Genomic DNA, 497,514 nt, shown 5'->3' on the forward strand with positions numbered 1-497,514 from the left:
GTAGACGTGGCTCAGATCCCTAGTTGCTGTGGCTCTGGTGTAGGCTGGTGGCTACAGTTCTGGTTGAACCCCTAGCCTGGGAGCCTCCATATGCCACATGAGTGGCCCTAGAAAAGGCAGTAAGACAAAAAAAAAAAAAAAAAAAAAAAAAAGAGCAGGAGAATTCTGCTGAAGGAGCAAACAATGAAACAGACCTCTAAGGGAATTAAGAGCTGATATAAACAGTAATGAAGATTACTTTAGAAAGGAAATAGAAGATATAAGGAGGAGCCAAGAAAAATTAGAAAGTTCATTTATAGAGTCACAAGCTGAGTTAAAGTCATCAAAGGGAAGAATGAGTAAGGCGGAGGCACAATATAAATGACTTGGAAGATAGAATAATGGAAATCACCAAATCGGGACAGCAGACAGAAAACTAAATGAAGAAACCTGATAGCAAATATGAGATCTATGGGATACTATAAAGCAGACCAATGTGCACATAATAGGGATTTGAGAAAGTGAGGAAAAAGAAAAGGGAATTGAAAATACATTTGAAGAAATTATGACTGAAAACTTTCCAAATCTAAAGGAAACATATCAAGATAGAGGAAGCACAGAGGGTCCCAAATGAGTTGAAACCAAACAGATCCACACCAAGATATATAATAATAATAATGGCAAAAGTTAGAGATAAGGAGAGGATTCTAAAGGCAGCAAGAAAAAAACAAAAAGTTACATATAATGGAACCCTATAAGGCTCTCAGCTGATTTCTCTACAGACAATTACTGGCCAGAAGAGAATGGCAATATATATTCAAAGTTCTATTTGAGCCTAGAATACTCTATTCAGCAATGACAGTCGGTGAAGGAAGAAATAATTTCTTCAATAAACAAAAACTAACAGAGTACAGCAGTACTAAACCAATTTTAAAAGAAATACTAAAAAGTCTCCCCTAAATAGGAAAGAAGTAGGAAGATACAGGGTGAAGGAAATCACAACTAGAAAGTAATAACTTAAATAACCCAGTATACAGATCTAAATGGGGAAAAAAAAAAAACCTATTTGTAAAAGTGACGATAAACACAAGGAACAGAAAAGGATAAACATGTAGATGTAAAAAAGGACATTAAAATCATAAAATGTGGGGAAGGAAAGTAAGAAAATCTAGATTCTATCAGAATACCTTGTGGCACAGCAGAAACAAATCCAACTAGTATCCATGAGGATGTGGGTTTGATCCCTGGCCTCACTCAGTGGGTCAAGGATCCAACATTGCTGTGAACTGTGGTGTAGGCCAGCAGCTGCAGCTCTGATTCAGCCCCAACTTGGGAATTTCCATATGCCACAGCTGCAGGCCTAAAAAGAAAAAGAAAATCTAGATAATTTATTTTTTGTTTTTTTATTATGTGTTCGAGCCTGTATGACTATCAGGCTAATGCAAGCAGATAATAGGAAGGGGTTAACATATTTGAAAAACAAGGCTACTACAAATCAAAACTAAATAATACATTCAGAAAAACTAAAAAGACAGAAGCATAAAATAAAAGGAAATTATCCAACCAAATAAGGAAAGGAACAAAGGAGAAAACATAGAATCAACTGGAAAACAAGGCTTAAAATTGCAATAAATACATATTTATCAATAATTACCTTAAATATCAATGGACTGAATGCTCCAATCAAAAGACATAGAGTGGAAGACTGGATTAAAAAAAAAAATAAAAGCCTACAATATATTCTCTGCAAGAGACTCACCTTAGGGCAAAAACACGTATAAGTTGAAAATGAATTGGTGTAAAATATATCTCATGAGAATGGAAAAGACAGAGAAGAGGGAGTTGCAATACTCATATCAGACAAAACAGACTTTAAAACAAAGCCCATAAGGAAAGACAAAATGGAAACTATTTAATGATAAATAACTGAGTGGGACTTATCCCAAGTTCACAAGGATTGTTCAACAAATGAAAATCAATCAACATCATGCATCTCATTAACAAAAGAAACACCCCATGATCATCTCAATAGATGCAAAAAAAAAATTTTGACAAAATCCAACACTCATTCATGATTAAAAAACTCTTACCAAAATGAGTATAGTGGGAACATACTTTAGCATAATAAAATCCATTTATGACAAACCCACAGCCAATATAATAGTCAATGGAGAAAAGCTGAAAGCCTTCCTGCTAAAATCTGGAACAAGACAAGGATGTCCACTCTCACCACTTTTATTCAACATAGTATTGCAAGTCCCAGTGACAGCAATCAACAAAGAAAAGAAATAAATTTATCCAAATTGGAAGTGAAGAGGTAAAACTGTCACTCTATGCAGATGGCATGATACTATATACAGAAAACCCTAAGGACCACAGACAAAAACTACTGAAACTGATCAACAAATTCAGCAAAATAACAGGATACAAGATTAACATCCAGAAATTGGTTTCATTTCTATATACTAACAATGAAATATTAGAAAAGCAATGTTTTTAAAAATGCCTTTTAGGAATTCCTGTTGTGGCTCAGCAGTAAGGAACCTTACTACTGATGAAGATGTGAATCCCGTCCCTGGCCTAGCTCAGTGGGTTAAGGATCCAGCATTGCCATGAGCTGTGGTGTAGGTCACAGATGTGCTGCTGTGGCTGTGGTGTAGGCCTGCAACTGCAGCTCTGATTCGATCCCTAGCCTGGGAACTTCGATATGACACAACACCTCCAAGTGCACCCCTAAAAAGGAAAACAAACAAAAATCCCTTTTAAAATCACACCCCCAAAAATTAAATACCTAGGAATAAACCTGACTAATGAGGTAAAAGACATGTGCTAAGAACTATAAAACATTAATCAAGGAAATTAAAGAGGATTCAAAGAAATAGAAAGATATCCCATGGCCCTGGATTTGAAGAATTAATATTAAAATGGCCATACTACCCAAAGCAATCTACAGATTTAATGTGTTCCATATCAAATTATCCATGACATTTTTCACAGAATTATAAAAAACAATACAAAAATTTATATGGAACCACAAAAGACCCAGAATTGCCAAAGCAATCCTGAGGGAAAAAGAACCAAGCAGGAGGTATAACTCTCCCATACTTCAGACCATACTACAAAGCTATAGTAATTAAGATAGTATGGTACTGGTACAAAAACAGACATACAGAACAACTGAATAGAATAGAGAATGTAGAAATAAACCCAGACACTTATGGTTGATTATCTTTAACAAAGGAGGCAAGAATATAAAATGGAAAATTTTTCTTCAGCGAGTAGGAAAACTGGACATCTGCATGTAAATCAATGAAACTAGAACACACTCTCACACCATGCACAGAAATAAATTCAAAATGGCTTAAAAACTTAAACATAAGAGACCATAAAACTCTAGAGGAGAACACAGGCAAAGCATTCTCTGACATCAAACGTAAAAATGTTTTGGTCAGTTGCCCAAGGCAATAGAAATAAAAACAAAAATAAATCAGTGAGACCTAATCGAACTTAAAAGCTTTTGTACAGCAAAGGAAACCATAAAAAAAAAAAAAACCTACAGAATGGGAGACAATATTTGCAAATGACACAACTGATAAGTGCCTAATATCCAAAATATACATACAATTCAATAGCAAAAAATACAAACAACCCAATTGAAAAATGGGCAGAAGTGCTAAATAGACATTTCTCCAAAGAAACATATGGATGGCCAATAGGCACATGAAAAAATGCTCAGCATCACTAATTATTAGGGAAAGGCAAATCAAAACTCCAGTGACATAACCCCCTCATGCTAGTCAGAATGGCTATCATTAATAAGTCTACAAATAGCAAATGCTGGAGAGGGTGTGGAGAAAAAGGTATCTTTCTGCACTGTTGGTGGGAATGTAAAGTGGTACATCTACTGTGGAAAACATTATGGAGTTTTGTTAGAAAACTTATAGAACTACCATATGATTCAGTAATCCCACTCCTGGGTATGTATCTGGACAAAACTTTCATTCAAAAAGATACATGCACCCTCATGTTCATTGCAGCATTATTCACAATAGCCAAGACACGGAAACAACCTAAATGTCCAACGACATATGAATGAATTAAGAAGATGAGGTATAGATACATAATGGAAAGCTTCTGAGCCATAAAAAAGAACAAACTACTGCCATTTGCAGCAACATGGATGGAACTAGAGACTCTCATACTAAGTGAAGTAAGGCAGAAAGAGAAAGACAGATACTATATGATATCACTTATATGTGGAATCTAATATATGGCACAGGTCAACCTATCTACAGAACAGAAAAAGACTCGTAGACATAGACAGCAGACTTGTGATTGAAAAGGTGTGGGAGGGGGAGGGAGTGCGATGGACTGTGAGTCTGGAGTTAGTAAATGCAAACTTGTGCATAAAGAACAGTTAAGCAATGTGGTCCTGCTGTGTAGTACAGAGTACTATGTCTAATCGCTTGTGACGGAACATGATGAAAGATAATATGAGGAAAAGAATGCATATATATATTCATCAACTACAATAAATTTTTTAAAAATTAAAGTATATTTGATTTACAGTATTGTGCCAATTTCTGCCATACAGCATAGTGACCCAGTTATACATTCCCTTTCTTATGTTATCTTCCATCATGGTCTATCCTGAGAGATTGGATATAGTTCCCTGTGCTGTGCAGTAGGACCTCATTGCTTATCCATTCTGAATGTCATAGGTTGTACCTGTTAATCCCAAACTCCCCATTCATCCCATCTTCAAACTAACTTTTATAACAGTTTCTCTACTTTTCATCCTTTTTCCTAGATAGAGTCTTTCACTTTTCTGAGTTAGTCACCATTATACTTACTTTCTTTCTTCTTTCTACATGCTTCATAATATTTAATGACTAATTAAATATTAAATTAAATTCATTTTTATACTCTATTTTCACTTTGCTTCACTAATAGGAACAAAGCAAATATTCCCCTGAAGGGCACAAACACTAAAGTGCGATAGATTCATCTTGCATTATTAAGTGATAAAAACGTTTTGTGATTGAACCTGCTTCTCCAAGATTCAACAGTCTTCATCTTCCAGGGTACTATTAATGGCAGCACAGGACTAACTTGCCTGGACAAAATGCTTGCAGCAAACAACACACTTCAGTAGTTAGTGAGTTGGGTGAAGGAGCAGTCTGAATAGGTTAAGATTTAAATTGTAAGATGTTAAAAACAAACTACCCACTTTGCAGCGTAGAAAGTGGCAGTTGAAATACCCAAGTGATTTATTTAAATTTGTCCAGCTGTAGAACTTCAACCTGGTCCTGGTTATGTTTATTTGTTCACACTGTTGTTAAAATAATAATATGATTGGTGTTCCCTGACGGCCTAACAGTTAAGGATTTGGTTTTGTCATTGCTATGGCTCAGGTCAGATCTCAGGCCTGGGAATTTCCGTGTGTAGCAGGTGTGGCCAATAAAAATAAAAATAATGATATGATTAAATATTCCATTTCTTTCTTCCAGAGGGTCAAGTCCACATTTTATTCCAAGATTTCTTTTCAGCCAAGTGCCTTAACTTGACTCAAATTAAGACAGCAAACAGGCCATATTAAAGGTGCAAATCTATTTGCATTTCTAAAGAGAAGAAACATCCCAAATTAATCCAAATTTTCATGTACTTTTTATGTAAGTTTGGTGATTGATAACTGAACTGAAACAATTTCTATAACCTCATCCATCTATGTAGTATGTTTAATATAACCTATTTAATGATATGTTTACTTAAAAGTCCTTCAAACTGCTCCTTATGAGATGATAAAATGATATCTCATAGTTGAGAACCTTAATATTTCCCAATCATGCTCATTATAGACAACAGAATGCTCCATTGGTAGAGCTTCAACAACAGACCTGAAATGACAATCTATTTAGCTAGTAATTTACTGAGTATCTCATTACTTTTTCTCCTACCATAGACATTGTACGTTTGCTCTATTAACCTTAATAAGGTTGCTTTTGAAGCTCTTTATTTCTGAGATTCAAATGGGAGCTCTGTCATGTGTCAGCCTACAACAAAACCTAAAAATCCAGACCAGTAAAGCAGATGCAATGTGCTAAAGATTTCATCTGATACAGAGGATGTGTTAATATGGGTCCTTTCACTTAAGTGAGGCTATTTATTGCCTGTTTGGAAATGAAGACTTAAGCAAGAATAGGTTTCTGTATCCTCTGAGCCCTGATGTTCCCTCATCCTTTTAGGTTCCTGAAGCACATCTTTCTCTAAGGCTGACCTATATAATCCTCAGCCCAGAAAGTTATTCTAAGCAGAATAATTTTAAAAATCCATCAAGCATATCCATCCAAATTTGTTACAAAAAATTCTTATGTTTTAGTGAGCCAAGACAATATTAGGCAAGTGATTTTATGTGACTGACGCATCCAAAGATTTGGTTCCTTATTCAGAAAGAATAATCACATAATTTAAGTGCATTTTACTGCTGAATGAAATGGAGTAGTTTTCAGGAGATTTATTGTTTTGCGGGTTGGTTTTATAAAATAACAGGAAAACATTGGCGTCCTAAAGGTTAAACCATTTCAACATCTAGGGATCTGAGAAGTGAGGACTGCCTTTCCACCTCATCTCTGACAACTAGCTGCTCAGCCTCTGCTGGAAAATGTTGAGGGAACTGAATGCATCATTACTGAGGGTCCAAGATTGAAAAAAAAAAATCCTCCTTATAAGCAGCCTTCTATAACTTCTACTCACTCTACATCTTATAGAAACATAAATCAGTCTAAATTCAAAGAATAAATAATACTGTAAATGACCAAAAAAAATGCATTTCAAATTTGATTTTCTCGAATTCTTAAATAGACCAATTTGTGTACAAGAACCTTCCAAGGCATTTTATTAGAATTTCAATGAGCATGAAAAGACTTAATATGAAGAAAATGTTATTGTTAGCCTCCAAGAGATCAAAAGTATATTTGCAAATACTTTTCCTCCCACTTTTGTTGCCTTTCCTCCATTTTCTTCATTCTTCCTTTAAATTAAAACTCCTTTCCACTGGGAATAATTTCAACTGGGTTCCTCTCTGATTAAAGCAAATGGCGTTGTTATTCTACATGTTTGTGTATTTAATTGGTGAAATGTAAAGAGCAGAGTATTTTGGTGCTTTTCATTCCTCTCCATTTATGCCAAGTAAGCCACCAGGGGGTAAAATACACAGAGCTATTCACATTGTTTAGTAAAGCACAGCCACACACATTATTTGCAAATAGCTCTGCACCTTGTAGGAAATAATGCACTGAACACCAGAACCTAATATGAGATAGCCTCTACCTCTCCGACAGGAAGTTATCTTCAAGGTCATGGAGTAAGGAAGTATCTTCAAGGTCACAGAGTAATAGGCCTTTCTCTTTCAAATTCCAGTATTCAAATTGAATTCCATGTCTGTTTGTACTGTGCAGAATCAAATGAAATCTAGGCTTACATAATCATGCATGTCCACAGCACCTGAAAGCTTCCTTTGTTGGGATCTGAGAAATGAGGACTGCCTCTGGAATATGGTTGCCAGAGGTGAAGGCTAAGTGTGAATTTGAACTGGATCCAAAGCCTGATGCTTATAGGGACATTAAAACTCTCAGATGATCCTACAAAATATTCCTGGTACATATTTCAATGGGCCAATTGGTCTTCTAAGTGTATTATTGATTTCTAAGTTTCATCCCACACTCTGAAACTCTACTTGGAGACCCAAGAGATAAGAAATTGTAGACACAAGAGCATATAATGTTGATAACAAAATAGAACATTTGTTTCTTTTGTATCTATGCTTTTTAAAAAAATTATAGGGCCCTTAATGATGTTGTTTAGGCAATCGAGTTTTGGACAGATTTAACATTTAAATTTTGTTATGGGTTTTAAGCAATTTCACTCTGTGAACTTTCTACACCCACATAGATTTATTCTAACTATGTGTTGATTTAATAAGTAATCAAATTAACGTTTTCAATTCTTGTATTTTTTATGAATTCATTTTCTGTGATATGACAATACCATAGTACTAATTGGTTCATATGTTTTAAGTAGGCATTCTGGGTTCTTTTTGAAAATGTATTTATGAAAGTATAGCTTTCTTTTTTCTTTTATTAATAGTGATAAGCATGTGAACAATTGTTAATGAAATTTTCATTGGTAAAGAAAGTAAGAATGAAGGAGTGATTGGCACTTTTAGCCTTTCTATTCAGGATATGTGGAGAATTGTGATCAGTAGGGAACTATATTCTATCATGTTTTCTGGGAAAATTTCCTTAGCCTTTCTTGGCCTCAGATTCTCCACTCATAAAATGGATATAAAATGTCATATTTCATCAAATTTAAGACAAGACTGATTATAACACACATTATTTTATATACCACTAAGGAAAACAAAATATTACTTAAACTATAACACAATACTTTCACACCTTAGAATTCCTTTTTTATGCTTAGAAAAGTCTTTTCTTACATAAAATATGTGATATATTTAATCATTTGTCACACATTTGTCTCTATGGTTTTCTGTGAACACAATTCTCAGTACAGAAAAAAAAAAAAAAAAAAAAAAAAAAAAGCTATAACCAAACTGTGTATTCACAGGCAATAGAATTTGTCCTGGCTGAAAATGATTATAACTCTCCATCAGTTTCAGATGCTACCAAGTTTGGAGGTGTTAATATGTGAAGTCTTAAACTCCATGAAGTATGTAATTCTGTTATTATCAATAGAAATAATTATTGTCATTATTGCTTTTCTTTTATGGTTGTTATTGTGATGAAAAATCATTTGTAAGCCACAGAGGAATATGTTTCAAAATGAACGTCCAAAGAGTTCCCGTCATCACTCAGTGGTTAATGAATCAGACTAGGAACCATGAGGTTGCGGGTTCGGGTTCGATCCCTGGCCTTGCTCAGCGGGTTAAAGATCCGGTGTTTTCATGAGCTGTGGTGTAGGTTGGCATTGCTGTGCTCTGGTGTAGGCCGGCAGCTACAGCTCTGTTTAAACCCCTAGCCTGGGAACCTCCGTATGCTGTGGGTGCTTCCCCAGAAAAGACAAAAAGACCAAGGAAAAAAAAATCCAAAGATATCGGCTTCCCATAGAAATCATTATCTTAAAGTTAATTTTTGAGTGTAGCAGAGAAAATAAATTCTCCTTTTCCAGGATAAATTTTTGTGGGAGCTTCTCTGACCTAATGTCTTCAATAACCTAATATGCAATTATTTCATTATCTGCCTGTGAACCTGGAGCTGTTGAAGTCTTCCAGGTACTCTGGACAGCACCACTCTTGAATAATCACAATTAATTAGGTAGGTAGAAGCTCCTTTTAACAGTAAATTTCTGTGAGATTGACTTATTGGTACACCTAAGCGTATAAGCCAGACCATCTTACTTGCTTTCTTTCAACTTCTACCTCCTCCTGTGACAGGGACCTTAAAAAAAAATGATAGCTCCATTCTGTCAAGCTTTACAGAGTTTAGGGCTTCATATAAATTCCACTGAAGCTACATACTCTAACTTGATGGCCCATCCTAGCTGAACACTGCACTGAACTGCTTCACAGTCAATAGGAGTATCTTTGGAATTGTTGGGCATGGGCTTCCCCTCTGCGATTCACTTTTGGTGGCTCATATGGCAAGGTATTCAGTAATGTAGAATTCATTTCTCTAAGTTCAGTAACCTTCCCAGTTCACTCAACCAAATAACAATAACATTAGACCGCACAATATAAAAATATATTCCTAAGTATGATCTTTTCAAGGATAAAACATGTTTATAGCTCATACTTAAACTTTCTTTGTCTATGTAATAAACACAAACCCGGCCTGTTAAAATTCATCACTTTTGCTTCTTCAGTAACAATAAGAGTCTATCATTAACAAAAAAAAAAAAGAAGAAAAGCCAGGTTCTACTGTTGTTAATAAGAGTATGTGTATTCCTCTTCACAAATATAAAATATAAAATTTGTCTTTTCAAACTCAAAATGTTTAAAATTTCATGGATTTTCTGTATTTTGAGATATTCAGTGACTTGATAGTTACTATATCTTCTCAAGTTGTATCTTCCTAAATTGTTTAAATTTTTCTTTAAATGACCTAGCCACACATCTGTCCAAGGGGAGCCCTAAGGCAGTCGCCCAGAATTTTCATCCTGAGATGTGCTCCTCCACTGCCCTCTACTGTAAGTATCAATAATTTCTATGAGGCCACCAGAATGTATAGAGTGGGTTTTTTGTTTTTTGGGGGGAAAATAATATCTTTAATGGACATATGAAATCTGCAGATAGATTTAGAGGGAAATGTTCCTAATGACAAATCCAAAAAAATGGGGCATGTCCTACTCTCACTTGTTAATAGCTGTGTGTGTCTCTAAGTTATTGCATTTTCATGGGTTTATTTCTCATCTGTAAAGAGAAATAGCTTCCATCTGTTCAATCTATATAGTAAGTACCTAACTTGTCTATTTCATTGGGTCATTTTTCAACATTTTATCTGATTATTTTAATGTAAAAGCTGTGAAACAATTACATTGAAACATTGAATATTTTATACATTGATATTTGTTCTGAGAGCCTTATCAGAATATCTAATTATTCATAAGGACAGTTTGACATTAGTGCTCTAGACAGTAAATCAGTACACATTAGAGCTAGAGGAAATTTCACATAGGAAACTGTTCTCTACTCAACAATACAGTTTTTACTTGGCTTCTAGAATTAGTCTCCATTGAAAAAAATTCTTAGTGGGCTCTGAACAAAGTAGTTTTGCTCTTAGAAGTTGTGAATGATTAGCCCACATTTTAAAATTTTATGTCTCCCTTCCTCTTTGCTTTTTGGGGGTCTTTTTTTCTTTTTGTTTTGGCTTTTGTCTTTTTAGGGTCACACCCACAGCATGTGGAGGTTCCCAGGCTAAGGGTCTAATCAGAGCTAAAGCTGCCAGCCTATGCCAGAGCCACAGCAGCACCAGATCCGAGCCACATCTGTGACCTACACCACAGCTCATGGCAACGCTGGATCCTTAACCCACTGAGCGAGGCCAGGGATCAAACCCGCAACCTCATGGTTCCTAGTCAGATTCATTTCAACTGCGCCATGAGAGGAACTCCTCCCTTCCTCTTTGGATTCTGCGTAAACCTATTACAAAACAGATATGCAGAAGTAAGTAAAAATAAATTAGGTAAATGAAAGAAAAAGAAAAGGACAATTTATATGGAAGAAATTGTCTTTGCTTTTTGTTCATTTCAAGAATAGTTCCCAATAAAATTATTTGAACTAATAGGTACAGCAAGAGGGTCTTTTTAAAGAGCATGAGTTTAGAAAAGCTTTCTTGGAGTTCCCCTTGTGGCTCTACAGGTTAAGAACCCAACTAGTTGGAGTTCCCACTGTGACGCAGTGGTTAATGAATCGGACTAGGAACCATGGGGTTGTGGGTTTGGTCCCTGGCCTTGCTCAGTGAGTTAGGGATCCGACGTTGCCATGAGCTGTGGTGTAGGTCAAAGACGCAGCTCGGATCCCAAGTTGCTGTGGCCCTGGTGTAGGCCTGTGGCTACTACTCTGATTAGACCCCTATCCTGGAAACCTCCATATGCTATGGCAGCGACCCTAGAAAAGGCAAAAAAAAAAAAAAAAAAAAAAAAACCCAACTGGTATCCATGAGGATGCAGGTTTGATCCCTGGCCTCACTCAGTGGGTTAAGGATCCCATGTTGCCATGAGCTGTGGCGTAGGTCACAGATGCGGCTAGGATCTGGCATTGCTGTGGTTGTGGCATAGGCCAGCAGATGCAACTCTAATTCAACCCTTACCCTGGGAACCTCACATGTGGCCCTAAAAAGCAAAAAGAAAGAAAATAGAAAAGCTTTCCTGGAAGATGTTTTTTAATTTAACATTCCCTTTGTCTCACCTTATATATAGTGTTTTCATTAATTGAAAAGCATAAGATCAACTTAAAGCTCTATTTTGGAAAGAAGAAAGGCACACAGGTTATGTAAAAAGAACAGGTAATAATTTTTCATTATTCTAAATTATCTCCAAAAGTTGCTGCTTTAAGTCACCTTTATTAAAACAACTTTCCAAAAGCATGATAAATCATACCAAGCAGAGTTGGCTGTATTTATAGTGGCAGGAGGAAATTATCTCCAAGTCTTGGGTTGGAACACTTTTGTTCACTCCATAAGTCAATGAGTTAAAACAAGAAGTTTAGTAAAGTCTATAAACTTTGATTTCTGCTCCCAGTCTCCTCTTTCTAAATGTCTCCTTTCTCTACTGAGAAAAGAAGTTCATATATTTTCTTCTCTAACCAAAAATGAGATAGAATTAATGGTCAGTTACTCACTCCTGTTTATAGTTGGGTCAATTTCACTTTATCAAGTGTTCATTCCAACTAAGTCTTATGATATTATATTTCCTTCTGTTCTTCCTTTCTTCCTTCCACAAATATTTATTGTGTGTATTCTGTGTTCCAAGTACCTCGTTAAGAGATGGAACAAGCCTGGCTTCTATCTTCAGGGAACTTATAGTTTATGAGGAAATAGGAACATTCAACAAAAAAATTACAGAAATAAGTAGTTTTCTAGAACAATATTACAAGCAGAGCAAGTAGTATACGCAAAGGACCCTAGCTGTAAGAGAACTTGTTTCGCTCAAGGACCTGAAAGGTCAGGGTGCTAAAGAAATATGTACATGAGGCTGGAGAATGAAGAAAGAAAAGGATGACCTGGGTCATGTTAAGGATTTTGCCCTTCATCCCAAGAATATTTGGAACCATTTGGTCATTTAGGCAGAAGAATGACTTGATCAGACCTGTGTTTGAGTGATCACTAGGAGTTCCCGTCGTGGCGCAGTGGTTAACGAATCTGACTAGGAACAATGAGGTTGTGGGTTCAATCCCTGCCCTTGCTCAGTGGGTTAACGATCCGGTGTTGCCGTGAGCTGTGGTGTAGATTGCAGATGTGGCTTGGATCCCAGGTTGCTGTGGCCCTGGCGTAGGCTGGCAGCTGCAGCTCTGATTAGACCCCTAGCCTGAGAACCTCCATATGCCGCGGGAGTGGCCCAAGAAATGGCAAAAAGACCAAAAAAAAAAAAAAAAAAAAAAAGAGCGATTGCTATGCCGTCACTGTGAGAGAAGTGGGGACAAGATCAAATGTAGATTTTTTTCAGGGGATGTTGCCTGAGTGAAAGATGATGGAGCCAGAAATATGGAGCCTGACACATGGCGAACTGGAAGAAATTTTTAGAAAGTATGATGGAAAGGATTTGATGTGTGGTTATATGAGAATGTATAAGAGAGAAGTTGTGGAATTGGACTATAAGGAAGTGTAGTTCTGAAGGAGAGAAAGCATGTGATTTCATCACTGAGCATGTTAAGTATCCTCTGTAATTCAGAATGAAACTGTACCTTCTTTGTTCCTCTGCCCTGCTCACACATGGTCCACATGCATACACATAGTAATCGCAACATTTCAAAGAAATTTCAGGAACCTTCAAGCTATATGTCAGAAAACTGATGTAGAAGACATATCCTCTTACTATTAATATTTTGAAATGCTGAATATATTTAAACATATCCATATATAAATATATATACATATGCCTTTTGAGATATATGTGTATTAGGCATTTATGTGTATATGTGTGTGCATACACACATGCATACATATATGTGCATACTGACTCAGGTGTTGTTAATACAGATTCAGACCCTCATATAGATCTTACACGGGGACAGCAGAACACCAGAGCACATTTGAGGCAAAAGACATAGGCTTGGAATTCATGTGGTAGGACTGCCAGAAACAAAATTTTGCAAAATGTTCCTTCATTCATAAACTCAGCCAGGAAAACCACAAGGAAGATCCCCTGTATTTTATTCAGTGTATTGAATGGAGTGGAAATTTAAAAATCAGCTGTGAATGAACTAAGGAGAATTAGATTTCTGCCACTCATTGATACAAAAACTGTAAGCTGAAATTTAAAGTAAAATCTAATTCAGAAATATTGAAATCCAAAGGGAGTTGTCATAAGCAAACGCAAAACTGCTGTTTAGATATAATCAAACACTTTGTTTCTACATAAGGAAACAAGTAACAATGTGAAAGTGTCCATAGATACAATCAATAAGGGAATTAAGACATAAAAACTGCAGATGATTTAACAATCAGAAAGAGACTATAAAATAAACTTTAAATGATTAAAGAGTTAAAAGTAAGAAAAGATATCATAGTAATATAATGCAGTATGAATAAAAGACCATCCAGATTTTAAAATAAATGTAAAAAATTATTCTGAAAATATTAAAAAATTTAAGTGAAAAAATACATTCAGAATAAGGTTAAATGACAGAAAAAAGCTAAACTCAAGACAGAATTGCTGGACCACCCTAACAGAAAATAAATGGTTTATCTCCTCAAGCTATTTAAGTGAAAAAGATCTGAACTCAGAATAATTGAATTTCAAAGTGAGATGCCCAAAAGAAAGGTTTTAGAGATAATGACTGTTATGAGGAAAGGTAATGAAATCAATTACCCATTCTGTTATGTGGTCACACAGTCAAAACTCCTCAGCACAAACACAGAGCTTCCAACAAACTTTTTGGGATTCAAGTTACAATCTTTAACTTAATGAAAAGATCTTACTCTCACACAGAAAAATCTGAAATGAAACCTGCTTTCCTGCATAAACAACTAAAAAATTGCATAAAGTGAAACAGAGCAGAACTGTTATTCTTTAGAGAAGAGAGAAACAAGATGAGCCCTATGATCATCTCAGCTTTCTATCTGGAAGTGATTTCCAAGTTATTGTATAGATGGGGAAATATAAGCAAAACTAATTGTCTAATTGAAATAAAACCACAGATTAAAAATTTGAGGAGGCCAAGGATGCTGGGATTTGCAGAAAATAGTACCAGAAACTGTGAAGAAAAAGAGCTTCAAAAATCTGCATGGAGATCCTTTCAAGTCTTCAATTGAATTCAACTCTGGCCATGGGTCTAGAAGACCAGCTGAATCACAACAACCAGAAAACCATACGCTCATGATTCCCAGCATTCACACAGGTTGGGAGATACTGGAATTCCTTTCAGCCAGAGAGGAGAGAACCTGTTAAATACACAGGGCACTCATTACAGAACTCAGAAGGGTCATCCCTTAGTACTAGGGCCAAATAGTTCTAGAGTAAAGGCTACTATAGACTTGCCCTAACACAGCCTGAAGACAAATCTCAAAATATAAAGCAGACCCTCAAGTAACCCAACAAAACAAACTTTAAGATCTTTAAAAGAAGAAAACAAAATTCAAGCACCAAACCAGATAAAAATCATAATATACAGCCTTAAACCAAAAATTGCTAGACATGCAGAGAAGCAGAATGAATTGATCCATAGTGGGAAGAAAGACAAAGATACTGAAGAGAACCCCAAATGGCAAGGATGATGGAATGCAGATAAGGAATTTCAAATACCTTTTATAATTATGCTCAAGGATTTTGAGGAAAATGAAAGTTATTTTTAAAATAATAAAACGGATTTTTTAGTATTTAAAATTATAATATTTAAAGTGAAAAATTCATAGTGATGTCAACATGATGGTTGTATAAGATATCATTTGCATTTGTTGCCCCCCAACAACAGAAAGTATCTGTTGGCATCTGTCAATGGACAAAAGTGCCTTTAAGGGAGCTCTAGGATCTAGCACCATATGCTAAGGGACTCAGGAGGAAACTTTTCTACCCATGTGCTGGATAATATGCAGACAGACCTCAGTTCTGGCTGTGGATTTCACAGTTGCCTGTGAACCAATTATAGCACCTATCAGCCCCAGTCTGAGAGCCTCTGGAAAACATGTCTTAGAACAGCACCTACAGATGAAAGACCCTTTCTAGAAGTACAGGTTTCCAGAGAAGAAGCTCCAATACACCACCAGAGCAAAAAATAGGATGCACTGGAGTAGTTAAAAGGAGAGGCATGATTTTACTCACATCATCCTTCCCCCAAGGTGGCACAGCTTAAGGTCAAGAGAGATCTCAGCTGTGATTTCTCCTACAGGAAAAAAATGTGTGTGAGTGAGCACATAGCTTCCTTAACTATGCAGTATGCTGCCAAAGAGGCTTATTTCTCTCTTGTTTCACCCAGAGTACAGAACTGTGAGCTGTATGACTGAGTGGCAGGAAGACGCTGGAAAAGCTGAATATAGGATGAATAGGGCATTAAAAACAAGGTAGATCATAATAACTTTCCATGGACTCTGTCAAGAAGCCCACCTCCAAGACAGTGGGCACATCTAACATGCAGATCCCCCTAGCTAGTCCATAGGCTCCCATTCCACTCCATGCATTTAACTCACACACCTCCCAAGCCTTTGCCCAGCTACCTGTGCATGCTCCTGACAGTAGCAGAGAGAGAAATCCTTGACAGATGACTAATGAGCACACACAAAGTAGACCCAAATCAGCAGGCTGGGGGACGACCACAAGCTTGAGCTTTAGAGTTATTTTTGGGAAAACAAAAGAAAGGCTATAAGCACACACCTGGTTTGTTGCAAGATCCAGAGAAGGCCTACAGCTTTAAAATTCTGCCACAAGAGAGAACAAGAAATATGGAGCAGGTGTACCCAAAGAAAGTCTGAGACAGCCTCAAAATCTCTAGCAGGTCTAATGGGAGGTAACGCTCCCCTGAAGGTCATTAGTAAAACCTGGAGGAGATGACAGCCATTTCAAATGTGAAGACAGCAACAGAAAACTTCAAGGAAGATAAACTACAAAAGGATCACAATAATCTTTTAGTAAACAAACCCAAAGAAACAAAGACATGGAAATCTGCAATTTATACAATATAGAATTCAAAATAGCTGTTTTTAAGGTAACTCAATGAGTGACAAGAAAATACAGAAAAATAATTAAATGAAATAAGGAAAGCAATATACAAAGTGAGAAATTTGACGAGATGGAAATCATAAAAAAGTACCAAACAGAAATTCTGTATCTAAAGAATACAATGAATGAAATGAAAATTGCAACAGAGAGCACCAACACCATAATAAAACGAATAGAAGAAAGAATCTGGGAGACAGAAGACAGGAACTTTGACATTATCCGGTCAGAGGAAAACAAAAAAAAAGAATTAAAAAAGAGTGATAAAAGCCTGCATGGTCTATGGGATACTATACAAAGAACTAATTTATGAATAATTTGGAGTTTCAGAAGAAGAGAGAAAAGAAATCAGAAAGCTTATTTAAAGTATGAATGAAAACCCTCCACATCTGTAGAATGATTTGGATCTAAAAATTCATGAAGCTCATAGGTTAACAAACAAAATCAGCTTAAATGGTTCCTTTCCAAGACATTATATAAAAAAAGTTCAAAACACAAAGTCAAAGAGAGAATCTTAAAAGAAACAAGAAAAAAAAGCTTGTAACTTACAAAGAAACCCCCTTATGGCTATCAGGGGATTTCTCAACAGAAACCTTACAAGAAAGAAGAGGGTGAGATGATATGTTCAAAGTTGTAAAAGACAAAAACTGCCATCCAAGAATACTTTGCCCAGAAAATGTCCTTTAGAAATGAAAGCAATATAAAGACTTTTCACAATCAACAAAAGCTGAGGGAATTTTTCACTATTCAGTCTGCCTTATAAGAAATGCTTAAGGAGTTCCTGTTGTGGCGCAGTGGTTAATGAATCCGACTAGGAACCATGAGGTTGCAGGTTCGGTCCCTGCCCTTGCTCAGTGGGTTAAGGATCCGGCGTTGCCGTGAGCTGTGGTGTAGGTCGCAGACGAGGCTCGGATCCCGCGTTGCTGTGGCTCTGGCGTAGGCCAGTGGCTACAGCTCCGATTCGACCCCTAGCCTGGGAACCTCCATATGCCGCAGGAGCGGCCCAAAGAAATAGCAAAAAGACCAAAAAAAAAAAAAAAAAAAAAAAAGAGGAAAAAAAGAAATGCTTAAAAATGTTCTTCAAGACAAAATGAAAGGATGCTAATTAGTAACAGGAAAACATATGAAAGTATAAAACAGACAGGTAAAGGTAAGTATAGAATCAAAGTCAGAATACTCTAAGACTGTAATATGGTGGAGTATTAATCACTTAATCTCCCTCATGGTTCCTAGTCAGATTCGTTAATCACTGAGCCACGAGGTGAAATCCAAACCATATAATCTTCTTAATAGGCACAAAAAATGAGATATTTCACAAAAGTAACACACATTTACAGTGATAATCTGAGCAAACTAAGGAACAGGAAGGAAATTCCTCAATCTGATAAAAACACATTTCCAAAAAACCCTACAACTAACCTCATAGTTAGTGGTGAAAGAGTCAGTACTGTATGCCTAAATTTTAGCACAAGGCATAGTTTCCACATTGTCTGTTCTCAGAGTTTGCTTTCAAAATTACACTGGAGTTCTTATCCAATATAATAAGGCAAAAAATAAATGAATAAATAAAAGGCACACAGATTAGAAAGGTAGAAATAAAACTGTCTTTATTGCAGACAATATGATCAGTAGATTTCCAGACAACTTGATTTGTAAACTCTAAATCTAGGAGAAAAATAGTTAAATGACTAATAAGTGAATAAAGCAAGATTACAGGATTCAAGGCCAAGGTAAAAATGAATTATATATTAACAACAAAAAATTGATGTATAATAATTGTTGTATAAATACTCTTTAAGTAGGATAATCCCAAAATACACACACACACACACACACACACACACACACACACACACACACACACCCTGCACACCCATATTTCCCATAGGATTCAGCTCCAGTCTCCTATAGTGGTACCTGACTTATGCACCCTTCCTTTCCTTCTTTCTTTAATAACAGCTCTTCACAAGTGATTGCGCACCCTCAAATAAACTACTTGCATTAAAATCCCTGGTTTAGGTTTTACTTTGAGGAACCCAGACCAAAGCATAAGGCAATTTGATGTGGCCTAGAGTTGAGAAGGTTATGGCCAAACCCTTGAGGGATTAGTTCCTGGGAGGATCCATCGCCAGCAGATAGGCTCAAGACTGTGTGTAGAGGAAATTAGGACCTGCAGTCTTGCCCAACATATCTGCAATGTGTGGTGGCAGGCTAAGCCCTTAGGAGCTGTTTGTTTGTTTGTTGCTTTTTAGGGCCACAACTGTGGCATATGGAAGTTCCCAAGCAGGGGTCAAAGCAGAGCTACAGCTGCTGACCTACTCCACAGCCACAGCAACGTGAGATCCAAACCACATCTGTGACTTACACCACAGCTCAGGGCAACACAGATCCCTGACCCACTGAGTGATGCCAGGGATCAAACCTGCATCCTCATGGATATTAGTTGGATTCATTTCTGCTGTGCCACAATGGGAACTCACCCATAGAGCTGTCTTGAATTGATTCCTTTACCTTTCCATTCATGATGCATGGTGATTCTTTCATCGGTGCAATATAATGATGTAACTTTCAGTTCACACTGATGTCTTCAAGAAAACTAAAGATAAACAGTAATTTTACTTTGGCAGTCTGTTTACCCTCTCCCTTTTCACACTCCAAAGGTGAACATTAATCCCCAAGAAGCATCCAGGGATATGAGAGAATATGGTGCTTTCTCTTCCACTCAAAATTGCTAGTCTTCCCCTCCTCCCAAAAGCCTAATTTGGGAGGTGGGAGAGGATGGAAGTTCTGAATCAGATAGAAGATCTAGGTTTTACAATGAAAAGCTATGAAAGCTTAATAACTGAGCCTATTTTAATTTTAGCTTTTAAGTTTAGTGTTAAGCTAAGTATACTTCAATACAAAAAAAGCATATTTAATACTAAAAAGGGACCAAAAATTATGAATTGGGGTGATGTCCTAAAATGTCTTACATTGATCTGGCAGAAGTGAGATGGGGGTCAGGTGGTTGTCAACAGAGCACGGTAGTTACAGAAAAATAGGCAGAGGTAGCTAGAAGTGTGTGTGTGTGTGTGTGTGTGTGTGTGTGTGTGTGTGTGTGTGTGTGTGTGTGTGTGTGTGTGTGTGTGTGTGTGTGTGTGTGTGTCTCAGGGCAAGCATAGATCTTTGCAGCTCCTACTAATAGATGACTTTTGAATTTCCCTAGTATTGTAATTCCAGGCTTTGTTTTCAGTGTATACTCTGTTCCCTCGTTTCTTCAAATAGCTATTTACATTTTAAACCTACGCCATATATATCTTGGTTAAAAATAAGGTTTAAGTAAGCTGTTTCTGCTCCCTGGAGAATGAATATACACTTAACTTTTGAAAATGAAAGTGTGAACTAAGAATGGCATTTCTGAAATGTGGTTGTAACTACATCAGAATCACCTGGATTGCTCATTAAACTGCAGGTCACTGAGTCAAAGCCTGGACCTAGTAATTAGAATCTCTGGGAGTGTGGCCTCGATAATCTAGATTTTTGGAGCCACTCCTCAGGTGAATCTAACGAACATCAAAGTTTAAGAATTTTTTTCTCCTTTCTTTCTTTTTTTTTATTCTTTTTAGGGCTGCGTCTGCAGCATATGGGAGTTCCCAGGTGAGGGGTCAAATTGGAGCTGCAGCTGCCTGCCTATACCACAGCCACAGCAACGATGAATCTGAGCCTCATCTGCAACCTGTGCTGCACCTTGCGGCAATACCAGATCCTGAACCCACAGAATGAGGCCAGGGATCAAACCCGTATCCTCAAGGATATTAGTCAGGTACTTAACCCTCTGAGCCACAAGAGAAACTCCAAGAATGGTTGCTTTACATGATATCCTGCACTTTGCCTTACGGGGAGATATTTTCATATAAGTATATGGAGATCTGCTTCATTCTACTTAATCACTGCATCAGATTGTGTTGTATTATTTATTCAGCCATTCCTCTATTGTGGATATTTTTAACTTTTTGATATTTCAGACCATACACCAGTAACATCTATGTGCGTACATCATTAAAACATATGCACATACTATTCTCAGATTCTTAGAATAGACTAGCTGGTTCACAGGATATGTGAATTTGAAATAATGACAGCTATTATCAAATTCACCTACCAGAAAAAGATTTACCCACTTAACAATACAGAAAGGCATATGAAAATACCCATTTCCCAAGTTCTTTTAATCATTAGATATTATTGATCTTTTCCAGTCTTTAATAAAAAATGTATTCCTTCAGTTTGTATTCCAATGCTTATTAGAGAGTTGAAAAAAAAAGAGTTGAGAAAATTTGATATAGTTATTGGCATTAGTACTTTTTTCTTCCATAAACTATTCTTTCTTTTTTTCTTATTTTTTTTTTTCCAGAAGCTCTGTTTGTGTCTGGATAGCAGGCTTTTGCCTAATGTTTATGTTGCATTTATTTCTTCCCTGTGTAATATTTGTCTCTTGAAGTTTCTCTTTATTCTACAGGAGTTTAAATTTCTTAGTCAAATCCGAGTTGAGGAGTTCCCATCATGGCTCAGTGGAAACAAATCTGACTAGGAACCATGAGGTAGTGGGTTCCATCCCTGGCCTCACACAGTAGGTTAAGGATCTGGCATTGCCATGAGCTGTGGAGCAGGTTGCAGAGGCGGCTAGGATCAGGTGTTGCTGTGGCTCTGGCATAGGCTGGCAGCTGTAGCTCCGATTAGACCCATAGCCTGGGAAATTCCACATGCTCCGGGTGCAGCCCTAAAAAATGAACAAACAAACAAAAAATCTGAGTTGATTTTCAAGTTTTGTGAGTTACTGAGGAAGATTTTTCCTCATCCAAATATTTTTAAAAATCCTTGCACAAATAGGATGTGATTTTACATTAAGCTTTTTTAAAAAAATAAAATATATTGATTTACATTTTTGTGTTAGTTTCAGGAATACAGCAGTGATTCAGTTATATGTATGTATATATGTATGTGCATGTACTCTTTCTCAGAATCTTTTCTATTATAAGTTATTATAAGATGATTGAATATAGTTCCCTGTGCTATACAGTAAGTACCTTTTGTTTATTATTTTGCTTTTTAATATATTAGAAATTCATCCTTATACGGTGTGAAGTTGAAACTGAGTTTTATCATTTCATGTATAGATAATTGCATCAAGAATATTTGTTAAATATACCACTATATTTTTCTGATTTAAAATATCACTTGTACACTCAATTCCTACATAGGTATTTTTTTCTAAACTCCATTTTGTTGTATTAAACTATCTGTTTCTATTCTAATGATACTTTTTTAAAATTACTATGGTGATATATATTTTTCTATACCTAGTAGAAAGTCTTTTTTTAATAACTTTTTTTTAAAAAGTTTGTAAAATTCCATTAAAATATTACATTTCTTAGATTTATTTTGAGGTTCTTATTTTTATTTTTATTTTTTAGTGATAAATGTGTCTTAAACACATGTATGTCTTATTATTTATAAAATTCTTAAAACAGGACTAATTTATAACATAAATATTTTGTAGGCCCCCAAATTTCTATTGATTGCAAAACACATAATCATCAAGACTACCACATATAATGCAAAGCTTTTAGGGACTAAATGGTGGCAGAATATACCACCCAAAATAGGCCACTTTGGCATAAGGATTATTTTGAGCTAAAGACCCTTGAAAAGCAGCAGGTGCAAGAAGACATTCTGACTTCTCCTTTCTTCCTGAAAGCAGGAGATAATACTCCTATGTGAAAGTAGGCTCTCCCTATTCCAAGAGGAAAGAAATATTCTTATCACCAGAGGCAGGGATTCCAGACAGAGTTCTGTACAAACAGATCCTGTTAAAGTAACTCTTCTTTTCCTTTTACCTCTCCATACATTTAATTACTTTTCTTGTAGGAAGATATTTACATTTTGCTCCTTCCTTGGGTCTTCATTCCTTAAGAGGTGTCCTACGTTATGTATAACTTAAATAAATCTGTATGCTTTTTTCCTGTTAATCTGTTTTATATCAATTTAATTCTCAGGCCCAGTTGGAGACCGTAAGAGGGCAAATGTAAAGTTTTTCACACACACCCCCCACATTTATACATATAGTCCTTATATTTATAAAAATTCATTTTAAACTCATTTCCCTCTCCCTTAACTAGTCCTCCTTATTTTGACAAGCAAAGCTTCTATATACCTTTTTGCAAAAGCCTAAAATGTAGGAGGCAAATCTCTTTTGGTCCATATTTGATGCATAACCTGGAAGAGTTGTTTCTGATCTAAAAATACATATCCAATTGTTTCACATCTGTTTATCTCTAGTGGAATCACTCTAGGTCAATTAGTCATCATTTTTATCTGAGGTATCAGTTCAGACTAAGGTTGAGTGACATTTAAAAATACATAAATCAGAATGGCTTAAACAAGATAGAAGCTTGCTCTGTCACAAATGTAATAGTGGTTGAAACATGATAAGAATTTGTTCCCCTTCAGTACTGAAAACTGGGTTTCTGACTATGAAAACAAGAATGTTTTCCATTAAGTCAGGGGCTTCCAGCCTATAAAGTGTCAATGGGAGTTCACGGAGTGGTCAGTTGTTCCCAAAACATTTTATGCATTAAGTGCTATCCATACAATGAATAAATAATATTTTTAGTTGTTATTTACTCTATGGTATACTAGATTTTTTTTGTAATATGTACATCTTTTTGTGGTTAATAAGTTATTCACAAATACTTTTATATATATAATAATATATAAATTATACATTTTGTATAAATTATATAAATTATGTAATTCATGTCATATGTATATACACATAAATATATATACATATATATGCATTTACAGTGAGTGCTAACTATATATTATGTATGGTGTGTGACATTCAAAATTTAGCCATGAAACAGATCAGGCCAAATACTGCTTCATCATGGAAAAGAAGTTTAGTACGTAAGTTAACAAGATAAGTGTTCTAAGAAAGAAACAGTGTGCTAGATAGAGAGTAACTAGGGGAGGTAATTTTACAAAGGGAAATCAAGGAAGCCTTCTTTGAAAAGTTAACCCTTAAACTAGATTGAGTCAACTATGTGAAGAACTTGGTGGAGTACATGGGTGAGCATTCCAACAGAGGGAAAAAGAAGCAGAAAGGACTTGTTCTGTTTTAAAAACACAACAGAAGCATGCGTGTGAGGAGAAGAATAATATAAAGTTGGCGACAGGGAAAAGTCCAGGTTATTCAGGACCTTTTTAGTTTGGATTTATTCTTAAATCGTCTGATGAGTTTTCAGCAAGCAGGGACATATGAGTTTTACAATTTAAAAAGAGAGCTTTAAGAGTTCCCGTTGTGGCTCAGCAGGTTAAGAACCCCTCTAGAATCCATGAGGATGGGTGTTCAATACCCCTGGCCTCGCTCAGTGTGTTAAGGATCCGGCGTTGCTGTGGCTGTCTTTCTGGACTAGGTTAAGGATTCTGAGTTGCCATGGCTTCAGTGTAGGTCACAAGTGCAGCTCAGATCTGATCTGTAGGCTGGCAGCTGCAGCTCCAATTCAACCCCTAGACTGGGAATTTCCATGTGCCACAGGTGCAGTCCTAAAAAGAGAAAGAGAGGAGAGAGATAGAGGGAGAGAGAGCATGCTTCAGCCACCATTTGGGGACTAGATCAGAGGTGCAAGCGCGGAGGAGGGCAGCAGTCTGCAGATACTACCAAGCCTGGTGAGGCACATACTATTTGACTAGTTTGCCATAAACATCTGTTTTCATTTTCCTGTTTAGAAATAGCACCCATTTTTATCTGACCCTACTGCATCTCATCCGATTACATTTCCTAGCCTTCCTTTTAAAAAATTTTTATTTTTAAAATATTTTTCAATTTTTTAGATTAAGGTACGATGTTGTGCCAGATTCTGCTGTACAGCAAAGTGATCCGGTCATACATATACATACATTCCTTTTTTCATATTATCTTCCGTCATGGTTTATCACAAGAGATTGGATATAGTTTTCCTTGCTGCACAGTAGGACCTCATTGGTTCTCAATTCTAAATGTAATAGTTTGCATCTACTAACCACAAACTCCAAGTCCATCCTACTCCATCTCCTCCCTCCTGGCAACCACAAGTCTGTTCCCTATGTCTGTGAGTCTGTTTCTGTTTCATAGATAAGTTCATTTGTGCCACATTTTAGATTCCACATTTAAGTGACATCATATGGCATGTATCTATCTTTCTCTGACTTATTTCACTTAGTATGAGAATCTCTAGTTGCATCCATGTTGCCGCACGAGGCATTATTTTGCCCTTTTTTATGGCCGAGTAATATTAAAGGAAAAAATATAGGGCAGCTAGAATTGTTGCAAGCAAAACCAAAAAACAAACAAAACAACATACGATTATCTTTCAAAAATGACTGAGATTATTTCAGTAACAGGAATGGTCCCACCACTTGGATTTTAAAGGAAAACCGAAATTAGGGCATCAGTTCATTTAATAGATATTTATACACCTCCTAGGCGCTTAGCATCCTTCTAGACTAGGTTAAGGATTCCAAGTTGCCATAGTTTCAGTGTAGGTCGCAACTACAGCTCAGATCTGATTCCTGATCTGGGAACTCCATATGCCCCAGGGTGGCCAAAAAAGATTTAAAAAAAAAAAAAAAATCACCCTCTTAATTGTCAGGTACATGTCTATTACATCTTTTCATAAGGTAGGCGATATATCTTCTTTGCCCTTCCTCCTATCTAATGCTTAAATTGGAAAGGTGAAGGCTGGAGCTCAAGCAGCCTTCTGGGACCACAAGGTGACACTCATTTAAAATGAACCACAGTGTATCAGACAGTGGAAACGGCTATAAAAGAAGCACAAAAGAATGTCATGAGCTTACAAAGCAAAATGAAATTAATTGTGAGGGGCTTGAGTGAATCTCAGGAAAGACTTTTTCAGAGAAGATGATACTTTAGATATGCTTTAAAATAATGAGAATTTTGATTGATGGTTGAGAGGAAATGACAAGGTTGATAGAATCTTGATTCATATTGACCTCAACAGGCTCGAATAAGTGATCAATAGAACAAAATTTGGCATCTTGCGAGTTTATAGAAGGAAAGAAAAGGCAAATTAAAGTTATTTATCAAGGAGTGTAGAAAAAGAATGATACCAAGGAAAGAAACGGAGACTCTGAAAGGAGGAATTAATAATTTTAGTTTTAGCCATTTGAATCAGAGGTAATGGTGAAATATTTAAGTGGAAATATCCCGATGGCAGCTAGAAATATTGCTTAAGCTGTTAAAGTGAGATCCAGATAGACATGCATTTTGAAGCTGAGAGAATGATTTGAATTTCTGAACAACAACTGCTAAGTAAATCAGCTGATAGCAGCAGTTAAAGACCAGAAATTCCAAGGCTGATTAGTGGCAGCAGTAGAGAGGACAGCTCTTGAAGCAAAGAGGTACAAAGAGGGTTAGCACTGTGTTCCTAGCCTCTCCTAGCTTTCCCCCAACAGTTTGGAGAAGAACTGTTCTGCAGGATTTTAATAGATATGACAAGAAAACAGTGCTACATGCTCCCATGTCTTTGAGATATTCTGGGTTTGGAGATAAACAACTTTACTTCTGATCTGCGTGAGATGGATAATGTGCTATAAATCTCAAAGGAGGTTGGTAACAGTGTGCAGTGTTTTCAAAACTTGTTTTGCTGCATAAAAATTTTATTATAGAATCTTTTGGAACAACATACCATATATTTTGAACTCTGCTGGCTCAAGAAAATGGAGGCAGAGTGGAAGAAAATTGGGGAGGGAGATGGGACAGCCTCTTTTTATCCTGGAGAAAATGCATAACCTACTATTAGAATTTCCTTCCTACCCCGTGGAACTTTTGGGGGGTCATAGAACCCAATGAAAATTTGGTTGAAGCTATGGAATCTCTCCTCTGAAAATTGTACCATGTATATGTGTATATTCCTTTCTCCGCAAGCCCAAAATATGACAAGGATTAATAATTATGACAATTAATTCCCCCCCCTTTTTTTTTAATGGTAACATCTGCAGCATAAGGAAGTTCCCAGGCTAGAGGCTAAATTGGAGCTGTAGCTGCAGGCCTATGTCACAGCCACATTAACACTAGATCTGAGCAGCATCTTCTATGTATGCCACAGCTTACCAAACACTGGATCCTTAACACATTGACCAAGGCCAGGGATTGAACCTGCATCCTCATGGAGACTACATCAAGTCCTTAACCCACTGAGCCACAATAGGAACTCCTAATTTGCTTTTAATGTACATTTACGCAAACTTAAATTTATTTAGTATGCATAATGCAAAAAAAAATTAAATGATAAAACATAAAAGTATATAAATTAGAAGTGATAGTTCTCTAGGCTTGCTCCCTCCTATGTACTCCATCCCTTTATCTCAGAGGTCATTTTTAACAATTCTCTTTGTATGGATATCCAAATACATTTTAAAAATATAGGTTGGCTTTTTCTTACCACTTGCATTCATAAAGTTCACTTGTCAGACATTTTTCTACATGAGAACATTTTGATTTAGCTTATTTTTTAAATAATTGCTGGTATGATGCCCTATAATTTTTCATTTCCCCCCTCCACTTTTTAATCCATTTAACAAACACTTATTGAATCTTTACTATAAGTGAGATATCTTGTTTGCCTGGAGAAGTTGCAATCAACAAAATGGTTATGGATTCTGGTCTTAGGAAGCTACCACTTTAGGAGGGGGAGGCAAATCATAAACAAGTAAAGAAGTAAGTTAAATAACTAGATTGTGAGTATATCTCTGCAGGAAGACACACAATCCTAGATGAGATAAAGAGTTACCAGGGGAAGGAAATAAGTTTTGAGCTGAGGCTGGATAGATGAGTCAGTTGTGAGAACTGGAAAAAGAGCATTCTAGGCTGTTGCAAACAATTGCATCATGAACCTTCTGTAAAGACTCATTGGTTTCTTCCTCTTTGCAAGCAATTGTGTTGAGTGTGAGGATTCAAATGCGACCAGTTAAAATTTGGTCCCTGTTTTCTGGGAGTCTACATTTTAGGGTAATTCTATAAAATACGAAAGTCAACATAGTGACTTGAACATAGTAATTAGCCAATAAATGTAAACTTGTATGTGATTTAAACTCTTATTTGCAATCTGGCATGTCAATTTATCTCACTATTCAAATTTGCTTCTCTCAATGCTAGTGGTCATGTCTTTTTCACATTAATTGCCTTTGAATGCCTTTTGTGATTTGCCTGTATATATCCTTATAATAGGGAAGAACAAATCTGACTCCACATTGAATCTGTGTCTTTTACTTTAACCTGTGCATTTTATTGCTTTAGCTATAAGTTAATCACTAAAGGCATGTTGCCTATAGCTTAAAGTATACATAATGGCCTATCTCTGGGAACCCTGCCTCCCATGTTTGAGCAGTAAGCTAAAATGCCTTTGTTTCGATCATAGGAAACATCCTGACCAGGCCCATCTATTAATGGCTGAAGGAAAAAGAAATGAACACATTCCCTCCTTGGGATTTCCTGGAACCAGGAAATATCTGCAACAATTATCACCTTTTTTACTTTAACTCTTCACTTCCCTTTGTTTATAAAAGAAACTAGCATCCAAACCCAAGCAAAATGGCTCTTTGGGAGAGTAGGCCACCATCTTTTTGGTCTGCTGGCTTCCCAAATAAAGTCAGTATTCCTTGCTCCAACAATCCATTTCTGGATTTACTGGTCTGAGCTGCAGCGAGCAGTATGAGCATGGCCTAGGTAACATCCTTGGTCATCCTTTTACCAATCTGTTTGCCTTTAACTGATATAAATGTAGCAACCACTTGTCTGTTACCTTTACATCCTCTCCCTCTACCTGTGGTTGTTGTCTTCTAGTTTCACCACTGTTATCTTGAAACGTAGACTTTTGAAATTTATTGTAGTTACTATTTCAATTTTCTTTTTAATCACTTTGGGAGAAACTTGATCTACATAAAAAACTTTGAAAGGATGTGTGGTGCAAATATAAACAGAGGTGTCCTAAGGTTTAAGTGGAATACAATATTGACTGAGAAGGACAAAACATGTTGCAAACATATCTATCCATACTACTCCATTTGATCCTGACAGAACTTTTCCAAAATAGACAACGCTGTTCCCATTTTATATCAGAGGAAACTGTGGAGAGTTCCAATATACCACAGCTAGTAGGTGACAAGGTTGAAACGGCCCACCTGCTGCAACTGTGACGGCGAATTCATAATATTTAATTTTACAACTGTAAATGTGACACCTTTAGTAGTTTGGTCTAAAATTGACTATGAGAGAGGTGTACACTTGGTTTAATAGTGATTGATATGAAAAATACCTGGAAGTTCTGTTTGCTCTGGCAGCTGCAAAAATTAATGAGGGCAATGTGGTATTTTTGTATGGTTGGATCACTTCTGGAACATTGTGACCAGTGTCAAAGATAAACACAGCTGAGAATGAGTGAAAGCCTTGAAAACAGATTTTGTTTAGTAATTACTCAGAGTCCAGAAAGAGCTGAGCTCCATATCTATCTGTGCCGAGGCGACTGTAAGTTTTAAAAGGAGGCTATGTGAGGCAGAAGAGTGGGCGTTCAATAGAGTCACAGAAGTGAAAAATCAAAAAGGGTCAGTCAGAATAAGGGCGATTAGAGCTGCTTTGTTGGCTAGCTGGCCGTTGGCGAAATAAGGAGTCTGTCTTCCCACAGAGACTAGGAGACAGGTGCTATCCTTCTTGATGACTACATTTGCCAGGAATGGTTCTCAGGTCGTCCAGAGAGACACTTCTGAGTTGAAAGCTACCTATTCACAATTGAAAGCCCTCTGGGAGGTCACAGGCTTGTCACCAGGTGTTGGCTAGAACAAACAGTAGGTGCTCCTGGTGGCACTGAGCTTTCTCAGGCATTTTAATGGGTGAGGTCCTAGGTACAGGCCTTATGCTGGTAGAAACCATGCTAGAATTCTACCACTCTCTTAGCGCAGGGATTTGCCGATCTGTCACATGACAGTTGTGCTTTCTCACCAGCTTCCACACCATACTTTTATGAGCAAATTTTTTTTTTTTTTTTTTTTTGTCTTTTGTCCTTTTAGGGCCGCACACGTGCATATGGAGGTTCCCAGGCTAGGGTCTATTCAGAGTTGTAGCCTCTGGCCTAGGCCAGAAACAGCAACGTGGGATCTGAGCCGCTTCTGCGACCTACACCACAGCTCACGGCAACGCGGGATCCTCAACCCGCTGTATGAGCAAAATTAAATACTGGGTATGGGAGTTCCCATCGTGGCTCAGCTGTTAACAAACCAGACTAGTATCTCTGAGGACCTGGGTTTGATCCCTGGCCTGGCTGGGTCAAGGATCCTTCGTTGCCATGAGCTGTGGTGTAGGTCGTAGATGCGGCTCAGTTCCCTATTTGCTGTGGCTCTGGCTAGGTCGGTGGCTACAACTCCAACTGGACCCCTAGCCTGGGAACCTCCATATACCACGGATGTGGCCCTATATATGGGTGGAGTCTGAAAATCATGGCATGTAAGAACCTTCAAAGAACAAGAGTTTAGCCTTGGAAGAGGTAAAGCCTAGAGGGTCTTAACTCTTTCTGCTCATTCCTGGAAAAGGCTGTGCCAACCTAGGAGTGTTTGAACTGGTGGAGCTGCAACGGGTGGAGTTCCAAGTAGGCGGCTTAAAGGTCCTCCAACTAGAACATTCTCTGCTTCCACCAAGCTATGTAATACTTTAACAAAGGCATGCTCCTTAGGTATACAAGCTGCAAGCCAGAGGTGACAGAGAATAAGGGCTGTGGATAAAGTCGCACGTTTGATTGGCAATGATCCCAGACTGGTGAAGGGTGACGGGGAAGTTAACGCTCGGTTCGGAGCAAATAGTGGCCTCCGGGTTAAAGTCCAGTGACGAGCCCTAGGCAGAAATCCCAGCGCTGGGTCCAGGGCAGAACCGGTCTAGAACGCACGGTTGCTCGGGAGGAGAGCGGCTGACAAGCACAGTCCTGCGCCTCCACCGCCGAGGACGCGCAGTTCCGGCCGGGCGCGCGCCCGGCAAGAGCGGCTAGCTCCCGGAAGGAGGCGGGGCTGCCTCACCAGCCCTTTCCTTAAATCGGCGAGCTGGGCCCGCGCGCCGCCGAGGCACCTCAGCCGAGCGCCGAGCGCTCGATCACCCTCGCTCCCGCAGCCTACGGCCAGCTCACTGGTGGCTCCACCCGCCTTTGTGTAAGTGCGACTGCAGCTCGGCGGGCCGCCGGTAGGACGGGGTAGAGAGGAGGCGGCTGTCCCTCGCTCACCCCGTTTCTCCGGCTTCCTTCGCTCCTACGGCCCCCAGATAGTGACCGCGGCGCTAGGAGAGGCTGGAGGGGGTGGCCCGGTGGAGGCACGCGTGGCGCCAGCTGCTTTGCCACGCGCGTCCGGGATCCCGGGATACCCGGGCCTCCCGCGTCCCCGCTGTTCCCCGCCGCCGCGCGCCTGGCCCGCTGTGCCCGGGCCCGCACGCCGGGAGCGCGGACGCTCTATGATTCGCCCCGCAGTACGGGATAAAAGCGGTCGCCTGCTCTAGCGATTTCGCGCGCTGTTTAATTAGACAGGAGAAGTTCTAATGTGGCCTTTTTATATTTTTAATGCAGAGGCCAGTAATCCGATATGGAGCATGCCATTACCCCGTTGGAACCCCTGCTTCCCTCTGGTACTGTATTTCTTTCCACGCTTTACAGTGACATTGGTGTGCACCTCCCCAGAGCCCTGATGAGATTAAAAAGGCTGGACTCCAGACCCAGAATGGTTTCTAGTTCGGCTCTGATCTACTTCTACGCATATTGCTCAACCTCTTTTGTGCTTTAATTTCCTTATCTGAAAAAAACGAGAATAGTTATTAGTCCTTACGTATAGCGTCGTCGTTAGGACTAAATGATGATGTACTTCATATTCTCCACCTGGAGAAAAATAAGCCCTGTCTTAATGTTGGCTCTGAGGCTCCTAACAACCGTCTGAACTAATCTCTAACATAGCAGAACATTAGACGCCAAAGGGGTAAAGATCAGCCTTTATTGCTTTTATTATTGCCTATCCATTGTGCCCATTTTAAATCCATCGAAAATGCCCGAGATTACCCAGTAAAAATGGTTTAAAGATACCGTACATAAGGATTTATTTTAAAATGGTGTAATTCGCATGGAAATAGATCGGAGAATGAGTTTTTTCTGAGGCTAATTGTTAGTTGCATTTATTATCATGGGTGGTAACAGACGTGTACGATAATTTCGTAATTTTAAACATGTTTTACTTACTAGGTTTTATTGTGTTACTGTTGGGTAGAACTTCTAGTTTATCAGTTCACCTATTTAAACAGTGTATAGCTTTTTAATGTTGAAAGTTGTTTTCTGGAATATGAATTCAACATTTTTTGGGGGTATTGAATTTGTCAGTGTTCCCACATTCTGGCAATGTTTATGGTAAAACAAAGACTAACAATAGCAGGGGACACAGACTCCTTACTCTCCAGTCATTTGCAGTGTTAAATTGTTTGCACATACTTTAACTTTATAGGTGAAGGAAACAGGTAATAATGGAACTAGAATCTGAAACCTGATATATTTGACCCTGTTAAGAAGTTGAGTATTTAATTATTACTCTGAACAGCTTATCATAAGTCAAGAAAAGCATTGGCAAACAAACATTTTGTAAATGAAATTTCATAGTGCTCAGTTTGTCAACAGTAGCAGGGCCAGCAATATTTCCAAGAGTAAACACCAGATTCAGTTGGCCTGTGGACACTCAGATTTGTTTCTAAACCTAAGCACTTTACTGACAAATTTCTAGTGTTTTCTAGGTTGAAAGAGGTATATCATGGAGAGAGTGCTGCGTGGTAAAGATTGGAGTGAGGCATCAGGATCTCTGGGTTTAAATCCTAGCTTTGCAGGTTGTATTTCAGTTTCTTTGTAAAGTGGGAATATTTCGCAGGGTTATTGTGCATATAAATGAGTCATAGAATGTGTAAAGCAGTTAGCTTCAGTGGTGGTAAGCCATTAGATTCAGCCAGAAGGATCAAGTGGTTGGATCCAAGGGTCAGTGTTGAGATGGAAAATGTTTGGAGCAGTAGACTGTAGGAAGGACCATTCTGCTCCCTGTCTTTTATCAAAGGCTTAGGGAGGTCTTGACTCCTCCGGTTAGACAGTTGGAAGCTCCTCACTGGGACAGGGCATATGGGGGACTGTTAAGAACTGTGATACCCGGTATGAAGCACAAATCCCCCACCAGGCAGATCCTGGTCTCCTTTGAGGAGTTCTGTGGGGTTTGATTGCTTTTCTAGTTTCTTCCTCTTGTTCCTAGCTTCTAGAGATTCCTATCTCATCTCAAACATTGATTTAGGAACAAGGGCTCTTTGCAAGTTTACTTTGAGTCTAGCTATGTGAGAGATATTTAAAGACAAAAGTCGGTGTCCTGAGGAGCCCCTTAAATGCCTGTCCCCTTATAGTAATTAGGTAAATACTTAAGGTTAACTTTTACGTTTAGAGGGATTCCCTTCATCAAACAGACATTTAATACTTTCTAGCAGATGGGTATTTTTGTCTATTAATAACTTCTGTGATTTTAATTTGTAGGTGTGGTTTATCTGTAATGCTCACCCAGATTTAGTAGTGGGCAATCTACCAAACTGGTTCTCATCAAATTAACTAATTGCTCAGTGGACCAAAATGCTCATCTCTGGAATGATCGCTAGCTCAGAGAAATACGTATTTTTTTAGTCTTTGTTTTCTGTAACAAAATTATAAAGTAAATGGTTATTTAAAGAAAAACAACTCTAACCTCTTCTAGAAATAACCAATTTTTTTTTTTTTTTTTTTTTGGCTTTTGGGGGCTGTACCCACGGCATATGGAGGTTTCCAGGCTAGGGGTCTAATCAGAGCTGTAGCAGCCAGAGCCACAGCAACGCCAGATCCGAGCCGTGTCTGCACCCTAACACCACGGCTCATGAGCGAGGCCAGGGATCGAACCTGTGTCCTCATGGTTCCTAGTCAGATTCCCTTCTGCTGCACCACAATGGGAACTCCCGAAGTAGCTATTATTAACAGTTCACATGTTCTAAATATTTATTTTTGTATATATACCCCAGCAGATTATTACTCTTGTTTTAAATAAAATGGATTTATGTTGTACATTGTTTGGTAAATTATTCTTTGGAAGCAGTGTATGAAAATATATCAATATTCTTATGTTACAAACATTGTATGTGCTCTTTGTTCAGTTTTTTTTTTTTTTAACAAAGTAGAAGTGTTTCTAATGTTAAAAAACAAGATTCAAGTAAATAAATATTACAGATCTTACTCAATGATTGTTCAACAATTCTTGTATTGGGCAGTATGCAGTGCAGCAGACAGAAAGAAGCCTGTAGGAGTTGTGCAAAAGGAAAGATTTTTGTAGGAGGAAGGGAGCAGAAAGAAGGAAGTTACACTAACAAAAAGTCGATTGGTTCTAGGAAGGTTACTTTCCTTTTGGGGATGGCAGGGGCCTGTCTGGCAGATGATTTCACTGGTGCTGCTTGATTGATTCCTGATTGGCTGGTTTAAGATTCCACTTTGGGGAGAGCTGAAACTGTACATAACTGGGTTAAACATTGAGTCTGGGTTTGACAACCTGGTGCTTAGCATAATCAACTACGCTTTGGACCTGTTATCTTGTTTCTAACACTGCACAGTCCATCCTACTTGGCAGTGATTATCATTCTTGTATTTTTCTAAATTGTGTGTGTATATAAAAATGAATATAGGACCTGTTTTATGCCCTTTTCTGCAGCTTTTTTTTTTTTTTTCACTTGCCAGCTTGTTATGGTCCATATGATATCCCAAGTTTTGTTTTATTAATGGGCTGTATAGACACAAAGGAACTAGGCTTTCTTAATAGACATTTAGGGTATTTTTAGTTTTAATTGTCACAATCTTTGTAATACTTTTGCATATTTATTGGGGCTATTCAGGATAAATTTCCAAAAATGGAATTACTGGATCAAAGGGTGTGTTTGCCTTTCTGTTATCTAGAGGACCTGATAGCTAGCTAGTGTGTGTCCTTTGATGCTAAGTGCTATGGAGGATACACACATGTGATCCCTTTTCTCTAGAAGTTTACAGTCTTGGAGTTGAGAACAAAACAAGATGGATTCTAATTAGATATTGAATTAGGACCCACACAAGAACTGTAGAAACTGGGGAGAAGGAGATGAGCGTAGGTTGGAGAGAAATCATGGGATGGATAGATATGAGGTGGGCATCCAGAAAAGCCACCTGATGTCTATAAATTTAAATTTAAATGGATTTAAATTTGCAAGAAACTTGGAGTTCCTGTTATGGGACAGCAGGTAAAGGATCGATTTTATCTCAGTGAGGATGTGGGTTTGATCTTCAGGCCTTGCTCAGTGGGTTAAGGATGTGGTGTTGCCACAGGCCAGGGTGTAGGTCTCAGAGGTAGCTTGGATCCCCCATTGCTGTGGCTGTGGCGTAGGCTTCAGCTGTAGCTCTTATTCAGCCCTAAACTCAGGAACTTCCATGTGCAGCATGTGTGGCTGTAGAAAGAAAAATAAATTGTGAGAGGCCTAGAGGAAGCAGAAGAGTGTTGCCGTAGATGGGCCTTCCTTGAGTGAAAGCGCAGCGCCACCTGTGTCCCAGGAGCAAGTTCTGTTCATCTGGTGTGGAGTGAAGAGAAGGAAGGTTAGAGAGTACAGGTGAAGGTTTTGAAAGTAGAGCTGAGCAGTGAGGGTAAAACCAAATTGTGGACAAAAGAGAAATTTATTGCAGGTTAGGAGATAGAAAGCTTTTGAACATTTTTGTGTCCTCCCACCTTTGGAACATTCTATACAAAGGAGTCTTTTTATGCTCTAAAGCTTAATTAAATTAACCATCCATACCATGGTTCAGCATGGCTCATCATATAAAAGTTGGAAGTCCTTATCTTGACCTTAAAGGCCCTTCACGATCGATTCTTAACTACTTTTCCAGAATACTTGTTAATCACTCTCCTCTTTGTGTTCAAGCCAAGCTGAACTCCCCACTGTTTACTTATTTGTTGGAGCTGCATTACTCTTGCTTAAGCTCTAGCTACATTTATCACTTGGAATGTCCTTTTTCAAACTGCTTTTCTTAACTTTTAGGCCTCCTGTGGGTATGTAGAAGTGTCTCTGTGATTTTAACTTGTGTTTCCCTTATGGCAGAATGCTGATCTTGTCACCTGTTATTTGGTCATTCACATGTCTTTAGTGAAATGTTTGTCTCTTGACATTTTTCTATTGGGTCTTCTTTGATTTGAAAAAAAATCAATTTGTATGCATTTTTTAAAATTGAGATATAGTGGCTATATAACTTTGTATTTTTGATTTGATGCATATGGGTATATATATATATACACACACACACACATGTTTACAAAGTAAGAGTTTCTTTACATATTCTCAATACAGTTCTTTAAATCTTGATTTTTGTCATCAATAAAATAGAATGACACTTTACAAGGAGAGTTTTTATGAAGATTAGAGTATCTGTATAGCATTTAACTGATATATAATAAGAAGGCAAACATTTTAGTTATTTTTCTTACTGCCTTCTAAACTTTCTATCTAAATATATTTTTTAAATTAGTAAACAGTATTTAATGGGTAAGGGCATACTGTCATTTTAAATTCTGTAAATATAGGTTCCTTTTCAAAATATTTTTATAAATCTGGACTTTTTTTGTCACTTCTTCAGTATCTGTAATCATTTGAGTTTTTATTATGAAGCTTTATGTTTAGAACTCCATATGTTGAAAGTAAATTTTATTTATTTTTAACACTTTGTAGCTAAAATAGAAGTAAAGAGTCAAACCATCCTCAGAATCATTATTTTATATGTGCGTATTTCACAAACTTATGTCACAGAGCAACCAATTACAGAGGTTTTAATTTCTGGTTTACTAAAAATACTGATATTTAAACATTTTAATATATTTTTACAATGTCGTACATGTGTATTATAAAAAGAAGATGCAGATAAACAACAATGAAATAAAAAATGCCATATTTCAGCCTCTCAGAGATTACCTCTATTATCGCCATGAATGTGTACTTTTGGTATGTGGGTATTTATATTCCTCTAGATATTTTTTGTGTATAAATACACAGGTATTTCTAAACCAAAATGAGAGCACACTGTAAGTTGCTTATTTAGTAGATGACTTCACATTTCCATATCAGATTTCATAGTATCTAGTACCCAACCATATTTAAATTGTCTCATTCTCAAAATAACTTTTCCAGGTGCTTGTTCCAAACCAGGACTGCCTGTGCATTTGGTTCAGTCTTTTTAAATCTAGTGCAGTTGTCCCTCACATTTTAAATCCCCTGTAGTATTGAATATTGATGTTTTAAATAAAGCGCTTCACTCTGAAGTGGATCTGATGGATTAAAAAATACAGCAATTTGATATGACTCATTGTTCACTTAAAAATACATAATAAACTCCAACCAAAAAGTTCCATTTTATTTTTCCCACATAATTTCATCATAAATTTATGCTAGGAAGCCTTTTATCTATCTATATTTCTTTGCAAAAAAGATTATGTATATTTAAATTAAAAAAAAAATTCCCTTGACCATAATGCTTGGGAGTTACTTATTCTAAACTGAATTACCATAGCTGAAGTTCATTATGAATTGAATTCCCATTTCTGAGTATTAAGAGTTCACACTTGATCAAGTCAACATAATTGTATTACAAATTTTTGTAATAACTAACATTTACATAACACTATGTGCTTGGGTGTAGTTTTAGTGCTTTAACAGGGTAATGCCTTTAGAAAAGTTTTGAAACAAGGAGTCCCAGGTTTGAGTGTTAGCCATCCTCTTCATTAGTTACTTAACCGTTGGCATGTCATTTAATTGGTTAGAAACTTAGTTTCTTTACCTATGTAAAGTTAGGATACATACACACATGAACTCCTTGGGCAAATTTAAGCTACTATAAAGTATAAAAAGCATGTTTAAGAAGTAGAGTCTGTGCAGATGTGAAATGCTCTGCACTAATGAGCTTTATTATACTGATTATTAATTTTTGAAAACCTACGTTCATTTTTCTAATTAATTCTCAAAGGAGTCAACTACTTATTTTACTAAATGTGTTCAGTCCAGTAAGGCAAATCTTCCAGAACTGTTGTTTCCTGAATTCTATATTTTCTAATATGCTCATTGAATTATTTATATGTATGAAATTATTAATAGCGGTCAAACCATTTTGATGCCTCATGGTTAAGTGAAAGTGAATCTGGGAATATCCCATTCAGTATAGTATTCCTGCCATCTCTTGTATTTCTGGAACTTAATTTCTGTTGACAATGCCTGATGGCTTCACAAAAAATAAAACCTGAAGATAGATATTTGCCTTCTGCAATTTACTAGAGGCTAATTTGGGAATCCCTGGATAATCTGATTCCTTGGTAATATAAATGTATACTGCATTAGTAGTTCTCTGTGTATTGTAGCAACAGACTCTCAAGAACCCTAGGTGATGACATTTATTGGTACAAAACACAGTCCTAAACTCTACAGTCTTTAATCTCTATTCAGCAAATCCTTGTAAGAATAATGTAAGGGTACATATGAGTTATTTTCATTTGCATTTATTTTAAAATTAAAGATTAAAAGTTCTAAAATGTGGAGTTCTGTTGCAGCTCAGTGAGTTAAGGACCCGATGTTGTCTCTGTAAGGAGGAGGGTTTGACCCTGGGCCTCTCTCAGTGGGTTAAGGACCCTGGTGTTGCCACAAATTGCAGCATATATTGCAGGCACAGCTCTGATGTGGTGTTGCCGTGGCATAGGCCTCAGCTGCAGTTCTGATTCAACTCCTCACCTGGGAACTTCTATATGCTTCGGGTGTGGCCGTGAAAAAATGAAAAATTAAAATATATGGTAGTAAGCCACTTGTTGGTTACATATCCCAACCAATTAAGTATTCTTGTTAGAAATTTCAGGTCTCTTCCCTACTTTAGATCTGTGCTGTGTAATAACGTGGTTATTGAACACTTGAAATACGGCTAGTGTGACCAAAGCACTGAATGTGTAGTTTAAGTGTGAAAAGCAAAATTCCATCAGTTGTTAGAAAAATTTTAAATATCTGGAATAGTGTTTTAGTTTACTGGGACCTCCATAACAAAGTGCCACAGGGAATTCTCTGGTGATGCAATGGGTTAAGGATCTGGTGGTGTTGCTGCTGTGGCATGGGTTTGATCCCTGCCCTGGGAACTTCCACATCCTGTGGTGTTGTTAAAAAAAAAAAAAAAAAAAAAAAAGCCACAGATTGGTTGGCTTAAAGAAATTTATTTTTGCTGGAAGTCCAAGGCTAAGTGTTGGCAAGTTTGATTTCTCCTGAGGTCGCTCAGTATACAAATAGCTGCCTTCTCTGTGTCCTTACCTGTTACCTCTTGGTCTGTGTATCATCTGTGTTCTTTTTAAGTTTTTGTGGCTGCACCCTACGCATGTGGAAATTCCTGGGTACAGGGATTGAATCTGATATGCAGCTGTTACACTTCAGCTGTGGCAACACCAGACTGGGGAATCAAACCTGTGTCTCCGCAGCGACCCAAGCTGCTGCAGTCAGATTCTTAACTGACTGCACCAGGGCAGGAACTCCCAGTGTTCTGTTCTTTTAAGGATTTCAGTCCTATTGGATTAAGCCCACTCATATGACTTCATTTTACCTTAATTACCCCCTTTAAAGACCCTATCTCCAAATATAGTCACATTCTGAGGTACTGCAGGGTAGGACTTCAGTATAGGAATTTATGGAGAGCCATATCCAGCCCTAGACAAGTAGGGCATGCCAGTTTCCTTTATTAGCTGTAAACTTTCTTAAGTTGACTTGGACCATATTTCAGAATTCTCATGATTGCCAAATAAGGGAGGTTTTACTATTAGTCCAATTGAATATAGCTGGTAGATGAATCGAAAAGAGTCAGTTTCAATCTTAGTTGCTGTTCTGTACAAATTTTTCTCTCTTCAGTACTTCCTGAGTATCTGAACTGCATGTAATTTAAAATTTTCTATTAGTCTCATGAAAAAGGTAAAACAGGTGAACTTAATTACATCTTTCATTTAACCCAGTATGCCTAAAATGATGTTATTTCACTGTGTAACCACAAATAAACAGTAATTAATACAATGATTGACATTTTTTGTACTAAATCCTCAAGCTCCAGTGTGTGGTCGACACTTCTAGTACCTCTCAATTCAAATGCTACATTGTTATTAGAAATACGATATCTATCTACCTACCTATCTATCTATCTGTCTGTCTGTCTGTCTGTCTGTCTGTCTTGTCTATTTATTTATCTATTTATGGTCTTTTCAGGCCCACACCCAGGGCATATGGAAGTCCCCAGGCTAGGGGTTGAATTGGAGCTGCAGCTCCTGGCCTACACCACAGCACGGCAACCCAGAATCCGAGCTGCACCTGCGACTTACACCACAGCTCTTGGCAATGCCAGATCCTTAACCCACTGAGCGAGGCCGGGGATCCAGACCACGTCCTCATGGGTACTAGTTGGTTCATTATCACTGAGCCACGACAGGAACTCCAAAATACTTTATATTTAGTTTGTGATAACTTGTCAAATATTTTGTTTTTATTCCTATCAGTAAAGGCCAGCTCATAGACTCATACTTTTGGAATAAGGTTCATATTACAGGGATTGGAATGTTTCTTTTCCATGGAAAGCCTTTGGAAATAGGTACTAGAGTAAGAAATAGTACTACACCTGGGCTTTCTGACTGTGTTTTTGCTGAGATCAACTCAGCATTTTTGTCATTTAAATTAAAGCGGTATGCCTGCTTTGAAACTTGGAAAAATTGCATTTTTTTTGAAGAAATTTTAATCCCCTTGTAGATGACAGAGACCTCAGTCTAAAGCTTCTGCTTAAGGATTGTGATGTCTTTGTTATCTAGGGCTTCCTAAGATATCAAAGAGGTAAACTAGTGGATTTTCCAGTTGTAAGGATTAATTCTCATACTTTACCCTCTGGCTCAATTAGAAATCCCTCCTACATCATCAAGGGAAATTTACTGCTTTGACTCCTAATGCTTATCCTTGGTATATAACTCATAATTGTTGGAATCTTTTCTTTTTTTTCTCTTCAGTTTACTGAGACTTTGCTGTCATAACTGCTCTTGGTATGTTTGATGTAGTTTAACTTTTTCCTGTGTTTTACTTGATTTTCATATTTACCTTAATTTTTCTTGTTCTTTTAATTCGTTTCATTATATTTGGTGACAAAAATGTTTGGTTCATCCTCCTTCTTATGGCCAAATTGTTTCTTTTGCCTCAAAGTAATATGTCATTAACTTTATAAGCCATCTTTTCCATACCATCTAGAGAATCAATATCCTCTGTTTTAGTGGTATTAAGTCTCTGTAGCCCCCCCATCTTCCTGTATTAGCATTTTAATAGCTACATGCCTTCAGAAACTAAAGCTTCTAAAGTGAGTTAAAAAATAATCTTAATTAAAAATAATCTTGTAAATTGGTACTTTGTATCATTAATAGAAATAATGCTATTCTTTTAGACAAAATAATTGAAAATATCAAGTGAAGCTGTGGGAGCGGTTTTAATATTCACAATGCCAGAATGTTATGTCTTGATCATATAAAAAATCTTCTGTAGGTTTTGATATATTAATACCAGATGTCTTTTGAGGTTTTCTAGGAAAATGAGGTGTGTTTGTGCATTAACTTCCCATTCAAATGAATTTGGTTATTCCTTGTAGGTGGCAAACAGATGCTGAAACAAATGCATTTCCTTCTGAGAGTATTCCAGTGTCTTTATCACACCATTGTCTTTGAAGGTGTTCATTTATCACAGTGGAAGTATTTCTTTTGTTTTTATCACTTCAGAGAATTTAAGCTTTTGATTTGCTCTTAGGGTCCTGTGTAAGTTGTGTAAATTGGGCTTCTGGCCCAATTGCTGCTATTTATGTTGAGGCAGCTTTATTTTTCATTTGCGAAGTAGGAAAACTCTTCTTGCAGTTTATTCCTGATCTGAGTAAAAATGCTCTCAATAGTGAGTCCTATGCTTAGAGAGAAGACCTTAATCCTCATTGTTCTGGGGCAAACATGTCTTTGGTAGCACCGCTCTGAGGTGGCTGTCCGGCTTTCTGGTATGTGGTGCTATCTTTTGAGCAAATACATTACCATCGTTGGTTAACTGATTGTTTAAAATGTGTATTTAAAATAAGCTGAAATTGACCTGTAGTCCTCTTAATTTCCAACTGAAATCATGCAGAAGACTTGTACTGGCTTTCTACTTAATGGACATCAGATAGTGAAAGACCTTAACCAGCTTTTTCTTTTTTTCTTTTTTCCAGGCTAAATATTGTAGCCATTTGTTCAACAATTATTTGAGTGCCTAACATGTACCAGGAACTCTTCTAGGCAGTGGGAGACATACCTGCAGTTATCCTTACATGTCTTACTTCTCAGATCTACTATCCCAGTATAGGCATCAGTAATATCCTGGAAAATCAGATTTTCTTCTCAAGAATGCTTATCGAGAGTCTGTTTTCCATTTTTTTAAGACTTTAGGTGTGGGGCTACTTTACAACAAAATTGAGCAGAAGGCATGTAGAATTCTCATCTGCCCCCTGCACATGTGTAGATACCCGCCTCCTCATCAACATCCCCACAGAGTGGTACATGTGTTACCACTGACGAATCCACACTGATAGAGTCCGTAGTTTTCCTTAGGGTTCACTCTTGGTGTTGTATATTCTGTGGGTTTGGACAAATGTATAATGAAGTATAGCCATTCTTAGAGAATCACACAGAGCATGTGCACTGCCTTAAACTTTCTGTGTGCTCTGCCTATTCATCTGTTCCCCCTACACTGATCTTTTTATTTTTTCCACAGTTTTGCCTTTTCCAGAATGTCATATAGTTGGCATCATACAGTATGTAGCCTTTTTAAATTGGCTTCTTTTACCTATTAATACGCAGCTAAGGTGCCTCTGTGTTTTCTCATGGCTTGACAGCTCATTTCTTCTTAGCACTGAATAAAGTGCTATGGTCCGGATGTGCCACAGTTTATCTGTTCACCTACTGAAAGACTTCTTACTCGCTTCCAAGTTTTGGCAAGTATGAATAAAGTTGCTGTGAACATCCACGTGCAGGTTTTGGTGTGAACATTAGGTTTTCAGGTCCTTTGGGTAAATACCAAGGATGTAATTGCTGGGTCATGTGGCAAAATTAAGTTATAGTTTTGTAAGAAACCACCCGACTATTTTACAGCGGGCTGTATGTTTTACTTTCCTACCAACAGTGGATGACAATTCTTGTTTTTCCACTTCCTCCTCGGCATTTGGTGTTGTCAGTGTTCCAGGTTTTGGCCATTCTAATAGGTGTGTAGTTGTACCTGTGGTATTGTTTTCACGTGAGTTTCCCTGATGACATTTGAGGTGGAGCTTGTTTTTTGTGTGCTTACATGGCATATGTATGTTCTTTGAGGTGTTTGTTAAGGTCTTTGGCTCATTTTTTTTAATTGAGTTGTTTGTTTTCTTATTGTTGAGTTGTAAATATTCTTTGTTTTGAAAAACAGTCCTTTATCAAATGTATGTTTTGAAAATACTTGCTCCCATTCCTTGGCTTGTCTCCTCATTCTTGACATTGTCCTTCACAGAGCAGAAGTTTTTAATGATGACCAGTTTAGCAATTATTTCTCTCATGGATTGTACTTGTAGTGTTGTATTTCAGAAGGCATCACCATACTCATGGTCATCTAGGTTTGGTTCTTATGTCCTAGTAATTTTATAGTTTTATATTTTACATTTGGGTCTTTTATCTATTTCCAGTTGATTTTTGTGAAGGCTGTAAGGTCTGTGTCTAAATTAATGTTTTTGTATGTGTATGTGGGGTTGTTCCAGAACCATTTGTTGAAGAGACCATCTTTGCTCCATTGTATTGCCTATATTTCTTTGACAAAGATCAGTTGACCATTTATGAGGCTGTATTTCTGGTTTCTCAGTTTTATTTTTCGTTGATGTATTTGTCTAATATTTTCACCAATACCACGCTGGGAAAGCTTCGAGTTTCTCACCATTAAATGTGATGTTTGCTGTAGATATTTTGTGGATAGTCTATATCAAGTTGAGAAAGTTCCCCTTTATTCCTAATTTACTGAGAGTTTTTAATCATGAATGGGTGTAAGATTTTTCAGCTGTTCTTTCTGCATGTAGTGAAATGATCATATACTTTTCTCTTTTAGAGAAAAGATGTAATGGATTATATTGGTTATATTGGTTTTCAAATCAGTCTTGCATGCCTGAAGTAATCTCACTTGGTTGTGGTGTATAATTGTCTCCATCCATTTTTTTTTAATTCAATTTGCTAATATATTGTTGAAGATTTTTGCATCTAAGATGATGAGACATAATGGCCTGTAGTTTTCTTGTAATGTTTTTGTGTGGTTTTAGCATTAGAGTAATGGTGACCTCATGGAATGAGTTAGGAAGTATTCCTTCTGCTTCTACCCTATAAACGAGATTGTATAAAATCGATATGCTTTTCTCCTTAAATGAGAATTTGCTAGTGCACCCATCTAGGTCTCATGCTTTCTGTTTTGGAAGCTTATTATTGTGAATTTCTTTAATAGATGTAGATCTGTTTAGATCGTTTATTTCTTGTGTGGGTTTGGCAGAGTGTTTCTGTCAAGGAAATGGTCCATTTCATCTAGATTATCAAAAATGTGTGGGCATAGAGTTCATTTTATTCCTTCAGTATCGGTTTCCATGGGATCTGGAGAGATGACCCCCTCTTTCATTTCAGTGTTTTCTATTATTTTAAATTGTAACATGTGCAGGATATTGAGAATGTTGTTCAGGAAAGTTTTGATAAATCATCAGAGGGAGATGGTCGGTGCTTTAAGATTCCAAAAAACACAGGGTAATGGAGCTTTTCATAACCTTTGTTAACATTTATGCATTTCCTTGTCTGAGACTTTGCCACTTACATTGAAGTCCCATTCTGGCATCATTGATATTACCTGGGGCTTGTAAGAGGCATAATCTCAGGCCCCACTCTAGACTGACAGAATAAGAATTTGCATTTCAGCAAGACCCCTATATGAGTCTTATGCTCCTTAAAGTTTGAGAAGCACTGACCTAAGAAACACAACAGATTCTTTTTTTTTGGCCACATCCACAACATGTGGAAGCTCCCAGGCCAGGGATTGAATCCATGCCACAGCAGTCATATATGCCGCTGTAGGGACAATGCCAGATCCTTAACCTGCTACACCACAAGGAAACTCCTTAGATTCTTTTTAACATAATTAAACAGCAAAAAAATCTCCATCACATTTAAGGATAATATTTATCATTATTCAAAACTTCCTTTGAACTGGTAGCATATATGGTGGAGATTTTCTTTCCAGCTTTATTGTTGTCTGTGGAAATACGTAGTCTGATACTCTGGACATACACATGGTGGCAGAGAGTGGATCACCTTGGTGTGATGCTGCGATCCGTTTCTTTGCACCAGCAATATCTGAAGTGTGTGTCCCCTTTTTTGGCAGACTATGCTTTTCAAAATATCTGCATGTGATTCTGATATTTGATCACTATAGTTGGGATATAACTTGAGGCTTTTCTCTTACATACTTTTGTTTTTATGTCCTTAATGCTTCTAATGATTTTTTTTTTGTATCCATAGAGTAAACATTTATATATATTTCCAGACTGTTCAGTCATTCATTGAGCCAACATTTGAGTGCCCACTGAACATGTGGTGTCATGTTAAATCCATACAATTGAAATATGTTAAAAAAAAAAAAAAGAGAGAGAGAGAGAGAGAGAAATACGTGGTCCAGGCCTTCATGGAGATTATAGCCTAACAGGTTAAATGAACAAGCAAATCAGAAGTTAGAGTGCAGGGTGATAAGATACATCATAGGGGAAACTCCGGCTATTAAGTGGATCCCATAGAAGGGATTTGGCACTTCCAAGGCTTCTGGAAATAATATTTAAGCTGGGAAATCTACTTGAGTTGTTTCACTTTTTTTTTTTTTTTTTGTAATGAATGCTGTGAGATAGATGCATATCTTAGTCCATATTATATTTTGAAGGAAAATTTCTGAGAGTGGAATTACAGAATCAAAGATATGAGTCTCTACAATTCATAGTACATGTTACTAGATGGGTTTCTAGAAAGGTTATACTGAGTTAGGTGTTCAATAGCAGTATCAGTTTCCCTTTCAGTGCCCTTGTGTCCCTTGCTGGCAATGCATGCTCTGCAGTTCTTGGTGGAAATACTCCTGGAGTGTAGCTTCCCCTGCTCCCCTCCCATCTCATGTGATTTTGCTTTACTTCTGTTAGTACCTACCATAATCTAAGTTGGGAAGATTGTTCAAGACTTGACAGTGAGCAAAAGAGATTACTTAAGAGTTTTTTCCAGTAGAACACTAGGCTTGTGGACCCACCAGTGAACTTGACTCATTTTTTTGTTTGCTTGGTTAGGCTGTTTGGCAACTCTGTAGTGTAGAAGTTGACTGATAGTCATGCAAATTATTCTTATTCATAATAATGTAAAAAGTTTTTAATCCTGTATAGATAACAATTGATTTAAACTCTGAAGAGGAGCTACCCTCTGATATTTTATTGCCGTATAGTGGAGATTTCTAAATTTTCTTTCTGTTTATGACACTTTTAGCATCTCAGTAATTTTTTTCATGGTGCCACTAGGCCAAAAGTTGTTATTATTAAGTAGTTAGATCCAGACAACTAAGTAATGGTTTGTTCACTTGTCCCTGTTGTTTCACTGAACCACCCTGAATGACTTGGTGCTCATTTTGTGAATCCTTCTTATAATAGAGTCACCATTTTTGCATCTATTAGCAAATTCATTTCAGTAATCCTATGTCTATATTCGGATTCAAACTGTTACCCTCATTAATTAATGAGTTGAATAATGATTTTGGCATTTGTTCATTTTGTATTTGCATGAAGGTCATATTTTTAAACTTTTGGAAAATTATACTTTAGCACCAGTTAAATTTTTACTTTGTTGTTAATGTAAAAGGTGAATAAGTAGATAGTTTTATATTTCTTTGAACTCACTTTTTTGTTCTCTAAATAATTGATCACAGGCGGTGAGCAGTAAGAGTAAAAATGCATCTGGAAAAACCAGCATAGAGCCTTGCAGAAGGGGCAAAGTGGGCAGGACACCCATGCCTCAGATTACACAATGCTGAACATGGTTGTTACGTGGTGTTCACTGGGGAAAGACCTACAAAAGAGAGGTAGCAGAGTGCACATAATTCTCCAGACTCTCATCCTGCAGAGAGGTGCTTTGACTGGGCACATCTGGACTGGGGTGTATCTTGGAAATGGCTCTAAGAGAGGAATTTCACTCTATAATTTTCCACATCTTTGCTGGAACCTCTTTCTTTCTTTCTTTTTTTTGTCTTTTTGTCTTTTTCCAGAGCCGCACCCGTGGCACATGGAGGTTCCCAGGCTAGGGGTCTAATCGGAGCTGTAGCTGCCAGCCTATGCCGCAGCCACGGCAATGCTGGATCTGAGCTGCATCTGTGGCCTACACCACAGCTCACAGCAATACCGGATGCTTAACCCACTGAGTGAGGCCAGGGATCGAACCTGCAACCTCATGGTTCCTAGTTGGATTCGTTAACCACTAAGCCATGACGGGAACTCCAATTCTGTAAGTGTTTTACCCTCCAAGTTAAAATTTTTAAATTTATACATTTTAAATTTTATAAAACTTAAATTTTAATTTCGAAACTTGCAAAGAGGGTAGGATGCATTTGGAAATTGATGAAGTATTGAAGGAATGGTGGGTAAGAGAGTCTAATATATACGTGATAGAATTGGAAGGCTGGAAACTTTGACATGAGAATATCAGAAATAAATAAAGCACGACTGGGGAAAAATGAGCTGATGGTGGGAGTTTATAGTTGCCTAGTGCCTAAGGCTTTTATAATTTTTAAAACCAGGTTAATTTGGAAAGTTCTGAAGCCTGGTGGAGACTTAATACAGTTTTGTTCAAAACTATCCAGTAGTTTACCTCTTTAATTTCACCTCTTTCTTGATTCAGATTACTATTATAGGAACAGTTGGTTTTTCAAAGTTCTCTATGGCCATTATCAACTGACCTACTGAGTTAGTGTTGTGTGTGTGTTAGTGGCTTTGTTGGGATGTGCCTGCAGTAATTCCTGTTGATTAAAAAAAATCTCATGTGAAGGGAACCCATGTGTATGCTGGCTCATGCTAATGCCATTCATAGAAACTCCTGATTCAGCTGAAGTGTGTATTGGTCTGTGATAACTGAAAGGATTATGTATACTGTAGTATTGTATGCTTGAAATAGATCATAAAAATCACCCTTAGGAGATGAGTTATTGTTTCCACTTGCCAGGTAAGAACGGTACTTGAGATAAAGTCTGACATTACACTTTTGCCCTTCAACTGTTTTTTGAAGTATAAATGGCTTGTGTTTAGTCAATCTTCTTGTTATGAAATCGAAGCATTTTTATGGCCTCTGAGAGCTGGGGTTGCTGATGCAGCTGTTGACAGACACAGAAGAACTACTCAGTTGAGACAAGAACACTTTAAAGATGGTTGAGTTCTGTGAGGAATTTTCTGCTCACTTGTACCACACAGTTCAAGCTGTATGTGAGCTGCATAAACTATACTTACTCATTTTCACCTCTTTGTGTCTACATAATGCAAACACAAATTGCTGTCATCAGCATAAAGATGTTGGTGATGATTTTGAGTATCTGTTGAGAGCTTACTGTATGCAAGGAGCTGTTCCTAGAGTTGCACATGTTACCTTATTTATTCTCACAACCACTCCTAAGAGGGTTGTCACTCCCATTTTAGATATGAGAATACCTTAGGTACTCTCATAGAGAGGCTGACCATCCTGTCCAAGGTCTCATATCTAGGAGGTGGCAGAGTCATGGTTTAGGCCTAGGCAGTTTGGATGCAGAGCCTGATACAGAAGCACTGTGCAATACTGATATTGTGTGTGTACACGTGGTTTTATTTCCCTCCTTTGAAAACCTTCCCAAACTCTATCACTTTTCTCTTGGACTACTTAGACCTGCTCTGATCCTGGTCAGTGATACCACCACCACCACTACTGCTGCCACCCCATGGCTGCCACCCCTGCCTTTTGTTGGGAAACACTGTATCAGTTAGGAATGCATTCGGTTATAAGCAATAAAAAAACCCTCATCTTGTAGTAGACAAAACAATTAGGGATTGGAGCTCCCATCATCAGAGGAAATGCATTAGACTAGGAACCATGAGGTTGTGGGTTCGATCCCTGGCCTCGCTTAGTGGGTTAAGGATCTGGTGTTGCCATGAGCTATGGTGTAGGCTGGCAGCTGTAGCTTCTATTAGACCCCTAGCCTGGGAACCTCCATATGCTGCAGGAGCAAAAAAAGAGAAAAATTTAGGGGTTTATTTTCTTAAGTACTAAGGGTTTGGGAGTAGGTGGCCAAGAGCTGGTGCAGCAGCTGAATTCTGTTGATGGGACCACAGCTTTGTTTTTTGTGCATGTCCATCCTTTCTGTGTTGGCTGTTGGCTTCATGCCTGTTATTTCATTCCAGGCAGGAAGAAAAGGATGCAGGGACTTAAAAAGGGGGCAGCCAGCCTCATTCATCCTTTTATGTCAGGAAAGAGAAAAATTTTCTAGAAGAGTCACATAATTGACTTTTGTTTTCTCTCATGTTGACTTGAACTAGGTCACATGGCCATTTCTAGAGACCAATCACATGAAATCATGTTATCATAACAGGTTTTTAAATCTATCTCAAATTTAAATGGATGTTTAGGCATTTGGTGACTCTACAATGTGTTGACTTACCAAGTCAGTGATACAGGTCATAAATACCTAGAATGCAGTTAGACTGGGTCAGGACATATTTTAGTTTGGATACTTGTACTTACAGAATTTTTTGTTGTTGTTGTTTCTTTTGATATTTCTGAGTTTGTTATTTATGTCTAAGAGGAAGGATTATTTAATTCTGAAGTTCAGGCCAGGTGAGGGACTTGAGATCAAAGAAGTTGGCCAAGGATCAGGAGGCAGTGTCATTTACTGGGTGTTGTTATTGTTGGTTGGTATACTTGTCTGAGTTCTTGGAGTGCAAAGACAGGACTTCTTATTCATTTTTGTATCTCCTCTGCTAAGTGTTTTACTACTTATATTTGAAGAATGAGGCAGATCATTTAAGTTGGCTTTGCCAGGAATGCTCAGTCCAAAATCCATGCCTTGTATGCACCATGATTTCTCCTCTGGTCCTTGCATTGATGTGGAAACTCTACGTAACGGGCACCTAATTACAGTCAGCCTGCTTGACTCCCTGAACTTCCTGTCTTGCCCTTGGTCTTAGCAGCATCTCCCCAAGAGATTGCTTTTCTGATGAAATCTCTCATGAGATTTCAACTTCCTCTTGTTATCCCGAATTTGGGGATTTCCATCTCTTGTAAGGTCAGCTATGTTATTAGCAGTCTTGTTTACTTGCTTTATTCTATATTTTATAAAGCATTTTAAAGTGTTTATAATAAGAACATTCTGTAGAAGCTTAACCTGCAGTGTTTGTTCTATATCTTTGTCTTAAGTAGAGTTTCTTACACACATTTAAATGTGTGAGTGAGTGAAAAAAAACTCAGTTTTTTCCCTACTGCTGGTATATTACCCATCAATTTAGTGGCTTAAGATAATAATTGTTTACTTTTTCCTCACAATTATGCAATTGGGAGGAATCAGGGGGTTTTTCTTCTCTTCCATTTACTATCTGTTGGGGCTGGATTGTTCAGGATGGCTTCTTCACTTATACCTATGGGGCCTTTTCTGGAACAGACCTGGCTGAATATATGTTTCGGTCTGGTCTCTCCACTGTGGTACCTGGACCCTTGCCAAGGTCTCCAAGCAAGTACATACTAGGAGAGTAAATCCCACTATGGAAGCACTTACCCCTGCTCTCTTCCTGCTTAGTATTGTTGCTTTGACAAAATTTTAACCAAGCTCAGAGTTGGATGTGCAAGGTTTTGAATGTCAGATGTGTTTTTTTGAGAAGTGTCAATGTCCATAGAGGTTTACTGGTTAATCGATACATTGTATATAATCTCATGCTATCAATCTTGAATGGGTTCATTTTATTTCATTTTGTTTTGTATGTATTGAATTTTGTTACGTATCTTCTTCCTTAAAAGGAAGGAATATGGTTTAAATTGCAACCGTATTTTAAAACTTTTAATTTTTATTAGACTTAACCAGAGTTCCCAACACCTTTTACCATATTTCCATAAATGCTAACATATTACATTAACCATAAGCTAAAAATTGATATCAGTTCAGTATAGTACTATTAACTGCAAACTTTGATTTGTACCAGTTTTTCCTCTACCCATTTTCTGTTGCAGAGTCTAATGCAGGATTCCTCATTGCATTTAGTTTTGTCTCCTTCATCTTTCTAATCTTTCATGGCTTGGATACTTTGAAAAGTAGTCATTAATTATTTTGTAGAATGTCCTTTGATTTGCACTTGTCCGATTTTTCTCGTGACTAGGTGACAAGCATGCTGCAGAATTGATGTAGCCCTTCTCAGTGCCTCTCAGATCAAGGGCATATGATGTCAGTGTATCTTACTACTGGTAACATTAACCTTGTTTACACTTGATTAAGGTGACTTATTACAGATTTTTGTGTAAAGTTACTATTTTTTCCTTTGCAACTAATAAAATATCTTCAGGGAAATACTTTGAAATTATGCAAATATCTTGTTTCTCTTCAAACTGTTTCTCTTCACTGTTTTTGTGTGCATCTTTGTCTCCTTGCTTTTCTCTTCTTTCTGTAGAAACTCAGATATTTTATTTTATAGAGCATTTAAATTTCTTTATTTTATGGATTATGTTCCAACACAGTAGTTAACTTTGTTTCCCAAATTATTCTAGTTTTGGCTAGTGAGAACACAGATTGATTTCTGTTCCCTTTTGACATATTCCTGTCCTTTTTGAGCATTCCTAATTTCTGGCATTTCAGGTACTCTGTGCTCACCTTATATTTTCCTTGCCTCAGCCTTGGAATTCACCAGTTAAAGAGCCTTGGTTTCTTTTATTGGTGAATGGTATTTATAAGATGAGATCTCAGGGCTGCCTCTGCTTATTGCTGCTTAAATTGCTTCGAGGCACTCTCAGTAGATAGAGCCAGGAAAGTATGCATTCTAATTCTTGAGAATACAATGGAGCTGTATTTCTGTGTGTGTATTAAAATGCCATGAATGCATGGCATAGGTCACAGCTGTGGCTTGGATTCAATCCCTGGCTCGGGAACTTCCATATGCTGCAGGTGTGGCCATAAAAATAAATAAATAAATAAAGTGCCATGAGTTCAAACTGATGTCGTAAATTACTACCCAGTATCGCATGGTTCATTCTAGTCTTCCCACTTTCCTTATTTGTAATTTCTCCTACAATGAGAAACCTTGTTCTTATTATCTACAATTTTCTTTCTGTTCAAACTTAGTATGCATATAAAGCACTTTGAGAATTGCTAACCTATAACCCTATGAGAAACAAATTTACTATTTGTATATAGTTCTTGTTGTCTTGAGCCCTACTGAATCTGGTCAAAATATTATTTTCCAGAGTTACTTTTAATGTGTTATTAATCAACAAATTAAATAGTTTTTATAATGGGTCAAAAATAGGAGTAAATGAAGAATAGGAAAAGTAGATAATATAGGAATTAAGGCTATTTCCTAAGGAAATAATATGTATGTGAAAATGTGTTTCTTAGAATTCTGAACTTTTGACTTCTGTGTCAGTTGCTCAGAGGTATTTTAGATCATTTTGATTCAGTTTGAAGTTTGCCAGAGAGGTGAACTATTACAATAATAGAGTATTTAAATTTCTTTATTTGTATATTTTACTGATAGCTAAAATATATGCAAGAATTTAAAAGGTTCCTTTTTGATAGGCATGTAAAAAGTTAGGTTATGGTACACATAAGAATGACACATTGTGTATTTTTAGCCTCATTCATTTCACTAATTATTTTAAAATAATTGAGTACCTTTTTCTTATTTTAAAGGTAGTTTTACGTTTTTGCAGAATGTAAGCAGTGTAATGCAGTCAATTTCTTCTTAACAGTGGCTAAATTATTGTTCTGTTGCTTTTTTCAAACTCAGGCTCTTATAGAAAGATTGGGAATGATTGTCTCTTGGTTACATATGTATGACAAATTTAAAAAAAGAAATGAAAGCTAAGAGAGAGAGAACCTTGGAGCCTAGAATTTATCTTCAGAAGAGTATCTCCTTTGGAGAGTACATCATAGTGGCTAAAAATGCTGAATGAACTAAGATTGTGATTGAATGGGGTAAATTGAAAATGATTTAATAAGGATAATATAATGGTAGGATTTGGATTAAATAAAACATTTGAACTGGAAAGTCATTGTAAAAAGAGAACGATTGCATATTTTAAAAAGTTTGAAAAACAATAGCAGTTATATTTGCTTTCACATATTTGTATGAGTCATAACTCAGAAAAATGCCTATACGCACAGTCAACTTAATTCCATTAGATAACATCTGTGTAAATGCCATATAAATAGCCAGCTTGTTGAAAAAAACCTGGTGTATGTTACAGTTTATGTTAAATAGCCTATTAGAGAAATAGTATATACATGCTGTCAAAGTATCATGAATATGTAAATCTGTTCATTACTAGGTGTTACTACTGTGTGTACCAAAAACAATCAGGTTTTAATGTGTGTCTTGCAAGGATTTGCTAGGTAACAAAATTCAGTGGGTTCTGTAAGGATTAACTGCTGGTTTGAGTTCATCAAAGTTACGTCTATTAAAGAGTTCACTTAAAATATAGAACACATGGACTTCTCTTGTGGTGTAGAGGATTAAGGATCTGGTGTTGTCTCTGCAGTGGCTCAGACCACTGCTGTGGCATAGGTTCAATCTTTGGCCCAGGAACTTATGTCATGGGTGCAGCCAAAGATAAATGGTAACAACAACAGCAACAAAAACACATACAGAATACAAAATGGGGTCTCAGGAAAGCTATAAAATTTTTTTCTTTGGCCTAGTGATGTGACTCAAAATTAGAACTGCATGTGTCACCTGCATCGTAGAAATTATAATAAGTAATATTAAAACAAAATGATTTATTTGTAGATTTTTTTTTTTTTTGTCTTTTTGTTTTTTCCAGGGCCACACTTGTGGCGTATAGAGGTTCCCAGGCTAGGGGTCCAATTGGAGCTGTAGCCACTGGCCTACGCCACAGCCGCCGGCCTACACCAGAGCCACAGCAACGCAGGATCCGAGCCGCGTCTGCGACCTACACCACAGCTCACAGCAACGCTGGATCCTTAACCCACTGAGCAAGACCAGGGAACGAACCCGAAACCTCATGGTTCCTAGTCGGATTCATTAACCACTGAGCCACGACAGGAACTCCTATTTGTAGATATTTTTAATGGAAATATAATTAATTTACAATGTTGTATTAGTTTCTGGTGTATAGCAAAGTGATTCAGTTATATATATATTTATATATATGTATGTATATGTGTGTATATATATACATTCTTTTTCATAATCTTTTCCATTGTGTTTTATTACAGAATATTGAATATAGTCCCCTGTGATATACAGTAGGTCCTTATTGGTTATCTTTGTTTTTTTTTTTTCTTTTTAGGGCTGCTTGTGTGGCATATGGAATTTCCCAGGGGTTGAATCTGAGCTACAGCTGCCAGCCTATGCCACAGCCACAGCAACATGAGATCCAAGCTGCATCTGCAATCTGTACCACAGCTCATGGCAATGCTGGATCCTTAACCCAATGAGCCAGGTCAGGGATGGAACCTGCATCCTCATGGATACTAATTGGGTTCATTACCGCTGAGCCTTGATGTAAACTCCATTTTATATATTGTAGTTTGAATCTGCTTATTCCAGATTCTTAATTTATCCTTCCCCTACCCCCCTTTCCACTTTGGTAATCATAAGTTTGTTTTTTAAGTCCGTGAGTCTGTTTCTGTTTTGTGAATAATAAGTTCATTTGTAGCATATTTTAGATTCCACATATATGTGAAATCATATGATATTGTCTTTCTTTGTCTTATTTCACTTAGTATTATGATTTCTAGGTCCATCCATGTTGCTGCAAATGGCATTATTTCATCCTTCTTTATGGCTGAGTAGTATTCCAGTGTGTGTGTGTGTGTGTGTGTGTGTGTGTGTGTGTGTGTGTGGAATCTTCTTTATTCATCTGTCACTGAACATTAAAATTTTTTCCATGTCTTGGCTTTGTAAATAGTGCTGGTATGAACATTGGGGTGCATGTATCTTTTTGAATTAGAGTTTTCTTAGGAAATATGCTTAGAAGTGGGATTGCTGAATCATATGGTAACTCTATTTTAAGTTTTTTAAGAAACCTCCATACTATTCTTCATAATAGTTGTACTGATTTACAATCCCACTGACAATGTTGGATGGTTCCTTTTTCTCCACACCCTCTTCAGCATTTATTTTTTGTAGACTTTTTGATGATGGCCATTTTGACTGATGTAAGGTGATAACCTCGACTTCTCTAATAATTAGAAATGCTCAGCATATTTTCATGTGACTTTTGGCCATCTTTATGTCTTCTCTGGAGAACTATCTATTTAAGTCTTCTTCCCATTTTTTGATTTTCTTTTTCTGCCACCTTGCAATATATGGAGTTCCTGGGCCAGGGATCAGATCCGAGCCATAGTTGTGACTTACGCCGCAGCTGTGGCAATGCTGGATCCTTTAACCACTGCGCAAGCCCAGGGATCAAACATGCGTCCTAGCACTGCAGAAATGCTGCTGATCCCTTTGCACCACAGCAGGAGCTCTGGGCTGTTTTTTTTTTTTTTTTGTTACTGAGTTGTATGAGCTGTTCGTATATTTTGGAAATTAAGCCCTTGCTGCTCACATCATTTGAAAATATTTTCTGCCAGTATGTAGGTTTTCTTTTCATTTTGTTTATGGTTTCCAAGCTTTTAAGTTTGATTAGAAACCATTTGTTCACAAAATGATTTATTATATGAATTCTTCTGTTCTTCTCTCCTTTATCTTTTTTTTCTTCCTGAGACTTTTAATTTTTTTTTAACTTTCTCCCCCTTTTTTAAAAGCCTCCTTCTAGTCTGCTTTTGATCTTCAAAAGAATTTAATTTGAGAAGTAAAGGGATGTTAAGGAGTCCTTAAAATATGTTTTCAAATGGACTGAAGATAAATGCGTAATACAAATTCTTTTTTTTTTTTTTTTTGGTCTTTCTAGGGCCTCACCCATGGTGGCATATGGAGATTCCCAGGCTAGGGGTCCAATCAGAGCTACAGCTGCTGGCCTACACCACATACACAGCAATGCAGGATCCGAGCCATGTCTGTGACCTGCACCACAGCTCATGGCAATGCCGGATCCCCGACCCACTGAGTGAGGCCAGGGATTGAACCTGCATCCTCATGGATACTAGTCAGGTTTGTTAACCACTGAGCCACAACAGGAACTCCTTATTATTTATTTATTTATTTATTTATCTAATAGAAGTTCTTAAAATCACTTGTGTTATAATTTGTCCCTACGTCTAAATAACCACCTACTCTACTCTAGCCCTGCCTTATCACGGAGTCTTTTAGGAATAGACAGGTGTTTTTATATAGAGTTCTGTTAAATACTTATTCCAATATATTCACTCTATTTTTGACAAAACTAGAGTGTATTTGAAAACATAGAAACACAATCCAAAACTAATTACCGCAAAGCCCTCAATGCAGGATTGCCTGATAATTATGTGCTAAATGTTTTATTCTGCCATACAGTTACGTAAGACTGGGGAATGAGGGTCATAAGCATTTTGTAAGTTGTTAGATGTAATTATTGGGAACTTTAAATTCGTTTTTGGCCTTTGTACATAGTTGAGAATAAGATATTTGGCTTAGTTTAATTTTAAAAAAAGGTAATGGTGAATGATCCTAGAAAAGTGTCAGATTAAATTTTGTAAATGAAATATATTATTGTGCTGATTAGCTCTGAAGAACAGTAATTTTAAATGTGTATACACAGCTGTACTCAGAGTATTGTTTTTTTGTTTGTAGTTTTAAACTCAAAATACATTTTTTCATGGAGATGAAATTGCAGTGTTGGTTGAGGTCTTAAACCAGCCCATAAAAACCCATTTAATGCATAATGAAGCAGGATTGTAATACTTCAGATAATTGGATATTGTTCCAAGCTTCTGAAATTCTGGCTGGAAGCATCAGAACAGGACTCCAGAAGTGGCGTTGGAAGCAGGTTTGGTGGCAGTGGAGACAACACCCCCAGCTGGGAAGTACAGCCCTCAAAGTGGTGGCTTGTACATATGTGGGCCCTAAATCCTCACTATTGGCCGTGTTGTATTCCAACTCATTTTTCTTTCAGTCTCAATTAAAAAAAAATTTTTGATTTTCTTTTCCTTTAAAGCTCTACTTGCCCAATAAATTATAGGCTGTATTATAATATTTTAGTTTTTTTCCCTTCACATAGTCATTGTGCATGAGCAATTGTAACTTTCAATTGTAGAAGGTAATTATAATGTGAAACTGAAATCTGAGTGTTCTGGAAGAAGCTTAGAATATATTGACAGCTTTTTCTTTGAAAATTACTTTAATTTCTTTTATCTTTGTTCAGTATCTTAACTTAAGCTTTTAAAATAAGAACTAATTTTCTGAAGAGCTGTTCTTCTCTCCTATAATGTCAGAATCCCACAAAGTGATATAGGGCTAAATTTTCATTGAAGGTTGGAAAGTAATTCTTCTCCATTTTTAATGGCAACACTGTCAAACCTAGTGGTAGAATGATACAAATAATCCTTGTGGGCTGTAACTATTACTAGCCTACACGTGTAATTTCAGGTGTATTCGGTCTTTATGCAAACTTGAAATCTAAGCAGTTGATCTGATAGTTTGCTTATGCCAAGTTTTAAAGTTTATTATATATATATATATATATATTTTTTTTTTTTGATCTTTTTGGTATTTCTTGGGCCGCTCCTGCGGCATATGGAGGTTCCCAGGCTAGGGGTTGAATCGGAGCTGTAGCCACTGGCCTACGCCAGAGCCACAGCAACGTGGGATCCGAGCTGCGTCTGCAACCTACACCACAGCTCACAGCAACGCCGGATCCTTAACCCACTGAGCAAGGGCAGGGCAGGGACCGAACCCGCAACCTCATGGTTCCTAGTCGGATTCGTTAACCACTGCGCCACCATGGGAACTACAAAGTTTATTATATTTTTGTTGAAAGTTCCTGTGCAAAGTTTCTAAGTGATGACAGAATAAACTGAGTTACTCTGAAATTAAAGGTTTAATGGTTTTTTTGTCTCTGGCAGTTTTCTGCCCTCCAAATGAATGGTGGAATGGTGTTTCTTCTAAAGGCTTAACCTTCAAATTCCCTTCTTCTTTCCATAAACTTTTCCTCTGTTTGAGGCTAATTTGATAAAGCTGTGGTTAACCCTTGAGAGTATGATATTTTTTGCTCTAAAGAGAAAAATCCTGAGATGGGAAGGCTGTAAAGGAAGCTTCAGTTTAGTTAAACTGTGATCAGACAGCTGCAGTTCTATTCTAGTTTTTCTGACTGTAGTTTTGGGGTAGGCTTTGGATAATATTAGTTTCAGATTGAAACACTTAGCTAAATTTAGATTTGGCCTTTTGTTTCCTTGATATTTTGACCTTCACATTTTTATCCTTTAGGAAGAAGGATGCTTCTCAGTTGGTCCTCTCCACTTCCACAATTCTCCTGACTCTTCCTGGGATGTTCAGCCGTTGTTTTCATGGCCTGTTCTTGGGAAAAATCATGTTGTTTTAGATGGTGGTTGGATTAGATGATGTTATGTTCACTTTCAGCCCAGCAGCCTGGAGTCCTGGCGTCCCTCTTCAGGGTGCACTGTGTTGTCTCAAGTCACAGGTAGCTGTTGGGGATTTGGAGGCCTTGACTGTGAGTGATGAAGAAATCAGTTTGTTTCTTCTGATAAAAGGGTCATGGGGATGAGAAATATGGTAAAGTATGTTGGAGAGAATGAACGTTAACAAAGGAATTCAGACTTGAATTCAGTCCAGCTTCTGCTCTGAATAGTAGAAAGTAGCTAACATGTTGAAGAAAGTATTCTTAGTGAAAAAAAAAAAATTGTGGGTTTTTTATTTAATGTAATTGCAAATATAGAAGACTACTGGGCATTTATCATTGAGCCTTTGAATAAGCCTCATAAAAAACAGTAAGAGAATATGAAAGGTGACATCTTTGAAATATACTACTCAAAAAATGCCATCACAGTCTGTGAAATTGAATGCAGAGATAGATCATTAAAGGAAAAGACTTAATGGAAGTTGCTTCATGATTCAAAATAAAGTCTTTTATAATGTGAAACTTGACAATAATATACAAGCAAAAGTAAGTACATTTCCTTTGCCATTACAGGGTTACTATAGAAGAATGAGTATCATTTGCTATGAAAATGTTTTTATTTGGACCTCCAGTGATATTTACATACATGGGTGTGGAATCCATTTTAAATTTAGTTACACACTTAACTAAGGCACACAGAAATGAAACTTAAATTGCAGGAGGATAAATTATTTTAATAGAGTGTCATAACCACAAGAGTAAATATAACTTACCATTTTTCTTTTATAGTCAGAATTTTCATTACTGTAAAATTTCACTTTAAAAAGAACCTTGCATAAATGTAATTGGTTGTTTTTTAACAAATCCAAAAGCATGAACTCACTCTACTTGATGAGGAAATAGAATCTGTGTAGTTATCCGTTTCTTGAATTTTATGATGATAAATTGGAATGACTGACATTTAGTGTACACAAACATTCATTTTGGAGATTAGTTTAGAAGTATTTCCTTTATGTTAAGTTAAAATGGAATAATCTTATTCTCTTTTTTTTTGAATTTTGAAATAATCTTATTCCTGAAAAATGAACTTTTAAGTCTTTTTTCCCCCAAAATTTTTATTAGAGAGAATTGAGGTTTTATGTTGCATTAAGTTATGTTACAATTTGCATAATGCTGATTGGTACAGGTTGGAGATAAAATGTAAATTGGGTTTTGCAACTGAAGGAAAGCAGAATACATGACCTCAAAATGTGGCCCATTGGCATGTAGATTATTTTGAGCTGAAGGCAATCAAGACCCAGGAGACTGAAGAAAAAACTTTACCTTTCCCTTAACTAGGTAAAAGAATTCAAATGGGGGTTCTGGCTCAGAGAGCGAGAGCACTATTACCAGAAATAACTGTATCTGAATAACCTATCTGTATAGCAAGGCAAACACCTAATTACCAAACATCTGTTCTTCTTGTCATATGAATTGCCCTCCTCCCCTTTGAAGAAGCCCCAGACCCCATCCCATTCCTTAGCTCAGGATGGCGGATAAAAGCCTCAACTTCCCTACTCGCCCTTGGATCTCATACTCTTGTGGGATCCCATACAGATGTAATTAAAAATTTCTTACATCAATTTAATAAATACACCAGCCAAAAGAACCAGAAGGAGAAAGGAAGAATTTTTTCCTTCTCAACACAATCAAAAAGATTGATACAGCTGTGTCTTTTACCCCTTTACTTAGATACATATTATGACCTGTTAAAATGTGGAAAATGAAGAACGTATTTGTTTAAGAAAGCTTGGAATTAAGGGAAATAGCATTTTCTAAAGCTCCATATTGTTAGGGTTTTTTTTTTTTTATAATAAATGTGATTATTAATAGTCATCCCTTTGTATCTGTGAGGGAATGATTATAGTACTTTGCATGGACACCAAAATCGGCAGATGCTCTAGACCCTTAAATAAAATGGTGGTAAACTGTGCACATCCTTCCACATACTTTTTTTTTTTTTTTTTTTTTTTTGATTTTTAGGGCCGCATCTGCAGGATGTGGAAGTTCCCAGGCTCTGGGTCCAACTGGAGCTGCAGCTGCCAGCCTACACCACAGCCCTACCAATGCTGGATCAGAACTGTGTCTGTGACTTACACCACAGCTCATGGCAAAGCTGGATCCTTAGCCACCGAGCAAGGCCAGGGATGGAACCCACATCCTCATGAATACTAGTTGGGCTCCTAACCTGCTGAGCCACAATTGGAATGTGTTCCCCCCCTTTTTTGCCTTCCATATACTTTAAATCATCTCTAGATTATTTACAGTACCTAAAACAATATAACTTATGTATGTAAATAGTTGTAAATCCTATGTAAATTGTTTGTGCATGGCAAATTCAAGTGTTGCTTTTTGGAACTTTCTGGAATTTTTTTTCCCAAATATTTTTTGTCTGTGGTTGGTGGAGCCCAGAGATGCAAAACCCACAGATATGGAGAGCTAACTGAATTCTCTAGCAAGGTGTATTTTGAAGAGGAAAGATATTTGTGGATGTGTCCAAAGGTAGTAATTTGATACCTTTCTTGAAAGATAAACGGTGATGAAGTTAAAAGCTTTGTAGTTTCAAATAGCTTTAGTACTGGCAGCAGGAAACAAGCTGTTTGTGAAAACAGTATGAAATGTAGCTGTCTAATTTATCAGCAAGAACAAATTGCTCATATGTATATTAAGCACTCTAGGTACCCATTACTGATCTGTTAATGTTTGCTCAAAACTGGAGAAAGTTTGCCTGTCTTTTTAAAAACTTACTACTTTTCTCTTAAGTGTTCTTTAATTAATTTTTGGAATTTGTATCTACTTACTAATAAGAAAATGGTTTTACTTACTTATTGATTGTTTGATTGCTTTTTAGGGCTGCACCTGCATCATATGAAAGTTCCCTGCCTAGGGATCGAATCGGAGCTACAGCTGCTGGCCTACACCGAGCCTCATCTGCAGCCTACACCACAGCTTATGGCAATGCCAGATCCCTGACACACTGAGTGAGGGATCGAACCCGCATCCTCATGGATACTAGTCAGATTAGTTTCAGCTGTGTCACAGCAGGAACTCTCAAGAAAACCTTTTTATTGATGTATAATAACCAGAAAATTATTTAGCGTGATCAGTTTTCACGTATTGAATGCACCTGAATCATCTGCTGTTTCTCACAGAGACTTCCATATATGGAGACCTTCATGTATGGCACATTTCTGTCTATCACAGCATTTAATGAACATTAACTTCCTCAGTGTTTTTTGAATATTCCTTCGCCAGCTAATATTAGAAGTTACTTAATTTTCTGAAGTTACTTGATGAAATGTTATAACTCAAAGATCTTAGTGTAGCCTTAAAATGTTAATGATTTTTTTTCTAGTGATTCTGCAATGTTGATAAAACTTTTCTGTACTTCTTTTTGCTTCTTCTCATGCTCCATATAGTATTCAGTTTGAACAAGCACCTTTTTTTAAAAAAAAAATAAAATTCTGATATGTATTAAATACTGTGCTACTCTGGAGGGTTACAATAATGAGCAGACATCTAGGCCTTCCTGATTCAGGATAGAGATGGAAAGTAACAAATTAGCATGAAAATTGCTCTAATAGAGTTAGGTACTAGAGTATGTGATGGAAGGATGGCATGGAAGCAGTGTTCTCTACCAAAGCAGGCATTAAGGTTATTAGTCCTCCTATTGTAAACAGAACCAAATGTACTCTGAAATGGTCTTAGGAGATTTAGACTTTGAGTCCTAACTTGACTATTTTTGAAAGAGTGAGCTATTGTTTGAAGGTCTGATTGATCTTTGTCAAAAATTCTTTTATCTGATTGTTCTTCTGTTCTCTCTTTTTCTATGTATAACCATGCAAGTCTACTTTATTTCAACAACTGAGGAATAAGAGCTGATTATTATTTTTATGAGATAGTAAGAAGATGAGGGATTATAATGCTAACTGTGGTGTGTAGGATCTTTGCCAGTATCAGCCTTCTCCATCTACTGTCGTCATGGGTAGATGCGAAATTCAACAACTAATTTTGGACACTGACTATGGGCCAGGTACTGTGTGTGCTGTGTACCAGGTAGTATAGGTAAGAAACAGTATAGTCCCTGCTTTCAGAAGTAAATGATCAAATTGGGCATCTGAAATAGAATAATCATAGTACTGCTGTCACAGTGCAGTGTGCCAGCTGCCCTAATTCGGGTATGAAGCAGTTGGCATCAAGATAAATAAAATGGCATGCTAATTAAATGGCTTGTCTTAGACAGTGATCATTAATATATTATTTTTCATGTTGGAAGGACAGTTGCTAGACAACTTTATAAGGCTACTGGTTTGAACTAGCGGCGGGAGTACCATGACCGATAATATCAGTAGGATTGAGTTTACATTAAAGGGGATTGTCACTTTGTCCTGATAAATCAGGAACTAATGGTGGGATCAAACCTATAATTAGAGTTTTTCTTTTTGGTCACATTGGTTTTTAAAAACTCTTTAATTAAAAAAAAAATTCAGACTAATAAGTAAGCTCTTTACAAGCAGCCAGGCTAAAAATGTTTCCTTGGCCTTGGTTTCAAGAAATTGCCTGACCACAGTTGCTAGGGTTCACTTAACAGTTAAATACTGAATACTTGCTCTGTACCAGGTATTGGAGGTGCACTGGTACCAGTGGAATTTGTTTAGCTGGAGGAAAATCGGCAGTTAAGATACCTACGTACAGTATAATGTGTTTGAAGGTAATAAATGTGGTGGGAAAAAAGAGGCTAGAAAGGTTGGAAGTGTGTGTGACAAGGGAGGCAGGGGTGGTGCAAAGTTAGGACGAAGCCCACTTCTTAAGCCTTCCCTCATGTCTCAGACTAGTTGCAAGTTAAGGGACTTCCCTTTGCTTCAGTAATTTGCTAGAGTACAAACAGAACTCATGAAAACTGTTATGCTCACGGTTACCATTTGCTGCAGGGAAAGGATATAGATCAGGAGAAAGCAGCCAGGAAAGTTCCAAATGCGGAGTGACCAATTGTCCTCTCCCTGTGAACTTGTGGACAGCTCGCTTGGCATTGATGTGTGGTGTTCTTGTCAGCCTCCTCTGACAGTAGCGTTGAGTCATTGCAAACCAGGTGAGCTCACCCAAGCCTTAGTGTCTAGAGTTTTTATGGGGACTCTTCATGTGGCTATGGTTGATTGGCTATGTGGATGATCTCAGCCTCTTGCCCCTCGGAGGTCAAACCCACCCAAAGCTCCCACCCTTAGTCGCATTTGTTATACTGTTCTGCAAGACCCAAGGTTCCCAGGCAAACAGAGACCCTCTTATCAAACTTTATAATCCGAAGGTTTAGAGATTACCTCCCTGAGGCTGAGGGCAAGGACCAGAGCTCTCTTTAGGAAGATTAAATTAACATAATGAGTGCTTATGTTAGTTGTTAGGCCAGTGATCAGTTTGGAGGTGAGGGAGTAGGGTATTACAGACAGAGAAATAGCCAGTGAAAAATCCTGATGCGGGCTTTATACCTGCCCTGTTCAAAGAGCAGCGGAACAAGGAGGGCTTGGTATGGCTGGGGCAGAATGGGAAAGGAGTTGTGTTAGTTAAGGGGAGAAGTAGGAGGAGCTGGGTTGATTTTGCTTTTTCTTGGTGTGAAATTGGGGGAGGGGATTGGAGCAGAAGATTGACTTTATCTGATTCAATCATAAATCAGATCTGTTTTGCTGATAATGGGTTTAGGAGATAAAGTTGGAAGTAGGGCAGTGAGGAGAATGTTGGAATGGTCTAGGTGAAAGTTTACTGTGAGTTGGATCAGGATAGAAACAGTGTAGACAGGAGAAAGGGTAGGAATCTGGGTGGTTTTTACAAGTAGCATTAACTAGATGTGCTGATGGATTGATGGGGGAAGGGATGAGAGAGAAAAATCAAAGGCGACTCTGAGGTTTTTTTGCCTGAGCAGAAAAGATAGTTTTGGTGAGAAGATCAGGACTTTTGTACCTGTTAAATTTGAGATGTCCATTATATATACATATGGACATGAGCTATCCAGGTTGGCTACACAGCTTTGGAGTTCCGGTGAGAGATTGGGATTGGGGTTAAACATCTGGGAATCAGCAGGTTATGAGAGACTAGATGAGGTCATCTGAGGAGTGGATGCACACAGAGAGAGGAAGGGACCAAGGGCTGACCCCGGGGCTCTGCTGACTTAAGGAGACTGAGGAAGAGACAGGAACCAGCATGAAACTGAAGGACTCACAGCAAGCCAGCAGGAAGACTAGAGGAAGATAATGCTTTGCATGCAGGTAAAATGCTTCCAGGGGAGTGATCAGCTGGGGTGAAGCCCTGCTTATAGGTTACTGAAGGCGAGGACTGAAAACAGACTCTCGATTTAGCAAAGTAGAGTCCCTGAGGACCGTGATGTGAGCATTTTCACTGGGTGGAAATAAAAGCTTGACTGTAGTGGGTTTAAAGAGAGTGGGATGTCATACATTGAGGAAAAAATGAGAGTAGAGTTCTCAAAGTTTTTAGCAAAATTTTGGAGGCATTTTACTATAACAGAGCAGAGAAATGGGGGGGGGGAGGCTGAGGAAGAATTAGGGTGTGTGTGTATGTTTCAAAGCATGGAGTGTTCATACCATGATGTATGCTGATAGGAATGTTCCAGCAGAAAGGGAAATAATTAGGTGGAGAGAAGAAGGAGGACCACAGAAGTGATGGGGGCTGGTGATGAGATCCTAGTGCATGAGAAGGGGATGGGACTGGGACAGGAAGAGGAGCTAGATCTTAGGAGCATCAACAGTGTGGTTTATGCTCAAAGGAGAGTGCGCGTGTAAGATAGAGATGATGGAGATGAATGGATGTGTTTGTGTGAATTTGTGGAAGTTTTCTGATGGAGTGTTACCACTGAAGGAGGGTATAAAGTTATAAGGCAAGACTGCAGATAGGGAAGGAGGCTCGAGGGCAGAGAAGTGGGACAGTCTGAGAGAGTGGGAGAGTGTAGACTTCGTGTGGATCTGTGTCCCACTTAATTCTCATTTTGTCATCTCTCTGTCCCTGAGAAACCCATCAGCGACTTTTTAATATTTTTTCATGTGGTTTGATGTTGGTTACTTCCCTCAGCCTCCAAATAATTTAATCTTCATGTATAATTCAAATGTATTTAAAATGCCCCCGAGCTCTGTAGCTTTGCTGTTAGAAAAAACTGGAAAAAAAGATCTTTCCGTCAGTATCATCCCAAGTGTTCAGTCCAGAAATACACAGAATTTCCATAGTGCTTTGCTTGAGAGTGGAATCTCTAAGGCCAGACTCCCCACTGTGAGCTCTGTGATTTTTTTTTGGCCAAATGAACTTACCTCTTGAGTTTTCTCTTCTTAAGAACAGGAAGTGGGAAGAGCACTTGGCCATAGTGTTTGTGTGAGTGTTAAACAGAATACTTAGATCAGTAAGGGCTCAGCTAATGCCAGTTCTAAAACAGCAATTTTCCATACCTTTCTTCTCCCATACTGCAACAGAATGAGCTTTTAAAAATTTCCCAGGTGGAAGCAGGTAGACTCTTTTGGGTAAGGTTTCTTCCTGCAGGGCCCTCCAGTTTATCTGCAGGCTGGGCTATACCCAACCTGCTGTGATGGTAACTGGCACCTTTTTTCTGATTCTGGGTTGACCTGTAGTCTCATCCTAGCTGTGCTTAAGAGGTTCACGTGACACCGGCACTTCCTGGTTGCTTCTTGCTGGATCTGCAAGTGCATGAGCTGAACACCAAGAGCTGGCTGAACAAAGTAGAATTGAAGTATGAATATGATTCTCTGTGTTATGATTAAAATACCTCATGAACTGTTTGCTTTGGGGATGAGGCACAGACATAAGCTTACAGTCTCTATATATTTACCTTGAACTGGAAACCTCTTCTAAATGGATGATTTATTTGTTTTTAAATCCTCAAAGAATTTATAGGTATTTTGAGGAAACAGGACCTTTTGGGGTGTTCATTTAGTGTGAAAATGTCTTTGATAGGCTGGCACCCCAGACATATTTAGAAGTATCAGGGGATTAAAACTACAGGGTAGGAGAGAAACTTTCTATTTCACAAAATGTTCTATTTCACTGAGACTAGGAGAGATCTGCTTGTTAAAATGAGACATTTTTGTAAAATAGTTCCTTGTAATTGAGTTTCAGTGAACCATGGATCCATGACGTGGAAGCTAATGGAAATCTTTTATGAAAGCAGTGGAGCCCTGGGACACAGGGTCTAGTTCTTAGCTATTTTAGTTAAAAAGCATTTATCGATTGTATGCTGAATGCAGAGCCCTGTACTGGGGAGATGGAAAGGAAACAAAGGCAAGACTTCGGCCTTTGAGGTGTGGAGTAGAGATGGTGTAAAATTTTAGATTTGTGAGAACCAAATTTAGTCTGTCACCCCACTTTTTAAATCCATGATGCCAAAATACTCACATTGAGCTACTCATTCTATGGTCATTATTAAATGATGCTGTGAATTTTCAGTGGACAGGTAGGATTAGAGAATAGACTTCATATCTACATGGAACTGGTTGTAGAATGACTGTGCTTTACTGGAGTTTAACCAATTGATTTCACAACAGTTACCAAATAATTACACTTTCAAGTTACAGAACACTTAATCAGTTGAGCAATTTTATTTGGGGGTGGGGGAGATGTGGCCAATTCAGAAAATTCCATTTACCACCCAGCAGTCTTCAATTTGTGAGATTTTCTTAAACCACTGTTTTTATACATGCTGTGTTGATTATATGGAATTTCTTGGACACTGTTCTTCTTAAAATAGTATTTAGTCATCCTTTTTAACTCTCTTTTAAAGACTATAATTCCATTCTTGACAAGAATCTAAAATTTCAAGCATTGACTTTTGTGTTTTGTACTTATTTGCAAGTCAAATTTTTTTGCTATAAGAAAATTGGTGAGTACTTGAATTGAGATAATGTATACTTACAAAGTGAATATAATCTTCTGCAAAATTTGCTTTAAAATGATATCTTGAATATTGCATCATCATTTAAGATGTCAAAATGTTAAAATAAGAATTTGGGGAGGGAAGTAGCGTTTTAGTACTTCGTAGAAATGAGTAATAAAAGAATAAAATGAAAAAACTACCTGATTTAATGATTACTAGGAATATTGACTGAAAGTTAAATGGGAGTAGAATAGCAGTGTTATAATATTTAATTGTTTCTTGGATAGACCTACTTTAACTAGAAAAACTTTTATTCAAAAAGGCTGTATCTAGGTTTAGGTAAGAATTTTGATTTCAGTGTAAGGTTTTCCGTATTTTTTTTTTGAGTGTCAAATGTGTTCTCTTTTTCTGTGAGAATAAAGTATTTACTCTCAATTTGTATGGTTTCGAGGATAAGGAACATGTTGTGTTGAGCTTTTGCACTGTAGACCTTGAGGTCTGGTAGAGGTCTGGTGATACATGTTTTAGCAGGCCGATTCAACACATGGAGGTTAAGATTGTAAGTTCTATAATAAGTACTTCCAATTCAATTGATCAGTCAACAGTATTTGAGTACTAACTGTTGGTCTCATACCCTAGTAGGCATTTTAAAAATAACGGAAAAGTCACCAATATTTGTCGTATATTTCTCTAACCCTTTTTTTTTTTTTCAGGAATGGTACCAAGTTGACAAAGTATATTCTGAAATGAATAATGTTAACAAATTAGTTGTGAGGTTTACTGGCATTAGCCATCTCTTGGTTAATATTATTTTTTTAGTTAATATATTTTTCTAATTTTATACTTTGGAACTGTCTAGTCCTTAATATTTTAATGTTGCTCATCGCTCTTGTAAACAGCAAAAGGTTAGCTGAGTTTTAATTTTATTTCTAATCCGACCATCTGTCTTTGAACTAAAGATTTTGCTTTTGTTTCTGGACTGTGATTACTGATACATTTGTATTCATTTCTCTTATTTTTTTTAAGTATGAAAGTTTTTCTGTGGGTGGGTGTGTTTTTCGTTTTTCATTTTAATGTAAGTAGGAATTTTTAGCAAGTTGCAAAAAAAGTATTCAGGGAGGCCCCATGTATCCCTGTTCCACTTTACCCTAATGGTAACATCTGTGTTAATATAGTACACATTAAAACAATAGCAAAACTAGGAAATTGACAGTAGTTTTCATGCAGCTTACTTGGACTTCACCAGTTTTAAATGCACCCATACATGTGTGTTTGTGTGCGTGTGCACACGTGTATTTGTCCCACGTGCATGTTTGTATAAGCACCACCATATTCAAGGTACAGACTGTTCCATCACCCTGGGCTCTCTCACACCCCACCTTTATAGCCTCACCCACTCCTCTCCCTTCTGCTCTGTCCCTAACTCCTGGTGTCTACTCATCTGTTCTCTGTCTTTATAATTTTATTTTAAGAATTTTATATGAACTTAAGTATATGATGTATAACCTTTTGAGATTGTCTTTTCCACTCATCGTTATTCTTTTGAGATCCATTCAAGTTACTGGATATTTCAATGGTTTATTCCTTTTTATTGCAGAATTCTGTTCCATGGTAGAAGTGTTCCATCCTTTGTTTAATCATTCCTCCCATGAAGGATATGTGGGTTGTTTCTAGTTTGGGGTTGTTGCTAATAAATCTGCTGTAAACATTCATGTACTGGTTTTTGTATGAATACCAGTCTTCATTTCTCTAGGATAAATGCCCGGGGGGGCACTTGCTGGATAGCATGGTATTTTCATGTTTCGTTTTTTAAGGACCTGCCATACTCTTCCTGAGTGATTTGTCTCACCAGCAGCGTGAGTAGTCCAATTTCTCTCTACCTTCCTAGTCATTTGATAGTATCAGTTTTTTTATTCTAGACATTCTGATAGGTGTGTGATTACACTTCACAAAGGTTTTAGTTTGCAGTTCCCTATAAGAGCTAATGGCGAATTTATGTGCTTTTTTTGCTGTCTGTATGGCCTCTGGTGAAATATCTGTTCATATTTTTGCCCATTTTCTAGTTGAATTATTTTTGTATTGTTGAATTTTGAGAATTCTTTCTGTATTTTATTTTTATTTTTTATTTTTTCCATATGTTTGTAATGATTTTTATCTTTTACATTATAGCTGATTTACAGTGTCTGTCAGTTTTCTACTGTACAGCATGGTGATCCAGTTACACATAGATGTATACATTCTTTTTTCTTACATTATCGTGCTCCATCATAGTGATGAAATATAGTTCCCTGTGCTATACCACAGGATCTCATTACTTATCCATTCCAAAGGCAATAGTTTGCATCTATTAACCTTAAATTCCCAATCCATCCTACTCCCTCTCTCTCCCCTTGGCAACCACAGGTCTGTTCTCCATGTCCGTAATTTTCTTTTCTGTGGAAAGGTTCATTTGTGCAATATATTAGATTCTAGATATGTGATATCATGTGGTAATTGTCTTTCTGGCTTATTTTACTTAGTGTGAGAGTTTCTAGTTACATCCATGTTGCTGCAATTGGCATTCTTTTGTTCTTTTTTATGGCTGAGTAGTATTCCTCTCTCTGTGTGTGTGTGTGTGTGTGTGTGTGTGTGTGTGTGTGTGTGTGTGTGTGTGTGTGTGTGTGTTTGTGTGTGTACACCACATCTTCTGAATCCAATCATCTGTTGATGGACATTTAGGTTGTTTCCATGTCTTGGCTATTGTGAATAGTGCTGCAATGAACATGTGGATGGGCGCATGTGTCTTTTTCAAGGAAAGTTTTGTCTGGATATATGCCCAGGAATGGGGTTGCTGGATCACATGGTAGTTCTATATTTAGTTTTCTGAGGTGCCTCCATACTGTTCTCTATAGTGGTTGTACCAATTTACATTCCCACCAAGAGTGCAGGAGGGTTCTCTTTTCTCCACACCCTTCCAGCATTTGTTGTTTGTGGACTTATTAATGATGGCCATTCTGATTGGTGTGAGGTGGTACCTCATAGTAGTTTTGATTTGCATTTCTCTAATAATCAGGGATGTTGAGCCTTATTTCACATGCTTGTTGGCCATCTGTATATCTTCCTTGGAGAAATGTCTCTTCAGGTCTTTTGCCCATTTTTCCGTTGGGTGGTTGGCTTTTTTGCTGTTGAGTTGTTTGTATATTTTAGAGATTAAGCCTTTGTCAGCTGCATCATTTGAAACTATTTTCTCCCATTCTGGAAGTTGTCTTTTTTTTTTTTTTTTTTTTTTTTTTTTTAAATAGTTTCCTCTGCTGTGCAAAAGCTTGTCAGTTTGATTAGGTCCCATTGGTTTATCTTTGCTTTTATTTCTGTTGCTTTGGGAAGCTGAACTGAGAAAACATTTGTAAGGTTGATGTCAGAGAATGTTTTGCCTATGTTCTCTTCTAGGTGTTTGATGGTGTCTTGTGTTACATTTAAGTCTTTAAGCCATTTAAGTCTTTAAGCCATTTTGAGTTTATTTGGTGCATGGTGTGAGGGTGCGTTCTAGTTTTGATTTACATGCAGCTGTCCAGGTTTCCCAGCAACACTTGCTGAAAAGACTGTCCTCCCATTTTATATTCTTGTTTCCTTTGTCAAAGATTAATTGACTGTAGGTGTCTGGGTTTTTTTCCGGGTTTTCTATCTTCCACTGGTCTGTATGTCTATTTTGGTACTAGTATCCCACTGTCTTGATTACTGGGGCTCTGTAATAGTGCCTGAAGTCTGAGAGAGTTATGCCTCCTGCTTGCTTTTTGTTCCTCAGGATTGCTTTGGCAATGTGGAGTTTTTTATGGTTCCATATACATTTTTGGATTGTTTGTTGTAGTTCTGTGAAAAATTTCATGGGTAATTTGATAGGGATTGCATTAAATATGTAGAATGCTTTGGTTAGTGTGGCCATTTTACAGTATTAATTTTTCCAACCCAGGAGCATGGACTATCTTTCCATTTCTTTGTATTCTCTTTCATTTTCTTGATTAATGTTTTATAGTTCTCAGCATATAAGTCTTTCACCTCCTTGGTCAGGTATATTCCCAGGTATTTGATTTTTTGGGGTGCAATTTTAAAAGGTATTGTATTTTTATATTCCTTTTCTAATGTTCCATTGTTAGTATACAGAAATGTGACTGATTTCTGAATGTTAATCTTATATCCTTTTACTTGGCTAAATTCATTGATCAGTTCAAGTAGTTTTTGTGTGGAGTCCTTAAGGTTTTCTATATATAGTACCATGTTATCTGCGTACAGTGACAATTGTACCTCTCTCCCTATTTGGATGCCTTTTATTTCTTTTGTTTGTCTGATTGCTGTGGCTAGGACTTCCAATACTATATTGAATAACAGTGGTGAGAGTGGGCATCCCTGTCTTGTTCCAGATTTTAGTGGGAAGGCTTTCAGCTTTTCTCCATTGAGTACTATATTTGCTGTGGGTTTGTCATAAATGGCTTTGATTATCTTAAGATATGTCCCCTCTATACCCACTTTGGGAAGAGTTTTTATAATGAATGGATGTTGGACTTTGTCAAATGCTTTTTCTGCATCTGCTGAGATGATCGTGTGGTTTTTTGACTTTTCTTTTGTTAATGTGGTGTATGACGTTGATTGATTAGCATATGTTGAACCATCCTTGTGAACCTGGGATGAATCCCACCTGGTCATGGTGTACGATCTTTTTGATATGTTGTTGGATTCTGTTGGCTAAAATTTTGTTGAGAATTTTTGTGTTTATATTCATCAAAGATATTGGCCGATAGTTTTCTTTTTTGGTGGTATCTTTGGTTTTGGAATGAGGGTGATGGTGGCATCATAGAATGTCTTTGGGAGTGTTCCTTCTTCTTGAACCTTTTGAAAAAGTTTAAGGAGGATGGGTATAAGTTCCTCTTTGTATGTTTGGTAGAATTTTCCTGTGAAGCCATCTGGTCCTGGGCTTTTATTTGTAGGCAGTGTTTTTATGACATAACCAATTTCATTTCTAGTGATTGGTCTGTTCAGTTGATTTCTTTCTTCTTGATTCAGTTTTGGCAGGCTGTTAAGTCTCTAGAAAATTGTCCATTTCTTCTAGTGTTGGCATACAATTTTTCATAGTACTTTCTTACGGTTTTTTAATATTTCTGTAGTATCTGTTGTGATTTCTCCTTTTTCATTTCTTATTTTGTTTATTTGGGTTTTTTCTCTCCTCTTCTTGGCGGGTCTGGCCCATTTTGTTTATCTTTTCAAAGAACCAGCTCTTGGTTTTATGGATTTTTTTCTATTGTTTATTGAATCTCTATTTTATTCCTCTCTGATCTTCATGATTTCCTTCCTTCTGCTAACTTTAGGGGTTTTTTTGTTCTTCCTTTTCTAATTCATTTAGTTGGTGGTTTAAGTTGTCAATTTGAAATTTTTCTTCTATTTTGAGGAAGGCCTGCATTGCCGTGAACTTCCCTTTGAGCACTGCTTTTGCGGCATTGCATAGATTTTGAGTGGTTGTGTCTTCATAGTCATTTGCGTCGAGGTATTTTTCAGTTTCCTTCCTGATTTTCTCATTGACTCATTGGTTTTTTAGTGCATGTTGTTTAGTCTCCTGGTAGTAGGTTTTTTTCTCATTTCTTTTCCTGTGGTTGATTGCTAGTATCATGTCATTCTGGTCAGAGAAATACTTGAAATAATTTCTACACTCTTAAATTTGTTGAGGTTAGCTTGTGCCCTAATATGTGATCAGTCCTTGAGAATGTTCCACTTGCACTTGATAAGAATGTATATTCTCATTTTTTGTGTGTGTTTAATGTCCCGAAAATGTCGATTAATTATAACTTTTCTTTTGTGTCATTTAGGATCACGTGTCTGGGCTCTGCCCAGAGCATTTGGCAGTGACAACTTCAGGGCAGGTGTGTTCAGGTGGAGCCCACTCACATGTCCACAGTGGTGACAGGCCACGTCTCTCTCTGGCCTCCGAGACGACTGCTGTAGTCCATCCCCGCTACCTGTAGATCACACAAGAAGCATCACGTTGCACATAGGCCCCCACTGCCCTTGGTCCACACAAGAGGTTCCTGACCACCAGTACCCTGCACAAGAAGCACCCGGTCTCCCGTAGCCTGAGCAAGTGGCTCCTCACCTCCCGTAGCCTGTCCCAGATTCGCCCCACCCTCTGAGAGTCCACACCCTCCCCGGCAATAGTGCCTTGCTTCTCCTGTGGGCCCAGACCTTCTCCCAGGTTCCCTCTGCTGTGACGTTCCACTCCCCACCCCGTAGCACACCGCTCCCCTGCACATGACACAACACTCCTTAGCCCCTTAGGGTGTCCCCACACAGCCAACCCTCGTCCTCTCCCAGAGACTGACCTCTGGAGCCTAAAGTCTCAGTGCCCAGCCTCTGCCTGAGCATCTCAGGCGGTGGTGCAGATGATCTGTATGGCTCTCACTCTACTTTGCCCGCCTCAGTCCAGCTGCTGTGCTTTTCTTGGAGACTTTGAAGTCCCTCTGTCTTGGCTGATCTCCCTGTCATTTAGGTGGCTTCCCAGGGTGTGGTTCCTTTTCTCCTTCACAGCTCCCTTCCTGATGCCTTCTCTCTCTTTTTCTTTTGTTCTACCCAGTTATGTCAAGAGTTTCTTGCTCTTTTTGGAAGTTTAAATTTTTCTACCAGCTTTCAATAGATGTTCTGTGCGAGTTGTTTTACATGTAGATGTGTTTTTTTCATGTGTTTGTGGGAGAAGATGAGCACAACATCTTACTCCTCTGCCATCTTCATCCGCCTCCCCCATTTTTATTTATGTATTTTTTTGGCCATGCCCTCAGCATGCATAAGTTCCCAGACCAGGAGTCAAACCTGCACCATAGTAGCAACCCGAGCCACAGCAGTAACATCACCTGATCCTTAACCTGCTGTGCCATGTTAGGTATCAGTGCTTTTCGTGTCAAGTGATACTTTTCTTTAAAATCCTCCTCGTTATTCTTTCTTCTCTGGCTATTTTGTTTTAATTCTTATTTCACTGTTTTCTTCTTGACTCTGTGAGAAGTTATTTTACCCCATATGTATTTTTTGTTCTTATCTTAAAATTTCCAACATGTACATTTGACTTAAAGCATAAAGTTAATAATTGTTTACCTTCCTTCTAAGCAGATTTTAGTACCTAAGAATACTTTATTATACTATCCCTTCTTTAGACTTAGGCTAATTTTGGTAGCTATTTTAGTTAATGTTTTTAAAGCCACAAATTATTCCTAGTGTAATGATTTTATAAAGGATTGTTAGACAGTTGGTGCATTTTAAAATCCCTTTAATCAGTGTCATTCATGACAGTTATTTCATTGTGTATTGAGGTATTCACATTTTACAATATTCTGTCATCATCATCTGGCTTCCAGTATTGCTGCTGAGCATCCATTGTCAGTCTGATTGTTCCTCCTTAACCACAGTGTCTTTCTTTAGATAAGGAGGGGAAAAAAGTCAAATGTTTATGTTGGCATTCCCATACAAACTGAACATCAGGGTAAACAAATAATTGGACGTGAGGAAGTTTTGCTTTATAGAAATATTCCAGGTACTAAATCAAAGAGTAATGGTAGAATTAGAATCGCAACTGCTGATGAGCAGTGTTGGCATTCAAGAGCTGCAACAGAAATAGAATTTCAACCCCAGACAAAATAATGAATGTAGACTGTGATGATCACAAACGGAAAGATGTGTCAGTCTGTTCAGGCTGCTCTAACAAAATACCACAGACTCTGTGGCCTATAACTGCAACAGTTTATTCCTCACAGTTTGGGAGGCTGAGAAATCCAAGATCAGGGTGCCAGTGTGGTTGTCTTTTTGTGAGAACCCCCTTCCTGCTTCATAGTTGGTGCTTTCTCGTTGCAGCCACACAGAGTGAAAGGGGGGAGAGAACTCTGTGACGGGTCTCTCTTTTTTAAGTTTCACTGAAGTATAGTTGATTTACAATATTGGAAAAATTTCTTCTGTACAACAGAGTAATTCAGTCATACATATGCACAAATCCATTCTTTTTTAGGTCTGTGGGGTCTCTTTGGTAAGGTCACTAATCTCATTCATGAGGGTTCCACCTTCTTGACCTGATTATTCCCTAAGGACCCACCTACTATCACTTTGAGGGGAGGCCATGTACAAGGAAGTGAAGTGGAAGTGAAACCCGGATTAAGAGAGATTTAAGAGATATATTTGCAGACCTTGTTTGATTTCTCACTTGAATGAACCAAGTATAAAAAGAATTTTTCATACAAGAGAAATTTGAACACATGGAATAATTGATATCAGGTAATCACTGTGGGGTTTTTTTGGATGTGAAAATGATATTGTGGTGGTGGTTTTTAAAAGAGATGCATTTTTTAGAGATGCATGCTGAAATATTTACAGATAAAATGATACGATGTATAGAGTTTACTTTTAACAATGTTGTTTTTGTTGCCTTTGTGTTGAAAAAGATTCTCAAAGGATGCGAACCTCACTTTTTCTTGGAATGTAAAAGTTATTGCTATTGGGTAGCCCCCTACCTCTGCTTTGTACACAAGTTATCAATCATGAAGGATGACCTGTCTGTAAAGTAAGGTAATTTTGAGTCTTGTTCCTGAGTTTTGTTTATAATGAGCTGTTAGAAATTTATGATGAAGATAACTGGGCATTTACTGTTATATTGACATATTCCATGGATATACTCATATGCAGGTATTTTGACTTGGTAGTTTATGATGTGAACAAAAGTGTCTTGTGCTTTATGGGATAGTTAATATTGTCTTATGGAAGGAAAGAAAGTCAGCTATCATTTTCAGGAGGCTTGTTGACGTAGACATGTGTTTTCTACCCATAAGCCTGAATATGTATTCTTCTGACATATTTATTGTTTCTATAAAGCATGGTATTCTTAAACATTTCAGAAATGTGACTTCTATAATATTTATCCTCTGCTAATATATTATTTATAGCATAGAGTTGTAAATTCTCAGAAAAATTCGTATTAAGACAACTACAAACTCCCAAGAGTCAATATTTTAGATGCCAATCAGTGCTTTTGTTAATTCCTAGAATTTTTAAAAATAAGTCTTTTGAAGTCAATTTTCTATTGTTCTGCAGCCCTGTATGATTTTTTTGTTCATTTTTTGAAGTTTTATTGAAGTATTGTTGATTTACAGGTTGTGATAATTTCTGCTGTACAACAGAGTGATTCACTTATACATGTATATGCATCCATTCTTTTTCAGATTCTTTCCTCATATAGATTATCACAGAACAGCGAGAAGTTCCCCATTCTATGCAGAAAATCTCCCTGTTAGCCAGTCATTCCATATACCACAGTGTGCATACGCCAAAACCAGACCCCAACTCCACCCCCCTACCTGTCCCCTTTGGTAACCATGAGTTTGTTTTCAAAGTCTGTGAATCTGTTTCTATTCTGCAAATAATTTCATTTGCATCCTTTTTTTAGGTTCCACATATAAGTACTGTCATGTGACATTTGTCTTTCTCAGTCTGACCTGTATGATTTTACTCTTGTTCATTTAAGAGCTGAAAGTAAAACATTGGAAGTGTATTTAGTTTAAATGGCATGATATAAGTAACAAAATTGAGCACCAGTGGGTACTGATGATGCTTGTGAGGGAAGAGCTGAGCAGAGGTGGATAGAGCAGATTCATTGTGAAGTTTATTAACATTTTCTTAACTTTTTAGTGGTTTCATGAATGGTAACATGCAAGTGATGCTTGTGTCTAAAACCATGGTAATTTACTTTTGGGGATGCTATAGATATCAAGAACTGTGAGCAGCCTCAGGTTTTACCTCTCTTGCAAGTTACCAAGTCAGCAGCCACAGTTTTATGTGTACTAGTAAAAGACCTGAGACTCCTAGGTCAGAGAAGAAAAGTTCACTTCTCATAGCAGCAGCCAGAGTGCCAGTTTCCTGGACCTCCTTACCTAGTGGATGGTGGGAATAGGTTCAGATGACACCTGTTTATGCTGTGGGTTGTAATACTGAGAAGAACCCAGAGTTTATGAATCTCCAGTTTTAATATGTAATGGAAAGGAAGTAAATGCCATGGGAGGTGGTATTTATCTTTATTATACTGGACAATAAGGAAGCCTGCACTTTGCTCTAGAGGTGACATTGTCTGTATCTTCCAGACTATATTGAAAAGATAGTCTGCAGCAAAAATAGTTGCTACCTCCCTTGCCAAGACAAACAGAATCATTGGAGACACATAGAGAATGACCTTGGACACTATTTACCTAGTTTCTCTGCTGTCCTGGCTTCTAATGAAATTTCACAGAAATTTCTGTTGGTGACTCTAGTTTATCAGATCAGCAGACACTCAGACCAAAACCCTGTTGAATTTATCTCACACAAAATTTAACCATACCCCAAGGCAACAGGTTGAGGTCAAGCTGATATAGGCCACTCACTGGTAATAGTCCAAGGGTAGGTAAAAATATAATAAGGTTCATCAAGGCCATATTGGCCAGAGCCATGAGAGGGGCTTAAGTTTCGCCTCCTGAACAGGGACACTATATCTGTATTAGCTTCTGCATAGTTGGTGCTGACTGTACAGCTGCAGCTGCCCTGTGGACCTCAGGTTACAGCTTATCTGAGAGTTGCATGAGCCAGCAACTTTGCTTCAGGCGGCAGGGTGAGAGATAAAGTTTGTCCCAGAGGAATAGTTGCCACTTTTTCATGAAAAGCTGAGATGCCACTGGGAATAGCCCAGCTAGTTCTTGAGTATGTAATTTCTATCCTTATGGGAGGTTCTTGGGCTCTTCCTACCTTGATACTCATTGAGTCTGAGTTGATTCTTCTCTCAGTGTAAATATCAGGTCAGAGAGTCACACCGCTTTGGAGGGTCAGACACTTAGTTTCAGCAAGAGCCTAGTGGCAAGCTCAGAGCTGCTTTTCAAAAGGGAGGCATCTTGTAACCATGGTAACCATGCACCTGGTAACCATGGCATAGAGGTGATGAGTCCAGAACCCTGAGGCAGGTGTCTGGTTGGAGGCTTACTCGCCTTTGCTTGGTGCTCTAAACAGTCACAGAGTCATCAGTCACAGAGTCTTGTATCTCAGAGGTTATATTAGGGTTGAAGGCATGCTGCAGCTTGTTAGCTGATTTCCAGCAGAGTCTTTTTTGGAGGCTCAGAATGATAGTGGTTTGTAGATTAGCCAGTATTAATTAAGTACCAAGTAGAAGGCTTAAGTGTGGCACCTACTATTTCCAGAACCCAGAGTTCAAGAAGATATTGGACCCCCATTTGTTGGTGTGGGACTGAAAGATTTCCTTGACTGCTAGAGGGACTGAGTGTGAACCTGCCTACAGAGTCGTGAGAAATTCAGCTGGAGAAGGTGCCTGTGTATTGTGAGGTCATAGGCCCCTTTGCAGCAGGGGTGTGAAAACACCATGATCAGGACTGGGAGAGCGAGGCTTCTGGCACTCACCCAGGATCTCTTCTACAGTGACGTCAGAGGAAGCTAAATCCGGACCCGCCCCTTGGTGGCAAAGAGTCTGAGGAATTGCATTCCCCAGCGATATGCCTGGATGCCTTGCACATGAGTGCAGTTTGGTCTCGGGGCTCAGAGGCCTGTGGGATAGAAAAGAAGGTGTTGGCATTGGTCTGTGGAGGGTCCAGTTACAGTCACAGTGGCTGGAAGTGTCAGGAGCAAAAACTGGATTCCGGCAGCGGTGATCCACTCTCGGCCTCCAGTTCTTGTTCGCCTTTGACACTGGCTGAACGTCGATGTTGGTTATCAGATTGTACTTCTCTTACCGCCCCTGCTGCCTGTGCGTCCTCGACGAAGGATATGATTTTCCTTCTCCTGGGACTCCATTTTGCTTCTCCTGGCCCAGGAGAGGGAACATAGATAGAGGGCAATTTACATGTTTGACTAGCACTTTTTTTAAAAAATTTTATTGACACTTTATTGACACTTTAATTTTATGTACATGTTTGACTAGCACTTTTTTTTTTTTTAAGTTGATAGACAATGTTGTATTAGCTTCAGGTTTACAGCAGAGTTACATGTCATACATATGTTATGTACATATATGTCATAGATGTATAACTGGCTTATGTATAAGTATATACATATGTATAACGGATTAGCACTTCTTTACCTGCTGCTCTTTCTTATCCGGATGAACCATTATCCATGTCACTTGTGGGACAAGGCAGCACAAGCATTTCACACATACGTCCTACTTTACTTTCAGGTGTAGACGCCACAACAACAGTATATGGAAGAGCCCCTTACAAGTCACCTAGTTTTAGCCTTGGAGGGAGACAGCTCTCCAGTATCTTGACTGTGCAACCAGCCTTGAAAAGATGGTCCAAAACAAAGGCAGTCAGTGCTTTCCTCAGGGGATGGGCAGAAATGCAAGCCCCCCTGAGAACTGTCCCCAGCAGTAAGGATATGGATCCCTGTAGCCTCCTGTCCTGCTTGTGGTTTGGAGTTGCTGTCTCTCTATTCTGTTTTATTGTCAATATGATTGTGTCTATTTTATGTCTTCTCAAATTTGCCAAAGTTTTAATGCAATGATATTATTCTCCTTTAACTTTTAAAAAAATATGCCAGCATTGTTAAAGTGATCCTGAGAAAGGCACAGGCCGGTTTCCTGAGCTCCTCTGATTGATTCGCAGTCAGATTTTCCTCCCCTTTGGCTTTCATGAGTCGCCTGGCTTCTGGTTTCTTTTTCACTCAGTATGCCTTCTTGGTCTTCGTGAACTCCTTTTAAAGTCTCAGACTGTAATTCTACGGTGTTCAGTAGAGGTTTTTTATGTTTATTCATTTGAAAACAGGATCAAGCATTTATTATATGGCAGTTACCTTCTTGACCCTGAGGCTGCAGCAACAAATAAAACAAGTAAGACTCCCTTCTTCCCTGTCCCTCCTGGGTCTTCATACTCTGCTAGACATGTGCTGAGCATCTTACTATATTATTAATATATTAATAATATTACTTAATCCTTATAACAGCTTTATGCTACGTACTGCTAATACTTAGTATTTTGTCCCAAACCAGTGATTTTTGCTGTACCCAGGTGTGCATCAGGCTGAAAATAAAGTATTCTACCATCTCTTTCATCCACAGCAGCTCTATGTGCATCCCTCCCCACCCCCAACTTGAGCTCTGGCATCCCATGGTGGGTGGGTAGGCTCTTTACCTTTGCCTCTGATGGCTCCATACCTCATCCGCTTCGAAGACACTCACACACATGCACACTTGTCAGAATCTGGCTCAGCTGAGTCATTCATGAAGAGGAGGAGAGTAATAAGTACATTTTTTTTAAAGAGTAAGTTACCTCACTTCCTAAATTTGTTAGCACGTTTTATACATAAGAGGACTTTTTTTTTTTTAAAGGGAACATCATGTACAGTGTTCCTTAGAAATAATAACCTCTGGAGGCCACAACCAAGTAGAAACTGTGAATGGAAGTTGCAGCTGGGTGGGTTCTCTTCATGTAAAAAAGATTTTATTCCCCCTCTATTCGTTAAAAAAAAAACTAACGTTTTTAGTGAGATCTTTATATTTTATTCAAGCCACAGTGTGACCATTAGAAATCTTAGAGAAGCATTTGTGCATTGTGCTGGTGATTCTGGGCCAAAATAATTGCAAGAGATGACAAATCCACTTGAATGCCAAATGTTGCCAGTAAACTCAGTGGTTGTGGGTGTGCGCCCTTGAGATAAACGTTTCAGTGCATGGCATTTTTTGGTTATATGAATAGTCTCAGTGAAAAGATAGTAAAAACATACATTTTAATATTCAAAAGATGTTCTATGAGATGAGTAAGATTATTCACCCCAGAGAGAGGAATTGGTTGGTAGGGGACTAGAAAGAATGACTTCAGTTTCACTCTATATGCTATTGTATCTGTTAACCTTAATTCCAACCTTAATTCCTACTCAGTGATGGAAATTGGGCAAAGTCCTTAAAATTTTGATGAATTGGAAACAATTGTAAATAACTTCCAGGAGCCTTTGCAGCTCTTAAGATCTATAGTTGATTATTCATACCCATAGGAAAGGAAGACACACTCTCGCACATGCACACACACACTCTATTATTACAGAAGGTTGAACTTTTCATAAAATTCAGTATAATCATGCTAAGGAATTGACTACATTTTCAAACCTTATATTGTTCTTGGAAAATCTCGAGTGTTTCTATTACAGGATAAATATTGTCTTTTTAAAAATTTATTATTCCAGATTTTGGTAAGCTGGGCCCCACCAAAAATGTAGCAAACAGAAAATGTTTATTTAACAGAAGGAAATGATTTTTTTAATACCAATTAATGAAAGAAACTGGCCCTGGACCCTTTAGTTTATAGATATCTTACGGATTCACAGGGTTGTAAATCTGTCTTCGAAGAACAAAATTAAATTCTCTTGGTTCTAATATCTTTACCAAAAATAATAATGAGCACTATAGGTGTTCAGTATCAAATGTCATCTGCTTAATGAATTTTGGACAAAGAGGTGAATGGAATATAAAAGCAAATCAAGAGTGTCACAGTAGGCTGACTGTGAACAAATTCTGAACATAATAACTTAGATAGCTGAATATTTATTTGCTTTCAAAGAAGTTATTAGAAATCTGATGCCAGATTCTCAGAAAAACCTACATCTTTATTTCTGCCTAAGGAGTTACATTTATTTTTTTAAATATATCCCTGAGAGGAAAAAAATTGAGTTGTATTTTCTCAATTTCATTATATTTATCATTAATATATTTCCTTATACCTCTTTTCTCTTGTATTTCCTAATTCTATGCCTTTTGTTTTAGTTTTCCTTAATATGTATTTTATATCTATAATGACTTTTTTCAAAGACCCTTTTGTTTATTTTTTGAATTTGTTCAGTTTTAATTTATCTCCTCTCTTCCATTATTTATTACTTTTTTCCTTCCTCCCTTCCTTCTTTTGTTATCCTCATAGTATCCTCAAATCTCTGAGGGTGTCTGTCAAAGTTGTTCTCATTTTCATTCCTGCATATCATCTTAAGGTGGTTGTTCTATAATTCATTGATATTTTTTCTTAAGTATTCTTACTTATCTTTAAGTATCTTTATACTTTTTTTGTTTCTGTCTATGCCTGTGGCATGTGAAAGTTCTTGGGCCTGGGATCAAAGCTATGCCATAGCCGTGACCCGAGCCACTGCAGTTACAATGCTGAATTCTTAATCTGTTGCATCACAAAGGAACTCCTTTTTGAACTTTTTAAAAGATAAATTTAGTAATGAAAGCCTTCCTGGGTTGGTTTAGGCGTGTGTAAGTTTTTTTAGGGTCGTATGGGATTTTTTTTTTTTTTTTTAATCCATACAGATTCTTCCTCAAAGGAAATCTTCTCAAATGCAGGTCTCATGACTGGAAATGAATGCACTGGAGAGGACACTGAATTTTTATTGCTAACAGTGGAGTATTTGAGAAGGTCCCTGATAGGAGCCCTGAATGTGGTTCAAGGGCATGGGATTTTTCCCCTTTTCTTTAATTCTTTCAAATAAATAGTTTCAAAATCGAGTGTATCAATTTTATAATTTTATTCAAATACAGGTTTTTAACTCAAGACAGCTGGTGGTATTTATACATTGAGAAATGGATTGGTGTTATTATCTCTTTAGGTTAATACTAGTTTTGGTGAAAAAGTTTAGGATAAACCTGGCCCTGAAGTCACACATGCCAGTCTTGGGCTTGTTCTTATATTTTGTTTATTTCTCTCACACAACCTTATGTTAATAATCTGTCTCCTGCTGGACTCAAGGATGTCTGAGGGCAGGAGCAATGTTTTTATCTCCAGTGCCTTTATGCCAAGCTCATAAAAATGCCAAGCACAATAAAAATATGTGAAATAAACAGATGGATGAGAACATTGAGGCACAGAAACTATTTATTTCTCTCACACAACTTTATATTAATCATCTGTCTCCTTCTAGACACTAGGATGTCTGAGGGCAGGTACAATGTTTTTATCTCTAGTGCCTTTATGCCAAGCTCATAAAGATGCCAAGCACAATAAAAATGTGTGGAACAGATGGATGAGAACATTGAGGCCCAGAAACTGACTTTTAAAAAGCTTACAGATACAAAAAGAGTCTATTATTTGTTGAGTGCTGCAGGTAAAGATGTCTTCCGACTTTGTGGAGCCAAGGTTCATTAATTATGGCAGAAATGGAACTCAAGTCCAATATCATATCTGTGTCTTGCTCTACAAAGAATTAATGAGAAAGCTTAGGAGAGTTGTAATAGATGACAATTAACATTTTGGGATTAGACTCAGTTCCTTTGTCTCTCTGAGAGTTTCACGTTAGGTAGTCAAAGATTAGGTCTGTGACTTTGTTGCTTCGTGGTTCCGAGTGTACATGTTTTTCAGTTCCCACGTTTCCCTCCTTCTCTCCCTGGTCTTCCCCATGATACTAAGAAACAATATATTTAACCTAGGGATGAGCCTACATAGTTTTTCTTTCTATCCCATAATCGATATGTCTAATTTGCTACTAAGCCTAATCATTGCATGTCTTAACTCTCTTTGCCATAGATATTCCCTCAAATTTATTTAGACTCATTTGATCTTTGTTACATGTAGCTTGATTTATCAAGTTCTTTTGTAGCTATTCCTCAATTTTTTAAGTCACAATTACCTTGCTAAAATTTCTAACCACAAACTCTTGTGTTTTCTCATGCTTGGTTCTTTGTCCACTACTTTTTTTACTTTTCTGCTATAAAAAATCGTGCAAAAAAAGAGAGCCCTTGCATGTACAACCAGGCCACTGTAATAGTTTTTTTATTTTCATTTTCTCCCTCTTATCAAATAGGTGTTAAGAAAAAAATTTTTCAAACTGTTAAAGAAAAGTAATAATTCAGTAACACTTGTTAAAGTGCAATAAGGAAGACTATTCAAGGAAGGGGTTATGGTAATAGGTGTAGGACTACCTCAGTGGTCTCCATTGGGAGGGAGATTGAGATTGAACTCAATGGGCACATGGGAATTGATGGCCAAGGAGCAAGGGAGTGTTCATTGGATGGAGAATGACTGAGAAAGTGAAGCATTGGAGGTGGGGGGTGTGGGGAAGGGGGGGTGATTCTGGCCAAATCAACCTGACAAGATTCTTACTGAAGGCAGGCAAGGGTGACCAGATGTCCCCAGGGGAGTGGTGGAGGAAGAGAAGCCCCAGCAGATATTGAGGGGAGGGACCTTCTGGTTAAACTGACTTAGCAGGGTTCATGCTAAAGTTAGACAATGCAGAGATGGATAACAAAACCTAAAAGTTAGTCATAGTTGAAAAAGAGTTCAGGGCAGCCTGAGTAGAGTTTGGTTAGTAAGAGAATCTTTGTCACAGGTGGTGCATCATTTGCATCTGGAGAACATTTTTCTTTCTTGTTTGGATACCTTCAAGTTCTTAGAGGTCTGTTTTTGTTTCAAAGCATTTTATATATAAAATGTATAAATATGTAAACTCTATAATCTGTATAGTAGTTCTTTGAAGAAAATCAAGTTTAATCTTGAGTTTTATATTAGCTGGTGTGTTCTGTTCATTGCTGATTTTAGATACAATTTTCAATGAGATTAATTGGCCATACAGTGATATAGAATAGTACATAAATTAATTATAATATGAAAATTCACAGTAATGGTAGTAACTAGAAATACCTATGGTGAGTGTCTGTTCAATAGTCTATGCAAGTAAAAAAAATTTTTTTTCCCTTGGAAACCTTTCAGCATTTGTTTGGCCCCTATGCACTATGTTCTATCTAGATGTGAAGTAATTTGTATCTCTCATGCATTCTTTGCATTTTCTTTGTTTTTTAAAAAATGCAGTCTCTCATGAAATGTTAACAGACTCAGCAGTTTAGAAATGACCCATTTTTCCAGTTTATCCGGTCCTTCATTTTTTTTAAAAAAGGTTTAAAGTACATTTTTTGTGGAAGGTGTTATTTTAGATACTACTTTGGATTACTTAAAGTCACTTACCTTCACAGAATTTCAAAACAAACCAGTAATTATTCAGTGTCTTTTTGGTCTATATTTGTTGAGCTGCTACTTTGTGCTCCGTTTTGTGTTAGGCTCTTGAAAGAAGTGTAAGATTCCTCTGTTCATGAGAAGCTTTTACTCTTGCACGCCCCCTCTAGCTGTTTCTCCCCTTTTCCATGGGTTCTTAGAGACTTTTCTGTCACATTACAACCTTCAGAAAATTGGGATGACACGTTACAATCTCCGTCAACCAGATGTCCATGTGTGACCTACATGTATCATTCTTTTGATCATTCTGGTAACCTCTGGCTTAGATTTGATGAAATACATAGTACTTAACACATGAAAATAGTATACTCATTATATATAATTTGGGAAACAATTTTCAAAGGTTGATAGAAGGAAAAATACTAGTATGAAGAAGAAACTTTCCTTACATTAGTAATCAGGAGAGTTTAAGACACTGAAACAATAGGACTTTTAAATGCTAAAAATCCCCCTCCCTAAAATTGCCTTTTATCTTTGAGGTTCTTTTAATTTTCCCATCTGTTTTCTGCTTCTTTGAAGGTTAGAGGCAGCCTCTTGATTCTGCTGGAAACTCAGTGGCTGTTGATGGATTACTATGTCTTCCACTTAGCCTTTTTCAAGTTTTTCTAAATCAAACTCCAGGTCTCAGGCTTCTTGAGATTTGTATGAGGTGTAGCACAAAGTAGGAAATGGACTAAGAATGGAAGAGCAACCCAGAGGATTGAGTGTAAAAGCCCAGCCTTGTTCTGCCACTTGCTCAGTTACTTTGCTTCTCAAGCCTTGGTTTTCCCTTAAGCATGATGGAAAAACTAATAGGGTTTTCCTCCATAATTTGTAACTGAGAGGAAGAATTTCCACTCCTTCCAGGTTCTTCTGGCTAATCAAAGAATTAAATTGACATGAGACAGATAACAAAAATTTAATAGAAAATTCAATAGAAAGGAAAATCAGAAGTTTAATAATGTGTATACACAGGAGCGGTCAAACAAAACTCACCAAACAGGCTGAAGCTGTCCTCGTAAATAGCATCCTTGTAGTTCCCATTGTGGCTCAGTGGATTATGAACCCAGCTAATGTCCATGAGGATGCTGGTTTGATCCCTGGCCTCACTCAGTGGATTAAGGGTCCAGCATTGCCGCAAGCTGCGGTGTAGACAGCAGATGTGGCTCAGATCCTGTGTTGCTATGGCTGTGGGGTAGCCCAGCAGCTGCAGCTCTGATTCAACCTCTAGCCTGAGAACTTCCAAATGCCTTAGGTGTGGCCTTAAAAAAGAAAAAAAATAAATAAAATAAAAAAATTAAATAACATTCTCAACAAAAGACAAAAGAGGATGCCGAGGGTGGAGAGTAGGTTCTGGGAGGTTATCAAGAAAAGCACAGTAAACACAGGTGGACTTGGACCATCACCCTCTCTGTCTCCATCAATGAAGTTTTTCCTCTTGCTGGTAACCCCAGAGAGATAAATGGAGATTTTCTTCATAAATGCAAATGTTTCTTCAGAAGAGTTAATTCCTATTTGGTTTTCGCAGTTTTTCCTGTATCTGTTGTTTCTTAGAAAATAAATGATCAGCTTAAAATAATTAATATACCAAGGAAACATATCTTTGGGGTGGCAAATTCTGTTGCCCTACCTAGGGATTAAATGAAATAGTGTATATTTGATGCTTTGATCTCTTTTCTTTTTCTGTCTGTCTGTCTGTCTTTCTCACTCTCTCTCAGCTGCAGGCCTACCCCACAGCCACAGCAACACTGGAACCAAGCTGCATCTGCGACAATACTGGACCGTTAACCACTGAGCAAGGCTAGGGGCTGGATTTGCATCCTCATAGGGATAACACTGGGTCCTTAACCCACTGCGCTACAACACAGACTCTGATGCTTTGATTTCTAGCTTGTGTGAATGTAAAATATTGCCTGCCATATTAGTAAACAAAGCATGTTGCAGCCATCAAGCCATAACATTATAGCTGCCCCCCCGGTGAGCCCTGAGGGAGCTTATATTGAAAACCAGATACCTGCCATCTAGCCCTCAGATGCTGCAGTCACTTGCCCTTGTGCACCCTGAGGAGATTCAGGATAGGAAAGCACAGGATAGTGGTCTCAGATAACTGAGTTGCACATCATAGGGATGGTTTCAGTGAGCCCAGACTCTTGCATATTCTCATACATATAAAAGTGCTAAATTCCTTAACTTGAGCTATCTGGTTTTCTTCAACACTTGTCTTTTGATGTTCTGACTACCTGGTCTTTATTGCAAAAACTCCCATATATCCTGGCTCCTCCCTTGCTTCTTCAGAGCATTCTTCAGAGTGGTCTGAGATGCTGTGTCCTGGGCTTTAGTCCTCAGTCTTGTCTACTGAATAAAACATAAGTTTCAGCTTTTAGGTTGTACCTTTTTCTAGTATTCAGCGAACACTTATGGAGCATCTCCCTTTGCCAAGCCCCAGCAGCAAAGAAAACAAAGGTACATATTCTCTCTGTGCCTTTGATAGTGGGGGAGAGTCTAAGTACTTGGTATGTAATAAGCCTTCAGTAAATGTTGCCTCATTGTGTAAAAAATTATTGTATAACACAGCTTACCTAACAGAACTTGCTGTATAGTAAAATCTTGGTACCTTATTACTCTCTTTGGGCTGACAATACTTGAAGGGAGGAGAGTCTAATTATCTCCTCATACTCCTACCTATGGCTTTTGCTTCCTTAGGGCTCAAAGGAGGGAACTGCCAAGTGTTTCAGATAAGAGCTTGCTGTGTAGGCACTTACCATTCAGATGCTAATAGGATAAATTTTTGGGCTTTTATACTTGGGAGCAGATTTTATCTGTCCTCTTTAGATTTCATTCATAATCTTATTCAGGAGTTCTTTTTAGATTGTTAGAGATGCCTGTAATTTTAGAAGCCCTACTTGCTGAATCATAATGGTGAGGAACATGAGTTGATTACCAGAAAAAATGTTAAGAACTATTTCATTTTAACTTTAGTGTGTCACATCTAAAGAAGACTTTCACAACCTACAACTATCTGGAACACCTTGACATTGCTCTAAGCAGTAAGGCCAATAAATAGCCATATCAGAATGGAGATTAAAAACAAACCACAGTTATTTGAGTCTTTAGAATTTCTTGCTGAAATTAGTGCAAGGGCAGATGGTGATCATTATTATTTAGAATGGCCTACAGTGTATCTTATTTACTTTGTGGCTGCCACTTCTGTCTAGGTTTTTCTCCTTTTTAACCTTTGTTAAAAAGATAGACTGAGACGTTCCCATTGTGGCTCAGCAGATTATTAACCTGACTAGCATCCATGAGGATGCAGGTTCTATCCCTGGCCTTGCTCAGTGGTTTTAGGCCCATTATTGCTGTGAGCAGTGGTGTAGGTCACAGATGCGGTTCAGATCTCGCATTGCTGTGGCTGTGGCCTAGGCTGGTAGCTGCAGCTCTGATTTGACCCTTAGCCTGGAAGCTTCTATATGCCACAAATGTGGCTCTAAAAAAGGAAAAAAAAAAAGGGGGGGGGGTAAACTTAGGCACATTACATTTTTTATTCTCTTTTGGCCACCCCGAGGCATGTGGAGTTCCTGGGCCAGGGATCAGATCCATCTGAGCTGCAGTCACAATCTAAGCCTCCTCTGTAGCAATGCCAGATCCTTAACCCATTGTGCCTGGCCAGGGACTGAACCTACGTCCCAGTCCTCCCAAGAAGCTGCTGATACTGTTGTGCCATAACCGGCATTCCCAATATTAAATTTTTTGAAAGTTTATGTGAGCAAATTTCTCTTCAAGTAAGGCAACTCCTGATTAGCAGTTAGGAGTGGTCAATTGCCAGGAGCTAGGGGAAAGGCTTTATTGAACAGGAAAAATGCAGAAGCAACACAAGGAAATTTTTTGATCGATACTGTTTAAGCACTTGCCTTATGTGGGAAAGCCTAGTTGGGTGTTTAGGATTGGTTGTTCCTAAATTTTTTTTTCTGGTATGAGTGTATGTTTATAGTTGACTCTAGCTTAGGTTTGACTCTGCTTGCATAGGCTATGAAGGTACTAGGGTCACCCTGTTCTCATGACCTCCTTGTTTAACTTAACGCCTCTTTACCCCTTTTAGAGTGTTGGCCACTCTTTTGTGTCTTTGGCATTAGGTATTTTCTCTGCCTGGAATGTCCAGCCTTTTCCTGCTCAGGGCATCATAGTCTCAGTCAGGACTGTTAGAATGTGTCTTCTGTGACATCCCTGGCCCCCTGGTGGTTTGTTTCCCCTTCAGTGGGAACTCATTGTACTTATTCACGCATTGGGTTTAGGGGTTTGTTCAGTCTATTGTCCTTTGCACTGTTTTGGAAATTATTTTCCTCATTGGCCACAAAATGTTAATAACTGTCTTAATATCACCAGCTTTTTCATGGCATCACAGGGAAATAATGGTTTTTAAATATAAACATTAGTTTCTATTAGAAACGTGGAGAACAGCATGGTCATCTTAACATCCCCAGTGTCTTTTATCCTGGCATCATAATTCCATAATCTTTAATTGATTTATTTATAAGCTTTATACAACAGACAATATGCATGATGCTGGTGTGCAATAACAGGAAGGGTAGCTTAAATACTGATTGTAATTGCTGCCATTCATTGTAAGATCCACTGTTTTCTAATATGCCATTAAAAATGGAAAAAAAAAAAAAGACTGACACAGTGCTAAAATACCACTGATTCTAAGATACATCCCGAATGCATTCTAATGTGCACTTCAGAGGTGCTAAAATGTGCACAGATGTTCATTTTTAAGTCAGTGAAATGTGGTAATGTACCTTCTAAAAAGATTGAAGGCGTTCCCCTATAGCTCAGCAGGATTTGTGGTGTCTCTGGAGCCCTGGGAGGATCCCTGGCCCAGCACAGTGGGTTGCTGTATGTGCAGCAAGGGTTGCAACTCCAGTTGGGATCTGATTCCTGGCTCGGGGAATTCCATATGCCACAGGGCAGCCAAAAAAAGAATAAAAAAAGGAAGAAAGAAAAAAGACCTAAGACTCTGTCAAAGAAGAAAATGAAAAATTGGTTTCCTTTCCCTCCTTTGCCTTTGGTAGGTGTGTGTGTTAACGAGCAGGGAAATCCTCAAATGCCAGTGGCTGGAAGGTGGAGGAGTGATGGGATAGAGGATCTGGGTACCCATCAGATTACCCGATCTACTTTTTCATAGTACTAGACACAACTTACAAATAAACCAAGCTGTAAGTAGAGAATTGATTAGTCATGCATATTGATAAAAATTTTTAATAAATTCTCATCATGTTTGAAGAACTTTTGTGTTGCCAGATCAGATCTGGCTGCTTGAAAAAAATCAATACTCGGAAAAGTTGGTTGAAAGGAAAGTTGCCTTTAATCAGAATGCCAGCAATCTTCGGAGAAGGTGGACTCATGTCTCCCAAAACCACCTCTGAAGATTCTGCTTGGGGCCATGAAAGTTTTACAGGGAAAAAGGGAAGTGATCTCAGTTAATTGTTGAGATGGGGGGGTCAGAGTCTCACCATATCTCACTGCGCGCAGGCTTGTCGCTTGTCAACTCGTCATGTTCCTCTGGATGCTGTCTGTGCACACAGTTTGGTCACGCAGTTTGTTTGCAAGGTTATTGAAGGGGAGGCTGGGGAAAAGACCTGGTTATCTGTTACTTATTCTTCATTTCAACTTCTGTGATCTACGGAAAGAACCAAGTTAGACATGGTATTGTGTGATTAAAAGATTTCAAAGGTGTGCAAGGGATGGAGATGAGTAGAGTATGGGGGCTGGTGACTAGTCAATTGGGTGCCTTCTGCAGAGAGCTGCCTACAGTTTTATGAGAAATAGTACACGTTGCCCAGTAAAAGGATTTGGAGCAAAAAACAACATTGGATACATGTTGAAAAATGAGTTGTTTTTCTTCAGAATCTCATGTGGTGGCTCAGTACAAAGGCTAGTTGTAAGAGCATGAAGCTTAGCTACTTGATTAGCTATTTGACTTGATAACAGCTAATGTGTCAGTATCCCTCACAGGCTAGGTGAAGATAAGGAGACCCTCAGGACGGGTTTGGTTATTCTCAATGTTTCTGCCAGCTTTCTAGTGCTGCGCTTTGACAGCTTATTGATCATTTGATATGAACATTGAGGTTGTAGAGGACAATGAGAGCCTAGCACCAGTCTCGTACTTTTAGCTAATGGGTAGTGGAGCAGGCAGTGGACTCAAAGATGAGAGGTCTAAGTCTAGTCTCACCTCAGCCTCTGGCAACATGAACTGTGTAAAACTTAACTACCTTCTGGGCTTGAATTCTTTGGATCTTGACTTTTTTTTTTGATGATGATGATGAGGTTGGAAATAATGATATTCGTCCTGTTTCTTCATGAACTCAGTCTATTACTTTTATAATGCCATAGAAATAGAATTTAGTTTGTAGCATGTTTAGAACTGAACCATATGTTCCATTAAGCAAGGGGCACCAATATTGAGGTTGCCCTGGTTTATTCCTTAACATTAAAAAAAAGTTTTAAGATGTGTTTCTGTTGCTACAGGATATGGTGACATTAGAAATAATTTTGTAAGACACAGAAAGTCCTAAAGATTAACTGGGAAGTAGTAGACTCACCAAAGGGGAAAAAGGGGGAGGGGTAAATTAGGAGGTTGAGATTAACACACTATTATATATAAAATAGACAACCAACAAGAACCTGCTATATAGCACAGGGAACTATACTCAATATTTTGTAATAACATATAAGGGAAAAGAATCTGAAAAAAAGGTATAACTAAATTACTTGCTGTATACCCAAAGCTAACCCAACATTGTAAATCAACTACCCTCAATAAACATTTTTTAAAAATTAAAAAAAGACTAATTTGGAAGAAATTTAGAACACTATAAAATTATAACAGATTTGTGTACAAATGTCTATGATTAGTTTTAGAGTAACTATTTTAGTGAGACAGGAAATAACACAATGAATGGTTTTTAAAGTTTATGTCAGAAACAGCTATTTAATGATTTCTTTGTGCCAAGGCCTAAGCTAAATTTTGAAGATTTAAGGGATGAGTAAATTATTGCTTCTGTATGCCTAAAGTGTATCAGTTGTTGAGTGAGAAGCATAGGACTACGATTAGCAGAGGGAATTAAATATTATGGTTTTTAGGTGAGAATGATTAATGGGGGAAAGAGAGAGAGGTTGGAAAAAAGAAGGTAAAATATTTTCTCTAAGATGTGAAGGATAATAAGGTCTTTGCCAGGGGCTGAGAGCTGGGTTTGTTGAGTATTTATTGACTTTGTGTCAGGTACCATACTGAGCTATATGTGATCCCTCATTGACTTGTCCCTTATTACACTTGGACTCAGATATTAAATCAGTTACTCAAATAAAGTCACACAGCCAATAAGTGACAAAACTGGGCTTTGAACTAGGTCTGTGTAATCCCAAAGCCCTTGTTCTTAATCATTGTACTGTTCTCGAGGCCATTCATGGCAAAGGGAAAGCCACGTACAAAGATACGAAAACTGTCAAAGTATCTGCCGTCTTGACAAAACGAGAAATTGGTCTAGCCTGGCCTCCTAGACTAGAGCCTCAGTGTGGCTGAAAAGGTGACCTAGTCTCTGACACAGCTGCCTGGATGTGCTGTCTAGCTGCTAATGTATTTGAATAATGGTTTTGAGCACCTACTGTGTGCTAGATATTTTGCGTGGTGCTGGAGTTTCAGAAATGCGCAAGGCTTTACCTTCAAAACCCAAGTCTAGTAGTGCTACTGTTATTTTCAGCTATGATTTCTTGCTTTGTGCATAGAAAATTGGTCATGTAGTCTTTAATTTCTTCACTTTTGTGTTATAAAATAGTTCTATAACTATATTCAAGTACTTTATATCTGTAGACACAGTATAAACATATATACACACATGCTGTATCTGTGCAAGTTCATAACTCTATTCTGGAATTAATTTCAGTGTGTGGTATGAGGCAGGGCATTAATAGCATCTTTATCTTCAATTTTCTTCTTAGTAGGAGGCCCTTTCATTTTCCCTATTGAATTACTACTGCTTTGATATTCTAGGTTGTTCATAATTTCAAGGCTCTAGCTGTTGATTCAAAAACCGCATTGTGCATGCTGATAAAATTATAAATTTCTATAAACAAATATTAAATGAATTTGTGAATAAATGAACAAAAAGATTGCATTCTTTTAACTAATATGTAGCTAATGCTACTTCCTCCTTCTCTCCAACCTTCCTTCCTTATGACAGCTTCTCCTTGTCATTTTGAGGTCTAGGCCAGCATATTCTCAGTTTTCTAATCTAATTTAATTTGCTGTCTTGGCTCACAAATTTCCCCTTTTACCTCCTTTTTTTTTTATTAAAAGTAATACAGATGTGATTTCAGCATTTATGTAACATAACGGCAAAGGCAGAAAAAGTTAATGATTTCCTTCTCCGCTTTTCCTTCTCCTTCTCCTAAGGTAATTGATTTTAACATGTTACACCTTTTTCTTGTTCATTTCTGCTAACTACTGATGAAGTGAAATGTTCTATGTGAGAGAATGATGAAAATACTAATAGAATTGGGAATTGGGACATGGAAAAATTTTTAAGTTTAACATTGATTTATAAAAATCTTACCCTAAGCTTTGAAGAACAGGTATTTTCTGAGTTCCCTACAGCATATTTCAGTGAAGGAAAAAACCCTACATTTGGCTCTTTGAAGTAGTGTGAATTGCATTTCCCTTTGCTGTCCTGAGAATCCTGTTGTAAGTCACCTTTCCTAGCTTTTTAAAAGACCTAAAAAATTTTTTATTATAGTTGATTTACAATATTCTGTCAATTTCTGCTGTACAGCAGTGATGCAGTTATACATATATAATATAAACATTTTTTTTCACATTATCTTCTATCATGTTCCATCACAAGTGACCAGCTATAGTTCCTGTGCTGTACAGCAGGATCTCATTGCTTATCCACTCCAAATGCTGTAGTTTGCTTCTATTAACCCCAAACTCCCAGTCCATCCCACTCCCTCCTCCCTGGCAACCACCAGTCTGTTCTCCATATCCATGAGTTTGTTTCTTTTCTGTAGATAGGTTCACTTGTGCTGTATATTAGGTTCCAGATAGAAGTGTATCATATGGTATTTGTCTTTCTCTTTCTGACTTATTTCACTTAGCATGAGAATCTCTAGTTCCATCCATGTTGCTGTAGATGGCATTATTTTTTTAATGACTGAGTAGTATTCCATTGTGTGTATGTACATCTTCTTAATCCATTCATCTCTTGATGGACATTTAGGTTGTTTCCATGTCTTGGCTATTGTGAATAGTGCTGCAATGAACACAGGGGTGCATGTATCTTTTTGAATGAAAAGTTTTGTCTGGACATATGCCCAGGAGTGGGATTGCTGGATCACACAGTAGTTCTATATTTAGTTTTCTGAGGTACCTCCATACTGTTTTCCATAGTGGGTTGTACCAATTTACATTCCCACCAATGATGTAGGAGGGTTCCCTTTTCTCCACACCCTCTCCAGCACTTGTTATTTGTAGACTTATCATTAGATGGCCATTCTGATTAGTGTAAGGTGGTACCTCATTGTGGTTTTTGATTTGCACTCCTCTGATAATTAGTGATGTTGTCCATCTGTATGTCTTTTTTTTGAGAAATGTCTATTCAGGTCTTCTGCCCATTTTTCAATTGGAGTTTTTTGTTTTTTTGCTGTTGAGTTGTATGAGTTGTTTGTGTATTTTGAAGATGAGGCTCTTGTCAATTGCATCATTTGAAACTATTTTCTCCCATTCCACAGGTCTTTTTTTTTAATGGTTTCCTTTGCTGTGCAAAAGCTTTTAAGTTTGATTAGGTCCCATTGGCTTACTTTTGTTTTTATTTCTATTGCTTTGGGAAATGGAAAACATTTATATAGTTGATGTCTGATGTCAGAGAATATTTTACCTATATTTTCTTCTGGGAGTTTGATGGTATCTTAAGTCTTTAAGCCATTTTGAGTTTTATTTTTGTGTGTGGTGTGAGGGTGTGTTTTAGTTTTACTGTTTTATATGCAGCTGTCTAGTTTTCCCAGCACCATTTGCTGAGGAGACTGTCTTTTCCCATTTTATATTTCTACCTCCTTTATCAAAGATTAATTGACCATAGGTATCTGGGTTTATTTCTGGGTTCTCTGTTATGTTCCATTGGTCTGCATGTCTGTTTTTGTATCAATACCACACTGTCTTGATTACTGTAGCTTTATAATACTGTCAGAAGTCTGGGAGAGTTATGCCTCCTGCTTGGTTTTTGTTCCTCTGGATTGCTTTGGCAATTCTTGGTCTTTTATGGTTCCATAAAAATTTTTGGATTGTTTGTTCCAGTTAAGATCAGAGAGGAAATCAATAAAGTAGAGATTCAAAAACAATAGAAAAAAAATCAATAAAACCCAGAGTTAGTTCTTTGAAAGGGTAAACAAAATTGACAAAAACCTCTGGCCAGACTCACCAAGAAGAGGAGAGAGAAAACTCAAATAAAAATAAGAAATGAAAAAAGATAAATCTCAATGGATACTGCAGAAATAACAAAAAACCGTAAGAGAATACTGTGAATAATTATATGCCAACACAATTGACAACCAAGAAGAAACAGACAACTTTTTAGAGACAAACATCCTGACAAAACTGAATCAAGAAGAAATAGATATTTTAACAGGCCAATCACTAGAAATGAAATTGCATATGTCATAAAAACACTCCCTACAAATAAAAGTTCAGGACCAGATAGCTTCACAGGCAAATTCTACCAAACATACAAAGAAGAACTTATACCTATCCTTCTTAAACTTTTCCAGAAATTTGAAGAAGAAGGAACACTCCCAAAGACATTCTGTAGCACCATCATCACCTTAATAGCAAACCCAGACAAAGATACTGCTAACAAAGAAAATTGTTTCATAGTGAAGCTTTTCCATTAGTTCTCCCTGAGTTTCTTTTGGAGTATTTGACGTTCTTGTCATTTAGAGTTCATGTTTAGTTTGTGAAATACCAGTCTTTTTTGGGAATAAACACATTTTGTCATTTAGGAAAAAAAGAAAAAGTTGTTGGCCAATATCTTTGATGAATATAGATGCAAAAATTCTCAACAAAATTATAGCCAACTGAATCCAACAACATATAAAGAAGAGTATACACCACAACCAAGCGGGATTCATCCCAAGTTCACAAGCACGGTTCAAAATATGCAAATCAATGTCATACACCTCATTAACAAAAGAAAAGTCAAAAACCACATGATCATCTCAGTAGATGGAATAAAAGCATTTGAGGACTTCCCATCGTGGTGCAGCAGAAACGAACCTGACTAGGAACCATGAGGTTTCTGGTTCTATCCCTGACCTTGCTCAGTGGGTTAAGGATCTGGCATTGTCATTAACTGTGGTGTAGGTTGCAGACTCTGCTCGGATCCTGTGTTGCTGTGGTTGTGGCTGTGGCCGGCAGCTGTAGCTCTGATTCCACCCCTAGCCTGGGAACCTCCATGTGCTACAGGTGCGGCCCTAAAAAAAAAAAAAAAAAAAAAAAAAAGCATTTGACAAGATCCAACATTCATTCATGATAAAAACTCTTACCAAAATGCTTATAGAGCGAACATACCTTAACATAATAAAAGCTGTTTGTGACAAACCCACAGCCAGTGTAATACTCAGTGGAGAAAAGATGAAAGCCTTTCCTGCTAAAATCTGCAACAAGTCAAGGATGTCCACTCTCACCACTTTTATCCAACATAGTATAGGAAGTCCTAGCCACAGCAGTCTGACAAAACACAAGAAATAAAAGATAATCAAATTGGAAGAGAAGAGGTAAAATTGTCATTCTATGCAGATGACGTGGTACTATACATAGAAAACCCTAAGGACTCCACACAAAAACTACTTGAACTGACCAATTAATTCAGCAAAGTAGCAGAATACAAGATTAACATTCAGAAATCAGTTGCACTTCTGTATACTTACAATGAAATATTAGAAAAGGAATATAAAAATATAATACCTTTTAAAATAGCACTCCAAAAATGAAATATCTAGGGATAAACCTGACCAAGGAGGTAAAAGACTTATATATTGAGAACTATAAAACATTAATCAAGGAAATTTAAGAGGGTTCAAAGAAATGAAAAGATACTCCATGCTTCTGGATTGGGAGAATTAGTGTTGTTTAAACGGCCATACTACCCAAAGCAATCTACAGATTCAATAAAAGACTTTAAATTCCACTTAGTGTAATTAGTATAAAAAATTATCTGGTAATTTGGGGAGGAAAGAAAGCTAGATAGTGTTCCAGAAATCATCTGCTTTTAATTTTATTCTGAAACTTAATTTTTACTCTAAACCTATTTTAGTGACTCCTGGTTATATTCCAGTGTGGTTTTGAATATTTTTGGCCATCTATCTGGAGAGGGTTCTCTTCTTTCCATCAACTAAACTTGTTTATTTTACTTTTTTTTGTTTTTAGTAATGTAAGCACAGTGTACCAAATTGATAAAATATACAAGATTAGCCGGTAAAAAGGAATGTTTCCTTTTCTTTTTGTGTTCTAATTAGCAGTTCCCCTCTTTGATATTCTTGGCATTTGCAAAAAATATGTGTATATTTTCTTAAAATTTTTCTTACACACATAGTTATGTAACATCCCTTTTTTTTTTTTTTTTTTTTTTTTTTTTTTTTTTTGCTTTTTACATGTACTTTTGTCTTGGAGCTTTTTCCATAGTAGATAAATAGAGCTGTTCTACTGTGTGGGACATCAGAAAGTCTTATACTAATGGATTGTTTTCATTCTCTCGCTATTAAAACAAAACAAAACAAGTTTTGGATATCCCTGCTTACGGACTATTTTGTGTCATCATTTCTATGAAGAAGGGGAAAAAAAGGAGTGGTAGAGAAACTTGACCTTCTCTGTTTACTTCACCTGGAGCAACATCTGATTAAGTGCTGCTAAGATGTTCTTTGTCATAGTGATTCCTTGATACCTAATGCCCACATTTGTTGGTGTCATAGCTCTGCCTCCCAATTGTAGGAGTTCCTCTTGAATTCTCTAAAAGTTCCCAGTGCCCGTGGGATAAAAATGTTTACCTACCTTGAGTTTAGTAAAATTTCCTCATATGTGGGCTTGACTCTTGATAGGGTAGACTTTTTATGTGTAATCAGAATTAGTTTATGGTACACAGGTTCTTTAGAATTTATCTATGCATTTTCTTCTTTCAAAAGAGCAAACAAAAAGACTTCTGTTTTATTCAGAAGTACTTTGATCCCTTGGTAGAGTGCTGTGTAATCAGCGACAATTTGAGAAGGGTGTTGAAGGAACACGTTTAGTAAACTCTGAAGTTCTAAATAAATATCAGCTCTTTTCTCCTTACAAACCATAGGTCTCAGAGAACATCATTCTGTGGTTTGAATATGTCCCAATTTAGCTTATTTTGATTATAGGTAGAACTCAAGTCAATCCTATTTAAGGAATATTAAAAAAGAAAAAAAAAAGTCTGCATGTTGTTATTATTTATTCATAGTTTTGTTACCAGTGAAACCCACCAAGCTTTGAAGAGCACCCATCCACCAAAGGTCTTCTTTATAACTGACCAATTCAAAGCAGGAGATCTAGAGAAGGTATTTAAAGGGAGTCGTTTATTGGCAGGTTGAACTGCTTTGAATCGCTTTGGCCCTCCTTCTATTCCTGGTTAGTGAAAGGGACATTCTCTTCTTTTTGAGGTGGTTGGAAATGGATTGAGGTTGCAGGAATAGCCTGAGGATAAAACATAGGCCCTCTGTTTTAGAAGCACGTGCCAAACTTATATGGATTCTGCTTTCAGAAGACATTCTGAACTGCCTTTTCAAGTGCCAGCACTGTTGTGGGCCCAGCTGTCAAGACATCAAAATCAGCATGATGGACTAAAAATTTTAGTGTTTGATGATGAATCCTTAGGGCTCTGACATTACATCTACAGCATGCTGGGCAGTGATTGATTTTCTTGATTGATGGGAAACACGGTTCATTGTGGCCCAGGTCAGTGGAGCAAAGGACAGTTGATGAGTGGCTTTGAACTATGTCAGCAACCTGAGATGTATCAGTGTGCAAGTGGAAGAACTTAGTTTCCCTTCGTCTGGGTTTTAGTGAGGATGTGTTATTGGGAATACATGGAAAAGTTATATTCTCCTTTTATGTTAAGAAAGACTCAAACCAACTTACTCTCCCTTCCCTATTCTTCCTACTTGCACAATATAAACTTACTACTTGTCAAAATATGAACTGTTCTTTTTCTTTTTCTCTCTTTTTTTAAAATTTTTTTGATTGTTATTTCCCCAATACAATGTTTTCTTAACTAGCATGCGTTTCTAGCCTAGGTGGATTCTTCTGAGAGTTTACTGGGGCATTTTGTTTTTAGTGGCATAGTTTTTATACTAGGATTACCAAACCTGGACATACTCAGTTCTTTTTTTTTATATTACTTAATGAATTTTACTACATTTATAGGTATACAGCCACCATCACAACCAAATTTTACAGCATGCCCATCCCAAATCCTTTTCTTTTTGTTTAGGGTTTCCTTTGCTGTGCAGAAACTTTTAAGTTTAATTAAGTCCCATTTGTTTATTTTTGTTTTTACTGTCATTACCCTAGGAGGTGGATCTCAGAAGATGTTGCTGGCGTTTATGTCGGAGAGTGTTTGGCCTATATTTTCCTCTAAGAGTTTTATAGTATCTGGTCTTATATCTAGGTCTTTAATCCATTTTGAGTTTATTTTTGTGTATGGTGTTAGGGAGTGTTCTCATTTCATTCTTTTCCATGTGGCTGTCCAGTTTTCCCAGCACCATTTGTTGAACAGGCTGTCTTTTCTCCATTGTATATTCTTGCCTCCTTTGTTATAGATTAGTTGGCTGTAGGTGCGTGGGTTTAATTCTGGGCTTTCTATCCTGTTCCACTGATCTATCTTTCTGTCTTTGTGCCGGTAACATATTCTTTTCATGACTGTTGCTTTGTAGTATAGTCTGCAGTCTGGGAGCCTGATTCCTCCAGCTCCGTTTTTCTTTTTCAGGATGCCTTTGGCTCTTCTGGGTCTTTTGTGCTTCCAAACAAACTTTTAAAATATTTTCTTCGAGTTCTGTGAAAAATGTCCTTGGTAATTTGATAGGGATTGCATTGAATCTATAGATTGCCTTGGGTACGATAGTCATTTTGATAATATTGACTCTTCCAACCCAAGAGCATGGTATGTCTTTCTATCTATTTGTGTCATCTTTGATTTCTTTCATCAGTATCTTATAGTTTTCAGAGTACCGGTCTTTTGTCTCTTTAGGTAGGTTTACTCCTAGGTATTTTATTCTTTTGGATGCGATGGTAAACAGGATTTCTTCCCTAATTTCTCTTTCTACTCTTTCATTGTTGGTATATAGAAATGCTGTCAATTTCTGTGTATTGATTTTGTATCCTGCGACTTTGCCAGATTTATGGATGAGCTCTACCAGTTTTCTGGTAGAGTCTTTAGGATTCTCTAGAGTATCATGTCATCTGCAAATATGATAGTTTTACTTCTTCCTTTCCAATTTGGATTTCTTTTATGTCTTTTAATTCTCTGATTGCCATGGCTAGGACTTCCAAAACTGTAGAAGAGTAGTGGCGAGAGCAGACATCCTTGTCTTATTCCTGATCTCAGCAGGAATTCCTTCAGCTTTTCACCATTGAGAATGATGTTAGCTGTGGGTTTGTCATATATGGCCTTTATTATATTGAGATAGGCTCCCTCTATGCCCACTTTCTGAAGGGTTTTTATCAGAAATGGGTGTTGGATTTTGTCAAAGGCTTTTTCTGCATCTATTGAGAGGGTCATATGGTTTTTATTCTTCAGTTTGTTAACATGGTGTATCAAACTGATGGATTTGTGGATATTGAAGAATCCTTGCATCCCTGAGATAAATCCCACTTGATCATAATGTGCAATCCTTTTAATGTATTGTTGGATGTGGTTTGCTAGTATTTTGTTGAGGATTTTTGCATCAGTGTTCATCAGTGAGATTGGCCTGAAGTTTTCTTTTTTTGTGGTATCTTTGGTTTTGGTATCAGAGTGATAGTGGCCACATAGAATGAGTTTGGGAGAGTCTCTTCCTTTGCGATTTTTTTGGAATAGTTTCAGAAGGATAGGTGTTAGCTCTTCTCTAAATGTTTGATAGAATTCGCCTGTGAAGCCATCTGGTCCTGGACTTTTGTTTGTTGGAAGTTGTTTAATCACAGTTTCAATTTCAGTACTTGTGATTGGTCTGTTCATCTTTTCTATTTCATCTTGGTTTAATCTTGGAAGATTGTACCTTTCTAAGAATTTGTCCATTCCTTCTAGGTTTTCCATTTTATTGGCGCATAGTTGCATATAGTAGTCTCTTATGATCCTTTGTATTTCTTGATGGACATACTCAGTTCTGATGCATCATGGAAGCTAATGCTTTTAGATGGAAATTGATCTAATTGTTCAGAATCTATTTATACTTCCATCCTAAAAGTTTGAATGACGGTAACTAGATATATGCCCAAGTTGGTAGGGCTCAATGGCATATTACATGGATCTTTTCCTCCCTAAAAAGGTGCTGCATGTAAACATCCATTTAGCTTTAAAAGCCTTATTAATTTTTTCTCACAGAGTTCTTTAATTTTGTGGTTGCACTTCTGTGGACCTCCTTCAGTTCCCTTTTCTTTCTATCTTTTCTTTCTCTTTCTTCCTTTCTTCTTTCTTTCTTTCTTTCTTTAGAGTTATAATAATCAAAACACCATTTTGCTGTTTTAAGGCAAGGTGATTGATTTTTGTTGCTGTCTTTTCTAGTATCCTTCTAGAAATATTTTGTAGAATATTCACTTAAGTATAGTATGCAGTGCTCCAGGACCTAGAAAGGGTCATTGTATTTCATGGGCCTGTTACTTCATTCTGTGAGGAATTGTGTTGTGTATGGAATCATTAGTCTCTGGGTAAAGTGGGGGGAGTCACTTGTTAGAGTAGCTGGTGTCAGTTTTTCTAAATGGGTGTAAAATCAGAGTTGGAAGAGCTTCTCAACAAATATGTACTGAGTGCTTTCTATGTGGATGAGAAGAAGGCAGCAAAAAAGACTGAGAGGGAGTGGCCTGTTAGATAGAAAGAGAGTTAGCAGAGTGTGTTTTCTGAGAATCAGGAGGAGAAGATGATTCAAGAAGAATGTAGAAAGTGATCTACTCTGTTATGCTACTGAGATTGTTGGGCAAGATGAGAATTGAGATGTAGCTGTTGACTTTTACAGCAGAAGGTCGTCACTGACCCTGGCAATAGTTATTTCCAGGAGGTGGTGGGATCAGAATCTCACTCAAATGAATTTTGTTGAAGACAGAGAGATGTTGTGAAAACTGAAGATGATGTAGGGAAGAGGGACTACGTAACTTATCCTCCAAACCAGGACACTTGTTTGTGGAAGGGGGCACAATTTATCATTATGCTGGGGTACCAGGGGTATACTGAATGGTCACTGTTAGTGGTGGTGGGCAAGAGAGATTTCCCAGGAAGCATCTGTTTTATGTCTCCTCTTTGTTTACTTTCTCTGAAGCAATTTCTTATATATGATTTAGCAATTCTTAGTCCATTAGTAATTTGATTATTTTAGTAGACTTTGATATGGTATGTTTGTTCAGAGCTTTTTAATAGTTTTGCTTTGTCTACATGCAATTTATTTCCTCAAAGAACGGATTGACTTGACAGTTTTGATTTCCCTCTGTACCCTTTAAATATCTTGCTCTTAAATATAGAAGTCTGTGCCATATGAAAATGAAATTCGGTGCCCTAGAGTTTTCATTGTTTAATTGAAATACTTTCAGGGATGAGAGATTCATAATAATGGTCTTTGGTCCTCTGACAGAATTGCTATTAGATATAATGACTGGCATGTGTTTTGGCTAATATAGATTTTATCTGAGTATCATTTTTTAAAAACAGAAATTTTAAACCCTAGATAATTTGCTAATGCATTCCAGTAAATTATTTTTCTATTGTACATTGTGTTTTATTTCAGTATATTTTCATTTAGAGTAGTGGCTTTCAATCTTTTTTTAATCTCATACCATATCAGTTAAAGAAAAAAGCAATCAATGTTTGCTTATAAAAATATTATACATATAATAGATGTACATTTTTCAGAAAATAGCAATTAAAAAGAATGAGATAAAGATGAAAAGAACAGTATTTCAACATCATGTTGCTTTTTATGATGGCTTTCTACTTTTCATCAGCATGAGGCACTGGATCAGTTGGTTCTCAATTTTGATTACCCATTAGACTATCTTATGATATTTTTTAAAAACAATGATGATATGCAGGCCCTACTTTAGGCACATAGAATGAGAATATCTAGGAAAGGAGATTGTCTCTCTCTCTCTCTCTCTTTTTTTTTAAATCTGTGATTCTCATATACAGTGAGGTTGAGATCACTATTTTATATACTTACAGGTACATTTGTCATTTGCGGTAATTGATGTAAATCCAAAATTCATCTTTTCCCTTACTTCTCTCTTCTTCCCTCCTTACTTTCCTTCCTTTCTCTCTTCTCTCCTCTCCTCTCCTCTCTCCTCTCCACTCCTTCCTCTTTTCATAAGTTCTTGCCAGAAGCGGTTAGATTGTGTTTGAAGATTGTTAAAATCTACTTCTAGAAGTCATCAGTTCTGCCAGTTTCTTGTATGATTATGCTTTGGCAGAATTTATATTATTTTTAGTACATGTTGAAGAATATTTAAAAATTAATCAGTGTTTTGGTAAAGGTTAGGCCATGCAAAAATCTATAATTTTACTGGGCCCAAGTAGACTGTAAGTCCTCCTAATATGCTGCAGAAGTGGGAAGGCACTGCTGGGGCCATTGTGTGGTGCTTGCACTTTTTTCTTAGATCTCAGTTATGATTGGTAACCCTGACCATCTACTGTAAGGACAAGTGAGGGGCCAGTGCTTGTCTGCATATTAACTATCATTGTCTTAATTTCTTTTTAATTAAAAAATGCATAAACTTTTTACTCCTGTATTGCATGACTGAGTTTTTGTATAATTGATGTAGAGGTGTGACTAGGGTCTATCTCTAAACATAACCCAAGGAATTTTCATACACAAGAGATCTGAAATAAAAAGAAATTGGTTTTCTTGAGATTTGCTGTTCTAGTGTCCTTATTTTATTTTCCTAATTAAAAGAAAATCTTGATAAAAGTTATTTTTCCAGAGATGGACTAGAACTCTGGTGCAGTGTTTTGTTTCGTTTTCTTTTTGGATTTATACCTGCAGTCCAAACATACTTTTGGACTCTGTCTAAATGGCAGTTTTGTTTCATGCAATAATTGCTGAGTGAGTATTTCATGGAATAAATCTTTGTTCTGTTTTGTTCCCTTGCCCTAGGGTATTAAAAATTAATATACTTTATTTTTTTAAGCAGATTTATATTTTCAGAAAAATTGAGAAGACTATAAAGAGAGTTCCTGTATATCCATCACCCTCTGTGTTCAGTTTCCCCCATTTGGCATGTTAAATTAGTATGGTACATTTTTTGTAATGAATGAACCCATATTGACAGATTATTACTAGTTCCATAGTTTACTCAGATTTCCTTAGTTTTTACCTTATGGCCCTTTTCTATCTCAGGATTCCATTTAACATATGACATGACATTTAATTGTCATGTCTCCTTAGGATCCTATTGGCTGTGGCAGTTTTTCAGACTCTCCTTGTTTTGACGACTTTAGCAGTTTTGAGAGTATTGACCAGGTATGTTGTAGCATGTATCTCTATTGGAATTTTTCTGATATTTTTTTTTTCCGATTAGACTGGGGTAATGGCATTTGGGGAAGATGCAGAGGTAGAGTGCTAATTTCATCACCCTGTTTACATAATTTATGACCGTTGATGTTGACCTTGATGACCTGGCTAAGTGATATTTGTCATGTTCCTCCATTGCAAGGACTCTCCCCACCTCCACAGTGTGCTTTTTGGGAGGATGTTTCTATGTTCAGCCCACACTATGCTGTGCATAGCCCACTGCTATGCTTCTCTTTAAGTTGAGTATCTACTCAAAGAAATCATAATTTATTTGGAATTCTTCTGCCTGGGAGATTTTTTTCTTTCCCCCTATTTTATTAATTCATTCATTCATTTTATTACATCAGTATTGATTCATGGATTTTTATCCCTGTATTTTGGGTTGTAAGCCAGTACTACTTATTTATTTTGTTACTCACATTGTTCCAGGTTTGGACATTGGATTATTGGGAGTTCTTTGAGTTGGATATTATTATTCCCCTTTGACTTCTCCCATCAATGTTTCTTTTGGGTTTTTTTGGGGGGGACAGTTTGGGGAGAGTGCTTCCTTACTTTCTGGCACTATTTGATGACCCAGGCTCATCTTATATATTTCCTTCCTCCAATCATAGGAGTAGCCATTTTTTTTCCCAAAGAATCAGACCTTTTTTCTTTGTTGTAAATAAGAGAGAGATAACCACATAACAATGAAAGAGAGGTTGGTTACCTACCCCTCCCACCTTTCTTAACTTCTGAACTTGTATTTTTTAACTAGTCCTTAACCTTGAGGGGGCCTCTTTGCTTTTTAGCTCAAGGCTGATGATTTGGCTTCATTTTTCATAATTCTTTCATGTCGTAAACTTGGACCTTTGTACTTATTTCAGGATTTCCAGGCAACTTGGAGGAGTTTGGTTTTGATACATCTAGGATCAGGGATTTTCTGTCTTCTATCATGGAAACCCCTTTGAAAAAGCAATTCAAGGATTTTGATTTATCATATATTCCTCTTTGAGATTGCTTTAGAACCCTTGCTTTATAACGTTGTAATTTTTATAGCATGAGAAAGAGGTTCTTCTTAGCCTTTTTCTGAGGACTTTTTGCACAGCTCAGGAATGGCATTAGTATGACTTGAGAAATACTTGAAAGATGACTGTCTTTATCTCTGAGGTCCTGACTCTTTTTTTCTAAATTCCTGGACGTTTTAGAGTCGAAGGCAGTGTCCTGTGGTTCAGTATCCAAGAGTGACATGAAGTTCTTTTTGCATCTCCTCCCATAAGGAACAGTGGGTGGTCTGGATGCTCCTTTTCCTGCAGCCTCCTCGGGAATAGTAATCATGAGGGTTTTGAGTGTAAGATGAATGCCAGACTGACTTTATCTGCTTGAAGTTCCAGAGGAGACTATATTAGAAAAGGAAAGAATATTGCATCCTAGTACCTAAATATCTTTATGTACAGAACCAGAGTAACATAGATGTTATGTTTAGAAATAGCTGAAGTCGTTAATTCTTGATTACAAATATCATCATTGGTAAATCATAACTGAACTGTACATTTTCAAATGGCTTTGTTCTTCTCAAAAATGCTTTCACACATAATACCCTAATGAAAATATACGTTTAGAGGAGCAGTAATGTGGGTAATAATGCTTTTCCCCTTCATCAGATTGTTCTTTGAGCCACAAAAATACCTAGTTCACATATCAGTGAACTAGGTATCAGTGAGAGGAGGAAGTAGCTCATTCATTTAAACATACATACAGTATTGTTGAATGCCTCCTTTAGCAGTGCAAACCTTGCCAAAGATTAAAGGACCATTGGTTTATCCAAATTATTAGCTCCTTGCCATTAACAGCAGATTGAGCATTTTCCATGTGCCAGGCTGTGACTCTTACGCCTGTTGAATGAATGAATGAGTTTTTTCTTCTTGCATTTTGAAGCTTGGCTACTCTTTTTATTTTATTTTGTTTTTTTTGGTCACCCTGTGTCATATGGAGTTCCCAAGCTGCAGTTGCTGCAATGCTGAATCCTTTAACCTACCGTGCTTGGCTGGGGATTGAACCTGTGTCCTGGCACTGCAGAGATGCTGTTGCTCCCCTTGTGCCACAGCAGGAACTGCTGCCTGCTCTTCTTTAATGTCTTATCCAGTTCATCTCTAGATCATCTTTACCTAACGGAGCCTGGACCCTGATCACTGCGTTAACTAAATTCAGTTTCTCTCTACAGAATATCAAAACCCCAAACAAATGACTTAAACAAAATAAAAGTTTTGTTTTTTTTTTTCCACATAAAAGAGGTCTGGAGCCAGGCTTTGAAATGCTGGGATGGATGTTTCCTGGAGTCATCAGGGATGCAGGGACCCAGTCTCTTTCAGGCTGTTGTCCTTGTTCTTAGCATCCCAGGTGACTGCTAGACTTCCATTCAGTAGATTCATTCATCTTGCTCCTGATGGCAGGATGGAGGAAGAAAAGAAGCAGAAGAGAAAGTTCCCTTCCACTTGAAGGAAACTCCCTAGAAGTAATCTGTAAGGCTCCTTATATACATCTTCTTGGTCCAAACTTAGTCTTAAGACTACATTTTGTGGCAGAGGAGGCTGAGAGATAGTTTTTCACCTGGACAGTAATGTGCCCAGTAAAACAAAAACCAGAAAGGCAAAGAATGCAAAAACTAAAACCAAAACAACTCCCCAGCCCCTTAGGATTCTATTGTTAGAGAAGAGAAGGAATATTGGGAGGTAATTATTGGTCTCTGCCACAATCATTCACTCTAATGCTGCCCAAAGTAGTCTCCTAGCTTTCCTTTACCACCTGACAAGTGATTTTGCTGATTCTCAAACTAGCTGTCATCATTGCCTCACATTGTTTACACATACTCCTATTTCTACTCCCAGAATTGGTGGGAAAAGTCCTAAATTATAAAAAGTTCTGATAGAAGGTGCCTGTTAGTTAACCCCAACTGACTTCCTGTTTTTAAACTTGTGGATTGTCAGCATCTGAAATCCATTTCTTATAGCAGTTGTTTAAATTTTCCACTCTCCTTCCCTATTTTCACTTGTTTTTGTTTACTTTCGTATAAATAAATCTACTCTGTCTCTAATTCAATTTTGTGTGTCTCTGTGATATGTCATCCTAGGCCTCAATTTCAACACCCATTTTTGTCAGCAGTATGTAAGTCTGGTTTTGGTGCCTGGACAAGACTACTTCGTGTTCTCTGGATACCTCTTAAGTGAATAAATGGTCATTTTCATTCTCTCTTCCTTCCTCCTAACTAGTATATACTATTTTCTATACTGAAAATAATTTCTCTGGACTTGCTGCCCTCCCATTTTTCTCGGTTCAGTTTTAATTTATTTTATTTATTTATATGTGCATTTTAGTTTTCTTTATAATGATTTTTATTTTTTCCATCTAGCTGGTTTACAATGTTAGTTTTCTACTGTACAGCAAAGTGACCCAGTCATATACATGTTTACGTTCTTTTTTCTCACATTATCATGCTCCATAATCAGTGACTAGATATAGTTCCCAGTGGATTTTATTTATTTTTTTCTTCTTTGGCCACCCTGCGGCATATGGAGTTCCAGCCTGATCCTTAACCCATGGTGCAGGGCCAGGGATTGAACCTGTGTTCCAGTGCTCCAGAGACACTGGATCCCATTGTGCCACAATGAGAACTCCTAGTTTGTTTGTTTTTGTTTGTTTTTTGTTTTTTGCTTTTTAGGGCCACACCTGCAGCATATGGAAGTTCCCAGGTGAGGGGTCCAATCAGAGCTGCAGCTGCTGTCCGAAGTCACAGCTACAGCAATGCAGGATCCGAGCCACATCTGCGACCTACACCACATCTCATGGCAACATTGGATCCTTAACCCACTGAGTGAGGCCAGGGATGGAACCTGCATCCTCGTGGATATCAGTCAGGTTCATAACCTGCTGAGCCACAATGGGAACTTCCCAGGGCACTGCTTTTTAAACTTTCCATGGTAACAGTTCTACTGGCAAAGGATAGCAGCTTCCTGTGTGCTATTTTCCTTGTCTGGAATGCCCTTTCCTTTTTCGTATCCAACTACTTTTTCTGAAGACCAAAATCTGCCCATCACAAAGATTTCTAGGATGACAGGAGACCTTACTGACTTTTTAGGCTTTGAATTCCTGCCATGCTCATTATCTGTTACCCAGCACTCCTCTTATCCTTGTGTTGTACTGTATTGTGGAATAAATCATCTTTGTTATAAATGTCTTATCTCACAGATACCCTGTAATCGTATTCCTCCTTGCACTCCCAGTGCCTGGTATATAACGGCACTTAATAATGTTTGCTGTGGATGATGGCATCCCCTTTTCATTTCCTTATCTTGTTCCATTTCTAACACTTAGATTGCTTTAAAAAAAAACAATTAATTTTTCTTATCACCAAACATTTCTTTTCCATAAATGAAATGGGAGTGCTTGGACTGAGCTGAATGACAGATTTTCAGCAGCTTGATTGCATTCTGCTTTGCACTATTTACAGTACATTATAAAAGCCTTGAAATGATTGTTGGAGAAGTAACTTTGCTTCATGTTTCTTAGTCTTTTGAGTATCATCTAAAAACTTGGAATAAAAGAGTCATGAAAAGAGCGGGTAAGATTTTGGAAAACAAAGTTTCACATTGAAGAGTTCAAGATAGGATGGGGAGAGAATGTGAGTGAGAGGGAGAATGTGAATAAATGAGAATAATAAAGAAAATAAGAAAAATGAGTGAATTAGTATATACCATTAGACTCACACTGCTTGGTAAACAACATCAAGATGATATCAAACAGCCAGGCAGAGGGTATTTGTGTCAAAAGTGTTACACATATATATCGTAAGAATGCAAATTCGTATTGGGCATTTTTGGTGCCCACCCACTACATAAAGAAGCTTACCCCATTGTCTTCATGATAAACTATTTTTATAATAAATTTCTCAGCAGTATAGTGGTGTGGTGGACAGAAGACTTAGTTCACTTGTTTATTTTACTATTTTTTTCCATAGGGAATTTGAGATACTGCCTTGTGATTTTGAATCAGCCTTTGGACAAGTGTTTTCGTCATCTTTGGCACAAAGGTAACCTTAATTAGCATTTGTATTTCTTTGCTTGCTTACTCTACCTGGAACTAACATGACTGTTAAATTCCCCAGAACCCAGCTGCAATACCAGAAAGTGGAATTTATAATGTAATTTAATTACTGAATTATCAGAAGAGTCCATTACTGCTTCTCTGTTAACCTTTTTACATATGTGGTGTCCATAGTGTGAACCTCCAAGGACAGAATTACAATGCAGCATTACTCTGTTGTATATCAGAGCTACTGCTTAAATGTTCATCCTGAGCACTCAACAAATGTTTCTTCAAGTGTAAATATTTTTGGCACCAGGGACAGTAAGAAGCATGTACAAGCCTCACTCACTCCAACATTCAGTAATAAGTTATCTGCAGGGTGACTGGATTTGCAACATTAAAAAAGAAGACATGTTACCAGAATATTAGAATCTCTAAGGATGCTGAAAACTATAGTCAACAATGGACTAGTTTCACAGAATTAATACTTCTATGAGGTTTCATGTAAGAAATGGGCTTTATTAACTCCTTTACATTATTCTTTGATTTTTATAGCATTAACTAAAGAAAATACTCTGTAGTCGTCACTGTGTTTTGAATCTCTGCTCTTCTTTCATGAAATCTTGAGGTTTTTTTTCCCAAAGGGATACTTCTAAGTTATCAGTGTAAGTTTTGCGTCAGATTAGATATTCAGAAGAACTTGTTTCATGACATATAGATGCATATAACTGATTCACTTTTTATCATCCCAGAATTCTTTTGTATTCTTGGCACGGAGTTTGTGTGTCTTTGAATGCCAGTCTGTTATGTTAATAAGCTCACATCTGTGGACAGAGGTAGTTGTGATACTAGAGGGAATAAATTGTTATAGATTACTCTGTGTAAATAATTTCTCTTGTCTGGGTATTCTAGATTTAGTCATAACATAGCCTACTGAAAATTTCACATTGTAATTGTGCTAAGATGCTGAGATTGCCCTGAAAGTTAGAAAATTACTTAAGTATTAACTTACCTTTCATAACACTTACTTACTTACCTGTAATTAGGTATTTATTTGGCCATAAGGCCAAAAGTTCTTTTTTGTCACTTTCTCTCTGTTTCCCAGTGCTTTGTCTGACATATAATTGCTTAGTAATTGCAGTGAATGAAGAGGGAATTTAATATTTCTATTGCTAATTAATACCAAAGTAAACTTTTCAGGCACTTCTCTTTATCTGAAATTATATCAGATTCTGTGATATTTTTAGAACAGTATGTAAGCAAATGTGTTTTACTGTCAACATTAGAAATAGACAAAGTATTCATTGATAGGAACTTGTTGGAAACCATGGATAATGAAAACTGTCTTATGTTTCAGATTTTAGAGGTAAATGGTCCTATTTTGCACATAGTGTGAAATGATGTAGATTTTGGAGCTGACTGAAGTTCTTCATTTCATTAGTTTTTCTGCAGTGAATTTGATCTGAGGGAGTCTCATGCCTGACATAGCAGCCGATCATTGATTTGCATAAAAAAAATGAACACTTGGTCAGTATGTCTACACAGAGAGCAGTAATAAAGGATCCAGAGAGTCCTGGGTACTGAAATGGTTATATCATTCTCACTTCCAAAATAAGTTTTCTTTAGGTTATTGAAATGTTAAGTTCTTTCATCTTTACCTCTAGGATAATTCTTGGCCTTCTGGAGCCATTAACCCTTAGAAAAAGCAGGTCTGAAGGGGAGGTGAAATTGGTCTTTTGTGATTCTCATAACAATAGGCTGTGGTCTATGTTTGTGTTGCTGTTCTTCCAAGTAAAGGCAATGAAATAGGGAAACTTTGAGTTTGAGTTGTTGCTTTTCACAAAAGAGAGAGGCCTAGAAGAAAGCATGGGGCAGCATGGTGGGTAGGGCATGGGGGAGGTGGGGAGAGAAGATAAAACTGTGGCTTGGGGATTTTATTTCAGCAAGTAAGTCACAGCTGGAGGCTGCCATGCTGTCCCTCCTTAGCTCGGATGCGCAATATTTCCCTTAACGTCTGTTCTGTGGATGTGATTTGTCAAGGGCATTATTACAGAGAAAGTTGAAGTCTTCTACACAGCCCAAATCTATGTAAAGTTTATAATTTACCTTTAACCTGTTATGCCAAGGACTTCTGTTGCATATGGATTTCCTGAGCTTTTTCCATGGGAAAGACTTCTTCTTCAAGAAGGAAGGGAAAGGAGAAGGAGAAAAAAGAGAAATTATTTTTCAGTTTCTCCCTGTAATGTTTAAGTGACATGTTAAGAAATCCAGTTTAAAGAAGAGATGCAAGGGATAGTAACATAAGTTTCTACATGTATTTTCCCTTTAGTGTTTCATGAAGTTTTGGTGATTTTCTTGGTCACAAGCCTTGGAATATAGTCCTACCTGTTGAACGTCTTGTATACTCATGTAAATCTGGGGATGTAAAATAAGTGCTTCACTAGGAGGTAAATAGGTAAAAAGAGGTATAGTTAGTAAGGATCTAACTAACTTTTCTGTAGCAATCAGAGATTATAGGCATTTGTGACTATTGCCTTCAGATTTCTTAACCTCTTTATCTCTTTTTTCTTTTCTTTTTTTTGAGTCAAATTTTCTCTTCTAGTATCTTTTCACCCTGAAATATGTAAGTGAAAAAGATGGGGATGTTTGTGCTTGAACGGCTCTGCCTATTTCCTGTTGTAGGTGAGTTTTTCTCATCTTGGAGTCAGCAGGCTTACCAGGGTCCTCACAGATAGTAGGAGAGATCTCTGAGCTACATAAAATTGAAAAACAGGAAAGAAATAAGAAAGGTGACGTTAATTCATTTACCTGGAATAAGGTTACCTAGATAGACCGTATTTCAGATTTCCAGGAGTTTGACTTCTTAAATTGTATTTTCATTTTTAACATGAGTTCATAGCCTCTTCCTGCTTCATCCGTTTGACCTACAGAACAGTGGTGACCAGGTTAACTGGATTGTGAATTAATTGTCAGATTGTGCTAATTTTGGGTATTTATGGTCTCACACCTTTTTTCCTCTAATAAGGAATTACTTTCCTTCTCTTGATTTCTTTCTCTTTAATTTCCCTGGTGACCAACCTTAAGATCAGCCCAGGGTACGGGCAACATAATGCTGGTTCATTTTGAATGAGGCTAAGTCCTAAGATACCTGACAAAACTGACGAGTCTCTAGGTTAAAGGGAGGCACATGCAGCATTTCATGAATTGAAATAGAAGCAAGGTCTTTGACAATGTATTTATTGTTTATTTTATGGTCACACCTGCAGCATATGGAAGTTCCTGGGTAGAGGTCAAATCGAGAGCTGCAGCTGAGACCTACGCCACAGTTTGCAGCAGTGCTGGATCCTTAACCCACTGAGGGAGGCCAGGAATTGAACACACATCCTCATGGAGGCTATGTGAGGTTCTTAACTTGCTGAGCCACAACAGGAACTCCAAGGTCTTTGGCTTTATAACATCATTGTTTCCTCTTCTGTTCCATTTGTTATTGACTGATACAGGTTAAGGTCCTTCTGTGAATGGTACTGGGCTTGAAATTGTACTGAAATGGAAATCTGGCGGGGGGGTGGTGGTGGTGGTGGGGGCACAGGTGCAGCCTGAAGAAGTGGGTCTGGAGCAAGTTGGCTCCGAGGCCTGAGCAAGCAAGACCTTAGAGCCAACGTGCTCCAAACCCACTTCTTAACAGCTGTGAAATTATTAATTGCATCTACTTTGCTCATGTCTGCATGCTTTCCTTTTTTTCTTAAAATGAAAACTCCTTACCTGAATAAAGCTTTTTTTTTAGTAGAATCCTGACTTGCTCCACTAATTATACTGATCTTGTGATGGTGATTAGTATTTCCATCAGATTTAAGTTTTAAGTGAAGTCTGCTAACCTTGTTGTACTGATCATTTCCTTCATAAATTATGCACTCCAGGGTGCTGTCAGCTACTTTCCCCCTTATTATTTGATGTTAAAGTTCAACCAAAGTTAGCAAATGTGTATTATGTGGAGTTTTCTTTTTTCTTTCTTTTTCTGTTCCAATTTCTCTAGGCTGTCAGATTTTCTTACCTCACTCCTGTTTATTCTCATTTAAATAAGAGAAATTGTGTATCTGTAATTTTTACGTGTAGATTGGTTGAATTGGTTGGTAGCTTTAATACCAAGCATGGTATCAGTAGCTATTTTATTCCTGTTATATTTATTTGTATACATTTATCCTTGTTAGAGGAATTTCAAGGGAAACATACTTTTTGCTAATCGCCCTGACATTTCAAATTCACCTTAGGGTTATTACCCTAAAGCTGACTCTGGAAGCGCTAATCCTCGTCCATGTAGTCTATTCTCTGGCCTCATCTACCATTGCTACCGCATCCTATGATGATTGATATAATAGAGCTGCCTTTTTTGTGTGTGCCTGAAATAGGTTTTTACTTATTCATCTTGCAAACTTGCACTTATCCTTAAAGGTCCAACTCAAACGCTACCTCTTGTGAACAAAGGCTTCCTTAGGTTGCCAAGGTCGTGATAAATTTTCTTCCTGGGGGGTTGTTTGTACAGTTTCTTTTACTTAAAAATATCACCTTATCCTTCCATGGGGATAAGCTTCTTAAGGATACAAAATGCTTAGCCGATGGTGTTTTCCTCTTAGTTCCTGTGAGACTATCCTGGGGGCAGCTTTTGTAGGTCATCCTAGCAGTTGCTGAAGGTGTCTGTCTTTGCTGCTTTCTAGATCCTGGGAATCGTCTTGCCCTGATATGAACCAGTTATAGTGGGCAGCAGGTGTGTGCACAAGGTCCCTCTCACCTCTCAGTCTCTCTTCTCTCTCCTGTCTCTCTCTCTCTTCCAGATTCTTCTCTGGTTCTCAGCCTAGATTGGGTCTCTTTTCTACTTCTGCTGAACTAGAGCTCTGCCAATCTTTTCTTCCCTTCCGCTCTGTGACTCTCAGATGCTTATTTCGTATTTCCTAGTATAACCAGTCAGAACTGATGTTTTTAATTGGTCTCACCTCCTTTCCTCATAGCTCATGTGCGAGAATGTATTCCTTCTTTGCCTACTGGGTTTTATGTCTTTGGCAGTTGAATGTTGACAAATGTGTGAGTGGAATATATCCTCTTTGTCCATGAAGGTATTGTGGTAAGGGATATCTTTTATTATGTATAAGGATATAAGATTATGCAATGCAGTTGTACCCTTCTGATGTTAATGTCTAAAGAGATTTATCATATTTTTCTGTAATACTTGTAATGCTTCTTTCTTTAAAATAATTGCTTTGTGGAGTTCCCGTTATGGCTCAGTGGTTAATGAATCCGACTGGGAACCATGAGGTTGCAGGTTCGATCCCTGGCCTTGCTCAGTGGGTTAAGGATCCGGCGTTGCTGTGAGCTGTGGTGTAGGTCACAGACGTGGCTCAGATCCTGCCTTGCTGTGGCTCTGGCGTAGGCGGGCAGCAACAGATCTGATTCGACCCCTAGCCTGGGAACCTCCATATGTTGTGGGAGCAGCTCTAGAAAAGGCAAAAAGACCAAAAAAAAAAAAAAAGAAAGAAAGAAATATGTGTGTTGCAAAAATTTAAAACTTCACTTTTTATAATGAAAGTGTCAGTCCTCATTAACTATTTAATATTCCCTACATTATTTGTTTTATGCTTGCATCTTTTCTTATGGCCCATGAAATTATTTTTATATGTATGTTTAACTGTCAATTAGAGTAATAAATGAAATCCTATAACTTAATAGGAAAATGCCCTTAAAACAGTGACTGCCAGGCCATATGACTCTGTATGTTTTGTGGCAGTTAGTGTAGACATTCTGACTGCCTGCTTTACTTTGTTCTTTATGCTATTTAGTTCTGTGTCCTAACTGGTATGTTGGTCTTAAATGTAATTATAAAATGGCTTCTATGTGAGTATGACCACTTATGTTTTTAGGTTTCATAAAATATATATATATATTTAACTCATTCATTCATTTATTGACTTACATTTTGCTCCACATTTAATTTACACACACATGCATACACACTTATACACACACTGTTTTGCTTGATGTTAAGCCCAGTGAAGTGAGCCTGATATGTGGTTAGAGGAGTATAAGCATTATGAATAGTTATTATTATTAATAATTACTAATAGTTATTCTTGCTAGGGGAGCCTTTTTAGTGTGGTATCCTTACTGAAACAAAATAAAAGTTAAACAAAAACCCCCAAAGGATTCTGTCTCTACACTGAACTGATAATGGAATACTATATAAACCCAATGAAAACTAAAGCATCTCTTTTAGGTCATTTATCTGGGGGTGAATTCAACATTTTGCATTTTTTTTCCTTAAAGTTGAGGATGCCCAGCTCTTTAGAAGGTGTAGTATCATTCTCCCAGTCAAAATACTTGGGTCTTAGACGGCCTGCCTGAAATGCAGACATTGTTATGTTCAACAGCTCTTCCCAGAAATTCATTGTGGAGACGTAAAGGTTTCTCCACGACACTTTTCCTTCATTTCACCTGTAACATAGAGCTTGTTCAGTTAGCTGAAACAACAGGCTTCGGAGAAGCAATCAGAAAACCATGGTGTGGTTCACCTCTCCCCCCCCCACATTACGGAGTGTATCTTACTCTTAAGATTCTGGAAACATTTATTTTTGCCCTGCTCTGCTTTAATATTTGATCTCTGTAAATATTGTTTTATGTTAGATAAGTATTAGGGTTCCTCTGGGTTTTTTTTTTTTTTTGTCCCACTTTGTTTAGTGGCTTCTCCCTTGTAAGAAAGAGGTTCTCTATATGAAAGTTTATTTTTTAAAGTCATGCTATTTAATTGAATGTAAATGAGTTAAAGAACATCTCCACTGGTTAATATTTGTGTACAATCACAGATTAAAAATAACGACTTTTTTTGTAGTACTAGTCTTTGGGTGAAGCTGAGCCTCTCTCAGGTTTTAGTTTCACAGTAATAACTGCTTGGAGTCTGGGAAGAAGCTGCTGTTGGTAAGCAGAAAAGATAGTGAGAGAATGTAAGATGCTCACTGAGAGACAGATGTTTGGCTGAGAGAAAATCTGATGCACAGTCCTTCTATGTCTAGAGTCTACTGGCAGTGTTTCGAACCAACTGAATGGAGTACCCATAGTAGGAAATCACTTGTTTCAGCTAGAACTGAGAGAAACTGTAGGGGGAGGAAATATTCTGATTTTGAACACATTGAATAGACTTGAATAGGGTGAACTGTTAGATACATATAATGGTAGGATCTCTGTGAAAGTAAAATAGTGGCATCTTCTAATATTTCCTTGCTATCTAAGTAATTATCATATATTAAATTTTTATGGATTTGCTGGTTATGACTGCCTGATAGGTAGAATGTCATGTGCATTTCATGCATTTCTGTCATTTAAATGCATTCAAGCAGAGATGTAGTTAATACTTTAGATGGAAAAATGCTAGGCTTTAGGATATCGACGTTTTATTTTAGTTAGGATGATCTGGGAGGCATCTGTTCTAGTGATGAGTAGCTTAGTCATTAGACTTAAGAATCCTGTAACAGTTAAGCTTATCACAGTTTACTGAACTACCAAATTGACACTATTTGTGTCATTTTCTGCTCTTACTGTTTCACAGAACTTATGTTGTAAGCACATTTAAGTGAACGTTGAGCCAAAGATCTGATGAGCAATTTGCATACTTGGTTCAGGTTCATTAAGCAAAAGCTGTAGTCCCTGTAAATAAGGCTGGCAGAAAAGATTTATCCCACTCATACGGGGACTACAGAAAGTTATTTAAATCAGTAGCATTTTAATATGTCAGTGGCATCAAACAAAACAGGCATTGTCTAATATGAAGCTTGAGACATAGTCTACTATTCTCATCTTCAAGATGATGGTCCATTTCTATTGAATTAGATCTTTCCATATTCTGGGTCTTATACTTTAAATGTTGTCAGATATTAAGGACCTCAGTGTTAATTTCCTTCTTAAGATTCATTCTTAGACCATCGTGTTGTGTGGTGTTTTGTTTCAGTGAATACAGTATCACAGGGCATTTAGGGAGTTGGTTACCAAGCACATGTTCATTTGCCCATCACACAGTGAGTCTGGAGCAGAGAAAGAAAGGTTTGTTGTAGGGCCATGCAGGAAGAACATGGGGGCACATGCTTCCCAAAACCCTGAACTCCTCAAAGGCATTTTTAAAGGTGGAGTTGGGGAGGGGCATGGTTGGTTGTTGCAAACTTCTAGGTGTAGGAGTCTTCTGTTCTTGCACCTGTCCAGGTAGATCAAGTCTGGATGTTCCTGTAAACCTCCATCAAAGCAAATGTTACTCTCTGTTTTGCAAATTTTATCTCTATGTGTGTGGAAAAATGTTATACCCTTAAAGGTCAGAGCCTTGAGAATGGGCTCTTCTGTATATTTCAGACTATAGGGAACATTCTTAACTCTGAGCAAAAGCAATAGAATACAAAGGTTAGAGTAAAAGAAACAGATCTAACGTGATTGATAGCAAAAAATCAAGTACTTTATATTTGAACTGCATTTATAAATCAAGTACTTTATATTTGAACTGCATTTATAAATCTTCTGCTATATGTCCTCATTCCTTGGTACTTTATATGAACTGTTATACTTGATATTTAAAAAAAAAGTCACTCTTAAATATCAAATTTTATAGCATAACATTTTCTAATAATGTTTAATGAGAGGCAAAAAAGTTCCAATATTTCCTTTTTTAACCCATATTTTTTTCACATTGTCAGTGTCAAGCAGTGTACAAAGCCTAGAATATCAGCGAAAAAGACACAGGCCCTATTGTTATTGTGCTTACAATCCACTGTTTGATGTTTCCAGTACCATTGTATACATCATATAATATTCTTGGCAAACTAGAATGTATTATCATTATGGATTGAATTGTTTTCCCCCTGAATCATATGTTGCAGCCCTAACCTCCAGTTTGACAGTACTTGGAGATAGTATCTTTAAAGAGGTAATTAAAGTTAAATGAGGTGATTGGGTTGGGTCCTCACACAGTAGGACTAGTGTCCTTTTAGAATAGGAAGCTATACTAGGGCTGGAGCTTATAGAGAAAAGGCCAGGAGGTCACAGTGAGAAGGCCGCCATCTGCCCAAAGAGAGGAACCTTGGGGAAATCAACCCCACGGACTCCTTCTCTTGGACTTGTAGTCTCCATAACTGTGGGAGAATGAATTTCCATTGTCTTAAGTCCTCCTGACTGTGGTATATTGCTGTGGAAGTCCTAGCATCTGATGGTATTACATAGAAGTCTTCTGGGCAAGTTGAGAATTGTTCAGTTCTCTTTTCTAGAAAAGCACTGATCTCAAAACTCCTTTTCGTTTATGAGCCTGCTGCAATCTTGTAGCTCCTGTCAGTTACTGGTAGCCTTGAACCTCTCTTGAGCCCCCTTTATTTACAGAAGACATTTCACTGACTTCAGAAAAACCCTGGTAACAGCCTACCTATTAGATATTAATTTAATGGATATAATCAGAATTTGGGAAATCAATTTTGGACACCTTAAACAGATACAGAAAAAGGTGTGGACCTTGGAGTTCCTGTCGTGGCTCAGTGGTTAATGAATCTGACTAGGAACCATGAGGTTTTGGGTTCGATCCCTGCCCTTGCTTAGTGGGTTAACGATCCAGCATTGCTGTGAGCTGTGGTGTAGGTCACAGATGTGGCTCGGATCCCGTGTTGCTGTGGCTGTGGTGTAGGCTGCCAGCTTCAGCTCCGATTCGACCCCTAGCTTGGGAACCTTCATATGCCATGGGAGCGGCCCAAGAAATGGCAAAAAGACAAACAAACAAACAAACAAACAACGCCAGTTAGGTTCACTGCATTGCTTTAGGACCATTCTTAGTGTCAAGTCTGGATGTTCTGTAGGTCATTCACATAAAGACCAATAAAGACCAACCTGATGAAACTCTTCCCTCTTCCCTCCTCCCTCATGGGATGTGGCCTCTTTGCAGCATCTTTGCCTGCTCTTTGCACTGGATTTGTTCACTTAGGGGTAAACTACAAATCCCACCACTGACTCTCAGCAAAACTGTCAGTACTAGACAAGATCACCTAGGGACCAGAGGATATTTTAGATAAGGAGGCAGTAGCTTTTTAAAAAAGACATAAATGTGTTTATAAAGAAAGAAAGCCTTATTTCATGTATACTGTTATTTTGTTTGTTTTTATAGTTTTGTGTTTCTCATTTGGGAACAGACATAATAGTTTTTTAACTAAAATATTTAAGATACGTTCCTTTTTTTTAATGTTTACATTAGAAAAATACCTCACTCCCCCCGCAGCTCCTGCCATGTTAATACAAATATATATGTATAAACATATATAAACTTATGTATGTAAACATATATATATATAAACTTTGTGTGTATGTGTTTATGTGTATATATATATATATATATATATATATATATATATAAACATTTATATGATACTTGGGTGGTTTTTATGAAGTGAGTGGACTCATTGAATTAGCTTTACTAGAAAACATATTCACCAGACTATGCAAGGATGGGAAATGAGGTAAATTAGTAAAATCAGTCAAAAAAGACTTGCCAAACCTAATATCTTTTAAAAGCTATTAGTCTCTCCCCGCATTTTCCTTTCTGTTCTTTTCTGGGCCTTCCCACCCTCCCTTCCTTCCAACCTAAATAGTGAAAAGGTGAAAAAAATACCAGTAATGGTTATGTTTCCTCTCCAGTAAGTCATAAATAAGTGACTGTAAGGATTTAGCATTATACAATATTTTATTTTAAATTCTTTTGGCCTAAAGTTGAAATCTCTCTATCCTATATGTAAGTGGTCACTGTGTAAAACACATTCCAAAAGAATAGAAGTTAATGGAAAATATAGTCGCATCTAGAATATTTGTTTTCGAAATTATAATTCTGCCCTAAAGGTAAAAATGTCATGTAATTTTACTTAGAATATCAAAGTGTCAGAAAAGTGGACCCTCCTCTCTTGTGTCCCAATTTTACCTTTAGGTAATAACACAGGGGTATTTCAGCTTATTCGGTGATGTGATGTGTCTTTGGGATGTTTTGTGGAGTTCAACAGAGGGGATGATAGAGGATAGATAAGGTGCAATGCATTTTTTCAATTGCTAGAAGCTTTTGGTTAGGTTAAAGAAAATAGATGTAATACTGTGTTTAAAAATGTACTTATCATTACCAGACTGTATCATTCATTAGACATTTCTTCAGTGTATAAACTTATCACTGATTACAAATTCAAGTCAGTCTTCTTGCTTCACGACTATTTTATACGTCTTACTTATAGTGATGCATTTTAAAATTTCAATCTTTTTCCTGGGGTTTTTCTGGCAATTTAATCATGAGTCACAGCATTGTGTATCCTTTATATTCAATAGCATGTACAACATTGCAGAAATAACAAAAAGAGCATTATCTTTGGATGGGCTGAAAATAGGTTGGGTTCGTCACCTGAGAGGGGAAAAAAAAGATAAATATAAGCTAAAATTTGTGGGAGTATGGATGTGAATGTACACAAAAGCAAATTTAGGAATCTTGAGAAATATAAATATGCCAACCTAAGCAACTCTATGTTTTATATAACACACTAGGCTTAATATGTGGCTTATCCATGTCCATATGCTTAAATTTACTAGGTTCTTCTTTGCTTTATGTAGGCAGAATGATTAATTTTGCTTTTCTTTTTAATTTTATTAATCTCAATTATTACTAAATTATAGATGTTCTTGAGAAGATGTATCTTCATTCATAAGATTCAGAAGGCCTCAGAGGACTGTCTTCCAAAACAGTTTCTGGTTGAATAAAATACCATCTCTCTTTGTTGGAAATGAGATGGGGATATTATCATAATGATGCAAGTGGACCATGGTTTCTAGTTTTTATGCGACATTTTTAGCAGAGCCCTCAATAATAATTTCCATTCCACTTGTGCCTTTTTGTAACTTTAAAATAACAACAAAAAAAATATGTTAATGCTACAAATTAGTCTAAAATAGTACATTTTTCTAATGATAATGGAATTGTAAGCATGCTTTAATGACTTCTTAATATTTTCTTGGAGAAGTAAAGTATTTATCTTCTCAGAGTATAAACACAAATCAAGATACAGCCATTTATTTATTTATTCTTGTTTGGCCACTCCACAACATACGGAATTTCTAGGCCGGGGATCCTATCCCAACCACAGGACACTACAGCTGTGGCAACTCTGGATCTTTAACCCTCTGTGCCTGGCTGGGGATCGAATCTGAGTCCTAGTGCTACAAACACTGCCTCTTCACCTATCACCTTGCACCACAGGGGGACCTCCTACTTTCTGAGTTTTAAAGAAACAGCACTCCTTTCTTCCACAGGAGAAAAATAAATAGAAAGCATATGTAAATTTTGTTTTTCTTTTGTAAATAGAAAGCAGTCTTCCTATACTTAACAACATTAAAGGCTGTGTATGCATTATTCTCCGTATGTTTGGTTAAATGTGATGTAGAAATGGTTTGGAGGTTCTACTTGTGACATCTGCTAACTTTCCATAAGCAGGCAGCTATGCACTGTTGTAGCCAAGGAGAATCCTGAGGCCTTTCATATCTCTGTCATTCATTCTGTTTAACCAAAATTAGAGGGTGAGATAGGAACATTTATGTTTGATTCTTTATAAGAGGCGACTGGTGTTCAAGTTTCTGAAGGGGAGATGAAGGGATGCCTTAATTCTTTGTTCCTTGTTTAAAGGAAAAAAAAAAAAACGCTTTTAGTTAGAGTGAGTCTTGATTAATTGTATATCTCAGCAAATTGGAAAATTTTTCTGTTAACCTAGTTTTTAGAAGTTACAAACCATAAATGGCAAACTCCCAATCAGTGTGAAAACAGCTTGGTAAGGATCCCATCTATCCATCTCTTAGATTTATTTGATCGCTACACTAATGAGACTTCATATTTTGAGTGCTGACCTTAGTACTTGGAGATCTTTTGCCATTAAAGTGGATATCAATTACAATTACTATATGGTGCTTATTATATCAGGAACATTCACTAACTATTTTATATAAGGATTTTTAATGCTTTTTAAACAGTGGTTGGAGCAAAGTGGAATTGGATATTTCTATTGCATTTCTACTTCAGAGTCAATGTTGAATTTACTTTCGCCTACCAGTGAGCCTTTTGTTTCCCTCTTCAACAATTTTATATCATCATGCTATTGTTGGTGGCGTCTGTCTTGCTGGTTTTCTTTCTTGTTAAATTTTTGTTTATTTATTTATTTCTTTTGGCCTCCTTGCGGCATTTGGAGTTCCTGGACCAAAGATCAGATCCATACCACAGTTGTGACCTATGCTGCAGCTGCAGCAATGCTGTCCTTAACCCACTGTGCCTGGACCAAGGATCAAACCTGAGTCCCAGTGCTGCAGAGACTCCCCTGATCCCATTGTGCCACAGTGAGAACTCTTTTTTATTTTTGAACATTATACTAATAATAATTTCACCTGCCTTTATATTCAGTTTGAGTCAAAATTAAAAGGCAGTTTATTAATTGTGGTACATGGGTAGTATCACTTCAGTAAATTTAAATAGTATTTTAAGTAAAAGTAAAAATTATTAGTAGTTAATTGAGCTTTCCATGTTTCAGTTTTTTTTTTTTTTTTTTGTCTTTCTAGGGCTGCATCCATGGCATATGGAGGTTCCCAGGCTAGGGGTCCATTCAGAGTGTAGCTTCTGGCCTATACCACAGCCACAGCAACGCGGGATCTGAGCCCCATCTGTGACCTACACCACAACTCATGGCAGTGCCAGATCCTTAACCCACTGAGCGAGGCCAGGGATCTAACCGCGTCTTCATGGATGCTAGCCAGGTTCGTTAACCACTGAGCAGCACCAGAACTCCCCCATGTTTCAGTTTTATGAATGATGTCAGCACATTTCTGAAAGTTATTTTAAGGCAAACCCAAAGTGATATGTCAACAAAATAAATGAGGAAAAAATAAAGATAAATAACAAGTTATTTACTACCATGAAATGAAAATATTATAAATTTGAGTGAGCTTAGAAATGTAGATAGGAGAATTTTTATTGCTGAACTTTTTATATTACCCAGTCTCTTTTTCCTTTCTTGAATGTATCAAGAGAGCCTAAATATGGCATCTGGAGGTTATTATACTTGATTGATTAATTGGGTGCTGTCATTATCTTTATTTCATTTGACCTTTTCAAAGAGCATATTTTCAGCTTGGGTACCATAAATAAAAGTGGGAGGAAACATTTCTTCAAAACAAGCTGATAGATGTTAATCACTTCCTTTCGTTATCTTATAATATCGGCAACAGGCGTGTTTTGCTTTTCATTAACTTAGGAAATTCTGATTAACTTCTTAAAATTTGCATGATTCTCACCCATTTGTTTTTTACTACCCTTGTTATTGGGAATGATTAAGATCATTACTTGGCACCTTAGGTGATATTATAGATGATGATGTTACTTCTAATTTTTTAAACTATTAGAAACTCAGTTAAAATAATTTTTAGGTTAATATTACTGAAGGAAATTAAAGAATTGGAAAATATAGATTACCAGTGAGTATTTAGAAAATAAATCTATAGCTAAGCCGGTAATGTAAAGGGAAAAATACAAATGTGCCAAAACAACAACAAAAGCTTTCCCACTTCTAGTCGAGTTACAGAACATTTTCCAGTTTCAAAAATTCCTTTACCTCTCCTTGTTTTATTTTCTCCAGAAAATGGGATTTCTCCTGAACAGATTTTATCAGGCTGGGTGAACCACTGTTCCTTCCAGCTTTTGGAGATAAGCATTACATAGAGGATTTTTCATGAGATTTAAATTCATTAGCACAGGAGTTCCCATTGTGGCTCATTGGTAATGAACACAACTAGTATCCAAGAGGATGCTGGTTTGATTCCTGGCCTTGCTCAGTGGATTAAAGATCTGGTGTTGCTCTGAGCTGTGGTGTAGGTCCCAAACCAAGGCTTGGATCTGGAGTTGCTCTGTCTGTGGCACAAGTTGGCAGCTGCAGCTCCGATTTGACCCCTAGCCTGGGAACTTCCCATATGCTGCAGGTATGGCCCTAAAAAGAAAAAATAAAATAAAATATAAAAAATCTTTAGCATAGAATGGAAAGTGATTGTGAGAAAGACTCAGGTTTTAAGGGGACAGTTTAATGTCAGGAATGGAGACTGTATTTGTTTCTCCCTTTGCTTTTCTCTGCATCCAACTACTTTGCCACGTACAGTCAGTGTATAAAGCAGAGCTTTTTAACTGTATGACCTCCTCCCTATCCACTTCCCAGCTTAGCTTCATAACTGCTTGGAGACCAGCAATAGATAATTTTAATTAAGCAGTACTGATGTTTTTCATGAGGGACTACATTAATAGAATTGTTTTAGCTGTTAACGTTCCATATTGGTTTAAGATTTGTTTTCAGATTGCTAACTGATGCGTTTTATTCCTGATCTAAAATATGCTGTCCACTGGCTATTTCTATACACATCTCCTACTTAGCACATTTGAAACCGCCTCATCTTTCTCTTAAAATCAGAACTTCTGAGGACTTGCATCCTCTGTTATTCACTAAGGCTGACTCTTTTAAGATGCCCTTAACTTCAGACTCTTCTTTTTTTAACTTTACAGATGTGTATCGTCTATTGTTGGTTTTTTCCTTTATTCTCATTCATGCCTCTTTCCCACTAACTGATCTCTTCAAGGTACTAATCCTGTCATTTGAAGTTGTTCTCAGAATTATCTGCCTCTCTCTGATTATTTTCTCTCCATCTCCTGTGTACCATCTTCATTTTTTAAGAAGAGTTTTGTTGACATATAGTTGCTGTACAATATTATGTAAGTTATAGATCTACAGTATAGTGATTCACAACTTTTAAAGGTTATACTCCATTTATAGTTATTGTAAAATATTGCCTATATTTCCCATGTTGTACAATGTATCCTTGTATCTTATTTAATACCTAATAGCTGTACCACTTTTTTCCCCATCCCAACTGTCCTTGACCTTGAATTAATTAATTCAGACAGGTTCTTACTCTCCCTAGAAGCTTGGAGGGTGTCACCATTGCATATAGGATCAAGTTCTAATTCCTTAGGCTTTTAGCTTTTTTTTTCTTAATTTTATGGCCTCACTTGTGGCATATGGAAGTTCCTAGGCCAGGGATTGAATCCAAACCACAGCTGCAGCCTATGCCACAGCTGCAGCATTGCTGGATCCTTTTAATCCACTCCTGTGGCCCAGGGATAGAACGTGTGCCTGCACAGTGATCCAAGCCACCGTAGTTTAATTCTTAACCCACTGCACCATTGAGGGAACTCCTAGTATTTTATACTTAATGTTATTACCATCCTTACTTATGTGTGTCATATTCTTGCTCCTAACATTTCAGGGCAAGGCCTTGAATGTCTATCTCTCACGTCAGTGTCTAGTAAGGCACCTTGGATAGTGTGGAATAGAACCTCTGTGCCTTGGCCATTCTGCCTGACTTCTTGCCCTCCTTTCTATCAGCCTGCCCATCTGCACCAATTTGTTTACTGTTATTTCATGCCCTACGTTTCCCATTTGAGGAAAATTAGTCTGATGGCTGCGAACTTCTTCACCCGACCCTCCCTTTTTTTGGTAGACACCTAAACCTAGTCAGTTTCTTTCTTTCTTTTTTTTTTTTTTTTTTTTTTTTTTTTAGATTTCCAGGATATCCATAACCAGTTTTTGCACAGAACGTTATTTTTTGCCTTCTTGAGTCCCTCATAACATGAAAGCTCTGTATATTGTATGCCATGGAAAATTATCCCTATAGAGTCCTCAAGGTACTGAAAGAATTTAGAAAGTAGGAAGCAGAGGAACTCTTCATTTTGTATGTCTTTTTATTTCTGATTAGCTTCCATGCAATCAAAGTGGTGCCTTATTTTCCAGGTGATGGTAAAGTTGTCACAGAACCGTTGCTGTTTACATTTAAACAAGTTATTCTAAATACTGTTTGGACAGTTCGCATATGTTGTAGGTAGTGGTAGTATGTCATGTCTCTATAGTATGACAATATCTTTTCTAATCTGATAAAACTTCCACAGTATAAACTATGTCTTTCTCATATCCAGCACATTAAACGAATTTATATTAGCTTTAAACAGTGAATTCAGAGCTAATATTTTTAGGATCTATTTAACAAAAATAATAAATCATTTTGTTTTAAAGGACCCTACCAAGAAAGTGAAAAAAACAGATCCATAGATTGAGAGGAAGTATTTGCCAATCATGTATCTGATAAGAGACTTGTATATAGAATATATAAAGAACTTTTACAACTCAATAAGAAGATAAATGACCCGTTTAAAATATGTGCAGGAGTTCCCATTGTGGATCAGTGGAAATGAACTGAACTAGTTTCCATGAGGAAGTGAGTTCAATCCTTGGCTTTGCTCAGTGGATTAAGGATCCTGCGTACTGTGAGCTGCAGTGTAGGTTGCAGATGTGGCTTGGATCTGGTGTTGCTATGGCTGTGGTGTAGGCTGGTAGCTGCAGTTCTGATGTGACCCCTACCTGGGAACTTCCATATGCTGCAAGTGTGGCCCTAAAAAAAAAAAGGAAAGAAAGAAAAAACAGAAAAAATTAGAAAAAAAAAATGTGCAGAGGACCTTTATAGACAGTTTTCCGAGGAAGACATACAAATGGAAAAATGCTCTACATCAGGGAAATGCAAATCAAAGCACTTGTTACTTCATGAAATGGTTGAATATGGAGTTACTGTTTCACCCAGTGATTCTACTCCTAGGTATGTTCCCAAGAGAAATGAAAGCCTATGTTCATGCTAAACTTGTCCTTGAATGTTCGTAGCACCATTATATATAATAGGCCCAAAGTAGAAATGATCCTGAGTTACATTAACAGATGAATGGATAAACGAAATGTCAGATGTCCATGTAATAGAAATTTGTTCAGGCCATAAGAAGGAAAAAAATACCCAAACATTCTGCAACATGGAGGAACCTTAATCATTAATCTAAATGAGGGCATCCAGACATAAAAGACCATGTATTATATGGTTCCCTTCATATAAAATGTCTCAAACAGGTAAGTCTACCAAAACAGAAAATATATTAGCAGATGCTTAGGGCTGACGGATGGGGAGTTAGGGGAGAGTGACTAAAAGGTATGGGGTTTCTTTTTAGAGTTGTGAAAATACTCTAAAATTGATTGTGGTATTGGTTATACAACTCTAAATATTCTAAAGTCATTGAGTTCTTTAAATGTGTTAATTTCGTGGTATGGAAATTAGATCTCTGTAAGATGTTACAAAAATAATAGTCATTAAGGTACATTTAGTATCATCTAGTCTTGATTATCCTAATAACTTTTATGGAGTTCCTGGGCCAGGGGTCAGATCCAAGCCATAGTTGCGGCTATGCTGCCGGATCCTTAACCCACTGTGGCAGGTGAGGGATCAAGCTTGCTTCCCAGTGCTCCAGAGACGCCACTGATCCCATCGCACCACAGAATAAGGAACTCTTATCCTAATACCTTTTAATATTTGTATTATTTAGGATGTTCACTTTTCTTGTGAACTTTAATTTATACCAAAATCGGTCTGGCACTCTGTCCTTAAATTTGCATGTAGTTGTGTAATTTGGGCCAATGGTTCTCAAATTGAATGTGTGTCAGAATGATCTGGAGGGTCCCAATCTCAGCATTTTTGTTTCAGTAGGTATATGGCAGGGCTTAAGAATTTGCTTTTCTAACAGGTTTTAACAAGAATGCCTCTGGTCTGGTTTGATAAGCAGTGCTTTAGGTCTTAAGACATACTTTTTTTTTTTTTTTAAAAAACACATTTATTAGCGTCTGAGCTAATGGCCTTGGTAGATGTAGATTTTAGCACTGCGTGATTTCTTTCTTTCTGCTATTGTTATATCACATCTCTCTTTTACCAGCAAGAACATCACTTTTTAGTATTATATTTGGCTTCCTTTTGTGAACACATCTCTCCCCTTATTTGCATTAATGGGCTTCATGTTTGAGTGCAAGATTCTTCTTACAATCCAACTTTTTGATCTTGATTTTCTTTAACATTTGTGGTACCTATTTTCTTTGCAGATCTGCCTTAGAAAGTTTAGAAACTTTGTTAATGCTACACAAAATAAAATATTTTGAACAGAAAAAAAAAATAAAGCTGATTTCTTTACAAAATGATACATTAAAAAAGCTAGACACAAATGTCAGTTATGTTTGTGCTGCACTTCACTGTTCCGAGTACTTATTTTAATTCCCAGATCAAAGAGTGATTTTAATTTGTTTTAATTAGAACACTCTTGTTTGAAATATTTTTACTAGGTAAGCTGTGTGTGGAAGACGGTGGCAAGCATTCATTATTAGCATTAAGTTCTTAATCAACGGAACTGCTTATGGAGGAAATTTATTGTCTTGATTTAAAACAAGCAAACAGGACATTTTTTGAAAGGGAAATACCTTGAGGTTTCTGTCACCCTGAAGTCCTTAAGCCTCTTGTCCAATGTTGGGAATTAGTCATGGTCCAAAATATTTATAAACTAATAAGTGAAATGGGGATCTGGCGGGCGGCTGGGATTACAGAGACGTGAGACAAGACCCTTTCCTGGGGGAGATTTACAGTCTGGTAGTGTGTGTCCTCGTCAGTCAGTGAGGATTTACGTAGCGTTTAGGTTTACTGGTTCTGTGTACCATATTTGAAGGGGATCTGAGAGACATACAGGGAAAGCCCTGCCCTGGAGAGTTTTCATCCTGTATGGAGACGAGACCCGCACAAGAAATGACCACCTTTTGCACATAGTGTATGCTGTGGGGTTGATGGTATGTGTCTGTCAGGATTCTAAAAGGGACTCAGAATAGAGCTGGAGATCAATGTGGATGCACACACAACAGGAGTTCACTGAAAAGTGCCGCAGGCAAAAATGCCATCTTTGGTAATAAATTGCAAGGAGATCAAAAGCGATGTTACAAATAGGAAAAATAAAATAGCTAGGCCATAGAATTCTTTCTTACATGTGCTGGTGTGGAGGGGAGCAGTTGTCTCTCATGCTGAGGACTCCAGATGAAGGCAGGCCAGGTCAGGGCCCCTCTCTTTCCTACCCTCGTGTTGGAGGACATTTTATAGTGGGCTTTGGCTGGCCCCACAGGGGTGGAGGGATCCCTCTGAAAGAGCAGGAAAACCTAGCTGCCAAAAAACAGCCAGCTGTTGAGAATGTTTTACAGTGTTGCAATAAGTAATGCATCATGATTAAGAATTTCACATTCATGGAAAAAAAAATAATGAAAAATATAATAACATAGAAAATATTAGAAGCAGCTTAATACCTTGGGCTTATCTGTCACATCAGAGTGTTAGGACAATCTCAGGTTATAATGACCTTGGAAAACTCTATTTCTAATATCTATCATGAGTCAAAGAATTGCTGTTGTCTCTTCTTTATGTAATGGTAACAGTAATGCAACCGTTATGAGGAATGCTGTGTACCGCAGGTGGGCGTTGTCTGCTTAAAACTCTTTGAATTTAACATAAAAATTCATTTTGCATTATAGGTGTTCTATGTGTGTATACTGAATTACAGTTAAATTTTTGTGGTTATTTTATTTCATGCTGGGGCCTTGTTACTTTTAGTTCATAAGGGCATGCTCAGTTGGTTTAGCCAGATTTTTTGGTTGAGCCAAAATGTTTACTAAAGTGAATTAGTCAAGAATTTATAAATATATGTATAAAATATATATTTTTGACTTTCTTCCAAGAATGGTCTAAAAAGGGAACTTAAATTTAACCAGCTTTCCAATACTGCTGATTAAAGATGTATAAAGTGTTTTTATTGTTCATAAATGACTATGTAATAATATTGGACTATCATATTGTATGTAGAAACGTTTCCAAATGTATAAAAGAGTTAAATGTAAACAATAAAACTAATAAAAAAAATCGTTGAATACAATCAGTTAGGATATTGTGAATGTAGGATTAAAGGAAAGTTCATTTCAACTAGGATTGGAAACCCAGAGTTTAAAAGTAGGCATGTTTGATTATAGAAAAAATTAGTAAATTTTATGTAGCATAAAATACTATAAACAGTGTTAAAGGAAAAAGAAACATATTTGGAATAATAAGTATAGACACATGATAGGTGAAAGGTTTTTTTATCTGTAACATAAGAACTCCTGTGTACAGAGAGGTAAAAGTCAACTTAACCAAAAAAAATTTACTGAGGATAAAAATAAGCATTTTAGATGAGAACTAATTCAAATAAACTGTAAATGTATGAAAAGATGCTCAAAGTTACAGAAGTTGGGAAAAGCATGTTAACATAAGGAGATATCATTTTATACCTGTTAAAATGACAAAAATTAGAGTAACAGCTATTGCTGTTGGAGATACAGGAAATGGATAATCTGATAGTGTTAGCAGAGATGGAAACTGTTATGTCTTTTTCTTGGAAAATAATATGGCAATCTCTATTACATAAAAAAATACATGTCTCTTTTAATTCTGCACTTCCAACTACTTTACTCTCTATCCCATAGACACATGAACTACATAGGTGAAATATATATAGGTATATATGCAGTGACACATACATATGGACATTTATTGCAAGATTCCTAATAGAGGCAGAAAATTGAAAAACAAAGAAAATGCCTATCCATAGCTGAATAGTCTCTAGAAGGTGTCATAGAATATTATGCCATTTTGAAGAAAAGAATTAGAGCCATGCTAATTGCTTTGGAATTGCAGTGAGGTTTTTTTTGAAGGAGAAGGAAAGCAAGATGTAGTAAGGTTCCAATTATATTATCCTATTTTGGTAAATCAAAGTAAAAAATGTTGTTATGTACACATTTTAATATGTGTGAAAATTGATGTCTGTATATCAACATGGAGAAGCATAATCCTAACATGTTTCTTGGACAGTGGTTAGGGGAAGAATATCTGGTGATATTTATGAGCGTAAAGAGAAGAAGACAGCAAGCAAAAAACCTGAAAGTATAAAAATAGCATAAATAAAACCATTTATGGGAGTTCCTGTCATGGCACAGCAGAAACGAATCCACCTGTTATCCATGAGGGTCTGGGTTTGATCCCTGGCCTTGCTCAGTGGGTTCAGGATCTGATGTTGCTGTGAGCTGTGGTGTAGGTTGCAGACGTGGCTTGGATCTGGTGTTCTGTGGCTTTGGTTATGTATAGGCCGGCAGCTGTCTCTCAGATTCAGCCCCTAGCCTGGGAACTTCCATATGCCTCAGGTGTGGCCCTAAAAAGGAAAAACAAAAACAAAAACATTTATGATATGTAGTTTTGAGACTTTTATATAAATTGTATATACATATTAAAAAAATAAAAATCTTAAAAAGTTGAGGACAGTATGCCAAGAGAGAGCTGATATGTGTGCAAAGAAATTGAACATAGACAACTCTTGGCTGGAAGTTATAGGCAGAACTGCAGTGATGTGCTGAAAAATATCTATTTGACAATTATAAAAAGCTTTTCTCTAGTATTTTTTTTTCCCCTAAAGGTTAGTAACCTATTGCAACTCTGCATCTCCTGGAGCTAGCCAGGCCAGTTGCCTCTCTGTTTTTGTCTCCAGTTAGGAAAGATGAGAGAGATTTCAGTTTTCATTGCAACCATATAATTGGGATTTCAGGAGGCAGGGCCTGCCATAGAGAGCCAGGAAGCAAATAATGGTTTTTGCAGCTAAATGCATCTATTTTGGTCTAAGGTATTTCAAGTTGGGATTGGCTCTGACCCATTAAAGATTTGTGAAATACAATTTCATTATCTGTCTTTAGTGTTCTGTCTTTACAGTAAAACACAGAAATCGCATCACCCATAAAAGCTTTTATGATGTTTGTCTTCTGACTTTGTAACCAACCTTATTTTTCTCATTAGCTTTTGAGTTCTGTGACTTAAGATTCTTTTACTACTGACATTTTTAGAATATAACTGTTGTAGTTGGGAAAGAAATAACCTTTTATCAATAATAGAATGTTTAGACCCTCCTTTTTTATATCCAGTTTTTCATGTATAGCTAATAAACATAAAATTGTTAGGTATTTGACATTTGTTTTCAAGAAAATAGTTGAGACTTCAAGGATTACTTACTGGTTGGTTATGAATTTTGCATTTGGTTTTGACCTAACTTATTTGGGCAGATGTATTACCAATGCAAGTTCATGTGCCTAATGTACTGTGAGGCCAAACAATATTGGAGGGCCATGCAAGGAGATTGGTGGCTGTGCCCCCCAAACTCATTTCAGCAAAGCACTTTTAAAGGCGGGGTGAGGGAGGGGCAAACTTCTTGCTGTTGGAATCCTTAGTTCTTGCAGGTCAGATTATGATGTTCCTGTACACCTCCAACAAAACAAATGTTATTCTCTGTTCTGCAACTTTTTACCTTCATGTGAATGGGCTCTTAAAAGTCAGAGCCTTGAGAATAGGTTGTCCTGTATATTTCAGTCTATGTGCAGCTTCCTTTTGCAGAAGGTACAGAGCCACCATGACTAAGCACAGGCAACTGAGCACAAAAGTAAAAATAAAAGGAACAGATCTAACATGGAGTCAGATTTGTTCTTCCCTATTACAGAAGTATCATTTTGGAGTAAGGAAGATTGAAGTTTTAGAATTCCGAAAGTTAGAATTGAACACACCAGTGAAGACATGTGTGACCCCAAGCTTCAAACCACTGCTGATAATTGCTCAGGACAGTAAATAGTCCTGTTAAATGTAAGTTTTAATCGTAATGTTCTTATATTTATGCAGAATTTACCTATCTCTAGAAACTAGGCAGTACTAAGCAGTTGCCTTTTGTTTCTGTCTTCTATGATTTCGTTCCTCAGCATTTTGTAATTTTTACCATACAGATCCTTTACATGTATTTTTCAATTTATATGTAAGCTCTTTGATTTCTTTGAAGTGATTGTAAATGATATTATGCTTAAAATTTTTGGTTTCCACCTGTTCATTGTCAGCACGTAGAAATGTGGTTGATTTTTGTGGTGAGGGGGATGAAGACATCCTAATTTGAAAAGTGACACTATGTGTTCCCATAGGAAATAATGAAGTACACTGTTCTTATTTAGGCAACATTCTCGAATATTTTTGATAATGTTTTGAGATTTTATGTAATATTCAGGAGTTCCCATCGTGGTGCGTAGAAACGAATCTGACTAGGAATCATGAGGTTGTGGGTTTGATCCCTGGCCTCGCTCACTGGGTTAAGGATCTGGTATTTCTGTGAGCTGTGGTGTAGGTCGCAGATGCGGCTAAGATCTGATGTTGCTATGGCTATGGCGTAGGCCGGCAGCTGTACCTCTGACTGGACCCCTAGCCTTGAAACTTGTATATTCTGTGGGTGAGGCTCTAAAAAGCAAAAAAAAAAAAAAAAAAAAAAAAAAAAAAGTAATATTCAGCCACATCATAGGAACCATCTTAAATATAACTATTGTTGGAGAAAATTTTAGGAAGAAAATATTTATCCAGAGAAATAATTTTCTAAAGAAATAAGTGATCCATGATATATGATTTTAGAATACATTTATGGTATAATACATACAGAAACAGTCATCTAATTTGAATTTCTGAAGTTTGATATTTTTAGATTAAATTTGTTTCGATTATTTTATTTTAAAAAGTCAGCTTGATCATCCTTACCTTTAAAATTGCTTCTTTTAGACACGTAGACACTTAGAGTAAGCATAAAGATCTGGACATAGTATGATATTTAAAATGAATTTCCACATATTGATTTAGTCAGTCATCTACTTAAAAAAATATATATATATTAGTTAAATTCAGTAGTCAGCACACACAGATTCATATCTGAAGTCTTGCAGTGGATTTATGTATTATTTTCTCAGCCACCTAAGGCTTGCTAGTAACTTTGTTATTCTCTGATAAGGCCCGTCTTTATTAGTTAATGTTGACTTTGCTGCTTTCACACAGTATTCACTACCTCTCTTTATTGGTTGCAGAGTTACGACCACCATAAATAAAGCAAGCGTGAAGAGGAGGCAGAGACAGAATAGACAATTTATTTTCATGCGTTTTTGGTTACCATCTAAATCACAGTTGTCAGAGGAAAGTAGGTTTTAATGGTCACCCTTAACAAGTTTAGGGAAAAAATGTGCATTTTTACTTTTAACATGTTGTGTTTTATGGATCTATCACATTTGGTTCGGAATAATGATGATTTGATAATGACATTTTATTATTCAAACTTGATGAATAGGACTGGGAAGGGTTGTTTATTTTATCCTTCCATTTCAGTATAACTAATGATTTGGCAGGAGTGAGAGACTACTAACTGGTTCTATACAGAGACTCTGTTTAATGTTTTTTAATGAAATGCTTGAGTTCAAATAGGAATAGCTGTAGCCTAATTCAGACCCTGGCAGTGGTAAGGCTTCTTCCTTCTAGTGTGTGTGTCAGTGGGATCTCCCTCAGGCTTCATTTCAAATGCATGTTTTAAGGATTAGCATGCAAATACATAGGACTATATATATATGTATACACTCAGTAATCTCTTTAAGTGCTTTATGTTTGTTATACCTTCAGAATCCTTTTGTTCGTGTGAAATTACATCTGAGAGATCTTCGGGGAGTTCCCAGGACAGGAAATAGATGAAAGTGGAGCCCCTTCGATGGAGGCGGCCCACAGGGCACCCTGCATAGTGCTGGTTACCAGACCACCCCACTGCCCAGCTGCCTTCTCGTCTTGTCTCCAATTGATGTGTCACAGTGTAGATAAATAATAGGGATTCTTGCTAATCCCTCCTTTGCTATTCCTTAGGCTTATTTTTTCTTCTCATGGTGGGTTAGTTGATAACTACCTTTTGATTATAAAGAAATTTTAAAATGGTTGCATGGTGTAATTTAGCTAATTTGGATGGGATAAGTCCATTAAGTTTGTTTAATTCACGAACTGATACCACTGAAGACAATACCACCATGTGGACAAGAAGGTGCTTTTTAAAGAAATGGAAGTTTTAATATATATCCATTGGATATGGAATCCATCCAAAATAAATAAACAAAATTCCAGTATGCTTCCCATTGTGGTATTTGTTAAAGCAGTTCCCTTGTGCTGCCGTGTAAAAAGATAGAGTAAAAAAAGGAAAAGATAGATATTTAAGATGAATTGTTCTGTACATTTAATGTAGCATATTTAATATTTTCAATTATGTGAGGTTTGAACCAATATTCTTCAGTTAAAGCTTTTAAATGACTTTTTTTGTGGCTACAATTAAGGTTCTGATCATTTGCCCTTTGACAGCTAGAATGAAGAAAAACAGTTAGCTCCAGCTGGAATGTTGTGCTGATGGGGCTTGTCATTTGGCTAAGATAAGATATAATGAAACAGTCTTGGTTACTTCAAGACTAAGTGGACAGTTTGTGGGTAGTTTGGATAATTGGCCCATGGATCTGCATGTTAACAGTGAATGTTCTTAATATACGATTTTTTTTCTTCCGACTGCACTCATGACGTGGAAGTTCCCGGGCCAGGGATCAAACCTGTGAAACAGCCTTGGAGGCAATGCTGGATCCTTAACTTGCTGTGCCGTGGGGGAACTTCCCTTAGTGTATGATTTTTAATCATTTGAACAAAATTTTATTTTGGGGTCATAAAAGTTCATCACAGTCCTTTGCAGTGTTACAGTAAATATTTAGTCCCTATTGTCCTACTCTAAGTGGAATTTCTAGACATAGCACTGAAATGTAACTTGGTATAAAATTAGAGTTGATAACTGAAAAAAATACATAATTATTTAGAAAGCAGCAAAAAAATTAGTTTGAAAAGGAGTTGTTGATAGAGTTTTTATGAGATCTTTCAGACTTTTAGAGAATAGCATAATTTCCCACTGAAAATCTAAGGAGTGAATGAATGTGTGTGTGTGTTGAATGTACTTCTCCAGTTGTCTACAATTGAGTCCCTATATTTTATTTTATAAGTAGAAGTAATAAGAACTACCTTATTGGATTACTGTGAGGATAAAGTGAGATAATATCTAAACCTGAAAGATTGTAATTACTTGGTAAGTGGAAGCCATTATTAGAGTTGTTATTCTTAGGAACAATGTATATAGTTTCTACTCTTTTAGCCTCATTGAAGTTTCATAAATGTAGTTTACCTATAATTGAAGTAGTGGCTTATCCTCCTTGTTCTGTTTAAGCATGGGTTATTTCTTCAACTGGATTCACTATTTCATCTGTTTTTCCTTTAGAATAAAACCAAAAAGATTCCACCCCAAATTGCAAATGAAAAGAAAAAGGCAACTCACTTCTCACCTTACCAGCCCCAATAATTTTTATCAGGATTGCAGATGCAATTTAAGAATTTGGACAAAATAGGAAAAAAAAAAAAAAAAAAAAAAAAAAAAAAGTAAAGGGCACCAAAAGAAAATGTTAATATAATAATAGTGTCTATAATTATATCACTCAGAATATCCCCTGTGAATACGTTGGAGTATGTCTTTCTAATTGTGTGTGTTTGTGTTGGCGGGGAGGGGGAAATTATAGTTATTAAAATAGAACTTAAGCTGCAGAAACAGTTTAGTTTCCTTTAAAAATATTGTGTGATTATTTTTTCATGTCACAGCATATTCTTTGAACATTGTTTTATTGATACGTCATAATTAGTTTAACATTTCTCTGTTGCTCTGTTCTGTAGTATAAGTGGAAACTAGTATTTTTTTGTCTCTAAAAGAAGCACTGGCAGAAAAGCTGCTGCCCAGTGTCTGCTTGTCTATATTTAATTTTCCCTTTGCACTGATTTTCTTTCCTTGTAATTTTTGTTACTCTGCTAAAATAATTCATAACATTTTTTTTTTTGAAAAGTAGGTTTTTTATTAGCTTCTGGCTCTATATGTGGCCTGTGGTTATTTAAAGTTGTGGAGTTCCCATTGTGGCTTAGTGGTTAACAAACCTGACTGGCATCCGTGAGGATGTAGGTTTGATCCCTGGCCTCACTCAGTGGGTTAAGAATCCGGCGTTGCCATGAGCTGTGATGTAGGTTGCAGAGGTGGCTTGGATCCTGTGTTGCTGTGACCCTGGCGTGGGCTGGTGGCTACAGCTCTGATTGAACCCCTAGCCTTGGAACCTCCATATGCCGTGAGTGCAGCTCTAAAAAGACCAAAAAAAAAAAAAAAGAAAGAAAGAAAGAAAAAGTTGTGAGGTCCTAATCTCTTTAAGGTCAAAAAAAATGACATTCTGATAAATTTTGTATCTCCCTCAAAGATAATTTTAAGTAATAATAACTCCACGAATAGACGAACAGCCTAATCATTCAGTATGTAGGCCATCCTTTAACACATGTGCCTTGAGAAACTTAGGCAATGCACTTCACAGATTTGGAAGCTGAAAATTAAATATTTATTTAGTAAATATTTAGCTGAATGCTTGCTCTGTGCCAACTAATTATCTTTTTCTGGCCTGGGGATACAGTGGTAGATAAGATGTGATTTCTGCTGTCATGTAGCCTACAGTTTGTTGGACAGATTATGCAAAATAAAAGAACTGAAGGAAAATATCTGATAGTGATAAAATTGAAGCAAACTGAAAGGTGAGGAGAAGTCACATTTGAGTTGCAATCTAATCCTGTAAAGTTCTGGTGGAAAGCATTCCTGGCTGAGGGAATGGTAGGTGCAGAGGCCCTAGAACAGAATGAGGTTGATGTGTCTGAGAAATACAAGGAAGTCTGTGGCTGGAGGATAGTGACTGATGGGGGGTATGCAGTTTTTCTTTCAAGTTGCAGAAAAAATATTCTTTGGAGGTATGTACTCAAAAAAGCTTAATTACATAGGATTTTTAAAATGGAGTTATCGCATTGTATTTGTTTCACTATTTGAACGACACATTTGTAGATATTGCAGAGCGATCATTACAAAAGTCCACTTAACACTCACCACCATAAATAGTTATAAATTTTTTTTTTCTTGTGATGAGAACTTTCAAGATCCACTCTCCTAATGACTTCAGATATGTGATACAGTATTATTATTAACTATAGCCAATTTGCCGTATATTGCATTCCATGACTTTATCACTTTATCAGTGAAAATTTGTACCATTTGACTCCCTTCCTCCTTTTTTGTCCCCCACCCCCACCCCAACCTCAGGCAAATAGCAATCTGTTCTCTGTATTCGTGAGATTAATTTTTTCTTTACTGGTTTGTATTTTAGATTCCATGTCTAAGTGTGACCATACAGTGTTTTTCTTTCTCTGGGTGACACCTATCGCACTTAGCATAATGCTCTTGAGGTCCATCTATGCTGTCACAAATGGCAAGATTTCCTTCTTCTTTTTTTGTGATGGAATAGTAATCTGTTGTGTAAATATACTGCATGGTCTTTATTCCATCCATATCCATCAGTGGATATTTAGGTTGTTCTATGGAATTTTTGAACATTTCCATAGAAATTTTATGTGTACAGTTACCTCATTTCTTAGTCAAAAACACTAAATCTGAGATGTGCTTCTCAGAACCCATTTTAGCTTTTGGTGCTCGACTTCTTTTGAAACCATACATTTCACCTTGGGACTTGAACCCATGTGCTATGGCTCTACCCCAGCCAAGTCTCAGATTGGGACTTGAACCCATGGGCCTGGAGTTGAACCTGGCCAAAGCCCAGACTGGGACTTGAATCCAAATTTTTTATTAGAGTCATTCACCTGGTGTGAGGACTTACTGAGGCTCAAGTTCTTCATGTCTTAGCACAGAAAGAATTCATTAAGAGGCAAAGTAATAGGCAAAAAGTAGATTTATTGGGAGATCCTGTCATGGCCCAGTGGTTACCAAATCTGACTTGGAACTATGAGGTTGCAGGTTCGATCCCTGGCCTTGCTCAGTGGGTTAAGGATCCGGCATTGCCGTGAGCTATGGGGTAGGTTGCAGACGCAGCTCGGATCCCGAGTTGCTGTGGGCTGTGGCATAGGCCAGTGGTTACAGCTCCGATTCGACCCCTAGCCTGGGAACCTCCATATGCCATGGGAGCGGCCCAAGAAATGGCAAAAAGACAAAAAAAAAAAAAAAAAAAGTAGATTTATTACTATAGGACACTTAAGAGGAATACAAGCGGGTAGGGGACCCTCACCTGAGAATTGAGGCTACATTTTTATAACCAAAGGAAAGTGGACAGGGGAGACGACCACTTTCTTTCTCACTCTTTGAGTCAGGCTTACCTCACTAGCTCCTCTGTGACATCTTCCAATCAGGCAATAAGAGTGTTTGACCCTGTAGGTCAAACTAGGGCTGTCTTGGTGCTTATCAGATCAACAGAAGAGGGCATAACATGCGCTAAAATATGTTAAATCATCTCAGGCTTTAACATAATGAGGGGCTTTATTTTGTAATGTCACTTTTATATTCCTGTCCTTGGTTCTAAGAATCTTCATCTTGCTGGATTCAACCAGCAAGATGCAGGGCTCATTCTTTCACTAAATGGCCCAGGCCATAACTCCTGCTTTTATTGATGGCTTTGTAGTTAATTAAGCAAGTCTGCTTCTTTTCACAATGTTCTGATAGCTTTCTTGAGTGATCTTTCACTTACAGTGGTCTCCCCAAAGTTCCCTCTCTGTCTATAATCCCCTAATGGGATTTTGAAAAACTGCTGGGCAACTATCCTACTCTGCCCCTGTCATTTTTACTGATTAAGGCCAAGAAGGATTGTATACCCAGAATTCAAGACTTAACATTACTTACTGAGAAAAAAATTGGGAAGAACACACCTTTGCATTTGTATATATGGAGGCAGTAGCAATTCAGAAGTTTTTGGATGATGCTGGAGGTGATAAAAGCATGGCAATTAAATTTTTTAAATGTTTAATTGAGAGGTACTACTCTTCTGAGGTCTTTTCATAATTGATTTATTTAGTTCTTACCCCAGGAAGTGGATGCTCTTATTATCCCCATTGAACAGATGAGGAAAGCAAGACAGAGAGAGTAATTTGCTCAAGGTCACATAGTAAGTCACATTCACTCAAGGTCTCAGAGCTGGGATTCAACCCCTGATTTACACTTGCCTGCCTAAGATAAATTAAGTCATTAGTGATTAATTTCATTGTGTCATGTGAAAAGTTAATGATTAAAAAGTCTTAACAGAACCTAGTGATTTAATTTTTTTCATTTTGGAAAATATTCTCTTTCAGTACTTGTGAGTACATAAAACCTATTGTTAGGTATTTAACAAAGCTTACTAGGGAAAAGTGAGACTGTAAACTTTGATATAGCTATATTGTTCTTTTTAATGAGGGACAGTGGTTTTCAGGCTTCACAATCTTTGAATCTTACAATGTTTACATTTGTAGCAGAGCTAAAACATGTCTGTTACATATCCCTAGACAATTCTAGGAAAACAGATGCATTAAAGATCTGTTGTATTTTAGATTATCTAAGGTCTTAGTTAACCTTTTACCATTTACCTTTTATGAAGAACAGTTTGCTGGGTCTGAACTACAGCTTATGATTAAAAATTAATACTTAGTGTTCATGGACTCAATTTAGGTTATATTTTTATTAGAATGCAATGACAAAAGATAAAATATTTTTATCAACTAGTATTTAGAGATAGAGCAGTAGCAACCCAAGGTATAAACTTTCCTAAATGTATTTGACTCAGAGTACTCTCAGTGCTGTGACAGGAGGAACTCTTAAACAATGACACAGAAAAACTGGATAAGACAAAAACTGGCTAGAACCAAGTAGGTCCAAGATGGCAGAAGATTGGGTTTCCAGTAGGCCTTGAGCCTCACTCAGTAGATGCTCATTGTGATACACTGCAGTGCTGGGTTTGGTGAGGGAGGAATGTGCAGGGCCAAGTCAGTAAAGCAAGAGAGATTTATTAAGGCATCCGAAGCAGATGAGCTGAGCTCACGATGGTGCCAGTGCCAACTTTGAGGAGATGTCAGGCTTATAAAGGATCTGTGGTGGGAGTTTATGGCAGGAACTTGCGACAGAAACAATGAAGAAGGAGGAGGGGAAGGTTGGGGGAGGGAGGTCAAGTTCCATAACCGAGGGCAGTTAGTCTTTGTAGGTGGTTAATCTATGTAGTTGTTTTCTGTAGGCTATTCTTTATTGCTGCCCAAGGTGAGCCTCCACATTCTGGGAGAGGGTGTCGATCTTGTGTGGGGCCTTACGCATGTCGGCAGCAGGTCTCCAAGGTGGACAGCCACATTTGGGGGGCTCGGGAGTCTGTCTCCATCCTCCTGAGAGCATATCATGCAGTCAAATGACACACTCACAGCACCATGACAGTTCCGAGGCTGACCATAAAAGGCCAAAAAGTGGTCCTGGACCTCTCTGCTCTTTCCTCAAAATAGATGAAATAACCCTCCCAGTAGAGAGGCTGTGGAATTACGTAGTCCATATAAACTAATCACCACTAACCAATATTTTGGACCCATATTTTGAAGCAGACCTCATTTTCCCTATGGAATATGTATCTTGCGCAGGAATCCTGCTTTCACTTTATTATTACCTGCCCTTGAATTCTCTTCTGTGCAAAGCCAAGGAACCTCACTTGGTGGCCCTCCCATGAACACATTGGGGATGTGACCATCCTTTCGTGCCTCGTTTTCCTGCAACATCTTTATAAAGGAGGATGAAGAAGGTGGTTTTCTCTCCCTCCCTACTTCTCCTTTGACTATTAAAAGCGCCTCCCACACAGTTCTTGGGGAAGATCCCGCTTGCATGCCCCCTTGTATCCTTTATAAACATTCTCTTCTTATCACTTTTTCCCTTGATGAATTCCTTCTGCGCTGAGACCTAAGGAACCTGAGTTTCATTAAGTCCTGAGACCGGGTGTGTGGTTCAGTTGGAAGATTGTGAGGTCAAGTCCTGGGTGAGGTGTGACTGAGTTCCAGTCCCATCTGAGGTGTGGTTTCCATACATGTGGTGCTTTACTCTGGCATTCTTTATCGTAACAGTTCACAGTCTTAATACGAACACAGTATGAATTTAGAGTGAACAGTATGAACATTAGAATGAACAAGACTCATACTGTGCATGAGTCTTGTTGATATTAAATCTATGAATATTAAAAACATTTAGTATTTGAATCACTTCCTGTTTTTTAATTGACTTCAACTAAAGTACAGGACAGCGTAGGAGAGGTAGGGTTTGGGTTATTTTTTAATATATATTTTTGCAGTTATGTCTAGTGATGCCTATACTGTGTTAGACTTCCCTCTTACTCAAAATTATTTACAAATTACATTGTCAGATTTTACGATTATTTCTTTCAAAAGGGAGCTCTCAGTGAATGATTAGATTCATGAGACTAGATAAAGTGAGGAGGCTTTCTTCTTAAGTGGATGGAATTGTTTAATGAGCCCCCATGTACACATCATTCATCTTCAACAATTACTAACTCATCACCAGTGTGGCTTTATAGATAGTCTTCCATACATGGTTATTGTAAAGCAAATGCCAGAGCTCATGGCATTTTCATCTGGAAGAAAGGAAATTATTTTAAAAATTTATTTTTACTCTTTGTTGTATATGGTTGCCTTTAATATTAGTGTAATATATGTAAGTTCTTCTATTGAAAAACACTGGCAGGCCTCATTGGGCATGCATGAATTAAACCAGATGCCTGGGAAAGATGTGAAAACAGATGGAATTTTTATGTGTTAGATGTTGTGATCAAATGTGCCACCAGTGTTTCATTCTGCTTTCCTAGATAGAAACAGCAAATCATCTTTGATGCTTCCTCATCTTCAGTCTTCCCTTCCTGTTATGTCTCCAAATTCTATTGATGTTTTTCATTCTTTAAATATTTTTAAAATTCACTTTTAGCTCCATGTATCCACTGCTGCCATCTCTCTGATCTGATCCCTGTATGTCTCTTAAGCTGTTTTCTCTTCCATTGCAGTTTGTGCATTTTCTTTTCCCTTGCAGTTCCTCTTTTGGAACTGCCTCTCCTAACTTTTACCATATCCCTTTGCAGTATCTAAAGTGTTCATTCCTTTCCACTTAAACCCTTTTTTTCTGATACTCACTTTCTTCTATAAGAGGACCCTGTCATAATATCATCTTTTTTATTTACAAACATAAACCTTCTGGGCTGCTTTCCTGAATACCCTTCATGTGTGCTGGGCCATGCTCATTCTTACCTCTCTGTTTTGATATATGTTCCTTACTCAGTTTGTAAATCTTTCCTCTCTCTCTCTTTTGATCTCTAATCTGCCTTTCCGTTAAAGTCCAGCTTATTTTCTTCCTCTTCTGTCAAGTCTCTGTTGATGACTCCAGGTCTACAGTTAGCTTTTCCATTTCAAAATTTATGTAAATGTGAACAGTAGGTGCTATGAAATGGAGTCTTTGGTTGCACTTTCTCTTGTATTATTCCAATTTCCTTATGGATTTGTGTTTCTAAGCTATGTAGATACCTTCTGGGGACAGGTAGTGTTTGTTCACAACATTACGGGACATATAGTATGTACTTGGCATATATCTGTTGATTAAAACTCTTGAATACGATATGTACTTGGACCATATTAACTGATTGTTTGTTTTTTTTATTGTAAATATATATCCTTTGCCTTTTTTTTTTTTTTTTTTTGAGGACTCTTTTCTTCTCCCTGTTTATTTACTTCTAATCGTTGAGATAGTTGATCTGCCTTTCACTTCCGGAAGCAGAACCAAGAGGGAGAAGCAGTTAGCATCCTGTCATCATCATTGTTGTAGTCACCATGCTTCTTGCACTGAAGGATGAACCAGCACTCCTGAGGGTTGTGAGTGTTAGTGGCGTTGGGACAAGGAATAGTGCCTTTATTCAGAAAGGCAGCAGGTGGATAAGATGGTAGACTAATGTCTCAAAGAACCATCTTGCCAGGGTTTGCCTACTAGTTTATTTTATAGAGTGAAGAGACAGAGTGGGTAAAGTAAAAAAAGGTGATAGGCTGCTGCAAATGTTTCTTAGTTCTTGAGGATGTGTTATTTTCTTCATTCCTGCAACCACTCACAGGTGGACCTGGTCAGTATGTTTCCTATGAACTAAAACAAAAGTATTTTAGCTTAACACTCAGGCGTGGGAAGTAGAGTTCCCAGAGATGGGCTGTTATGGATACTTTAATCTCTAAGCAACATCCCATTGGTGATTACTTTGTAGCAAAAGCTATAGAATACAAAGGGTAAAGTAAAAGAGTCAGAGCCAATATGGAGTCAGATTTGTTCTTCCCTATTACAAATAGGAAGTGGATATATTAAAAAAGTACAAAAAATAAGACAGTAAGCAGTAAGGGCAGTTGTGAGTAGGGAGAGGAAGCCCAAGAAAATGGTTTTTGGATTACGATAAAGGAAAGATAAGCTGAACATTTAAAAAGGAAAAGATGGTGGGAGAGGCTTGAAGTTGGAAGGTGAACAAATGCAGCCACCCAGGCTGTAGGGCCCTTAGGGACTGCTGTTTTAGACAAATGCTGCTACTTCCATTGTTTAAAGGAGGGATGTATTAGGGGAAAAAAGCTAATTAAAACATTTAAAAGATGGTCACCAGAAACAACTCTTAAAAATTAAAAAGACTTAAGATATTAAATAAACATCTTAGAATTCAGTTTCTGAGTCTTAAATAAACATCTTAAGTTGTTGGTAGTGGTGGTGACTTTGTTTTGCGTTGTTTGCTGGCTGTGCTGTCCCATTTGTAATTTAGCCACCTGCTGTTTTAATCAAACAGCTCAACCAGATCTCTAAATCATCTCCACTTGGATCTCAAAAGAATACAGATGAACTGTTAGCTATGTCCTCGTCTCATCTTCTGGACCTGTGTTGTTTCCAATCTGGTAGCTACTAGGCACATTGAGCCATTTAATTGGTGCATTGGGCCAGTAAAAACTAAGAAAATTTAGAATTCAGTTTCTGAGTCTTACTAGCCACATGTTATGTGCTCAGTGGCCCCTTGTTGGTTGTGCTATTTTGGACAGTATGGATGTCAAACTTTTCCATCATTACAGTGTTCTGTTGGACATATCCAGACTGTAAGGATTACAGGTGGGAAAATGTGAAGAGATTTAAAATATGATCTTAAATAGGCATTTACTTTTGTTTTCATGATTAGGATGACAGTTTAATATTTTAAGTATATTGTTTGCAGTTAGGATAGTGAAAGGAGAGAATGGTTCATAAAGAGATGCATCCCTTTGTAAGAAGTTTGCTGACCGAGTGTGCGAAATCATTTTCTTTCTTCTCATAAGGATTATCCTTTTCTGGGTACCTTTTCTCAAGTCTTTAGAATCATCAAATGGAGTCTGAATGTACATAAACATATTTGAGTTATAACAGAATTCCAGGCTCATGAAAAACAAAATCTGCATTTTATTTTGTAATGAATTTGAAAGGTCATTATTCAGTCTTTGAAGTTAGTCTAATGTTCTCTGTATTCTGAGGTTTTATATGTGAGGGTAGTGTTACCTTATTTTGTCTAAAGATAGGTTTCACCCTGTCTTGTGATTCAGAGGCACTCCTGTCAAACAGTGGATCATAATTCCCAGGAGAGGCCGAGAGAGTCATTTCTAACAGGCACCTCAGCAGGCAGGTTTGCAGAACACCCCTCGCACCATTGACTTACCAAATATTAACTGTGGTAGGCTCGTGACTGCTGACAGATATTAACTTCACTTCCCCCAAGTAGAACCCGGCACTCGCCTGGCAGTGGAATATGTTTACAGTTTTTGTTTTTGTTTTTTTGTCATCTTTTTAGGGCCGCACCCATGGCATATGGAGGTTCCCAGGCTAGGGGTCTAATCAGAACTCTAGCTCTGGCCTACCCACAGCCACAACACCACCAGATCCAAGCCATATCTGCGACCCACACCACAGCTCATGGCCAGGGATGGAACCCGCAACCTCATGGTTCCTAGTCACATTTGTTTCTGCTGTGCCACGATAGGCACTCCTGTTTACAGTTTTTGAGTCATTCTGATGTTAATTTGTAAAATAGATGAAGGAAAATATTATGGCACTTGTAATGAAACAGTGTCTCTCTATCTATACATTCTTATGCATTTATTTAGTCATAGAAAAATGTTCTCGGTTGGTTAAATGACCCAATCATCAAGAGTATACATTTTATAATACATACTGCATAACAAGTATATATAGGCTCTCTTAAATAATTGAGAAGCTTCCCAAAATTGAAGTTGGAAGATAGCTGCATACAAGGTAGTTACCTAGGCAAACTATAAAAATGTGCTGTAGGAATTCCTGTTGTGGCTCAGCGGGTTAAGAACCTGACTAGTATCCATGAGGATGAGGGTTTGATCCCTGGCCTTGCTCAGTGGGATTAAGGATACGGTGTTGCTGTGAGCTGTGGTATATGTCACAGATGCAGCTGGGATCACAGATGCAGCTGGGATCCTGTGTTGCTGTGGCTGTGGCTTAGGCCAGGAGCCGCAGCAGCTTGGATTTGACCCTGGTCCCTGAAAAGCAAAAAAAAAAAAAAAAAAAAATGCTTGCATTAGTGAAGCAGATACTTATTCTTGGAAGAATTCATGGAACAATTATATGTTTTTCTGCAAAGTCATATCCAGTTTTTTTTTTTTTACTCTTGATTTAGCCACATGAGGGATCATACTAAAATCTAGTTTAATAAGAGATCTTTTAAAATAATTTAAACAACTTAGTGAAAATAAAGTATTGTGTCAGAGTTGGTAGAATTTATTTTTCTTTTTTAATGGTGTTTATAACAATGGTGTTTCTTCCTGTTAATGATATTTTTGGTTTGGTTGAACTATATTATGTATTCGAGCTTAGTAAATTTAATTGACCATATGAATGACATATAATACATAGGGTGACAAAAGCACTCTATATGGCACAAGATGACATGGGGTTTGAATACCAGTTCTGCCATGTCTTAACTATATTACCTAACACATAGTCAGTTAGTTATTTGAACTTCAAAACTTCACTGCTAAAAATGACGGTGGGAATAATTTAGTGGTTCTTAACTAGAAATTAACATTATCTTCATCTGTTTATCTCCATATCTTTTGATTCCTTTTTATATTCACAACTAGGTTAATAAAAAAATTTTCTTTTTCTTTGTATTTTCTTCTTTTTTCTTTTTATGCACCTGCAGCATATGGAAGTTCCCGGGGTAAGGATTGAATTGGAGCTGCAGCTACAGGCCTACACTACATCCACAGCAATGCGGGAACCAAGCTGCCCTGTGACCTATGCCACAGCTTGCGGCAGTGTTTTTTCAAATAATCAGTTCATTTTACTATAAATATGCCCTGCCCTATCCCTTCCTTTTGACATAAGGACTGGAAAATTTCCAGCTCTTGTGTTTTTGTTTTTTCTATTTTAAAATTAATTCATTTTTATTGTATTGTGATCATAGAATGTTGTTTGTCCTGTTTTTCCTGTTTGGAATCTTAATGACATTTTCTTTGTAGCTTGTATATACAGGTAGTGTCTGTGAATTGTATATGAACACTGGAAAAGATATGGTTTCAGATTACAGATTTTGATATATTACATTGTACCTTACTAGTTATTTATTTTTTTCTGTACCCTTAATTTTCTTGGATTGGGACAGGAAGAGAGATTCTTCTACCAAGGATTCATGACCCCTGCTTTTTTTTTTGTTTTCACTTACAAAGTATGCCTTTGCCCATTTTCAATCTCTTAAACTTACTTTAGTTCAGGTATATTATTTATAGAATACAGTTGGGTAATTTATTAGAAATGGAGAAGGGAAACAAGTCCAGATATGTGGCATCTGAAAAGATTTTAAGGAAAATCTGATGCTTGAGCTAAGCCTTGATGGAAGCAAAGAAGGACCTTGGTGTGTGGGGGAGAAGAAGGTGGATAAATGTCCTGTGTACTTTAGGCAGAGGGATCAGCAAAGGCTCTGACTTGAGAGGCAACAAGTCATAGTGTTTTCATGTATTTTTTGTTTGTTTTGCTTTTTTCTTTTTTGGCTGCTTGTGGGATATAGAGTTCCTGGGCCAGAGATCAGATCTGAGCTGTAGTTGCGACCTACACCACATCTGCAGCAGGACTGAATCTTTAACCCACTCTGCTGGGCCAGGGATCAAGCCTGTGTCCTGGTGTTACTGAGACACCATGGATCCTGTTGTGCCACAGCAGGAAGTCTTCTGTGTATTTTTTTTTAACCTGTGGTCTTTCCTAGAATGTTTTTTTTTTTTTTTAAAGAAACTCTGTGGGGATGAAATTTCATGGGTTTTAAAATGGTTTAAAGATGGGTATTCATTTTCTCTAAATGTAAACAGCAGCTTGACTGGATATACTTGGGACTTTATAGAGATCATTTCAAGCATATTGAGTGTTTGTGTAGAAAAAGCTGGGGCTAGCTTAATTTTTTTTTTCTTTCTTGTCATTAAAGAATACTTCTGGGCTTTTATCTTTAAGTATCAGAGATTTAAAGTAGGCTTGATTCAATGTTACCATACTATGTGGTTTTTTTCCCCAGCATGTGTTGTGCCCTCTGTCTGTAGGTTTATATCTTCCTCTACTTTGGAAATTTTTTTTGTCTTTAATTTATCCTGTATTCTTGGAAAAACAGTTGCACACGTGAATTTTTTAAAAATCTTCCAGTTACTTTTTTTCTTTCAGTCTTTTCTAATTTGTTGTAATTTCTCCTTTTTGCTCATTTCTCCATCTCATCTAACATGTTCATTCCATTTCACACATCTTCATTCCACTTCACACATCTTCCTATTTAGACTTAATTTTTGGATAAACTCTACAGCTTTGTGATGTATCTTGTTCTGTGATCTTGTCATATCTTTCTAAAGCTTCGTATCATTTCTTTGAAATGGTTTTACTTCTTTCCATTAAGTTCTTGGTGGTGTGTTTCTCGTTGTGATTTTCATTTGCTTGGTGGTATCCCTTTTCTGGGGACTTTTCCTCATCTGTTTTTCCAGTTACTTCCTATCCCTTTCTTCCTCCTTCCTTTCTTTCCCTTCTTTCCTTTCTCTTCTATCTCCTTGGTCTCTTCTAGATCCTGTAATGATAGTTCCTTTTTAATTAAACTTGGAATGAGTTGAATCACCCCCACTGCCACTCCCAACCCCTGATTTGAAACTGGCTTATGGGGGGGCTGAGGGAGCAGGGGTGGCAGGAATTCTGCCTTGTTCTCAGAGAAGCACTTTAAAGACAGAGGATTGTACATTTGAGAAAAAGTTCATGGTTCTATACTTTGATGGAGAAGGAGATAGTTATTTTAGTTTCTCTTACCAAGGACCAAAAGTTATTTTCAAATGCACTGCAGCCAAAAAAAAAAAAGAAAAAAGAAAAAGAAAAGAAGAAAGAAAGGAAATAGCATGTGCTGCTGTGCAGTACTTATAATTGTTTCAAATTCACAAACACAACAATGAAGCATATTTTGCATAATGAAATATTTATTTTTATCCATCATGCTTGCAAGCTGCTCTGCATTCATCCTGTTTGCAAACAGCAGCAGCAGCATTTCTTCAACATGAGCCAAATGTAATTTCCAGCTGTTGGAATTAATTCTTTTTTAGGTCTTGTTAAAAACTGTCACCCAATAGCAAATTTCACTGTTTTCTTTTTGGCCTTATATTTCCATTGACTTTTTTTCTTGTTCTTGTTTTCCCTCCTGAATAAAAGTGTTTTTCAGTGATCCTTGGTATTTGAGATAGGATAGAATTAATAAAAGGAATTCTTGCCTTTGTGTAACTTACTGTATCGTTCACTAAGTAGGTTGATCAAAACTCTAATTTTGACTTCCTTTCATTTCATAATTTATTTAAAAAAATTTTACTATGTTGATTTATAATATTCTATCAATTTCTGCTGTACAGTAAAGTGACCCAGTTATACATATATATAAGAAAATATACATTCTTTTTTGCACATTATCTTCCATCATTTTCCATCACAAGTGTTTAGTTACAGTTCCCTGTGCTACACAGCAGGATCTCATTGTTTATCCAGTCCAGATGCAATAGTTTGCATCTACTAACCCCAAACTCCCAGTCCATCCTACTCATTTCATAATTTAAAAAAATTTAAAAGTAATCTCTAGGCTCCATAACAGAGAGAAACTGTAATATTACATATATTTAAAATAACAGTAAGTTTTAAAAAAATCTTACTGTCCTCTTGTAGATTTGAGTCATGACCTGTGCAAAAGCCCTGAGGTTGTAAAATACTCTTCTGTTCCTTCCTTTGGGGATAACAGGTTTATATATGCAGTAGATAAGATAGGTTTTGTTCTGGGTACCATGGCATTTGCTTATCATGGATTTTATTTACAGAACTACTTCTCCTTTAGATTTTGTGATCCTTCTAATAGAATAAAAGCAGATAATAGGCACCATGCATAGATAATTGGTTAAAATTATTTTTGTTTCATTTGTCTAAAGTTGCTTCTTTTGGGAAGAAATAATATAGAGATATAATTTTTTAAAATTTTAATGAAAAAGACTTATTTTGTGTAGGGTTCTTAAGGGGTAATGTAACTAATCTAGCCTTATTTCAGCTCATCTATGTAGTTTTTTGTTTTTGTTTTTTGGCTGCAGTGTGCAGCCCTGTGAGGTAGGATCTTGGTTCCTATACCAGGAACTGACCTGCTGCAGCAGTGAAAGCTCTGAATCCTAGCCACCAGGCCACCAGGGAACTCCCATATCTAGGTAACTACTTTGTTCTCGCACCTCTGGGCTTCTGCGTGGAATGATTTCATTTCTTTCCCCTTTCCCCACCTAGCAAATTCATACTCTTTAAGTAGTAATAAAACATTACTATTTTTTAAAAAATTATTTGTGGCCACAGTTCGTGTGGTTTGCTTTCTTTTGCAGATGCCCCAAACTGAGTTGTCTTTGTCCTCTCTGCATGTTCCCCTAGTGCTTTGTACTCACAACATGTTGGGAAACATCTTAGTGTATTATTATACTTACCTCTCAGGCCTTACTACCCAGTGCTGGTTAATACACATGTAATATGAGCTACAAATGTAAATTTAAATCTTATAAGAAGGTAAAAAGAAATAGGAAAAATTAATTATAATACTGTTTTAGTTAACCCAGATATTCAGTGTTATCATTTCAACATGTAATCGTTTAATTGTTAAGATTGTTCATGATAGATTTTATATTATTTGTGTACTAAGCCCCCCAAATTCAGTGTTTATGTTATACTGACAGCACTTCTCAGTTGAGACTAGCTGCATTTCAGATGCTCAGTACAAGTGGCTAGTTGTATGGCATAGTTCTAGACTGCAGTCTCCTTTGGGTTGAAGCCATATGTGGACTTTGCTGTATTTCTGGCTACCACAGGGGCTCATTCGGTCTGTCCCTACAAATGAATGAGTGAATGAGTGAACAAAATATACTGGAGGGTTACTATATAGATTGATTTTGAGCACTAATAATTTCAGTGCCTCCAGTCAAGAGAACTAAGACATACTGACTAAAAAGAGGCCCCAGAGTTTGGAAGGATCCTGCATTCTAGTCCTGAGATAGGACCGTGGGACTGAGGTTTTTTTTTTGTTTTGTTTTGTTTTGTTTTGTTTTGTCTTTTTGCCATTTCTTAGGCTGCTCCTGCGGCATATGGAGGTTCCCAGGCTAGGGATCTAATCAGAACTCTAGCTGCCAGCCTACGCCAGAGCTACAACAATGCAGGATCCGAGCCGCGTCTGCAACCTACACCACAGCTCATGGCAACACCGGATCATTAACCCTCTGAGCAAGGGCAGGGACTGAACCCGCAACCTCATGGTTCCTAGTCGGATTCGTTAACCACTGCACCACGACGGGAACTCCGGGACTGAGTTTTGAAGAGATATGTTGCCAGGGATTTATTGCAGGAGACAGTAGAAGAGGAAAGTAAGAGAGCGTTTAGCCTTCATCCAGGGTGCCCTTTTTTTCAGCTGCTATCCCCTGATCCAGAGCAATTGATAGCACCTTTCCTTTTACTGGTAAACTAAGATGCTCCTTCTACAGTAAAGGAATCAAATTTGTAATCAAGTCCTATGTGTACCTTTTTAATACAAATAGAGGCTAATATGTGGACTTCAGCTTGCTGCTTAAAGAATAAAATTGATATAGTTGTATCAGTTGTACAAGTAGATACAGTGTGGATAACCATTCATTATTCTGTAGTAGATTAATAATATGCATTTTCCGTGACCCTGTCATTATCCTTTTAGTATATACAATTGACAAAATGTTTCACATGTGCCCAAGGAAGCTTCTAAATGATAACTGCCATTTTAAAAAAAGAAAAACATGTAAACCATCTTACATATCTAGTCATAGAAGATCAGATATTTTTGATACATTCATTAACTCTGCACAGGAACTAAATGAGTCTAATGAACTAGATTTGTATTTCCAAATGGAAAGCCATCGAAAATGTAACACTGAGTGAGGAAAGCAAGTTCCCAGAACACCATTTAAAAAAAAAAATTACTTATGTCACACAATATACACAGTGCTATAAATTTCTCACTGATGAATATGTATGCCATACAAAAGTTAAGTAACAACAACAGCAATAACCCAATAGCAGACTTGAAAGGTAAGCCCAAATCGGAGGCATGAACAGATTTAGTCTTTATAGAGGGCTGTAGTGAATAACTCATGGAGTTTTTTTGTAATACAAAGTGCTGGATGATAACAATTGGCAATTCTAGATGGAGGTCACAAAGGTATTATCTCTGTCTTTGTTCTTTGATGTATTTTAAATTGTTCTCAATTTATGTTTTATACATTCAGAGGATCTCTGAGTCTATACTCTTTTTTTTTGTCTTTTTGCCTTTTCTGGGGCTGCTCCCAGGACGGCATATGGAGGTTCCCAGGCTAGGGGTCTAATCGGAGTTATTGCTGCTGCTACGCCAGAGCCACAGCAATGTGGGATCTGAGCCTCATCTGTGACCTATATTACAGCTCACGGCAATGCTGGATCCTTAACCCACCGAGTGAGGCCGGGGATCGAACCCGCAACCTCATGGTTCCTAGTCGGATTCGTTAACCACTGAGCCATGATGGGAACTCCTATACTCTTTTTTTTTTTTTGAAAGTGAAAATTTAGGATTAAACATGCTGGGAATATTTTCCTTTATTAGTATACTTCATATGAATTATTTCAAGCCTTTGCTGAAAAGGGATGCATAGGTGGAGAAGTATCCTTTTGATGTATACAAGTACAAAAGTGCACTTTATAACTGAATTTTCTTTGTTCTGTATTTCAGGCTAGAATTTCAGTCTAGATCCCTACAGGCAAATACCTAATAAACTCACTGCCCCACAGGACCTTTTATACCCTTGTGAGTTAAGATAAAAAAGTTTTTTTTTTTTTTAAGAGTCTAGTATAGCCTAAGCCTTTTAAAGATGTTTCAGCCTTGGTGTATTTCAGTTCAGGTCAACAAGCACTTATGAAATGCTTGTTTGTGGCTTGAAGCTTGGGGTGCTTAGGAGATAGTGAGGAAGGGGAGAAAGGATATGACCACCTAGACTTCTCAGGATACTAAAGCAGTGGGAAAATGTCCAGTTGAATAAATTAACATTCAGTGGCAGAGAGGGAAAAAACAATATATATATATTTAAATACAAAGTTATTAATTTATTGCCCCTCAGGTCCAAATATATACTTCATGATCAGCTTTGTGATAATGCAGCCAGACCTTCTAAGCATTTCTCCTTTGCAGTGAGTGTACTGTTAAACTGTGTCAGCAGAGGGCATGGGAGAGGGCATTGCTGGATGAAGGGGCTTCTCTTCCTAATTCCAGCATCCTCCAGAACCCTTTCAGGTGCTTCATAGTGAATCCCAAGGCCAGCACCTCCCTTTAAATGGTGTCCTCCATACTTGAGAGGGAGGAATTCCCACCACTGAGCCCTTTCCAGTGTTGTTTGCTTCTATATCTGCTTCTGTATCCTTTACCTTCAATCACCCATTGCTCCAATCCCTGTTAATACTTTTCTCATGTTTATATTACTTTCACATGCATGTTACTTCCTGTGTTCAACCTACTGCATGGTATCTCCTGATTGGACTCTGATGGATACCGAAGATAATCTGTGTTACCTCCAGCATGCTAAAATCAATACAAGTGACTTTAATATTTAAAAGATGTTTTAGGATCTCTTCATCTGTTCTCTGTTTTCTTTTAGTAGGACGTAGCTAGTTCTTTGAATGGATTAGTGGATCGGTAGATGTGAACATCTCTGTGGCTCTTACTGTGGATTTTATTGCATTGGAAAAGCTGTGTGCATTATTGTTCTGGGGGAAATTGATGCTTGTGGTTCTTACACATTAAGCTTGTGTTGTTTCATCCTTTATACTTCACTTTGCTTTAGTCTGCCAACACAAATGCACAGTGGAGGCTTTCTGGTATAATAAAAATAATGTGGACTCTATTACCAGGTGAATCTAGGTTCTAATTCTGGCTCCATTGTTATAATAATTCCAGTTCTAACTCCATAACACACAAGTGAAAAATCTTACTTTTAATTTCAGCTTCTCACTCTGAAGCCCTCAAGGAAATTTGTTATGTAACATGGGACAAATCACTTTGTGATTTTGAGCTCATTTTCCTGGTCTATAAAATAAGAAATTAAATACAAACCTTTCAGATGGCTGTAAGGTTAATTATGTTGTAATAAAGTACCAATAGCATGTATAAATGGTCTAATTTCTCTGCTTCCTTGCTAGTTTTTGATAGAAAGTCACTGTATTTTATTTCAGCTATTTTTTAAGGATGTTATGATATCTTGTGGTTTTGAGTTTCTCTAATAACTAGTGATACATAACATTTTTATGTGCTTTTTGCTCTCTCAGTTGCTTTTGTTCTTTTAAAATTTTTCTGAAAGTGGAGTTCCCGTCATCCCTCAGTGGTTAACGAATCGGACTAGGAACCACGAGGTTGTGGGTTCAAACCCTGGCCTTGCTCATTGGGTTAAGGATCCAGCGTTGCCGTGAGCTGTGGTGTAGGCTGCAGACTTGGCTTGGATCTGGTGTTGCTGTGGCTGTGGCGAAGGCCAGCAGCCGCATCTCTGATTAGACCTCTAGCCTGGGAACCTACATATTCCACAGGTATGGCCCCAGAAAAGACAAAAAACAAACAAACAAACAAAACAAAAACAAAAAAATAAAATTTTTCTGAAAGTAACATTTCCTGTAATTCTCTTAAATTTTGGGGGGAAAAAAAAACAGTAAAAAACTGACTTTTTTTTTTTGGTCTTTTTTTGCCTTTTCTAGGGTCGCTCCCATGGCACATGGAGATTCCCAGGCCAGGGGTCCAATTGAAGCTGCAGCCACCAGCCTACGCCAGAGCTCACGGCAACACCGGATCCTTAACTCACTGAGCAAGGCCAGGGACTGAACCCGCAACCTCATGGTTCCTAGTCGGATTCGTTAACCACTGAGCCACAACGAGAACTCCTTTTTTTTTTTTTTGGTCTTTTTGACCTGTTTTAATTAAATATTTGCCATAGTAGTTGTTGCTGAGGTTTCAAACCAGGGCTTTGCCAGAAGTTATTTCAGATATCCAGTTATCTCAGTTTCTTTCTAATATTTTGGTTCCTTGTTACTTTTGATTTAAGAATAACCAAAGCAAACAAACCTACAAGCAGACCCAAACTCAAGCCCAAATGAGAAAACTGCTCTGAGCAACACTTAATAACAATTCGTCTATCCCACAAACTGTATTTTGTGTTTTGAATTTTTACTAAACCTTTCGGCAGTGCCTTTAATGTCTAACTGCCATTAGTCTAAAGATATTTCCACTATCCAGACACACCTTGAGGCAAATACAATGTAGAGAAAAGCGGGAGAGGAGCTGTACAAAACTTTACATCTCTTACTGTAAGGAGAACATAGCAGGCCCATAGCATTATATTATAAATGGATCCGTTTCACCCTTGGTGGAAGATGATAGAGGGCCAAAAAGAGCAAGAGATATTTTATGGAGTGTGGCCAACCAGTGGACCGAATGACAGTGTAGGGGATACCAAACAGTTGTAAACAGTAGCAGTGTTTGTCACTTGCCAAGGACAGGAAACTAAGGGTCACCTCTGGTCTTACTGTGCCTCCCTGCACATCCAGTCTCTCAGCCACTCCAGCCACTTCCAGCTCCTAGACAGACTGTGAAGTACATCCAAGTTTGCCTGTGTTAAGTGATGCACATCCTGCCCCTCCCCACCCCACAGTAGCCTCCCAACCAGTGTCATTACTTCCACTCTTGTCTCACCTGCATCTGTTCTCAACATAAAAGAAAGAAGGGTCTTTAACCTAAGTTAAAGTAGGATTCTTTCAAAATTAAAACCCATAATGGCTTCCCTTTGTATGTAAACTCTGTTCCGTACCCTGACCTGCTTAATACCTATGGTCCTTGACTGCCTCACAGTTTATCTCTTTAAGCTATTCCCTTATCTGGCTAAACTTCAAAGCAACTGGCCTGCTATTAATTATTTTTTAAAAATGAGCTTTTTCATGCCCCGATAAGTCATGTTTTAAAGAGTAAGATTAATTTATCTCTAAGAATGTCCCAAGATAACTTACAAACTAAGAACTATGGTGCTTAGCAAGGTATTTATGTGCCCCCTTGAAACTCTTTAATTGTGCTTTTCCCCTGGTTATAAGTCTTGACTTAAAGAAGGCCTGATATGATTTGTCGGATAGTCACCTCTTGCTTTTAACTTAAACCCAGCGATTCTTTTTCTTTCCATCTATTTCTAGAAACATTATCTCTAGAAATATTATCACTAATTCCTCTCCTGTCTTCCTACTCAGAGCCTTCAAAGAGTCCTTCCCCCAACACTTTTTTCCTCCAACCAGGAAGAATTAACTTAACTTTATGCTCAGTTAGAAAAGAAGCATAGTCAATTAAAAATTATGATATGTGAAATTTTTATATTAGTTGATAATAAAAAATATATAATTACTTCTGTTTTTAATTATTTTGTATTAAGGCCCAATTGCTGAAGTTACCCAATTATTACCACTTAGATTTAATGGTTATTGTTTAAAAGAATAGATGTGTTTGCTAGAAACATTTACAAAGTAAATTGTATTAAAATGTATATTTAACAAAAAAATTTTTGGGGGGGCACATCTACATCACATGGAAGTTCCCAGGCTAGGGGTCGAATGGAAGCTGCACTATAGGCCTACGCCACGGCCGTGTCAACATTAATCTGAGCTGCATCTTTGACCTACACTGCAGCTTAAGGCAACCCTGGATCCTTAACTCTCTGAGCAAGGCTAGGGATCAAACCTGAATCCTCACAGAGGCTACATCAGGTTCTTAACCTGCTGAGCCACAACACAAACTCCTAAAATATTTTTATAAAGCTGTCAAAGATACTAGGAAAGGTACAAATATGATCTGATTAGGTATTTTTTTTCTTCTGTCTTTACAAAGTAAGATAAATATATCAGTAATTTGTGTAACAAATGATCTGATTTTGATATATTTTCACTTTAATAAATGCAAAAATAAATCAATTGAAATATGTCTTTCATACAAGTTCTGAGATCTGATGAGAATCCTGGTGCTAAAGGGAAAGGCAAAGGAGGTAACTCCTGTACAGTCTTTAATTATGTAACACATTTTCATCAACAAAGTGATTTTTGTTTAAAAGCTTTTACTCATGCCAAGTGAACTAGCACCATCATTGCCCTTTTCTTCTATTCCACCTCTTCTTGGTAGTTCTAGGCATTTAATTATGTTTATTCATTCATAGAAATCTGCCACATCTCATTATTTTGTCACTGCAACTTTGCCAGTGTTTGTACGTTATGAAGTGTCTATGGTGATATCTGAGATGGTATTTCTCATCTCATGTGGGAGATGATGTGAACTACTCAGAGTAGCATATGGTCAGAAGCACCTGACCTCAACTGTTGTGACTTAACGGCAGTAGTTTAGCAGTAGGGTCTCACATGAATAGGAGGCATAAAGTGTGGAATTGTGATAGATTACCTGGAATGTCACACATTAATATACATATCGATTGTAGAAGAGGTCTTATTAAAGATTCTGGAAGTCTAAAAGAGAGGATGAGATGGTAGGTTTACATCTGGGGTAAATTTGACGGCAGTTTAGCTAGGACATACGTTGCTTTATTGATTCACCTGATATTCGTAGCTAGGTAGAATGTAGTTTCTGGGTGATAGTCTTGCTTTTAAATTGGAATTTTAGAGGATAGTGATAAGCATTCTACCCTACAGCTAAAAATGGTGGGACTCTGGGCAGCCTGCTGAAGTGTAAGTGGTCCTCCAGATTGGGCAGTGGGAGTGATTTTTGCCCACTAGGGGATATTTTCCATTATCTATGGATATTTTCAGTTATCGCAGCTCGAGTATTACCGGCATCCAGTGGGTAAGGCCAAGGACACTGCTGAATATCCTACAGTGTACAGGATGACCCCTCACAGTAAAAGCCCACACATTGTGAAGAGTGAGAAGGTTGAGCAACCCTGTATTACAACCAACACCAACAAAGATGTGTTACATGTTTCCTTATTCCTTGTGCATTGCGTGTACCTATTTGCCATCTTGTCCCTAAAGAATGGCCAATCTTTAGTAGAAATTTACTGGTTGAGAATGCACTCAGCCTTAATCATTCCAACAACTTACATTTGGACATACAAGCGTATGCTGGCTTCATATATTAGATCATGTTTATCTTTGCTGCTTAGCTCTTTGTAGGTTTTACATTTTATGAGCTTTACTAATCTTTTAGGAAAATTTCCCTGTGCCACTTTAGGATGAATAGGCAATTTAATGTTTGACTGTTTTGAAGATTTATTAGTAATGAGGTATTTGATGTCACTCAGTGTTAAAAAGGTACCTGATTGTAGTCTTTATAAATAGCATCAAAGATGACTAAATGTCGTACTTTGTCTTCATAGTGCCTAACTAGGAGAGGAGGAGACAAAAGGTAGCAGAAAGAAAGGGTAATAGAATTTACACAGGAGCATTTATCAAAAGGTAATAACAATTTTTTAAGATAAAAAATAAAGATTTTTATCACATGGCATGAACCAGCGTATTAGGACTAGCACAGCACTTCACATTGTAGACATTCAGTATAAATACCATTTGCTTTTCATTTGAAATAAGGATAATTCTGTGTTACTGACTTAATAAAATTTAAATAGCGTTCCACTATTTGTGGGATATTACAAATAATATGAGCTCTCTTAATCATTTCTCATAAGTATACTAGAAATTAAACCTTCATCTAAAACTCTGAAAGAGTTATCTAAATGGCAATTAATTACGCATTTCAATAGTACTGTGAGCCAAGTAAATTGTTGCTCTGTCTCTCAGAGCCCCTATTCACATGAAAAGCTTTGAATGAAAGTATTTCCACATGAAATAACGTCTTGATAGGAAAAGTAGGCTAATTTGTTAACCATGCTTAAGAACTAACTAATTTGGATTATAATCAAGGCTTTGCAGGTAAGAGTATATACAAATAACAGGCCAGGTACTTATAAAAACATACCCTACGTCATAAGACCTTGATCTCATACAGATTTGAGGCTTAATACAGGGCGTATTCTCCACTTGATAGAAAGATTGCATGTCTGTGAAGTAGAAATTAATATTTGAATTAGTTAAGGCTCCTTCAATTTCAAATGACAGAGAACCCAGCTCAGCCTTGCATGAGCCAAAAAGGGGAATTGATTAGCTCATGAAATTGGAAAGGCTATTGCTATGGCTATGGGGACTCAAACAATACTCTTGTCTCTTAGCTTCACCTTCCTGTATTGGCTTCATTCTCTGGGTTGCTGTGTTAGCCCATCATAGATGCAAGCTTGTGGTCTCTCAGGTGGCAGCACAGTAGAAAAGGGAACCTAGGAAGTCTCCTTAGGTTCCTTTGCCTCTGTTTGGATCACTTCTCTATCTCTGAATCAACCACTCTGGGCGTGGATTGAGCCATTTGCCACATCTGGATTTGGGTGTAGAATTAATGACACTTATGGGTAAGAACACAAGAATGGGTTTCCCTTGAAGAAAATAAATTATGTAAGAAATAAATCTTTGTCCTAACCCTGTCCTCTTCTGCAGAAGTACCACTATAGCCAATTTATCCTACTTATAATTGTGTAAGTGTAGAAATCAATTCCTTTATTACTTTATACATACATGATAGCATCTTTTGTCTATTTTTCCTTGCTTTTATCATTGGCCAATATATTTAATACTCCCCTCTTACGAAGATCTCTAAGGAAGATCTTGTAACTCCTCTTTAAGTCACAGAAATATGCTAAATAGACATTCTCTTTTTTTATGAAGTATTTAAGAAATACCAAAAGTGAACACCTAAATGTGCTCAAGGATAATAGTTCATTAAAGTAAACCTTCTATGAATCCTTATATAAAGTGTATTTCTTATTAGGTTCCATTTTATGTTTGAGGTTTTAACATGACATTTACAGGTAAATGTCTTTTAACAAGATATGTTTCTGGTAGAATTAACTGATTTAGATCTTCTTGGCTGATTTAAGTATAAAATATGAAGTACAGCTTTATATTAGCACTGACCCTAGTGATGAAAATTGGTTTAAAATACTTATCTTCAGTGAAAAATGGATTAATGATGTAAATGTAAGACTTCTAGTAGAAAAGAGAGAAAGAGCTTCTGGACATTGGTCTTGGCAGTGATTTCATGGATGGACATCAAAAAGCAAACAAAACAAAATTATACAAGTAGGACTGCATCAATCTAAAAGGTTTGATGCAGTCCTACTTGTATAAGAGAATAGGAGAAAATATTTGCAAGCCATATATCTGATAGGGAATTAATTTCCAAAATATATAAGGAACTCTCACAACTCACCTTCCAGAAAAAAAAACAAATAACATAATTAAAAGTTGAATAAGAAATTGAGTAAACATTTCTTCAAAGAATACCTCCAAATGTCCAACAAGCATATGAAAAGATGCTCAATGTTACTAATCATTAAGGAAATGCAAATCAAAACCATAATGAAATACCACTTCAAATCTGCTAATTTGGTTAGTATTAAAAAAAAAAAAAAAGACACCAGGTGTTTGTGAGGATGTGGAGAAAGTCAAACTTTTATTCATTGTTGATAGGAATTCAAAACAGTGCAGACACTATGAAAAATAGTGTGGAGGCTCATCTAAAAATTAAAATAGAACTACCATTTGATTCAGCAATCCTACTTTGGTTTTTTTATTCAAGAGAACTGAAGTTAGATGATTAGAGAGATATCTGTACTCTCCTGTTCATTGCAGCACTATTCACGATACCCAAGATCTGGAAGTAATCTAAATGTCCATTGATGAATGAATGAATGGATAAAGAAAATGTGGAATATACAAGTAATGGAATATTATTCAGCCTTAAAAAAGAAGTGAATCTTGGAATTTACCCCTCCCTCCAAAAAGGGGAAGAAACATAAGGCCATCATACCCCATGAAAGAAGCTAGTCACAGAAGGGCAAAGATTGTACAATTCCCCTTATATGTGAAATCTAAAAGAGTTACCCTTGCAGAAGCAGAGAATATGGGTTGCCACGGGCTGAGGGAAGGGGCAAATGGGGAGTTACTGTTCAACAGAAGTAAATTTTCAGTTAGGCAAGATGATTCAGTTCTAGAAATCTGTTGTACAACATCATACCTAGGGTTAATGATAGTGTATTATTCACTTAAAATTTTAAGAAGGCAGATCTCATGTTAAGTGTTCTTACCATAATAAATAACAAAACAAAATAAAAACCCCAGTGTCCCTTGTAGTGCCTGATAATGGAACTTCTGATATCTGTGTAGTTGTGTATGTATTCATATGTTTAATGAGTGATTATCACTTCTTTACCAGTGTGTATTTGTTGGTAGAGTATTTCTGAGGCTTATCCTGAAGGTTCCCCCATTTTTTTCCATCCAGATGACTCCTATGTGTGGTAGAGCTGGCTAGCTCTGGTTGGAGTTGCAGTTTATGGAGATTATGTGTTTTATGGTTTCTAAGGCAGGGAGAGAATCCTGGCTCAAACCAGTAATGTTGACAGACTAGACTGGTTTCAGGTACACAACAAATTGTATCTTTGGAGTACTAGAGAAAGAAGGACCTGTGTTAGGAATAAATAGGATTTGGGTAATCGGAGGTATTTAGCTGTCTAGGAACACAGTAAGATATTTTCTGAATAAGACTCTGGCTCTTCATTTTCCTTTAGGTGAATGTAGGTACCTTTAACTCAGTCCTGACCAAGCCTGTCAAAATATTTGATAGCTTCTCCTGGTAAAGGGGTTGGATTTGGAATGAATCTTTTTTTTTTTTTGTCTTTTTTTTTTTTTTTTTGCTATTTCTTTGGGCCGCTCCCGCGGCATATGGAGGTTCCCAGGCTAGGGGTCCAATCGGAGCTGTAGTCACTGGCCTACGCCAGAGCCACAGCAACGCAGGACCCGAGCCGCGTCTGAAACCTACATCACAGCTCACGGCAATGCCGGATCGTTAACCCACTGAGCAAGGGCAGGGACCGAACCCGCAACCTCATGGTTCCTAGTTGGATTTGTTAACCACTGCACCACGACGGGAACTCCTGGAATGAATCTTGTTACCTTATGTATCTTTTCCTTTTTACGTTATTACTCTTGGTCTTAAAATTGTAAATACAATATAATTCGAATTCCATGTAAAAATATTTTTACCAGCACAGCGTTTAATGAAAGGAGCAAAGAAGTGTCTTTTCCATGATTCCATGGCTATTCCCTGTAAATAATGAAGATGAAAGAGTTTTTTTGTGTGTAATAACAGAGGTAGCCTTAGACCTGATTAACAAACTAAGAAGATGTGATAGGCTTTACCCAACACTAGGTTTCCTTATCTCTAAGGAAGGGGACAGGACAGGTAATAAGTATTGATTGGTCACAAACATGATGAAGGTCTAGGTACTTTCCAGGAGTGACTTCCAAATGTTCCAGTCACTTTTCTTTTGCTGTGCTCATGGCCGTGGCAGCCATCTATTCTTGGGTCTCTTGGGCTTTTACCCCTGGCTGGTTGTTAAGAGCTTCCTCAGGGTGTAGGTCTAGTGACCCTTCTCTGGTGCAGGTGCCTCTTACCAAAGCTGCCTGCTGATTACTTGGGTAAACGTTCTTGACATTGTAACCTTAGTCCGATCTCAGTTTTATGGAATTTGGCTTCCTTCAGTACATTCTCTGAGTTGCTGTTGCAAGGATGATTGACCAATGTTTATGTAAAGTTTTAAATAAGAATATATCTTATAAGATATATCATATGAATACATTTAAGAGCTACTTTTTAAGTGGTTCCATATAAGCACCTTGATATATTTCACCAATATTCAACTGGTGATCATGTAAGCTTGCTATCAGTATTTTTGGGATTATATGTAATAATATCACAATGACTATCCTTGAATATATGCCTTTGTGAATTTGGGCAAGTTTTATAGAGGCTACGTAGCATTTCTGGATCAAAGGGCATGCATGTTGAAATATTTATAAACCTGACAAATTCTCTCTCAAAGTTATAATTTTATCAATAGCATGTAAGAGAATTTGTTTCCTCATGCTACTTTCTTCTGGCTTTATCTTTGTGGTCTCTCTTCAGTCCCTAAAAAATTTTGAGAGTTTGGTAAAATATATATAATAATCCTTATTTGGCATTGGAATCAGCACACTTGGGATTAGCTCATTCAGAGGACTAATAAGTGGCTAATCTAGATTGGAATCAAAATCTTTTCTATCTAGTGTCCCTTCAGTTGGCTGACACTGAAAAATGTTTCTCTGGTTTTATTTTTTCTTTCATCTTCATATTTGGAACCAATTTAACAGTCTACTTTTCAGAAAGTCAAATTATTTCTGTCCATCTTCGTTCAACAGAATTTGTGAAATAGCCACTTAAACTCTGATTGTGAGTAGAGCTCTTCGTTATTTGTCAGTAACATTAACTTACATTATGTCAGGTTAAAAAACTGCTAGTTTATGGAGTTCCCGTCATTGCGCAGCGGAAACAAATCCAACTAGGAACCATGAGGTTGCAATCCTTTGCCTTGCTCAGTGGGTTAAGGATCCGGCGTTGCCATGAGCTGTGGTGTAGGTCGCAGACGTGGCTTGGATCTGGCGTTGCTGTGGCTTTGGCGGAGGCCAGAGGCCACAGCTCCGATTAGACCCCTAGCCTGGGAACCTCCATATGCTGCAAGTGCGGCCCCAGAAAGACAAAAAAAAGGCCAAAAAATTTTGCTAGTTTAAGTAAGATACATTTAATATGCTTATGAACAGTACCAATATATAAAACTGATATACATATTTTAACACATCTTAGTCGTCAGCTGTTTATTAGGCTGGTGTATAGTAAGTAACTATTCAGTGATTGAAGTTATAGTATTTGATAAATCTGCAAAAATTTTGCTGTATAAGCCAGTGAAATTTTTACATGAAAGTTAGGTCATGCAGTAACTTCTATTCATTAAAGCTTGGGACATTTTAAATGATGATGGAGTGAGTATATTTTTGAGGCCAATTCATGATTTATCAAAAATGTCCTATTTGAGAGTGTTCTCTACCACAGTTCTTTAGTTGGTCACTTCCAGTAGTAGGGATATTTATTTACTCAGTTTTCAAATTGCTAACAATGAATTCATGACAACATTATGCAGTACATGCTTGAAGTTTTTTTGTTCTTTTTTAAATGCAATTTTAGGAGTTACCTGGTGGCTCGGTGGGATGAGGATCCACTGTTGTCACTGCTGTGATTGCAGTTACTACTGTGACATGGGTTCAGTCTCCGGCCCAGGAACTTCTGCATGCCACAGGCATGGCTAAAAAAAGTGCAATTTTATTTATGTTCATGGAAAATATTTCCCTAACAAGATATACAAATTAAAGAATATGTCTTTTGGTCAAGCTTTTTGGACAGCAGAACAAAATAGTGGAACTTGTTTTTCTGTCCAGATGGATTGCATGACAACCCAGCTTCTAGGTGGTGATAGAATAGTTCTCAGATTACATCATGGTTATTTTGACTCTATTAGCCATCTAAAATGGAAATAGATATGGACAGATTTCCTTCCTATGACTCAGGTATTTCTATTTTAATAAACTGTTCTCAAAATACCAATTAAAATCTGGATGAGAGAAATAACAGACATGAGGAAGAGGATTATAAAAGCAGCACTGATCTTAGCTGAACTAGATTTAATATTAAGCCGTCTGAGAGGTTTGTCCACTGAAACTAACCTCTCCTCTCCCTCTTCTCCCACGGCAGTATATCACTCCTGCCACAGCGCTTACCAGTGTCTACAGGACAGTGCACACATGTGCTTCTCTTTTTCTTTTTTCCACTCTAGTGTGAGGATGGAGAGCTAGTTATTTTGTTATTCATCTTTTAATTCTATTTGGGGCCTGCCACATAAAAGGTATAAATGTTGAATTCTACTGGTCTTTGCAGAATAACGTAGCGTGAAAACTTGGCAAGTCATTCTGTTTGTTAATCCTTGGCCACCACTTCTAGATTTTGATTTTACTTCAGCGAATTAATTTTTACATAAAAAGATCCCATATACTAGTTAATTTTGTTTACAGAGAAGTGTTGTAGATACTCTGAGGGTAATTACTGATAGCTTACCATCTGTTTCTCTTTATCAGTCTTTTTGACCTCTCTATTCATTTGTTCTATAGCATCGTGTATGTGTGAGATCATCTATCCATTTAGCTTTTGATGATTTTGAATTTTTAAGGTTTTTGACGTTTAGAAAATGTACAGAATATATTGTGATCTTCTGTGACTTATGTTTGTGGTATAATTTGAATTTGGGGTACCATTCCTTAAAAGGAAATATATGTTGTCAGTAATTGGTAAAATAAAACGTCCCTCTTAGATATCTTTGTAAAAACTCTTATTTTCGTTTTATACTTTTTAGGGACCTTAGGCTTTTCTTTTCCATGAGCACTATCCTTTTTGGACTTTTATCTTCCTTACAACAGAAGTGGGGGGACTAATTTTTTTGAATGCTTACTATGTTCCAGTATTGTGATAAGCACTGTATATAATTATTAGATCATTAATTGATTAATAACTCTATGCCATAGATGATACTATTATCATTTACATATGAAGAAGCTGAAGCCAAAAAGAAATATTTTTTTTTCTGCTTGGTTTCTTTTATTTCTGATGTAACACAGGACACAGAAAACAGTCTCATATATTGTGGATTAGTGGAAAATACATTGGGACCTTTACTCATGCCAGTATGGTCAATGAGCTATCCTTTCCATCATCCCACTTGTTATTAAACACCTCGAAATTTGGAGGTGGATATTATAAACGCTCTTTTAAATGTGTAGCTAAGTTTGCAAAAAGGGAAGGTGATGTCCTAAGTGCAATAAGATGAAAAAGTAGCTCAGAAAAATAGTTGTCTCTTGGTATCTGTGGGAGATTGGTTCCAGGAGCCCCCAACATACCAGAATCTGCAGATGCTCAAGTCTCTTATATAAAATGGTACAATACAGTGAACACAGTCAGCCCTCTGTATTTTATTTGTTTCACTTCCACAGATTTAACAGCAGATCGCATTTGAAACTCTTGGCTTTGGAGGCTGGCTCTAGTTTATTTCTTGTAAAACTGGTGGTGTACAAGGTCTTTGCTGGTTTTTATCACCTATTGATTGGTTTTAAAAGCTGTTTGGGGACAGAGGCCAGGCTTCAATCTAATCAGGGTGAAGCATTAGAATCTCAGACATCTCAGCATTCATTCCTACATTGCCCAGGATGTTTTAAAAAAGTTTGATTTGAAACCATTAGGTAAGGAATTGTTTTTGTTTTTTTTTAAAGGAAATAAAAGGATGAATTGATGCTAATAAGGAACCGAACATTTCTGGGAAAATTAGAGAAGTAATAACAAAAATCATGGACTGTGGACTAAGGAAATTTCAAGGAATGATTGATCAACAGCATCAAATTTTAGGGTGGTATCAGGGAAATAGCATGGGAAGGAAAAGGATAAAAAGCCCCAGTTAGAGAAGCAGCTGACCTTATTTGATTATCATAATATTTCCCAAGTTTCAGTCAATTTTGTACCACCATATCTCTGTCTCTCTCTCTCTCTTTTTTTTTTTTTTTTTGCTTTTTAGGGCTGCATCCACAGCATATGGAACTTCCCATGCCAGGGGTCATACTGGAGCTACAGCTGCCGGCCTATGCCACAGCCACAGCAAGTTGGGATCCAAGCTGCATCTGCGACCTACACCAGAGCTTACAGCAATGCCAGATCCCCAACCCACTGAGCAAGGACAGGGACCAAACCCACATCCTCATGGATTCTAGTCAGATTTGTTTCCACTGTGCTACAGCAGGAACTCCCACCTTCTCAATTTTTATAGTCACACATTATCTATATTATTAGTGGTTTAATATATTAAAATAAACTCAAGATGTTATACTTATGATTTATTTTTAATTTTTTTTTTTGGCTGTGCACACAACACATGAAGGTTCCCAGGCCAGGGACTGAACCCACACCACAGCAGTGACAGAAGCTGGTGCAATAACACCTGATCCTTAACATGCTGTACCACAAGGGAACTCCATGATTTATTTTTAAAAGAAACCTTTCCTATCACAGTAAAATATGGAAATGCACAGTACCTACCTTCTATAGAAAGTATCTATAAGATTAATAAAATAAGGGAGCTAAGTTATAAGCTATGTCCTATTGCCTGTTGCTGAGCCTGAGGCCAATCTTTTGTTCTAAAGAAGGAAAAACAAGCTTCAAGAGATACTGAAGATGTCATGTACAGTCTCCCCCGTTATTTAATAAGAAGATTTGCAAAAAGCTAGAAATAGGAGATGCTCTTTGTCTAGGAGATTGACTTACCTGTATGTCTGATGTGTTAGGATGTGTTTTAGTACCAGCAGTGTCACTGGCTGAATGGAAATGATCCAAGAGGGAAGCAAGACTGGGTGTGCGTCTGAGTACTTGCCTTTAAACAGTTATCATTTGAGATATACCACTTTCAGCTTCCTGTATTGAAACGTTCTTTGTTCTTTTCTATTTGAAGCTCTTTTTAAAGCCTGTGCGGATGGAGGTGCCAACCGCTTATACGACATCACGGAAGGAGAGAGGGAGAGGTATGCTTTCTTTCAGTCAGTGTCCCTTATAGCACTAATTCTGCTCTTCACCTTGTATTATTCTTTTCTTAGTAAATGGTGACTGTTTATTTTACTTCAGACTGTTTTACAGAAAATCAGTGACAGAGCTACTTAACCAAGTTGTGTTCTTTCTTTGCTTTGAATGGTATCTATTAGTAGAAATAGGCCAATTCTATTCTTATTTTATTTTATTTATTTATTTTTTGTCTTTTGTCTTTTTAGTGCCACCCCCACGGCATATGGAGGTTCCCAGGCTATGGGTCCAATTGGAGCTGTAGCTGCTGGCCTGTGCCACAGCCATGCCAGATCCAAGCTGCATCTGCAACCTATACCACAGCTTACAGCAGTGCTGGGTCCTTAACCTACTGAGTGAGGCCAAGGATCGAACCTGCGTCCTCATGGATGATACTCAGGTTTGCTAACCACGGAACCATGATGGGAACTCCATATTCTTATTAAGAAAAACCCACCCATTCTGCTATTTTAAAAGTCTCATTAAGTGGCATTTTCAAATATCAGTATTTGAGGATGTTGAACATTGACTAAAATAATGGCAATGTGAGTTTTCATTTAAACAGTTTTAAGGAATACAGACTGATTTCATATAAAATATATAGTCTGTTGTTGGAGTTCCCTTGTGGCTCAGCAGGTTAAGTATCTGGTGTTGTCACTACTATGGCTCTGGTTACCACTGTGGTGTGGATTCAATTCCTGGCCCAGGAACTTCTGCATGCCATGGTGTGGCCAAAAAGCATTCTGCTGTAGAAGATACAGGATTTTTATATCAGTATGGAGTAAAACTCAGGATAGTTTGACTTAGTTCTGAGTTATGCACACATATTTTTTTAAGAGGTAAGTAATTAGTTCCCGTTGTGGCTCAGTAGAAATGAATCTTACTAGCATCCATGAGGATGCAGGTACAATACCTGGGCTTGCTCAGTGGGTTAAGGACATGGCATTGCTGTAAACTGTGGTGTAGGTCACAGGTGCAGCTCAGATCCCATGTTGCTGTGGCGTAGGCCAGCAGCACAGCTCCGATTTGACCCCTAGCCTGGGAACCTCCATATGTCATGGGTGTGGCCCTAAAAAAAGACTAAATAAACAAGAGATAAGTAATTTTTTTTTTGACTTGTTATCTGTGCTGATAGGTTTTCCTGATCTTTGCATGGTGAGCTGTTTTTAGATGTGAGAATACATTTGATGAAAACACAATTTACTTCTAGCTCATTGCCAACATGTGTATAGTTCAACCTCTTGGCAAACACAAGAATTTATAGACTAGTTATAAGTATGCTATGAAATTTAGTTCCACTTCTATCATATGTGTTATTAAATGTACTAAAATATTTATAGCTTGAGAAATCACTTCCTTACTGCAAAAAAATAAAAATACTGTGATGGAATATACTGTAGGTTTGAATTAAATACCTGTATTTTGAAATGATGTAAAGTACTTCTTTATGGCATCAAAATTTTTACTTCAGTTTCCTGGGAGTTCTTGTTGTGGTGCAGCTGAAATGAATCCGACTAGTATCCATGAGGATGCGGGTTCAATCCCTGGCCTTGCTCAGTGAGTTAAGGATCTGGCATTGACGTGAGCTGTGATATAGGTTGCAGATGCAGCTTGGATCCTGCGTTGCTGTGGCATAGGCTGGCATCTGTAGCTCCAATTTGACCCCTAGCCTGGGAACCTCCATGTGCTATGGGTGCAGCCCTAAAAAGCAAAAATGTTGTGGCTACTTTTTGAAAGCAGCTGGTTGCTTATAGGAGAAAACTGTATTTCCTTGAGATTGGGCATGCTAGTGCCTAGGGTCTGGATGATTATTGAAGAATAAAGCAGCAGTGACAGCCTAGGAAACAACTTCCGTTCTTAACATTCTGTGCTTTTTTATCTTTAAACTTTATGGATTCCCCTGACTATATTCTCTAGGACCTGACAGGGATAGTGTGTGAAAAAATACTCAAGTATGTGTCATAAAAAGTGCCTGGGCCAGTTAGTTCAGAGAGGAGCATGATGGTCATAAGGGCAAGATTATGAGTTGGGTGCTGTTGGTTTCATGGCTATAGCCTGCTTGCTGGACAGAGTCTAGTCCTGAGAACTGTTTCTCTCATGGTGGGTGTAGCTCATGAACATAATTATATGAACCACAGCTGTGAGAGGATATTAACACAGTACTTCCCAACTCTTCCTTGATCATAAGAACCATCTAGAAAGCTTGTGGAAAAAAATTCAGATTTTTTTTTTGTCTTTTTTTTTTTTTTTTTTTTTTCCTTTTCTAGGGCCACTCCCATGGCATATGGAGGTTCCCAGGCTAGGGGTCTAATCAGAGCTGTAGCCACCAGCCTACGCCAGAGCTCACGGCAACACCGGATCCTTAACCCACTGAACAAGGCCAGGGATCGAACCTGCAACCTTATGGTTCCTAGTTGGATTCGTTAACCACTGAGCCACGACGGGAACTCCCAAAATTCAGATTTTGATACTGATTACTTTTACTGGACTGGGCTAGACACTTTAATAAGAAAGATAACGTATAACACTTTGACTCACAGTTGAAAGCAGTGCGCATCACCAGATTTGGGAATAAGTGCCATTATTTTTGCCTAGATTTCAAAATAATCATTTCTAATATCTCTTAACACATTTACAAGTAATCTTGTGGAAATCTTCCGAGAACATTTATATGATTTATCTAACAACCATTTACTTTTATAGGAAGATAGTCAAGAAGAAAATGTACTTGCTGTTTTGCTTTTGATTTTCTAAAAACCATGTTTCCAGCAATGCGTAGTCTGCTGCTGAAGGACATGGCTGGCTGGGTTAGGGTAGAGTCCTAATAGGGAGATGAATGAAAATGCTTCACGTGGGAATTAAATCCTTGGAATATATCCTATTAAATCCAAACCCTAACCAGTTAAACTAATTGGATGTAGGTGACTAAACATGGTTCCTATTAACTGTATTTTTAATAGAAAGGCTTTACAATGGAAGTGGAAGAAAATGTTCATGAGTTTTAAAAAGCCAAGTATGGGTTGTGGACCACTGCTTCACTTGTCCCTATTTTTTAATTTCTTTAATGTCTCAACCTAATACCTTACAGTTACTCAATAAAACATGAATATGAAGAGCATCGTCTCCAGTTGAAGGGAGAATGAGCTAGTACACATTAGGAGTGGAAAGAAGGAAGACCAGTGCAGACAGTACAGAGGAGCAGGGTCTCCAGGGGGACAGTGCGGAGGCAAAGTTCACTGGCGAACTCAAGGTCGATCCTGTACCAGATGCCTTCCGCCTTCTGCGTCTTTCGTAAATATTTGTCTGTCTTTGTTTCAACTTTGAAAGTCACCTCTCTCTCACGTCTCTCTAATCTGGTGGTGGTGTTTTTTGTTTGTTTGTTTGTTTTGGTTTTTTTTTGTTTTTAATAAGCCCTGAATGTTTGGGTTTACTATGAAAACAATACATGATTATCTAAATATATGTTAGTGATTTGGGAGAAAGAAAAAGAAAATTAAAATTATCTTTTATTTCTAACAAAGTAGCAAAGATTGCATTGAGTCTACCTATTGGTTCTGCCCTTGGGAACTACAGAAAACATGACTGATTTTTCTTGCTCAAGTGAGTGTAAGCTTAATGAATGTAAACTCCTCTGTGCCTAGAAAATTGCCCGAGAATAGACACTCAATAAATATGTGATAATTATTTGATTACATTTACTCTATTTTCTCTTCCCATAAGGTTTTAAGTGACTTTGATTAATGACCTGCGTACTTTGGATCTCTGATTACCTCTGCTCTAAGAGCTGATGGTTTCTTATTTGGGTGTGTGTTCAGTCTGGACATGAGTCTGAATCAGGGTGCAGGCCTGGGCAAGGAGACATAGCATGGACACCCCTGATGATAGTGGGATCCTAGCTTTGGTTGTGGACTTAGGATTAAAGAGGAAGAAATTTTATGAAGATTCAGTCTTTGAACTATATTCCTATACTCTTTTTTTTTTTTTTTTCCTTTGTCTTTTTTGCCTTTTCTGGGGCTGCTCCCAGGATGGCATATGGAAGTTCCCAGGCTAGAGATCTAATCAGAGCTGTAGCTGCCGGCCTATGCCAGAGCCACAGCAACATGGGATCTGAGCCGCGTCTGCAACCTACACCACAGCTCAAGGCAATGCCGGATCCTTAACCCACTGAGCAAGGTCAGGGATCAAACCTGCAACCTCATGGTTCCTAGTTGGATTTGTTAACCACTGAGCCATTACGGGAACTCCATATTCCTGTACTCTTAATTGACTGTTTCCCTAACCCCAGATGTCTGTTTTCAAAATACAGTGTAGTAAGTTTGGGTGTCATGCAGATTGAAGTCTGGGTTGTGGACCATTGGGAAAAATAGTCTATATTGATCATTTTAAAAGAAATAATGCCTTTGCAGGTAGGTAAGCATTTTTAAACTGTATTCTATTAGAATCTAGTTAAGATAAACTGACTGAAAAAGAGAGGGCTTTGACATGGGCTCTCTCTAGAATAACCCAGGGCCAGAAATAAGAATGTAGCATTTAACTTGTGATTCATTCCTTTATTCAGCCTTTATTGAATACCTTGTATCATTAGACATGAAAATAGTTACTGTGAATATACAAATAAATAAAATATAATTCCTACCCCCAAGAAATGTAGAGTTGAATCAAAGTACAGAATAAATTAGTCTTCAGTGTGATAGAGTATAGAGCACATAATGTGAAGGCTCTACTTCAGCGTGATAGGTTCTAGGACAAAGGAAGGCATGGAGCTGAACAATTAAATTAGAGTGGGGGTATTAGAAAATATAGAGGACCCTAATGGAGTGTACAGGGTTAGTTAGGGCCCCAGAGTTTGGTGTGCGTGCGTGCGTGCGTGCGTGTGTGTGTGTAAGGATGTGTAGTTAGTAGGGGAGGTGGAGTGTTTCTCCTTTGTCTCCTGAATAAAATCTAAACTTATTACAATGAGAATCAGAGTGTGGCTTTTGCAAAGCTTGTCACCCATGCCCAGTTTCCTGTCTTGTCTTTTCCTAAGCCCTTTCACTCTCTGGGCCTTTTCCAGGCTGATCTTCAGCTTGTACACATTGGTCCCACCTATAATCCATTCTGATTGTCAGTTTATCCATTTGGATTGGTCAGTACTTATAGATCCTTTGCTATCCTGACTTCAGATGGCTTTACTAGCATATGCTAGCATTTTCTTGTAGCAAAGTTATCGATGCAGCAGTGCTCAACTGAAATGCCACCTGCCCCACGAGAGTTCTCGAATCCTTCCAGCCTGATGGGACTGGACGTCTCTTACACCTAAGTCATACTTTTAAATTACAGTGTTCTGTTCACATTTTACCTTGATTTAGAGCTGTAAAGACCTATATCTTTTACTAGCTTATAAATTTCTAGTGATCTATTGTCCTTTAACTTTGCATAATACTTTGTAATTATTTACTTTCTCATTTTACTTGTGATTTACCTACCTGTAGATGTATCTTATCTCCCTCATTAGGTGGTAAACTCCTGGAAGGCAGCGATCATAATTAATCTTCTTTATGTGCCGCATAATATCTAGTACACTAATGAGCATATAAGAATTTATTGAATTAATGATTTTTCTTTGATATCTTGGCAGAAATGTCACAAAGAGTAAGCATTTTTACAACCAGGGATTTCTAAGATATATTGTAAGCTACTGGAAGTATCTTGATGCTAGAGAAGAAATTTGGGGTAGACACATACACACATTAGCATGTATAAATCAGAAATGGTTATATCTAAAAAGATGATAATTTTTTTGTCTGAAATCATGACTAGTAATATGTCCTACTTATTTCCAGAATGTCTTATATTACACTATATTCTAATTCATATCTGAGTCGAGTCTTTTTATCATAAAACTGAGATCCTTGCCTTTGCATTCATTGGTATTTAAGGCCAACTGTGAGGTTTTCTTTTTAAATTGTGATTTTGTGGCACTTTCAGAATCTCAAACTCACGGCGTAATAGTCTGAGAAATCCCTATGAATTTCGGCGCCATTAATGTGTAGGAATTTTAAATGGGTAGTGTTGATTTAGGTTAGTTTTCTCAGAGTAATTGATGACTGACTGTAGCATCCTGACTGGGACGTCCTCCAGAAGATTATTTTTGCGTAAACATTGTTAGAGTTGAGATTAGATGGTTAGGAGTTGCTTTTCTGTTTCATACAAATGACTCTTCAATTAAACACACATTCACAGGGGATGAGGGCCGGTGGGGCTTAAAGAGCAAAGCAGGGTTCATCCTTGAACTCTTATGCCTCTCACTTCATCAGTTTTCTCAGTTAAGATTTCAGACTTTCTGGCTTTATGTATTTTTACAACTTTCCCATCACAGATCAGTACTGTTCCCAAGTGGAACTTGGGTCCCCTCACCTGCTGGTCTGCAAAGCTAATCTGCTGACACCAGTTGTAATGAAGGAAAGTACAGTGTTTACTTTCCTGCAAGAAGTAAACTGTGCTTACCCCAAGCAAGGAGTGTGGTTGGCTCACACTCAAAAGACTTGAACTCCCTGATGACTTTCAAGGAAGAGGGTTTTTAAAGGCAACGTTTGGGATAAGGGCCACACAGGGCATGACCTTCTGTTGGTTGATGTTCTCAACTGAAAAAAATGTACAACGTGAGAAGTTGCGAGTTAAGTTTTATTTGGGGCAAAATGAGGACTTTAGCCTGGGAGGCAGCATTTCAGATAGCTCTGAAAAACTGCTCCATAGAGGTAGGGGGAAGATCAGTATATATGTGATTTTGATGAAGGGGAGAGATACAAGCAGTAGAGCACACATTTTGCAGAATGTTGCTGCTAGTCTTGTGAAGGTTGCTGCTAGTCACGAGGATTTTAGTGCTTTTCTAGATATGAGGAGATGCAAAAATTGGGATCATAAAATCTTCTCCTAACAATATCTGACTATCTGAGGACCTGTTCTTCCAGTTTTCCCGGAGCAGAGTGTCTTATGCCTGATCTCCACCCTGAACTCTTTGGGGGTGTTGAGGGTCAGCAGCTGCAGCAGCTCAAGATTTACTCCTAGTAAAGGCAGATGGCCAGTGGCAAGGTAACAGGGTGATGTTTCAGGAATCTTAATCTTCAGCTTTCTGGTTTCAACCAGCCTGGGGTCTAGTGAAACTGAGTAGAACCTTGTGGGGATTCTGGGCACAAAAGCCTTTCTGGGCCCCCCATTTCTTGCCAGCTGGGAATAGGCTTCAACCTCCATGACCTTCCATGAGTTCCAAATGGCAGGTCTAAACAGTTCTAATCAGAAACGGATGCCAAGGTAAGAGAGGAGCGGTCAGGAAACACTGGTGCATCCTTGGGGAAGAGTCCTGGTTTCTCCTCAAGGAATAGACATAACAGTATCTTTGAGCTCTTCTGCAGAACTAAACCCCAACAAATAAAAGATACTAACTACTTGATGTAGCATTCTTCATTCCAGACAGAAGGACCACCAGAACCAGTCTTGGGGCCACCAAACACCAGCTTTGAAGAAGAATGAAAACTTCCATCTATGTTGATCCTTATCTGCAGCCCTATTTTCCACTCCAAAACTAGACCACCTCCTGTTCTTTCCCAAAGGAGGGCACAGTCTTTAGGGCATTAGTCTGCTGTGGCTTTCTTTGGCTGGCAAAGCAGTAAAGCTATTTTTTTTTCCTCCTTCACCCAGAAGCCTGTCTCAACATTTTTATTTGGCACCAGTGGACTGAGGCCAAGTTTCAGCAACACTAGTGCTTATGATCAGCATGTAGTCACCATCTTCCACCTGATTGAGAGGGGTCTTAATTCCTACAGAAGAACTCAAAAACGTGTCAGATTGTTAATTATATCTCTTGAGGAGCAACCAGGACTCTGCTTTATCATTGCATTATTGTTTCTTGACTGCTTTTCCTTTGTTTCCGCCTTCCCTCATTTCCCTAATTAGTAACTGCTTGTGCCTGCTATTTGGAACTCAGGGAAAGCCTAGGAGACTAAAGTCTTTTTCTCTAGACAAGAAATGGGGGACCAGTCTTTATGCCTGGGAGAGCCCTGCAGGGTCCTGCTTAGTTTCCGTCCCCCTTTTTTCTTTGATATTTTTCAATCCTGAGGGGCACAGGGTAGGACAAGAAAGGGAATAAAGTTTTAGATAGAGAGGTTAATCATGAACTCAGAAGGTGAACTTTGGTTTTATGTTCTATGGGTGATCTCGGGTGGCTATGAGGTGGCTATGGCATGTGGTGGCTTGAAGCAGAATCTCAGTTCCCCAGGCAGTGATAGAACCCAGGCCCTGGTGGTGAGAAGGCTAAATCCTAACCACTAGACCACAAAGGCCAGCAGATTGGAGCAGGGGCCTAGTTCTTTGTCTGCTTCGAAGAAAGAATTCAGCAAAGAGATGGAAAGTAGTGAAAAAAAGTGCTTATTAGGAAAAAAAAAAAGTACACTCAGATAGACAAGGGAAGGCTCAGAGAAGGATTAATGCCTTTGCGATGGTTTAATCATTTATATGATGGCAGTCTTTTCGGTTCCTTCTTGGCCAGTCATCTTGCTTTGTCTGTCTGAGGGTCATCCCCTGTGTGTGTGCACATCTTTTAGCCAAGATTGATTCTAGTGCAGGGGGTCTCTGGGAGGCTGACAGAACCTATTGTGATATGGCACCCCCTCCCTTCTCTGACCCCTGATGAACCTTTCTGTGCATGTGTAATTTGGGGGGTCTCCTTAATCTCAAGAATGAAGAATATGTGGTTTCCCTATCTTTCATCCAAACAGGAAAACAGGACTCAGCCCCTCCTTGCTTCTGCTGTCTTACCTTTTTTTTTTTTTTTTTTTTTTTTTTTGTCTTTTGTCTTTCTAGGGCCACACCCATGGCCAATGGAAGTTCCTAGGCTAGGGGTCTAATCAGAGCTACAGCTGCCAGCCTAACCACAGCCACAGCCATGTCAGATCCAAGCAGCGTCTGTAATCTACACGATAGCTCACAGCAATGCTGGATCCTCAACCCACTGAGCGAGGCCAGGGATCGAACCTGCAAACTCATGGTTCCTACTCAGATTCATTTCCACTGCGCCATGACAGGGAACTCCATTATTGTATCTTGAAGAATCTGTTCACAGGGGACAGATTCCAGCTGCTCAGCCTGTGGCCCATCTACCTCCTGCCTCAGGGAGACTTGGTACCACTCTTCAGAGTGATCAGTGGGAATGGAGGATGAATATTATAACTCTGTCTCTAAAGCTAACTGCCTCTCTACTAAATTCCAAGTATAATTTAAATAACTGAATCAGATCATATACTGTGATCAAGTGTGATTCATCTCAGGTTCACAAGGATGGTTCAACATATGCAAATAAATCAATGTCATACAGCACATTAACAAAAGAAAAGTCAAAAACCCCATGAACATCTCAATAGATGCAGAAAAAGCGTTTGACAAAATCCAACATCCATTCCTGATAAAAACTCTTACCAAAATGGATATAGAGGGAACATACCTTAACATAATAAAAGCTATTTATGACAAACCCACAGCCAATATAATACTCAATGGAGAAAAGCTGAAAGCCTTCCCACTAAAATCTGGAAGAAAACAAAGATGTCCACTCACCACTTTTATTCAACATAGTATTGGAAGTCATAGCCACAGCAATCAGAGAAACAAAAGAAATAAAAGGTATCCAAATTGGAAGAGAAGAGGTAAAATTGTCACTCTATGCATATGACATAATCTATATATAGAAAACCCTAAAGACTCCACACAAAAACTACTCGAACTGATCGGTGAATTCAGCCAGGCAGCAGGATACAAGATTAGCATTCAGTAATCAGTTGCATTTCTGTATACTAACAATGAAATATTAGAAAAGGAATATAAAAATACAATACTTTTTAAAATTGCACCTCAAAAAGGTAAATACCTAAGGATAAAACTGACCAAGGAGATGAAAAACTTATATGCCGAGAACTATAAAACATCAATCAAGGAAATTAAAGAAGATTCAAAAAAATGGAAAGATAGTCCATGCTCCTGAGTTAGAAGAAGAATTAATGTTATTAAAATGCCCATACTACTCAAAGCAATCTATAGATTCAGTGCAATCCCTATCAAATTACCTATGACCTTTTTCACAGAACTACAACAAACAATCCAGAAATGTATATGAAACCACAAAAGACCCAAAATTGCCAAAGCAATCCTGAGGAATAAAAACCAAGCAGGAGGCATAGCTCTCCCAGACTTCAGGCAATATTAACAAAGTGACAGTAATCAAGATAGTGTGGTACTGGTACAAAAACTAACATAGAGATCAATGGAACAGAATAGAGAACCCAGAAATAAACCCAGGCACTTACGGTCAATTAATCTTAAACAAAAGAGACGAACATAAAATGGGAGAAAAGGTAGTATCTTCAGCAAGTGGTGCTAGGAAACCTGGACAGCTGCATGTAAATCGATACAACTAGAACACACCCTCACACCATGCACAAAAATAAGGTCAAAGTGGCTTAAAGACTTAAACATAAGACACCATAAAACTCCTAGAAGAGAACATAGGGAGAACATTCTCTGACATCAACCATACAAATGTTTTCTTAGGTTGGTCGCCCAAGGAAATAGAAATAAAAACAAAAATATAAACTAACAGGACCTAATCAAACTTACAAGCTTTTGTGCAATAAAGGAAACCATAAAAAAAAAAGAAAGATATCCTACAGAATAAAAAAAATACAAATGATGCAACCGACAAGGGCTTAATCTCCAAAATATACAAAGAGCTCATACAACTCAACAGTGAAAAACCAAACAACCTAATTGAAAAATGGTCAGAAAACCTGAATAGAATAGACATTTCCCTAAAGAAGACCTACAGCTGGCCAACAGGCACATGAAAAAAATGCTCAACATCACTAATTTTTAGAGAAATGCAAATCAAGACTACAATGAGGTAGCACTTCACACCAGTTAGAATGGCCATCATTAGTAAGTCTACAAATAAATGCTGGAGAGGATGTGGAGAAAAGTAAACCCTTCTACACTGTTCGTGGGAATGTAAATTGTTATAACCAATATGGAAAACAGTATAGAGGTACCTCTAAATGTAGAACTGTAATATGATCTAGGAATCCCACTCCTTGCATATATCTGGACAAAACTTTCATTGAAAAAGATACATGTACTCCTATGTTCACTGCAGTATTATTCACAATAGCTAAGATATGGAAACAACCTAAATGTCCTTTGACAGATGAATGGATTAAGAAGATGTGGTACATATCACAATAGAATACTCCTTAGCCATAAAAAAGAACAAAATAGGAGTTCCTATCGTGGCGCAGTGGTTAACGAATCCGACTAGGAACCATGAGGTTGCGGGTTCGATCCCTGCTCTTGCTCAGTGGGTTAACGATCCAGCGTTGCCATGAGCTGTGGTGTAGGTCGCAGACATGGCTCGGATCCTGCGTTGCTGTGGCTCTGGCGTAGGCTGGTGGCTACAGCTCTGATTCGACCCCTAGCCTGGGAATCTCCATATGCCGCGGGAGCGGCCCAAGAAAAGGCAAAAAAGACAAATAAATAAATAAATAAATGTGGAAAGATCACGGTCAATTTAAAAAAAAAAAAAAAAAAGAACAAAATAATGCCTTTTGTAACAACCTGGATGGAACTAGAGACTCTAATACTAAATGAAGTATGTCGGAAAGAGAAAGACAGACACCCTATTATATCACTTATATGTGGAATCTAATCCATAGCATAAGTGAACCTAGCTCCAGAAAAGAAAGAAACTCATGGACATGGAGAACAGACTTGTGGTTGCCAAGAGAGAGGGGGAAGGAGTGGGATGGACTGGGAATTTCGGGTTAGTAGATGCAAACTTTAGCATTTGGAGTAGTTAGGCAATGAGAGCCTGCTGTATAGCACAGCGAACTTTATCTAATCACTTGTAATGGAACATGATGGAAGATAATGTAAGAAAAAATATGTATATATATGTGTATATGGGATAGACATGATGTAAAATTTGGTTGTGATGATTGTTGTACATCTATAAATATAATAAAATTCATTAAGTATTAAAAAATTCTTTTTTTCAAAAAATAACTGAATCAGGTGGGAGGCTAGCTGTTAAAATTTTGCACCTAAAGTCTTCATCGGTACAATTAAACCAGACATCTAGAAGCAAGGATCTGATCCACCCATAAAAGAATGGTTGACCTGTCTATCTACATACGAAGAACTTTCAGAGATTTTGTTCTCTCAGTCTATTTCTTTGCAGGTCGCTGGTTGTGGCGTCCAGGTTGGGAATTGTGTAGTGAGATGGTGTGCATGGACTCATTAGTTAGGTCAGGATTCAGAATCTGATTCTGTGATTTCATTACTCTGAGATGTTTTGCAAGTAATTTAATTTCCTTGGGCTATGTGACATTTCAGGGGGAGATGTATCTTTCTGGAGCAGTCAGAGCAATGTTGATGAAGAAATGTATCACTTTTGAGGCTGGTTATACAAGACTTGGATAAGCCAAGAAGGGTGGCCCTTCAAAGCTACAGTGTTATGAATTATAGGATAGTTAAAGATGCATATGCAGTTCTAGGCAGTATCTGTAAACATCCTTTCATGGCTAATACTCTGTGTGCAGTCATTGTACAACTACTTAGAAAGGTCGAAAGCGCTTATGGTATTGTGGTTGGGATTAGGGGATGTAGTGTCCTCATGTTCAATGGATGGAGTGGCTTCTCTGATGCTTTTTTGTTTTTAGTCAGCTTTGCTCAGGAATAATTTCCCATGAGAAAATTCGTTCGTTTTAAACATATCGTTGAATTTGTTTTGAAATGATAAACAGTTGTATTCACCGCCCAGCAAAGATTAAAACTTGTCCCTCATCCCCAGAATTTCCTTTCTGTCCCTCAGCAGCTGATCCCTTCCTCCCTACATTCTGACTCCCACAGCCTTGTAGAACGGAATTACACAGCTTGTTTTCTTATGTGTCTGACTTTTTAAGAAAAATCTATCAAATGCCTTTGAGATTCACCCATGTTATTGTATGTATCAGTAGTTTGTACCTTTTCACCGTCTGGTAGGGTTCTGTTATACAGGAACACCACAGTTTTGTTGAAACAATGCAGTTGAGGGATTTGATTCTTAGGAACTGCTGGTTTAGTTGGAATCTGTTATCATTTTTTTAGGTGCTTCTTTGAGAGGAATGTTAGTTCTTTTCATTAGAGCTAAACAAAAGTGTCAAAGCTGCCACTTCAAACCTAGAGGTTATGTAAACAGTAGAAGGCACTCATATGGGGCCTATGTTTTCTCTATCTCAGTGAAAATTCTGCAAAAGCTAGCTCAGTATTGCTAGATTTTTATGGAATAAGACAATGAATGTAAAACTGTTGTGGAATAAGTTGGTCTCAAGTCTCTCAACTTACACTGTGATCTTGAATGTATGTGATAACTGATTTTAGTCTACCTGTGACTATAATTTTCTCAGTGATTGTGATTTCTTTTAACTAAATTCAAGCATTTCATGATATAGTTGAAAATGTACTTTTGGTATTAACCTACATAGAATGGAAATTTATACTTTGCTTAAGGAAAACCAAAGATACTTGGTTTTGCTTCTTATAAGCTTAGCAGTAGCAATATTTAGTCATTTGCTTTGGCAAGTTTTTATTAAAAAGTATTTATGCAATCAAATTACTAAGCTCTCTATGCATGTCAACATTATTGGGTTGTTGAATCAAAATAGAAGGTAAAAATGATTGGCACATTTAAAAGAAAATTTATAATAGAGGTCTTGGTATTAAAGAACCCTTCACTACAAACTGAGGACATTTTTTCTTGAATTATCGAATGGATTAGTTTAGTAATATATTTTAGTCTGTTGGTTATCAAATACTGTAAATCAGAGGTCCCAAAGCTATCCATGCATAGCTCTGAATCATTTTGGGGTATTGGAGGAGGGGGGAAATGCGTATGCAAAGATGCCATGTTTGTCAGATCATGCATGAAGTCAAAATAAATTTTCAGAGTGAGATGGTTTTGAGCAGCTGCAGGAAGTCAGTTTACAACTAAATTTAATCAGAGGCATTGTTCTTTATGGCTATTCTATTTCATAAAGTATGTTCCTGACAAAACCCTTTTCCTTTCCTGCACCGTGCATGGAGTCTTCAGAAATAAATTACCTTCAGAGGATTTTTCAGAGAAACCTGGATCATCAGTCAAAAGTTTTGGGTTAACACATGGCTCTATTAATTTAACTTAAAAAAAAAAAAGCTGAAATTTTTTTTAGCATTGTTAATACCATTTAAGAGCTCATGTATTTCATCACTTCGTTTTGCTTATTTTCAATATATTATTAGAGTACTGAGTTAAGTAATAATTGAGTAATCGCATAATACATATATGTTGTATATTCACAATATAATCATGTATATACCATGTGTGCAATATATAATACATGTTACATAAATAAAACATGTAATCACATAATACCACACACATATATATTTAATTGTGTATGTATATATCTATAATTTTTTAAAAATTGTGGAATGATCTCTCATTTTCCACATGGCCTTAAGTGAGTACACCTAAGTATGTACACATAACACACACACACACCTAGTACACTAGATACTTCCTGCATGTTTTTTTGTTATTAAAATTCTGTTTTTGTCTCATGGGCCCAAGGTAAGCAGAATAACTCCAACAACAAGATAGCATATATTATTTGCTGACACATCATTATAGGGCATGAAATTTGAGTTGATGATGGGATTTTACCTAAGCCAGCTGTGGCCTTCCTGTTGTTAGGGGACAGAAAAGTGACAGCTGGAATTTAGCTAGCAAGGTCAATAAACTTCATGGGAAAATATCCAAATGGCAGTTACACCAAGACGAGCCTTGAGCTATGGTGTGGCAATCCCAGCTTACAGATCTGAGAGTTGAATTCCTTGAAAACTTGAGTTTTGCCTCTGTAGCCACAGAGTTTGAGAATATGCTAAAGAATCTCAGAAAGGACATTTAAAATACAACACAAAAATACTTTACCACCGAGAGGGAAAAAGTTACTGTGTGTATGTATGTGTATGTGTATATATACACACATATATACTTTTTTTTTTAATCTTCCATCATGGTCTGTCACAGGAGATTGGTTATCATTCCTTGTGCAATACAGTGGGCCTCATTGTCAAGATACTTTAACAGAACACCATATCTGATTCATTTCTGAAAACTATAAAAAATCTTTTAAAAATTCATTTACAAAAAAATCCCTCTTTTGCTTTTTCTGAGTGTTACCATACTTATGTTTCAAAACTTGGCTTGGAGTTCCCGTCCGACTAGGAACCATGAGGCTGTGGGTTCAATCCCTGGCCTTGCTCAGTGGATTAAGGATCCGGCATTGCCAGGAGCTGAGGTGTAGATTGCAGACGCGGCTCAGATCCCGTGATGCTGTGGCTCTGGTGTAGGCCGGCAGCTAGAGCTCTGATTTGACCCCTAGCATGGGAACCTCCATATGCTGCGGGAGCGGCCCAAGAAATGGCAAAAAGACAAAACAAACAAACAAACAAACAAACAAAAAAAACTTGTGTTATGTTTCCTAGTAAGTAGCAGGTTCTGTATCTAAGTCAGGCACAAATTCTCTAAGCCACCCTTTACTGTCACTCCACATTATGTTGAAAATCAATGGATGTTTCTGCTTAATGGTACAAAACTCTTTGTTCATGTTTTATTTATCTTTGGAAAATAACCTTACCACCCAGGAGGAGATTTGACAAATAATAGATGATAAATAAACATTTTAAATTAAGCAGTATTACTCTTTTTAGCTAGTTCTCCCTGAAAGTAATTATAATTTCCCTGCAAGTAAGCCAGTAGATGACAAATCCTGAATGAACTAAGGATATTTCTTGGTTAGATATCTTACTTTGCCAGGTAGGGCTCGGTTATTCCAAATCTGTTTTATTCCATTGATCCACTAAGTGTGTTTCCCTTTTCATAGCATTTATCACAACACATTGAAATCACCCATTGTCACATCCCACCAGCCTGTAACCCCAATGGAGTCTTATTGTCTGACTTTTTCCCTGTCTCATCCCCAGTAATTAGTTCATTATGGGCCTAGTAGTTCCTAAAGAATGATGAGACATGATCTTCCAGAAAATTTTAATATATTTCCTATTACAGATTAATTGTAAAAGCGTATTTCTGACCCAGTAATGGCATATGGAAGCTTGCAAGCTAGTGGTCGAATCAGAGGTGCAGCTACCGGCCTAAGCCACAGCCACAGCAATGTGGGATCTGAGCCGTGTCTGCAACCTACACTACAGTTCATGGCAATGCTGGATCCTTAACCCACTGAGCAAGGCCGGGGATCAAACCTACATCCTCCTGGATACTAGTCAGGTTCATTTCTGCTGAGCCATGACAGGAACTCACTTCCTAACTGTTTTAAATCCCATTCTTATGATTAATTATTTTCCTAAAAGGTGGGGGGGGGTAATTTTTCTAGATAGCTTTTGTGTTAAAAAAAATGTTCCTAATATTTCCAAGACAAATTACATTGCACAACATAAGGCTTTCTTTACCTCATCTGGATCTCTGACAATTGAGTAAGAGAATACAACTTTCTATTGATTTGTAATATGTGAAAAGACTTCATTATTTGGAAGTACAGTTTTGCTTTAAGAATACAATGATATATATATGTGTGTGTATGTATATATATATATATCTTTATAAAACTTTCTTGATTTGTCTTTTTGACATGATGTTTCCCCAGATTCATTCCTTAATTAAAGAATATTGACATCAGGGACTAGACAATCACAGGGAACATCATTCGTAAGGCTCTTGTCCAAATGAGCAGTAGACAAACTTGAATATTAACTAATGTTATTATCATAAAAAAGAGAAGGTCAAACTTGCCTCCAGATTCTTTTATCTACTGTAAGGACTGAAAAGGGATGTGAAATTTTTTGAAGCTCAGAAGTTTTTCTGTACTTGACTATGATATATGTCATCTACCTTCAAGATAAAATCAGGTGCATGGCCTAAAGATAACGTTTTAGAGACTTCATATAAATTTTTTTTTGTAAAATTAATTGTATTTCCAATTTGCCAGTGGCCACTAGTCAAAGGGTTTTTATGCCAACTCCTGTCGTCAGAGGCAGAGTGATGGGCTGTCTGTAGTCAAACCCACATCTTCGATGTCTCCTTCCCTCTCCTCTGCAAACATTTCCCAGAATCCCCTTCTCCATTTTGTTCCAGATGAGTCTGCACATGTGCACCCCAAGTGTGAAGACTGGAGGGAGAAGAGAAGGAGAGGCTGTTACTCTCCAGAGGTAGTTCCAGCCAGGCCTGTGTGTAGATGATGTGTGAATGGTTCACAGTGCTGCTGGGTGGGTGCCTGCGTATTGCCTGCTATGGTACTTTAAGACATTGATGCAGCTGGAGGTGACTTTTGGCAAATATTTGCTTTCCTGCAGGCTGAGACAATCAGAAAGGCTTCTGGAATAGCTCATGAGAGCCACCAATGTAGTACTGCAGATGGAGATTGCTGAGGATAGCTTTCTGACCTTCGTTCCCCAGCCCTTCCAATAATTATGTAAACCTATATTTCTCTCTATGAAAGCCCTTCCTGCTTATCGTACATAGAGCAGCTTCTTCTTTCCTGATCAAACCCTGACTGAAATGGGCAACATGGTACATATACTGAACAGAGTGGAAAGATTTTTTTTTTTTTGGTCTTTTTGTGTTTTAGGGCTGCACTGGCGGCATATGGAGGTTTCCAGGCTAGGGTTCGAATTGAAGCTGTAGCCGCTGGCCTACACCAGAGCCACAGCAACATGGGATCTGAGACACTTCTGCGACCTACACCACAGCTTATGGCAACGCCAGATCCTTAACCCACTGAGCGAGGCCAGGGATTGAACCCTTGTCCTCATGGATGCTAGTTGGGTTCGTTAACCACTGAGCCAGGACGGGCACTCCCTGGAAAGATCTTATACATTATGGTCATTCCATACCAGCCCACTTGTTTTTTTTTGTTTGTTTGTTTGTTTGTTTGTTTTTTGGCCTAAGTCATTTTTTTTTTCTTTTTTTCCCTTTTTAGGGTCGCACCTGCAGCATATGGGAATTCCTAGACTAGGGGTCAAATTGGAGATGCAGCTGCTGGCCTACACCACAGCCACAGCAACTCGGGATCTGAGCCTCTTCTGTGACCTATAGTACAGCTCATGGCAACACCTGATTCTTAACCCACTAAGTGAGGCCAGGGATCAAACTTGCATGCTCATGGATACTAGCTGGGTTCATAACCCACTGATCCATGATGGGAACTCCCTCATTTTTTTTTTAAAGCAACTCTTGATTTTCTGTTTCGTAGATGTATCCTAATTCGTTTAATGAATCCCCTGTTGAAAGATACTCAGACATCTCATTTTAAGTTTTTCTTTGTTGTAAACACCATGAACATTTTTGTACTTTGCACACTCATTTGAGGTATCTATAGGATAAAGTCCTGAAAGTGAAATTGTTCTATCCCAAATAGGTGTAGCAGTTACACCAGTAGTGTCTGACTTTGTTTTTTTGGAAATCGTCTGTGTGATTGGGTGAGTTAGTTAAAAATCTGAGTTTCACTTTCTCTGGTGGAAACCCCTGAGTTTTTCTAAGAATGATGTCCTGTATATCCTAGGCAGTAATAATGAGTCTAAACATTGAAATCCTTTCTCTTTCTAAAGGACCCATTTAGGAGCATTATGAAAAGGTTTTCTGTATTTTATATTTTAAAAATATGTATCACTTGAGGGTAGTTGATTGGGCTTTCAATAAATTAAATCAGAAAGGACCCCATTACCACATGTAACAGAAATAAAGAGGCCATGAGGTGAGACCTTCTTGTTTCATGCCTCCTTCTCTCTGAATTGCCAGAACTCTGTGGAGGGTTGTGTTTGTGTATTTCTAACAGGATATATATTTGTGTGGGAAGCAAGAAATGTTTAGAACATTATTTTCAAGTTTAGAAGTTTTAGTTCTTCCTTGAAACTAGTACCAACACATGTAGTTTCCATAATAAAGTGTGTCCCTTTTTTTCTTTTTTTACGAAAAGCCTCACTAACAATTTGCTTTACCAAGTTGTTATGGTAACACCTACCTTAACACTAGGATTACATTTCGCGTTAGGGAGGTAAGGGTTCCTAGACCTCGGTTTATTTCAGATCTCAATTATGAGACTAAATTGCAAGTTTGATAGTGTCTAATCCATCATCAGTACTTGAGAAGTATTTGTTAAAAGAATGAATGGGTGTGTTAATTACACGAGGTATTATGACGTATATTTTCATTGAAAACAATCTACTGCCACCTTTAAAAAATATTGACAAATTTAGAAACAGAAAAATGTTTTCTGAGTCGAAGCGTAGTATTTAAAAAGGCAGCTGAAGCTTAGAATGCAGTTTTCTTGATACAGCCATCATCGTATTTTTTCTTTCATGCAAAATTCACTTATTTATCACTAGCGGCCTCTAGTGTGTATTCAATTTTTTCCTGCTAGGCTGTAAATTAGTAGGTTATTAGTAACTGGAGAGCACTTCCATGTGTTAGAAACAAGAAAAACAACTATAGTTTCTGTCATCGTAGCATTATATCAGTCAGTGAAAAGAACATTTCCACATGATAGTGTATGTAGCCTTATGATTCCTATTACCAGTAATAGGGCGTTCGTGGTGAATTTCCTCCGTGTGGCAGTTAATCTCCAAAGTATACTTGTGATGTGTTGGGAGAAGGAGTTGATGGTCATGCAAGGCATGGACACATTCTAATGCTTTTAATAGGCTGGACTCACGTTAGGATACAGATGGCGGAGGTTATCAAAATACACAGCAGAAGTCTGAACCAAACTGTCCTTATTGCTCAAGTTTAAACAAAACTGTATGCAAGTGATTTTAAACTAATCACAATTACAAATAATAACAGTACAAAAATAAATTAGTTTAAATGAAATCTGACTTAGTTTTTACTTTTGGTGTTTTATTTTTAACCACACACACACACACACACATATACATATACATATATTCCTTTTGTTTTTAAAAGACACATCCTCCCTTATCCCAACTTACCTTCCCACTTATAGAAGTATTTCAAGTTCATTACAATGGAAAATATAAAGGAAAGATACAAAGTGAAAAAGAAAAATAACCTGAAATCTTCTAGATTCTTATTGTTTGTATTTTTACACATCTTTTTCAATCTTATATTTTTCTAAGTTTGTTTCTCTTATTGAGTGTATATATGTATGCATATGTAATAAAATAGGAATTTTTAATGCCTATATTATTTTTTACCATACCTGTTCTATTAACATTATATACATTACCATATCATTAAATATAAATTTTGTTACATTCTTATTTATCATCTATTTTCTGTATATTAGGGATGTGTGTTATTCATAATTTTTTATAACTCTGATGAGTAAAACTTAGATGTATTATTATAAGTAAAATTTGTATGAGTTCCTGGCACTTAAAATAGATTCCTGGGAATTAAGATATGAGATCAGAAGTTATGTATTAAAAAAATCAAATCCAAATTGACAGTTTGCTTTGCAGGATATTTGTGCTTATGCTCACTTTTACCAACAATGTAAGATCATATACATTTCTCTCCACTCTTGCCAGCTTTGTTAATTTGTTGTTGTATGATGTAGAAAATTATGTTCAATTGTTATTTTTCAGTCATTCCATATGAAAGACATTAATTGTAGGAACTGGGTTGTAGCCGAGAACCAAATACCTGACTTCTTTGAACTTTTATGAAGATAGATAATAAATCAGATAAATAATGAAAACACAGGAGTTCCTGCCATGGCTTAGTGGTTAACGAACCCAGCTAGCACCCATCGGGATGGTGGTTTGATCCCTGACCTCGCTCAGTGGGTTAAGAATCCGGCATTGCTGTGGCTGTGGCGTAGGCTGGCGACTACAGCTCCGATTGGACCCCTAGCCTGGGAACCTCCATGTGCCATGGGTGCGGTCCAAAAAAAAAAAAAAAAGACAAAAAATAAAATATAAAGTGTATTACCAGGGATAAGGAGAACAGAAAAGCAGGAGAAGGGATAGCATATTTTGTGGTAGAGTGGGAACAGTTAAAGTGAGGAACCCTCACTGAGAGAGTGACTTCTGAGTTAAACCTGTAGGAGGGGAAGAAGTGAGAAATAGACTTGTATTAGCGCCTCTTGATGGGAGGACCTGCAAAGTCACCTTATAAAGGAATATAGATGGAGAGGGAAAAATAATTATGGATATTTTTGCAAGCCACCTGCCACAAGTAGAAAGAATGAGGGGGAAACTTACTAAGAGGAGAGCAGTTAGAGCGTTAACTGAGGGCCTTTGTAGGTAATACTGATAGTTTCCTCAGTGAGATGGGAAACTGTTGGATGTCTTGAGCAGAGGATTGGTATAAGCTGTCTTATCAGCATTCTAGCCTGGAAGATGTGAAGGAAGAGCAAGATTCAGAATATTCTCTGCCAGAAGAGTCTATAGAACTTTCTGACAAGCCAGTAATGAAGAGTGAAAAAGAAGAATGGGAGATTTTGGCCTGAACCCAAAATCTGATTTTGAACCAAAAAGACTGATTTTTCATGTGATAAGATTTAGAAGATGGTAATAGGACCGTATTGGTGGGAAAAAGAGCAGAGATTCAACGATACATGCGTAGAGTTTGAGGTGTTTGTTACACATCTAACATTGAGTAGATTGTTGACTATGTAAGATTAGAGGTGAGGGAAGATAGGAGCTTCAGAGCCATCATTACATAGAAGGCATTTAAGGCCAAATGACTTGGTAAAATAACCTAGTGAGTGCAGACAGAGGAGGAAAGAGGTCAGGAGACCGAGCTGTGGGCACTTCAGTGTTAAAAAAATTCAAACAAAGTATAAGGACTGTTGAGTAGACAGAGCAGGAGTAACCAGCGAATTAGCAGGAAAACAGGAAACCATAAATGTTAAATCAAATGAAGAAGAGGGATCAAGGAATAGAGAGTAATCAGTTGTGTTATATGCTTCTGATGGATAAAGTAAAATGGGAGAACTGTTCATTAGATTTACCAATTTGGCAATAGGTAATCTTTGAGGATAAAAATATAGAAGCTATCTGGGAATTCCTGTTGTGGTGCAGCAGAAATGAATCTGACTAGGAATCATGAGGTTGCGGGTTCAATCCCTGGCCTTGTTCAGTGGGTTAAGGATCCAGTTGCTGTGAGCTGTGGTTTAGGTTACAGATGGGTCTCGGATCTGATGTTGCTGTGGCTGTGGTGTAGGCTGGCAGCTGTGGCTCCGGTTGGACCCCTAGCCTGGGAACCTCCATATGCCAAGGATGTGGCCCTAAAAAGCAAAAATAAATGAATAAAATAAAAGCTATCTGTACACATACCTACATATATTATGATTATAAATTACATGCAGTCATACACACACACTAAGGCATTTAAATTCCTTTTCTTTGTGTAGTGTCTTTTATCTATTTGATTTTTTCCTAGTTAATTTTCTTTCTTTTTGAGTAAACTATTGGTATCAAATCTCTTTGAACAAGGGTAGTCACCCTTTGTCATTTATATTTCTTCTAAATGTTTTCCCTAATATGCCTTTTACATGTGTCAGTGGTGTTTGTCATCTAATGATTTTCTGATTTAGAAGTGACCAATACCTAAGCCATTATCACCAGATTATCAGTTCTTTCAGATTCCTAAAAGGCAGAAATCATTATTACATACTGTAGGGAACTTCCTGAGCTCTGGTCCCTGTCTTTTAGGATAATGGTTCACACATCCACATAGAGTGGATAGAAGCAGCAGGATAAAAAACGGAAACTCACCAGGGTAAGAAATACATTATTTTAGCAGGTCAGCATATGCCTTAAATCCTTAGCTTCTTTTGTCACTTTCTTAAGGAAGGTTTAATTCCTGCTATGGGGGAAGCTGCATGGAAAAAGAAAGAATAAGGATTCAAAACACTATGTTAGCAGAATGGTCAGCTAGGCAGCTTATTATGGGTGGCTGTGGAAAATTTGGGAGGAGCAGACAACCTATTAGTGACCCTAATGGCATTTATTACTAGCTATATTTATTGAATTCTGTATATTATGTCTCCACTGAATCACAGAGAGAAGTAGAAAGCAAGTAAATTACAGAGTCGTTCACTATCAGTAACTAACTTTTATATTTGTTAAGGTGAAGAATTGGCATTAATCTGTGTATATGCTTTGGGGCTCTTTTTATGTTTGTAAATAAGACATGATGAAACTTTCCACTCTGTATTATGTCAAGCTTAGCATGGTTTTCCTTGATATTCATAGCATTTTCTGGCACTACCCTGCCCCCCCACCACTACTGCCTCTTGGAAAATAACCCCATAGCTTAGTTTGTATTCAAATAATGTCTCAAATCTTTTCTCTTCTTGTCACTTTTGGAAAATGAATAATTACAGTAAAGGGCAGAAGGAGAAAGTGATCTCGTATTAAGAGCCAGAGGAAATATTTACTTCCGCAACTTTTATTGCATATGGTATGCAAAGCCCTGTTCTGAAGCTGAAAGAGCCACAAAGTCTTTCAAATCATGACATTGCTGGCCACTTGCGAATACAGGTGACTGAAAGACAAATCAGCTGTCCTCCAAGAGGTGAGGAAATGACTTCATGATGTACATATACTATGCTTTCCTTTGTTTCCTAACATCCTTCACCTTTCATGTCTTCCTACTTTTCATTAATTTGTAACATTTTATTCAGGACCAACTATTACCAAGCATTTCTTGCCCTTTCTCTGACTGGCTGGTCTTCACCTGGCACTTCCATGTTCTTCAGTAGCATTCTGTGCTTGACTTGGGGAATCAGTGATTCTCTTCTGTGATATCTACGCTTAGACTTTAAACTCTTTGATGCCATGATAACTTTGGTATCTGCTGCCTGGCACACATAGTATTTAATAAATATCTGATAAGTTGAATTAAGTATCCTATATCTGTAGAATTCACAAGTATGTAATTTTACCTCTAACCTCTCCTGAGTGCTTTCTGCTTGTACAGCTTTCAGCTGAACTTGGGCACTGAAATATTCAATAATCTCAAACTCTCTAAACTGTCTAAAATCTAGTTATTACTTTTCCTTAACCAGTGGTGTTAAGATTCAGTCAAATTTCTGAGACTTAAATATTGCTTTTAGTCTTTTAAAATTGTTAACTGTTGATGGAGAATGTTGAGAGAGATGATGAGAAAGATGGATTGAACCAGTTTATAGAGAGGCCTTAATGACTAGTCCATCTTACAGGAATAGATGTCCTCATAGGTAGAAGAGTTTCACACTAAATCATTGCCTGCACCATGTTTTAGTTGGGCAGCAATTAGCCCTAAGTAAATGGGGACCCCATCTCTTTATCTCTTACCCACTAACCTCATTTCCATCCTAAAAGCTGAGTCTTTTCAGAACAACATCTTGCAGGAATGGTGAAAGAAAATAAAAAAAATGCTGGTTATGTGCTTCAGTGTAGTTTATATTATAAGTATTTGTTTTTTGGAAACTCACTGTACATATATCATGTAGTAGAAAAACCATCTCTTCACAAAGACTCTTATTTAGTTCTTAACACATTCACCTCAGAGAAAACCTGCTAGGTTGTGTGCAACATATAAAAAATTTATTTTAATGAACTCTTTATTGTATTTGATGTGTATTATATGGTTCAATATGTGCATACTCTTTTGTCTCCATGTTCTCAGTGTAAATATTCCATAAATTTTTCTTCCGTGGACCTCCTTTTGTAGTGTTTTCATCTTTCTTTGCCTTTTTCTGGAGCAGAGAAGCAGTATATTTTGGACACAGAGTTGATATTAAATTTTAAAATTACTTTTCTTCTGAAACCTTTCTACCTTAGATTTTGCTGCTGAATTTATTTTTTTCCCCTTTATATCTCATCCTTCTTTGGCTCTAGTGATAGACAGGTCATTAATTAAACATGTAAACTGGTTCTCTGGAAGAGAAATAATCTCATTCCTGAAACTACTGCTCAGTTATGTAGTGTTGTCTGAGTTTTGAAGATCTAGCAAAAGTCACAAAGGCAGACCCAATTTATCTTTCCATATAGAGAAAATCCATTCCTGTGTGTCATGAAAGCCACTGACAACACATTCCACTACCTGCATATATAACATTAAACTGCCAGTTTTGGGAAGATGGTAAAATGATTTCTGATTTAGCATTCTAATATATGCTTGGTATAATTGTAGTGTCTTACCAAACAGTATACTAAAGTGTTAAGTTTATTGATTAAATATGTGATTTGTAAAATTACCATTAAATATTATTTTAAAGTTTGATGTCCAGGATTTCCCACTGTGATGGAACAGGATCAGTGGCACCTCTGCCTTGCCCCGATGCAGGTTCTATCCATGGCCTGGCAGAGTGGGTTAAAGGATTCCACATTGCCACAGATGCAGAGAAGTTTACAACTGTGGCCTGCATCTGATCCCTGACCTGGGAACTCCATATGCCTCGGGTTGGCCAAAAAAGAGAAGAAAAAAAAAAAATGTCCAATATAACATTTTGGGCCCTGATTCAACTTTGAAATTCTGTATTTGTCAATGAGAAAATGGTTTTCTAAAATGCATCTTTATCAAAATTTGAGGTGTGCCTGAACTGTATTATAAAATTAAGTTGGTTATGTGTGATGTATATATAAATATTAAGGAGTTCCCATCATGGCGCAGTGGTTAACGAATCTGACTAGGAACCATGAGGTTGCAGGTCCGGTCCCTGCCCTTGCTCAGTGGGTTAACGATCCGGCGTTGCCGTGAGCTGTGGTGTAGGTTGCAGACGTGGCTCGGATCCCACGTTGCTGTGGCTTTGGCGTAGGCCAGCGGCTACAGCTCCGATTCGACCCCTAGCCTGGGAACCTCCATATGCCGTGGGAGCGGCCCAAAGAAATATCAAAAAGACAAAAAAAAAAAATTTTGAGGTGTGCGTGAACTGTATTATAAAATTAAGTTGGTTATATATGTGTAATGTATATGTAAATATTAAATATAATGCATAATTATATGATTTAGTAGGATAATTTAAGATTCTGTGAATATTAAGTGGGATAAAATAGATCTAGAAAAATTGAAATCCATGACCTAGTTTAAAGACATATGATTGATTTTAATTAGTATCAATTTCATTGTGACTATAAATGAAAGTTTTAAAGTCTCATAGTTTTTTCTTAGTGGTCATGGTCATACTTCATTCGGGAAGTACTGACTTACAGTTGATTACTTTGAGCAAGTGAGAAGAGAGAATATTATGCATCATAGAACAGACTTTGTATAGCATCAATCCCATTAAATTTATTGAGTCTTATTTTTGGCCTTGAATGGGAGTTGGTTAACTATAGCTTGCAGGGCAGCTGCCTATAAGAAAAGTTTTATTAGACAACAGCAGTGCCCCTTGCTTTCCTATTTTCTATAGCTGCTTTCCTGCTATCATGACAAAACTAAGTAGTTGTGACAGAGACCTTAGAGCCCACAGAAGCTAAAATACTGACTGTCTGACTCTTTAAGAAAAAATGTCCTGACCCCTGGCCTGGAATATGGTCTATTTTGAAGAATGTTCTGTACAGTTGAAAAAGAATATATGTAACTGCTGTTGTTGTCTGGAGTGTTCTATAAATACAGGCATACCTCAGAGATACCATGTTTGGTTTCAGACCACTGCAATAAAGCAAATATTGTAATAAAGCAAGTCACATGGATTCCTTGGTTTCCCAATGTATATGAAAGTTACGTGTACACTATATGTAGTCTGTTAAGTGTTCAATGACATTGTATCTTAAAATACAATGTATATATCTTAATTAAAAAATAATTTTTTGTTGAGAAATGTTAGCCATCATCTGAGCCTTCAGCAATTTGTAATCTTTCTGCCGGTACTGAGGTCTTGCCTCAATGGTGATGGCTGCTGACTGGTCAGCATGGTAGTTGCTGAAGGTTGCCATGGCTGTAGCAATATCTTAAAATAAGACAACAGTGAAATTGGCCACATCAATCTACTCTTCCTGTCACAAATATTTCTCTGTAGCATGCAATGCTGTTTGACAGTATTTTACAGAACTTCTTGCAAAATTGGGGTCAGTCCTCTCAAACCCTGCCACTGTTTTATCAACTCAATTATGTAATATTCTAAACCCTTTATTGTCATTTCAACAATCTTCCTAGCATCTTCACCAAGAGTAGATTCCATCCTAAGAAACCAATTTCTTTGCTCATCCCTAAGAAGCATCTCCTTACCTGCTCAGGTTTTATCACGACAGAGCAATGATTCAGTTATATCTTCAGGCTCCACTTCTAGTTCTCTTGCTATTTCCACTATATCTGCAGTTACTTCTTCTACTGAGGTCTTGAACCCCTCAAGGTCAGCTATGAGGGTTGGAATCAACTTATTCCAAACTTCTGTTAACATTGATATTTTAACCTTTTCCCATGAATTGTAGGTGTTCTTAAGGGCATCTTAGAATGATGACTCTTTTCCAGAAGGTTTTCACTTTACTTTGCCAAGATCCATCAGAGGAATCACTATCTATGATAGCTATAGACTAAAGTTTTTTTTTTTTTTTTTTTTTTGGCTTTTTAGGGCCACACTCGTGGCATATGGAGGTTCCCAGGCTATGGGTCTAATTGAAGATAGAGCTGCCATCCTATGCCACAGCCACAGCAATACTGGATCTGAACTATGTCTGTGACCTACACCACAGCTCACGGCAATGCTGGATCCTTAACCCAATGAGCAAGACCAGGGATCGAACCTGCAACCTCATGGTTCCTACTTGGACTCATTTCTGCTGTGCCACAATGGGAACTCCCCTAGACTAATGTATTTCTTAAATGACTTAAATGCTGAAATTGCTTTTGATTCATAGACCACAGAATGGATATTGGGTTGACAGGCATGAAAACATTAAGTTCATTGTACCTCTTTGTCAGAGCTCTTTGGGTGACCAGGTGCATTGTCAATGAGCAGTAATATTTTGAAAGAAAACTTTTTTCTGGCATTAGATCTCAACAATGGGCTTAAAATATTCAGTAAACTGTTCTCAACAGATGTGATGTCGTCTAGACTTTGCTGTTCCATTTATAGGGCAAAGGCTGAGTAGGTTTAGACTAATTCTTAGGAGCCCTAGGAATTTCAGAATAGTAAATGATCACTGGCATCAGCTGGAAGTCACCAGCTCTCTGAGCCCCTAACAAGAGAGTCAGCCTGTTCTTTGAAGCTTTCGAGCCAGGCATTGACTTCTCCTCTCTAGCTATGAAAGTCCTAGATGGCATCTTCTTCCAATAAAAGTCTGTTTTGATTACATTATTGTATAGTGTAGCCACCTTCATTATGGTTATCTTAGCTAGATTCTCTGGATAATGTGCAGCTTCTACATCAGCATTTGCTGCTTCATCTTGCACTCTTATGTCTCTCCTTAGACCTCATGAATCAACCTCTGCTAGGGTCACACTTTGCTTCTTCAGCTTCCTCACCTCTCTCAGCCTCCATCTAACTGAAGAGAGTTAGGGCCTTTCCCTGGATTAGGCTTTGATTTAAGGGAAGGTTGTAGCTGTTTTGATCTTCTGTCAAGACCATTAAAACTTTGTCCAAATCAATAGTAAGGCTATTTTGCTTTCTTATCATTTGTTTCTTCACTTGAGTAGCAATTTTTATTTTCTTTTGAACTTTTCCTTTGCATTCACAGCTTGACTATTTGTTGCAAGAGCACTGCCTTTCAGCCTGTCTTGGCTTTTTGACCTGCCTTCCTCACTGAGCTTAATCATTTCTAAGCCTTTGATTTGTGTGACACTTCCTTTCACTTTACCATTTAGAGGCCTTTTTAGGGTTAGTATCCAGCCTAATTTCGATATTGTCATGTCTCAGGAAATGAGGAGGCCTGAGGAGAGAGGGAGAGAAACAGGGAAATAGCCAATCAGTGGAGTGGTCAGCACACACACACCATTCATAGATTAAGTTCATTGTTTTATATAGATGCAGTTTACGGTACCCTAAAACATTACAATAGTAACGTCAAAGATCTGTTATTGCAGATCACCATAACTAATACAATAATAGTGGAAATGTTTAAAATATTTAGAGAATTACCCAAATGTGCACAGAGCCAGGAAATGAGCAAGTGCTATTGGAAAAATGGCACTAATAGACTTACTCTACACAGAGTTGCCGCAGATATTCAGACTGTAAAAAATGCAATGTCTGCGAAGCCCAGGAAAGTGAGGAGCAATGAAAGTTGTCTGATAGTGTTTCTTATATTCTTGTTGTTTTCTAAGTCACATTCCATACAAGTCACCCACATTCCAGTCATTTTTATCATATTCACAGATATGTATAGTCATCGTGAGTCAACCTTAGAACATTTTCATCTCAGAAACTCTGTACCGTTAACTCTTGTCCTGCATGCTCCCCCAGCCCTAGCAACCATTAATCTACTTTTTGTCTTCATAGATTTTCCTATTTTGGACTTTTTCATATGAATAAATTTTATGTTATGTGGAATCCAGACTGACTTTTTTCACATAGCAGGTTTGGAGAGTTCATACAAATTGAAGATGTGTCAGTACTTCATAACTTTTTATGAACAAATTATTTTCCACTTTATGGCTGTATCTCATTTTGTTTATCCTTTCATCATTGATGGATGTTTGGGTTGTTTCCACCTTTTGGATTGTTAAGAGTGGTGTTGCTATTAACATTACTGAACAAGCTTTAGTCTGCATATATGTCTTTGTATCTCTTGAGTAGATACCTGGAAATGGTATTACTTGTCAAATGGTAACTCTTGTGTTTAGTCATTTACTGCCAGAAAGAGACTTTATCCTCTCTTCAGATCCTTTGCCCATTTACTAATTAAATATTCCTCTTCTTCTTCTTCTTTTCTCTTTTTTTTCCTGGCCATTCCCTTGGCATATGGAAATTCCTGGTCCAGGGATTAAACCCATGCCACAGCAGCTACGCAAGACTCTGCAGTGACACCTCCAGATCCTTAACCTGCTGTGCCACAAGAGAACTCCTGATTGAATCTTCTTTTTATTGTTAAATTGTAGGAGTTCTTCATATATTCCAGATACACGTCCCTTATCAATATATGATTTAAAATCCTTTCTGTTATTTTTTTTTTAGTCTGTCTTTTCACTTTCTTGATGGTATCTTTTGAACCACAAAAGTTTTTACTTCTGTTCAAGTCCAATTCATTTTTTTTCTCTTTTGTTACTCTTTTGTTGTCTTATCTAAGAAACCTTTGCCAAATCCAAGATCATAGGGTTTTACCTCTGTGTTTCCTTCAAAAGTTTTATTTCTTTAGCTCTTATACTTTTAATCCATTTTTAGTTGGTTTTTGATATAGTGTGAAGTATATGTCTAACATCATTCTTTTCATGTGACTATCCAGTCTTTCTAGCCATTTGTTGGAAACTTTTTTGTTGAAAAGATAGTTTTTGCCCCATGAAGGGCCTTGGTACCCTTATTGAAAATTAGTTGAGCTTATAAATATGGGTTTATTTGTGGATTCTGAGTTATATTGCATTGATGGGTATGTCAGTTTGTGTCATTACTGTGTTATCTTGATTATTCTGTAGTAAGTTTTGAAATTGAGAAATGGGAGTCTTCTTCCTTTGTTCTTCTTTATTAACTTGGCTATTTGAGGTCTTTGTAATTCCATATAAATTTTAAAATTTACTTTGTTTCTACCAAAAGTCACCTGAGATGCAAACTATTGCATTTGGAATGTATAAGCAATGAAGTCCTGCTGTATAGCATAGGAAAGTATATCCAATATAATATGAGAAAAATAATGTATATATACATATTACTAGGTCACTTTGCTATAAAGCAGAAATTAACAGAACATTGTGAATCAACTATAATTAAAACAAATTAAAAAAAACCCCGAAAAACAAAAGTCAGCTGGATTCTGATAAAGACTATGTTAAATCTGTTGATGATTTGAACCTGTTGACAGGTGGTATTGCCATCTTCACAATGTCAGGTTTCTAGACAAATTTCTAGAAAGATACAAAATCCTGAAACTGATTCAGAAGAAGTAGATGATCCAAATAGACCTAAAGTAATGAAGGGATTGAATTAGTAATGAAAATAACTACCCCAGAAAAACATCTTGGTGCAGATGCTTCCCCATTGAATTCTACAAAACATTCAAAGAAGAATTAATAGTATTTTTTTAGTCTTTCAAATAAAATCAAAAAGAGACCATTCTCCATCAATTTTATGAGGCTGATATTACCCTGATACCAAAACTAGACAAAGATAATACAAGGAATGAAAACCATAGACCTATATTTCTTTTGAATATGGCTGTAAAAATCTTTAACAAAATACTAGCAAACTGAATGTAGCAACATATAAAAGGATTATATATATGACTAAATAGGATTTGTCCCAGAAGGGGTGGTTCAGTTTCTGAAAATCATTTAGTGTAAAACATCATTTCAGTGGAATGAAAAACAAAAATCACATGATCATCTCAATAGACACAGGAAAAGTGTTTACAAAATTCAGTACCCCTCATGATAAAAGCACTCAACAAACTAGGAATAGAGGGAGTTTCCTGAAATAAGCAATATTTTCAAAAACTCCAGAGCTATCATCACACTTAAAGGTGATAGGTCATAATATTAGGAATGAAGTAAAGATAATCTACTCTTGTAATTTTATTCAACATTGTCCTGAAGATTCTAGTTGTAGCAATTAGGCAAGAAAAAGAAACGAAGGCAACCAAATCAGAAAAGACAAAGCCATCGTTATTTATAAATGACATCATCTTATATATAGAAAACTCTAAGAATACCACCCAAAAAATGATTAGAACTGGGAATTCCTGTCGTGGCTCAGCAGCTTAAGCACGTGATTAGTATCCATGAGGATTGCAGGTTCAAACCCTGGCCTCGCTCAGTGGGTTAAAAGTCCAGATGTGACTTTGGCTGACAGCTGCAGCTCTGATTAGACTCCTAGCCTGGTGTCTTCCATATACCACAGATGCAGCCCTAAAAAGAAGAAAAAGAAAAAAAAAGATCAGAACTAACAAGTTTAGCATGGTTGCAGGGTACAAGATCCATATGTAAAAGTCAGTTGAATTTATGCACTTGCAGTGAACAGTTTGAAAATGAAATTATGAAATCAGTGCTACTCACAATAGCATTGAAAGAATAAGATAGGAATGTATTCTTACTATTCTTTTTGTATTGGTTGTTTTATCAGTTTCTAAGAGATGATTGTTGAAAATGGTAACAGTGGATTTATCTTTTTCAATTTTCTTTTGAATATTTTGGAGCTTATTTTTAGTAGTCTTATACTAAGTGACTAATTGTATTGATAAATTTGTCCCTTTAACATTATGAATCTGACTCCTCTTTTCTCTCTTTATATTCCTTGTTTTGATGTCTACATTGGCTTATAATAATAAATTTACTCCTACTTACTTTGGATTAGCATTTGCATGGTATATCTTTTTCCATAGTTTTACCTTAAATCCGTCCATACCTTTATATTCAGTGTGAATTTTTTTATAGATATGATGTCTTGTTTTTTCATCTAATACTAAATCAGTGTCTTTCAATTGGAGTATTTACACTATTTATATTTAATGCATTATTAGTATGGTTCCATTATAGCTTTTTCCCTCACTGTTCTTAATATTCCTTTTTTCCTCTTCCTTTTTTTTTAAATAAATTGAGTATTTTTTTTATGATTCCACTCTATCTCCATTATTGGCTTATTAGCTGTAATTTTGTGTGCTTAATCTGCTGTTAGTACAATTCAGTATATTTTTCATTCCAGGTATTGTGTTTTTTCTTTCTTAAAGTTCCATGTGCTATCTTCCATTTTCCTCTCATTGTGTTTATGTGTGCCTCTACCTTCTTCAGCGTATGAAACATGTTTGTAATAGTTAGTATCCTTGTCTGGTAATACTGTCGTCTTTGTCAATTCTGTGTCTGGTTATGAGTCAAATTTTTATTTATTTTTTATTTTTTTAATTACTCATTTTTTATTCCATTTATGGTTGTACAAAAATCATCACAAACCAATTTTATAGCATTTCCATCCCAAGCCCCCAGTATATCCCCACACTTCCCCAACCTATCTCATTTGGAAACCATAAGTTTTTCAAAGTCTGTGAGTCAGTATCTATTCTGCAAAGTAGTTCATTGTGTCCTATTTTTAGATTCCACACATAAATGATAGCATATGATGTTGGTGTCTCGCTGTCTGATTGACTTCACTTAGCATGATAATTTCTAGGTCCATCCATGTTGCTGCAATGAGTTAAATTTTTAATCTTTGCTGGCTTAATTTTTTGATTTCCTGCTAAACATTTTGAATTTTGCATTATTTGTTCCTGGATTTGTTGTATACCTTTAAGAGTGTTGAATTTTGTTCTGAAATGTGATCAAGTAACTTACAATGATTTCATACTTTTGAAGCTTTATTTTAAACTTTCATGTAGTGGGTCCAGAGTAACTTTTGAGACTAATTTACCCTCGCTATTAAGGTGAAACTCCATTTAATGATTGGTTTATTACTAGGTCTCTGTACCTTTTATGACTAGAATGTGGATGATATCCAGCCATATTTTATCTCTAGGGATTGATGGGTCCATTGCTTTGTGGTATTTTCTTTGTTTGTTTGTTTGTTTGTTTTACCCTCATTGACCTTCTCATATTGGAGCAGGTAAGTATGCACCCAGATAGTGAAGGGAGCCTTTCTGAGGCTTTCTAGAGTGCTCTTTCTCTCTACAGTTCCATTTTCTACATTTTCTAGCTCTTCAGCTGTCCTTAAATTTAATCTTGGTTTCCGTAATTTAGGAGGCCATGGGTCTCTGAGTTTTCCTTCATTGTGCTCTAAGCCAAAAGCTGCCTCTAGGAAGAAAGCAGTTAGGGCTTATCTTATTTTTATTCCTTTTTTTGAGAATCACTGTCCTGAGCTGCTTGTTTTCCACTAGCTGAATACAACTGTTTCACATATTTTGTCTGATTTTCTAAGTGGCTACAGTGAGAGGTTAATTCCCACGGTATGGGCAGTAGGAGCTGTTGACATATTTTAATTTTTTAACCAATCCATAAAATTTACATCCTTTATTTTGAGCTAGAGCACTGGGTTATAGAAGTGAATATTCATTTGTTTGTTTACTGCCTAGAATGAAATATGCTTTCAGCAAGCCTCATATGATTTCATAATTGTACCTCTCCTTACCACTTCTCTGTTCATTAAAATAAATCATAAACCCCAAAGCATAAGCAGAGTGTATCTAGGGATTGATAGCTTATGGTAGGGAGTAACACACACTGCTGTGCAGTTGGTACTCACACTGCTGCTCGATTACTGTGCAGCTCTGGTTGGACATACAAGTAGGACAGATTTCAAATAAAAGCCAAGATTTTGAGAGAAGTAAAATTATGTTTTGTGATGGAAGTGTAGCAGGAAAGTTTCCCTATTCCAGGCAAGGTAATCCTTCAACTCAGAAACGGAGAAGGAGGAAGAAGAGCATTTTGAATCTGTGTGGCCCCTGTGCAGTTGTCATCTCTCTCTACACACCTCTCAGTCTTGGTTTTTTACCACAAAATTAAAATGATAAAAATTAACCTTACAGAATTATTATGAAAATTAAATAAACTTATACTAGTTGGTAAATATATTCTTTATAATCACGTTGTGTTTTTTATACAATGTGACTTCTTTTTCATAGTCTGTGTTCTGTCTTTCCTAAGAATGCCTTTCTTATCCAAAGTTACAGAAATATAGATCTTCCTTGACTTAATATGGGGATACATCCCAATAAACACATTGGAAGCTGAAAATATTGTCACAAGTGCATTTAATACACCTGTGCTGAACATCATAGTGTAGCCTAGCTTACTGTAAAAATGTGCAGAAGACTCACATTAGTCTACAGTCGGGCAAAATCACCTAGTACAAAGTCTACTTTATAATAAAGTGTTGAATGTCTCGTATAAATTATCGAGTACCATACTGAAAGTGAAAAACAGAATGGTTGTGTAGGTAGAGAATGGGTGTATGTGTGTTGGCTGTAGACTTGTGATCCTGTCTGCCTGGGATCTGTGGCTCACTACCCAGCATCTCTGAGAGAGGATGAATTGTGCTGTCACTAGCCTGAGAAGAGATTAACATTCACAGTTTGAAGTATGGTCTCTACAAAATACTTATTGTTTCCACACCATTGTAAAGCCAAACAGTTGAACCATTGGAAGTCAGGGGCTGTATGTATTTAAATATATTTGATACCTTTGTTCTGTTAGAGACTTACTAAGACTGTTGAACTGATTATATCCATAAATACAATCAAAAGGTGGTACCGCTTTTACATATTGTATTTTAGATCACTTGATTTTTGGGTTTTTTTCTTGCCTATTAAAGTTGTGCAGTTTTGCAGAGAATATTAATTAGCCCAAATCTTTGAATGATTAATTCTTGTGTCTTTAGATTAGATACCTGTTTTTCTTGTATCTGGAGCCATACAGCCAACAGTGTTCTTAAATTTTCTCCTCCTAACACATTCCTATAATCAAAATCCTATTCCTTCTTTAGCAATGAGCACAATCCTTCTTTCCTTCTGCCTCAGTGATCACTAATATATAGAAGTTGACCAAATTAATATGAATTAATAAAATCAGTGGGGGCATAAGCGGTTGTGTAGAGAACTTTCTCCATAAGAAACTCTTGTTCCATGTGATAAATGCATATGGATGGGAGGCTGTAGGCATGGTTGTTAATGAATAAAGATTGTGTGGCCTGGGTTTGAAATTTGGTTCTAGCTCTTATTAGCCTAACATTGGGCAAGTTAGCTTTTCTAGTAATAACGTATATTTTAACTGAATAGCTTAAATCCTGCTCACTATGTGCCAGGCATTTTCTAAGTACTTTACTTATCTTAACTCTTAATCCTCACAATTACTCCAAATTATCCTCATTTTACGTAAGATGAAATGAGGCTCAGAAAAGTTAAATAATTTGGACAAGTGAGGAATTAGGGAGCAGGCTTCATAGGAAGTTCATATTGAAAGTTCTTTTCTTCTTTTCCACCTCTCCTTCCCCTTCCTTCCATCTTCTGTCCTTTTTCTTCCCTTTTTACCATTTTCCACCTTCTCCTCCTCTCCCTCCTCCCATTCCCTCCACTCACCCTTCCTCTCTTTCCTACTTTCCTTTCTCCCCTCCCCCGACCTTCTTACCTTTTCTCCTTTTCCTCCCTAGTTACTCTTCTCTTCTTTTCATCCCCTATCCCTCCCCCTGGTTCATCCTCTACCTTTTCATTTTATTAATATCGGCATCTGTGTACTTGTTGCTGTGGTGAATACCAAAATTAGTCAGAGATCCTGCTCCAGAGAACTTAGAATCTAGTAGAAGCTAGACAACATTTATAGAAATTGCTTCAAAAGACATGGAAAGTAAGAGCGTCCATTCTGTAGAAGTTGTAAGGGGGTGGCTGTGTCTTCTTTGGGGACAAAGAAGGATATGAGGAGGGATATCCTTCTTCACTTGTCTCAGAAGATGTCTTTGGAAAGACAGTAATTCTATTCTAACACATCATGGTTAAGTGCATTTTCTAAATATGTCAACCTTCCTCTCAGTTACTACCTGTGATGAATCTTTAGCTCATTAATTAATCTCAATACTTTTTTTTGGTGGGGTGGTGGGCGCTGCACCTACAACATGTGGAAATTCCCAGGCCAGGGATGGAACCCGAACCATAGCAGCAACCCAAGCCACAGCAATGACAAAGCCACATCCAAACCCATTGTGCTACAAGGGAACTCCTGATCTCAACTCTTTTTTTATCTCTTATTTTGTCGTTGGTGAATGGCAAGTGCAGTAAGACCTAAAATGGAAATAGCAAAGGAGTCTATGCCATTTATGCAGTGTTTTTCAGTACGGTACTAACAAATCAGTGTTAATAGATCGAGGGTACCCAGAAGAGGTCCACTGGTGTGATGGATGTCACCAGTAGACAGAAATGTGATCCCTGATGACATAAATCCATAGACCCTTCCTTTATTGCTCTGTGCAGTCAGTTCCTAAAGAGTTTTGAAAATAATCTTCCTGTGTAAACTTTTATGTCATAGTGTAATTTCTCTACATCTGTGAAGTAACCTTCGCAGTAAGTATCTTTTCAGAATGCCAGGTGCCATGGCAACAGGTGCTCAGAAAATGTTAGCTGGACTTTTAATTGCAACATCCAAAAGCTCATTTCAGAAAGTTTCAAAAGCTAGTGTTGTATGTCATGAAGAGTTATAATTACTTTAGTCATCTCAGCATGTATACCAGGTGTATTTTTGCTGTGAGTTGTCTTAGAAGTAAACATCCTCGTTCATTTTATTTTACTATTTTATTTATTTATTTATTTTTGCTTTTTAGGGCCATACCCACAGCATATGGAGATCCCAGGCTAGGGGCTGCTGGCCGATGCCACAGCCACAGCAATGCAGGATCGAGCTTCATCTGCAACCTACACCACAGCTCACGGCAACACCAGATCCTTAACCCAATGAGTGAGGCCAGGGATCAAACCCACAACCTCATGGTTCCTACTTGGATTCGTTTCCTCTGTGCCATGATGGGAACTCCCCATGACTGATTTCCTTCATTATTCATAGGGTAAGAAAAATTCTAGTACTCTGTAAGATGATATATCCAAAGGGGATAGATGTTCCACTGACTTATGTATCAGCTTTTATTTTCTGTTTTTATTTATTGTCAAAATCAGCATGGTAATTGAATACTGCCAAATTGACTTTAGATATCCAAGAGGCTAAAACTTGTAGAGGCAAATAGAGTTAGTCTTGTTAGGAAGTCCCATGCTTCAGACTACACAGAACCAGAGTCCTAAGTTTAAAGGGATGAAGTACTGGCCATACAGACAAAATTCACCTGACTTTTCAGATCTCACTTCTTAAAAAGGGTAATGGGATATTGGAGGGATGATTGGTTTTATCCTTTTAAGCAGTGTCTCAGTCCCTTTAAGTTGTATAACAGAATACCATAGACTGGATGGCTTATCAACAACCTTTACTTCTCCTGCTTCTGGAAGCTGGGGAGTTCAAGGTCAGACTGCTAGCAGATTCATTCCTAGTGAGGTTTTCTACTTGTTTTATAGATGGCGTCTTCTCACTGGGTCCTCCTAGGATGGAAGGGGCAAGAGAGCTGGGGTTACTCTTTTAAGGGCATTAGTCTTTTCATAAGGGCTCCATCCATCCTCTTGAGCAAATCACCACCTAATAACATCAATTTAAGTTTTAGGGTTTCAACCTATGAATTGCCTAAACATTCAGACCTAAGGAGCAGAAATATTCTGTGGTCCATATTACCTCTAATTTGCATATGGTTGAATGGTGATAAATGGAGGCATTTGAAAGAAACTAAAAATGGATGCATTTTTGCAACAGGAGAAAAAGATCTGAGAGATACGAACTAATAGTTTATTTTAAGCCCTAAGTAGGATATAATGTAGTAGTTACCTAAATAGTTATAAAATGAAATTGAAGTCAAAGAGGAGTTCCCTGGTGGGTCAGTGGGATAAGGATCCAGCTTGTCACTGCTGTGGCTTGGGTTGCTGCTGTGGCATAGGTTTGATCTCTGGCCTAGGAACTTCTGCAAGCCACAGACCTGGCCAAAAATAAAGAAAGAAATTAAAGTCATAGATACTCTGGCAGGAACATTTTGAGGAGAGATGTTTGTAGGAAGATTTGAAACAAGGCAAGGTGATTTAAAAACCTAGGTATTTTACTCCCTAATTCTGCCTTATTCTGAGAGAACTATTGCTTTTTGCACATGATTAATGTTCCTTGAATATTTCTGAAATCGATTGCAAATTTTAATAAATGACTATTATTGTCTAATGAAAAGACAGAGCCATGCAGTTTATGTGGTACAGAACTCTCTGGTGGAACCTTCCCTTAGTCATTTAGTCCTAAGAAGATGTGTAGCTCAGAGAGCTGATCCAACAAAGACCAGTTAGATTTGACATCAGAAGTGATATTTTCGATTGTGTTAAGAAGTTAAAAAACTGTACAAAAGAAGAAAGTTAGTATTGGGTTTTTTAGTATTCCTCTTTATTAATTTTATCCTGGATGTGTGTACCAGGTGTTCTGAGTCAGACTCCTTATTATCTCTGTCCCCTATGCTGTGGATTTTATCCCTTGATTCATGTAGTGATAGGTTATTGATCCTGTGGTGGTAACTGCATACTCCACAGGTGAAAGTCAAGGAAATAGAATATTTCTCTTAATGCATTTATTTTTTAAAAAAATTTTATTTATTTATTTACTTTTATGGCTGCACCCAAGACATATGGAAGTTCCTGGGCCAGGGATGGAATTCGAGCTGCAGCTGCAACCCACAATGGATCTTTTAACCAGTGCATGGCGCCGGGGATTGAACCCACAGCTCCTCAGAGACCCAAGCCACTGTGGTTGGATTCTTAACCCAAGGCGCCATGGAAGGAACTCCTTCCCTTAATTTATTAAATGGGAGATGATAGCTGTGCTTCTCTCCTCTTGAAAGGGTCTCTGTGGAAATTTTATGGGCCCAAATCTTAACCCCAACGTATTGTTACATCAGTCATATCTCTCCAACAGACAGCTGTCTCCTTGGGTCTTGGCTTTTAGGACCTAGAGATGTCTCTAAGTTTTGTAGCTTTATCTCTTTTGACATTCAATGCCCAGCAGTAATATTCAGTCTCCCTTTAACTAAGAACCTAGTCCTTATGTAACAATTTGGGCCTCTTGTGAAGATGTAGAGAAGTTACATTATGATTTTGAATCCAAAAAATTAACTGAGTGAATAGCTAGATCTAATTTTCTTGGTGTATGAAGAGCAGAATATTTCCAGAAGACACGAAGGCAAATATTCCCTTCTTTACATCATATACACTTAGGAGGCTCAGGAAGCTGGGCACTGAGACATCAGGGAAGTTTTCTTTCTCCACAGTTAGGTGTTTTAAGTGGGAAAAAATTCTACCAGGTCATATGGATGTTTATGTAAAAATAATAAAGCATGGCTTATGAAGATATAGTAAGGTTGGTTTTCTGAAATGAGTTCTGAGAAAAATATAAGTGGTAGGAAAGAGAAATAAGATAACTGTGATACAATTATAAATGTGCATTTTGAGGAATCCCTTCCCTCTATTTAGTAGCCCTGACCTTATTTCAGACCTATCTAGAAGACTCCTGTTTCTAGAAATACATCAATAGGATATTTGGAAAATGTTTTTGCACTGACTCATTCTCTACAAAGAAGGCCTAATCCTCATCATCAGTTCAAATCTCTTGAAAGTTTTGAACTGGCATGAGGGTAAAATGTCAGCATTTGTATGTATTAATAGAATGTGTTATGCAAAGATCGAGTCTTTATGTTATGGGTTTTCAACTGGGAGGTTTTTTTTTTTTTTGAACGTAATTCGTTTTTGATCTCTGTCTGTATTTTTAAGCAAGATAAATATTGACTGATAGACTAAATTGACACATTATTTGGGTATGTGGAGTTCCCCTCAGTCATACCCTGTGAAAACCAGGTGTGAAAGATGTGATATCCATTCACTCTAAAAATAGACTCTTTTTCATTTTGAGTATATTGTCTCTCTCTCTGGTCTTTTTAATCATAGTTGTAAAGGTTAGCAACGACACACATTTAATTAGTTGGAACTCTTTCTTTCAGCTTTTTGCCTGAATTCGTCAATGGCGACTTTGATTCTATTAGGCCTGATGTGAGAGAATACTACGCTACTAAGGTAAACCCTTAGCACGCCCACATTTAAGATCTTTCTCATATGATTGCTTTTCCTATTGTCTTCTCTTATTCCCTTGGTGAATGTGTAAGGATCTAGAAACTCATTGCTTGGTTACTTAAGTTTTTTACTAGCAATTGTAATATGAGTTCAAATGGAAATTTAGAAAATGACAAGTGGGAACACAATCTTAGAAATTCTATGACCATCAGATAAACATTAATGCTTAGTCCTTTAAGCATGTCCATTTTAATTGAGTTGATAGCTTTTTTTTTTTTTTCTTCTTTTTTGTCTTTTGTTGTTGTTGTTGCTCTTTCTTGGGCCGCTCCCGCGGCATATGGAGGTTCCCAGGCTAGGGGTTGAATCGGAGCTGTAGCCACCGGCCTATGCCAGAGCCGCAGCAACGCGGGATCCGAGCCGCGTCTGCGACCTACACCACAGCTCACGGCAACGCCGTATCGTTAACCCACTGAGCAAGGGCAGGGACCGAACCCGCAACCTCATGGTTCCTAGTCGGATTCGTTAACCACTGCGCCACGACGGGAACTCCCGAGTTGATAGCTTTTATGGTTCATTAAAAACATTACTATTGTTGTCTACATCCTCATTCGTTATTAGGTATTTTTCACACATCGTTTTAAATTTCACTTAATGAATTACTGTGTTTTACTTAACCAGTTCCCAATTGATGTACATTTAAATTTTGTCCATGTTTTTACATGGTCAGTGGAAGACATCTTTGTAAATGAATTTTTAAAAAAATATCTAAATGTGTGTTCCTAGAATTTTAGAACTACATTTTTCTCTTTAATATTTAGTTTTCTTGAAACTGTTATTAGTCTGTTCCGAATAACACTATTCATTACAACTCAAAATTAATAATAATGTGCAGCTTATTAAGGTGCTCATTTTGTCACTATTGCTCCAACTTCCAGAGATACTTGCTATTTAAGAACATAAAAATGATCTAATTGAGAGGGATGGAAAACACAGAGGAGTGTATTATATACCAATCAAGCTTTCACTGGCTTTAAAAGCAGGGCTTTTTTTTTTTTTTTTTTTTTCTTTTCTGTTTAGGGCCACACCTGCATATGAAGGTTGCCAGGTTAGGGGTCTAATCAGAGCTGCAGCGGCTGCCCTATACCACAGCTCAAGGCAACGTAGAATCCCTAACCCACTATGTGAAGCCAGGTATCAAACCTGCATCATTATGGATATTATCAGGGTTTGTTTCTGCTGAGCCACAATAAGAACTCCAAAGCAGGGTTGTTTTGTTTTTTTAAATGAAAATTAAAGGCTCAGCAATTTTTCTAGCCACAACACCATCATCTGTGTTATTCTGAACTGGCATTAGCAAATTATGCATTTTTTAAAGAAAAGCAGTTTTTGAAAGAAACTTTAAGTTCTTTATAAGGCTTGGAGATGGATGGAATAAATTCAAAAAGAAGAAGGAGGAAAGCTTTTGTAGGAAGGAAGGAAAGAAGGAGGGAGGGAAGGAGGCAAGAGAGGAAAGAAGAGGAAAAGAGAAAAAAGGAAAAAGTGAATCTAGGTGCGGAAACAAGGTAAGGAGGTTATAAAGTGCAGGCTATTGTGATGGAAATTCCAGGACCAACAGAGAAGGCAGATGTGGGCACATCCCATCTGCCCAGCAGCTGATCAGACTTTCCATCAGCAAAGGAAGACTGTTCCCAAGTCAGTGTTTGATATTCATGCTCAATTACTTTAACATTGGCATGTTTCTCTTCATTCCCCCCAGTCTCACTTCTCATTAACTCCATGCCTCAACCTTGTTGGGATGGAAAGCCCTCAGCTTTGCTTACAATGCAGAGTTTTAGAAATCCATAGATATTAATCATAATTTGGAGAGGCAGGGACAACAGCAGACTCAGAAACCAGATGAAGATCTGGCCAGATGTGACTTTTCTCCCCCTCTCCTGAATGCTGCTGGCTTGCCAGAACTGTGAGTGTCAGTCTGACAGTTCTTGTGGAGGATGAGGAAATAGCAGGAGCTAATGGGAAGCCAGCTTTTTTGTTTCTGAATGGCTCAGGGATAAAGGAAAAATTTGAGTTAATACTTTTTGATGAATTTCTCTTACGTTTCCTGCTTCACTTTTGATTTTTACCTCAAAATCTAATTTTATGTTTCTTAAGGTTTAGTTTTTAAACTAGGATGAACTGAATCGTCTAATTTCTACATTGCATAGTTCTGAATTGAAAAAAAAAATCCAGTTTTTTTCATGTAACTCACCACTTTTGAACTCTTTGGATCAGTTTTTAAAAGGCACCAGTGATGTCTTGTATAAATAATGTCCCCTGTAGAGCACATGGTGAATGTTTGGCTGCAGTTTTAATGGTGATGGTAATGACAACAAGTTAATGCAGCGTTACATACCATTCATATGAGCCATTATCTCCAATTTAAGCCGTCTTTTAAGTTGCTCTGTTCCAAGTGAAAGGAGGTTATTTCCACTTTCAAATACACTTTTTCCCCACCTGGTCTGGATCTTCCCTGAGCTGGAACTGAGGCTGTATTGAAAAAAGTAAGATAAGGGGGAAATTTAAAATGCTTAAGTTTTATTAAAATCGTAAAGTGGATTTATAGCCAACATTTATTTATATGACTTTGCTCCCCACTACAGATATATCTTGAACTTACAAGAAAAATCTAGGTTTATATGACTCTATACAACTTTAGAATGGTTTGCCTGCTTAATTTGTGAAAACCTCTAAAATATAAAGTAGTGGATTTGTCAGCTTTTAAACAGAATATACCCAAATTCTTGCCATTTGTATTAGGTCATTGTTACTATGTAACAAATTGTCCTAAAATTTAGCAGCTTAAAGCAGCAAACTATTCTCACACAACCTATCTGTGTAAGGAATATGAGAGTCAATTAACTGGGTGGTTCTGGCCCAAGGTTTCTCATCAGCCTGGTTTTTCTCTCTTCTCAGGGCTACATGGGGGCTACATAAATCTCTTTCAAGATTACTTATGTGGTTGTTGGTCAGTCTCACTGGCTGTTACTTCTCACTAGCTTTTTTAAAAAAATTTTTTAAATTTTTTAAATTAAAAAAAATTTTTTTTTCGTCTTTTTAGGGCTATACCTTCGGCATATGGAGGTTCCCAGGCTAGGGGTCTAATCGGAGCTACAGCCGCCAGCCTACACCAGAGCCACAGCAATGCCAGATCCGAGCCATGTCTGCAAACTATACCACAGCTCACGGGCAACGCTGGATCCTTAACCCACTGAGCGAGGCTGGGGATCGAACCTGCAACCCCATGGTTTCTAGTCGGATTCGTTTCTGCTGCGCTATGACGGGAACTCCCTCACTAGCTTTTGGTTGGAGGCATCAGTTCCTTGCCATTGGGATGTTCACAGCATGGCAGCCTGCTTTCCAGGGAAAGAGAGAGAGGAAAGAAAACATGCATGCAGGAGAGCCAGCTCCAGACAGAAATAATGGTCCTTTGTATGATCTAATTTCGTCACTGATATACCATCTTACTGAATCTTCTTCCACATGTTATTAGTCACACAGACCAACCCTGGTACAGTATAGGACCAGGCTACATATAGGTGGCCAGCATTGATAGCCTTGTGGATACTTGCCACCAAACCATCTGACTTGGTTCTGATAAAACTTGAGTGTTAGGCAGAGAGAAAGATGTTTTAATTTGGTCAGAATGCATTCTTGGTCTTTAAGTAGTAATATGTAAGAGGAAAGAAGAAACCAGAAATGGCCATTAGCAGTTTCTCTTTGATTAGGTCTTTCTATGCATAACCTGCTTCGATTCCATACCAATCACCTAATCATTAGTCTTTATAGCCCTTAAATATTTACTCGTGTGGATTTTGTACTGGAAGAGGACAAGCTCTGCTCTACCACTTAATTCCATATGTTCCACAGGGTAAGAACCAAGCTATATAATTTATATCTTATATTAGTTAACATGTGGTGATTTGTGTTTTCCCATGCATGCCGAAGCTCCATGTAACCTATTTTTGATATTAAACATATAGATACAAAAAACATTGATTATACATACTGATGATCCAACTGATGATATATACCGATGTACAACTGCTATTTCCCTGAATCATATGGTATGCCATTCTTAATTTAGTCCATAAAGCCTCTTTTTTTTAGATAGCTGTAAAATCGGTGATTCCCCCTTTGCCCATTTGTCTTAGTTCTTCTCTGCCTGGTTCACTAATATTAACTCAGAATGAGGAATGTCTCTCGAAGATTTTCCCCTTGATGTTTTATTTTATATTTTTTACTTTCTGAGTCAGTCAGTGCTTCCTTAATCCAAGGCTAAAATCACCTATTTCAGTCCTTTTAATTATTCCATCAATCATGCCTACATGTGTTTCAGTTTCCTGAGACCTTTTGATGAAACTGTAATATCTCATGTAACTTCTGATATTCTTTCATTGCTGTATAGTCTGTGGGGATTTTACTGGATATAGGAAAAGGGTTTTAAAGCATGTGTCTTTACTGCTTAGGAGGGTAAGGAACTAGTTACACTATTTAACTGATGCCTTAAAAGTCAAAGAAAAATTTTACCATTAATGAAGATGCATATGATAGAAGATAGCAATGTGTTGTAAGTATAATGATAAAAATGTAAAATATTTAAAATATAATAAAAATTAAACAATGCTATTTAGCCCAAGTTTATGTTGTGGAAACTGGGGCCCATAAAGCTTAAATGATGTAAGGAAAATGGTAAAGCTAGTCAAAGACAGCTCTTGGATCAATGTCCATATTTTCTCTTAAAAGAATTTTGGGGAGTTCCCGTCATGGCATGGCAGAAATGAATCCAGCTAGGAACCATGAGGTTGCAGGTTGGAACCCTGGCCTGGCTCAGTGGGTTAAGGATCTGGTGTTGCTGTGAGCTGTGGTGTAGGTCGCAGACGTGGCTTGGATCTAGCGTTGCTGTGGCTGTGGTATAGAACGACAGCTACAAGTCCGAATGGATCCCTAGCCTGGGACCCTCCTTATGCCATGGGTGTGGCCCTAAAAAGACAAAAAGACAAAAAGTAAAATAAAAAAATAAAAGAAAAATGAAAAGAATTTTGTTAAATCTTGGACTTATTTGCTATTACCACTTTTCAGCAGATTACATCTTCGATCCATTGGACAAGATAGTTACTCCTTGTGTAAGGTATTGAGCATTGCTGGGAATGAATGGCAGAATCACCAGCAATGTGAGAGTGTCAGTGTGATAACCAAACACCCTCCCTTCACATTTAAATTATGTTTCTCCCTTTCATCCCCAATTCTGGAGTGGCAAGCATTGGGCCAGACCAAGAATGACCAAACAAACTGTAGACTATTAACATACACAAAAGCTATAGAATGTGGAAGTGAGCCAGGACAAAACATCGAAGAACTTGTGTTGCTTTTGAGAAGTATGAGATGCTATAAATGTTATATCCAATAACAGAAAATTGCCCATAATTTTACATCTCATCGTAATGGCTGTGTTTTACTTTTAGGAGACTGAGGATTTGGGTTTGAATATGTTTTTTGCCCTATCAGAATAATGGGAAATGGGCTTTTGGTTGACATTTGAGTAGAAAGTCTGATTTTTCTTAAATTGACTACTGATGTTAAGCAGAAAATGATTGTGGCTCAGTTCTAATTTAAAGATGAAGACATTGATTTTCAAATAGCGTAGGCAAGAGGTATGGGTAAGGATACTACTTAGAGATGTCATCGCTAAGTCTTGGCTATTAGTAGTGTTTTTTTAGTTTTTAAGTTTTTATAAATGATGAAGTGATAATGTTTTCATGAACTAGCTATGTAAATTATTTTTGAGTTGTTAGCTTGCTGAATGGAAGTCGTACCAAAGCATACAAGATTAAATCATTTTGTAAAACACTGGCTTTCTCATATACTTTGTAATAATGATTTTTAAAAAAATGTTATTTGCATGAATGACCTCTAAAAGAGAAACCGGACAGGGCCCTATGGGGCTCCTGGGCGCAAAAGCCTTTCTGTGTCCCCCATTTCTTGCTCTTAGGAAATAGGCCTCATTCAGCCTCCTTGACCTTCCCTGAGTTCCCAAGGACAGATTCAGACAGTTGTTGATCAGGGAAGGGAGGAACATTCATCAACAATAGTACAGCTTTGAGGCAGGATCCTGGTTCCCTCTCAAAAAATACACATAATAATATAGGCATTTTATACACTTAACAGAAAAGTTATATTCCTTATGCTTCTTTTAGAAAAGAATACTTTAAAATTGAACAGCTTGGAGTCCTTCCTTATCCTCCTCCCTGACTTAATTGCACCTAGACCCATCAAGCTAAGATTAGGCACCCTGAGCACAATTGCCTGTGGGTTAAAGATTATTAGCATGATGTTTTTCAGGAACTTCCCTAGTTTGTTCTAATCTCTGATCAATATGCCGTTTTTGCAAGTAACTGTTATTCTCAGCAATGACCCAGAAGACCACCATTGTGAACTTACCCAGATCTCCTGAATCCAGCTTTGATGAGTAGGATTCCCCCAAAAGAAAGAAGAATGGATGTTTGTCCCAATCTTGACTTCTATCTGAAAACCTGTTTTTCTTCTTTTTACTGTAAAATTCCTTGCCATTCTTTCTAAGCGGGGCAGGGGCACAGTCTTTAAGGCGTTATTAGCCTGCTGTGACACAACTCTGCTTAGCAAAACAATAAAGCTACGTTTTTCTCCTTTACCCAAAACTCTGTCTCTGAGTTTCAATTCGGCACTAGCAGACAGAGGGCCGAATTTCGGCAACAGAGGTGCTATAAAGAATAGTTTAATGTAAAGGGGTAATATTTTGTTTTATGTTGCAAAATTGTCTACTTAAGAGCTTTTTAATAACTATCCCCAGTAACATCGATTTTAAAAAGATTTGTAATTTCTATAAGCTTACAAGTGATGAACCTAGATTTGATTCAGTTATCAAAATCAATTATGATTTTCTTTCGAGTTTGACAAGGCCTTGCTTCAATTCTGTATAAATTTAACAGAAAATTCACTGACGTTTTTAATCTTTATGAATCTGATTATTTTGTACTTTTAGCTGTGTCTCTTCCTCAGTTCTGCCCAGCCATATGACAACAACTTTTAGATATGGCAGAATTAACTAATTTAGAGAAAATGGCAAACTGGACTGTGAGAAATTGTATAACATCAGCAAGTTTGACTATTATGCCAAGCAGAGGAACTGTGTAGATATATAAAGCTCATCTCCACTTATTGGTATATTTTTAAAAAATAAAACAACAAAATAAATCAAAATCCCCTGAGTATAGCAACTTCTTAGGCTTAAGCAGGAAGACTAATTAACATATGCTGAGCTATAAAGGCTTTGTTAAGAGAATTACAGACAGGCAGTTTCCCTTGACAGCTGAGTGACAGGTTCTTTACTTTATACTCTCAAAACTGGTTGGCTTACCCTTATTAGCATCTCAGTAGGGGAATGATGAGACAGGCAGGGGACACTACAGGAAACTGTCTCTTGAATGCACCTTAATTCTTATGCTTTCCTCAATCATAGTCCTTTCAGATTGTCTCTATTTTTCAAAGGCTGTTTTGTCTGAATTTGTTTAAATACTTAAGGTATTTAAAAGGGGGAATCCAGGTCCTTTATATTTTTGAGAACTCTCAAGTGCCTAACATGTGACTCCTGGGCTCTGCCTGCCTCTTCTCTCACTCTCTAATCTCTGGGGCTGTTTCTCTTCCCTCATTCATTTGACTCACGGAACTCCCTGCTCATCCATCCTGTTCCTTCACTATCCTCTTGGGTATCCCCACCTATTGCTATTGGGTTTTCCTTCCTTTGTTCATTTCTTGCAGAGCCTGATCTAAACAGTTTTATCATAATTTTCCTCCTTATCCCTTGTTAGTACGTGATTTGCAACCCAAAGCCTTGGTCGTTTGTTCTGGGATCCCTAGTAATTAGAGTTCTCATGAAAGTTTATATGATGCAGATGTCTAATCCTTCTTTTATATACTTGGTATAAAAAAATTTACACCAAGTGCCACAGGATACTTGGTATAACAAAGATTTCCGTGATCAAGAATTTGTGAAGGAGTTCCCATTGTGGCTCAGCAGTAACGAACCTGACTAGTATCCATGAGGGCAAGGGTTCGATTCCTGCCCTCACTCAGTGGGTTAAGGATCCAGCATTACTGTGAACTGTGGTGTAGGTCACAGAGGTGTCTCAGATCTGTCATGGCTGTGGCTGTGGCATAGGTTGGCAGCTATAGCTCTGATTCAACCCCTATCCTGAGAACTTACATATGCTGCAGGTGATTCCCTAAAAAGACAAAAAAAAAAAAAAAGTGAAATTTGATGTTCTTTAGGTCTCTCTTAGAAATGCACTATGCACAGTATCATTTAAAGTAAGTCTACTGAAATTTTAAATTTGTTTACCTTAGTACTTCTCAAATGAGACCACTGAAAACCTACCCTTTATCCATTAACATTTAATGTAGTATTTTGGTTTCAAAAATATATTTAGATGCTTATAAGTTTGTTCTACTGTTTCTCTACTTTTAAAACTTGATAAGAGAAAATAATACAACCTCAAAAATAACAATAGCCCACAATTAAAGAGCTTACAATATGCTACTTTCATATGCACTTTCATTTATAGACTTATTTAATCTTTGCAACAAACTTTATTAGGTTAGAACTATTACCTGCATTTTACAGGTTAATATGGAAGCCTGCCTAAGCTCGCACAGCTAGGAAAGGGTTGAAGTGGGATCTGAACAGGCATTCGGCCCCCAGAACCCATGCTCCTTTCTAGCCATTTCATCATAATCCTCTGGTTGCAAGAGGGGGGTTTCCTCAAAAGAAAATGAGGACCAGGTGAGGAAATCCTGCATTCTCCTTTGTTTTGTGAGTGTTCAGTTTTCCTTTCCTATTTCTACTTAGTTCTCATTATTGAGCAACAATACCAAGCCACCTTCAGTGCTTCTGCTCCTTCCTCACCAACATCCCGGCTTTCCTAGGAAGACTTGGCAGAGAGCCCCAGGGGAGACTAATTCTATCCTTGGCATACTTGTAGTGGGTGTGAAGGAGAGGCACCTGGATGCTCACAGGAATATTGTCAAATAGAAGTTTACTCAAGCATCCAAATAGAGGAAGAATCTCCCTAGCTCCTTGTTTTCAGGGTCCCTAAGACCATCTTCAAGTTTCATAGTTCCCTAGAGGACTTGTAAAACTTGGCACAGAGTCATATGCACAGCTGGGATTTATTACAGCAAGAGGCTGGAAAGCAGAATCAGCAAAGGGAGAAGGCACCTGGGGGAAAATTCTGGTGACATGAGTTGCCAGTTCCAAGAGTCCTTTCCTGATGGAGTCACATAGGGTGTGCTTAATCATATGGTAACAGATGTGAAGTCTTTTTACCAGGGAAGCTCATTTGAGACACAATGTCCAAAATCTTACTGGGGACATCCATGTGTAAGCCCCCACACCCTCCATATAGCATATATCAAAATTCTGGACTCCCAGAAGGTTAAAAAAAAAAAGGAGATGTTCAGCATAAACCACACTGTACAAATAATTTAGGCACAGTGGGCCACTGTTGGGGACAGCTGTTTATTAGCTTGGGGAACTGTCTACCATTTGAATTCTCAGGTGTTAGAGAATTAAAGATAGCATTCTCAAGCTTGCTGGGTTAAATCTTTTGGGCACCCTCTTCCACTGGGAATGCTGGCTCTGCTTCTAGGAAGAAAGCCATCATTTACGACCTTGTGCTGTTTTAAAATGACTTTTGACTTCTCTTAATAGGAGTGGTGACTTTCTTGTTTGAAATGCTTAAAGTTTTCATTCAATGCCATGTTGAAAGGAAAAGTTATTTTACAACATCCAGGGCAGTGAAGATTTCACCAGATTAGAATGTCTCTTTATGTTTGGAATTGAATGGAGAATTGCTACAAGGTTAAATTACATTTATTCATTTCTTTTATACACCATCTAGAAAAACCAAAAGAGAACACTGCATTATATTAGGCAACCTGTTACTTGGTTTTTTGTTTTTTTTTTTTTAAAGAATTTAATCATGTGACATTCTTGCTGATGAAATTGTTACTTGCTGGCTGTCATTTGATAATTTTAAAAAACTTTTTAGTTTGAAAAGTAGACCTGTTTTTAGAAGTCTGGTAAATAAAACTGAAGTAGCAATCTACCACAGTATGCTTTATATAATAAAGATGAAAGTGGAAAATTGTTACTTTGTGATTACATCTCTACAGGGTAAAAAGACAATTTTGATACCTGTGTCAAGGAACATAGATCATTTAGATTTCAATTCGCTTTATGTAACTACTCCCCTTCTTAGCAAATTTGAGAACAAGTTGGGGCTAATTTTAGATCTCTGTCTTTGATTATTCACAGTATAAGTCATTTTTCTTTATGCCTGCTGAGCTTTTAATCTGGCAAACAGTTTCTTATTACAGAGTTCTCGTCAATTCAATTTAATGAGATTATGGATCCCCATTAGTAAAAATGGTACTAATAAGTTCATTTTGGGGGAGGACTCTTGAGTGTACCTCCCAGAATATTTTTGAGTGTTTGTCATGCTTACGTATAAGAAGAAAGGCTGCTTCAGCAATGAATAGAGGAAAATAAAAGTGTGAGGAAGCTAGAATTTTAAGACCCAATAAAGTTCTTTTTATTGTTGATTAATTTGAAAAAACATATCTACTTGTGATGGTATGATAAATTATATTTCATGTTTTCAGGGCCAGCTTGAAAAATGATTGTTGATATCTTCTTGCTGTCTTTTCTTTACCCTTGACTGATACCTATTTCCCTTCCCAGAAGTGTCTGTTTTTTCATACTGTCCTTTAGCTCTTTCATCCTCAATTGGATAAACCACTTCCAGTCCCAGCCCTGCTTCACCCTCTAAAATTACATTTTCTTTTTCTCTCAAATGAAAGTCATCTTTCCCTTAATGAAATATCCGTTTGCTATTTAGAAGCAAGTACAGCAGGCAAACAAAGTCACAGTAAGAAATGAATGATGAATTATTTTTCATACTGTTACTTATATTTTAAAAGAAGAAGCTCTTCACCTCCTGTACTACTGGTAGAAATACTCATTTTTACAGCCTTCCTGGAAAGCACCCTGGCCAGGTCTATCTAGAGTCATAAAAAAATGTTCTTATAGTTTTCCTAATAATTGCACTCCTAGAATTCAACTCTTAGAAAATAATCAGAAATAAACACTTATACACAGAAATTTTCAGCAGAATGATAGGTTTAATAGGGAAAAAATTGAACTGCATCATAAATATAATGATAAATACAGTGACAATATAAGGAGTTGGGGAAATAGAAAAAAGGCAGGAAGAGGGAAACTAAATGTCTGTGGGTGCTCTGAAGCTCCAGCCCCTGGGCTATGGTAGAAGCAGCCTGGAATCAGGCAGGGGTTCATATCTGCCTAAAACTAGAAAATTTTCAAGATTTAAAATGGGGGAAAACCAACTAAGTAAAGGTTTAGTATAAACTACAAAGGCATTTTTCTGTTTAAACCTCCCAAAATACCCAAAGTTCAACAACCCCAGATCCAAGCCATGTCTGCGACCTATACCACAGCTCACAGCAATGCCAGATCCTTAACACACTGAGCGAGGCTAGGCATCAAACCTGTCTCCTCAAAGTTACTAGTCGGGTTCATTACCTCTGAGCCACAGTGGGAACTCCCTAGTTATTATTGATTTAGTGAGGAAGGCTGTTTATTATCAATAGATCACAATTTTAAGATTCTAATTTTAAGATACTTCTGAGGTTATCTGATTTTTCAGAGAATTATATATTAGAAAAAAATCTTAATTTATGAAAAGCAGTTTAGATTTTGTAACTCTACATGCATATTTTATTTAATTATGCTGGGTGAGAGGCTATATGCCCATCACTCCAAATAAATTTTCAAAATTGTAATGAATAGTACGTAGGAGGGAATAACACTTATGAATTCGTAATCTTATAAATGCAGTCTATAAAGTTACAGTAGTTGTCTTAGAGTCCTATAAAATTTTTGCAGAATAATTTGCCCAAGTCCTTTCTTGTCCTAAATAGATGGGCACTAGTGACTTCACCTAAAATAAATAAGCTAATAGCAAATTTGGGAATGCCTTCGTTAGATGAGCACTAGTGACTTCACTTAAAATGAATAAGCTAATAGCAAATTTGGGGGTGCCTTCATTAGATTTGCTTCTTGTTTTAATGAGGCCAAGTCTCTCTCTAGATATAGTGCATGAAATAACAATTGGTATGTTTTATAGTTTTTTCCAAAGGATTTGTTTCCTTTCCTATTAGGGGATTTTAAAGGTGTCAGCATGGTATAACCTGATTGGTGTTATGTGTGTTAAATGTAAAAACTCATTAACCTACATTAGTTAAGGTATTGGCAAATGGTAAATTAAATAATCTAGAATGGCAGCCTAATGGCTTTTGTATTGATTTTTTAAAATTGGGTTGATTATTGACACTCATTGTCTTTTAATAATTTCTTACAAGTTGTCAGTAAATTCAAAAATATTTTTATAAGCCTTTGCACAAGGTTCAGTATTTGCTTACTCTGGTCATCTTTGATGTGAAGCACTGTGACTATAGCATCTGATGCTTCTAGAAATTCTTTGGAAGTGCTGAGTTGAGTGTTTCTCTGGGTTTATCGCTGTGCCCAGTACTTTCTGGGCACTGTCACCGGACATCTGGACAGCAGATTTAGTTTACATATTAGTTCCATGACAGATGAGGGCTGTGAGGCTCAGGCAGATTTTTTTCAAGGCCTGAAAAATTTCCCTCATATTAAGTTCCTTGTACATGTATAGAGTTTGGTGGTTAAAAATCACCATTTGTGGGCCTAGAATAAGATTGGTTGATGAACTCAACCCATAAGTCAAATCTGGTCTGCAGTCTGCTTTTGTAGAGCTGGTAACCTAAGAATGGTTTTCGTAGTATCAAATGGTGAGAAAAAATGAAAAGAGGAAGACCATTTCATGACACATGAAAATTATGTGAAATTCAGATTTTAGTTTTATTGGAACATAGCCATTCCCATTTATGTATTATTTTTTTGTTCCTAGATGCTTTCATGATGCTAGGACAGAGCTGAGTAGTTGAGACAGAGGCCTTATGGCTTGCAGTATATGAAAGAGTAACATTTGACCTCTTATAGAAGAACTGTGCTAATCCTTGGTCTAGAACGATAATTTATCTCAGGCTCTTATAAGTGACTTTATTCATTATTGAGTGCTTCCTACTTGCCACGTACCTGAGATGGGTTCTTGTACTGTGAATGCAGAAGTGAACAAAGGGATGTAGTGAGTACCTTCATGGAGCTTACAGTTTAAAGGTTATTTTGATTTTTAAGTAGTAAGTTAGATTAATAAATTACATAATAATACAATCATTTGTGGGTTTTTTTGGTTTGTTTGTTTGTTTTGCATTTGGAGGTTCCCAGGCTAGGGATTGAATCGGAGTTACAGCTGCTGGCCTATACCACAGCCACAGTAACACAGGATCCAAGCTGTGTCTGCAACCTATAGTACAGCTCACGGCAGTGCCAGATTCTTAATCCACTGAGTGAGGCCCGAGATCAAACCCCCAACCTCATGGCTACCAGTCGGATTCGTTTCCACTGCGCCACAATAGGAACTCACCATCATTTGTTAAATGATAAAATATTTAGATACTCATAAGGTAGTAGTGATTTTAATAAAATCATTTGTAAAATCATTTGGTTAATCTAAGCATTTACCATAATCCTTATTTGAGCCTTTTTTCTTTTTACAATATGTGTTAGTATACCACACTGAACCTAAACCTGTCTTTTTTTTTTTTTTTTTTTTTTTCTTTTGCATTTAAGGGCCACACCCACGGCATATGGAAGTTCCCAGGCTAGGGGTTGAAATGGAGCTAAATCTGCTGGCCTACATCACACCCACAGAAATGTGGGATCCCACTGTATCTGCAACCTACACCACATCTCATGGCAACTCCTTAACCCACTGAGCAAGGCCAGGGATTGAACCCATATCCTCATGAATAATAGTTGGGTTTGTTTCTGCTGAGCCACGACAGGAACTCTAAACCCATCCTGTTTTAGGTGTCTGGTGCTTTTATTGTTATTAGGATAATATATTGCAAGCTGTATTTTTGTGTTTGCATAGTTTTAGATGCTGGCAGTATTGAAAATTAACTAGAACTATTTCCATTCCAGAGCGTGTTCTGAAAACTGTTTATTGCTAAATTTTTATAAAGTTTCTGGTATCAGATTGTTTCCTTAACATTTGTCTTTCTATTATGAAAAAAATTATGAGTCATTCAAAAACACTGTAATTTATGTAGTACTTTATACTGTTGCATTTGTATTTCACTTTACCTGATTGGATGCTAACTTTATTAATGTATTGTTGCATTTTAATTTATGTAATTGCATATGAAGTATTAATATTTGTCACCCTTTTAAGAAGCTGTATTGATCATGCCCTAAAACAAAATTATCTAATTTCCTAATGGCAGCAGAGAGCATAACACCTGAAAATATAACATGGATGTTGCTTTTAGTCTCCTAAGGAGATAAATGGTTTTAAATCTTTTCATCATTTATCTGTCTATCCATCAAACTTACTTTTTTGGGCAGGTGGTGGGGGCATGTCTACGACCTGTGGAACTTCCCGGGCCAGGGATCAAACCCGCACCACAACAGTGTCACAGCAGTAACAATGCTGGATCCTTAACCACTGGGCCATGAGGGAACTTCTTTCCTTTAAACTTGTATTGATTGCTTGTTAAGTGTTGGAATTGTCCTAGTAACTGAAATGCGGAAGTCAGTTTCCAGGGAATGAGATTCGGTGGACTTTGGTTAATTTGCTCCATAAGTACATTGTGTCATATGTAAAATACTGCTGCTATCTTTTTTAGGTTGATTTGCTTCTTTTCAGTCTTCAGACTCTTCAGATCTAATAAAGTATCAAGTTAAACTAGGATTAATTTACTTATTGGTAACTTTCTACATCTCTCTGCACCTTTAATGCTTGCTTTAAAATTTTGTTTTCCTAGGCCTTAGGGCATCTATCATTTTAATATGAATTCGTAATATATCCTTGATCATTGTGAATTACTTCAGTTTACTCTTACATATTTTCTATTGTGGTACAATTCTTAACATTGTAAGATTTTGTTCTTCATTTACACCTTTACTGAGGAGAAGCTAATATAATCATTGATTTTTAAATTTTTTTTCTGGGTAGGTATCTCTTGCTGCAGTGTATTGCAGTTGGCTCTATGTTGGAAAATGTATCTTAGCCCCAAAGTCATAATGGGATTTTGTAGTTTATATACATGTATCTATTAGGAAGCTAATATTGGAAACTGTTTCTTAGAAAGTGATATTTTTTAAATTGGACAAATCTCAAGTTCCTATTGCGGCTCAGTGGGTTTAGGACCTGATGTCTCTGTGAGGATACGGGTTTGATCCCTGGCCTCATTCAGTGGGTTAAGGATCTGGTGTTGCTGCAAGCTGTGGTGCAGGTCATAGATGGGGCTCAGATCCAGTGTTGCTGTGACTGTGGCCAAGGCTGGCAGCTGAAGCTCCAGTTTGACCCCCAGCTCGGGAACTTCCATATGCTGCAGGTGCAGCCATAAAAAGAAAATAAGTAAATAAATTGGCCACATCTCATATCTTTAAATCTTCTGGGTCCTTAGATAGTAAATGTGAAGGTTCATTTGGTTTTTTTTAAACATCAAGTCCAGTAAAATTCTTCACTGTTCCCAGTGTTTGTAAGTCTAGGAAATTGAATCTTATTCTATATTATCAATAACTATAAATAGATATAAGCATAGCATTTCTACATTTTTCCTTGTTTGCAGGAGCTTTGATAGTCTCTCATCTTTAGTTTTATATTTATCCTTTTCTAGCTCTTATTATGTTACCATGGGACCTAGAAAACCGTGAGAAAACATCTTTACTTCACCAAAGGTCTGTTGCACTTGGCCAAAGTTCTGTTGCAGTATTGCACTTTGGTCAATACTTTTTTTTTTTTGCAGGTTTCCTTTCTAGGTGTTGAAAACTGCCCTGCGAAGGCCGTTGGAACTGTTTCTATTCCCAGTGAATTCATTCTCAGTCTGTGATGAGATTAGGATCATTTAAACTGGTGAAAATTCTAAGAAGCTGTGGATGGCTGATAAATGCCTCAGTTAGACTTTCTAGTTCTTGGTTTAGATGCTGCCTGAATTTTTCAGTGCTGGTACTCTGTCTCCATATCCTGATTTAAGCTTTTTCTGTGTGTCCACCTTAAATTGATGAAGTGAAGTAAGATATTATTCAAGAAGCCTTGCTTATAGTTCAAGTTCCATTTTTTTTTTTTTTTAATTTTTGGTAATGTCATTCTCCGGAGCCAGCCTTAGAGCTGTTATAATGTTATATGACTTTGTTCTATCAGATATCTCCAAATTTGTTCCTACTTTGTGGGAGTAAAGAAATTGGATTTCTAGATGTAACTTGTTGCTTATTACAATTTAACCCTCCAGTTGTTATCAAGTCAATTAAACCTTTTTTACTTTCTTAATCTATAAATATTATAGTGGATTAGATAGATTATTTCTTGGATTCTCTTTAGCTATAATTTCTCCTATGGATCTGTGTTTATTCTTTTAAAAAAAAAAAAACTGTGAAGGAGGTGATGATGTATTAGTCATCTTGCATTGCTATTTCTCTTTGCCCTTGTAATTATTTCTTTTTGTTGGAGTAGCTGTTTCTACTATCAGTACTTAAAAGAGGGAGATAATTTCTCTTAGTAGTATATGCTATATTTAGCAATAAGATGCTACACTGTCCTATCCCTTTGCCAGCATACATTTTTATTCCTCAGGAATATTATTTCTTGAACATTTACCATGTAGCAGACTGTGTGGCTGGGCACTGGAAACAGGAATGAGTAAAACATAATTCCTGTCCTCAGGGAACTTTCAGTATAGTGTTTTTTGGTTTGGTAACAATATAATGTCCTCAGTCCTGATAATGTCCCTGTATGCTCTGGCATATTCTTGTATCTTCTTTCTGAGGAGTGTTAGCCTAAGATGAATCAACTTCTTTATTTCCTTGCTTGGGCATAGTAGTAAATTTCAGTGTTCTTTTAGGGTCAGGAAAGTGTATGTCAATGATCTTGTAAAGATGACATATATCTTTTAGGGCATCACATATTTCTGAATGATAAGAACTTAATTTTTTCATTGGTCACTATATTGTAGGACAGTCATAAATGAATGAAGCACAGGTTGAGTGTGACACATTTAAAGAGGCCTTGAAGTTAAAGAAGAACCTTTAAATCTACCGAGAATGGTTCTTGAAATAATTTAAGAGGCAGTATGGGTGTTTTGTATCCTTGAAAACTCTTTGAATGGCAACTTTATATACTAGATTATAGTTAACTTTGCCTTACTCAGCTGTTTGTCAGAGACCTCGCATTGTTTTATTCCTGAATTAAGAAGTCTGAAGTACCATCATCCTCTGGTTTTTCATACCTTTGCTTCTGTAAGACATTGGAGGAAAAGGTGTCATTTTAAAAATATTGTTCCTGGAGCCATCTCAGTTCGCTAGTGCCAACAAGCTGGCATTTTTGTAGCATTATGCTTACAAATATATTTCAGTGTTTTTCAGTAGGTTGTACAGCTTATCTGTTGTAGAAGAGTCTAAGAATTGATAAATTCACTTGATTATGTCCAAAAGATAATCCAAAAAGACATATTTATACATGCATAACTCTTCCTGCTTCTTTTTACATGGGGAACCAAAAAAGATTGCTATAAAGGGATTTTATAAGACAGCTAACTTGATTGTACTTAAAATGTAGTTTATCATTAGCACAATATTAGTTTTTCCATTTGTGTAAATAAATTTAGGAGGTCTGCTCAAAGACATTCAAAGTCTTTTAGAAATAGTTTCATTTTAATTTCAGGTAATTTCACTGTGAATTGATTTTATTATAGTTGTGCCTGAGTCCTTAATCTTGAATGTCATCACAGCAGTGATTTTTTAAAAGACCATTAATGTAGTCTAATCTGCACTTTTTGGGGTAAAATGATTGTCATAATCAGATCATTATTATGATAGTCTAACATCTTTCCTGAGGTGTCCTGTTATGTGAAATTAAAAAAATATAATGATAATGATTCTAATGATCAAGGTATAATACAGGCCTAACAGGATATGTCTACTGATTCATTCTCTTTATAGCTCTTGATCTTGTTCATAGCCTGACATCATTACTTATTCCAGCTTTTTATCTTATTTAACACAGGGATGTGAATTTATTTCAACTCCTGATCAAGACCATACTGACTTTACCAAGTGCCTTGAAGTGCTCCAAAAGAAGCTAGAAGAAAAAGACCTACAGGTAAAATAGGCACCTATTTGGTGGTTAAGGGTCTTATACCAAAGATGTGAAATACCCTGCTTTTACTCATCTGAAATCTTTACTTGCTTTCATGCTGATTAGTTGGATTCCCTTGTCAGGTTTTTTCAGTGTATTGAATAAATCTGTATGTAGTTGCCCAAACATTAATGTGTGCATTTAAATCAGAGGTCACAGATTCTGGTACTTTATAGTGGTGCAGTCCCCAAAGGAATGAAGGGGACTTTCTAAAAAGCAGTCAAAACTTTCAGCTAATTCTCAGGGAATAGCTGCTTTCCATCTCAGGTTGGTTGTTGTTATGCAGAGGTAGGGTGTGTGTGTGTGTGTGTGCATATATGCATGTATTTTATGTGTGTGTGTGTATAGCCTGTAGACAGGACAAACAAATGTGACCTAGATTTGGCCATCATTGCAAACTCTTAGTCAACAAATAAAATAGTATCAACTTTTTTTTTAAAATCAAAGAAGAATCTGCTGCTTTGCAAGTCTGTACTCTATAAGGTGTTAATGATTTTCACCTAGCATCCAAGTGTTTAATCACATCAGTTAGCTAAGGCACACATTTGTAATTTACTCTATGTAATAATATTTTTGATACTTATTGAAATAGTATGTAAACTTTTGAAAATCTGTTTAGTGAAGATCAACAGAATTAAACCTGAAGCATTGAATGACAATTGACCATTGTTTTCCTGGGAAGGGCAGGAAGGTAAGCCTAGGCACAAGATGAAATGTGTCATTTCAAACTAAGAGAAGTAGGCAAACACCTTTGCCCGTTATAGGGGTTTTCACAGGACAAGTAACAGGAGGTTTGTTTTACCCTTTGCTCAGTAATCCAGTGAAATAGCTCAGGCAGATCTCCTATCTTGCCTCTTTCTTTGTCGTGGCTCTGCTATGTAGACTTTATCTTCAGTCTGGTTTCCTGGACTGTCTCCAGTGGATGTCTGAAGCAACTTTTTTATGCCTTCCCATCAAGAGGGATTAACAGGCAAGGGAATCACTTCCTAGTATCATGAGACTTAAGTCCTGAGATCTCTCCATTGGTTTTGGCAAAGCATTGCAAACTCTTTGAGAATAACCTGATTATCTTGGATGGGAGCAGGGAATGGGGTCCATTCACATGATCATACGGTCACGGGTAATACACGTGGCAGGATGGCACAGGCATTGAAGAAGCAACCCTAACTTCTTTCCTGGTAGAAGTTCATGAACAATTTATTCTAGCGTATATTTATTAACTTGAGGCAGTAGATCCTTTTCTCTCTTTGAAGAAGAGCCTTGTTAACTATCAAAATTAGAAAACTCACTGGGAAAATTCAACAATAGTAATGGAGTGAACATTTCTTATCTCTGTTGTAGCTTAAACTTTCCCAAATGTGCTGTTTCCAGCAATCAGTTATTGTATTTATATATTTATTTGTTTAACAAAAATGGAAAACAACCTATTGAATTATCTGCTTCATCCAGACATAGCTGATGTTGAGTTTGTTAGGAAAAAAAAATTGTAAATCTTCATGACTGCTTCAATTTTCCTAGTATTTCCACTGAAAATGTTCAAACCTGGGAATGAAATTTGAAGTTATGTGAGTTTCATTCATCGTATCTCATTGATAGTATCTGTAACACAGTATTCACTCATTGAATCTCATGACAGATAATCATACCTCAAACTCAACAAGACTAAAATCCAGAGAGAGCCTCAAAATGGGGGAGAAGAGGGTGATTAGGTGTATGTGATATGTGAAACAAGCTGGACAGAATCTTTGCCTGTCCAGTAGGGAGGTCTGAAGCAAGAGTACCTGTCCTGGTCTGTGGGCATGGGTATGGGTTGGAAAAAGCTTTTTCCACACTTAGAACAAGTTGAAGAGAAGACAAGTTTATTGAGGCAAGAAACACTCTTGACACAGCAAGCAGACTTCCTGCTGATCAGGGAGAGCCAACCTTGAGTGCATGGTTGTGTATGTTTTTATAGCTCAGGGAGACAGGAGAGGTCTTGTGATATATCCACTATCCACTAACCTGCTGATTGGTTGAGGCAAGAGCGGTCTTACATACACTTGCTGGTTAGTTGGGAATAGATAAGGGCGCTAGATGGATGGGGTGAGAAGTGAGTCACATACCTTTCCTAGGAGGGGGCAGGAGGAGTAGGCCAGGTTGCTCAGGGTGGGGGAGGGTCATTATAATGAGATGGGCAGACGATGATAAGCATCTGGTAACAGAGGCTTTGAGTTCAATCTCCTTGGAGAGGCCTTGAAGTCCCATAGTACCTATTAAAGGACTCCTGCATGGGGCAGAAAGAGCCAGACCCTCCTGCTCCCCCATTGCCTAGTCAGAGGCCAGAGGCTGACAGGAAGAGTGTGGCATGGTGGCATGCTCTGCTGTGTGATGAGGGGGTTGCCCCTGGTCTGTGATAGCTGCCATCCTTACAGGCCACTGAGGAGGTCTTTCTGGGGAGAATGGGAGCGGGGCAACTCCATGCTTGGCATGCTTTGGGTCTAGCACATTCTCCAACCTCAACTTGTGCCCCATTTTGTTCTCATTCCTAAAATATGCCAGATTCTCTCCTACCCTTTGCCTCAAGGTGTTTTTGCACGTTGCCCCCTCTGCCTAGAATTTTTTGAATATGTGTTATATTTTCCTTGGCCTAGACCACCATGGCAGAGCATGGCTGACATCCTCAAAAAGGACCTTCCTCCCCCATGGCTCTGGGCTAGGCTCTGCCTCTCTCTTTCCTCCTTTAAGATACTCTGAACACTTTTTATAATTGTGTTATTTCTAATTTTTTGCTTGAGGTTTTTTCACAGGTTGACTGTGCAGCCCCAAAAACTGGGATTAGGTCCTTCTTATTCATGATTGAACAGCAACACTTTGCCCATAAGAGATGCTTGGGGAACATTGGGCCTGAGTCAGCCACTGTGGGGAACACAGAGGAGAGCAGGACATGACACAGTGATGGGAGAGGCTTTTTTTGATGAGGTGGGGAGCAAGGAACAAATAGGACTGAGATGGCAAAGGGGAGAAGATGTTGGACTAGTACCGTGGTGCACAGAGAGAATGGCTAATACCTCAGTGAACCTAACAATAGATGGTTTAAAGAGCTTTTTTTTTTTTTTTTTTTTTTTTAATGTCTTTTCAGGGCCTTACCCATGGCATATGGAAGTTCCCAGGCTAGGGGTCCAATCAGAGCTATAGCTGCCAGCCTACATTACAGCCACGGCAAAGTGAGATCTGAGCCATGTCTGTGACCTATTCGACAGCTCACATTAGTGCTGGATCCTTAACCCATTGAGCAAGGCCAGGGATCAAACCCACGTCCTCATAGATACTAGTTGGGTCCATTACCTCTAAGCAACAATGGGAACTCCTAAAGAACTTTTAGACAGAGAATGGTGTGATTACTTTGGTGTTATAAGAGGCATGGTTAGATCAACCGAAGGCTACTTACCGCAATGAAAACCATCCGAGGTAGCTATCTATCATTCAGACTCAGACAGGTGGTTTGATTGTTAAATCTGATGAAGTGGAATATTTGTGAGCTTCTACCTGACTTTATGTTGGGAGCATAGCACAGTCTTTGATGTAATATAATAGCAATAGAAAAGTAGTAGTAGAGAGAGTAGAAGGGAAAATCATAAAAAGGTCCCTTCCACATATTTTCTACCCCCCCAGTGAATTCATATTAGGGCTTTTAAAATTTTCTTCCTAAAAATACACATAAATTCTATCAGAAAATCCTTTATACTTCTCTACCTAATAACTCCTAAAAATTTTTATGCATTTCTGGTTTCCCACTTGCTAAGTTACCAATATGAATTGGTAATCAAAGCCTCCATATTTCATCATGAGATCTTATTGGCATATACTTTAACTATTAATTACAATTTAAATGAATTAAAGCAGTATTTAATATGTTAAGGAACCATACTGTATAGCATACTAGAACTTTATAGAATTTGGATTAAGGTCTGTCCTTATCCTAAAGGAGTTTACTATCTAGAACATGAGATTAATTGTAAAAGAAAAGATTTCTCAGAATTATCTCATGTATTATTTATTTATCTATTTTAAACCTGCTCATCCTCCATTCTTATTCTTCTGCAAAAGGGTTCTCTGATAGGTGACTTTAATGCTTTGCTTTTATGTTGCCACATTGTTTTTCTGTAACTGAGTCATGAATAATACATTATCAGGATGCCATCTAATATGACTGACTCTTCGAAGAACACATAGATTTTCTGATGCTGTTATATACATTTGAGATCTAAACCCTGGAATTCAGTGGAGAACATTAAGAGCTATTGCTCTGAGTTTCAAAAAAATGTAAGATGTACATTGTTTAGGTTGAAGCCAAAAGTCTAGATTATAAGGCCCTAAGAATAATAGGTCTCCTAAAATACAGATTAGGCTATTTCCTATTATTATATGGCGATAGCCTCAGTTACATAAGTTTCTGATATTTTAAACAGATTTTTTTTTTTTAAGGGCCTTACTCATGGCATATAGATGTTCCCAGGCTAGGGGTCGAATCAGAGCTGTAGCTGCCAGTCTATGTCACAGCTACAGCCCGCGGGATCTGAGCCATGTCTGAGACCTACACCGTAGCTCATGGCAATCCACTGAGCAAGGCCAGGGATCGAACCTACGGGATCTGAGCCCGCGGGATCTGAGCCCGCGGGATCTGAGCCATGTCTGAGACCTACACCGTAGCTCATGGCAACCCACTGAGCAAGGCCAGGGATCGAACCTACGACCTCATGGATATTAGTCACATTCGTTACTGCTGAGCCACAACAGGAACTCCTAAACAGATTTTTATATTGGACAAAATTTGGGCAGAAAAGTTGCTATTAATTTCAAATTATATATCGGTAGATTTAAACTCATACTAGTTTTGTTTGCTAAAACCTCAATATGTTTTAGCCCATTTATACCACATTATTTTTGTAAGCAATTTTTTAATCAAATGGTGCAAGATGCAGAATAAGTATTATGTAAATAAGAGTGAATGCCTAAATTCACACACATACACAATTATTAATGACTGCAAATAAAATTCCGTGTTAAGGCTGTAAGATTGACCATTAACCCAAGAGGGCAGAGTAGAAAGACCTTAAGTTCACCTCCTCTCAGAAGCACATCCAAATCCCAACTATTCTTAGAACAACTATCAATGAAAAAGATTGGCACCTACCAGAAAAGATCTTAAACAACTAAAGCTGTAAAGAAGGAAGCACAATGAGATGAGTAGGAGGGGCAGAGTCATGACAGAGTCAGGACTCATCCCCTAGGTGGGTGACCCACAAACAGGAGAATAATCACAACTGCAGAGGTTCTTCCCAAGGAGCAAGGGTTATGAGCCCACATCAGGGTCCTCCAGCCTGGGGGTCCTGTGTCAGGAACCTGAGCCCCCAGGATTTTGGGCTTCAAAGGCCAGTGGGGCTAACTTTCAGGAGACCAAGAGAGCTGTGGGGAGATGGAGGCTCCATTCTTAAGGAACCCAGGGCAGAAGTAGTCATTTGAAAGGCGTTTGGGTCAGACCTACCTGAAGATCTTGGAGAGTTTTTAGACTCTTTCTATCTACTAATCCTCAGTAGTGGACACGATCGTTTCGTAATGGACCCATGACTTTTTACGACCATACTAAATATCCATTGCTGCTTTGAAAATCAAATATAAGACTGTATCTGATTGGGCTGATTACTTATCGGTATAATAAGATTTAATCTCTCAGGTTACAGAAAGAACTATGTTAATACTCTAAGAAGTAACTTCCAAAGTACTATGGTGTCTTCAGTGTGGTCTGCTCTGATAAGCTGATATCTATGGCAAGATTCCAATCTCATCTAAAGCAAAATATAATAAATTTGTTGTACATGTAAAAATGTATTCTGGAAAGGAATAAATACTAACTTTACACTAGAGTAGCCTAGCAGATACCACTCTAATCAAGGAATCAAAATTAGCATCATCAGTGATAATTCATGTTAATAGCACATGCCCCTGTCTCTAGGTACAGAGTGAGAAAGGCACTTGAGATGTTCTTCCTAAAACATATAATCTCAGTTTAATCTTTGAAAAAAATTAGAGGAAGCCAAATTGAAGATCATTCTACAAAATACCTGAATACTATTTTTTAATGTGATGAAAGACAAGGCAAGATTGAGAAATGGTCACAGCTCAGAGGAGATGAAAGAGACATGAGAACTAAATGCAGTGTCACATTCTTACTTGTATCCTGAAGTGGAAAAACTGGTGAAATGTGAATAACGTCATTTAGTTAATAGTGGTACCCCGGTGTCAGTCTTATTTGTGACAAATGTACCATGTTTTTATAAGATGTTGACATTAGTGGGGACTGGGTAAAGGGTACACTCCCTGAACCATCTTCACAACTTTTTACTAAATCTTGAGTTATTTCAAAAGAAAAAAGTTTACTTGATGAAAACACTTTCTATGTATCAAATGTGCTGTAACTATAGATCTCTGTCATCTCTCTGTGCTGTGACTCCTAATAATATAGAATAAAATGGCAAGTACTTCAGTCAAAGTAATTTTTTGTGGATGTTCTCAACTTTAAAGTGTTTCCTCAGAAAGTTTCACAGTGTGAGTCTCTGTGGCATGTTGGCAGCAACTGTACGTGAAAACGACGCCTGCCTGAAAATCTGAGCTAGAAATTGGTTGGTATCTAAACCCTGTGACCAGCCAGATCCTCTCCGCCTTCCAAGTTTTTCAAGGGACCCAGGGATGGTAGGACGCAATCAAAGAGGCAATTTTATCAGGACTGATTTTAAAAGGAGTAACCCTGTCGATTCTGCATTCCCTCCTGACCTGTCAAACCCCTGTGGTCTCCATCACCACCTCATTTTCTCCCTGGCTCTTCTTATATTGATGTTCTGTCATACCTGCCTTTGACTTTTACCTTGTTTCTCTGGGTTTCAGTTATCATTCTCTGCCATTAACTCTAACTTATACCTCACATCCTGAACTCCAGAGTTTTATTTCCAACCACTAACGGGAAGGCCAGAGGAACCTCATTTCAGTGTAAACCAAAATTCATCATCTTTCTTACAAAATCTCATTTTCTCTTTCTTTATTTTCTGCCTCACTCAATGGCGCTGCCATCCATCCACCTGGCAGAAACTGGAGAGTAACTTTATATTTTACTCTCCTTGTACCATCCCTCACTGGTTGGTCACAGTTCCTTCAATTCTACAGAGATCTCCTGTGCCCACTTGGTTCTTTCCATTCTCGCTGCTACTTCTTTAATTCACGCCTTTATTATTTCTCACCCTGGCTATTTTATTAGCCTTCTGTTTGCTCCCTTCACTCCATTCTCTTACTACAATTTATATCCTCTCTCTTAAATGGATATCTGCTTTAAATCTTTCCCTTTATCTCAGTTATTCAAATAAATCCTTTCCAATCAATAAATATATTTCCAATAACATCAAAGCAGATTCCAAAGGACGTCCTGGCCAATCACAGCCAGCACATAACCTCTGTGAAAGAATCGTCTTAGGAGCATCGTCTACTAATTCTCCCAGAACATGTGTCCAGATTCTTTACATTCTTTGTTGTCTGTAATTGTAAGAGTGCATATGCTTATTATGCAAAGGATTAGTCACCAACACATTGTAATTAGAAGTTAGGTGCTCAAATGTTTAGGGTAGGCTCACATTCTTTTAGTTGCATGACTGCAGAAAGCTATTTAAGTTCTTTAAGACTCAGCTCTCTCATTTGTAAAGTCAGAGTAGTAATAATCTACATGTACCAGCGAGTTATGAGGCAAAATACTTACTGCAGTGCCTGCCACATATAAAGTCCTTCATAAAAATATGATACAGCAGTGGTGGTATTAATAGTTATGTATTGTTGTGCACCTTAGCTCTTGTGATCTTCCAATATATTTTATAGAATATATTGTATTTTGTTTTATATAAAGTATTTGTATATTTATAGAATATATTTTATCATATAAAAATAGAATATAAAATTGAATTTTGTCAATATATTTTATAAAATATTTTATATCTAATATAATTCTGCTTAGTTTTAGAAACGTATATAATGTAGTTATACATAGCTATATTTCTTTTATATATTTAATACATGTGTTAGTATATTTAATGTATTTATTTTATAAAAAATAAATAAGGTATATGTTATAAAATATTTTGATCTTACAGTAAATTTCATGGAATAGCATGATGTTAGAATTAGACAATATTTTCTAGAAATTTCTTAAATTGGTTCAAAGTTATAGCCCAGGTTCATGGGTTTCTCACTTCCTCTTTTTAAATAATGAAAACGTGGTTTTTTTTTTTAATTTAGGTGTAATTGACACACAACAGTATTAATTTCAGGTGTACGACATGATTCAACATTTGTATAAATTGTGGAATGATGACCACTATAAGTCTAGTTAACATCCTAACATTATTTCTTTTGGCCATATTCTAATTTTACAAGATTTCTCTTGATATCAGAAACTTGAATTAAACAGGGTGCTCCTCGCATGTTGAAATGTTTCCTAGGGGAGGTCTTCAATGTCTTTATTCCCAGCGAACCAGTGAGAATGGGACCTGTATGTTTAGTGACTAGAGTCCAGAGCAGACAAGTTTGATAGCCCGGTAACCGCTGTCTGCCTCTGCCTTGATGGAGAAAGAAAAGGAAGGTGTGTTCCTGTTCCCCCCATCCTGCAGGGGGCACTGCATGCCTTGTGCCCACCAAGGAATGTATTCCCCAAGATGAATCAAAAGTTTACTTCAGAGTCCAAGGGCAGACTTTCTCCCCTTAGATATGCTGTGGAAGCTACTGGGGATCTTCTGCCACTCAGTTTAACAAACTTGTGTATAGTGCCTGTATGCCAAGTCAGTGTGCTATTATTTGGTGACCAAATCCATGACCTCAGATAGTCTTCAGTCTAATAGAGGAAACAGATATATAGGTAACCATAGAATAATTAAGACTGTCACAGTTGCTATGACTTGCCTCTTTAGAATAGAATAGCTCTTTTTAGTCAAATGTTGGTAAAATTTATTAAGTAATTTGCTTTAACTTTTTTTTTTTTTTTTTTTTTTTTTTAGGGCCGCACTCATGGCATATGGAGCTTCCCAGGCTAGGAGTCGAATCAGAGCTACAGCTGCTGGCCTAACGCCACAGCCACAGCGAGACCTGAGCCATGTCTGCAGCCTACACCACAGCTCACAGCACCATCAGATCTTTAACCCACTGAATGAGACCCAGGATCAAACCCATATCCTCATGGGTGCTAGTCAGATTCGTCTCTGCTGAGCCATGATGGGAACTCCTAATCTGCTTTGACTTTAACAAGCCCTTTTATATTACCCCAAATTTTGTCCCATTATAATTGAAAACTTTTTGGTGTTGGCCAATACATGGAGATACCCACTATTATTACCCACTATTATTGGTCGTATACACAGCTGCAGTTTTTTTTCTTCATTTTATGGGACAAGGGAAGGAGGTGTGTGTTATGTATAATTAATATTGTACTATTCTTTTCACTTCATTAATTGGTATTTTACAACTTCTGGGACTGGCTGATTTTTATGAGTCCAAGTTATTTGCAAAAGTTGAGAGCTAAAAAATGAGAATACATAGAGATTGTCTTATATCCATTACTGTTGTGAACTTGACAAGAAAAAAAATCTTACCAACTTCCTTAAATTACTGAAGGCAATACCACATAATTCCACCATCAGCTCTGTAACTGAGGCATTGTAAGACTTTTATGAGAAGTTTTTCTACCTTCATTCCTGTGCTTATCTACCTAAAAGGAATGTTGTAAGCTCATATTGGTAGTTTTTTATGAAATTCTAGATAGCGACACGCCACACACATAAACACACACTCAGCTCTACATCAGTATGTTTACACAAACCACTTCTTGCTTTTTAGTATATAACCAGCATTACTGTGTTTATCAAGTGCCAAAGTAACTACTTATAAGTTCAGGTTCTGGAACAAATTTGGTGCAAACTTAAGTATCAGACAAGGAAGCAAGAAGAAAAAGAAAATTCTGGGCATCGAGTGAACCAGCAGGCTGTTTCCTAGATCATTCTGGAAAAAGTCTTCAAAAGAGAAATTCACATCTCTGTTTTTCCTTTTTCTTAGAGACCAGCAATCTTTTTTATAGTGCTGTGCAACAAGAGAAAATAGATATACCCAGTGCTTTGAAGTGACTCGGGAGATGCTGCTATGGATATAAAAAGCTTACTGCCTTAGGGGCTGTGGCAGCCTCATCCATCCCTGCCAGAGGAGAAACATGCTTTTATAGGCCCTGGGACAAGGGTTAAGTTTATCTGCTTACTCAGAATCTCAGCTGGATGACTTGCTTGCCAGATAGAATTTCTTATTAATGCAAAGAATTACAGATATGGTTGGTGTGGTGCTCCTTTGCAGAAGGACACTGACCTTATATAAAAAAGGACTATTTTATTCCAAGTTACTGCATGGTGGAGAGGAGACACTGCAGATGGAAGAGGAAACTGTATCTTGAGAACTTTTGTTAAGAATAATGCATTTATCATAGAACATCCTGAAATTGCATAGTCAATGATAACACTTCTTCTTCTTCTTCTCTGTATCCCTTTGCAAGTCATACTACCTGTGGTAGTGCCTACCCATAATTATGATTGTCCGCAATGATAGTATCTATGTTTTTAAGAAATAATCTGCTTATAGTTTAAGTCATGGTTGAAGAACTGACATGATATTACTGCTTATCACAGGGATGTATACCTCAGATCAATGTGTTTTCAGTGGTAATTAAGTAATCAGGAGAAGAGTTATATACATAGACATACATTCTTCTTTGTGTTACGTTTCTTACAAAGTTCCACTTAAATCAGAGAAGATGGAATTGAACCCCAGACAAGAATCCAGCCAATTGACATCTGGTTTCAGCCTTGCAAGACCCTGTCACACTGTAATAGAATTTTGATCCACAGAAACTGTGAGATAATAAACATGTGTTATTAAAAAAAAAAGATCAGAGAAGATGGAATCCTATAGCCTTCACTCTCCATCCTTCTCCTCTCTTAGTAACTGGAAGTAGAAAATGTCTTTTTATTCCGTGACCATCTGTTTTCTCAGCAGAAGTTCTGCTTAGCATTCCATGGTCAATGTGCTGGTCCATAGCAGATGCCTAGAGTAGAAATAGTTTAGCACAGCTTCTTTTCTGGATCTGCTATGAACCTTACACTCCCAACACATGCGTGACTGTATGTACTTGACAGTATGAAGAGCTGTGTCAAGGTACTTTAAAATACATTAGGAAATAGGAATATATGAATTCAAAATACACTGATTATGTTATAGTTCTATTTCCTCATCCATTTCTGGTAGATATTTTATATGCCTGTAAAATTGACCCTAAAGATTCTAATTTTTTCAACACATCCATATAGATAAATGAAATTATTTCAGAAAGAAGAAATTATTATCGAACAAATATTGTCTTCCAGATTGTACTCAGTTTACTGTGATGCTTATGGAGATGGAATATGTTTAGCAAAATAGCAATCCACATTGCTTATAACTTAAAGTCAACCTGAGGATGATGAGGTGATCAGCAATTTTGTATACATGTAATAGCCGAGGCAAACTTACTACCTTGCAAGAAATAAGCTTCAAGTAATTAATGTCACTGCAGTAACAGTCTTAACATTCTCACTTGGCATTATAAAATGGTCCAATGCATATCTAGAAACCAGAGTGTTAATGACCAAGTGCAAAATTTGCAATCACAATGTCTCTATTCTCCCAGAAGGTGGAAAGGGGATAATTAACATAAACTATTTATATTGCACCAGATTGCAAAACCTAAGGATTGCACTCCAGCAAGCCTGATAGCCACCTCTTATAAAATGGTCAATAAAAAATGAAGAGAGTTTTATACCACTAAACTTTGGGAAAATAATGCACCCAAAGTACTACAAAGAGCCAAATCTAATCCATCCAGACATGAACCAAGACTTTCATTTATCATTTTAGACAAGAATATGCAGCTAAAACTTATTTTATGGCTGAAGCAAAAAGCAAGAAATATTGCTTAGAGAAAACAAATCATGATGATGCAAGATAGGATAATAACTATTAAAAATGATCACAAGTACTGAAATACTAATCTACTGGGAACAAAGCATCTCTTACCAAAAATCAGTGAGTTTGCAAAGGTTTTGGAAGTTATCTTTCTCTTTTCAACTTGGTCAGTGATGGGAATGACTAAAGAAAATATGGGTTGTACCTCTTGGTACCTCATAACCATTTTTCACAGAATGGGAGGAATGACTGCTTAGTTCTCTTTCAAATACTCAACTTTAGTAAGGCATCATGTATGTTAAAGAATTTTTAGCCAGAGTGAAAAATATCTGATGCTTTTTGATTAGTATGGTCTGGAATGCAGATTTGAATTTTTTCATTCATCTACCAAGCAGTCATTTAGCTTCAATGGACGATGTTTACACAAACTGTAATAGCCTTTCAAACTCTTCTTCCACATAGCCCATGGTTTCTGAATGTGATGGAAATCATACTTGGAGTTTTCATTTTGCACAAATACCAACTGTGCTGAAGATGCTATGCTGGGTATTTGGGGATTTTGAAACCTCAAATAATATATCTTTCCATTTCTCAAACCCCCGTAATTCAAAAAAGATGTGAAATACCTTCATATCCTGATGGCATGAGAGGTTTGGCGCCCATGATTACCTCAGTAGATATATAATGTCCACGTTATTTATACAGACCATGTCTTTATGTAATTTTACTTACTCATAAATACAATCTTGACTCTTTAAAGAATTTAATTTTCAACAGAGATAAAAAAATTAAAAACTCATATGAAAGAAGCCCCCGAGAATATGTGTTTTATTTATTCTGTTCAGCTCTCCTTGGCACTCACTTCCTGATACAGAGAAAAATATATACATGCAGATTTGCTCTTGCCATTACTTGCTGTATTTACATGGAAAGAAAAATAAATAAATATATATAACAGTATTCTTTTTATTTATACGGAAGACATGTCCATCCCCAGGAATCTCATTAATATGGTTTGAGGACCAATAAGCCAGTTAATCAAGGATATATTAGTACTCAGATCTGTAAGGAAAGACAGCAGTGTCATTATAACCAGGCTGGAAATGTTTAATTAACAAATTCAAAACCATTCCTAAGGTAAACCAGAAAAGTATTGCATTATTCTGGGAATGAGCTCAGTCATTGTCCTATGCTCTGTCATGACCAGAGGATCTGAAATTAAAGCATTTGAGGGCAATCTGAGGTAAGCAAAGAAAACTCACTGTGTGCAGTAAGAGTTTTAAGAAGGAGAGTGGGCATAGCCATCATCAGTGCTAGAAATGTTGTTTGGGGTAACATAGGAAGAATCTTTAGTCTCATGATAAAGAATTTGAATTTTGATATACAGATAATGTGAATTTTTGAATCAAATGTCATAATATAATTTAGAAAATTAGAGTAGTAATTGTGTGTAAGCTGACTTGAAGGATTGAAATCCTAATGATAATATTAAAAGAAGCAATTACAAGATTCTTTGAAGGGTAGCCCTTTAGTAATCTTTTCTATTAAGAATTCAGGATCTTAGAAAATAAACTTAAAGCATATGCTTGGTGATGAGTGGTCTTCTTAGTGGCTAGAGTTAAAGCTGCCTTGCAGCTAACAAATGTCTGTTATGTGTTTACCAGTCACTCCGTCAAGTACTGTTGAACAGTGCAAACCAAGTGAGATACAGTTTCTGACTCTAAGCATTTGTGGCCTTTGAGGCAGATGCCCTTGTAAGCAGGAGAAGACAGGTGAGAATCCCCATGGAAGTGACACTCTCTAGTCTGGACTCTCCCTGTGCAGGTGGTAACGTGGCTGCATCTGGAAGATAGACTAGGAACTAACCAGAATCAGGGGAGTGTTCCATTCTCAGTATTCAAGGTCAAAGGTAAAACTCTTCAGTTTGGGATTTCAAAGGGTAGGCAGTACTGAAATCACATATGCACACTTGGACAATAAGTGCTGGAGAGGGTGTGGAGAAAAAGGAACCCTATTACTCTGTTGGTGGGATTGTAAATTGATGCAACCACTGTGGAAAACAGTATGGAGATTCCTCAGACAACTAAAAATAGAACTACCATTTGATCCAGCAGTCCCACTCCTGGGCATCTATCCAGAGAAAACCATGACTTGCAAAGACACATGTATTCTGATGTTCATTGCAGCACTATTTGCAATAGCCAAGACATGGAAACAACCTAAATGTCCACTGACAGAGGAGTGGATCAAGAAGAAGTGGTACATGTACACAATGGAATATTAGCCATTAAAATGAACGAAATACCAGCATTTTTAGCAACATGGATGGACCTAGAAATGATCATGCTAAGTGAAGTCAGCCATACAATGAGACACCATCAAATGCTTTCACTGACATGTGGAATCTGAAAAAAGGACAGACTGAACTTCTTTGCAGAACAAATTCTGACTCACAGATATTGAAAAACTTATGGTCTCCAGAGGAGACACTTTGGGGGGTGGGGGGGATGTGCTTGGGTTGTGGGATGGAATCCTGTGAAATGTGATTGTGATGATCATTATACAACTACAGATGTGATAAATTCATCTGAGTAATAAAAAAAAGCAAGTTTTGTGTAAACATGTTTATGACATTTCTTAATAACAGATTTACAGTTTGACAGTTTGACAAAGTTGGATGAAAATATTCTGTTCAAATTAGTTCATTTTTTTTCTTTTTAGGAGGTAGAGGTCTGCATCTTTGCAGACAGTTTACAAGTGAGGGAAGGGGTATAGTTCAGGCACTGAGGTTTGAAATCTTATGTGTTCTGAGCGCTAAAGTGTTTCTAGAATGTCAGTGGGGTGGGAGTTCCCTTACGGCTCAACAGGTTAGGATCTGATGTTACTGCTGTGGTTCATTTCCTGGCCTGGGAATTTCTACATGCTATAGGCTTGGCCACAAAAAAAAAAAAAAAAGAAAAGAAAAGAAAAGAAAAAAAAGAAAAAAAAAATGGGGTGGGGATTAAGAATGTAATTTAGGAATCAGTGCTGGAGTAGTTTGGACTTTATTTTGTAGATGCTGGGATAGCCAGTACTTAATTTTAAGCAGAACTGTGGCATGATTAGATTTGTGATGTAGAAAGCTTTCTCTCATAATCAAGTGGAGAATAACTTGGTTACAGGGGGCCAGGCAGGAGGCCAGTGGGGTTACCCAGGTGAAAATGACAATGTCTGAATTAAGGCTGCAGCAGGGAGAATGGAGTACAAATTATTTGAGAAAAACTAGAAGCCTCATTATCGTGCCATTGGAAGAGGCATTATTTCTTTCTCTCCAACAGGCTTACATTAAAGCGTGACTCATTGGGCCTTGTTGAAATTTAAATGGGATCCCTGTAGTATTGTTTCCACAGTCTGCCAAGATGCAACCAGTTACATTTTGTGTTTGTCAGTACTGTATATTCTGATCCCATAAAACTCAGGTCTTTAATTTCTCTGGTGTCTCATTGTACTTCACGTCAATCACTGGAATTATTTTATAGGCTTATTAAAGCATGTCTGATATTGCTGGGTTTTTGTCAGTTTATTGTTTTTGTTCTATCTTCAGCCAGTGACTTCCTTCATAGCCTGCTTTGGGTTTTCTGTCTTTAGATTAGAGTATCAAACTATTGGACCAAAGATTTTCATCTTCTATTCAAGCCTATCTAGAGAATAGTACAGATCTTTGAAAGTTATAGGGAGCTTAAGAATAATCTCTAATTTTTTTGAGATTCTGATGTTTAATTTTGTTAAGTTGGCTATGCTAATGTTACTCGTAATTTTCAAACAGTAGGGTAAACATGTGTCTTAGTTTACATGGGATAGTCCTGGTTTATGCCTGTATTCTTAGTGTAATTATGTATAATGGCCCCCTTTTACTTTTCAAGAGTGTCTCAGCTTGTACATTAAATTATGTGGTCACCCTATCTATCAGGGAGAGCCAGAAAGAAATTGTCCATTTATGCATTTCCAGAATTCAATTTATGGAAAGTCAATGCAATTAAAATATGCTGACAGCCACTGTTCCTGCTGTAGACTTTCATGCATGCTGTATCTGTCTCTTTGAGGACAAATGGAGAAAAACATGTCATTTGTTTACCGAAAGGTCTTTCTGCTCTAGTATAAAAATGAAATTCCTTCTCTTTTGGTGTTATATATCCTTCAACCAGTCTTATCATGATTTTATAAAGGCAAATAATGCAGAGACAAGGTTTTTCATTTATTTTCTAAATGAAATAGACCCAATTATTATTTTACCTATTATAGTGGAAACCAGAGAAACTTACAGGAACTGTTAGAAGTGAAAGGGATCTTGAAAAACCATGTTATGGAATTTAATATATTTCTTACCTTTATAGATGAGCCACCTGTATCACAAGGAGGTCATGTAACTTGCATGTGGTTCCTTGGCTGTTAAAGAAGTATACCACACTATAGCCAGGTCTCTGGTGTATTAATCAAGGGTTCCAAGGTTCTTTGGCTAGACATGATTGCAGATGAAGAGCCAAAAGCAATTTCTATTCTATCATTTCCCTTTGCTAACAAAAAAGGTCCGTGTGAAATACCCTGACATGAGTGTAGGAAATGAATAGAAATCAATTAGAAATTGATTTTTTACATTCTATATGTTCCAGAATATGGCATATTTGGCATGAACTTATATTATGTGTGTGTACAAATATATTATTTAAGATATTTTATCCACAGAGATAATAGGATTATAACAACACTTTTAGACTTACAAACACTGTTATTGTATCATAACAGATGGAAAACATGTTAGCCTCTGAGAGTAGCTTCTGTCTTTAGAGGACGGTAGATGTATTCTGAAATAAATAGACAGCCATAGAATGTGCACGCTCACTCTCTTGGTACCCTGTGACACTTAGGGTCCATCCTCATTAAAATCCCCTATATTCTCAACATCTTTACATCTTCCTCCAACAGAAACTGGGCTTTTCTCTAAGGAGAGCAGTTCTCTGCAGCCATGGTGGTACTGTTGTTTTTGTCTTTTCTCCTCCTGCTTTTTCTTAGATGGGGCCCTGCAGGAAGGGGTGGATGTCTTCACTGTCCTTTGTTCTTTTGAGACCGTGTGGTCTGAAATTCTGGCCACAGGCCACCTTGAGCACTTGAAATGCAGCTAGCCTAAATTGAGATGGCCTATTACTGTTGAATACATTGAGAATTTTGAAGACTAAGTGGGAAAAAAATGTATACTCTCTCAATATTTTTCCAACTTTTTGGAGATGATGGATACATAGCACTGTATAAATTTTTACATGATGATGTATACATATATATTGCAGAATGATTCCAATAATAGAGTTAGTTAACAAGCCCCTTACCTTACATGATCACATTTGTTTGTTGTGATGGTGAGAATATTTAAGATCTATTCTTAGCAGTGTTCAAGGACATGGTACACTGTTAACTAAAGTTATCATGCTGTACATTAGATCTTCAGAACTTATTTTTTATCTGGACGTTTGTAGCCTTTGACCAATGTCTCCCAACTTCTCCCATCTCCCAACTGCTGACAACTGCCATTCTACCCTCTTCCTGTGCATTCAGCTTTTTTATTTTTATTTAATTTTTTAAGGGCCATACCCACAGCATATGGAGGTTTCCAGGCTAGGGGTCGAATCGGAGCTGTAGTGGCTGGCCTAGCCACAGCCACAGCAACACTGGATCTGAGCTGCATCTGCAATCTACACCATGGCTCATGGCCACACTGGATCCTTAACCCACTGAGGGACACCAGGGATCGGACTTGCATCCTCAAGGATGCTAGTCAGATTCGTTCCCGCTGAGCCGCAATGGGAACTCCACGTTCAGCTTTTCAGATTTCACATGTAAGGGAAATCACAGTGTTGTCCTTCTTTATCTGACTTATCTCACTTAGCATCTCATGTCCTCCTGGTCCATCCAAGTTGTCACAAACGGCAGGATTTCCTTCTTTCTCATATCTGAATACTATTCCATTGTGTGTATGTATTATGAAAGTGTGTGTATATTATACATATATATTTGTAACATATATGTATATATCATATATTTTTAAATCTTCTTTACCTATTCTTCTGTTGGCAGTCAGATGGTTGTTTCCATGTCTTTGCTTTGTCAGTAATGCTGTGGTGAGCCTGGGATGTAGGTATCTCTTTGAGATTTCTTTTTTTTCCTGTGTGTGTGCTTTTTAGGGCCACACTCATGGCATATGGAGGTTCCCAGGCTAGGAGTCGAATCGGAGCTACAGCTGCCGGCCTACACCATAGCCACAGCAAGCTGCATCTGCGACATATGCCACAGCTCAGGGCAATGCCAGATCCCCGACCCACTGAACGAGGCCAGGGATCGAACCCTCATCTTCATGGATACCAGTTGGATTCGTTTCCACTGTGCCACAATGAGAACTCCCAAGATTGCGATTTCCTTTATATTTGTACTCAGAAGAAATAGAATAAAGACTGCTGGATCATATAGAAGTTCCATTTTTAATTTTTTGAGGGACCTCCATAGTGTTTTCCATAGTGGATATACCAGTTTCCATTCCCACCAACAGTGCCCAAAGGTTTCCTTTGCTTCACATCCTAACCAACACTTATTATTCTTGTGGTGGTTGTTTTTTTTTTCTTTTTTGCTACTAGCCATTCTAACAGTTAGGAGATGATATCTCATTGTGGTTTTGATTTATATTTCTCTGATGGCTAGTGATGAACATCTCTTCAGGTACCTGTTGGCCATTTGTGTGTCTTTTCTGGAAAAATATCTGTCACATCCTCTGCTCTTTTTTTAATTAGATTGTTTTTTTTTTTTTTTTTTTTTTTTTTTTTTTTTTGCTATTGCATGAGTTTCTTTTATATTTTAAATATTAGCTTCTTATCAGACAGATGGTTGCCAAATATTTTCTCCCATTTCATAGGTTGCTTTTTCATCTACTTAACTGTTTCTTTGGCTTTGCAGAAGCTTTTTAGGTCTATGCAGTCCCACTAATGTACTTTGCTTTTGTTTATTTGTATTTTTGTTGTCATATCTAAAAAATTGTAAGACCATTGCAAGACCTTTGTCAATATATTTTTTTCTAGATGTTTGATGGTTTCAGGTTTTATGTTTAAGTTCTTAATGTATTTCAAGTTAGTTTTTGTGAACAGTATGTGATAGGGGTCCAATTTTATTCTTTATGTAATTCTTCCAGTTTTCCCCAACACCTCAATATTTTTGATACATATTACATGTTACAATAGTATTTTAGATAAATTACATTACATAATATATATTTTAAAATTGACCTTTATTTTTACTTTTTTAAAAGTAGCCATGAGAAAATTTTAAATTGGGTATGTGTCTTGCATTGCATTTTCACTGGAGAGTGCTGATCTATTCTTTTTGTCTCCTACAGTGTCAAGCCCTGAATCTCATGTCATCAGATTATATCATCCTTATTGCTACTGCCATAATCTTGATTTATTATAATCCTGATCATTTCCACCCACTTGTTTTAATGAACTTAACTTCTGGGTCACCAGTAATTTTTTTTCAGCAGTATTTTAGTTCATGGTTAATTCCGTACACACTTGAATGAACCTTCCATTACATTGACCTCTTCTTTCCTTAAACTTATCCCCTTCTGGTTAATTCGTTTGCCTCTTTTCCTTTGTTACTCAATTGTATGAACATACCTAAACCTTGCCTATACAAGGTTTATAAACCCTCCACAATCTCTCTTTTATCCATTTGACTCACTCTGTTTTCGGATTTTAATAATTCTTCAACTCCACAAATACTCTGGTCCACTGACCATGCTTTTACTACCCATCAACCTTTGTTTTATTTCTTCATTTATTCAACAATATTTATCAGAAACCAATAGATACATAATAATGGAACATGCTAAGCACTAGAGACAGAAAAATCTGCCATCATTTAATGTTCATCTAATTATGGTGACAAATAACAGGACAAGGTAAAAATATAAAATATTTAGCATGGGTTAGCTAATGATAGGTACTGAGGAGAAAATTTAAGTCAGGGAATGAGTATATGATCCACTTGTGTGAAGGAGGAGACTTTTTTTTAGATTGATGGTTGATGAGATAAGTAAAGACGATATCCCCATGTGAATATCTGCGGATAATGAATTCTAGGAAGAAAGACCAGCAAACGCAAAGTTCTTGAAGTAGGAAAGACTCTGATGTCTTCAAGAAATAGAAAGGGGGAAGTAGTTATGATTGTAGCCAAGAGGAGGAAGAGAAGGGAAATAGAGGGTGAGACCAGAGAGATGCCTGGCTATCCAATGTTGCAGGAAAACCATGATTGGAAAACCAGGCTTTGAGAAGAAGAATATTATAATGAGATTAACATTTTAACAGGAATATATTTGATACTATATTAAGAATAAACTGTGGTGAAATAAGAGCAGAAGCAAAGAGATCTGTTAGACACTAAGGTAATATTTCCTGTGAGATATAATGGTGGCTCACACCCTCTGACAGATTTTGGTGGTCATGGTTGTGATGTGGTTGTGGAGCAATCGTAATGAAGGTAGAACCAGTAGAATTTCCTGAGAGAATAAACAAGGAGTGAAAGAGAAAAAGAGGAGTGAAGGATGACTCTTGGAGTTTGGGCTGGAGAACTTGATATGGAGAAGGCTGTGAGTGGGAGATCATGAGTGGGAGAAAAATCAGGTTAACTTTGAGATCTCCGTGGGATTCCAAATGCAGATGTCAAGTAAACAATTGAATATATGGGCCTGGAAATGAGGGGAGAGTTCTGGATAAAGATAAAGAGTTAGGGAGCAATGCCATTAATGGCATTTAATTTGATACATGAAGCTCCATGAGAACACCAATACAGGAGAGAGTTAATTAAGGACCTTGTCCTAGGCCACTCCAAAGTTAATGGGTTAACTCTTGAGAAGGAACAGCCAGTGAGACCAAGACAGTATAGTTTGCTGAAAGTCCATCTTTCTGTAAGAGGCTGTACCCAGGAGGAGGAAAGAATAAATCTGTCAGCTGTTGCCTACGGATCAAATAGTATCAGAATTGAGAAATGACCATTGGGTTTTGCAGTGAAGATGTCATTGCTAATAGTTTTTGATGGAGTGATTGGAGCTGGCCAAGTTATCCCTTGTCTGTATTATGGTGCTGATCTCTTCATGGTCTCCTGGTTTTCTTCTTTGCCTCTATACAGTTTATTCTTAAGGCCTGGTGATAAAAACATAGGGATCACCTCACTCCTCTGCTCGGAATGGCTCAGGACTTTATCATGGCTTAATAAGGCACTGTACAAATCTAGCATTTAGAGTTTACTCTGATTTTTCCAACTAATTTCTTCTACAGTTCTCAGGACCAGCCTCCTGACACTTGTTGAAAATGCCTGGGGCCATGTCACTGCTTTGAGGCCTAATACAGTCTGTTCTCTGAAGGGCATGGCCCGGTGTCCTATACTGACTCTCTTATCCCCTTTGGTCTTTCCTGCTCTTCTCTTACCTTTCCTACAGAGCTGCAAGGTTGTCTCAAGTAGAAGTTCCTTTTCTTGAAAGCCTAGCAATTTTCACCTCCCTTTTCCTGCTCTCTTGTTCCTTTTTAACACTTGCCGTCTTTTTCACATACCACCTGATATGTCTGTTTTTTATTTTTATCAATGGTGTATTGTCTTCCATTTGAATATTCTCCATGAAGGCGGGAATTTTTGTCTTCCTTACTGATATATCCTAAATGTTTAGAATAGAACCTAACACGTGGTAAATGGTCAATAAATATTACCTGTGGTAACAAAGTCAAATTATTCTTTTCAAAAGCCACTAACTATTTGAGTCCTTGCCAGGTAGGGAAGTATAGATTTGTAGGAATTGGATGATGTTAACTCAGCCTCAAAATCAGCTTCTTGCCTCTCTGGTTATTTATTCAATTTTCTGTGACATTCTATGCCTAGAGGAGGCTTAGGAAATACTTGTTGGCCGTGTTGCACACGCTGCCACAGGCATCTGTGATTCATAGACCTCCTCTAGAAGGAGAGAGACACAAGTTTATCAACAGTCGTAACAAAGTGTGCTGTGAGAAATAATTGGGGTGGGGGGGTTGATGATCCATCTGGTGCTGATACGCAGACGTGGAGTTAGCACCACAGAGAGGCTTGTGAAATTAAAGGGCTGTTACACTCACAGGTCCTAGAGGGGAGGGCGTGCAGTGTGCCAGGTGGGGGTCACGTGAGAGGAGGGCGCAGGAGGTGGGCAGAGAGAGTGAGGATTCCTGAGCAAGTGCCTTATTGAAGATTATGGAGGGGACACAAGCAAAAGCCTGATAGGCCGTCCTTGGTGCGTTGGAATGTCACTCAGTCAGTCGGAGATGGGCAGAAAGGGGAACTTGTGGCAGGGACCAGCCTTATCCCACCAGTACATCTGGTCATCTGAGCTGGCTACTCACAGCCTGTTTGTGGGGATGTGGAGGCATCTGGAAAATAAAATGTTTTAAAAATTTCCAGTATGCTGCGTAATGTTTGAAGTCAATGCACAGGGCTTTGGATCCAGATAGAGGGGGCATCTTGGCAGTCTGTAAATGGCCTGCTTTAGGTACGGGTGTGGTTTCTGTTTTCTTTCTTCTATCTCAGTGAATATCAGAAGTCCTGCTTCCAGCTGGAGCAGGAGAACCAAGGAGAGCTCCTCCCACCCCCCCTGCAGCTTCCATTGATCTGTTAAGGTTTTTAATCAGTCTTGCTAAATACTTCCTGGAGGGAAAATGAGCAGTGGTGAGAAGTCATTTTACTGCTTCTTTATTCTGAAAACTTCAGTGACCGATTTACAGATACTGCTTATTCATTTTGATATCCCAGTGTGGAAGATATGGGTTAAATTTCAGCCTCAGAAGCTGTGGGGTCCCTCAAGGCCTGGAGTATAGTGATGAGACACTGAGAACCTAAAACAGGGATTCTAGGATCTGCATAGCGAATAAAGTATGTTATTATCAGGCCCAGGTTCTGATAGGAATTTAGGATTATGTGGAGAGAATTGTGCCCTGTGCTTTTTACTAGAGCTTTAGAACTTTCTCTAATTTTTTTTTTTCATATATGGCTTCTTTTCATGTCTTTCTCTTCCATTTAAAGCAAATTGTAGTTCTTCTGAGGTCCTGTATAATTTCTGGGCCTTTCTCCTCCTGTCTGAAGTGGCTTCACTCATAAGATCTGCTAGATATCACTAGAAGTGATTACCTGACTTGATAACCCAAACAAAGGCTTGCAAGCTACCCCTTTCCTCTGAAGGTTAAGAAGTGTTCAGTCTTTACCTGTGTATTTGTGGAGTTAAACATGCCTCCTACATGGTCCTCCTCTGCCCCAAATCTAATTCTAGAAAGGTCTCCAAAGATAGTATTAGGCGCTTATATGTGTGTGGTGTACTTGTCTTAAAATACTCTAGCTTTGACATGAAGCATCTACATAGAAGAACAAAGAAGAACCAGATTTCTTGGTTCTTCTATGTAGTTTACTTCTTGTGTTTTGTGGAACCCCGTTCTGATTTATATTTTCCTGCAGTGTGGCAATTAATCTATTTTTTCCTTAGGCTGACTAGTCTTTTCTCACAGTGTTTTCACTCATTTATTCATCAGCATTTGAGTGTCTTGTATGTGTGAAGCTCATTGCACAGGACCCGGGGCCACAACCTGTGGACCAGAGAAGCACAACCTTGACTTCCTGGAGCTTATAACACTTACTGTTCCTCTAGAAACTGACCAGGTTATACTGGTGCTTGGGTGGTGTGTTACTTTTCTAAAATCAGACCTTCTTCATGGACTAAATGATATCTGAGCTTTTAAAATGTACCATTTTAAAACTAAAAGCCAAATACTTCCTATGTTTAAGTAATTTCTGTTTTATTCCAGGTAGAGTGACCGTAACAGTATTTATTGTATATAAGGTTTTCTTACATTATAATTAAGCTTTTCATTTTTTCCTCTTCCGGGATCAATAGACCAGCTTTGACTCTGCAGATGCAGAATCAGGCTGACCAGCAAAAGAGAAGAAACCAGGCAGTGCCTCCTTTTCATTCTCCTGAAGACCTTGGGCCAACTGCTTTGTGTAGGAAACTGTCACCCTCACCCCCTTCCGCTTCTCTACAGCCTTTTCATACCCATTGTCTTACACATTAGGAAAGTACCACAGTAATTTGATATAGTAGTATCTTGGAAATGTATTTTCAACAACAGGGGAACATTTAAATAAACTCAATTGTAGATATAGGAAATGCTTTCTTTAATGTGTTAATTTAGTGAAAAAAAAATGTTCCAAACTACATGTAACAACAAAAAGGTTAATAGTAATATAAATGTAATAATACCAAAATAATCAAGGTAATAGAAGAATAGCTAACTTTTTTTTAAAAACAATCACTGTGTTGTGAAGGTGTTTTCAATGCTTTGTCCTTATTAACCCACTTAGTTACCTCATATAGCTCCCACAATGACCCTATCAGTTGGTCATTTTTACCTAGGTTTTATATGTGAACATAAAAATGAGGTACAGAGAGTTTAGGCAGTTTGCTGGGTTCAGTGAAAAGACAGTGCATGTCCTTAGGATACTTGGGTTCTAGTGGGGTGATACACCTGTAAAACAGGCTCCCTTACTGTTGAGTGGTCTCTGTTATCAAAGTGCCCACAGGGATGCTGTCGGGGGTGGATGGAGAGAGGCATCCACTGTGACATCAGGAAGACTTGCAGGTGCAAGGGCCAGTACACATAGAGTGTTAAAGGAAGAGTTGGCTAATTTTCTGGGTGAATAGACAGTTGGGAAAAACTTAAAACTTGTACCAAAAGAGTGCGTCTTGAAACCTGACTCTGCCACTCACCAATTATATGCCTGAAGTGACTCAAGTCCTTCATCGGAACAACACAAATGATGCCTATATTTCTTGATGGCTTATCTAATAAAATATGGTATTAAAGCTCTGTGTGGGAGTTCCCATTGTGACTCAGAAGGTTACGAACTCGATGTTGTCTCTGTGAGGATGTGGTTTCAATCCCTGGCCTCACTCAGTGGGTTAAGGATCTGGTATTGGTGTAAGCTGCTGCGTAGGTCACAGATGTGGCTTGGATCTGGTGTTGCTGTGGCTGTGGTGTAGGCCAGCAGCTGCAGCTCTGATTCGACCCCTAGCCTGGGAACTTCTGTGTGCTGTAGGCAAGTCCCTGAAAAGAAAAAGAACAAAAGGTATAAAAAAGGCTCTACGTCTGATGATACGTAATTATTTTACATTTCTTAAATATGTGACTTTGATTTTCCTTTGCTTTCTTAGGTAGATATGATTGTGACATTGGGAGGACTTGCTGGGCGTTTTGACCAGATTATGGCATCTGTGAGCACCTTGTTCCAAGCAACTCGTATCACGCCTTTGCCAATTATAATAATCCAAGAGGAATCTCTCATCTACCTGCTCCAACCAGTAAGTGAGGTTAGATATAATTGCAGTGCTTCTGCAAAACTTCTAACACTTGTGTAGATGAGGAGAAAGCATCTGCCCAGTTTATGTGTTTGAACTCTGAATATAATTGACCATGTTTGATTACTTGTGGCTACTTGACTGCCTCAGGTCACTGAGCAGGAAACATGCAGGAGAAGCCTCAGCTTTTATTTTGCAGAAAGACAAAACAAAACCAAAAAAAGATTTTAATTAAATTGATTAGGTATTAAATATAGCATTTTGAGCAGCTAACTGTGAGTGCCACTTGAGAAAAATCTCAACAGAGGAAACAAAGCTTGGCAAATATTTCAAATGAAATTCTCATATATTTTCAGTGTTTTCATTATAATTGGAAACTGTATTTGATTTTGTTCAGCACTTAAAATCTTAAGCTTTTACTGTTCATAATTGTTTGCTTGTTAGCTTCATTCTAGTGATGATGCCATTTATTTCCAATGATACACATCAAGGAAATTTTCTATTTATATAGTGCTTGGAATGGAATTCTTATTACATAAACAAGTTTTATGAGGTTGATTGGTGGATTTCAGTTTGAAAAATGATCATTTGATAACATTTTTAAAGATAGTGAATAGTTTTTTTTTTTCTTTTTTGCCTCGTATTAGAATGTGCTACTCATAGTTTTGTTTCCACTCCATCTGCTATTCACCATCTGTAGCTTATCATTACCTAAAAATCATTATTTGGCTAATATGGTGAGTATAATGCATGCTCACCATTGATCAGCCAGTTTTGCATTTTGTTTTTGGGGTTTTTTTTGGGGGGGGGGTGTTGGTTCTTGGCATTGCCTGGCTTTGTTGCTTTCTGGAATACTTCCTGTGAGATGTAAAAAAGGAAGCTGAAGAATTCAGTTTTTAAACTCCATACTGTCCATTTATTTGGTCAACAAACAGTAATGGAGTGCCTGCTACCTGTCTGCTGGGCAATTGAAGATTAAATAGAAAGAGTAACATGTGGTCTGGACTCTCAGGTATGTGTCCAGTGAAGGAGACATTTATAAAACTCAGACATAAAGCAAGGTTAAAAGGGTGATCCATAAAGATGATGAAAGATTATATATTTTGATCATGGGTGTGGTAAGGAAATGCTTCACAGAGGTACTCCCATTTTACTTACTCCATTAATTCAACAAATTTTTATTGAGTACCTGTTATGTGTCAGAACTTTTCCGGGGATACTGCAGCCAGCATCAAAAACAAAAACCCTTCGGAATATGCATTCTGCTGAGCTTACAATTACATTTCAGTAGAATCTTGAAGGATGAGTAGATGTCTGCTATGGGAGATGAGGGGTGAGTCACTCAAGTCAGAAGGAGCCACTAAAGAAAGACACAGCCTCGGGGAACATAATGGGATCTATAGGTAATTCTGTGCAGATGCATGGAAAATACCAGAAGATCAGACCCAGAAAACTAGTTTGGCTCCTGACTGTGAAGAGACTTGAATGTACCTAGTTGAGTGGGAACTTTTAGCCCATAGGCCATGGGTAGTCATTAGAAGTTTTCAATTAGCAGTATGACATGCACAGATAGGCTTCTTAGTTTTCTAATTAGATGTTTGTGAAATACTGTAATTTCCCATCAGTTTCTGAAAGTGTGAAACTTTCTGTTATTGTGAAGCACTGAGATTTATGATTTTATAATGATCGGTAATATAAATGCTAAAATAGTTAACATGAACACTATGAAAACACTCTGGCTAAGAGATAACTAGTTTGTCACAGATGAAGTACATTTTTTTTTTCGCAGGGCTGACACCCGCAGCACATGGAAGTTCCCAGGCTAGGCATTGAATCTGCAGCTTCCGGCCTATACCATAGCCACAGCAACACCCTATGTGAGTCATTTCTGCGACCTCCACCACAGCTCACAGCAACACCAGATCCTTAACCCACTGAGCGAGGCCAGGGATCGAACCTGTGTCCTCACGGATACTAGTCAGGTTTGTTACTGCTGAGCCACGACGGGAACTCCCATGAAGTACAATCATTTTTAGAGTCAAATTGAAAGATAAATCAATAGAAAAAATTCACATCTATAAAATGACTTCTGTTCTTAAGATTTTTTTTCTTTCTTTTTTCTTTTCCTTTCCTTTTTTTCTTTTTTTCTTTTTGGTGTTATGAATCTTCATTGTATAATTGTAGACTTCCTAAAATGTATTCAGCTTGAACTTCCTTGGAATTCCTCCATCAGTAGATTGCTGTCTGTCCTTAGTTTGGAAAACTCTTCAGCCATTACGTTTTCAAATATTGTCTCTCCTCCATTCTCCTTCTCCCTTCTTCTGAAACTCCAGTAAGCCTATATAAGGTCCTCTTAAGTGTGTCATATGAATCTCACAACTTTTCTTTCATATTTACTGTTTTAATCTTTCTGGTCTGCATTCTGAATTTCCTCATCACCTCTGCAATCCACTTCAGTCTTTGGCTTCAGCAAGTTATATATTGTTTTGAAGTTGTATTTTGCTACTGAATTCATCCATAGGCTCGAATCAGACTGCAGCAGAGGCCTGCGCCATGGCCATGGCAACACCAGATCTGAGCTGCATCTGTGACCTATGCCACAGCTTGTAGCAGTGCCAGATCCTTAACCCACTGAGTGAGGCCAGGGTCAAACCCACATCCTCACAGAGATATGCTTGATCCTTAACCCGCTGAGCCATAATAGGAACTCCATCCACTGGCTTTTTAATTCCTGCTGTGATTCATCTTTCTTACATGCTTTCCCTTTACTCATGTTTTTCAAGACTCTTAAAACATAATTATCACCCTTACTTTATAGTCTGGAGTAATTCTGATATCTGCAGTCTTTATAAATCAGCTGTCTTTTATGTTCTGTTTGGCTTTTATATTCTGTAATCCCGATTTGTTCTGTGTTTTGCGATTTTTAGCCATGACCTCATATTTCCTTTACCTGTGGGAATTATTTGAAATAGGTGTTAAAAGTGAGTCCAAGGAGAAGTTAGAGTGGACTTCTAGCCCAGTTATTTATAGGCACTAGTAACTCAGGACCTTTTGTTTGAGACTTTTTTGGCCATCTAGGTGGTATGAATTTTGAAGATAGTTCTGCTGGGAGTTAGATTTCTGGTTACGAACTCCCAGGGGAGACTTGTCCCTCTTCCTAGGCTAGGTTTGATCGTGCAGTTTTCCTAGCATCCTGGGGGAATGTACATTATATTTATCTTAGCACTGAGAGTCTCTGCTTAAATGGTGCAGTCTCCTTCTACATGCCAACCTTTTACATGTTTCTCAATGACCTTCTTTACTCCAAGGCCTAAGAAACAGAAGCTCAAGTTCATCTGATTTGGTAAAAACCAAATACTTATAGGAGGAAAGTTAGATTTGGTGTTCTTTTTCAATAAAACTTAGTTTTTTGCTTGTGAATATTCTTTGGGGGAAAAAAGATGTCTGATGCATTTTAAAAAAGATTCCTTTTAATTTTTTTCTAGCTCTTTTATTGTTTTCAGTTGGCCAACATACTAATGTACCCTCTGCATATTGCAGTGATAATTAATCCAAAAATCTCAGAGGTTTAACTGAAATTAAGCTTAAGGGGTTTTTTTTTTTTGTTTTTATTTCTGTTTTTTCCCCTCATTAATGGAAATTCTAATATGGTTTGGGCAGTATCCTCTGTTTTGTATCTAAGCCAATTGGGACACATTGAGGCAGAAGGGGAAAAAAGATTACTATAGAAAGTGGCACTGCATGTCTTGAAAGGCCATACCTATTTGTCGCTTGTGTCACCTTTGGTGGGAACACAGTTACACTGCCCCAGCCTAACACGAGGTGGTCTAGGAGAGGAAGGCTATGGGTCCAGAAGAGGAGACCGAGCACAAAACGTCTCTGTCGGCTGGCCAGAAAGTCTGCGATCATGACTCTACACACTTTCTAGAAACATAATTATCTTTTTAAAAATTTTATTTATATGTCAACCTTTAATCGTTAAAGAGGAATCTTCAGTTCCTCCAACACAGTAGTCATAGTAGGTATGCCTGCATCACCCCAGTACCGTGCCCTCTAGAAGCTCTCTCTAGTCACTTTGATTTTGTCTTATTGAAACAACTAGAAAATTACGTTATCCTATCAAGTCATTATTACACAGTGTGAGACCAAAAGCTCACACAAGACCCCACCCCCTGCCAAGTAGAGGAAATGCGAATCTTTAGCACAGAAGGCCGCCTTTGGCTCATCAGGGCTGGCCCTGCTCCTCTTTGCCTCTGGACACCTTCCCAGAGATACATCCCAGATCCCTGCTTCTCTGTCAGTTGTAGTGACAGAGTAGTTAGATGACTGCCAGGGCTAATGCAAAAGCTGAAAAATGAGTATGTTTGAGGGCTTAAGATATAAATCAGTCTTAAACAGTCTACCATATTTTTAAGCTTTTATTTATTTATTTATTTATTCATTCATTTATTTATTTATTTTGCTTTTTAGGGCCACATTCATGGCTTATGGAGGTTCCCAGGCTAGGGGTTGAATTGGAGCTACAGCTGCCAGCCACAGCCACAGCAACACAGGACTCAAGTCGCGTTTGCGACCTGCACCACATCTCACGGCAAATGCCAGATCCTTAACCCACTGAGCGAGACCAGGGATTGAACCCACAACCTCATAGTTCCTAGTCGGATTCATTTACGCTACTCCACGACAGGAACTCCTTTTTAAGCTCTTTTAATTATACACTTATGAAATGTGGTTAATGCCAAAATAAATTAAAAGCTATACTTAAATTATTCCACAGAAGCATTCTCCATCCTGGAAATGGGACATGTGCCATTGGAGCTGAAATGACTCCGTAGAGATGTATTTTCATGTACTTCTGTGTTGTATGTTGCATATGTAGTAAAGCATATATATTAGGTATTAGTCATGTTCTGGAGAGATATTCAGAATGGATATCTACAGGATAATGTTCCTTGTTAGTAGGACTTAATTTAATCAAAGTCAGGAACTAGACTCAAGAAATCATTGGTATGCTTTAGTGCCCAATAAAGAGTGGCTTCAGAATGCTTTAAATGTATTTTTTAATTGAAAATCAGCAAATAGCTGTTCTTGAGAATGAAGATAATCTGGGGACTTCTACACGAAGTATCTCATTTGAGCTTCATGATGACCCTGGGAAGAAAGCAAGGACAGATCATACAGCCACACAGTAGCATTTTGACTCAACATTGTTTCTACTGCACTACATTTCCTCTTCCATGGGATTAGTGAACTAAGGTGGAAATGCCATACTCTTATAGGAAGTCATAGTCCATAGGCTGGTCATTATCAATAAACTGTATAACTGAGTGTCCAGTTGGTATGTGTGTATGTGTATTTATGGGTGCGTATATCTTTTTTTCTCTACAGTAGTCTTTTTAAAAAAGATAAATCTTAACAAGGTCCTATGTAGAGCACAGGGAACTATATTTAATACCCTGTGAAAAACCATCATGAAAAAGAATATGAAAAAGCATGTAAATATATGTGTAACGGAACGGCTTTGCTGTACACTAGGAAATAACACAACATTATAAATTGACTATGCTTCAATAAAATAAATTTAAAAAAAGATAAATCTTGGATGCACTTGAAGAGTCTATCCAATCTTGTGGCTATACCCCGAAATTAAACAAAACTAACTCTCTGAATTTTCCTCAACTCTAACAAAACCTACATACAAGCATTTTTATCATTTAAGCAGATTAAATGAGATTACCATAAAACTTTGTGAAAATATCAAAAGTGGTAACATTTATTATACCTGTTAATTATTATAAGTATTTTTTTGAGGACATTGTCTTCTAGAATTGGTTATATAATTCTAGGCTGTCTGAAATTTAAGAGAATAGCAGGAGATGTGAGACGGCTTATGGGATCTGTGTGTTTCGCTGATGGATGCTTTGTTGCTGTGTCTGCTACGTGACCATTAAGTAGCTAGGATAGCCCCAGAGTGTGGAACTAAAATGTGCTTCTCTCGACTTTTCTACAAAAGTCTCCCTACTCTCACATCATCTTCATGTTTCTGTAAGGTTCTGTGTTTCTTTCAGAGAGTGTGGGTATGAGACCCTCAGGAGACTGTGTTGTGTAAATAAGCCGTCATCCTCCATTCATTTGTTGTTAGTCATTTGGAGCGGGACATGTCTAGAGCCATAGACATTAAGTTGTTTAGGTTGTTCCAGCCTAAAATCAATCATCTAATTATTGGGACCTCCCATTGTGGCTCAGCGGGTTAAGCACCCAGTGTAGTCTCTGAGTTTTCGGGTTTTATCCTTGGCTTACTCAGTGAGTTGAGGATCTAGCATTGCCACAAACTGCATCATAGGTCACAGATACAGCTCGGTCCCCTGTTGCCTTGGCTGTGGTGTAGTCCTGCAGCTTCAGCTTCCATTCAACCCCTAGCCCAGGAACTTCCATATGCTGCAGGTAAGGCCCTGAAAAGATTTTTTTTTTTTAAAAAAAATCTATCATCTAATTCTCTTTTTAATCCCCTTTCTATAACTTATTTTAGTTAATTACAAATTGGGTTTTAAGACAAGGAGACAATTGTACAGTTTCAGATCTATATAAGTATAGAAGAATGCTTGGACATTTTTAGCTGGTTGACTTTTTAGCACATAATGTCTTTTTGATTATATTTTGGCATATTTCACTTGCTGTGGGTCAGACGTCATTAAGAGTGAAAACCTCAGTAGGTAGCATTTACTTTGAAGAATGTTCAAACTGCCATTTTAAAATAGCAAATTAAAAATAGAATGGATAGCAGCTCCTCCCTGAAAAGTAAGCATCTCTCTTTTACTTCCAAAAAAATGTGTTCTTAATAAGACATCATGACCTTTTATGAGCAGAAGATTTTTATGAAATTGGTGAGAGACGTTATAGCCGTGAAGCACCACTGGTGTGAATTACCAGTTAGGCTATGTTCCGCCATGAAGACAGCCAGGCACTCAGAGCATGTTTGTCGTGCTAACCATGCAGAGTGTAAATGGCTCCAGGTTTCACATACATATTTTCTCATTTTCTGGTCCTGTGCTTTTCAGGAGTCGGGAAACATTAGCTTCTGTACACTGAGCATAAATTATCTTTTATCTCCAAGTTTTATGGCAGTTGGTAATACAAGTTAATAGGATTTATGACCGAGAAATGAGATGTCCAAGAGTTAATAAGGTGTGCCTTTTGCATTATCCTAAACGTCTTTCAGTGATTCCTCTTCAGAATTCCAGTGTTTGGTGTTGGATAATGGTGATACAGAACAGATGCTGCCAGTTTTCATCTCACTTGAACGAACTTCTAAATATGTTGTAAATATTTCTTCCTCATGATCTTAGTCATTTTTACTACTGCTTGTTTTTCTTCCTCTCACTAGATCAGTTATTTATTACGTAACATTCTGATGTTTTCAACATTACACATGGGTAATACTGGTAATGAATATGATAGAAATATGTTAATAGTCTGATAGATGCTGAATATTCATGATGTAAATTTGGCATGCATGAGGGTTTCTGCAGAGAACTGAGGATGGAGGTCCATCTGTCCACACATCTAGGACCATCTCATCTATGATAACACCCGAGAAGTGGTTCTCAGAGTGATTTAGAGTGAGGCGACAGGGAGTTCTCAATTCTAGACAACATCAATCATCTTCTCACTATGTATTATCCAATTATAATTCCTGTCTTTGGAATTCTTATTTTAATGCTTATCCTGTATCTTTTCAGTTTTTATTGTTGCTTTGCCTATTAGAATCTTTTGCATAAATTGTACAGAATCATAGAGGAGATATTAGAGTAAACAGTGTAAAGCCTGAGAGAGCGTTCTATAGATGAGCAGTTCCAGGGACTGAAAGTGATTTGCCCAAGGTTATATGCAGTATTTCTTTGAAAGAAAATACATGCTGAAAGTGAAGTAGATTTCATGAGTCATGTCTAAAAAAGGACCACTAGACACTTCATGTCTCTAAATGACCTGTGACACTGAGCCCTGGCAAGCTCCCTTTCCTCTTCCACAAGGCAAATTGCTAAGCTTCATTCCTTCTTCTGTCCTATACCCACCTAAGCGTCTTTCTCTGGGCAAGTTCTGCCACTCACTGTCTGACTTAAATACTCTTCAAAGTGTCTCTTTGCTTTGCTCACTCTTTCTCTTCAGCTTATCTGCTCCGTGTGCCAAGGTAGCAGATGCTTCTCCACTGGGACTGCAGACAGACACACATCCGCCCACAGCACCCCTTTCTTTCCCTTGCTTCTGACCCTGCCGGGCTGTCTAGGAAAACGTTTCTATGTCCCTTTTCTCTTTCTCATCTCTCCCCTTCCACGTACTTTTCCTCCTTCTCTGCTATATAGCATTTAAAAAATACGAACAAAACCTATCCATTTGTAGAATGGTGTGTTACTACATGTATCAGTAGGCAGACAACTAGAGACAACAATCAGACAGTGCTAGAGCTGTACAACTCTCATTTTGTAGGCACCCCAGTGTCCCCTTTAGATGTCTATAGAAATTTTCCTTCTGTGATGTTATCCATGTTTAATTAAACTAATTTTCGTTAAGAAGTGAAATCACACATTCATAAAGTGTTGATTTTGTGGGTATTGTTTTCTGTTCTGCTGATTCTGTTTTTGTTGATTTATAGCATAGACTTGTGATAGACACGATGGTGGGTGCTGTGTTCAGAAATAAAAGACACTGCTTCTTTTCTACCACCTAGAGCTTGGTGAAAAAGACAGAAGAATAAATAGCAAAATGTGTATTTATTATAAGAAAGCACTGGGGGCTCTAAGGATGGCATGGAAAAAAAAAAAAAAAAAAAAAAAAAACTTTAACCCAGACTGGGCTCAGGGCCAGTGGTGATAATGTGGACAGTCTCTCAGGGAGATCCTATCTGATGAGGATTTAGGCAAAGGCAGGATAAAGACATTTAATGTGAAAAGCCAAGGGGGTCTTAGAGAACTTGGCACATTTAGGGGAATTCCACATTGCTGGATCCTAGGGAGTAATAGGGGATGCAGCTGTGAGAAAGAAGGTTCTAGATCACGAGGGGCTTGTTTGTCTTCTCAGGAAGATCTTTATATTGAGGGCCAAGTTCAGGTAGTAAATATTTTTTATTAGACAAATGGCATGAGGTTAACATTTTAGATCATTTGGTGGCTATGTGGAAGATAAATTGGTTAGGGAAGAGATGGAGACCATTCAACTGATTTGGAAATCCAAGAAAGAAATGTTAAGTAAACTTAGGTAAATATGATGATAGAGTTCATTGGGATGTGTGCTCAAAAGTCTCTGCTGCAGAAACACAGAGGGGGAGTTCAAAGAAATGCCCAGGATTCAAGATTAGGCAATGGGGGTGTAATTTTTCTTTGAGATAGATAATATGGGAATAGACGAAAAATGGTGAAATGGTCAACTGACTTTGGGACACAAAGAGATTGGTCTGTCTTTGGAACTGAGCAGAATTTCCTAAAAGAGTAAGGATATATATTAGTCCTGGCCTGGTGGTGTACCTTGAGCATCATCGATACATACATGGTAATTAAAAATTTGGGCCTGGGAGTTCCTGTCGTGGCTCAGTGGAAACGAATGTGACTAGCATCCATGAGGATGCAGGTTCGATCCCTGGCCTGCCTTGCTCAGTGGGTTAAGGATTTGCCTTGTGCTGTGATGGAGGTTGCAGACACGGCTTGGATGCTGTGTTGCTGTGGCTGTGGTGTAGGCCGGCTCCAATTTGACCCCTAGCCTGGGAACCTCCATATGCCAGGATGTGACCCTACAAAGACAAAAAAATCAAAATAAAACAAACAAACAAACAAAACCAAAATACGTTTGACTGGACTCCTCATCCTGGAAGGAATTATTGAGTGAAAAGAGCAGTGGTGGATGGTAGAACTGTAGGGAGTACCTTAAAGGAGAGGAAGTAGAACCAAAACAGACTGATGCTGGAAACCAAGGTAGTTTAAGAGTTTCAAGAGGCCAGGGTGTGATCAGCAAGGGTATCAAGAATAAAATATTGCCTTGGCAGCTAGGAAGGCATGATAAGGCACAGTTTTCATGATAAAATGTAGGTAGAAACCAGACTATTATGAGTTGAGTGTTAAATGGGAAGGGAGGTAGAAATAGATTTCTCTTTATTATTATTTATCCCTTTTCATTGTTCCCTCATAAGCTGTTGAATTTTTTTTGACTGACCTGGGTACTAATGATAGCTCATAAAATTGTTTTGGTGAGACTATTTTCCAAGTTAAAAACAAAACCAGGACATGAATGTGTGGGACCAGAAGTGTGGCAGCCATGCTGCGCCTTTGTCAGATGGCTTACACATTTATGCATACAAATTGTGTCACTAAATACAGGTACACTGCAACCTATTTTAAATCCATATTTTCTTCCAAAGCAAAGAGAAGGATCTGCTTGCCCCCTGCCAGCCCCGCAATCCTAACAGCCCCTTTTGTGCATGGGCACCCTTGGTCTGAGCATCAGCTTGAAGCTTTCAGTCAGACCCTTACATCTCCTTCTTTCTCCTCTTTTGTCTTCTCAGGGTTACATGGCCTGGGGAAATGGGCCTGCCTATTGTTTTGCCAAACTGATGAAAGTCACTTTCTCTGCCCAAAACATGTTTTTGTTTAAGCCATTCTCTTCTCTTAAAGCCCTACTCAAATTTTCTGTCTCCTATGAAGAATTTTCAGGAGATCCTGTCGTGGCACAGCAGAAACGAATCCAACTAGGAACCATGAGGTTGCGGGTTTGATCCCTGTCCTCGCTCAGTGGGTTGAGGATCCGGCGTTGCCATGAGCTGTGGTGTAGGTCGAAGACATGGCTTGGATCTGGCATTGCTGTGGGTCTGGCATAGGCTGGAGGTTACAGCTCAAATTAGACCCCTAGCTTAGGAACCTCCATATGCCACAAGTGTAGCCATAAAGAGCAAAATTTAAAAAAAAAAAAAAAAAAAAAGAATTTTCGGATAACCTCTTTGGATTTCTCTCATCTGGATTATTTTCATCACTTTTAAAAATGTTTTTTCTCCTATGGGCCTCAAGCAGTCTATTCATAAAACAAAATTTATTAGGTTATAATTTCTCATTTTCTAAACTTTTAAAAACATACATTCACCTGTTTTTTTGTTTTGTTTTGCTTTTTTAGGACCGCATCCATGGCATATGGAGGTTCCTAGGCTAGGGGTTGAATCTGAGCTATAGCTGCTGGCCTATGCCACAGCCACAGCAACGCCAGATCCGAGGCACATCTTCGACCTATACCACAGCTCACGGCAATGCTAGATCCTTAACCTACTGAGTGAGGCCAGGAATGGAACCCGCATCCTCAAGGATGCTAGTCAGTTTCATTTCCGCTGAGCCATGATGGGAACTCCCATTTGCCTATTTTTAATCAAAGGTGAAACAGTAACATTCCCACTTAGTTCATCCCATGCTAGCCAAGTCCAAACAAATACGATGTTTTAGATGATCTCAGTGTACTCTTCCCATTATCAAGACTCTTCATTATTGTAAAGCCCAGGATGCCTGGGCCTTTCAGCCTGGGAGTCTGAGGCTCTGACTTCCTGCGCATAGTCCCCATCTGGCACGTGCTTTCTCCCTAGTTTGTTCAAAGCCCGTGTGGGGAGTGATAGCTTCTTTCAGTAGCTGGTGGTGTGCTGGTTCTCTTGAGCAAATACATGAGGAGGAGGATGGTGAGGGTGGTGGGTTTTAAAGCAGCCTGGATACAGTGAAGCCTCAAGGAGAAAAGTGGGAAATCATAACTGTCATATCCGCCACTCACCCACGTAGTGTGCAAGTCCTTTGACCTTAACGAAGTCTTTCATGCAGAGAAATTTACAGAAAGATGCCCATCAGCAAAAACCTATGGTGATTCCCCCTGTGATTCCCAAGCAGCAGGGGAGGAAATATCAAATTCAGTCTCCGTGGAAACTGTTTAAAAACTTATTTGAACGTTGGCCGTTCATTTTCCACCATGAGTGACAGAGAATCGGTTTAGGGGACTTGATGCAATCCGTAAAGTGCTGTGTGCAGGTAAAACAGTAGGAGAGATAGCATCAGCATTTGTCTGAGCTCTGCCGTCAGAATTTGTCCTAATCCAATTCTGGGTAACGTCGTGGAATATTGGATGCTGGGTGTCATCTTTCTCTGTGTTCCCCTCCCACAGTCCTCTGTGGCAAGGACACAAGTACACTGTGTCATGTATACTCAGTTCAACTGAGCATTGCTTCTGCATAGTCCTTTGATTGAAAACAAAGGGTTGCCAGTGCCATATCAGTGAACTGTGAAGCGATCTGAGTGTTACCAGCAGGTAAATGAAATCAGCCTCCAGGAAGAAGATTGGCACCGGTGGAATCTTCTATCTAAGGAGGTTCACACAGCTCCAGCTGGGTTGTGATGTTTCTCATCCAATTAAGATTTATTTTTTCCCCCTGAATTGGGGAGCATTTTGATCTTATTTGTTCCAATACCATCACACTTAAAAGTGAAGAAAGAGTGGAATATTTACCAAATAAGGTTAAGCTGGGAGGGCTAGGATTTGAGGATACTTATTCAAACTATACATGCACCCTGGATATGTTAAAGCTCTTCCAAGGAATGACTTAAGGTGCCTCATGCTCAAACACACATACATATACACATATATAGCATATGTAATATACATGTACATGCACACACATGCATCAAGAATCTTACCTCTTCCAAGCCAGTCTTACTGAGAGGAAGGTCTTCTGGGAGGGATTTTTTATATAGTTGTCTTTTAATGAATGGATTAAGAAGATGTGGTCCATGTGTACGGTGGAATACCTACTCAGCCATAAAAGGAAATAATACCATTTGCAGCAACACTGATGTAGCTAGAGATTCTTATACTAAGTGAGGTAAGTGAGAAAGAGAAAGACAAATACCATAAGATATGACTTCTATGTGGAATCTAAAATATGGCCCAAATGAACCTATCTATAGAACATAAACAGACTCAAAGACATAGAGAACAGATGTGTGGTTGCCAAGGTAGAGGAGGAAGGAGTTTGATGAACTGGGAGTTTGGGGTTAATAGATGCCAACTATTACGTTTAGAATGGATGAGCAGTGAGGTCCTACTGTATACTACAGGGAATTATATCCAGTTTATTGGGATGAACCATGATGGAAGACAGTATAAGAAAAGTAATGTACATACATGTATGACTGGGTCACTTTGCTGTATAGCTGAAATTGGTGAAACATTGTAAATCAACTCTAGTTTAATAAAAAAAAAGAAACTCCCTTCAGTCCTTCATAACTTTGTCACGATCAAAACTAAGATACTTGACTTAGATGCATATGACGTAGTTAAACAACAAAGTTTGTAAACATACATCAGAGTTGGAAACCAAGTTAGCAAAGCAGAGTATAACCAAGCTGATGGATAGACTGAGAACAATTGAAAGAATGTTAAACTTTGACAGAATAGGATGCATTGAAGATGCCTTTTGAGTTTTTGTGGCTTAGAAGGTTAAGGACCCAACATTGTGAGGATGTGGGTTTTATCTCTGGCCTCGTTCAGTGAGTTAAGGATCTGGCATTGCTGCAACTTGCAGCATAAGTTGCAGATGCAGCTTGGATCTGGCATTGCTGTGGCTGTGATATAGGCTGGCAGCTCTAGCTTTCATTTGACCCCTAGCCTAGAAACTTGATATGCCACAGATATGGCCGTAAAATAAATAAAGATTCCATATTGTCTTCTGAAGTGGACTGAGATACTGCTGATATGACATCAGGTAGCTAAGATAATGTAAATGTCAAAGACATACTGAATGTTAATCTACCATTGACGTCTTTGGAGAGCCATGCATGGGTTATAAAATAGCCTCTGTAACTGAAAGGCTGGAAATTTTCCAAAACAAATATTTGTAAAGAGATGGAGTTTGTGAAAAACCTTCATTGTTGGCTCATGTGATTCTCAACAGACCTATTGAGCAGGCAGACAGGTCTATTGTTCCTGTTTCTCAGATGAGCAAACTGCCTAGAAGAGCATTGTGAGTGCGTGGAAAATCAGTTTTTGGAGTTCCTGTCGTGGCGCAGTGGTTAACGAATCCGACTAGGAACCATGAGGTTGCGGGTTCAATCCCTGCCCTTGCTCAGTGCGTCAAGGTTCCGGCGTTGCCGTGAGCTGTGTTGTAGGTCACAGACGCGGCTCGGATCCTGCGTTGCTGTGGCTCTGGCGTAGGCTGGAAGCTACAGCTCCGATTCGACCCCTAGCCTGGGAACCTCCATATGCCGCGGGAGCAGCCCAAGAAATAGCAAAAAGACAAAAAAAAAAAAAAAAGAAAAAAAAGAAAATCAGTTTTTAATCAGTGTATGGAAATTCAGGAGAACCAATCCAGGTTTTCCTAAATCTTTGTCCTGTGCCCTTGGCTTTATAAGCTGCTGCCTGTTAGAATCCTTGCTTCCTCTCTGAATTGCACTGAAACTTAAGGAGGCTTCAATAGCATGAAGAAATAACTAGCTTCAAATATCTTCTGTGCACTGAGAGTGGAGCACCCAGGAGCGGGCACTGAAATCATCTGTATAATTTTTTTTCTCTCTAATCAACTTTTTTTTATTATGGAAACTGCCATATATGCGGAGAACTTGAAAGAATAGTATAATGAGTAACACATTCCAACCATTTTTAGTTCTTTAAGCATTTTGTCCTCTCTGCTGTATCTGGGAATGGATGTATTTGGGGGTCATCACCATTTGAAAGTAAATTGCAGGTATCTCATCACAGTGTCTGAAATATTTCAACATGGGGAATGTTATTTAGAAACCAAGATCTAGATGATAGATATGCTTATTGGGTCTATGGTGACATTGCTTCTAGACTTTTTTCAGTGAACAGAACTAAGAAACAAAAAAGTGGTGTGTAAGTATAAATCACAAGTTGTATTAATATTTCAAATTCAGTTTTTCTATACAATTTTAATTTATTTTTTATTAAAATATAGTTGATTTACAGTGTCGTGCCAATTTCTGCTGCACAGCAAAGTGACCCAGTTGTACGTATATATATATATACGTTCCCTTTCTCATACTATCTTCAGTCCCAAGAGATTGGATATAGTTCCTTGTGCTATACAGTAGCATTGCTTATCCTTTCTAAATGTAATATTTTGCATCTACTAACCCTAAACTCCCAGGGTTTTTAGGCTGTTTTTAGTCTGTTTTTATTTCATAGTTTTTAAATTTCTTTTACCCCTCCCCTCAAAATTCCTGGTTTGAAATAACATACTCTGATACTATAGTATATAGTAGCTGGTTTCAAAATTATCATTCTTAAATTACCACTAATAGGAAAACTACTGTAGGAAAATTTAGAATTTTTTTTCAGGTCTCTCTGTCTTTAACTTATAGCCCAGTCAGGATATTGTGTCTAAAATTGGGCACTTGATATAGTAAATTTTGTTCTTTCTGTGGTTATGCTACTAACTGAACTCTTAGGTTCATTTGTTACAGTTTATTTGAAATTATGACTTTATTTTTAATTATTATTTTAAAATATTTTCAAGTAATTGCACAGCTCATAAGGCAAAGCGTCATGTAAAGACAGCATCAGGAGAAGTCTTATTTTCATTTCCACCCTCCTTTCCACTGCTACTTTCTTTCAGAATCTTCCAGATTCTTTAAAAAAATCTTTTATTTTTTTGAAGATAAAAACAACACAAATGTGTATATATATTCTTATTTTGCCTACCTTTTACATGAAATTTAGCATTATGTATATATATATGTATATACATAATACATAAATGTATATGTCTCTGCCTTCCTTTTTATCACTTAATATTTTGGAGACTACTCTATATTCAGTAATAGAGACCATTCTCCTTTGTTTATTATGCTTGCTTAGAACACTATGGTGCAGATGTATCCAAATGTAGCATAATTTATCCATGTGTAACCTTGTGAAAGAAGGTACTAGAAATTCTGACTGGGTAGTCCTTTGAGTTGTGGCGTATGTATATTTTGAACATGTTCCTCAAGTGATTCTGTGCACATTCTGATGAAAGAACCACATTGCTTTCATAAAACCTTACGAGGTGGAGAAAGTAGCACCCAGTTTGAAAGACGAGCGAATTGGAACTTGAAGAGAAGCAGTGACTAGTCAACAGTTACTCTTCCATTTGATGGTAGAGCAACAGTCTAGATTCCTATCCAACTGACCCTTTAAACCTCTCCCCTCCATGTTTTTGTTTACAATTAAATGATTCATGAACTTAGTATGATGCCATTCCATGTAGAAGAAGCAATTTTAAGAGATAACTCATTAGGCAAGCATGGTGTGTAAAGACCACATAATTCTTCTCTAACATAGAATCAGGCTTCACTGCCGCCTTTCTAGAGCATAGATAAGAGTTTAAATAGAAAGAAATGAATGGATATAATCAGTTTCCTTATCAAGAAAGAAGAATATTCTATTATAGCTGAGATAGTAATGATAATGAACCAGAGTCTTTGTTTTTTGGAAAAAGTCATGTTGATAGAGAAGCCTCAGAATTGATGAATTGCATACACGTTGGCCTTTCCAATTGTCTGATGATAAGAAGTCAATTTCACACCTACCAGAAACCCTCAAGGTAAAAGGCACAGAATATAGGACATGAGTCTTATTTTATCAGGTAAGTTAAATGTACAGAAATGCTGCTCAAGGGACAGTGGGAAAGGATTTATTTTCTCCTTGGGTGAAGCTAGCCTATTACGAAGTGAGCACTCTTTGAAATTTTGATAATAGTAATTGAAAAGCTATGAATAGAGCTTAATTTTTTTCTAAGCATATTTCACACTATCAAATATTTCCAGAAATGGAGCAAGCATTATGAAAAGTAAAAGGGCTTGGATAATTTTTTTCATGCATTCATTCAACCAACATATTAACAAGGACTTAATATCAGGTACTTTGCCAGATTGAAGATGAATAAATTACTCTCTAAAAGCTAATAGTATCTTCACCAAATAGATCATTATTTCACAATAAGTAAAAGAAGTCCAGTATTGTAAAAACATGCAGACTCTTATCGAAACCTAGAGAAGCAGCACACTATGTACCATAGACAGGTGTAGGGAGCTACCTGGAGGAGGTCATGTCTTGAGTTGGGTCTTCAAAATAGACAGATGAGAAAGTGTCCATTAGAGTGAAGGAGTCAGAAACAGAGAACAGAGGATATGAGCAAAGTTGTGTACTGAAGAAACCATGCTGTTTATTTTGGAGAACTGTAGAAAGCCTGTTTCTGGGATGGAAAGAATATGGTGATAGATGAGGGGAAAGGAGCCAGATTGAAGAGGCAATTGAAGGTCACCTTCTCTGCTCTGTTAGGAGATTTGGATTTTCATCCTTTAGAATTGGACAAATGATTTGTAACTTTTGAGGGGTTAGAAGCCTGTTGGAGAATATGAGGAAAAGTATGACCCTTCTCTTTAGAAAAATGTACATTTCTACATACACTGAAAATTTTAAATGTAATTTCAAGAGTTTATAGAAGACCCGAGCCTATTTAGCGTGTGCCATTCGGAAACCGGCTATTTCAGACAAACCCTCATGTCCCTCGTTACCTTATCAGTTAGAATGACAGGACCTTGTTGTCGTCTTACATAAGACTACCACATCGAGTTGCTAATAGAAATTATCACATGAGGAGTAGCCTCGTTCTTCAGTAATGTTAGTGGCCCATCCTGGATCTCAGCCCGTGAAGGTCTTCATCTGAGTGAGACTTTGTTTTTGTTTTTTTTTTTTGTTAACTTACGTTATAACCTGACAACTTTATGAAGAAAAGATCATTCTCCCTATTTCTCAGATGAGAAAACTGAAGCTTAAGATCTTACAGCTGGTAAGATGCAGAGATGGGAGGTACCCAGGCACTCTGGCTGCGTACGTGCTGCTCTCCACTCTAGTTATTGCATCAGACTCTCCCTGAGAAAAATATTGAGGTCATTTTCAACACTAGATGCCTTGTCCGATTGGCCATAGATACAAGTCAGTATGCAGATCATCTGTTCTGTTCATTGAACTTACATCTTTGATAGAAACGTTTCTGCCCTTGCAAGCACCAATTCATTGCAAACACCTTGGCAACATAGTTTTGAGTAGTATTAAATATGGCTATAAGATTATTAGCAGCAACACTTAATACTGCACATCATGCAGGAGGCCGCCTTAAAGAATTTCCTTTGTAAAGCCAAATAGTACATAATTCTTTAAAACCGCCTTCTCCTGAACACACACTTCATTTAAAAGAATTTTACGAACCAAATTCTAACTTATTACTTAGCATAAAAATGTTGATGTGCAACATTAAAAAAATAAATTAATGCTACAAATCTCATCCTCTGTTCCTTTTATCTACAATGCTTTTTACCTGAAAAATTGCATTTATATCCAAAATAGAAGTTTATTATAACAAGGCTCTCTTGCAGAGGAGTTACATTCAAAGAAAGGAAAACATTCAGAACCATTAGAATGGGAACTAGAAGGAGACTTTATATCATTGTTAATTTTTAGAATAGTTGTGGGTGTATGAAGAAGCAAGATGAGGATATAATTCCGTAGTTTATTAGGTCTGAAAAGTGTCAGTTATTTAGTGCAGATTTAGGTGTAGTCTAGAGGCTTCTGGCTCTGAGTGGGAGGTTTGCGTCCTGACTGTGGCTTTTGGGGAACTCTGAGTCTCAGTTTCTTCATCTGCAACTTTGGAATGATAATGCATATGATATTCATGAAAATCAAAACGTACAAGACCTTATATATGAAATTACTTTTTATTTTATTTTTTTGCTTTTGTTTGGTTTCTTTCCTTTGGGCTTCAAGTGGAAAGTGTTGAGTTCGTCATGATACCTCTTGTTTCTTGGCATATGATTATCACTGATCATTTTGTCTCATTGTTTAATTTGGACTTGTTGGTTCAAATCTCATTTTTCCTAGGATTTCCTATTCATAACATAAGAAACCATTCAAATATATTATAATTCATCTTTCTGTTGTATGCGTTTTCCAAAATTTGTATTGTTTTATGACCATCAGAAAACATTTCATAAGCATTTGTAAAAGAAAGGGACTCCTAAAAACCATACCTAAAGTGACTAAAGTTAAAAATAATTACTTTATATGATAAAATACAGTTTTTAAATGTTCTCTATTATTTTAAGATTTTTTTTTTTTTTAATGGCTGTACTAACTGCATATGGAAGTCCCTGGGCCAGGGATTGAATCCAAGCTGTGACTTACACCACAGCTGCAGCAATGCCAGATCCTTTAACCCACTGCACCAGGCCAGGGATCCAACAACTTGAGCTGCTTCAGTCGGATTCTTAACTCACTGTGCCACAGTGGCAACTCCTCAAGATTTAAAAAGTTTTTTTTTTTTTTTGTTTTAATTAGAGTATAGTTGATTTACAATAGTCTGTCAATTTCTGCTATATAGCAAAGTGACCCAGTCATACATATATATACTCTTTTTCTCATATTGTCTTCCATCATGTTCTGTCATGAGTGATTGGTTATAGTTCCCTGTTCTGTGTAGTAGGACCTCATCGCTTATTCATTCTAAATGTTATAGTTTGCATCTACTAACCCCATACTCCTAGTTCATCCCACTCCCTTCCCCTTCCTCTTGGCAACCACAAAGCTGTTCTCCATGTCTGTGAGTCTGTTTCTGTTCTGGATTTTTTTTTTTAACAGTTTGTTATGATTAGGAATCCACACAAGGTCAGTACCTTGCAATTGGTTAATATTTTTGTTGTCTCTTTTAATCAGTAAGTCCCCTTTTCTATTTTGCTTTTTCTTCTTCCTATTGTTCTTCCCCTCAGCCCTCAACATAATTGTTGAGTAAACTCTGTCATTTGTTTCATGGAATTTTTCCACAGTCTGAGTTCATTGCATGGCATAGTATCGTGAAATAGTTTCTATTTTCCTTTGTATTTTGTAATTTATAGTTAATTTTAGAGCTGTGATCAGAACACTTAAAAAATTAGAGGGGAGAACTGAAATTGGTGACATTGCATCATAACATTTGGTTGTCTCTTTCTTGTGATGTTATAGCCATTGATAATCATCAGTCACCTCCATGAGTTTACTTATTAGTATGGCTCAATGCTAATACTAAACTCTTCTACCATTACCGCTTCATTTATTGCCTGAAATGACTCCATAAACAGTGGCTTCCCTCAGATGAGCTACTAGGTTATCTTGTGGAACAGTTTGTAAAGGAAGGCAGGAGGTACACTAATTCTTTTTTCTTTCATTTGCGGTTTTTCAAAAAAAATGAATTGGTTCACTAGCATTCTTCAGTCCTAGTCAGTTTTTTTTTTTGGTTCATGGTTTTAAGGGCATTTGTTATGTATAATCAATCCATTCTATTTATTGTCTTTATTACTCCTCCAAGAGTCCTATCTTTGGCCAGTGGGAGCATATTCAGTTTGGCTCCTGAATCTTTTTGACGTAATTCCAGTAGTCTTTGATAACTTACCTGCTTTCTGTTTCTATAACACATTCCTGGCTTCGTCTTGGACAATTCCTGGCTGAGTCTTGGAATTTCTCCAATGGGCTCTTTAGTAAGAAATAATATGGGAGTTCCTATTGTGACTTAGTGGTTAATGAACCCAACTAGTATCCATGAGGACATGGGTTCGATCCCTGGCCTCGCTCAGTGGGTTAAGGATCCAGCATTGCTGTGAGCTGTGGCTGTGGTGTAGGCCAGTGGCTGTAGGTCCAATTCCACGCCTAGCCTGGGAACCTCCATGTGCCACGGGTGCAGCTCTAAAAAAAAAAAAAGAGAGAGAGAGAAAGAAAGAAGAAGAAGAGAAATAATATGGAGAGACTATAATCTAGTCATTAAGAGGGGTGCTTGTAGCTACTAAGTTGATTCAGTAGACAAAGCTGTTTTTTGGGTTTTTTTTTTTGTTTTGTTTTTTTTAAAGATAATATTAGTACATACTTTCACTCCCCATTCAAACTCAGTACTATAGGGAAATAATACCTTTGGATGAGCAGAGTTTTAAAATTTTGATGATGCCTATTCTAGCCATGTCTTTTGGTACGGATCATGCTTTTGGTGTTTCATCTAAGAAGTTTTTATCTAACTTAAGGTTACAAAGAACTCTTTTTATGATTCCTCTTAGAAGCTTTATAGTTTTAGGTTTTACATTTAGGTCTGGGATCCATTTTGATTTAATTCCTACATACCATGTGAGAGATGGATTGACATTTATTTATTTGCATATGGGTATCCAGTTTTTCAGCACCGTTTGTCAGAAAAGCTATTCTTTCCCCACTGTATTGCCTTTGCAGCTTTGTCAAAAATTACCTATGTACACATGGATTTATTTCTAGCCTCTCTGATATATTCTCCATCTATATTTTAGTTTTGTTACGCCAGTACGACAGTGATAGAATTGAATGATTTTTTTGCGTCTCTTTGTATGTTGCCAGTGTCTCTTTTGGAGATCCCTAGAAGTGTGATTTTCTTCTAAATGTTTCCCTGTAAGAATGTACAGTGCAATGGTAGTAATATTGGTTTCATTTCAGCCTTACTGATCTAATAGGCGAGAAACAATATCCCAGAATAATTTTAATTTACATTTCTCTTATTACCAGTGAAATAGAGCATATTTTTATATCTTTAAAAGTACATCACATTTTTTTTCTCTGAACTTCTCATCTTTTATGTAACATGTTAGTCTTTTTTTCCCCCATATTGTTAGAAGCTCTTTATATATTAGTGATATTACTCCCTTGTCTGTAAGTTGCACATACTTTTCTGTTTTTCTTTATTTTATGTTTGGGAGAGTGTATGTTTGCACTTATGCTTTGCTTAAATTATATTGATTTTTACCTTTTTCTTATTAATTTTTATGTAATTATTTTTAAAATAGGCTTATATTTTAGAACAATTTTGGATTTACAGATTAGATTGAACAGATAGTACAGAAAGTTCCTATGTGCTTCCTTTACATTGCACATGGCTCCTCCTATTTTTAACCTATTATTAATTATTAATGTACATTAGTTACAATTAATGAAATAAAAATAGATTTATTGTTGTTAACTAAAGTTCATAGTTCATTCATATGTCGTTACTTTTTAACCTAATATCCTTTGTCTGTTCTGGGATCCCCATGTTACAATTAGATCTTGTATCTCCTCGAGCTTTTCTTTATGGTTTTCTTGGTTTTTTTCTCAGACTTCGCTCGTTTTTGTTGACCTTGACAGTTGAGGACCCTTAGTCAGACATACTGCAGTGTGGTGCTCTATTGGGATTTGTCTGATGTTTTTCTCATGTGTACACCGGTTATGTGTTCTAGAGAAGAAAATCACAAAGTTAAAGTGCCCCCTATTTTTTTTTCCTTTTTAGGTCTGCATGTGTGGCATAGGTAAGTTCTCAGACTAGGGGTCAAATCAGAGCTGCAGCTGCCAGCCTGCACCACAACCACAGCAACACGGGATTTGAGCCATGTCTGCGACCTACACCACAGCTCACAGCAATGCTGGATACTTAACCCACTGAGTGAGGCCTGGGATCGAACCCCAATCCTCAGTTGGATTTGTTACTGCTGAGTCACAATGGCAACTCCAGTGCCATTTTTAATCACACTATATCATGAGTACCTACTCTGAACATGACTTAGGACCTTTTGTTAACCTTGATCATGTGGCTAAAATATTGTGTGTCTGTTTTTTTCCATCATAAAGTTAATGTATGCCCCCCTTGCATATGTGCCCTGGAGGAAGTCACAGTCTGCAGCCTACATTAAGGAATGGAGAGTTAAATTGGCCCTGCTTTAGAGTAGAGTAGTTACCCAATTTATTTGGAATTCTTTATGGGAAATTTCTCTCTTTTACCCCATTTAAAAATTTATTAGGTAATTTATTTTTATCAGTTTGGCTCATAAATATTTATTTTATACTTTGATTTGTATTCTAATCCTACTTCATTTGATTGTTTAAACTGTTCCAGTTTTGGCCATTGGGAAATCTTTTATGTGATTCCCGTGTTCTTTTGACAGAGCCCCATAAGTTAGTGTATGTATATGTGTACACACACATCTGCATACACATGCTTCCTTTCTTTATACCACAAGGTATTCCAAGTTTATCATATAAATTTCCTGCCCTAGTCTTGAAATCACCTATTTCTTGAAAGAGTTCCGTTCCCCTTTTTTTTGAGAATGGCTTGAGAAGGTTTGGATGCTAGGTATGCTTATTGCTACTGGGGTGTAATTTTTTTAGACCCTCTTATCAAAGAAATATAGATGTGTATTCTAACCTGTGTATATACCCATATTTATACATATTTCTATGTGTAACCATTTGCATCTATATTAAGTTTAACATGCGTTCTTATTGATATTTCCAATTGTAGTCCATTATCACATGGATCACTGTCGTTTATTTCTCTTGCTGTAGCCTTTTAGTTCAACAGTGATAAACCTGAATCCCATCATCCACCATCCATTTAGTTAATTATTTAATTTCAATATACATGTATAGGAGTGTTAGTGTTATTAACTTGTACCCTTGTAGGAAACAACGTTATCAACTAGAGGACAGTACTTTTTTTTTTTTTTAATAAATTTTATTGGTGTATAGTTGACTTAGAAAGTTGTGTAGTTTCAGGTGTACAGCAAATCAAATTAGTTATGCATATACATGTATCTGTTCCTTTTCATATTTTTTCCCCTATAGGTTATTACACAGTATTGAGTAGATTTCCCTGTGCTATACAGTAGGTCCTTGTTATCCATCTGTTATATATAGTAACATGTAGGTATTAATTCCAACCACTAATTTATCTCTCGCCACAGATCCCCTTTGGTAATTATAAAGTTTGTTTCAAAATCTTTGAGTCTATTTCTGTTTTATAAGTTCTTTTGTATCATTTTTTGTTAGAGTCCACATACCATTGTCTCATATGGTGTTTGTCTTTCTCTTTCTGACTTAACTTCACTTAGTATGATAATTTCTGGATCCATCCATGTTGCTGCAAGTGACACTATTTCATTCTTTTTTATGGCTAAGTAATATTATACTGTATATATGTACCACATCTTCTTTATCTATTCCTCTGTCTTTTTTTTTTTTTTTTTTATCTTTTTTACGGCTCCACCCGCAGCATATGGAGGTTCCCAGGCTGGGGGTCAAATCGGATCTGTAGCCACTGCCCTACGCCAAAGCCACAGCAACATGGGATCGGAGCCGCGTCTGCAACCTACACCACAGCTTGTGGTGATGCCGGATCATTAGCCCACTGAGCGCGGCCAGGGGTTGAACACACATCCTCATGGATGCTAGTTGTTAGCTGCTGAGCCATGATGGGAACTCCCAGTCCTCTGTCGGTGGACATTTAGGTTGCTTCCAAAAGTCTTGGCTTTTGTAAATAGTGCTTCAGTGTACATTGGGGTGTATTATCTTTTTGAATTACAGTTTTCTCCAGATATATGCCCAGGAGTGGGATTGCTGGTAGTTCTATTTTTAATTTTTTAAGGAAGCTCCATACTGCTCTCCATAGTGGTTACACCTAGAGGACAATACTTCTATGCTGTTTCTTTTGCCATTAGTTTTACAGACTCACTTCCAAAGTACTTAGGTCAGCACCAGTTTCCTTTTCTCTCTATTGAGGCTATTCCATATATTCATAGCACAGTTAGGTTCTCCTGTCACAGTCTGTATTTAGCCCCTGAATCCCCTGATCCTCCTAAATGATTTTTTTAATTTTGTATATGATAAAATATAGCCATTCTTTGTATTGTAAGTTTCTATAGGTTTTGACAAACCGGTCCTGTTTTGTGTCCACCACTATAATACCCTGTGTGCAGTACGGTGTTACCACCCTAAGCATCCCCTAAGCTTCACCTGCTCATCACTTTCCACCTTCCCCACTACCCATGGAAACCACTCATCTTTTTACTCTCTCTGTACTATTCCCCTTTCCTAAATGTCATAGAGTTGAAGTCATACAATACATAGTCTTTTTAGACTGGCTTGTTTTGCTTAGCAATGTGCTTTTATGCATCCCTCATCTTTTCTTACTGTCTTTTTTACTCAGCATTGCATTTTTAAGATCTATATGTGTTGCTGTATACATCGACTCTTTTCCTTTTAATTTTTTTCATAGGATTAAGTGTTGTATATCTGGTATATTTGCCCATCCATTCTCTGAGTGCTGGATGCTAGATTTCTTCCAAACTCCACCCGGCTACATCACTACTAATAATTTCACGATGAATAGTCTCACATATATGCCCTTATGGACCTGTGTGAGCTTTTCAATGACATATATATATATATATAGGTAGAAAAAGGAATTTCCAGATCATAAGATATATATTTACTTTATGTAACTAGTGCTGGATTGCCTTCTAGAATGGTTTTACTAAGCCAGCAGTGTTTGAGGGTGTGTGTGTGTGTGTGTGTGTGTGTGTGTGTGTGTCTGTGGATAATCATCCCTATATCCCCACCATTTGACATTATCCAAATTTCTGGATATAAAGTATATAGGAATCAAATGATAGCTCATTGTGTTCATTTACATTCCTGTAATTACTAGTAATTCTGAGCATCTCTTCATATACTTGTTCATCTTTAATAATTTTTCTGTTGGGTTACTTTCAAGTTTTTTATTGCTGATTTGCGTGTATTTCTTATATATTTTACAGGTAAATCCTCTGTCAGTTTTGAACATTTACAAAATGTCTTTTGTCATTACATCATCTATCTATTAGCTTTATTCATTATGCCCTTTGTTGACTAGAATAATCAGTTTAGTTTTTGGCTTAGTCAGTGGTGGTACCATTTACTGACATGCTTAAAACTGAGAGAAGAAGAGGATGGACTGAGAATGGGGATAAGGATGGGAGCTCCTTTTGGTTCTGTTAGGTTAGAGATGCTCATTGAACCTTAAAGTAGTCTTGAACAGGCAGGTGGATATGTGAGTCTGGAATAAACATGAGATTTTTCTCATCTTAATATTCTAATAGTTTTTGTTATCCCTTACAGATTTTCTTTTCTTTTTTTTAATTTTTATTTTGAAATGTAGAGCTTTGTTGTTTAAAGTTACTGAGAAAATTTTTATTTAAGAAATTGGAATTGAAGGTACTTTAAATTGTATCCTACTATTTTTCTGTTAGATGTGCAGTTTTGATCATAATTTTATTTTTGTATTATCCAAACTATTGCATCTTTGTAGAGTCATGGTTTCCTAAGGAAATGTACAGTTCTAACTTGTTTCAAGGACTCTTTGGATATATTTCATAGAACATTTACTATTCACCTTATAAATGATAATATTTCTCCATTTCACATTTAGACTCTAAAAAATAACTCAAGGTGACTTTCATGTTAAAATTGAATGTGAAAATAGATAGTTTTGATGTAAATCTATAATATGTTCTTGGGATTTGGTTATCAAGTATTGAATACTGTAATTTCAGGACAATCTTCCTTGAGATGAAAATTCCCATGAGTATGCAAATATGAATCTTTTTTTAACATGGTAATAATTTTTACTTCAAGATTATTATTTTTAAAAGCAAAAATCTTAATTATCGAATGCTTTTTAAAATAGAAAAAAGACACTATTATTATTGTCTGATTTGTGATGTCCAAAGTCTGTTTTCAGCAACTTCTGGGCTTGCAAACAACAGAAATAAAAATTTCAATCAAATAATAATACTAATGTACTTTTTTTCTTTTTTTTTTTTTCTTTTTTTTTTTTTTTTGTTTTTTTTTTTTTTGTTTGTTTTGTTTTTTAGGGCCACACCCATGACATATGGAAGTTCCCAGGCTAGGGGTAGAATTGGAGCTGTAGCTGCCAGCCTACACCACTGCCACATTAATGCCAGATCTGAGCTAGGTCTGCGATCTACACTGCAGCTCATGACAATGCCGGATCCTTAACCCACTGAGTGGGGCCAGGAAGCAAACCCCAGTCCTCGTGGATACTAGTTGGGTTTGTTCGTGCTGACCACAACTGGAACTCCCTTTTTTCCTCTTTCTTAAGCCTCACAAAATTCCTTAATTCTAGAGTCCTCCTTGACTGGGTTTTCTTTTTCTTTTACAATATTTATTTGTTTTTTTGTGTGTGTGTGCTTTTTATTTTTATCAAATACAAGAGTTATTTCTGTTATATACAAATGTATGTAAATCTGTCATTTATTTTTTCTTAAACCATAACCAATTCATTATCACATATACATATATTTTAAATAGAATCCTTTTGGTTGTTGTAAATAATACTAAAATTCTAATTAGGATGTACAATCATTAACACAAATCTATGGTTTTATGTCTTAAAATATACTCATAGTTGATTTTTATTATTTAGGGAGAAAGTATATCATTTTAGCTGTTTAAGTTTATAGAGGTGATATTTCTTCCAACAAGGGATATGACCATCCTTAAGAAGCCAAAACAAAGAAAATCTTTTAAGTACAGGGGAAAAAAATGTTCCTTATATTGCTGTGCTGAGCACTCATAAAAATGACTGGTGGTACTTTCAAGCATCATTCATCAGGCATACTTTTAGAGGAAAAAAATCTCATTATCCACTCCATATTCATTTAGGTTTTAAGTGCTTAGAAGACTTGCCATAGCGTGGACTCAAGCTCTGAAATGATAAATCTTGACACATCTCAATTTTAGCAGCTCCTCCTGGCGCAGAAGTTTGAGTCCCCGTGATGTACAGAAGCCTTATATTCTGTTTTGCCCTAGATTTTTCACATTTCACCCATCACTACTAACTTTGTGATGCTGTTTGCTTTTACATATCCTCTTATTTTAAAACTGGACTAATCTAAACGTTTCCTATTCAGTGAGAAACACCAGAAGAATATATCAGGCATGTGGTACTTTCGCTAACACGTTCAATCACAAAGGGCAGATGGGGAGAACTTTATCATATTCAGGTAGGCCTGGAGAACAGGATTTGTCAGAGGTTATAAACATTGCATTTGCTGTCCTTCTGTGCTCCCTCTACACTGTCCTGTGCCCTTCCTCCACCACACCATGCTGACTTCTAGAGTAGAATTATCCTGATTTTTAAAAATTCATTGTATTTGAGTATGTAAGTTTGGGTTTGGAGAGAAAGGAGTGGGAGTTTTAAAAAAAATTATTTACTCATTAGTATCTACAAAGTAGCATTCTAAAGAAAGTATTACTTATGTGAGTAATATTAAAATTCATTGAGAATCAAAAATTGCCACAAAATTGTCACCTCTTCCCAATAACTTCTTATACCAATTAACGTGTTCAGCATGTATCAGAAGATAAGGATTCAGATTTTTACTACTACTAGGATAGATAATCTATCCAAACAAAGCAGTGCTATGAATGGTGGGATCTCTGGCTGGGCTAGGATGTTAAAAAAACAAAAACGAAAAACAGTAAAATTGTGGCATTTTTTTAAGACACATAATGATTTGGTTGTACTGGTTTTTCTTTCATGCAGTAGGCTCTCTACCCACTTTTTTTGGCCTGTGTTTTCACTGAAGCCTTGGGATACTGGGAGAGTGACATCACATGGCTGTATAAACTGGCCTTAGTATGGGGGTTAAGGTGGAACAGGGGTAATGTATGTAGATAGGGGTGAAGTTAGATGAATGTATTTCATGGAAGAGGCACTGCGTGGAAGTTGTGACCTGTCTTCTGCCTCTCATTTTCTCTATTAGCTTATCCAGCAAAAGTAGAGGATAATTAAAAATAAAAACACCAGGGCCCCTTTCTTCACATAAACACATCATTCACACGTTAAACCTACTTCAGTCATTTTTTTAACTTGCCATGACACTTAATGAGGATGGAATAGCTAAGTTTTATTAAAAAACTGTATTATTTATTAAAATCTTACATTCTGCTCTAAGCTCTTTATATGTACTACTTGATTCAACCTTGACAACAACTCTGTGATGTTAGGTAATATCATGACCTTGGTTTTGCAAGTGAGGAAACTGAGACAGAGATTAATGTAATTGTCCAAAGTCCTACGGCCCGTAGGCGGCAGGGCAGCTCTTGATCCCAGGTAGTAAGACCCACAAGTCCATGATAATTCTCACTACAGTATTGCTGACTCTCTTAGCACTGTTGCCAACACAGTGTTAAGTACAAGCTAAAATACGACGACTGGGATTGATAGCCAGTCTTCTCTTATAGTCCTTAATAGGATCATGTTAATTTTTATTGAGATTATCAACTAAATGGAAAAAACAGCACTTAATTATTTTCATGGATAAGTAGGAAGAGGTAACTTCAATTAAAAACCACGCCTATGGAGTTTCTGTCATGGCTGGGGTTCCCAATGTGGCTCAGCAGTTAATGAACCTGACTAGTATCCATGAGGACATAGGAGCTCCCTCAGTGGGTTAAAGATCTGGCATTGGTATGAGCTGTGATGTAGGTCATAGATGCGGCTTGGATCCTGTATTGCTGTGGCTGTGGTGTAGGCCAGCAGCTACAGCTCCGATTTGACCCCAGCCTGGGAACCTCCATATACTGCGTGTGTGGCCCTAAAAAGACAAACAAACAAACAAACAAAAAACATGCCAGCTGATTGAAGATCTGGAGTTTTCAACTATTTTTTGTACCCTTGACCAGGTGCATCACTATATCTCAGAAGAAATGGACAACTACTATGACTGAGATGTTAAAATGCCAAATGTTCACAAAATAATTACTGCTTATTAAAGTCTCCCCATGACCTAATTCCCAGTGTTCCCTGCAACAAAGAATTACTGATATATTATAGAAAAAAATTAAAAATATTTTGTCCTGCCTTTTTTAATTATATGTCTCCCTTTAGTTTTACTTTTTTTCCTAAGTCAATAAATTATATGTACATATATCTATTTATTTCACTTGCCTTTGTGTCACTTGCTTACAGTATGCCAAAATCACACATTTTGCACATTTTAAGTATAGAACGACAAAGTGATGACAGGATTAATCATGATATACAGTCGTGAAGTATTCGATAGTATATTGAGTTTGGATTTGGAGAATGAAAGAGGAGAGGATATGAAAATGACAGGGACATTCAAGAGCAGAACCTTTATTTTTTATAATCCCATAGACAGTTTTTTTACAGATGACTTCAGAAATTAAACCCTGAAAACAACCTCAGTGCAGTGTTTTTGTTTTCGTTTTTTTCTAAGTGCCTGCATTCAGCAATGAAAATGCAGTGCTTTTCTTGTCCAGGTCTAGAAGAAAAAAATGCTATCAGTTATTTAGAATCTGATTTATGCCTTAAGAGAGTAGCTGCCACTCTCTGTGATTTCAGGGAAGCCGGGTATCAAGGAGCAATTTTCAAAGAATTGAAAGCTTGGTGCAGGGTTATGAATAAACTCTGAGAAGCTTTGACCTTCCCTGTCAAATGATAGGACCATAAATATGTTGGTAATTCTGCTTTGTTGTGAGTACCTGTTCTTTTCCATCATTGTGGAGTTTCTAGGATACCATAAATTGGTACCAGCAGAACTAAAACAGAATTTTTTTTATTGTATAAAAAAAATTAGAAGAGGAGAAAAAATAAGGCAGAGAAGACAGGGAGCAGCCTTTTGTGTGTTTGCTCCTAAAATATGTCTGGAATTACAGGGTCCAATTGTGGAAACTTTATAGTATCTAAATTAAATTAAAAATAACTATTCGGCCATACTTTATTATTTATTTATATGAAATTAAGTAAGTGACTTTTGGATAGGAGGTGAGATAGTTAATACACAATGTTTTTAAGCCTTCCCCCATTACACCAAATTCATTACGAACCATGGCTCATTCTTGATTTCATATGGTCTTTTTTAATGGTTACCTAACAGTATAGTGAATTTAGATAAGTGCAGCATAATGAAGCATAAAATATGTCTTTTTGTGATTGTATCATCTATCTTAATTTTATTAACAATTTATTGATTGTTGTGGACTCTTTTTCCTCTAATAGTACCCATACCTTTTCCAAGGTGACAGTTTAAGAAAGAATAAAGATAAGAGAAAAATTTGTCCAGATAACCTACAGCAAAGGGTACAAAGAAAAGCTGGTTTTTTCTTATTAGAAAAAAAGAAAAATAAAACTTTCCATACTTTAAAAGAGATCCATAGATTCTTTTGAACAAAGGTCAATATATACACATATACATATATAATACACACACACACTCATCTGTTGTGCTGTTTTAGGGACACTTAAAGAAGGAGAAAGTGCACAGGAAATGAGAAAAAAAGTGGCGAGCATCCAGAGAGCAATGCAGACAAAGGCATCTGGAAAGAACGAGATTTGTAGTTACCTATGGCTGTGTAACATGTCACCACAAAACTTGGTATCATGGAACAATAATAAACATGTATGATGCCTCAGAATTTCTCTGCAGATCTGGAATTTGGGCTGTTTTGGATGCTTTAAGCTTCACCTCAGGAAGTGGAGTGCTCGTTGAGTGCTCCTGGTATCAGTCACATATGTGGCTCCGTCCCACAGCTGGCACAGTGGTGGTGGTGGTGGTGACTGTGGTGAAGGGCAGGGAGCAGCTCTGCTCCCCTCCACGTGGGCCAGGTTAGCCCTTATCAATGTGGGGCATCACTAGGCAAGGACATAAACACCAGGGCAAAGTGTAAGAGAGGACTGGACACACATGCGCACATACACTTGTAGGACTAGGGGAGGGGGAGAGACTAGGTAGTTCAGTTGTGAGGTGAGTGTGACTGTGATCATCCTGCCACACACTTGACTGGAGACAAACACCAGCTGCTGTGATACCAGTGACACACATCAAACCCACTGTGTCACATCTAGTTGCTTAATTGTGCCACTTTGATAAAAATCATTATAACACAAAACTATGAATCTGAGCTGCATTAAGGCACGATATTTCTTACCGTAATATTACCTCAGAGTATTACCGTAATATTACCTCAAGATATCAAAACCTAAGCCCTCCGAAAATCAGCACTTTTACCTTTCTCATGTTAAAGACTCTTGCTTCATAGGTAAGACGTACTAAAATAAGACTGCTGTCACAATTAACATTGTGATCTATATAATTTGAAGGGTTTTGTTTTTCAAAACTGTACCAACACATAATATTTCATATATTATGGAGTGCTTTTCAGATTGCTTTCAGAAGGTAAAATTATCCTAACATTCTTGACATGAAAAAGGAGAGGCAGGTAAATCATCTAAAATGAAAAGTAACACATTGTTTTCTTGCCCATTTTAGTCCTTTTGAAGGATAAAAATAATAGTAAAGAATTTAACATTTATGCTGCGGCAGACACTGTTATAAGTACCGCACCGATTAAGTCATTTAATCCTCCCAACAGTCCTTTTATTCTGGTTCCATGGATGAGGAAAACAAAATGCAAACATGGTGAAAGGGATTCACATCCATGAAGTCTTTCCTCAGCACCCCTGTCTTTAATCACAGTGCTGTACATAGAGCAGACTTCCTCAGGCTAGCTCAAAACAAGAATTCTTTCCTAACGACAGCGTTTCTTTCAGTCTCACTCCATGGACAGAATCTAGAAGTCTAGCCAGAGTTCTCAGGGGCTAGAAGAGGGAAAGGGAAAGCTTTCAGAATGCCGGGAGTATTTCTCTTGGGGAGTGGGGTCAGTGGGTCTGACTTATTTTTAAAGAGGCACTGGCAGCTGAATTGACTCTGGCGAGACCAGGGGAGATCTTGCCATGGTGACGTGGAGAGGGTCGTAGTGGAAGTATTTGTGAGAAGCAATAGGGATATGGATATTTAGAATATAGCATAAATAGGATTTATATATAGATTTCCTCAGGGGTTTGAAAAAAAGAAGAAAAACTTTCTACCTGAGCAGTTGGAAGGAGAGACTAGATATCCACTTGATCACAAGCTGTGTGCGGGTGGGTTTGAGGCAAAAGATCAGGATGTGTTCAATAGGCAGTATGTTCAGGAGCAGAGTTAAAGAGAAGTCTAGGCTAGAGATACAAATGTGGGGTTTGCCAAGCTCTGGATGATCAAGCTCTCAGAGGACATGCAGGTAGGACAATTAGAGAGGAGAATCTGACTGAGACTGAGGAGCTGAGCCCTGAGGTGATCCAGCTTCAGGATTTGGAGAGAGGAGGAAGAGAGAAAGAGAACAAAGGGCAGTGTGGGTGAACAGGAAAACCAAGAGAGTGTGCTGTTCTGGAAGCAAAGTACAGATAATATATCAAGGAGGAGTGGGTGATAACCCATGGCAAATTCTACTGATAATTGACTGCTGCATTTAGCAATTTGGAAGTCACTGGTAGTCTTGATGAAAGCCAATTTGGAAAAGAGGTTATTTAAGCAAAGGCTTATTGGAATGAATCTAAGAGAACTGGAGGAGAGAATTGGAGACAGTGAATTTAGGCAACCATTTCTAGGAATCTTAATATAAAGAAGAACAAAGAAGTGGGTTAGCAAGGTGGTTGCTGGCACATGAATCGGAGGTTGAGAGTAGTTAAATGAGAACAATTGAACTTGGTGTCCCCACTTTGATAAATATTTATTGTATTCCTGCTGTGTGTCCAAGAGGTGTAAAAATTAATGAGATGTGGTTTTGTTCCTTGAGGTATTTCTCCTCAGGAAGGTTATTAGACTTGAAACAATGTGCTGAAGAACTTAGAGGCACAGTAGCCCAAGCTGCAGGTTCATGGAAGGCTTTGGGAAAGAAGCACAATGAAAGAAGGGATGCACAGACTAAGTCTTGGAACTTGTACCATCTGACTGTTCAACCCAACTGCCTCTAATACATATTTATAGGATCTAAGGGAGGAGCAAAACTGTCCTTTCTTTTCTTAACAAAAAATAGGCAAATCTTTTAACAAATACTTTAAATGTTAATTTTCTTAATCTTAGCCCAGTCATTGATTTTGCTTTAACCATTCTTTGTGAACTCCTGGAAGACCTTGTAAGTATGTTTTAAAAACATGAATGAACGTCCCACATATCCTCATCAGCACCCACCTTATGTTCAGTCCCTGGAAAAAATGTGTAAATAGAATGGGAGATGCTGAAGACAGTAGGTGATGTCAAAGAAGATAGCCTTATTAATTCACTTCCTGCACAAGTATTTATTATTTGGACCTTTGGACAAGGTCATGCAAAAGCTTAACTTGTTGATTGACTATAGTGAACAAGATAGTGAGCAAGAAAGGGAAGGAAAGCAAAGGAATGAAATGGTCTGATGGGCTTTTGAAGATAGAAGGAAGCTGAGAAGGACATGATGTTGTAGTACAATGAAGTAGACGTTAAAATCACAGCATACTTAGTTTGAGATCCCACATCTCCTAGTTACTAGTTGAGTGACCTCAAGCAAATTAATGACTGTACTGAGTCCACAGTCTCTATCTTAGTAGTAACTCTACCAGTCCAGGTTGTTATGAGAATTACAGTGCCCAGAAGAATATAAGGTCGGAGCAGATATGCAAAACTTGTTACTCACTTCTCTTTTTCTTTGGCACTTTCTCATTATTTCTTCCAGTGAATAAAGTTTGATAGTCGTGCTGGGGCTTGAAATAAATAAATGATTGCAAAGTTGTCTTTTTCTCTCCCCTTTGTCGGGAGCACTAACAATATCCCGTGAGCATTGTGAGCATGAGTGGAAAACAAAACAAAACAAGACAAGACCCCTCAGCTCAGTTAAACATGCTGAATATCAGCCATACTGCATCTCAGCAAGCAGCACACTTCCTGCAGTGTAGTTACATAGGATAATGAATAGTATCATCCAGTATGTCTCTCTACTGTCAAACCACCTCACAGTTACCCTCCCCACCCCTAGCAGTCCTAGTGACTTGAAGTCTCTGGGGTAGCAGAAAAGAGAGGTGCATAGGGTGGGGAGTTAATGAATCCGACATAAAGGAGGGGTCAGGTACAGGAGGATGTGCTTGGAATAATTGTGGGGAGCTGGTCGTCTGTTGCATGGGACTCAGCAGACAGAAGGAGAGCTGGAGTAGCTAAGAATACAAGGAGGACGGTTGAAATACATCTTTCTTTTCTTTTTTAAAGTTTGATAAACCTTTAGTTGATTTACAATATTGTAATAATTTCTGCTATACAATAAAGTGATTCAGTTATACATATACATCCATAGATATCCATTCTTTTTCAGATTCTTTTCCCATATACGTTATCATAAAATATTGGGTAGAGTTCCCTGTGCTTTACAGCAGGTCCCCAATGGCCAGTCATTTCACATGCCTCAGTGCGCATATGCCAATCCCCAACTCCCAGTCTATACCTTCCTCTCCACCTGTCTCCTTTGGTAACCATAAGTTTGCTTTTGAAGTCTGTAAGTCTTTTTCTATTTTGTAAATAATTCCATTTGTATAATTTCCTAAGTTTGTCTTTCTCTTTGTCTAAGTGACTATTTCACTTAGTGTGATAGTTTCTCGGTCCATCCATGTTGCTGCAAATGGCATTATTTAATTCTTTTTATGGCTGAGTAATATTCCATTGTATATATGTACCAGAAATACATCTTGCAGTGTTAGCGTTCCCATCAACTCTTTACCAATTCTGAAAAAATAAGTTCAGTGAATTTAGAGTCTGAATTGAATTTTATTTAAATCAATTGCTTGCATTGAAGAAAAAGAATATTGAGTTCCCTTAGGACTAGGCTGAGTTCAAATCAAGAATTTCAAGAATTAACTTTAAGAGTTACATTTTGGGAGTTCCCGTCGTGGCGCAGTGGTTAACGAATCCGACTAGGAACCATGAGGTTGCAGGTTCGGTCCCTGCCCTTGCTCAGTGGGTTAAGGGTCCGGCATTGCCGTGAGCTGTGGTGTAGGTTGCAGACGCGGCTCAGATCCCGCGTTGCTGTGGCTCTGGCGTAGGCCAGTGGCTACAGCTCCGATTCAACCCCTAGCCTGGGAACCTCCATATGCCGCGGGAGCGGCCCAAGAAATAGCAACAACAACAACAACAAAAAAGACAAAAGACAAAAAAAAAAAAAAAAAGAGTTACATTTTGCATATGATGATGAACTATGAGACCTCAGCAGGAGTTCTTCAAACTTTTCTAAAATTGATGAACAAAACTGGGAAGATGTGCTATTATTAGAAGGATTATTTCAGAATAGGGTAACACTTAAAAAATAGTTTATTGGGAGTTCCCATTGTGGCTCAGCAGTAATGAACCTGACCAGTATCCATGAAGATGCAGGTTCAGTCCCTGGCCTCGCTCAGTTGCCATAAGCTGTGGTGTAGGTTGCAGATGTGGCTTGGACCCCACATTGCTGTGCCAGTGGTGTAGGCTAGCAGCTGTAACTCCAATTTGACCCCTAGCCTGGGAACATCCATATGTGGCAGGTGCAACCCTGAAAAAAAGCAAAAAAAAAAAAAAAAAAAAAGTTTACTGAAAACTTTTGTATAGCAAATGGAGATATGACTCTTCTCTTTAAGATATCTTAATGTCCTATAAAGTTAAACATAAAAATGATTACAGAAAAAATTCTCTTTCTCCCATCCTGCTATTTCATATTAGTCTTTTTTCCTTAAATATTACTGGGACAAAGTGACTAGATTTTTTAAAATAAAGAGCATAGAGAAGTGGAAAGAAAACTTACATTCCAATGAAACTTGGAGGACTCGTTAGTGGGAGAGCAGCAAGTAAATCAGTATTTATAATAGGAACATTTGAAGCCCTGTTCTTGGCACCTTACACATATTCTCATTTAGTCCTCAAAATAACTCAGTGAACTGGTATTGTCATGCTCATCTTACATACAAACCTAAAATGTGTACTCTGCATACACTTTGAAGTATATTTTGAAAACTATTGTTGGGGTATTCATAATTGTTGGTTGTGTGTGGTTTATCTCAGCATCCAGTTAAGCAGACATTATCTACACAAAGAATTCTGTCTAGGTGCCTGTATCGAGATCTTTCAGTTCAACTAGGCCCTTCCTCATCAACTCTAATTTTGGTAAAGATTAACTCTTTTAGCAATAGTTTTTCCTCTTGCTCTAAACCATTAGATATTTATTAGACAGTTAATATATTCCTTCTCCTTTGCTGTAAATCCATCAGCAATGAAAGGCCAAGTTTTGCCTTCAAAGAAATTTTATTCGCTTTTGAGAGTTACCGTCGTGGCTCAGTGGTTAACGAATCCAACTAGGAACCATGAGGTTGCAGGTTCAATCCCTGGCCTCACTCAGTGGGTTAAGGATCCGGCATTGCTGTGAGCTGTGGTGTAGGTCAAAGATGAGGCTCGGATCCTGTGTTGCTGTGGCTCTGGCATAGGCTGGTGGCTACATCTCCAATTAGACCCTAGCCTGGGAACCTCCATATGCTGCTGGTGCAGCCCTAGAAAAGACAAAAAAAGAAAAAAAAGAAAGAAATTTTCTTCTTTTTTAAGGCTATGTAATATGAACCCATTTGAGAGATGCAATATGGTAACAAAATGCTCTGTTTTATAGTATAAATAATTAAAGATTGTAGCCATTTGAAGCAAGTGTGGTCTGTGTTAACTGGACCATAGAAGGAGCCTGCAGAAAAAGGTAGTGTTCGACCTTTGCTTTGAAGCTTCTCTCGGTTAAGGATGGAGAAACAGCCTAAGAATAGACAGGAACATGTGGATATCCTGATCATACCACTCGTTAAGTAGAGTAGCATTTATCTGAAGGTATTTGAAAACTCTGTGTTCACTCTTTGACTCAAAACATATCTTTTGGTGTAACCTGTCCAGTTTCCACTGTTAGAAATGCTTGGTTCTGGGATAAGTATTGTCTTTAGAAGTCATTGTGTAAAACGCCCATATCTTTTGGAGGAGCAGAGAGGAGGTTTCTGACAATTTAGTATGAGCACACTCACGGATTATTTTCTCTGACTGTAATAAGAGGGAAGCGCAAAGATAGGATAGAAAACATTGTAAAAAAGCATCAGTACTGAAGTGCTAGGTAAGGAACGATGAACATCGATTTCATCATTTTATTTTGAAATAGTGTAGTGTTGAGGGTTAATGAGGAAACTAGTCTGTCATAGCATTTTACTGTCTCTGACAATAGTGGGTATTTCATAAATGTTTTTGACTTTAAAATAAACTAGCTTAATGAGCATTCAGAAGGTTTTCTCTTGGATAAACATGTATGGAGTATTGTCATTAACCTTTTAATCAGAGAGTAAAACTACCTCCTGTCAAAATACACATGATCCCATCCTCAGGTTACTAAATCATTTCCAAAACAAAAATTATATGGAGGTTATTAATTTCCCAACATATCATCGAGATGTTTCAGACATGGAGATGTTAAACACCAAATCATAGTTTTTGATGCAAAATTAATAGTTTGTGTGCAACATTAGTATTCCAAATCACTATTTTCTTAGGTGGATTTCGTGAAATGCAAATTCCGCAGGTAATTAAGAGGTGTTATTTTAAGAGGCAAGTAGAGGATCTGTAGTCCAGAAAGTTTGGGAAGCACTCATTCAGGTAAATAGGGTTTTTTGCTTCAAGACAACCTGGCCCGGCATGCTCATGTGTATTATGGCTTCCAAAAAGGGAAACTAAAAAGAAATCGTTCTAATCTTATCTGGCCCTGTGAGAGTGTTTCGTGGAATAAACTTTGGAAAATGTGGTTCCGACATGATGTGAAACTTAAAAGCTATCTGTAGATAGGGCATTAATGCATTTTCAAGGGAAATGCAATCAATCAATGATAAATAAATAATTTTAATCCAGCACACTTGGGTTTTGAGTTCTATGTTTGTGAAACAAAATAAAAGTAAAAATACAAGTCCTCTAGCTGTGAGATTTTATAACTACAAGTTCACTGGTAAGACCATTTCTCTTGTGACTACTTTCAGTCATGTGATTAGTCAAAGTCTGAAAATGTATCAGCACGAAAGTCTGCTTTTATGTGGGAGAGGTAAGTCTCCTCCTGGTAAATCCAGGTGAGATCCTTTATTGACTTCTTTCATTATTCTTTCCTGCAGGCAGTTTAAATTCCTGTGGTGTTAGCTGATATATTTTTTAAGGACTTGGACAAACTAACAACAGATGAGCTAGCAGAGGTTAGCCTTGTGTTTTATCAGTGCAGAGCAATATGCCATTCATATATTCTGGGTCTAACTGCATGTCAAGAAGTTTAGCTGCAGTTAGCCACAGGGTGTGAGTTCAGCATTATCAGCATTGGGACGAAGAGTTATCCACTTTATAAACTAGCATCAGCATCTGTTCCTTGTATCTTTTCCACTAAGTAGAAGGGACATTTGTGTTCTTCCCATATTGAGTTGCTTTGTGAATGATCTTATTAAAGTGCTATGTATTTTGTGAGCCCCACACTATGATATTTTAGCTTAAAACTTGGTGTCATTATTGGATTTAAGGACTTAGAGATATAAACAGGATTCAGATGCCTCAGTGTTTGCTACTTTTGCAAAAGCACAATCTATGGGGTTCCCGTTGTAGCTCAGCGGTTACAAACTCGACTAGTGTCCATGAGGCCTTGGGTTCGATCCCTGGCCTTGCTCAGTGGGTTAAATATCCAGTGTTGCCGTGAGCTATGGTATAGGTTGCAGACGCAGCTCAGATCTGGCGTTGCTATGGAGTGGGTCGGCAGCTGCAGCTCTGATTCAACCCCTAGCCTGGAACTTCCACATGCTGTGGGTGCAGCCCTAAAAAAACAAACAAACAAAAACAAACTAAAAAACCCACACGCAATCTAGGGTGAGCCACACCTTTTCTCTTACTCATGTCCTTGTCATTTTCAAGGAGGAGGTATAAGACAGTCAAAAGGACAGTGATTTCTTATCCCTTCCTTAGGCGTCCACTTGTGTGTATTTCACTCTAGCTTGGCATTACAGCCTAGGGACAAGGAACTGTTGATGCTGCCTGTCCTTTGCATGCTCATAAGTATGATTTCCAGCATAGGAGCCAAGCCACATTTTTGTTGCCTTTCAATGACTTAACAATTTCATCCCTTATTGAGGTTGCTAATAGGTTAAAAGTAACCATGGTTGGAAAACCAAACTGACCCTGATTGATTTTTGTTCCATCTTTAGCATATAGAACTGCCTTTGACTTCAAAGAGTTATCTTAGCTCAGAACAGGAAGCCATGCAGTGATTCATGAGAGTAGATGGAAGTCAATGATTAGTTCATGTGCCTCTGATCTCCAGTAATGGCATAAATCTTTGGGGAAGTTCTTTACTGTCAGGCTACATGCCTGCCTATGTCACATCCCACATAGGCCAGCATATATTTTGAATTGAGAAATCTGAGGAATGAACAAAAATTCCTTTTGTTGTTCACTGTAAAAGTGTCACATAGACTTGAAAATACAGGAGAAAAGCATAATATTGTTTTCTGTTAAGCATACCAGGCTAAATTTGCGAATTTGTAAACACAAAGCCCATTCACATGTGGCTAATGAACACTTTTTTGGAACAAGAAGGAAAAATGTTAATTGATTGTAGGCTAAGACCTATCTGTGACTTCTTAGGTCCACAAACTAATTTATTCCCAGATTGAAAATTTCAAGGTCTGTTGAATCTTAAAATAATGAGGAAGGCAATGAATATATAGCAAGGCTGGAAAAGAAAGCTTACCACTGTGTCATTTAAATCAGTGGATTTTGTAACAGCCACCCTCTCCCTGGGATAATAAAACTTAACATGTATATGTGTTGTTTCCTTTGCATTATAAAAGTTGAAAAATCTTCTGAGCAGGGAGTTAATATCCATGAATTGAGAAATCACCCCTTACTTCCTTTATCATTCTTGACTCTAGTTAGTCAGAGAACCAAACATGGTGATATGTTCGGCTGACCACTACCAAAATATTAAGCAGGCTACAACCAGAGGGAGGAAAGTCTTCAATTAAAGATGGAAATTAATGGCACACACTGAAAATGAGACAATCCAAGGACATGTGAATCTTTGTTTGATAAGAAATGAAGTCACAGATCTCTTTGTCAGAGACACATTACCAGAAACAGGTAGAGCCATCTGGGCCAGGTGTGCATCCCTGACCTTCTTTGTCCGTATCTGCTACCCAGTGCCTAGGAGGCTCTGGGTCACCTGCAGCCCCTCTGATGTGCTGCACTTTGTGATGAGGACCTTGGCAGTACAGCCCTTGTCAAGCTGGGATCTGCCAGTGTTGAAAAGTCACCATTGTTCCTATTCCTTCACTGCTAAAGCCAAAGCAAGTCTAAGGAAATCAGAATATCTACAATACTTTCTCTCTGTGTCATTAACTCTTTTGATTATAAAGGAAGCTTTGTTCCTGCTTTCCAGATTTGTTAAAGTCTGTTATGTTTGGCATCTGTGAATAGTAATTGGTATTATCTTTACCTTCAGAGAGAATCATTTCTATAATGGAGAGTAGTAGGGAGAAACAAAGTTCAGAATTTGTGTGGCAAGCTGTTCAGTCTCAACCTAGAGAAAAATTACCTACAAAGAAAGGTGGTGGCTCATGGCTTAAATAAACGAACAAACCCTATCCCCCCCACCTTTTATGTGAAAAGAAGCAGAGCAAGATGGTGAAGATAACTGAGAAGCTTCTGTGTTTCCCATTTTATGTAACCTCTCATCTAGCTGGCACCAGTTTCAAACCTACCAGCACACTGCTGTTAGTCCCACTTAAGGGATGAGAAACTGAAGGTCATTGAAAGACTTAAAAAAAAATTAATACCCTTTATTTTTAGATCAGTTTTACATTTACAGAAAATGAGCAGATGAGACAGAGTTCCCATATTCCTCCTCTCCTGCTTGCAGTTTCCCCTATTATCTTGCATTAGTGTGGTATATTTGTTGCAAATGATGAACCACTATTGATGCATTATTAATGAAAGTCCACAATTAGAGTTCACTCCTTGCATTATATACACTGTGGGTTTTGACAAATGCATCGTGTCACATATCCACCATCACAGTGTCACACAGACTAGCTCCACCGCCCTAAAAATCTCCTCTGCTCCAACCATCCAGCTTCGGTTGCCACGCAAGCATCCTTCCTTCCTCAGGGAGCCCCTTTCTTATGCACTGCTCTCCACTCTCCACTCCTGATCGGCTCTCTGATCTGTCATCTTTCCCCACTTCCTTGTGCTTTGTCGTCCATGTACTGGTCACAGTTTTCAAGTATACAGCTATGTTAATAACTTATCTGTGATGTTAGCTTGGCGGCTCATGAATGAGTAATATTAGGCGGAAGAACAGAGCTATTTAAGATCTCATTCCTCAGTCCATTGCTGCCACTTGGGCATGTTACCTATATTACCAATAACTCAAGCCAGGAGCAATTTTAAAATCCCCCTTTTAAATAATGTGCAACGTTAGGCTCTGTTTCCAGATTCTAGTATGATGTAAAATGGTGAGAAAATAAGGACCACTGCACTTTACTCATTTCCTTGTGCCTTCTGTCAATCATAGCATTACTTTTCACATTGAAATATGTAGAAAATTTCTTGACTATAATCTGGTTTTTATGCTTCTAAATTAGAAGAAAAGCACCAAAGATGATTATTCAGGAATGAGATTAATTTTTCATTCCTGACATTTTTTTCATGGCCATATTTCAGTTTTTCCTCTTTAGATTATTTTGTCTATTTTTTCCTTCAGAAGAGTTTAAGAATTTATAAATCTTTTATCTTTTCATGTCTAAAAAATATATTTCTTGTTTTATTTATATGAGATTTCATTGTCGAGTCAGTTATGCTCATAGGTTCCTAGGACATTATCACCTCCAGTCCAGGCAAGAATCCTCATTGACTGATCCATTTTTTCCCTGTTACCCGTATGTCAATTCCTATTAGGCAAACACAGTGTGTGTGTGTGTGTGTGTGTGTGTGTGTGTGTGCGCACACACACACAAATATATTTAAAGATTTTAAGTATATTTAAACTTTAAATATTTATATTTAAAGTTTAAATATATTTAAACCCAATTTTTACCTTTGTTATTAGAAAAACTGTCTTATTATATTTGCATTTATTTTAATTTGTATGGATGGGTTCTGTAGGTAGTCATGATTCTCTTTCCTCCTATGCGTGATGTTTTCACAATGCATTGTGTTTTCTTTCTTTCTTTTTTTATTTTTTTTGTCTTTTTAGGTTCGCACTTGTGACATATTGAGGTTCCCAGGCTAGGGGCCCAATCAGAGCTGTGGCCCCCGGCCTACATCACACCCACCACAATGCAGGATCCTTAACCCACTGAGCAAGGCCAGGGATAGAACCTGCAGTCTCATGGATGCTAGTCAGGTTCATTAACCACTAAACCATGATGCGAACTCCATCACAACGCACGGTGTTTTCAATCTATCCGCATTTCTGTGTGCATCTAAGCCATCGCTTGGTATGTATCTACGCGTGTCGCTTATCTTTTCCTCCAGTGATGGACACCACATTCAGACATGTTTTATATTTTCTTTAAAAATCTTCTTTGCGTTTGAATGTATTTAAGCCCTTCTAATTGCATGTATATGTATGTGTGTGTACGCACTGCCCTCCACTCCCCACTCCTGATCAGCTCTCTGATCGGTCATCTTTCCCTGCTTCCTTGTGCTTTGTCTTCCACGCACACACACACATATATCCACACGCACGTAATAAACAGGTAGTAAATGTCTGAGTGAACTTGTGTTAAATATAAGACTCACAGGTAATCTAGGGAATTGTTTTCCTAATAAAAGCAATCTTTTGACAAAAGGCAAAGTCCACTCATATATATTGAGGGCTGTATACAGTAGAATAAGTTCTCAGAAACTTACAACATATAATGCAAAAGGCATAGTTGCAAAAAAGTAAAATGACTGTACAAGGAAACCTAGGTTTCCTTAGTCTGGTAATATGTCTTATGTTAATTACACCTTAAAACAATATTTTATTAAAATCAAGAATATCTTTTGAAGCTTATTCCTCTAGAGTTATTTGAATTATGAAAAATACTTTTGTAATTCTATTATTGAATGCATGCATGTCTTGATATTTTCTCACAAGGACTAAAGAATCTTTCTACAAAGACCATGTACCCCACTGATAATGAATGAGGTTAGAATGGAAAACCATTAATTTGTGGGAAAAGAATTCCTAAGGGTTTTATTGGAAAGTAAACATTGTAGCCTTGGTTGAGCATTACATTTAACTTTAATGGTCTTGTAAACTCACAATTTGAAAACATGGCAAATTGTATCAGTGTTCATAATCAAAAGAGAAGAATCATACTTGGTTCAGGGCATTTACTCTCCTGGTAGAGATACTTCTCATCCCCTAGAGCATCTGTGGGTGTAGGAAACAAGTTAGCCATGAGTAGGGTTGACCTTGAATTCTAAAGGTTGGAAGCCTAGATCTCAGATAAAAAGCAGAGATTTTAGTTAGGAAGCAATGTTGTATTTACTCTCAGGTATTTGATTAAGACCCTATAATTCTGTATCATTTAGTCTACACCTTCAGCACGTAGAAACCATTTAGCATTTGGAATTGGCAGGTATAAATAGGAAGCCTGATTCTCCCCCTGTTATATGTGGTCCTGGACACGTTTAATCTCTGCAAACTTCAATTTTCTGATAAGGAAAAATAATAATTAACAATAAGCTACCTTGTAAAACTGTTGCAAGGATTAAGTCCAGTGAAAGTTCCTAGGATTATTCAGTACATAATACATGCGTTTGTTGTTAGGAATAAGTATCATAAATCACGCCAAGTTCCTAGGACAATACCTGGTCTTCAAGTCACATTAATGTGCCTTCCTTTCTCTCCCCCATCTTAATGATCATTTCTTCTCTCCTTCAGGGAAAACACAAATTGCATGTAGATACTGGAATGGAAGGTGATTGGTGCGGCCTTATTCCTGTTGGAGAGCCATGCAGTCGGGTTACAACAACAGGCCTGAAGTGGAACCTCAGTAAGTAGAGCCCTTGCACAAATGGTTTCTTTCTGTTCTTTCTTTTTGAAAAAATTCTCTTTGATAAATAATTAGAAGTGGAATTGCTAAGTCATATGGGAACTCCATGTTTAACCTTTCAAGTAACTACCAGACTGTTTTTCAAAGCAGCTATTTTGCATTCCCTCCAGTGATATCTGAGGGTTCCAATTTCTCTACATCTTCACCAACACTTGTTATTATCTTTCTATTATTATTGTTATTATTATTATTATCCTAGTGATTATGAGCTGGTATTTCATTGTGCTTTTTATTTGCTTTTTCCTGATGATTAATGGTATCAAACATCTTTTTATGTGCTTATGGGCCATCTGTGCAATTTCTTTGGAATAATGTCTATTTACATCTTCTGCATATTTTAAAATTGGGTTATCTCTTTTTATGTTGAGTTGTAAGATTCCTTCATATATTCTAGATAAAAGCATTTTATGAGATGTATGATTTGAAAATAATTTCTCAGAGTCTTAGGCTTATTTTTTCATTTTCTGAAATTTAATTAACTATATTCATTAAGTTAATTTAATGAAGTCCAGTTTTTCCTTTTATTGATCACACTTTTGGTGTCATATCTGAGACCTCTTTGCCAAGCCTTCTTCATGATTTTGTATGCTTAAAACCTACTTTACTTTTCCAAAGAAGTAGCTTTTCTATAGACTTCTTTTTATAGCACATGCTGGAGATTTTATAAGATTAGCAGTTCTTACTAAATTTTAAAAAGTTTTCCAGTATCTATGTACTGTATTAGGTACTAGTCATACTGAAACTGCCTGGTTTGAAAAGAACAAAAAAAATTAAGTGGATCTCTTCATGAAATGAATGCTGATTCCAAAAGAAACCATCAGGCATGGTGAAGTGAGTCAGTCCTGATCTCTAAGAAATAACAGTGATTTAGTCAAAATGTGTTGATTGAATATCCAAGGAATTATCTCCTGATTGACCAATACCTCTAAGGTTATAAAAAGTAAAATATGGGGCCATGTCATTCTTGCATAATATGTGAAAACTTTCAGGTTCCCACAAGGTAATAAATATTTCAAGAAATAAATACATGGAAGATAAAAAGATATTTTAAAAGGTCCTTATATGAGCCACTTCTGAAACAATTAGGAAAAACTAGAGATATTTTGAAGCAAATGTCTGGAGAGCTCATCAGAATTTGAAAGGATGGGAAGAATACATCTCCGCCAGCATACAGAAGTCTGTGACAGCCTTTGAAGCTGGTTAGCTGAAACCAACACGAATGCCTGTTAGAAACTTTATGGAAAACATTTCCAGCTGAGAACAATTGTTTTACCCTGGAGTTCCCATTCCTTCCGAGGACCCAATCCAGACAGCGGTGAACATCCTCCTGAATTTAGTAGTGACCTCGCTTTCTAGGGCTATGGCCAATACTTGCAGAGCGCTGCACAGCAGCAACACGAGGGCTGTAGCTTCCTTTATCTTATAGGAGTGCGCAAGAGGCACAGAGTAGAGGAGAATCTTCTGTGCGCTGTAGAACATCCTTGGATCCCCTGTGTGCCACAGTTACATACATGTCCTAATTCATTTTTCTCTGATTTTAATTTGTTTTTTAAATTTGTAATACAATTTTTAAAGGTTACATTCCACTTACTGTTATTGTAACATATTATCCATATTCCCCCGTGTTGTATAATATGTCCTTATAGCTTGCCTTATACACAGTAGTTTTTACCTCCCACCCCCAATCCTGTAATGCCCCCCCGCCCCACCCCCACTGCTCACTGGTAACCACTGGTTTAGTCTCTGTATCTGTGAGTCAGCTTCCTTTTTGTTCTATGAACTAATTGGTCATATTTTTTAGGCTCCACATATAAGTGATATCATGCAGTATCTGAATAATAATGTTTATTCTGGGAAAGGATCTTGGGCATTAATTATGTGGCTTTTTATATTCCTATCTGTGATAATGTTTCTGTCCTGCTGTAATACTGTATACTATGACTTACAGATTACTCTGACTTTTAAAAGTGTTACTTTTTTGTCTACAATTTTGTGAAAATAAGTAGTAGCAACTTCACGGTGTGTGAAAAGCAATAGAGTTGGGACAGAGAGTGTTTCATAAGTAGTTTGTAGTAAAGGGCTAATGCATGGGGACTTCTTTTTTGTTGTTTTTTGGGCCACACCTGGGGCATATGAACGTTTTTGGGCTGGGGTTGAATCTGAGCCACAACTGCCGGCCTGCACTACAGCCACAGCAACACCAGATCGGAACCATGTCTGGTCTGTGACCTACACCACAGTTCATGGCAACACCAGATCCCCAACCTACTGAGTGAGACCAGGGATTGAACCTGCATTCTCATGGTTACTAGTTGGGTTCTTAACCCCCGAGCCACAGTGGGAACTCCCTGAATGGGGTCTTCTGATGAGTGATACTACCTCATTACAAAATAGTAAAGATAACTGTGAAATGATGCCTGGATGGCTTGAAGAGAAGTGGATGGGTTTTTTTCACAGACACTGCATTTTTCACACTCGGTGTCATTGTGAAAGCATAGCCCTGAGCTTAGTGTCAGTTTGTCTGTCATGCCCACAAAGTGGCAGGACAGGGATGGGCCTAGAGGAGGAGAAAGGAGATGCAATAACTTAGTCAGGGGTTGCTCAAATCTTGGGTGAAGGAGATAAGCAAGTCCTCATAAGGAAGTGTGTCAGAATCTTCGTTAAGTGGTCTTGAAGCTGGTAATCTCCCCATCTACACCCATTCTCAAATATGATGCCACAGTCCCCATCTACACCCATTCTCAAATATGATGCCACATTCTCAAATATGATGAGATGCAATAACTTAGTCAGGGGTTGCTCAAATCTTGGGTGAAGGAGATAAGCAAGTCCTCATAAGGAAGTGTGTCAGAATCTTCGTTAAGTGGTCTTGAAGCTGGTAATCTCCCCATCTACACCCATTCTCAAATATGATGCCATAGTCTGATTCATCTGTTTCAATTTGTGGTTACCTCACATCACAGTCTATCTTTAAAGCGACTACCTATGGTCGTTCCCATCACTCAGATGTGAATCTTTACCAGTATTGTTGAAACCATGTATATTACAGTATTTTAGTTCATAGCAATGTGATGTGTGTCTGAGAACAAGACTTTCTCTAGGCTGTACATATGTGGGAGTAAAATAGCTGCATCACAGGCAGTTGCATCCTCACCTTTACTAGACATGCCACATGGCTCTGATAGTGTCTTACCTGTGTACACTCATCACAGTGTATGAGAGTTCCCATGTTCTCCATCCTCACCCCGTTCCTGGGATTGTCAGATTTAATCATTTTTGCCAGTCTGATAAGTGTCAATGACACTTCATTGTGGTCTCGGATTGCTGGTGAGGGAAAGCATCTTTTTGTCATTATTAGCCATACAGGTTTCCTCTTTCGTGAATCGCTACTTTCTTTTCCCCTTTTCACCACTGGATTAGGTGTTTCTTATTAATTCTTAGAAGCTCTTCAGACCCTAATGGTCTTCTTCCTGGCTCTGTTTTACCTCTTCCATTTGTTTATGGCATTTTTGTACACAGAGAGGATATTAAATTAAAGGTACTAAAGTTTATCCATATTTTTCTTTAAGATTTATAATTTATGGGTCATAAATCATCTTTCTATTCCCTGTGGTTGTAAAGATGTTCTCACATTTTAGTATTAAGGGGGTTTTTTTATGCCGTTTCTTTCACCTGAAATTGATTCTTGTGTATGATATGAGTTAGGAATCTAATTTTTTTTTCTTGCTGATAACCAATTGCCCTAGCATCATTTATCATCCTTTTCCCAGTGATTCATGATATACCATAAGTATTTATATTCATGTGTATGTTTCTTGGGTCTCTGGTCTATTCCTTTGGCTTACATTCTTCTTCCTGATACCGCACTGCCTTAATTACATAGCTTTATAGTAAATACTGAAATGTGCCAATTTAAATTTACCAATCTTCTTCCTCAAGATTTTCATGGCTATTCCTGGCTTTTTCTTTTCTTCTTCTTCATAAACTTCGGCATTAGCTTGACAAGTGTCACACAAACAAGTCCGTTGGAACCTTTATTGGAATTATGTTTAATTTACAGATTACTTTTGGGGAGACTAGAACAATTTGGAAAGAGAATTTCTGTATGACACTGAGTCTTCCTGTCCAGAAACATAATTTGTCTCTCCTTTTAATTAGAACTTTTAAATTGCTTTTGATAATTAAAAAATTTTGCCCATAAGATTCTGCACATCTTGTAAAAGATGTATCTCTAGAAACCTTATACTTTGTGTTGCTATAGTAAGGTACACCATTAAAAATTTAGATTTTCTGAGTTCATTGGTAGTGTATAGACATACAGTTGCCTTTAGTATATTGTATTAATGTATTGCTGAACTTTTTGTTTCTAAAAATGTGACTTGAGTTTTCTATAGACAGTCACCTTTTTCTTAGTAATCAAGTTTTTTTCTTCTTCATCTGTAACAAATACGATTTGTTGTATTAGGAGTAACTGAAATAGTAGCTTTAAAAAACACCTGTGAAGCCATCTGGTCCTGGACTTCTATTTGTAGGGAGTGATTTTATGACCTCTTCAATTTCATTTCTAGTGAGCTTGGGCTTATCAGACACAACTTAGAATAGATTTACAAGGAGATCCTGCTGAATAGCATTGAGAACTATGTCTAGATACTCATGTTGCAACAGAAGAAAGGGTGGGGGAAAAAATGTAATTGTAATGTATACATGTAAGGATAACCTGACCCCCTTGCTGTACAGTGGGAAAATAAAAAAATATATATTAAAAAAAAACAAAAAACAAACAAAAAAAAACACCCCCCGTCCCTTCAGATAACCCAGTATAGAGTTAAATAGTTAGAGGGCAAAGTTTCTATGATTTTCTCAGCCTTTGCCTCAAGATATAAGATATCTGGTGCAGCTCCAGCCACTGTGTTCCCCATTCAGCATCAGAAGGGGAAAAAAAAAAAAGGGAGAGAGGAAGGGGGACAGCCCACATCACTGGAAAATAAGGCATCAGTGATTCCCAGCATTTCCAGAGATCTTTCCTGCATGCAATCTTCCCTCAGTTCTCAGAACTATCAAATATCAACCTAGTTGTGCAGGAGACTGGGATGTGAAATTTTTGAATATAGGGACATAGTCACCCCAACTAAACCCAGGTCCTATCAGTGAGGAGGGATACAATGAATAAAAGAGTTTTCTATCAAAAAACATCTTCTTTGTCTACCACCTTGATGAACCGTTTAGCTACGTATATAATAAAAACTTATTTTAACTTTCGTCCATACTCTTAAGGACTTTTCTGTTGTTGCTGTTGATGAATCCACAATCAAACCAATTCTTATTGGTTGTTTATAATCTGTCATTATCTACCCTTTAGACTTTGTTTTTCTTTGATCTTCCTCAGTTTTACTATGATATATTGAAATGTAACTGTTCTTTTTTTCCTAGTTGCTTTTCCTTAGCTCTGATAATTGGTATAGTTAATTGATGCTGAAAAATTTTCCCATATCCCCTTTTTATCAGATAAGAACAAGGTAGTTCAAAGCTGTAGTCGGTGATCTGCCCAAATTTCCATCGTTAGGTATTAATGCACTCAGAATTTGAATTCAAGTCTACAGTGATATTTTTCCTTGTTTCCATTTAGTAAATGAAAGACTTTCCATATAAACTAGATTTATGTTTTTTTAAAAATCACTACAATGAATTTGGGATAAAGAGAAGGTAACTGTAGGCAGGGGAAAGAAAGCAAAGGAGATAGAAAAGAAGAACTAATGGAAGGAAATTAAAATAATTTGAAAGAAAAATAAAAATGCTGAGGAACAGAACTTCTCTACACTTTTGACCGAGAAAAATACTAAATGGAGTTGCCCTCCATTTGCTCAGGCCTCCGATTTCTAACACTCAAATAGAATTTGAAATTATGCATTCTTATTCCTTCTTTTGTGTTTCTTCAAAGAAGTATAGAAATAAATGACAGAATGAAATAATTTCATAGCACTGACTGAAAGAGACTCAAATCTAGACCAAGTGAAAGGGTTTTGAGAGAAAAAAAATCTGAGAAAACAGTTTGAAAAGATTTTCCATCTCTATGGAAATCATTTGTAATAAGTGTGTACAGGTACCATGATTTTCTGCAGGAGTTCTCTGTGAGGATTTTTAAGTGCCAACCTAACAGGAAGCAGTTAAGCATCCATAAAAAAAAAAAAAAAAAAGGCTGCACTTGTATTAATGCAGTTTCAGGGAGAAACACTCTTAATTCTCACTCCATTATGCCTCACAAAGTGACTCTAGTGGGTTGTCATGGTTCAATAATAGCTATACACACTAAGGTTATAACCTTTGTGAGCTAGTGCCACTAATATTTGGGATTTTTTTATTTTTAAATGTCTTTGTTATTATTTTAATTGTTGCTTTTCTAATCTAGTGCTTTCAAAAAAAGTACTTGGAAACTGTGATGTCAGTATTACCTCTCTGATTCAAAGACAGTATCTTTTGTATCTTAATTCTTTGATAATCAGTGACCCCCTTTGAGTTGAACTGAAGATATTGTTCAAATTTTTACATAAAACACATGCATTAGGAAGCAAAGTTGATGATAATAAGGATGTATTTTTTTTAATTAATTTTTTTGGCCCCAAAATGCCTTTTTTTTTTTTTGACAAGGAAAATGCTAACTAAAGTTTCCCAACCCCAAAACCATTTTTTTAAGTTTATAGTTTGGTGAAATGACTATTTCATCATATCCAAGATGTCATCTGTTGTAAGATGCATTATTACTTTATGTAGTCTAAGAAATAAATAGTTACTGATTATAATTGCACAGAAGTGGGGAAAATGTATGTTTTAAAACAAACATAAAATATAGTAGATCAAATAGCATAAAAACTTAAACTGTATGCATAGACATACCATGCTTAAACCTGTCATGAAAAAATTTGCAAAAGCCTTTGAAATGGGTAAAAAGGTATCTGGGTATCTTTCAATGGATTGTTAGGGCTGGTCTAGAGGTATCTTCAAGAGTTATCTGATTCTAGGACACATAGCCTTTCATTGTCTTTTTCTTTCAAGCTATGTTACGGAGTTAGAAGTTAACTGGTAAAGGGCTGACCATAATGTATATGATTCCTGTTCATATAAGTCAGTCGAAGTTTTGTTCTGTGAAAACCCTGTCCCCCTGTAGAAATGGCCAATTTTCCATCTGTTAGCAAATATATGTCAGCATTCCTGTCTAAGTGGGTCTATCCTTTGTAGTCTACTTTGAACCAGTTTTTCCATCTTTCATTAATTAATCACTTAAATGAAGTCTTTGATGTGTTCATTTCATATTTGTATGAGTCATTCTTTTAACCTTTAAAAAATTATTCTCTAAAAAACCAAATTGTAATCACCTATGATATTTAAGGGATCACAAGCTGTGCAGTCTTTAAAAAAATAGTGTAATGTATTATTGCAAAATACTACTTCCAGCTGCATGCAGTAGGGCAGAGGCAGCTCTGGGACAAAGATCTGATGATGTCACTTCCAAATCTGTATCCTGGAAAAGGTCTCACAAAGGGCTATACTTGAACTGTGCACGTTGTGTCTAGAAAGGATCATGGCCATGAATGAGTCATTGAAGCAAAAGAAATCAGAGAAATATGCTCTTCCAGAAGACAAGAGTTGATTCTAGTACTAGTAAACTAAACTGGATGGAAACACATTTTTTAAACACTTTTATTGAAATATAATTCACATATCGTAAAATTCACCCAATTAAAACATATCGTTCCATGGTATTTAGTATATTTAAAGATATGCATAACCATTACAGTTGAATTAGAATAAATCACATCGAAAGCATGTACCCATCAGCTACTATCCACCATTCCTCCTTCCCATCCCCCACCATGCCTTTCCCCTCCAGCCCTAAGCAACCACTAACCTACTTCCTATTTCTATAGATTTCCCTAGTTTAGACTTTCATATAAATGGAACTATATAATATATGGGCTTTTATGACTGGCTTCTTTCACTTAGCATGCTTTCAGAGTTCATCAGTGTTACAGAATTTATCAGTATTTCATTCCTTTTTATGATCAAATAATATTTCACTGTATAGTACACCATATTTTTGTTTATCTATTTGTCCACTAATGGTCATTTGGATTATTTTGTGCCTTTTGTCTATTATGAATAATGCTCCTATAAACATTCTTATAATGTTTCTGTGTGGGCACATGTTTTCATTTCTCATGGGTACATACCTAATGGTGGGTTTGCTGGCTTATATGGTAATTTTATGTTTAATCCTTGAGGAACTGCTAGACTGTTTTCCAAAGGGGCTACATTATTTTAAATTCCCACCAGCAGTGTGTGAGAGTTCTGATTTATCCATATTCTTGCTAATGCTTGTTTTTATCTGACTTTGTGATTTTAGCCAACCTGGTGGGTATGAAGTGGTTCTCACTGTGGTTTTGATTTACACTTCCCTGATGACTAATGAGTGGAACATAGTTTTCAGGTACTTATTGGCCGTTTGCAGACCTTCTGTGGAGATCCTTTGGCCTTTTAAAAATTGGGTTCTCTTTTTATCTTTGAGTTCTAAGAGTTCATTATACATTTTAGACACAGGTCACTTATCCTAAGTTATACAAATATTTATTCCCATTCTCTAGGCTCTCTTCACTTCCTTAATGGTGTTCTTTGAAGAAGAGTCATTTTTCATTTTGATAAAGACTAATTTATCTATTATTTATTTTGTTGATTGTGCTTTTGCTGTCATATATAGGAATTCATTGTCATGTGCAGTGTCATTTATTCCTTTTTTTTTTTAAGAGTTAATAGTTTTTGAAATTCCTGTTGTGGCTCAGTAGTAATGAAGCCAACTAGTATCCATGAGGATGTGGGTTCGATCCCTAGACTTGCTTAATGGGTTAAGGATCTGGCATTGCCATGATCTGTGGTATAGGCCGCAGATGCTGCTTGGATCACACATTGCTGTGGCTGTAGTGTAGAGCAGCAGCTACAGCTCTGATTTGACCCCTAGTCTGGGAAATTCTGTATGCTATGAGTGTGACCTTAAAATAAATAAATGAATAAATAAAAAAACAAGACACAAAAAAAAGAGTTTATAGTTTTTTCCTCTTATATTTAGGACTTTGTTCCATTTTGAATCAATTTTTACATATGGTATGAGATAATGGTCCAGAATTAATTTGTTGACTGTTGCAAAGAAGTCAGGTAGGATTCTGATACTGTGTCAACTTCTAGATCAATTTGATAAGTATAGTTGACTCCTGAACAGTGTGGGTTTGAATTGCATGGGTTCACTCATGCATAGATTTTTTTCACTGAATATAGTACTACCTTTTTGATCCATAGCTGGTTGAATGCCTGGATGCAGAACCTTTGGGGACTTGAATATCTACAGACTGTGGTATACACAGCAGGTCCTGGAACCAGTAAGCCCAAATACTGAGGGATGACTATATAGATTTATCAGTAATGTTTTATTTTTTAACCCATGAACATGTGATACTTTAATTTATTCATATCTTTAATTTCCTTCAGCAAGGTTTTGTTTCAGTTTTATATTTTTGTTAACTGTATTCCTAAATATTATATTGTTTTGATGCTGTTGTAAATGGAATTATTTTCTTAATTTCATTTTTGGATTGATTATTGCATGTATTTAAAAATACAGCTGAATTTTGTATCAGTTTATTCTGTATCTTGCAACCTTGCTGAGTTCATTTATTAGCGCTAATGGTGTTGTAGTGGGTTTCTTAGAATTTTCTCTATATGAGAGTATGACATCTCTAAAACAGAGATAGTTTCACTTCTCTTTTCTAATCTGTATGCCTTTTATGTCTTTTTCTTGGCAAATTGTCCTGCTAGAACCTCCTGTACAATCTTGAATTGTATTGAATAGTACTGAAATAGTATTCAAAATAGTGTTGAAAGTAGCAAAAATGGATTTTTGTCACTTGTTCTGTTCTTGACCATAAGAAGAAATCGTCCAGTGTGTTTGGTATTAGCTATTGTTTTATTCACAGATATCCTTCATCAGACTGGGAAATTCCATTCTACTACTAGTTTGTTGGGTATCTTTATCATAGAAGAGTATTGGTCTTTACTTTTTTTTTGTCTTTTGAGATGATCATGTGATTTAAAAAAATCCTTTTGGTACAATAATGTATTACATTAATTGAATTTCAGATGTTAAACCAAACTTACATCTCTGGGATAAATTCCATTTGGTCATGATGTCTAATTCTTTTCTCTATACTGCTGGATTCAGTTTCCTAGTATTTTGTTGAGGATTTTTGCATCCATGTTCCTAAGGTACATTGTTTTGTAGGTTTTTTGTTTTTTTTTTTCCTGTGATGTCTTTGACTGGTTTTATTATCAGGGTGATACTGACATTTCCTCTTTTTTTTTTTTTTTTCTTTTTTTTTCTTTTTTGGTTTCTTTAGGGCTGCACTGCAGCATATGTAAGTTGCCAGGCTAGGAGTTGAATGGGAGCTGTAGCCGTCCTATGCCACAGCCACAGCAACACCAGCTCAGAGCCACGTTTGCAACATACACCACAGCTTATGGCAACACTGGGTCCATGACCCACTGAGTGAGGGCAAGGATTGAATCCATATCCTCATGCATATCCGTCCGGTTCCTTACTGCTGAGCCATGACAGGAACTCCCTAACATTGACTCTTAAAGTCCAGGCATCCCAGAAGGAAACTCTAGGAAAGTCAGCCATGGCAATGAGAATGTAATACCAGTAAAGAAGGTCAAGCAGGCAGTTTGCAGATTTGGGGGGAACACGGCATAGAGGAAACTCTGGTTGCAGGGGACACCTGAAGTGTGTTCTGATCCAGACATAGGTGGTGCCTTGTACTTTGCCCAGTTCTATCTGTGTGCTTGCTGCTAGAGATGGGGAGGGAGGTGAGAATGAGACTTGCAGAGCCAGTTTGTATCTAATGAATAAATAACAGGGATTGGCAGGCCCTTCTATGGAGGAAGTATAGATCACTGAACATTTAAACAAGTACAACCTGCTGGGGAAGAAGTTTCATTTACATGAAAATTATATCCAATAATCTCTAAGTGTTCCTTTAAAAAACACTTATCTCCACACGTGGATATGGATAAGGAGCAGCCTTTCCTTCTGTGTTTAATTAGCCATCAGTGGCTTTGCATCTGTACCACTTTCTAATATTAATTTAGAAAAGTCATTGAAGTTTGCATAGGTCATTTTTATTTATAAAATGGAAAGTGCTAGCTGTAAATTCCAACATTGATTTTCTCTAATAATAACTTTTCACTAATAATCATTCAAACTTAGAAATAATAAGTTCTCTCATAAATTTATGAAAATGTAAATGTATGGGGCAGGAGTGAAAGATTTATTTTTCATAATAGCCTTACCTAGAATATTTTTCTTTTTTGGTTTCTTTAGAATTCATGTATGTAATTTAGAATGATAATTGCAGATACGTATTTTCATAAAGGTTTCTCAAGGAAGCTTATCTTTCTATTTGTAGGGCAGTGAATATTTTCAAATATTTGGTAAAATTTAAAGTGTAACAGTGTGTGTTGCATTTAATATTCTAGGCTGCACTTGGTGTCTTATTTTTGACTACATTATGAAATAACAGAACATTACCTTCTTTACTAATGGGATATATTTTTTAAAATAAGCTTTAATTGTTGCCACCACATCTTGATTTTTTTTTTGAATGCATTTTCAGTAGTAAGTACCAGCAAAGGACAATTTCGATGATATATAGTCCAGACTGTATTAATGCTATTTCCTTTACTTCGCTTCTGGGATAATTTTAGTATCAGAATGTTGAGAGGCATATCACCATTTGGCTGGACCTATGCTTTTCAAGTGAAATAACTAAGATCTGAAAGTGACTTTCACCAATCACCCAGCTTCCTAGGGCCAGAGCTGGCCTAGGACTCAGGTGACTTGATCCCAACACAGGGCTTTTTCCTTATAGGTTCTTTCATTACTAGAAGAGTATCTTTGATAATAGAGTTAAATAGATATAAAGATAGGTAAACTTAAAATCTGTGATGTTTGACAGGTAAATCCAAAAAAATAACCATCTTTGTTAAAATTTTCATGACATGAGTTTGCAGCTGTATTGGTTCCAAATTGCTACTATAACAAATTGCCGCAAACTAGGGGCCTAAAACAACATGTTCGTTTCCTACAGTTCTGGAGGTTGAAGTCCAAAATGGGTCCTATGAGACTGAAATCCAGGTATGACGGAGCTGCAGTCCTCCTGGAGGCTCCAGTCGAAAAATGCCTTTCTTACCATTTCAGCCTCCAGAGGCTGCCCGCATTTCTTGACTCAAGATTCCATGCTTTATTGTCAAGGCCATCAGTATAGCAGCATCAGATCTCTCTTTCTCTGACCTCTGCTTCCATTGTCACATCTTTTCCTCATTCTGGCTCTAAGACACTTTCTTTTAAGGAAATTCTGCCTTCACTGGGACTACCTGGGTGATCCAGGATAATCCTATCTCAGGATTTTTAATTTAATCACATACACAAAATCTTTCTACCCAAGCAAGTAACTTCTTTACAGAGTTGAGGGATTATAATATGGATATTTTGGGGGTGCCATTACTCAGCCTGTCACATAAGTATATAAACAATAAATTCACTAATTTCCTGGAATATTTCATATTAATAGGATTTATCATATCATTGCCATCTTTACAGTTATTCTGAAAACTAACATATGAAGACTTTCTAATGTCCTTGAGATACTGAATCTCAAATGTTGTCATTCATTTTGGCCTCGGATAATTTGTGATAAAGACTCAAGACAAGACAAACACAAAACATATTGTGCTAGTACAAGTTATTTGATGTCCACAAAGCGGGGGGAAGGTGTCAGTTTCCATTCACTCTGGTTTCTATTCTCCAGGGACTGTGGTCAGGTTTAACCCCACATACATTCTGATCCCTGAGACCCATGAAGGAAATCAGAGGGTTCACACAGGGCCAGAACTAAAGCACAGGGCAGCTGTGGGTTGTAGTCAGGTTTTTATTAGACATATTCCTTCTTTCTATCCTTTTTTGATTTCTTCCCTTTTTTAGACTTTGCGACTGCACTTTATGACACTGATCGTTCCTACCAATAACAAGCAGCAGTGATTAAGATGGTGAAATACAAAAGGCAGAAAATTGGACTCTTCCTTAACATTGTTTTTATAGTCACATATTATTAGAATCCCAGGACTCTACAGGTCCTTAATGATCAATCAAATATGTATGTATCATTAATTTACTGAGTACACTGGTTTACTGCTTACCTGCTATCACTTTTATTCTTGCCCACACCTGTCCCCACCCCCCTGCTCCTGCAAACACCAATGCCACTGGCACATACCTTATAGATTTGGTCAGTTCAAGGTTGTAGAGCACAAAACTGACACTTTTGTTAAGTTCACAACATTAACACTGAGCAGTCGTTGCACAAAATGGCAGTTGTGGGAAACTCTAGGACCCAGCTCTATGAAAAAGGCAAAGTTGGGTCGGGGGAGTAGGTTGATAAGCAGTAAATATTTCTCTGGGGAGAAGCATACAAAGAGGAGCAAGATTTTTTTTTAGATTATGTTGTTCAGAAGGATTTTGAAACATCCTACTTGTAAGCAACTATTACATTTTCAGAAGTATAAGACTAACGACATACAGCGTTCTACAAACTTGTATTAAATACTGTACATTTTGTTAACTCGGCTCCAATTCTGTTTTCTGTTACAGGATTTGAACCCAACATGAATGATTTTTCTTAAGTCCTTACTGTTTTGTGATTATGCTGAGAGCGCAAGGAACCAACAGTAATTTACTCTATGCCATAATCATCCTGTTTTGTTTTTAGAAAACTCCCAACAACCTGACAGGACACATTTGTTATGGTTGATTCTAGGCATTTAAATATGAAAACAATTAATGTGCATTTGTAGGGAATATGACAAATGGGAATTTGTGAGCAGACCAATTTTTCATTGACGTGCATTCGAGAACACTATTATAACTCAGGCTTGCCTCCCAAGTTGCATAAATGAGTTGATTTCCTAGTATTTATGTGGGAAGGTTGACAGATGAGATTGACTTTGGTGTCAACTTAAGAGTCCCTTTCTATTTCCCTCCTCCAGGTTTCACTTTTTGTGCTGATTCAGATGTGAGCTCTGTGCATTCAACCATCCAACTAATATATTGAGACAAGAAAGCAATAACTTTTGGATATTACATGAATTGTGGGGAAAGAATCATGGGGGTGCAGGTGAATAAACTTTTACTATGGGAACAGCTCACTGGGCATAATTTTCTGCTGGGTCCAAATAATCACAGTTTGTGTTTCAAAGAGTACTTTCTGTCCTTTCTCTGCACTCATTCTCATTCAGGTGTAACATCAACTCTTTTTATTAAGAGTAATATTATTATCCTCATTTTATAGGTGAGGAAATTGAGACACAGGATGTTAAATGAATTGTCCAAGTTCATGTTCCTTACTTAGTCCTCTAGGCACAGAAAGTAGATCCCCTTACATATCCATATTTTAAAGCTTTGGACATGCCACAGTAACCTCAAAATCCTTTTTCTAAGTGAAAGTAGAATTTTCTCAGCAATTGGGCAGATTCTAAGACAAAGGAGATGGAGAATTAACACCTCAGCAATTAAAATCATTTTGTGAGCCCTGCCTAGGACATTCCTTCCCACAAGTCAGAACCCCTGTAGGTTTGAGGAATGTGTAATTTAAGGGTAATTTACACTCACTGTGATGTCTGATTTCTGGGGTGATTATAAACCAAATGCTATCATTCATCATGGTTCTCAAAGTATTAGTGATAAGGATTCTAAAAAAAAAATCACTTAGCATTCACAGAGGAGAATAAATGGTTAGAGCAGGATTTTTGATCAAAAGGGAAGAATAGTGATAAAAAGGGCAGGCTAGCTTTGTGGTGGAGGTTAGATGGCAGGCAGGTTTCTCAGCAGTGAGCTGCCACTGTGTCCTCTGCATTGCTTGGCATCCACATTGTGGAAAAGCTGAAAAAAGTTCGAGAACATCAGGTTTGAATTAAAAGAAGGGAAGATCAGACTGGGAAAATGCCCCAAATACAGACTAAAATAGCAGCATCTGTATACAGAGCTTGGACAAATGTCCGTGTGCTCCAAAGAAAGTTTGTAGTGAAGAAATATTTGAATAATTTGTTTTTGCTTTTGTGTAAGGGAACCTTAAGGTTCAGATTACATAGAGGGAAAGTAAATTCTCAAGGTAAAGAGGTGCATTGGGGAACTAGCAAGAGACTAGAAAACAGCCAGGCAGCAAATCAGTGCTTTAAACCCCTTGATGAAGTAACTCTCTGGAGATTATTGTGTAACATGCAACTTCCCTTTTTCTCTCTATGTGATTTGTACCTTGAGTTTCTCTTAAAATGTAGCAGAAAGCACTTATACAGCCGCTTACTTCATTTAATAAGGGTGGGGAAAGATGAGAACAGAGTTCAAGTTCTGACTCCAAAATGAATGAATTATGTGGCACTGGGACGTCTTCATCTATACAAAAAGGTGGGTAGATGGTTCCAGGGTTTCCTTCAGTTTGAAACTGTGGCTGCTGAAGCACATAAATGCCTGGAGCTTAATTTTTCACAGAGACAACTTTCTCCACCTTAATTCCCTACATAGTAGCAACTAACTTTGAGGAGCAGCAAGAGGACAAGACTCTGGAGCCTTTTGTTTGGAAGCTGTGGCAGGGGTTGATGCTGCACTGGAATGTTGACCTTGAGAAGGTACATCCCTCTTCTCTCATGATTTCACTCTCTGCAGCTCACTGAATGCAAGTGACTTTGAACATTGCACAGGAGCTCTCCCTGTGTCATCACTATGGTCTGTAATTTCCTGCTGAAGGTTCTCCCTCTTCAAAAGTCCACAGTGAAGGTGGAAATGGGATATTATTATTACTAGTCCTCATTGACTCTGAGACGGAGTAGATGCTCTGACTGCAGCCATACAACACTTTCTGAGAATGATTTATGTGTAGTGTTGTGATCTCCAGGCAGCCGTGGGGCGAACATCACACTTGTGGCTGCCTCTCAGTTTATTTGCAAGGTTTCATGTTGGAGGAATCACATCAGCCTTTTTCACTCATCTCTTTTCTCGACCATATTTGATTGCAGATTAACAGCTTTTCTCTCAACTATGCCTAAATCTGGCTTTTCTTCTGTATATATGTGTGTCTTAGGGAATGTTTTTAGAAAAAAAATATCAAAGCAAGAAGGCTTTCTGATTTGATGAGTTATGACTGATAACCAACTTTTATGTTTAACCATGGAAAAAATTATTTATTTGTAGTATATCTGGGTTAGGCCTTCCAGGAGAGAGAAACAGGTTCTGGGCAATTTAAGTCTGACATGCAATTAAGAAAAATACAAATTGAAACCTGTGGTGATTTCAATTGACCTAAATCCCACCAAAGGCTGATGTTCTATAGATAAAGTCTTATTTCCATATCTTGTGGGGTTCATGATAATTACTAGATGAATTAAATAAACAAGGCTCACTCCTAGAAGGATCCATTACCTATGTGGGTGGGTATCTGGTTGGCACTTATAGGACAAAGTGAACAAAGAGAGATGCTGGACTCCTTCCCACCCTGATCCACTGCTGCTGCAATTATGTAAATATAAGCACTGTTCTCACCTACCAGAGTATTTGTTCTCTTTCCATTAAAATGAGTGACTTTGAACTAAATGATCTAATTTTTTTCATCTCCAGCATTAAATCTGTCTTCTTTATTCTCAAACCAGAATTGTTCCATATTGTTCTCAGCTCTGAATGCCTGTGAAAAGCATTTGAGGTCTAACATACATGCCATTTCCCCCCTTAAAACATGCCCCCAAACCCCAGTATTCTTAGAATATGTTCTCCCTTGAACATCTTCCTCTCCCCTACACCCCCACTGAAAGCTTAACCTTTTTCAAGGGCCATTTCCAATCACATCCTTCATGAAGCTTTCCTATCTAAATGCAATTTCCCTTTCTTTTCTTTGAATTCCTGAAATGTGCTGTGAATTCTTCAGTATATTTACTTGTTAGTGTCATTCTTTGTGCAGATTTTTTATTCCCTTTATTAGAATGCATTCGCCTCAAGGCTTTGGTGCTGTCACCTGTATTTCCTCCTAGTTGTCTTGGGATAGAGCCTTGCATATTTTTTGTAATAAGCAACCTTTTTTTAAATGAGCAAATGCATTTTACCCACATGAATTCTGTGACAGGACACAGAGTCAATTGCATTCTAGTAAAAGATGTTGCAGCAAGAGTTCTTCATTATAAACCTTTAAAACAATTAGAAAAATAAAGGATAAGTTGAATTTTAAGGGTGAAAATAGTTGAAATCCTGCCGGACATTGATATAGTTTAAAGTGATGCCATTTAGAATGTGAATATACCAAAGATGGCTTTTTAGTATGGTGTGTGTGTGTGTGTGTGTGTGTGTGTGTGTGTGTGTGTGTGTGGTTTAAAAAGAGGGGGATCCGTCTAGGTAAAGGGCAGGGCAGGAATGAATCTGTAGAAATCTCACTGTTTTGGGGATTTGGAGTTTTCAGTGCATTTGCTGCTTCCTTAGAGGCTTTTCTTTGCCCATTTGTTTACTGCTCTGAGCATGAAGCAAGTCTAAGCATTTCATTTTTCAATTCCCCTCTTATAGATGTTGAAAATGGTCTCAAACTAGAATGTGAGGGCAGTTCTCATTATGAAAGCAAAAGTAAATGAAATTGGTTCTCTCATTATTGTGTCTTTACCCATGAAACTTCTAATATTTGCTTTGCAAAAAGAAGAAAAACAGGAAAAGCCGAGTTTATCTTATTACTCTACTATGTCCTAGAGGGCATTCTTAGAGTATCATATAAATGTAAAAGTTGGGTTTATGTTTGTTCCAATTATTCTGTGTCTTTATTTTATCCACTTAACTTCTCTACTTTATGAGCCCTTTAGGTTTTGCTCCCCATCTGATTCAGGAACAATCTGAACACTGGATGTTTAACTGACTTGATAAATAATAGGATTCCTTCTCAAAGTTGCTCCTTTTTCACATCCATATTGTACACATTTCTCTACTGTTATCAACCAGAAATAAATAAGGAAGTATTTACTTAGCCTTGGGAAACAGTCATATTTAGAGGTTGGTAAGAAATAGTGGATCCTAAAAAAAAAAAGTCAGAGGAAAGAATGAGTAAGGCAGGAAGAGGAGAGGATGATATAGTTTTATCCAGTGATTAGGATTATATGAGAAGAGAGGTAAAATGATTGGATTTCACTAAGGAAATATTTGGGTCCCTCTTTTAAATGCAGAAAAGTAGTAGAATAGTACAGACGGAGCCAGATTTCTGTTTTTCCACGTGGTTAAAGAGGTGTTGGAGTTCCCACTGTGGTGCAATGGGATCAGCATTGTCTCTGCAGTGCCAGGATGCAGGTTCCATCCCTAGGCCTGGCATAATGGGCTAAAGGATCCAGAGTTGCTGCAGCTGTGGTGTGGGTTGCAGCTGCAACTCGGATCTGACTGGTGGCCTAGGAAGTCTCATTTTTTGACAGGGTGGCCAAAAGGAAAAAAAAAAAAAGTGTTAAATGCGTGTTGAGTTCACAATGGCAACAGAAGTTTTTAAAAGAACTTAGTGATACAATAAACAGTATAGGCATGGAGTTTTGTTATTAAGGAAACCCTTCCTTATGTCCAAGGTAAAAGGAAGTATATTTATGTCGAAAGTCAAAAGGAGGCAAGAAGCCCCAGGGACTCAGGAGAGATGAGAGAAATAGGGAAACGAAGGATGACCTGTCGAAGAGACAGAAGATAGCATCCAGGGAGGCCATGGGAGGCTTTTCAGAGACAGATATTGGAGCTCCTGTTGTGTCTCAGTGGGTTAAGAAGCTGCCTGCAGCCGCTGGGTCATTCTGGAGCTGCAGGCTTGATCCCTGGCCCGGCACAGTGGATTAAGGATCCAGCATTGCTGCAGCTGTGGCATAGGTCACAGATGCTGCTTGGATTCAATCCCTGATCCAGGAACTTCCATATGCTGCAGATGCAGCCACAAGAGACAGACAGACACATGTTTAGCTCTACCTTCAAAACTAGAAATGAAAGATGGTAAGTTGGGTTTTTATGGACAAGATGCTTATGGGTGAAGGCACTCATTGATCCTCAGTGGCGTGAATCTTTACCAGTAGTCAGCCACAACACAGTAGATGGGGCACTAGGTACAGTCAGGATTTAGAAAGTTTAAAATACCTATCAAGGTTGTGTGTTAACACTTTTGAATAAACTTTAGACCACAACAAGGACTAATAGTTGAACATAAAGGTGTCTTCAGTTCTGAATTTCTCCCTAGAAGAGTTCTAGTGGGGAAGCGTGGACAGAGTGGGAATATGACAGTTCACTAGCAGTTCAGTGGACTTCCCTGAACTGAGAAGTAATCTGTGGGTTAGAGTCAGGTTTATGGAAATCGTATGTGCCTTCACCCTCACCTAGTGTTACCTCATTATGTGTGTAGCATTGCTACTGATTTATTGCTAATTGTTATGGAAGCCACACCATTTAGAGTTTTGTTTTTGAAATTTTATAATTAACTCTTCTGTTTAACTTTACCCATGAATGAACTTTTTTTTTTTTCTTCTGTGCCCTCAGCATATAAAGTTCCCAGGCCAGGGATTGGTTGTGTGCCACAGCAGCAACCCGAGCCACTGCAGTGACAATGCTGGCTCCTTAACTTGCTGTGCCACAAGAGAATACCATGAATGAATTTTTAATAAGGAAAGTATGAATAGAAGAAAGTAAGAGTAGTGCCTCAATAACTTCGTTGCATTTGCACCTAAACAGCCTGAAGAATTAAGTGAGGGGTAGTAAGGAGGTAACTTTGCCATGTCTGTCAATAAAGCCAAACAAATTGATGACCTGGATGTTAACAGATTTATTTATTTTCCTTTTTTTAACTTATGTATAGTTGATTTACAGTGTTAGGTGTACAGCAAAGTGATTCAGTTACACATACATATCAATTTTTTCAAATTATTTTTCCTTATATGTTATTAAAAATAGTAAGTATAGTTCCCTGTGCTTTTAGTAGGTCCTTGTTGGTGATTTCTCTTATGTATAGTTCTGTATGTTAATCCTAAACTGCTAATTTACCCCCCCACCGATTTCCACCTTTGGTAACCACCATAAGTTTGTTTTCTATGTGGATCTATTCCTGTTCTGTATATAAATTCATTGGTACAATTTTTTTTTTTAGATTCTACAAATGAGTGATAGTATATAATATTTGTCTTTGTCTGGCTTACTTCACTTAGTCCATAATCTCTAGGTCCATCCATCTTGCTGCAAATTTCATTCTTGCTTGCATTATTTCATTCTTTTTTATGGCTGAGTAATGTTCCATTGTATATATGTACCACGTCTTCTTTATCCATTCATCTGTTGATGGACATTCAGGTTGGCTTCCATATCTTGGCATTGTAAATAGTGCTGCCATGAACATTGGGGTGCATGTATCTTTTTGAATTATGGTTTTCTCCAGGTAGAAGCCCAGGAGTGGAGTTGATGGATCATATGGCAGTTTTATTTTTAGTTTTTTAAGGAACCTCCATACTGTTCTCCATAGTGGCTGTGCCAATTTACATTCCTACCAACAGTGTAGAAGGGTTCCTTTTTCTCCACACCCTCTCCAGCATTTATTGTTTGTAGACTTTTTGATGGCGGCCATTCTGACTGGTGTGAGGTGATATCTCATTGTAATTTTGATTTGCATTTCTCTAGTAATGAGCAATGTTGAGCATCCTTTTCATGTTCTTTTTGGCTATCTGAATGTCTTTAGAAAAATATCTATTTAGATCTGCCCATTTTTTGGTTGGGTTGATACTAAGCTGCACGGGTTGTTTGATATTAAGCTGCATGGGGTTTTTTGATATTAAGCTGTATGGGTTGTTTGTATATTTTGGAGATTAATCCCTTCTCAGTCACATCATTTACAAATACTTTCTCCCATTCTGTAGGTTGTCTTTTCAGGTTTGTGTGTGTGTGTGTGTGTGTGTGTGTGTGTTTTCCTTTGGTGTGCAAAAGCTTTTAAGTTTATTAGGTCACATTTATTTATTTTTGGTTTTATTTCCATTTGTCTAGGAGATGGATCCAAAAAGATACTGCTGTAATTTATGTCAAAAAGTATTTTGCCTATGTTTTCCTCTAGGAGTTTTATAGTATCCGGTCTTGTGTTTAGATCTTTAATCCATTTGAGTGTATTTTCGTATATGGTGTTAGTAAATGTTCTAATTTCAGTCTTTTACATGTAGCTATCCAGTTTTCCCAACACCATTTATTGAAGAGACTTCTCTCTATTATACATTCTTGCCTCTTTTGTCATAGATTATTTGACCTTCAGTGTGTGGGTTTGTTTGGGGGCTTTCTATCCTATTCCATTGATCTATACTTCACTTCTTGTGCCAGCACCATATGTTTTGGTTACTGTAGTTTTCCCAAACAGCCCAAAGCAATCTTGAGAAAGAAGAACAGAGCTGGAGGAATCAGGCTCAACAGATTTATTTAACTTTCCTTGTTTCTCATTGGGAGAATGCCAGAGTTCCTTCTGTGGCACAATGGGTTAAGGATCTTACATTGTCTCTATGGTGGGTCTAATAGCTTCTGAGACAGAGATTTGATCCCCAGCCCAGTGCAGTGGGTTAAGGATCCAATGTTGCTGTAGTACTTGCATCACAGGTCACAGGTATGACTCAGACTTGATCCTTCTCCTGGGAACTTCCATACGCCGCAGGCACAGCCAAAAAAGGAAAAGAAACGAAAAGGTCCCTCCTTTGCTTGGTCTGGCCCTAAGCCCCTTCTCTGTACAAACTGTCCCTAAATGATCTTATTCCAGCCTCTAATATTGAATACATCTACATTCCACTGCTACGGTAATATATAGCTCCACCCCTGACCTTTCTGACTCTTCTTCACATGCATAAGATTTCTGGAACATAAGCTGCTGTAGAGTGTGTAAACTTCATCTTTTTTGTCCAGAACTTGTCTCCTGTCCAGAAGCATGCCTGGTGCAAACCTACTGTTGATTAGATCTTTCTTGAGTGGATGTCTAAGAACCTTGTCTAAACCAACATGACTAGCAAAATACTTGTTTTTTACCCCACCTGTTCTTTCTGTTTTCCCCATGTGAGTAAACCAACACATACACAGTTGTGCAAACTAAGAACCTCATTCTCATTCCTCCTTTCTCCAAATCTCCTCTTCCATGATCCAAGTCCAGGCCACTTCTTATTTTTCCTGGAATCTGCAGTGGGCTCCTCCTCAATCACCTCATTAAATCATTCTCCACAAAGCAACCAGAACAATCGTTTTAAAGCCAAAATAAAACTATGTACTCCCTCCCCATTTGGAACTCTTTAATGACTTTCATATTTAGAATAAAAGCGACATTCTGTCTGTGCTGAGATCCTGCTCTAGGATCTGGCCTCCTCCAGCCTCTCAGCCACTTGAACCACTCTCCCCTCACTCCTTGCCTGTCATCACTCTGCCCTTTTGGCTCCTGCCTTAGGCTCTTTGTACTTGTGTTTCCTTCTACCTCGAATACTATTCTTCATATCTGCAAATGGATCTCCCACATTGCATTATATTACTTAAATCTCAGCTGAGATATTTCTTCTTCATACAGACTGTTTCTAATAAGCAGATCTGAATTACTACCCATTCCCTACCATCCCAACAAAGCTCATGGCCCTGTTTTCTCTTCTTCATTGTAGTTATCACCGCTTGATATCATCTTATTAAGTTATTGCCTTCCCCTCACTAAAAGTTAAGCTCTTGGAGAACAAGGAACACTGCCTGTCTAGTTATCTGTTAAATCTTAAACACAGTGTGGTTTCTGCACAGAGCGAACACTAAGAAACTATTTGCTGAATGTAAACTGTCTATGGGATGGAGGTGACATGGTAGGTTCCATAATTAAGTCAGGAAAGAAGTTGCCTCACGAAGTCTGTGAACCTTGTGTTCCATCTGCATCACTAAGGGTGAAATAATAAGCTGAAGTTAATTCTCGAGGGAGGAATTAGGGACATTGGACACTTCAGCAGTGCAGGAGGTTGGAATAGAGATGGGCACAGAAGCATGCCTGGGAGACTCTTTTGGACCAAAGCATAGAGATATAGGAGAGATAGCACCAGGATGGAATCAGAGATAATATTTGAGACAAATCTAAAATAACTGCTACCAAAGACAGCCTCCTTTTGGTTTAACAGCCTGCCTAGCTAAGGTATGCTTTGAGAGATCCCTCGAAACAGAAGCTGTAAAGGAACCCTGTTCATCACTGTGATCCAAATCTGCTGTGCCCAGAATCCAGGGATTTTCTGTATCTGTGGAGTCCACCACTGGACAAGAGATTGGAATCCATAGGAAAACCAAATCCTTCATATCCTTAGGTCCTTTATTATCAGAGTCATTCATAGTTCAAGTCCAGTGCCCTAGAATGGGCCATTTATTGATGTTTTGAAATCCACAGCTTCTACTTAATGAATCCCACCTATTTTCTAGGCTCCATCAAGGCAACTGTTGCCTTTTGAAGATTTATACTTCCAACCAGATTCTGTCTTTCATTTCCCTGAATCTTCAAAGTATTTGGGATTGTCTCTTTAAGACACTCCAGCCTTGGATTGTAAGATTGGATGATCAATTGCCTTAGGTTCCTTCCCCTAAACTGGGTCCTAATTATTCCTATAGCTTCTATGACATAATCACATGCCTTAGAAATTCATGAATCAGTGTAAAACTTGGAAGAAATTCTGCTATTTACTAGGCATGTAATCTTGTGATTTACTTCTCAAAGCCTACATTTTGTCATCTCTAAAACTGAATTAATGACAAAGAAAATAATAAGCATACCATAGGACTGTCAAAATAATTAAATGAGATAGCATATATACAGTGCTTGGCATGGATTGTAATTAGTAGTGGATATTATTATGGTGATGGATTTCATGGGAATTCCAAATGTCAATCCCAGAAGAACCCAATAATGGTCCATCTTCAGTGACTGTCTTTGATTCTAATATTGATGACATTCTAAAATATTGACTCTCATAGAGCCAATAATAAATATAGTGCCAAAAATTCAGTTGTGAATATAGGCATATATCCTTTAATTAAGAAAAAGTTAACCAGGGAAAAATCAATTCTGGATTTTATACATAGGAAATTGGATTTCCTAATGGGTATTTTAAAACACTTTGGGAGCATAAATACACCTGGAGCACTCAGGCTGTAAGTTGGTGACTCAGAGAGCAAGGGCACAGAATCCTGAAATAAGCAACATCAAATGGCCACTTAAGCTCTTAAAGAGCCAATTGCAGAAAATAAATTAATTCATTTAAATATGCATGAATATCCTAAGTGGTGGAATATACTCAAATAGTGCTGAATGATTTCCTTTGTTATGTGTTCTGAAGTATTAATAAGGCCTTGTTTTGTGCCTTATACCTGCTATGAGAACAAATCCTAGAACCTTATTAAATTGTTTTTAAGGTAATTTAGATTATAAAACAGCAAATTCCAGTCAAAGTACAGATTGGTTTCATTGATTTAGAAAAGTGGATAGCAAGTCACTCAAAGGATAGATGGATCCTAGAGGAAATGGAAAGTGATTCTGATTAGATTGTTAGAAAAGAACTTTGGAGAGGCTGACATCATTTTGCAGAAACTTCATAAAAGTTTCCAACTTGCCAACCTTTCTTCTAACATATGTGATAAGATTTTTATGAACTTCTCTGATCCTATGTGGCACAGCAATTTAAATCCTAAAAATGATATATACTCAATTGTGGACTGCAGAGGGTACATTTAGAATTTTTATCAGAATTATTACTCAGTTGTTTCCAGCTTTCATCAGATGCCTTAATTTTCATTATGGTAACTGCAGACATGAAAATCCCAGTATTATCTGTCCTTGCATTCTGAAAAACAAACTTTATGGTTGTATAAATGAATAAATCAAGGGAAGGGGCCAGAAAGAGAAGGCAGAGACATCAAAAGCAGGAGCAGACTGGAGTTCCTGTCGTGACTCAGTAGTTAACGAATCCGACTAAGAACCATGAGGTTATGGGTTCGATCCCTGGCCTTGCTCAGTGGGTTAAGGATCCAGTGTTGCTGTGGTGTAAGTTGCAGACGCAGCTCGGATCCTGCATTGCTGTGGCTCTGGCATAGGCCAGTGGCTACAGCTCCGATTCGACCCCTAGCCTGGGATCCTCCATGTGCTATGGGAGTGGCCCAAGAAATGGCAAAAAAAAAAAAATGCAAAAGCAGACTATCAACCAAAAGCCTCTCTTGTTCAAGGCTGTGTTCTATCTGATTTTTTTTTTTTTTTTTTTTTTTTTTTAAAGAGAGGGATTTAAGGAAATTACTTTTTGCCCTACACACACTGATTGTCAGGGTAGTTTTCTTGTTCGGCCTCATCATTTTTGGTGCCAACGTGGTGAAGGAGAGCTTGGCAGAGGGGTAGGAGACAGAACTGAGGAGCCCTCACAGTGGAACAGATGAAGCTTAGCAAAGGAATTGGCAGCCCTGCCTGAGAAAGGAAATAATCAAAAGAATTGCCAAGAACCATGAAACCAGGAGAAGAGGAATATGAAATACCTCAGCCTAACTTTTTGAACATGGAAAAACGTTAAATGTACTCCAAGTCTGTTAGGATGTCCATGTATTTCTATGAGTTTCTGTTATTATCATCATTTCTAGTCTGCCTTGGGGCTATGAATAGGATCAAGTCAGATACGATTTTTGGTTATTGTTTATTTTTTAGCTTGGTAAAAACACATCCTTCTTCACACAGGGTTTAAATAATTTGTACCTCATGAATAACTGCATATATTCTTGTAGTTGAATATTTCCTTTGATGCCAAAGGCTCATTATTTGTATGCTAATCTATTCTCTTGGGAAGCTAAGGTATGTTACATTGACAAATAATGTCTGCATCTTGGGGAGCAAATATAAAAAGAAACAGTACTTTGCAGGACGTTGGTGGAGCATTTGCAAGAGTTTGTCATGATAGGTCAGGAGGTATCTTTTTGTAGGTGAAGGATGCATGGAGGTGGTAGAAAGAGAAGAAAGGACACTAGAAATTTAGGTGAGACCCTGTACTAGGAGAGGAAGTCTGGATTCACACTGGGCAATGGGGAAAGATTTTAAACAGAGGAGGGAAAGGATTACCTTTGTGTTTAACAAAGATGACTCTGGAATCACTGCAAGGATTGGGTTAGAGAAGGATATAGTAAATAACTTAAAAAAAGATCAGACCACATAGGAAACTAGAACCTTATGTTAGTTATTTGAATAAACACTCCAAAGAGTCATTTTTCACTCATTCTAAAGGGAGAAAATATTTTGAGTGACTTTTTAAAATTGATGGCCGTATTAAATGTATTACCATTGACCTTTGAACAACAGGTTTGAACTGCCCAAGTCCACTTATATGTGGATATTTTTCAATAGTGGATGCTATAGTACTAGACAGTCTGTGGCTGGTTGAACTGGAGAATGAACAGGAACCATGGTTATGAGGGCAGACAGTAAATCATAGACAGAGCAACCCCTAGGTTGTTCAAGGGTCAACAGTACTATCTTTTGCAGTACGTCCCCTTGACCTTTACAATTCCAAATTCAACTTCCATGTCTGCTTATGAAAGAGGCTGTTCTCTTCTTCATTGATAGGGTTTGTAGGATCACTTATTTCTTAACGACGAACACATAATTGGAAGTGTCTCTTCTCGTTGTGAAATGTCTATTGCCGTCATTTATTCTGTCCTGTTTCTGATTCAGTCAAAATGATGCAACTTAAAGGGCCACGTATGTTGCAAAAGCAGTTCTTGAGACATTAGAAAATCATCCTAACTACATAGTCACTGTACTGCATTTCATACCAACTGCTACTGTTGACAAAGGAATTATACTTGTAGGAAGAATTCAAATATTACCCACAGACAATGAATATATCTTAATATGTGATTATTTATGTAGGTACCAACTGTTCATTGATGCTTCTTTAAGAGCATATGTCTTATATGGAGTTCCCATCGTGGCTCAGTGGAAGCAAATCTGACTAGCGTCCATGAGGATGCAGGTTTGACCCCTGAAATCACCTCACTCAGTGGGTTAAGGATCCAGCATTGGGAGTTCCCGTCGTGGCTCAGTGGTTAACGAATCCGACTAGGAACCATGAGGTTGCAGGTTCGGTCCCTGCCCTTGCTCAGTGGGTTAACGATCTGGCGTTGCCCTGAGCTGTGGTGTAGGTTACAGATGCGGCTTGGATCCCGCATTGCTGTGGCTCTGATGTAGGCCGGTGGCTACAGCTCCGATTCGACCCCTGGCCTGGGAACCTCCATATGCTGCGGGAGTGGCCCAAGAAATAGCAAAAAGACAAAAAAAAAAAAAGGATCCAGCATTGCCATGAGCTGTGGTGTAGGTCACAGACATTGCTCAGATCTGGCGTGGCTGTGGTGTAGGCCAGTGGCTACAGTTCCGATTCAACCCCTGGGCTGGGAACCTCCATGTGCTGCTGGTGTGGCCCTAAAAAAAAAAAGGTAAAAGACAAAAAAAAAGCATATGTCTCATAAATGGAAAAGACGAATCTTTAAGAACTTTCAGTATGAGATATTGTTCCATCACTACTATGGTTTCTGGTGATTAGCTTGCTCTTTTAATAGCTCTGTGAGATGTTTTTCTAATCAGTGCACATGAGTGGTGATCAAAACTAGAATTCCTAATTCTGAGCCAAAACAGTTGGAGACCAACCAAATCAGGACCTTTATTAAGCATTATAAGGAAAAACCCATCAATCATTTATTCACTCTCCCTAACTCTGCATAGATTGTTGGAAAATTTTATCAAAGTTTCTCTACTAAAAAGCCTTTAAGAAATTTAAATGATATACCTATTAGCATGTAGTATTATCTAATCAAAATTTGATTTGTGAGGGTGAATCAGCTAACATATTCATAATTTTAATTTTATTAACATCTCTGAAATTGGCTGATAATTATTTTAGAATTAAAGGCTCTAATTTTTCCATTGGGAGTGTGTTTCCAATGACCAGCCAATACAGTAACAGTAACAAATATAATTCTGTCTTCTTTGAGATCACAATGGGCAGCTGAAATGGAATATTTCCATCAGAATTGAATATCAGTTTTTTCTCAAATATTAAAAGCTTGTGGAGTTTCTGAAGATTCAATGCCAGGTTGAGCATTTTGCTTAGTAGAGGCTTATTGTGTTTTCAAGGGTTTTAACTCAGTTAAAATCTATGACCACGAACACCCTTGTCAGTGTCATTATCACTGTCAGCAAAATTTCATAAGTATAGTACTAAGGAAAATGCTTTGGAAACCACTTGAAAACCAAAATTTTAGCCTTAGAACTTCACCTTTATTTATAGTAGGAATCCATAAAATTAAAATACTAATCAGAGAGAGACCTAAGATGAGAAAATTCCATTGCCCTTGAGTATTTTTAATATTTTTAAATCTATTCAGTAGGGTAAATTATGTTGACAGCGATTTTAAGCATTTTCTTAAATTGTAGAACCCTTTGTTAACCCACAGCTTTATCTAGAACCTTAAACGTTTTTATGTTAATAAAGTTTTGATTGACGTATAATACAAGTGCTACCACATCTAGCGACTTACCACTTACTTTTTTTTCAAGTCTCTGAAATATTTTCATAACTATATATATATTCATATATTCATTCATATATATATATTTCTAACTTCACTGTGGCCTCTGCTGTAGTTTTTTCTGCAAGAAATAACAGCTATTAATACCAAGTGAATACTGAGTGCTTCCATCAGAGTCAAGTACCATTTTACAGGTGGGGAAGTCAAGGTATAGAGAAAGCCTGGCATCACAGCATGTGTAAGCAGTAGAGCTGGGAGTGTTCTCTGGATGTCTGAGGCCGAACCCACGTACTTACCACCCATATATCGCCTCTTACCTACAATAAAATAGCATTTCACCAGGATCTCCGAATGTACAAGCTTGCTATAGAGAGATTTTCATCAAACATACTTGGCAAGAAATTTGCATAAGATTAGTTGCCTTATGGCTTTCTGAAAAGTAGCCCACAGGCCAGGGGTTTTTTGTTGTTGTTTTTGATTTTTGGTTTTTTGTTTTTTTGCTTTTTAGGGCTGCACCCGCAGTACATGGAGGTTCCCAGGCTAGGGGTCCAATCAGAGCTACAGCTGCTGGCCTATGCTGTGGCCACAGCAATGCCAGATCTGAGCCTCGTCTGCAACCTATACCACAGCTCATGGCAACACTGGATCCTTAACCCACTGAGTGCTGCCAGGGATCAAACCCGCATCCTCGTATATCCTAGTTGGGTTCATTAACCGCTAAGGCACAAAGGGAACTCCAGGGGTTTTGTTTTTACTACCACTTTGCTACCTATCGAGCTTTTTTGAAGCCAATGCAAGTATTAGCCTTGGCTGTGCACTGGAATCACCTGGTGGGGGAGGGGCAGGGGGGGCTCTAAAATGTACTGGTACCCGGGACATTTGTCTCACACTTGGATGGCCTGATTTTATTGGTCTCAGGTGTCGCCTTGATGCTGGTTCCCCCACCACCCCCAAGCTTCCCAAGTGTTTCCTGTGCAGTCAAAGCTAAGAAGGGCTGTATTTAAAGCTAAGCTACCTTTCCGCTTTGTTCATACCTTTGCTCACATAGGGTGTACATGAGATAGGTATAACTAACAGAGTGGCTTGGTGGCTAAAATAAAATCATTCCAATAGGACCACTTCCTAATACTGAGTCTTTAAACAACTGTTCTTTATATCACACACAAAAAAGCCCTGAAATGATGCCCTAAGAATTCTGAAATGGGTTCTTGAAAAAAAAAAACAGTCTAGGTGGTCCTGTTTGTTGTACCTATGTTTTATAACCCCTAGCTTTTTACCTTGTGGCATGAAAAGCAACAAAATCTCAAATTTAGAAAAATACTGTTTTGGATGATAGAACATAAGACTGGAAATGGGAAGAATCTGTAGGAAGGGAACATCTGTTTATGTTAATTAACAGTAGTGGTTAAAAGCCTATTCCTCATATGGGGCACTTATTATTTCTTGAGTAGCCCATGGACAGCTTTCAACTAGAGGGCATGTCATATGTAACACTTTCCTTACAACTAGAACAGAACACAATGATCAGTGTCCAGGGAGAGTCTCCTAACCCTGCACACAGGCGTGCATATATACATACATACGGCAGATGTACATACCCAGAGGTGGGGGGAGAGAAAGGAGGAAGGGAGGGAGGGAGGAGAGGGCAGGGAAGAAAGAGGAAGAAAGAAAGAATAAAAAGAGAGAAAGGAAGGAAGGGAAGGAAAAGGAAAAAAATTGATTTACATGCCTAGCACTAAATTGCTATTTGGACAAGTAGATTAGTTCTTCTCTGTGACTGCATGTGTAGGCAATTATGCTTCTGTCTAGAGTAATTAAACATATCCATTTGTTTTCTTGGAAACAACTAAAAGTAGATTATATATCATCAAGTGATTCTCATTTAAAAAACAAATACTTGTTTAGCATTATAATTCCACCTCCAAAAATATCCGTACATTTCCTTATCTCCTACCATCAATTTTGGTGTGTTGTGACTTTTTAAATCACGATTATTTAGTTCTAGTAAGTTCACTATGCTGTCATATTAAGGATGTTCTTTTTTAAATTACAAATTAGAATCTATACTTTGGTTTACACCTTACATTTTTCCTCTTTTCTCATTCAAATAATTATAATTGTAATTGTAATGAAATTTGTAATTTTTTTCTGCATAACTTTAGATACATTTTCTTTTTTCTGAGAATTCTGTCACAACATGGATTAAGAGAATCCTTTAAAGCATGATGATGAATATTTGCCTAGGAAAGACAGGAATGGAGAAAAAATAACTCATACGCTTGAGGTCTGCGTTTATTTGTTCCTTTTAGCTGGAGGGCAGAAAAGCAGAAGCCTCTCTTGGACAGCTCCCCATTGTTACTGCTAACTATGAGTGCACAGAATAATAGGTGTTGAATCAAGAAATCACTAAACAGTTGTACTTTACATTTTTTTCCAAATAAAATGTCATGTGTGATAGTAGAGTAACTGAAATAACTATATCAGATGATATACTAGCCATATAGCAAATTTGGGGAATTCTTTAAAACAGACCTCCTAGCTGTTCAGTAACACCTAGGATATAGGGAAGAAGAGGAATGTCATTGCTTTGACAGGTTATCCGTTGGTTTTTTGATCCAGGCTGTTGCCCCAGCAGGATTCTGAGAGCCCTGAGGTCCTTGTTGGATTCCCCTCAATACCTCAATTTGTGGATAACTGAAATATAAAATCACTGTGGCCCCCTTGAGGAACTTTGGATCAGGACTGATAGATTACATCCCTTCTTCCTCTCTGTGTCCAGATTGCCAATGTGCTTTGTCATCATTCTAGCATCCTCACTGCTTCTGGAGCTGAAACATCTGTCTCTGTATCATTTCTCACTCTTTATTCCTGACACCAAGGTTCAGTTGGCCGCATGGATGGGAAGGATGAGTGACTGCTTTGAAGCAACAGACTCTGAGGAAGGGGTAAAAAGAGGACACCTCATCTCTGCCTTGTCAGCTCCGTAAAGGAACTGGCTCTTCAGAAGGCCAGAGAGATCTCCTCGCTTTGATGGCATAGCTGACCTAGTACTCAGCAAAGGGAAGGTTCAGCACAGCATCATCTCCTTTAGTGCAGAACATAAAGAGCCTAGAGGCTGAGGACTGCAGGGGAGCTGTGTCTTCTCAGCCATCTAATCAAAGACAGAATTGCCCCCGTCGAGAAACTTTATCTTGACACTCGAATGGCCATGACGATTAACTGCCAAGCCTGCCATCCTCCCATGAGTTTTAAGATTTACCTATAAGAAATGACCAGTCTATTGAAACTTGCCTATTGAACACATGACCAACTGTGACTTGTTTTCTAGCCTCATACTTGAGCCAGAAAAAAAACAAGTGAGTGAGAAAAGATAGTAGTCTGATTGTATAGCATAGTTTGGACTTTTTTGCCCCTCCTTGTATAGTTATATCACTGTAGCTATTAGTGACCCTGGCTAAAAGGTTAGTCAGTCAGTCAATCAATATGAAATAAATAGAAGTCTGAGTTTCAAGACCGGAAGCCTTGACCTTGCTCTTTCTTAAATACTTGCACCGACTTAGAGCTGTTCCTTGCTTCAGCTCAAGATGACAGACTCACTTGCTCTCCTTGACATCACACTCTGACTGCTATACGACGCCTCTGTCTTTAACCCTTTGTCCTTTACCTGCAGCAGGCATTAAATCTACCTACCTGCAGAAAATTACTTAACTTCCCAGGTTAAGAAAGTAAAATTCAAATGCCAGCAAAAGCATTCTTTGGGTTGAGTCAGACCCAGAACTCCCAGGAATGATTTATTGTGTGTCGGTTTATCAGTGAATCATTTGCCCTCTTCAGGAACAGACATTACACTGTACCTGGAAACACTAAAATGATACAGCGGCATAAACTGGAGAACTATTTCAGCTGTTCAGCCTCTGGGGGACCTACTACTTTTTAAGGAAAATTTTAATTAAATTACAAATTAGAGTTGTGTCCTGCCATTGCAAAGTGCGTTCTGCTTTTAGAGTGAATGTGGTTTTCATAGCATTCAATGTGATACTTAGCTGTGCCTGACAATGATAACCAATGAGCCAAGCAAAGGCTCATTGCTGGACGTGCAGCGCCATCTACAGGATAGATGGAATAATGGCAATTCCACGTCAAGGGAATTCAAATGTGTATGTATTTAGAGTTCACCGTGTACATGTAGTAAGACTGTTACTACATTTAAAAAAAGTAGTTGTATGTTTGCAAAATGCTCTTATAGTCCTTAAGCCGCTATTAGTTAGACTTCTAAGGTAATGGAGTGTTGTGTTTTGTTTTTTATTGAATTAATTAATTGGAAAGCCCATTCATTTGTTTCAAAAATCCATTTGATGATTTTTGTAAAAGGTAGTATTTAAGTTTCTGCTTCCTTTGAATATCCTGTATTCTACTTAATATTATTTATCTTGATTTGCTTATTTATTTTGCCTGCAGCTTATATCTGTCTCTCCTTGCCAGATCATAAACACCGTGGGGAAAGATTTTTATTTTATTTACTGAGTTTTCCTGCACAAAAGCAGAGGCTCCCCTATCGGTATGTGAATGAGTAAATATCGCTTATTTTTCTATTTAGAGGGCACATGTGGAAAGACAGTCACTTACCCTCCTTGAATCTTAGGTAGGGGCCTTGCTTTAATATAGGAGTGCCAAAACCTGTTCTTCCAGTCTTTCTATTGTTATGAAAATCAAATGAGATCATGGATGGTGAAGTACTCTGAACTACAAGGCACAATAAAATTTAGGCATTTTCCCCAAGTATCTTTTTTTTTTTTTTAAGAATGCACCCATGGCATATGGAAGTTCCCAGGTAGGGGACAGAGGTTGAATTGGAGCTGCAGCTGCCAGCCTATACCACAGCCACAGCAACACCAGATCCGAGCCACATCTATGACCTATGCCACAGGTTGCAGCAACGCCAGATCCTTAACCCACTGAGCAAGGCTAGGGATCAAAACCTACCTCCTCATGGATACTAGTCAGGTTCATTAGCTCTGAGCCACAACAGGAACTCCCAAGTATCATTTTGTGGATGGAGCTCTAGAAATGTAGAAAATGTAGACATCCCCTCTTTCACCCATAATTTCCTGAGGTACTTTTAGAAGGTACATATATAGGCCCCAGACTGTATAGGTTAAGACCTGGCAATCATGTAAAAAAATTCAGATGCTTCTGAAGCACACTAAAATTTCAGAACTTCTGGCATGAAAAAGAGGTTGAGATTGAATTGAGTTCCAAACGAAAATTACCCTTTTACTATTGTTCCTTCCTCCATTATTCCCTGATATAAAGTTGTTTCTGAAAGGATGTATTCTTTGTCATAAGGAATATACAGAAAATTGTAATTGATCTATTATTATTTAGTTTGTGGTTTAGAGCTGTATCTAACTTTTACCAAAATTTAGACCAGAAGGGTCTAGACATATGTAAGTAAAGAGCCCCTGAATACACAAATATTATTTAATTTTAGAGAATTTTACATACATTTCACAAAGTAGGATATACATGTTCTATAAAGCAGTAGAAAATCAAGACATACAGGTTTTTCAAAGTCATATCATTTGATTAGGTGGGAGAAGTGACCAGAACCATGTCCTTCCTCTGATTCCCATTTCTGCTCTCCTGCTGCTCCTCCCAACTCCTGTTTCCTTCTTCTCCTGCCCAGGATTGTCAGCCGCTCACAGAAAAAAAGAATGTCCATTTAAATAGCATTAGGTAATCTATTTAATCTGTTCCAAACTTTAGGAAATGCAGTACCACTAAAATATTTTCTTTTCCTAATGTAAGCCAGGGATTCTTTAGGCTGCATTTCCAGAGGTATGGGGGTGTGCCCTCCCCCAGTATGCCCAGCTTTCTAGTCCTGGGTGTTTTCAATGGAGAAATCTGCAAGGCAGTACTTGTTAGATTTTCTAAATCCCCATGCTGGGATCCTAGACTCTTCCCTGGCCCTCTTCTTAGCAACAATCTGACACACAGAATAATGAAACTGGAGAAAGAGGCCAGAGAGAACTGCCCCAGTCTTCCCAGGACAGGCCATATCACTGACCCCACCCCAATACCTCCAAGGAAAGAAACTTAGGCCTCCATTTGAGACTGATCATCACCCTCTGGTTTTGGCTACATCGCTGGGAGGCCAGAGGCTGTTTCCGAGGGCACAGGATGACACACATAACGCCATCATCAATCATTCATCAGTTGCAATTGCCATTTGCATGCATTTACCTAATCACAGCCTACAGCAGCTACCACCCATGAACAGTTCAAAATCAGTTTAACACAGAAACATCCAGGGTGATTATAACATCATCACTCAGAAATTCACTATCACAAATATATGCCTGTGCCTGATAATGTTTCCTTTAAACGAACAATAAATGTTCTCTCTCCCCCATGTCACTGCTTAAGAAGGGGTGGGAGAGGGTAGAAAATTGAGTATTAGGGGTAAATTCACATGCCACATTTCTTCAGACCAGCAAAGAAACATATCCCAGGGGCTGCTAATTCCTGGGATTGGGGTTTTAAGCAAATTCTCTTTCTGTTTCTATAACCACATGAGGCACGTGGTTATGCAAAGCTTCCCTATACTGGCGTTCACCTTCCTCCCCGCTCCTGCACACACACCTTCCTTTACTCTGTTGCTGGGTTGGTTGGTTGGCTGGTATTTCCTACCAGGCATTCCCTTAGTGGTTTCTACATCAGGTTCTTTTCATGATTCCAATTAGACTTGAAGCTTCAGCCTGTTCACTTTATCTGAGACATCTTTTGGGGAGCATCATAAACAACACTAAAAGCACTGAAGATCGTCAGTGACAGGAAATGAATGACCTTTCTTTCTTCCTCTGTTTCACAATGTCTCATGCCTCTCCTATCACAGTCGTGTGTGTGTGTGTGTGTGTGTGTGTGTGTGTGTGTGTGTGTGGACTTAGAATCATGCTTATTACCAGACAAATATGAATTGACTTCACTTCCTGTTACATCATTAATGGCTTATATATTTTCTACTGTACACAACATATTTTAAGGATCTTAAGCTCTCAAACTTCTGTTATATGTAAAACCATTTGTTTTAGTTTGTAAAGAAATATTTAAATAATGTGACACCCAGGTGATAGCAAAGTAATTTTGTTCCTAAAAGGTAAAATTCGAGCAAGGTGGAGTTCCCTACGGTGTCTCTGTGATGATGAGGGTTTGATCCCTGGCTTCGCTCCGTGGGTTAAGTATCCAGCATTGCTGCAAGCTGTGATGTAGGTCACAGATGTGGCTCAAATCTGTTGCTGTGCTGTATGGTAGGGTCCAGTTGCAGCTCCAATTCGACCCCTAGCCTGGGAACTTCCATATGCCGCAGGTGTGCCTATAAAAAGAAGAAGTTTTGAGCACAGCTTCCATTGCTTACTTCACTTTAACTAGGTACAAAGACCCAGGGAAGTAAGGAGAATACCTCTAGTCAGAGGAAGCCTAGGTCACCTACTTCCCATTCTGCTGCTAGACTGGGTTAATGTGGTTATAAAAACTTTGCGGGAATTACTTATATTTAGCCCTTGCAATTTTGTAATTTTAACCATACTCAATAGGATGAGGGATGAGGTGTGCTTGGGGCAGGGAGGGGGGCGGGGGGTGGTACAGGAAGGGGTGGTAGTACAAAATGTGCTAATGCTCAAGCCATCCCAAATGGATTTAATTGAATTTCTTTTGGTCTTCCACTAAAAGGATTAGTTGCCCTTTGCTTCCTCAAGGAGCTTGAAAACTTTGTCAAGGCTGTAAAGTGCTGGGAATTCCCATTGTGGGTGCCTCGGAAACAAATCCAACTAGGAACCATGAGGTTACAGGTTCCATCCTTGGCCTCACTCAGTGGGTTAAGGATCTGGCATTGCCATGAGCTGTGGTGTAGGTTTCAGACGCGGCTTGGATCTGGCATGGCTGTGGCTGTGGCCAGCAGCTGTAGCTCCAATTGGCCCCCAGCCTGGGACCCTCCATATGCTGAGCCATGAGTGCAGCCCTAAAAAGCAAAAAAAAAAAAAAAAAAAAAAGACTAAAGTGCTATTTTCAGCCAATATCTCTTCCCCTTTCCCAGTCCCACATTCAAACCTGTTCCTACCTACAAAAGGCTGAAACCTCTGCCTCTCAGTATTGTTACATATGAGGGAGCAGACAAACTGCCTCCACCTGGGGTCCATGGCAAACCTATCTTTAGCCTGAATAAGATAACACTCCCACATACCTTCAGAATATTTGAAGGAGATGGTGGGTTGCTCTGTGGCCAACAAGGTCATTCTTGCTTTTACACGTTTTTTATTCTTCCTCCCGCTGGGAATGCTCATGCTCTCTCTCTCTTCCCTCCTCTTTCTTTCCCTTGTTCATCTTTTCCTCTTAGCCAACTTTTAAAGCCCAGCTCAATTTGACCTGAGCTGTGAGGCCTTCCCAGAGCAAGAAAGGGATTTCTCCTATATGGACTTCTTATTGTGTAGTTTCTGGAATACATAACATAGAATTTTACTACATACTGTGTTCGTCATACGTGTACAAGACCGTGTCTCCTTCCACGTGACTGTGGTGCTCAGCATTTGTCTAGTTAGGCTTGTAGAAATGAATGATCTTTACACTAATACGTCTTAGAACTTGGATTTTTTTTTTCCAATTATTTGAGAGGGAGAGACAATCTCTTCAAATGGTTATGAATTGGATATTTTGAGATTTCTGGGAAACTAAATGTTAAAGCCATTGGGCTAGCATGCCAATGACCAGTGTCTTATGCATTTAAATCCAACTTTAATGGATTTTGCTGTTTTACACTTCTAAAATAATTTCCTTAAAAATCATGTTTTCAAGCTTTAAAATGCTTTGAACATAGATATGTCATGATACTAGAATCCATTTAAATATACTTTAAGTAATAAAAGTGGGTTCTTACATTCATCAGCAGTTAGGCAAAATTATTGAAAAAAGTAATGGGATTTATGGTACATCACATCTAAAAATATGCCTATCTAGATAGGTGTCATCTCTTAGCAGTAACATACAAAATGAGATGTGCAGAAAAACTTGAAAAAAAAATCCCCTTTGTTCACATATTTTGAGATGTGACATAAGAGTGACTTATTCATGAGAATTTCATAATACATTAGTAAGCTTGCTCCAGGATATTTTTGAAAAGTAATGAAGGCTTAGGAATGCAAAATTTTTCTCCAGCCTTCTGTTCTGAGAAATAAATGAGGTGAGACTTTCTTTTATTTCAAGACTTTAGCTTTTCCTATCCATCATCTCATTTATCACTTCATCCTACAGATTTGTGTGGTCGCTTTTTCTTTGATGCATCTGCTCCAGCTCTTTAACTAGACTCCAAGTCCTCTGAAGACAGATCCAGGATTTTTTCATATGTTCACAAGGCCTGGCAGCAGAGTGCCCAGTGCAAAGTGTGTACACATGATAGAAGGACCAGAATTTGCCAGCAGACAAGGGGGAAAGTGGGAGAGGAAGGAGAATGAATGAACGACAGCCTGGATAGCACAACTGTCTGTACTGACGGTGCCCTGAGCTAGCAGCCCTCCATCAACAAGATCTCATCCACGCAGCCCTCTTATCCCAGATCTCCACTTAACGTTTACTGCAAGCCTCTTGGCTGCAAGACACCTTTCTCTGAGTATCTTCAGGGAATCTCATAGCCACAAATGCACATTACATGGAACCATGGCCCGATGAGTGCTGAATTGTTGTGATTTTGGTAGGAGTGTAGGGGGAAAGGCTGATTTTTTTTTTTTTTTTCTCAAGTAAGGAGTTGGCCTGAAAGAGCAAGGACATTCTGGCAGATCAAGGTCCAGGAATGTTAGACGGGGAGGTGGGAACAGGATGGGAGGTGCAGGGATGGGATGGCAGTTTGCTTTTGCTAAAACGAAAAAAGGCAGAACACAAAATAGCAAGGAATGGGTATTAAAACAACCAAGACTGAGGACCCTGATAAGCTGGCAAATGAGCTTGGACTTTACCTCACATAATGGGTATCCAGCATACAGTTAAGGAGAGTGACAGGATAATTTGGAGAGTTTAGTCTGGCAGTTTTGTAAAGGACATATTTGAAGGGATAGAACTGAAGGCAGGGAGACCAGTTAGCAGATGAGATGAGGTGAGGGGTTCAGTGGGCAGGATTTTTAGAATTGGACCTGAGGGAAGATTCAAGAAGGACTTTGGAGGTATAATGACACCTCTGTCTAAGAACTCTTTTTCAGAGTTAATCATATAGCACTTAATCATATAGCACTCCCTGGTTATACCCTTAGATGGCTCCCCATTGCTCAGAAAACAGAACACACACACACATCATTCACGGTCTATAAGGCTTTCCTCCCCCTTAGCTCTGAGCTCAGACCACACCCAGGTCAATCACAGTCCCCAGCTGGGCCTCTCTTCTAGGCTTAGCAATGCCAAGCCCTCTTCCTTCCGACTTTTTGCATATTTCCAGCTGTCCAAAATTCTCTCCCCTCAGCATTTTGCATGGTGAGTTCTTTCTCATTCTTTAGCTCTCACTTCCTCAAAGGGACTTCCCATGGAAAGCTTCTCTAATGTGGCCTCCCCAGATACTCTCTATTTATTAATTTGATAATTTCTTCCATGCCACTTATCTCAGGGTTAATTACTTCTTTATCATAGTTGTCTTTTACCTGTTGTATTATCCCCCACCCCTTACGAATGTATCACAGCAGCCCTTGAATTATTGAATTTGGTTTCTCATTGGCAGTGTCAATGTCCTTGGTGTCCTTGGTACATGGAGACTCCTCCCTCCCCCAAAATATATCAATATCTGTATGTGTGTGTGTGTGTGTATATATATATATGAACAAATGATAATAATTGTATGTAATATATAGAAGGTGAGTCAGAGGAAGAAGTAGAGAAAGAGCCAGAATTTGCACCTAATAGTACCTGATTCCAAAGTCAATTTTTGGCCACTATCCAAGGTACTTCTGCATCATTTTAGAGTAAATATATAATTTGTTCATTCATAATATAAGGCAAAGGCTAAAAGGTAGTTGATGACTTGGTATACAGACACTGTCCTCAAGAGAAAATCAGATGTAAAAATGAGTAAAAACATGTTTAACTGGCGAAAGAGATACTTACATGGAATGGAAGCATATATCTATAAACTATGATCACACAGATGTTTCACCTCTTAGATGATCAATCTGCAAATCTGGTCATCTTAAAGAAAGGGTCTTTCTCATTTTTTTCTCCAAAAGTACTTAATAGGCTATAACGGAAAAAAATAAAAATCATTATATTAGAAAAAAAAAATCACTTGAGAGAATGGCAGTTAAATAACCTCAATGCTGAGAAATTAGGTATTAACTACAATGTATTTCAGATAGTTACAGGGTCAGGGGCAACAACCAGGAGCTGAATAGACTCTTACTATTTATAAGGTCTTGTCTTTTGTTGTTGTTTTGTTGGTTTTTAAGTATTGACCAGGACCTCCTTATATTATTTGATTTGAGTGAAAATTCAAATACTAATAGATAAGTTGAGAAATTAACTATACATATTCAAACAAAGTGTCTCTGAAAGAAGTTAGAATAACAGTAAGACCATGTGTAATGAATGTACTAAATGGTCTTTGTCTTCTAAGCTCTTTTGACATCCTCATTTGTCTTAAGCCTAGACATTTTTCTTTTTAGTCAAAATTCCCAGTGTTTGTTCAGTATGTCTTCTCTTCCTTTCTCTCTTTCTTCTCCTGGTATCCCCATTGCACTTCCCATTTACATCACATTCCCATTTATTTCTGGTTGCCCCACAGTTCTTAGATACTCTGTTCTTTTTTGTTGGTTTGTGTTTTTATTCTCTTTGCTTTCCAGTTTTGAGAGGTTTCTGTTGGGATATCCTCAAGCTCAAGGATTCTTTCCTCAGCCATTTCCAGTTTGCCAAAAATCCCATCAAAGGCATTCTTCATTTCTGCAACAGTGTTTTCGATTTCTAGCACTTCTTTTTGGTTCTTAGAATTTTCATCTAAAATTTACATTGCCCATCTGTTCTTACATGCTGTCTACTTTATCCATTATAATTGTTAGCATACTAATCATAGTTGTTTTAAATTCCTGCTTCTGTCATACCTGAGTCTGTTTCTCATTCTTGTTCTATCTCTTTAAACTTTTTTTTTTTTTTTTGCCTTTTTGGGATACCTTGTGATTTTTTTCTTTTTTCTTTTTTTTTAATTTTATTTTCCCACTGTACAGCAAGGGGGTCAGGTTATCCTTACATGTATACATTGCAATTACAGTTTTTTCCCCCACCCTTTCTTCTGTTGCATCATGAGTATCTAGACATAGTTCTCAATGCTATTCAGCAGGATCTCCTTGTAAATCTATTCTAGGTTGTGTCTGATAAGCCCAAGCTCCCGATCCCTCCCACTCCCTCCCCCTCCTTGATAGCTGGTTATGATGTACTAGATAAAAGGAACTTCTGTAAATAGGCCTTTAGTCATGTGGTGGCAATGTGTGAGGAGAAAGGAGTGTTCTATAGTCCAGTGATTCAGCTCTTTTGGCGAACCCATGAACGCCACATCTGCTTCTCACCTGTCCCATTCCCTCCTTCCTTTTGGTGGGGGAGAATGGCTTACATGGGCTGGAGTTGGGCATTTCCCTTTCCTTGGTCATTTTGGCTCTGATAAAAAAAACTCAGCGGATTAGGCTCTGGTTAAATAGTTCCTCCCCAGGGCAGGTTTTGCTTAGAAGACAAGAGTGGTCTGGTGTATTTCAAAAAAAGGCATCTTTTCCCTTCCTCCTGGCAGGAGTGGGGAAGGAAACGGGGAGGATTCTCTGATATTTACCGTAGAAATATAGGTAAGCTCCTAGAAGTAAAACTCAAAGAAGTGTGGGGGCTCCCCGTGAATGGACCCCTTGGAGTTCTTATCTCTCGGGCTTGCCCTTACCGAACCTCCAGCCAGTAAGGAGGCTCAGTAAGGAAGCTCCAATGACAGCTGAGGATTTCCTGCCACAGCACTGCTTTCATGGAGGTTTCAGCCCAGGGGTTTCTGCTCTAGTAAGATTTGATTCTCTGTATTTGCCTGTTGGTCTCTCCAGTTCAGGGGCAGCGGTTTGCCCTGTGACCTCACCTCTCTAATGGATCTAAGGAGAGTAATTTCTTTTTCAGTTGATTGAACAGAGTTGAATTGGAGGGTTTTAAGCAAAGGAATCACATATTTGACTTATATTTTACAAGAAATACTGTAAAAAGACCTCAAGTCACGAAGTACCAATGTGTCAGGACTTTGCTGCATTTAGATTTGTTGAATTATTGAAAAATCATTATATTTTTTACAAGCCATAGCTCACTCTTTTGAGATGTGAGGGAATTAATGGGAGGTACTAGGCAATCTCTTGCTATGAGGCTGGTCAGGACATCTTGCACTGGGTTCCAGGGAATCGTGGGACGATGCTAACTGATTGGGAACACAGGTATCCCCAGATGGATATATTGAGGTTGGGAAGGGTATTAATAAGATGCAGAAGAATCCTGGCTTTCATTCTAAATCTCACCCTTTTATAAGATAAAAATCATTCAACAGTTGAAGAGTTGGGTAGCAAACTTTTTCATTCATTTTTAAATGTAATTGATAATAAAGGTGTTCCTCAGTGGCTTAGCGGGTTAAGGATCTGGCATTGTCACTGCTGTGGCTCCAGTCACTGCTCTTTTGAGGGTTCGATCCCTGGCTTGGGAACTTCCGCATGCTATAGGTGTGGCTACAAAAATCACTGATAATAAAAAGAAATCGTAAGGATGATTTGGGGTATTAAATGAATTCCTTACTCTCAATACAGAATCTGGTAGCTTCACTTCACACGTTGTCCTGGACACTGGTTTCTTGCACCTCGCCAGTCCACCATTCCTGAGTGGAGCTTCCATTCTACTGGTCTTGGGGTGCAGCTCAAGGTCTGTGCTGTTGGTGTACCAGGTAGCAGCATAGAAATTAAGGAACAAAAATATCAGCTGTCTTTATAAGGAAAGTTCCTTAGGTTGTTATGAAACCTCAGCATGTATCTTTTTAGCCAGAACTTTGCTCATGAACATACTCAGTTGTAAGAGAGACTGAAAAATGTTGTTATCTCTGTTCTCAGGAGCTATGTACCCAGATAAAAATCAGCAGTTCTGTTATCCTAGAAGAAGGGAAAATGGATATCACGGGACAATATGCAGTTTCTGTCCAGACTGCAAATAACATGGAGAATAGATGGTATTGTTTTGTTTTGTTTTAACTTCACATCCCCCAGGATCTACAGACTTGGGTCAAAAATGTGGGAGATGGTTGAGTAGTTGTTTAGTTGAACTTACAAATGTGTTCAGCATATTTTCCTACCAGTCGCAATTTTCATTATGCCCCTTGAGCCATGTGTTTCTAAATCCATCCTCTAATTTGAACTCAGATGGAATTCACACAGAGTATATAACTCACTACCAGACAACTGTTTTTGATCGGACTTGGGACAACCCAAATCTGTAACACTGGGGTTTGTATTCTGTTGCAGATCCACCACCATAGAATGAAAGGAAGTTTGTTTGGGAACACTGCTGATTAAAAAATAAGGGGTGCGGTGGAGTGGGAGGCATTTCATGCAGAGTCACTATATATGTAAGTAGGACTAAAGTAGAAAAGTGATGATTCGCCAAATCATGAAAGCCAAATTAAGCCCTGCTGACTGGAATGAGAGTCATGGTTTTCACTATGTTTTATACAAGTAAAGGTAGGAAGGAAGAAATTGGAGCCAGTTGACGTAAGAGCCTGATATTCTGAGTGGATATTTTAAATCACCCACTTGTTACTCAAAGACATGAATCTTTGTCAGATGTCTCCTCACACTTATTTCCCGCCCCCCTCTAAATTTAAGTATTAAGAAAAGATGGGGGGTAGGTTTCTCTTGTCCCTTGAATCAAAATGTCAGTTCTATCAGAATGTGAAAACTTTGACAAATGAGACTGTACCTTGATCAGCAGTTTCAACACAGGTACAGGGTTTTCAGGGACCAAGGCACTTCTCAACCTTCCATCATCTACAGTGAATGACCTGACAGTTACTTTGCAAAGTTTGGAAATTTAAATTGGGAAGAATGATAAAGAATATAGAAACCCAAAGTATGTAAATGAATTGGAAACCAAATGCTATTTTGTTTTGACACTTACTAAGAGAAAATGTTCATTTACCTGGGTTTGAATTTCTTTAGTTTCCATCACATATATATGTATGTCATGCAGGAGTCCCATATCACTCCATTTCTTTCCAATCTTTGTTTCAGAGCTATTAGAGCAAACTCCACACCCTAATTAGGTTCTAGGAATAATGGACATTTTCTGTCTTCTTCTCTACTTGTTGCTAGGAAAGCCACTTAAAACATGAAGAATGCATTTACATATCAATTTTTTCAGACACCTGATACATTTTCCCTTTTCTCCCCCTCACTACCACCCTTTCCATTTTAAAAAAAATTTTTTAGCTTATTATCATAATCACTTCATGAAAGAATATGCAAAGCTTGATTGATTTGATAGCTATTTCAGAAAACAGGGTCATTTAATCCATTGTGAAGAAACTACCAATAACAAATCTTGAATATGAACTGAGATGGTGACCAGTGGTCATGGAGGCCACATTTAATGAGCTTTCAAGGTTAGCCCTCCTTGGTTGCAAAGGAGGCAGGGAGGAGGGGACTGTCCTTTCCTACCCAGTGGCCTCTTTTCCTGAGATTTGTCAAGAGATGTCTCAAATACCAAAAACCATGAATTTTCATTCTGGTAGCTCTCTTCTGCTTCCCTATTCAGCATTCATTCAGCAGGTTGCCCTGGTCTGGCATCCGGGTTTGTATCTAGCCAAGGCTGTTTTTTCCTGCTTGTTAACTAGAAGCATGATGTATTACTTAATAAAACAGCTTCTAAGCATGCCTGTCTTTTAAAAATGTAATTACTTCCCTATAAAACAAACCTACCCACACCCTCCACACACACACTCCCATTCCTTTAAGATGCCCAAGGTGACACTCTTTACTGTGGTGGAAGGGTGAGCCAAGACACCCTTAGAGACACTTAAAAAAAGTGTTTTAAAGCCTCTACATGAGCCTAGTTTAGGAATAACAATCCGGTGACTGCAATCCCATTTTTTCAAAGGCTGCTTTAAAGAATTCATAAATATGTCTCTCTAAGGATGTTTGAAAAGACTAACTTAACATTTCAGGTAAATGAAGAATGGCTCTGGGAGGGTGGCAGAGAGAACATGAGGCTTCAGTAAAACAAGAAAAGGAAGGGATGTGGTTTCCTTTGATGCAATTCTTCCCCAGGCCTATGCATTGTCTGTCTGCATTCCTTTGAATTTTTAACTTGTTTGAACTATTCTTTCATTGCTGTTTTCAGCTATCACATTGATCTAGGAGAAGTGAGTAGGACAGTTAAAACCTCACTCCAAATTGGAACTGCCTCAGGATGGATGGGCAGTGATGGCAGAGAGGCTGAAGAGGAAGGGATGTCATTTCTTATTGACCAAGGGTGTGTCTGTCTGATTAGTCAAAGTACAGAAATAGAGGGCGTAGTGACTGAGGTGATGCGCCTCCAGGCCACCGGGACTCCTGTCTCAGACTTATCACCACTAGATTGTTGACTGCCTTCCAGACTCTACCACTGGAAACTCTGACTTTTCAGTTTGAGTCCGTTAACAAATATATTTTAGATCCAAGCCTTCTCCACAGCTCGGAGTTAATACATGTGGAACTCTAGGAATTTTCAGTCTAGGGGAAGGCCATGCATTTTTATGTGTAAGAATTTATGTTGTATGATTTCTTGCTTCAAACCAAAAATAAGACCTGAAATCAAACATGTGAGTAAACAAAACTAATCTTTATAAAAGATTGGATTAAAAACTCTATATGCTGACTACAAGAGGTCCATTTAAAATAAAGTTACCCAGAAAGGTTAAGTGTAAACTAAGTTAAAAGTACTAACAAGAGGAGTTCCTTTCGTGGCTCAGCAGTTAATGAACCCAACTAGGATCCATGAGGATACCGGTTTGATCCCTGGCCTCGCTCAGTGGGTTAAGGATCTGGCGTTGCCATGAGCTGTGGTGTAGGTCACAGAAGCGGCTGGGATCCCACATTGCTGTGGCCATGGTATAAGCCAGTGGCTGTAGCTCCGATTAGACCTCTAGCCTGGGAACTTCCATATGCCGCAGATGTGGCCCTAAACAAAGATTCTTACTAGACAAAGCTGGATTCAAGGTAAGCTATGCCAACAGAGATATGAATGAGGAATTTATAATATTAAAGGGCATAGTGAGGCTATACGTATATACTCAAACCCTATTGCACCAAAATCCATGAAGCATAAATTACAAGAAAGTGAAAGGAAAAAAGAAACACAATAGTATTATTACAAGCTTCAATTAACCTGTCAGTCTATGACAGATCAGGAAAACTAACCAAAAAGAGTGAAATATCTTAATTATAATTAGTAAGGTTTACATTATAAACATATACATAAAATATATGTGTATGTATATGAAATACACTATAAATATATGATGTGAATAGAATTATATATCAATTTTAAATCACCTTAGGAATTTACAAAATTGTTAAGTCACCAAAAAATTCAATTTCTACTCTGATGTAAAAATTACACATTATACATTCTGAACAAGTGCAATAAAACTAAAAATTGTAATAATTCATAAACTCATAATAACACATTCTGCAAAGTAAAAATTTACTTTCAAGCAACTCCTGAATCAAAAGGAATACTTAATGTATTTTAAGAATTTGGAAAAAAAAAAAAACCTGAATATCATAGAATACAGTAAAGTTTGCTCAGGAAAACATGCAGCTTTTAATACTTGCATTCTAAAAAAGAAAAAAAAAAAAGAATCTGTTTTTAACTCAAGAAGCTACAAATGGAATATGCAGTATGCTTAAAGAAGTCAAATGAAGGAAATAAAAATGATCAAAGGATAAATTAAAAATTAAAAAACTGTGGGAGTTCTCTTGTGGATCAACAGGTTAAGGATCCAGCATTGTCACTGCTGTGGCTCTGGTTACAGCTGTGGTGAGGGTTCCATCCCTGGCCTGGGAACTTCTGCGTGCAGCCAGTGCCCTCTTTCCCCCCAAATTATGTAACTGTTAAGCAGTCAAAAAATGGACTCTTAAAAGTAGCAAGAAACTACTGGACAGTGGAGCATCAAAAAACAAAAATGAGAAAGCACAAGTAAAATTAGAAATGTAAAACGGCAAGAGACTAAATGAATGATAAAAGTAATATGCAAATATCTATCAAATATATCTGAAGCTATAAGCATTTCAACAAGAATATGGCATCACTGATAGATTCATAGTGACTTAATGAGAGCAGAATCAGGAAGGAAATGGAGATCTATCCCTCTGCTGAGATTCCAGAATATCCTCAAAAGAATAGAAAACTATATTCATAAACACCTAATTAGATTAAAATATTTTCTTCTCATCATCTTGAAACGGCTACTCTTAGCATGATGAAGAAGGAAGCTGATATTGAGAAACAACTTTTTATTTGAAAAATAAACCCAAAAGTTGAATATAATTGAACTATGCAAAACGAAAAAATATACACCCATAAAGACTAAAAGTGGAGAAATATGTTTAATTAAAGTAGTAAGATTATGGGTGATTTTTCTTATTTTCCAATGTTTCCAAAATACAAAGGCAGAACAAAATAAGATATCTCCTTTATGAGTCCAAATTTTTTTTCTTTTTGGTCTTTTTAGGGCTACACCCATGGCATATGGAAGTTCCCAGACATATAGAAGTTTGCCAGATCCAAGCCGAATCTGTGACCTACATGGCAGCTCATGGCAACATTGTATACTTTAACCCACTGAGCCTGATGGAGGCCAGGGATTGAACCTGAGTCCTAATGGATACTAGTTGGGTTGGTTACCACTGAGCCATGATGACTTTCTCCTATTCAAGGGACAAAGAGTACATGCTCCCTATCATTAGCAAATCACAGATGGTATTAAATTATTCCTTCAAAGGCCACCTAGAACCATGTCCTTAGTTGAAGGCATGCTCTTGTGTTGTTACCACTTAAATACCAACTATTACAAAGGTCTTTATCCTCATAGGAAGGCAGTCATACAAGTACAAACTCAGTTTGTATATTTTGTGGGAAGTAGAGCCCATTTCTTAGTAAATTAACAGATCGTAATGAGTGAAATAATTATCTCATCCCTTACTGTGAATTAACCTTAAGTAGAATGAACCAAATGAGTACTTTGGACACTACTCTAGAGATGACAGACATGGAAGATGATTCTGATCTTGAACTTTTAAGCATTTTGAGATAACTGTCAGATACTTCAGTCTCACAGACAGTTAGAAAGGAGGAAAACTTTATACCAGGTATCTAAGGCTGTCTAAGTCTTCACATGGATAAAATGATTTATTTGGGAACTGGTAACTAAATTGCTCATTTTAAAATGTCTTGGGAATTTTTTGAGATTGGCAGTGGTACTTCTTATCAAAAGACACCATAGAAAATTCTTGATTGCTGCCTATACAGTGTTTCTGTGAGCAAAAGTTAACTATTTTGTGATAGAAAAGGGAGGATTGCTTCAGTTTGGGTTATATTTAGTGTGTCGTTATAACTTTTGGTCTTATTAATATTAGGCAATTTTGAATGGAGTACTTCCAGAAATTTTTGCACATCATTAAAAATTATATATCCTGCCAAGAATTAGATGAATTGATGACAACTTAGATGAAATATGACCTACTTTGCATATATATAAATATTTCAAATACTGTATTCAGATAGAAAAGTACAAAATTAAAAAAAAATTTACAGTACTTGTCTTTAGGAAGACAGTCTAGAACTTAAGGCAACACTACTTTTATTTACACAATTAGTAATCACCACAAAGTCTCTACATTTGGAATAAAATATTATATAGCACTTTGCTTCAAGAAACACGTATTACTCTATTAGTTTCTTCCTCCTTTTAAATAAAATCTTCAGAAATTTGATTTAGGTTTCTATGCCAGTTATAGCCCATCTCTTTGATTATGAGCTCCTACAAAGAAAAAAAATTAAATCAATGTTAAAAAACATTATATTTTGCAAAAATCGTTTTGCCACAGTAATAAAACAGTGCAGATATATGAAACATAGAAAATGGATGTGCTATCACAACCTAGCTGCCATAAGTAACTGCTTCATAAGATTTTACTCCAATCTTATACTCCATGTATACATTCTTTTTTCTCACATTATCATGCTCCATTATAAGTGACTGGATATAGCGCCCAGTGCTATACAGCAGGATCTCATTGCTTATCCATTCCAAAGGCAGTAGTTTGTATCTATTAACCTTAAATTCCCAATCCATCCCACTCCCTCCCCCTCCCCCTTGGCAAGCACAAGTCTGCACAAGTCTGTTCAAAGACTTGTACAAAGGCAGTAGTTTGTATCTATTAACCTTAAATTCCCAATCCTCCCACTCCCTCCCCCTCCCCTTGGCAAGCACAAGTCTGCACAAGTCTGTTCTCCATGTCCATGAGTTTCTTTTCTGTGGAGAGGTTCATTTGTGCTGCATATTAGATTCCAGATATAAGTGATATCATATGTTATTTGTCTTTCTCTTTCTGACTTACTTCATTCAGTGTGGGAGTTACTAGTTCCATCCATGTTGCTGTAAATGGCATTATTTTGTTCTTTTTTATGCCTGAGTAGTATTCCATTGAGTATACATGACTGGTTTAAGGAGATGTGGTATATATACACAAAAAAAGTTCTTAATGAACATATTCTTCTACCTTTGCTCTATCCACTGAAAAACTTATTTTATGTGTTATTTGTGTAATTAAATATATTGCCTTTTATAAATACTGATTTAAATTAATTTGGTTAATTTAAATCAGTAGCATCATGTTGTATAGACATAGCCTATGAAACCAGTTCCAATTTTATGTATATGAGGATTGTATCTGGTTTTTTTAAATTACAGTGTTACAGCCAAAACCCTTGTATGTATTCATGAGTGAATAGTCAAGAGGACCCAATGTCCAGAAGCAGGGTGGCTGGATCATGGGATCGATCTATCTATCTATCTGTTATCTATCTGTCTACCTATGTACCTACCTACCTACACATATATTCACACACATGCCAAAATAATTCAGAAAGAGAAAGACAAATACTATATGATATCACTCATATCTGGAATCTAATATACAGCACAAATGAACCTTTCCACAGAAAAGAAAATCACAGACTTGGAGAACAGACTTGTGGTTGCCTGGGGGGGCGAGGGGAAGAGTGGGATGGATTGGGAGCTTGGGGTCAACAGATGCAAACTATTGCTCATGGAATGGATTTACAATGAGATCCTGCTGTGTAGCACTGAGAACTATGTCTAGATACTTTCAATGCAGCACTACAGTGGGAGAAAAAATTTAAGTATACATGTATGTGTAACTAGGTCCCCATGCTGTAGAGTGGGGGAAAAAAAAGTGTGTTGGGGGAAATAACAATAAAAAATAAATTAAAAAAAAGTTTCCTGCCAATCTAATGGGGAAAATTGTCATTTCAATTTCATTATTAGGGAAGTTATCATTTTATTATTAGGGAAATAGAGCATCTTTCCTTATAATTACAGGCTTTGTAAATCTGTTTTAAAATGATCTTCTCTGTCTTTGTTGAATTGTTCATCTCAGTTCTGTGAACACATTTTTTTTTTCTATTAGGATTATTGAACTTACATGGATAGTCCATTTATGTGTAGTTTGTCTTCTAACATGATACATGTAAGTGTTCATTTATTTTACTTCAAAAATTGTTGAATTATTTTTAAAAGTGTTTTTGAAATGCTCAAATGTAGAAAAATAATGTAATTCTCTTTCACATTTCCGCCATCCAGAATTAGCAATTCTTGGTTTTATTCTTTTTTTTAACTTCAAGGAATAAAACATCACAAGAAAAGCCAGTCTCCTAGACCACCACTCCAGATCTTATCTTCCTAAGTGGCAAGGATTTTTTATATTCTTTTCAAACTTTTATGTACTTTTAAGTACCTACATATGTTTCTATAAACAATATATTATATTGCTTTTATATTTTTTTGTAAATAAGAGTAAATTTTATAGTATAATATTTAGACTTCATTACTGAACATTTTGTTTTTGAGATTTATACATGTAGAATGTATAAATTTAGCTAATGTTTAATTTTTATGCACTCAGATTTAGTAGTCTTTTATGCCTTATCTTGTAATAGACTTCATTCCTGTCAAAATCATAAAATTATCCAGTTATTTTCTTTTTTTTGGTCATATTTTAAAATTTGATGTGGATCATTTGAAATTTATTTGAAGATGAGAAGTAATGTATCATAATATACTAAACATCACTGAATTATATACTTTATTTTTTTAATTTCCCCAATACATTATTTTTTTTCTACTGTACAGCATATCATAATATACTAAACATCACTGAATTATATACTTTATTTTTTTAATTTCCCCAATACATTATTTTTTTTCTACTGTACAGCATGGTGACCCAGTTACACATACATGTATACATTCTTTTTTCTCACATTATCATGCTCCATCATAAGTGACTAGACATAGTTTCCAGTGCTACATAGCAGGATCTCATTGCTAAACTTTAACATGAAAAAGAAAAAAAAAAAAAAAAAAAGAAGTAAAACAAGTAGGGAATCAACCCAGTTTTCTCTTCCAAATTGCTGGCTGGTTTGCTTGTAACTCATTCATCAATCAATTATATGCTTATTTGTTGAAAATACTGCTTTTATCAAACATGCAATATCCAAGTACATGTGATCGATTTTTTTTGTGATTTTTTTCCTATGCATTTTTCTTAACTCTATTCTGTTTTTAACCAGTATAGCTTAAGTTTATATTATTATTCCCCTCACATATTTTCCTTGATATTCTGTGTATGCTTTCAGTGAGCTTTGGAATTGTTTTGTCATATTCCTAAAAGAAAATCTTATTTTTATTGCACTTTCACTGAATATATAACTTAAATTTTTTATTCTTTTAATTTATTTTCTAGGCACATATTTATTTACATCTTCTTTTATGCCCCTGTAGTAAAATTTTACAACTTCCTTCATATAAGTTTACTACATTCCTTCTTAAGCTCGTGTCTACAATATTTTTGTTGCAGTTGAGTGTAAAATTTTACCTTTCATTGTATTTTTGTATTTTTATCGTATTAATATTTGTATATTATATAACTTTATCAAACATTCCAGCTGTTTTCAGTAGTTTTTCATGGATACTCATAGGTTATAAGGGTTTATTTGTCAATGTATATCTTCTTTGCTAAAATGTTATTCAGATCAGTGGTTCATCTGGGGCAGTTTTGCTTCCCATGGGATCATTAGCAATGTCTTGAGCTATTGTTGGTTTTCACTACCAGGGATCTGTTGGCATCTATTGGGTGGAAATTGGGAAGGCCGCTATTCCTCTGGTGCACAAGACAGTCTCTTGTTATTAGTGAGTTGTAAGAGTTCTTTATATATTCTAGATACAAGTTCTTTTTCAGACATAATGTTTTACAAATATTTTTCACAGTCTAGGGCTACTTTTTAAATTTCCTAAGTCTCTTTTGAAGAGCAAAAGTTTTAACTGTAATGAAATCCAAATTATTGATTTTAAAAAGTTTTTATAATTCATGCTTTCTGTGTATTTAAGAAATCTTTCCAACCCAAGGTCATTAAAATATTTTTTGTATATTCTTCTATGTTTCATAGTGTTTACTCTTACCTTTAAATGCATGATCCATATCAAATTAATTTTGGCAAATGGTGAGTTAAGGCTTGATGTTTCTATTTTTTTTAACGCCTTTCCTATGGTTCCAACATCCCTTGTTAAAGATTATTTCCTTTCTTCACTGAATTGTCTTGAAATCTTAGTTGAAATTAATTATTCATAAATGTGTGGATCTCTTTCTAAACTTTACATTCTGTTCCACTGATCTATCTGTAATCCAGTGCCACAATGCCTAGGTTAGTGAAGCTTTGTAATACGTCCTGGAATCACTCTAACTTTGATTTTTTTAACAATATTGAATCTTCACCAGGTATCTCTCCATTTCTTTAGGCTTTGTTTAATTTTTCTCAGCAGTGTTTTCTAGTTTTTAGTTTAAAACATATAATTTTTTGTCAAATTTATCACTAATTGTTTCATTCTAAAAAATCATTTATTTATACATATGTTTTTTTTCTACTGTATAGCATGGTGACCCAGTTACACTTACATGTATACATTCTTTTTTCTCACATTATATGTTCCATCATAAATGACTAGGCAGAGTTCCCAGTGCTACACAGCAGGATCCCATTGCTAATCCATCCCAAAGGCAACATTCTGCATCTATTTACCCCAAGCTCCCAGTCTCTCCCACTCCCTCCCCTTCCCCCTTGGCAACCACAAGTCTGTTCTCCAAGTCCATGATTTCTTTTCTGTGGAAAGGTTCCTTTGTGCCATATATTAGATTCCAGATATATTTCTTGAGGTTATCTTAAATAACTAAAAATTTTCAGGTCTTGGGCTTAATACGATATTAGCTCACATCAAAAAAAAATCAGAAGCATTTTAAAATTTTCTGGCTTTTGCAAATTTAGAGAAATTAACCAGTGGAATCGTTGTGCTCCAAATGCTTTCCTCCTTACTTCTCAGTCAAATGCTACCCATCCACTTGAGACTGTGGGAAAGACTTTTCCTCCACCCTCTTAAGTTCCATGGCAAGACGTGAGAATTAAACTGACAAAAGACAGGTGAACAGGAGAAAAGCATACAACTTTTATTTAATGTTAAGATTTTTATGTATACATGGAAGCTTTCATACATAAGAAATGAAGACCCAAACAAGCAGATAGGCCTGAGAGCTTATATACCATTTTAACAAGAATGATAAATTGTGGAGATATGTCAAGACAAAGGAAAAAGGAGTCTAGGCTAGGGGGTGATAAATTGTGGGACAGTAATTAGGAAATATACTAGGAAACTAATGAGATAGGGTTTTATGTTAGTAGGTTTTGTTAGTAGATTATCTTGGCATTGACTCCTAGTGTTTGATGATAAGAATGGTGTTATTCTCTTCTCAGTACGGGAAAGGACCCTTTCTCATGGGAAATTTTATGCCCTGCTTTTAGGTTAAAAATGGCAGAGGAGGGGTATTGCGAGCCATTCCTGGATTTTCTGTTGTTCAATTGCCATCAGCTCAAAAGTAGCATATTTTTACATGGTGTGTTCTGATTCCCTTCACGATGTGGCTCTTATCCATCTTACTATATGTGATTTTCCTATACAGTGTCAATATAGTGAATTTGAAAGCAGTTATTCTCTCTACAATTCATTAAATATACTGCCAGTGTTCATATGTATACATACATAGTCATTATTTCTTAAGTCTGATTAAACTTCCCATGAACTTATGCTTGTCTCCCCCTTCTATGTTTCATGTATCCTGAGTTTTTTGGGTTTTTTTTAATATCACAGAGCATGATGCATTATGTGCCTTGTATAGAAGGCAGGAAACTCAGTCACTAGTGCTTGGGTGTTTAAAGATAGGTTTCCATAATAAAGCTTAAAATATAATTATTTTTCTCAGGTAGATAAATCTATACTTTAGGATAGATATTCCTCATAATGCTTCTGGGCTGTTTAAAGATGATCTGACAATTTATTGATGGTCAATTACTGAATCACGCTTTCTCTAAGACATAGGAAATGGTGAAATAATATCAAAATAAAAAATCAGAGCAAGACTAAATGTCAAGACCCCCGGAATTTATTAAAGTTTCCGAAAAGGCTTTGAACTTGAACCAGGTGTGATGAAACATACCAGCTATGCATATAATTCACTTCACGTAGAAATATATGTGCCCTGAGAATTGGCTTATGCAGTTAAAGTTTTGGTATGTTTACTACTGGAATGGACTTAGCTGCGAATAGGATAAGACATCAGGATCTTATTGAAAAACAATGGAAAAAGAATAAAAGACTTAGACCTGGAGAAACTATCCTGGCAAAGAAAACCTATATCATTTTTAACACTCTGAAGGGCCAGAAAATGACCATGATAGATTAGCTGGCTAGATGAACATCCAGGAAAGCCTGCATCTCTTGTTGGACATGGTCATCTTCCAGCAGAGCCAGGCCACGTTAGGGGTTGGGATATGGGAGTCTACAGGTCTGGATCTGGATGCAGGTGTACAGAGGGATCAGAAACTACATGTGTAAGGTGTGTGTCTCCATCTCACAAATTTGTATACTAAGGAAATCAGTTTAAAAGTGAGATTGAGGGCAAATTTTAAATAGAAAAAAAAAAAAAGAGTAGAAAAGTATAAAGGATTGTCTCCATAAGAGCTTCAGGTCATTTTAGCTCTTGCTGATGATGGCAGCTCCTTTCCTATCCAGCTAGACTGGTCTCCCTTGCTGGGAGCAAGCAGAGGACATCCTTAGGTGACCTAAAATGTGGTACTCAGTGCCTGAGGATAACTTTGGCCTCTGGTGTAAAAATTTGCTGGTCAGGGTATCAGTTGCACCAAAAGACTAGAATGATGCTACAGAAGTTGGCTCCCCAGAGGAGAAGAAACCAGGCCTGTGAATTTTGTCTTTGATATTAATGAGGAACAAGAAAAAGTAGTAGTACAGTATTTCATATCTGGAAATAATTGATTTATCAGAACTCTGAAAAGTCTCTGAAATACAACAAAATATATTACTAGAGATGGTGCTTTATCCCAACGAAAAGGTTCAACATACCTTTAATTCTTACTAAAATTTTCTCTACTTTCTGTCCATGATGTTATGTATTATATTCCAAAGAATGCGCTAAATCATGACTTTTAAAAATAAAATGATTAAAAAATTATGCTGGTAACATTATACTAGTAGACTATATATTGAGTTAGACTTTGGATTTCTTCTCTAAAAAGTATAAGCTTTTGTGATACAGTGCTGATGAATTGCTTCCAGCCTGATGGCTGCTGCTTGAAGTGAAGGGAAGGCATGAGGAAAGCCAGGCAACCACTCTCACTTCCTTGGTAACAAGCTCTTATATCAAAGAAGGATGAATTGCAAATAGATGACATAACAGTAGAACACTGCCTTTCGTGTTTTACTAGTACCTTTCTAGAGGATTATCAAGGTTTTCTGGCTTTTAGAAAATATTCTCAGGTCATAATTTAAAAAATCAGTTTTGAGGCATTCCCAGGTGGCTCAGTGGTTTAAGGATCCAGCATTGTCACTGCTTCGGCTCAGGTCACTGCTGTGGCTTGGGTTCCATCCCTGGCCTGGGAAATTCCACATGCCATAGCCAAAAAAGAAAAAAGTAAAAGAAAATAGTTCCCTTGTGGAACACTGGGATAAGTATCTGGCATTGTCACTGCAACAGCCCAGGTAGCTGCTATGGTGTGGGTTTGATCCCTGGCCTAAGAACTTCCACATGCCACAGGCATGGCAAAAAAAAAAAAAAAAAAAAAAAAAAAAAAAAAAAAAATTCAGCTTTGGATTTTATTTCCACATCACCATATATTTTGAGTCCATTTTCTTACTAGTGGTTTAGATTATTTTTCTTCAAGGCCAATTGGGTGTCAACATTTTATTTTAGTTGCCATTTGAGGTGCAGTTTTCATACACTTAATAAGCTTTTTAAAATTTATTCTCATCCATTTAGAAACCTGCCTAGTATGAACTATCAAGTGGTGGCTGTTTTCCAGTTCTACAAAGTTATGAGCCTGTTTTTCAAATTATTTGTAAAATAAACAAACACTGACCTCTGAGAATCAGCTATTTATATTTTTTGTTGAGCAACTGGATCGCTTCTCTCTTCCTATAAAAGACCCAAGCTAATTTCAAGACCAAAATCTTTATCCCAGACATTCTCCACTCTTGACCCCTAACTCCAGCCCCATTCCATGATGAAGCAAAACTCTTTGGGCAACCAAAAAATAGCAGGAAAAAATACTTCTCTTTAGAACCTTAACAACAGTCTATGGATAGTCAATTCTCTCTCCACAACCCTCGACACACACACGTGTATATACATGTGGGATTAACTCATTTTCTCCTGATATATCCTTTTTCAACCCCTCAAGAACTCAGGAATTTTGGCCAGGTATTTTGAGTCTGATTTATGAACTCTTCTTTGTCTGGCCAGGTGCTGGCCATACTCCACAATTCATAACCTGTCACCAGGAGTAATGGTCCATTTCCAAAGGTGAAGCGTGACAGTTCTCTCTGTATGCATCAGATAAACAGGCCCTGTGGCTGCTCAGTGACTGTCTGAAGTCAGCTGGGGAGCACATGAACCTTTCAGCACACCCCCGTTTTCACCATGTTTTTTTTTTCTTTGTTGTTCTTAAATTTTCTTTATAAAACGCCAACCTGATCAATAACACAACATCCGACCCCTAGTGAGCAGATTGTTCAACATCCAGAGAAGATGAGTGGGTTGTGATACCTAGTGAATTTTAGAGCATTTCACCCTTCAGAGCTTTGTCATATAAAACGCTCTTCAGAGGGTGTAATGTTTCACTTAAGCAAGATGAGTAAGTGTGATCTGCTCTATAACACCATGCCTAGAGTCAACAAAACTGTATTCTGAACTTAAAATTTTATTAAGAGGATAGATCTCTTTTTAAGTATTTTACCATAAACAAAAAGGAAGAAAAAAGGCAAGAAAGTTATTGGGATTAAGAGGAGAATTTGGTTTGGTTTTGTTGGTTCCTCAACAGCGGAAGCTTTTTCTGTAGCCCTTGATGGTAATGAATCTCATGGCTTCCATTGACAGCTTTTTCCTTTTCTCCTATTCTAGCATAAGACTACAGATAAACTTCTGCATTCTAAGTTTTAGGAACTGGAGGCTTTGGGAACAAGATCTAAAATAGATAAGCTTTAAGTGCCAGGCTCCGTTTTATTTCATTTTCATGAGTTCTTTGTGTATTCTAATGGATTATTTCTGCAGAGATATACAATTTTTGTTTTGCAAGGTTGGGGCAGTGTGGCATGAGGCACTCAGTAAATTTGGGCAATCCAGCCAGCTAAGCAGGGGCACAGATCTCTAGATGATCTTGAGTAGGTGCATGGTAAGAGTGGGCACATGAAAATGACCAGACACCAAATGCTGCCAAGATAAGTCATTTTGCAGTCAGTATGAGGACAATGCATGTTTAAAAGTGGATCTAGAAATTCCCATCATGGCACAGCAGAAATGAATCTGACTAGGAACCGTGAGGTTGCGGGTCCGATCCCTGGCCTCGCTCCGTGGGTTAAGGATCCGGCGTTGCCATGAGCTGTGGTGTAGGTCATAGACGTGGCTTGGATCTGGCATTGCTGTGGCTGTGGCATGGGCCAGCCTACAGTTCCAATTCAACCCTAGCCTGGGACCTCCATATGCCATGGATGCGGTCCTAAAAAAGACAAAAGACAAAAAAAATTTTTAAAAATGAAAGTGGGTCTAGGAGTTCCTATTATGGCACAGCAGAAATGAATCTGACTAGTATCCATGAGGATGCAGGTTTGATCCTTGACCTTGTTCATTGGGTCGGGATGTGTTGTTGCCATGAGCTGTTGTGTAGGTTGCAGACGTGGCTTGGATCCTGCATTGCTGTGGTGTAGGCCAGTAGGTGCAGCTCTAATTCAACCCCTAGCCTGGGAACTTGCATATGCTGTGGATGCAGTCCTTAAAAAAAAAAAAAAAAAAAGGATCCAAGTTTTCTGAAGTTAACTGTATACATCTTTTTTTTAAAAGTGCTTTTTATGTGCACACTGGAGTAAAAGTCAAGTTTCAGATTTTTAAGAAGGAAATAAGAAAATTAAAAGTAAAGAGAACAGGCACAGACATAGAGAACAGAGTTATGGTTACCAAGGGTGGCAGGGGGGCATGGGATGGACAGGAGTTTGGGGTTGGTAGATGCAAACTATTACATTTAGAATGCTTACTGTATAGCACAGGGAACTATATCCAGTCTCTTGGGATAGAACATGATATATATATAGTATATATACATACACACACACACACATATATATATGACTGGGTCACTTTGCTTTAGAGCAGAAACTGGTACAACAATGTTAAGTCAGCTATAATATAAATAAAAATTAAACAAAGTAAAGGGAGCTGGGGCGTAGAATTCACTCCAGGAATGTGCCAACCAAAGAAATCAAATTAAGAGTGTGATCAGTAAAGGAGAGTTACTAAAGGTGATAAGGTGTGGAAAGAAAATTGGTTTTATTTATTTATTTTTAGTAAGGAACCCTGGGTTGTTTCAAGAAGGAAAGGAAATGGTGAAGGAAGAGAGACTAAAGACATGTGCAATGGAGGGGGTTAATTTTTAAAAGAATGACCTAAATCAGTACTTCTCACATTTTAATGTATTTTGTTGAAATGCAGATTCTGATTCTTTAGGTCTGGGGTGAGCCCTGAGATTCTGCTTTTCTACCAAGAACTCAGGTGATGCTGATGTTGCCTTCAAGGAACTTAAAATCAAGTTAAAAGAGACCAGGTCAATGCATCTGAAACTAATCGTGTTTGCTTTAACACCAGCCATTTATAAGACAGTACCTTAAAAGCAGTACATGCTAAATAGCAAGGGGCTTTCCAATAAATGCGGTAAAAACTCTCAAACATTAAGGCTGCCATGGATCCTGAGTGATAAGGAGTTAACTCCTTAGTAGGGAAGATAAGTGGTATTGGTCATTGAGTTCATGTCAATAATATACTTACAAATTAAAAAAAAAAAAAAAAGACCATTAGTTCTCAAGTAATTAAGAAAATTGAGTTGAACAGCAGAGAAAATCTAAGTCAAAACTCTCAAGGGTTGTTATAGCTTCAATTAAAAAAAAAAAAACTCCTCCTGTTTGTATTTCTAACATTTTAATATACACATGCTCACAACTATGCTGATATGTACAGGAAAGAAAATGAGGTCATTTTCCTTATCTGCACATCCCTGAATCTCTTTAAAAAATCTGAAAGTGCATTCATGCATTCTCACTCAGCATTCTGATCTTTGAATTTCTGGGAAGGTGTGTGGCTTTGTACTCAGCGAGTTTATCCCTCTGTATTCTGCTGCACATATTCGATTTTGGTTAAGAAGTAGAGAATAGCTCTTATGTTTTAAAGATAACTTGAGAATGACCTGATGAGAAAGTTATATGTCTCTTTATGAAGTAGAAACATGAAGCTTCTTTGATCAAAAGAAACTTAAAAAGATGATAAATATATTAGCTTTTTCTCCATAGATCCTTGGACTTAGTATCACAAGATAATAAAATGCTGTACAGGCTTATCACAGCCCGTGTTGTTTGATCTTTTAAATTTTTGGCAGAGAGGCAGAGGGCTGTCATCTCTACATTAATACAGACAAAATTAAAATAGACTATTATTTTATAATATTTTATCATTATAGATTGGGCATTATGAGATATTACTAATAGGATTATCTGTGCATGGAAAATCTCTGTACATTTCTTTACAACCTCCTATAAATCTGTAATTATCTCACAATAAAAGTTTTTAAAAGTTGAAGGTAAAATATCAGAATTAAAATATACAACAGCCATAAGATTTATGCATATGAGGTGGGATGGTTAAATGGCATTGAAGTCCTGATATTCCTGTATTGTTCAGAATGAGGGTAAAAGTACTAAAGAAAAGGGAGTTCCCTTCATGACTCAGCGGTGAATGAACCCGACTAGGATCCATGAGGATGCAGGTTCAATCCCTGGCCTCGCTCAGTGGGTTAAAGATCCAGGGTTGTTGTGAGCCGTGCTGTAGGCCAGAGGCTATAGCTCTGATTAGACCCCTAGCCTGGGAACTTCCATATGCCACAGGTATGGCCCTAAAAGGGGAAAGAAAAAAAAAAAATACTGAAGAATATTAGGCTTTGTGTTAGATAAGAATGCTGAAATTTCTATAGTCATCGATAAAAGACTAGAAACTGTCAAACTTACAAACTGGTGGACAGATGGATAGTTAAGAATGAGGTTGTTGAGAGAATTTGACATTGATAAAGCATAAAGGGCAGCATCAGATCCAGGGATCCTTTTGTCCGGGAGATTACGGATGTAAGAACAAGTGAAAATTTGAAGCCAAAATGGAGAAAGTTCTTCAGAAGTCAGATTTTGATTGAAAAAATTAAAAATCTGAGGCACTGGGAGTTCCTGTTACGGCTCTTCCATTAGTGAGCCTGACTAGCATCCATGTGGATGCAGGTTTGATTTCTGGCCTTGCTCACTGGGTTAAGGATCTGGCGTTGCCATGAGCTGTGGTATAAGTCACAGATGTGGCTTGGATCCTGAGTTGCTGTGGCTCTGGCGTAGGCCTGAGGCTACAGTTCTGATTGGACCCTTAGCCTGGGAACCTCATGTGCCACAGGTGAAGCCCTAAAAAGACAAAACAAACAAACAAACAAAACAAAACAAAACAAAAAAACCTGAGGCATTGTTTTCATTCTGATTGGAGTTGGGTTCATAATTAGATCAAGGGCTGCATTTGGCGGGGGGGGGGGGGGGGGGAGGTTCTTAAAATGCACAGGAAAACCAAGATTTAGTCAAATAGCAATTTGTATCATTTCAACGTAGTAAGGTGACAGGGTAATGATTCCAAGTACATTTGTAGTACTGGGCTCTAAATGTGTGTTAGGGCATGGGTTCTATTCTTTTTCTTTTTTTTAATTGAGATAGAGTTTATATAACATAAAAAGTACCACTTTACAGCATAGAATTCAGTTCCCTGTGTTGTGCAACCACTGCCACCGTCTTAATTCTAGAACATTTTCATCACCCCCCAAAAAACCTTGTATTGATTGCAGTCAGTTCAATTCCTCACTCTGACTTTCTCTGACAGCCACTAATAGACTTTCTGTTTCTCAAGGTTTGCCTGATTTGGGCATTTCATATACATGGAATCATGCAATATGTAGCCTTTTGTGTCTGGCTTTTTTCATTTAGAATAAAAAGTATAATCATATGGTAGTGTGTAATAGTACCCCATTCTTTTTTGTGGCTAAATAATATTCTATGATATGGCTATTCCACCTTTTGTTTATCCATTTATCAGTTCATGGACATTTAGGTTGTTTTCACTTTTTGCCTAATATAAATCATGCTGTTATGACCATCCATGTACAAATTTTTATCTGAGCATATGTTTTGAGTCCTTTTCAGTGTATTTGCTAGGTCATATGGTTATTTTCTATTTAACTTTTTGAGGAATTGCCAAACTGTTTTCCTCAGTGGCTGTGCCATTTTACATTCCTAGCAGCAGTGTAGGAAGATACCATTTTTCCCTACATCCTCACCAACATATGTTCTTTCCTTTTTTAAAAAAATAGTCATCATGGTGTAAATGGTACCTCATGGTTTTGATTTGCATTTCCCTAATGATTAATGATGTTTAGCATTTTTGTATGCTTATAAGCCAGTTGTGTATCTTTTCAAATTTTTTTATTTTTTTAAGTATAGTTGACTTACAATGTTGTGCCAATTTCTGCTTTACAGCAAAGTGACCCAATCATACATATATATATTAATATATATACATATCATCTTCCAGCATGTTCTATCCCAAGAAACTGGATATAGTTCCCTGTGCTGTACAGTAGGACCTCACTGCTTATCCATTCTCAATGTAATACTTTGCATCTACCAACCCTAAACTCCCAATCCATCCCACTCCCTCCCCCTCTGCAAGAACACAAGTCTGTTCTCCATGTTTGTGAGTCTGTTTCTAGCTGTACATCTTCTGTGGAGAAATTATTCAGATGTTTTGTCCTTTTAAAATTATGTTATCTTTTTTTGTTGCTGAGTTGTAAGAGTTCTTCCTGTATTCTGAATATCATGCCCTTATCAGATATATGACTTGGAAATATTTTCTCTTTCTTTGGGTTGCCTTTTCATTTTCTTGATACTGCCCTTTGATGTGGAAAAGTTTGTAATTTTGATGAAGTTCATTTGATCTATTTTTTCCTTTGGTTATTTTGCTGTTCCTATTCTTTTATAAAGTTTTTTTATTGTAATAAGATGTTATTTTACATTTAAAATTCTTACTATCTCTCAGTTATGCATATTTCAGATAGAGAAATTTTAGAGAGCCATCATTTAGGTAGTAACCTGTCTCACTAATGAGATGAAGTGTTAGTTCCCTATGGTTACTGAAACAAAGTTACTGCAGACTTAGTGGTTTAAAATAACACACATTTATCACTCTACAATTGTGTAGTTTAGAAGTGTGAAATGGGTCTCACTGGGCTAAAATCACAGTGTTGGCTGACCAGGGTTTCTTTTTGGAGGCTGTAGAGAAGGATCTGTTTCTTTGCCCTTTCCAGTTTCTAGAGGCACCCATGTTCTTCAGCTTTTGGCTTCTTGCCTCATCTTTGAAGCTAGCAATGTCAGACGAAGTCTTACATCTCATCACTCTGACCTCCGTCTCTACCTCCCTCTTCCCCTTTTATGGCTTTGGAGTCACCTGGATAACCCAGCATGCACGCCCTATTTCAAGTTCAGCTAATTAGAAAATTAATTCCAGCTACCACCTTAAACTGCATTTGCTGGGTAAGTTGGACTCACAGGTTCTGGGAATTTGGAGGTGGTCATCTTTGGGCAACTATTATTCCTGTAGCACAGGTGACCTGATGCTGACCAGCTCTACTAAAGCTTAGGACTGCGGGACATCTGTTGACTGCTCCTGAAATTGCAAGTCCTTGGAAATAAATCCACTCTGGATATCTTTAGTCTTGTCTCTACAGGCCTGTTGGGTAGTAGGAGAAAGTGTAGTAAATATATAAATTAATGAGCCTGTTTTACAATCCCTAAACCAGAGTTTTTACTCTTGCAATCCGGGAAGAAAGTAGTTGAGACATTTGGCATTGTGGAAAGCAGTCTTTTTTTTTTTTTTTTTTTTTTTTTAATGATTTTTATTGTTTTCCATTATAGCTGGTTTACAGTGTTCTGTCAGTTTTCTACTGTACAGCCTGATGACCCAGTTACACATACATGTATACATTCTTTTTTCTCAAATTATCATGCTCCATCATACATGACCAGACATAGTTTCCAGTGTTACACAGCAGAATCTCATCGCAGTCTTAAAACCAGCTTTCTAGAAATGGGTTGCATAGGCAAGTACTTCCTTTAAGGGCGGCGTGGCACTGAGTTTGGGCTTCTGACTTAAATGGATCTGAAACGATGTGTCAACCCATCCAATTTATTTGGAGAGTCCACTGGAATGCAGCTACATCCAAAACACTAGATTTTTTTATGAATAGGTATGAAACTTTGCATTTGTGTGGTAGCATATATCTAAAAGGCAAATTGATACTTTTTTTAAATGAGAAAAATTCGTGTTTAGAGTATCAAAAGTAGTTTAAAGACACTTAGCCATACTGTTTAACGAATGACAATGCCTTTAGGAATACATGTTAAGTGTATGCATTTTAAAATCAATTTGTTGGTGTGATGCTAGAGATGAAAGGGCACTTCCTACCTAATGCTGCTGGAAAATACCAATAAGAGGCTGACAGTGACTTCAATAGGTCTTTGATGAAAAAGCAAGTGAGACAATGGACAGATTGATCTGTTTACTGCTAAGCTCCCTCTCCTGCCCACATTTTCTTGCCTAAATAATCTATTGCCACATCTAGACAGAGGCAGAAAAGGCTCTAATCTCAAGATGACTAGAGTAGCATGTGGCTGTTCTCAGTGATATACATCAGTTCTGAATTTTTCTGTTTCATTATCGAGGTGCCTTTTATTGTAGGATATCTGGATTGTGAAAATTCAGAGTATTATAAAAGAGGGCAGCAGACAATTTGGGAGGTGCCCTGTCTCCCTATGACAAAGGCTTTGCAACGAGGCACAGTAATTTACATTGATAAAGTGCAAGTATCAGAGTGTCCAAAACACCTCATAGGATACATTTCTAACTTTGCCTTTGTCATTCATGCATTCTGAGGTAGAAACTTCTATTATGAGGGAAGGAAAAGCACAGCAAGTTTTAGAGGTATTTCCTAAATTGTCATAACCTGGTTTGGATAGCATTAAACAAAAAAAAAGAATCATATCAGATTATTATTATTTCCTTTGCCCCCCCCGCCAAGTCACTAAGGATCTTAAAGTGGAAAGAAATGTTAGAGAAAGACTATTATTTGAATGAGTTTATTCAGTGTCCTTGGAAAGAACATGCTCTAGAAATGGAAAAATTGATTCTAAAATATAGGAAAATGCATACACACTAACAAAATGTATGAAAAGTGATGGTAAGCCAAGGTAGTTAAGTCAAGAACTATAAGCTGCTAAAAAAAAAAAAGCAGTGGAAAGGGAACCAAAATTGCACAAATTTAAGATTTTTATGTGACAGTGTCATGCCTAGTGTAAGGGGGAAAAAATTGGATAAAATCTACATTAAAATAAAGAGCCTACAAACTTCAATTCTAGTAATCCATTTTGCCACTGCATCCATTAGCTCTTGGCCCAAAGATGCTGTGTTGCATATTCAAAACTCAGTGGTTTAAAACTATAACCACTTGTATTGCTCCTGCAGCTGCACCCAGGTAAGATTTGCTTAAAATTGGACTTGTTTCACAGCACTTGGCATGTGTCACTGCTCTGCCTCTTAAAATAGATTCGTGGGGCATCTGGACGGCCATGCACTTTACATCTCTCTCTGGACTTAGTGCATATTCTTCTCAGTGCAGTGGCAGACACTCAAGACGGCAAGCAGAAACGGGCAAAGCCTTCCAAGGCCTGCGTTCTGACCAGGTACACTATCCTCTCTGTTCACATAGAATTGGCCAAAAGAGTCATATGGCCAAGTCCCATGTCTGGATGAAGATCCCTGCAAAACTGTACCTAATTTTGTACCCAAGGAAGCCTCTTCTATAGGTAGTAAGATAATCGAGGTAAATTTATAGAGTCTTTAAGAGAAATTTTTCAGGAAAAAACATCTCTAGTTTTTAAGCACCTCATGCATCAAAAGTCTTAACCTAAGGAACAGATATTTTAGCTTTTAGCTTTACATTTCCAGCCCCTAATTTTTCTACTCAAAAAAAAGTTTTAGAAACATCTTTACTATTTTTATTCCTTTTTTAAAAAATTTGCCAGTGTTCATTTAATAGCTGTAGATACTTGAGAGTATTTATTGAAGAAATGAATGAATGAAGCTATCTTAGCCACAAGAACTAAAATCATAGCTTTGCTAATCAGACTGACCATGATTAACACTAGCTAGGCATTCTCAAGGCATTTTCTCACATTAGCAGTTGACTGTATCAACCAGCATAAATTGTTCAGTGCTTTGGGAAGTATTTTCTTTCCTTTTTTTTTTTTTTTTTTTTTTTTTAGGGCTGCACCCACATCATGTGGAGGTTCCCAGGCTCAGGGTTGAATTGGAGCCTACGCCACAGCCACAGCAATGAGGGAGCCATGTTTGTAACCTATACCACAGCTCATGGCAATGGTGGATCCTTAACCCACTGAGTGAGGCCAGGGATCAAACCCACATCCTCATGGATACTAGTCAGATCTTTTTCTGCTGAGCCATGACAGGAACTCTGGGAAAAATAACTTTTAAATCCTGGGTTTTTGCTAACAAAGAATTGGTAATGTCATAGCAGAAAGACAGCATATACTAAATTAAATTCAAAGGTATTTGATTCCAGTTCCTACTTCAGTATGGTCTATTGTATTTGCCAAGTATTCCTAAAATACTACTTTTATCCAGACATTCTTTATAAAAATTTGTACAGTGATTTCTTTTGCTTAATAGTCTAGGATTCAACTCTTTATCTGGTTCTTTCGAGGCCAGTCAATCCTGTCTCTTGAAAGAGATTGTCACTTTGCAGAATTATAACTATTAGGGGTGACACTTAAATGTATATTGTGGAAGATGACTGAAATGGGGAGATGCTTACAGAGTTGTTGATGGGCCATCCCTGCTCCCTGTGTCCCAGTAGCCAAGAATACACATTTCCCACAGAAAGTGGAGTGAGTGGTGCATAATAATGTAGTGGGTTTTAGGGAAAGACTACGACAGCTAGAGGCAGGGAAAATATTGTGGACATTAAATTTGGAATAGTCAGATACATAGAGAAACTTGAGTAGACCACAGTTTCTTATCCCAAATTTTGATGCCAGTTCTCAAATTCAAGAGCAGATTCAGAAAGAATGTGTCACTCATAGTAATTACAGAGGTTTGTTTTCTCATCTAGAATAAGTCTTGAAGTCTGGCCAGACTTTGTAACTTGTAATATTTAAGATTATTATATTTCAAGGTAGTAGGATTAATGATTCTTTAAATGTAATTAATTCGGAATGTGTGATTATTCATCAACTTTTTATTATCTAAAGAGAAAGGATTTGCATAGCAGAGTAAACAGTGGGTCATTTAAAATACTTGGATAAACAAATCATTTCAAAGAATTTTAGGGTACATTTATTTCCTTTCTTCAGTGAATTCATTTATAATTATTCAGAGTCATCCCTGATACCTTTCTGAAACTCCACCTACTACAAACTGGTATTGACTTATTTGCTCTCTTTTTAAATCTCAAACCATACTCTGACTAAATATATCTTATCTTCAGGGCTTCATGATTAAGACTATTTTGCATGAGTGTCAGGACCAGTATGAATTGTGGCCTGTGCATGCATCCTGATTGGAATTCTCTATTCTGACTCATAAGACTATTTTCTGAGCTGATTTGGTTGGACTAGCTGGACTTGTCAAGATAATCTAAACCAGTTTGTGTACATAGCTATACACTATCAAATCTGTTCAACTAAAAAATTTCTGAAAGTGATACTTAGGGTGGCAGAGTTTCAGTTCACCTTGCCTAGGATTCGCCTCTCTGCCTCCCATGAAAGCTCTTCTGGCTGCAGGTCTAAAAAAGTGGGAAAATTAGAGGGATGAAATGTGACCTGGAAAGTAATGCAGGGCTGTTTTCTTGGTTTGTGGGTTTTGCATTATTTCATGATCATCTTTAATGCCCTTCTAGATAAGCCTACAAATTAAAAGGGGGAATTCAAGGCTAGAGATGGTCATTGCTAACTTCTGGGTCTCTTTTGTGACAAGTAATACAAATACAATCTCTTACCAATACTAATGCCTGAGGCCACAGGGGATAGGCTTTGTCTGAGGAGTCTTAGCCCAAAATATTCCCATAACTGTGGAAGAAAAATAGCCAACTCCTTTCTGAGTTTCTCCAAAAATGAAGATCTTAGAAGGTTATTTTTTCCCCACTGCCTTGTGGCAGGTGCCCCACCTAGGCAAGTGAACTTGGTTTTTCCTCTCTGTGTATTGTTTTAGCTCCTCTTGTAATTGATTGAAAGAGTGGTGAAATCCTCCTGTGCAGGAGAATTTATAGTCAGAGGTGACAGCCCTCCATCAGAGGCATGGGAGTAACCTCAGATAAATAAGAAGCACATGCACAGAATGAAAAGTGATGCTCTGAGAGAATGTTTTCTCCTCACCACCAATAAGAAAAAAAGGGAAGATTTTCAGAACTGGCATCTGGCCTAAAGTTTAAGTCATAGTGTTAAACTTTTTTTTTTTCCAATTTATTTTGAGTCAAGTACCTTTTCCTACAGATAGTATATCAAATCAGGATGAAATAAGTGCAGTCATGTAGATAAAATTCTATACTTTTCCCCAGTTCAGTTATATAGCATTTGGTTGAATCTGCTGTGCTTACCAGCAGACTCTGCACAAGGCTAATAAAATCTCATTTCTGCAGTCAAGATGTCTACAGTTAAGGGGGAAGGAAATATATGCTTATTATTATGAATAAAAATATATGAAAATATAAATAATATGAAGCAGGATATATAATTTTTAAAGAGCATCAGTATTTCAGCAGGCTCAGTGTCTAAGTCTGTTCAGGCTGCTGTTAACAGAATACCATAGACTGGGTGGCTTCTAAGTGGCACACACTCATTTCTCCCAGTTCTGGAGACTGCGAAGTCCAAGTCAAGGTTCCAGCAGATCTGGTGTCTGGTGAGGGTCCACTTACTGTTCGCAGACTGCCTTCTTCTCTGTGTCTTCACATGGCAGAAGGGGCCAGGGAGCTATCCCAGGCCTCTTTTATGAGGGCAGTAATCCCATTGGGCTTCACTCTCTGACCTTATCACCTGCCAAAGGCCCCACCTCCTAATACCATCATCTTGGGAGTCAGGATCTCAGTATAGGAATTTTGTGGGACATTAGCATTCAGTCCATTATACTCAGTGTCATTCAGATAACCTTGCTGGGGGGGGGGGCGTGCTGGACAACAGGGATTTTTTCCCCCATCCTACAAAAGCAGAACACAAGGAAAATTAGACAAAAATATAAAATAAGTAGATCACAAATTTCCCCATAATCCTCAATCCATAGATAAGCATGGTCAACATTTTGGGGTTTATTTCAGTCTTTTTTTTAACGTTAGATTTCTTAATTAGTTAAGCTACAATTTAGGCTGCTATAGCTTGTTTACCTTTGGTTTTTGGCTTTGGTTGTGTTGTTAAGCAGGATATTTATCTAACAAATACTTGCTATGCATCTCCTCTGTGTACACATTAAGTCAGGTGCTGAGGATTCAGGGCTAAGTCCGGTCCTCAGAAAGCTAAGACTCTAGTAGGCTCTGCTGTTGGCTACTACTGAGCTCATAGTCTGTTCAGACCCAAAGACTGACACCAATTAGGCTTTTCCTCTCCAGAAAGTGTTTTTTCACTCAAATATGAGGTTTTACATTTTCCAGTTAACATCCTGAAATTGTTTGTGTTTGTTCATTTGTTTACAAAACAGTTTTTGTAAGACATAATCCACAAACCATACAATTTACCCTTGTAAAGAATGTAATTCTCTCATTGCTTTGGGTTTGTAACTTTAACTTTTCAGGATCATTGTGTATCTTGTTTCTTTCTTTAATTTATCTTTCCCAGTATTTTGTCACCTACAGATCAGACTGCCTGATGGGTTTTATTCCAAGACGATGATACTGACTTCAGTGGGGAGAGTTCCAAAGACAGAATCTTGCATTATTGAAAGCCTTTCCAGAGAGCCACTAATCATTCCTTTTAGGAAAAAGACTCAGTCATTTCTCAAATCATCCATCTGTAAAATCCTTTAGCTCACCTTTCACCATGTTACTCTGAACAATATACAAAAAAGGAGTCTCTGAAACGTAAACAGTTACTCAGGTGTGACTGAATCATCTTTTTCAGTGATCTGAGTCCAGCAAACAGAACCCCAGTACCATCCATGCCCTGAGCTCACAACAGCCTGTATGACACACAAGGCTGTTGTCCCTGATGGAAGTCACAGAAGCCTGAGAGGAGCTCAGCCATTGATGCTACATCATCTTCCACAGGCAGAGATCATCTCTTTTTTCCCTTTTCTCCAAATATAGCTTTGGGAGTTCCCGGCGTGGCCAGGAGAGAGGAGTCTGACTAGCATCCATGAGGACCCAGGTTCAATCCCTGGCCTCACTCAGTGGGTTAAGGATCTGGCATTGCCGTGAGCTGTAGTATAAGTCACAGATGTGGCTTGGATCCCACGTTGCTGTGGCTGTGGCATAGGCCACCAGCTGCAGCTCCATTTCAACCCCTAGCCTGGGAACTTCCATATGTCATGGGTTTGGCCCTAAAAAGACCAAACAACAACAGCAATAAACAAACAAAAAACAAATATAGCTTGGAAGCCCAAGTCCACTTTTGTCATTGAATTTAGCACTTCTTGGTTTTATCATCTGTCAGAGCTTTAGCTTTTCCATTTTCCCACCTTTTAAAGTATTAACTCGAATCAAGGAAGCCCTTCCATTTATGTTTTCCAGTGGTGAGTCCATCCTCAGAGTTATGATTATTCAATTGCAATGTTTAGCCTATTTTGATAAAATGTAGAATTCTCTTGTTTGGGAGGGTTCTTATTTGGTTGCTCCCTCTATATTCATATATGGCACCTAAGCCATAAGGAGTACCCTCCACTATCTTTCATGAGAATTTCATAATATCCTTATGGCCTCCGTATGGCATCCAAAAAGATGGTACCTCTCTGTTACCTGCTGGGCAGTTTATCTGGTGATTATTTTTCCTTTCCCTTCCACATTTGTATTTAAGCTCCTCTTATCTAAATAATTTATAAGTTTCTTTCCAAATTGCCTGTATTGTGTTTCAAGCCAGAAACCCATCCTATGCTTAATATCAGCAGCAGCTAGTAAACCGTCTGCTTCCTCCTCTTTTTTTTCTCCTGGTATAATTTTCTTTCTCTAAGGGCAGCATCATTAAAGTAACACAGTGTCTATAACAGTATGGATCCTGTCATATCTCCTTGCTCTTAAACTAAGTAAAAACACCTCCCGGTTCTCAAGCAGTTCTTTATGGGACCTCCTTACAAACTGGTAACTACCTTTTGGGGACTTTTCCTAAGCATTTAATAATATTTAGGCAGAATGACAAATAGATACTAATGCTTTTATTCGAGCAGCAGTTTTGAGGAGCTCAGTACTCAGTACATGAGTCCTGTTATGGTGCAATGTAAATACAGTAGCCCACTCTAATTTTCTCCCTTGGCTTAGCTCCTGGAATTTGAAGGGTGTTCCTTTCCTTATAATTTGTGTTAACAATCTAGTGTTCCTCCAGCTGTCTTTATCTTTTCTATCCACTGTAAATTGATTCCGGTGGGAGGGAACGCAAGATAGTAAATCAGTAAGTCTATGCTCTCATTTCCTCTTTAGTTTTGTTCAACTCTAACTATACTTTATTTATGAGGAATTGATTTGCAAAGTTAAGTCTTAGGAATTTCAATATTTATATGTGTTCATAATGGGAAAAAAGACTCCACTGTTCTCCCTTTCAATTCATACCTAGAAACTAATATTTTCTATGAGATTAAGGTTAATCCTCTTCTCAAAAAGATGACTGTGATTACCAAATAATACCATTCATAAATTTGCCTTTTTAGAAATAAGTGAGTACATGCTGTGTTTTTTTTTTTTTCCTTATTTTTTTCTAAAATTAATGTGACCAGGCAAAGGTCTTTAGAGGCTCCTGGTACAAGAAGAATGCCCCCCATGCCTTTAAAGCCCCCAGCAGGCCACACCTCCCAGGAAAAAATAATTATTTGAGGGTCACTATTCTGACTTCCCTGGGTGCATTCAGTTAGTCAGAATTTATTAAGTATATTCCATGTGTATGGCAAGGTTTTAGGTGGTAGAAAAATAATAATAATCAGCATATATTGAGTAATTGACCATATGCCAGGAAATGAGCAGGAACTCTGGATTTTGCAGGGTAGTTTTCCTGTCTACCCTTGTTGTTATTTCAGAGAGAAAAGGCAAGGAGGGATCTTGGAGTGGATCAGTGTGTGTTCCACACAGGGAGATTTAACCTCTGTGAGGGCTAATTTCCAAAGCAGGAATAATAGTAACCTACCTACTTCATCGAGTTGTTATGAGGATTATATAAATTAATTTGGGTAAAGCTATAGCCAATTCATAACTCAACAATGCAAAACTGTTTCTAAAGTTAAGAAGTCAGGAAAGAGGAGTTTCTAACACATGGCAGTCACAATAACTAGGCACTGAAAGTACACTTTGTTTTAGGGGGAAAAAAGGCATTGGTGATCTTGGTAGTGTCAGTGAAGTACCAGACGTGGAGCCTGCATTGCAACCAGGTGTGAAATGAATGAAAACTGAAGAGTAGATAATGAATTCCAGTGTTTGGCTCAAGGTGGGTAAGAGAGACAGACGGCTGAAAGGGGCTTGGCACTGGGGAGGGGTTGAAAAGAGTTTAAGATGGGAGAGCCTCGAACCCATCTCATAGCTCACAGAAAGAGAGGAAGAGATGGGAAGCATTTGAAAAAACAGGAGAGAATGATGGGTAGTTTGTATATCAATGTCAAAGATGTGGAAAGGCTGGAGACAGGAGGACCCAGAGCATCAGACAGAGGAAATGTTTCCTTTTCTGTTGTAACCAGAGGAAGGAAGGAATTGAGTAGATGAAGCTGTAGCTGTGGGGAATGAATGTTGATAAGATGCTGAGGCAGTTCTTGGTCTTCTCTTCCCTGAGAAGTTGGAATAGAGTCATCCTCAGTGTAGATATATATATATATAAGCATGTAGACATATACGAGGTTTTAGATATGTGGATGTTTTTAAACGGTAGCTATCAAGAACTTAAAAATAATTGACCAGGGAAACAAAGGTTGCTTCAACTGAGGACCTAGTTGAAGTTAAATGCTTTTCTGTATCCTTTTTTTATTCTCGCTGTGGAAATAAAGGAATGCCAGTATAATGAGAACAAGCAAAGACTATAGTCACTTGCAGAGCAAACCAAAGGCAGGGCAGAGGAGTAGGAAAGATTAGTGGAAAAATGGAAGACCTCAGGTGTCCTCTGTTGGGGGCTGTTGGTCTGGAGAAGCTGCAGGCAGGCTCAATAGAAGTGAGTCCTCCTACGTGATTGGTTAGAGGAGCATTTTGACATATCTGATGCCGTCTTGCACAGTTCCTCCTGTCCTTCCACTAAGACTATAGATTATGTCTCTGTACAGTAAATCACATTTGTTTTGTCAAGGGGTTCATAGTTAATAGATATTCTTTAGTGACCCTTAAGTCCAACGGCAGCCTCTGTGCTCTGTTAGTCTCCAAACAATGATGAAGACTTTCACTGAGGTGTTTCTGGTGCTCATAAGACTACTGACCCATTTATAAATCTTGACTTAGAAATGACTTCCTATTTCCAAGCATGTACCCCCATACCCCAGGTTAACTATAAAATTGTCCCAGTGGCCGCTTGGTGGTACAGAGTGCAGCTTCAAATACTTCCAGATCATTGTCTACTTGGCCCAACCTTGTAAGTCACCGTATAATAAATGGACCCACCAGTTACAGGGAGCTGTCAGCCTCATCTTTTGGCCTCAAGATACCTTCTCAGTTTGGTGGGCGCTTTTCATTCCTTCCTCCCTCCAATATTTAACTTTCTTTGGCTGGTCTTAAAGTTAGAAACAGGGACAAAAATTAGAGAAGCTATTGGTTACTAATCAAGTCCTGCCCATAGGGGTTGATTGCTACGAAGTTATTGTTTGGTTTCTTGGATAGTGAATAAATAAAACAGTCTGGCTTCCTGGGCTGGTTAATGCAGATAAGAGGCTGACTTCCTTTGCAGGTTTCTGCAGGTTGTGGGTCCAAGATTCTGTTTTACATATGGTCTGGCCATTGTCTGTTTGTATATGCAGTCTCTCACCACTTTATTATTATGGAACTTGAAGGCCTTGACTTAGAATCTATTATTTCTTCAATTAAAAGAATATAGAACTTAAGAGAGTAGAGACCCAGGATAGAGTCAATAATGGAATGGATGTAAGGAAATTTGTAGGAATACATTTCAGGAATTGAATTGGAAATTCAAGCTGTGCTGTAAAGGAAATGTTTTTTAAAAAACTGCGTCATTGTTTTGAACTTTGCATAATGTAAACCCAAGCTGTGGAAGTGGAGTATCAGGCCAGATCTCTCAGAACACAAAGACTTAAGAAGTCACCTAGAGGCAGGATAAGAGCTGTCTCAGGTACCTGAGTCTGAACCCAATCCAGTGTTCTCCCATTTTCATTGATCTAAGAAGTACCCATCATCAAGCTTGCAGCATACTTCTCTTTCAAATTCAGAATCACAAAGTTCAAATAATGCAGGATATTTGAACCAAACTTTCTCATCAGTTATTCCATGGAGCTGTCTAAAACCATAATAAACCTATTGTGAATACCTATTATTCACACTGGCTATTTAGGCTTAAGAGAGTTTAGGGAGAATTTAAACTTACAAATGTATAACCATAACGCATGATAAATGTTATGGTTAATGTTATATCAGAATATGCATACTTTTAGAATTATTGTTACTATTCCAGAAATCTCCTTGTTCCTATAAGCTATGTGAGGGCCAGTTTCTCTGATAAGAGAAACAAGGGCGTACCAGTGATTGATTATATAGTAAACCTTTACCTTGCCTTTCTTCACATAATGAATCTCTCTTCTCCTTGCTGCCTGACGGGAAAATTTAATGGGATGTTTCCTCCAGTAGTAAAACCACTGAGCCATACAGAAAATGCTTTTTACATCTAATGAGTGAAACACCTTGGTACCAGCTAGGTAGAATCCTAGCTTCCATAAACGTTGTGCTTAAATGAAAAGTTTAACAAAACCCTTAGCTTATCAGACACATAGTAATATTTCCTCAGCGCTCCATCCATGGATATTTGGTATATTATGGATCACACAAAGGTCATCTAAAGTTGATAATGATCTCAAAGGATGAAAAGAGAAAGAGTGGGAAATAAGGTTCTGGCCATTGGGGCAAGTGATCCTTTGAGTCCTGGTACTTCCAGACTCACCTTTGTAAGATGGCCTGGAAGCAATGTTAAATACGTTCTGCTTCAGTGGTAATTACCATGTAGGGAAATGCTCAGTTTTAGGGAAAGAACCTCTTTGAAGCCAGCCCAAGATCCTTGATTTGAGGGCTCAGGGAGAATCAATGCCAAAAGAGTGTGGGTTGGTCTGTGTCTTGGCTTCTAGGTGAATTATCTGACACCTAGACCCACCGCCTGGGTAGATATTTGTAGAGCAGACACCCAGTTTCAGGTGAGATATTTACCGTCATGGGTCCAAAAGTCGTTCTTAGCCTTTAGGTCGGTTGGTTGACTCATCTATTCATTTATTCATGATTTATAGTAAGCCCACTCTAGACCCAGTACTATGCTAAGTATACAGCATAACAGAGAGCAAAACAAACATGGTCTCTCTTGGGCTTACATCATTCTGAGTAGTGAATGAATTTTGGAAATATTTTTAATATTAATACTTTTATGTAATGGAATCAGTTGAGGATTCCTTGTTTCTACTGGAGTTGGTAAAATTAACAGAATATATTCTATACATTGAGAACAGCCCTAAGCACAATTATAAAAAATGCTTTCCTCAACTTCATTTTAGTAAAGTTCTTTGTTCATAGCACCAAGGCTCTAAATTTGCACACACACCAAACCCTTAATTCCAAGCTGGGAGCCCTGCCAGGATATAATGTCAGAATCTTTAACTATGGAACACAGCTAGTTCATTACCAAATACTAGTGGATTGGAGTAGTGTCTTCCAAGCATTCTTTTGAATGCTTGCTCATTCCAGTTTCTTACCTTTTTAAAAGTCATGACTCTTTTCTTTTTGGCCACACCCACGGCATATGGAAGTTACCAGGCCAGGAATAGAAGATGAGCCCCAGCTATGATTTATGCTACAGCCTTATTTATGCTACGGAGCCTTAACCCACTGCACTGGGCCAGGGATTGAACTGATGCCTCACCAGCAACCTGAGCCGTTGCAGGGACAATGGTGGTTCCTTAATGTGCTGTACCATAGTGGGAACTCCTCATGACTCTTTTTAATGAACATAAAAAAACCACCCTTAATGTCTCAATTTTCACAATAAATTTTGCACTTAAAAAAGAGATGAACACAATTGTAGTTTTAAGAATTTTTTTTTCAAACTATACATACAATTCCCCACTCTACCCCTAAGAATTACTTGTGTACATAATAAAGCATATGAATGTATAGATTATAATAACTTTGCCTTTTTTATATTTTTACAAACTGTTAAAACAATTCATAGGTATACAAAGAGAAATTTTAGGAATCCTAAAATGGCAATTAAATCAACCCAATAGAAATTTACTGTATTCTTTTTTAAAAAGGGACTTTAAGATGCAATTTTGTTTTCCTTTCCATTATAATTATACCATCTTTTAAACTCCAAATGTCATAATTAGCTATATGGGAGAGATTTAGACAGGAAGATAATCTGCTATTTTTTGTATTTCCCACAATGACCTCTTAACTGTTTCTGAGCCTGTGTAAATCCCTTTGCACACTGGGTTTTGGCTAAATTAAAACAAAGTAGATCCTTTTATCTTAGCATTTTAGAAACCAGTAACATATATCAAATACCACAACGTATCTTTTGCAATTTTTCACAGGCATCATGTTTGAAGGTTGAACTACATGCAGTCAATTGCACTGTTAAAAATTTAATGCCTATGCCTGCAGAGTGTATCAGTATATTAATTTAGTGGTGCACTAAACCTCTGCATTTGAGGGTCATAGGCTTATATCACCAAGCCTGGTAGATGCCTAATAATGTTCAATGTGATTAATATGTGAACCTTTTTTTTAAAGTAAAGATAGCTTTTTACTTGGATTTTATAGATTTTTTTATGACATATAAAGTCATTTACATAAGTTATATTTACCTATCTCTAAAAAACACCACCATGCTTGCACTGCACATTATAAGAGCCATACAGGACTAACTGCTGTTAAAAAAAAAGCACTTTGTACATGTGGCACATTAAAAAAAGAATCTATTCCTTTTTGATTAAAAATTTTAAAATATTAGGGCCACAGAGATAGACCTATTGAGAGAGCAATTTTAGTAAACAAAATAGCATTTATTTAGAATGTTGAGGCACATTTAAATTCTGAATCAAGAGGAAATCAATCCCTCTCTCAGGCAAAATGCCTAGAAGGACGCCAGGAAGAAGTTCACCAGGGTGCCCATTAAAGGTCAATGTGTGTCCTGATGCCTAAGGATGCTTATCCCTAGTTTCAGGTAAAAGTCTAAACAGCCCCTAAGATGTTTAGAAGGAAAAACAATCTCCTAAAATGGTTTCTTCATCCCTTGACAGGGAAACAGGAACTGGGATATGTTGTTTCTTTGGATTTACTTGGAAGGATAAGACTTCTATTGAGTAAGGGCCAGAATAGAGAGTTTTGGGGTTTTTTTTGTTGTTGTTTTGTTTTGTTTTTGTCTTTTAGGGCTGAACCTGAGGCATATTGAAGTTCCCAGGCTAGGAGTCAAATCTGGTCTACACTACAGCCACAGCAATGCAGGATCTGAGCCATGTCTGTGACCTACATCACAGCTCATGGCAATGCCAGATCCTTAACCCACTGAGTGAAGGTAGGGATTGAACATGCATCCTCATGAATACTAGTTGGGTTTGTTATCGCTGAGCCACAAAGGGAACTCCAGAATCGAGAGATTTTTATCAGTCGCATTAATGCCTACCAGGACTTGGTACCAGTATCCAGTCCTGCAATGCAGAACGTGGCACAGGAGCCTTCCTGGCCACTGTACCTAAGTGAAGCTGCCCCAAGGCCAAGATCAGAGACAGATGTTACTTCATATCCATCAGATGGCTGCAAGTGCCCAAGGAAGCCAAACTGTAGTCACTCCTTGGCAGAGCTCCACTTTAAGTGTCAGAGAGGCATCATTGCTGCAACAGGAGATCTGCCAGTGTCAGAGGCCATCTGGGCATTTTGGTGAGTGTTCATCAATGAAGGGCAAAGAAGCCCAGAGCAAGATCATCTTTCAGATGATTGAGATATTCTAGGAAGAATAAAAGGGAGAGAGGTTTACTTCCCCAAACTTCATTTTCAAAGAATGTCTTTGATTAAGAGTAGAAAAGTGAGGCACTCCCGTCGTGGCTCAGCAGAAACGAATCTGACTAGTATCCATGAGGACTCAGGTTCAACCCCTGTACTCGCTCAGTGGGTTATGGACCCGGCATTGCCATGAGCTATGGTGTAGTTCACAGACACAGCTCGGATCTGACCTGGCTCTGGCTGTGTCTGTGGCGTAGGCCAGCGGCTATAGCTATGATTCAGCCCCTAGCCTGGGAACCTCCAGGCCACAATTGCAGCCCTAAAAAGGACAAGAAAAACAAAAGAGTGGAAAAGTGAGAAGTCACAGTTGTAACCATCAAGAGGGTGCTTTGGCGTGCTCCATCCACTATTATTTGGACCAGAATGACTAATTTAAACCCTGACCATTGACAAGAGGCCACGAGGTCCAAGATCAGAGGGACCTCCCACTGAATCTTCCCACCAGCATGATGTCAGTTTACCTAGGAGGAGCTAGGGAAGCCTTGGGTCTTTCACCCTGTCATCCTAGATACTGGCAGGGAACATATAGGATTGTTTCTTAGTTACTAATGTAGAAAAGATATCCTATAGCTATTTCTATGTGTGCATTCTTGTGATTTAACAGTTTTTTTAAAAAAGTTAAATTTTAGTAATGCTTTTTACCAAAAAGTTGTAAATTTGCCTGTGTCATGCCAAAAATATATGACTTCTTAACCTGCAGCTTTGATAAAACCTTAGTTTGTGCAAAGTGTGGAATTCAGGTTTTGAGGAATGATTTTTTTCAATATAACAAAAAGTTTGCCATTTTCTATCCCTCCCTCCAAATATTTTTTAACATAAAAATTTTTATAATCAACTGATTTGGGTAAAAATCGATGTTAGATTTTTTTTTAAACATTAATTTTCATTCTGATAGTGGCAAGTATCATTACAAATGATTTTTTTTCATCTTCTCTAACAAGAGATCAATTTCCTTAGAATTACAAATAAAGACTCTATAATTTGTCTTTCTTCTGGACCATGAAATAATCTTGCCATATTAAAAGTGAAAAAGATTAGCCGCATTTCATCTTTATTTTTATCTAATGTGTTTTCTGTAGATATAGCAAAAATGTTTTTACCAAAAGCCCAGTGTTGAACCACATCTGAGCAGCTAAGCCTGCTGGATCATGTTCTTTCCTCCTTGTCAAGACTGTTAATACTGCTTTATTAAACAGTGGCTAGCACTGACCATAAGAGAAACACTCCTATAGACAGTGTTTTATTAATAGAATTAGTGCATCATCTAAATAAGAAAATGCAGTACAGAGTATTTCAGGTAAGCCCTTTCTGTCTCCCATGTTCTGTTGCTGGAGGGTAAGAAGTCTGAATCAGTTTTGCTGCTGGCCTGAAGCCCACAATATTGGTGAGTCTACAAGAATCACTTTCTCTGTTTTGTGACTAAGCTCTAGAAAAATTTAGGTAACACAGCTACATTTTAAGCACCTTAAATATTTAGGATGTAGTTGAAATAAATTGACTTGGATCAGCCAATCTGAAAATGGTTATGGAGAGCCTACCACAGCTGGAGTCTGTGATAGCAGAAAGCACACCAGACTAGACATCACTAGGCTTGGATTCTGGTGTGTACCCTTAGGTCAGTAAGGTATCTTGAATTGGCTTCCCAGTCTTGACATACAGGGGTTGGATATTAGACCAGTAGCCCTTGGACTATATTCTCAAGCCCTGAGAATATAGAACCTGGTGCGTTCTATAACACCACCTTAGTTGGGGAGTGGGGTAAAGCCAAGTGGACTGAGCTCTGAACCTTGTGTCCCAACTGGTCAGAATAAGAGCAGCTTCATTTTAATCTGTCAAACCACTGAATGAGATTACAGATACGGTTCCTTCCAATTCAAAAATTCTAAGATAAAAGAAGTTAGACCAGGTCATATACCTGCTTGGGAGAAAAGGCATTTAATACATTTAATACATGAGATAGAAAATACATGCCACTACTCCAGTGATACAGTAAGTGCCAAATAGAAAGTTATAAATTTGAGCCTAGGATGACATTGTATGCATATAGTTAATGAAAAAAAATTTATCAAGAAAAGAGAAGCTCAAGCTGTCAGCAGGAAAGGATCCATGGTATGAATATTGAAAAATGGATTGATTATTATAACTAGAGAAGGAGGGGATATATTAATTGTGAATTAAAGTAGCTTGCTTTTAAGAATGGCTAATATTTTCAGACTCATTAGAATATTCATATAGTAAGATGCCGGCTATTTTTAATATGAAATATTATAATTGTATTTCAGTAAGGATAAATTAAAAATGGAAATAGATCATGATGAAATATATTAGGAACAAGCACATATATTTATACATTTATGGACGAAGTCCTAAGACACTGTTTTATTACCTTCAATATAACAAATCTTTTCTGTTAATACCAAAACATTTGACTTAAATGCTGATTCCCTAAAAGACAGTGGTCGGACTCTCACTAAATGAAATTCTCTTCTAAAAACAGCCACATCTACTATTTGTTGTGTAAATGTTTTTCAACAAGGCAGCAAAAAGCTGCTGTGACCACTGGGATTTCCTTTTCACATACCTCACAGAGGTCCAGACTGAAAAGTATCAGAAAGGTCCTCTTTAGTGAAGGAGGTGATCTCAAGTTATGCCCATGTCCCAAGTAGGGAGGAATACTAGAGGGTGTTGGGGGAGGCCTAGAGGAACTGGAGCTGACCTAAAATCCAAAGGGGAACAGGACAGAAGAAGGTGGAGGCAAAGAGGAAAACAGGGAATGGGCAGGGATCCAGGCAGCGAGAGAAGTAGGCATTTCAGCAGCAAAGGGTACCCTCAGGAGAGCAGTCAGTCTGACAGAAGTTACTAAGACTGAGCCAGAATCTTGGAGGGCTTTACATGGCAAATCTTTCAGAACTTCAAGAGCTTCTGTAAATTCAAGGACTTAGAGCCCTCTGATTAATTTAACTGGATCTTCCCAGCCACATACTGAGAATCAGCTCTAATGGTACCTACCTTTCTCCCTTGAAATTTATCAATATATGTGGGGAATTTTCTAATTCTTCCTAGGTTGTGGAAAAAGGAAGTTTTTTTTCAGTTATTGGTATATGTTGGGGGTGGGGCTGGGGGCATGTGCAAATATGCATGATATTACAGATATGTTTTAAACACCCTCATTGTAACCTAATGGGGTACCCTGTGTTCAGAATTTGTAAACCTTCTCCACAGTGGTCCTGCTCTTCCCTCCCAGAAGGTATTTCTTCTTCACATGGGTTCTATGAAAATCATGCCACTCTGTGTTGAGGTTTTTATCTCCTTCATTTATTGTTAAAAAATGTAACAAAATTTAACTATGTATGCATGACCATAACTCTCCAGTTGTGATCAATGTCTATAGTTTGCAAAGTATCTTTTTCTCTTATACGTCTGAGTCAGCAGTTTTTCTCTGTTGCTGCCCAGTCTTCATCTTTAATGACTGCACCATAGTCATCAAACTTATGTAACATATACTATTAGCCTAAGATTCAATACTTGAAAGAAATTTATTTTTAACTAAGTCAGAAAGCATTTTTGTCTAGGAGGGCATCCAAGAACAGAATGGTGGATTGTAAAGCAGACTTACCAGTTCTTCATCCCCTTTTAGAGCCTGCTGTCTTTGTTTGCATGGATAACCCTGAACTTGTCCTCTCTGAGGTCAAAGCCAAAACGTCTTTGACTTTTATGATTTCCACACTTTCACCACTTCCACCACCTCCACCTATACCCAAGTGACAGCTTTAATCCACATCCTACCCATTTCATACAATAGCTAGCTAAAATTTATATCATCAATAAGGTTAATAGGTGCTTTCACCAATTATAATAACACATTTCCTTGTTACTAATGTCACATCATCTTATGCATGAGGTAAAAATAGGCTGGTTTATAGACTAGTTTAATTAAATCTTATTCAAATGGGTAATGTCCTTCAAAGCAGTTTTTTGAGGGTGCCACCAACTTCTTCCACCCTCATACATTTCATTCTTCTAATCTCTTCCCACTTTCTCAAATTATAAGGGAGAGGCACAGCATCCTGTAATAGCCCTCTATCACACCTTATTCCTCTGAATATGTTTATGTTTTTCGAGCATAATGTTTATATATATTTTTTAATTTGTCAGTCTGGGGTTGTTTAATTTGACTGGTAAATTCTAAAAGAGCATGAATTGTGTAGGTGTCACCTGCAGGTTTGAGATTGATGTTAAGTAATTATACTTCACTACCTCACATAGTCTTTTCTTTCTTCACTTTTCTATGCCATTCCATTTGTTTGATATACTTATAATAATCTCTGTTGGCATTTGAAGGATAGAAGCACATGCCACTTCAAAGCTTCCTCTGCAGATAAAATGATGACAATAATACAACCTATTTTCAGTACTTTTATGGAGAAGTCAAAGCCCTTCACAGACATTAATTCATCTTTACAACAGCTGCCTTAGAGATAACTGAGGACAGGTATTATTGGCATTTTGCAAATAGATGCTGAGGTCACCTGAGGAACTTTTAACAAAAGCTATAGAATATTGCAGTGGAAAGTTCAGCTTTGCTTTCAGGGTTAGTGCTGAGGCCAACAGCATAAAACGACTTGCCCAGTATTCGACAGCCAGGCAGCAACAGATTGGGATGAGAAGCTGAGTCCCTAGACTCAGTCATCTTTGCCAGAGACAGCCATAATTCCCACTTTTGTGAATGTTTGTGGGGCATGCCAATGTCCAAAGGAGGCAAGGCAGGGCCCCAGGAGTTGAAGGAAATAGAGCAAAGTAAATCAGCTCAGAGCAGCCTTTGGGACAGACTAGCATCCCCCCTCTTTGAATATATATTTAAATATTTAAATCTGATACAGACTTCTCACACTGAAAATGTTTGGTCAGTTCAACACAGATCATTCATTTTGCCACTAATAATAATGTAAGTAGGTCACATTTTATGGATTTGGGCTGCCTTTTTATTTTGTAAGCCCAATATGTCCCCCCCCAAAAAAGTAGCTCTGATTGGCTCTTTAATTGCAACACGGGGCCTGTGAGTAGGATTTAGTGTCAGTGATGGAAGACATTAGAGAATTCTTTGTGACAAAGAGAAATAATAACAATTTTAGTTTACTTTGGAGAAGCCTGGACATTTGAAAGTGCTAATGTTGGGAGACATTTTCTAACTGACCTGATTAGCTTTGATTCCTCCAAACAGCAGTATTTTCTTGGTCTGACTGTTTTTCATACAGCAGGCTGAGTCAAAGCACAGGAATAGTGGAGATGGAAGAATAATTGAATATCGGAAGCCCCCTAATGACTTCCTACTCTAGTCCAAGGGCAAGGAGAACATGTGACTTCCGAGAGAGATGAAGATAAATGCTGCCACTTTCAAACAGAATTATAACAGCCCTTCCTTAGACATTTGGGTTCAAAAAAGGATTAGTTGTCAGGATGGAGAGGTTACCAGAGCTCACCTTGGGAGGAGTCTTCACCAGATCAGGATTTTGAGAGATAATGTCCTAAAAGAAAGCATAGAGCTTGTTATCAGAGCCATAAGTAGTAATGAATGTCTCTCTTTATCATTCTCCCAGGCACTAAGAAGTTCTGGTACATAATTCGGTTAATTTTCAGGTGTCTCTACATCCATAAGTGTAAATAATGGTTGTCCTTGGTGAACTTCAGTAAGATGACAAGGAGGGACTTCCTCCCATAGGCTAGGCCATGTGTACTGCATCTCATTCAGGCTCTTCCAAGAAGCTCTTATGCAGATATCATAGGCTAGGACTTCTTCCTAAATTGGCATGCCTTTTTTTCCATTTGAATTTATTTTAATGCACTTCAAATTAGTGAGCATTTCTTGATTTGATTCATTACTTAGGCTTTTGGGGAAAAAAGGGAATAAGATGAAAATATTCTTCTCCACAAGTTCTTAGCCTATTTCCTAAATTTTTCTCCAGGTTTTAATGTTGAATTTTAATACTGAAACACTTAAATAAATGTAATAATAAAACTTAATGATACAGTAATATCTATATACCTTTCACCCAGGTTTACCAACTGTTAACATTTTTCTATGTTTGGATTTCTTGCTGTGTGTATATATGTGTGTATTTTGCTTTCTGAACCAAATAAGAATATGTTGAAATGTGACATTTAACCTCTGAAATTCTTACATTTATATCTCCTAACAAGGACATTCTCCTATGTAACTATAGTGCCATTATCTATTCCAAAAAAATATAGTGTTGATAGAATAGAATCTATATTCATGTTGATTAATTTTCCCTGTAATACTCTATTTTTTTTTTTTTTTGGCTTTTTTGCCTTTTCTAGGGCTGCTTCTCATGGCATATAGAGGTTCCCAGGCTAGGGGTCTAATTGGAGCTGTAGCTGCTGGCCTACGCCAGAGCCACAGCAATGCAGGATCCGAGCCGTGTTTGTGACCTACACCACAGCTCACGGCAACACCGGATCCTTAACCCACTGAGCAAGCCAGGGATTGAACCCACAACCTCATGGTTCCTAGTCGGATTCGTTAACCACTGAGCCACACTGAGAACTCCACCCTGTAATACTCTTTATAACTTAAAAAAAAACTATTAAAAAACTAAGCTTTGTATTTAGTTGTCATGTTTGTTTAGTCCCTTTTAATCCAGAAAAGCTCACCCACGTTTTTCATCTTCCTCAATGCTGACAGTTTTAGAAGAGCCCAGACCTGCTGACCTGTCAAGTGCCCCACATTCTGGGTCAGTCTGATAGATAAAACTTTTTGGCAAAAAATATTATAGTAAGTGATGTTGTCTTCATCCCAGCATCATATCAGGAGGCACATTCAGTTTGTCTTTTTACTGGTGATGCTAAGCTTGATCATTTGGTTAAGATGATACAAAGATCTATCTGCTGCCTTAAAAAAAATAATGTTATTATTAAAATAACTACATGGGGTGGTACTTAGAGACTGTACACATCTTGCTCTGCTCCCCAACGTTTCACATCCTCTGAGGGTCCTTGCTTGAACCAGTTATTATATTGGAAACTGCATGGTGGTGCCTTGCTACTTCTCTAATTCGTTGCTCATTACTTAGTAGTTGGCAGGCTACTGTAAAGAGGAGTTTTTCCTCTCTCCGCATGCCTCTGGAAATTCTTTTTATTACTGAATGTATTATTTGCAGAACTCCCAGGATTATTCTTTTTCTCAAAGTGTCCTAATTTTAATTTTTTTGAGCACTGTCTTGCTTTCTGAAACAAGATGTTTAAGACTCACCCTGTACTTTGCCTGCCCTAAATAGCCAACTTTAATACAAAGTATACGCTAAGGAAGCAGTCAAGTCATTTGTAAATAGAAAAGAGAATTACTGATCTGTCCTGTAGTGGGTAGGAATCAAAGAGAGCTGTTATAGGATAGAAGGTGATATTTGACTTTAGAGTTGAAGGATACAGAAATTATAGAAAGGATTGGGTATGTTCCAGAAGGAGGGTTCACATCAAAACTTTTCATGGGGGAGAAGCTCTGGCTCTATTAAGTGAGTAGCAAGTAACATAGAGAGCTGGCAACTTGCTTATATGGGAGGAAGTAGCCAGATGATGAAGGGCCTTAAATGCCAGGCCAAGATGTTTAGAGTGGGAGGCAGGGAGGTTTTAGGCAACAAGAGTCCTTTAGTTATTTTTTCACATGGGAAAGTTATAGAATTCAGAGGAATGAAAAGGAGAGGTGAGGATTTGGAAGAAGGAGTACTGTTAGATTATCTGCTACATGTGCAGGAAGGAAACATTATATTCCTTATAGGATGGAATATATAGTCCTTTGGTAATTTTATATTAGGTTTGTTTCAATTTTGCATTTTCAGGGTTTTTATTTCTACAGTTCTGCTATATATCTCTAAGCTTTCAACTTGAAAGTCAGAGGACTAAGTCTCTCACTGCTGAGCTTATCTGAGTGTTTCTTGATCCATTCCTATTATGAGGTGAAGTCATTTAAAATGTATTTGTTATGCTCACTTGGAATGCAATAGTGCCTTTATAACATGAGACTCAATCACTGCATATTTGCTAAATGAAAGTCAGTATCTGTAACATTAATCTGAAAAAGAATGTTCTTCTGGAAAAAGAGGTAATTGAATCTTAAGTATGGTTCCTGCTTCTATAACGTAGATCTATACTGTCTAATCAATATGGTGACCACTAGCTACTTATGGCTCTTGGACACTTAAAATGTGATTTGTCCAAATTAAGATATGCTTAGTGGTAAATACACTAGATTTCAAAGACCTAGTATGAAAAAGTAAAATATCTCAATAGTAATTTTTATATTGGTAACATGTTAAAATGATAATATATTAGGTATGTTGGCTTAAATGAATATAAAATGGTGCACTCTCAAAGCCTTTATTCTACATAATGTTGAAAGTCCTAGCCAGAACAATCAGGCAAGAATAAGGAAGAAAAGGCATCCAAATTGGAAAGGAAAAAGTAAAACTATTACTCTTTGCAGATGATGTGATATTCATGAAGAAAACCATAAAGACCACCAACAAACTGTCTGAATAAATGAATTCAGTAAAGATGGAAAATACAAAAATCACTATTTTAAAATCTGTTGTGTTTCTATACACTAATAATGAGTTATCAGAAAGAGAAACTAAAAAACCTCATTTATAATTTGATCTAAAAAAATACCTAGGAATAAATTTATCCAAGGAGGTAAAAGATCTCTACACTAAAAACACTACAAAGCATTGTTGAAAGAAATTTAAGAAGACTAAAATAAATGGAAAGAGATTCTATGCCCATGGATTGGAATAATTAATATTGTTAAAATGTCCATACTACTCAAAACAATCTACTGATTCACTGCAATCTCTATCAAAATTCCCATGACATTTTTCACAAAAAATAAGATGACCAATCAAAATTTGTATAGAACCACAAAAAGCTCAAATAGTCAGAGCACTCTTAAGAAGAACAAAGTTGGAGGATGGGGACTTTCAATCAAGTGCAGTTCACAGTTTTGTAAGGAGCTTTATTTGAACTCAAAACCAAATACGTGAGATAGTGAAAGATTAAGTGATTTGCCTGCAGTAGCATTAAAGATGGGGAAACTGAGGCTCAGAGAAATTAAGTGACTTGGTGAAGCTTACATGATTGTTAAGTAGCTACACTGGAAATTTAAGTCTAGGCATGATGTAATCAAAAACAGTGCCCTCAAAGATGGGATTAAGATGGCAGAATAGAAGGACTGGAGCTCAACTTCTCTCCTAAAAACAACAAAATTTACAACCAAATGCTGAGCAATCTTCAACCAAATGGACCAGAAACTTTCAAAAAGATATCCTACTTGAGAAGACAAAGAGGAGGCCAAATCAAGAGGTAGGAGGGGTGATTACATGTATAAGCAACCCCATACCTCCAGGATGGAGGTATGTCTCTAGTCCCATCCGCGTTGCTGCAAATGGCATTATTTTGTTCTTTTTTTATGGCTGAGTAGTATTCCATTGTGTTTATATATACCACATCTTCTTAATGCATTCATCTGTGGTTGGACATTTAGGTTGTTTCCTTGTCTTGGCTATTTTGAATAGTGTGGCAATGAACATATGGGTACATGTATCTTTTTCAATGAAAGTTTTGTCCGGATATGTGCCTAAGAGTGAGATTGCTGGGTCATATGGTAGTTTTATGTTTAGTTTTCTGAGATACCTCCATACTGTTTTCCACAGTGGCTGTACCAAATTTACATTCCCACCAAGAATGCAGGAGGGTTCCCTTTTCCCCACACCCTCTCCAGCATTTGTTATTTGTTGACTTGCTAATAATGGCCATTCTGACTGGTGTGAGGGGGTACCCTGTAGCAGTTTTGATTTGCATTTCTAATAATTAGTGATGTTGAGAAGTTTTTCATGTGCTTATTGGCCATCTGTATATCTTCTTTGGAGAAATGTCTATTTAGGTCTTTTGCCCATTTTTCAATTTGGTTGTTGGTTTGTTTGTTTTTTTTTTTTTTTGCTGTTGAGTTGTGTGAGTTGTTTGTATGTTTTAGAAATTAAACATTTGTCCATTGCATCATTTGAAACTATTTTCTCCCATTCTATAGGTTGTCTTTTTTTTTTTTTTTTTTATGGTTTCCTTTGCTGTGGAAAAGCTTGTCAGTTTGATTAGGTCACATTGGTTTATTTTTGTTTTTATATCTGTTGCCTTGGGAGACTGACCTAAGAAAACATTTGTGCAGTTGATGTCAGACAATGTTTTGCCTATGTTCTCTTCTAGGAGTTTTATGGGGTCTTGTCTTATATTTAAGTCTTTAAGCCATTTTGAATTTGTTTCTCTGCATGGTGTGAGGGTGTGTTCCAGTCTCATCAATTTATATGCAGCTATCTGGTTTTCCCAGCATCACTTGCTTAAAGACTGTCTTTTCCCCATTTTATTTTTTTATTTTTTTGCATTGCAATGCGTTATTTTTTTCTGTGATGCCACACCTAGCACAGTGGCAGGTGATTAAGCATAGAAAATACACTTAAGATCCCGAATGGGGGAGTTCCCATCGTGGCGCAGTGGTTAACGAATCCGACTAGGAACCATGAGGTTGCGGGTTCGATCCCTGCCCTTGCTCAGTGGGTTAACGATCCGGCGTTGCCGTGAGCTGTGGTGTAAGCTGTGGTGTAGGTTGCAGACGCGGCTCGGATCCTGCGTTGCTGTGGCTCTGGCGTAGGCCGGTGGCTACAGCTCCGATTCAACCCCTAGCCTAGGAACCTCCATATGCCGCGGGAGCGGCCCAAGAAATAGCAACAACAACAACAACAAAAAAAAAAAAAAAAAAAAAAAAAAGATCCCGAATGGGGCTAGGGAAGGTTGGGTGAGAGACAGATTAGGAGTTTGGGATTAACAATATACACATTACTACATATAAAGTAGGTAAACAAGGACCTACTCTGTGGCAGAGGGAGCTATTCTCAGATTTTTGTTGTGTTGGTTTTTTATTTTTTTCCACTGTACAGCATGGGGACCAAATTACTCATACATGTATACATAATTTTTTCTCCCATTGTCATGTTGCAGTGTAAGTATCTAGACCTAGTTCTCAGTGCTACAAAGCAGGATCTTACTGTAAATCCATTCCAAGAGCAATAGTTTGGATCCGTTAACCCCAAGCTCCTGATCCCTCCCACTCCCTCCCTCTCCCCCCAGATAGCCACAAGTCTATTCTCCAAGTGCATGATTTTCTTTTCTGTAGAAAGGTTCATTTGTGCTGTATATTAGATTCCAGGTATAAGTGATATCATATGGTATTTGTCTGTCTTTCTGACTTATTTCACTCAGGATGAGAGTCTCTAGTTCCATCCATGTTGCTGCAAATGGCATTATTTTGTTCTTTTTATGGCTGAGTAGTATTCCATTGTGTATATACACCACATCTTCCTAATCCAGTCATCTGTCAGTGGACATTTGGGTTGTTTCCATCGTGGCTGTTGGGAATAGAGCTACATTGGACATGTGGGTGCATGTGTCTTTTTTAAGGAAAGTTTTGTCCAGATATATGCCTGAGAGTGGGATTGCTGGGTCATATGGTATTTCTACATATAGATTTCTTAAGTACCTCCATACTGTTCTCCATAGTGGTTGTACCAGCTTACATTCCCACCAACAGTGCAGGAGGGTTCACTTTTCTCCACACCCCCTCCAGCATTTGTTATCTGTGGACTTGTTAATGATGGCCATTCTGACTGGTGTGAGGTGGTATCTCATGGTAGTTTTGATTTGTATTTCTCTAATAATCAGGGATGTTGAACATTTTTTCATGTACTTGTTGGCCATATGTATATCTTCCTTGGAGAAATGTCTGTTTGGGTCTTTAGCCCACTTTTCCATTGGGTGGTTGGCTTTTTTGCTGTTGAGTTGTAAAAGTTGCTTGTATATTCTAGAGATTAAGCCCTTGTCCATTGCATCATTTGAAACTATTTTCTCCCTTTCTGTAAATTGTCTTTTTGTTTTATTTTGGGTTTCCTTTGCTGTGCAAAAGCTTGTCAGTTTGATTAGGTCCCATTGGTTTATTTTTGCTCTTATCTCTCTTTGGGAGACTGACCCGAGAAAATATTCATGAGGTTGATGTCAGAGAATGTTTTGCCAATGTTCTCTTCCAGGAGTTTGATGGTGTCCTGTCGTATATTTAAGTCTTTCAGCCATTTTGAGTTTATTTTTGTGAGGGTGTGTTTTAGTTTCATTGATTTGCATGCAGTTGTCCAGGTTTCCCAGCAATTCTTGCTGAATAGACTTTTCCCCATTTTATGTTCTTGCCTCCTTTATCAAAGATTAGTTGACCATAGGTGTCAGGGTTTATTTCTGGGTTCTCTAGTCTGTTCTATTGGTCTGTATGTCTGTTTGGTACCAGTACCACACTGTTTTGATGACTGCGGCTTTGTAATATTGCCTGAAGTCTGGGAGAGTTATGCGTCCTGCTTGGCTTTTTGTTCCTCAGAATTGCTTTGGAAATTCTGGGTCTTTTGTGATGCCATATAAATTTTTGGATTGTTTGTTCTAGTTCTGTGATTTTTCCCATTTTATACTCTTGCCTCCTGTGTCAAAGATTAATTGACCATAGGTGTCTGGGTTTATTTCTGGGTTCTCTAGTCTGTTACATTGGTCTGTATAAGTTTTGGTACCAGTACTACACTGTCTTGATTACTGTAGCTTTGTAATATGGCCTAAAGTCTGGGAGAGCTATGCCTCCTGCTTGGTTTTTGTTTCTCAGGATTGCTTTGGCAATTCTGGATCTTTTATGGTTCAGTATAAATGTTTGGATTGTTCTAGTTCTTTGAAAAATGTCATGGGTAATTTGATAGGGATTGCATTGAATGTAGATTGCTTTGGGTAGTATGGCCATTTTTACGATGTTAATTCCTCAGGCCAGGAGCATGGAGTATCTTTCCATTTCTTTGAATCCTTTTTAATTTCCTTGATTAATGTTTTAGTTCTTAGCATATAAGTCTTTTTCACCTCCTTGGTCAGATTTATTCCTAGGTCGTTTGCTTTTTCTGCTAATGAAGTTTGAGTCACATTTTCTTAATGTACATCCATTACTCCAAATAGGCTAAGCATCTCCAAAGAACAATTGATAGATATAGCACATATAGTAGTTCCATTATGTCTGAAGTAGTTAATGGACATCCAATATGTGTGACTTAACTCCTAGAACTTAACCTAATATTTCAGGATGATAGGGAACCTTGAGATTCATCATAATTGGTTCATTAAACATGTCTGTGTGGTAGAGGCAGTATTCCTTTAAGTTTTAGAGTGGTTCTTTTCAGTCTAAGTCATTTGTTACGCTACTCCATCAGGCTGCTGACAGTTCTACCCTTCAGGAAAATAGTCCAGCATAAGTTCTCTTTCTAGAGCTCTTCAAAGTATTGCTTTAACCTCCCTTAGTTAAATCTCTCTAACAACTTTTACGATCATCGAAGCCTGTGAATTTAACCTCCCTCATCTGTAAATTGAAGATAAAAACCCACTATACCTTGAATACTGTAAGTGTCCAGGTAATGTCTTGAATGAATGAAAATTGTTCCATCTCAAATACCACCTCTTTGCATAGCATATCCCAGGCAAAGCTAATTCATGCCCTCAGTTTTATTGCTTTTTAGAAACAGTTGCATTGCTTTGTAAGATAAACAGTGTCAATCCACAGATTCTTGGGAAGCCAGCCCATTTCGGGATGTCTGTGGCTACCCCATCCCAGTAGATGATACAGCCCATCCAGGCTCCATCCTCATTAGGGCCTGCCTCATGATTCCATCCTATCTCCTGAATTAGACTGTCTATACATCTTTTCCTTTTACTAAAATGTAAAATCCCTGCAGACACACACACTTCATGTTGTTACCCCTAGTGCCCAATACTGTTTCCTATCGCCTTAATAAATATCTGTCAAACAAATAAGTTTGTTCATGCATGTCGATGACACCTGAAATCATGTTAAGTATCACACAAAACCTAGCCTGGCAAAGTTTATTTCATTCTATCTCTCAGCTGGCTATAAACTAGTCACTTGAAGTAAGACAGCTGCCAGTTGTTCAAAACACATCTCTTTTTTTTTTCATTTTAAAAGACTAATAAGGTAGAAGAGGAAAATCTGATCTACTCTATTGACAGAATAACAGAAGAAGGCAAAAGGGATAAAATTTCTTGAATACTTATTAGGTGTTAGAATTTTAACTATATATTCCATACAACTTCTCTGTGACATAGCTATTATTATATACATGTTGCATATGAGGAAACTGAACCCAAAAGGTTAAATAACTGAGTTCATAATCTGGAGAATAGTAGAGCCAAAGTGTGAACCTAAGTCTGACTTACTAACCTCATCATGATGGGATTCATAGTTTTTGACAGCGAAATGTCTTCTCTGTAAAAGAACCTGAACAGAATAATCCCACATGTGCTGAGGCAACATATGATTCCCAGTCTTGCTTTCCAATGCTTGAAAGCATCAGAGGGCTCCAAAGTACTTTTACTCTCTGTCAACCAGTTCTAAAGAGCACAGCTCACTCAGTTAGCTTGTAGAGTTAAGGTGGGCTGGAAGCACGGACAAATAGCCCTACCTTCTTCCAACTGGCAGGAAAAGAGCTGAATACTTGAACTCTACCCATTTGCCAGCTTCTGCTATGTAGTCTTCAGTCTTTCCAGCTTTGGAGCAAAGCTGTAGAACATCACTGAAAGTAAGAGAGTATTAAGTGCCCAATTCTCATCCCTTCCTTTGGGGAAAAAAAAAAAGTTTGAGATAATGGATGAAAATTATAAAATCGATTAATGTTTGTCATATTTTAAGTTCTTCTGTTTCTCTAAAATATGAAAACCCCAAAGTCAGACTATGCCTCTAATAAAACTCCTAATATAACTCAAATTAAGTTTCACTGGAACAGGAACTTAACTAACCCTTACCAGCTGGTGTTCTTACTGTCATTAGATTACAGTTGTCCTTAAAACGATGATGATGTCTTTGAAGCAAATAGATGAGATACAACTTTTATACTCAGAGCAAGCAATTTTAGGTTATGTTATTATACATTACATGGTTTCTTATAGTTTTACACATAGCTATCACTTGTATTTTTTTGTCTATACTTAAAAACAGGGCTTGATTTCAGTGACTGGTTGGCTTAGAAAAACTAAGTTTAGCTCTGCTGTACTCTCTGCAAACAAGAGGGGGGATTAAATCTAAATGTTCTAAATGTTGAATTGAAACTAAATGTTCAGCCAGCTAAAGTTTTTAACAAGTCCTCTGGGGTAGAAATGAAGCAATTTGTGAAGGAGTGACATCATCAAGATGGAGATACAGGTCATTCCCAACTTCAGTCCCCTTATAAGAAGAGCAGAGAACAACTATCCATAGACAAGACTCCATTGTGAGTCCTAGAACACAGGGGTAAGGCTGAAGCACCCCCACCTCTCAGCTCCCTTTCCATAGAGACCAAAATGGACCACGTCAGAAAAGTAAAAGGAACAGCTACTCTCTGACCACACCACCCTATCTCAGGCTGGGTCCCCAGGCCTACGGTACCTCCAGGGAAAAAAAAGGAAAGTCCAGGTAGAAACCCATGTCCTCCAGCATCATAGCTCGTATCTCAGGAGGCCTTCTCGGGTATTTCCTTATGGGAATCTAGGGAGAATTGGAGATGTGACTGTGACAGAGAAGAAGGAAAGTACTTATGGTAATCCATGCTAAGATTTTTGGCAGAGTTACTACTCCCAGTGGTGCCCAAGTAGAAGTTCCAACCAGCAGCTTTGCTTATGTGTAATGTCAAGATGGTGGTCCATTCTGGCCAAAGAATTTGGCAGGACACAAAGCCGCCTGATTCAGAATCCTAGACAACCAGCCTTGCCAGCTGTGGAGCCTGTTCTGCTACTCCTCCTGGATGGAAAAGCTGATTCACAGCCCTACCCATTGCTAAATACAGCCTCCAGCCCTTTGTGACCAAAAACTTAACCAGAGCTCAGTGGAATCTGTATGGCCCATCTTGCAACCCCAATTACAGCAGCACTTGAGTGGAAAGCCAGGCCATGGAACTTGGTGTGTGATTTTGCCTAATTTGGTTCCCAAATAAGAGACGTGCCATCCTTGAGGCCTTTCCAGTGGCCCTGCCCAGGCAGGGAAACTAATTCATAGCCCTCCCCACTGTGAAATATAGCCTTCAACACATCCAACCCAGAAACCTAACTAAGCACATTGGAAACTACAGAGAGCACAGCTAGTAGCTCCCTGCCGTCATCTATGGCACAAAGCCAGTGATTTTTGTATGGACAGAGGACCTGGTGCACAATCCTACCTGATTTGGGTCCTTAAGCAATAGGCTGTGCTGACCATGGGTCTACTCATTTGTTCTGCTCAAGCAGGGAGGACAAACTCATAGCCCCAACTACTGCTTAGTACCATTTGTTCTGCTCAAGCAGGGAGGACAAACTCATAGCCCCAACTACTGCTTAGTACCCAGTCCTGACCATCTAGGAAGCCTGACCAGAGAACCCAGGCAACCACACAGCCCCATCCTACAGCATCACTTGGGCAAAGAACCAAGCCAGCAGTCCCATCCAACTATTGTCAGCCACAGCATTCCCCACAACCACAGAACTCAAGCAGTGGCCTGGCCCACAAAGAAGACCCTGATAGCAAGTCCTACCTGCTCAAGTATTCTACCAGCTTACACATCCAGATTTCAAAGCTGAGCTGCCACAATGAACATGTAAAGTCTAGAGAAAGAGACTTACTCAAATATGCAGATACCAATGTAAGAAATCAAGGATCAGGAAAACTCAGGTAAACATAACATTATCAATGGAAACTACTAAAGCTCCAATAACTGACCCTAAAGAAATGTAAATCTTTGAGCTGTCAAAAAATTCAGAATATCCTCTTAAAGACATTTACCAAACTACAAGAACACATACAGACAACAGAATTAGGGGAAAAAATGCATGAACAAAACAAGAAATTCAAAGAAATAGGAATCATCAAAAATAAACCAAACACAAGTAGAGCTGAAGAATATAATGACTGAAGAATTCAATAAAGAGCCTCAAAATAAGAATCAATCTTGCAAAAGAAGGAATCAGTTACCCAGAAGACATGATATTTAAAATGATCTAGTCAAGAGTTCCCATCGTGGCGCAGTGGTAATCGAATCCGACTAGGAACCATGACGTTGTGGGTTCGATCCCTGCCCTTGCTCTGTGGGTCAAGGTTCCGGCGTTGCCGTGAGCTGTGGTGTAGGTCGCAGACGCGGCTCGGATCCTGCGTTGCTGTGGCTCTGGCATAGGCTGGCAGCTACAGCTCTGATTCGACCCCTAGCCTGGGAACCTCCATATGCCGCGGGAGCGGCCCAAGAAATGGCAAAAAGACAAAAAAAATAAAAATAAAAAAATAAAAAATAAAATAAAATGATCTAGTCAGAGAAGCAAAAAGAAAAAAATGAAAAAGAGTGAAGAAAGCCCCTGAGACTTATAGGACACCACCAAAAGAAACAATATCTGCATTGTAAAAGAAGAAAGAAAAGGGACAGAAAGTATATATAAAGAAAAATGGTTGAAAATTTCCCAAGTCTGTGGAGAGAAATAGACATACTGATCCCTGAAACCCAAATGGCCCCAAATAGATTAAACCAAATAGTTCTAAAAGTCAAAGACAAAGAATTTCTGAAGCAGATAGAGAAAGCAACACATTACATACAAGAGAATTCCCATAAGGAAATTGGCACATTTCTCAACAGAAACTTTTCAGGCCAGGAGAGAATGGAATCATACATTTAAAGTATTTGAAAGAAAAAACTGCAGAGGAAGGGACACTCCCAAACTCATTCTATGAGGCCACCATCACCCTGATACCAAAACCAGACAAAGATACCACAAAAAAAGAAAACTACAGGCCAGTTTCACTGATGAACATAGATGCAAAAATCCTCAACAAAATACTAGCAAACCGCATCCAACAATACATTAAAAGGATTGTACATCATGATCAACTGGGATTTATCCCAGGGATGCAAGCATTCTTCAATATCCGCAAATCCATCAGTGTGATACACGACATTAACAAACTGAAGAATAAGAACCATATGACCCTCTCAATAGACACAGAAAAAGCCTTTGACAAAATCCAACACCCATTTCTGATAAAAATGCTTCAGAAAGTGGGCAGAGAGGGAACCTACCTCAACATAAGAAAGACCATATATGACAAACCCAGAGCTAACATCATTCTCAGTGGTGAAAAGCTGAAAGAATTCCTGCTGAGATCAGGAACAAGACAAGGATATCTGCTCTTGCCATTACTTTTCAACATAGTTTTGGAAATCCTAGCCACAGCAGTCAGAAAAGTAAAGGAAATAAAAGGAATCCAAATTGGAAAGGAAAAAGTAAAACTATCACTATTTGCAGATGACATGATACTCTAGAGAATCCTAAAGACTCTACCAAAAAAAACTGTCAGAGTTCATCCATGAATTTGGCAAAGTCACAGGATACAAAATTAACACACAGAAATCAACGGCATTTCTATATACTGACAGTGAAAGATCAGAAAGAGAAATTAGGGAAGCAATCCTGTTTACCATTGCATCCAAAAGAATAAAATACCTAGGAGTAAACCTACCTAAAGAGTATCCCTGGGGAGCCTGGGGGTACGTTCCTTTCTGCCAAGTTCTGGACACCTTAGCTTGACACAGCGGATGAGGTCAGAGTGTAAGAACATCTCTGAGCTTTGGTTTCTCCACCTGAAGAATTGATAAATAATGTCTACAAGAGGACTGTGGGTTGGAGGGGATGCTGTGAGCACTCGGAGAGTTGTCACTAAGTAAATGACCGCTGTGGTTATTTTGGAAAAAAAAAAAAACTATTTGAAAGAAAAAATCTGTCGATAAGAGGTTGAGATGGCAAAGTAGAAGGACTTGAGCTCACCTGCTCTCATGAAAACACCAAAATCATGAGTAACTGCTGAACAACCATCAACCAAAAAAAAAAAAAAAAAAATGGAACCTACCAAAAAAGATATTCTATATCCGAAGACAAAGAAGAAGCTACAACAAGGTGGTAAGAAGGGTGCTTTTATAATATAATCAAATCTTATACCCACCAGTCAGGTGGAAAATAATTACATCAGAAAGGTTATCTTACAGGAGTAAGAATTCTGAGTTGCACATCAGGTTCCCCAGCCTGGGGGTCTGGCATTAGGAGGAGAAGTCCCCAGAGCATTTGGCTTTGAAGGCCAGTGGAGCTTGAGTACAGGAGTTCCACAGGAGGAGGGAAAACAGAAACTCCACTCTTAGAGGGCACACATGTGCAGTGAGACCCAGGGCAGATCAGTGTTTCCATGAGAACCTGGGCCAGACCTATCTGCAGGTCTTGGAGGGTCTCCTGGGGCAATGGGTGTCAGCTGTGCTCTCTGTGGGGTTAGGAACACTGGTCGTGGAGGCCCCAGGGAATATTCATTGGCATGAGCTCTTTCAAAGGTTGCCATTTTGCCCCTCAACAACTTTAGGCCAAAACAACCAACGGGGGCGGGGGGTACATAGCCCCACCCATCAGCAGACAGGCTGCCTAAAGTCATCCTGAGCCCACAGCCACCTCTCATCTTATCCCTGACTTTAAAATCAAAACAATTACAAGGGAAAAAGACACTCTAGAATGATCAAGGGATGAATCCAAGAAGGTACAACTATTGTAAATATATATGCATCCAACATAAGAGCACCTCACATACAAGGCAAATGCTAACAGCCATAAGACGAGAAATCAACAGTACCACAATGGGGGACTTTAACACTCCACTTACAACAATAGACAGATAATCCAGACCAAAAAAAAAAAAAAAATCAATAAGGAGACACAGGCCCTTAATGACACATTAGACAAGATGATTGTAATTTATATTTATGGAATGTCCCATCTGAAATCAGAATACACATTCTTCTCAAGTGCACATGGAACATTCTCCAAGATAGATCATGCTTGGCCACAATAAGCCTCAGTAAACTTAATAAAATTAAAATCATATCAGACATCTTTTCTGACCACAATGCTATGAGATTAGAAATCAACCACAAAAAAAATGTAAAAAACATAAATTTGTGAAAGCTAAACAATGTTACTGAAGAAATTAAAGAGGAAATAAAAAAAATACCTAGAGACAAATGACAAAACACAATGATCCAAAATCTATGGGATGCAGCAAAAGCAGTTCTAAGAGGGATGTTTATAGCAATACAGTCTTCCCTCAGGAAACAAGAAAAGTTTCAAATAAACAACCTAGCCTTATACCTAAAGCAATGAGAGAAAGAACAAACAAAACCCAAAGTTAGCAGAAGGAAAGAAATCATCAAGATCAGAGCAGAAATAAGTGAAATAAGAAGTGATGAAAACAATAGAAAAGATCAATGAAACAAAAAGCTGGTTCTTTGAAAAAAAGCAACAAAACTGATAAGTCTTTAGCCAGATTCATTAAGAAAAAAAGAGAGAGGGATCAAATCAATAAAATTAGAAATGAAAAAGAAGTTACAACTGACACCACATACAGTAGTTCATAAAAGACTACTACAAGCAACTATCAGTCAATAAAATGGACAACCTAGAAGAAATGTACAAATTCTTAGAAAGGTACAACCTTCCAATACTGAGCCAGGAAGAAATAGAAAATATGAACAGACCAATCACAAGTACTAAAATGGAAACTGATTTTAAAAACTTCCAACAAACAAAAGTCCAGGGCCAGATGGCTCTACAGGTGAATTCTATCAAACATATAGAAAAGAGTTAACACTTACCCTTCTGAAAACTCTTGCAAAAAATTACAGAGGAAGGAACCTCCCCAAACTCATCCTATGAGGCTACCATCACCTCGATACCAAAAAAGACAAAGATACCACAATAAAAGAACAATATAGGCCAATATCACTGATAAACAGACACAAAAATCCTCAACAAAATACCAGAAAACTGAATCTAATAATACATCAAAAGTATCATACACCATGGTCAAGTGGGCTTTATCCCAGGGGTGTAAAGATTCTTCAGTATCTACAAATTAATCAGTGTGATACACCACATTAACAAAATGATGAATTAAAAAAACATGATCATCTCAGTAGATGTAGTAAAAGCTTTTCACCAAATTCAACATGCATTTTTTATAAAAACTCTCCAGAAAGCTGGCATATTGGGAACCTACCTCAACATAATAAAGGCCATTTATGACAAACCCACAGCTAACACATTCGCAGTGGTAAAAAGCTGAAAGCATTTCCACTAAGATCAGTAAAAAGACAAAGATATCAATTTTTACTAGTTTTATTCAACATAGTTTTGGAAGTCCTAGCCATGGCAATCAAAGAAGAAAAAGAAATAAAAGGAATCCAGATTGGAAAAGAAGTAAAATTGTCACTCTTTGTAGATAACATTCTACTATAATCATGGAAAATTAATCTATTAATATATAATCAGTGGAAAATCCTGAAGATGCTACCAGAAATATATTAGAGTTCATCAATGAATTATGTAAAGGTGCAGGATACAAAATTAATACATCCCTATACATAAACTACAAAAGATCAGAAAGAGAAATCAAAGAAACAATCCCATTTACCATCACATAAAAAAGAATAAAATACCTTGGAAGAAACCTACTAATGGGCAGAAGATCTGTACTCTAAAAACTATAAGATGCTAACTAAAGAAATTGACAGTGAGCAAAAGATGAAAAAAATATACCATGTTCTTGGATTGGAAGAATCAATATGGTCCAAAGCAATCTACAGTTTCAGTGCAATCCTGACCAATTTTTTTTCACAGAACTACAACAACAGATTTTAAATTTATGAAAACACAAAGGATCCTGAATAGCCAAAGCAACCCTGAGAAAAGAAAAATAGAGCTGGAAGAATCAGACTCGCTGACTTCAGACTATACTACAAAGCTACAGTCATCAAAACATTATCATACTGGTATAAAAACAGAAATATAGACCAACGAAATGGGATAGAAAACAGAGAAATAAACCCATGCAACTATGGTCAATTAATCTCCAACAAAGGAGGCAAGAATATATAATGAAGAAAAGAGAGTCTCTTCAATAAGTGGTTCTGGGAAAACTAGACAGCTACATTTAAAATTATGGAATTAGAACATTCTCTAACACCATACAGAAAAATAAACTGAAAATGGATTAAAAACCTAAATGTAAGGTCAAATACTATAATACTCTTATAGGAAAACCTAGGCAGAACACTCTGACATAAGTCATAGCACTATCTTTAATATCTTTTTGAATCCACCTCCTAGAATAATGAAAATAACAACAAAAAGAAATAGCACCTAATTTAACTCAAAAGCTTTTGCAAAGCAAAGGAATTCATAAATAAAATGAAAAAACCCACAAAATGGGAAAAATATTTGCAAACATAGCAATTGACAAAGGATTTATCTCTAAAATATACAAAAACTCATTCAGCTCAATATCAAAAAGGCAAACAATCCAATTAAAAATGGGCTTAAGATCTAAATATGTTTCTCCAAGGAAGATATACAGATAATCCAAAAAGCACATAAAAAGATGTTCAGTATCACTAATTATTAGAGAAATGCAAATCAAAACTATAATGAGGTATATAATTTTACACCAGTCAGAATGGCCATCATCAAGAAGTCTACAAACAATAAATGCTGGAGCAGGTGTGGAGAAAAGGGAACCTTTCCACACTATTAGTGGGAATGTTTATCACCACTAGACCTGCCATGCAAGAAATGCCAGAGGGAGCTCTTCAAGCAGAAATAAAATGTTGCTATTTTAGATCATAAAATCTGATAAATATAGGTATAAAACTTCCTGGTATTGGTAATAATCAAAGTCAGATTCTCTAATGGTGATGCATAATTCTCTTATAACTCTAGTTTAAAAATTAAAATGTATAATGTATTTACCAAACCACAACTCCAATAATCTCTTACTGCATACACAATATCTAAAAATATGTAAATTGTAACATGTGAGGAGAAGGGGAGGAGTAAATGGTAAAGTTTATGAATGCTATTTCAGTTCAGTTGTTGTCAGCTTGAAATAGATTGTTAACAATATAAGGTAGCTTATATGTAAGCCTCATGGTAACCATAGAAGAAAAAATCTGTTACATAAAAGATCATGATAAAGTGAAAGCAAACCAGTATAATAAAGTCATCATCACAAAAGATAGCAGGAGAAGAAACAAGGAACAATGGAGCCACAAAACAGTCAGTTAACAAAATGTCATGTCCTCATCCATCAATAATTACTTTAAGCATAATGGATTACATTCTCCAAAGACACAAAATTGGCTGAACGGCTTTAAAAACAATATCCAGTAATATACTGCCTACAGCAGACACACTTTAGCTTTAAAGAGAGTCTAAGTCTGAAAGGAGGGGAAAAGATATTTCAAGCAAATGGTAGCCAAGAAAAAGCAAAGGTAGCTACACATATCAGACAACGTAGAAGTTAAGCTAAAAATGATTGAGACAAAGAATGTCACTATATAATGATAAAGGGGTTAATCCATCAAGAAGATATACCAATGTAAATATTTATGTAGCCACCCAACATTAGAACACCTAAGTATATACAGCAAATAATAACAGAACTATAAGAAGAAATAAAGAGCAATAAAATAACAATTAGGGACTTTAATACCCAACTCTCAATATTGGGTAGATCATCCATACAGAGAATCAATATGGGAACAGTGGATTTGAACAATACTGTTGACCAAGTGAAAGTAATATATATATGTGTGTGTGTATATATATACATATATATATATATATATAGAACGCTGTCTCCAACAACAGCAATATACACATTCTTCTCAAATGCATACAGAACATTTTCTAGCATAGATCATATGTTAGGCCACAAAACAAGTCTTAGCAAATTCACAAACCTGAAATCATACCAAATATCTTTTCTGACCTCATTGGTACAGGAGGAAAACTGGAAAATTCATGAATACATGGAAATTAAACAATGCTGCTCTCCTGAACAACCAATAGATCAAAGATGAAATTGAGAAATAAAAAAGTATTGAGACAAATGAAAAGTGGAAACAATACAGTTCACCTATCCCACATTTTATAGATGTCTATCAAAGTATGTGCTTAATTGCTTTTTGGTAACTATTGACAAAGTCATTCTGGAGAAAGGTTTGCTCTCACTAAATTTTTGTTTTTTTTATTTTCCTACAGCAAATCACACGCTTAGTTTTGGAACACTGGTCAGTACTTCCAATACCTATGATGGATCTGGTGTTGTGACTGTGGAAACGGACCGTCCCCTCCTCTGGACCATGGCTATCAAAAACTGACCCACTGACTAACACCCAAAGCTGTGCCTCTGACTTACCTCATTTGCCAACAACTTCTTGCTCAACAAGAACAGTTTACCTTGGGTGGCAGGAATCTAAACCTGTCACCGGGAAGCCCAGTAGTTTTAAAGGTGTTAATGTTTGGATGATCCATGTAACATACATGACAGATCTCAATTTCACAGTGGGGAAGAAATCATTATTTGTTAAGAAAATAAAGTAGCTCTGTTATATTCAGTTAGAAAACTAATGTGGATCATTCCACTCCAAAACACAGTATTGATTATTCTTATTGATCATTCCATTTATCCTAGGAAATTGTTTTTAATTTTGAAAGCTCTGTTGAGGCTCCTTGGTATCCAGCACATAAACCTCCTCTTGTTCATCCTTAAATACTAAACCCCAAAGCTAGTAGATCTCTCTATATTATATGTATTCCCTTTTAATGAAAAAAAAATACTCCTTCCAGCTTTGGATGTTAGACTTGCACCATTTTATTCTGGCTTTAACTGTCTTTGGTATTACCTTTTGGTATTACCTTTTTTATAAATAAAAAATGATTGGCCTCATCATTAAAATTTAAACAGGTAGTTATATAAGCTATAGGTGAAAAGAGAAGTGGCATGAAAGGTAAATGACAGTTCATAAAGCCCTGCTGACATATTCACCCCAAACTCAGTTTCTTCAGTGAGTGTGCCTTGCTTTAGTGGAGTAACTGATCAAAGTGGCCCTCAGTGCCGTTGCAACACAGACTGAAAACATTGTACGTAAGAAACTTAAGCATAAAAATGGAATCATTTCTGACATACTTGAGACTGAAAAAAAAAATACTGATTCTTAGACCATATGTTTATTCAGATGACCAGAAAATGAGTTTGACAGCCCAGGGGGATAAGCAGCCTGAGTCTGAAAGCCTGCATTCTTCGCTCAGTCTAGACATTCTCCTAAATTCCCAGAACCCTCCTCCTGAGCAAGAAAATGGAAGGGGCCAACTGGCAGGGCCTGATGTTCCTTCTCACACTCAGACACTAGATACACAAATGGCAGTGAGTAAACTGTTGATATACCTAGTTAGTGACTCGTGAGTTAAACTCCCTGGGGTACTACAAGTTTTGTTTACAGTGAGACCCTCTACTATCTCCTTACCCTCTTCCGTCCTGTTAACTAAACCAAATCTTACCATACAAACCATGATGCAAGGTTACTTGGTCCAGTAGCTTTATGTCCACACAAACCCGTGTTGCTGTAAGGCAAGGAACCAGCAGCTCTCTTCTTTTTGGTGCTATGAGTGAGCGGTGCAGTGTACGTGTAGAATGAAAGCAGGATCAGTTGAACTAGCATGTAGTTGTGCATAGTTAATCATTAGAGATAATTTTTATTTATGCAAATATATGTGAAATCGCATCAACATGTCAAATAAAAATATTTAGTTATCAATGTGCCTGCCTTTGGTCAGTTTTTAAGAAAACCCATTTTCTTTCCTGTATTTTATCATGACAAAATAAAAATTATCATCATCAATGTCTCTGTACCCCCCAAAAAAGAAAAAAAAAAAAGGATGGTTAATAGCTATATAGTACTTCATGCACCTGATTTTGGAGAGTAGCTCAGTGTGGTTGTTAATACTTTCCCTAACCCCCATGGAAGTGACTTTCTTGAGCACATGTGCTGCATGTTTACACTTAACCTCTCAGGACCTGTTGCCCCATCTATAAAATAGGGATTAGAGGCAGCACCTATTTACCTTGTAGGACTTAGGAAGGAAGGAAGGACAGGCAGGCAGGTTGCTCTCCAAGATCTTTATAGCTAGAGAAAAGGACCAGCAGAGGGAACTGCCAAGGTGGTAGAGAAAGGGAAGAAAACTGGGGAAGTTAAGAGAAGGGATCAGAGCACAGGTCAAAGCCCAGATTGGCCTTCAGTGCTGTGGTGGAAGGCCCAACCCTAGGCCTGGCTGCCTCATCTCAGCGCAGATGTAGAGCCCAGAGCTCCTGTCCCTGGGCTGCCTCCTTCCCATACCCAGCAGAGACAACTGTAGGGAAGCCAGCAGAAAGCTCAGTTCAGTCAAGAACTGGCTCTTTCTTTAGCACAATTAACTCTGAGCCACTAGCAGGAAAACTTCAGACCCCCAAACCACTGCCCCAGAGAGTGCCTGTGCCGAAGGAAGCTAGAAAGCAGGAAGGGAGCAGTGAGGAAGGGTGTGGTGCTCCCACAACCTGTTACTACTTTCTGGTTCACTTACAAGTTTAGGCTCAGTTGTTACCTATTCATTGATAGAAATGTATACACAACATATGAAATAGGACAGATCTATCCTGTTGTTTCAAGATTTCACTGCAAAATAATCTTCTCATATTCATCTTGAAAGTCTTACCAGTGTAAATAAGTGGATACTTGACAAGAAGAATAGAGTTTTCAAGTTGAAGTTGAACAGAAGCACTGAGGTTTAGCCTAGACCACTGCCTGCCTGTCACGGCTGGGCCTTCATGAAGTACCCGCTCAGGCTTTCGTGTCAAGTGCCTGTGTGTGTGAATGTATTTTAAACAGACCTTGCTTACTACTCCTGCTCAAGTGCATGCCTTCCGAAGCTTTATTTGAATAACCAAAATTAAGCAGTGCATGAATTTGACATGATTGAGATTGATGCTCTATACCAAGTCCATAAGCAGCAAGAAACTATTCTTCTCTCCCCTAAGGCTCTGTGATTATAAAAGGAGTATGGTATGAATTGTGACTTTCAAACTGTACTGACCATGACCCACAAAAATACAATTTGTCTTGTGACCTAGTCTACACACACACAGTGTACTCTGATAATTTTTAAATTTAAAAAAATCCAGAAATCTATTTTAGATGGAAAAAAAATACACCAAAGGGTAAAGTAAAATGCATAAAGGGACTTTTTTAATTGTGTGTGTATGTGCAAGAGTCAATGGTTCTGCATTAAGCGTACACCTTTCCTAAGTTTAGAACAATATGAGTGTAATTTACTACTTTATCTTTACCACTTAATAATAATTTTTATTCTCCTATGTGTGCTAAGAGGAGTAACCCACCAATGATAGCACGCTGAATGTAACTGGGTAATAATAAAATCAATCTAACTTTATTAGGAGTGGGGAAGAGAGCTAGATTATTTAAGTTGTGTCTAAAACATTCTGTTCAGAATAAAATAAATGATCCCAATACCTTCAGAAGACTAAAATTGAAGCCACAAGGTCAAGCCATTCCCAGGGAGTCAATACAGAATGGAAAACTCCTGGCTTATACAGTACAAGTTCGCCCCTCCTTGCTCACAGCAGATTTCACTTATCAATCATAGTTTTCTTTTTTGATGAGTCCCCGTCTGAGCCATTTCAAAACAGTTCTGCAGGCAGCCATGATTAATTATTCTGCATTGGCCTGGCAGCTCTGGAGGTCCAGAGCTAATGTGCAATCTGACCATTGTGCACAAAACAGCTACAGTTAGAACCTGGGAAAGAGGTCATGCCAGCACCATTCTTCACAAGTAATGGATAAGTAAAAAGATTCAAGGACTTGTTCCCTGTGTATTTAATTCCACCGCTGAAAACAAGGACTTTGTATGGTACACAGCAAATGAAAGAAGAAAAACTAAGGCCATCACTGGAAATGACTTGAAAAATATCAACAAGGCCCTGAGATCACTCATAGCTAAGAAATAAGAAATTTCTCCTAATAGCACCAAGAAATCTCAGATATATAATACTGGGTTAGTCCAAAAGTTGAAAATAGTTTTTAACTCACTATGGAAGGAATTGAGAAAAATAAGATTACTGTTCTCTTGTGGTACCTCAGGTTAAGGATCCAGCCTTGTCACTGCAACACTCAGGTCACTGCTGTGGCAAAGGCTGGATCCCTGGCCTGGGCACATGCTGTGGGCATGGCCCAAAAAATAAGATGACAAATCATACTTTAAATATTTCTCTCTCTTAAAAAATATCTTTTCAACTAAAAACTAGTGAATATGTAACCGCCAGTTGTTTTTGAACAATAAACATGGGAAATTAGCAGTATACAATTATGCAGGATCTAAGCAGAGTCCCATCTGAATGGCATAATTAATTTCATGCTTAGTTGCTTAATATTAATAATAAAATTCTCCACTAGAATATAAACCCCTTGGAAGTTTGTGTTTGGACTTTGTGTTCCTTGTTATCTGCTTTATCTTCTCATTTAGACCAGGGCCTTGTCTGCAGCAGGTGTGTAAAAAACATTTGCGTGGCATCACTGGTGCATTAACAAACCTCCCACCTGGACCCACACCCCAAGAATATACTGCATGGCTTCCCAAGTCCCCGAAAACTGTTATTCATTTGCTTCCTTGATCCCTAACTAGCCAAGGTTTAAATAGATGCTAAGGTTTTTCTTGAACAGGTTCCTCAGTCCTAAAGATAAATGCCCTAATTCTAGATTGAACAGACCTGGACAATCACGTATCTGAAGAAGGAAATAATATTCACGGCACCCAGGCTGGGCTTCAAGACATCATCCAAGGCAAAATACAGCCAATAGAAAATACAGGAAAAGTCAAAAGGCCAAGGAATCTGAAGTTGCTTGAAATGGACAAATAAGGGAAAATGAAAGCCGTAAGGCAAGTAATGACAGGTTTGGAAAACTGGATTGGCCTAAAAGAATCAAGGTCAAAATAAATGTGAAGAGCACTTTTAATCAGCCTAACTTGCCAGAAAAAAAAAAAAAATCAAAAACAGGCAACAACTTTTTCAAAGTTGAAAATCTTATAGCTGGAGCTATTTCTAGCTTTGGAGGTTCAAGGAATGCCCTTAGCTATCAGAGTGAAGTAGACTACAGGTAAAACTACATATTATTTTCAAATACTTCGAGACTATGGCATTCAGTTTTAATAGTTTCTTCATATTTATATCTATTCGTTCCACAAATTAAACCTTTAACATGCATATGAAATTGGCCTGGAGAGTCTAAAGCCATAAAAAAAGAATATACTATCTCCAGAAGCCTTACCCACACTAAACCTCATTATTTGTGACTTTGATTTCTCTATTAATAGCACTGTTAACTAACCTTTAAAAATTAATGCCACTAAAAGAAATAGTTTTTATCCAAAAACTCCTTTCTTATCCAAAAAGCTTATCTTCATGTTACTTTTTTTATCACAAATAGTTAACAAATATGTTACTTTTATTATCACAAATAGTTAACAAATATTTGGAGAATGCATGAATGATCATTCTATGTAATATTAAGACATTCTACTCACCTGTCCCTTATAGAAATCCTAATGCTTTGTCCCACAACACCCTGTTTAGTAGCCCCAATAATTTTAGTATTGGTTATTAAATTGGTTATTAAAAATAATCAACTCAAAAATAGGCTTTCAATATGATAGCCGTGTTACCAAATATGTGAAAGCCATAAGGGATTTTTAAAGAGATTTTTAAGTGAATGGAGTAAGGGATTTTTTAGAATAATATGGAGGTTTTACTTTCTGGTACTATAGGAAATATTAAGTATCCATCAGTTCCCTCTCAACTATGTCAACTTCATTAATTTAAGAAATTCTTTTCACTCTACATCTCATTCCCCATTATGAAAAAAAAATTTCCAGGCTCTAATAGTCTACACATTCTGCTCTTTTACTTGCACTCCTTAAAATTCAGGAAAGCCTACATGAATAATGAGATGGGGAGAAACGGTGCAGAAAGGTGCTGGTATAGCTTTTACTCAGTGAATTTATTATGCATAGTTTAAAGCTGACCTTTTAATCCAAGTTTTTATTCAATTCCATTGTAAGGAATTGAGCAACATGGTCAGTTTGAATATTTGCATGCCAGTGACACTAACAATGAGTTTTATGAGAAAAAGTCAACAGATTAAATTGTGAAGAAGCTACTACATTCTTTTAAGGCCAAATGGAGGTATGATAGATGGTTTTATATGCTGGTGTTTTGGGGCTTGGGGGGTTGTTTTTTTTTTTAAGGAAAAAGTTTTCCACAAAAAGAAAATTTCACCCTAAATTATAAGAAGTGCTATGTAAATCATTTTCATAATTTCTTCTCTAGAATAGCTCTTGCTAGTAATTGTGTATCCATATAAATATGCAAATGGTGGTAGTCATACTGATGATCCAATTATTCATTCCTATTTTCAGGAACAAATGGCTTTCCCCAAGTTGCTCTAAGGCTTCTTAGCTTTCTCTTAGGGTAGATGTGTAATTTGTATGAGCTGAAGCTTCATAGCATAAAGATCCAAGTAAACAATATCAGATTCAAGAAAATAGGATGAATGGATTGACTACAAAGAATCAGAAGTTACAGGAGCTCCAGATTAAGTTTCCACTTACTCATTTTCTTTTTTTCTTTTTATGGCGGCACCTGTGCCATATGTAAGTTCCCAGGCTAGGGGTCAAATCAGAACTGCAGCTGAAACCTATGCCACAGTCATAGCGATGCCATATCTGAGCCACTCTGTTACTTATACCGCAGCATGCAGTAATGCCAGATCATTAACCCACTGAGCAAGGCCAAGGATCGAACCCACATCCTCACAGACACTATGTCGGGTTTTTAACACACTGAGCCACAGTAGGAACACCACTCATTTTCTTGCCTACTCAAAACATCCCATATACTAGGTCCTTTTGTAGATTTTAGTGGAGGTACATTTCATCTTAATGTACTAAAAGAATCCCCTAACAAATGTGCCATCTAGCAACCACAGAATGGACTCACTCCTTTGTGACATGTAAAGCTTCCTGGTATCGATATAAGGTCAGATTAACACTTGTGAGACCTGGCTCTAAATTAATTTCCAACATTCTATGTTGAATAATTCCCTAGGAATTCAAGATTTTATACCTATGTGAAGTTTGAAGGCAAGGATATGCTGCTTTCTAGATGTGTGCTGCTTAGTGAAAAACATCAGACGCAACCTTAACTATATATTTTACAAATGTGTTCTTATGGCCTCATTCAAAACTTACTGCCATTGAATCTGATAGCCAGGTTTCTAGGTTGGAGATTCATGGCTGGTGAGGTGTTTGACCTCTTTAAGAATGCAAATGAAACAATGTAGATGAAAATGAGTTGCCCTGGCTCAACAAAAGTTCCAAAGTCCCAGGCAGATGACTAACCCCGTGCCATTTCATAACAATGAGTTAACTTTTGATAAAGCAGAAAATCCAGTTAAATAGGACATCTGGCTGTCCTGAAACATAAATTTGAGTGCCTACCACAAGACAAACAAGTACAATGATGCCATCACAGACATGTATTATAATTAAATGGATGAGAGACAAGAAAGAAAGAAAAAAAGCAGCAGAGGAAGAGAGATATGGGAAGAGAAGGAAGGGAAAAGAGAAAGATTTACAGGAATGGAGATAACAAAGACTGCAAAAAGTGGGGCATGGGGATAGGACATTCACCTTGGATGAAGGAGATGGGCAAAAAAGAATAGAGAGGAAAAAGAAAGCAAAGTCTTCTCCCCTTTCTAACCCAACTGGAATGCTAGTGCACAGTACCTTTAAATACTAACCCAACAGTTAACATAGCAGTAGAAGATGGATGTTTATGTATCCAGTTTAAAAAAAAAAAGAGAGAGACGTTTGTGAGAAGTTTATAAAAATAGGTTAATGTCAGGAGAAAAGGATACAATGTATATGTGTATACAATGTATATGTGTATTTTTATTACAATTATGTAAATATTAGACAATACTAAAAGAAAAATATTTAGATTTTTACCATGGTTAGCTTTGAACAGTGAAACAGAAAGTAGCTTTTTCTTCTATCTGACTTTTTCTATGTTTTTAAAGAAAATAAGTAGCATGGTAACCACAAACCAAAGATCTATAACAGACACACACCAAAAAGAGAAAGGAATCCAAACATAATACTAAAAATGGTCATCATATTGCAAAAGAGCAAAGAAGAAAAAAGGAATGAAAAGTAACAACAAAACAACCCAAATACAATTAACAAAATGACAGTAAGTATATACCTATCAATAATTACTCTCAGTGGACTAAATGCTCCAATCAAGAGACATAGAGTGCCTGAAAAGATATAAAAATAAGACCCATGTACTTACAAAAGACTCATTTTAGATCTAAAGATACACAGAGACTTAAAGTATGGGGTTGGAAAAAGATATTCCATGTAAATGAAAATTGAAATAGCAATACTTAACATTAGACAAAATAGACTTTAAACCAAAAACTGTAACAAGGGGCAAAGAAAAATATTTCATAATGATAAATGGATCAATCCAAGAAGATGATGTAACAATTATAATTATATAGGCACCCAATATATGAGCACATAAATACATAAAACAAATATTAACAGATATAAAGGGAGAAATTGACACAATAAAGTAACACAATATTAGTAGGGGGTTTTAACACCCTGCCTACATCAATGGACAGCAAAGGACAGATCATCTAGGAAATCAGTAAGGAAACAAAGGACACAGAGAAGATGGACTTAATAGGTAAATATAGGACATTCCATCCAAAAGCACCAGAATACACATTATTTTCAAGTGAACACAGAATGTTCTCTAGGACAGATCACATGCTAGGCCACAAATCAAGTCTCAGTACATTCAAGAAGACTGAAATCATATCAAGCATCTTTTGTGACCACAATGCCATCACTCTAGAAATCAAATATAAGGGGGAAAAAAACAGCAAAAAACACAAACAAGTGGAAGATAGACAATATGTTACTTAACAAACAACGGGTCACTGAAAAAAATCAAAAAGGAAATAAAAAAATTCCTGGAGACAAATGAAAATTAAAAACAACAATCCAAACTCTATGAAATGCAGCAAAAGCAGTTCTAAGAAGGAAATTTTTGGTGATACAAGCTTACCTCAGGAAATAAGAAAAATATCAAATAAAAACATAACTTTACACCTAAAGGAAATAGAAGAGAATAAACAAAACCCAAAGTTAGCAGAAGGAAAGAAATCATAAAGATCAGAATAGAAATAAATGAAATAAAGACTCAAAGAAAAATAGAAAAGATCAGTAAAACTAAAAACTGATTCTTTGAAAAGATAAAATTAATAAACCTTTAGCTAGATTTCATCAAAAGAAAAAGAGGGCCCAAATCAATAAAATCAGAAATGACAAAGAAGTTACAACCAACACCACAGAAATACAGAGGATCATAAAAGATTATTATTTTCTTTTTCACCATGTCTGCTCACGCTCCTAAATGATCTCATCTAGTACCTAAGATTTCAGACAATATCTAAATGGAAACTCACACATTAACTTGTCTACCTGACATATTCACTCTGATATCTAATAGACTTTTCACATTCAACACATCCGCCACCAAACCTGTGCTGTTCTCCCAAAAGTCTGCTCCACATCCTACCTTCCCATCTCAATGACGGTAACTCTCTCCTTCAAATTTTTCAAGCCCAGAACCTTGGGTCATTCTTGTTTCCTTGTTCTCTCAATTTCTACCTCTACTTTTGAGGTGCATTTAGCATCTGATCACTTTTCACCTCCTCTGCCACTACCACCATGGTCTGAGCCACTATTATCTCTCATCTGGATCATTACAATCACCTCCCAATGGTCCCTATTTCTACTTTTCTCTCCCCACTGAGTATTCCCAGCACAGCTGCCATGTCTAATCATGGCACATCTCTATTCAAAGCCTTGCACTGGCTTAGGAAAAATAGTAAGTCCTTATAGTAAACCAAAATCCCTGGGTGATCTGGCCCACTTCCCCTGTAACCTCTCTCTTACCTTATAATCCCCATGCTCATTCTGTTCAATCTTCATAAGCTTTCTTGCTATTCCTCAAACACACCCACTAACACTCGTTCCTTAGGGCATTTGCTCTAGCTGTTCTCTATGTTTGGAATACCACTCCCCAGATGTCCACTAGGTCAGTGTCCTTGCCATTTTCAAATAATTTCTCAGATCTCATCTTCTTAACAAGGCACACCTGGAACATGCTTTTTAATAAAGAAACATGACCAACTACCCCAACTCCAGGCCCATCTCTGGCACGTCAATCCTCTTACTTTGCTTTAATTTTTTCCAATGAGTTTTTCATTTTCTAGCATGCCATATAATTTACTTAATTACATTATCTCTTTTTCCTGCTAGAATGTACTCTCCAAAAGGGCAGAGATTTTCTCTTTATTCACTGATATACCCCATGCCCTAGAGCAACATGGCCCATAGTGGATTCCTGCATTTAACAAGTGCTTAGTGAGAATTTACTGCATGTCAAGCACTGGAAATTTAGCACAGGATAAGACAAACATGGTGCCAGTCCCCTTGGAGCTTATGGTCCAATTCTTCCACAGATTTCCTGGAGAAAACTAATTTTTGAATTATTCAAAAGAAAGTGGAAAAGCATGAAGAATAACTGCACCAACCTAAATGTCCATAGAGAGAGGAATGGATTAAGAAGATGTGGTACATGTATACAATGGAATACTACTCAACCATAAAAAGAATAAAATAATGCCATTTACAGCAACATGGATGCTACTAGATATTCCCATACCAAGTGAAGTCAGAAAGAGAAATACCATATGGTATCACTTATATGTGGAATCTAAAATATGACACAAATGAACCTATCTACAAAACAGAAACAGATTCACAGACATGTAGAACAGACTTGTGGTTGCCAAAGGGGATGGGGAGAGAGTGGGATGGACTGGGAATCTGTGGTTTGGTAGATGCAAACTATTACATTTAGAATGGAGAAGCAATGAGGTCCTGCTGTATAGCACAGGCAACTATATCCAATCACTTGTGAAAGAAGATCATAGAAGACAATATGAGAAAAAGAATATATATGACTGCGTCATTTTTCTGTACAGCAGAAATTGAAAGAATACCATAAATCAACTATCATAAAAAATTTAATTTCAAAAAAAGGGGAATTTTACCACACACATTAAATGTCCTAACCAAACCATAAGACTCTAATGACTGAAATAGATATGAAAACCGTGGGCTTTGTGTTTCAGGCTTCAGTGCCATCCCATACGAAAGACTAGAAACCAGAACCCCAAGGTTCTTCAGTCCAGTCTGAAAAAAGAGATTTCCCTAATGACACTAGATATAATTAATGCTAAACAAAATAAGCCACATAAGACACTATATGTCATTCTAGTCTTTTGATAACTCCTCTAAATAAAAAGACATGCTCCAAATAAAAATGTCCTCATTTCAAAAATTCCCCTGACGTGGTAATCAAGTCTTATGCTCTATTCAATAATTAGCTTGACTGAAGCCCTTCCATACCCATTTTTTTTTTTGCAGTCCTGGCAGCAAACTGATAACCTTGGGCAATTTTTAATTAGCACCCTTAAAAACGGTTTGCTAGATTAGTCAACTATGAAATAACCTCACCCAAATGATTAAATTCCAATTGCGTTTCAAATCAATCACCTGTTTTTACTTTAGGAACATACCATCACTCCGGGATTGCTAACGACAATGTTCATCAGCCTACATTTTAATACATGCCCAGCACAGTGTGCAGCAAATGCCAGCTGGCACATTTCTATGCTGCTGTTTCAAGTGGCCTGCCAGCCCTTTGGTGTTGACATTTCTATTACCAGAAATAGCTCTGCCTCCATCCTTAACCCAGTGGAGGTGATATTTAAAGAATGAGCCTCTGTGTGTCCAGGGAAGTCACCTGTGTTACCCAACGTGAGGAAAGCCAAGGCTTCCTTCCGTAAGAACCCGTGGTTGCTATGCTTACCGGGCAGAACAGCTAGGTTAATCATGGAAGGTCACTCCCACCTCATACCTCACACCCAAATATTACTTCTGAACCAACCATTATTTAGCAAGCATGTCCCTACGAACTTATTTCATTTCAGAATAAGACTAGGACTTGGGCAGTTTTAACTCCAGCACACAAGATGAGAACATGGAGTATCAGGAGGCTGAAATAACTTGCAGAGCTTGAAGTAGAGCCAGAAAAGCATCTCTGGTCACTTGCCTGCAGGTCATCTGCCACCACATCCTGCCACCACCAGATTCAGCCTCCATTCCCCCAAACATCTCCTCACCTGTCTCCCTTTCCCAAATTTTATCTCCCTCCACTCATGTCTCTACACTGCAGCCGGAGTGATGTTAAAAGGCAACCCTGCTGGTATAACTTCTGTACATGGCTTACCACTGCACTCAGGTGAAGGTCCTCTGCCTTCCTCTCCCATCTGCTCACCATACTCCAGTCACCCTGAACTTTCTCTGCCCTTTCAGCTTTTGCACAAGCTCTTTCCTCTGCCAGCAGACCAGTCTGTAACCCTTGTACTTCCACTAGATTTGTCACTGGGCTTTTCAGGCAACCACTAGGGAAGCCAAATCCAGGCCCTTCACTGAAATCTGCCTTGGCCTCTCCCGGGGGGAGGGCAGCATCGGTGTCCAGGCCTGACTTGACCAGGCCTGTAGAACCCAGCCTTCACCCTGGGAAAGGACAGGTAGATGGTGGTGTTAGTGAGGGGAAAGCGTTAGTGGGACTCTCATGGACCAAGCAGCCAGTGGCCTGCGAAAAGGGGGCCAATGAACTCTGGGAAAGGGTATCCATTTGATCAATATAGTATTATATTAATCATTCTACAGTATCAAGATGTTCTGTACATCCTAGATGGTTCCAGAACCCAAAGGCAGATGGATCATGCTCCCTTGGTTTGTATGGTCCTTTTATTTATTTATTTCAATTACTTATTTATCTATTTGTTTATTTATTTTGTAGGGCCTCACCCACGACATACAGAAGTTTCCAGGCTAGGGGTTGAATCGGAGGTATAGCCACTGGCCTACACCATAGCCACAGCAACGCAGGATCCGAGCCACATCCGAGAAATTCACCATAGCTCACGGCAATGCCAGATCCTTAACCCACTGAGTGAGGCCAGGGATCGAACCCACAACCTCATGGATACTATGGATCTTCATGGATTCATTTCCACTTGAGCCACTATGGGAACTCCTGTATGGTCCTTTTAGACATTGGTAAGGAAGACGTCAAGGAAAATCTACAAGGTACATAGTATTGTTAAAATTGATTTTCTGATTGATTTGCCTGATTTTCCATTCTACCTTCTTGTTGTTTTTGATGTTCTTTGCTTACATGGCTGCCATCTGTCTGATAAAGGGAAATGAGAACTCTTTCTTGTTTGAATTTCCTCTGTGTGATCTGCTTCATAAGTGAGAGGTTTCTAGTTTTCACACCTGGGCTGGAATTGTTAGGATTCTAGTCTGGTTCCATCTGGCAGCAAGAATCTTAATAATTCTGGCCTCACAATTGTTCCCCAGAGCTAGATTTACACTTGCACAATCTCAGCGCTAGAAAGAACCCTAGAAGTCAGTAACTCTGGTGCTAGAGTTTATTTGACTAATAATGCTATTTACAGAGAGACAGGACTCTACATACATGCCACAATCACAGCTATTTGCATGTAAGTATTTAATTTCCCTACGGCAATCAAAATATTTCAGAATATTTTTCCAGGCATCCAGACAGTTGACTAATGGCACATGCATCTCACATATCTGTTCAGTACTGAAATGTACCTATTGGAGAATTTCCTCCACTAGGTGGCAGCTAGGTCTTAACTAAAATGTGTATCTGTGTAACTGCCCTGATCAACAAAAGGTAAGTAGCTTGAAGATCAAATTGCATGTGGACATGCTTGTCTCTCTTCACTTGGGTTTGACTCCATGGAAATGGCATTGTCTGGAATTGTTCAGTATCAGTGATATAAATGATATGGTATCTGATGATTCCTTCCAAACTCAGGTATGACACTACTGCTAAGAAAGCAAGGCTCTTCTGTTAATGCAAGACAGCCTGTTCTTCTGGCCTTTGTCCAGAAGGACTTGATCATCAACTCTAGCACTTTAAGGGGTCAGCCCTTAAAGGCTACCTGGTGCTCAAGACCAACTTTCCTTCTGGGAACACTGAAGTTAGCTGCTTCCAAGCAGAACTGTGACGAAGCTCTGTCTCACTTCATTCCTTTCTTTATATTATGTGCAGGGAGGTTCATTTTATGACCAAACTGTAAAGCTCTGTAGGGGCAGAGACTACATTATTCATCTGTGTTTCCTTTCTCCTCCTGCAGCCTTTGGCCCCTACTTGTTTGTTCATTCTCCTCTCTCACCATCTATTTTTACAACACACTTCTCTGGCTAACTCCACATCATTTCTTTTTTTTCCTCTTTCTTTCTTTTTTTCTGGGGGTGGGAGTGGGGACTTTCCTGATGCCCACATACCCTTTCTGCTTAGATTTGAAAGAATGGGTTTTGGTTGACTACACCACAGAACCCTGCCTGATGTTAGCAAGGACTACCATACGTCTTCAGTGCTTAGCAGAGCATCTTTTTTTTTTTTTTTTTTTTTTTTCCTTCACTAGAGGAACTGGATGTAAAATTCCCCCGTTCTTGGCCTCTGTTCTCCTTGCTCTCCAGGAAAGGTAAACTAAATTTTTGGTTGCTCATAGTTCAGTTGCAGAACAAGGTTTGTGGGAGAAAATGGAGAGGGTTGGAGAAGTAGACAAGAGGAAGACACTTCATCTGTGACAGAAAGGGCTGTCCCTGGGCCAAGGGGTGGACCGTGGGAGGAGGAAGCACCAGGCCTCTGAGAGGGGAACAGTGTGTTGTGTCTACCGAGACAGGACCCCACTCCAGTTGGCCAGAAATCCCTTCTCCATGTAGAGAGCTCTCGGGCCCTAGGGGAATGTTGAGAACAAAGACAAGGAATATCCCAGTGATGACCTATAGGGACAGATGACAGAAAACCAGGTGGTCTCTACTGTATAAGGCCCAGAACTTGGGAGGAGCCCTTTGAGTGACAAGTTGACTTTCTTGATAGCCTAGAGAGATAGATGTCCAGCATCAAAATTAGAATGACTTAGATAAGACACATGGTATTTCTTACACATCAGAGTGTGTGAAGCTAGCCATAGTTATTGAGTAAACTGGAAACACTCAAGGTAAGTCTCTATATTTACTCAGCTTGTGCACTGAGCTGATGGGTTGTGCTACCAGTCTCTTGATTTGATCAGGAAGCACAGTTTTCGTAATGTATAGAAACGGGAGCAATGAGACTGTGTGGATTATTACAGGCTGTGCAGGACAATACTCTTCCTTGCTCAAGGTCAGGAACAGAGAACGTGTATGCCTCTCTTCTGGTGTTTGGCATTATTGTAAGTCTAAGGTCAAATGTATGATGTAGAGTGCTCCCAGAGTAAATGGTACTTTTTCACCTTTTTACCTCTAATGATTTACTGCAACCATGTTCCAACCCAGAGGTCAAAGAATCAAGGAAAGGAGACCTCCCTCTTCAACTTTTAAATTAAAATCTACCAAAAATACATCAAGGTGAGAAAAGACATAAAACCATATCAATATATAAAGTATAAGACCAAAAAGGAAATTGTTTAATACTCTTAATAAAAACCTATCTGTGCAGAGGGAGGCAGCCTCCTTACTCTAACCTCTTGCTGACTAGAGAGGAAGGAAAGCTGTGCTATTCGTGGGTGATAAGGCAGTGGAAAACAGAAAAATCCTCAGGATAATTTCATATGAATAGCACCCTGATGCAGAACAAAGCTTTAAATACACCATGAAGTGTGAAGAAGAGGATGTCTAAAGGAAATCATAAAGATGTGGTCATAATGCACCCACAGGAGGGAGTAATGTTCACCACAGGTCATGCTCAATATGAAGTTTGCAGAACATCTCCCCGAGCAGGAGCCTGAAGGTCACCTTGACAACTTATCTGACTTGTAACTGGGCAGGGGCACCTTAGTGTAGGCCTGTTAGGTTGCAGAAATAGAAGCCCAATCCGAGAGTTACACACTGTTGATGAGGACCAGGATTCAGGCCACTTTTGTATCAGATACCAACTGTTTATAGCCAGCATCTGTTCTCATTGATTGGTACCTATGCCTTTCCAGGTAGCTACTACCGTGTCTATCACCCAGGGCCATCACATGGAACCCCAATCTCCAGGGCAGTGGAAAGGAGAGGGCAGTTCCCCTCTACCTCCTTGATGTGACCAGCACAGAGGTGCCTATGGGAATTTCTACACCAGCCGTGGTGAGAAAGAGAGACCATAAAGCCAGTAATGGGGAGAGGTGGCCTTGAAAATAGTCTTTGCAATAGCAAAGCCATATTGTTTTGAGGAGAACAAAGATTAGAGAGAGACGGCAGAGAAAAAGCTGTCCAGAGTCTATAACACACGAGAGCCCTATTTCTCAGAGAATGAATAGCCATCACAAGCAGCAACATCACCTGGGCCCCCTGATAAAATCTGAAGATTCCAGGCCCTATGCCAGAAGCACAAAAGTCAGACAATTGCAAAGGAAGGGGAATAAATCAAGGAAATATGCATTTTTAAAACTAGTTTCCCATGTGATTCTAGAGGAATAAGTACTATGAAAAGGGGAAAAAGACCCAGTATTTAGAAGTTTGGGGGACCATAGAACACCCAAGAGGGAGGCTCTGAATGTAAAGATGGGAGATGAAAGGAAAGATCAAGACTAGAGTTAAAGATCCAGGATGAATCTGCATTTCCTGATGGTAATAACACTCAGAGGAGTATGTTTAATTTTTGATGGTTAATTTTTAAAAATTTTATTATAGTTGATTTGTGTCAATTGTGCTGTAGAGCAGTGACCCAGTCATTCATATATATACATTCTTTTTCTCACATTATCTTCTATCATGTTCTATCACAAGTGATTGGGTATAGTCCCCTATGCTGTACTGCAGGACCTCCTTGTTTAGCCATTCTAAATGTAATAGTTTGCATCTACTAAACCCAAATTCCCCATCCATCTCACTCCCTACCCCTTGGAAACCACAAGTCTGTTCTCTATGTCTCTGAGTCTGTTTCTGTTCATCTGTGCCATAGTTTAGATTCCACGTATAAGTGATATCATATGGCAAACCTTGTTTTCTAGTTGATTCTGTTTCTCTTTTGTTCCTTATTTTTTGCTTGGATGATTTCCTTTTATTTTATGCTTCTTTCCTCTTCTTTTCAGTTTCTGTGAATGTATGGATTGGTTTTGATTTGCCCTCTTATTCAAGTATGTCAATTCCTTTCTATATCTGCTTGCTTTAGCCTTATAATCATATAGGCTCAAAAACATTCTTAAAAAAAAAAGAATCTAGATTTTCTTACTTTCCTTCCCCACATTTTATGATTTTGATGTCCTTTTTTACACCCTCATGTTTATCCTTTTGCTGTTCCTTATGTTTATCATTGCTTTTACAAATAGATCTTTTTTTTTTCCATTTTAGATCCGTATACTGGCTTATTTAAGTGATTACTTTCCAATTTTAATTCTCTCCATCCTACATCTTCTTACTCTTTCCTATTTAGACAAGACCTTTCAGCATTTCTTTTAGATTGTGTTTAGAATTGCTGTACTCTTTCAGTTTTTGTTGGAGAAATTCTTTGTTTCTCCTACTATTTTAAATGATATATACATATAAATGATATATATATATATAATATATATATATTTAGTGGTGAAAGATAGTATTCTTTTTTAAAATTTTTTTATTGTTATTTCCCCAATTTTTTTTCTACTGTACAGCATGGTGACCCAGTTACACATACATGTATATATTATTTTTTCTCATGTTATCATGCTCCATCACAAGTGACTAGACATAGTTCCGAGTGCTACACAGCAGGATCTCATTGCTAATCCATTCCAAAATTCTTGAATGTATAGAGTTCTAGGCTCCAAATTTTTCCCTTTTAGGACTTTGAATATATATTGCCACTCTCTTCGGGCCTGTAGTGTTTCTGCAGAGAAATCAGCTGATAGCCTTATGAGGGTTCCCTTATAACTAACTCTGTTTTTCTCTTTCTGCCTTTAGTATCTTCTCCTTATCTTTAACTTTTGCCATTTTTATTTTAATATGTCTTGGTGTGTGTCTGTTTGGGTTCAACTTGTTTGGAGTTTTCTGGGTTTCCTGTATCTTGATATCTGTTCCCTTTAGATTTGGAAAGTTTTCAGTAATTTCTTCAAATATATTTTCAGTCCCCTCTTCTCATTCTGGAATCTCTATTTGTGTAGATTGGCCCATTTTACATTATCCCATAGATATCCTATATTGCTTTCATGTTTTTTCTTTTGGTTTTCAATCTGCTGTCCTGATTGGGTGATTTCCATTATTCTATTTCTCAAGCCATTTATTCTTTCCTTTGCATTATTCATTCTGCCCTTCGATGCCTTTAATTCAGCTTGCATCTCTGCAAATGAATTTTCTAATTGTTCTTGGCTCCTCCTTATATTTTTTATTTCCTTTCTAAAGTAATCTGCATTACTGTTAATATCTGCTCTTAATTCCTTCATCTTCACCCTTAATTCCTTCAGTATTTTCACTATCTCCTTTTTGAACTCAGTATCTGTTAGACTGCAGATGTCTGTTTCATTGTTAGCTCTTTCAGGTGAATTCTCATGTTTTTAACTGGGAAAGGTTCCTGAGCTTCTTCATTTTGCTTACATTTTTCTTATTCTGTGAATTTTGGGAAAACAATTATCTACTGCAGTCTTGGAGGGCTATTTATATGTGGGAGTGTCCCTGGGTAGCTTGTGAGGGCTTTTTTTTTTTTTTTTTTTTTTTTGTCTTGAGGGCTGCTTTTGATTTGGATGCTTGCTGTCTCTTTTCTCAGTGTGTGCAAGCTGTTATCCCCTTGATAGGGGGTATGCTGATGTCTGCTTATGCTTCCAGGGAGATGGAGGCACTGGACAGGGCTGTAGCCAGTGCCTGGTTGCTGGGCCCTGGACAGTGGCAGTGACCCTCACCGGGGTACAAGTGCCCTTGGCAGTGGCAAGCAGGGCCCATGCATTCCCAGGGGAATGAGGGCAACAGCTGCTGGTCAGTTGCAGTGCTTTCCTCTGCAGCGACCCCAGAGGTGACTGGGGCTGCAGGTAGTGTCTGTTTAAGGACATCCTAGTGGTGGCAGGCCATGCCCACCTCTGGAGTCTGAAATGCCTGAAGCAGTTTGCCCCCTACCACCTGTAGCCTAGACAAGAGGTGCCTCATGCTCAGAGAAAGATATTCCTATGTTGGTCCCACTCCTCCTCTCACCCTCCCCAACCTGAATGGCATCTTGGTTCTCCTGTGGGCCCAGACCTCCTCCTAGGCTCTCTTGTTTGTGGTGCGTCACTCCCCAGCCTGTAGTGCACCACTCCCTAGCCTCCTCGGGCTGTCTCCACACATCCAGCCCCAGTCCTCTCCCTGGAGCTGACCTTTGAAGCCTGAGCCTCAGTGCCCAGCCCCCACCCCAGTGTTTCAGGCTGTGGTGTCCTAGAGGTGGTACCAATTGTCTGTATGCCTCTGCCTCTGCTTTGCCCACTTCAGCCCAGCTGCTGTGCTTTTCCCCAAGGCTTTAAGGTTCCCCCTCAGTTCCAGCTGATCTCTCCATCAGTTCGGTGACTTCCCAGGGTATGGATTCCTTGCCTCTTACAGCTCCTTCTCAGCGTGTTGGTCTTGTCATGATTCCTTTTTTCCCCCGCTTCTCTCTCTCTTTTTCCTTTTGTTCTACCCAGCTATGGGGAGGGTTTCTTGCCCTTTTTGGAGGTTTAAGGTCTGCCAGCGTTCAGTAGATATTCTGTGCCAATCACTCCACATTATTATTATTTTTTTTTTGTCTTTTTTTTGTTGTTGTTGTAGTTGCTATTTCTTGGGCCGCTCCCGCGGTATATGGAGGTTCCCAGGCTAGGGGTCCAATCGGAGCTGTAGCTGCCGGCCTACGCCAGAGCCACAGCAACACGGGATCCGAGCCGCGTCTGCAACCTACACCACAGCTCACGGCAACGCCGGATCGCCAACCCACTGAGCAAGGACAGGGACCGAACCTGCAACCTCATGGTTCCTAGTCGGATTCGTTAACCACTGCGCCACGACGGGAACTCCCACATTATTATTTTTTTATATGTTTGTGGGAGCAGGTGAGCACCACATCTTACTCCTCTGGCATCTTTATCTCATTCTGGGCATGTTTGTTTACATACTCAAATTCCAGATATATCCCTGTGTTGGAAGGACCCATACTCTGTGAATATGGGTGAGAGGAGTGTCTGGCTTCTCACTACCAGGACCCAGAAGCCAGCCACTCCCTGTCTCTACTCATCAGTGGCTGGAGTGTGAAGCTGTATCAATACCACGTCAGTCAGGTGCTTCTGCCTAAGATTTTGTGTCTTAAAGGAGAACCTCAAAGATGCAAGGAAGAGTGAAGAAATCTAATTTATAGCACTGACCTCCCTAGTGTCAAGGTGCCTGTGGTGATGCCCAGCCCAAGCTCTTCTTTGGGTGGGAACTTGATTTCTGCTGAGCCATTTTTCCATGTATGATTTTTCAGCCTCCTCCCTGAAGCTGTGAACAGCTAGGATAGTTTTCAACAAATTTCTCTTCTGCCTAAGTTTATACAAGGTGAAGAACCCTAGAGGACAAAAATAGAACCTATGATAACTTCCTCCAGATACTGGAGAGGAAGAAATTCAAATATACAAGGCAGAGAAAGCATGCTCAGAGAGGGTCTTAAGGGTCAAAGGATTGCTTAAGAGAAGGGTTCATAAAAGTACAATACCATAGAAATTCAGAGTTACTGAAGAAAGAGAAGAAACATGTGCTAGGGTGGCCCATTTCCTTTACTGTCCTCCCAGATTGCTTTATCATATTTCTATTTTAAGAACTATCACACTATTTTATAGTTAAGTCCCCCCAGTAGGCTGTGAGTCCACCAGGTGCCCTAGAAATTTGTGCAGGATGTGGGGAGAAAGAAAAACTTATCATTAGAAAAGGTTAAAAAAATGCAGAATAGGAGTTATTCTGGGCCTCCCAGAGACATGAACTAAACCACCCCTGTACAGCCCACCTCCTTGATGAGAGGCTGCCCAGGTTTCCACCACTACCTCTTCCCAGTTACACCATTTCCCTAATTGCTTCTTTCAAAGGCACTCTCTCCTTAGCCTGCTCTTCTCCACCAGCCCCTTCGAGATCCTCTGCGCCTTTAAGAAAGGACATCAGAGTCCCTAATTTATAGAAGCTTTCTTTGGCTCTCTGCCCTGCAAAAATTCCCAAGTTAAAGGACTGTGAAGGGCTTAATAACCTGCTAAAATATAAAAGACAAAAAACTATGATGACCCAAGTATAAGAACACTGCATTTTATTGTGCTTTGCTTTATTGTGCTCTGCAAACTGCACTGAAATTTTGTGGCAACCCTGCCTTGAGCAAGACTGTCTATTGGCGCCATTTTTCTAACAGCATTGACTCATTTCGTGTCTCTGTGTCACATTTTGGTAATCTTAGCAGTATTTTAAACTTTCAGTATTATCATATTTGTTATGGTGATCTGTGATCTCTGACATTACGATTGTACTGTTTTGGGGCACCATGAACCATGCCCATATTAGATAGTGAACTTAACTGACAAATGTGTGTTCTGACTGCTCCACTAACTGACTATTCTCTCTTCTCTCTCCCTCTCTCCCCTGGACCCCCTCTCCGCTGAGACACAATATTGCAAGTAGGCCAATTAATAACTTTTCAATGCCCTCAGAATGTTCAAGTGAAAGGAAGAGTCATACTTGTGTCTCTCACTTGAAATCCAAAGCTAGAAATGATTAAGCTCAGTGAGAAAGGCTGAAAGCAAGTCCTCTTGCATCAAGCAGTCAAGCTGTGAATGCAAAGGAAAAGCTCTGGAAGGAAATTAAAACTGCTACTCAAGTGAACCGACAAATGATACAAAAGCAAAACAACCCCGTTGCTGATATGGAGAACGTTTTAATAGTTTAGATAGAGGATCAAACCAGCCACAACATTCCCTCGAGCCAAAGCCTAATCCAGAGCAAGGCTCTAATTCTCTTCACTGTTATGAAGGCTGAGAGAGGTAAGGAAGCTGCAGAAGAAAAAACAGAAACTATCAGAGGTTGTTTCATGAAGTTTAAGGAAAGACACTGTCTCCATAACATAAAAGTGCATGGTTAAGCAGCAAGTACTGGTGTGGAAGCTGCTGCAAGTTATCCAGAAGATCTGGCTCAGATTATCAATGGTGATGGCTATGCAATAGATTTTCAGTGTAGATGAAACAGCCTTATCTTGGGAGAAAACGTCATCTAGGACTTTTAGAGCTAGAGAGAAGTCAATATTAGGCTTCAAAGAATAGGTTGACTCTCTTGTTAGAGGCTCATGCAGCTGGTGACTTTAAGTTGACACCAATGCTCATTTACCATTCCTAAAATCCTAGGGCCCTAAAGAGTTATGCTAAATCAACTCTGCTTGTGCTCTATAAATGGAACAACAAAGCCTGGATAACTGCACATCTGTTTCTAACATGGTTTACTGAGTATTTTCATTCCATTGAGACCAGTTTTGAGACCTACTGCTGAATATAAAAGCTTGGGAGTTTCCTGGTGGCACAGAGGTTAAGGATCCAATGTTGTCACTGCAGCAGCCTGGGTTGCTGCTGCAGTGCAGGTTCGATCAATGGCCCAGAAACTTCCACATGCCAAAACAAAAACAAAACAAAAAAGTTCCCTTTAAAATACTACTGCAGGAGTTCCCGTCGTGGCTCAGTGGTTAACGAATTCCACTAGGAACCATAAGGTTGTGGGTTCAGTCCCTGGCCACCCTCAGTGGGTTAAGGATCCGGCATTGCTGTGAGCTGTGATGTAGGTCGCAGACACAGCTTGGATCCCGTGTCGCTGTGGCTCTGGCGTAGGCTGGTGGCGACAGCTCCGATTGGACCCCTAGCCTGGGAACCTCCATATGCCATGAGAGCGACCCTAGAAAAAGGCAAAAAGACCAAAAAAAAAAAAATATTACTGCATGTTGACAATGTAACTGGTCACCCAGGAGCTCTAGGGAGGGTGTATGATGAGAGTAAAATTTTCATGGCCAATAACACAATTTTCGTTCTGCAGCCCATGAATCAAGGAGTAATTTCCACTTTCATGTTTTATTATTTAATAAATGATACATTTTATAAGATAATTGGTGCCATACATAGTGATTTTTCTGACAGATCTGGGCAGAGTCAGCTGAAATCCATTTGGAAAGAAATCACTACTCTAGATGCCATTAAAGATATTTGTGATTCATGGGAAGTGGTCAAAATTTCAACATCGACAGGAGTTTGGAAGAAGCTGATTCCAGCTGTTATAGGTGACTTTGAGGGGTTCAAGACTTCAGTAGAAGAAGGAACTGCAGATGTGGAAATGGCAAGAGAACTGGAATTAGAAGTGGAGCCTGAAGATGTGAGTGAATTGCTGCAATATCATGATACAACTTTAACAGATGAGGAGATACTTGTATGGACTAACAAGGAAGGTGGTTTCTTGAGATGGAATCTACTCCTAGTGGAGATGCTATGAAGATTGTTGAAATGACAACAAAATATTTAGAATATTATAAACTTAGTTGATAAAGCAGAGGCAGGGTTTGAGAGGACTGATCCCAATTTTGCAAGAAGTTCTACTGTGGATAAGATGCTATCAAACAGCACTGCATGCTGTAGAGAAATCGTCTGTGAAAGGAAGAGGCAATTATGTAGCAAACTTCATCCTTGTCTTATTTTAAAAAGTTGCCACAGCCATGCAAGCCTTAAGCAACCACCACCCTGATCAGTCAACAACCATCACCACCAGCCAAAAGATTACAACTCACAAAAGCTCAGATGATGGCCAGTATTTTTTAGCAAAAACTTATTTTTAATTAAGGTATGATGTACCTCCTGTACATTGTATTTTAAGACATAATGCTATTGCACACTTAATAGACTACAGTATAGTATAAACATAACTTCTATATGCACTGGGAAACCAAAAAATTCATGTGACTCAATGTGTTATTTGCTTTACTGCAGTGGTCTGAAACCCAAACTGCAATATCTACAAGGTGTGCCTATATAAATTCCTATCTCAAAGTTATCTTGCAATGTCTCTTTCCCACCCATTTCCATGACATTATGAGCACACTGAGAATCAAGAGTCTTCTTCACCTGTGTTACTCTGCAACCTCAGTGTTTTGCTTCGCACCCAGAATGTGCTGAATACACGTAACAATAAAATTCATTTAAGTAGAAGGGAAGAAATCAATGAGGGGGATGGGGAGAGGTTTACTAATTCAAATAGGGGAGTAGAAGTTCCCAGAGACACTGAACAATCGGATTCCTTATGTAGTGGGAGAGCTTACATTTAGCAATGTGAGACCCCACTCAGGTAACAGGAAAAGGCCAGAAGGTGGAAGAAAAGGGCCCCCTTTCCAGGGAGAGGAGGCCATAAAGAAAAGTGAATGTATGGAACTCCCATTCTTGACATTATAGAAGGTGAGTGTTTACTGCAGTTAACCTGTACTTGTTCTACCTTTGTACTAGTTTGTGGGCAGCAGGAACCTGTTTTCTTACCTCTTATTATCTCCAGACCAAGAGGAGCCAGGACCTAACCTGATACTATAACTGGTGTACAGCACCCAGTGATACAGGAATTGGTGCCAGATGCATTGATCAAAGAGAACTTTTAGACATTCTCCAGAGATTGAGAGGAAGAAGGTGAGTTAGTATTTGGTTACCAGAAGACTAGTCTAAGACAGAGGCAATAATGCTCACCCCAATATTCCATTTTCTCACACATTTCCCGGTGCCCTTGCAATTAATCAGGGCCCTATGACTAGTTCAGGGAAACAAAACATAAGCAGAAGGGATGAGGGTCAATTCCAAGCTGAGGCAGCTGAAAGGCTCTCACTTCTGCTGGCAGTTCTAAGGAGCAGGATGTGGTTTCCAGATGATTGGTTAATGCAATGGGCAGCATGGGCCCCTGAGTATATAGCAGGACACCCCACTGTCCAGTGCTGGACATGCAACCTAAGTGACAAGTAAGGCTTGTTGTTCCAAAGCACTGGAATTGCAGGGCATTTTTTTATATTATCGCATAACTGATCCTACCCTAACCTGTCCTAGCCACTTTTCAATCTTCTTCCCCCCGCCCCTAAGATTCAATGTGCTCATCTGTCATGGATGGCCCATTATGTACAATCAACATGAAAGTCTCCAGCCTTAACTGGCCTAAAGAAATTGCAAAACAACACGGTGGCCATTATAGGTCACTCCCTACTATGCACTTTTCTCACTCCTTTAGAAAAACTCTTCCAATTGCATTAGGGAAAGCTTCAAACTAGACATGATGAGAGATGGTAGAGAAAGTTGAATGTTCCTCCCAGGTTTTAGGGACAGTAATCAAGGAGTCTCATACATTTTCAAAGGTATATCATTCCTTTGATGTAACAAGGTGCCCAGTTCTCCATCTTGTTTTACAGGATATGGAGGCATTTGCTAGTTGATAATCCCACTAATTGCTCTGTCTCCTAGAACCCCCATACCATGACCATTTTCTCCTGTCATCAGAAAGAATGACAGACCACCAGCCTGGCTTGAAGACTGTTAAATGTTTCAAGGTGTTCTAGCCCAGTCACAGAAAGTCTTTGCTATTTTTTTTTCTTTTTTATGGCTTCACCTATGGGATATGGAAGTTCCTGGGCTAGGGGTCAAATTGGAGCTGCAGCTAGAATCTCACCATGCTCATAGTAACACAGGATTTGAGCCACATCTGCAACCTGTGCTGTAGTTTATGGCAATGCCTGATCTTTAACCTACTGAGTGAGGCCAGGGATCAAACCTGCATTCTCTCAGAGATAACGTTGGGTCCTTAATCCAGTAAGCCACAATGGGAACTCCTGGTCTTTATTATTTGAGTAAAATTAGGATTCTGTTTAGGCAATACAGGGCTCTCTATTCTGTTTAGGCAATACAGGGCTCTGCGGGATAAAGAAAGACATATGTACTGGTTCCAGGCAACTGAGGTGCTGGTTTTCTAATGTTCTCAAACCTAAAATCCCTTTGTAGTAGTGTTTGCCTATTTGCTTTCCCCAAAGGAGCTCAATTTCCAACACTAAGCATTTAGAATCTTGTAACAAAACGGAATTGGTTATATCTAAGTTATTAATGAAGAACATGAATAAAGGTCATCTTTTGTACATGCAAGAAGTACTTTGAGTATTGAAAGAAGGGAGTAATAAAAGAGGATAAATGTGGAAAGGAGAGGGCAAGAATGGGAAGGGCATGCTCAGAAAGAGACTAGGAGTCTAGGAGGGACAGCTGGGGCATTCACATATATGGGGGTGCAGGTGGGTGGGAATTTGCAGGGCAGGAAATATGTTGGCGATCCACTGATTATCAGGTAAAAACTAGGTTGGCCACTGTGGGAGCTGGTTTACATATATCATCTCATTTAAACTTCCCATTAACTAATATGAGATTGATAACATTATCTCTGCTTCACATGAAAAAACTGAGATGTAGATGAATTTATGAAGCTAATAGGCATATAAATTGCAAAGCAAAACCAAGCCTTCCCTCCTCCAAAGTCCGAGTTCTTTTCTTCAGCATTTGATAAATGTTACTTGTTAAGAGTCCCAAAGGTATGTGATCATTCATTTTCCCCTACCAATATAAGGCTCATGCTGTACTCTTCTCTTAGCTAAATCAGTTGTTCTTCCAAAATTCTACATGGTATGAATCGCATTATCACATCTATAAAAGGAAATTTACCATTACAGCTACACATGCCTAGTAGAGATCAAAATTGAAAGCTGGATTTCACCAACACTATTTCCAACCAGGAAAACAGCCACAAACTTTCAGTAGACAGACCATTATTTAAATCAAGCTGATAAAGGATTTAGAATTTTGAGTAACCGGAGATGTCAGACCATCATAGGATCACACTATAGATGCTTTTCTGACCAGTGGATTTGTGTTAGCCCATCACATATAGACTTATGGAGTCATCCTGTTCCATTCAGAGAGGAAGTAGTTTTCAATCATTACTCAGCATTACCACCAGGAAGTCCCTGTTCTAGCAGATAAAGCCCCCTGATCCCCACTTCCACCAAAAGTTAATTATTTAGTGAATTTCTTCAGTGTTGTGTCTTCCCTTGTCTGGCAAGCAAGTAAATAAACCCAGGATGTTTTCTTTCTTTATAGTGAGAGTGGGCTTTGTTTTATTTGGTGACACAACTGTTTACCCCGCCCCATCTTGATTATGGAAGTAGGCTTCCAAAATGTCTGCTCTTCTCTAAACTGTCAGCTTTCAAGAACAGTTAAGAATCTTTAATTTCCAGAGAGTTGCTGTTGTGGCTCAGCAGAAACAAATCTGACTAGTATCCATAAGGATGCAGGTTCGATCCCTGGCCTCCCTGGCCTTGCTCAGTGGGTTAAGGATCCGGCATTGCTGTGAGCTGTGGTGTAGGTTGCAGACATGGCTCAGATCTGTTGTTGCTGTGCCAGTGGGGTAGGCTACAGATCCAATTTGACCCCTAGCCTGGGAACCTCCATATGCTGCAGGTGTGGCCCTAAAAAGCAAAAAAAAAAAAAAAAAAAAAGAATCAATTTCCAATATACATTATCCTGATTGCACATGTCCAAGGCAATTCAGGAGCTATCTCAGTCGTAATTCTGGCCAGATTGAAGAAGGCCAGAAGCATCTTGATTTCAACATCTCTTAGAGCTGAAGCTGATGCTTTGAAAATGATTACATCAACTCCAAGGAACTCCCAAGGAGTAACTTTTCCTGCACTTATTTCTTATACAAATCAGTCACAGAGCTGCACCATCTGTGAAAGAGAGAGAAGAAACTATCAGCTCTGAACTGTTTTAATGGGATAATATCCTAGAAGGGAACCAGCACCTGCTCAGCATCCTTGCTAATAAACATAACATGGAACACCTGCTAGACGATGGCAGCTATTCAAGTCCAAGTCTTATTTTGATATTCTTACTTATAATTTCCAAGTTCTTCAAATAGGAAAGCCAATACTATCTGCAGAAAGCAAAATTATACACTTTGACAGGATGTTCATTCATTAAGCAAACATTTGCCAAGAATCTACTACAGGCCATGTACCAGTCTAGGCTAAGGGATGAAAATGTGAATAAGATGTAGAGGTTATTATCCTTAATGAAATTAGGAGACCTCAGTCAGGTGTAGAAGTCTAACTAAGGATCTCTATAAAGCTGTGTCCTAAGTGTGTGATAGAGGTATATCCTATGTGCTGTGGAGACAGAGGAGTAGCAACAAACACCGAGGTCTGAAACATTTAACAGAGGAACTGATAATTGAGTTGGGTCTTAAAGAACAAGAAGAATTTGCCCAGATGGGGAAGAAGGTTTTCCTGGGTGGAGGGAAGAACGTGCACTGAGGAACAAAAAGTTTGGATACAATTGGGATTTGGCAAATGGTTTTGATTTACTGAAAGTGGGTGGGGGTTAGAGTTGTCATGAAGTCAGCTTATAAAGGACAGAGAATGCTAAACTAAGCAGTTTGAACTTTATCTTGCAGGCAGAGGAGAGCAAACTGAAATGTATAGAGTGGTTTGTGGGCAATTCTACTTCCAGCCAATATGTAGTAACAGATGTCATCAGATTTACCCTACCATCTTAAACAAGAAAAAACTATACAAAAATCTATGAAACAATGACTTTCAGACACTGGACAAGAGCTGATACAGAAGAGTCATTCCTGAAAAAAAGAGAAACAAATGAGCTGACCCCTAGAATGACTCCAGAATATTGGCTGGAAGAAATTTTCAGGTTGCAGGTAAGGGCTGGCTTTTTTGAGTTGAGAATATAGAATTGAGAATTCAGGGAGACTGAGATGGCTGGAATTCACAGGATGGAGCTTAAAACCAGTAATCAAGAGAAAATCTTGAAATCAACTAAAGATACAGGTAAGATAAAAATGATAACGGATTTCTCTTTAGGAACAATGTGAGATGGAATATAGAAGACAGCTTTAAAGTACTAAAAAGGAAAACTGTCAACCTAAAATTCTATACCGAGTTTTCAAAACTAAAGCTAAAATAATGATTATTCAGCAATATAAATGCTAAAAAATTCATCACCAGATTTTTACTACACATAAAGTTAAAGGAATTCCTTTAACATGGAAAATGATACCAGATGGAAATCTATTCCATCCAAAGAAATGAACACTTACCAATGGTAAATACATAAGTATATACAAAATATTCTTTTTATTTTAAAATTATTAAAAAATTTGATCTGCTGAAAGCAAAAATAACCATTGTGAGTTTAATAACATGTAGAAGGGAAATGTGCGACAACAATAGTACAAAGAATGAGAGGTAAAACCAAAATATACTATTATAAGTTTCCTTTATGTTGTTGTTTAATGGTATAATGTCACTTGAAGGTAAACTGTGCCAAGTTACGTATTCCGTAAGTCCTAAAGCAATCATTAAAAAAGTCAATAAATGTTATAAATCAATGTATTTTTAATAAGTCAATAAATGAGATAAAACTGAATCATAAAAATATTGATTACTCAAAAATAAGGCATAAAGCAGATGACATGATACTATACATAGAAAACCCTAAGGACTCAACCCCAAAACTCCTTGAACTGATTAATAAATTCAGCAAAGTAGCAGGATATAAGATTAACATTCAGAAGTTAGTTGCATTTCTGTATACCAGCAATGAAATATTAGAAAAGGAATACAAAAATACGATACCTTTTAAAATTGCACCTCACAAAATCAAATACCTCGGAATACACTTGACCAAAGAGGTGAAGGACCTATATGCCGAGAATTATAAAACTTTAATCAAAGAAATCAAAGAAGATGTAAAGAAATGGAAAGATATTCCATGTTCCTGGATTGGGAAAACCAATATTGTAAAAATAGCCATACTACCCAAAGCAATCTACAGATTCAATGCAATCCCTATCAAATTTCCCATGACATCTTTCACAGAACTAGAACAATCCAAAAATTTATATGGAACCACAAAGACCCAGAATCACCAAAGCAATCCTGAGAAACAAAAACCAAGCAGGAGGCATAACTCTCCCAGACTTCAAGAAATACTACAAAGCCACAGTCATCGAAACAGTGTGGTACTGGTACCAAAACAGACAGACAGACCAATGGAACAGAATACAGAACCCGGAAATAAACCCTGACACCTATGGTCAATTAATCTTTGACAAGGGAGGCAAGAACATAAAATGGGAAAAAGAAAGTCTATTCAGCAAGCATTGCTGGGAAACCTGGACAGCTGCATGCAAAGCAATGAAACTAGAACACACCCTCACACCATGCACAAAAATAAACTCCAAATGGCTGAAAGACTTAAATATACGACAGGACACCATCAAACTCCTAGAAGAAAACATAGGCAAAACACTCTCTGACATCAACATCATGAATATTTTCTCAGATCAGTCTCCCAAAGCAATAGAAACTAGAGCAAAAATAAACCCATGGGACCTCATCAAACTGAAAAGCTTTTGCACAGCAAAGGAAACCCAAAAGAAAACAAGAAGACAACTTTCAGAATGGGAGAAAATAGTTTCAAAGGATGCAACGGACAAGGGCTTAATCTCTAGAATACATAACCAACTTATACAACCCAACAGCAAAAAAGCCAATCAATCAATGGAAAAATGGGCAAAAGACCTGAATAGACATTTCTCCAAAGAAGATATACAGGTGGCCAGCAAATACATGAGAAAATGCTCAACATCGCTGATTATAAGAGAAATGCAAATCAAAACTACCATGAGATACCACCTCACACCAGTCAGAATGGCCATCATTAAGAAATCCACAAATAACAAGTGCTGGAGGGGCTGTGGAGAAAAGGGAACCCTCCTGCACTGCTGGTGGGAATGTAAACTGGTACAGCCACTATGGAGAACAGTTTGGAGATACCTTAGAAATCTATACATAGAACTTCCATATGACCCTGCAATCCCACTCTTGGGCATCTATCCGGACAAAACTCTACTGAAAAGAGACACATGCACCCGCATGTTCATTGCAGCCCTATTCACAATAGCCAGGACATGGAAACAACCCAAATGTCCATCGACAGATGATCGGATTCGGAAGAGGTGGTATATATACACAATGGAATACTACTCAGCCATAAAAAGAATGACATAATGCCATTTGCAGCAACATGGATGGAACTAGAGAATCTCATCCTGAGTGAAATGAGCCAGAAAGACAAAGACAAATACCATATGATATCACTTATAACTGGAATCTAATATCCAGCACAAATGAACATCTCCTCAGAAAAGAAAATCATGGACTTGGAGAAGAGACTTGTGGCTGCCTGATGGGAGGGGGAGGGAGTGGGAGGGATTGGGAGCTTGGGCTTATCAGACACAACTTAGAATAGATTTACAAGGAGATCCTGCTGAATAGCATTGAGAATTTTGTCTAGATACTCATGTTGCAACAGAACAAAGGGTGGGGGAAAAATGTAATTGTAATGTATGCATGTAAGGATAACCAGACCCCCTTGCTGTACAGCGGGAAAATAAAAAATAAAAGAAAAATAAGGCATAAAAATAGGAAAAGAGGAACCAAGGACAGATGCGATGAATAGAAAACAATAACAAGAGGATAGATTTCAGTATGATCACCTCAAAACAATATATGTAAATGACACATTATGTGTAAGTGGTCTAAACACCTTAAACAATTAAGGCAAAAACTGAGTAAAAAAGCAAGATCCATGTATATGCTGTCTACAAGAAACTCCCGTTTTTTTTGGTTTTTTTTTGTCTTTTTTGCTATTTCTTGGACCGCTCCCGCGGCATATGGAGGTTCCCAGGCTAGGGGTCCAATCGGAGCTGTAGCCACCAGCCTACGCCAGAGCCACAGCAATGCAGGATCCGAGCCGTGTCTGCAACCTACACCACAGCTCATGGCAACGCCGGATCGTTAACCCACTGAGCAAGGGCAGGGATTGAACCCGCAACCTCATGGTTCCTAGTCGGATTTGTTAACCACTGCGCCACGACGGGAACTCCGAAACTCCCTTTTTTAATTTTTAAATTTAATTTTATTGGCGTAAAGTTGACTAATACAACTTACAATACTGTATTAGTTTCAGATGTACAGCAAAGTAAATTAGCCATACATATGAATATATCCATTCTTTTTCCCCATATATATTATTAAAAACTATTGTAATTGTTTGTAATTGAACAGATTTTCCTGTGCTAAACAGTAGGTTCTCGTTAATCATCTATTTTATACAGTAGTGTATATGTGTTTTTCCCACCCTCCCAATTCCTCCCTCTCCCCACGGTTTCACCTATGGTAACCATAAGATTGGTTTTGAAATCTATGGACCTAGAGATCATACTGAATGAAGTCAGTCAGAGAAAGACAGATATCATATGATATTATTTATATGTGGAATTGAATAAAAATGATACAAAAGAACTTAAGAAAGACACTCACTAAATATAAAGTTATTTGCACCCATTTCTAAAGACTGCACCTGCCCTAATGGGCTGAAGCTCTGGCTTCTCTGAAAAGCCATGGGCTCTGGTGAAAATGGACTTTACTAAAGAGTCATGCCAAGTCTCACTGTGTTCTTTACATCAAGCACTAAAACATCACATTTTATCCCCTCTGTTCTCCAAATGGCCAGCACTTTCAGGAAGCATTCCAACTTAATAGCTTCATCAAATCCTGTTATACACCAGGTGATGAATTACCAGAAAGTGGAATTTGTGCCATGAATCTGATAATTCTTTTTTCTCTCCCTTCCAATGTAACCCCCCATATTTTTAGTTCATTCATTGGACAATTAACATGTATAAGCCAGCCACTATACTAGATCAGTTGTACACACAAGTATATCTTGATGAAATAAACCAGTGCACTATGAATACCCACAGAGCTTAAAGTATAGCATAGGAGACAGTCTATAAACAAAAATATAATTATATGGTGTGTTAGGAGTCATCATAAAAGCAAAGAGAAAATATTAAGAGGCAAGTGTTAAGTAGATAATGTGGCTAAAGGACTCTTTATTGAAAAACAACATTTAAATCAAGACCTGAGTAGGAATCAGTCACAAGGACCACCAAGAGAGAGTTTCAAGGCAATGGACTAGCTTATGAAAATACCTTCAACAGAAGGACTTTTTACCTTTTAAAAAAAGTTTTATCGAAGTATAGTTAATTTACAAGGCTGTGATAAATTCCACTGAACAAAAAAGTGACCCAGGCATACATATACACATATCCATTCTGATTCTTTTCCCATGTAGATGATCACAGAATACTGGGTAGGGTTCTCTGTCCTATACAGCAGGTCCCCTTTGGCCAATTGTTCCACATACTTCAGTGTGCATACGCCAATCACAAACCCCCAGTCCATCTCTCCCACCTGCCCAACTGTCCCCTTTGGTAACTAAGTTTTTCAAAGTCTGCAAGTCTGTTTCTTTTCTGCAAATAAGTTCATTTGTATCCTATTTTTTTTAGAGTCCACATATAGGTGATATGTTCACTGTCTAACTTCACTTGGTGGGATAGTTTCTAGGTCCATCCATGTTTCTGCAAATGCTATTATTTCATTCCTTTTTATGGCTGAGTAATATTCTTTTTGTGCATATGTACTACTTCTCCTTTATCTATCCCTCTTTTGATGGACATTTAAGTTGTTTCCATGTCTTGGCTATTGTAAGTAGTACTGCAATGAACATTGTGGTGCATCTATCTTTTGGAATCATGGTTTTCTCTGGATAGATTCCCAAGAGTGGGACTGCTGGATCATATGATAGTTATATTTTTAATTTGTTGAGGAACCTCCATACTGCTTTCCATACTGGGTGTACCAATGTATATTCCCACCATCAGTGTAAAAGGGCTCCTTTTTCTCCACACCCTTACCAGCATTTATTATTTGTAGACTTTTTAATGATTTTGGCTGGTATAACATGGAACCTCACAGTAGTTTTGATTTGCCTTTCTCTAATAATTAGTGATGTTGAGCAACTTGTCATGAGTTTTTTTGGCCATCAATATGTCTTCTTTGGAGAAATGTCTATTTAGATTTAAGCGCATTTTTAAATTTTTTTATATTGAGCTGTAGGAGGTGTTTGTTTATTTTGGAGATTAATCCCTTGTCAGTTTCTTCATTTGCAAATATTTTATCCTATTCTGTGGGTTTTCTTTTTGTTTTGTTTACAGTTTCCTTTGCCACAGCAATCAGAGAAGAAAAAGAAATAAAAGGAATCCAAATTGGAAAAGAAGTAAAGCTGTCACTGTTTGTAGATGACATGATTGTGTTCCTAGAAACTCCCAAAGATGCTACTAGAAAACTGTTAGAGCTCATCAATGAATTTAGTAAAGTTGCATAATATAAAACTAATATGCAGAAACTGACTGAATTTCTATATGCTAACAATGAAAGATCAGAAAGAGAAATTAGGGAAATAATCCCATTTACCATAGTATCAGAAATAATAAAATACCTGGAAAAAACCTACCTAAAGAGATAAAAGAACTGTACTCTGAAAACTATAAGATGCTAATGATAGAAATCAAAGATGACACAAACAGATGGAAAGATATACCAAGCTCTTGGATTAGAAGAATCAATATTGTCAAAATGACTACACTACCCAAGGAAATCTACAGACTTGATGCACTATCAAATTACCAATGACATTTTTCACAGAAATAGAACAAAATATTTTCAAATTTATTTGTAAACACAAAAGACCCTGAATAGCCAACGCAATCCTGAGAAAGAAAAATGGAGCTGGAGGAATCAGGCTCCCTGACTTCAGACTATACTACAATGCAACAGTTATCAAAACAGTGTGGTACAGACACAAAAGCAAATACAGATCAATGCAATAGGATAGAAAGCCCAGAAATAAACCCAAGCAACTATGGCCAATTAATCTATAACAAGAGAGGCAAGAATATACAATGTAGAAAAGACACTCTCTTCAATAAGTGGTGCTGGGAAAACTGGACAGCTACATGCAAAAGAATGAAATTATAACATTCTCTAACACCATACACAAAAATAACTCAAAATGGATTAAAGACCTATATTTAATACCAGATACTACAAAAGTCTTAGAGGAAAACATAGGCTGAATATTCTTTGACATAAACCAGAGCAATATCTTCTCAGATCCACTTCCTAGAGTAATGACAATAAAAACAAAAATAAACAAATGGGACCCAATTAAACTAAAAGTTTTTGCACAGCAAAGAAAACCATAAACAAAACAAAATGAAGAACTTTATATGTTTAAGATGCTTAAAGGACAAGAACAATCACCTGTGATGAAGCAGGGGCAGTAAACTAGAGCCACATCCGGAAGAGCTAAGGTAAAATGTTTCCATTTTCCTCTAAGTACAATGGAAATTCATTAAAGTGTATAAATAGAAGAGTGACATCTGTGACAATTTACATTTTAAGACTATCTCCCTTGCCAGCTTTTGGAGAATGGATTACCATGGGACAGGACTAGATACAGAGAGATGAGTTTAGGAAGCTGTCACTGAAAAGGAGGCAGGCGGGGAGAAGGTCTTGGACCAGAGTGGTGATGACAGAGAGGAGTTAAAGGATTTAAGATGTATTTTTGAAGTTTAACTAGCTGGAATTTTTTGGAAGCCAATGTATAAACCGTTAGGGAGAGCACAAGGGTGAGTCCAATGGTGTGGCTGATACAAAGATGGGGAGAACTCTAAATGCTCCAAGTCTTGGGGCGGGAATCAGAAATTCAGTTGGAGAATATGGTTAAGTTTGAAAAGTCTGAAAGCCATTAAATCAGTGCTTGCCCTTGTTCATGAGCCCAAATAAACTGGGCCTTGGATCAGTACCTCTGAGGGCTCACATGAGAAATTGTATCTCCTGACTAAAGAAGATGGATCTCATAATGTCTGGTGTATCTCTCATTCCAAACATGGCTTTCCATTTTTGGTTTTGATTTGTGGTCACCCTGTTTTTAAAGTATGTTAACCCCTTCCTATATCTGCTTGCTTTAGCCTGATAGTCATAGAGGCTCAAATGCATTATTTAAAAAAAGAAAAAAGAATCTATATTCTCTTACTTTCCTTCTCCACATTCTATGGTTTTGATGTCCTTTTATTAACATCTTCATGTTTGTCCTTTTGCTATTCCTTGTGCTGATCATCACTTTTACAGTAGGGTTTTTTGATGTTGTTGTTGTTGTTGTTTTCCTCTTTCAGATCTGTATGCTGGCTTATTTAAGTGATTGTTTTCCAGTTGTGGTTTCCTCCATCCTATTTCTTCTTCTCTTTTAATTAAAGAAGCCCTTTCAGTATTTCTTTTAGAATGGATTTAGTATTGCTGTACTCTTTTAGCTTTTGTTGGAGAAATTCTTTATTTCCCCTTCTATTTTAAATGATATTCTTGCTGGATAGAGTATTCTAGGCTGCACATTTTTTCCTTTCAGGATTTTAAATTTATCTTTCCACTCCCTTCTGGCCTGTAGTGTTTCTGTAGAGAAATCAGCTGATAGCCAAATTAACCTTTTCACAGAAAAGAAAATCATGGACTTGGAGAACAGACTTGTGGTTGCCAAGGGGGAGAGGGAGGGAGTGGGATGGATTGGGAATTTGGGGTTAATAGATGCAAACCATTGCCTTTGGAATGGATAAGCAATGAAATCCTGCTGTATAGCACTGGGAACTATATGTAGTCACTTATGATGGAGCATGATAATGTGAAAAAAAAGAAAGTATACATGTGTGTGTGACTGGGTCACCTTGCTGTACAATAGAAAATTTACACAACACTGTAAACCAACTATAATGGAAAAAATAAAAATCATTATATAAAAAAAATATGGCTTTCCACATCTCTGTTACTTTTTCTCCTTCTCTTTGGGATTGCCCTAAAGAAGAGCCTGACTGAACTCCAGTTGGCCAAGTTAAAGCCCATACTCCCTCACATCAGCGTAATTAATATATGTAGCAACCTGGTTATATGATAGAGACAATCAGAAAACTTTCTGCAAGCTGAAGACTAGGTCTAGCAGCCTATCCAATTCTATTGCTTCCTGGCCTATTCAACAGACTGCATGACAGGTTTTGCTGTCCTAAATATTTCTTGGGTAATCAATCTAGTTTTCTGTCATTTCATCTCCCTGCCTTACTACATGCACACCCAATATTTCACCATCCCCACCTGCATGCAGAGGAAGTTGCCGTGAGCTTCTAAGCTACAACAGTAATTTTGCCTGTGATTGACATCAAGCAGAAGGAGACTTTTATTTATTTATTTATTTTTTAAGGGCCATACCTGTGGTGTATGGAAGTTCCCAGGCTAGGGGTTGAATTGAATCTGCAGCTGCTGGCCTATGCCACAGCAATGCTGGATCCAAGCTGCATCTGTGATCTACACCACAGCCCAAGGCAATGCCAGATCCTTAACTCACTGAGTGAGGCCAGGGATTGAACCCGTATCCTAATGGATACTAGTTCAGTGCATAACCTGCTAAGCCACGACGGGAACTCCAGAAGGAGTTTTTAAAGACAAGGACACATCATCTTCTATTCCAAAGACCTGGAATTGTCACTCTTATGTTACTGGACCTAAAATTTTTGTGCTCCAAAGCACAGAGGAGCCTGCTGACCATGACACGACCCACCTTTCACACTAGTCACAGGACCTGTAGGGTACCTGGGTCTCAGGAAACCAGAAAGGCTTCAAAGCCCGGGAAGACAGGAGTCCATGTCCCGACAGCAGCAACAGAATAGTGAGGACCACACCCTGGCCAGAAGCCAGAGCTCTCTTCCCACACAGTGAGGGCTCTCAGCAGAGCACTTCCTCCTGGGAGCCACAACCATACACCTGAACACCACAAAGATCTGTCAAGCCACTGGCAGAGGCATAGCCCCGGGATAGCAAAGGAAGGAAAACATTTTCTGGGGAATCTTCTCTCATAAGAGCTGCCCTACTGGCCTGATCCCTCCTTGATAAAACACTTTAACTATATGCTTGCCAGCCTGGCTGTCTATTTCTGTGCAATGAGCAACTCTGTGGCTCCTCGTGGGTTTGGGACTATACAAAAACAAAGGCCAGGTCAATCACCAACTGGAAAAGATTTTTTTTCTTTTCTTTTTTTTTTTTTTTTTTTTTTTTTTTTTGTCTTTTTGCCTTTTCTAGGGCCTCTTCCTGGGGCATATGGAGGTTCCCAGGTTAGGGGTCGAATCGGAGCTGTAGCTGCTGGCCTACACCAGAGCCACAGCAACGCAGGATCCAAGCCGCATCTGTAACCTACACCACAGCTCATGGCAACAGCGGATCCCTAACCCACCGAGCAAGGCCAGGGATCGAACCCTCAACCTCATGGTTCCTAGACGGATTTGTTAACCACTGCTCCACGACGGGAACTCCAAGAGACTTTTTTAGAAAGTCTTTAATGGGGGGAAAAAAGAATTGGAAGGTTTATTTTACATTTGCTTTTGCTTTTTAATTAAAAAAAAAAAAGGAGAGCTTCCAAGTAAAACTTTTTGCCAACAAGTGGAGAATAGTTAAATTACAGTATGGCCATGTGCTAAATTTTGAACATGGAGATAATAAAGGAGTGTGCTTTTTACAGTATGTGGGGAAGGGGAAAGATGCTCAAAATTATATATGGAATATAATTATAATCAGGCAGAAACAATATAAAAAAGATCGTAATGGCAAAAATACTATAAGGAAGTGCACCAAACTGTCACTTGATGGAAAACTGTATTTTTTTCTTTTCTAATCATTCTGTATGTATCAACAGCTTCCAGATAACTATGCATTCCTATTGGTAAATATGCATTGCTATTATAATAGGCATAGTTATTTTACTTTTAAAACAGTCTAGATATAAATTCCTGTTGTGGCACAGTGGAAATGAATCTGACTAGTAACCATGAGGTTGTGGTTTCATCGCTGGCCTCACTCAGTGGGTTAAGGATATGGCGTTGCCATGAGCTGTGGTGTAGGTCACAGATGTGGCTCAGATCTGGCATTGTTATGGCTGTGGTGTAGACTGGCAGCTGCAGCTCTGATTTAACTTCTAGCCTGGGAACTTCCACTTCCATATGCCACGGGTGCAGCCCTAAAAAGCAAACAACAACAAAAAAAAAGTATCAACTGGAAAACAAGGTTTAAGATGACAATAAATACATATTTATATAAAAAATTCCTCTACTTGCCTTTCTACAGCCCTGTTAAAGAAATAGATACAAGTGAAATCTAAAAGTTTTAAAATTATCATCAACAAAAGGTTAGGTGTGCTACTCTATACAAAATATCATTTCAGTGAATTAAATTTAACTGAGTTCAGGGAACTGAACTTGTGATTGGAACACTGGGATTAATAAATATATATGTGTGTATGTGTGTATATATGCATATTACTTTTTATTTTGGATAATTATAAGTATATATAATTACTTTTTATTTTTAGATAATTGTATATGCTTTTTATTTTTAGATATTGTAGTTTCACATGAAGTGGTAAGAAACAATACAGAGACCCTATTTACCCTTCCCCGATAGTAACATCTCGCACAACTACAGTATAATATCACACGAAGAGGAGTTCCCATTGTGGCTCAGTGGTTAATGAGCCTGACTAGCATCCACGAGGATGTAGGTTCGATCCCTGGCCTCACTCAGTCCATTAAGGATCCAGCGTTGTGTGAGCTGTGGAGTAGGTCGCAGACGTGGCTTGGATCCCAAGTTGCTGTGGCTGTGGTATAGACCAGTGGCTGTAGCTCTGATTGGACCCCTAGACTGGGAACCTCCACATGCCGTGGGAGTGGCCCTAAAAAGACAAAAAAAAAATCACACCAAGGAACTGACATTGGTACAACCCACAGATCTTACTACATTTCACCTGTTTTATACACACTTATTTGTCTGTATATGTATATACAATTGACCCTTGAACAATGCAGAGATTAGGGGTGCCAGACCTAATCGAAACCCTAATTGAAACTCCACGTTTAACTTAACCGTGGGCCTCTGTATCCGTGGTTCTTCCCAATCTGAGGTTCCAAATCTGCAGATTCAACCAACTATGGATTGTGTAGTTCTACAGAATTTATTAAAAAAAAAAAAAAAAACCTGCATAAAGGCGGACTCATGCACCTCAAGCCTGTATTGTTCAAGGGTCAACTTTATCTAGTTCTATGCAATTTTATCCCATGTTGACATGCAGGGTCAAGCCCAGCAGGGCCAAGATTCAGAACAGTTCCATCACTGTCGCTCCCTGGCACAGATGTACCCACCTTCCTCTCTCCCTCCCCTGCTCTCCAACTGCTGGCAATGATCAATTTTTGGTCAATGAATGATTATTGTTCCTATGTGCAAACCCCTATGCCAAGCACGGGAGGATCTTGATGCAAATATAAATGAAATAAACAGGAAAGCCTAGTGGTTAAGAGTATGGGTGGGAATCAGACTAACTGGGTTCAGATCTTCGGTGTGCCACTTACCAGCTCTGTGACCTTCAGTGAAACACTTAAGTTTTCCATGTCAGTTTCTTCTTCCATAAAATGGGGGTATTTGTAGAGCAAACAGAAAGTGCCTGGTGTGAATAGATGTTTGTTAACAGGCAGGAACTAGCGATCCCATGGAGCACACACAAAGCTCTCATCAGGTCAGCCCATGTTAAGTGATGGAATATCAACATAAACAGCATAGCGGGAGGACACAGGAAGGAGCCGTTCATGCTGACGGTGGGAAGCTAAGATACAGGCTTCTCAGGAAATATTCGGGTTGGGCTTTGAAGTATGAGTAGGACTCTGACAGAAATAACAGGGAAGGGACAATGTTCCATGCCTTAAAAAAGGATGTGATCTGTGGCCCTGAGGCAGGAGAAGGCAGAGGCCATTCTGAGAGAGGACTACAATGTTAGAACAAGAGGAGACTGTGAAGAGACAGCACAAAGGTGTGTAGGGGTGGAAGAGAGAAAGAAGGAGGAGAAGCGGCCACAGATGACCTCTGAGGGAAGGTCCGGGCAGGTTTTAAGTGGATCATGAGTTCTACGGCTTTGAAATCCTGGAGGAGACCAGAATAGAACAGCAAGTCTGCCTCCAAAACATAGGAGCATCAGGAAGGGATTAGAATGGAAGGAAAAGTACTTTGTAAATTACAAAATACAAGCAATGGTGATTTATTACTACCATGCCGGATTAAAACTAACAGCATCAACCCCATGGCTTATATAGATTTGCTATTCTTGTTATGCACATAAAATCTTGAGTCAGGGGCAAGGGGATTAGAAGTGACCAGGCACACTCAGGCCAGAACCTGTTGTCTCCCCACCAGGCAGTTTCTGCTTTAGCCAGGTGTTCTCAATGTCAGTTAGCAACTTCGAACCAGCCTGTCCTGGGGTTCCCAAAGGCACCTCGGCAAATACTCTGGCAACTTGCACTGTCCCCCAGTTGTTGGCACCCTCAGTTTGGTCGTGGTGAGCCTGCAGCATTTATCTGATCATCTGGCCATTTGCCTTCCTTTAGGCTCAGGATGCCCTGGCCACTGACCCTATGACCAGCTCTGGCCTCCCTTTACCTGGGACCCTCCTGAGCCTCCTGGTCGTTTCCCAGGGCCCTTACACCCATGTTTCCTGGGACTGTGATCTCCCTACCCAGGGCTTATTCCATTTTCTGCCTTTCACCATCGTATTCTTGCCTCTGATGCCAGAATTTCCAATGACCTGTTGCCACCTACACCCATGGCCTGGCATGTTTCTACTTTGAAAAATTCTTTTCAACCAATAGCCTTCTGCCAGTTATTTTTCTCACAGAGAAAGAGGGATGAAGGACAAAGAATGTTTATTTCACTTGCTTAAACTAACTGTATGGCTAACTACATAGACTGGGGAGAAAAAAGATGAATTATATTCTTTAGTAGCATCAGACCTGTTCCTTTTTGTTGTCTTTCTCTTATCCATGAGAACAAGATGTTGAAATAAGTGGTCTTGCTAATAGGATGAAGGTAGTGGTTTATAGTTTGGCTCTGAAAACTAAGGAAACCCCTAACCCCCAAGTAAAAAAAAAAACCCATCCCTTTAAATAAGGTGGAGAGTATGAACATGCCTGAACATAATGAAGGTGACATGTAAAATACAAGACTTAGAAATAAACATTCCCATGGGTAACCCTACAACAGTATTTTTTGTCTTCCCACTAAAGAGCAGTCTCCTTTCCCTGCCTTCTCCCCTTGAAGGTGATCTGAGAAAGATACAACTCTTCACCAGCATATATCGAAAATACAACCCCCTCTCAACAAAACACATCGAGACACTCTCCAGAGCCTTCTTAGACCAAATTCACTCGCAGCCATCAATCAAATTTTGATGTAAATAAACACGCAAAACTATATCATTTTTGAAAGGCCACAATGCAGCAAGGCAATAATATCAAGACTGATGGAGGAAAAGAAAGAGTAAGGCTGGATGGGGAGACGGGGAGAGAGAAAGACTTCAAGTTTCCTAATGTTATAATCCAAGCCCAACATATTCAATTATTTATATATTAAGAAAATGCCAACAGGGTTAATTCCTTAAGTCTCAGAGCAAACACTTTTCTGCAATTAGACCCTGTATCTTCAGAGTTTTGTGGAAGGGTGGTGTCCAGTCTATGAGTGATTGAATCTCTGCTCTTCTGACCTTCACCCAGACAGAGGGCAACCAGACAGTGAGAGGAAATACAACATAAATGATGGCAGAGAAGGATGATTTATTCTTAATATAATAAGATAATCTATTAATAAATTAATTGTGCCCTCTTCTCACTGCAGAAGACACCTCAGTAAAGGACAAAAGGTCATTTCCTTCCCCCACCATTCACTTCCCCACTCCTGTCCCCAGGAGGATTTTAGTTAACTTCGTTTTTGAAGATCTAAGAGCGTCCCAAACTCTAATGTGAATAAAAATCACCTGAAGGGCTTGTTAACAATTTCTGGATGCCTCTCTGGACCTATCAATTAAGATTTCTGAGAAAGGGGCCTGGAAGCCATGGTTTTAACAAATTCCCTAAGAACTTCTCTGATCCATGGGGTTTTAGAAATACTCCTTGAAAAACACCAAGTCAAAAGAAACAATAAAATTGGACTACTTTTTACTGGTGTGGGAGCAGGTGAGCTGAGACTTCAGAGGAAAGGATGAGGTCTCGGAAGGCTCCTCTCCCAGGGAGCTTGGTTTTTTGTCACACAGGCAGGCAGGGGCTCCTGTAGGGTTTAAGCAAGGCTGTGACACAGTATGCCTGCCTCTCCCTTAACCTTCAGTTCATGGCCCAGATGTCACCCTTGCCAAGAGGCCTTTCCTGCCCTTCCCCCAAGACGAGCCCAGCCGAGGTTCCTGCTCCACTGTGCATCCTTCTAACTCACTACTGACCTGCTAGTATCGACACTGTCCATTTATTGTGTCATTGTTCTAACCCCCTCTCGCCCTAAGCTTCTGCGAGCAAGGAAGAGACGTGGGCACAGTGCCTGGCAGACAGTAGGTGTCCTAGTGTTTAAGCGAGCAGACTACTGTATTCCATTTACAACCACATCACCACCAAATGGTGATTTTTTACACAGAGTGATTTCACTGACCCCCCCATTCCTTACTCATGAGGCCTAGAATGCTTCATTTCTAGCTGAAAACCAGGCCCTATTTCTAAATCCCTCATCTATCAGAGGATATTAGTCTTACAGGATTCAGAAAGAAGCATCAGATACTTGAAATTTTGATCATGTTGTCACAGAGTTAACTCGTTTATATTCTTATGTTTCAGAAAAAACTAAGCTCTCCTGACTCACGTGTGGAGACCAAGCTCCTTAAAGGAATTTAAGGCACAGGAAAACGCACTTATAGCACGAAAGCATGTGGTGTCCAGGGTGTTTTAAATCCTAAAAGCAAAACACCTGGATTCTGCTCTGGGTTTCCACCTTCCCACCTCCAGGGCCAAGCACCTGTTCCAATCTGGGCAGCACCTCTCACTCAAGGGCAGATGGAAGAGGCCATGGAAATTTTAAATTCTGAAACAATTTTATAAAGAAGGCAAGAAACATTCCTTAAACCGGGAGTCATAAAGATCATGCCCTTGAGATCTCCTTTATGAGACAAACCCCTTCACTCTCAGTGAATAAAAGTTATATCAAGCGGGTGGAAGCATAATGACACAACTTTGACCAGCTTTGCCTTCTCCCGGCTTACCCTTGGCCTCCTGCACTCCTGCAACTGTGTCCATCCAAGAGGTACTGACTTCACCCAGTAGCCTGGGTTCTTCCAGTTTGTCCCCCAGGAGAGCTCTGTGGTCTGAGGACCTTCCAGTCAGCAAGGCGTCTTGGGGGCTCATTAATCCTGAGGCTTGGAGAAATCTCAAGAGCAGCTGGGTGAGGGGCAACCCTTACTCAGGGTCTGGGGCTTCCCGACTAAGCGGCTCCCAAAGTCCCCCTCTCACAGTTCACCTGGAAGGGCTCTTTCCAAGGCCGCCACCGAGCCCATTTCCAAGTCCTGGTGGGCCTAGACGGTCCCTAGCGTTTAAGGGCGCGCCGCCAGGGCCCCGAGCCACGCAGGCCCGCTCTCGTCAACGCCCCGCGCGTGCAGCTCCCACCCACCCGGGGAGGGGCTGCCTACTCCGCCCGCACCTGCCCCGGCTCCTCGGGCGCGGGGGTGGGAGGAGGTGCAGCCCCCAGGGCCTCACAGCCGGCAGCTGCCCCACGCACTGCCCCCCCACCCCCCCGCCGAGTGGGCCTCGCGGGCTCCTCACACCTGCCTGGGCTCCAGGCTTCATTAGGCGGCCCGGTGCAGCCAGGCGGCCGCGGGCGCTGGAGTCCAGGCCATGGAGCCCACCGGAGAGCAACAGGGTGAGTTTGCAGGGGAACTGAGGGCAGGGGCCTGGCAGCAGGCCTCAGGCTACTCTAGAGCTGGGGCAGGCCGGGACTCGGGGCGCTGGAGGGGGTGGGGGGCCAGGGAGGCTACCCTACCAGTGCCCTACATCGTTGGGGCTCGAATCTCTCTACAAGTGGAGAAGGAACGCAGAGCAGTGATTCTTCTGCTGAGTTCCCACACCCACCACCCTTCTGACCAGCGCCTGTCATCCTGATACGTTGCACTTATTTAGCACCTACTGTGTACAAGTTTTGCTAGGCCACAGGGGCTCCTAAAATGCTGTAAAACCACTCTGTCCCTCCTTCCCCACTTCACCATCCAGCCTCGTGGCTGCCCCATGCCCTGGAGGCCTCCAAACCCTCTTCCCCAGCTTGTACCCTAGGAAACAGTCTGAAAAAGTACCTTAGCCCATGGCCTACATTTTTCTTTACACATGCTTAGAAAGTCATTCCTTAAGAAATTCTGTCTCTTGCAATTTTCATTTCAAAATACTTGCTCTTGGTAGTGAGCATCCATTTAAAAAATTCCAGTTTAGTTAGAAATGATAAAGCAGCTCTTGGGGTGAGAGGGTTCTGGAGGTTATGTGTAAGTTGGGAGGGGAACGGGGGAGGGGTTGGTGACCCTGGGAAGGACTCTGACTAGTGATGAAGAGCACTGCGCTGTGTGATCTTGGGCAAATTCTCATCGTATTTCATCTATTTGAACGAGATATTCATATGCCTTCCTCCCAGGGATTAAATGCATACTGGACATTTAAGGTATTTAGCACAATGCCTGGGACATGGTAAACTCCTGCTGAATCAGTCATAGCTCAGGGAACAGACAGGCTTGGAGGATGAGAGACAGGAACTTTCAGGGCCAGCCAGGTCACTCTTCCTTACCTGTAAAAGGAGGGCTGACCTAGGCCCCAGGCCCCTGAATGAGGTTCTGCTTTGCAGGGGCGGGGAATGGGAGTGTGCATGAAGGTGAGGAAGCTGGGCGAGGACAGAGTGAGTTCTGTGGGAGGTGAGGGTGGACATTCATGTTAGCTCCTTTGATGTCCTTGCCCAGCCTCCTGGAGACTATCCAGTCCCGCTCTGTCCCAGTTTAAGCACCAATGCCTGTGTCTGCAGCAGGAACAAGCTCCAGTCTGAGAAGCAGCAGAGTCTTAATCACTTCTCTCTCTCTCTTCCCAGTCCACAATTTGTCCCCTAGAAACACCTGAATAGATGCCTGTCCCCTCAAACTCACACGCCAGGTGTCTGGGAGAAAGTGGGGAACTCCCAGGGAACAAGTATCCCCAAATTAGGATTGCTTGCCTAGGTGTGAGAGCTCAGGCCCTCTCATAGTTATACCTATTTGCTTTCACATTTCAAAGCTGTGGGGTTACCTGATTTGATCCTCACACAAGCCTGAGATTGGAAGGTAAGCCTGGAATCATTACCACAGTTGATAAGGTAGACAAATTAATGCTTAAGATGAAATAGAGGAGGTGTTTAATGCTTAAGGTGCAGAGGAGGAAGCAGCATGTGCTCGTAGTCCAGGCTTTTCCTGGACTAAGGAAGAGTGGGTGCTGGCTCTCCACAGGCCAGGAGGGTGGAGGCAAGCCCCCGGCGGCCAGGCTGGAGGAGGAGGAGGAACTGCAGCGGAGCTCAACACCTCCAACACCTCCAGTGGGGCAGAAAGCCCCGGGTGAGGACGAGCCCCTCTCCTGCATGATCTCCAGAGAGAAGAAGCCATCAGAGGCCTCTGGAGAAATGGCTGGCCCTGATGTGGGGAGAGCCTCCCAGGCCGCCCGCTCAGGGGTGGCCCACAAAGACAGAGCCCTGGCCCCACCTAGAGCTCGGCCTCAGGGGGAAAGGTGTCCCCTTCCTGTGAGAAAGGGGAAGCTGGGGAAGAGGCCCTACTCTCCAGCCCCTGGCAAGCAGAAAAAGCCTAATGCTGCAGGTCTGGCCTCCACGGCATCTCCCAGCATCCCTGATGCAGCTCGTGACACGTACAACCCAGTGCCTTGTGGGTCAGGCTGGGGGTCCTGCCACCTGGCTGACCTCCTTAGCTCATTGACCCAGAACAACCAAAACACAGATCAGAAGACGAGGTCCCCAGAGGCCATCTGCCAAGGTCGGAAAAAGACTCGAACCCTGTACCGCTCTGGTAAGTCCCTGAAGGTGAGAGGAAACCCAAGGGATCTGGTGTCACCTCTGCGTCAGCAGAGCATGTGGCCCTGGGAGGCAGGCCTGTGGTTAGTTTGTACATTCCCTTGGCTGGATCCTCTCTTGACCTCTGCAGGGCCATGACCTCTGACCGTCAGAGGAAAAGGCTAGGTTTTCCCCTCAGAACATGAAATTGGGCCCCAGTTAGAAGGGGCAGGAAAGTAAACATTACGCCACTCCCTGCCACAAAGCCTGAGAGAGCAAGCCCAGCCCAGTGGGAAACTCAGTTGCAAGGCTATGGGAAGGCTTTTGGGTTGGGGACAGTGGTCCCATCTGGAAGGCATCTGTCCTTCTCCTCTGCTGCCATATCACTGGTGTTCATCCTCAAGCCACCGTTTTCTTCCAGACCAGCTGGAGGAGCTAGAAAAGTTCTTCCAAGAAGACCACTATCCGGACAGCGAAAAGCGCCGGGAGATCGCCCAGACAGTGAATGTCGCCCCCCAACGCATCATGGTAAAGGGGGCTGGCTGGCTGGTCTTGGGGTGGAGGAGCACCCACGTGCCGGAACTCTGTGAGAGCCGAGCAAGTACTCAGCACTTCCTGAACAGGGTTGGAATTTGGCCTCAGACAGGGCTGTGTTCTTGCCTGTTTTCACATTGCCGCGACCTTAGAATGTTTGAAGAGGAAAGTACCTCAGAGGCCACCTAGATGAAGCTTTCCATACCAACCTGACAGAGACAAACATGGAAGCAGAGTGGTGCAGGGACCTCCTACCGTCAAGAGCCACGTGGGGCTGAGCCTCAGGCTCTCCCTTGTTTCTTAAGTTCTTTGAGTGTCTCTACTCTACAGGTGTGGTTCCAGAATCGCCGGGCAAAGTGGCGAAAAGTGGAGAAAATGAATGGGAAGGAGAACAAGGACACTCCTGCAGGCGCTGAGCCTTCCCCCACCAGCAACCAGGGCAGGTAAGAATTTCTCCTCTTCCTGGCCCACCCGCCCTCAGGTAGGAGGTGGGGTCTATGTTTGGACCCTGGGGTCTAGAAGGAGAAAGTGTTGGAAGGCTGGGCATAGGGGGTTGTTGGCTAACATTTAGAGGGATTTGGCCAGATGGAGTTGGAAGTTAGGAAGTTGCCAGTGCCTTCCTTGGAGGGAGGCAGAGTTTGGCAATCTAGGTCTCTTCCCCCCCACCCCCCCACCCCCGCCTCCTGCGTTGAAGCTACAGTCTTCATTCTGTCCTCCTCCAGCTCTGCAGCTGAGCCACCACCTGCTGTGCCCACCGACCCCGAGCCTGAGATCTTCCCCCAGGAGCCCCCTCTGGATCCCCTGCCGGGTGAGCTGACTGCTTCCAGAGAAGGGTTGTCTGGTGAAGGTGGCAGGAACACAGTGAAGTCTAAAGGGTCTTTCTTGATAGACATGGGGTAGCCAGGGCTCTCCACTGTTCTGTTTGGTGGGGCCTCTTCAGAGGGACCTGTGCATGGCGCAATTTGACCACCCGGTGTTGCCAAGCCTGCCCCCCATTTGCTTACTCTTAACCTCCACTTTGACTTCTGTTCCTAGAGCCCCCCATGCTGCTGACCTCTGATCAGGCTCTGGCCCCAAGCCAACAGAGAGTGGCAGTGACCCCACCGCTCTTCAGCCCCCCACCTGTCCGAAGGGCCAACCTTTCTTTTTCCCTTGGCTCTGACCAAACTCCCCAGCAGATGCCTCTTCTGCTGGATACTCCAGGCAGTGACAGCAGCCACAAGGATGGCCCTTGTGGATCCTGGGGGACAAGGTACGGCAGCTAAGGGGAGTGGTACCTGAGTTATCATGGGAGAGGGGTAGGAAAAAAGAGAGAGGGAGATTGAGAAGGTAACAGAGAAGCAAGGAGTGGTAAATGTAATGAGGATTAAAAAGATAAATGGATCAGGGAAGGATCCAGGCTATTACAGCAGTAGAGCAGGAATGGGGAGCTAGATGAAGGAAAAGGAAGGGAGGAGGCAGTAGGCCTGGGGCCTTGGCGGGGCAGTGGCAGGGGACACCTGCTGTGTGGTGGGAATGGGGCAGCCATCAAGCCTCATGAAATCACGAAATACTTCTCTGTCCCCCGCAGCATCATGCCACCACCCGCCTGCTCTTACTCAGAAGACCTGGAACCCCAGGATTATCAACCCAGCAACCAGCCAGGGCCATTCCCCTTCCCCCATGCTCCACAGACCCAGCTTTTCCAACCTCCCCAGCCCCAGTTTCCATACCTGCAACCTTTCCCCTTCCACATGCCCAGCTCATTGATGCCTCTGCTACCGGAGGACCCTCTCTTTGCATTGTCCTTTGGCAGCAATGCGAACACAGCCCGGAGCTATTTCCCAGGCCCTCCGCAGGGGCAGTTCCTGCTGCAGCCACCTGCTGGCAACATGGGTGAGTTGTGGCTAGAAGAAAAGGTGCCCTTGGTGACTGAGGAAGCGAGAAGGGAGAGGCCTCAGCTGCAGGGCAGGGCCCAGGATGGGGGCGTTCCTTGCGTTCCATTGTCTTTTTTTTTTTTTTTTTTTTGTCTTTTTGCCTTTTCTGGGGCCACTCCCATGGCATATGGAGGTTCCAAGACTAGGGGTCTAATCAGAGCTGTAGCTGCCGGCCTATGCCAGAGCCACAGCAATGTGGGATCCAAGCCGCGTTCTGCAACCTACACCATAGCTCACAGCAACGCCGGATCGTTAACCCACTGAGCGAGGCCAGGGATCGAACCCACAACCTCATCGTTCCTAGTCGGATTCGTTAACCACTGATCCACAACGGGAACTCCTCCATTGTCTTTAATGAAGCTTTTCTTCCCCAAGTTTCTTGGAGACTGCCTAGCAGAGTAGCAATCAGCAAGAGAGCTGTGAGTGAGGAAAAGCCAAGTTTGCAGTCCAGCCCTGCAGTCACCAGCACTCCTGAGTATCCTGGACTCTGAAATGGAAATAATATTCCCATAGTTAGATGGTTTGGTGAGGATTAGGAATGACGTGAGTGAAATACTTGGCCCAGCATAGATGGCAGCTAATATGAGTACCTGATGGGCCACCTAGATACTTGAAATTGTGGAAGCAACTATCTTTTGAAGACTTAAGTTCCAGTACAAAGAGAGGAAAGATGCTGGTTCCCAGTGCCCTTCTGCCTGCATGAGAGGCACTCGGCCTGACTCACGCTCCATTTTGTGTCACTGTTACCAAACCACAGGACCCCGAGTCAGGAGCGTGCCTGGTCCTGAGGGGAGATGCTCTGGGGTCCTAACTTGTATTTCTGTGGAGCAGGGAGGGGCCTCTGTCACAGAACCTGTTGTACCTGTGGTTAATACCTTTCATCCTACTTCACCTAAGCAGTGCCCTTTGACCCCACAGGTACAGTCCCCTGGAATGACCCCTGCTTGCCAGACCTGCCCTTCCCTGGTCCTTTCTGTCCACAAGCTCTGGGGTCCCCCCCAGGAATTGAAGACTACTTCCCAGATCTGTTTGCTGCCCCGTATGCTCAGGCTTTGGGCAGGCAGCCTTCGCCAGGCCTCGCCCGGCTGCCTGAAGGGGCCAGGCCTGGAGCAGGGCCTCTACTCAGTAAGGCCCAAGAGGAGCCACCAACCTCCTCTGCGGAGCTGCCCTCAGCACCTGAGGAGGGCCGAGAGGAAGACCAGAGCAGCCACGGCCCCTAGTCCTGGGGCAGAGTAGAGAAGAGGCTGCCCTGCCAGAGAGGAATGGCAGTTGAATGCTAGAAAAGACTGGACTCTATTAATGGGGGCAGAAGTCAGGGTTCCCCCCCGCCCTTGGTGGGCTCATCTTGCTGAACATTGATTTGAGAAGGAAGAAGGCTGACCCTCCCTTTCTCCCCTAAACCTCTGCACGGTATTAGCTCTGAATGTTGTATCAGTTTATGTTATTTTCCTCGCTACGCAAATGAGCCAGAGTGTCCATTGTAAGCAGTAAACTAAACTAGTCTACTCCTAGGTCTCTCTCTGTCATTACGTGTCTCCTCACTCATGCCCGTGAAGAGTTGTGTGTCCTTCAGTGCCTCCCATGCAGGTGACCAGACATGGATGTCGTCCTAGGCGTCCAGGTGGGGTCCTCATGGGCATGGTCACGGGGGCCTGGCATCCTTCCTGGGCCTGGGCTCCTGCTGGATGAGCCATTGGGCACCTTGGGCCTTGTCTTCAGTCCTGCCTTTAAACCATGTTCTAGTCCTAAACCCATAACGGGCCTGAGCAAACCTGAGCCCATCCCAACTCTGGAATTTGGACCCTGCAGGGATAGGATTACAAGAGACACCCGAGGCTATTTTAGGTCAAGTCTCTAGAACTGTAAACTATGACTTATTTTCCCAAAGCTCTTTTTTTCGCCTGGAGTAGGGGTGAGTGGGGGTGGGGGGTAAGAATGAGGGGTGGGAGTACCAAGAAGAGGATGCTCTTATATAAATATATATATAAATAAATATTTAAAATATTTAGATATATTTTAAATATAAAATGCTATATCTGCTGGACCTGTGGTGCCCTAATATCAGGGCTATTGATCCAAACCACTTCACAGTATATTTGGGGTGTGTGTGTGGGGGGGGTGCCAATAGTATGATTATTGGAAAATACACAATTTCAAAAATATGTATTATAAGCAGTTATTCACTTATGTCCATCATAGTAGTTTTAGCATCATGACTCATAAGACCTATATGGAAATGGAGAAGCAGCTTGCCTCTTAGCTACACCAACAGATATGTCCGCGTATCTACGTAGGGTTTTTTAAAGACCAGCAGTATCTGGCAGCTCTAGTAGTCTAGCCATCATCTCTTATAGTATCTAGCAGCTTTGCTCTAGTAGTCCAGCCGTCATCTCTTATAGTATCTAGCAGCTTTGCTCTAGTAGTCCAGCCGTCATCTCTTACTGCCACACAAAGATGCTAACAGCAAGGTTTCAATTGCCTTAATGGAGGGATTAGAACATATACTCTGGGCCTTTTACAATAGACATCTCTCTCTTATTTTCACATGTTGTCTCATGAGGCCCATGAAATTAGCAGCCTAAAAACAGATATAAGGGGAAAAGACTCTCTGTGTAAGGAGTAGAAGAAACTACCTGTTCAATTCCCTGCTATTTTTTTGCTCTTGCCATCAGTCACCACAACATATTGCTGCCTTTAAAGCCCTATGAGGAAGCTGGGTATTTTCTCCTCCAGGCCCCTGTCACTCAGACAAGCAATGCCTTTGTATGGATAGCATACAGAAGGTATCTAAAGCCAAGAATTGAAGGGTGATAGTCTTTAAGATCTGTGCTTATATGCAACTATTAAAGTGTCAGACAGTATGATAATAGACTGAAAACAAAATGAACGAATTGAGAATGAATGACAGACCAAAGAGAAAATGGTGAAATCTTCTTAGGACTGTAGAGCCTTAGGCTGACAAGGCCAGCCACCTGGCAAACACAGCGATCATGTCCCCACTACCACCAATGGAGAATGTTCAGTCTAGAATTCCAGTGGGGGCTGCAGAAGAGGGGTGGCTAACTCCTTTACACAAGGCCTCATAAAATTTTTGAAAGCTTTAATTACTATAAAGTTCTTTTGTCTACTAGGAGGAAGTCAATGTTGTTGAATTGATCTGAGCTTTACTTTCAAGTGCTACAAAGAATAAACGTGATATCACAAAATCTGAAGAATTTATGTCATTCCCCAGAGCCTCACTTCATGTGGGCTGGCTCACTCTGTACCACCCCAGAGGCCTCTTTTCAACTGAATATGAGTTTATGGATATTCCTTCTAAGAGTAGTGCCAGAACTGAGCCTTACTTTGCGGTCAGCTGAATTGTGCATTGTGATCGTTACCTCCATCAGATAGGACATTCTTTTCGATTAATGTTGTTGGAGAGCAATTGGCTTTTACTTACGTACTTTCTAGCCAGTTCATATTCTTGGTCCAAGACAAATTTTTGTCAACGATGACCCCTAGGCCATTTTCATGGAAGCTGTTTTAAAGCCCTTCTTTCTCACTTTGTATTTGGAGAGTACAAGTAGCATTTTTGTTTGCATGTAAATATACAAAATTTACATTGTTTGTTTCATTGTTAAACTTTAGCCACTTATTGAGATTAAGATGGTTTGGAGTCCTTATAAAATTAGCAATATTTCTGCAATTTTATTCACTCTGTTTAGTATGCTTTTTACATTTTCTAGTCAAGCTATTCATAATTAGTAAAGAGGATACAAGTACAGAACATTTGACATAACTCCTTGAAAATGCTTTATTAATGAGCATTTTTTTTTTTTTTTTTGAGTAGAAAGTTAAACTAGCTAAAAATCCTCTTGACTTACATTATCATCCAGGGCCATCCGCTGCCATCTACAGGATTTTGTGGAAAAAAAACTTTGCTGTATGACTCACTAAAATCGAAATGTATTCTTTTTACAGCACTCTAATAATTTAACATTTTTAGAAAATTAACAATAAAACAAGATTAGTTTGGCATGGCTCATTCTTAAGGAACACCCATTGTCTTTTATGATTATTTTTAATCTAAATGTTCACAAACTACCTTTCTATAATCTCTTGTAGAAATTCTTAAGAATTTTGCATCAAATTTATTCTCCGTTAGTTTCTACAAATCATCTCTTTGAAAATGAGAACAAGGGCCTCTATTAAATCTTAGAGATCATCTCCTGTCCTACTCTAGAATTACTTACGTCAGCTCTAAGTTACTCATTTGGGGTTTAAGATCATGCTGTGTTTTCTGTCGAGCCACTTTAATTTCTGGAATGTTTCCCTTTCTGGAGAAGACACACTAAAATAAGAGTCTGGTGCTTCTGCTTTCCCTGTATTATATATTGACATTATAATGCCTGCCTCAAGAAGTACATTTTTTTTTTTTTTGGTCTTTTTCTTGGGCCGCACTCGCGGCATATGGAGGTTCCCAGGCTAGGGGTCTAATCGGAGATGTAGCCACCAGCCTACGCCAGAGCCACAGCAACGCGGGATCCGAGCCGTGTCTGCAACCTACACCACAGCTCACGGCAACGCCAGATTGTTAACCCACTGAGCAAGGGCAGGGACCGAACCCGCAACCTCATGGTTCCTAGCCGGATTCGTTAACCACTGCACCACGACGGGAACTCCCAAGAAGTACATTTTATTTGTTCCCTGCCCTTCCCGTTTTAAGTTCAGTTTTATTGTTATCACTGATAGTCTTACTGTTGGTATTGGTCTTCAGCATGTTTTGCAGCAACTGAGTTTCCTCCAGGGCTCCACACTTTGCCATACATCCTTGAAATTCCAGTATGTGCCTCCTTTGAAATTTACATCTTTTCAGCCCTTGTGAAATCTCAGCTTGTTGCCATACTGTTACCTTTCTGATGCCTTCTTTCCTTCCTCATTATAATTGCCTGTGATTACATCTGTATAAATTCATTTTTGATAGTTCCACATCCCTCTGAAGGATCTTAAGCTTAGCATTAACTCTAGCTTTTGTTTTGGATTTGGCTGGAGTGAGGGAACAGACACTGCATGCTGGAGAGCTGTGTTCAAGCCACTTCTCTCCTTAGTTCACAAGGCAAGCATGTTTCAGCATCCCTCCCACATCACCACCTCTCAACCCTCCGTCCTTCCGATGTCATCACCTTCCAAACCTGCAACCTCAGAGTATGCAGTTGGCCAGAGCAGAATCCTTCCTTGCAGACTCCAGAACCAACCCGAACCCAGCTATGCCTCCAATATAGGATTGCAATGTCACAACCTTTCCACTAGATGGCAACCTACCACCACTTTTATTGTGGCCTTAAAGCATTCTAGCTGTTTACAGTAAGAAAGTCCATTAATTCTCTCTCCAAAAATGCCCGAGAGCCACTGAGATCAGGTTCAAAGATATTAAAGTTATTTGGGTTGCAGCTTGGTTTTCCAGATAAAATATAGGATTTTCAGTTAAATTTGAATCACAGAAAAACAACATAAAGTATAAGTAGGCTTCCTGCAACACGAGGTTGTCTTGTATTTTCACTTGCTAAATCTGGCAACCCTAGGTGAACCACTTTGCTAGGGATGGAGTCATCCACCATAATTCAAACTGACCATCCAGGAGCCAGGAGTCTGCCTCTATATCTCTACTCAGCTTCCTTACAGTTCAGCATCCTGAACAGTCCTGTTCCTTTAGTACTTTGCTCCCTCCTGCCATTATAACCCTCCGTGCAGGGCTCCCCACTTGTCTAAAAACATGCTCTAAAATATGTTGGAATCTGACTATATTTTGTTTCTGTTAGCCACATTTTTAATATTAGTTATTTATGTATTTATGAGATAGTACATTAGAATGTATTTGTAAATGCAAATTTTAACATCATTTGCACTAACACACAAAAACAGGCCATGAAAGACAATTTGGTTTATGTTGTTTCTACTCTGGGTTTTAAATGGCCTTGATTAATTAAGTCTGCTTTCCTGGTAGTAAAGAGTCATCTTCATTCACACAGAAGTGGTGAAATTTTAGGCTAAAGGGACCGTCTGGAAGACTTAGGGTTCTTATATTTGTAGTCTAGTTTATAATGTTCTTTCAAAAATACCCTCTCATTTGAGTTTCATAATGAAGTCCTGAGAAATGAATGCAGACATTCATTCTGTCACTCATTGGGGATTTACAGGCATCAGCAGCGCTAGGTGAACACAAAGATAGATGTCTTCCCAAGTTTTGGGGAACTCACAGTCTTTGTCAGGGAGTCTGACAACACAAATGACCAGTTACGCTACACGAGGGTGATGCTGTGCAGGGCCAGCCATCAGGACAAAGTGTGACATAGTCCAAAAGGTGCAGCAGCCATATCCTCAGGCTAAGAAAGCTTCGGAGTCCAAGGCATCAATCATGAAGGAGAGAAGAAGTAGATAAGCAGGGAAGGGAGGAAAGTGTCTTTCAAGTAGAAGGTATAGCAGTGGACAGCCACAGATAAGAGGATTAGAAAGATGATTAGGGAGAAGTTCAGAGTGGCTGGATTTGTACATAGAAAAAGCCCAGGGAAGAGCTGCAGCAGAGGGTGAGGCTGGTGAGAAACATTGGGAGACCTCAAGTTTAATGTCAAGATGCTTGAGCTGTATTCTTTGAGCAATTAGAGAATCATTGGCATTTTTAACTCATGCGACATGACTTGCCCAACTTTGTGTTTTAGAAAGACAAGTGGAGCACAAGATTGGAGGGTTCACAGAGGACCTGCAGGGACAGCAGACAGCCTGCTCAATTATTCTACAGGAGAGATGATGAGAGCCCAGAGGGAGGTAAGGAAGAGGACCAGATCTGAGAAATATTTAAGACAGAGTCATTGTAATGTGACAGAAAATTAGTTGAAATGTATCAGAGAGAAAGGGAAGAGGACAATGACTTTGGCAACTGAGAAATGCTGTTAGTTGAGAAAGGAAATAGTGGGGAAAGGGAGGCCATTTAGCTTGTGAGTGTTGAGGCTTTAGTTCCCGTGGTGGTCTGGGTGGATGTGTCTTCGAAGAAAAATATGAAGCTAGGGTCCATGAGAGAGATAAGAACTAAAGGTTGATACTGGGCGTCTTCAGTATAGAAAACACTAATTGAGATCAAGAGACCATAAAAAATTGCTGGGACAAAGCATGTAGATGAAGGAAAGTGGTCCTAGGATGGACTCAGGGAAACACCAATAAAGGAAAGAAGGATGAGACAAAAAAAAAAAAAAAAAAAAAAAAGAAAGAAAGAAAGAAAGAAAGAAAGAAAAAGAAAAAGAAAAAAAAAGTGGCATTGAACTTGATAAGGAATGGGCAAGAGCAGGGGTGGAAAGAGCTGGAAGAGGTGCTGGATGGGGAGAGATCAAAAGCTCAACTGTGTGAGTAGGTCTGGAGAGGAGGTTGGACAAATAAATGGTGCAAAGGAGATCTCGTTATCCCAGTTTACAGAGGAGACCAGTAAGCTTTCAGTGATTTTCTAAGAATGTCTTAACCTAGAGGTCTTTGAGTTTATTTTCCACTTCACCAACTGCAAATAGAGGAATTTTGCTTCCTGAATGGCTGATGTATCATCTAAATACTAAAGAGCCTTAATGGGTAAGGGGCCATCAGTGAGAGCCAATTTTATGTATGCTTTGAGACCACAGGCATGGACACAGCCATGATGTCCCCATTGGACTATCTACTCCTAGTCTTTCCACCTGCAATCTTGTTGGAAGAGAGCCTTGTAATAACCTCAAATTTCATTAGCTTACTTACTTTACTGAGAAATTGGCCTTCAGACAAAATATTAATGATGTTGATAACCATTTATTTAGCAATGATAGTGAATTTCATTTCACAATAGCCCTATAAGTTTTCACCTTTCATTTGACAGGTGAAAATCTGAGACTTTAGTTCTTCTGCAGAACTAAAACCCCCAACAATAGAAAGCCAGAGAGGAGGACCACCAGAACCAGTCCCAGGGCCACTCCAAAGCTTTCTTAGCCCCCAAGGACATGGCTGCTACACCTTTTGGACTCTGTCATACCTTGTCCTCATGCCTGGCCCTGCACAGCATCGTCCTCCTGTAGCGTAACACCAGCTTTGAAGAACACATACTTGCATCTACCGCAATCCTTATCTGTGGCCCTATTTTTCACTCCCAAACTAAAAACCACTTCCAATTCTCTCCCAGAGGTCGGGGGGCAGGGGCACCAACCTTAGGGCTTTGGCCTGCTGTGACCTCCTTTGCCTGGCAAAGCAACAAAGCTATTTTTTTTTCCTCCTTTATCCAACATTTTGTCTCCATGTTTCCATTCAGCACTAGTGGACAGAAGCCAAGTTTCCACAACACTGGTAAAAGGGAACAGGAAGCTGCATATTCCAAAGCTGGAAAGGGAACTGGGGTGTTTGAAAGGAACAGGAATGAAGGGGAGTGAAGGGTCTGCAAGAGGCCATGTGAGAAAAGGGAGGGGGAGCTGGGTGCTTTGGGTGGGTCCTGCTGTGACCAGCCTTCTTACCTGGTGGCTAACGACTGGGGTAAAGAGGATACAGTGAAACTTGAGATCATTACAAGGCTCTCTTCCAAAAAGATTGCAGGTGAAAAGACTGGGAGTAGGTAGACCAATGGGGACATCATGCCCGTGTCCAAGAATGAGGAGTTGAGATGAAAATGCTGGTAGAGGAATAAGACGGGAGAAAGCAATGTGAGCGATGCTAGGGGGAAATCAACAGAACTGGACTGCACGAGTGGGTCGGACAGAATGTCACGTTCATCTGAGGTTACAGGGCCCAGGCTTCTGGGAGAATGGTTTACCAAGTACAGAAGTCTGGAGGAGTGGCTTCCACCTTGACCTTAGAGCTTCTGCATCTTCCTCTGTCACTTCCACACTTTATGTGTTTCTTAGTCTCGTTACACTGGGTACAATTGCCTCAAGAACATTCCTGCATGCACAGTATTATTGTCTAGGAATGGAATATCCACCCACAGAGATTCCGTGGTCCCTTCTGGTATACCTTCGCCACACTGCTGCTTCCCGTCATTCCTTCCAACTACTTCTATCTAATGTGTCCTTCTCTCCAGCTTGGTACCCTTGCCCCAATCCACACCTCTGTTCAGAGGCCCCTTCTGAGCCACAGTCAACAACGACAACAACAATTGGATCCTCCCAAGCACTCCAATTTGCCCACTTTTTTTTATTTTTAGGGCCACACCTGTGGCATATGGAAGTTCCCAGGTGAGGGGTCAAATCAGAGCTGCAGCTAACCTACACCACAGGCATAGCCGCAGCCAGGCAGGATCCAAGCTGCATCTGTGACTTACACCATAGTTCACGGCAACCCACTGAGAAGGGTCAGGGATCAAACCCATATCCTCATGGAGACATCTTAGGGTCCTCAGACTGCTGAGCCACAATGAGAACTTCTGCCCACTTCTTTGTTTTACCTTCTTGCCCATTATTCATTTTGGTTTGACTTTTCTGTTAGGTCTTCTAACTCTTAATTATTTAAATCAATGAAAACAAGTACCTTTTCATACCTGATGAACTAAAAATGTGTCCCCAGAACCAATTTGAAGGACTACTGTCAAATGTTTGAAAACAATTTTTTTTTCTTTCTTTTTGCTGTTCAACTAGAAAACGCCTCCCTCACCTTTCCCCCACTTTTATTTATGAATGCCAATATTATTTTGTGGAGGAAGTCTGGTTATCTGCATAAATTCCATCTTCTATCAAGGATCCTCCTGTCCTTTCCTCCCCACAGCCACCTCTTCACACACACACACTCCTGAGATGCCCCCGTTCTTTAAGGCCCTGCCGTGTAAGGATGACGGATGGCTGCGAAAACCATGCCTTATCTGTCTTTTCATTCTGTTGCCTGGCCAAGCTCAATTCCACCACTAGTATTTGCTTCTTAACCATTCCACATGTCTAGCCACCAGCTCCAATCACTTTCTCAAAAAATAATCTCCCTGTACATTCTGTTTACTAGGTCTTTGCATTTTATGGCAAGGCACACTCAACCTGCGGTGAGGATATCAGCTCAGCAGATCATGTGCTTAAATCCGAGAGGTAAACAGCAGGTTATTCTAATTTGTTGTTTACAACTCACTGGCAAATCATCTCCCCTTGCCGGGCTCCAGTGGGACAAGTGAGGGGTTAGACACAAAGAGCTCCCAGGATTTTTCAACTCCCACAGTCGATGATTTTCTCATCCCTACAAGTTGATCTCAATAAGAAAGCTTCTAGAACTGGCTGGATGAGTCCATCCAAGGGTTCCTCTTTTCACTGCCTCTCTTCCCTCTCTGTCTCTCTTTTGGCCATACCCATGGCACGCGGAAGTTTCCAGGCCAGGGGTGGAACCCACACCGCGGCAGTGACAATGTGACAATGGCTGGATCCTTAACCTACTGAGCTGCCAGGGACATCTCATTGCCTTTTCCATTTTCCTTTTCTCCCTGAGACGCTTCTGTGATGGCTGAAGTCTCTTGCTGGGCTTGTGGACTCTACCCAGCAGGTCTGCTCACAGTCTCCCATGGCCTGTGGTCCACAGCCCCTTTTCCAGAAGAGTCTGACCTTCTTCCCTGGCATCCTGGAGCCCTGTGGCCTGGGAGCCAATTCAGAACCTCTATCTCACTTGGTGCAATAAAGTGACCCAGCTCTGGCTCTACGTCTGGCTTTCCATCGGCATTGTTCAGAGATAAGTGCCTCTCTGAATCGCTCAGGTAAACTGCCAGGAAAATTGTCTGCCCATTGCTGCTTCTGGAACTCCTTGGGCCAGACTCAGGCCCCTCCCTGGAGCAAGCTCTGCCCTCTGGGACCGTGACTCATGCATCAAGCAGCTGGGATCAGTAGTCACTCCCTCTGAGTTGAGGGAAAAGGTTTATGGGCACACCAACCCAGCTCCTTTCCTTCACAAGAGTCCTGTTCACAGGCCACCCAGAAGGAATAAACGCCCCCTTCCACTCACCTGCGCTCCCTGAGGCTCCTCTGTGCCACGGCCTGGCTTTTGTGATGGCTGAAGGGATTCTATGCTTCATCCTCTTCCAGGGAAGAGGCTGGAGAAATTTCCCCTTTGTGGGTGTCATTTAAAATGGGTGGGTTGGAAGAAATGGGTCCAAAGCTATTCAGTATAGAGAATGTTCTATTTGAATTGTGCCTCAGTTTGGCATCTGTTTCTCCTTAGCTCATTTGCTTGTTACCTTTGGCCCCTTGGCACACCTGATTTCAGAGTTAGAAGATTACATTGAACAACAGGCTTCCAGCTGCTGTAATCATGCAGCGCCTGAGTCATGTTTATAGCAAATGTGGCTCTAAGGTAACTGGACTGTGTCAGTGACAGGGCCAGGTCACCACCACCAAAACATATTTAAATAGAGGCTTGGAAGACCATGTATGAACATGCACAAGTCTCAGTGATGTGTCTCAGGGTGGGTGGGTGAGGCATGATTGGGTCTATAAAGGTCTGCTCTATCAAAACACTGCATTTCTCCATGGGCTTGTGGAATAGACTTGTGGTTGCCAAGGGGGAGGGGGAGGGAGTGGGGTGGTTGGGGAGCTTGGGGTTAATAGATACAAACTATTGCTTTGGAGTGGATTAGCAATGAGATCCCGCTGTGTAGCACTGGGAACTATGTCTAGTCACTTATGACGGAGCATGATAAAGTGCAAAAATAGAATGTGTATGTATATGTGTAACTGGGTCACCATGCTGTACAGTAGAAAAAAAATTGTATTGGGGAAATAACTATTCAAAAGTAATAATAATTAAAAAATAAAATAAAATACAATTTAAAAAAACCCCAAAATACTGCATTTCTAATTTGACTTTGTTGTCAAGAAAATGTTATGATCAAGGACAGCATCACTAAATACATAAAAGCACAACATGGGGTCCAAAAGGAAACTGGCTTTATTAGAGGGAAATAAATATGTGTATGAAAAGAAGGGAAGCCAGTGAATGTAATTTCTTTATATTTTCAAAGACTTTTTTTTTTTTTTGGCTAAGCCCATGGGATGTGGAAGTTTCCTGGCCAGGGACTGAACCCGAGCCACAGCAGCAACCCGAGCTACTGCAGTGACTGCAGTGACAACGTCCCATCCTTAACCCACTCCGCCAAAATCCATTTTACCTTGTGTTGTGGCTATAGAAGTTGTTTAGGAGAAAATAAAACTATGGAGAAGAAACATATCTTAAACCGTGAGCCTTCCAGATACTAACATGTAAGCTAATCTTATTAAAGTCATTATAAATGACCATGGCAGAGAAAGTGGTGCACAAAAAAAAAAAAAAAAAAAAAAATGTCAAGATTACAATTAACGCTAAGTGAACAGTTGGTGGTGAAAATAAGCTTTAAAGAATGGCTTTCTGGGCTATGTGAGTAGATGAAAGTGACAGACGGAAATTCAGTGTGGACAAACTCACAGAGAAAGTGATTCTGCATATGTTTATAGGAGTTTAAGCTCCAAGCTTGTCATAATTCAGAAAAGGAACAATAAATAGGACTGTCATTGATGTCTCCTGACGACACTATCCCTGTGCACGGTTTTACCTAAAAAACCAAAAAAAAAAAAAAAAAAAAAAGACTGTATATTCATATGCCTCAAAGGCAGTATGTCCAAAAAGTGTTGGGTAATAGTGGTTTGCACAATCTCTCAGAAGAAATTGCTATGTTTGTAACAAAATGATGCCAATCAGGATCAAAGAACAGTGAGTTAAATTCTGGAAATCTGAAGAAGGAAGGGACAGTAGGTAGACCTATACCCAACTTTGAAAAACCCAAACTATAGAAAATATAGTAATTCAACTGAGGAAAGATTACTCATATCTAAGCTTTAATTGTGTTTTTTTTTGTTTTTTTTTTAAGACCAAGGTCCTAAAGACAAGTAGAAGCCAATCGTCTCTTAATTTCTCAGATTAGGTGAGAATAACCAGATTAAACCAATATATATTAAATATCTAATGATAATTTTAGTCTTACAGAAGTCAGCTCTACAGGTGCTCCAAAAGCCTGAGCAACTTTAAGCAAAGAAGCAGTCATTCAACTAAAAATACTTTTTGCATGTGTATCATACAAAAGTTGTTTTTTTTTTCCTCTCTGGGAAAGTAAGGAAGAATTTGCCTAGAAAATATAAGGTTGGCTATGGCTCTGTTTGAGCCATATGGCCAGTGTTCAAATACTAGTGTGAACAAAAAATCTGGATTATAATTATTGTTATTACTCTTAAGAAGATTCAGTTGTTAGTTTACACATAATATATACATATTAATATATCACATACTACTAATAAAAATCTAGCTTTATAGAAATAGTGAAAAATCTCAGTCCGACTGCTCTAAATCATCCCTATTTTAGATTTTTGAGCAGTTCAGCCTTTTCAGGTTAAAGTACTATTAGCCCAAACTTAATTACTACAGTGATAACTTTTCTAAAAATTCAGCAAGCTGACATTTTGTTTAATTAATTTTTTTTATGGCTGCACTTGCATCATATGGACATTCCCGGTCTGGGGGTCAAATTGGAGCTGAGGCTGAGGCCTATACCAGAGCAACACCAGAGCTTAGCTCTATCTGTGACCTATGCTGCGGCTTGCAGCAACACTTAACCTAGTGAGACCAGGGATCAAACCCACATCCTCACAGAGACAACATCAGGCCCTTCACCTGCTGAGCCACAACAAGAACTCCTAATTTACACTTTAGGATGGATTGAAAACAAAGTGTGTTATCAAACGTGATACTATTCTGTTATATCATCATTAATTGGGTATAGGACAAAGTTTATAGAATTATTCTTACCTTTGTACAAAGCTGCATGCAATTCTACTTTTGAAGCCCCTAAAGGCAAAGCAGAGTGGTAGAATGTCCAGGGAAGGACTACAATGAGCCAGCTTAAAAGATGACTGTACCATTGCTGTATGAGGGCTCAATATGAGAAAAAAAATGTAAAGGGTGATGTTCTCCAACTGAGAAGGCAACCTGATGGGAGATAAAGAATCACATATCATAGGGTTGGATGTGACTTCGGGGGTGACTTGGTTCCATCCTGCATTTTACATTTAAGGAAACTGAGACGTGGACAGGCTACATTCTGGCCATGCAGTAACAGAAGGTGAGGTCTCCTGAGTGGGATGCTAGGACTGTCTGCATTACCACCATGCTGCTCTCAACACAGAGGATGGGACAGCTGTGAAGGCACCACCCCCGTAATTCAAGTCAAAAAATAGAAAAGCATGAATGGTCTGAGTAGGATTTCCAAACCTATCCAGACTAGCCTAGACCTTACCTTGTGGGTTCCGTAAAAAGGAAGGTTAGAATGGGGTTTTCATGACCTATTGATTAATTGTAATTCCTTATACAATCTCTGAGCCTATAACAAGAAGAAGGGTGGCTCAGACTCTCAGGACTCAAAGAACAGAACTGGCTGCTGCCATAACCCAGGCACTATTGAAGTCTTTCAGGACCCCTAAATCAAAGAGCCTGGAATCCTCATGGGATTCCCTGTCCTGTATTTTGTGCAGGGCTCAGGAATCTGGGAAGAAAATGTCTTGGAGAAGTGCCAAGTGCCAAGTTTATTAGTGTGAGGGTATGACCCTCACATAGCCACAATAGACACAGATCTCAGAGATGCGGGCACTGACTTCACGCCCACAATTATGGAATATTTCCAGAGCTGGAAGATACCTTGAAGGTCACCATGTTTACCCTCCCGTCTGTTGTGTCAATCTCCCTTAAACAGCTCCCTTCAGTGGACTGAGGTCAGATTCTGGTTAAGATATGGCAGCTTCTGTTCAGCTCCGAATCTGAACTCCGGAAGAAAACTTTTAAGTTACTACAGGTAGAAGTCAAGTTCCCTGGCTGAAGCCTCAGTGGCCCCTTCTCCTATGTGAAAATGTTCCCAGAGTCCAGTGCAAAGTCCCCCCCAAAATTCCCCCACCAAGCACAAAGAACAAAAAAAGGAGGCCTGGAACTAGCAACTGGTTGCTCCCGATGTTGTCCTTGGACTTCTGAAGGTCTAGTTCTTGGTCCACAGAAGGCCTCTGTTGCCGGGTTCCGGGGTCAGACCTGTCCAGGGCATCTTGCCTTTAATCTCAGGGGATTCCTCCTGGAAAGAAGCTAGGTCTGCTGTTCCACCAGCTGTAGTTTGGCAGTCTTGACTCGGTGGGCTTCCTTCAGGTTCCGTGCACGGACATCTGGGTTGGAAATGAACTCCACTTGCTGGAGGGGGAACCAGCCTTGCTCCCCATCTGAAAGTCTCACACCTTCCAGCCAGCCTATGAGCACAGGATGGATGGGAAGAAGAATCACCTGGAAAATCCTCACAAATAATTTCCCCAACCTCCCTCCTGCAAACTCTTCTTTTTTCTTTTTTCTTTTTTTTTTTTTTTTTTTTTTGGTCTTTTTTTGCCATTTCTTGGGCCGCTCCCACGGCATATGGAGGTTCCCAGGCTAGGGGTCCAATCGGAGCTGTAGCCACCAGCCTACGCCAGAGCCACAGCAATGCAGGATCCGAGCCGCATCTGTGACCTACACCACAGCTCACGGCAACGCCGGACCCTTAACCCACCGAGCAAGGCCAGGAATCGAAACCGTGACCTCATGCTTCCTAGTCGGATTTGTTAACCACTGCGCCAACGATGGGAACTCCAATGCAAACTCTTCTGTGTTATAAGGCTGAAGAGACTTGGGAAATCCAGCTTCCCAGTACCCTCTCCCTGGCTGCCCTAGCTCTAGCACAGTCTACAGTGCCTACTCTTGACCTTTCTCTCCACTCTTATGGGTTGAACTGTATTTCCCCCAAACTCATGTTGAAGTCCTAACCCCATGTGCCCCAGAATGTGATCTCATTTGGGAAGAGACTTGTTGCAGATGTAATTAGTCAGGTTAAGATGAGGTCATACTTAAGTGTGCCATTAACCCAACATGATTGGTATCCTTATAAGAAGAGGGATATTTGGACACATACAAGCACAGACAGAAGGAAGACAGAGGTAGAGCTTGGAGTGATATTGCCACAAGCCAAGGAACATTTGGGGCCACCAGAAGCTGGAAGAAGCCAGGATGAACCTTCCCCTACAGTCTTCAGAGGGAGCATGGCCTTGCCAACACTGTGACTTTGGACTTGTAGCCTCCAAAACTATGATATATAAGTCCCTACTGTTTTAAGCCACTCAACTCGTGGTACTTTCCTAGCAGCCCAAGGAAATGAAGACATCCTCCTGAAAGGCCCAGCATGCTTCTCCTGGATTCTACCTCTTACCATCACTGCTTTGCTGGGTCACCATCACCACGTCTGCCTTCTCTAGCGCCAACTCATCATTCTCTCGGGGTTTGTAGGCTCGAAGGCACTGAACTTGTGGGGAATCTTTGGAAGAGAAGAGCATGAGTGAGGTTAGTGGAAAGGTGGGTGACTAGAACATGAAGAAGAAACTGAGGTGGAGGCGGGAGCTTGGGAGCATTTGGGAGCGAGAAACTTTGGACTGCTAAAAGTTACAGAAGAGAGAAACAATTAGATAAATCCTCACCCTCTACCAAGGAACAAAATGGTTGATAAGGAAACAGAAATGCCAGAGTTGAAAGGAATCAAAAATTCTATTTCTCCAGCAAAGATGAATTGAGAACTAGGTTCTGATGACCTTGGAGTGACTCATTATTACACATAATGGAGATTCTGCTCAAGACCTATCTTCCCACTGAAACCTTCCCTGGTCCTTTAGTCCTCAATGGATTCTGTCTATGATAAACCATTTATCTTTTACCTAATTGTTTCCTGTTTCTGTTCTGCCTCTCTAACTACATTGTAAACTCTCAGTTGATGCTCATTATTTATTCTCTTCATGGTACAAAATGTGGCAGTAGAAGAGGCTGAATCAGTGGGCTTCCAGGTGTGACCCAAGAAAGGCACTTAATGTTCTTTAGCTTCACTTTTCTCACCTGTCAATGACTGGGTTGGTCAAGGGGACTCCAGAAAATTATAGATTTTATATATTTCTTTTTTTTTTTTTTTTTTTGTCTTTTGTTGTTGTTGTTGTTGTTGTTGCTATTTCTTGGGCCGCTCCCACGGCATATGGAGGTTCCCAGGCTAGGGGTTGAATCGGAGCTGTAGCCACCGGCCTACGCCAGAGCCACAGCAACGAGGGATCTGAGCCGCGTCTGCAACCTACACCACAGCTCACGGCAACGCCGGATCGTTAACCCACTGAGCAAGGGCAGGGATTGAACCCGCAACCTCATGGTTCCTAGTCGGATTCGTTAACCACTGCGCCACGACGGGAACTCCAGATTTTATATATTTCTAATATTTTTGTAAACCAGAGAAAATGTCCATAGCTCTGAAGTTCAAAATAAACAAGCTTCAGAGTAGGCCTGACCCACAGCCTTCTATCATACATGAGTTTATGGCTCTTTCTACGTTATCACACTGCACTGGTTCTCTTAGAAAATAAACAGAACACTGCATTGTTATCTGTACTTGTTTTTCCAAAGCTTGTCCATTTCCGCCATTCACAAGGTCACAGTGAAGGAAGAAGAATTATCCTGCCTTCCTTACCTACTGGGGACTTGAAGCCCAGCAGATGGATCACACGCTGAACAAGTTAACACAGCTGTTTCTCCTGGTTCTCCTACTTCCTTTTCCAAAGTTCCGTGTATGTGTTTGTTCTTTTGAGTCACTAAAGGCCCAGTGTTCCTTTGAATGCAGTTCCTCTCTAGATAGGAATGAGGGAATTCATGTTGGAGGACAACTGGAGGGCTTAGTGAGTTCCAGACGTCCAGTCTTAGCATGAATGCAGACATACTCCGAATGTGTGTGCCTGTGGTTGCCCATGGGTGCCTGGAAGCCTGGGGTGGAGGCAATGTCGTGGGTTATCTTGTACAAGAAGGGGTGTGGTCAGGACAAATCTATTGTGTTGCTCTCCTCCCCAACTCCCACTCCAGACCTACTTTCTCTCCCTCTTTCCCAAAAACCTTCAAGTCAGTAAAATCTAGGCATAATAATGGCAGGATAGACTTAAAGGGGAAAATATTTAAAAATAGCAAACTATTGACCAAGGTAGGGAGTGTATGGTGGGGAAGAAGCATTGCCATGCTAATGAGCAATTTTAAGCAGGTTTTTAAGCTCCAGTAGCCAGCCTCACACCTTGAATTTTGGACAAAAGCAATAAATAGAAGCATCACAATTACATCCCCCCTCCTCAACTTCTTCATCCAAAGGACACTTCTGACCCTGCCATTTTGTTCCCCCCCTTAGACCTTCACTCACCGTAACACTCCAGAAGGTCCAACTCCTCCCTTGGCATGGACAAGGCTGAGATCCATCGAAGCTTTTCACTTCTGAGGAAACAAAGAAGGGTGACGGCTTCGACTACAGCTCTGGGGGTGTAGGACAAGGGCTGATGATGGGGAAGCGAAGGGACTATGGGAGAAAGTGGTCTAGTTCACTGATACCCTGGACAAAAGTCAATGGGACCCCACTTGGATGGAAATTTGACAGCATTGTTCGTATGTCTTGTCACCCTTTATCTTTCCCCTTCTCTTTCCAAGCTTATCCTCTTTATGGCATCTCATATCGTTCAATGTGGGGCATAAAGTCAACTGTCAATTATGCACATGGAGATTTTCCATTTTTGGATGTGTACTAAGCAAAATGTTCATCACAGTTTAGATTCCCTCTATCACTCTACATACTTTTTGACACTCTTCTGCCCACCTTCCTTCAATCAAATATCTCAAGAGTTGAAATTTATTCTGTAATCATAACTAGATCAGGGAGATAATGCTACCGTTTCTTTTGATGTACTATAATTCAAGCCTAATTATGAAATTGTGTCTGAAGGTTTTTGCATTGTCTTGGCCTATTCTTCCAAATGTGATGGAGTTAACTGAGAACTGACACTATTACTGTTCCAGGAAGATGCTGCCCAAAGCACAAAACAAAGAACAGGAGGCTGTATCTGATTACTTAGGCGACATTTTGCAACTGTACCAGCACCGCTGTTCCATAAGCAAGGACAGACGTTACTGATCCCACCCTGAAGTATCCTCCAAGGGACAAAACTGCAAAGTGTCTACAACATGAGGATTCTTAGACCATTAGGTATCATGTCAAACTTTTTTTTTTTTTTGTCTTTTTGCTATTTCTTGGGCCGCCCCTGCGGCATATGGAGGTTCCCAGGCTAGGGGTCGAATCGGAGCTGTAGCCATTGGCCTACGCCAGAGCCACAGCAACGCGGGATCCGAGCCGCGTCTGCAACCTACACCACAGCTCACGGCAACGCCGGATCGTTAACCCACTGAGCAAGCCCAGGGACCGAACCCGCAACCTCACGGTTCCCAGTCGGATTCGTTAACCACTGCGCCACGACGGGAACTCCATGTCAAATTTTTAAAGAGGGTTTCTATATCTTTTGTAACAGCAATGATAGCTACAACTGTTCATTATAGTAGGTACTGTGTACTGATTTTATAGACATTGTTTTTTAATACTTTTCATGTTATATGTATGTGTGAATGTATTTAATTATTATTATTAAAAAGATAAGCAGGAGTTCCCGTCGTGGCTCAGTGGTTAACGAATCCAACTAGGAACCATGAGGTTGCGGGTTCGATCCTTGGCCTTGCTCAGTGGGTTAAGGATCCGGCATTGCCGTGACCTGTGGTGTAGGTTGCAGACGTGGATCTGATCCCATGTTGCTGTGCCTCTGGCGTAGGCCAGTGGCTATAGCTCTGATTAGACCCCTAGCCTGGGAACCTCCATATGACACAGGAGTGGCCCAAGAAATGGCAAAAAGACCAAAAAAAAAAAAAAAAAAAAAAAAAAAAAAAAAAAAAAAAGCAAATTAAAATTCTCAACATCATGGATTTTGCTTAACAGAGGACTGGGTTGGAAGATGGGAAGAAAGAAAGCTGAAGGCACTCTAGTGCTTATCTGATTTACATCTGATTCACATTTATGTCCATCAGCCTAGGACACAGGAATGTCTGGCTTATACACATGGGCATTATACACATGTATGTCAATCATCCAATGCTTTAGTTACTCCCTACTAGTCCATCTCCTTTCTGATGCCTCCCAGACTCTGTCCTCCTTGAATAAAGGGAGTATAAAATAGATGCTAAGCCTGGGTAGAGATAGCATCTTTGTACCCTCTCCCACCCGTTTCCTCTAAGGCTTCTATTAGCTCTAGGAGTTTGGTTTAGGGATTCTCTCTGGATGCTCCCCAGTCCACAATGGGGAGTGCTGTGGCTGTTTTCCAGACACATTTTGTGCCTTGGTCCCACCTCCTTGCCAGGTGGTTCTCCCCTCCTCACCCATCTCCCACCCCCCAATTCCTCTGCCCAGCCCCATCTCACTGAGTCTCAGTGCGGAAGAGGAATTCGGCCTGGGTGCCCTGTGCATTTTGCCTCAGGAAGAGCCGGAAGAGGTTTTTGTGAGGTCCGTGTAGCTTCATTTCACACTTCTCCCCTCGAACAGAGGAGAAGGGAGCATGGTCAAATACCAGGAATCGGCTGCCCCTGCAAAATATGAATCAGCCTGACTCTAGGGTTGTCATACTTCATCCACTCACATTATCTTTAAAATTCAAAATCCCTGAGCATCTGTACCTTGAACATTCTCAGAAAAACCATAAGATGGGGTCAACTTTCTCCCAGGAGGGTAGTTCCAGAGTCCCAGAGGACTTGTCAACAACTTGGAAAACCACACATCTAGTGCAATGGATACTTCACATTGTAGAGTTTTAGAAACAGAATGAATAGAGAGCTTCTGAGGCCTAAGCATCTCTAGGCTGAGCCTAGCCCAAAGAAGCACAAATAGACTGACCTAAACATGTGATAAGCCAATGCACTGCATTTTGCTCTGTGTCTACAACTTGGTATGGGTCCTGCCATGGGATCTGTTGATATAATTTGGCAGGATCCCCCTGTTTGCTTTGGACCTTTTTCCTCTTCTCGAGGCCATGACTTGGACTCCCTGGCGTGAGCCACGGAGAAGGGTTCCTGTAGGAACATGACCTTTCTCTGTCCCTTTCAGTCCCTCCCTCTTGCCTCATCCCACTTCCCCCTTGTGCTTTGGCCTCTCATTCTAGTCACTGACTCTCGGGGCCGAGACAGCAACAGACAGTCATTGAAGAGATGCAGGTGGACTGGCCGCGTGTTCAGTTTCCTCCGCAGCCCTGGGGAGATGCTGAACTCCAGGGCCATCAGCTCTCCACTCTTCACCAGCCAGCGTGACTGTGAAATGAGTGGAAATATCTGCAGAGCAAGGAAGAGAAAGAAGACAGTGTCACAGACAGGGAAAGCCTGAGTCCTGCCCGCCTCACCAAGCCTCTTCCTTATAAGTCCCATCACTGACAACTCCCTCTTTCTCATACTCCTTCATTGCTCATAACCCATCCACTAAACTCAGTTTCTCTCTGAACCATCTAACTACCATTGTCTACTGTGATGTGGCTCCCATGCCCACAGCTCAGGCAAGTGGAAGGTGCCATGGTCCAACCTATATGGTGACTCTATGAGAAAGCTTAGCCCTAGAAGCCTGAAGTGAAGATGAGATGGAGGAATCCAACCAGGGTGTGTGAAGAAACAAAGCAGAGAACAGTACGATGTGTCTCTTTGAAGTTCAAAGCCTAGGGCAGTTCTCACATTTCTTCTGTCTCTGATTATAACTCTTACTGCTCCAGTCAGAATCAGAAGCGGGATGAGAATAAAGAGAACTAAGTGGAGTCTGCCTAGAGTGGAGCTTGGGTAAAGATGAGAAGAGTGGACTATGGTTAATATGTAGATAAATAAGGGATTTTCCTTCTCTTCTAGGGAGGTAAGGATGGTCCCTGTTCAGAATTTTGATGTGGAATGTCTATTTTAAATTTGTATTTGGATGAGAGATTGTAGCCCTATATTTGGATTTAATATTGTATGGCTTTGGTTAGACAACATGGAGGCCTGATAAAATATTGAATGGTTCAAGCACCGAAAATATATCTTTTTTTTTTTTTTTTTTGTCTTTTTAGGGCCACACCTGCGGCATATGGAAGTTCCCAGGCTAGGAGTCGAATTGGAGCTGCAGCTGCCAGCCTACACCATAGCCGCAGCCACAGCAACACGGGATCTGAGCCACGTATGTGACCTACACCACAGCTCATGGCAACACCGGATTCTTAACCTACTGAATGAGGCCAGGGATTGAACATACATCCTCATGGATGCTAGTCAGATTCGTTTCCACTGAGCCGCAATGGGAACTCCCCAAAAGTTCTCTCTAATGCCCAGTTCCCTAATGCACACTCTCTCCCTCAGGTAACCACTGTCCTTTATTATTATTATTTTTTTTTTTTTGTCTTTTGTCTTTTTTTTTGTTGTTGTTGTTGTTATTGTTGCTATTTCTTGGGCCGCTCCCGTGGCATATGGAGGTTCCCAGGCTAGGGGTTGAATCGGAGCCGTAGCCACTGGCCTACGCCAGAGCCACAGCAACGCGGGATCCGAGCCACGTCTGCAACCTACACCACAGCTCACGGCAATGCCGGATCGTTAACCCACTGAGCAAGGGCAGGGATCGAACCCGCAACCTCATGGTTCCTAGTCGGATTCGTTAACCACTGCGCCACAACGGGAACTCCTTTATTTTATTTTATTTTATTTTTTTTGTCTTTTGTCTTTTTTGTTGTTGTTGTTGTTGCCTTTATTTCTTAAGTATCTTTCTAGAGTTTCTTTATGTAGACAGAAACAAATACATACACAGATATGCATCCCAGTTCACCAAAGGTAAGATGTTATATAGAATACACATAGCTCCACCCTTTTTTACTTAATGATACATCTTGGAGATGCAAGCAGGCATTGGGGTACCCCAGACATAGGACAGAACAGAAGGTTTGCAGAAATGAGGAAACAGACAGGGCTACTGTGAGAAAGATGGTTCTGTTAGAGGATGACCTGTGGTATTTGCTAAAGAGAGCAGGGTGGGGACCCAAGGGACTAACTTACTTTGCACTCAAACTCAATCTTCTGGCTCAGGTAGATGAGCTCCTCTGTCCGCCGCATTCTCTGGACATTGTTATTGCAGTCTCGGATCAGCTGAGTGTTCACCAGGGGAGGAGAGAGGAAGAGAACCATGTTAGAGTCCCCTGCAAGAAATCTGGAATCTGGCTGTGACAGCTTTATCTTTCCACCAGCCTCAACTTGAGTGAGGGCGGCGTCATGGTAACATTGTAGGACAATAATCATATACTTTGTATGGCCTAACAGAACACTTCTGGGCTACATGGAAAGTAAGATTTCATCTGGGGCTTGTGGTAGTGAGACCATAGTTCCTTGGTGTGGAGTGTCCTTCATGTGGGAGTGGAGGCTGTGGGGGTATGTATGTTTAGAGGGTTGGTGGGTGCAGTGAGGTAGCTGAGGGACCCCATTAGCAGGTGCCTGTGCTTTCTGGAGTCCTGGGCTGGGGCAGGGGAAGAGTTCTCAGTGAAGGACGATCAGGGGTCCAAAAGTGTGTGCGGGGGGGGGGCTGCCTACCTCCTCCAAGGCGTGGTGTGCCTTCGTGGCCTCTGCTTCCTCTGAGGACCCGGGCTGTGTTCTCTTTAGAATGTTCTACAGGACGAACAGCAGGCAGGAGCCAGATAGAAAGAAGGGATGGGAAAACAGGAAGAGGGGATTGGGGGTGGGTTAGAGAGAAGTTCAGAAACAAAATTTTATCAGCAAAAATCTCTGAGGGAGAAGGGTATGGGCGGGGGGGTGGGTAGCTGCTGACATTGTCTGCTGGGTGTGGGGAGTGGCAGGGGAAGGAACAGATCTTTGGATTAAGGGGAGAGGGTTGAGGTGGGGTCTACAAACCTGCAGCAGTAGTTTGAGACGGGTGATACGCTGGAAGGGCAGAATCAGGAAGGACTTGAGGGAAAGGCGTTGGCAGATGGGGTCACTCTCCAGCTTCTCCAAGACCTCTCGGAAACTGCTGTTGTTATTCCTGCAGGGCAGCAAGCCTCTGGTGAGGAGAGATGTGAGGGGTCTTGGGGGACACAGGGTCTTGGGGAGTGGAGGCTCAGTATAATGTCTGCAGGTTGGGAAAGAATGGTGGGATCCAATGCACAGGAGTCCCAGGCATGAGGGCTGAGGGCACTTGATCTGGAAGTGGGGTGGGGCTTGAGAGCACAGAGCAGGTACAAAAATATGAGATGGTACTCTGGGTTGGGTATTGGAGTTTAGGGCAAGGTCACTGCAGGGCCCATATGGGGACTGAATGGGGGTCAGGTCTCACAGCAGGGTTTGGAAGGTGCGTTCCTGGTAGGTCTGGTTGGTGACATAAGGCAGGTAGACCCGGCGGAAGTGGGGGGCATGGTTCAGGACCACATCGCACACTTGGAAGGTGAAGATGTTGTTCTCAAAGTTCTCCTCCAGGTCTGAAAGGAACCTGTACAGAATTAAGACTCATGAGACATGTGGCTCTCCAGTGGGCAGTCACCTGGCCCCTGCTATGCCCTGAGCTTATAACTTCTTTCCATCAGTCAATAACTTTTATTCACTGTCCTTAGCTCTGTGCCCCTGCTAGACTAGTGTTCTCTCCAATGCTGTCCCTAGTTTCCTCGTGATCTAAATCTCTGGTCCTAATATTCCATTTCTCATTCTTCTTTTGATCCTGACTATTTTCCTGACCATTAGATGCTTCCCACCTGGTCTCCAATGCAGGGCCTGCCCACAGGTACATCCAGAACCTCTACCCAGGAAGCATTTCTCATTCATTTATCCATTAATGAATGTTCCCATCCCCTGACATACCTTCTCCTCTCTTTGTTCTGCCTACCCCTACAGCCATTGGGAATCATGGTAGAGCAAGGAGAGAGTTCTGAAAAGAGGGAAAAAACTCTCGAAAGGTTTACAAGCTAGAGCGGGAGGCTGAGTGAGTGGTATTTAGGAGAAGGAGAAACTCACGTGGTGCTGACATCACGCACATCCTGTAAACGAGAGAAGAGCCACTGGTGATCCTGGTTGGAAAGTGTGGCCCGAAGCTGCTCAGAATGTTGGAAATGATCCACAGCTATATGCAGACTGCGCAGGTATGAGGCCTCTGACACAATCAGCTCAAATTTTGCCTGAGAGGTTTGTGAGGAGGAAGATTAATTTAAAACATTTATTGAATCCCTGGGGGATGCCAACCACTTTGTAATGTTTTAGGGAAATGAACTTATTGCAAAACAGAAACAGACTCATAGACTTTGAAAACAAACTTATGGTTACCAATGCGGACAAATGAGGGAGGAGGGGTGGACTGGGAGTTTGGGATTGGCATATGCACACTGTGGTATTGGAATGACTGGCCAATGGGGACCTGTTGTGTAGTACAGGGACCTCTGTCCAATATTCTGCGTAATGTTTTAGGGGTAGAGTGATAAAGAAGACAGACCCTTTTAGAGCTTACAGTCACACCAGAACCTAACCTGATATCAGGGGGGAGAGAGAAAGGACATTTGAAGCTGAGGGAAAAAATAACATGTGCAAACCCTCAAAGATGGAAGAGAAAAAGATGCTTTTGACAAATTCAAATTGAGTATTCTTGGGCCAAGTGTGCTGAAATGGTAGCAGGAGATGAAGCTGGAGAAGCTGCCAGAGAGGAAATCTAGAGGATTATGTGAACAAGGTAAAATAGTTTATGCTTAAGAAAATGGAAAAACAAAAAGAGGTTTTATGTAAGGGAATAACTTGATTTAATTTGTTTTCTATAAAGATGCTTCTAAGCATAGTATGAAGAAAAGATTAGAAAGGGTAAGGGAACGATGAAATCGTCATAGTAATGCCTCATGAGAGGTGAAGACCTAAATAGCCATGAAGATGGGGAGAAGTAAGACAATTTCATAATTATGTAGGAAGGAGATTTGGAAGATCTTGGTTATTTAGTAGAATTGGGGGCTGAAAGAGGAGGAAGGGTCAGAGCTAATGCCTCAGTTTTTGAGTTTGGTCACTAAGTGAATGATGGAGTTCTTTACTGAACCAGAGGACTTTTAAAAAGGAACAAATTAAGGGGACGAAGGTAATGTGAGGTCAGGAGAAGCAGAAGGAAGCAGGCTATCTGAGAAGGAGATGGTGCTTTGAGGTTTAATGGAAATAGTGCAATTATTTGGAGGTTCCAGCAGGGGGAGCACTGACTCAGAGCCCTATTCTCTAGCTCTGCTAGTCATGCTCTTCCTTCATCCAAGCAAGCAGCTTCAAGGCAGATACATGGCAGAGAAAAGAACACGAATGCGCGAGCGCACACACACACACACACACACACACACACACACACACACACACACACACTCACACACACACACACTCACACACTCACACCCTCTCTCCCCTTGGTGATGATTTGGATAACTAATGACATGACTGGATGACGCTCACATACAACACTGAACCAGGACACTAAAGGTTCACCTGTGTCCTAGCTCTAACATTCACTGACTATGTGACTTAGGGTGGCTCATCTAACCTCTCTGAACCTCAGTTTTCCGGTCTGTGTAGGTAAAGTGACTCTCATCACAAAGATACTGTGATAGTCAAAAGAAATGGAGTCAATGAAAGCCCTTCTCCCACAAGTGCTACTTTAGGAAAGAAATATAGGTATATAAACATAGAGGCTTTTTATTTCTCAGAAACATGAGACAATAGCTGGCTCAGGAGCCCTGGTGGACCTCTTAGCATACTGGAGTTGGTGAAAGAGCTCATGTTTATATCATCTCCCCACTGTTTGGTCCATAAATATGGACAGATGAGTAATTTTCTGAATATGTCCATGTGCTTTAAAAGTTGAGGTCAGCACAATGGCCCCACATCTGAGCTTCAGAAAATCTAGAAATATATACCTCTCTGTTTAACTTGGTATAAGCACTGTTTATCCATAAGTCCTCTTGGCAGAAATTTTACCCCTTCTCACTTCTGAAAGAGGGAGAGTATGGCACTAATATGTGTCAGACTATGTACCAGACACTATGCTAAAGGCTATGTATGTGTTATTTCATTTAAACACACAGCAACTCTGATAGGTAGGCATTATTATCCTTGAGTTTTACATGAGGAAACTGAGATTTAGTGAAGTTATACAACTTGCTTAAGGTTACACAGCTAGTAAATGGTGAATCCAGGAATCAAACCCAGGTCAACTGGACTTGAAATTATAGTAAATATATTGTGCATGGTGTGAAGAAATATTCTCATCTCATTACTTTACATGGAGCTGTCCAGTTTTCTCAGCACCACTTACTGTACATTAATGCACCACTGTACAATGTTGTGTCATAGATTAATAGGCTCTCTAGTCTGTTCCATTGGTTTATGTGTCTGTTTTTTGTGTCAGTACCATGCTGTTCTGATTACTGTAGCTTTGAAGTATAGTCTGAAGTAAGGGAGCAAGATACCTCTAGCTTTGTTCTTTTTTTCTCAAGATTCCTTGGGTAATTTGGGGTATTTTGTGGTTTTGTATAAATTTCAGAATTATTTGTTGCAGTTCTGTGAAAAATGTTATAGGTATTTTGGTAGGGACCGCAATAAATATCAACTCAAAATGAATTAAAGACCTAAATGTAAGACCTCAAACCATAAAACTCCTAGAAAATAAAGGCAGAACACTCTTTGACATAAATTATAGTTTTTTTTTTGATTTGGCAAAATAAAAAAAAGCAAAAAACCCAATGGAATCTAATTAAACTTAAAAGCTTTTGCACAGTAATGGGAACTATCAACAAACAAAAATACAACCTAGTGAATGGGAGAAAATATTTGAAAATGATATGACCAGTAAGGGTAAATACCCAAAGTATATAAAGAGTTCATAAACTGAATGTCAAAAAATGAAAACAACCTGATTTAAAAATGGACAGAAGACCTGAGTGGACATTTTTCCAAAGAAGATATACAGATGGCCAAGAGACACACGAAAAAATGCTCAACATTACTAATTATCAGAGAAATAGACATTGAAACAATAATAAGATATCATCTCACTTGTCAAAATGTCTATCATCAAAATGTCTACAAGTAAAAAATATTGGCGAGGATACGGAGAAAACAGAACACTAGTACACTATTGGCACAATTTTAAATTAGTGTAGTCACTGTAGAAAACAACTGGAGGTTCCTCAAAAAACTAAAAATATGATTCAGGAATCTCACTTGGGCATATATCAAAGAAAATGAAAACACTAATGTGAAAAGATTCATGTACTCCAATGATCATAGCAGCATTATTTATAAGAGCCAAGACATAGAAGCGTCCATCAACAAATGAATGGATAAAGAAGATGTAGCACATATACATAATGGGATACTACTCAGCCATAAAAGAGAATGAGACTATGCCATTTCCAACAACACTGATGGACCTAGAGTGAGGTATGCTTAGTAAAGTAAGTCAGAAAAAGAAACACAAGTATTCTAGGTTATCATTTATATGTGGAATCTAAAAATAAAACAAACAAATATATAACAAAACAGAAACAGACTCATAGATACAGAGAACAAACTAGCATTACTGGTGGGGAGAGGAAAGGGGGAGGGGCAAGATGGGGTAGGGAATTAAGAGATACAAACTACTTTGTATAAAATAAATGAGCAAGAAAGATATATAGCACAAGGAAATATAGCCATTATTTTGTAATCACTTTAAATCAATAATCTATAAAATACTGAAGCACTATCTTGTACATCTGAAACTGATATAACGTTGTAAATCAACTATACTTCAATTAACAAAAATAAAGTGGTAAACATTTTTGATTGATTACTATGTACTAGAAACCTATTTTCTTTGCTTCTCCAAGTTATTTTTTTGCGACACCTTTTTACAAATGAAGAAACAGAAACTTGGAAAGATCAAGTAATTTGGCCAAAGTTAAATAGTTAAATAGCTAAATATTAAAGTGTGCTTCACATCAAAGTCATTTATATTGTCTTTCCTTTGTGCTTTATTGTCTTCCCAGAAAGAAAGGTTTTTAATCCATAGTTTTGGTTGATTATTGAGATGAGCTCTCCATGTAAAACATACTAGTGATAGTAACTTAACATCAGAGCTTTACTATAGTCTTGCTCTTGGGAGTAAGGACCAAGCAGAGACTGATGGTCTTTTAAAGGCCTCCAAGAGGCCAGTGACCCACAGGACAGCTGCAAGGGGCATTCTTCAAGGGAGCCAATAAAACCCCCTGCCTGTGCCTTAGTTAAGAAGAAAACCAGCACAGATGGAAATCCTGGTTAGAAGAGGGAAATTTTAGTCTAGCCTGAAGCTAGACTAACTAGATTAACTCCACACACCTCCAACAAACTCAAGGGTGTGGTCACTTCCTAGAAGCCCAAACCAATGGGAGTAAATGGCCCATGTCATGAGTAGGTGGAGTAGGTGGAGTGGGGGATGGTGGAGATATTCAGGAAGCAATTCAGACCCATCAGCACGGGGATGACCCACTGTCGTGGTATGCACATGTGTGTGGTGAGTGTGTGGTAGGGGTGCTGGTGAATAGGAGATATGAATGGGATGGGAGCTGATGAGGCCTTGCCTTCCCTCCTGCAGCAGCTGCCCAGCCCCACCCAGCCCCTCCCTGCTGGGTACCTCCTGGAGTTTTTGGTCTTCATGGGTCATGGAGAGCAGGACAGTGCTGTTGCGTACTACGGGAATCTCCTGCCAAAGGGAACCACTGGAGGCCATGGAGAGTCGCTGTAGATAAGACTCTGAGGAGACCAGGGCCTTCCGGGGCTGCCGGGGGGAGGCGGGTCCTGGAGCCTCTGTCAGGCTGTCCAGCCGCTGCTGGCTCTGAATTTCTTTGTTCAAAAACACATCACTGTATTCCTGGTAAAGCAGCTGAGCTACAGGGATGAAGAAGCATGGGAGAGGCAGAGAATTAGGGAGATGGGGAGCTGAGGCACAGACCACCAAGCTGCTTCTGGCTCTCCTGGTAACTCTTTCCCCCTATAGGTATCATCACCTCACTGCTGACAGCCAGGAACCCCTCTCCAGTTTTGGGCACAACACAAATGCAGGTCCACAGCTCTGTTTCAAGGTACTCACAGGAGTTGATGAGCTTGGAGCAGCGTCTTGAAAAGCCTCCCATCACCTCTTTCGGCTTTTTCTCCCTGCAGAGTAAAGAAGGGCTCTGTGGTACTTGCTGGCCATCAGATACAGAGAAGCGCCAGGTGATCACAGATAAGACAGTCTCTAACCATTGGGGCATGTACTGGAATATAAGGGCCAAATCCCCTAGTGAGGCAAGTGGCAGCCTGACCCATTTTGGGTAGTTTGTAGCTTTTCAGGGTGCCATATTGAACTTTTACAGGAAGTTCAGTTCATGGCCAAGGGCTTAGGGAGATGGGAGAGTGGGACTCAGCTGACAGAACCAGGTAGATAAAACATCTCCCTACCTTGGAATCCTACTGTATGTCTTTTTCCCTCCCTACCTCTGGAAGAGATGGGGTCCTAGAACCTTGGTCAACTAATGAAAATCTCAGTATCCTAAGAAAAGAGAATATGACTGTATCCATTAGAAGAGAGAGTAACTCACCTAAAAACAATGCTGTCTGAAAGGCCAGGGGTTTTTTCCATGACTGGGCCTCTTGTGTCTGAAAATGGAAATGGGTAAAGTAACTGCAATATCCCAGAGGCGTTCAGAGATGGGCAAGGAATGTAAGATCTAGAATGGAAGATGGAGGCATCTGGATGGAGGGAGGCAGGTGTAAAAGGGCTCGGTTGGGAATCTGAGAGAGAGGGAAGTGTCAGTGTAGAAAGCATTTGAGGACACTGGTCCAAGTCTGTCCCCATCCTTCATGCCAGAAAGTGAACTGGACAGGTAGAAGATGTCTTCTCTACTCCTGGAAGGACACCAAGCAGGTGCTTGTAATTGGAAAGCAGTGGGGGTGGGGGCCCAGAACAACCTTGGGACAAAGAGGTATGTGAGAAAAGAACACCATGGTTGGGTGATGGGTGGAGATAGAGGGGAAGGAGAAGAAAGATCATCACCATAAACTCAGAGAAGCTCGCAAGGACTTTCCTCTGTGTTGGGGCTGGGTGTGTGAGTGAAGCCAGCAGAAGAGCCTGGGGGACAGAAGAAAGATGAGAGGGGAAGAGCTGGATCAAGCTTGGTCTGACATGAGGGACACTGTGGTCCTTGCCCTTGGCTCACCTGAAGGGCCCTCGGGTAGGATAGAAGGTCTGCGCAGGCCTTGCCGGTGCCAGTCCTTGTGCTTATTTGACCCATCACTGTGGATGGCATCTCTCCCACTGCTGCCCTCTGGTGGTTTCCCTGGTTCGCGTCTGTGGGGCCAGCTGGATGACTTTTCCAGTTGGGGATGGCTGGGTTTTTCTGGCTGCCTTGCTCGCCCCAGATCCGACCTCCTCAGGCCATTGGCTCCTTCCTGAGGGGCTGTTCTTCTCAGAACAGGGACAGGGACTTCAGACTCTTCTGAGAATCCTGGTTCAGAAGTTGGTCCCTGGCCCTCCAGAGACCAGGAGGTGGTTGGGGAAGAGGGACTTAGAAGGGTGGTCATGTTGCTGAAAGCCATGCCAGGGGGCACTTCACTCTTACTCCTACTGGTAGAAACCAAAGAGTCTGTTGATCTGCCCATGGCTGGAGGCCAGGAGGTGCGTCCTGCAGAATGGGGAGTGGAGATTGTCCTCTCTTGACAAATAGGCCTTGTCTTGGCTTGATCCCCTGAATGCACAAGTCCTCCCTGAGTGCTCCTGCTCCTCCCCCTAGACTTTGGGGGTAATGGGGGTGGTTCAGTAGGAGGATCCATGACAGGGACAGGGGGTAGAGGCTTGTAGATCCTTGAGCTGCTGGGAGAAGAAACCGGATGATGGTGGGGGTGGGGCGAGTCAGGAGTTGGGGGTAATGGCTTGTTGTATCTCTGCCTGGGAGTAAACAAGGTCTGAGTATGGTGAAGAGGGTCTGGGGTGGAGGGCAGTGGTCGGTGCTGCCTTGCCACAAGGGGGTCAGGAACTTGGGGGAGTGGGCCTCTGGGGGGTCCATGTAGCCCTGACCCTAGGGCCAGTGGAGGAGGATGGCCCCCCTGCTTCAGCATGGGGACCACAGCATGGAGATGGTCATCTCTTTCCACCACAGAGGGGTGGACATGCCTCTTCTCTGGGGGAGGCATGGGCAAAGGTTCATGGACCCTGGCATCTACAGAGATGAAAGGTAGGGAAGAGCCACAGGCAGGGGATGCTGGGGCAAAGGGTGAGTGATGTGGGGATGCCCACTGCTGACTGCCATGGGGGCTGCCAGGGCTTTCTGGCTTGGTGGTGAATTCTTGAGCTTCCTGGCCCAGAATGGGTAATGAACTGGAGGATTCTGGAATGATGCCATTGTCTCTTCCATTTTTCCTGCCCCTCCTTGGGATCACAGAGCCATAGATGGCAGGTTTGGGTGGCCTCTGGGGCAACTCAGAGTGGGAAAAGGAAAGCGATCTTCCTGCCAGGTCCGGAGTTGGTTCTGTCCCATGAGAACCAGGAAAGGAGTTGCTCCTCAGGTGCTGGACTGGCCCAGCACAGCCAGCTAGCAGACCCAGAGGGCTGGCCTGGCCTGCTGAGGGGAAGCTGGGAAAGGCAGCTGGTGGATCCTCAGAAGTCCCACAGGGAGATGGGCTGCTGGTCAGTCCAGGGGCTCTGGAGTTTTCTGGAGAACACGCAGTATCGGAGGGCTCTGTACTAGGAAAGGTGACTGGGGGGCTGCCAGATGGTGAGACAGTTGTGCCGGGGGAGACTTCGGAAGGGCTGGAAGGGGCTGAATCTGGTGTCCTTGGTGGGGTCACTAGTGTACTGGCAGAAACCACCTCAGTCTCCTGGCTGGATGCTGTCCCCTTCCCCAGCTCAGATCCCTCTTGCTGGTTGTACTGAGCTGCTTCTTGGTCAGATGACTCCCCATCAGGAGAGGAACTCGGTAAAGAAATGGGCTGGTGGGACAATCCTGTAGGCTCCAGTGCAGAAGTCAGAGCTTTGAGGGGCAGTTCCTCAGCTCTAGGCTCTGTCTGCACCTTAGGGATTGTGATCATGGGAGAAGAGACCCCAGGGGCTCCCAGCACCAGTGTGGAAGGACCACCATGCTCCCCTTCTCCTTCTGTACTCCTCTCTTCTGCTCCCTCCAGGGTGTCCACATCCCAACTCCCTGGTTCCTCCTCGCTAGACCCTACCTCTTCCTCCTGCTCCTCTATCACTTTCCCCTGTAGACCCTGATCTTCCTCTCCAGTTTCTTTCACTGGTTTCCCTGCTAAGCTTTGAGTCTCCTCGTCCTGAGCATCCCTGATACTTGCTTCTGGCTCTGACAACTCCCACCCCTTCTGTTCCCCTTGTTCCATATCCCCGTGGCCCTGAGTCCACCACTCCCACTCACCATGACTCAGATCTCCCAATTCCCTGTTAGGTCCCACTCTCTCTCCTTGTTTTGCAAACATCACATCTTCTTGAATCTGCTCCTCTATTTGTCTCTGTTCTCTGTCTGCATGATTGACCTTCTTTCCCATCTGCTCCAGCTCCCCTAAAAGCCCAGCAGAGCAGACACCCTCCCTCAGAGTTCCTTCCCCTTGAAGTCCCTCTTTCTCTGGTCCCTGTTCCCCAAGCCCCTCGGCCTTCTGGAGACATGGGGGCCCTTCTCTCCTTGGACCTTCCTGCCTGATGGTTCCACTTCCCAAGTCCTGCTGCTGGCTGGTCTCTGTGGGGTTGTCTTCACAGGAAGGACCAAATCTGGTCTGAGCAGAGGTATCTGGGCAAGTTTCCTCCTTCTCTTCTGTTGGTCCAGTTTCCAGTATCAAAGAAGTGAGTTCTGGTCTAAATTCTACCTCCATTCTTCTGCCCAGTTCACTGGACATTGAGGCCCTGTCTAGGTATTCACCCTGGTTGGGGCCAGTCTGGAGCTCTGGGGGAGCTGGCACCCTTGCCTGTCTGTCTTCCAGGCTCTGGGGCACTGCCTCCTGGTGCTCTGGAGTGTCCTGGGGCTCAGCCATCAGGGTTTCCTGGTCAGTCTCCATGTCTGCAGAGGCTTCACTGGGGAAGGAGGTCATGCTCTCATTTGCATAGTCATTTACATCTCTCTGTCGGGTCTCCAAGAGTGGGTGTCCCTCTGCCCACTTATAGGATGGGTCCTTGCCCTCCTCAGCTTCAGGATCCAAGGCAGGGAGCTGGCTGCTTCTCATGGGAGCTGCCGAGGTAACACTGAATTCTGCTTCAGCAGGAATGGAAGTCGGGGCTCCATGTTGGGGCTCCTCAGCCTCCATCAGGGCTGAATCCTAGAGAGGAACAAAAGACAGATTTTTAAAATCACTTCTTATGATTTTATTTATCAGAGGACAGACAATGAAGGACAAGAGTGGGGCATTTTTTTGGTTCCATTTACAGTCATTCTTCGAGACAAAAGGTACTTCACAGAATAAGCAATCACCGCTAAAACTTATCATTGATTTATTCATTTAATACACATTTACCAAGTGATCCTTTCAAGTGTGGGGCATTCAGAAGTGAACAAAGCAAACTAAGAGCATGTCCTGATGGTGCCTGCAGTCTTGTCAAGGGAGACAGATAATAAACCATTAAATTAGACCGCTGTCAAAGAGTACCAAGCATCCCAGTGGCCATCACGTTCCAGATGGTATCACGTCATATTGTCTCTCCCCGTCTACTCTCTGGACACCAAGAGTGACTCAGTCTCATATAACTCCCAGACACTGTGAATGACACACCCTAGAGCTAACCGCTCAGAGAAGCAGTGTCTGGAGGGGGAAATCTTCCTCCTAAGCTGCTGACGGGATTAAAAATCGGTCCAGCCATTATAGCCAGTGTCTGAGGTACTAAAGCAAACTGGAAATCTCCTTTATACGGTGTCTGGGTTTTACTCATCTTATTTCCCATAGTGTCTAGAAAAGCCTGTAACTAATTAACAAAATACTGGTTTTCAATTACAGAGGCAGCTGTAGTAAAGTGGAACTGTAACCAGACTTAGATGAAAACCACAGTAGATATAATGGGTGCCCACTTGAACAAGGTCCACAAAACTGTGTACCCCTCATTTTAGAATGCTCACCTTCTCTCCAACAACTGTGCCACCTCCCCTCACCGTTGGCTACCTTTCTGACCTTCCCGCCTCTCTTTCCCACTTCACGAAGAATTCACAAACCAGTGGAGAGGAAGAGCTTCAGTTTCTGGCAATACAGAGTGACCCACACCTCCCTCTTTCCATCCTTCCGTCCTCCCTAAGCACCTATTAGCTCTCCCCATGACGCTATGGATGATCTCTCTCACAGCTTAACCTTCTCTAATGGCACCACTCCAGCAGAATTTAAGCATCTCCATACCTTTCTCATCTTTCAACTTGTACACAGAGTTCTTCACACCTGCTGCCCTGACCTTCTCACATCTCACCTACCTCCAACCAGGCTTCTAGAGCACCACTCTGCCCATCTCCCCACCAAACAAGACTCTGAATGCTGATGTTTGTGGTTCTTGCCAGCATTTGACACTACATTGGACACTAATTTGACATTAGAAATGCTCTTTCTTGTTGTTTGTGAGACTATATTTTCCTGATTTAACTCAAGTTCCCCTAGTCCTCTTACAAGGTTATGGTACCCCTCTTCATAGCACTTACCAACTAGAGTTCACTTCACTTCTCCTTTGTAGCATTTATACACTTCTAATTATGTGATTACTCATGTATTTTGATTTATTATCTATCTCACACAATAAGTGGTAAGCTTCATGGGATCAAGAACAATATCTGTCTTATTCAATTATCTATACCTGGCCCATACTAACTGCTCAGGAAACATTTTTCTTTTTCTTTTCCTTCTTTTCATAGGGCTTCATCGGTGGCATATGGAAATGCCCAGGCTAGGGAGCAAATCAGAGTTACAGCTGCTGGTGTACACCACAGCCACAGCAATGCCGGATCCGAACTGCATATGTGACCTACACCACAGCTCAAAGCAACACTGGATCCTTAACCCACTGAGTGACGCCAGGGATCGAAATCACGTTCTCACGGATATTAGTCAGGTTCTTAAACCACTGAGCCATGATGGGAACTCCAGGAAATATTTTCAGTTACAGGATAAAATTCTTGTTTCCCTCCTGGACCACATTCTCTGTATCTAATCAGTCACTCAGTTCTACTGACACCACATCCTAAGTGCCCCTTAAGTCTGTCCACTTTTCTCCATGTCTGCTGCTAGAGGCTAGGACATGCTGTTAACCTCTCATAGCCAGGCTCCTTCTCAAGGCATTTTCACCCCAGCATCTGAGTGATCCTTAAAAGCCCTACTTCCAGTTTAAATTTTTCAGTAGCCTCTGACTGCCGTTGGGGAAACCCAAATACCTATCATGGGTTATATGCCCTCCACAGCCTGGCCTCTGCCTTCTTTTCCAGCAGCCTCATGGCCTGTCAGCACCTCCCTCACCCCACCCACTGGCTTTTCCTCCCTTTAGCTCACCTCCCTCTCTGTCACCCATAGGCCTTCACATTTGCTCCTCCTCTGCCTAGAATCCTCTTCTTCTGCCAGGAGAACCCTTTACTTCTTCTCTCAAACTCATTGCACCTGCAGTTCCACATTCAATGTCTATTTTCTGGGCTAGACTATGAGCTTCATGAAGGCACAAACACTGCTCTATTAACTGCTCAATCCCCTCTGCCTGAAGCTTGGCTGGCCCCCAACAAGATATATTTGCATACATGAAGGAAAGAAGGAAGGAAGGAAGAGCACAGAATTGGAAGAGTGCTATCCAGGTTTTACTTCTGCCTTTTTTGTGTATTGCTAATTTTAAGGCAATTGTAGAAGGATGTAATTTGTTTGAAACTTTGTCTTTATTTTTATTTTTAATTTATTTTTTCAATATTTGTTTGTTTATTCATTTTGCTTTTTAGGGCCACACCCATGGTACATGGAGGTTGCCAGGCTAGGGATCAAATTGGAGCTATAGCTGCTGGCCTATGTCACAGCTACAGCAACGCAGGATCTGAGCTGCATCTGTGACCTACACTACAGCTCACAGCAATGCCAGATCCTTAACCCACTGAGCAAGGCCAGGGATAGAACCCACAACCTCATGGTTCCTAGCTGGATTTGTTTTCTCTGTGTCACAATGGGAACTTCTGTTTTTCTTTTTAGAAAGGATATAATTTACTCTCTCCGCTGGGAGTTCTAATAAAGATTAAATAAAACAACACAAAAAGTAAAAAAAGTGCATTGGTAGCATTGACCGTAATAGAAATGTCAGGAGTTATAAGTGTTACTGGAGACAGAGAAGGAGGAAGAGATAGAGAATGTCTATGAGAGAAATACAGGATTTAGCAGCTGGAAGAACTTTGAGAGACACATGGAAAATGTGGCCTAATTTACAGATGAGGAAACTGAAGGTCAGGTAACCTAGACATTTGCTCAAGTTTCCTGGGCAAATGGTACAGATAAACTCAAATCAAGGTCTCTTAACTTAAGTCTATCATGAGCAATCAGAAGTCCAGCTGTAAGAAAGCTGTCAGGTCATCAGTCTAGAGAAGACCCTGGGGGCCTATGAATCTCACAGCTGTACTTGGACTCACACTTGTCCTGTCTGGCCCAGGCTTAAAGTGGAAGCCCACCACCCCAAACGCCTGCCGTCTTGCTGAGATATTGCACATTCATACATGCTTGCACAAGCACACATGCACACGTGTGTACGCACACACACACACACAGCCACCCTTGCAGGTTCTATGCAGGAGAGCCTGACATAACCAAACAGGCAGGTCCCCAGTCACCCTGCAGCTGTCGTATGTGACAAGCTCCTGGCCACCTCATAGACACAGTTACCATCTATATGGGGTAAAGGGCCAGTAACACAAGCGTACTGTCTAGAAGGACTTTTATGTTCTTTTCCAGTTAATTGACACAGTGTGTGATTTGCTCCCTACATCCAGCCCTAAGTACAAAATACTATAATCACTACAGATGATACTGTGACGTGACCCTATTTTCCCAACCACATGTTAAATGATATACTTGCTCACCATAAGCACCTTCTAAAACTTGGCTCCTACCTGCCTAAGGAGACCTTGTGACTAAAAACCTGTAGCCTCCCCTCACTGGTATGCACACTGTCCCAGCCCTATAACCATCCACACTGGCGTGTCCTCAAAACAAGCAGTCTCTAAATACATATGATATATCTGCTATATTCAGGTCATATCTACCGACAGCATGTACCACATGAACACCTTCAGCGCCATTCTAGTGACACGTGTGTGTCTGTCTCCCACAAGCCCACTGACACGATTTTTAACATTATCTTTACTCATTTGGAAATACTGGTGGTGACCGGCTCAGGCACCATTTCCTTATACTTGGTCCTGTCCTAGTAATCCTATTTCAATCAGGTATGATAAGCCTAGAATGTGACAAAGCTAAAGGAAATCTGTAAAACATGGGTTTAGTCACAGAAAGCCACCAGCAGAGAGGTTTTTATCCCCACTAGGTTAGAGTTGCCTCCTTTTCACTGGGGTGATGAGTGCAGGCAAAGACAGAGCATGGCACCGTGGTGATCTAGCTTTCCTCCAGACCAGGGTCTTCTTTGCATCGGCTGCCCTTGTCCACAGAGGGCACAGATTTCCTTCAAGACAAAGCTCCAAGTCACCCCACTGACATAGTGTGTGACAGAACTCAATATCCACCCCCTCGCCCCCGCTTAGGCCTCCAAATATCCATTTCTGGTCACCAGACATAAATTTGTATTTCAAAGATGTCCCTCCTCCTTCCCTACCTCCCCCATCACACTACTTCTTTAAACCAATGTCAAGGGCATGTGTACTTTTCTTCCTTCCTTCCTTTCCCTCCTTTCTTTCTTTCTTTCCTTTTTTTTTTTTTTTGGTCTTTCTTTCTTTGTCTGCCTTTCTTTCTTTGTCTGTCTGTCTCTTTCTTTCTTTCTTTCTTTCTTTCTTTCTTTCTTTCTTTCTTTCTTTCTTTCTTTCTTTCTTTCCTTCCTTCCTTCCTTCCTTCCTTCCTTCTTTCCTTCCTCCCTTCCTCCCTCCCTCCTTTCTCTCGCTCTCTCTCTCTTTCTGTCTGTCTGTCTCTTAGGGCTGGACCTGCAGCATATGAAAGTTCCAAGGCTAGGGGTCAAATTAGAGCTGTAGCTGCCAGCCACAGCCCCAGCAATATGGGATCCAAGCCATGTATGCAACCTACACCTCAGCCCATGGCAAAGCTGGATCCTTAATCCACTGAACAAGCCCAAGGATTGAACCTGCATCCTCATGGATACTAGTCAGGTTCATTACTGCTGAGCCACAAAAGGAACTCCCTCAAATATTCTGAATTCCACCACAAATCACTGGAATACTCTTGAGATAACAATACTTCTCCCTTTACACTGTATCACATCTATTCTACCTTAGGAAAAACAACCATCAAATCAAAAAATGTTCTCATTTTGATTTCAAAAATAAGGTCACCAGCTGGATTAAGGCCTTTATTCACTGACATTATTGTCCCCAGTGCTACAAAGGTATCAAAATAAAACTAGCTTTCTAGACTAACTGCTAGGACATGTGTTCTTCTCATTTTAGGACAGCCCCATTATCCAAATGAAATCTGTAATAAATATCTCTTATCTAGTCCCTAATGTCTGAAAATATCACATCATCCACTGCCTTGTAGACCCCATGGGCTGACACAGATCATCATTAGTGGCAATGTTGCCACATACCCCACAAGCCCACCTGTGGCCCTGATGCGAGTGTGAGTGACTTGTGTCCTTAACATAGATCCTGATGGTGACCTTGTTCTGGTCCACCTTGTAGACACTATAAATGACCAGCTTCTGTTCACTCCACTTACATGGTGAGTGACTCACCCCTGTCTACACCAGATGCTGTAAATCATCTGTTTGGGTCTACACCACTTGAGTAACACTGATCCTGTTCTTGTCCACAGTGCATAGTGACTGACCAATCCAGACGCCATGAATGACATGTTCTTGTCTACCCCACAGACACTATGCTTAATGCTGCCACAGACAACCACAGACACACCACACTGTGGGTAGCCCTATACTCTAGGGATCTCTAATCTAGAAAGATTCTTGACTCTATTTAGAATCACTGTATTCTTTTGATAACAGGGATTCCTTTGCACATCTCCTGACTTCTCTCTTCCCCACTAGGACAATGACAAATATTTCTCCTGCTGGACAGTCTCACGCAGAAGGGACACCCTTCCATGCCCTCCCCAAAACTCACTCCATGGACAAGGTCCCAGTTTCAGGCCCCACACACTGGTTAGCAAAGGATCCTCCTCTTGCCAGGGCCTCGACCAGGGGCTCTTTCACACTCCAGGTGTAGAGAAACCAGGAAGTCTGAGCAAGAGGCCACATCGGGAGATAGTTAGCCAGGAGGTGGGATTTCTGGAGTAGTCAAGGATGCAAGACCTGGGGCTGTAATGCAGGAGCAGCAGAGGGAAGAAGCTAGAAAAGAAAGTCACCCTCTCTCTCCCTTGTCTGTTGGACACACCTTTTCCCCTTAATCTGACAAGAGTCCTGACCAGAGTTCACTCCTAGGGAAACAGGACAGCAATGCTGGCTTTGGAATCCAAGATCCGGGAAGGGGAGCCCTGCTGAGATATGAGAATCAAGGGCCCCGGGATGAACTCCCTGGGATAGTCTTGCCAGTGAGTGGTTATAAATGATGCTCAGTATTAGAGTTCAGAAGGGTGTTCTAGCACTCCCGCCCCAACACTGGAACAGCTCCCCTCCCACTTCCCCAAGTTCTGAATGCACTGTTATGATCAACACCAAGCTGTGGAAGCACTCCCCATATGTGGGGGCACAGGGTGGAGGGCAGGGCAGGAGTCCTCTTTTCTAGGGGTTAAGGCTTCTTGGCTAACAGGGAAGAGTGTAACTTGGACATAACGCAGCGTAGGAATCCATAGGAAGTTAAAGGAAGGAAGGCCCGGGCCTGGTTAAGAAAGAGGAGAGGACAAAACATCTCCAGGTAGGGAGAACGTCCACAGAGGGAATCTCAGTTATTCCTCATTACAGGGGTTATCTTCCCACCCCCGGGGCCTAGACTTTGAAGCGAGAGCCCTGATTACCGGCCCAGGGAACATCTAGGGGCAGGGTGCCCAATTCCAAGGCGGGGACCAGGCCGGAAGCAAATTTTTCCAGGCAAGAGCATTTCTTCCAGCTTCCCTCCCCTTCCAGACCAAGGTACTCGGTCGCACACCCCGAACTCTGCCTATCTGCCCAGCTCCCCCTTTCCGGAGGCTGCGCCCCGGAACCCAGCGGGGGCTGGTCCCAAGGTGAAGGCCTAGATCTCGGTCCTTCCCGCGCCCCTCCCTTCCCTCCGCCAGGGCTCTACTGCCGCCCGCCCGGAGCCTAGAGCTGCGGGGGAGGAGGGCACCCACCTGGGCAGTGTCACATGCTGTCCCGGCCCGAGAGTCCCCTCGGGTCCCAGGCGCCGGCCGGCAGTCCCCAGCACAGGCCCCGGCCGCCCCGCCGCCCCGCCCGGCTGGGAGGGAGGGATCTGCTTCTCCTCCTCGGAAGTTTCAGGTGAGGAAACCAGGGACACACCTTCCTGGGGGAGGGCCGGGGCCCGTCCGCGCCGGAGCCTCATTGGTGTGAAGGGAGCTCCGGCGTCAGAGCGGGGAAGTGCCGGCCGGGCCAGGAGCCCTGGGCGCGGTGGTGAGCGCGGAGCGGGCGTGCGTGGCGCGGGGAACAGCGGCGGCGGGCCACCCGAGGGCGTAGACCGGGATGCAGAGGGTGAGAGGGCTCTCCTGGGCCCGTCTAGGTCCCTGGGATCTGCCTGCGTGTTTCTTGTCCCGGGTATTTCTCCCGGCCTTTACCTGAGCCTGACCCTGGACCCTGCTGACGTGCTTCTGTTAATGTTCACCTCCTGGCCAGTCTGCGCCTCAGAACGTCTGAGTTTCCCTGTGTTTCTGTGTTTGCGTCTTTGCCCTTAGGCCTTAATTAAGATTAATTTCTCTTCCTTGATGGCCACCTGTCTCTCCCTGTATGAAGAAGGGTGTATTCTGCTCCTTCTCCCCTGCTTTATCCCTGCCCTCTGCCCGCCTCCACTGTCTCCCCACTTTGTCTACCTCTGACTCCCCAGGAGGCCATTGCTTAGGGCCTGGGAATATGCATTTCTAAAGCAGCATGTTGATCTTTCCTCCGTGTAATATCTGAGTTCACATGTCCCGGGGTGTGTTCCTTCTGCATTCTTCCTAGGATCTCTCTGTGTGTATCTAAGCCTATGTCTCAGCCCTTTGCATTTTCTCATAACAATTTTTTTTTCTGATTTTTTTTTTCAGGGAAATCTTAGTTCTCTGGGTCTCTGAGGCCAAAGCTAAGGGGACTATCTTTATGCCTTTCCATCGCTTCAAAGAATGCCAAAATATTGCATAGTACAGCCACGCAACACATACACACAGTAAGAATCCCTCCCATAAGGGACAGATTCACTCATTACACCAAGGGTTTCTGTGGTGAAATACATCAAGTAGAATCTTAATAGGCTTTCCGACTATTTTGTTCTTAGGAGTACCATGATCTATAAAACCAAATAGCTAGTCAGTTAGACCATTTTTAGATTACTGTTCCCATCGGCTGCTACACTGATCCCAGCATGACCAGTACTTGACTCACGCCTACCAGTACTTGGAAGGGGCCTTAGGATAGAATGCCATTAAGGCAGAATAGTCTCTTTTCTAATGGGATCCTGAAGCATCTCTATGTTCAAAGGAAGTGCTGCTTTGGCCACATTATTCTGTGGGGTTAAACCCTAAACATTCAGCAGCCTTTAGCTACTCTAGGCTGCTAAGTAAGGGGTGGGAAGCCATGGGGAAAACCAGGACTCCATGGAGTTCTGGTATGAAAGAGCAGGCCTTGCAAGTACCATAAGCTCAGCAAGAGATAAGTAATGGGGAGGGCAGTTAGTCAAAAAGTTTAAGCTAGAACTGCCTATCTCTCAGCCAGGAGAGAGAATTCAGCCTAGGGTGTGGGAGATCCCTTGATTTCTAAAGGTTGAGCAGTTAGTAAGCTTTTGATCCTTGAGCAGAAGTTGCTGGTCTCTGCTCTGTTCCATACTGTCTCATGGGAATGGGCAGTGTGCTCAGAGATGTGGTCACTGCCTTCTATACCAGACTGGCTATTATTTCTGCTCCACTCTGGCTGCCCTGATCCTCCTCCTACAACTCTTTAGCCCTTTGTTTTCTTTGAAAGTCAGGTCTCCTAGATGTGACCTCTTATTCTGCCAGCTCTGACCTATCAGCATTTTGTTTTTATTTCTTTAAGTCCACACTTGATTCGATGACCTCTGGGTCATTGAGAGTTAGGCATACAAGGCTCGACCTGATTTTTCAACTAGCAGTGAGACCTAGGAAAGTTAAAACTTTTCACTTAGGGAGTTGACCCTTCCCATGGAGGGTTCCAGTCACAGGATATTTGCCTATGGGGACCAATCTAACACTCCAGGCTCCTCTTCCTTTCACAGTGCAAGTCAGTCTTCTCTTTTTTCTTCTTTTCCATTTCTTCTTCTTCTTTTTTCAATGCCCACATCCATGGCATATGGAAGTTCCCAGGACAGGGATTGAATCTAATTCAATGCCAGATCCTTTAACCCACTGCCTGGGCCGGGGTCAAACCCATGACCTGAACTGAAGCCTCTGCCAGCAGATTCTTAACCTACTGTACCACACTGGGAACTCCTTTTCCATTTCTTGATGCTTGCTTTAGGGGAGTGGGCTTCTTAATCAGGCCTGTCATGCTCTATCAAGATCTTGACACTTTATTTGGGCCATTTTCTCTATAAAGGCCCAGAGGAGAGAGAATGATACAGTGGAAAGCAGATAGGGTTTTGATTCAGTTAGGATTTGAATCCTGTCCTCACCACATACTTAATGCAAAAGTTTGGCATATTAACCTTTCTGTGCTTCATATTCATCTTTCTATGCTTCATTTTCTTCCTGTCCTAAGTTGGAATACTAATATTTAACAGTAGCTGGCTCCATGGGTTGTTGTGGTGATTCAGCAGGGGTATATATAGCATCACCTTAGTACAGTGTAGAAATTGATTGATAGGGGTTGGTTTCCTTTCCTAACAGTGCCTGATGTTATGCATGTTGAATGAATAAAATTACACTAACAAGATGATAAGAGCTAGGAAAGATAAACCAATTCAAAGTAATTTTAAAATGAGAGCGGTATTAGACAGGGGAAAAATAAAAGGTTTTGGTTTGGGGGAACTTTTTTTTTTTTTTTAATTGGAGCCAGTGCCTTTGACATCCAGCCATGATGGGGGAAGGACAGAGAACTGTCCTGTGTAGTTATAGGTGTTGAGAGCAAAGGGATTCAGTGACTTTTTTGAAGGAAGAACTCGTCAGAGTTCTCCCTGCGGCTGTCACTGCCCTGACAACTTGTCTTCCTGGTGCCACCATCCCAGGTTCTGCTGTATAGCCTCCCACTTGGTTAACTCTGACCCTCAGCTGATTCAGTCCTCATTCTATGAATACCGTTCTCACCTTTCTAATTCTGCTTTTTGCCAGATCTTGTGAGTCATCCTTGAATTTTTTTGAACATACTTTGAACTCCATTCTCTTCTTCACTTGGCTGGCCATAGTCTCTCTATCTTTCTCTTTTAAATCCACCCTGACTTGGCCAGCATGGTCCTTAACTATCCTGTTCCATTCTGATGAGTTTTTCTTTCTCATCCTTGGTTTCCCTTTCTTTCGTTTCTTAATCTTTGCACATTGGTGCTAGACTAAATATAATGCTGTTCAAAGTATAAATAGTAATTGCCTCATTCTTTTTTTAAAAATTCATTTACTTAGCAGGCATTTTTAGAAACCAGATATACAAAAACCAGGTCTGTACCCCAAAGAGTTCTCAATCTGATTGAAGAGAGAAACAACTAGCTAATAATGACAGCAAAGTGTCATGAGTATTATGCTGAGATCTACATAAAGGGTGATGCAAGCATGAACGAGAGAGCACTGCTTGGGGAATAAGAGAAGGCTTACCGGATAAGGTGATATTTGAGTTGACTTGTCTCAAAAAAATACTATGTTAAGTGGTAGAGAGGAAAGTAGAGGAAAAGCATACCAATAGTGGGAAAAGGACATAAAAAAATAGAAGCATGAACACATTCCATTCTAGGAAGAACAAATAGTGTGGGCTTAACATGAAGTGTGGTAAGGAAAAGGGAGAGAAGAAAAAGAAAAAAAAGTGATAACTATGTAAAGTGATGAATTAGGTTGATTGTAGTGATAATTTCACAGTATATACACATCAAGTTGTACTCTTTAAATATATTCATTTTTTTTGTCAATTACTAAAAAAAATGAGTCTGCAAATAAGGAGTATAGAGTCTAAACTCAGTAAGTAGCATGTGTGACCTGCAAGCCCCTTCATTTTCTGCCTGCCTGACTTCACACTCTCCTCAGGTCTCTGGAGGCTCTTAGTTCTTGAAATTTATCCTTTAGGGGATATTTTTACCTTGGGTGCATATATCATAGGAAAATATACATGCCTCTGCATCTTACTCAATTGAGCATCTCCAAAATATATGGAAAATTAAGTCTGAGAGTGATCGTGTATTTCATAGAATGGTTACAGCCATGATAGAGGCCATGTTGTAAAGTGACAGCAGGATTTTATCCTGCACTGCAAGAAGCAATTCCTGGAAGTGCCATTATTCATTTTGCCTTGCTTTTCTTGGGTATTTGGTTTTGGGATGCTTCAGAGTTCTCCCACCCCAACCCAAATCTTGGAAGATAAGAATGGGGATGGAGAGGGGGATGGTCCCTGTTTGCAGAGAGAATAAAACCAATGATGTTCATTTAGTGTAGTTCTGGCTCTCCGGCAATGATTCCCAAACCTGGCAAATCAGCAAAATATCCAGGGAAGATTTTTTTTTTAATTTTTATGGAAGTATCGTTGAATTATAAGGTTGTGATGATTTCTGCTGTACAACAAAGTGATTCAGTTATACATGTACCAGGGAATATATTTTTCTTTGTTATTGTTTGTTTTTAAGTGTCTGATGTGATTATGATAAGAATCTAGATTGGGGAACCTTGATATGAAAGCAGTGGTTCTTACACCCTCACACCAGATACAAAATAAACTCAAAATCGTTTAAAGACTTAAATACAAGATATGACACCATAAAACATTCTCAGACATAAATTGTGCCAATATTTTCTTAGGTCAGTCTCCAAAGGCAATACAAATAAAAGCAAAAATAAACAAATGGGACCTAATCAACTTATAAGTTTTGTACAAAAAAGGAAACCAGGAACAAAACAAAGACAACCTATAACTGGGAGAAAATATTTTCCAAATGATATGACCGACAGGGCTTAATTTCCAAAATATACAAAGAGCTCATATAACTCAATAACAAACAAACCAATCAAAAAATGGGCAG

At 38.7% G+C, this 497,514-nt stretch overlaps 3 protein-coding genes and 3 long non-coding RNA genes across 28 annotated transcripts; 3 read left to right on the plus strand and 3 right to left on the minus strand.

Annotated features, from left to right (window-relative positions):
• Window positions 1-31,008: 31,008 nt before the first annotated feature.
• TPK1 (thiamin pyrophosphokinase 1) lies at window positions 31,009-403,269 on the plus strand. Of its 14 annotated transcripts, none has more exons than XM_084977540.1 (10): window positions 31,009-31,095; window positions 31,503-31,561; window positions 110,519-110,590; window positions 169,534-169,603; window positions 210,377-210,449; window positions 228,746-228,841; window positions 254,217-254,363; window positions 255,008-255,097; window positions 299,076-299,187; window positions 401,714-403,269. In XM_084977540.1, the coding sequence occupies exons 2-10, from the start codon at window positions 31,519-31,521 to the stop codon at window positions 401,830-401,832; spliced, it is 822 nt and encodes a 273-aa protein (XP_084833666.1). In that variant the 5' UTR covers window positions 31,009-31,095; window positions 31,503-31,518; the 3' UTR covers window positions 401,833-403,269. The 14 variants fall into 14 exon arrangements, with proteins under 14 accessions (XP_084833666.1, XP_084833669.1, XP_003130335.2 ...); XM_084977543.1 differs by lacking the exon at window positions 401,714-403,269 and adding an exon at window positions 308,590-308,708; XM_003130287.6 differs by lacking the exon at window positions 255,008-255,097.
• On the minus strand, window positions 156,924-162,535 carry LOC146400108 (uncharacterized). The gene is made up of 2 exons (XR_014816199.1): window positions 162,243-162,535; window positions 156,924-161,587 (listed from the first exon to the last, which is right to left on the minus strand). It is a non-coding gene; the product is annotated as an uncharacterized LOC146400108 (long non-coding RNA).
• LOC146400109 (uncharacterized) lies at window positions 342,064-345,904 on the plus strand. The gene is made up of 2 exons (XR_014816200.1): window positions 342,064-342,179; window positions 342,472-345,904. It is a non-coding gene; the product is annotated as an uncharacterized LOC146400109 (long non-coding RNA).
• On the minus strand, window positions 366,312-446,363 carry LOC146400110 (uncharacterized). Of its 3 annotated transcripts, XR_014816197.1 has the most exons (4): window positions 445,915-446,216; window positions 392,059-392,156; window positions 382,939-382,983; window positions 366,312-368,284 (listed from the first exon to the last, which is right to left on the minus strand). It is a non-coding gene; the product is annotated as an uncharacterized LOC146400110 (long non-coding RNA). The 3 variants fall into 3 exon arrangements; XR_014816198.1 differs by lacking the exon at window positions 392,059-392,156 and having other exon boundaries at window positions 445,915-446,363; XR_014816196.1 differs by lacking the exons at window positions 392,059-392,156; window positions 445,915-446,216 and adding an exon at window positions 413,997-414,066.
• Window positions 446,364-446,520: 157 nt separating this feature from the next.
• On the plus strand, window positions 446,521-452,670 carry NOBOX (NOBOX oogenesis homeobox). Of its 5 annotated transcripts, none has more exons than XM_084974159.1 (9): window positions 446,522-446,567; window positions 447,643-447,996; window positions 448,159-448,725; window positions 449,131-449,237; window positions 449,574-449,686; window positions 449,966-450,051; window positions 450,279-450,495; window positions 450,814-451,118; window positions 452,078-452,670. In XM_084974159.1, exons 3-9 carry the CDS (start codon window positions 448,287-448,289, stop codon window positions 452,377-452,379), a joined length of 1,569 nt encoding a protein of 522 aa, XP_084830285.1. In that variant the 5' UTR covers window positions 446,522-446,567; window positions 447,643-447,996; window positions 448,159-448,286; the 3' UTR covers window positions 452,380-452,670.
• Window positions 452,671-465,689: 13,019 nt separating this feature from the next.
• On the minus strand, window positions 465,690-492,652 carry ARHGEF5 (Rho guanine nucleotide exchange factor 5). 4 transcript variants are annotated; one of them, XM_084977551.1, is made up of 15 exons: window positions 492,497-492,652; window positions 482,266-485,362; window positions 481,648-481,705; window positions 481,158-481,222; window positions 480,702-480,955; window positions 476,054-476,076; window positions 475,383-475,535; window positions 474,962-475,091; window positions 474,644-474,718; window positions 474,116-474,205; window positions 472,230-472,387; window positions 471,488-471,649; window positions 469,398-469,468; window positions 467,397-467,501; window positions 465,690-466,410 (listed from the first exon to the last, which is right to left on the minus strand). In XM_084977551.1, the coding sequence occupies exons 2-15, from the start codon at window positions 485,348-485,350 to the stop codon at window positions 466,253-466,255; spliced, it is 4,587 nt and encodes a 1,528-aa protein (XP_084833677.1). In that variant the 5' UTR covers window positions 485,351-485,362; window positions 492,497-492,652; the 3' UTR covers window positions 465,690-466,252. The 4 variants fall into 4 exon arrangements, with proteins under 4 accessions (XP_084833677.1, XP_020919258.1, XP_084833678.1 ...); XM_021063599.2 differs by having other exon boundaries at window positions 476,054-476,214; XM_084977552.1 differs by lacking the exon at window positions 467,397-467,501.
• Window positions 492,653-497,514: the final 4,862 nt, after the last annotated feature.

This window comes from Sus scrofa, chromosome 9, assembly GCF_054392235.1.
Source record: "Sus scrofa isolate SSC_HxYL_T2T_F1_AM1 chromosome 9, Sscrofa_HxYL_maternal_Yorkshire_Landrace_v2.0, whole genome shotgun sequence".
NCBI lineage: Eukaryota > Metazoa > Chordata > Mammalia > Artiodactyla > Suidae > Sus > Sus scrofa.

What these genes read in the sequence shown, in the direction of transcription:
- TPK1 (XM_084977540.1), top strand. Translation starts at nt 31,519, where the DNA reads ATGGAGCATGCCATTACCCCGTTGGAACCCCTGCTTCCCTCTG. An exon ending in ACGGAAGGAGAGAGGGAGAG is followed by an intron (nt 169,604 to 210,376) that starts GTATGCTTTCTT and finishes TCTTTCTTTCAG; the next exon opens with CTTTTTGCCTGAATTCGTCA. An exon ending in TCATCTACCTGCTCCAACCA is followed by an intron (nt 254,364 to 255,007) that starts GTAAGTGAGGTT and finishes GCCTCGTATTAG; the next exon opens with AATGTGCTACTCATAGTTTT.
- NOBOX (XM_084974156.1), top strand. Translation starts at nt 446,543, where the DNA reads ATGGAGCCCACCGGAGAGCAACAGG. An exon ending in TCGCCCCCCAACGCATCATG is followed by an intron (nt 449,238 to 449,573) that starts GTAAAGGGGGCT and finishes TCTACTCTACAG; the next exon opens with GTGTGGTTCCAGAATCGCCG. An exon ending in CCCACCAGCAACCAGGGCAG is followed by an intron (nt 449,687 to 449,965) that starts GTAAGAATTTCT and finishes GTCCTCCTCCAG; the next exon opens with CTCTGCAGCTGAGCCACCAC.
- ARHGEF5 (XM_021063599.2), bottom strand. Translation starts at nt 485,350, where the DNA reads ATGGAGGCTGAGGAGCCCCAACATGGAGCCCCGACTTCCATTCCTGCT. An exon ending in GTCTCAAACTACTGCTGCAG is followed by an intron (nt 474,719 to 474,961) that starts GTTTGTAGACCC and finishes TTCGTCCTGTAG; the next exon opens with AACATTCTAAAGAGAACACA. An exon ending in CACACCACGCCTTGGAGGAG is followed by an intron (nt 474,206 to 474,643) that starts GTAGGCAGCCCC and finishes GTGAACACTCAG; the next exon opens with CTGATCCGAGACTGCAATAA.